Source organism: Camelus ferus, chromosome 6, assembly GCF_009834535.1.
Source record: "Camelus ferus isolate YT-003-E chromosome 6, BCGSAC_Cfer_1.0, whole genome shotgun sequence".
NCBI lineage: Eukaryota > Metazoa > Chordata > Mammalia > Artiodactyla > Camelidae > Camelus > Camelus ferus.
The window spans coordinates 21,729,054-22,290,076 of record NC_045701.1 but is presented as its reverse complement, the minus strand read 5'-3'; the positions used below and the strand labels follow the sequence as shown (position 1 = coordinate 22,290,076).

Sequence of the window (561,023 nt, the reverse complement as noted above, 5' to 3'; positions counted from 1 at the left end):
TTTTTCATTAAACAACATATATTGTCTGTTCTTCTTTTGAGGATATTTCTATCTGCAGTGCAGAGGCCACTTTAATAAATATCTGAAACAGACATATTTTTTTTCTGTGGTTCTTGTCTTAGTTGACTCCAGGTAGGTAAACCCAAATCCAACACCCACCAATATATGAGCAGTGACAATCCCTTCAGACTGAGGTGATTTTATCCTCCTTTACAATTATAATTGCAATCCATGTGGCTCTATTACAGCCCCTTCCTGACTTGGATCTGGGAAGGACCTGCCATGTCTGCCACACCATTACAAATCTCCTCAGCCTGAACTGCTTTTGGCTAAAGTTAGGGGAAAAGTTTATTTTTCACTTGCCAGGGTGCAAGACTTGGACAGACTTAATAGCTTCAGTTTCTGACTGGCATTTCCTAACTGGTCCTTGTTTTCAGGAGTTGAGCCCTGAGGGGGAAACTACTCATTGTTTCTTAATATGTGTTCTTCCTTTGATTCATTACAATAGAATAGTTAGCTGGGCACATAAATAAAATTTTTACATTCCCCAGCCTCCTTTGCAGCTACCAATAGAAATAGAAATGTTATGTGATAGCTGCTGGGAGCTTTCCTTAAAAAACAGTTGATACATTTCTTCTCCCTACTTCCCCTTTTCTTTCACATTACTGCTTAGAACTTGGAAATGACAATTAGAACTCCATCTTGGACCATGAGGATGAGGGCAACCCCCTGCAGAAGTAGCAGAAAGCCAGAAGGAGCTTGGGACCTTGAGGACTTTATGAATCAGAGCAGCCAAAATAGCCCTGGATTGCCTATATCCGGATGTTAATGTGAAAAATAAATTTTTAAATTGAAGTATAGTTGATATTTTTTAATTTATTTATTTTATTATTTGGGGGGATTAGGTTTATTTATTTATTTTTAGAGGAGATACTGGGGATTGAATAACCTAGGACCTTGTGCATGCTAAGCACTCTACCACTTGAGCTATACCCTCACCCCAAAAAATAAAATTGTTTTCCTATTTAACACTGCTAATTAGGGTTTATCACCTACAGGTGACTCTAATTCTAAATAATATATCCCACTTTGTACCACTCTCTGTAAGTGTACAGCTTGACCCACTTTGAGTAAGTTTCTCTTTTAGTAAAAATAGCACATCCAGATAGACCCAATGGGAAAGACAAACAGAGATCTCCTAAATCCACTGAGCTTTTGTGATTATGGAAATCAGCTCTATCAATGTGTCCAATACAGTAGTCATTAGCCACATGTGGCTATTAAGCATTTGAAATGAGGAATTGAATTTTTTGTTTTATTTATTTAAATTAATTTAAGTTTCAAAAACCATGTGTGACTAGTGGCTACCAAATTGGACAGTGTCATCCTAAATAATGGAGTGAGAATCTGAATTACTCCCAAATCAGTCAGCATGTGAAAGCCAGAGATTAATTAACATGATATGGGAAATACGGTAAGTATAAATTTTGCCACAGATTGAACTTTCAGAAGAGTCAAGTAATATTGGCTTGGGTAGTTTTAGACAGTAGGGCATTATTCTGTATTTTCTCTCCTTCATGCCCTAAATGTGGGTTTCCTTAAGATTTAGTACTTAAGCTCTTCTCCCCCTTTGAGGTTTTATCCACCTCTACTACTTCACTGTAACCTCATTAAGCATTCAGTCTGCTTTGTGTTCACACGCAGGATTACTACTTCATTTTGAAATAAAGCCACCTGTTTTAGCCACACCTGTCTCCTAATGTATGTAAGAGGTGACTTTTTTTTTTAATGTGGCTTCTCAAAACTTTATTTTCTTCATCAGTAAAATGGAGAGTATAACACCACCAAATGAGATAATGCATGTAAAACCCTTCATATAATGCTTAGCAAAGAGCAGGAATTCAATAAAGGTTAGATATTAATTACTATTACTGGATTTATACTTATCTTCATATTTCTTTGCTGTTGTTACTGCACAATTCAGCAATTAATAACAGTATATGTTAAAGCAATAATAGTAATTTTTATATATATCCTATACAGTTTGGAAATTTCATATACACATCATTACATGTAGCAATTACCCCATATTATAGAGGACACTCTTGGATGTTAAACAATCTGCTGAAGGTCACATTAGCAAAATGTGGAACCAAATTTTGAAAATCAAATCTCTTATCTCTACAACCAGTATCCTTTCTACTGTCCCATTATTTGGTTCAAAGAGATGTCTTAAGAGGTGACTTTCTGGGTGCAAGTGCCTGTGTAGAAGTGCCTGGAGGGGATCATTCCCAAGTAGCGCAAGTACACTGAGGATCACTTTATGACGAAGGTCACCCAGACCACAGGACTTGGAGTGAGAATGCAAATTTCCCTCATCAGAATAGGGGTACTATTAGAATATGAGAACGTATTCCACCCCACAGAGCAGAGCCCTGAGTGACAGAGGAGGGCTCTGGGGTAGAACTCTAGTTCCCCAGGCAAGAAAAAAAAAAAAAAAAAAAAGACAAAAAGACCCTGCACAGACAAAGGCCTCCAGGAGAATCTGGTATTTCCCACAGTGCCAATACCCAACTACATCCTTATTAGATATCCCCTCATGCACCTAATGAATGAATAAGGAAAAACAAGAGAAAATACAGCACAATGATTTCCAAGGATCATAACGTTAAAAAGGCTAAATGTGGTCATACATTGATGTTGGCCATAGTCTCTACATGAGAACAATTTAAGCAGCTTGCACAGAATCTTTTAGAGAAGTAGAAGCAAATAGGGGAATTAAAAGAAATGCAAATCTAGACAGAAAATTGAATTTTTATTCAGAGAGAGATGATAATATCAGTTAACATGTATTGAGCAGTACTACGTACCAGACACTTTTCTCAGTGTTGCACGTGTGTTAACACATTTAATGTCCAAAACAAGCCCATGAGGCAGTATAGATGAGGAAACTGAGGCCCAGAAAAGCTCCAGAAATAGAACTGACTGAAACTGGAAGGGGAGAAGTGAGAAGTCAGAAAATCATAAAATTATACTATTCAAAAGGAGATTAGTGATCAGGTTATACCAATGTTTGTTGGCTTGCTTTTTTATTGTGATAAAACATATATAACATAAAGCTGATCATTTTAACCCTTTTTAAGCATACAGTTGGTTCAGTGGCACTAAGTACATTCACCTTGTTCTGTACCCATCACCACCATCCATTTCCAGAAATTTTTCATCTGTCCAAAGTGAAACTCTGTACCCAATAAACACTAACTTCCCATTCCCTGCTCTACCTAGCCCCCTGGCAACCAGCATTCTGCTTTCTGTCTCTATGAATTTAACCACTCTAGGTACTTAAGTGGAACCATACAATATTTGTTCTTTTGTTTCTGACTTATTTTACTTAGCGTAGTATCTTCAAAGTTCATCCACATTGTAGCACATGTTAGAATTTCCTCCCTTTTTAAGGCTGAATAATAGTCTGTTGAATATATACACCAGATTTTGTTCATCCATTCATTATTTATGGATAGTTGGGTTGTTCTCACCTTTTGGGTAATGTGAATAGATGCTACTACGAACATGTGTGTACAAATCCCTGCTCAAGTCTCTGCTTTTACTTATTTTGGGTATACACCCAAAAGTGGACTGGCTAGGTCATATGGTAATTCTAATTTTAATACTTTGATGAATCACCATGCCATTTTCTATAGTGGCTACACCATTTTACATTCCCACTAGCAATGTACAAGGGTTTTAATTTCTCCATATTCCTATCAACATTTACTATTTTCTGCTTTTTTTTTTTTTAGAATATCCATCCTAATGTATGTCAAGTGGTATCTCATTGTGGTTTTGATTTGCATTTTCCTATTTATCAGTTGTTTGATTTTTTTAAGTATAGGAAACCTCATGTGTATTTATTAGCATTGGGAACGGGAAGCTGAAGGGAGGGAAATTGTTCAAACAAGAAGGAAAGACATGAAAACGGGAGGCAGAAGAGTGGGCAGAAGCATTATGAGGGGGAAATAAAGACGAAGCATTGGGGAAAATGATTTTTTAGGTAAAACAGCCAGTTCTATGTTATCTTTTCCCATGCCCCCCCCCCAGGAGATCCCAGGTAGTGGGCTTCACCAGAACTTAATTGTATCTATGTTCATAACAAAACTGAAACCTACCCAAATTAGAAATGGAGACAGTCTATCTACTTGTAGACATTGGGCAGTCAAACGTCCTGAAATTATAATATGATAAAAAGAACAAAAAGAGGCAGATCAAGAGCAGGCCACTGCAAAGAGAGGCCCCCTTGCTCAAAATGAAATGAATACTGAAAGCATCATTTGGAAGCCTGGGCCCAGAGGACACTGAAGACACTGCATCGTACATGCAAGAGAAGAGCCTTGCAGTCCCCTGTGATGCAGAGAGAAAAGAGGCAGAGGTGTTGTCCAGCCCTGGCCAACCTTAGTAGGTAGCATAACTTTGATGTAGTTTTCAATTAATATTAAATGGGATAATATATGTAAAGCATAAGCATAATTCTCAGAATTTTTTCCAAGTGTTCAAGAAAAGCTTGCTTTCACTGTTGAACTCAGGGAAAGTGCCCAATAAGCACACAGTCTACTGCAGAGCATGGCATCAAAATAACAATGGCAGCACAGTGTGAGAAGAGCTATAGTAGAGGGAGGTACTAGGTACTGGGTGGCCCAAGGAAGGGTGTGATGAGCACTTAGGGGCTCGGCATTGAACTTAACACATTTGACGCATTTCCTCTTTTAACCCTCACAACATCCTATGAAGTAGGTACTAATATTATGCTTATCTCACAGGTGAGGAACCTGAATCTTAGAGGTGTGAAGTAACTTGCTAGTCACAGGTTTGTCACAGCTGGTGAAGTGGTAGAGCTGGGATTTAAACTATGTCTATCAGCTATCTCCAGGACACATGCTCATTATCCACTGCCATTTCATATCTGCTCATCTGAGACAGGGAGTAGTTCCAAGAGGAAGGACACAAGCTGAGTACTGAAAGATAAAGCATTTAACAGACAGATGAGAAGGGAAAAGGCAAACCAGGCGAGGCAGCATGAATGCCCCAATGAATGGAGTTATAAAAGAGATCACATAAAAAACAGACTTAAGATACGATCCAGCAATTCCACTCCTGGGCATATATCCAGAGGGAACTCTAATGCAAAAAGACACATGAACCCCAATGTTCATAGCAGCACTATATACAATAGCCAAAACATGGAAGCAACCTAAATGTCCATAAATAGATGACTGGATAAAGAAGTTGTGGTACATATGCAATGGAATACTACTCAGAAATGAAAAAGAATAAAATAATGCCATTTGCAGCAATGTGAATGGAACTGGAAATATCATTCTAAGTGAAGTAAGCCAAAAAGAGAAAGAAAAATATCATATGATATCACTAATATGTGGAATCTAAAAAAAAAAAAGACACTGTGAACTCATCTACAAAACAGAAACAGACTCGCAGACTTAGTAAACAATCTCACAGTTACTGGGGAAAGGGGGTGGGAAGGATAAATTTGGGAGTTTGAGATTTACAAATATTAGCCACTATATATAAAAATAGATTTTTTTAAAGTTTCTTTTGTATAGCACAGGGAACTATGTTCAATATATTGTAATAAGAATAATTTTAATGGAAAAAATATGAAAACAAATATATGTATGTATATGCATGACTGGGACATTGTGCTGTACACCAGAGACTGATACATTGTAATTGACAGTACTTTGATAAAAAAAATTTTAATTAAAAAATTTTTTTGAAAAGAGATCATGTATCTGGAGACAAGAGTTCTGCTCGGCAGAAAGAGGACCATTTCCACTGACTAAATTCACACATAGAGTCAATCCTGGGGCATCAGATCATAAGCTAAGGAAGTCAAGAGAGAGGAGTAGTCAATAGTGTCCAATGCTCCAGAGAAGTCAAACAAGGTAAGAACTGAGAAGGAACAATGGATTTGGTAGTAATTACTGATGAAGGGATTGGGAGCAATTTTTGTCCCAGGATTAGGGCCAAAGAATAAATGGAAGATGAGGGAGTTCAACCACGACCATGGCTTTCAGAAGCATGGCTCTTACAGTGAGTCTCTGTTATTCACTGCTAAGCAGCCTTTCCTCTCCTTCCAGTGCTGGTCCCCCAGAATTGTTTGGAAAACCATTCCTCCCCCATTCTCAGCCACATGATTTGGGTAGGATCAACTCCAAATCCGGCTCCAAGGGTTGCTCTAACTGGCTTAATCCAATCAGCACAGCCCATTCCTTGGCCCAGGGATCAGTTCAGAGATTGACAACTAACCCAGTCAGTACCAAGGAGCACTGGGGCCTTCTAGAAAGAAACAACTTTCTCTCTCTTCTTTGGAAGTTCCTGAGTGAGATCCTCTATTTCTCCCTGGGTAATATGGCCATTTTGCAAGCATGAGGAGGGAACGTTAAGCTGCCAGGGAAGAGTTGGGTAGGACACCAAGGATTAAAGCAGAGCCAAGAACACAGAGGCTCCTTCTGACATCATTGGAGCTGCTGCACCAAGCCTTGTCTAAAGGTCATGCTTCTGGACTTTTCAGTCACATGAGCCAATAGATGCTTTTGTTTAAGCCAATGTGTACTGAGTTTTCTGTCACTTGCAGCCAAAAGCATCCTAACTGATAGGGTTGTGAGGAAGAAAAAAGAACACAATTATAGCAAGAGGAGACACAAGGTCAAAGAATTTTTACTTTTCAGACAAAGAGATGTCTTAAAAAGAAGGATCTAGCAGGAAAAGAGAGTGAAGACACAGAAAAAAGCAATAATCAACAGAATAATGCTTCTGAGAAATAGGAGTAGCAGAAAATAGGACACAGGAGGAGCTTTAGACAGAAGGGAGCACCCACCAGTACCTGAAACAAAGTAGGTACTCAATTACTATTTGTCAAGTGAGTAGGTTAATGATTTGGAATCTTCTGAAAACTTTTACATATTGACAAACAACTTCTTTACAGAAGTCTGAATTCTTCTGCATTTTGAACCTGGTCACTCTAACTTCAACATGTGATAATATGCATGTGCTACTTACTTCAGAAAACATCAAGGATCGGAAAGAGTCCCTGATCCTGAATCCCTAATGTGATTTTGGGGCTTCTCAGTGTCCAGACCAGTGTTTTTCAAAACGAGACCATCTCACACCCTAGAGGAAATCACCATGGGTATCTGTTGAAAATGCAAATCCCTTGGCCTCACCTACTGAATCAGACTCTGCATTTTAATGAGCAAGCTCCTAGGTGCTTCTCAGTAAGTTCAAGAACCACTGTACTAGACTGGAAACAGTGATTTTGTCTTTTTCACCTGTGTTTCCTCAGCACCTAGTTCAGTGCCTGCAACAGAGCAGGTGCTCAGTTAAATGTCTGACACATGAATGTGTAAATCAGGGAATCCTGTACTGCTAAGTAAGCTGCAAGTTTGGCTGCTGATAAATAATTTAAGTTATGGGATTTACTTATACTTAGTGGTTCCAAGTGTGTTACATCAGTTGTGATAATAGGTCTCAGGTAAAGAGTAATTAATCATACTAAAAAACAAAGTTGGCAAATCATCAATTTATAAAAACAATTTTAAAGATATAATAGTATCCCTATGGCAACATCCCTTTCACTCCCTAGCATTCTGACATGCTTTTTTTGAGTCTTTTTTTTTTCCTTCTATTTTTGAGTACAGAGGACATTTCAGGGTATGTGTATATCAGATATAGACAGCATCAGTTATCTGTGCTGAGGTAGGAACAAAAAGTTATAAACCATGGAGCTATAATGAGCGAGGCCAAAGAGAGGGCTGACCTTACAACATCTTCAGATCAGTTCTCACTCACCAGGAAGGAACACAAGGAAGCCCAGGTTTCCCACTGAGTAAGACTTCAACATGCACAGCATGTACAACTGAGCCGTGGAGCGCAGGTGTATGGTAGCAGACATTTCTTTGTAGTTATACGTAGTTTGCTCAGAGTCCCTCGTGCCCCCTTGGCCTGGCAGTCAAGCCAGTTTAACACCGCTGGCAGAGGTTACATTACAAGATAATACATGTTGCATGATCCTGTTTTGGGGTGTGTTTGCATGTTTTCCCCAAAAGGTCTGGAAAAAAAACACACCAAACTGGTCATAAGAGTTATTCTTAGGGAATGAGATAAGGAGAGAAGGGGAAGGAGGATAAGGGTTACCTTTTTACTATATATGCTTAGGTTGTTGGATTTCTTATTTATAACGGGCATATATTAACTTTGCATTCAAAAAATAAATGCAAAAGAACTGGGAAAGAGTGACGGAAACATGCCCCATATTTCCCTCCCCAACTCGCTAAATTACACTTTACTCAAAGGAAGAATCTAGAAACGTGTGGCACTTGTTGGTGTCACAAAAACATCTGTTGAATGAAGAGCCTAGAGGAGACACTGAAAGATACCTTGGTTTTAAGCTCTGCCCTCAACACAGCAGGAGTTGGCCTTTTTTTCTTTCCTTTTGATCTCATCTCTTCCTCCTTTTTTCCCCCTCTTCTTCTTCTTCTCCTTCTCCCTCTTCATAAAAAGAGAAATAGCAGAATGCAGCAAAGAAGTTTTACCACACCACCTTCTAGTAGTAATACTAGGAAACACAGAAGTACATGAGAGTAAGAAGGAACGTATGATTGCGTTTATATAGTGGGGCATTAGGTCATGACTTAGCTGAAAGAGAGAGTCATCCAGCCCAAGGTAAAGAAGTGGGAGAAAGAGGGAGAAAGAGGAAGGGCCACGCAGGAAAAGCATGGTGTTAGGCTGAGAGGTACATTGAGCTTAGAGTCCCAAGCTACCATCTCCCCTCTATCCTTGAAGTCTGGCTGCTCAGTTCATTACTGAAAAGTGCTCAGGCTCTGGTGAACCAGTCTCTATTAACCAAAGACGGAGAGAATGATTTATAAGATTGACCAACAATTTACAATGTAAAGTATGTTTGTCAGCCAGGCAACGTACCCTCTTCCCAGGAGAAAAAAGTCTTTTTTACATTAGGGAGCTGCTTAGAGAACAGGGGCTTCAGAGCAGACAGATTTGGAGGCTGTTGAGTGATATTTTCTCCAAACTGCAGAAGTCTGGAGTGTCACCCCTTTTGGGCTCCCAGGAGAGTACAACCAGGGTGACGGACACGGCATGCTAGCTGCTCAAGGTCCCTCTCTCCCGCAGTGCTGGAGACACATTAGAAAACTCCCCTCCCTAGCCCTGCTCTGGCTGCTGATCTTCTACCTTCCTGTCCTGTCTTGACCACGTTTACAATCTTCCCCTCCACTTGTTTCACACTAAAATTATTTCCAGTGTGCTGGTCCCTGATTGCTTTGGGTAAACAGGCTGTAGTTGCTTGTCTACAAGACCAGGGAGAGGAAGCAAATTGGTGACAGTGGTTAAGAGCACCTCTCTGGAGTCAGACTGACTCCATTACTTACCAACTATGTGACCCTGGGAACCTCTCTGTGCCTGTTTCTGGATGGACACAGAGACAGATCCTACAGGAAGGAGGGACTGGCTGGCCCAACTCATGGCCTTTAGCTCTCAGATATTTCAGCATCTGGCTAAGATGCAGAGAGACCCCCTTGCCCAAGGTCACAGCCTTCTGATCTAATGAATACATCTAATGAATAATTGAGGCTGGGCAATAAAGATCTGGCCATTCCAGCCCAACGTGGGACATTCTAACCATCTATTTTAGCTTCAGAGTGCTAGTCAGTTCACATTGTTGTCAGGTATGTACTGCAGTTCAATTTCTCCCCCTTTTCCTCCCTTCCACAGTTGTCAACCCCAAGGACACTCCCTAACAAACATCCTGTACACTAAATCTCGTGTCCAGGATCTCAGAGTCCACTTCTTGGAGAACCAAACCTACCATAGTTGGTGCTAATACAGGTCTCAAAAAGCAGGCAAAAAATGATGTTTGGAAGCTGGGTCACTCACCACACAGCTAGAAATGAAGATCCAGTAGTTCAATTGTTGAACATTTCATCACTGGTGAACAGGGATAGTATGCTGGTGGGAGGGACTATACTAGCTCATGGGACGTATCAGGCATTTAAAAAATATGGGGGTGGTGTATGAAGACATACAGATGGCCAACAGACACGTAAAAAGATGCTCAATATCGCTAATTATCAGAGAAATGCAAATCAAAATTATGAGGTATCACCTCACACCAGTCAAAATGGCCATCATTAAAAAGTCCACAAACAATAAATGCTGAAGAGGCTGTGGAGAAAAGGGAACCCTCCTACACTGTTGTTGAGAATGTAATTTGGTGCAGCCACTATGGAAAACAGTATGGAGATTCCTTAAAAAACTAAAAAGACTTACCATATAACCTACCAATCCCACTCCTGGGTATATATCCAGAGAAAACTCCAATCTGAAAAGATATATGCACCCAAATGTTCATAACAGCACTATTTACAATAGCCAAGACATGGAAGCAAACTAAATGTCCATGGACAGATGACTGGATAAAGAAGATGTGGCGTGCACACAAACACACACAATGGAATAATACTCACCCATAAAAAGAATAAAATAATGCCATTTGCAACAACATGAATGGACCTAGAGATTATCATATGAAGTGAAGTAAGTCAAAGACAAATATCATACGATATCATTTATATGTGGAATCTAAAAAAATGACACAGATGAACTTATTTACAAAATAGGAACAGACTCACAGACATAGAAAACAAACTTATGGTTACCAGGGGGAAAAGGGAGGGAGGAATAAATTGAGAGTCTGGCAGATACAAACTACTATGTACAGAACAGATAAACAACAAGGTCCTACTATACAGCACAGGGAACTATATACAATGACTTGTAGTAACCTGTAATGAAAAAGAGTACGAAAAATAATATATATATATATGTATAACTAAATCACTATGCTGTATACCAGAAATGAACACAACATTGTAAATCAACTATAATTCAATTTTTAAAAATATGGCAGGTATAATAACTTTAAGGATAGTGGAATTGTGTCCTGCTACTGAAAGCCAAGTGTAAAAGCCAGAGGGCCTCTTTAATAGCATATGAAGAGGGCTTCAACACCTGCAGAAGGAGGGCAGGGAAAGCTGAGGCCCAGGATAATTATCAGAGTAGTTTAAGCTCCAATAGGATTAAATTCCCAATGCAGGTCAGCTAAGGGCCCAAGTTGGGAAATAATGGGACCATGACACATGGAAGGAACAGAGATACCTGACTGATGCTCCTGAAGACCCTGAATTTCCAGATTCTCCTGAACCCTCTGAACCTGCAGAAATGACCCACCATCCCACACTCCTTTCTTGCCTGTGGACAGTGCAGAAGCCTGTACCTTGTAAGACTGCATATACCTTCCTCAAAATCTGCCCTTACCTCCCTCATGGACACTAGTCTGCTAACTAGGGTTAAAACACCATCTAACTCAGTAGGGTCATACTGGGCCTGATAAAGGAGGAAAGGGACTATATCCCACAGGAGCCACAAGAACTAGCCAAGCATGTAATTGCAAAAGCTGGGAGAGTAGGAAGGGACTGGATTCAGAGGTTGCTTGATCAGGGACCAGGTTGTAAAATTGGATTAGGGAGAGTTACCTGACTTGGGAGAACTCTCCTGAGATACAGAATTTATCATTCTGCCAAGGAGCCCAGGAAACAGTACGTATTTGTTACAAGAATGGCTCTTAGAAGCATGGAGAACTTTACATGGGGTTAAAAATGCCACAGCTGCCAAGACAGGTGTAGGAAAAGATGAAAAAACTCAGAGATGAGCAGGAGGTGGATGTGCTATATAAGGTCACAAATCCTGCAGAATGATTACGTTCCATGGGAAGACTAAGAGGATACTACATTTACCGAGGCTGTAAGGAAAGTGATGGTAAGAGGTACACCAGCATCACTGAAAGTTCAGTGGTGGTTCTCCTGCGTAGGCCAGGACTGATAGTAGGACAGGCTGTTAGGAAACTAGGCTCACTAACAGCAATGTAGTGCAGGGCCTTGAAACAAGAGACCAGATGGGAGCACTTAACTGCTAGAAGTCAGGTAGATGCAATTATTTTGAGTGGAAAAGTCAGAGTGACAGCCCAGGAAGCCTGACTCTCAGAGAATTATGGAGATACTTAACAGAATACAGCATTCCCCAAGGGCAAAACAGATAGGCAGTCAACAAGGGTATTTATTCCTCAGTTTTCAATCAGGAGAAATTAAGGTTGGGTGATTACACAGGTGAGGGTGGTTGCTCCAGTGAAAAGTGACCATCCTTTGCCCACTTGCAGATCTGGGCCAGTTTTCAGACCCTGACTCATTAAGAGACCGTCAGGTCACCAAAAGGAGGACCCTGCAACACCATGGCAAATGTACACAGTAACGATTCCCCAAGTCCTCTCAAAGTTCACATACATACTATAGCACTATTTTCAAATATATCTTCAAATATAGTTTAAGGAATAGAATACAAGTTCATTTTAAGTTGTTAATAAATCCACAGTAATTTATGGGGAGGCATATAAACAACAGACATTTCTCACAGTTTTGGTGGCTGGAAGTCTAAGATCAGGTGGCCAGGATGGTTGGATTCTGGTGAGGACCCTCTTCAGGTACAGACTGATATCTTTCTGCAGTGTCCTCATCTGGCAGAAGTGGTGAGAAAGCTCTCTGGGGTCTCTTTGATAAGGGCACTAATCTCATTAATGAGGGTTCCACCCTTATAACCTAATCACCTCCCAAAGGCCCCACCTCCTAATACCATCATGATAGGGATCAGGAATCCACAGTAATTTTTGCCATTTTGCATTTTCCTCAAAAACAACAAATGTTGAAATTATCTCTTTTGTCCTCTGGGGCGGTCTGTATGAAAAGGGATTCTCACAGCATTTTAAATGTGCATGCCTTTTGCAACGTGTATCTGTGAATAAATGTAAGTTCTTGAGAGCAGGATCTTGTCTTAGTGACTTATTCATCTTGCTCAACTTCTAGCTCAGTGCCTGAGCTCAGGCAGATAGTAGATGTTTGATAAACACATGTTGGATGAATATTTGCACATGCAAACAATTTTGTTTTGGTAAAGTGTGGATGAATATCTTGGGATGGTAGAATTTTACATAGTTTTTAAAATTCCTTCATGCTTTTTTGTCCTTTTATTTACAATAAATGGGAATTATCTTTATCATTAAAAATATTCTATTTCTCCCAGTATGTTTTTAAATTATGACAAAAAATTCATACTCAGTGTATAAGTTCAAACACCACCAAAGTGTACAAATTAAAAATAAAAATCTCCCACCTCCTACCCTCTTCCTCCAGCTCCTTCCCATTTCATTATAAACCCCCTCCCCAAACAATTGTTACTGACATTTATTGCTTCCTCTTTGCCAGGAAAAATTCTAAACACCTTTTTACATACGTTAACTAATATATACCTTATCACAACACAAAGAGGCAGATATTATCATTATCCTCATTTTACTAAGGGAAAACTTTCACAGATTGGGTTCCTTGGGAAGCCAACTCTAAAGGAAGTTTAGATTATAGGACATCTATTCATTCAATTCAAACACTGTTTAGTCTCAGTATGTACTAACTCTGGTCCATGATGCACTGGAAGACCCCTTGCAGAAAGACCAAAATCAATAGATTTCACTCAAAGAACGAATCTTTCTTAATTGTAGTCAAGAGTCACTGACTATATTCTGACATTCTTTTATTAACACATTTAAAGAGGGTCCTCAGAGAAGGGTACCAGGCTTCAGGGTAGCTAAAAATAGGGGAGGCTGGCCTGGTTATTTTGGGTCATCTTGGCCATGGTCTCAGTTCCAACGATATATTGGGGGAGAGAAGTGTAGGGGACTTTTAAAAAGAAATCTTTTGTGGGCAAGGGTATAGCTCAAGTGGTAGAGTGCATGCTTAGCACACACAAGGTCCCAGGTTCAATCCCCAGTCCTTCCTCCAAATAGAAATAAATGAATAAGCCTAGTTACCTTTCCCTCATGAAATAAATAGAGAAAAGTCTTTTGGAGTAAAAGAAGTAGTTAGGCTTCTAGGTTGTTTTCTCTACCTTAATCCTGAACCCTTTTCAAACTAACTGGCAGCAAACTAGACATGTAGGTATGTGTTTAGTTCCAGTTTCAGGGATTTCTCTATGTAAGGTAAGATATTTTCTTTTATTTTTATTTTAAGGTATGCGCATGTATGATATAAACTTTCTGGGGAAAATAAAATTTAGGCAGTAAAGGGAAAAAGAAAAAGGAAGCCAGAGAGCAAGAACTCATCTGCCTGACTGTGCCCAGTAACGTGCAGGGAAGATTGAGGTCTCTCAGGTTCACTGCCAGAATGAAGAACTAATAGACTCCAAAAACTTTAGAGAACAGCTTTAAATTATTACTGCTTATGCTCCCTACCCTTTATTCCAAATCCCACAAAGAAATCACTTCTGAAATTGTCCTTTTTATTAGCTGACCTCAACAGGCATAAAACTGAACTTATTTCCTACACACTCCAGTCTCCCAAACCTCTCCACTTGTGTTCCTTATTTCCACGAAGAACCCACTCACCACGTTTCCTAAGCCAGAACCTGAACAGCATTTGTGCTTGAGACCTCACCTTAATCCTCTCCCAACTAATCTTCAAGTCCTAGTAATTCTACCTTACAAATTATCCAGAATCCATCCACTTCTCTCCATTTCCTTCTTCCTTAGTTCAGGGCACCATCATCTCTTGTCAAAATGACACCAACGACCCAAGTGGTTTCCCTGCCTTAGTCTCCCTTTTAATCCATTCACCACACTGCAGCCAGAGTAATCTTTTTAAAACACAAAGCTAATAATGTCCTTCTTCAGTTTAGAATCTTTCAATACTAAATTTAAAACTTCCTAATATAGTTTATTAGGCTCTGAAATATCTGGCCGCTGCATCCCTCCGCAGCCTCATCCCCCTACACCATACCCTCTGTTCCGCCATAATGAAATTTGAGTTTCCTGAACCCAACTTTTTCTATTATCGCTGGGCCTTTGACCAAGCAGTCTCTGCTTGGAACACCCTTGCCTCTACTGTTCTTTTGGGTAAATGAGACGCTTCCTCCAGACCCCAGCTCAGTTGTCACTTGCATAGCCCAAGTAGGCAGGCTTCATCCCACAACAGGTGCCCTCAGCGTGGTCCAGCCGATTTGTGTCTTCCAGGCGCGCGGCCCTGACGTTGCCCTTGACACTTCATCAGTGTCGGACAGTTGAAAGGCTCCTTAGAGAGGACCCAGATGCTTGCGGCTCCAGTCCACTACAGGTAGGCAGCACTTGAAGCCTCGGCCCAGCCTCAGAGACACACCCTACACTTTCAGAGGCCCGCGCGGGGTATGGGACCGTGGTTCACAGCCCGGAACCCACCCTAGCCCAGTGCGAGGCCCCGCCTCCGACGCTGCGTCAGGGGCGGGGCAGGGCGGGGCCCTGGGCGCCTGCGAACGGCGTGCGCCGAGCGGGGGGCGGGGCCATGGGCGGAGCGGAGCGCGCATGCGCGGTCGCCTTTGTGTGGGTCGAGCGGCGGCGGCGGCGGCGGCAGTGGCGGTCCCACTGGCAGGCGGGCAAGAGGGGAGTCCGGGCGGCGTCCGGCGTGATAGCCGGGGGACCACCATGGTAAAGAAGCGGAAAGGCCGCGTTGTGATCGACTCAGACACGGAGGACAGCGGCAGCGACGAGAACCTGGATCAGGTAAGGACAGGCCGCGGAGGCGCGGGCCAGTGGAGCGGGAGGGCTGAGTCCCGGCCGCGGGAGTCGGGAGCCGGTCGGGCCCCGGGCCTCCTGGCCCTAGCGCCCAGCCCACCCCTTGCCCTCAACGCCGCTGCTGCCTCCTTCATGTCCTCCTCGCAGTGCCTGGGGCCCTCGGAGTCTGGCCGGGGCCTGGAGAGGGAGCCCGACGGACTTGGCGCCTTGGGCGGGGAGGCGGGGCAGGGACCAGGCTGGTGGGCCTCGAGCTCGGGGGACCGGAGGGGTCCTTGATTTGCCAGGGCCAGATCGGGGCGGCAGGCTGCAGCCAGGCGATCCGGGCAGGGAGAGATAGGAAGTATCGCCCTCCAACCGGGGAGGCTGGAAGATTTTGGAGGAGGTGCAAGGGTGAGCCTGAGGCTTTTGCGAGGAGGGAGGCCGATAAGGTGCAGGCTCTGGAGGATGAAGTTTTTCAGACAAGGGTGTGAGCTGAGAGGAGGGACACTCGTAAATGTTCCGGGGAACCTCTGCCGTGCCTGATGAGGAAGACTTAGAAGTGGGCACAGATCTATTTGTCAGCTAGGGTCGTTTGTGGTGAAGAAGGGTCCCTGTTCAGATGTCAGACCCAAGAAAGCTCTTGGGAGGAGGAAAGAGGGCAGAAGTGGAGAAATATCTAGGGCAGCATGGAGGGACTGTGGCGAGGCCTCTTGGCCCTTTTCATGCAGCATCCCAGAATTCTTTCTACTTGAAAGATGTGCAGGAACCTTTGAAAGTAACTTTTGGTCTCACTGTCTTGGGGTTGCTTGAACTGTTTATATACTGTGGAAAATACTGTAGGGAGGAAGGCTGGCTGTCCTTTGTAGCGGTGCTCTAATGATACTAGAAGATACAAAGAGGATTTTCCCCAATGTTTTGTGAACAAATGATGTAAATAAAGAGTATGCAAGAAGTAGTAGTTTTATAAGTTGAGTAGAGAGAGTACTGAACTTAAAATCTGAAATTTTGAGTTCTACACTGTTTTTAAGCTATGTATCTTTGACCATAACTGTAAAGTCTAGATCAGACATCAGCCTTACGTATCTGATTGGGTTATTGTAAGGATCAAGTTATAAGAATTAATGTTGATACAAGCTCTTGCAAACTTAAGCTTTTCTGTAAATGGCTTCTTGGGAGTCTTTGTATTAGGGCAGAGGTGTCAGGACTCAAATATTAGAGCATGGAAGGAGAGGACTTTAAGAAAGGGGCTAGAGATGTGTTGAAAAGAGCTGTTTTGAAAATGATGGTATGGAGGTGGGAGGTGGGGAAGTAGTGGGGCCTGTGGAGAACTATCAAAGGGCTAGAAACCTTGTTATGGGATAGGAATTGAAAGGTAAGTAGAAAACGTTCTCACTGAAAGGCTCCAAAAATTTAATGATAGTTAAAAAATATATTCTTGTGTGTAAAAGTTTGGTTAATAACTTTAGACTGGCACTTAAGAGGATTAGAATTTTTTAAAACTATTTTCTAATCTAGAAATGTAGATATTTCTGATAATAACATCAGCTACCATTTTCACTGGGCCTGGGGTGAACTAGTCACCTCAATTAAGTGCTTTATTTACATTGTCAGCTTTTTAAATTATGGTGCAGTTGGTATCATTTTCCCCATTTTAGATATTACGAAAATAGAGGTTGAAGATGTAACTTAACCTAGATTCACACTACTTGCTAGTGGAATTTGAACCCAAATCTGTACCACAAGGCCTATATTCTTTCCACTATACCAACTTAATCTGATTTTCATATTGCAAAATGAGTGATGTTTCATAGCCATTTTCTGTGTTGGTAGAATTCATGTTTATAAAGTACATTGAATAGTTTAGAGGAAATTGATACATCAGTTTAAAAGATTATTTGGGGAGCTTCCTTGGTGAAGCACTTTCAAGATATCTGTTCTGATGAATGAACTAAAGTATAAATTATTCTGTCCTTGGTGATTTTCCACAGAATTCTGACAAATGAAATGAATTGACAGCTTCCTTTTGTAGTAGAGTGACTTTACCTGTTCCACAAAAATCTTTTCCAAAGTGAAAACTGGAAGGGATTATAACTTTAAACCCAACTCTATCTATTTGTAGGAAGAAATTAGCATGAAATTTGTAAGTAATACCCAATGCATTTTTCACAGCAATTTCAGCTTTCTCCTCTTTAACCATTCGTTGTCATTCTTTTATCAGACAGAAACCAGATCAAAATTTTCTTTTTCTGCATTTCCTAACAGAGGCACCATTGCCTTCTGTCTATCTGTTCAGCACTGTGCCAGGCTCTCAGAGGAATCAAAAAGAAGGATCTCTGCTCTCCAGTTTTCCCAGAGATGTTTAGCAGAAACTCAAAATCACCCAGGTTTGCGGGTCTTTAGGAATTGTCAGAACAGAATTTAATGCATTCTGGGCCTTTCCTCACCAAGATGATACCTTGGGCTACTCCATCTAGTTCGGTGCCTTCATTGGGAATATACATTGTATTTGCTGTCTAGTGTATGGTTCTTGTGGAGAAGAACAAACCATGACAAATCACTGAGTGTCTACTGTGAGAGTGGAGCACAGTTTAGTAAGGAGATCCTTTATCTGTGAGTTTCCCAGATAGGACTTAATGAATCAGACTCTCAGGGTACCCCTGCCTCTGCATTTTTACCAGGTATAGCCCAGGTACTTATTTGTGTTAAAGATTGAGACCACTGCCTGTATGCAAGTTAATCTTTTTAGTAAGACACTGAGAGAGTAGTTTGGGAGAGAAATAGCTTCCTGTCTCAGCCATAATGTGTGCACATATAACTGAAGGAACTTAAAAGAGATGTTTAAGGTGGCAAAGCTGCTGGTTCTTTTAAATCTCTGAAGCTGTTTGAATTGTTGGGATGCCTTTTTTGAGGCCTGTTTCTTTCTTTACTTTCTTCTTGGTGGAAAGGGGTATGTAGAAACTGAATTAGAGTCATTTAAATTTTGTTTTAACTTTCAAAGATTTTTAAAACTCAGACCTTTGAGAACTGGAAGGATTTATTTTAACATGTGACTTGATAATGACCTTTTTTTTATGTTGGCCACACCCTTTCTTCAGCATTTTAGAATTGCAAATCATGAAGATACTTGCTTTTGGTGCTTCATGGGTGAGGGGGGGGGGACAGAATTTGAGGCAAACCTAAGTTTTTTTTTACCCTATCATGTACCTCCATGGAGATTATGTGTTACTTTTTATAGAGTAGTATCTATGCAGTAGGTCCTATAAAATGAAAAATGTCCAAGATAATAAAGGAATTAGTCATCTATTCAGATCAATACAGTTCAATATTTATAGAAACTTTACCCTGTTTTAAGAAAAAAAGAAATCTACATGCACCTGGGGTGCTTTATTTCAAAATTTCCATTCTTATTTAAAATGGTGATTATGTTGTCATGTCCTCTTTTTCTCTGCTCATTTTACTTGTAGTAGCCATAAATAAACATTTTTTGAAAGATCCCCAAGTATTTTCTAGGAATTATTTTTAGACATTATATATTTAAAAATATCATTATTATAAAGTATCCTTCCATAAACCTTTCCCATAAAAGTTGGGAAATTTAAAAATTGTGCTTCTCATTAATGTAGTCTTTTTGCATTAGTCAGAGCAGAGTTTGAAGTCTAGGATGAACTTGTGAGAAGTGTCAGTGTTAACTTGTGAAGTTTTAAATTTGTGTCATAATGTTGCACCTAGCCTGATGTAACTCATCTGCTAATTTCACTTTGTTTAGAAATAGTGCAGGGAACATTGAGTCCCATGGGAGCTTTAAGGGTGAGGCTTTTAGGAAAAATTCAAAGCCCATCTTTGGATACTGATTTTCTTGGTGTACTTATTTGCTCCCTTACTAGACGTAAGTATCCCAAGGGCAGAGGTGTTGTTGGTGGTTTTTTTTTTTTTTAATCTTTCAACAAATGTTAGGCAGTACTAGGTACTAGGGCTGTTGGGTGAACAAAATGGAAGCAGTTTCCACCTTCAAGGAGCTTAGAAGAGAGGAGAGAGAGGAAAGAGAAGAGGGAGAGGGTGAGAAGGGATAGGGAGGGGCAGGTGTAGGCATTGCTCCGAGAGTCATTTCCTTACACTTACATTACAGGCTGTGAAAGAAGAGCAAGGATGCTGTGAGAATTTGACCAGGGACCCTATGCTTGCCTGATGCGAGTGACATTTAAACTGAGACCTGGAAGATGGGTTAGGAAAAGGGAGATTAGGAAACTGAAGAGTACAGGGACGTTTGAGTGTTTATGGTTGAGGGACCAACATGTACAAAAAAAGTGCTGAGGCAGGAAGGACCTAGCATCCCCATGAAACTGAAAGAAGCAGAGTGACTGGAACATCATTGGTTGGGGAGAGAGTGGTACAAATGAAGTTACGCAAGTAGTCTGTGTGGACCCTTTGAGGATGGAAAAGCCAGTTTAGTGGAACACAACCAGCATTAAAAAAAAAAAAAGGATATTGAATCAAATAGAAAACATCATATGTCAGACCTAGTAAAGATAAGTATTGTTTCATGTAACTTGTGTTTCATATATATACATGTATGTATATACTGGATCATGAGGAATAATTTATCTTACTCTGGGCTGAGGTTAAAAAGAAATTTTAAACCATTGGCAGGTCCAGGTTGGCAATGTTAAGGACTGTGGGCTTTATTCTGAAGGTAATGAGAAACCATTGAAGGATTTTAAGCTTGACAAGGTATTCTGATTTGTCTTTTGGAAAGTTCCCAGGCTGCTATGTGGTCAGTAATCTGGAAAAAGGATACCAGTTAGGTGGCAAATAGAGGAGTCCAGGTGAAAGATTGTCGAGCGCCTAAGTTCCACCGGAATGGAAGCTTCACGAGGGCAAGGTTATTTGTTCAGTGTCGTATCCCTGCACTAGAACAGTGCCTGGCCTGTAGCAAGCACCTTGTCAATATTTGTTGAATGAATGCCTGACTTGAACTGGTGTAGTTATAGAGACAACAGAAAGTGGATTCATTTAGGCTATGAAACTGAGAGAACTTGATGACTGGGTGTTGGGGGTGAGGAAGAGGTTCTGGCATGAGATGTCGAACCCTGGAGGAAGATCAGGTTTAAAGGTGAAGAGCATGTATTCAGTCTTAGACACATAGAGATTAAAGTCATCTGTGAGATATCCAAGTGGAGACATTAAGTAGATAATTGAAAATAATGCCTGCCTGACACAGAGCAGATAATTAATAAATCTTTGTTGAACAAGCAAATGCTGCTTGGAAAGTGAGATTCTAACTTTTCTGGTTATAGTAGGATTACTTAGAGATAAAAAGACACTGTCAATTTGGGAGTTCTGGCTCTAGTCTCTATACTGTAAGACTAATACCTCTTCCATAAGGCATGGAAATGTGCATTAGAATGTGTATTAGAAGAGGAAACTAAGTAGAAACAAGTAACACTAGTAGAATTTTTTTTTTAATTTTATATGCTTTTTTTAATGGGTTGAAAACTGACTTTATTTCGTCAATTCTGTAACATTGTGGGCATTTGTATAACTCAGTATTTTATTTATAATGATTACTTTGCTGGAAATTGGAGTGGGAAGTTGCCACATTTAGTGTCACTCATGTGAAATGTAAGGGAATGTTATAGTGCCACTTTGGAATTACAACTTCAGAAGGGTTTTTGTGTGTATGTTTTCTTTTGTTTTGTTTTCTTTTGTTTTTTAATTATAAAAATAGTGCATGCTTGTTGAAACAGTTCCAGCAGAACAGAAATACCTCCCTGTCCCACAAACATACACACATACAATGACTCTGACTCTGTTCCTTACTCTGAAAAGTAACCAACGTCCCGTGTTGGAATTATGTTCCTCTGCCAACAAGTTTGATAGAAAGAAAGAATAGGAATTAATGTCTCAGGTTTATAACCTCTGTGAATTACTACTCTTTCCTCAGCATCTCTGAAGTCCTCCCAGTTCTCTCTGTCCCTGTGGCTGTTTACCTTGTCTAGGTCACCATCCATTCTGATGACACTACCGTGGATTCCTTCTGACTCCTTTCTGCACTTCCTCCCTGGCCCTCCTGCTGTTTCTCTGACAGTCAGAGTGCTCTTTTAAAAACCTTCAGGGGATGGTTCTTCCCCTGCTTGAAGCCATTTGTTGGTTCCCCACTGCCTTCAAGTAAAATCCATTCCCCTGATCTTGCTTTATAAACCTGGGAATGATGTAGTTTCTTCTTACCTCTAACCTACCTCACCCCACCTCTAACCCCTCCTCCCCGCCTCCTTGCCTGCAAGGCTCTGGTCACACTGATTTCCTTTCAGTTCTTTGACCAAGCCAGGCTGTTGCCAATTTCAGGGCCTTATCTGTCCTATCTGGAGACCTCTGTCCAGAAGACTGCACCCCTGTCTCCTCCCCCCAACTTTCTAGTCTCAGCCTAAATGCCACTGCCTCAGAGAAGCCTCCCCTGATCACTCTATCACAGATAGGTTCCCCATTCACTTGATCTGCTTCCTTCTTAGCACTTATCACTGGGTATAATTGTTTCTTTATGTGTTTATTGTCTGTCTCCCTTACTTGATTTTAAATTCCACGAGGTCAAGGACTGTGTCTCTTTTCTTCATGACTATCTACCCAAAGCTTGGTACATTTTAGGTGCTGGTAGCAAGGGGAACCTTCTGTTGTGGTTTGCCTGGAACCGAATTTCCAGGAATTCAGGGCTTTCAGTGCTAAAATTAAGACATCCTTGAGCAAACCAAAATGTTTGGTCACCTTAGCTGGTAGTACTCATTTACTTTAGTTGCGTTTGTGGAATGAATAAGTGAAAAAGAGCTCAGCATGCTAATTAGCTATAAAAACCTCTGAGGTTCATATGAGCTTTTATTCTCCTTTTCTGGGGTACAGAATATGTATCCCACTTTTGTGTGATCATGGGAGGTTTAATTTAAGAGATAATGTTCAATTTCCTTTATTTTTTTTTAAATTTGATTTATTTTTTATTTTCAAAACACTTTATTTCATCTGAATGTCCTATGGTACAAAAGTATTACATTGAACCTATCACTCAAACAGCAGGTTCTGTCACTTCTTCATGAAGCAAATAAATAAAAAACAAATCATATCATATAGAGCATATATAGAAAATGTTCTTTTACAGAAAAAAAATATTCGGACATTTTATATTTAGTATAGCTTAGCAATCCAGTCTCTGTTGACAAATTTAGTTAACTGTTCAGAGGGACAGTACATACACAAAAGAACTCAAGAGCCGGAGGATATTTTAACTCTTGTTTAATCAGACAACATGTCTGATTTAATCTTTCTCTTGTATATTTTTTAGAAGATGCTCCATACGTAGATTCAAGTTTGGTTGGCCCTGTTTAGTCTTTTTACACAGTATTTTGAACACTTCCGTTTTCTTCTTTTTGTAGAGCCTTTGAGCTTCTTCTCTCTTGTTTTCTCCTCTCAAATTCTTGTTTCTTAGCAGCACACTTAGCTTGTATCCACTCATATTCTTCCTGTGCTTTTTGATTTGATGTTTTCTTTTTATTCTTCTTTGGGATAGTAATGGAGTTCACTCTTATGCTACACTGTTCTTCTGGCTGAGACTGCTCGATGCTACAAGTGTTTTTCAGACAAAGCTTGGTCAATGGTACATTGCTCTTCCCACAAAGGCTGAGCAACTTGTTCTGACAGAGGCTAGTCAACTTGTTCTAACAAAGGCTGGTTGACTTTTCTAACTTGCTTCCTGAGTCTTTCCTCTTCAGCTAAATAGAGATGTTTCAGATGATCAGGGTATTGATCTATGAACTGGGATTCCTGTGAGGTTTGAGCCTTTTTTCTCTCCATAGCAATTTCTTGTAACTTTGCTAGATCTTTAGTTTTCTTCGAAATGCAAAGCCTTGTCCTTCACGAATGCTCCCCACAAAGGCCTGCGCATGGTTAGGTTGCCATGTCCTCTGTGTCACATCCTTATTTCTGAATCCAACCAGTGAAACTCCTTCACCATGCGTCCCAAAACTCTCTGTCTGCCACCTTGCAGCCGGCCTTACCGGCGCCATGGACAGAAAAACCACCGACGATGTTTAATTTCTTTTAAGTGAGTAAGGGGATGCTAAGTTACTTAATTACAGGTTGATCCTGGCATGACATCACAAAAAGTGAACTGTGAATGATGGAGTTGGGGAGTTAAATCCTAAGGTTTATGAATCTTCATGTATGGATAGCTTAGAATTCTAATTTTAACCAGAATAATACTCTAGTAAACATTGCATTAGTGCAATTAGACTTGCTTTATTTTAGGGTCTCAGTGTTGGCTGTCTAGTGTTAAATATGGCTTTCAAGCAGTGTTAATGAAACTGCTTTCGAAGCCAGATGTGTCATCCTACACAGTCATACCTATAGTATATTGGGCATTGGCATTACTCTCAGCAGATCTTTAGTTCAGCTTAAATTTGATGTACCATGCTGGCACCCCACACTGCCATTCCATCCTAAAGAAATGCCAAGATAAGTAGGGAAGGTTTTCACTAGATGAAATGAAATAAGGGACGATGATGAGAGAAAACCACTGGACACACAGAAACATCATCTCAACCAGTGTGGCACCATGAAGCGGGCTGGCAGGAGAGAGCTACAGATGGACCTACCCCCTGTGCATGAATCCATTTTAGATTGGCTTTTTTGAGTATTGGTGTTGGATAAATCAACCCCTACAGGTAGCACATCTGATGATCTCTTCATGTGTGCAGTGTTGGCAAGACTTTTCTGTTGCACGTCAGTCTGTTCAGCTGTATTTATGGGCCCTCAGTAGAATATAAAAGACTAAAATATGAAGCGTAGCCTTGCTGTGAGTTCCTCCAGTAACTTCCTGTACAATTCTCAGTTTGTGGAAAGTGTCTTTCACACTATTAAGAAGCTCTTTGCTATCTCCACACTACTGTTAATATGATATTTAATGTTGTAGAAGAAGAAGGGCTCTGCCTATCAGATGCAATTGTTCATTGATGGAAAACCATTTGTTAGGTTTTTAATACAGAGTAGAACTCTTTAACAGAAAGACAGTACAAACATCTTAAACACTTTAGTTACAGTAACTTTTAATGGATATCTTATTGCTTGTAATTGTCAGTGTTTCAGGGAAGGATTTGATTGCTAGCATATCCAAATCCCTGTTATAAAGAGTTGGTATTAAAACAATTCTAGTTTATTTGTGAACCTCAAAGAGTCAGGAAAGACGTTACTTACTAGAAGTCTTTCTAAATTTTACAAATTTGCATTAAGATGATGTGGGAAAAAAGATAATAGTTAAGGCCATATACAAATTACCGTAAAACCCAGCAATCCTACTCCTAGGTATTTACCCAAGTGAAATAAAAACCTACATTTACACAAAAACCTGTGCATGAACATATAATCATCCCCAAGTGGAAACAACCCAAATGTTTTTCAGCAGTAGATGGATAAACAAAAGTGTGGTGTATCCACACAATGGAATACTACTTAACAATAGAAAGAAACAAATTGCTGATACCTATCCCAGCAACATGGATGAATCTCAAATGCATTATGCTATGTAAAGAAACCAGACTCAAAAGACTGCCTACTGTATGATTCCATTTATATGGTATTTTATGATAGGCAGATCTGTAGGGACAGAAAATAGGTCTGTGGTCGCCAGGGGATAAAGGGAGGTATATGTAGAACTCTAACTTCCTGAAAATGCTGAAGATATAAAAATGCTCTGCTTTTCATACAAAACAGTAACTCCTACTGAGCAAATACAAATTACAGCAATAATTGGGGGGCTGATAGAACTGTCCTATATCTTGATTGTGAGAGTGATTCACCTATATGTATTTGCCAAACTCAGAACTGTCCATAGGAAAGGATGAAATACACTGTATGTGAATTACACCACAAGTTTTTAAAAGACTAACATACAAATACTGGTGTAATTTGCATTTGGTCAATGGGAGTTAATGTTTTGGTATGTAAAAGTAGAGTGTTCTTATGATCTGAAACCTTTTCAGGAAGTTAGTATGCTAGCTCTCTCTAATGAAATGAGAAGAGGAACGTTTCATGACTGCTTATGAAGAAGAGATCGTGTCAGATGTTAATCTGAGAAGGTCATTTTCTCATTCTGGCCAAGGAGGGTGTATTCCTAAAATAGAAAGACTGGAAGAAGAAAACATATTTTATAGCAGTCTGTGTTTAAAAAAAATCTGTCTTGGCACTTAACCTATAATTGTATAGCACCATCATCATCAAGGAATACTACTATTAGTTTTTATTAGTTATATTTTTCTGGGTTTTTTTTTTTTTTTTTTTTTTGCACAAGGGGAAAATGTGAAAATGACTGAAATAGGAGCTAGGATTCTGTTTGCCCTGATTTGAATCCTGGCTTTATCATGTACTAGCTGTGTTACTTTGGATAAGTTACTTAACCTCTCCTGCTCCTTTGGTCTTTATCTTTAAATGGGGATAATAACAATACTTACTTTAAGGTTGTTGTGAAGATTAAATCTTAGATACTTAGAAAAGTCCCTGGCATGTAGTAAGTATAATATAATTTTGGACTGGTATTGATATTAGCAGAGAGCAAGAACCAAAGCAAATACCCTTTTGTTGTGTTTTTGAGTGATTAGACTGACCTGAGGAGAAATAACAAGAGAGGGGAACCATGTGAGAGAGCAAATCCTGGTTGTAACCATGACTTACTAAATGGCAGTATCTCTTCCCCTCTAAACTCTTAAATCACCAGAGCAAGGCAGAGGTGGTGAATGGGAATATTTGGGTTTTCAAATTAGGATTCTGATGTAGTGGCCAGCATACTTGCTGCTTGACCCTGGATTAAACACCAAAAATACACTTTTTTTCCCCCAGCTTAGGCATTCAAAATAAAAAATGACCTCAGAAACCTGTAGTTTCCCAACTTATTCCGAACAGCCTCACAAATGCCAGTTTTACCATAAATTGTAATAAGCAGATGCTCAGAGTTTAGCTATATCCATAAGAGCAGCCAGCAGATTACCTTTGTAGACATGGTTCTTATCTTATCAATTCCTGAGAATCAGTATTTCTGCAGCTTATAGAGGAAATGGTGTCAATTTTGGGGTAGCCTCCAGTGCAGTTTTCTAGTCACTTTTCCATTTCAGACAGACATTTCCCATCAAGAGGGCGAGGACAGATTTTGAAAACATTTCTTTAGCACTTACAAGTACTGGCAGTCAGTCTGATCAGAGTTCCCATGATGATGTCCTTCGACTGAAAGCACAAGGAGGTAGAGGAGATCTAGGGAGGATGGGCATTTTTTTATTCTTGGATATGTTTTCTCATGAACAAAACTCATGTTGCTACTTTTGCCCTCTTAGGAGCTCTTGTCCCTGGCAAAGCGGAAAAGAAGTGACTCTGAAGAGAAGGAGCCGCCTGTGAGCCAGCCTGCAGCCTCCTCGGACTCCGAGACGTCCAACAGTGATGATGAGGTGGGTGTGGAGGGCTAGACCCCTGGGACTGGTGGGTATTGAGGGACCTGAGTTGGTCACTCCTTTCAGCCTCTTTTCCTTCAACTGAGACCTTCCCACCTAAGGTCTATGAGAACTTCTTAGGGAAAGAAAATTGTGTATGGAAAGCTCTTGAATTCTGACATTCATTGTCCTGCTAGTTACTTAGTGGGTGCCTCTGTAGGGCATTCATAGCCATTTTGTAGTCTTTTACTCTCAGCCTTATTGCAGAGGGGCACAACTTGTTAGTTATCATCATCTCCCTCTTTTTTTTTAACTTAAAAAAAATTCATTTTATTTTTTCTTATTTTTTTTAACGGGGGTACTGGGGACTGAACCCAGGACCTTGTGCGTGTTAAGCACACACTACACTGAGCTATACCCTCACCCCTAGTCATCATCTCTTTTACATTTTATCACCTTTTTAATCCAACTTTTATGTTAGAAAAGAAATTCTATGTTTTAGTGGGAAATACTTTAGCAAGACAAGAAGCTTTCTTTGGGTAGATTGAATCAGCATCCCTCAGAGTGGGGGCATTAACTTTTTAAGGAGAAAAATTCAGCTGTTCGTTTTTTAAACCAAGATGACTTTCCCAAACCTCTGCCCACCACCAAACAAGGCCCCGAAAGACCCATGGAAGAGAGAGGTTAGGGGAAAGGTCTTTGAATCACTTATACATGTTCCTCATTTGATTTGAAACACTTTTTTCCTTAGTAATTTCCTAGAGAGAGGCTGGATATCACCCTTCTGTTTAATCTCTTACTCTTCAGTCTAGGAAAATATTTTTAACAGTGTACTTAACAGTATTTTGTTTTAAAGTTCCACTAAAGTGAAAAAAAATTTTTTTATTATAATGAAGTTGAATTAATAGCTAGAACAGTGTTTACCAGCATATGTAGATTAGGAATGATTGCATTCTGTAGTGATGTTATCTTAATTTTAAATAATTTAATAGACCTAATATTGCTTTGACAGCAAGAGGTAGTGAATGTGTGAGTTTTATTCTTTTGTTTCATTTATTTTTTAATGGAGGAACTATAATTCCTCTAAAATTGATAAAGTAACCCAATCTGTTAGAGAAGCAGTAGGCTCTAAAATAATTTGTTTTTCCATTTTTAAAAAGTGCATGGACAATACAGGAAAATCCTGAAATAGTTCCCTTTCCCACTATTTCTACATCAACTACTTTCATTTTTCATGTTTAGAAGTCAGTGGCTATGGGTGTTTCCTCCTACCCCTCAACATTCTGTTAAGTTTGAATCTCTGTTGTGTTTGGAATACGCTGTCACATGTTTATGGTCTTTGCCGTTCCTTAAAATACAATCAATTACTATCTTTTAAAGCATTTTGTTCTCCATATTCCTATCGTTAGATCACTCCTAATTATGCAGCTACTGTAGGGATTCTTTTCATCTTGTTTAACTGTTTCTACTAGGAGGTCAGAGTATGTATCAATTCCACAGCATTAGAGGAGCCCAAAACTTGTGCGTGGTTAGATCCAGCGTCCATAAAAATACAACTGAAGATTCCCTTTGTCATTCACAGCTACTTAGCCAAGTCTAAAAGTCCTCACGTTAGAATGCTACCAGCTACTTAGGCACTTACTGAAAAAAGCTGACAGGCAAGCTGCACCTGCCTTGTAGGGAATGAGACTTTGAGTAACTTTCTCCCCACGGGTTCTTAGCTCTTCCTGCTGCCTCCGGCTCCCAGCCCCCAGGCCCACTGGCTTCCTGCAGCTCTACTCCAGTCTCCTCCCCACCCCTCATTGGGAATAGCAGCCTTTATATCATGGCCATTCTGAAAGGGGCCTGCTTTTTGTTCTGCATTATTGCTTTTTGGCCCAGACTACTTAAACACAGAGCACCCTAGAGTTAGAGTAATATTTCATTAATTTGGACAATTAAGAAAATCTTTTAAAATAAATGAATCAAAACATTAAAAAAAAAAAAAGAAAAGAAAGAAAATCTTTAAAAAGAAAAATCCTACCACCCACTGAAGAACTCAGTGGTATCACTGTGAACTCACATTTATGGCGCTGTAGAGGTATTTTAGTGTGGGTAGGGGACTTCTGAGCAGTCTTTAGAACATAACGTTTGAGACAGAGGCTCTTGCTTTTTATTCTCGTTCATAATGAATATTCATACATCTTTGTAGGTAAAACTCATATACTGAAGTATTTGCTATTTTTTCTAGTTTCTACTATGGCTTTAATACCCTTATTGCCTACAAAGTAGCCTTTTAGAAATTTGGTTGTTAAAGTAGCAGTTCTCAGTCAGATGGAGCCTGCTTGTACCATAAGCAACTCGAGTTTTCTCAAATACACCTTTCAACCCTTCTCCCCTCCCACCTCTTTCATTATTATTGTCATTAGTGACAATGAATACAGGTAGAAAGAAGTATGTTGTTCCTCTCAGATTTACTTAAATAGAAAACTAGTCAAGAAAAACTGAGTTAGAAGGTTAATGGGTGGTTTGTTATAAGGAGAGACATGTACTGACTTTAGGGCAAGAAGATACTATCCTACCTAACTGATGGCAGAGAGGTGGATACAGAGAAGTTAGAAAATTTCCTATCCAGAAAAAAGTGAGTGCATTGGACTTAAGTATAAGGTTCAGTTAGGGAAGGAATAGTAGATGTTTATAGTACCTTGGGGAGAAAACGTAAGTTTAATGAAAGAGAATATACTTGTGTATTATTTTTGGTGAGTGAATTATTCTTAATAATTGAGCACATGGAAGAATAAGAAGTAGAACTTTCTCTAAGGTTTACACTGACCAAGCCTGGAAAATTGGAAAGCACACCTCAATGGTAGGTCATAATGCTGAGGTGTGGCATTTTGGTGCTGTCACTTACTGTCCCTGAAAGCATTTGATAAGAGAAGCACCATCAAGGGTGCAGACAGGAATGGCAGGGAAGAAAAACAACAAGGTTAGGAGGAGGGGAGCTAGCAGTGCTCACTCATAAGAGGAAGTTTAGGAAAAAAAAAAAAAAGGCCAAAACAAAAAAGTTCATTTGTTAGGAGAAACAGTCCTAAATCAAGTAGTTCAGAGTCCTTTTTAGAAACGTGATGGATCTCATGGAAACACATAGCTACAGCTAGATAGGAAGAAAGCCTAGCTTGTCACTTGTTACCAGTAAAAATCATGTCAGATACCAAGAAAACCCTTTTTTTTGTTGTTGCTCCAAATTAAATATAACTACATTAGACAAAGTAAGGAAACAGTGAATTATGTTTGAATGATGTTCTAATACCCTCTGCCTAACCAACAATGATTATTTAAAAAGCTTCATGTACAGTCTTGTTTTTAACATATTTGAGAAATAAAAGCATTTGGCCCAGCCCTGTAGCTCAGCACTTGTCACGCCTGTTTTTTTCTTCCCCCGAACTTTTGTCAGCCTTCCTGGTTGCACTTTATGCCCCCACTTGCCTCTTCAAGACTCTGGTCTCTTCTGACTTTTCTCCTATTCCATTTTTTTCCACTTTCTCTCACCCTACCTGATCTTTCAGGCTCTCCCACTTTGATCTGTTTGTGCTCCTGTTCATTCCCACTCCGTTATTGCTTGCTGGCTCCAATATTTTTATTAATAGGACATTTTGAAAAAGATACAACTTTTACTTAAAATTCACTTAGTAATAACTTTTCCAGGACGTCGGCCTAGATACCCGAGAGCACTTTGTTACTGCTTTACCATACAGACTATACATAATTATAGCACATGCTTCCAATAAAGGCCTTCACTGCTAAGCTAATATTCTCCTGTGTGTACATTCATTTAGTAAGGTTTTCATACACACAATACCTCTGGAACAAGATGTTCCACATAGGTGAATTATCCCAATACTAAACCTAAACTCTTGAAAGTTTGAAATGTAAAACCACTATATTTGAAAAATATTTTTGATATTATTAAATATAGGGTTTTTTTTTCTGATTTAGTCATGATTATGAATGACAGTTCTTATACTGTGAAATAATGACTTCCAAAGTACTGAGCTGTCTGGTACTTATTTTTACACCTTTTCTTTCTCCCCCGTTACCAAACGTAAGCAGTGGCCCTTGTTCTCATCTCTTTGTAATCAGCTCTACTTCCAGCTTCCTGCATCTGATCTGTTCTGGGGTCAGGAAACCGGGGTCCCCATAGAGTTTAGGTTGGAGTACTCTCCTGTTCTACTTGAACTTAATAATAGCTATTTGGATTGGGTCTTTTTTTAAACAAATCTTGATTCTCAGCTATGTGATTACCATACAGTAGCACCTCATTTATCTAGATAAATGAAATCTCATAAAATCCCATCACAAGAATTTGGAAAAATAAAGTGATTTTCATGGACCAGTTGCTTAAACTTTTGTACAACAAACTCTGACACTTCCTACCAAACGGTGGAATGGAGTACTGATTATATTTTACACTTTTTGGTATTGTTTCTGTTTCACTTTTGTTTTCATCTCCATGACCAGACTATAAGTTTTTGTGATGGAGTGTAGGACTGCTTGCAGTTAAATATATATGATTACCTGATTATAAAATACAGTAGTGTCCTTTGTACTTTGTCTGATTAATTACACAGTAATTTCTTTTATGGGAAAAGAAAGCTCAGCTATTCTTCCATGTTCTTTAGGCTGACATTTATGTTTACTCTTCAGCTCTGCTGACCCTTTTCTACCTTGACAGTGAGGGGAACACCTAAATCAGGAGCCATGCCCTCTCCACACACCTCTTTGTTGGCCACTGTCAAGATGTAGAATGGTGACTGCAGAGCTCATTAGACAATTGCTTTGATTTAATATAACACTCTATTCCTATAGAATTCTACAGCTTTAAAACTCCAAGGGGTAATTGAGGTCATTTGGACTCCCTTATTTCAGATAAGAAAACAGGCTCACAGAAATTCTGGTTTCTTTTTCCCAACATAAAATAGTACCCTGCATTTATATAGAACTTCATGTGTTTTGATGTGCTCTAAATGTCTTTTATTCTGTCTCCTTTGAGTTTCACACTACCCTGATAGATGGTTAAGACAGTATTATTATTCCTACTTTACAGATAAGGAAGCAGTCTCAGGTTGAGGGTTTGGGCTTCATTCCAGTTCTTTTAACCCCTAATCCCGTAGTTTATCACTAACCCAGCTGTTCTTCTTGAACCCTACTTACCTCTACGTATTTAATTTCACTGTAAATTCATTTCAAGAGTAACTGAGCTGCAACAGTTTCTCCTCTGAGTCCTGAGACCTAGAATATGATCTCCCTTGCCCATTAGAGATAAACACTTTGAAATGTCGAAGTTTCTTTGCTTTTCTGCCTCCAGGCCAAAATACTCAGCATCTCAATGCCACCCAGTCCAAAGCAGCCACTCCCCACCCTATGTTCCTTCCTGTCTTTCAGCTGAGTGCCAGGAAGTTTAGCTGCTTCCCATCATAAAAGACCTGCTTGTAACACCCTTATACACACTCAGGCTGGCACAGGGTTGTATAGTACTTCCTAACCCTTCTTATATCATGAGATAATTGCTGTCCATTAGAGTACCTGTTATAGCAGTGAGAGTCAAACTGCTAATCTCTTTTAGTAGTTAAGGAAACATCTTCCTTCTAGTCACTGTTTTAGATTTTCTTCACTTAAATACATGTAATACTTCCCAGGTGTTGTATGTGTGCCTGTATGCATGTGAATGCTTGGGAAAGCAGGATGTCAGTGTGTATTAGAGTCCTGACTGACAAGTAGATCCTTTCCCTTTCCTGGATTGTTTTTGAGCAGGTCTCCTTGAGAGATGCTCTGGCCTCTGTACACAGATGCAGATCAGTCAGCACTCATTTTCTCATTCTTGCCTTCTGTGTGGTGGTGCATTTTAGGGCACTTTTAAGGTCACAACAGAGCTTGCCTTTCAGTAGAGTCATAGTTCCCAAAACAAATTAAGAAAAGCAAGGTCATTTCCTCTACTCTCTGCTGGATGGGGAAAGCTTAAGAGCATCCCTTTAACCCTGTCTTTACCCTTTAGACTCCATTTACTACCACACTCTGGATATGAAAGAATTTGTTTGCTTTCTGTCTTTTAGAGTCAACAGAATAAGGCTTTTGCAGGAATAGGTGAGCAATCACTGGACCAATGGCTAGATTAAGGTATTTCTATGTCGATTGTGCTTGCCACAAGCCTTGATCATCTCATTTATGGTTTATTAGGTTCTGTTATCTTGAGAAGAGGTATTTGGCAAATATTTTAAATATTTGCTTAGGCCAAAAAATACTCAGAAACCTCTGGTTTACAAGAGTAAATGTAAAATATTACAAATGTGATCTATTCTCCAGGGAAAAAATCTTTTGGAAGATTATTAGAACCCAGTTGAGTCTCTTTCTCTGTATTAAATAGAAATAATAATGAGACTGGTCCCCAGATTTTAAGTGATTGTTTATCTTTGGGTGGTAGGTATACAGGTATTTTTTAACTTTAAAAATACTTCTCTCTTTTTTCGAAGCTTCATATAATGTTCTTAAAATTTATTGTTCTGAAAATTAGATTAATTAATTAGTTAAATTAGATTTTTAAAGAAAGTAACTATACAAGTAGCTTAACCAGCTTCTTAGTACTGAAAGATATATATTCATAAGAAATTCTATTGTTTAATGTTATCTACCTTATTAAAATTCCCCTAAAACCCTGTCACATATAGTGATTTTAGTTGTTTGCCGCTGGCACGACAGGCCCTATTGAGTAGCCTCCTGGGAGGGGAGGCAGCTTTGTCATCTCATTTCTTTTGAAAATTGTTGGAAGGAAAAAGAAAAAGGTCCCTTCTCACAATCAGGTTCAGCCAGGGAAGTCCTTGTTAAATGGAAACATTTTATTTTTTCTATTTTTACTCTTATCTTTCCTAACTCTCCCCCAAGGGATAAACATCCTAGGCTATATATGACAGTTGCTAAGCTCAGGCGATGGCAAATTGAAGCAGAGGGAGGATGGAAGGATAAGGAAGCCAAATAGCTTTCTAGTGCCTCTCGAATTGGATCCACCTGTGTGGCTTCACATTTAGGCCTTTTTTTGCTCTCATAAACATTCCCCGACTACCCTCACCCCGGAGGGTTCAGAATTTGACTCTGTTGCACATGAGAAACCCAAATCTATAAGGAAAAACAGACCTAGAGACTCTAACACACATGTGACCCTGGTAGCTCAGCCTTTTTGTATTCCCATTGGGGAGAAGTACAAAAGGACTTCTTTGTACAGAGAAGGGACTTCTATATAAAGCAGTCCGAAAGGCACCCTGTTTAAAAGAGGTGGATCATGCCCATTTTCATAACCAACCAATAAATGTTGATTATTATTACTATGTGCATAGTTGTGCTAGTTCTTGTAACCAAAGCCAGTGCAAAAGATGTTTTGTACATTATTGCTGCTAGTAATATCTGTATTGTCAGCATAGGAAGTTGATGTATTTTAGCTCAGCTAACTATGAAACTGAACACTTTGGCCTCTTTGGATTCTTTCAAACTGATCTAAAAATTACCTTCCTTGAACGATGAGATTTGGAGCTTACTTGGGATCTCCTATTTATGATTCAGTTTAAACATTATATTCTAGTGTAATACATGCAGATTTTTAAAAGATGCATATTATATGTGTGTGTGTGTGTGTGTATGTGTATGTATGTGTGTATATAAATATATGTGATCTGCTTTACTTTCTGCTTCCTTGGAGTTGGTACCAGTGCTACCACCCATGCCAAAGAGTGGACTTCATCCTTTTATCTCTGTGTTTTCTGCAGTTTTCTCTTGCTAATAAGCTTTATTCCCTGCCTTCCTGGGACCCACTCCAGAACTAAACCATGCTCTGTCTACTGAAACCCACACATACTAACCTCTAGCAATGACTGCCCTCTCTGCCACAGGAAGCATTAGAAGCTGTTTTATATACCAACTGAGCTTTAGTGAACTCAGTTGACTTGCCATTAAGGTGGCATATTTGTTACCCTATTAATAAAAAGTATATTAACTAAATTTTATGTTTATTGTATCAGTTATCCACTATCTTTAAGAGATTACAAACCAGAAGTTATGAAATTTTAACCGAAGTTTCACAGTTCCATATCTTCCTTTATACAGTGTGTTTGTTTTGGACCCAAAGCAACAGAGACTCTTGTAACCATTTTGATGAATCAGAAACTCCTAACTCTTGAATCTTCCAGCTTTTCCCAGTGAAGTCCCTGTTTCAGTTTTCCTTTTTCTTTTCTCTTTGTAGTGGACTTTTGGGAGCAATAAAAATAAGAAGAAAGGAAAAGCCAGAAAAATAGAGAAGAAAGGAACTATGAAGAAACAGGCCAACAAGACTGCTTCCTCAGGCAGTTCGGACAAAGACAGTTCAGCCGAGAGCTCAGCCCCTGAGGAAGGTGAGTCAAGGGGTCCAGGCCTGGGAGTGAACTCTTTAATAGGTTGAAACTGCAGAGTCAGAAGTGAATGGAGAGAAAAGGTGCCCACACTACAGCATGGCCTCTGCCTTTTTTGCCGGGGTCTGTAATCTTTTCAGCAGTCATAGATCTGTTGAGAGTCTGAAGCAAAAAAAATACATGCATTTCCAAAGCATTGGTGAAGCCCAGGAAATACATGAGGAGTCTCCACTCACTTTACCGTGAGTGCCTTCTCTACTCTTTTTCTTGGTTTTTCGTAGGTGACTTGAGAAAAGAAATAATGTTTATTTACAAACTGGCTTGTACAGAATTGGCCTAACCTGGTTTTGAGCACATGCCTGTGAATGTTAGCTCAAATTGAGTCAAGCACAAAATTGCTAGTTTAACTTAATAGCCAGTCATAATATATACTGCCTTTTTCCATCACCCTTTGTCCTACCAAGATCCAGTTTCATTAGGAATTCACTAATCACTTTAATGACTCATTAAAACAGTGGGTTTTTTTAATGCCAATTAATAAATGTGGAAGAAATGATAGTTAGAAAATCACCATTTTTCAGCCATTAGAGTAATTGATTTACTCAAGAGTTACCAACAAGTATTAAAGTCACTGGGTTGAGGTTTATTGGAAAACAAGATGTTTACACAGTCACAGAGCATCTCCCTATACTTACTATGAAGAAGAAAAGGGTGCCTCTACAAAGGAGACATCTGGGGACACCTCCTTAACCAAGTCATCCAAATTAATACCACTAGTAAGAGAACAAATAGATGTCAGTTGCTTCCTGATGTGATACTTTGAAAAAATATTATCACTATGGAGTATTCTTGCCAAAAATTCATAACCTAAATAGTTTCTTGATGAAACTAACCTACCCAAATTGGGGGACATTTGGTAACTGTGGCTGTTTAAATTTGAGTTAATTAAAAGTTAAATAAAACTTGAAAGTTGAGTTTCTCAGTTTCATTAGCCACCTTTCAGTTATTCAGTAGCCACGTGTGGTGGCTACTGTTCAGATGGATGACATTTTCATCATTACTCACAAAATCACAAAATTCTGTTAGATAATCTTCAGGCTTATACCCTTCAAAAATTCAATGACATGAAAGACACAGCCTGTTACAGATTAAGGATACTAGACAGACACGGCAACCAGTTGTAGTGGGTGATTCTAGATTGGTGATTCTAACTGGTGGAAAAGTGGCTGTAAAGAACTGTCTTAGAACAGTTGGTGAAATTTGAATACAGACTGTATGTCAGATAATGGTATTTCTTAAATGTTAAATTTCCCGAGTTTGATCATTGTTTACTTGGTTATGTAAGAGACTGGCCTTTTTACAGGAAGAAGTTAGGGGTGAAAGGTCATGATCTCTGCAGCTTAATTCAGCAAAATAAATATTTATTTTTAAAAGTGTATGCATTATTTTGTATATGTAGACAGAAAGTAAATTGGTGATGTTAACAATGGGTGAACCCAAGTAAAAGATATGGGAGTCAAACTATTCTTGCAGCTTTTTTCTGTACGTCTGTAGTTTTTTTTAAATACAGAAGTCAAATTTTAAAGATTATGCTGGTTTCTTAATCTAGCTTAAGTTTCCCTAACCTGTGTTTGCATTTGCCAAAGGCAGGCCAAAGACTTTCCCAAGGGGGAGGTACGATGGCCATGTTCCATTTCACCTAGGAGAGCCAAGGGGTAATGATTATTCACTGTGGGGTCACCTGTGGCCCTGTCTTCTGCAGCATCGCCTAATTTTGTGTTTGGGCTTCTGTTGCAGGTGAAGTGTCAGATTCTGACAGCAACAGCTCCTCCTCCAGCTCAGACTCAGACTCTTCCTCAGAAGATGAGGAGTTCCATGATGGCTATGGAGAAGACCTCATGGGAGATGAGGAAGACAGGGCCCGTCTGGAACAGATGACAGAAAAGGAGAGGGAGCAAGAACTGTTCAACCGCATAGAGAAGAGGGAGGTGTTGAAAAAAAGGTAAACTGCTAGTTCATTAATGATAAAATAATAAAGCCATGTACCAAAATTTACATTTGGAGGCGTCAAGACTTGGAATTTCTCCTCAATCTTTATGAGTTAGGACTCTTGACTATCCTTCTAGCTTGCTTATTTGTATTTTTTTTAATTCAAATGTTAAATTGCTTTTTGATATACAAAGGTCCTTCAGTATTTTGAATTACTTTTGCCATATTTAAATGGCAAAAATTTTTCCTTATCTCCTAACAGAACTTCAAGGTGAAAATAAACTTGGCTTTTGTCTCAGGAAATAAGACAGTCCTCAAAAGTAGAATCATTCCCTACCTACCTAACATTGTGAAAGAAACATAGAAGCATTTTCTTCGTTTTCAGTTAGTTCCATTTCATCTGGGAGCCTGTTTGTCCCTTCTAGAGACCATAGTAAGTCTGGTGAGTCAGCCTAGACAAGAATGTTTGGCTTTCAGTCAGCAGCAAGTAATAGACATTTGTTTTGAGTGTGAATGCTTCCAAGGTTACCTGTATTGGAACAAACAAGATTTAAGGAACTGTGCTGGAGTTGCCAGATGGTTAAGAATGACTTGTAAAATTTGTATTTCTGAACTGTGGAGAGCATAACAAGAGGTTCTCATATAAAGCCACTAGGGCCCTATGGTAAAATCACAAAGTAGCTCAAGAATAGTAGTGGGTAGCTTATCTCAAGCTTGATTTTTCTATTTTTCATGTTATATGAATGAGGCAGTCAGCTGATTCAGTGACTTGGTGATTGGAGGAATGCTTACAGTGATGATAATTAAGACAAGTTCAGAGCCATTCACAGAAAATTGAGATTTTTGTACCTCATTTGTTTAGCTGCAAGGCAGTGCAGTGTGGTAACTCAGAAATTTCTTCCATCTTTTCCACTTAATAAAGATCTCATTTAATGGATCTCATTTAATCTTAATAGTGATCTTTTTATGTAAACACCATTTGGATTCCATTTTAGAGCCAGAAGCACCAGTAGTGAGATGTCATTTTTGATTGTTAGATTCTTTACCTATTCTAGAGCTTTTTCTTTTTCTTTCTTTCTTTTCTTTCTTTCTTTCTTTTTTTTTTTTTTTTTTTGAGTAAAGGTAGATTTATTTAGAGATTCTGCATAGAGTATAGGCTGTTTCAGAAGGCAAGAGAAAGGCCACAAGGTGTAGGAGTTGTGTGCTCAGGTTAAAGTAGAAGTAGGTACACACTCCATAGACCCAGTACAGACTGTCTACAAAGAAGAGGGAGCGAGAAAGGGCGGCCAGGCATGGTGTTGCCAGTTTTTATGGGCTCGGTAGTTTCACATGCCTATAGGTGGGACCATTTACCTTGGGGAAGGGGCTGGGATTCCCAGGAATTAGACCACCGCCCACTCTTTGGCCTTTTTCAGTTAGCCTTGGGACTGTCATGGCGCCTGCGGGCATGTTATTTATCACGCTGATGTTACAATGAGCATATAATGAAGCTCAAGGACTACTAGAAGTCAAACCTCCTGCCATCTTAATCCTCAAGGCTAACTGGGAGTTGAGTCTTCCACCATTTGGTGTTAATTTAGAGCTTTTTCTTTTTTAATTTTTTAAGGTAAGTGCATGCAGCATAAAAAGTAGCTTGGTTGTGGAAAGAGCACTGACGATTTCACTCGGAAGGTCTAGGCTCAAGTCAGACTCTCTGGCCAGGTGGTCTGAATTACTTACCCTCTTCCTGCCTCAGCTTCCTCCTTGGGGATTGTTGTAAACCTTGAGTGAGATGGTACATATAAGAACATAATGTAAATATAAACTACTAACTTTTTTTCAATTGAAATGTGGTTGATGTACAATATTAAATAAGTTACAGGTGTACAATACAGTGATTCACAATTTTTACAGGTTATATTCCATTTATGGCTATAAAATGTTGGCTGTATTTCCCCCATGTTGTACAGTATATCCTTGTGGCTTATTTTATATGTAATACTTTATACAGCTTAGTGCCCTACCCCTATATTGCCCCTCCCCACTTCTCTCTCCCCAATTGCTACCAGTAGTTCTCTATGTCTCTGAATCTGTTTTTCTTTTGTTATATTCACTAGTTTGTTGTGCTTTCTAGATTCCACATATAAGTGATATCATACAGTATTTGTCTTTCTCTGACTTATTTCACTTAGCATGATGCCCTCCTAATTCATCCATATTGTTGCAGATGGCAAGGTTTCATTCTTTTTCACAGCTGAGTAGTATTCCATTGTACATATGTGTGTGTATACCACATCTTCTTATCTATTCATAAGTTAATGGACACTTAGGTTGCTTCTATATCTTGGCAAGTAGAAATAATGCTGCTATGAACATTAGGGTGTATGTATCTTTTCTAATTAGTGTTTTTGTTTTTTCCAGATACATACCCAGGAGTGGAACTGCTGGGTCATATGGTAGTTCTCTTTTTAGGTTTTTGAGAAACTTCTATACTCTTTTCCACAGTGGCTATACCAGTTTACATTCCCACCCACAGTGTACAGGGGTTCCCTTTTTTCCACATCCTCTCCAACATTTGTTCTTTGTGTAGTTCTTGTTGATAGGCATTCTGACAGGTGTGAGGTGCTATTTCATTGTGGTTTTGATATGCATTTCCCCGATAATGAGTGATGTTGAGCATCTTTTCTTGTGCCTGTTGGCCATCTGCATTTCCTCTTTGGAAAAATGTCTATTCAGGTCTTCTGCTCATTTTTTGATTGGGTGGGTTGTTTGTTTGTTTTTTGATGTTGAGTTATGTGAACTGTTTATATATTTTGGCTACTAACCCCTTATCAGTCATATCATTTGCAAATATTTTCCATCATTCAGTAATATTTCCATCATTGCTGGTTTCCTTTTCTCTGCAAAAGCATTTAAGTTTAATTAGGTCCCATTTGTTTATTTTTGCTTTTATTTCCTTATTTTAAAAGACACATCCAAAAAAGTATTGCTGTGATTTATGTCAAAGAGTGTTCTGCCTATGTTTTCCTCCAGGAGTCTTATGGTTTATGGTCTTACATTTAAGTATTTAATCCATTTTGAGTTTATTTTTACACATGTTGTTAGAGAATGTTCTGTTTTCATTCTTTTACATGTAGCTGTCCAGTTTTTCCAACACCTAAGGTATAAACTTTTAAAAATAACTTTATTGAGATACATTTTACACACCATAGAATCCACCCATTCAGAGTGGTTGAAAGTGGTTCAGTATTTTTTTTAATATATTCACAAAGTTATGTAGCCATTGCCACAGTTAATTTCACAATATTTTCATCACCTCTGAAATAAACCCACATTTTGTTTATCCATTCATCTGTTTTGACATCTTTTTGCTGTTGCAAGTAGTGGTACTGTGAACATTCATGTACAAATAGAGTGTCTGTTTTCAATTCTTTTGAATATATACCTAGGAGTGGAATTATTGAATCACATGGTAATTTTATGTTTAACATTTTGAGAGACTGTCAGACTGTTTTCCATAACAGCCGCATCACTTTACATTTCGACCAGCAGTGTATAAGAGTTCCAGTTTCCTGAGTCTGCCCACTCTCCCCTTGAGGTGTACTATCCTTTGATAAATCCCACTTTGCTTTCTTGAAAAAAAAAAACAAGAGTTCCAGTTTCTTTGCCAACATTTGTTATTTTCTTTGCCAACACTTGTTATTTTCCCCTTTTCTGATAATAGCTATCCTGGTGAATGTAAAGTAGTGGTTTTGATTTGCATTTTCCTGTTGACTAATGATGTTTAGAATTTTTTCAAATCTTTATTGGTCATTTATATAGTTTTGAAGAAGTATCTGTTCAAGTGCTTTGCTCATTTTTAAACTTGGTTATTTGTCCTTTTGTTGTTGAGGTATAAGAATTCTTTATATATTCTGGTTACTAGACCCTTATCAGATACATGATTTGCAAATATTTTCTCTCATTCTGTAGGTTGTATTTTTCACTCTCAAGTGTTGTTTGATGCACAGCATGTTTAATTTTGATGAAGTACAATGTATTTTTTCTTTTCTTGCTCAAGGTTTTGGGTATCATGTCTAAGAATCTGTTGCTAAGTCCAAGGTCATGAGTATTTACCCCTATGTTTTCTTACAAGAGTTTTCTAGTTTTAGCTCTTATATTTAGATCATTGATCCATTTTGGGTTCATTTTTTGTATGTGGTGTGAGGTAGGGATCCATCTTCATCTTTGGCATGTAGCTATCCAGTTGTCACAGTACCACTTATTGAAGAGACTGTTCTTTCCCTAGTCTTGGCACCATTGTTGAAAATCAATTGTCCATGGATATATGGATTTATTTGTTGACTCTTGGTTCTGTTCCATTGATCATTATGTCTGTCGTTATGCCAGTACCATACTGTTTAAATTACTGTAGCTATGTAGTCAGTTTTTAACTTAGGAAGTGTTAAGTTCTGCAACTTTGTTCTTTTCCAAAATTGTTTTGGCTATATGGGGCCCTTGGCATTCCCATAGGAATTTTTGTATCAGCTTATCAGTTTCTGCAACATCAAAAAGAAGTAGCTGGGATTTTTTATAGGAATTGTGTTGAACCTGTTAATCAAATTTGAAAGTATTGCCATCTTAATATTAAGTCTTTCAATTCATGAACATGGTGTCTTTCTACTTAAAATTATTTTAATTTCTTTCAACAATCTTTTAGTTTTTGGTGTAAAAGACTAGCACTTGTTTTTATTCTTTTGGATGCTACTATAAATGGAATTGTTTTCTTTGTTTCCCTTTTGGATTATTGTAAGTATATAGAAATGTAATTAATTTTTATATATTGATCTAGTTTAAAACTAAGTAAAACTTTTTGTAATTGGTAATTTTTAGAGTATTATGAAAAGAGTTTCATGTTTATTATATTCCTTTATTCTTTCCATAAAGTTCCTTAAATTCACACCAAAAAATGGTTTTGTTTCATAAAAGCCTGATTTTTGTTGCAGGGAGAGCCCAGATTGCATTTATTTAAGGGAATAGCATATTTATTCACATATTTGCTGGGGTGGAGCTGAGGGGAGCATTTTTCCACTGAAGAAAGATGGAGAGTGGTGATTTTAAAATACAGCCTTTGTCCTGACCACCTTAAAAATATGACAGTGCTCTCTGTGGCTTCTTTATGTTTCTAATGGGACACCACTGGAGTTGACCCAGGAATCAACTATTTTCTTCCCATTATGTGAAGGTCAAGGAAGAGCTGTGTGTTACTAACAGGATACTATGGTATCCTGAATATCTTCTTTCATTTTAAGTCTATTCCAACTTAATGCTTTCAGGTACTTTTGGTGTACTTATAGTCAATATTTTTAATGTACCTACAAGGTACATTGGACTTTCTTGCAGGAAGCCAAAACGTTTATTAACTCCTTCCCCCTACTTACTTCCCTTCTCCTATCTAGTAGAAATCAGTCTTTATGTATGTTTCATTGCCACTTAAAACCATACAAATATCTTAACAGATTTGAAATCAGGAAAAAACTGAAAACTGCCAAAAAGAAAGAAAAGAAAGAAAAAAAGAAAAAGCAAGAAGAGGAGCAGGAGAAGAAAAAGCTGACACAGATTCAAGAATCTCAGGTAGGAGATTCAATCATTCTCATTACCAAAGAATAGAACATCTATTTTGAGTGTGTGTGTGTGTTTATGTGAAAGATAAGTTTATATTAATCAGCCCAGGTCAGTTAGTGCATGACTATTTACATGCTGTCTTCATCTTGTAGGTTTCATTAATCTCTGGATGTGTCATTTCACAGTTAGCTGTGCTGTTTAACTCCTTAGGAATTCTACTCAAGTCTGCACTTAAAAAGCAGCTCATTGGTATGTGAGCATTCTTTAAGGGAAAGTTGGTAAACATTTTGTCCCAGGTTGCCAAATTGGTTATGATGTTTTGTCAGGTTTATGTTATTCTGAATTTGGTAGCAAATATAGCTGGGAAAATTAGTCATCTCTGCATTTATCACAGAAAGCTTTGTTGACAATATTAACAAATACTAGCTATGACCTAGGGAGTCCTTCAGAAAGTGTTTATTCCTGTAATTCTTAGGTTGCCTGTTTATTAGGCAGGTAAGACGGACTGACTTTACTGCTCTATCCTCTTTGTCCACAAGAGGATGCTCTTTCCCCTTAAACAAGTTTCAGTTTCTGCAGCCAATATAGATTCACAATGGAGAACTGAATGATTGTTAGATGTAGAGAATGTCATCAGCTGTTGGTAAAAAGAGCCATCCTACAAATCTGTCCTTTCCCAGGTAACATCCCACAACAAGGAACGTCGTTCCAAACGGGATGAGAAACTAGATAAGAAGTCTCAAGCCATGGAGGAGCTAAAAGCAGAGCGAGAAAAACGGAAGAACAGAACAGGTAAGTAGGGAAAATGTAATAGCTACTTTGTGTCTTCGATCATATGATTCAACTTCCTGGGGCCAGTTTTTATCCCCTGCCTCCTCCAAACACATGCAGAGAGTGGTATAATGAACCTCCATGAACCCACATCGAACTTCAACAATCAACTCACAGCCAATCTTGTTAAATCTGTACTGCCCTTTTTCTTTGGGCTATTTGGAAGTAAATCCTAGCATCATCATATTTCAACCGTAAATATTTCAATTTGTGTCTAAAAGATTAGGACTCTTGTTTTAAACATAACTACAATACCATTATTACACCTAAAAGTATTAAAAAAAAAAAAAAAAACAAGTCCCTTAATATTACCAAATATTTAGTCAGTGTTTAAATTTCTCTAGTTGTTCTATAATTAACGTATTACTACTTTGATCATTTGACTCAAGATCTTCAATAAAATCCACACATTGTGATTAGTTAAAATGTCTCTGAAGTCTCTTAATCTATAGGTTTTCGTGTCCTTCTCTTTCTTCCCTCTGCAGCTTATTTGTTGAAGAAACCAGTTTTGTCCTATAGTTTCTCACTGACGCTGAGTGTATCCCATTGGTGTTACTGAATGCATTCCTCTAGTCCCTTGAATTTCCTGTAATTTTTAGTTCTAGCTACAGAATTGAACAAATTAGAATTTGTTCTGTTTCTGTTTTGTTGCTATTTTAGGGAAGGCCACATTTTAGGTGGTGATACATACTTCCATCAGGAGACATGTAATATCTAATTGTCTATTACTTTGTGATACTACCAGCTCTATCACTTAGCTTTCACCACAACAATGTCAAATAACAAACTGCTCCCAAACTCAGATAAACATTTGTTTATAAATTAATTTGTTCCTGCTCATGCATCTGCAGTTCAGCTGAGATTGTCTCTAGGCTGCAGATTGGGACCAGGTCTGTTCCACCTGTCTCCCTGCTCATACCAGTATATATGTAAGCAAGCATTTATTCTCTCTCATGGTGATGGCAAAAGTATAATAGAGGCAAGCAGAAACATGAGATTCCTCTTAAAGCCTAGACTTGGAATTGGCATGGTGTCTAGTCTGTGTACACTTCCATTGGCCAAAGCAAGTCACGTGACCAAGACCAACATTAATGGCTGGGAGGAACTACTGAATCATATGGCAAGGAACTTGGGTACAGAGAAGGGTCAAGAATTGAAAATAGTGATGAGTTCTGTTTCAGCAGCCATTGATAATTGTTACCTAGATCATTTAATCTATTATGAGTTGCAAAATGGTGATATTCTTATCTATCATTTTTTCTTCATTTATTAACTGGTCTGTTCCTGTAAAGAGAAACTTCTCATGAGCTATTTAATTACCACTAGGTACATTTTGTATAGGAAAGGCAGAATAAATGCTTACTTTTTTTTCCCTTCCTTTTATTTACTAGTTTTCAAAAGAATAAGATCCTTAGCAACCACCAAAGGTAACTAGTGAGGTTTGTTTATTTTTTTTTAAGTTCATTTATTTATTTTTTGGTGGGGGGAGGTAATTAGATTTATTTTTTATTTATTTTGGAGTAGGTAGTGGGGATTGAACCCAGGACCTCATGCGTGCTAAGTATACTCTCCCCATTTTGTTTGCTTCTTTTGAATATCGTTGTGAACGCATGGATTTCAACATACTTTATGTTTTTACTCCATTGCAATTATTTTTATTGAGACTTAAATTGTCTTATCTTCAACCAGTTGTAGCCTGAGTCCTTTTGACATGAAACCCCAGAAGTCTTTAATACTTTCTTACTTCCTAGATTTGGAATCAGCTGTTTCTCTGAGGAGCCCTGTTTGGTTTTTTTGGTTTGGGGTTGGTGTTTCTTTTTCTTTTCTTCTTTCTCACGAGAAATTGTAGTTAGACACTATAGTTTAGACACAGGGAGTGCTACTTGGTTGGTCTTTTCAGTATACAGAGCTAGGATTTTTTTTTTTTTTAAGGATAGATTTATTTTGAGCCTCATACTGATATGACCATTTCAAAACCAAGATGCCAAGGTTGTTTTGTTTTGTTGTTTTGACAACAATTTTCTTGAGGTATAATTAAGGTACCATACTGTTGACTCATTTAAAGCATACAGGTTTTTAATATACTCACAGCTGTATAATAAATCTCAGTGAGTTTTAGAATGTTTTGTTACCCCCACAAAGAAACCTCATATCCCTTAGCTATCACCCCCCCCAGACCTATTATCCCTCAGCCCTAGGCAACCACTAATCTTCTGTCACTGTAGACTTGCCTGTTCTGGACATTTCATATAAATGGAATCACAGTATATGGTCTTTTGTGTCTGGCTTCTTTCACTTGGCACATTTTTTTTTTTGGTTCTTCCATTTTATGTCTGAATAATTTCATTATATGGATATACACATTTTGTTTATCCATTCACCTCTTGAGGGACACTGGGTTGCTTCCACTTTTTGACTATTACAAATAATGCTGCTCTGAACATTTGTGTATAAGTTGTTGGGTAGACACGTTTTCGTTTCTCTTGCATATAAACTAAGGGGTGGAATTGTTGAAGCATATGGTAACTGTGTGTTTTGGGGTTTGTTTTTTTTTTACCCTCCCCACCATGGTAACTCTATGTTTGACCTTTTAAGAAACTGCCAGACTGTTTTCCAAAAGGCCTCACTATTCTGCACTCCCACAAGAATGTACAAGCGGTCCACTCTTTCCACATCCTCACCGCCACTTGTTATTGATTATAACCATCTTAGTGGGTATGAAGTGGTATCTTCTAGTTTTGATTTGCATTTTCCTAATAATTAGTGATACTGAGCATCTTTTCAGGTGCTTATTGGCCATTTGGATATCTTCTTGATGAAATGTCTATTCAAGTCTTTTGCCCATTTTTTAATCAAGGTCTTCAGGTGGTTGTTGGGTTGTAGGACTTCTTTAAATATTTTGAATATTAATCCTTTATCAGATATATATTTTGAAAATATTTTCTCCCATTCTGTTGGTTAGCTTTTCATTCTTGATAGTGTCTTTTGATGTATAAAAGTTAATTTTGTTGAAATGCTATTTATCTTCATTTTTCTTCTTTTGTTGCCTATGCTTTGGGTGTCATATTTAAGAAGTCATTGTCAACTCTAGTGTCATGAAGCTTTCCTCCTGTTTTCTTCCAACAGTTTGATGGTTTTAGCTCTTATATTTAGATCTTTGATCCATTTTGAGTTAAGTTTTGTATATGGTGTAAGGTGAGTACACTTTTTTAGGGGGTGGGGGGGATGTGGGTATCCAGTTTTCCCAGCACAAATTTTTTTGTTTGTTTGGGTTTTTTTTGGTTTTGGTTTTTGGTGGTGGTGGTGGTGGTGGTGTTTTGGGGGGGGTTGGGGGAGTTAATTAGGTTTACTTATTTATTTACTTTTAGAGGAGGTACTGGGAATTGAACCCAGGACCTCATGTATGCTAAGCATGTGCCCTACCAGTTGAACTATACCCTCCCCCACTCCCAGCACAAGTTTTTGAAATGACTGTCATTTCCCTATTGATTGGTCTTGACACCCTTGTCGGAAATCATCTGACCATATGTGCAAGGGTTTACTTCTGGGCTGTCTATTTCATTGGTCTGTATGTCTGTCTTTCAGATGACTATGTTTTAAAGTCATTTGTTATAGTTCCTTTTTGTGTGGTTGTGCCATCAAATGAATACTTTGTTTCATTTTGCTTATGATCTGTGGAGATGACTTTATTTTGTTTTATGATTGTGTAAGATACAAGATTCCAAAGTCAAATCTATGAAACAAGATATATTCCAAGAAATTTAGCATTTATACCCTTCTCTTTCACCCCTTGCCTCCCTCTCATAGTAGGCAACCACTTAAAAAATTCTTTTATATCCTTCCTTTTTATTTTTTAAACAAAAGGACATATTCACCTCCCGTCTTAGATTAATGTAGCACATTATACATACTATTTCTCTTCCTCGCTTTTTTCACTTAACCATATATCTTAGAGATCACCTCTTAGTTTTGATGTCAAGCTGGTAGACTACCTATTTTTGTAAATAAAATTTTATTGGAATACAGCAGTGCCTGTTGTTGCATAATTGTCTGTGGCTGCTTTCTGTCTGCAATAGCAAAGTCCAGTAGTTGATACAATGACCATATGAAGCACAAACCTAAAATATTTACTGTCTGTCCATTTAAAACATCTTCTGATTGAGGACATAGTATAATGGCTCATTCCTTTTTTACAGCTACAGGGTAGTCCATTGGGTGGTTGTGCTAATGGTGATTCAGCCACTCCCCTGTGCAGACATTTGGGTTGTCTTCAGTCTTCTGTTAATACAAATAGTACTGTAAGTTCAAAATAAAGTTTTCCTCCAAGACTGGAGACATCTTAAGCTTTTTTCCATTTTTTCTGCCCAGCTTCAGGTGTCTTGAGTGCAGTAAAAGACAACTGTCAGTAGAGTTTTTGACCCTTTTTGCCCACTTCATGACAATTTTCCAACCTTTTTTTGTCTATGGGGGCTTGACATTTGGTGCTTGAATGATTTTAACTTTCTGGTTTAATTCACTTGTGTGTATCACCCAAGTAATCACAACCCAGTCCAGAGAGAATGGAGCTGTCTATTGAGTCCATTTACATGTTCCAGTTCTTTTTCAGGGATGAAAGATGTTTCAGTTTCTTACTAAGAGAACCTAGGTAAACATTTCCTTTTTTTTTTTTTTTCTTTTAGCCGAGCTCCTCGCCAAAAAACAGCCATTAAAAACCAGTGAGGTGTACTCTGATGATGAGGAGGAAGAGGAAGATGACAAGTCCAGTGAAAAGTCAGACCGCTCATCCCGAACATCATCGTCGGATGAAGAAGAAGAGTGAGCTGTGTTCATTTTGGTCTAGTAGTCAGGATAGGTGTTAGTGTAGTTTCCAAAATTTCCCTGTTTGGGTGACGGACTTTGGTTGGGTTCAGTACTCTGAATTGCTGAGCTGAGTTCCCCAGCACACCAGCCCAAACATATGCTTCTGCCTTTGGCTCTTAGCCTGGACCCCTGAACATTTCATCAGGGCATGGCAGGTGGGAACTGACTTCATATCACCCTCAGGTTGGCCAGGAGCCTCCATTAGTTTTCTTACTCTGATACGTTATCCAGGATGGCAGCCTCATTCGAGGCAGTTCACTCCACTGGTTAGGAACAGGATTCTATTCCCACTCTTTCCTCTTGCTTTATTTATTTCTCCTACTGTGTTAAATCACATGTACTTTGGTTAAGTTTTAAGAATTTAGGGGGAGGGTATAGCTCAGTGGTAGAGCATCTGCTTAGCATGCACAAAGTCCTGGGTCCAATCCCCAGTAACTCCATTAAAAATAAATAAACCTAATTACCTCTCCCCTAAAAACAAACAAACAAAAAACCTGTAGTTTTTTTTAGGGTTGGGCGGAAAAAAGTTTAAGAAGTTGGTATCGTTTATCTACCTTGATCTGTTTTTATGATGAACGTTTTTCCCAGTGTCTTTTGTTCCTCGCAGGAAGGAAGAGATCCCTCCAAAATCACAACCAGTCTCCTTACCTGAGGAATTGAATCGGGTTCGATTATCACGGCATAAGCTGGAACGTTGGTGTCACATGCCCTTCTTCGCTAAAACTGTCACAGGATGTTTTGTACGGATCGGCATTGGAAACCACAACAGCAAACCTGTTTACAGGGTTGGTGTTTCTTTCCTTGGACGGCTGTCTGTGTTTTAAATTTGATGATTCTCGACTAGGAGTAAGAACTACTGAACACATCTGTCACTTTTTTGCTACCATTTGATGGGAAAATAGACTCCAGTTGAGATGCCCATAGAATCGTGACAGTCTGAGGTAAGCAGGGATCAAGCGTGACCTGCTGCCAGGAAGAGTACTTGAAGCCCAAGGGACTGATGGGTTTGGATTTAGAATAATTTTCTCTAGCCTCCTTCTGTACATGTAAAAGTGAGAAGGGAGACATTTGTGAAGTAATTGTCTGGAGTTACATAATCTGGGAGCTTTGTTCATTTGAAAAATAAATACATGAAAAATTTCCGTATTACATACTAAGTGACTTCTGGAACAGAGAATTATATTGAAGTTTAAAAACCAAACAAAACAAACCTCCAACCTAAAAAGAGGTTTTTTGTGAGTTCTAGCCCTACTTCTCTGATCTGGATGACTGGAACATAGCTGTTTGGGGTTTTGTTTTGTTTTGTTTTGTTTTTCTTTTTGTTTGTTTTGTTCTGGGTTGTATGGTTTTAATATGTGTTACCTCCTTCTGTGAGGCAGTGGCCATGCCGTGTCCCAGAAAGCTTGGCAACAGAAATGGACCTCATGGTTTCACATTTGATTGATAAAACTGACCTCTGAAATCCATATGCACCCCTAGTAAGGTAGAATTAAGTTGGATGGGAAGCTTCCAACAGGCCCCACCAGGCTGACTGCCTCCTCGCCTGGTGCTCGCTAACTCCGGGCACAGGGGGTTTGGCCATCTGAGTTCTAAATCTGAGAAAGGCACCCAGAACACCTGGCAGCTGCGGGCTCCTCTCAGCGCAGGGTCACTCGGGCAGATGGAGCTGGAGGGTGGGGTGGAGAGCTCTGAAAGCGTCTGTTGTGACTGGTGTCTCTGTCCCCACGTAGGTTGCTGAGATCACAGGTGTTGTGGAAACCGCCAAAGTTTACCAGCTTGGTGGCACCAGAACAAACAAAGGGCTACAGCTACGGTAAGAGAGGTTCCTTGGCAGCTTCTGCTCCCCATCCAAACAGGCTCTGTCTGTTGGGGCTGTTATTCCCTCCCAATATGATGTTTCTTGTTACTGTGAACTCTGTGTTGTCCTTACAGGGGACTCAGAGGAAAACTTGTATTCTGCCTTTGCCTGTAGGGAAAGTAGGCTATATCTCTCACAGGGGAAGTCAGGGATATGGACTAGTGGGACACATAGAAGGAAAAGGTCAGGTTGCGAGCCCCCCTCCTCCCAGAGCCCTACAAGTATTCCTCAGTGAGCACTATCAGGAGGCTTCCTTCTGGTCCTGGCTCCATCACTAACTAACCTGAACTTTGACAGGCCGGGTTTTTGGACTTAGTGTCCACTTCAGTAACATGATATTGATTGAATGTCGGCTTCTTGTCACCGTTCCAGGCATCAGGATAGAGGCGAGAACAAAACAAAACACACACAGATCCCTGCCCTCTTGGAGCCTGAAAATTCTAAAGACCCCATATAGGAAGGAATAGAAGTAGCTTGCCAGGTCACTGCAAATAGTGGGTGATAGACATGGCTCTACCATGACCTTATTTGGACTCCATACTCTTTCTGTTCCCTTCTCCTTTTCCACCATTCCTCCTGGTCTGTTTAAAAAGAGCCAGTTGGGATAGGCAGTGGCCATGACATGCAGAGAGTGACTGTCTCTGAGAGGATGGCGCTGACTCACTCTGCCAGCACAGAGGTCAATAGAAAGGTGGTGTTCTTTCTGTCTAGGGAATAGAGCTTCCTTGTCATTTCAGATATCTACATAATATTTTGTATTCTTGATGTCGGACAGACATCTTTGTGTTCTTGTGACGGACTTTATTGTAAGTGGACTTTTGAAGCCCTGGCCAAGTCCACTTGTTTCCAGTGCTTGCTTTGATTCTTTTTTTTTTTTTTTTTTTTTTTTTAAATATGGAACGCTTCACGAATTTGCGTGTCATCCTGGCGCAGGGGCCAATCTGTATCGTTCCAATTTTAGTATATGTGCTGCTGAAGCGAGCACTTGCTTTGATTCTTAATCCTGGCTGCCCGTTAGAACACCCTGGGAGGTTCTTTTGTTTGTGTGTAATTTCAGTGCCTGGTTGCTACTCCCAAAGATTCTCATTCAGTTGACCTAGAGTGGTGCTTTAGCATTGGAATTTTTATAAATCTTCCTAGATGATTCTAAAGCGTAGCCAGGATGGAGAACCACAGAGATAGGTAGCATACAGTCTGGTAGGGTTTCTTTGCTGGCACTGTGGTCAGCATATCCATTCCTGAAAATGCTGCCTTTCTTCATGTAGGCATGGCAATGACCAACGAGTGTTCCGTCTAGAGTTTGTCTCAAACCAAGAATTCACTGAAAGCGAATTCATGAAGTGGAAAGAAGCGGTGAGTGGAGAAACGGCACCTAGCTAGCACTTGTTCATGAAAACACTGAGAGCCTTTTTCCAAAATTCTTTATTATAAATAACCTTTTATCATGTTTTGGTCCAGATGTTCTCTGCTGGCATGCAGTTGCCCACTCTAGATGAAATCAATAAGAAGGAGTTATCTATTAAAGAAGCTCTTAATTATAAATTCAATGACCAGGACATTGAAGAGGTAAGAAACCTGGTACCCCAGCGCCTGGAGGTTCATCAAGAATCAGTGTTAGAGAAGATCATGCCTCTTTTCCTTCCTATATCTTGACATTTTAGCTATGCTGCTGTTGCATGAGGATGAGGGAATACTAATATTGTTACCTCATTATTTAATGATTTTCTGCATACATTCTCACTTGAAGTCATAGACTAAAGAAGTATATTCAGGGTTCAAGGATATGTATTCTGCTAGGCTTGGTCCTTCAAGAATTTCCTTTCTCCAAAACATTTTGGTAAAATTCTTTGATTTCTGTTCTCTTGGACAGTGGCTCGCCTTGCAGCACAAGGTCCTTGGGCTGCTGCTGTTTATTGGTGTGTGTTCCTTCAGACTATCTCAGAAGACTCTCTGGCACCCCAGAAGCAGCACAATGTCCCTTGGAATGAACTTGCAGTTGCCCTCCCCCTCCCCCTCTTGACAATGGCACTGCTATAGGAAGAGCAGCTCCCTTTTAACTAGATGCTTACCTCCAAAATGGGCTCCCCTATCCTGTATATACAGAGTGGTTTAGGAAATACCTCACTGCTGGTATCTCCTCCCTGGTACAGATTGTAAAAGAAAAAGAAAGATTCAGGAAAGCTCCTCCCAACTATGCTATGAAGAAAACGCAGCTGCTAAAGGAAAAGGTAAGGACTTGTGCTCGAATCTCTTGTCCTATCCTATAAGGAAGTGTGGAAATCAAACTTGTTCATCCTCTGCCAAGTTAGTGGTGGCAGGAATGGGAGAAAACCCTAGGCTCAGATGTAAGCAACACAGTGCTAGTCTTTCTTGGCACCTGGGCAGCATCCCTTGGCTGTTTTCCTTTCTGTAAATTGAAACTGATCTTGCTTGTTCCATTCTCCTTACTTTCTAGTCACTTTATAGTTTCATGTGTAATAAGATAGAACCCAGGGTAGTATCAGCACTGGGTCTCAGCAGACAAATGCTGTTGCCAAGTCCAGCTGTGGTGGGTGGTTTTTCCATTCTTCACATCAGGGTTGGGTGAGCCTTGTTGGGTGCGTTAGCCATATGGAGCCTGGGTTCTAAGGTTAATGTGACACATCACTGCTACCGGGGCCCAGAGCTGCATAGCTATATGGGAAAGTCTCACTCTACTTTAAATTATTAAAAATTATACCTTGCATTTGTAAAGTTTCTTTTCAATATTAAAACTTATATTAAAAATTATACCTTGCATTTGTAAAGTTTGTTTTCTATATTCCTTCACACCTCCTGTCATTTGTTCTTCGTGTGAGGTACCTTGCCTGTGCTGGAAGTAAGGGGACACTTGACAGAGAGCCAGTCATAGCTAAAATCTCACACATCTCTCTGTGTGCAGGCCATGGCTGAGGACCTGGGGGATCAGGACAAGGCCAAACAAATCCAAGACCAGCTGAACGAGCTGGAGGAGCGGGCAGAGGCCCTGGACCGCCAGCGGACCAAGAACATATCTGCTATCAGGTGTGTTACGGGGCCTGTTTTGGTTGGGGTCCTACCCTTGGCCTGCAGACCTTGCCACAATTATCAGGCAAGCCTGTGGCCTTGTCACGTACCTCCGGGGTCAGTGCTCCGTGGTTGCCTTCCTCCTTTCACAGCCCACTGACTCAGCCCTCTTACACACCCCACAGTTACATCAACCAGCGGAACCGGGAGTGGAACATTGTGGAGTCTGAGAAGGCCCTTGTGGTGAGTAAGACCACTTTATCTGGATCACTAAAAATAATTTTGATTAATAAAGTAATATGTAGTCTTTTCTGTATCTTGCTCAACTTTTTTTTTAATTATTGAAGTAAAGTGTCCACTTAACACACACATGGGTTCTCTGTATACACACATACACCCATGTAATTTATTAATTTGTAATGAAAAGCAGCAGTCTTCTGTCCTCGCTTACCTCTCCCCATCTTTAGATTCTGCTCCGTGTGTATTCACTTTTATCAGTGTCTGGTTTTGTTATTTTGGTTGTTGCCCCATAATCTGCTCTGGTGTTCTTGAAGGGAAAAGATGATGGACAGCCTTTGACTTTTTTCAGGACCTTGCAAAGACTGTTATTTTTGTGTCAGCTTATGATGCATGAGAGGCGGGGTGGAGGAGATACAGTTGTGGAATGCATGTTCTGTTTCAGGCTGAGAGTCACAACATGAAAAACCAACAGATGGATCCCTTTACCAGGCGACAGTGTAAACCTACCATCGTTTCGAATGTGAGTGCCTAAAGAGGACGTTTTTAGTCAGGACCTAGATTCTGGGACATAAAATGAATTCCATTAGGAGATTAATGAAGAAGTTAAAAATAATGTTGTCTTAGTGGGATTTGCTCGCCTCATACTCTTGGGTCTGGGTACTTCCTTTTTTATCTTGCTGTAAGACACACAGGTAGTGAAAACCTGGCATGGATTTGTGGAAACCTATGAACTAACTAACCCCCTGTGCCAGGGCGGGGTTACCAGTGCAGCAGACGTGAGGAATGTGTGGGCCGGGGAGCTGAGCTAGGGCCTGGCTGGGCTGGGCTTCAAAGCTTTTAATTGCCTCTTTTTGCAGCCTGGAGGAAAACCCCACTGAGCTGTGATGGGCCCACTGTGGTGCTTGTGATGTTAGTGGTGGTAGGTGGGACAGAATCTGGCAGTAGGACTGTGTGAGTGTTGAACAATCTCTAAAATAACTTATTTTCTCTCTCAGTCCAGAGACCCAGCTGTTCAAGCTGCCATATTGGCCCAGCTGAACGCAAAATACGGTTCTGGAGTGTTACCAGATGCTCCAAAGGAAATGAGCAAGGCAAGTGTAATACTGCCCTGTGGCCTGCGGGGCTCGGCCGTCACCCGGACACCAGAGCAGGCACTTCCTGGCTCAGGCTTGATTGTCCCCACCTGGAGGAACATGGCATCGCACTTGCAATCTTTTCTCCATCCTCATATTTACAAATGTAATAAACAGCTACTGAACTTTGGTCAGATGACCTAAATTCTAAACCCACCACCACTACTTAATGAAGGCCTGACTGTGGCTTTAGGTAGCTGACCTCTAGCCCTCTGATCCACATTTCCTCGTGTGTGAGGTGGGGGTGATTCTGTGTCTAACTGATAGGACAGTTAGGAGGAGTAGATGACATGTAGGATGAGACACATAAAAGTGAAGCTCTTTGAAAACTAAAATGTTAGATCAAGAGAAACTGCCCATTTAGAAGCCATTTTCTGCCTAAGTTAGATCTTTTCCTGAGGAGCCCAGACTATCCCAGGAATTCCTGAAATCTTGGGTCTGGTGGCTTATCGACTTAAGCCCACCCTTTCTACCATCATACCACAGACATGAGCCTTCCCGCTGCTCTTTTAGGCTCAGAAAAGAAACCTCTTTGTGGCCTCTCCTGTCCTCCCTCTGAGAGACGGGCTCTGGAAAGGGCCTTCGGAGGAAGACCTCATGAACTCGAGCAGGCCCTCTTACTAGTAGTGGCTGCTACTTCTTGAAGTCCACTTGCATTTGTGCTTTTTTAATTAGTTTTTCTCCTCACATTGCAGGGTCAGGGGAAGGATAAAGACTTAAATTCTAAGTCAGCCAGTGACCTCTCAGAAGACTTGTTCAAAGTCCATGATTTTGATGTGAAGATTGATTTACAAGTTCCCAGCTCAGGTAGGTGAGGGTGGGGAGTGGTGATGGCTCTTTAGCCCTTGGCCAGCAAGGAGGCCTGCTTTTAGGGAAGAAATGGGGTTGTCCGCTCACCAGTATTTATGGAGGCCAGAGTAAGACAGGCTGCAGGTCTGTTTTGAGGGAACCGGGGCAGTCAGGAAGGCTGCCTGAAGGAGTGAAGCACAAGCCTCAAGGCCCTCAGTTGCCGATTTCCTCTTCTCTCCATAGAGTCAAAGGCTTTGGCCATCACCTCCAAGGCTCCGCCAGCCAAGGATGGGGCTCCAAGGAGATCTCTGAACTTGGAAGACTACAAAAAACGACGGGGGCTTATTTGAGCGCACCCAGCCTGCTGCTTCTGACCCTGCATGCCCCATCGCAGTGTCCCACCTCTCCTCTTTTCCTTTGATTTGCCCTCATTGGGCTGGAGCAGCAGTAGAACTGGGAAGAGACTCTAAACTGCCAGCCATCTGTAATATAAACCATTTGCTGTATAGACTTCCCTTGTCTGCAACATCTCCCACCAACCCCCCAGGCCCCACCCAGTGTGAACCTGGGCTCTCTTGGGCTTTATCCATGTCTTTAGATTTGTGTTTGCCTTTTTTTCTTTTTTTTAAACCAACATAGTTCATTGGCCACTCTGCACGCACTCAGTATTACCGTGGAGCTGGGATCCTTGCTGGAGCCCCTGTGGCGAGAGCAGCAGCACTGGGCGGTCTCCTCTGCAGGCTGCCTTGGACCCAACCATTGAACATTTGGCACCTGACCCTGTGGAGGGAGTGGGGATGGGGCACCTGCAGTCCTCCTTCCTCTCTCATCTTTCTCTTCTTCCCATCTCTGTGGAAGAAGGGTTTTCAAAACCAATTTAGTTTCCAAAAAGTGTACATTTGTGGGGAGGGAGGGGGGGCCTATTTGAGAGAGAGTGTGTATGTGTGTATGTGTCTATAAGTGTGTGGATTTTTTATCATTTTTTAAAAATGCAGTACTCTTTGTATCAGTCTGTCATGGGTCTGTAGCTGTTTCAGATTTTTTTCAGCTGTACTTGAGCATCTGAAACTGCAAGAAAGAAACTCATTAAATGTGATTCTTCTTACTAAACAGGCCTGACTGCTGTAGCTGTGTAACTTCCCCTCCCTGACCTCCTCTTACCTACCACCTGTCCACCTCAGAGAAGTCTCCCCAGTTCAGCCCCTGCCCCTGTAGGCTGTGTCCTGGCAGGTGGAAGGGAAGACCCCAGCCAGGTACGAGGGAGGGCAGCACAGGTGTCTTGCTCATCCCATGTGTACAGCCCACAGCTTCTTGGCTGAACGTAGAGTCGTGTTTCTTCCCCACCCCATGTACTTGTCTCTTCCTAGTGATTTTGTTCTGCTGTTTCAGCAAGAATGATACTTTGTTTTGTTTTTTAAGAGAAAGTATTCAACATGAATGTGGAGAGAACGAACACAAAAAGGTTTAGGTTGCAAATGTTACAAGCATGTGCAGTTTTGTGTGTGTGTATCCATATATATATGGTAAGCATATATATTGTTGTGCAGCTAGGGTGAAGCCAGCAAAGAAGTATGTATGTCTTTATGAAATGTTTGAAAAGAGATAAGCTGACTGCTTGATAATCATTCTCAGGTGTAAAGCTCCAAGTGTAAATAAAAGTGGCATTTAACAAATCTTTTCAGAACAAAGTACAGCTGACTATATAAAACAAGAACTAAGCTAAAGGAACAGCTGAGAGCTGCTGATTCCCACAAGAGGGAGAGGAATCTAGATGTCCAGCTTTGTATTACTTCACTCTGCTTTCTGTAAGAAAGTGGGGAGATGGGGAATCATGGAGTTGAGTTGTATTTAAACATAAAAATGAACTTGGTAACTCTTCCGGGTTTCATAGCGCCTCAGTGTTGCTTTAACGTAGTTTATACTTTTTTTTTTTAATTTAAGAAGCAGCAATGGATGGTTTTTAAAAAGAATTGTGACTGTAAAATTGATAACTATGACTGTAACACAGCTGTGTGGGGCTGTGACACAGTTTGGTTGGGCAAAGGAGTGGTGATGGACTCATTAAAATCATATATACTTGAATAGTCCATTGACCGAAACTCTTTATAAACTGTTGTGTAAATGTAGAATCACAGACTGTTAAATTTTGCCTGGACTCCAGCAGAGTCCTGGAGGCTGCTGGGACCTCTCCTATAATGACAAACTTGGACTTTTTTTTCTTTCTGGTTTTAAAAGACATGAAATTATAGAATCCATATAATTTGCTGGAGTCATTCTGATCCACCATGTAGATCTGTATTTAGTATCATTTGGATTTGGAGACGTGTCAATTACATTATGGCTGTGTAATAAAATTTTTATTAAAACTGCATCACACTGTAGCCACTTTGCCACTACCTCCCCACACGCAGCTGCTGAAACTTTCGTTCTGAGTCGCCAAAACACAGCAGGGAGAAAAGCCAACCGAAGAAGACCAAAAGCTAACTTATCACCTGAGTAGCCTACTTGGTGATTGGAATCAAGATTGAGGACTTGTCTCCAGTCACAGCTGGAAGCAGGGCCTCTGAACCAAGATCTTGACAAGGCATAAGACATTGGCTTTGTCCCACCAGCTGGGCTTCTTGGTGGTTTACAGTATTTCTTGTGCTGGGAAATCACAGCAGTGGCCCCCACCCCGCCATGTGGTTTCAGTGTTGAAGGGTGTGGCACCTAAGGCTGTTTTATACATTTTTCACTTCCTTCCAAGAGGCAGAAAGGCCAATGTCCATGTGCTCTGCTCATGATATATAGGTCTGTTTGTCTGTCTTGCTTCTGACAGGTGCAGGGAAAGTCTACTGCCTGCAACTTCCTTTCAAAGAGAATGCTTTTTTTTTTTTCTGTGAAGTCCTGACCTGTCACTCAAACTGTACAGATATTTGTAAATAAACTTTATGCCCTGTTTTAACATGGGAATCAGATTTAGTCCAAGGACTGCATCCTGAGTGGCAACTCTCAAAGTCATGCTTTAAAAGTCAGAGAGCCTCTCTTTTGCCTGGTTTCTCTCCTTCCCCTACTCTTCGCCCTACACTCCCAAAGGTGAAAGTGGCTGTTGTCAGTTCTTCAGCAGCCTGGTTCCCCAGATACCTCTCTGGTAGGGTAGCTGTCTAGAGCCAGGGCAACCTCCAGCTGGCCTGGAAGATACCAACAAGATTTAACAGAGCTAGGTAGGCCCCTGATACACTGCCTAACTCTAGTGAGAGTCGTCCTTTCAGCTTTCAGTTGGCCAAGGCACAATTCCTTTGTTAATCTTGTTTTCTGCCTGTCATGAGTGTGAAGGGGGAACCCAGAGGCTATGGAGGAAATGCTGATATCCTTGCCTCCTGGCCCAAGCTGGGGAGATCTGTAAGGGCTCCCCACCCCCACTGCATGAGGCTGTGTTGCAAACCTTTTTGACCATGTTTTAGCTAGAAAGCAAGATCCTGGATCATCTACTCCCCTTTAGAGATGGGAAGGTGGGAGGTGACAATCACAATAGTACAAGCCCAGTCCAAGCCTGCCTCCCATGTTGGAAGAGGTTTGTCACTGGGGCTCACCCAGCAACTGCATCTAATGAGGTTTTCTTTAACTCCCTATTACTCCAGCCATTTGGTGGTTGGGAGAAATGGGTTCCCGGCACCCTAGAAAGCAAGGATCTGAGCAGAGGACAGCTTAGTCCAATTGTCTCCCAGTGGCTGTTGCCTGGCTTGGGGAGCAAGGGAGCTGACTGCCTTGGGTGGAGGATGTAAAGAGGAGAGGAGTGCAGGTTCTGTTGACTTTATCTTCTGGAGTTGGGGAAGCAAGAGGGACTTTCTGTGGGTGTCCTGGGTTGTGTCCAGCAGCTTTCAGAAGTGGGGAAGCCCTCATCTCAGATTTTTTTTATGCATGACTTCCCTGATCAAAGAGGGCCTCTGAGCTCCCTTGGGGAGAAGAGATGGGCTGGTGAGGGGCAGGGGGGCACTGAAAGGAACAGCAGCACTAAGGAGAGGCAGAGTGGCAGCCTGCCTTCTCTGTAAGGGTCCCCAAGCCAACCCCAGTACTGGAGTCTCGACCTTGCATAGGGGCTTTGCAAGTGCAACACAGCCACATGTAAGGCTTCCAGACTGCTCTGGACCCGAGGGAGAGCCAAAAGCCACAAGGCAAGTGGGCTCAGGACAGGGTTCATATCCCAGCTCTGCCACTTAACTACCTAGGACTGAGCTGGTTGACTCCTCTGAGCCTCAGTTCCTCATCTTTAATATAAGATCTGTCAGGATCCTTTTAAACATTTAGTGTTCCTTTCCCCAGTAAGGGTTCAATAAATGCTATTAGAGTAGAAGCTGCTAGGCCTCAGAGGAGAGACGGTTGGGGAAGAATGGTGAAATAGGGGTTGGGGAACTGCCCAAACATGGGCAGAGAGCATGACCAGAAGCTGGAGCACTTTGGCCAGAGACTCGTAGCGGCTCTCACCTCCAGGGTGAAGAAACAGTCTCCAGGCTGAGGTCCAGCGAATGCTGGGGTTGGCCCTGGAATACAGTCCAGAGAAGCAGAGCTGCCTTCTGGCCTGAACTTGCTACTGCTATTCTCTCTAGCCTCCAACACATGCCGTCTTTATAGATGGCCAGTCGAAAGCATTCTCTGGCTTCAAGCCCTCAGTGGCTCAGAAGTCCACCACCTTGCTGCTGCCCCATCAGGTTGAGGCCTGACCTCCCTACCACCATGGTGAGTAATGAAAACATAAAAACAATGCCAAACTGGAAAATAAGTGTAAAGAAGTTCAAAGGAGTTCTAATCCTTTTCATGATGACTACCTAGATACCTTCTTCAAAATATCACTTTTTTTCTCTCTCTTTTAGCTCTTGATAACCTTGCTTTGCTAAGCTCATGCAGAGATCACAGCTTCCTCGGCCATAAACACATGCACCTCTCCTGGAATGCACTAGTCCATCTATCTCCACCGATTTTCCCTGGAGAACTCTTCAACCTTCAGCGCTCAGCCAAAAGGTCACCTCTTCCCAGAAGCCTTCCCTGATCGACCCCACCCAGTCGGTTTGGGGAGCACCAAGGCTTCCCCTATGGCAACACTCACCACGCTATACTGTTATCTGCGGGTCTCCACCCCGAGCCTGGGAGCTATTAGCGTCCTCTTCATTTCTCTCCGTATCCCCAACACCCTGCGCCACCTGGCACTTAGTCAAGCCCAATAAACTTGGTACAGGGAAGGGGGCGGGGGCGGGGCAAGCAGACGTCCCAATAGATCCTCGGCGTTCTGGGACATCTGACCCCAACTCTCCCCTCCATCGTGTCCCCAGGCCCCAGCGCACGCGCGGACGAGACCCCACGGCGCGGACGCCGCCTGCAGTAGACACCCAAGCTGTCTGTCCTGTAGGTGCGACCCGAGCCGCGAGAAAAGTGACTGCGGCAGACGGGAGCTGTGTTCTAACCCTGGGCCAATGTGCCACGGCCCCGACGAGCCAACAGCCTCGGCTTCTGTTCGCCCACTCCCATCCCCGTGACCTTGGAGCCCGGTTCCGAGGGCCCCTCGGGGCAGCAGCCCCGCCGCCTGCACGGGAGCGCGCCCGCATCTCCAGGCGTGGAGCCCGGCTGGGCGCGCGTCCCGGCGGCTTCTGGGAGTCAGGAGCAGGGGCCTCAGCTCGCAGGCGCGCTCCTGGCGCGTGGCGTGAGGCGCCCCCGCGGCCGACGCCGAGGCGGAGCTGGTACCAGCTCCACAGACCCCGGGGCCTGCTCGCAGCTTCGAGGTGGCTCCTGGTTCCGCCCGGCCATCAGAGGCTCTGTGGACTCGATTGCAGCACACCGGGGTGGAGGTCACGCTGGCAGGCAGAGATCTTAAATGGAATTAGGGGATGCACCCACCCCCAGCGGTTACAAGATTCGGGAGATACCCTGCTGGGGACCTAGGAGACAGAGGCCGGCTGTATCCCAATTGCTCATAGAGCAGTCGCCTCCATACTGGCAGCAGCGTCCCTGACCTCAGATGCTCCCAGTCCTCTCTGCCTCCACTTGGCCACTGGGAGAGATTCTGCGGGTTCTGAGTTTTGGAGAGAGGGAGGAGGGAGAACCACAGGAACACAGGCTCCTGGGAGGGATGGGAAACCTTGTTTCTGAAGTGTGTCAGGAGAGAAAATGTTCTTATTGCGCATACTCAGGCATGGTGACACATTTTGTTCGTTTTAGAGGAGAGTGATTCAGATGGTGGAGGGTAAGTGAACGCTGCTAGATCCCAAGTCCTGCTTAACTCTCTGAAGATATTCCCAGGATATTCCCACAAAGTCTATCAATTGTGGGGTCAGAGATTGCATGGGGAAGAGGAAAAAGCCAGAGGCAAGGAAAAGAATCTGGGGTTGTCTAGTGAAGAGAGCTATTCACTCCTTTTCCCAGGAGGAAGGAGACCTCCAGTTCTTTCCCATCTGCAAGTTTCCACTGGGCCATGGCTCTGGCCAGCCCTCCGGTATCTTCTCTACTATGCTGTGGGCAGAGAAGGGAATCAGACCAACCAGGGTTGGGGAATGGTTTGCATGAAGCAGCTGAAAGACCAAGATCTCACTTAAAGTCCCTTGGAAACAGAGTAAATGCTCTGTTTAGCATCCTGGGGCCTGTTTTCTGTTGGGTCCTTTCTGGTTTCCTTCCTCCAGAAGACAATGTAAAATGATACACCACCACTTCCAGTGAGGAGCTACTCATTCCTGTACCCCTTTCACCTAGCACAATGCCTAGTTCACAGCAGCTGCTCAGTGGACGTTTATTTGCTCTGTGAATGGTGAGTAAATCACAGGTAGTATCACAGAATATTGGAATCCTGGAGTCAGAAAGTCCCTTGGAGGATGCTAAGCCCCACAGAGCATGTCTGGGAGTTGTTGACTTGAATGAGACACTGTACCACCTGGTCTAAACGAACATATGCTGCCCCTCTGTGTGCCCCACCCCCCACCACACACACCACAGAGGCTCTGCTCCCTCTGGAAAGGCCTTCAAGTCACCTCAAAACAACAGGTGGCCCATTCAGGAGCACAGGCCAAGGGCTATGTACTTCATCCTCTCTCCCCGAGGTGAGAGGCCCTGCCTGTGGGTCTTGGGAAGCAGAAACTGACATAGAGATGGTGAGTAGTGACCTTGCTCCTGCCGTAGGGGCCACTGGTGCCATCCTGTGGATTGGGTAGTGGAGGGGCAGAGCTAAATGAGGCAGGCTAGGGAATAAAATCAGAAGTCCAGCACTTCACATACCCTATTTTCCCAAATTTTGTGCCCCAAGGTTGTTACCCCCAGGAGGGATGTAGTGTTCATGCCTGATAAATCCTGAAGGCCCTGGAGAGAGGGGAAGATACAGACACTCCAGGATACAGGCCTCTATGGTACAGGAGCATCCCTGAACTGAGAAGCCACAAGACAAAAAAAGATCAGTTTTCTCCTCAGACAGGTAGCTGGCCTTGTGGATAAGGCAGAGGGGACTCCTATGGCCTATCTCAGATTAGCCACTTAATGACCATCAAAACCTTGAAACATTCCTTTTTGCCTCCCTTCCCCAATTTTTTGCAGCACATAAGAAGCCATTCCTCCACCTACATAGTAGTCGGTCTGATTTTTTTCCATGTCCCTCTACTCACATCCATCTACTAAGCTTCAAAGACTGGAGAATCTGAGGCACAATAACAGGATTCTAGGATTGGAAAGATCATTCCTGGCTCAACTAAGAGGATATGGGAGCGCTTTGATCTTGTCCCACAGCTATATTGGGACCCCCAGGCCCTGCCCCATTATGTGCCCTTATGCTTTCTGCCTGTGGTAGGTGGAGGCAGATTCTGCCTTGATTGGATAATAAACTAAAGATGTTAATTTAAGAAACTGAGCATATACAACCCTGTAAATCAACTATACTTCAATTTAAAAAAAGAAGTAATTGAGCATAATATAGCACAGTAATAGAAGTCACGAGACCTAGCCAGGACATACTCTGGCTTTTCCACCAACTAGCTGTATGGCTTTGCACAAGGCCCTTAATCTCCTTGGTTAAATCACTTACCTCTTTGTTACTTCTGCTGTACTGTGAGGATGATAGAGGCATCTAAAGGTACTTCCCACTCTAAAATCTAAGAAATGACCTCTCATATCAATGTTTCAATACCCATTTCCCGGTTTGCCCTTACTTTTCCCGTGAAGAACCCACCTGTGCAGTGATGGCAAAGAGCTCTTCTTTGGTTTCTGGCCTTGGGCAAGTGCCTGATACAAGAAGAAAAGGAATTGCCCTGAGTTTTCTCTTGGCAGCCAGGATGACACTGGCTCCCAACCTGCCCGTGCCTTCAGCATTCCCTCAGTTTCTCCTCCCTACCCCCACCCCCATTTTTCCCCCCAGTCTTTCACTTTCTTCAATTCCCCACAGAGATCTTCTTTCTTCTTTGCTTCAAGGCACCCATTCTCTCTCTGAACCCTCCTTTTCTCTCCTTCTGGGCCATCTTTGAATTCTAGCTCAAGGGAGATCAAGAAAGGAAAGCTCCTCTTTGTGGCCTTCATCAGCTCAGAGGCCATTCTTCTGAGGGCACTCTCTCCACAGGGCCCCCAGGAATCCCCAGGTACCAGGCACCTGATGAGGGATCTTCACTTGTGGCAATTTGGGGACAACAGGAAATGCTGTGAAATACCGTCTTCTACACAAAGCAGCCTTTGCAGTTCAGCTAACCACTAACATGTGAAGAGGCCAAAGACCCACCACGATGCCACTGATGAGCACATTACAGTGCATGAGACCCTTCACCAACATCAGTGCTCTCTTTCCAGTTTCATAGCCACAGCTCTGTGGGTCAGGTGAGGTTTTCCTAAATTTAGAAGTGAGAAAACCGGACTTAGAAGGGTGAAGAGGCTGCCTAACATCACATCTGGAGTATGGTGAACCTGAGGCTGGCTCTTTTCTTCTACCCACACTAAAATTATTCTAACGTTTTAGAGGCGTTACATCCTTTTCTTTTACTCTCACGGCAATCCTGTGAGGTGGACCACAACCCTGCCCAGGAGAGTCCACAGTTCAAGGAGGTGAAAGGACTTGCTTACAACCAGACTCCAAGCCCCAAATTCCAAAAGGAAAGGAGGTGGAAGGGGTCAGGCCCGCCAGCCAGCAGGCAGGGATGCAGCCCAGGACTCTGCCAGGGAAAAGTGGAGAGATTCAGGCCCCGCCCTCTGACCTTGTTCTCTGCCAGCCGAGAAGAGGGGGACCTTGGTTGGGGAGAAACCTCAGCTCGTTCTCGGGACAGAGTCTCCACTTAGGCGCACGCCCTGGGGTGAGGCTTCTTCTGGAAGCCGAAGGCCTTGAACTCTGCGCTGGAGGAGCCCGGGGCGGAGGAAAGCCCCGGAGAATTGGAAGCCTTTGCTCCCCAGGATGGATGGGCCGCGGAAAGGAACCCGAAGGATTGGATGGGAGAGCAAGAGAGGGACCCGCGCCTCCCCTGCCGGGTCAGGGCCCTTGGAATTGCCAAAAGGAATCCTTTCCAGCCCCGAAACCAGGAGAGGCAGCACGGTACAGGGCGGGGCAGCCCCTCCCGTCTCCTCGAGGGCGGGCCCAGAGAGGCCGCGAGGCCCAGGCCCTGTTTTTGTGTGTATCCTCGAGGTCTGGGCTTCCCGACCACTCGGAGGAGCAACAGGGAACCTTCCCAGCTCCGCAGGAGCCCTGGGAGGCCCGCGCTTTCTCTGAAAGTGAAAGGAGTGGGCGGGGGGCGCGGCCGAGGCGGGGCCCAGGCGGGCGGCCGTTCAGGCTCCGCCTCGGGGCAGTCTCAAGCCGGGGGCGCCTAGCGTCTCCAGTCCCCGGCGCGCCGCGGGCTGCTGGGCTCCGCGGCGGCTCCGTTGTCAGGAAATGACCCTGCCCGGGGGCCCGACGGGCATGGCGCGACCGGGAGGCGGGGGCCCCTGCAGCCCTGGGCTGGAGCGGGCCCCGCGGCGGAGTGTTGGGGAGCTGCGTCTCCTCTTTGAGGCGCGCTGCGCCGCGGTCGCTGCCGCCGCCGCCGCAGGGCAGCCCCGGGCCCGCGGGGCCAAGCGCCGAGGGGGACAGGTCCCTAATGGGCTCCCGCGGGCTCCCCCTGCCCCAGTGATCCCGCGGCTGACTGTGACGGCCGAGGAGCCGGACGTGCCCCCGGCCAGCCCAGGGCCGCCCGAGCCGGAGGGTGTCTGTCTCCCGGCCGTGGGCTCGTCGCACCTGCAGCAGCCGCGCCGCCTCTCCACGTCGTCGCTCTCCTCCACTGGGTCCTCGTCGCTGCCCGAAGACTCGGAGGACGATCTTTTGAGCGACAGCGAGAGCCGGAGCCGCGGCAACGTGCAGCTGGAAGCGGGCGAGGACGCGGGTCAGGTACGGGCCGCGGGGGCGGGGCCAGCGGGGGCCGCGGGGGCTGCGCGCGGGGACCTGCTTTGAGCGCTCTGCGGACTTTTCCTAAGCTCCCTCCCCGGAGGGTCCGATTCTCACTCTTTAGGAGGGGCTTTGGCGTCGGGGGGAGGCGTGGGGCTGACCTCTCACCTTGGCAGTTTTCACCCGAGCCCCACAGGCGGGTCGCAGTCCGGGCCCTGGGGCATCCAAAAAGGAAAGTGAAGAGGAGTCTGCGACCAGCCACGGGGTCCAGGTGGGGCGGGGGAAGCATGACTTGCTGGCTGCGAGGTAGTGCTAGAGGGATCGGAGTGCTAGAGGGATCGAGGTAGTGCTAGAGGGATCCGCGAACTCTCGCAGAGAGGGGCGAACCAGTCTCCCTCTCTGCCGCCCCCTCTCCCGCGCCGCAGCCCTACCCCCGCCGTTGCCACGGTTTCCCTCTCCTGAGTGGGAGTGGAGCGGCGCTCCAGGCTCTGCTCCTGAGCCGCCGCCGTCTGCTCCCTGCGCCCGCACCAGTCGTGGACGCAGGGAAGGGAGGCGCGCAGGGTTGGGGGCTCTGGCAGGGGGCGAAACGCGGCCCTCCTCCGCTTTACTGCTCCTAACTCTGACCTGGGAGAAGGTAAACTGAGGCTGAAAGGGTGGCATCAACCTGCTAATCTCCTCCTCTGGTAGCCTGGATGTTCTGGGGCCAGGTTTGACCCTCGGATAACCCAGACTGGGGTGCGATGAAGTCATTCCCGGTGCTTGCTCCTCAGTCCTGTGCCGCGCCCAGGATGGCCATCTTGTCCCCCTCGTTTTAACCAAGGCCAAATACTTTAAATAACTACCCGCAGTCAATGCGAAGGAGTTGTTCTAGGTCCACGTTATGCAAGTGTCCCTGGAGTGGAGGGAGAGGGAAAGCGCGCCCCGCAGGCTCTGGTGGCTCCGGGCCTGCCCAGAAGGGCGGTGAGAGCCGCGGACGAGTGCTGGGGTTGCCCAGGCCCGCTGAATCTGGGCTCTCCCTACGCGCTGATTGGACGAGACTCAGGAGTCACTGTAACGACTTGCAGTGGCTCTGTGACTCAGTTACCCCTGAGACTTCTATTACCCAGAAGACGGCGTGGTTTGTAAGTGACATTAGAGGAAAAAGGAAAAAGTCTCAGCGCAGGAATTCACCCTGCCGCCAGGTTAGGGTGTGGGGAGTCCCTCTCTCCCCTCTCCACCTCGGGTAAGGGTAGCCCTGACCCCTGATCCTTACTCCACCAATCCTGGCCCGTGAAGGAAGGCAGGTGCCGCCGAAGGGCTTCCAAGGCAGTGACGTGGGGCAGTGAGAACTCTCCCCACCTCCGAAAATCCGGAGCAGTAGCTTTGGGCCCACTGCTCCCCCGCTCGAATCTGACAGCTGAGAGGCGGGCGCTGGAGGAAGGGCGGCACGAGGGCACCCCCAGCTTCACTCTTGCTCCTGAAGGCGGAGGAGGTCCCGCGGCCCAAGACTGAGTGCAAAGTACGCAGGCCGGCTGGGGTCAAGACTCTGACACGAGTCGCAGCTGTGCCCCGGCGTCTTCGGCCTCTCCCACCCTGGGCCTCGCTGTCACCGGCGCGGCAGGAGCTGGAGCAGATGGCCACTAAGGGCCCTTCCAGTTCCAAGGCTGCGAATCCCAGGCCTTCCCAACCCCCAGCTCGCCGGGGCCTCCCCGAAGACAAACAGCCACGGCAGCGTCAGATAAGCCAGGGGCTGTTGACAGAGGCCGCCTGCGTCCGCGTGGAAGGGCTCGGCTCGGACTTTGCCTCGCGACCAGTCCAGAAGCAGCACAGTGAGCCCGCCCAGGCTGCCTTTAGGGATTCCCCAGGCAGAAAGCAGAGCCCATCGGCTGGCTGACCGTGAAGAATACACCTGGGAGAGAGGTACCGCGGCAGCACTCAGAGGCTCCCAGCTCCCCAGCCCCTTACACTCAGGCCTGGGTGGATAACACAAATAGCGGGGAGCCTCTGCCTGGCACATACATCCTTCACCTATTCCTCGGAGCCGTGCACAGCCTGTTCAGAGCCGGGCTGCCCCAAGGTAGTTGGGACTGGGCAGCATACGTCCCTCCTGAGTCCTTTCCTATGGTAGTGGGAAAATCATACAGGTCAGGAGAGGAGTTGAGGGCCTGTCCCCAAGGGCAGCTGGCATGACTGTATTCTTAGAAGGTGTTGCTTCACCAGAAGAGAGGGTGTTTGACTCTTATTCATTTGGTTCTCATCTCTCAGTGCTCCAGGATGGGTAAGGAGACCTGGATGTGATCCTGTCCTGGACCCAGAACTCCCACACTTCACTTTTCACTAATTATAGGGCAAAATTTAGGTTAACAGACTTCCTTTTTAAAAAGCAAATGCTCCTGGGAGGGTAAAGTCGTGGGTCACTTATACCTTAGCGCAAATCATTTTATAAATTTAAACTCATGGCTCTCACCACCACCAAGAGTGCTTATTTGGTAAAGTATTGGGATATGGAGAAGAAGTTGGGCTGTAGAGAACTTTAGCCAGAGACTGGATGGCTGGAGGTAGGAAGTCAGGAAGGATGGGGATAAATACCAAAGGATCCATTCTGGCAGAAGATACATTCAGTATCTGGTGTGATATATGAAACAGGAGTCCTCAGAGTTTCCAAATAGAGCTTAGACAAAGGAGGGTCTGAGGCTAGTGTCCAGCTAAGCCTTGCCCAGGGAGAGATGCTCCCTGTCCAGCCCCAGGGTGAGGAATTATCAGAGGGTCCTCCTGTGACTTCATCAAAGACTCTTTCACACAACCCTCCTGGGCTTTTTGCCCCAAGGTGTCCAGGTGGCCTCTGGCTGTGAGTTGCTTTCCCAGATGTCTGTAGGGGAGTAGGCTGGGCCAGAGGATGGGGTTCTAGCCCTCTTTTCAGCTAGATTTCAGTCTGTAACATAATCTGCTTTCTGATATCCATACAATAAAAGCCTTACCTGCTCAAAAATATCTTCCCTGCTGTTGTTCATATGCCAAAATCCCCACCCACCTACCAAAGAATGATTCTCCAGGAACTTTTTTGGACACATGCATCTGTATATGCATTATGTTCCCTGGGGGAGGTAGCTCCCTAAGATGAAAGATGGCAGTGAGTTCCATGACACTTGCACCAACTCCTTCCATGTTTGACCATATCCATTACTGACAGGAGAGCTAAATCCTGTCATTACCAACAAACCTCAAGAGGTGGCTGGGAGGGATCAGATGAAATAATGCGTATGAAAGCCTTTTGTAACCCACATGTCTGGAAACAGCCTTAGCCTCTGCTACTCTTGGCTGATATGATCCTCACAAAACTGGGGTAGGAAGAGAAGGTGATGACCCCATTTTACCTCAGCTTGGGAGCAAGTTGATGCTATGTTATCACACATCAATCAAGTGGCAGTAACCCAGAACTGCGGGTACTAAATCCTCTTCTACCAGGCCCATCTTCCACCTTCCAGCCTCACTCACTGCTCCCACATGATCCCAGAAGAAAGGATGGGGCCATTCTTCCATCTCACCTAACCCAAGGCTGGTTCCATCTTCTACTTCAGTGTCTTCTACAGAACAAGATGTACCTTCAGACCAAGTCAATTCTGGTCTCACTGGCCCCCAAATTCTGCCAGTAAGCACCTAAAGTTGCCTGAAGCCCCAACATTAAACCCTTCCCTTTGGATGAAACAAAGGTGTCCAGCCAAAAGAGAGGGGTCCCCAGAGATCAAAACACACTACCTTGTGGCTGCAAGTTGCTTCATCTTGTACAATACTCTTTCTCCTTCAGGGTCTCCTAAAGGTAGCATGGGTAGCATGGATTTTGGAACCTGCTGGGGCAATTGGAACAAGGGAAGAGGGTTGAGCTGGTAGAAGGCATAAGCTAGAGACTGGGAGACTGGAGGAAAGGATTGAGGGGATGTTAACTCTCTGAGCCTTGATTTCCTTCTGAAATGGCAATAATTCCCACCTCATGCACTTGCTGAGCCTCTGCAGCAGCATCGTGAATCTCAAACTCAGTGTGGGAGAGGAGGATATAGGATGGAGCTGCTGAATATGCACGGCACTTACATCTTCCTGGAAATTTTTTTTGAGAATTTGGAGGTGGGAGAGTTTTATAATAAAACTTGAATTTATTATGCAGCATAATGCAAACCTTGTATGTATTTAAAGAGTGAAAAAGGGAGTTTTGAAAGAGATGACATGCTTCTAGTGGGCTGCTTCTGGCTACACCCCCAGATCCCTGGGGATTGGACACGTGATCACACCCTAGTGTGCCATGCAGGGACTTCAGTAGGAAAGCAGGAGCAGTGCTGTCTGATGGAGAGAAGTGCCTGGCATGCCGTAGGCAGTCAGTAAACGGTGGCTCATGTTATGGCAACAGCTATGTCCAGAGGAAACAGGCTCATACAGATGAAATTCTCGCTTGAGTTCACTCAGCTGGAAAGTGACAGAGCCAGGACTGGAACCAACTCCTGACTCCCCATCCACTGCTCTGTCACCAACTCCCATGTCCTCCCCATGGAAAGGGGTTTTATGGTCAGTAGCTCCCCTGCTTAGGCCACCACTCCAGTTCTCCCTCCCCCTCTCAGAACTCCCTCTGATCAGGGAAGCTGGATTCTTGGTTCCAGCCTTGTGGAAATATACATGTGTAACTCCTCTAAAAGGCAGGCATGCTGGGAGGAGGTAGCAGACACACTGGATGAGCAAACCTGTGCACTTCAGTGGGTAGACATAGAACTGATGAGTTTGGGGTGGAAAGAGGAAAGGTCCAGAGTGTCAGATGCTCTCAGGACTGGGGGGAGGCTAGAAGCAATGGTCAAGAGACAAGAGGTACACCAAAATCTACATTTCTCTCCCAGTTTTGTCTAAGATGACAGATCCTCAGCTCCACATCCCATTTGCAAAGTTCAGGTTCCTGGGTCCAGATCAAGACTAAGGGTGCCCTGGGCCTTGTCAACTGGGGAGGAGTGACATGGCACCCAGGGATAGTAAGAGGGCCTTGTGGAGCCCTAAGCCACTCCTCCAGGCCCTACCTGGCTGGCCTCCCTGCCTGAGCCTTTGTAATGGCTTGATTCCATGTTTGTCTTTCTCTCTAAATGAGAGGAACCAATGGTCGCAAGTAAATGAAACAATAATCCAGATTTGTCCAGCTACTGCTTCATGCTAAGAAATGGGGTATGAGGGTTGGGGAGCTGTCACACTCAAGCCTCATTTACTACTCACAATGACCCAGTGAGAGTGGTTATTTCCCCATTTTACAGATGAAGAAACTGAGCTCAGAGGCTTCTCAGGCCGCAGAATATCCTGAGGCATTGGTAGAAATGCAAATTTTTGGGCCCACCCCAGACTTTTCAGAATTTCCCCGTGGTAGACCTGAAAATCTGCATTTTTAAAAACAAAGATGACCATCATGTGATTCTGAAGCTCACAAAAATTCTAAAACCTCTCAACAGAGCAGTTTAGTAACCTGTCCGTGCAGCTTTGGAGTAGCAGAAGTAGGGTGCTAACCTGAGCTTTCTGACGCTAAGCCTAGGGCTCTTTTCAGAACACTGAAGAGCCGGCTATCTGTCACCTCCATGTGCTTGTCTCAGGGTCCTCCACAGAGACTCACCATAAACTTTCCGTGAGTGAATGAGTGATTGAATCATGGGGCGCTAGCTGCTCGCGATGCGGGGGTGGGGGGTGCGGGGCGAGACCGTGTTCCAGAGGGAGGGCTTGTGCACTGCTGAGACGCTGACTCGCCGACCGGGACCGTGTCGCTTTCAGAAAAGCCACTGGCAGAAGATCCGGACCATGGTGAATCTGCCGGTCATGAGTCCTTTCAAGAAGCGCTATGCCTGGGTGCAGCTGGCGGGGCACACGGGTGAGTACCGGGCAGACGCGGGTGCGGTGCCTGGAGGCGGGGGAGGACGGGAGTAGGCAGCGCTAACTAGTGCCTGCCCGCAGGGAGTTTCAAGGCGGCCGGCACCAGCGGGCTAATCCTGAAGCGCAGCTCAGAGTCGGAGCGCTACTGCCTGGCGCGGCTCATGGCAGACGCGCTGCGCGGCTGCGTGCCCGCCTTCCACGGTGTGGTGGAGCGCGATGGCGAGAGCTACCTGCAGTTGCAGGACCTGCTCGACGGCTTCGATGGGCCCTGCGTGCTTGACTGCAAGATGGGCGTTAGGTACGGGTGCCCTGTCGGGCAGGTGGGAACCGGGCGAAGAGCCCACGGCGGGGGACAAGCTCTCTACGCATGCCCAAAGCCTTGCTCGACGGGTCCTGGTGTGCGTCCGTTCACGCCCAGACACTGCCTGCGCCTCTGTAGGACTTACCTGGAAGAGGAGCTGACCAAAGCCCGCGAGCGGCCCAAGCTACGGAAGGACATGTACAAGAAGATGCTGGCCGTAGACCCTACGGCACCTACCGAAGAGGAGCACGCGCAGCGCGCTGTCACCAAGCCGCGCTACATGCAGTGGCGAGAAGGCATCAGCTCCAGCACCACGCTCGGCTTCCGCATCGAGGGCATCAAGGTGGGCCAGGCCCGCTTCACTTTGCATCTACCGGACCCTTCCTCCGCCCCAGCCCCACCGCGCGGTGTCTGCCCTCCATGTTGACCTCCCACCCCGACCGCCCTCGGAAGAGGCACCCTCTGGCAGCCGACTTGCTGTCCCTGGCATTCAACGTCCCGGGAGGTACCGCTGCTCCAGCCTGATCCTCTCCCCTTGGGCAGGTACGGGGGCCCTGACAATTTATGTCTCACCATCTACAGAAAGCCGACGGCTCCTGCAGCACCGACTTCAAGACCACGCGAAGCCGGGAGCAGGTGATTCGTGTCTTCGAGGAGTTTGTGCAAGGGGATGCAGAAGTGCTGGTGAGCGCACTATTCCAGTACCCTCAGGTGTTGGGGAGCCTGAAACTGAGGGCTGCCCCCAGGTCATCTGGTGTAGCGGCCTCCCCTATGTGACCCCCCCCCCCCATAGTAGCATTTATCGCAGTATTGTAATTGCTTTACATTCCTTCTATCCGGGCTGTGCGCCACGTGAGGGCCTGTGCTTCCTCACCACGGTATTTGCCAAGCCAAGCATGCATCATGGCGCCGCTCATATTCGCAGTTTCAGTTGGTGTTGAATTTGCCTTCCTCTCCTACCCTACCCTCTCCAGAGGAGGTATTTGAACCGTCTGCAGCAGATCCGGGACACCCTGGAGGTCTCTGAGTTCTTTCGGAAGCACGAGGTAAGAGGGGGTAGGCTCAGGTACAGGTCTGTGGTCTGTGAGGGCCTCTCCTGCATCCAGCCGTGGTCTGACCTTGTGGGATTCGGCAGGTGATCGGCAGCTCGCTCCTCTTCGTGCATGATCACTGCCATCGCGCCGGCGTATGGCTCATCGACTTTGGCAAGACCACGCCCCTCCCTGACGGCCAGACTCTGGACCACCGGCGGCCCTGGGAGGAGGGCAACCGAGAGGACGGCTACTTGCTGGGGCTGGACAATCTCATTGGCATCCTGGCTACCCTGGCAGAGAGATGAGTTTAGACCTCTGTTCCCGCGGACCCAAGGGTCTAATAGATGGACCAGCGCCTGCTTCCCCGCCATGCATGCAGGCGAGAGACTGAAACCCTGCGGTGCGGGGCGGTTCATACGGCCCTGCAGGACCAGGGGCCAACCACTATGGGACACACTGCACGTGCAGGGCCTGGCCTCCATACAAGCCCCAATGTTCCCAGAGCTGATGACACTAATTTAGCTGGGGGAGGGAGAGGTAGAATGGGACACAGGGCTTCTTCCTCAGCCCAGCTCACTCCCATTCCTCTCCAGAGAGGCCAAATAATTATTTTATTTCACAGGCACTAGATCTGTTGGTCTAACCTCCCACACTACAATGGACTCCGCTTCCAAATAAAACTGAAAGACACCAGCTTTGACTCAGGCCTCATCCCCCCCCCTCCTCTGGCCCCCTCTTTCTCAGTTCCCTGGCATCTCTCACAGCCACTCAGATTACTGGAGGATATGAGAAGAGCTCTTTATTAGAGGCATCTGTATGGCTGGGGTCTGCCAAGATGCAGGATGCTCATGGGGTAATGGCAATCTAGAGACGGCTTCCTGCAGGAGGCAATTTCAACAATTTCAACTCCCCACCTACACCTGGAGGGGGTGGGAGGGTAGCCTCTGGCCCCAAATATCAAAGGCTGAGAGTGGCCAGGCTCTTCCCCAGAACACCTGAGGCCAGTTTCCAGTATGGAGAGTCCAGTGGTATCAGGCCAGCCCTGAGACAGGCCCAGAGACGCAGCATGGAGGTTACTTAGAACACAAGCCACCTAGAAGCCTGGGGAAGAGCTCAGGGAAGAACTGCTACTATAAATGCCAGAGTCTCACCCTCAGGGCCCTTTGGGGCCCATGAACCCCAAGTGGGATTCTAAAGGTTCTGAGGTTGGAGACCCCTGGATTTGGGGGGCTTGAGGCCAGGAGGCAGCCAGGAGCCAAGGAGGCTCCCTCTCCAACTCTTCAAGCTCTCCAGATTCAGTTCCTGGGCCTGTGGGGATCTTAGGCCCTGCAAAGACCAGATCCCCAACCCCTTCCTTCCCTAGGATGGGCCCTGGTTCACTGGAAGGGGTGAATTCAGCATATCAGGGTCCTGTAATGGGAGGGTAGTGTAGCAGGGGACCACAGTGTTGTTTTATGGCTTCCCTTCTGACCCCCAAGACCAGGATGGTCAGGGCAGATCAGGGGGCATACCTGAACACAGTACTGAAGATGCTCCAAGAAGCTGGCAAAACTGGAGTGGAGTTCATGCCCACCCCGGGCTGTAAAAGACTTCCCTCTCTGGGCAACACTCCATATTTACACAGGCCCTGGAGAGCCCCTGGAAGGGGCCGCCATCCACCTCCAGTGACGTAGTCCAGCACCTCCTGATTGGTAAGCCCAGGGTAGGGCATGTAGACCACTGAGATGATCTCTCAGAGCAGCTCCCCAAAAGACTTGCATCACAAATGCAGGGAACTGAGTGAAGCCCATCAGGCACAGCTTCCCCTTCCCTTACATGAGATGGCCCAAGGTAGAGGAGTGTGTGTTATCACCAAGAGTCTGTCATAGATAGGATGTGAGGATGCCTTCCAGGAGGGCCTCTGGGGGCATCCACTTGACAGGCAGCAGTACCTGGTAGCCCTTGTGGTAATAACCCGCTCTACAGGAGAGAGGAGGGGAGTTATGAGTTGTTCAAATGGCCCAAAGGTGCTGGTAAACTCCATTGGAGTCAGCCTTCCCCACATCCTCAGGTCCTACACCTATAGATATCTCTTGCCATCCTTAAGTCCCCAATCTTGACCACTCAACTGGGTCCAGTACAGCTCAGCAGGCAGTTCCTGGAAGCAATGTCCCTGCAGAGTTGGGCAAAAAAAATCACTGCCAGAACTCAGAAACTCCAGCCTTGATCTTTTCCTTAAAAAACTCTGTGGAAGGGCTATTCATTGGGGAGGTCCCCAGAGACAGAATCACTTCCAACCTGTGGATGAAATGACTTTCCTCCAGGAAGTGGCAACTCTGGGCTATGTCCTGAACCAGCTGGAGAAGGTCTTGGATGGCCAGCAGTGACAGCTGGCCCTGGGTCAGGCAGAAGGTACATCAGACCATGCAGGTTTGGGGACACATGAACAAGGTCTTTAGAGGGGCCTGGAGGGCTGGGAGTAGGGTCTTACCAGGTGTGGCTGGCTGTGCCTCAGGAAACTCTTCCTGTCCCCACCAGCCATCAACTTCAGCAGAATCAGGTGAGGGGTAGCCTGGAGGCTAAGCCCCATGCAGTGCACAGTGTTCTGATGGCTGAACCTGCTGAGTCGATGGTGCAAATACCCCAGCACAAGCAGGGAGACACCATGCTCTGGGCTCCACAGACTGGAGAGGACCTCTGTGTCCCTAGAATTGCTTCCTCTCAGCCCTAGGGGAAAGAGAGGCTATTCCTGCAGGCTGGTTGCCTTCCTCCCATGTTCCGCCCCTGCCTCTGGCCCCAGGTGCACCTGATGATGAGCGTCTGCATGAGGGAATCCAGTCTGTTCTGGTCCTGTTGAGAGCAGAGTCCTGGCAGATCTAGGGAGGAAGAGGGCAGAGCTCCTGAGTGGCCACACTTCAGGAGGGTGGGTTGCCCTAGCTCCAGCCACTGTTCCTCCCTACATGGACCCTTCTCTCCTGCCTTCAGCCAGAAGTCCCACCCCTCTCACCTTAATAGCCACCTGCAGGGGGATGGGGTCCCCAGAAAGGCTAATTACCAGTCCCTCATAGACCTCTCCAAAGGCACGGTGGCCCAGGGCTCTGCAGGAAGACAGGTTGGAAGGGGGTGGACGGCTGGGCCTGGGGAAGGGTCCTTGAGGGTCTAGTGCCTCCTTTGCCTCCTTTACCTCCTTTGTCCCCCTGCTTGTGCCCTGTATGCCCAGCTGGCCCTCTCTGAGATGTTCTCTGGCATCCATAATTCACAGCAGGGAGCAGGAATGGGGGGTGGGGGCATAAAGTGCAAAGATTCTCGGAAAGAGGGAGAGGACTCACCTGAGCAGAGTGAATATTGGCTGGGGAAACCTCCATAGGCCTTGGAGGCAGAGACCAGGACTGGGCTGGGCCAAGCGCCACCTAGAAATAGTAGGGTCTGGGGGCTGTCCTGATGGTGGAGGTTCAAACTTGCTCAGCCGGAGCTCAGGGCCTGGCAGGCTCATCCCCTCACAAGCCCTGCCACTTGTTATGGTTCACTGAGGGTGGGAAGAACAATGACACACTCTCTACCTGCCTATCAGGCCCACCCGCATTTGTCTCCCTCTGCCCAGGATACCTTTCCAGATGCCCATGAAGGTGAATGTTGTCCTCAGGCCGCCCCAGTTGCTTCTATTCTTAGAACCCCAGTGGGGTCCACCACTGCTCTGCTGGGAGAAGGGGTCTTTAATTCAGCCATGTCTGCCTCTAGGACCCCACAGAAGCCCATCAGCTCATTGGAGAAGTGAGCCATGCTAGCTGGATATTTTATACCCCAAATCAGGACCCCACACACCATAAAGAGGCTCAGTGTCAAGATCACCACCACAGCCACCATCAGAATCAGAGGACCTGGGCGGATGGGGTGGGCAGGTCTAGGGAGAGAGACCCCTCCAGTAGGAAATTCCTCTACCCAAGTTTTACCCATGCCTCAAGACTCAGGTCAAGTGTTAACTTTTCCATGATGCTTTCCTCACTTATCCTAAACACATGCAATCTCTCCATCCTGAGAACCCCTAAAACACTTTACACCTCCCATGGCAGTTGTCACAGTGAGATATATCTATATTTATATCTAGATATAAATGTAGATGTAGATAGAGATAGCGATAGCGACACATACCTCCCCTCCCACACTGGACCGCTAGACTACATGCTCCATGAAGGCAGAGATTGCACTGATGCAATCTCCAGTCCCCTGCCCAACACCCAACGCGGTGCCTGGCACACAGCAGACATCCTCCACAGTGCCCTACTCTTCCTCCCAGCCCCTGACCTCAGGAGTTCAGGCCTCAGACAAAGGCAGGACACACCCATGCATGTGATGTTATCCGAAACTAGTTCCATGCCCTCTGGGCACATGCACTTGGCCACCTGGAGCTCTGCAGATTTTCAAAAGGCAATGACTGCCATTGAGGTATAGTTGAATTTCCTCCTCTCTGTGGCTCTCGATTGACTATGAGTAAAAGAACTGATATTGCGGGGTGCGGGTGGGGGACATACAGACCGTTTCCAGCCTCACAGTTAACTTTAGCCCTGGACTTTGGAACAAGGAGCAGCGCCAGGCATTTAGGGTGGGTGGGAGACCTTGAGGGAGTTCTATCAAGCCTGCCTGCTTCCTCTTCTGGGATCCTTGAGCTCACAGGTATTTGAGGAGAATTCAAAGCAAGGAGATATTTGACAAGCAGACCAGCTGACAGCTGACAGTCCAGTTCCCAAGTATTCCTGTGCTGTGCAAGACCAGGAAGTTCAAAACTAGTGGTGGCAAGAGGGAAAGGGGCGCAACATAGGGGTATGGCATTGAGAGGTACAAACTATTATGTATAAAATAAGGATATATTGTACAACATGGGGAATGTAGCCAATATTTTACAATAACTACAAACTGAATATAACTTTTTTCTTTTTTTTTAAAAATTAATCTTTTTGGGGGGAGGTAATTAAGTTTATTCGTCTACTTATTTTATGAAGGTACTGGGGATTGAACCCAGGGCCTCGTGCATGCTATACCTTCCTCCCTGATCTGCTTTTCTAACAGCTATTACTCTGCCTGCTCTGGCCTGGAGCAGGGCTGAACGCCTTTCCGACCTATCCTTCCGAGGAACTCGCTCTGTTCTAAGGTTCTAACCTCACTTCACTGTCGGGGCTGCCCAGCTGCCCTATCAAGGGTTCACCTACCCTGGTAGCGGCCGCCGCCGCCCCCGAAGCCTCCGGCTGCGGCCAGTCAAGCGTAGCCCGAGCCTCCAGTAGTGAGCGGCCCGCCTGCGGAGATGCGGCCCCGCGACGTCCAGCTCCCCCCTCCACCTGCAGAGAGACAGCAGGATGGCTGGCAGCGGGGATGGGGAGGATGCCCGTCTCTCCTTGCAGCCCGCGCCCTCACCTGCCGCCCCGCCTCTCCCGCTGCTCCCGGGCGCCACCGGGCGGTTTTCCAGTTTCTCGGGGGCGGCCTGAGTCCGGCCTCCGTCCTGCCGCCTGACGTAGGCGGGACCGCCTCCTCTGGCCTCCGCCCCCAGCGGCTCCAGCTCGCCGGCCCACAGCTACCCGGCCGGCGGCGCGTTCAGGGGCGCGCCCTCCAGCCGTCGAGTGAGGACCCGGCTCTGGGCGAGGGCTCCCGCCCAGGGGGCTGGAGTAAGGGAAGGAGCTCCCAGCCAGGCCCAGAGCTTTGGGGATGCCAAGGCCCTACGTGGAGGTCGTGTGCGTGCGCGCCCGCCGGAACGTTTGGGACCGCACTGCAGGCGGGAGCGGCCCGCGCTGAGGCAGGTAAGTACCCGAAAGACGTAGGTGGCGCCCCCGCCACCAGCGGCGTGACCCTGGACTCCTTCGGTCCCATGCGTCGCCGCGTGCGCCTCCGAGGAGTCCCTCAGAGGCGGAATCAGTGAGGCGCGGGACCCTCCCCTTGCAGTGCTGAGGCCTGAACCGCGAGGAGCGCCTTCTCTCCACCCAGCCCTCGCCCTGGGGCGCTTGAGTTGTCCTCTTCCCACTGGCTCCGCGTACTTCGGGCAGGCTCCTCTCTCTGCTGCCCCACGAAGATGTACAGCGGCTCCCAGCGACCAAGGGGGAGGACGGCAGAGACGAAAACTCCATGCGCCCGCGACAGGTGGTTCTTGGCACCTTTGCCTCCCGCGGCTCCATAGGCTGAGACCCTGCAGAAAGCAGGCGCTGAGTTCCCCGCCCCTGAACTTTGGTCCTGGGGCCGCCTGCTTAGGGCAGAGGTTGATGACAGAGGCAGCTGCAGAAGTTCGTAACTGAGGGATTTAGAGGACGTAGTCGATTTTGAAGGAATGGGGAGACTAGGTATGCATACCATAAAATTAGAGCTTACATTTATTTTAGAAGGGTTAATGGATTTGGGGGAGGCTCAACCCACCTCTTGCAGCTGCTGCTGGTTAAGGACACAGCTTGGCAGGAACAGGCTCCTGGGTATGGCTAATTTGGTAGAGACTATTGCTACCGTTCCCCAGGTTCTGCTGGAAGAAGGGATAGTCAAAGCCACTAGAGCTATCCATCGCTGTAGAATACCCAAAGACACAATACGGTGTGTACGTGGCCTTCGTTCCGCTGACCGCAGAGCCTCACAGTCGCAGGTCACCACTCACCTCTATTCTTGTTCCACACTTATGAATACTGGCGGGGCCAGCACCGGCTGCAACTGCAGGCCCTTCAGAAGCCCTGAAGCCCTCACTGACCCCACTGTCCCCACCAAGCTACTGCAGGGTAGTCCCGGTGACACTGTGTTTGTGTGGACCTGCTCTGGCTGCTGGCCCTGAAGTTAGATTACAGCCAATGTTCCTCTGTGCCTGGGAGTAGGGAGGAAGGAAAGGGTCATGGGCACCTGCCCCAGCCTAAGGGTCTGCCATGGTGACAGGAGGAAGTGGGAGGAAGGAACGCCGAGTTCACCTGGGGGAATGAGAGAGGCTGGCTCAAAGCCACTAGGTGGAGTGGTGATGTTTGGGTCCCAGCAGCTTGGAGCTAGCAGCGGCAAGGGCGAGGAAGGCAGAAAAGGTGCCTGGGACCCCAAGCTGGAGCAGAGAATGGTGCTTGAAAGGTGACAGGGTGACAGTAGGGTTGGTAGGGGGCTCAGGTGTTAATAGGGGATGGCGAAGAGAGGACCTCTGGACAGCCTGCCCTAGCCTCTAGCAGCCATGTCCCTGCCCCCACCCCGCCAGGGTACATCAGCACCTGGCAGGTGGCCCCAAGCCCACTCTGGTTGCCAAAGCCCCTTGGAGTGCCTGCTTATGTCTCTACAGGTTTCTCCCCTGGAGAGCCCTTCCCAGTGAATGATTTGGGGGCAGCACTGAGCTAGGTCCTGGAGATCTCCCATCTTTTTCTTGACTTAGCTTAGTGGTCCTGCTTCCAGGCAGTGTTGAGACCCCAGGGCCCGTCCCTCCTTCCCCAGCTGCATGCTTCAGATCCTCGGATTCAGGCACCCACCACCCTTCTCTGCCTGCACTCCCCATGCGCTGACCAGGGGCTTTGGCTGCAATGGTTTGAGTCCTCTACAGGAGACAGTTGGGACCCTGTCTCTCATGACTGCCTTCCCCAAGCCTAGAAAGATACCTCTAACATAAGGGTCCCCTGACTGCCAGAAGACACTTACCGGAGTTCCGAGTCACAGCAGCAGTGGGCGGGAGCAGTGGGAGCAGGCCCGTTTGGCCTGCTTGCAGCCAGAGTTGCAGACTCAGACCTTGCTACATAGACCTTTCGGTTCTTAACTGTTGCTTATAGGAGTCCAGCTGCTGACTAGAGACTGTGGAGCCACTCCTACCTCAGATTCTGAAATGTTCAGGATCTTTCTGGATTCACCTCATATAATCCTGCTGCCTGCATCAACTCTGTGCACAACTTCTTAGTGTGATTTGGTGAAAGCCTAGACGTGATGTCAGAAGACCTAAGTGCCAGTACTAGCATCCCTAATCAATTGGTTTTGGTGAACAGATCACAATTGCTCTACCTGCAAAACCACAGGAAGGGAAAATGCTCTGTAAACCACAAGGCGCCTTACAACTGAGAGGGTGGTTTTGTGTCTTCCTCGTTTTTTTGCTCAAAATATCAGTTTTAAAGGCTGAGGCCTGTTTAATATAAAACACTTGAAAAAAGAAGTTATAGTAGCTATTTGGTAAAGTCTCTGAGTGTACAGTGCTGCGTGTACACACCACAGTGATTTTACAGAAACTGCGGTCCCATGCCCTATTTTTTATTTTTATTGAAGTATAGTTGATTTGCAATGTTGTGTTAGTTTCAGGTGTATAGCAAAGTTATTCGGTTATACATATACATATATATTCTTTTTCATTATAGGTTATTATAAGATATTGAATATAATTCCCTATGCTATAAGTTCTTATTGTTTATCTATTGTGTGTGTGTGTGTGTGTGTGTATATATATATATATATATATATATATATATATATATATATATATAAAAGTGTGTATATATTAATCCCAAACTCCTAATTTATCCCTCCCCCAACCCCTTTCCCCTCTGATAGCCATAGTTCTATGTCTGTGAGTCTGTTTCTGGTTTGTGAATAAGTTCATTTGTATCTTTTTTTTTTTAGATATAAATGATATCTTATGATATTTGTCTTTCTCTGTCTGACTTCACTTAATATGATGACCTCTAGGTCTATCCATGTTGCTGTAATTGGCATTATTTCATTCTTTTTTGTGGCTGAGTAGTATTCCATTGTATATATACACCACATCTTCTTTATCCAGTCATCTGTCAGTGGACATTTAGGTTGCTTCCGTGTCTTATCTAGTGTATATAGTGCTTCCGTGAACACTTGAGTGCTTGTATCTTTTTGAGTTAGAGTTTTCTCCAGATATACCCAGGATTGGATTGCTGGAACATATAATAACTCTATTTTTAGTTTTTTAAGGAACCTCCATACTGTTCTTCATAGTGACTGCACCAGTTTGCACACCAACAGTGTACAATGGTTCCACTTTTCTTCACACCCTCTCCAGCATGTATTATTTGTAGACTTTTTAATGATAAGGCCATTCTGACTGGTGTAAAATGATACCTCATTGTAGCTTTGATTTGCATTTCTCTGATTAGTTATATTGAGCATCTATTTATATGCTTGTTGGCCAGCTGTATGTCTTCTTTGGGGAAATGTCTACTTAGGTCTTCCACCCATTTTTTGATTGGGTTGTTTTTTTATATATTAAGCTGTATGAGCCGTTTGTATATTTTGGAAATTAATCCCTTGTTGGTCTCATTGTTTGCAAATATTTTCTCCCATTCTGTAGATTGTCTTTCCATTTTGTTTAGGATTTCCTTAGCTATTTAGAAGCTTGTAAGTTTAATTAGGTTCCATTTACTTATTTTTGCTTCTGTTTCCATTACTCTAGGAGATGGATTGAAAAAAAAATGTTGCTGTGATTTATGTCAAAGAGTGTTTTGCCTATTTTCCTCTAGGAATTTTAGAGTATCCAGTCTAACATTTAGGTCTTTAATCCATTTTGAGTCTAGTTTTATATATGGTGTTAGAGAATGTGCTAATTTCATTCTTTTACATGTAGCTGTCTGGTTTTCCCAGCATCACTTATTGAGGAGACTGTCTTTTCTCCATTGAATAATCTTATCTCTTTTGTCATAGATTAATTGACAATAAGTGCATGGGTTAATTTCTGGGCTTTTTGTCCTGTTCCATTGATCTATGTGTCTGTTTTTGTGCCATTGCCATACTGTTTTGATTACTGTAGTTTTGTAGTATAGCCTGAAGTGAGAGAGCGTGATTCTTCCAGTTCTATTCTTCTTTCTCAAGATTGTTTTGGTTATTTGGAGTCTTTTGAATTCCCATACAAATTAAAAAAATTTTTTGTTCCAGTTCTGTGAAAAATGCCACTGATAATATGATAGGGATTGCACTGAGTCTGTAACCATGCCCTATTTAACTCTCACTGAGTTTACAGGATTTACTTTGCAAGGTCCCTGTAACTCAGTGGTTCTTAAAGTGTGGTTGGTTCTGGACAGCTGCTGCCCCTGGGAACTTGTTAGAAATGCACATTATTGAATTTCATCCTAAACTTACTGAATCAGAATCACTGGTGGCAGGGCCCAATGATCTGTTTTAACACACTCTCCAGGTGAAAACTTTTTTTCACATAAGTTTGAGAACTATTGCTGTTTGCAGATAAGGTAGTTGCTTAGTAAAACCTATTGTACAATTCTGTGTTCAGCTGCTCTGTTTTGGGAGAGTAAGTTCTCTACCTACTGACAGGGCACACTGCACTCACACTTACCTGTGAACACAATGATGATAAGTAATTCCACACAGCAAATGACACTGTAGGAAAGCTTAGTGTTGGAATTCAGACAAAAGAACAACCTAGAACTACCAAGAGATAAACCGATGAACCAGTTTATGCTTTGATCCACTCCTCCCCAGCCTTTGCCTACCACCAGTAAAGTCCACAGTGGAAGGGGTGTTGCAGGACAGCACTAGACAATGTTGAATTGCCAAATTTTTTATGTTGAAACTGAATCCCCAAATTGAGGGTATTTGGAGGTGGAGACTCCAGGAAGTGATTAGGTCATGAGGGTTCTACCTTCATGGGTGGAATGGGATTAGGGTCCTTATAAAGAGACCCCAGAGAGCTCCCTTGTCCCTTCTGCCATGCAAGAGCTGTCTGTGAACCAAGAAGCAGGTCTTCACCAGACATCAAATCTGCTAGCACCTTGATCTTGGACTTCCGGTTTCCAGACTGTGAGAAAGAAATGTCTGTTGTTTAAAGCCACCAGCCTGTAGTATTCTATTACAGCAGCCCAAACAGATTTAAGACAGACAGCTACCATACCAGTCTGGTTTTTTGGCTTCTTCATGTCTCAAGATGGCAGTTGATGGAAATAGGGGACCATAAGGAGACAAGATGTTGACCTCATTAAGGACACCTATACTCCAAGTGGACTGCTGAGAGAGTCCTTCTAGGAGTGCCCCCATTCCCAAGAGTGTTGCCCCACCCACACTTTTCTTGTCCCAGATGTGAACTCAGTTCTCACCTCTCACTCATGGTTTTTCCCCATCTCTTTCATAGCAGTCCTGCTGCCCCCTAGGATAACCCATCCCCCAATACCAGTCCTGAAAGAATACATCTGGAATCAGTCCAAATCAGATTCCAAGATTAAAACAATTTCTTTATTTCAATACATAGATCCAATATTCACATATCCTGGCCTAGGGCAGGGAGAGGAAGAAAAGTGTACTTAGTTTGTCTTGTCCCCAAGAAAGGGTATATAGCTAAGTCACCCTTCACTGCCAGCACAGACCCTCAGAAGCCCTAGATTCTGAGCTCCAGATATCAAGATCAAGGGAGGCTCACCCTGCTTCAAAAGAGCTCAAAGAGCCTGCTCCCAAGAAGGCAAGCCTTCTGCTCTTTTCTCCTCCATCCTTAGGACACAAAGTCCTTCTCTCTGGCCAGGCATTTGTTGGTGAACTCAAGGAGATTGTATCCAACTCTTTATCTGCAGCAGCTATACTACGTCTCTGATACTCCATTTTGGAGCACCCCAGAGATCAGTTTCTGGACATACTGCTGACGCAGAGGGGGCAACTGGGGATACTGCTCAAAACCCTCTGGAAGGGTGGCATCAGGAAGCTTATAGTGGAGAAGGTGCTGCCGAAGACCCTGCGAAAAGGGAAGAAACTTTATGAAGTGGGTGGTGAGATCCTGTTGAGATTTCTGTTCCCCAAGACCCTCTATTCTCCCATCCTCCAGGATATGCCCCGCCCTACCTCATCTGGCAGCAGCCAAGTTTTCTGCAGCATGCTCTTGCGGGCAGCCTTTACCTCATCCTAGAGGCAGAACAGGGAGAGGTGGCACCAGGTCAAGAGTGGGTACCCATCACTGCCTTGCCTGGTCCTCACCTCCTCCCCAGCTGGCCTGGAAGCAGTTCAATTGCAAGCTCTCTTCCTCCCTCTGGAGATGGGGATGTAACTTACTGAGCTCTTTGGGTCCTGGGAGAAGATGAAGCTGTTGACATGAGCCACAGCCACAGCATAGAGCACGGGGCACCAGCGTGGACGGAGCGCACCAGTAACCAGAGCCCGGAAGTAGAGCTGAAGGAGGGCCAGGTTGTCTTCAGGAGGCCCCGTGTAGCAATCCAGGGACACAGGCAACTGTCACAGGGGAAATGAGACATGCTGAGGGTGAAGGTGAGAATGTGTATCACTAGACAACAGGGTGGATGGTTGATGGCCACATGAAGCAAATCATGAGGGCAGAGATTAGGTTCTGGACAGACATCCATCCCTCCATCACAAGGATCTAGGGTAAATTCTAAAGAGCTGGAAAGCAAGGGAAACTGGGAAACCGAAAAGCAGTTGTGAGTTTCTACTGCCACCGCTACTTGTTTAATTTACTTAATTAAAACTTTCAAAATGTCATGTTCAGCTGCTCAGTTACATAACCAAACCTTTCAAAAGTTCATGTTCTTTGGGCTAGTAATTCTTTTTCTAAAAAATTATTTTTAATTTCATGCAGAAGTGATTATGAGTTTATGTCCAATGGTGTTTATCACAATGTTATTTAAAATAGCAAAAAATCAGAAACAACTTTCATGCCCAATAAGGGGTTCTGACAAACTGGGGTGCACCTATACCATAGATTATTACATAATAATAAAAAATGTTGATTTTTTAGAATATTTAATGATGTGAGAAATGCTTATTAAATAATGGTAAGTGAAGAAAACATTATGCAGTGATCTCAGTTTTATAAAAATATATATGTACATTAAAAAAGACTAGAAAAATAGATAAATCAAAATAGTTACCACCTGGCAGTGGGATTGATAATGGGTAACTGTTAATATTCTTTTTAATTCTTAAAAGATTCTATATTTTCTTTTTAGGTTTTTATATAAAATATACATTTATATTTTACATACATATATTTAAATGTTTATATTTCAAGTTTACCAGAATAAGTTACACTGAAGATAAAAAACCAAATCTTAAGTAAAAAGTAACTTTTTACAGCTTATGAGTTTAACTCCTTAGCCTGATATTTGAGCCCTTTACGACTTTCTTAGCCTTGTTTCCAACAAGTTCCCAAACTGAAATCTATTCTAGACTCCTTTCTCCTCCCACCCTGTCGTCTTATTCCCTCCTGCCTCTGAGCCTCACTTATGCTCTACCACTAGGTGCATTCTGTCCTTCCTTCGTAACAATCCAAATTCTACCCAACATTCAGTGCCCAGGTCAATCCCCATTTCCTCCACAAAGTCTTCTCCTTCGGGGAAGCCCACTTTGATCTCTCCTTTCTCTTAATCCTGACTTGACACCTAGAATGTGAGTAACTGAGAACTACGTTGGCTTTAGTACATCTCTTATCTGGACTGTAGCACCTCAAGAGCAAGGAGCTGTGCCTTGTTATAATAACGAACACCCAGTGTATGCCAGATACCATGGTAAACCCTTTTCGTGGATTCTCTTAATCTCCTTAAAGCCCCCAAGGGGCAAGATTAGGAACCTGAAGCCCACCAAAGCTCCCCACTGCTCAGGACTGCATCTCCAAGGCCCAGTACAGGATGCCCATGGTGGGTGGGCTCCGCTGGGCTGAGAAAAGTACCTGAGTCAGAGGCAGGGCCAGAGCTCGCAAGGCTCCCACATGCTCCCCAAACAGGGCAAGGCGCAAGGTGACGCTGAACCGACGCTGCAGGGGAAGGAGGACCAGAGCCCCAAAGAGGTGGTCACCAAAAGAGACAGCCTCAAAATGCTCCAGGAAGTTGGCATAGAGGTCCGGGAAAGACGTCAGGCCTGGAAGTGGGCAATCCAGTTTGAGGTTTGGTAGGACTTCAGGCTGGCACAGCCGGGCCAAGAGGGCCGCCACCAGACGTTGTATTGGGGTCTCCCGGAACAATTCACTGTCCACCAGGAACACACACATGAGCCGTGCCAGGCGGGCAGCAGGAGGCACAGTCCAGAGGGCCTGCGGGCGCCAGCTCTCCAGGACTAGCACCCACTGCAGGGCTCGCATGGCTGTGCCCACGGTATCAGCAGGAGAGAGCCCCGATGGAGTATCTGAGGCCCGATGGTAGAGGTGAATCAATGGCAGGAAAGGCCAGTCAGTGGGCAGCAGCGGCTCCTTAGGCACAGGGAGCAGCAGGGCTGGGACTCGCCGTAGCTCCCCTCGGTGCAAGGCTTGAGAGGCCAGCAGGCTGGCTTGGGCCAGTGAGCAGTGGGTCAGGTAGCAGCTGCGGATACTGGGAAGGTCCTGGCAGGCTTGAGCTAGCAGAGCCCCTCGCCCACACCCCAAGTCCTTGCCACTCCCCAAGGAGAGCCGGTCAGAGAAATCAGCTGCCTCGAGGCCCCCTGATGCTCTTTCCCTGTAACAGAACCCAAAAGCCAAAAATGAGGGCTGGAACCCTGGCATAGCCCTGAAGTCCATGCCAGCTCTCCAGGGCTTCCCAGAGGCTCCTAGGTCCAAACCTGCTCCACTCTGTTCCCCTAATAACCTTCCATGTAGTGTGTGTAGCTGTTAAGAGAAGGAACACTAGAGCCAGATGTCTAGGTGCAAGTTTACAGAACTTCTCTGGCTTCAGCTTCCTCATAGTAAAATGGGGATAATAATAATATCCATCTCATGGTACAGGTAAGATAATTAAAATAGAGTAGCACACAAAGAGTAAGTACTGAGTAACTGTTACCTATTACAAGCATATAGCTAATTTATATATTATTTTTTTGCCACACAGTCACAGAAGTCTCATAGTAATTCTCTAGTGTGCTATCCTCATCCTCACTTTACTAATGAGGAAATGGAAGCTCAGACAGGTTAAATGTTAGTCCTTGGAAGAAAGAGAATTAAATTCAGGTCTCTTAGCCCCAAATTCAGGGCTGCTCTGTCAACAACCACAGCAGCCTCTCAAAGGGCCGTGTTGATACCACCAGCCCTAGACTTACGGGAGGAACTCCAGCCGGAATACACAGCTCAGCAGTAGCTCATGGGCAAGGTGCTCGCTTCCAGGCAGCAGCCGGCTCAGCAGGGCCAGGGCCATGCTGTGATGGAGGGCAGCATCGGTGGCTGACACTGGCTGGAGTGTTGCCTGTGGACAGAAAAGCAGGGGTGGGTGTAGGGGGTAGGCAGAGGGGGTGAGACAGGACAAAGCAAAGACAAGTGAGCAAGAGAATATATGCTGATGGGTATAGATCCTGGACATGTCTGCAGGGAAGTAGGAACTGCATGGCCTGCCAGAAGCAACACAAGTTCCAGAGAAGCAGGATGGAGTTAACGGAAGTGGGGGACAGAGGTACAGGGGGTTGGGGCACCCACCGCTTTCTGGGCCAGAGAGAGTGCCAGGTACTGCAGGTGGCACTCGTGGCGCAAGGCCCATGCAGAGAAGGGTGTGAGGTGTGGCGCGGCCACGGGAGCCACGCATTGGAGGAAGTAGCTCCGGAGTCCTGGGGCAGCCAGTATGGCAGCCAGCTGAGGAAAAGCAAGCTTGTTCAGACTTAGGTGACTTTGATCCCTTCTGGGCTCCCCAGCTGCCCCCTCCCCAGCCAAACTCAGAGAAATGGGTGCTGGCAGAAGAAGCCTCCCCTCCCCAGGGTCACCCCCACTGCCCCATTCTGACTCCTGCCATCTCAGCCCCCTGCCTGGCCCCTAACCAGGTGCCCAGTGCTCACCTGGCCACATAGCCCCTTGTGGAACCGGGACATGGTGTTGAAAAGAGAGAGGAGGGCCGTGAGGAACGGGAAGGGCGAGGCTGAGCCGGCCAGACTGAGAGGGGGGCGGCCCCCTGTGCAGCCCAGTGATACCAAGCTGGGGAGAGCTTCAGGGGCCGGAGCAGAGGATTGCGGGTTGCAGAGAGGGGAGCAGCCCCTAGAGGCAGAATGGAGAAGCTGAGGGGGGCTCTGGCCTGATGTGTGCCAGGCTGGAAAGAGCTGCTTGGTCTGCGACCAAGGCCAGCAGGAACTTGGCCATGTAGACCAGTGCCCACTTCCTGGGAGCCCCCAACTGTTGTCTGCCAGGGATGCAGGTTTCCCTCAGGCTGAGGGGTTTCACCTGGGGATGGACCAGGGAGCTAGACCCAGGAACCCTGCAAGGAGAGAAACAGCCCCTTCCCACCCCACAACCACACACAGTACATACCCCAGGGAATCCCACAGGCTGCCCAGAGCGGGCTGGCTCAGCGAGGACAGCAGGGGCAGCAGCAGCTCCTCTGACAGGCGCTCCATGTCTTGAAGCCAATCTCCTGGGCACAAGCCTGGCTGGAAGACCAAGAAACTCACTGAGCTGATGGCCCAGGACCCCCATTCTCCTAGACCCTGTGCACCCAGGCCAAGCCCACGATTCCCAGAGCCCAAGACGGTCAGTGTTTGGAGGCTTCTGACTTCTGATCCTTCTGGAGAGAGAGAAGACCCTGAGGTTGCTCTGGCACCCATTGTCCAGAAAGCATAAAGGCTGCAGGGAGGCTGGGCTGCTGTGTGGGGGTTCTCTGGTCCCCACCAGAGAACATGGCTTCTTGGAAGCTCCACTGGGTGTAGAGGTGGAAAGAGGGAGACAGGTAGGAAGGAAAAGGTGGAGGGCAGGAAAAGGTAGAAATTGGTGGGGTAGGAGTGGAGAGGTGGAGACAGGGAGAAAGAGGATGGAATGCTAAGATGCAGGCAGGGCACCGGGGCAGGGTGGAAGGCAGGCGGGCAACACTCACCTGTTGGCTCCAGGCCTGGTAGTAGGCATCCAAGAAGAGCAGGCAGGCAGTGGGCACTGGGCCCAGGGCACTCCACATCTCAGGTTTGGGCAGCAACTTCAAGGTCTGTCTTAGACATGGCTCCACGAGAGGCTGGAGCCCAGACACCTGTGTCCAAGTGATCAGGGAAGTGGTGGCCGACAGACTGGCCTCAGCAGAGTCACTACAGGAGTGCCAAAAGGGGCTACAGTAAGGATCTGCCAGCCCCGCCTCCCCTCCAAGCTCTGGCCACCCTCTCCCCATGAAGGAGCACTCCCACCTGTCCTGAGTACCTGAAAGGACTTCCCTGCCAGCAGCTCAGGGCTCTAACTTACCTGCTGGGTTCAAGGGCAGTGCTGCTGGCTGCCAGGGTCAGCTGGGTGAGGAGAGTGAGCAAAGACGCTATCCTCTGCAGGGCCAGGGGCTGAGGGGGGTGGGTGCTGAGCTCCTTGGGCACAGCCTGCAGGGCCTGCATCAGCACTGGGTATAGCTCCCTAGGGGAGAACAAGGACCTCCTTTCAGTGTGAGAAGGGAGATGGAGATACAAGAAACAAAGCACAGCCCTGCCCCAGGGATCTGATCTGCATCCGGCTGAGCAGGAGCAGGAAGGGGAGGCTGAGGGCTGAGTATTCTCAGAAGGCTTCAAGAGAGAAGGCTGGGGGCTAAAGGAAGGAAATAGCCCCTTAAGGCTTCCCTCCATAACAGGGAATTTCAGTCTGATTTCACCAAGATACCAATGCTGTTGTGCACAGAATGTGGTTAACCCAGTTCTGTTCCACTTTCCCTGGCTTGTCCTGACTCCCAAGCTGTCTTCACTCCTCCCAGAATCACCTCCTCAACATGCTCAGCCTCCTTCCGAGCTTGAACCTTGAGCAAGGCTGAATCATCAGGTGAGGCCAGAGTGCAGAGCCAGAGAGGTCTGTGAGGGAGCCTACCTTTGTCTCTCCTCACCTGTAAAGGTCACCGCCCTGGCCATAGGAGGCGGCCATGGCCCACAGACGGAAGGCCTCAGTGCTCAGCATCTCTGCTTCCTCTGGGGGCAAGGCCAGTTCCTGGGGAGCCTCAGCTATAAAGCGGCACAGGCGGCTCCGGAGATCAAAGCTGCTCAACTAGGGGTGGGCACAGAGTCTGGGGATCAGCATCAGCTGGGAGCCCCAGTTTCCAAGCCTCAGGTTCTCTTACTATAGAGATTGCCTCAACTCAGCCCCATTCCAGGCCCTGCTGGTGCCACAGGGTCATAGCCCCAGGCAAGGGTGAGACTACCTCATCCATCCCTCCCTTCTTCCCTCCTTTTATTCAGCAAGCACTTGTTGGGGACCTTTTCTAGGGCTACTTGGCTATGGGGGATGGGTGCCTATTTGTATGTGGCTCTTCGGGTCTGGGTCCAAGGTCCAGGGAGCCTTCCCTGCACAAAATGAGAGCAGAGCAAGCCTACAGGATACACTAGGCTCTAGGTGATGAGGTTCTTGTCTGAAGCATTCTGTTGCATTTCTAAGCAACTGGAATATATACGAAGAGTAAGATGATATAAGTGGGCCACCTGGAGTGCAGGGGCCATGCTTAGCCCCGAGCCCAGCCCTGTCTCAAACCTCCGTCCCTCGCCCTGGGTCCTGCTTACCAGCCGGGCAGCAATATTCCTACCAGCTGAGGCCAGGACACGAAGCAGTTTCATGGCAGGAGCACAGGGCACTTGGTGTAGACTGGGGGTAGGCCCCACCCCCAAGGGGGACCAGCTGGTGGGCAGGAACTCTCGAACCACAGTCTCTATCAGCCGAGGGCACTCTAGGACCTGTGCAGAATGGGAGGCTGAGGTCAAGCCCAGGCCAGCTAGGCTCTTTGCCCATTCCTTGTCTCCTCTTTCTCACCCTTGTGGCTGACTCCAGGGAATGCCGGGCCAGGCGGATGAGCACGGCCAGGATGTCAAGGACCACAGAAGGTCCTGGGCAGGTCACCTCCAGCACGTAGCGCAGCCGAGGAAGAAGGTTAGTGGCCAGAAGCCCCTGAGGATCCAAGAGACAAACCCACTGCCAAATTCAACAGGGTCCAGGCCTTGACGACTCCTCTTGCCCAACATGTGTTTGTCCCGGAGGTCACGGGACCGGTACAGCTCCCCCAGCACTTTTACCTTGATGACATCATGTCGGGCCAGGTCAGATGGAGGCCGGTTTCCTTCCTCAGGGCTCTTCCTTTTTGCCTTTTCTGCTGGGGGTTCCTCATCCTCAACTTCATCCTCCCTGTCCTCCTGGCTCGGCATCAGAGGGAACACCAAAGCTCCATGGTACCAAGAGAAGGTGCTGTCGAGGAGCTCCTGCCAGAGGAAAGAGAGTGAGGGTGGGAAGAGGAGGGGATCAGGCCAGGAAATGGGTCCAGGAGTGGAGAGCAAAAGCTAGCCACAAAAGACAGAGAGGCAAGGCTCCTGGGTTTTGGGGCCTTTAGAAGAAGAGGGTAATGGGGCCACCCCATTTTCTGCTCTGCCCGGCAAAGCCTCAGCAATGAAGGCAGGCCCAGCAGGAGGAGCAGGGACCCTGATGCCTTGAAGCCTCATTCCTATGCCTGTTATACCTCATCTCCAGGAGCCACGAGCAGAGCCCGAAGAGCCCGGATAGCAGCTGCGATGACCCCATCAACTCTGTCATCCAGGGAGAAGCGCAGCAGGAAGAGGAAACCAGCATCCAAAAGGAGGTGCAAGACACTGCCCACCAGCCGGTCCCCAAACTCACCAGCCTGGGCCTGGAGGGTAGGAGGATAAAACCTGGCTGAAAACACTGAAGTTATAGAGTCTCGTCCTAAATCCTTCACTTGCCCACCTAGGACCCTGGGTTTGTCCCATTCCCAGTGTGACCCACGGGCAGCTGGTGTATGGATGAGTGAGTCAGAGTGAAATGGGCAGGAAGTGGGAAGGTCAAAGGTCGGGGGGAGGAGTGGGGTGGGCAGGACCAGGCCAGCAGTCCACTCACCCTGCAGATGACCTGGGCCAACACATGCAGCGCTAGTGCTCTCTGCTGGGACACCTGGCTGCGTGTCAGGTGGAACAGCTCCTGAAGGGAGTACCCTGCTCTCTGGGGCAGGGACAAGAAGTCAGAGGGAGCCAAGACACAGGGCAGCACCCACCAACAAATGTGCAGCAACCCCCTATCTGATGCTGAGTTCAGTGTCAAGGCGAAGACAAAGAAAAGGAAATGATATCTCTTGTCTCTGCTCTCCATGGATCCTCAAACTGGTAAAGAAAATAAGAGGTGAACACAAGTCACCATGGCACAAGGCAGATTGGGAGGAATGCAGTAACTGGTGTTTAATTTGCAACCAGAGAACAGGAGAGAGAGAAAGAAGGAGGACCTGGAAAAGTGATCTGGTCTCAGTGGATGGATAGAGTTTTGATGGCCTGGCATGGAGCAGAGGGTAAAGGCATTCCTTGGAGCAAGCCTCAGGGACTGAGCCCTGGAGGTCCTCGAGCACCGGATGTAAGTGAGGAGAAGGCAGCAGGAAGTGCAGCAGGAGTGAGGGAGGCAGAGCTGCAGGGTCAGCAGGGACAGAAAGCAGAAGGGCTGTACTGACCTTATTCTGTGAGCAATCTGGGGACCGGGCAACTTTCTGAGGCAAGGCAGAGCCTGAGCTGGGCCCGAGGAAATCAGTATGGCAGTCCCGCGAGGGACAGTAGGGAATGATGGCAAGAGGAGAGGACATGGTGATTGAGCAGAAACGAGAAAGTGAGGCTCTTAACTAGGAAGCATCATGCAGAAATGACTAACAGAATTGACAAGTTCTGGCGACTGACTGGGATGTGAGGGAATGAGGAAAAAGATTTCAAGCCTAAGAACTGAAAGGTCAGCAAGGCCGTGAATTGGAACCAGGCACACAGGAGGGCCAAGGCAGCTGAGCAGCCGTTCTTCTCCACGTGGTTGTTAAAAGTACTTGCTGAGAGCTGCCCCGGACTCCCTGGACCCCATGCCTCACCTCAGCCTCCTCTCCATGGTGGTGCAGGCCCAGATGGGTGGGAAGATCCACATCGGGGGCCAGTAGCTCTCCCTGAAGACTGAATCTGGCCTGCATCCTCTAGTGGGTAGAGAAAGAGGACTGTGGGCTGGGAGCATCAGTAACTTCCCCACATCGATTCCTCACCTTCAATCCCTGGCCTCTCAGGACTTAGGTCCTGACTCTACCTCTGGCTAGAATGGGGGCCCCTCTGGCCTTGCAGGCCAGGCAGGAAGAGGAGGGTAAGCACAAAGGTGAGGTATTTCTCAAACTCAGGGGAAGAGAAGGGCCTAAATTCTAGATGCAAGAACAGTAGCCCCACTCCCACCCCATCCCACCCCTCATGAGCCAGCTGGCCCTCCTCACCTCCTGCGTCTGCTGCCGCCGGAGTGGAGGAAGGTCCTGGGTCCAGTGGAGCTTCTCCAGCTCAACAGTGTCCATGTGCAGCCATTCTTTGTGGGGAGTCACAGGCAGTGCCAGAGCTGGGGAGGTGGAAGCAGAGTAGTGTTCCCTAAGGGGCTCAGCTCACTCTGGAATCCTGGTCATCACCCAGCAGCCACGTCCACCTCTGCTGAAGGGTCTGGTAGCCTCTGCCCTCAGCTATGGCTAATGGAATGGCCTGGAGCTGGAATATTTCAGATATGGTAGAACACACCCAGTCCTGAGATCTAACCCCTTGCTGGATGACACCAAGGATTTGTTGGGAGGGGAAAGTGGAAGGGGAAGAAGAAGGAAGAGAAGAAGAGGGAGGAAGGGAGGACCACACACACTAGGGAAAACAGAGTTCACTCTCTAGTACCAACCTTCCAAAGGAGCACGGAAGTGGGGACAATGAGGAGGGGGCAGCTGCACTGCTTCAGCAGAGCCAGATGTAGAAACACACACCTACAACATCCTCCTCCTTCCTCACCACCCGCAACCCCAACCCAACCTGCTCAACCGGCCTGGAGCTCATCTAGCGGCAGGAGGTTCCGGGCTCTCAAAATTCAATTTCTTCTCTTGTTAATCACTAATAAAATAATCCAGTTCCTGGAAGACGAGTGCAACCTCTGGCCTCTCTGCTTCGGGTCTGGCATGTTCATAAGACCCACGTTAGACTCTTCTTCCTCTCCTATCACCCTGGCCCTGCCACCAACCCCCCAACACTGAGGGCAGAGGCAGAAAGAACTGTGGGATGGATGAAGCCAGAGCTGGGGCAGCTACTGCAAAGGCAGGGGGCAGATGGTCTGGCGGGGGAGGGGGGCCACTCAGCCATCACACCCTGCTGTCTCTTACCAGGGAAGGGGGAGAAGGAGCAGTACAGGACAAGAAAACAGGAAGCATGTGCAGGAAGAATATACGCATCAGCAAATGAAGACTGATTTCAAGCCAATAATGAGGATTAATGTTAGATGTTCAACGACAGAGAAGATTCTCTCTCTTCCCATCTGCCAGGCTGAGAAGGAATACTTTCTTCTACTTTCAATCCCCGAAAGTATCCCCCTTTCCAAACCTGGGGCTTCTGGCTCCAGCGCTTCCTCCTGCCTGGGCTCGCTGGCAGAAGGTGGCGTGATGGGCTCCTTCCCAGCGACCTCAGGGGGTCCTCCTGGCCTCTGCTCCTCTGTGGCCTTCTCTCCTGCTTGCTCCCGGGTGTGGTTGTGAGATCTCAAGAAAGCAACCAAGCTGGGATCTAGAAGAGTGTGGAGGGGAGAGTGGGTGGGAGCAGATCCTCCCCAGTCTCCTAAAGACCTGAAACCTGCTGAATACTGCCTTTCTATGGGTGCCAAAGCCAAGACAAGCCACCTCCCAGCCCTGGCCTGAGCCCACTGGGCTCTCTTGGGAGACTTGATGACCCATATCTGTCACTGGGACCTGCCTGTCCACCTAGCCCCCTACCTTCACAGACCCCTGTCCCAGGTCTCTCTGCCCATCCCTGTTGCTTGGCGCCAGGTCAGGGGCCCAAAGTAAGTGGCTGTGGAATCCATACTGACTAGTGCCAAAAAGAAGGCATTTAAGAGGAATAATTTTTCTTTCAGCTAATTTATATATGTACAAATATTCACTAAAAACCTAATATATGCTATGCTTTATATAAGTGCTAGTGCTAGATACAAAGTTTGGAACAAGATTGACTTGGCGCTCCTGTCCTGGTGAACAGAAACTAGGAGGGAGATGTAGTATATAGCACAGCATCATGTAAGAGTATACAGTAGCCACACCAGAGTACAGCTGTGATACGCTGTATGTTACATGAGGGTGGTATAATATACATAGCATCCTAATTAAGAGCACAGCCCATGAGACCAAGTAGAACTGGTTTACATCTCATCTGGGTTCCTTACCAGGATGTGGTACCAGGCTGTGTGACCTGGGGAAGGATTTCTTAAGGTTTTGGGTTTTTGTTTTTTGTTTTTTTCATAAATAAATGAGGTTAGTACCACCTACCTCACAAGAACAGTTTGAGGACAGAGTGAAATGTGCTAAACTCCTCTGCCTGGCACTCAGAGGAAGCCTTCCTCCGTAAGTGGCAGTCCCTTCCCAGCCTGGTGTTGGCAGAAAAGCCAGGTACCCATACCAAGCTGAGCCAGCAACCGCTGCTGTTCCTGCAGGATCTCCTTCGGAGCCATGGCTTGCAGTCTTGCTATGTTCTCTTCATGGATGGTCTGGGCTTCCTGCTCAGCTTCCTGGGTCCTGAGCCCCTTCCCTGTAACCAGATGGGGTCCCTGGAAGCTGGAGCTGCCCGGTGGAAGCTGGTTGCCCTGCTTCCTAGGTGTGATGGCCGCACAGGTCACAGCACCTGGAAGCAGTGTACAATCGGTTTTATTGCCTCGCCCGAACTGGGCCTTCTGGCCCTCTTCCCTAATCCCATTGGCTCTGAAGACAGTTGGAAGCCCCCAAGATTTTCCAGGCACAGAGTGGAGCCCCCCTGGGTCCAGCACAGGACTCCAGGCACCCTGGGGTTGGGTTGGGATGATGACCTCTCCACTCATTCCTTCCCTTGGACTTTTATGAAAAGGCTTCCCTCAGAAACATCTTACTTTCTGACTCTTCTCTTGGATGACTAGGCAGCCATCTGCCTCCATAGGCCCACCCCCAGCTCTTCTGCTAGTAATTTGCATCATTAAAGGAATCTTCGCCTACATCTTTATTTTACAGTCTCTACCAGACACTTCTATCCCCTTCCTTTCTCCTACAGTCAAGTAATGGCCTGTTTTCTCCCTGTACCTAAGACCCACATGTGAACCCAGGATGCCCATACTCAGTACTCTAAGTGGGGATATGGGACAGTTCCTCTTTAGATGGCTCATAGCACTTCATACATGAGGCAAGGAAAATGTAGTACATCCAAAGATGACTCTATGATTGTGTGTTACAAAAAGGCCTCTTCAACCCCAGCTCACCCTCTGGTGGGTCCAAGGTAGATGCAACTTCTCTAACTGGTGGGACCTTGGCTTCAGCCTCTCTCCTTGCTGCAATTTCCTGAGCAAAGATACTTCTCTTACCAGATATTGCTGGCTTCCCCTATAGAGTAAAAAGAAAACCCAGGTGACTGATGCTCATTACCCCACTCTCTTCTCAACCTCTTTATACCAAGGCCACTGGAACAAAGAGACACAAAGGACTTGCTTAATCTCCAAGGGTTACAACCCTAGTCCTCAAGAAACAGGGCCCTATAGGAGCACAGGTCTTGAAGTCTGACAGACTTGAGTTGAATTTCTGGCTCTTCTATCTATTAGATGTGTGGTGTTGAACAAGTTACCAGTTTCCTTATCTGAAAAATGGAAATAATGATACATGTAGTTGTTACGAGGATTAAATGAAGTAATGCACATAAAGTGCTTATTGTGGTGCTGTTTTAATGACAGAATTGCTTATCATTATTAAGATTATCTACCTGGGGAAGATGAACTGTGATGCTCACCTGACTGTCCCCTAAATACCATCTAAGGTTACCTCTGCCTACCTGTCTCCCCTGCGAGCAATGGAATACAGGAGGGAAAGCAACGCCACTGGGCACAGGCAGATTCACAGCCACTGAACTTGTATCTCGTTCCTGTCAGCAAAGCACAAAGCAGAAGATGCAGAGATTTCCATAGGCCGGATCCTATCCTACCAGCCCCAGTTCTGTATGACTAGAATTCACCTTGCTTCTGATGGCACAGAGATTCTAAACCAGCCCCCACCCTGACTGGAGGGAGATAAAGTCCTACCTTTCTGAGTCACCCTCTATTCATAAGGCTCACCCCCCCACCCAACACCCTTGCTGCCCTAGGTTGCCTCATCCCATTCAACCAGGGTGAGACGCACAATAATCTTAGTCAAGACAGCAGTGATGTGCTGATCGTGCCTGTTCAGCCTCTCTTCAGGGTCCTCATGTTCAGGCAGGAGATGGCCAGGGCTGGGCCTGGCTCTCTTTGGGGGAGCAGGAACCAAAGCTGGGGGCAAATCTGGGAGATCTGAGAAAGAAAAAAAACCCAGATGTGAGGTTACTCATACCATCCCAGGAAGAGACTGAGGGCTAGGGGAAAGCCAAAGAAAGAAAGGCAGCTGTTGTGGGGCCCTGGTTCAAGCTATGTCACTTTGGGCAAGGTATGTAACCCCTGAGCCTCAGTTTCTTCATATGAAAAATGGGGCTGCAGCAACAGAGGCTATGCCATTCTGAAATAATGATGGGGCAGAATCCAGTCACATCAGGAAGAGGGAGAAGACCCTGAGGCTGTATCTTTCTTCCTCTCAACCTCATACCCACAGCCACTCACTGTCCAGCATCACCACATCCCGATGCTTCTGTAGCAGAGGCTGGTCCAGGTTAGCATCGCCACCTCTTCTACTTCCTTTCTTCACCAACTGTACTGCTGGGGCTGCACCAGTAGCAAGAAACTGACTCTGGAAGCGCAGCAGGTCCACCTCAGACTCCCCTGGCTTTGGTCTTGACAGCATCTTGACACTGCAGTTGCCTCCTTAGTGCAACTCTTTTCAGCACTGCTTCAGTGTATGGAATTCACCCTCATTCACCCCTAAAAGCAATAAAAATGATGGGCCCTCTGTAACTAACCTTGATTCTCTTTATTGTGCATCAGAGAAGACTTTTTACCCCTGGGTTCATATCAACTCGTTCCACCTCATTCATACTTTATTGCCATTCCCTCCCTACTCAGCCCTCCCTGATGTCATCAGCCCCGCAGCAATATTCACTGCCAACTTAAGTTGTTTACAGTGTGGATGATAAAACTCTCAGGAACAACCATAAGTGACCTAAGGAAAATGCCACCAGGAACCAGGCAGATAAATGTGTCATACCAGGGAGTGGTGATTCGGTATCAAACTGGAGGGAACATGCCTGGCCTAAAGATGTTCAAATTATTAAAATCCCTGGATTGTGAAAGATCAATATATAAAAGTCATCTGTATTTCTATACACTAGCAAAGAATAATCAGAAAACGAAATTAAGAAAACAATTCTATTTACAATAACATCAAAATGAATAAAATACTTAGGAATAAACTTCACCAAATAAGTACAACACTTGTACTCAGCCGGGCCCCACAACTACCCCAGGAGCTCTACAGCCTCGGGCGCTGCTGGACCACCCGCCCCAGCACAGAGAAATCACCGAGTCTGAGTCTGTGCGGCCCGCGGATGGAGGGCCGTGCCCGGGATCTCCGCATCGAAGAGGCTGCGGCCGCTCCTGGGCAGAGCAGAGACACTCGGGCAGGCTCCGACAAAGGAAATAGATACCCTGCACCAGAGCCCTCCACCCGGGTTTCCTGAAGTCCGTCTCTCCAGCCCAGCCCAGCCACTTATTTGGTCTATAATCACCTGGGCGCCGCCATCTTGCGCCGCTGGGGCCGTGCTTCCGCCGCCACCGGTTTTGAGCTTCCGCCCCGAAGCCCAGCCCCGCCTCCTAGGGCCTGGCTCCGCCCACCCTCGGCGGGAAGTGGAAGTTGCTCTCTAGGTGTTCAGTACGCGGGAGTGCTAAGATATCCCAATTGCGGCGCTGTACTCCACCGCGTAAGTTCTAGGCAGGCATTCGTGACTCTCATCCTTCGGATGTACAGCCGGCACAGCCCCTTCTAACATACAATACTCGTCACGGAGGCGAAGTTTTCCTCAGACGCCCTTGTGCACTCTCCAGCCCGGATAACCACATCCCGCATCCCAGCACCCAAGCTCAGGGGCAGCACTTAGAAACCTGCGTACACACGAATGTGTGTGATTATGAGTGAGCAAGAGGGTAACTATGAAAAAGGAAAGGCAAGGTCCAAAGAGAGAAACGCTGCAGGAATGGTAATAGTGAGGAGAGGAGAGGAGAGGAGAGGGGAGGGGAGGGGAGGAGAAGAAACAACAAGCCTCATTGCCTGCAAGGTGATTCTCATCGTGAGCATCCTGTTTGTTCATGCCAGTGCCCATTCTTGAAAATCCTCCCTCTTTTTTCTTCCACCCCATCCCTAAAGTCTTTCTCTTCCTTTAAGGCCTAGCTGGATTCAACTGTAAACCTTTACCAACTGGGCCCAGTCACTGAACTGTCCTTGGAATCTTCCATCTTGGTGCCATATTGTGAACATACTGCAGACCATCACCTATCACTGGTTAGCTTTTCACAAGCATGTGCCCTGTTTCCTTGTATAGACTGAGTTCCTTGGGGACATCAGGCCTTCTTCTTCTTCTTTTTTTTTTTTTTTCTTTTCATCCGTACTGCTCAGCACCCAGCATATTGCCATGCATGTAGGATCTTAGTAAATCATTACTGGACTGAAGGCCATCTTAGGGTACTTGATGTTAGTACAGGGGTTCCTAGACTTCAGCAGGCATCAGAAGTTCTGGAGGGCTTGTTAAACCAGATTGCTGGGCCTCACCCTCAGAGTTTCTGATTTAGTAAGTATCCAATAGGACCCCAGAATTTGCATTTCTATAAAGTTTGCAGGTATTCTACAGAATCCTTTAGCTTTCTCGGTTTCAACTTCAGCAGTAAATTTCAGCTACTAATATTTAGCCAGTCTTGGGGTCCAAATAGTACTGACTGGTCAGAAGTTACAATGAATGAGGGAGGGAAACTGGAACCAAAAATGTAGGAAGAATGAAAGTGGAAAATCACTGTTTGCAACCACTAATGAAATAATCTCTCCAGGCAATGATCATCAATGGCCGGTTAAACTATTAGGTAAAAATTTAATAAGGACTTTGTATGGATGGATCAGGTAGCCAACTTATGAACCTACTGATGAAGCTTAATAGTATTAAAAGTGGGGCCACTGGTCACAGTGTGCCTCCTGTTGTGATGCCATTGGAAATGCAAAAACACTTCCTAGCAAGCCTTCAAGCCAAAAAATTGAAGCTGAATCTAGTCAAGCATCTAGATCTACCAATCTACAGGAAATAGGGGCAGTAGAGGGACATGATAGCACAATGATACAATTAACCAAATCCAGATTGTGGAAAGTTCTGCAAATGACCTAGTCTATTCTGTAAATTTCATGTCCAGAAATGAAAAGAGATCTCATAGATTTAGGAATACATTAAGAGACTATCAATTAAATATGTGGTCCTTGTTTCTATCCTAATTCAAACAAACCTACTATAAAATGACATTTTTTTGAGACTGTTCAGGAAAACTAAATACAAAGTTTTATATGATGTTAAGTATTTTTTGATATTAGGTATTTTTAAAAAAATTTATTGGGTATGGATGTAATTTTTTTTATAAAATAAATTTTATAAAATAAAAATAAACTTTATTTTAAAATGATTTTAGATTTACAGAAAAATTGCAAAGAGTTTCCATTTACCCCAAACATGGTTTCCCCATTATTAACATCTAACATTAGCTTGGAACATTTGTTAGAATTAATAAGCAAATATTGACACACTGTTACTTAAGTCCATATTTTATTCAGATTTCCTCAGCTTTTCCCTCATGTCCATTTCCTGTTCCATCCAGGAGATCACATTACATTTAGTTGTCATGTCTTCTTAGGCTCCTCTTAGCTATGACTTAGTTTCATAGACTTTTTTTATTTTTGATTAGTTGGACAGTTTACAGCTTTACTGGTAGGGTATTTTGTAGAATGTCCTTCTAGGGTGGGTGGGTATAGCTCAGTGGTAGAGTGAAGGCTTAAAAAATATATTAAAAAAATTAAAATTGAAAAAAAAAAAGAATGTCCCTCCCTTGGGATGTGTCTGATAACTTTCTCATGATTAGACTGGAGTTATGGGTTTTGGGAAGGCAGACCACATAGCTGAAATGTCATTTTTATCATATCATATCAAATGTACCTATTACCAACATGACTAAACACTGTTGGCATTAACCTTATTCACTTGGCTGATTTTTGGCAATGTTTTTCAGGTCTTTTTAATGTAAAGGTAATTTTTTCCCCCTGCTTTCCATCCTGTCCTCTTTGGAAGGAAGTCACTACACTCAGCTCACACTTGAGTGTGATGTGTTCCCCATCTTGAGGGTGCAGTATATACATAAATTATTTGTAATTCTTCTGCATGGGCTATTTGTGCTATCCATTAATTAATTTATTAACATATAATATATTTTATAGTTATTAAGAAATTATAACTTATTCATTCACTTGTATTTATATCTGGCCCTTTGTTATACCCTTTGTGTGCATATATGTGTTTAGGTTGGGTTTTTTTGCTTTTGTTTTTGAGCACTTCCTTTCTTTCTGCCACTACAAGCTGCTCCAAGCTCATCTGGTATATTTCCTACCCCAATCCTAGAATTAGCCGTTTCTCCAAGGACCGTTGGTTCCTTTTTCCAGAAAATGGTATTTGAAACCAAAGATTTGAGTGCTAGTAGGTATGTACATTGCTACTGGGGTGTCTTGCTTTTCAGCCCTTCCCAGCTGACAAAGGAAATATATATGTACTGTTATATATACACATATCTATAAATATTTCTATATGTAATGGGTACATTGAGGATTTATTATACTATTCTCTTCACTTCTGTGTATATTTAAAGTATTCCACAATAAAAAGTTTTTTTTTTTAAAGTAGAGCCAGAAAAGCTCACTTGCCATGTTGCTGTTAAAGAGGCTCAAAAACAGAAATACAGACAGCCAGATAAATGGCATTCACACATACACACTCACACTTGACACTATTCCTCTCAGGGCCATCCCTAGGTAAAATTTTGAAGAGGGCACTTGTTTTTCTTCCACAGGTTTGAACCCATCTGCTGTTTCAGAAACCCCAGACTTACTGCTTTCTTCCTACTTCCTAAATCTGCTTCTGGAGAAAAGCCTGATAATTTAAAAGACGCGGTGATGTAAGTCAAAGTGTGGTCTCTTCTAGGAACTTACTTTCTGTTTCATCTTCCATTGGGCAAGGAGTGGCATTGTTTCTGGCTTAGGAATTTCAGACAAGGGATGTTCAGCAGGTACAACAGTCCCCAGCACTCCCAGCATCACAATGTAAGGTCATTTTCCTCTAACCCCCAGAGTCATAGACTCCCTGCTTTCTCTCAGGTGATGAGGAACACAATCTATGGCCTGCCCCATTCCTTAAATGGAACTTCCCAACTCTTACCTCTCTAACCAGTAGTTAGGAAAGAATATAGCCTTGTTCACAGGACCAGCAAGACTGCTATGACTCCATGACTTACCTTAGTTCTCTCTTGTCCCCTAAGGTGGGGACAGGAGGAAGAGTCCTAACTCTGAGAAAGCTGAAGCAGCTACTTCTGGAGACTGCTGGAAGTTGCCAATGAGCTGTTCTCCTGCTATGGGCAGGTGTATTTTATTTCCAGTTTTGTCTTTGTCTTCTCTCGATCCTTGGCCTTCTTGGGCAGTCCTGGATTATAAAAGGCAGAGCGTGGGCAGATATTTATTTCACATGAGTAAGGTGATGCCAAGGCCCAACTGAGCTCCACCCATGATAAGGGGCTGCTGCTGGCTCTTCCTCTCCCCCAGGATAGATCATAGCTGGCTCTGGTTCTGTTCTGAGGACAGGAACTTCTGGGACAGCTGCTCATGCATTAAGTCAAATACATTTCCTGTTGATTTGATTAGTTTCCTTCCAAGCAGTGCATTTATGAAAGGAAGGGAGATTTTGCAGGCATGTCTTTGCACAGGCAGCCAGCCTCCTCCAGTCACACACACACATCTTCTCCCTATCCACCCACAAAGCGTCAGTCATATTTAGAGTTTGCACAAATGCACACCCTCCCTCACACATCACAATGCACACCCTCTCATCCACCTACACACCTCTTCCACAGAATCACACCTGCTCACATACCCTTAAACATAACCATGATATGTTCCTATATCATGCCCATAGAGAAAGAAAGATGGGGGAAGATAGGTAAGAGGAGTGGGCTGTGAGGGCTCAGGAAGGTGAGCACTCTATGTGCAAGCTGGAAAGTCAGAAGACCAGGACCCTGCAGTCCTTCCTACCCTGCAGGTAGAAATACTAAGAACTGAGGGGTTCAGAAGCAGGGCTAGAGGAAGCAGACACTCAGGACTCCAGGCCCCAAATGGATGCTGCCCCAGGGTGAGGGTGATGTGGCTCAGGCCTGCTGCTGAGATAGGAACTGTGTCAAGATTGTGAGTGGAGAATGCAGAGGCATCCATGACATGTCCCAGAAGCCCATTTTACTTGGTTTCAAAGAATGGTCCTTGGGCTGGGATTCTCATCAGGGTTCAGGAAATGATGGAGGAGGAAGTGGGATGAGGAGAGAAAAGGAAGTAAGAAGCTGGTTTCTGGGTTCAACATCCTCTAGGAGTGGTCTTTCCAGTGTCAGCCAGAGTTTCAACAGTTTCCTTTCATTGGAACTTAAAGTCCCTTCCAAAGAGGTGGGGGAGAGGACCTTGAGAAGTGACAAGGGCTCAAGTGCAGGGCTGCAGCAGCCACACTGCCGCAAGCAGCCTCCGCCCTAATAGTTCTGGCTTCAGCCCCAGACTGTTGTCTGCCTGCCCTGATCCGACTCAGCCCAAGCTCAAAAGCTGTGGATTCTGGAACGCAGCAAGTCTTTTCCTTTCGGAAAGTGTCCTAAAACTGACGCACAGCGCCCAAGAAAATTGCCTGAGCTCTTAGTTTAAAGAGGACTATCTGGCCCCTGCCATCCAACTGTGACAGTGCTTTTCCCTGTGTTGCCGCCTGGGGGCGCCCCCAGCTGGGTCTGAGGCTGCCGCCAGCTCCGCTGTTACTGTTATCATTAGTATAATTAATAAACAAGCACTGATGGGGTCAAGAGAAAGAAGAGGCAGGCCTCTGCTGCTCAGAAGGAGAATCCCTGGAAAGATCCAATAAGGCTGTGGGGCGCTGAGTGACTTGTCTCTCCTCCTCACCCAGGACTTCTGAGACCAGCCCTCTGGAATGGCTCCAGGGGACAGGTAGAGGCAAGGGCAAAGGGAGGGAACACTTGGTAGGCTGGATTTGGAACCAGCTCTGCATCTGCTTGACAGGATGGGCACAGCCGCCCCCTTGATTACTGATTGTGGGGCAGGCCAAGCTCTGAGGCAATTATTCATTCGTTTAACAGGCATCTATTTACTTATGGAGAACCTACTGTATGTGAGATGGTCAACTAATAATAGCTAATGCTTTATTGGCTATTGTGAGGACAGAGCACATTTTCACACCATGGCCTGGGGGACGGGGACTAGAAGCAGAGGAAGCAACTAGGAAGAATGACAGCCCCCAAAGATATGGGCCATTGGGGTTTCACCTATGTAGAGTGTGGCAGTGGGGATAGCAGATAAAACCTGAGAATTACCAAGATCGTGGAAAACTCAAGACCCAGGGCTCAAGGTCTTGGAGATAAAGGGGTGGGAAATGGAATATGAATATGGGGAATCTGGGCGAAAGGTTCATGAAAAGCACGAAGGTGTGCTAGTAGATCCTTTGTGGGGAACACTGACTCACGACAATTTCAGGGGGCCTGATGGTTGGGACTATCTAGTAGATTTAGGTACTTTCTGTCTTAAGAGGAAGGTGCTGGGTTCTGGGATCGGAGTCTGGACAAAAGTTGGGGTGTGGTAGAGGGTTCTAGCAAGGTTTTGAGGGAAGGATCTGGAGTGTTGGGTTTGAAAGGATCCTGGAGTGTATTCAGGGAAAGGAGGGGCGTGGCTGAGGTGCCCATCCAGGGGACGGAGCCAGATCTTCGGGCTCGGCATAAGGGTAGCTGGGGCAGGGCGTGCGGGCCGGGGCTGCGGAGGTCTGTGGGTGGAGGTCGGCCGGAGGCCGGGCTGGCAGCAGCCGGGTTGGCGCCCCGAGCGAGCCTCCCGGAGCTCCGCGGGGGGGCGGTACGAGCTCGGGCTGCGGGCGGGCGGGCGGGCCGGGGAGGAGGTGGCGGCTCCGAGAACATGAATCAGCGGCGGCGGCGACGGCGGCGACGGCTGTGGAAGAAGCGCGGTGGCCCAGGAGCGGCCCCCGGGACCCCGCGCGCCTGACGGCCGCCGCCGCCACTCACAGCGGGCGCGGGTCTCAGAGCGCCGGCCACAGCGCCGCCCCTTGGCCCGGCCCCCGCCCCTCGCCCCTCCCGCGGCCCTCCCCTCCCCTCTGCCTCCCTCCTCCCCTCCCCTCCTCCCTGGTCGCTCGCGGGCCGGGCCCGGCATGGTGCGGCGTCGCCGCCGATGGCGCTGAGGCGGAGCATGGGGCGGTCGGGGCTCCCGCCGCTGCCGCCGCCGCTGCCGCCGCCGCCGCTGCTGCTGGTGGCGGCTCTGGCGGCTCTGCTGCTCCCCGAGCCGGCGGCCGCAGGTAGGGGCTGGCCCGGGGGGCGGCGGAGAGCGGGGGGCTGCGGAGGGGCGCGGCCAGAGTCGGTGCCCGGGGACGGCAGCAGAGCGAGCCCCAGGCCTGGGCGGGCCGGGGATTTGGGCGGGGGGACCCGAGCTGGAAGGCCAAGGCTTGGGGGAGGGGGCACAGCCGTGTGTTCGCAGGGGGATCTTGGGTCGGGGGCCCCCACCCCCAACTTTCTCGTGTCCGGGGCTCTTCTGGAAGGGTAGAAGGGAAAGGAGTGGGGCTGAGGGCTGAGTGGTCAGCGGGGGGTATTTGGGACTGGATTTTCCCACCTCGATGTTCCTAGTTATTTGCTCTCTCGTACCGGTCCTGGGGACCCCATTCTGTCCACCCGACACACCGAGGTCCCACTCTGAAACCACAGAGGCTGGGTCTGAGCACCCAGAGGCACCCCTACACCACGTAGGTACAGGGGCTGCGAGAGTGCCCAATCACAGAAAACACCTGGGCATACTCTAGTCCCTGTGCCCACTCAGAGCTTCCTGAACCCGGGAGTGTTGGAGAGGATGGGCTGGGACAAGGTTGCTGGTCTTTGCTTAGCTTTGTGTTCCCGCATAGACACTGAGGCATTTGCCAGTAGCAGGAGTGCTTCTTTCAGCGCTCGGTTAAGTTCACACTACACACCCCTGGGACTGCGGGGCTGTATTGGGTGTGAGGCTACCCCTCCTACCCTGTGACAGGTCCTGAGAGGGTGAAGGGAGTAGGGAAGAGACAGGCTGGAGCAGCAGCCACCAAGCAGGCACCTTTTCAGACAGCACTCTGCCATATCAGCCTCTTAGGGAAGGAAAGGGAAGGGAGTGACAATTATAAGCAGAAAGGTATGTATCATAGGATCAGAGAGCTTAGGAATTTGTCACACAGCAAAGGGCAGGAAGAAGCAGCTTCTTCTGCTTGGATTTCAGCTATGTGGATAATTCACTAGCTCCTCTCTGCTTAGAAACATGCTAGGAAACCAGGAGGGGTGTGTGTGTGTGTGTGTGTGTATTTTCAGAGGGTAGTGTTCCAGAGGGTGGCCCCCTGTTGGTGTGACAGAAACTCAGGGGTCTTGGGCTCCCTGTTAAGGGCCCCTCCCCTCTTCTCTGCCTCCTACCTTCCTAGCGCCTGCCCCTGCACACATTCAGGTATTAATAGAGCCGACGGCTGCCAGGAAGGCTGCCATGTGTTTGATCTGACGTGGTTTTGCAACCATATGTTCTCCACTTCAGGAGAGCACTTCCTCCTTCCCTTCCTCAGCTTCCTTACATTTGCCAGGGTGGGGTGCAGGGGGATGTTAGCAGCAGTGCAGGGTCTGTGCTGACACCTTGGGTGGAGAGCTGGCTGCCTATTGCATTGACTGAGTGCAGTAGTGATTCCTAGGGAGTACCTGCCCCAGGTGCATAGGAACGCCCCACTATTGCAGCCTGGCTTGCTTTCTTGTTAGTGGTAGAGCCTGAACTTAAGATTGCCCAGCAGGGAGGTATGAGGAAAAGGTCACTTCCTTATGCCTGGGAGGAACTTGTCAGCGGTAGAAACGGTGTCTGGAGAGCTTGTCAAGCTCCTTCCCCCAACTCAGCCCAGGCCCCCTTCCCTCCCGCCTTTGCTTCCTTGGCCACTGGCTGAGAATGAGCCTTCTGACACAGAAGCTAAATTCTGGAAGAGGATGAGGGATATTTCCAGAGACAGGGTCTCTCTCAAGCAGAATGACACATTCTTGTTCCCACCTCCCAGGCCTGAAGCTCATGGGAGCCCCAGTGAAGCTGACTGTGTCTCAGGGGCAGCCGGTGAAGCTCAACTGCAGCGTGGAGGGGATGGAGGAGCCTGAGATACAGTGGGTGAAGGATGGGGCTGTGGTCCAGAGCGTGGATCAGGTGTACATCCCAGTCAGTGAGCAGCACTGGATTGGCTTCCTCAGGTGCAGGACTCTGGGGGAAGGTGTGGGATGCCAGCCGAGCTTGTGCTCTTTCCTTGGGGCTTGGGAGCTGGGGGCAATGTTGATGCCCAGAGGTCTGTGGTATATTTATTTGGCAACCTGTGGAAACTTTCAGAAGTCGGGGCAGGCTGAACCCCTTGAATCTGCCCAGCAGAGCTTACCCCCTTGACCCTGGGAGGCCCTGTGTCCTGTTTCCACAGCCTGAAGTCAGTGGAGCGCTCTGATGCGGGCCGATACTGGTGCCAGGTGGAGGATGGGGGCGAAACTGAGACTTCCCAGCCAGTGTGGCTCACAGTAGAAGGTGAGGAGGCAGAGCTGGTGGGCATGTTGGCCTGGAGCAGGTGCTGTCTGCTAGTGACCACACCTCTGCATAAGGAAGCTCGGGGAAGCTGGGCTGCTCCACTGCCCTCTGGGGACTCATTGTACCAGGCTCCAGGCCCATCGCAGACCAGAAGACTATACCCACTGGGTTTTTGAGAGCCAAGGAGGCACCCAGGACCCATAATTTTATGGGGTGTAGTCAAATTTCAGTTGCCTGAGCAACAAACCTCAAGCACCCGTCTGAGGCTGGACCCTGTTCTGCCAAGTGGCGGGGCCAGGAGGGGAAGGGATGGGGGAGGGGAGGAAGGCTTCGCAGCTGCAGGAGCTCAGAGCTGTTCAGTCCAGGAAAACAAAGTGACTAAGAAAGTAACAAAGGGCCCTGAAAGGGATCTGGGGCCTGCTAGCCCTCCGCTAAATCTCCCACCCACTCCCCCTCCTTTGTTGCCCCTCCCTCAGCTTCCCACCCTCTGCCTCTTCCTTTGCTCTGAGACAACTGTTAGAGCAGGTTTTGGAAGAGGGGATCTGTCATGCAGGTCTAGGAATAGAGGGAACAGCATAAAGGATATCCTTAAGGGGGTACCAAAGAAGAGAAGCTTGCCCCCTCCCAAGCTAGATGCCTGGTCTACAGTTGACCCAATCATAAGGGCCTATGCATGGGACCTTCTGCATAGAGGGTTCAAATGGTAAGCAAACTTGTGGTTTGGGCGGTTGGAAGCTGAGAAGTTGCAAGGCTCGCTCCCCACCAGCCTTTTTCTCCCTAGGTGTGCCATTTTTCACTGTGGAACCAAAAGATCTGGCAGTGCCACCCAATGCCCCCTTCCAACTGTCTTGTGAGGCTGTGGGTCCCCCAGAACCTGTTACCATTGTCTGGTGGAGAGGAGGCACGAAGGTTGGGGGACCTGCTCCCTCTCCTTCCGTTTTAAATGTAACAGGTGAGCAGCCTCTGGAGGGGCTCTGAGCAGGGGTGGTGAGGCTGGCAGAATTCAAACCTGCTTATGTCTCTGAGTTTGCTGTTGTGAGTGTCCAGAGTGCCTGGGTCCGTGAGCTACACCATTACTAAGCTTATCAGTCAGGTGTGCTAGGCTGGCCGGGTGGGCTGATTAGTGGTGATTTGCTGTGTGTGCCTAAGGAGGGTGCCGGAGCTGCTTTCTCTGGTTCACAGCAGTCTAGGCTGTGCACAGCTGGCCCTGGGTGATGAATTGCATGGGACCAGGGGCACCCATCCCCCCACCCCTCCCAAGGGAAGGAGCCAGGAACCAGCCCACGCAGAGCTAGGAGGAGTGTCTGGCAAGCTTGCCTAGAAGACAGGAGTCTCAGACTGCAGAGTGGGGAATGACAGGGGGAAGGAAAAGGGGGAGGGGGAGGCCAGCACAGAGTTACGGGGGCCTCCTCTCCTAATGGCACTTTTCCAGAAATCTGCAGACCTTTTCCCAAACAACTGTATCTGTCCATACCTCCACACAGTTAGACCAAAAGCAGCCATGCCTGCACATTCACCTGGAATCCAAGACCCTCAGCACAGACCTCACATGCTTGTGAGGCTTGCTTATCAGTGAAACAAAATTAATGTTTCTAGTTGAGGCTTGCAACTGGCTAAAAAAGATGGGAGGCTGAGCTTGTTCTCATGCACTTGAAGGTGGGAGGGACGGACTCTGATCTACCAAGTTCCCTAGCAATACGAATCTTGAGAGTGTGGACTGCAGGATCTGTTGGAAGCGAGGGCAGGTCCTCTTCAGGAGGTGCTGGGTTGGAGCAGATTAGAAGGGAGGTTGGGTTCAGTTCTCTCCAGATGTGCGTGGTTGGGACCCTCAGGCAGCCAGCTTGATAATAAGCACTCACTGAACTCCTACTCCACACACCACACTGTGCTAGGCACCATGGGGGATCGAGGGAATACAAAAGAAATAGAAGCCATTGGTCCAGCCCCCAAGGAATTAGTATAAGTGGGGAGACAACACACATGCATAAGGAACTGAGACCTATTGAAAGGCAAGGAATCTGCAAATAGAACAATGATATGGCATGGAGCAGACGGAGCAGGGCTCTGGAGTGTGCAAGAAAGGAGTGACCAGAAAAGGGAGGCAGCTTTGCACTGTCTGCGGGAGATGGGATGGAGGTGGGAGGGGTGGTATAACATTTCTCAAGTGCTTTACTGAATGCTGTGCACTTTATGTATTTTACATCAGTTGGTTCTCACAATTCTCCCATTTGAGGGATGAGAAAACAGACCCTCGGCCGTGGGATTTATATCCAGTTCCATGCTGTCTAGCCCCTCCCTTTAGCTGGAGGGACTTGTAGAATATTCAGATCCAGCGCTTAACTATCTGACCCCCAACCCCAGACTAAGTGGGAGTTGCTGCTTGGGGGGGCTGACTGAGGTTTTCTGGCTCCAGGGGTGACCCAGAGCACCGTGTTCTCCTGTGAAGCTCACAACTTAAAAGGCCTGGCCTCTTCTCGTCCAGCCACTGTTCGTCTTCAAGGTAGGAGGACCCCAGGGAGTGAGGGTTGATGAGGCAGGGATGTGCTCCGCAGGCTTTGGGTGAAGCTAAAATCGTTTGGTATTCCAGCTTGTCTCGGTCCTGCTGGGATCTGAGGGAATGAGGGGTTAATTGGTATAGCTCCATTCCTAGTGGTAGCACCTGAGACCCTGCCGTGGCTGAGATGAGAATAGAAACCTGACGTCACAGCAGATTTCCCATCATGAAGCAGAGTCCTTGGGAGGGAGGGAGCCAGCGGGAAGTGGTCAAGGCTCATGCCCAACCTTGCTTCTGCCAGTCCCTGTGGAGGAAAAGGGGGTGGGGAAAACAGCCTAGCAGGATGATAGAGGAGACCCAAAGGGCTGCTGTGCACAGTGGGAGGGATGGAGAAGGGGAGAGAACCAGTGTGTGTAGGAATGGGCTGTGGCTTCAGGGACAGCTGCCTCTCACTGGTATCTCCCAAGGCCAAGGTACCCTCCTCCCACACACCCACTATCTTACCCTATTCCTTGCTCAGACCGGGCCCCTGATTCAGGGAGAGGCAACCTCTCCACAGACTAGGCACTCTCCCAGGTATGAGGACCTGTGCCCTGCTGGTTGCTTGGCTTGTGTATTCCTGGAAGTGCTGAGTAGCCATCTTTAAGTTGCACAGGGGTGGGGGGCAGACCCTAGGGAGGGACTCAAGCCTCACCTGCTCCCCCTACCCCTGCCTTCTCCCTCCTCTCCTATCCTTCCTGGGCCCTGACGCTAAGCCCCCATCCACAGCACTGCCTGCAGCCCCCTTCAACATCACAGTGACGAAGCTCTCCAGCAGCAATGCTAGTGTGACCTGGACACCAGGTGCTGATGGCCTAGCTCTGCTCCAATCCTGTACAGTCCAGGTAGGCTGAGAGGGCCGGATGGGCTCACCTGGCCATACTCCTTCTGGCTGCCTCAGTGCTACTTTGTTGACAGTGGTATCTTGTTTACCTAGTCTTGCCTGTGGGGGTTGGACTTCAGCTCCACTCGGGTGTCAGTCCCTTAAGAAACAGCCCTGACCACGCCCCTTATTGGGTGCTCCGGCAACCATATGACAGCAGATCAGCTCAGCCTGTGCATTCTTTAAGCTAGAAAACAGATCACTAGAGCAGATTGGGGATGCCTGGAAGTTTTTCTTATGTGGGCGAAAACCCAAACCTTTGACTTATCTGATACCTGTACTCATGTGCCCCACCCCCTGACTCAGGACAAAGAGAACAAGGGGACCAGAAGGGTCCTAGGCCCCAGAGAATGGGAAAGCTGGGTAAGGTGATACTAAAAATAAGAGGATATGCAGGCTTGTTCATTTTTATGTGTTCACTCAAAAGGTATTTAATGAGCACCTTTGAAACTATTCTGGGTAGTTTTCCTGGGCAGCAGAGGCCCCTGCTCTGGGCTCCACCAGTTAGAGGACCCCACTCCTGCTCTCCTTTGGTTACACCCCTTGCCCCAGGGCAAGGAATCCACAGGGCTGAGGGCACATGCCCAGCCAGATCACCAGGCCCCCCTATTTCCCCTTAACTGGAGTCTGCTTCTGGGGCCTGTATGGGCCTCTTCCCTGGTCCATCCTCCAGAGGATGGATCGTGCTATGGTATGTGTGCCTCTAAGCCCAAAGGGCAGCCACTTGGGGTGGGTGGGTATGCAGGCAGCATTGTCCACACCCATGCATGTGACATCCTTCATGGTGCAGACCCGTGGCTGGAGGCTGGCTCTTCTTGTGTCACCACATTCCGGCTTGGGACTCCAAGGATTCGGAGAGTTATAAATGCAAACCTGACCTCCCAGGTTGTTTTGTAGCTTTGTGTGTCAATATATTAAGAGAGAAGATATTTTCTTCAATAGTTTGTTAGCTGATTTTTAACATTTAAATATTTAGCCGTATGGTACACTGGATCTTTATTTGCACTCTTACCCTGGGTCCCCAAAATGTAAGGTGTAGGCCTGGCTCCATTACTTTGCCTTTGAGAAGCTCTGAGACTTTGCGCCGGCATGTAAACAGTTATAAAGAGTGGTAACCACGCTAATATAATTGTGCATCAGGCACAAAGGGGCATGAATTTTCTCGAATATTTGAGAAAGGCTTTCATAGCGAAAGTGGTATTTGTGCTGAATTTTAGAGGGTGAGTTGGACTTTGCTAGGAAGAGCAAAGGGAACAGCATTTACAAAGACATGGAGGTGTGGAAACTGGAGTGGGGGTGGGTGGAAGGGGGTGGGTTGCTGATAGACTTGAGGAGGTGTTAACTGAAATCCCCCAACCATACCCAAACCTGTCCCATCTTCCATCTCGTCTCACATGCCTTAGAAATTTCCCTCCCCTACATCATTAGTTTTCTGCTTTTCTGTAGGTGACTCAGGCCCCAGGAGGCTGGGAGGTCCTGGCTGTCGTGGTCCCTGTGCCACCTTTTACCTGCCTGCTCCGGGACCTGACACCTGCCACCAACTATAGCCTCAGGGTTCGCTGTGCCAATGCCTTGGGGCCTTCTCCGTATGCTGACTGGGTGCCCTTTCGGACAAAAGGTCTAGGTAAGGGACTTAGCAGAGAGACTGGGCAGGGCCCAAGCAGGGAAGGGACAGTGTTGGTGCCAGTTCTGAATGAAGCTGATTGAGAGAGGGAGGATCATCATTCAACAAACACTGTGCTGAGTACCTGCTGCTTACCTATGAACTGGGTCAATCCAGTCCCCCTCCCATGCAGTTCCAGTTGTAGAAGGTGCAGGCTTGTTCATTTTTATGTGTTCACTCAAAAGGTATTTAATGAGCACCTTTGAAACTATTCTGGGTAGTTTTCCTAGGCAGCAGAGGCCCCTGCTCTGGGCTTCACCAGTTAGAGGACCCTACTCTTGCTCTCCTTTGGTTACACCCCAAAGTAACCAAAGTAGTAGAAGTTGGGGCAGACAAAATAGAAAAGATCAAATAATAACGGTGGTGAAGAGTGCCAGGGTGGTCCAGGAATACCCCCCATACAGAGATCTGAGTTCTGAATTATAAGGAAAGAGCCATATTTGGGGGAAAGCACTGCAGGAAGAGGGCACAGGGTGCAATGACCCTTGACACGAACTTGCTTGGAGTTCATGGCAATTGCAAGGAGGCTGGCAGGGCTGTGAGAGGAGAGTGGTGAGGATGCTGCTGAGGCAGTAACCATGGTGATAAAGCGCAATACTCTGCCTGGCTGGGGTAGTACAGATCCTACCATTGCCCACCCTCCTCCCCAGGACAATGAGTGAGAGCATTCAGAACTGGGAGGCGAATTTTTCCCCCACCTGTTGCTCTCTGGGCTACTGAGTTCTTTGGAAAAGGTTCCAGAGGCCTGCATGTGATCCAGGTGGTGGGAAGGGCACGGCTCTTAGTGACCTTCTCTCTTTGGGAACAGCCCCAGCCAGCGCTCCCCAGCACCTTCATGCCATCCGCACAGACTCGGGCCTCATCCTGGAGTGGGAAGAAGTAATCCCCAAGGGCCCTCTGGAAGGCCCCCTGGGCCCCTATAAACTGTCTTGGGCCCAAGACAACGGAACCCAGGTAAGGGATGATGGAAGCCTCCACTCTGCATGTGTCCTGGAGTCAGCCCTCAGGGCCCTGAGGCCATAGAACTTCAGAATGGCTGTCCTTGGTGAGCCTGGGGGCCTTGGTGGGCCTTCTACACCCTAGGGAGTCTACCCCTCCCCACCCTCCCCTGCAGGCTGCATTCATTATTGGATTTTGTGTCCTGTTAGGATTGCTTCCAGTGTCCACTTTGAATGTAAAACAGGAAGCACATTCCTGCACAAACTGGGGGAGGACACAGATAAAGCCTTCTTATCCTGCCCCCTCCCCCACCCCCCACATCCCCAGACTGAGCCTTGTTTGTGTTCAGGAGAGGCCTCTGCAGCTTGGAGCAGGAATGTGATGACTCCCAGCAGGTTGTGTCCCTAGCCTCCCATGTTCCCAGCTAGACCTTTCTCTGCCTTCAGGCCCACGCTCAAGGCCTTTTCCTCAGGCTCAGTGTGGGATGGGGGCTTTCCCTGGCTGCAGGGTGAGCTGACAGTGGAGGGGACCAGGGCCAACCTGACGGGCTGGGACCCCCAGAAGGACCTGACTGTGCGTGTGTGCGTCTCCAATGCAGTTGGCTGTGGGCCCTGGAGTCAGCCGCTGGTGGTCTCTTCTCACGACCACGCAGGTGAGGCCTGTAAAGGGAAGGGGGCTAGGGATCTCTGCTCTCAAGGGCAACCTAGACTGGTGGGAGGAGGCTGGCAGCGCCTCCCCTCCTAATAAGCCCAAAGATTCAGAGTCAAGCAGTTGGGGCTAGGATTGTATCTCATTCTCCTCTTTCTGCCCCATGACTAGCATAGAAGTTCTGATCACGTTGTAGGTCCCAACAGCCAGGGCCTGTCACGGACAGAGTACGAATGCGTGAATCTTCCTTTGGAGCCTCTTTCCACTCAGAACCCTTACTGATTGAGGGGAGCCTCTTGCCCAGGCGAGATGGCCATCATCAGAATGTTTTCAGGGGCCTCTGTGGTATCAGGCTAGCTCATGACGCTGCCCCTGTCACCCACAGGCCAGCAGGGTGCTCCCCACAGCCGCACATCCTGGGTGCCTGTGGTCCTGGGTGTGCTGACAGCCTTGGTGACAGCCGCTGCCCTGGCCCTCATCCTACTTCGAAAGAGGCGGAAGGAAACACGGTTTGGGTAAGGGGGTGGGAACATGAAGGGAGAGGTCAGTAGTGACTGAAGACCTTGGAGCTGACTCCAAGTCCTTGGTTTCCTTTTAGGCAAGCCTTTGACACTGTCATGGCCCGGGGGGAGCCAGCCGTTCACTTCCGGGCAGCACGGTCCTTCAATCGGGAAAGGCCCGAGCGCATTGAGGCCACACGTGAGTGGTGGGAAATCATGGGAGAGGAAAATGGGCTACCTTGGGCCCCTATCTGCATTCCTTTTACTAATTTGACCAGTAGGTCTGAACCTTGATGAGTCTTCAGCACACAGTAGGGGAAGAGACACACTGACCTACCCTTGTGGAGGTTGCAGACCTAGCTATAGGAAAGCTAAACTAAGCTCATCTCTGCTCCGAGGGTGGGTTTTGGATCCCCTTTCTCACCGTCTCCTCCCCACAGTGGATAGCTTGGGCATTAGCGATGAGCTGAAGGACAAACTGGAGGATGTGCTCATCCCAGAGCAGCAGTTCACCCTGGGCCGGATGTTGGGCAAAGGTATGTGGGGCTGTGTAGGGATTGGCATGAGTCGAGTTTGCCAGATCTGGGTGTGTTTGGTTGCCCCTATCACTTTGAGGCTGTGGATTTGGGTCAGCTCCTATGAGTGGGATATGCTTGTAAACTCCTGGGTTTGGGATGCTTGGGGGAATGATGGCTGGGGATGAGGAGGGCTGAGAGTCACTCCCAGCATACTTTGCTTTGGTTATGAATAGAGAGCCCCCAGAATCTAACGATTTTGTGTCCCTATGAAGGGTCACCTGGGAGGGATGTGGTTGGGGGGCAGGAGGCCAGGGGGACTCACTGTCATTTGGATGATTCCTAGGAGAGTTTGGTTCAGTGCGGGAGGCCCAGCTGAAGCAGGAGGATGGCTCCTTTGTGAAAGTGGCTGTAAAGATGCTGAAAGGTGAGTGGAGAATAGTGCTGTATTTGTGGAGTGCAGGCATCACTTGGGAGGATGAAAGGGGTGGCCGATCCTAAAGCAGGCTCTGCTGGGCCCCTAGACATTTCCAAAAAGAGTTCGTCAGCACTAACTGGGATCTGTCTATATCACATGAATAATTCACAGTCATAATCCCACACAAATTGGTGCCCCAGCCTTTCCTCTCTGCTGTCAGCAGTGGCTGTCCTTTGGTCTCACTCAGGGTGATTAAAGCTGAGTTTGGTTGAGCTGCTCAGCTGTCCAAACCAAAGGGAAGGCATGAGAGAGTGGAGAAATTTTTGGATAGCACCAGTCCACGGGGGTTTTTCCTGCTCATGACCAGACTGTTTCCTGGGTCCACATCTCCCTCATCCCTACTCCCATCCTTTTCTCCCAGCTGACATCATTGCCTCAAGTGACATTGAAGAGTTCCTCAGAGAAGCGGCTTGCATGAAGGAGTTTGACCATCCACACGTGGCCACGCTTGTTGGTGAGCCCCTTCTTGGGAGAGGCAAATGTAAAATAGAGCTGAAACTGTGCCCCACTAAGGTGCGAGGGCAGCCTATGGTAGAGAAGTTCAGACTTGCCTGGTGAGTAAGCAGACACCAAAATGGCAAGGAGGGGCCTGGCTGACATCTGATCAGGCTCTAGGTAAAGAGTTCAGTTTGCAGACCCTATATCGTGAAGACTGCTCTTGTGAACAGAGGAGGTGGAGAAGGTGATAGAGGAGAGATTTGGGGGCAGCCAGAGTCCCTCCTGTGTAGTCACGGCCAGTGTGGAACTTGTCAGGGAAGAGGTAGCAGAGCCAGGGCTAGTGGTAGGACCCAGCAGGTGTGGGCTCATGCAGACGCCTGAGCCATCCCTTGGCCTTTATGTGCCCCGCTGACTCTCCCTTGTCCTCAGGGGTGAGCCTCCGGAGCAGGGCCAAAGGCCGTCTCCCCATCCCCATGGTCATCTTGCCCTTCATGAAGCATGGGGACCTGCACGCCTTCCTGCTCGCCTCCCGGATTGGGGAGAACCCCTTTGTGAGTGCCTGGGGTGGGAGCAGCAGGAGTTGGAAAGGGACAAAGACCCTGGGAGGGAGGTTGGCCTGGTGGGTAGGGCCGATTGAGTTGATTGGGAGCAGGTGGGCTCCAGGTTTGACCCTTTGAATGTTAACAGGCTTCCTTCTCTTTCACAAAGCCCTGGGAATTTAGGCTGGGCAGGGCCCCTTCCTGGGAGAAGGGTCCTGTGGAGCCTCAGATGGGTGGAGTCTTGACTTTTGGGTGCCCTCCCTTAGATTTGCCAAAGCTTCCTGGCACTGGCAAGCCCCTTCGTCCCTTTCCTTTCAGTGATTCTGAAGACAGTTTTCAGACTTTCTGGCCAGGGCACCCCATTCCTCCTACCCTGGCTGGGTGGGCAGGTCCAGCTTGAGCTTGTCCTCTCTGCCCACCAGAACCTGCCCCTGCAGACCCTGGTCCGGTTCATGGTGGACATTGCCTGTGGCATGGAGTACCTGAGCTCCCGGAACTTTATCCACCGAGACCTGGCTGCTCGGAACTGCATGTATGTGAATTCTAGAGTTCAGGGGTGGGAGGGAGCAAGTGGTGCTGGGAGGAACTAGCTCATGGTCAGCTCCCGCCTGGAACAGTCTCTGCTACATGAGGGGACAGCTTGGTAGCAAAGATGCCCTGGATTTAGTAAGGCTGCCAGCCTAGGGGAAGGCTGACTCCCGCATCTTCCAACACTCCTCACAGGCTGGCAGAAGACATGACGGTGTGTGTGGCCGACTTTGGACTCTCCCGGAAGATCTATAGCGGGGACTACTATCGCCAGGGTTGTGCCTCCAAATTGCCTGTCAAGTGGCTGGCCCTGGAGAGCCTGGCTGACAACCTGTATACTGTGCACAGTGATGTGGTGAGTAGCATGGCACAATGAGATCTGGTGGCAACACAAGTGATGTGGACTATGGCGTGGGTGGACCTTTAGCATCTCCAAGGGCCTAGCCTCTGGAGTCTGCTCTCTGGACGTTGGCTGCCCCATTATGAGGCCTCTGGACCCCAGATGTGCTTGTATTGGGACTCTGCCTGGCTCAGGAAGCCTAATGATAACACCCCTCCAATCTCAATTCTGTCCCAGTGGGCCTTCGGGGTGACCATGTGGGAGATTGTGACTCGTGGGCAGACGCCATATGCTGGCATTGAGAACGCTGAGATTTACAACTACCTCATCGGCGGGAACCGCCTGAAACAGCCTCCGGAGTGTATGGAGGACGTGTGAGTGCCCTGGGAAGGGTATTCTGGGAGGAAACAGGAATTTGGGGTTTCAGCTGATGGCTGCCACCACAGTTGCTGGCTCAGTGGGAGCTTAGATCCTTGATTGCACTTCTGTGGGGTGTGTTTGTTTGTTTTTGTGGATATGTTCTTGTCATTTAGAGGGAAGGCTGACCTCTACCCCAAACTTCCTCTTCATCCATCACTTCCCTGTTTTTTTTTCTCCCTCTTTATCATCCCACATTTCTTACTCCAGCCTTTTCCTACCACTCTGTTTTCTCCAGTTTCCAGGGAGAACCAGGAACCCCACCCACGGGCAGAAGGTACAGGGTTGAGCCGTAGTGCAGGCTTCCCTGTCACCTCTTCCCCGCCACCGCTCTTCTGAGACTGAGCTCTCCCTCCCGCTCAGGGAGCGCTGCCCAGGGGCAGGGAAAGAACTGCTGCTCCATCGCATTCCTTGCTTGACAAGGAGGGGGCGCTGGGGGCGGGAGGTTGGCTTCGTTTCTTGTCTTGGCCTCCTCTTTGAGGGAGTGGAAAGACCTAAGATGACAAATTCAGATCCTGGGAGGAGGGTTCTGTCTTCTTTCCTTTCTGGAAGCCTGGAGTCCTTGGGAGTGGGGCTGGGTGGTGATACAGTCACTGCACAGGGAAGTGTCATGAACCCCTTGTGAGTAGAAGACAGTGTCATTGACATTAGCTGGGCACTTTACAGGCATTCTTTCAGGTAATGCTCCTTTAACCATATGAGCAAAAGACTGTTACTAGCCTCATTTTGTAAATAAGGAACGAGGATTAAAGAGGTTAAGTAACATGACCCAGGTCACTCAGCAACTAAGTGAACAAGTTGGGACTTTGACCCCAACTATGATTTGTCTATTCTAGTATTATTCTCTCACCCCATGCAAGCCAGGGTTTCCCTGAGCCCCTGGAGGAGCTTTTCACTAGTACCAGGGGGAGAGAGTCCATTCTGACCCAGGAAAGGAGTCTCCTCCCACTTTCCTGCTGTGCACAGGCAGAGGAAGGCTCAGCCCAAATGGTGGGGTCCTCTTTCTCTAGGGCAGTGGGTTTGAAGAGCCCTGAGGCTGGACTGTGAGAGAGGGAAATTTGAGTGCTCGAATCAGGCCCTACACCTCCTGCTCATTCAGCAGAGATCCGGGCATGGCGGGGGCAGGAAGCTCAGGTCTCCTGGTGGCTGCCGCCTACCTGGGCCTCTGGAGCTGCAGAGGCTCCGCTGGGTGGTGGGGATCAGGCCTCGACTTAGTGTCCTCCCAGGCTGGAGCTAGTGTTGTCAATAGAGGGTGGGCAGGCACTGGCCTCCCACCAGGCAGCCTTGTGGACGGGCGCCAGTTGGCTCCTGGCACAGCCTTGACAGTTTATCACCGCCTGGTCACAGACCCACGGCTCGGACCATTCCCACGGCCTACTCAGTGTCTGGCATGATTTCCCCCATCCTTGGAGGCCCCTGTCAGGAGGGCTGGTGTGTGGGGAGTGTTGGGGCTTTCATTGTGGGCACAGGCATTGGCTCTGACTGGATCTGGTCTCTGCCCCTTCCCGTTAGTTCTTTTTTTTCCTCAGCCTGAGGCAGTCCCTGAGAATAGGGATAAAACCTCAGGGAATCTGTGAAGTTCCTGAAATTGTATTAAAAAAGTATTCCTGTCAGGGGAAAAGGGCTGGAAGCTTTTCTCAGATTCTCAGAGGTGTCCACGAACAATGAGGATTTCAGCCTGCTTGAATGGGTGATGATTAAGGAAGAAAGGTTGGATGCTCAAACCGCCCCCATGAAATAACCCTGAGTCCAGGCTGTGTTCCACAAGACAAAAGCATTCCTACTGTTCCCTCCCAAACTTCTTCACTTCTACCTGTGTGGCCTTAGTCAAGATTCTTAACCTCTCTGTGCCCCAGTTTGGTAAAATAGGGATCACTTATTTTATAGTATTGTGAGAATAATAGGTGTAAAATACTTAGAAGAGTGCCAGATATATAGTAAGCCTTATACGTGAGTGTGTTCAATAAAATTTTTAAAATCCTGGTTTCACATGATTAAGGAAGGACTGTCCTTCCCCTTTCTCCAGCTTCTCACCTCACCCCTCCCTTCTCTCTGCCCCAGGTACGAGCTCATGTACCAATGCTGGAGCGCCGACCCCAAGCAGCGCCCAAGCTTCACGTGTCTGCGAATGGAGCTGGAGAACATCCTGGGCCACCTGTCCGTGCTGTCCACCAGCCAGGACCCCTTGTACATCAACCTGGAGGGAGCCCAGGAGCCTGCCGAGGGAGGCAGCCTGGAGCTGCCTGGCGGGGACCAGGCTGCTGATGGGGCTGGGGATGGCAGCGACTTGGGGGCAGTGGGGGGCACTCCCAGTGACTATCGGTACATCCTCAGCCCTGGGGGGCTGGCCGAGAGGCCCGGGCAGGAGGAACAGCAGCCAGAAAGCCCCCTAAATGAGGCCCAGAGGCTGCTGCTGCTGCAGCAAGGGCTACTTCCCCACAGTAGCTGTTAGCCCACAGGCGGAGGGCATCCAGGGCCATGTGGCCCCGCTGTGCTGGCTGACTAAGCCCCGTCTGACCCCAGCCCAGGCAGCAGGGTGTGGAGGCTCCTGTGGTAGTCCTCCCAAGCTGTGCTGGAAGCCTGGACTGACCAAATCACCCAATCCCAGTTCTTCCTGCAACCACTCTGTGGCCGGCCTGGCATCAGTTCAGGACTTGGCTGGGTGGAGGTGGGCCAGGCCTGGTTGTCTAAACCCAGGCAGCTGGCAGAGGGGGTGGTTATGTCTCCATGGTTACCATGGGTGTGGAGAGGAGTTGGGGGAAGGGTAGACCTAACCCTGTGGGCCCCTACTCTCCCGGCTGAGCTGCCCTGCTGCTTTAGTGCATGCATTGAGGCGTCTCTGGCCTGGGGGCCCAGCCGTGCCTGTGCTTGGGGTTTCAATGCCCAGGTTTGCCGCTCCTCACAAAGAGATGCCCTTGTATTATTTCCCTTCAGGTGAGAATTGGTAAGGGGTTGGTACAGTCAGGCCCCAAGTCCTGTAGTGGGAGGCAGTGGGACACTTGGGTTTGAATCATCGTCACTTTCCTGGTTACCCATCCTGTCTAGGCCAGGAGTATAGTACCGCTGACCGGGTCCTGGCAAGGCATGCTGGATTACACAGGCTACCGTGTGCCCAGCTTCTAAAGGTGATGCACTGAGCTCAGCAAGAGGAAGGGGTGCTCGAAGGCTTTCCTAGGAATGAAATAGGCCAGAGAGGAATCCAGGAGCCCCTCTTTGCTCCCTCCCACAGTCTGTCTGAGCATGCTACCAAATCCCAAAATATCCTGAGACTAACAAAGGCAGCTGTGTCTGAGCCCAGTCTTTCCATGCAGCGTCTCTTAGTCCCAACTTTCCCTCTAACTGGAGACTCTCTTCTTTCCCAAGTCTCTAGAGATGGAGTGAAAATAGGCCTGATGGCTGGTGTGGGTGAGGGGGAGTTATTGGCACCTGGACCTCAGGCCTGGCTTAGGCAGCCTCTGGGAGTGCATGGGGCAGGCCCTTGCTGTTAGGGACTTTCCCAAGCCGTTAGCTGCTGTTTAAAAACAGAAATAAATTGAAGACTAAAGACCCAAGGCTTTGTCTCTTAAATGTTTACTTTTTTCCCAGATTACAAAAATGAAGCATCTCTGCATAGAGAAGAGTCTGGAAAGACATATTCCAAAATGTTAACAGCTATTATCTTTACATGATGTGATTAAGGGAATTTTTCCCCCTTTGTGTTTTCCAAGTTTTCTGCATTGAGCACAAAATGCTTTTGTTTAATTATAGGAGGTCCCAAAGAATCTTGTAGTAAAAATAATACATAGTGGTAGTTAATCAGGAAAATGCAGAAAGTCACTTTAAAAATGCCAAATATCTCTAATCCTGCCACCACTGACCTTTTGAAAATGTAACAGTTTTGAAAAAGCTCTTTATCTTGGAACAAGGACAAAGAGACTCCTTTGACTGACCCCATCCCTCTCTGGACTCTCCGGCTATCATTGGGTGTGGGGACTTTCACCTTCACACCATTGCCTGGAGCCAGTGGACTGGGAAGAAGTGAGCAAAGAGAATGGTGAGCCTCTTGAGGATTAGAAATAAGAGCATGAAGTTTGCTTCCAAGTATTTCCACCTGAAAAGTTTAGTAGAAGTTTTTAGAGCAAGCTTATGGGAACGAGCCACAGGAGGCGTGAGAAACGAGGGGTGTGGGGAGACTGGGAGGGACTCAGGTATAGCATTGCTGGCTGAGGGCAATGGAATGGGGTGGGTGCTTCTGAAAGCAAATAGCCTGAAAAACCTGTTGCTGGCACTCCAGATTCTGGTTCCCACGTGGATCATGAGACCTTAATTAACTTCCAGGGAAATGGTTTTCAGAATCTTTCCTGCTTATGATTAGCTTCAACTGCAGGTAATGGTGATCTGTGAGGTAGTGTTTGGGAATTATTGTCTGGGAAGACCTTTACTCTCCAATAATTGCTACTAATGGATTCCTATTATATGCCAGGCACTATGCCTAGCACTTCATATATATTATCTTATTTAATACAGAGAACATTCCTATAAAGTGGGCATATAATTATCACCCTCTGATGAGACAGAAATGCAGAGAAAGAGACTTACTGAAGATTATGTAGCTAATGGATGGTTGGTCCAGGCTTGAAACCCACTAAGTCAGAGAGCAGAGCCTGTACAACTCTCCTACCACTCCAGAGAGCACCCTGTAGCTTTACTGCGATCGTGTCATCTTCGAGTGAATGCTTGTCAATAGTAGGTGCCTTATAAAATGCACAGGAGTTCCGATAATGTATGTGTGTGACAAAGTAATCTACTTAAGTAGGACTTACCTATCAGTAGTTAAATCGATATAAGTAATTTTTTTTTGCTCAGTTTCTTTTCCCCAAGCACCTTGGACCTTGCCCCCCACCACAGTCAAGGAATTTGAGGTAGGTGATAATAGTGGATTTTTAAAAAACCTTTTTATTTAAGTGTAAGACATACAAAACAGTACACTAATCAGAAGTGTACAGTCCTTAAGAATTTTCACAAACAGATCCAAATAACCAGCAAGGAGATCAAGAAACAGAACATTACCAGCATTCCAGAAGGAACTCTTGGGCCCTGCCCCATCTCTGCCTCCTCTCTCCTCCCCAGAGGTAACCTCTACTCTGACTTCTAACAACATGGATTAATGCAGCTTGTTTTGAAGTTCATATAAATAGAACCATATAGGTTGGATTATTTTGTGTTTGCCCTCTCACTCAGCAATGTTTTCCAGAATCATTGCGCTGTTATTAAACCCAAGTTCACATACCCAATGCACAGTGAGGCCAAATGAACAGAAATGCTGGGGTTCCGAGCAGATTTCAAGGACTGAGCAAGGAGAATAGGCAGCTTATGCTCAAAAAGCTCAAACTCCCCAATGGTTTTGGGGGAAGAGTTCTTATAGATTAAGATTTGGGGGCAGGGCTTCAGGGTGTGTGACCTTCCTCTGATTGGTTGGTGCTAAGGTAACAGCGTGGTGCTCTAGGAATTAGCCTTCCTGTTCCAACCAGTTGGGTTCACCTGCTTGTGCTCAGCCTCAAGTCCCCATCCTCCACCTGGGCGGGGACCTTCATTCCTGTAGAAAAGCTCAGAGATTAGTATCAGATTGCTACGTATATCCCTTGAGGAGGAATCAGGAACCCGCCCCATCACTGCACTATTGTTTCTTGACTGCCTTTCCTTTGTTTCTGCATTGGCTCATTCCTGTCATTAATAACTGTTTGAATCTGCCCTTTCTAACTCAGGGAGGGTCTAAGAGGCTGAAAACCTTTTTCCTACAAATAAGAACAGGGGACAAGGAAAGGTTTTTGTACCCAGGGGGAACCCACAGGATACTGCTTGGTTTCAGAGCCACAGCAATTTTGAGAGGTAGGGCTCAACGAGAAGAGACGAGAGTAGAACAGTGTTTTTGTTTTGTATTTCTTTTTCTTTTTCTTTTCTTTTTTAAGTGTCCTCTGGCTCAGTGCTTCTCATACCTCAAACAAGAGGCCCCAGACAAATCACTTGAGAATCTTGTTAAAATTCTGATTCAGTAGGTCTGTGGTGGGACCTTAGATTCTGCATTTCTAATAAGTTCCCAGGTGATGCTGATGTTGCTGACCTGAGGACCACACTTTGAGGCTGCAAGCACTCTGCCTTATCAGTAATTTGAAAGTGTGCAGCCAATGTTTGAAAAATCATTCAATGACTGCAATATATAATCATTTCAACATAATAACACTATTGAAAAAGATTAGAACATAATCTAATCTCTATATCTTATACAATTTGATTACTTTTTCTTTATGGGTTTCTGATTGATACTTTTCTACTTAAAAAATTAATCTTTTCAAATGGATGGAAATACCCATGGTAAAAACATTAAACAGTTATAGGGAAGTAGACAGCGAAAATAAGTTGCCTTGCTGCTGGCCCCTCAGGTCCTCTCTCCGGAGGTAACCACTGTTACTGATTAATTGTGAAATTTTCAAGGGATATTTTACCCATATACTTATTTTTCTTTCACACAAATGGTAGGTAATTGTACATGCTGTTCTGCCTCTTGTTCTTTTTATTAATATGTGTATAAGTAAATAGCTAATGGTATATATATATTCTGGATATTGTTCTGCATTCTTTTGGTATTTTAATTCATTTAAACTTAATAACAACCCTGTGCCATAGGTGCATCTATTGTTTCCTTTTTAAAGGTGTAATTTAAATCTAATATACCCTACAAAACCTCTACATTATAAAGATTTTCCCCTAGCTGTACATATGCATTTCCACTCCTATGTATAATGTATCATAATTTATTTAACAAGTACCTTATTGATATACATTAAGGTTGTATCCAATACTTTGCTAATACAAAGAGTGTTACAATGAATTTTTTAAAGGATTTTTTTTTTAATTTCATTTTTTTTTTAAATATGGGGAGATAATTAGGTTTATTTGTTTATTTAATGGAGGTACTGGGGATTGAATCCAGGACCTCATGCGTGCACTTGAGCTATACCCTCCCCACCTCCTACTTTTTTAAAGTGGGTCCTTGCTGCCGTCAGCATCCTCAGACCTCCCCTGTCCTGGAGACTACTGCAACAGCTCTGAAAGCTTCCGGACCTCTTCCAGCCCAGACCAAGTTATAAGGCCTCCTCTCCAGCAGTGGGTAATTTGTCTTCAGGACTTCCATTCCCCTTTTGTATTATAATAATTACTTGTGATTAGCTCCTCCTTTGTGTGACCACAGGGATCTTGAATGCTTTATTCTTTACAGTATTCCCCCACCCCACCCCCACACACCTTAGTACATAGTAGGCACTCAATAAATACTCATTAAATGATGTGGGAGTAAGGGGAAAGGAAGAATCTAGTAAAATGTATAACTGGAGGATTCAGTGGATCATAAAGTTGTTAACCAGTGCCTAGGGCAGGCGCAGAGTGGGAAATCCTAACCTCAATTTTCCAAGAATGTAAAGATAGAATGTGAATTCTAGAATAAATAAGCTAAAACATAGTATCCAAGTGCCTCGAAGAGTGCCTGGCCTATAGCCAAAATTCGGTAAATGTTAGGCCACATGATCCCTCTTTTCTCCCCCAAATCCCTCGGTGTTGCCTGGAGTAAAGCAAAGGAGAGGGGCTGTTTGGGCACTTCCTTCCTAACACACAGAGAGGTGGAGGAAGCCCCTGGGTCATTAAAAAAGGGAGGAAGGAATTTTACATTTCGACTCTTGAGAACCCAAAAGGCCCCAAGTCGGATGGCTGTGCCTGAACTTCGAGCAAAGTTCAAGCGGTTGCCTCCCAGGCCTTTCTACGGACGGGCTCCGACCAGGGGAGGGTCGGGAGGGACGGGCCTGGGGCCGGTGATGGCTCGGGCCTGGGGAGGCTCCGGGGGGAACGGCCTGACCCGCGGGCCCGGCCGCCCACCGGGGAGCCCGGCCACACGCCCGGTCACAGGCCGCCCGCTCCGCCCCAGCCTCGGCAGAGGCCTCCCGGCGGCCGGTAGGGAGAGGCTCCGGCCGGGCGGCCGGACACAAGCCCCTTTGTCCGCGGCCTGGAGGGGCCCCAGCTGCAGCCCCGGAGCCGAGGCTGGCGGCGGCGGCCCGAGGGAGCGCTCCCCCGCGGAGGTCACGCCGGGAGCGCCCCACTGCCTCCGAGGGCCCGGTCTCGGAGTAACAGCTTCTGCTGAAGCTGTCTTAAGTTTGTCTTCTCTGGAGGTAAATTTTTTCTCAACAAGGATTGACTTCAATATGAAAGAAATGCAAGCTCCAGATTTTTTCCCCAAGGAGCTCGGTTTTTCGGAAACACGGAGAGTGACCCAGAGTTTGTCCAGAGGGGAGAGCATAGGAGCCGTCTGCACAGTAGGTGCTGGGAGGGCAGAGGAGCAGCCAGGTGGGCAGGAGCCACGCGGGCAGAGTGGAGGCAAAAAGGTGTCCTAACCAGGTGGCTGCCACTGTGGGGATTCCACATGGAAACAAGGTGTACGAATGTTCACCGGGCAAAACTAAATGGAAGAGTCCCAGGAAATCGCTAAAGCCTGTGACGAAAAACTATTGTCTGCCATTTCAGTCAACAACACATGTTGCCCAGGATCAAGCCATCAGAGTGGGCTCTGAGGGGAATTCAGGATGGAGTAAAACCGGGTGCTGGCCCTAAATATTTAAGATGAATATCAAAGGAATAATTTCAATGAGCCCAGACTCTTGCATCTTCTCTTACATAGGAAAGCACTAAAATCATCAATTTGAGATGTCCGGTTTTTGTGATTAGTAGTAATCTTAGACATTTAACTACTTGTGTGTGTGTGTTTGTTTTTTTTCCAGCAAAAACTCCTGTATGTCCTGGTGCCTCCCTTACCCCTTTGGAACAGTTCCTCATGCTGAGAGGCTGTCTCCTGGCCTATAGTTCGCAGTAAGGTCCTTGAATAAAACATAACTCGCAACTTTTAGGTTTTTTTTTTCAGTCGACAAGCCCCAAACCATAACCCAACCCAGCAATTTTTCAATATTTAAAGTTGGTAGCAGTAGCCTTTTATTAAAATGAGATATATTATGTATAACTTTAATAGGTAAAATGGATGAAAATAATAAATATGGTCCTCTCCCTGCATGTTTTATATTTTCATTACATTTACATATCCATTAACAAAATATAAATACATACAATTTATTTTTAAGACTTACCTACTTTGATATATAGGTCTACTTCATTCATTTAAACTGCTGTACATTTCTCCATTGTATAAGTACAACACAATTTTTCCATTCTCTGTTAAAAAATGTTTTTATTAACATATAGTTGATTTATAGTGTTTTAGGTGTACAGCAAGTTGATTCAGATATATATATATACTTTTTCAGATTCTTTTCCATTATAGGTTATTACAAGATATTGAATATAGTTCCCCATGCTATACAGTTGGTCATTGTTTATCTATTTTATATATAGTAGTGTGTATCTGTTCATCTCAAATTCCAAATTTATCCCTCCCCCAAATACTATCCTTTCCCCTTTGGTAACCATAAGTTTGTTTTCTATGTCTGTGAGTCTATTTAAATTTTGTAAATAAGTTCATTTGTATGATTTTTTTTTTGATTCCACATATAAGTGATATAGTATTTGTCTTTCTTTGACTTGCTTCATTTAGTATAATCTCTGGGTCCATCCATGTTGCTGCAAATGGCATTATTTCTTGTTTATGCCTGAGTAGTATTCCATTGTATATCTATACCACAATTTTATCCAGTCATCTAACAATGGGACATTTGGTTGCTTCCATGTCTTAGCTATAGTAAATAGTGCTTCTGTGAACATTGGGGTGCATGTATCTTTTTGAATTAGAGTTTTTTCCAGATGTTTGCCCAGGAGTGGGATTGCTGGATCATATGATAATGCTACTTTTAGTTTTTAAGGAATCTCCATACCATTCTCCATACTGGCTGGACCAATTTACGTTCCCACCAACCGTGCAGAAGGGTTCCCTCCATTCTCTAATGAAGGACATTTAGTTTCTAATTTTTTGTCATTTGAACAATGCTACAATAAACATCACTTAGGTCTCTTTATATACACAGGAGAAACAGTTGTAAGCTGGGTCTTAGGAATCTCCAACTTTGCTAGATATTGCCAAGCTCTCAAAGTGTCTATAAAAGTAACATTCTCCCTAGCAGTTCCTGAGATTTCCTATTGCTCCACATTCTCAATAGTACTTAATATTGTCTGATTTTTAATTTTTAACAATCTAGTAGGTGTAAAATGACATCCCATTTTGGTTTTAATTTCTACTTCCTCAACTACTAGTGAGTCTGAGTACCGTTTCAGATATTTCTGGGACACTTTTTTCTTTGATGATCTATAGCAAACAGTCTTTTCCTGTTTGCAGCTTGTCTTTTGTACAGAAGTTTGTCTGTTTTTGTACAGATGTTTCAAATTTTAATCTACTCAAACGTAGTCATATTTTACTTTATAGCTTTTTGTGACTTGCTTAAGAAAATTATTTTGTACCCCCCAAATCATATAGATATTCTCCTATATATTCTTTGTAAATTTTTTTAAAGATTTTCTTTTCAATTCAAGGTCTTTATTTTATCTGGAATTATACCTGTATATAGTATAAGGTCATTTCCTTTTTTCCTCCTGTGCATGTCTAATCATCTAGGTATCATTTATTGACCAAAATAAGGACAGTTCAATTAAAAAAAATAGACACACCATAACTATAGCCTGCAAATGTGTGGGTGTAGGGAGCTGGAGAGAGCCCTCAAGGGGAGAAGTGGTTCTCAGGGATCACTCAGATCCAGTCTGGCTTAGGCGCTCTCCCTAGATGGTGCTACCAGCCCTGATCAATCCCAGGCATCACAGGGGGATTTAGAAAAACCTGAAGAAGGCATTTCTGGTCACTTAGACCCTGTGGGACCTGGTTCCAGACTGAGGTTTCCCACCTATGTGGCATTTCTGGTGCATGCTAGTCCCAGCCACTGGAGAAGGACACATCAAAACGTGGGATTTCTTGAGGCAGGTGCAGGGCCTGGGGCAGGGAGCTGCCTTGCCAGGCCTGAGAGCAGTACTGACTAACATCATGGCTTTTTCCAACTATTTTCCCTGGAGTTAATAGCTCCATGGGTCTGTCTTCCAAGTTTTCACAGGGAAGAGTTTTTCCAAAAATTCTGACATGTCACCAAATACGCAGCCTGCAAAATCTGTTTCTTTGTCACAAGCTGCCCTAACCAGTAAGTCAAAACCCTGTATTTTAGGTTGTTTTTACGGTAGCAACTCCACTTTCATGTAGCAGTTTCTATAGCTTTAGACTGTAGGGTAAATTGATATAACAAAGAAACTACAAAATATAATGGCTCAAACAAAACAGTTTATTTTGCCCCCCCCCCCCCAACAACTGTCCAGAAGTGAATAGTCTAAGGCCAGTAAGTAGTTCTTTTTCAGAAGCTCATTCAGGAATCCAGGTTCCTTCCATCTTGTTGCCCTACATTTTCCTAAGGTGTTGTCTTCTTGTGTGTAGTCAAAGCTGGGTTACTCATACACCACCTTCTAGCTGCCAGTCTTTATGTCTACATTTCTCTGTTTCTTTTTAAAAGTTATCTGAAACTCTTTCTTTGGTTGATGTCTCAGAAAGAACTCACAGAACTCTCAGGATAAACAGTAGTCTCTGAGTTTTTGCAATATTCGTAACAGCTTCTCTTCAGCCTCTATACTTGTAGATCAGTTTGGCTGAATACAAAATCTGTGGTTCACATTTTCTGTCTTTGACTATCTTAAATCTGTTACTCCATTGCTTTCTGGATAAAGCGTTAACTACCAAAAAAAAGGTAACAATGTAATTTTTTTCTCAGCCTTTTTTTGCCTGGATGCCAAGAACTGTTTCTTTTTCTTTCAATAGACCAGGGCTCTGTATTGGCCATTGTAGATCCATTGTCCCAGATACATGGCATGTTCCTTCAAAGTATTCTTTCAAGTTCTGGAGTAGAGCTCCCTCTTTAGTTGTATTCACATAGTGATTTAAAAAGATATATGGCCTCATATTTTCTGGGATTTGCCTCTTCTGTTTCCCTCCCTTACTTTTATTTGGACCTTCTTCCTATTTGTCCCTGTTCCTGAGATTTCATTCTCAGCAGTTTCTCCTCATTGAAGGTCTTTGTTTGGGAAGGAACTTTGTGGTTCCGAGAGCTGGTCGGCCCAGGCTGTCCCATCACCGTGAGACCTTATTGTATCTTCCTGGTGCTCATTGGTGAGCTAGACCCTGCCGGATCCCCTCCCAGTTTCCATCGAGTTGGTAACTGGGAGTGGAGTGGTTCTCTTGCTTGCAGCGTTCTTGAAAGCCAAGTTCCTTCCTTTTGCCTCCCTCTGCACAGATTCTAATCCCATACAAGTCTTGTAGCTGATAGGGTTTAATCTTGCTTGCTTGAATTTGTGGGTTCAGAGGCAGGCTTTGCCACCCAGGTTTGAGGAGATAATATCCATGGGTCTTTGGTTTGCTACCCCAGTGGCTCTTTGCTGCCATCATAGTCTTCCCACACTCCACTAATTTTGCTGTATACTGCTTTCATTATCTTTCAACCCTAAATCTTTTATTATTTATGTAAAATGTGCTTTATAATCCAAGGAAGCTATCTCTGGCAGCTGTCAGTGACTATGTTTGTCAGTCTCACTCCTGGAGAAACTGCCCTAAGCCCTGAGCCTGGTTCTAGCCCCTGACCCAGACTGGAGTACTTTTTGTCCCCTAAGTGCTTGGCTGTCTCCCTTGATCTCTACTAGGATCCTTGCGGCCTTGAGGCTTCAGTTGTGCTCATGCCTTTGTGTTTCTATTTCATTTGAGGTCACAGAGATGATAATCTTGTTTTTGAGCTCAGAACTATCATTTTGGTGTTTTCTTTTCATGTGTTATCTCTCCCTGCTGTGTATTTTGAGCCGAGGGAGTGCCTAAAGAGTGAACTCACAGAGCCATGTTGACTCAGAGTATCACAAAAAACAGTTTTGAATGCACAATGCACAATGAACTGACAAGGCACTATGAGGTTACAAAAATGGATAAGAAGGGCTTCCACTCTCAGGGAGACTAGACTCTAGTGGAAGAAGGTGGTCTGTAATGTACTACTGTAAGGTAGACTGACACTGCTCTATGGAAGTGATCAGAGCTTTGTACGCCCACAAGAAGAAGCGAGGACTTGTGAGGGAGGGGGACAAGGAGGGATTCTCAGAGGAAGAAGTTGTGAAATGGATCCTTTAGGGATGTTGTGGTGGGAGTGTGCATGTTGGTTTGGTGACCTCATCCTTGCAACTGGAGCACAGGCTGCCTTGGCAGAGTGTGGCGGAGGTGCTGAAAGAGGAGCCTGGAGGTTAATGCATAGGCAGTGGAGTTCACACAGACTCAGCTCCAATCCTGACTTTGCCACTGACTAGAGCTCTGAGCCTGGGCAATTCCTTTATCTCTCTGAGCCTTAGTTTTGTCTGTAGAAAGGCAATAGAGTGTCCCCCTGCCTCGCAGGGTTGTTGTGAGGATAACTGGTGGTAATATATATAAAGTCAAAGTAAACTCTCAATACGTGGTAGCCATAACTATTATTAGATTATGGAGGGCCTTGAATGTCAACCTATTAACTTTTTAAAAGCTTTATTGAGGTATAATTAATAATAACAAACTGAGTACTTCTGATGGTCACTCACTAGTCCTACGTCTGTTCTCCGGAGCAGTCTCTGGAATATTACCCAGACTGTGACAGCCTCTGTGGTAGGCAGAGTAAGGGCTTCTTGAAGATGTCCACTTCTGGAGAACAGTATGGAGATTCCTTAAAAAACTGAAAATAGACCATATGATCCAGCAATCCCAGTCCTGGGAGTATATCTGGAGAAAACTCTAATTCAAAAAGATATATGCACTTCAGTGTTCATAGCAGCACAATTCACAATAGCCAAGACATGGAAGCAAACTAATTGTTCACTGACAGATGAATGGATAAAGAATATATGATATATATGTATATATATAATGGAATATTACTCAGCCATAAACAAGAATGAAATAATGCCATTTGCAACCACATGGATGGACCTAGAGATTATCATACTAAGTGAAATAAGTCAGAAAGAGAAAGACAAATATCATATGATATCACTTATATATAGAATCTTAAAAAATGATGTAAATGAACTTATTTACAAACCAGAAATAGACTCACAGACATAAAAAAACAAATTATGGTTACCTAAGGGGAAGGGGGGAGGGGGGAGGGATAAAGTTGGAATTTGAGATGAACAGATATACACTGCTGTATATAAAATAGATAAATAACAAAGATCTACTGTATAGCACAGGGAACTATATTCAGTATCTTGTAGTAAACTACGAAAGAAAATAATCTGAAAAAGAATATATATATATATGTTTATGTATAACTGAATCGCTTTACTGTACACCTGAAGCTGACTGAAGAGTGCTATAGACTGAATGTTTATATTCCCCCCAAATTCACATGCTGAAACCTAATCCCCAGTGTGAGGTCTTGGAAGGTGGGTTTTGGGGAATTGGTTTGATCATGAGGGTGAAACCTTCATGGACAAGATTAGTGCCCTTACAAAAGAAACCCTAGAGCTCTCCTTTGATTCTTCCTCCATGTGAGGACAGAGCGAGAAGACAGCTGTCTGTGGACCAGGACGGGAACTCTCACCAGATACCAAACCTGCTGGTGCCCTGATATTGGTCTCCCAGCCTCCAGAACTGTGAGAAATTTCTGTTGTGTATAAGCCACTCAGTCCATGATATTCTGTTACAGCAGCCTGAATGGATTAAGACAAAGAGTTTGGGATCATTCCAGATTGGATGCACCATTGATAGGTAATGATTTAAACCATATTCCCTTTGCTACGATTCTACATGGGCTGGCAAAAGGCATGCTGACCCTATAAAAGCAGAATACCTTTCCTCTTTTCTCCTCCATGTGACTTTTTGAGCAGTGGTTCTTAGAGAGGCAGAGGAAGGAACATGTCAGGGTCCATTGGGAAACCGCAAACTATAAATGCCCACAATGCCCTTCTTTCTTGCCTGCCCAGGGGAATCTACTATGCCTTTTCCCCACCCTCCACCCCCTTGAGAATCACTGTCTTAAAGCCAATGTGATGTGAGCAGAAGGGAGAGGTATACACATGGGGATACATGAAGGGGATTCTTCTGAATTAAAAGAGACCTCAGTGCCACTTAGAGCTTATTTTAACTCTTATCCTGTGACTATGTGCAAGCTGTTGACCTTTTTCTATGGACAGAGCTTTCCCAGAGCGCAAAAAAGCCCCAGGAAGACTGAGTTTCTTCCCTTATGTTCCTTTCTGTGCCACCTCCAGTCCTGGGAAGACCAGGTTCAATGTCTGGGGTTGCCAGGGTCAGGACTTCCTTTCCTGGATCCTGTAACCTCCCTGGCTTGAAATAGCCTGTCTGCAGCCCCTCTACTCCAGTAGATCCCAATCCTGTTTAAAACAAAACAAAACAAACAAAACCCCCAAACCTCCAGATGATCTTTAGGTTTCTTCTTAGCTCTGTGATTTTGGGATTGTGCTGCCTCCACCATGTTCTCCAGCCAAATTTCTAGAGTCATTTTGTGGAGGAATAAGTCAGATTTCTCCACTGAATTGTTCTAACCCAGTCTGCAGCTTATTTTCTCCAGAAAGTCCTGCTGTCCAGATGGTTGCGGTTTTGCCCATGCCTTGACTATGTAGTTGCCTCTGGGGATCCCAGAAACTTCTACTCTCATTATCAATTTGGGTGAGAAAACTCTTCTCCCTGTTCATCACTTTTCCCCCTCTTTTGGAGGGGGAGGTAAGTAGGTTGATTGATTGATTGATTGATTGATTTACTTAGTGGAGGTACTGGGGACCCAGGGCCTCGCGCATGCTAGGCAGGCACTCTACCCCTGAGCTATACCCTCCCACTCCCTGTTCGCCTTTGAGATTCTCTTCCTCTCAGTCGCTCTGGTAGTTCTTCTCCAACCGTAAGGCTGGCAGCTCACACAACTCAGGGCTGGCTCACGGCTCCTGCTCCTGCCCATTCCCTCCTGCAATCCCTTTTCTTAGCTGCCAAGGTCCGCTCAGATTGGGGTGAGGAAGGGGAACATAGACTCTGTAAGGCCATACTGTTGCCTTTTATAATACTGTTTTAAAACAAATGTTAAAATGGAATGTAATCAGCTTCCAGCACTATGAGGGGCATCTTTCTCCTCAAGGAGGAGATGTGTGTGTGTGCTCACCTCCATTGTAGTGACTCAGGACAGCATTTTGACACCATCCAGGAGTGTGGATGATGCGCTTAGCCCAACACTGTCCCTTCCTGAGGTCCTGGAGCTTCTCCTGAACCATATTTCTTCTGAGCAGGAAGCTTCTGGGCTGACCCCTTCCCCACTCCAAGGAGTGGCTTATGTCTCTCCCAGTCTTCAGACCCACCCTGATGTTCCTTCCATCAGCACCATCCCAGGCAGTTCATGACTATGCCCAGGGTTTAAGGACTCCTGGGTGAGACCACCTTGGATCCCCTATAGGTTTAGGTCACATTCTGGCTATCAGGGGTCCCAGATTCAACCCAATTCCAGAGTCCGTAAACAGCAATTCAACATTTCTAGATGCTTAAAATCAATTCTGCCTGTATACTGTTGGCCAGAGATTTTTCTAGGACCATCTGGAGTCCGTGGAGTTGCTGCCAATAGGACTGCAGGGAAACTCCAGCGCAGCCCAGGCCCTAGGATATCAGTGTGGTTTCCTGTGATGTCTTCCGCTCACCAGGTCAGTCAACCACAGCCTGTTCCTTGTATTTCACAGAGTGCTGACAGAGGAGCTGCTTGGTTTCTCCAGGAGCACAGGAGGAAAACAGTGAGGAGGAGGAGTGGGAAGAGAAAGACTCATGCAAAAAAAGGGAGAGGAAGTGAGTGATGCTGAGGGAGGAGAAAAAGGCAAACAGTAACAGCAGCAGCAGCAGGAGCAGAAAAAATTGGGAGTATGAGGGTGGGAGGGAAAGGTAGAAAGGCAGGGTTCTGTTCATGATAATATTAATCTGAGTTCCTGGTTAACATTTTTCAGTGACCCATTAAATATGTGTAAGAAAGCAAGGGAGGAAGCTTGCAGTTTTAATTAATGATGAAGCCCAGTGTTTCTATAGTCCCCAGCCCTGGGAAGAGCTGTGGGCTAATGTCCCTTGTTTCCTCTGCAACGTGGTCTGGGAGGTCACAGTTAGGGAGACTAGCAGAGCTGAGTGGCTTTGCTGCACTCCCCGCCCCCATACCGGCAGAGGGTCCCCAGCATCACAGGGGTTGAGATGCCAGTTCTTTGAAGGCAGTTCACTTTATCTCTTTCTTTCTTGGGCTTTCCTTCCTTTTATTTTACTTTGTTTTCTCTTTTGTGCTGCTTGACCCTGGATACATCACTAAAACTTTCTGAGTCTTCTGCATCTATAAAATGAAGATAAGAACACTTTCTCCAGCCTTTTCACTAGAATACTGCAAAGATCAAATCAGCTCTCATTTATAAAAGTGCTTTGTATATTGCACTGGACAACACCAGTGTTGATTGTGATGGCTGTAACCTGGGATGAAATTGCTTCCCCCAACACACAAGCTTTCCATCCCTCAGTATGATTGTCAGAAAGGGTGCTATTAGTATAATTTTAGAATTTCCCTGTACCCTAAGCCAGCAGGAAATGTGAATGGGAACTTAGAAAACAATGGCTGTATCCTGGGGGTTGACATGAAGTCTCCTTTCAGTGGGTCTTGTTTTCTGCTCTGTGGTTGGTGATTCACCTCGAATATCCACAACTCACAGCTTTGCTCTCTCTTCAGTAAAGCAGGGATATGAACTTGGAAATGCTGTAGGAATAAATAATGGAGTAGCAAGGAGGGCCTCCTGTGTGATTATGGTGACATAACTCTAAACCAACAGGAGAGAGGAACTGGAAACGTGACTAAGAGAACAGCTGATCTCTGGTGGAAACATAAGGATCAGAATCTACGTAGATAAGCAGTGAGTAAGAGGGAATGAAATGTGATGTAAAACTCAAGAGGAGGCTTTCAGCCTGTCCGAGGAGCTAAAGGAATGAAGGGAAAACAGATTTTTAGAATCTGTAGGTGTCTTCTTGTTCTGCTAGGAGAGGCAGGATCTTGGGGCTTCAGGACTATATAAAATCTTCTCAGAAAGACCTGCGAGTAGCTTAAGGTCAGGTGGCATGATCACAAGGTATCCTCAATCTGTGATTTCCTTGTGGATGCATAACATCTAGCTTGGATTAAAAATGGTAATTAGTAGATGACTTTCTTCTGTTGTAAGAGACTACTTACTCATATATGAGGAGCCCCAAGAACTGTGGCTGGATAACAAAGTTCACTGTTAATGTAACGGCTTTGACCGTCTAAACTCGGGTCTGCTGTAGTGCAGGTGCATCTCATCTTCCCCAAGCTGTCACACGGTATAGTTAGAAATGTACACTTCTCTTCCAGGAAAGGACTAGGTGTCGCCATTCATCACTCCTCTTATGTTCACACACAAAGAATGAAGAAGACGGTCAAAGCTTACCCATCAGTCCTTCTGAGCTGACCTCCTCTGGAGGTCTCTCAATTGGCCACAATTTAGCTCTTTTACACCTCACTGTAAGGAATTGGTCTTCCCTCCACATCCACCAGGAGGAGTCAGAGAGCATGCCTGCTTGGGTGATGCGAGGGGAGCCTTGCTTCACAGTTCAACTCCCCCCACTTCGTTCCTGCCGCAGCAAATGCAGGGGTTAGTGAGCATCAAGTTTGTTTCCCAGAGTTGGGAGGAGGGAAATGAAGGAAGGGAGACAGCATATCAAAATGCACTTCCAAAACGAAAATGATTTTTGTGGCACATGTGCTACTGAGGGAGAGGTGATGACAGCCTCCTCCCATTTCAGGAACAGTTCCCAGAGTTGTCTGTAGGCGGATTCACATGACACATTCTTAAACCCAATTCCATTCTGTGTTGTGTTTGCTCCTTGTTCACATCTCAGCAACAATGGATCTCTACATCTTTGTATCTGAGTTTGACTCCCAGTTGGTTGTCTGACTGAGTATCCAGGCTGCCTTGCTTGTAAGGCATTTGTGCCAGTATTTATCCTTTCGAGCCATGAAACCTCATCAATCCAGCTCTATGTGTGCATGTGAACTGGAATAGTGAATTGTGTGAATGCTGATACTTCAAGAGAATTCTAATTAGGAAGCTGGGTATTCTTTACAATGTTTTGATGTGAAAAAATACCAATACATATTGCTGGAGGATGTCATACCAATGATGCAAATTTGCCTGGAAACTGTTCTAAATCCAACTGGCCTTTTTGTGAAATAAAATTTGGGTTGTGGCATTTTTCGATTGATGTCTCTCTATGAGGAGGTTTTCGGCTTTTTAGTGCTGCTGCTTTTCTGTTCTCACTCCTCTAAGAATCTTTGCCAGCATTCCACTGACATTTGAGGAAGAGAATAGAGACAGTTTGGCTTCTTGTAAATTCTTCTGTTTCCTTGGTGATGTAAATAATTATGGAACATATAAAAAGTTTTTAGCAAATTCAAATTTGGTTTTGAAAAACAGGTTTGTTACCTGTGGCAAGGGCCACAGGAATGAGAAATTCTGTTCCTCTTTAACTCACTGCAAGTTAAAAAATCTTCCCTGAAACATAAGGCCAACTGAGACCCCAATTTAATGCCAATATAAAACATGCACTTTCTCGAGTTCCATAAAGCTGCCCAGGTGTGTGGGTGGCTTCAAGTCCCATCTCTAACAGAATAATTCTCTGCCATCTTCAGCAGGGAAACTAGGAGAATCCTGTCCAATAGGCAGACCCAGAGCCTAGGAACTTGAAAGGAGGGGCTGAATCACCTAAAACTGAGTGAAGAATTAATCAAATCTCAACTGTGGAAACTTTAAGTGGAGAGGTTCTCTAACACAGGGGAAGGATCTGGAAAGGGTCTAACTTGAATCTCACCCTCCGTAGCACACTTTTCACTTGACTATTCTAAACTTTTCCTAGTGTTCTTTCAGCCCCCAATTTCCCTTTTTCCTTCCTTTACCATCACATCCTCTTCTAACCTTGGCAAATCACCTCCCTCCCTTCCTATGTCACAGGTAGAAATATGAGCTCTGTCCTTTGTTACCCATGGGACCTCACTGAAGTTATTTCACTTCTCAGTGACTCTGCTTCCTTCACTGTAAAATGGCGGTAACTACCTATCAGTGAGGTGGTCGTGAGGATTAAATGAGTTAATATATAAGAATTGTTTAGGCCACTACCATAGTGAATGCCTAGTAAATATTAGCTCTTAATATTACTGAGAAAACAGAGGCCAATGACAGGAACTCCATTATCCAAACTCCTCTCCACCTAAAAAGCATCTCTGTCACCATCCATCACTGCCTCCTTCTCCCAACCTCAGAGTAAAAGATGGTCTTACTTTCCAGGTCTGTGCTCTCCACTTGTGTCTTGATTCTGTCCTCTCCTGTCTCCTCAAGGGAACTTATTGCATGAAATCTTTTCTCCCTCACATTTTGAATTGATTCCTTTTTCCTGGTTCCCATTTCTCATTCTCGAATACACTCAGGTCTTCCCTATTTTGAAAAAGGCCTCCATATGAAACCCCCTCCCAACCCTCCCCATCTCTTTAAGCTACTGTCCTGTTTCCCTCCTCCTTTCCCTGCCAAATACTATGTACATCCGTGTCTTTATGACTCATTCTCTCATCATTCCTCTGCCATCTGGCTCTCTCACCCAACCCCTACTCTCACATGGCTGTGTCTGTGGTCATCCACCTCCAAATTCAAAGGATTTTTCTTGATTTCTGTCCTCTTTGGCCTGTTGGCAGTGGTCAGTATCGCCGACTGTCACCTGCTCCGCGGCATCCTCTCCCCTCCCGGCCTGGGTGCACATCCCTTGTGCTGCTGCTTCTCCTTCCCTGTGGCCTCTTCATCCAACGCCCTCACAGCTCCCTTTTCTTTCTTTCCACTTCTCGGTTGCGGGCGTGCAGGGAGGTTCACTGTGCAACCTCTTGATCTGTCTCTCTACTCTCACTCTTTGATCCCCTCTTGGTCTCCTGCCTTACCGTTATTCCTCCAGGTACGGCCCGTCCTCCTTCATTGCGTTCACCTGTTCAGCATCCTCAGTTGTGTGTCATGCTTGCTCTCATTTTGTTTTGGCCACGCTGGCCTTCTGGTAGTTTCCTGAAGGTGCTGTGGCCAGTCTGACACAGGCTTTTTGTTATTGGTTTTGTTTAACTTGCATTCATCTCCATTTTTTCTTTCTTTTTAAAAATCTTCATCTTTATTGTATTTTTTCTGTTTAAAAAAATGGGGATGTAATTCACATACCATGAAATTCATCTTTTTAAAGTATACAATTCAGTGGGTTTTTGTGTATTCATAGAGTTGTGCGACGATTACTACCATCTCATTCCAGAACATTTTCATCACCTCAAAAAAAAAACTCTGTACCCATCAGCAGGGAGTCCCTTTCCCCTTTGCTCTCTGTCAGCCCCTGGCAACCACTAATCTACTTTCTGTCTCGATGTTGTAGGCTTTTGCACATGTGAGTCCTTTTGCTTAGAACTTTGCCCCCACCATCCCCTAGTCAGTTTCTATTCTTCCTTCAACGATCATTGTTAATTTCCCTGAGCAGGTCAATACCACCTACTACATGCTTCCATAGGAATATGTATCTCTTTGCAGCATTTATTGTAAATTTGAATTTTGTATTTACTTATGGAATGCTTTGATTTATGCTTTGATTTATTATTTGATTTATTTACTCAATCAAGTCTCATGAGGGCAAAAATTATATATATATATATATTTATATATCCCTTTCTTTTGTGGGGAGGCATTTATAAATGTACCAAATTCTACACTTCCATTTATAGCAATTTCACTTGAATGTAATAACATAACACTTAACATGACTAAGACAAAATACATATTTTTCTCCCCAAACTAACTTCTCCATTTGATGATGCTTCCTTATTCTGTAGGGTACACAGGCTTAGTTTCTTGAAGATATTTGATTCCATTCTCTCTCTTGTCTTCCACATTCAGTATTCTTCATATCTTCAAGTCCAGTGGATTCTTTAATAAGTCTTCATTTTCCAGCCTTTAATGCAGTGTCCTTAATGCTCAGTAAACATTTGCTGATAAAGAATAACTTTTGGAGGGATCTGTAGTGAAAGAAATGGTTGCAGCCATGATGTTAGGTGACTCTTTAGAGACTGCCAAAGGGGAGAGAGAGAGAGGGAGACAAAGCAGATAGTGGAGGATGGCAGTGGATGGAGACTCAAGAGACAACTGTACCACAGAAGGCTGGAGAAAAGTAGTAAAATATTAAGCAAAAATAAAGAAGCAAAAGGAGACCCTGGCTAATGTACCATAATCCATTCACTACTTCTGAGTATCTATTACCTTCCTGGTACTTAGATTATGGTGTTACAAAGATGAATCAGAAGTTGTCTCTTTCTTGAAGGAAGTCAGAGTCTAGCAAAGAAGAGAACCATTTATGTAAACAAAAATTTACAATAGAATATGGTTTTATAATAAGAGCATTCACAAAGTGTTCTGCAAGCAAGAGGAGGTGGTGACTAAGACTGTCTCAGCACAGGGGTGGGTAAAGGTGGGCGTCGCAGGATGACTGGGACTTCAGCAGCCTGAAATTGGAAGAAGTGATGTGCCAGGAAGGCAGAACAACCTCAAGAGGCCTGGGCCCACGTGGAACCGCAAATCATTTCATTTAGCTTTAGTGTAAAGGGTGGGAAGGGGATATCCTGGGAATTCAGGCTGGGGCTACTTAGTGGGGAATTTCCCAGCAAGCCAAGAGTTTAGTCTTTTTTTTCTAGTTAATTGAGAGTCTTCGATTTTAAAAAAATCAATTTCATTAGGTATAATTACTTACATTCAAATATGTAGATTTGAAGTCTGTGGTTCAGAGTTTTGATAAATGTGAACATCCTTGTAGCTGCTGCCCCAATGAAGACATAAAGCATTTCTTTTTTTCTGACTGTCCAATAGTTCATTAATTTATTGAAGTATAGTTGATTTACAATATTATATTAGTTTCAGGTATACAGTACAATAGATTATACTCTATTAAAAGTTATTACAAGATAATGGCTATAGTTCCCTGTGCTATACAATATATCCCTGTTGCTTATCTATTTTATAAGTAGTAGTTTGTATCTCTTAATTCCACAACCCTAATTTGTCCCTCCCCCTTTCCCTCTCCCCACTGGTAACTATAGTTTGTTTTCTATTTTGCTGTATATATTTCTTTGATTTATTTTTTAGATTCCACATATAAATGATACATACAGTTTTTGTCTTTCTCTGACTTATTTCACTGAGCATAATATTCTCTAAGTCCATCCACGTTGCTACAGATGGCAGAATTTCATTCTTTTTATGGCTAGATAATATTCCATTATATATATATAATCCCACATCTTCTTTATCCATTCTTCTATTGATGGGGGCACTTAGGTCACTTCCATTTTGGCTATTGTAAATAGTGCTGCTATAAACATTGGGGTACGTGTATCTTTTCCAATTAGAGTTTTCTCTGGATACATACCCAGAAGTGAGATTGCTGGATCATATGGTAACTCTCTTTTTCATTTTTTAAGGAAACTCCATACTGTTTCCCACAGTGGCTGCACCATATTACATTCCCACCAACAGTGTAGGAGGGTTCCCTTTTCTCTACACCCTCTCCAATATTTGTTATTTGTAGACTTTTTGATGATAGCCATTCTGACAGGTGTGAGGTGATATCTCACTGTTGCTTTGATTTGCATTTCTCTAATAATTAGCAATGAGCATTTTTTCATGTGCCTGTTAACCACCTGTATGTCTTCTTTGGAGAAATGTATATTTAAGTTTTCTGCCCATTTTTTGGTTGGGTTTTTTTTTTTTTTGATATTTAGTTGTATGAGCTGTTTATGTATTTTGGATATTAATCACTTGTCAGTCATTTGCAAATATTTTCTCCCATTCTATAGGTTGTTTTTCATTTTGTTGATGGTTTCCTTTGCTATGCAGAACTTTTAAGTTTACTCAGGTCTCATTTGTTAAGATATAGGACATTTCCATCATCCCTGAAACTCCTCTTTGTGCCCTTTGCAATTGATCCCCCCTTTTCCCCAAGGCAACTACTAATATGATTTTTATTACCACATTTTGGTTATTTACCGATATGTAAAACCACCTCCAAACCTAGTGACTTAAAACAACGAAAATCATTTATTTGCTCATGCTATTGGAAATTGGTCAGGGTTTAGTAGAATCATTTTGTCCCTATTTTTGTTTCATCAGCTGAGATAGCTTGAGTGAAACTGGAAAATCCACTTCAGAGATGACTCACTCAGATGGCTGGCAAGTTGAGATTGGCTCTTGGCTGGGATCTCAGCTAGGACTGCCAGGTATGGATCTCATTTTTCTTCCACATGGCTGTTTGCGCTTCCTCACAGCATGGGTTCCAAGAAGAAGGAAGTGGAAGTTGCCTATCCTTTTAAAGACTAGACTCTATGCTGGTACAGCATCACTTTTGCTATGTTCTACAGGTCAAAGTAGTCACAAGGCCAGTGCAAATTCAAAGGAGAGGAGAAATAAAGCATACCTTTCAGTGTGGATAACGACAAAGAATTTGGGCCATCTTTAGTCCACCACATTGTAGATTAGTTTTGTCAGTTCTAGAATGTCATATACACGGAATCATGTAGTGTATAGTATTATGTATCTGGCTTCTTTTGCTCAACATGTGTTTTGAGATTCATCTATGTTTTTACATATAGCAGTAGTTCATTCCTTTTTATTGTTGAGTAATAGTTCAGTGAAAACACAGTTTGTCCATTTATCTGTTGATGGACATTTGGGTTGTTTCTAGTTTTTGGTTATTATAAATAAAGCTGTTATAAAAATTCTTATACAGCACATTTCATTTCTCTTGAGTAAATACCTAGGAGTTGAATTTCTGGTCATAGGATAGGTATGTTACAATTTATAAGAAATTGTTAAACTACTTCCAAAGGATTGTACCATTTTATACTTCCAGCAGCAATGTATGAGAGTTCTAGTTGCCCCAAATCTAGCCAACAGTTGTTATTTTCAGTATTTTTTATTTTAGACAATCTGGAGGGCATAAAGTGGTATCTCATTGTGGTTTTAGTTTGTATTTCCTTGATAATTAATGATATTGTGCATCCTTTCATATGCTTATTAGCTAATTGTAGATGTTTTTTGTTAAGTGTCAATTCAAGTCTTTTGTCCATTTAAATATTGTCTTGTTATTATTGAATTATAGGGGTTCTTTATATATTCTAGGTGTTTGTCCATTGTCAGATACACATATTATTACTACATGATAATATATAGGAAGACAATATCATTAAGATATTAATTATTTATAAAATAATCTATCAATTTAATGTAATTCCAATTAAAATACCAGCAGGTTTTCCATAGAAATTGACAAGCTGATTCTAAAATCTGTATGAAAATACAAAGGACTTAGAATAGGCAAAACAATTTTGAAAAAGATATAGTTGAAGGGCTTATACTACCTGACCTCAAGACTTACTATAGAGCTACAGAAATCAAGGCAAAATGGCATGAGTATATGGACAAATAAATAGGTCAATGGAACAGAATAGAGCCTAGAACTAGGCCCAATCATATATAGTAAATTGAGTTTTGAAAAAGGATGTTGTGGTAGGCAGCCTCTATTATGGCCCAGAATTAGTCCTATCTCTTGGTACTCACACCATTATGTACTCCCCTCCCCTTGAAGGTGGACTGACAGAGTGATAAGATGTTACTTCTGGGGTTAGGCTTAAAAAAGACTATGGCTTACATCTTGGGGGCACTCTTTGATTTTTGGGTGGTTTGCTATTGATAAAGAGCCAGCTGCCCTGTTGTAAGGCAGCCCTGTGGAGAGGCCCACGGGTCAAGAGACCAAGGCCTCCCAAGAACCACATGAGTGAGCTTGGAAGCAGACTCCTTTCCCCTCAAATCAAGCCTTTGGATGAGACTGCAGCTCTGGCCAAGAGCTTGACTACAACCTCATGAGAAACCTTATTCTAGGGCATCCATCTAAAATGTGCCCAGATTCCTTAACCACAGAAACTATGAAATAATAAATGTTGCTGTTTAATGCTGCTAACTATGGGAGTAATTTGTTACACAGTGGTAGATAACTAATACAGGTGCTAAGGTAATTCAAAAGGGGAAAAATGGTTTTTAACAAATAGTGTTGGGTAAATTTGATATCCTTATGGAAAAAAATGAACCTCAACCCCTACCGCCCACTGGTATTAATTTGAGGTAGATATTAGACCAAAATGTAAAAGCTAAAACTATAAAAATTCTTCAAAAAACACAGAAGACAACTTTACAACTTGGAGTGGACAGAGATCTCTTACACAAGATACAATAAGCACTAACATTAAAAGAAATTTTGATAAATAGGACTTTATCAGTGGTTTTTAAATGGAGGCATTAAATGAGTTCTGTGGTTCAGGAAAGTAAAATAAATGTGAGAGCAGTGTGGAGGACTGTTCTCCACATGTCTGTGTTTCTCTCTTTCACATGCAAATACTTGGTACTAGTAATCATTAGAGGTAGCCAAGTCCAGTGAAGTTGAAATGGTAAGCAAGTATCAGAAATGCAGCCTTAACTTATATGCCCATTCTTTTTTTTATTCATTGAGTTATAGTCAGTTTACAATGTTGTGTCCATTTCCAGTGTAGAGCACAATTTTTCAGTCATACATGAATACACATACATTCATTTTCACATTCTTTTTCACCATGAGCTACCACAAGGTCTTGTATATATTTTCCTATGCTATACAGTGTCAACTTGTACATCTATTCTATATATACCTGTCAGTATCTTATAAATCTTGAACTCCTAGTCTATCCCTACCCACCCCCTTCCCCCTGGCAACCACAAGTTTGTATTCTATGTCTGTGAGTCTGTTTCTGTTTTATATTTAAGTTCATTTGTCTTCTGTTTTTTTTGTTTTAGATTCCACTTATGAGTGATATCATATGGTATTTTTTTCTTTCTGGCTAACCCCATTGTTTCATTCAGTCAACAAATATCTGCTGTCTTTTTTTTTTCACTTTGCTATTTTATTTTTTAAAAATATTTTTGTTGAAGTATAGTCAGTTTACAATGTTGTGTCAATTTCTGGAGTACAGCACAATACTTCAGTCATATAGGAACATACATATATTTGTTTTCATATTCTTTTTAACCATAAGTTACTACAAGATATTGAATATAGTTCCTTGTGCTATACTGTATAAACTTGTCATTTATGTATTTAATATCTGCTGTCTCTAAAAAAAATTATTGAGGGGAGTGTATAGCTCAGTGGTAGAGTGCATGCTTAGCATGCACAAGGTCCTGGGTTCAGTACCTCCATTAAAACAAATAAACAAACCTAATTCCCCCCCCCCCCAAATTTAAAAAATAAAAATTGTGGCTGGCAAAATATATATAACATAAGACTTACCATCTTTTTTTTAAACTTACCATCTTAACCACATTTAAATGTACAGTTCAGTAGGGTTAAGTACATTCGCATTGCTGTGCAATCTCCAGAACTCTTTTCATCTTGCCAAACTTTTGCTATACTCTTTAAATGACAATTCCCCATCTCCCCTTCCCTCTAACCCCTGGCAACTGCCATTCTACTTTCTGTCTCTATGAATTTGACTACTCTGGATACTTCATATACGTGAAAACATAAAGTATTTGTATTTTTGTGACTGGCTTTTTTCATGTAGCATAATATCCTCAGCATTCATCCATGTTGCAGCATGTGTCAGATTTTTAATCCTTTTCTAAAGGCTGAATAATATTCCATTGTATGTATATACTGCATTTTGTTTATCCATTAATCTGTCCATGGGCATTTGGGTTGTTTCCACCTCTTGGCTATTCTAAATAGTGCTGCTAGGAGCATGGGAGTACAAGTATCTCTTCAAGATCCTACTTTCAATTCTTTTGAATTGCTGGATCATATGGGAATATATTTTTAGTTTTTTGAGTAACTGCCATACTGTTTTCCATAGTGGCTGCACCATTTAAAACTTTACCATCAACATACAAAGGTTCCAATTTTCCACGTCCTTGCCAACACTTGCTATTGTCTGTTTTTTAAAAAGTAGTAGCCATCCTAAGAGACGTGAAGTGGTCCCTCAATGTGTTTTTTTTTTTTTAATTAATGGACTTAACATTTTTAGAGCAGTTTCAGGTTCACAGCAGAATTGAGCAGAATACCTCGATGTGATTTTAATTTTCATTTCCCTAAAGATTAGTGGTGGTGAGCATCTTTTCATGTGCCTATTGGTCATTTGTACATCTTCTTTGGAGAAATGTCTATTCAAATCCTTCACCCATTTTTATTTTTATTCTTTATTTTTTATTATTGTTTTTTAAAATTTTATTTTATTGAGTTATAGTCAGTTTACAATGTTGTGTCAATTTCCAGTATAGAGCACAATTTTTCAGTTATATATAAACATACATACTCATTTTTAAATTGAGATCTTTTTGTTTTGTTTTGTTCTGCTTTTGTTTTGTTGTTGAGTTGTAGGAATTCTTTATATATACTGGCTATTAAATTCTTATCAGAATTGTGGTTTGCAAATACTTTCTCACTGACTGTCTTTTATGTGCCAGATACTCTTCCAGATGTTGAGAATACAGAGGAGGCCTCAATTCTTTTGGGTACAGGCAGGAGGGAAACAAAAAACAAGTAAACAAGGTATTTTGAGATAATGAGAAGTGCCATAAGGAAAATAAAACAGGGTGATAAAATACAAATGACTGGTAGATGGAGAGAGTCTACTTTGGATAGGGTGGTCAATTAAGACCTTTCTTTTAGAAAGTGATATTTGAGCCGATGAGAACCATTCAGAAGGATTCATTCACATGGATTTCATCCCATGCTGAAGGCACAATCAGTCTGAAGGCCATAAAGTGGGGATGATAATAGTAATCAAGGGTGCACAAACCAGAGAATGGTAAGTAGGCAAGGGCCAGATCAGTTAGTGTTCACAAGCCAAGGTAAAGAGTGTGGATTTTACCTTAAGTGCAACTTGAAATGTTGATCGGTTTCAAGGAGAGGAGTCATAAGATCTCAATGATATTTTTAAAATATCACTTTGGCTGATCTATGAAGAATGGATTATATAGTGGGGTGGAGCTGGGGATGAAAAGTGAGGTTCCAATGCATGTTCTTTCTTCAGGCTCTTTTTTTAAACCACCTTCAGGCAGTTGTCCCTTCACGTGGCTAGAGTCTTCTACTTTCCTCTTTCTAAATTTGTATCACATCATCGACATTGGCAATTGAGGTCTTCAACAAAATGGATTTTGCTCACCTCTAGCAATTTCCTCCCTTTTTCTATAATTCAGTGTGTGCTATGTTATGTGTGGTAACTGATAATCCCAAATCTCAGTGTCTTAAAACTACATAAGTTATTTCTTGCTCATGCTACATAGTCACTGCTATATGCTTGGTGGTATCTGCTCTGTGTCATCCATATTATGGGGCCAAGGCTGACACAGTAACCACCAGTTGGAGCATTGCTAGTAGCTGTAGCAGAAGGAAAGAGAAAATGGCTGAATTGCATGTTGGCATTTGAAGCTTCTTCCCAGAAGTCATACATGTCACTTCCACTCACATTTCATTGGCAAAGCAAGTCATGAAGTCATTCCTAACCTTATAGGAGCAAGAGCAAGGAAGAGCAATTATATCATGTTCCTGAAAGTTGGGAGAACCTGAAATATTTGAGAATAGCATAAATGTGAACAACCACTTCCAAGGTCATTACTAATATTCTTCAGCACTCAGGAAAATATCTGTTCAAAACTTCAAGCAACTAAAATTATTTCACTCATCCTTACTAAGAGCATTCACTGTGTAGGACATTATCAGCCTTTTACTAGTGTATTGTAAAACAGTATAGATGACAAGTTTTGTATTTCGAACTCAACTTTAACACGCTATTATCGTTATATTGAAATATTCATATACTTGTATTTATTTGCAGGGTCTTATAGAGATAAGGGTCGAACTAATGCAATGGTGGAAGAAATAGAAAGTAGGAGTTGGATAAAAAAAGAATGTTTAGTGATAGAAGCAACAGAACTTTGTGACCAATTGAAAGTGGAAAATAAATGAGAAGGACCAGTTAAGGATAGCGGAGGTTTCCCTAGTTGGGAGACTTATTGGAACGGTGGTGTCATTGCCCATTTAAGGGAATGCACTAGTAGGTGGTGTGAAGGTGATGAGAGCAATACTTAGTTTTACTTTGGAAATACTGAATTTCGACGTCTATGGGAAGCTCTGCTCTAGCTAAGTGTCCCTTTGCTAGGAATGGATAAAGGCAGGAGAACAAACTACCAGAAGGAGACTGGGAAGGAAGAGTCTAACACATTGTGTTATACAAATGAAGAGAAGAGTGAGTTTTGAGGATGTCTTTACTCTGAGGTATTTAAATGTAAACAATTTTTAACCTCCTTGGAGTGCAGGCACAGGTGCCTCCTCTACTCTCTAAGAATCTCTGTGTTATCATTATTTTACTTCAATAATGTCTCCAGTTCAGCATTTTAATGTAATATGTTAAGAGGAAAAAAAACTTGAAGGTGGGAGATAATGTAACAATATGTACCAACAGATGGGCAGCAGCCACCAAGGAATCTAAAAAAGATCTGCTGTGTAAGAATCTGTTAGTGTGCCTCTAGCACTGTCTAGGGGAGAAACAGAATAGTGGAGAAAAAAAGACTCAAGAATATACTGTATTGGACAGAATACAAGATGCTGGTTAAAATACAACCTTGACCACTAACTAGTACTCACATTTATATAGTGCTTCCTATTCACCATGGACTGTGACAGGTGTTCTAAATATTTCTGTCTTGGAATCATCATGATGATACAAAGACTAGATATGTTGGCCCCAATTTGCAGTTAAGGAACTGAGGAACAAATTGTTAAAAAAAAAAAAAAAACTTTTCAAGGTCAAAGTACAGTAAATGAGAGAATTGTAAGTTCACCCAGATGGGTCTGACTTCAAGGCCTGGGCTCTTCCACTATAGCCAATATACCCCAACCTAGGTGTGCATCACAATTACCTGGAGAACACGTCGAAACACATTTTCCAGTTTCTCACTCAAGACTGTCTCAGAAGATGGTACTATTAGTATAGTACTTTTCTCTTAGGGTTGTTGTTAGGATTAAATGTAATAAAGTATACTGGAGTGTTTGATAAACTGCAAGTGTAACATAGATATGCTTATAATTTACTCGTTTCATTATATCTGATTGCCTAATTCGCTTTCTTTTGATTTTCTGGTCAGAAAATAATTTTCTGATAAGTAATTAGGCTTATAAAGTGCCTTGAAATCAGGAAAGGGTGCCTAATATTATAAATTTTGGTTTAATAACTACATTATAAATTAATACATTTAATTTCTAGCTTATAAATCAGCATTCTTGTGAGTCTGACCAGTGCTAGTCAAATTCCCCCAGTTTAATCATCTTTTTGTTAACTGAAGAAACAAAATTGAAATCAGCAAAGCTGAGGAATAGTTAGAACAGAAGAGATTTGAAAATTGTTTTTATTGGGAATAGAATATCAGGTTTTTGCCCTGGAGGTCAGTTTGTTACAAAATTAACTCGTTCTAATATGCAAGACCACCTTTTCTCAGCATTAGTAGAAGGTGTTTTTCTCAGTTCTAATACGTCATAGCTAGATTAGGTTTGATAAAAGAATTTTTCACACATTGAGGTATGGGAAAGTCATTCGGGCTTATAAATGAGTTAACTTGAATTTTATGCTAACTAAAACAGCCTGTTTGTACCTATCAAACATATGTTGTACATCTGCTTTAATTATTAAAGAAAAGGGCACATTGACCAGGAGAATGTCCATGTTAAAAATAAAGATTAAATGACCCTCTTCCTGGGATGCCAATGCTGGTATGCCTTTGATGATAAGACTTCCTTCCCAGGTGCAGGGGCCATACTCTACGTGTTGTACGTGTATGCGCTAGTCTGGTTTTTTTTTTTTTTTTTTGAAATCTTGAAGAACTATACCCCTTACTTGTTTAATGTTGTTTGTTCTGACAAAATATAAAACTGTGCTGAAAACCCTCCTTCTCCAGAGCAGTTCATCAGAGTAATCTGGAAAGTGGGCTTCTGGGCTAGACTTCAGTTTGACTCAAAACAAAACCTCCTTTCTGTTCTTGATTAAAAATTTTTTAAAAAATTGAATTACAGTTACAATTTATCAATTTCTGGTGTGCAGCACAAAGTCTCAGTCTTTAAGACTACTACATACATATATTCGTTCTTGATTGTTGATTATTTTCCTCGACAGGATGAAGCAGAAAATGTTATAGGGCCACCAATACAATGTAATCTCCCGCCCCTTTAAAATGCCTCCTGCTTCTCTTACCTCCACTTTCCCCCACAATAGCAGCTTTCCAAGAAAGGTCTGGTCTATCCCAAGAGAAATTCTAAGCATTATTTCTACTTGCTTCTGACAGTTTACTTGTAGGCAAGTACCCTTGCTGTTTTTTTTTTTTTTCTTTCAATATTTAAAAAGGAACTCAGCAGGCACATAGTAAAGGCATGCTCCATGAAGAAAGTTAAGCTGTTTCCCTAAGACAATACATATCAAACGAGTGGGGGGGAGGAAGCCTGAAAGTGCCGGTTATATCCAGTCACACTCCCATAATTACCCAAACCGCCTCAATCTCAGCCCAAGGGCAGGGCTTTCAAAGGGACAAGAAAGGAACACCAGGGAGGTAAGAGCCAGGAAATCGGGAGAGGTGCTTTTCCCGGCATGCTCTGCAGCACACTGAGGGGCGCCAGACGTATCCCGGCGTGCATCGGGGAGCGCCCAAGGGCGATGGTTCCCGGCTCCTGGAGAGGCACGCGAAGTTAAAGCGGTAGGTGTGAGCTTACTTGCTTTTGAGACCATGCTTTCTCATTCTCCCTTTATGAACGTAACCCCATACGGGCAGAAAAGGAGGTCCTCTGACTACCCTCCCTTTCCGCGTGCGAAGGACTTTCGGTGGCGCCGCTTCGAGCTCGGTGCCAGGTGATTAGCGGTTAGGGGCGGGCCTGAGCCGAGCACGTGACCAAACCTGGCCGCCAATGACTAGCCGGGTGGTCCAGCAGCGCGAGGATTCCCGGACCCGTGAGCGGAGCGGCGCGTCGGCCCGCTCCGGTCGGCCCTGGCAGGTATGCGCAGGCGCCCTGGTTGTCGCGCGCCCCGACCGTCCCCACGCGCCCAGCGGCGTGTACTTGGCGCGAGGTGTTAAAAGTCTGGTTGTTTTTTGGGGTGGTGGGTAAGGAGAGGGTGGGGGGCGATGGCGTCACGTGGACGCCACAGCCAATCGCAGGCCCAGGCGCAACCACAGCTTTCCCTGGCGCCCCGGGGTGCGACGTGTTCAGTGAGGTTCGGCTCAGTCCTGCCAGCCCCAGCGCTCTTTCGAAGCGCGTGTGCGGCCTGTAAAATCTGGCCGCGGGTTTTCGTGGAGTCCCGCTCCGCCGTGAGCACGGACGGCAAGTTCTCGGCAAAATGGCTGCTGTAAAGAGTCGCCTAGCAGGGGGAGCGCTGGGGCCGCGTGAAGGTCACATGACGAGGTTGGCAGCGCGTGCTGCTGGCGCGGGGAAGGGGGAGGGTGGGAGGGCAGAGGCGTGGCCAGTCACGTGCTTTCGACTGCGCCGTCCCTCGGTTTTCTAGCGCCTTTGCTTTGGTCGGATCGTCTTTTACTCCTCCCACCTCGAACCTTGGCAAGTGTCGGCGAGAGGCTGTATGGTGTGGTGGAATGAGCAGGATTCTGGGAATCGGGAGACCTGGGGTCTAGGCCTTTGGTTACTTTCGCAATTAGCAAGTCACGTTGCCACTTCTGGCCTCCATTTTCTCTATTTTAGCTCTGTATAGGAGGTTTTTTTTTTTTAGGACCCTTTAAAGGTATGTGACTTCTGCCTAATCCCAGTGTCATGCTGATAACAAAATTAAAACGATTAGGTCATTAACAATCATTGTGAGACAAGCCAGTCTCACAAGAAAAAAACCCACCACAGCCCCCCTCCCCTCCTTATTGACAGTGATGTGGGAATCTTGGTGGAGTTAATTCGTTGTAATATTCTGGGCATGTCTGTCCATATTTATCGATAGCATTAATACTCTATACCTGTCTGGTATCTCATTTGAAAAGTATTCTTTTGGATGTCTAGTCCCTATGTGTTTTCCTGGAAAGAAATCGAGTTAAGTAGTATTGTCATAACTATAGAGATAGGGAAATAAGAGTGGTTAGAGGAACATGTTAGTGCCCCTTTCAAGCTGACTAGAAAGAAGCTGTCTTCTCCACTTGGTGGGCCAATCTTTTTTTTTTTTTAACTTATTTTTTTTATGGAGGTATGGGGAATTGAACCCATGACCTCATGTATGCTAAGCATGTGCTCTACCGCTAAGTTATGCCCCCTCATCCGCTAATCCTTATAAAAATTTTGAGGCTTCTTGCCAGCAGCCTTTGGTATTTTTATGCTTCTCTGCTCCCAGTTCCAGCTCTTCATTTTACGGAGGGTCAAGGCCTTAGTGAAATGAAGCAGGCATAAATTATATATTTTTCGTATCACTGCTATGTTTTATGCTACCCTTTGATGTAAATTAAAGAGCCTTTGAATTTGTGGGAGCACAATCTGGAAAACATTTATTGAGCAATCATTATAATAGTTATCACTTTGGAACAATTATAATAATGGTTTATATCTTTCTAGTGTAGTACTGTGTATGTCTTAACTTCATTTAGTTCTCACAACAGGTCTATGAGTTAAGTACTGTTATCTCCATTTTACCAGTGAGGGCAATAGTGACAGAGAGATTAAGTAACTTGCACAGGGTCATATGGCTGATGATTTACATAATTCCAACCAGGATTCCTTTTGAAAACTTGACGAAATTATTTTAAATTTCATTTGGAAGAGTGAACCAGTAAAGTATAAAAATGTTTGAAAGAGACAAGTGCAAGGGGGGATTTGCACTAGTGAATATGCAAATAAAGCTATGATTAATGAGACACTAAGTGGTAACTCTGGCCTGGAATAGACAGAGCAGTGGGACAGAATAATAAATCTAGAAATATATAAAACTCTTTAGTATTCTAAAGATGACATTTCATATTAGTTGAGAATTTCAAAATTGTGTTGTAACAATTGGCTAACCATTTGAAAAAAATAAAATGGAATCCTGCCTTAAAATGTAAGTAAAATCTAGGTGACTTAAATATTTGTAAAATATGAAGCCAGAAAATTACTGCTTTAAAAAAATGTGTAAATGATTTTCTAATCTTGACATAGGATGAGCTGTTCTAAACATGACTGCAAAGGCAGAACCTATAAAGGCAAAGACTGATAGAATTACTGCATAAAACAACCTCTAGTTGGCAACAACACCATAAAGTTAAAAGACAAACTTACTCATTTAGTATTTGCTTTACATTTATTGAGTGCTTACCATGTGCCAGGCAGTTTTTCAGGTGTAGGGGGCCTAGTGATGAGCAAAGCCAGGCAAAATGGGGGAAAAAAAATTTGCACCATGTGTTGGACACAGAAAGTTAATGACTTTAGTATCTAACAGATAGGCAAAAGATCTGAATAGGTAAATCACACACTTAGAGAAATAAAAATAACCAATAAAGTTACATTATATATGTACAAAAATACGTTATTTTCCACTTATAAACAACATAAAACAACCCCTCCACCCAGCAGATTGGCACATATGTAATAAAATGTTAATATCTAGTATTGGCATAGGAGTGGAGAAATTGACACATTTCTACACTGTTGTTGGTAGATATTTACATTTGAACATCCTTTCTGGAGAGAGTTTTGGTCATACCTAATTGAGAGCATTAAAAACTTGTATGTCAAAGCTTTGAATCAGCAGCTCCTTTTCTTTATTAAGGAATTAATTGGTAAGTTTGCGAAGATGTTCATATGAGTTGTCTTTGTAGTATTTTTTTATAATAGCAAAAAACTGGGAAAACTTAAGTGTTAAGTCATTGGGGATTGGTTACATAAATAATATGCCTTTATGGGGGGCATATTTTGTAGTTAGTAGACATGATAGAGATTTCTAGTAGTGACTTAGGAAGCATATTTTATATATTGTTAAGTATAAAAAGCAGATTATAAAATTATGTGTAGTATGATCACATTTTTGTAGTTATATATCTCTATCCATTTACAGAGAAATCTAAACAAGTATATATCAAACATAAGCTAACAGTGATTTTATTTGAGTGGTAGGATTTTCGGATGAATTTAATTTAAAAAAACGTATTATTTTTTAGAACAGTTTTAGATTTATAGAAAAATTGCAAAGACAGTATAGAGAGTTTCTAAATACCCAGCACCCAATTTTCCCTATTATTAACATCCTTTGTTAATATGGTCTATGTGTTATAATTAATAAACCAAGATACATGATTATTAACTAAAGTTCATAGTTTAATCAGATTTCTTTAGTTTTTATCTAATGTCCTTTTTTGGTTCCAGAATCCCATCCAGGATACCACAAATACTTTTTTTTTTAATGTCCTAATTCTTTATTGATGGGTCAGATTCTAGGGAGAAAGGTGTGAGGGACAAAAGAAAGTAAGGTAGGCAAAAAGTGAGAACAACCATAAGGGATGTGTTACCAAGATGGCCATAGCTTCATTGCAAACAAAGCTGGCTAGTTGATCTTCCAAGGCATCTCCGGAGAGATCATATAAAGCTCCTGCCTCTCAGAACCTTCCATTATGCAACCACAATACTTTCAGTAATCATGTTCATTTAGGATCCTTGTGGTTATGATTTCTCAGTTTCTCAGACTTTCCTTGTTTGTTTGTTTATTTGTTTTTAGACTTTTGTAACAAAATATTTTGTTTTATTTGTTTTGTTTTTGTTTGAGGAGGAGGTAATTCAGTTTATTTATTTACTTATATATTTTGATGGTGGTACTGGGGATTGGACCCAGGACCTCGTGCATACTAAGCACACACTCTACTACTGAGCTGTACCCCTGCCCCAGCTCTCCTTGTTTTTGATGACCTTGATGGTTTTGAGTGGTACTGGTCAGGTATTTTGGAGTATACCCCTCAGTTGGGATTTGACTTTATTTTCATGATTAGACTGAGGTTAGAGTGCATACTGTCGACATGTTTTGTCACTCTTCATGTTGACCTTGATCACCTGCTGTGAATGTGGTCTTTAAATGTTTGCTTTTCTGTAGTTTCTATTTTTTAAAATAATTTGTGTTACTTGCAATATAAGAAAATTTGTTATAATATTCTGGGCATGTCTGTCTATATTTATCCATAGCAGTTATAACAAGCAGTACATTGACAAGCTGATAATATAGAAAGAGGATAACTGAAGTTACAGTCAAAGAAAAATAACTGGCCAAGTTACTGGGAAGGGCTAAATATAGAAAGGAATTAAAGGCATTAGTATAGTATAGCTTGTTTTAACAGTCTTTAAACTGTTTTAGAACTCTGTTCTAGGAAGAACAGCCTGGTAACCATGAGTTAGATCTAAATTTAAAGGTGAGGACAGAATTATTCAATTATACATAACAGGATGAAAATGTAAATAAGATAGATTAGGAGAGTTAGGTAAATTCATTCATTTGACAAGAGATAATTAATGGGCCTTACTGTATGCCAGGTATTATACCAGATTTAGGGATTGAGCAGTGAATAAGGCAAAGTCTTTAGTGTCATGCAATTTATATTCTAGTGGATAGACAGTAAACTAATAAATAATATGATTTCAGATTTTGTCAGTGCTATGAAGAAAATAGTGCAAGAGTATAGAGTCCTACTCAGCCATAAAAAAATAATAAAATAATGTCATTTGCAGCAACATGGATGGACCTGGGTATCATCATTCTAAGTGAAGTAAGCCAGAAAGAGAAAGAAAAATATCATGTGATATCACTCATATGTGGAATTAAAAAAAAAGAAAGACACAAATGAACTTACTTAAAGAACAGAAACAGACTCACAGACACAGAAAACAAACCTATGGTTACCAGAGGGGAAAGCGGGTAGGAAGGGATAAATTGGGAGTTCGAGATTTGCAGATACTACTATATATAAAATAGATAAGCTACAAGTTTTTTCTGTATAGCACAGGGAACTATATTCAATATCTTGTCATAACCTATAATGAAAAAGGATATGAAAAAGAATGTATATGTGTATATGTATGACTGAAACATTATGCTGTACACCAGAAATTGACACAACATTGTAAACTGACTGTACTACCAAAAAAAAAAAAGAATATAGACAGTGGTGGTGGTAGGTTTGGTGGTTCTTTTAGATAGGTCACCAAGAAAGGATTCTCTGAGGTAACATTTGAGGATAAAGAGACCTGAATGAGAAGGAGCAAGTCATGCTACATGTGGAGCATTTCAAGTGGTGGGGATACTAATGTAAAGATTCTGGGACAAGAATCAGTTTGGGATTTTTAAGGAAGTGCAAAAAGGCTAGTGTGGTAGAGTTTGGAGATTGCTGGGGTATTAATTGGTGGTGGTGGGGTCTGGTCATAATGATTTAGGGACCTTGATGGGTCTCAGATGCTATAGAGCCTGTGGACTAGAAGGACTTTGAATTTTATTCTACAAGTGGTGAGATCCATTGGAGAGTTTTATGAAGAAGAATGATACAATCGAATTTGTGTTTGAAAAAGATCACTTTGATTACTGTAGAGGCAAGAGGTGCAGCTGGAGGCCATTTAGGAAGTCATTGGAACCCTACAATGCAGTACGGTGGCTTGGATCAGGGAGACAATGATGGAGGCAGTGAGAAGGGGTCGGATTCAGGGTATATTTTGAAGTTAGAACAATGGAATTTGCTGATAGATTTGTTGTGAGAGGTGAGAGAAAGAAAGGAATCAAAGATGACTCCAAGGTTTTTAGCTGGAGCAACTGGTGCTGTGTACAGGGAAAACTGGAAGGAGCTAGTTTGGGGTTTAAAATAAAGAGTTTAGTTGTATGTGTTGAATTTGTGATGCTCACTAGGTATCCAGGAATAGGCAGTTAACTGTTCAGGTCTGGTGTCCAGAGTCAAAGTCATGGTTCTGAATGTACATTTGGATTGTCATCAGTAAAAACATGGGTCTGGTGAGATCAGCCAAGGAGCAGAGAAGAGGGCCAATGACTGAGCCCTGAGACTCAGCTGAAAGCATGAACAGAGGAATAGGTCACACTTAGATTTCTATTGTATCTGCATCAGCACAGTATTTACTGATGTCTATATGATGTAATATTAAATAATGCCTTTGAGATGATTGTAATGTAGCTTAGGCTCTTCCTGTTACATGAACTGGTTCTTCTGGGTTTTGTCACTGTCCTGCCTGAAGATTTCTCTCCATTTCCTGGGGGCATAAACTCCATATTTCATAGCTTAGCATACCAGACCTATCATTATCTAACTTTATCCTACCTTTGTCTGCTCTTTATCCTCTCTGCTGTTTATCATTCCTGCCATGCCCAACATGTTCTGCTTGTGTATAGCCCTCTATTTGCCTGGAATACTTTCTACCCCTCTCCTGCTCTTTGCCTTAAACTCCTACTCAGTCTTCAATATCCAGATTAAATTTGCTATGTAGTTTCCCCAAATTTCCACAGACAGAAGTTGGCTCCTCACTGCATAGTACTTCCTCCGCTCTGTTGTTTGTACTTTAATTTATAGCAGAATACAAAGTCAGTTGATTTTGACTTTTTAAAATTCATTTGTTTCCCCAGTGCTTGACATGTTTTAGATGCTCAATCTAATGCTTTGAAAAATTTTAGAAGTTTTGTTTTGGCAAAAGAGAGTAAATAATTAAAACTAGATCTTATAATATGCAATCATATGTATCATTAGTAGAGATTTTTAGGATTTATCTTATGGTGAGTTTTTGGTTTTAATAACATTCATTGTGATGAAATTTAGCTAGTACAGAGTTTAATGAATTGATGTCAGTTAGGAGTCTTAGTTCAGAGACATTTTAGGAATGGTTTAATCTCTAGAGTTGAATAATGCTTATTCTTTTGAGGCAAGCTATTATAATAGATTCTTCCTTCCCTTGCCCACTTTCCCACCCACCTTCTCAGTAGTCAAGAATTCTATTTTAACATTACACTTGTACTTTGAGCTCTTTGCTAGAGAAGAAACCTAATGTAATAAATCCAGTAGAATCGGCAGTAGGCACCCCAGGAATGTCCTTTAAACTGTTGCATAGAGAGAGGCTTATTGGTGTTAATTGTAGGTGTGAGAGTTTCAGTCTGTGAGCTCAAAGTAGGGTTAATTATTTTGTCTTTCAGTTGTAAGCATGTACTGAGCACCTGCCATATATGGGCACTGTGTGTGGTGCTGTGGGGGACCCACAAAAGCAGTAAAAGTCATGGTTCCCTGCACATGAATGCCTGACAATTTAGTCAAGGAACTGAAACATAGCATTAGAAAGGAATTTAATCTTAGCAAGCAATATATCAATAAATGCAAAATCCCGTGGTGTAGATCAAAAACTTTGCATTTCTTGAGCCTAAGTAGATTCTCAGAGCTGTATGCCATTGTATCTTGCATCAGTTTTCAACATTTTGATTTGATTTGCAAGGTCTGCATTTTCTCCTATCCTTTAACATTTTTAGTTTCAAAAAGATATTATTGATTTGACTCTTTGATGTGATGAAAGCGCTATACAGGAAAAGAGTGCCCTGCCAGTACATCATTGCTTTCAAACATTTCATTCTTTCACGTCTATAAAGCAAATGCGTAATTGGTAAAGGTGGAATTCATTGATCCTTATATGTGTGACAGAGGCATTCTTTTATACTTTTGGTATGCGTAGGTTTTCTTAGACATATCTTTTTCTACCTATGACTCTCCAGAGGCTAGGGGGTGGAGAGGAGAGAAGAGTATAAAAAGCCTCGAGAAAAAATTGTGTGTGTGTATGAGTTTTAAAAGTACTTATTTTTGGATTTGAATTATACAGGGAGGTTTCTTCTCATTTAAGAAGATATAAAAAACATAGATAAGCACAAAAAAGGAAATAAAATTTTCTAGTATACTGCATTGTCAACCTTATTGGTGTGCTTCTAGGCTTTTTTTTTAAATTGGCATGTTTTGTTTTTTAGTAAATAAAATTAATAGTGCAGATACCTTTAGGAATAAGTAGATAATTGTCTTTACATAAGGTGGATCTGATCAGTTTATTCTCAATAAAATTCTTTGGTAGCTTCTCATAGTAAGTGGAATCAAGTTGAGACAAGTTCAGATGCTTTAGCCTAGTACATAAAGTCCACTATCTTATAGCTTATCTCATCTACCATATGTTTTATCTATACTACTTTCAAGCCTCTAGACCAGGGGTTGGCCAACTTTTTCTGTAAAGGGCCAGGTAATAAATATTTTAAGCTTTGCGAGCCTTACTGTTCCTGTCAGTAACTACGCAAATATGCTGTGGTAAAATGAAAGCAGCTGTAGACAATATGTAAATGAATGATCATGGCCATGTTCCAGGGAAACTTTGTTTATGGACACTAAAATTTGAATTTCATACAATTTTTGCAGGTTATAAAATTTTATTATTTTAATTTTTTTCAACCGTTAAAGAATGTAAAAACCATTCTTAGTTTATGGGCTGTACAACAGAAAATGGCAGGACACGGCCTGCGGGGTTGTAGCTTGCTAAACCTTGCTGAAGACTACCACACTTGCTGTACCTCTGCCTGTATTCAGTAATCCTCCCCCTGTTTCTTTCCCACGTTTGACTGTCTTGTTTAAAATTCGTCTTGGGAGGAGGGCATAGCTCAATGGTAGAGAGCATGCTTAGCATGCACGAGGTTCTGCGTTCAATTCCCAGTGCCTCCACTTAAAAAATAAATAACCCTAATTACCTCCCGCCACCAACCCCCCAAAAAAAGCCAGTCCATGTCATGTAAAATTCATCTTAGATGTCATAGTCTTGGAAATCAGGGTTTCTTAGATCCTTTTCTGGTAATGAAAGTGCTTTTCAAACCTTTATCATTGCACTTATATGATTGTATTTTTAAAAATTGTAGTAAAATCTGTATAAAATGTATTGGTTTAACCATTATTAAGTGTTCAGTTCTTTGACACTGAGTATGTTCACATTGTTGTACAGTCATCACCACCATCCATCTCTAGAATTTTCATCTCTCCAGGCTGAACTCTGTACCTGTAAAATACTAACTTACTATTCTCCCCTCCCTCTAGTCCCAGGCATACCATTCTACTTTTTGTCTATAAATTTGACTGTGCAGGTACCCCATGTAGTTAAATCATACAAAATACTTGTCCTTTTGGAACTGGCTTATTTCTCTTAGCCTAATGTCTTCAAGGTTCATCCATGTTGTAGCATGTGTTAGAATTTCCTTTCTTTTTAAGGCTGAATAATATCCCATTACATGTTTATACCACTTTTTTTTGTATATCCATTCATCTGTTGATGGACATTTGGGTTGTTTCTACCTTTTGGCTATTGTGAATAATGCTACTATGAACATGGTGTAGAAACATCTCTTTGAGTCTCTACTTTATTCTTTTGAGTATATTTCTAGAATTAGAATTGCTGGATCATATGGTAATTTTATATTTAATTTTTTGAGGAACGGCAGTGGCTGCATCATTATGACTGAGTTTTTTTAAATAAACTTTTTTGGGGAATAATTTTAGATTTATAGAAAAGTTGCGAAGATTGTACAGAGTTTCTGTATACCTCTCACCCAGTTTCCCCTAATTTAACATCTTACATTACCATGATATGTTTGTCAAAACTAAGAAACCAACATTGGTCCATTACTGTTAAGTAAGCTCCAGACTTTATTTGGGTTTTATTAGTTTTTCCACTAATATCCTAAATCTGTTCCTGGATGCACTTGACGATACTACATTGCATTTAGTCTATATGTTTTTTGTTTTTTCCAGAGTACTTAGCACAGAGTGTGGTACATAATAAGCATAGTAAGTGTTTCTTGAATGAATTAATCATTTCCTTTTAATTTTTCTCCCCATTTTGGGGTATGTTCATTAACTTTCCTTTAGATTTACTCAACTGATTTATTTACCCTCATATCCTTTCATCCCTCTTCCCCCACCATCTGTTTCTAAGGTCCATTACAATTTTTTTCACTAATTTTTTTGAGTAAAAGTATTCATGGTATATGTGGCAAAGACCACTAAATGTCACATCTGCTCTCCGCTTCTTTGGGCACACTGCTAGTCAGAATCCCTCAGTCTCCTTTGTAGTTTGATGAGACCACGTGACTGAAGTTTTCTCTAGTGGAATGTGATTGGAAGTGGACTTGACCTCCTTCATGTGTTTCTCTTTGTCTGCCTCTCCTAGCTATCTAGGATGCAACAATCTGGGACAACCTTGGAAGCCTTGTACTCAAGATGGCAGAGTCCTGGAATGGCTCTGGAAGAGAACTGGCTTAATTAATAACCTGAATTTTCAAAATATTCATTCCCCCCAGGCTGACATTTTGGATCTGTTTGTGTAGTGTGCCCTACCCTTTCTAGTAAGTGTGCTATATGCTCAGCTCTGAATAGGATCATTATGAACCTTGCGTAATTAGAATCATATAATTATATTGGGAAGACATGGGAAGTGTGCACATGTCTGGAAATATGAATGGAAGGACAGCTAAATTCTCATCTTCTATAGTGGGAAGTTAATAGTGCCACAAAAATTGATTGCTTTTTGCTAAATATATCTGGTGAGAGGGAGCTTACCACTTTGTGAGCAAACCTGTTTCATTGTTGGATAGTTTTAGAAGTCATAAGGTTATTCCTTTTGCTGACATGAAAACTTCCTTTCAGAAACTTCCATTCCAGGACCCACTAGAGTATATGTTATAGTCTAATCCTGCTTTCATGGCAACTTTCAAATGATCCTTTAAATTATCTTCATGATTTACCCCCACATCTTAAATTTTCTAATCAATGATGATGAAAATCATCTTTGATTTTGAGACTGATTATCACCAAATCCTTCCATATCCTGGTCCCCTGGCTCGTGACTGTTCTTTAGATATTGATTTGGTGGTTGTGTTGCAGTTGACTGTGTTGCACAAACCTCTACTGCCTGGTGGCCTTAATCTGCAACTGGTGTTCTTTTGTGATCTTCTCAAGAGCTGACCTCAGTGGTGCCTTTGGGATTATCAAGTGTTGACTTTATAACCGCCTTTATTGGCCTTTTAGCTTCTCCTGGTAGCACTACACTTCCCATTAAGTTTCCTAAAGGTTAGCCTCATGCTTTTAATTTCTTATAGCTTAGACTTCCAAGGAATTTAAGAAAAGCTCTTCTTGGGGCTAGTGCACGATCACATCATGCCAGAGGTGTCCTTCCTTGCCAGTAGCCAACCAGGGTTCCTGAATAGAGCCCATATACCTCTACTCTCTTTCACCTCAACAAGAATTCTCTTTTCTACCTGAGGTTTTGCCTAGAGTGATGGGATATGGCCTGTTTCCTTATTATTTAAGTGTGTTAGTTCTAATGCTCTGGACTCCTACTATCAGTTTTAAAGTCCTCCTGCAAACCTAACAGCTCACTGCCTACTCTACCCAAGTTCCTCTGGAGAGTGAAATCCCTCCCACCCTAGTCCTCTGTTGCACTTATAGCAAAAGCTGGACATAAAATGTATTGACAAATAGAGGAATATTAAGTAAATTGTGGCATTAAAAGTGAAAAATACAAATCAAAGGCCGTGTAGCAACTTGGAGAGTATGTTTTAAAAATAATGTTAAATGAAGAGTAGAACCCAGATTGCAAAGATCTTGCTTTAAATTATGGGGAAAAAATCCTATAAAAATATATACAAATGCATGTAGAAATTCAGAAGAATGAAAAGTCATGGTCAGCGGTAAGATTGTAGGTGAGGTTGTAAGTATCTGGAATTATTTATTGATCTTCTGTGTTCCCCATTAGAATATAAGCTCTAAGAGTTCAGGAATTTTGGTCTGTCCTAGAATAATGCCTGGCCTGGAGTAGTTTTCAGTACATCTTTGTTGATTTTTTTAATGAACTGAATGTGGAAATTTCTTCTTGATAGTCTTAGTGTTTAATGCTATTGTAATGCTAGTTAAAATTAAAAGAAGAAAATTAAAAAGAAAATTCTCAATGATTTCAACCTTTTAAAAATATATTTTAATTTCTACATATTTTCACCACCCTTGTTGCCCTTCTCTGGTCTTCATAAAAAGTGGTGCCCAAAACAGGATATATTGTCCAGTTTTTGACAAGCCAACCTAGCATATAGAAGAATAATTTCCTCTCAGGTTCTAGATACCACACTTCCATTTTAGAGTTTTTTGCAAATATGTCCCACTGTTGACTTACACTGAACTTGCTTTGTTGCTATTTAAAACTTTAGTTTTGCTAACATAACAATTTTCAGCTCTTTCCCAGTAAGTGTTTGCCTGCTGATACAACAGTACTAGCCAGCTTGACTTTTGAGTATTTTTGTTTTCCCTGTCCACCTTCATTGGAAATGCTAGTAAGTAGCAGAACATTCAAAAGATGGGCAGCCAGAGAATAAAAGAAGCAAAACCTCTGGAAAGTCTACATATTTTATAATTATCTTCCAAGTAATTTCATGATGATTATACATTTTCTAGGTGCTTTCTTAAGAATTTCTGAACCGGCAGGAAGTAAGTACTTAGATAAAAATCAGAAACTGATCTCTTGGCTCTGTCTTCAAATAGTATTGAAAACCTGTTTCTTTCGGAAGATGTGCCATTCCAGTCTTACCCTTATTCTCCAAATGCTTATCAACTGCCATCAGCTTTCCATTTTTCATGGCCATTATCGGCTCTTACATTCATTGACTAGGAGTTGGCAAATTTTTTCTGTAAAGGACCGGAAAGTGAATATTTTAGGCTTTGTCTTAAGAACAACTCTTAAGTCTTTGCCTTAAGAACAACTCATCTGTGCTGCTGTATCACAAAACCAGCCATAGACAATACATAGATGAAGGACATGACTGTGTTCCAGTAAAACTGTTTATAAAAACAGATATCAGGCCTAGTGGTCTGATGACCCTTGTCATACACCCACCACCTTCACCATCTAAGAAGATAGAATGATGGAACTCCATGGTAGAAATCATTTTCTTTCAGAATTTTTGAAGGCTTTGCTTCTAGCTTCCAGTATTCTTTGGAGAAGTCCCTTGCTATTCTGATTTCTTGATCCTTTGTTAAACCAGTCTCTCCCTCACCCGGAGTCTTCTCCTGGCTCCCATCACTTTCTGTGTGCCTCCTAAAAGTTACTTAAATTCTCATCACTTTTCCTCCTCAGTATGATGGGGATAATAATGTCTACTTAGGCTTGCCGTGAGGATTGATTAGATAAGACTGTAAAGTGCTGCAAACAATGCTTGGCCTACAGTAAACACTTAGTAAATAATTGTTGCTGTTATCATCAACATCATCATCATTTTACAAACCAAAATACCTTTTTCAGCGTTCTTGACTGTCCATAACTATCTCCTGGAACTGTGGGGTTCCTTTGGTGTGGAGTCTTGATTTCATAGACCAAGTCTGGAATAGCTTGAAGTAATACTATAGGGCTTTAGGGTTGAGGAGTGGGAATGGGATAGTCCTGTAACCCTGAGCCTAACATGGAGGTTGGAGGCCCATAAGAATTTGGTCCCAAGTTACATTCACCAAGTTTGGAAGGAGAGGTCAGGATACACTTGTACCTTTCTCCGCTCAGGTGACTGCTTACCAGGACTTTGCATGTTAGTGTCAATCATACTGTTTTTCAAGCCTTTAACCTTATTTATATTTAAAAAATGAAAGCTTTTCAGCACTGCAGGTTACTTTTCAGTTCTTTTTACAGAGTTACAAGTCCCTTTTTATTTTGAATAGTGCTCGTTCTTGCTACCAGCATTTTATATGGCCAGTAAGAATTTAAGATAATTAGATCAATAGAGATAACCAATCTTGGTGCTATTTTGAAACAGTAGATTTGAAAAGAGCAGATTTTCCAGATTGAAATATTTTTATGTAGAAGCACAGTTTATGTCCTCAAATTCTCCTTAATTTTGTTTTTTGGGACACTCTGACTTCTGAGTGGCGTTCTAGTAGAGATGTGGATAGGAAGAAACCTTCCTGTGTCATTTTTATGGGGAGTAAGGAATCATTATAAAAATCATCAATTATTATTTGTTTAAGCATTTTTATTTTTGATGAGCCTAAGATTATATGAGATACACTTGCCTTGCCCCAAACTTCAGCCTTAAATTTAGCTGGTTATTTTACTAGCGTTTGGTCCAACAGGATAGGAATTCATTCTTACTCTGGGAAAAAATAGCCATCTTTTAAGAGACACTTATATGCCAGACATTGTGTTAAGCATCATAATCTAATTTAATTTCCTAAACGGTTTCTTCCTCCTGACTTTGTTTTCTAATAGAATATTCTTAATGTAGTGGCCAGGGGAATGCTGTTAAGTCAGGGATGCTGTTAAAGTCAGGTCATGTCATGCTCAAAACCTGCCAATGGCTTCCTATTTTTGGCAGAATAAAAGCTAAAATCTTCACAGTGGCTTATAAGGTTCTGATCCTCTCTTAGATCTCTGACTTCATCTTTTACCACTTACCCCCACTCTGCTCCAGCTACTTAGCTTCCTTGGTTTTCCTTAATTATGCCTTTTCATTTCTGATTTCCTCTGTTTGGAACACTGCATGGCTGTTTTCTCAATTCTTTCATTTCTTGATGCAGATTTTGGTATTTCCCCTACCCTCCTTCTCCGCTTTATTTATTTATTTTTTCCGTAGCATCTATCATTAGATAATAATAACGTAGCCTATATTTATTTATTTTGCTTGTTTGGTATTTCCCTTACTAAAATTTAAATACCAGAGAGCAGAGATTTTTTTACTGTCTTGTTCACTGCTGTCTCTGCATCACTTAGAACAATGCTGGTGCACAGAGTAAGTGCTCAGGAAAAGTTTGCTGAGTCAGTGACTAAATTGCCTCAATACTGTGGCATGGGCATTGTTAACCTTCATTCTTCAGATGCAGAAACTAAAGCCCAGAGAGGTTAAATAATTTGTGTAGGGTCATATAGCTCTTAACCATCCTCCTGAATGGTTTTGTTTCCTCTTATATATCACCATGAATTCTGTGCTCAGTCATAGGAGACTATTTTTGTGTGTGTGTGAATCTCATATACATATTCAAGCTCCTATGCCTATGCTCATATTGTTTCCTCAGTGGGAGTATTCTTTCCTGTCTCCTACTGAGGCAGAACTTTATTTACAGAAGAAATGTTGATTTAGGGAAGAGTCAAGTGTATGACTTGTTTGAGGAGATGGAGGGATGAATATTGTGAGCTAAGGTCACATGGTGGGAAATGGATGTATGTTCAGGGGGCAGTTTGGCTAGAATGAGGTTCTGTTTAGGGATATGATAGTAAAGATAGAAAGGGAGAAAGTTATGGCCCTATTACTGGGAGCTTTGAACTTCAGGTTAAGGAGCTGATGTTTTTTATCTTGTTGCTCTTTGAAGGTTTTTGAGCAGGAGAGTGATCATGTATAACACTGCTTTAAAAAATACTTGATTTTGCTATGGTGATGAGAATGCCTTGGTGTGGGAAGAGGCTAGATGGACTGGGGGAATGTTTAGGAGATTATTATAATGATACAGTCTTTAAGTGAGATGATAAAGGCTGAAGTTGAGAAGTGAGAGTGGAAATTAAAGCACAGAGATGAGGTACTTAAAGTATGACTTGTAAAATCCATACTCTTTACTGCGGCCTGCGATGTGCTGGATGATCTGACCTTTGCCTGTCTCTGCAGCCTTATCTCCTGCAACCTTTCCTCTCATTTTCTATGCTCTAGCCACACTGGCTGTTTTTTTCTTTGAATGGACTGTCTTGACTTTAACGTCTTTGCATGTACCTTCTCTTTGCCTGGAATGTTCTTCTCCAAGTCTGGTTCATTCAGTTTTCAGTTTAAATCACCTCTCAGGTCTTTCCTGATCACCAGTTTTAAACCACCGTCTCTTATTTCTTCATTCTTTTTTGCTATCGTCATAGTATGTACTCATCTGGTTTTAAAAAATGTATTTGCCTGTCACTTACCCTTAGAATGCTGATTTCATGACAGAAGGGACTTTATCATTTTCACTGCTGTATTCTCATACCTGGCCAGTACTTGGCATTTAACTAGATTTGAAATAGGACTTAAATCATCTGAGTTGGAGGAGTCCTCTAAGTCCAAGGTTTTCAGTTTGAGTATCTGTACTATTGATCAAAATAGGAAAACCTAGAGGGATTTTGGTTTTTGAAGGAAAGATGGAGTCTGAGGTCGGGGCAAGACATCTAGATGGTGTTGTCCAGTAGACAGTAGAGATGTATACCTGCAACTTATGAAAATGGTTAGGACTGCAGCTATGATTTTTTTTTAAACTGTGGTGTAACGTATATATAGAAAAGTACAGATGTCATAAGTGTACAACTAGATGAATTTTTACAAAATGATCTAGCACCTGGATCAAGAAAGAATGATTACCAGCACTCGTAAGGCCCCCTAGTGATGAGCTATAATCTTTTAATTGGTATTTGTTCTGTATCCCCTTGATTATAAGCACTTTGAGGCAAGGACCATACTTGTTTAACTTATCAGAGTGGTCCAATAAGATGATTTTTGTTAATGATTGCTCAGGGGAGTCTTATTTTCAGGACTTTCTGTTAATTGCATCCAGTCATTGTTTTCCTTGTCTCTGAACTTCTGTAGCATCAGTCCACTCCACTTGATTTAACACTTCATTTCTGTTATCTGTTGTTCTTTACTTTTTTCATGTGTTCAGTTAATGTCCCTAATAGTAAATTCCTTGAGATTAGGAACCTTGTCTTATACTTCGTTCTGAATTCTCTTAGCTGCTGTTAACAGCGCTGAGTAAGTGCTAAGTAAGTACTTCATGGTGAATTATTTTGAACCAATGCTAGATTTGTATAGCATGTTGTAAGGAGTTCTTCAGATGTTAATAACAATAGTAAATAAAAAGAACACGTTAAAGTGAAAATTTATACTCAGCATATAACGAAAAGTTTTAAAACAATGTAAATAGTGTTTTGACAAAATTTTTTTGAAAATAAACTTTTATTTTTGTTTTACCTGCTCTTAATTACTTTTTGTGCAATACGTATTTTAAAGACTAAATTCCAACTAAGAATAATGGAAAACCTTAGATTATCCTTAAGTAATGTTTTAATTATAGTGAGCACTATAAAGTAGCAGAGAGCTATTAGGTTTTCTTTTTTTTTTTTTTAATGTATTCTTGTGGGTAAACTGTCAAGGAATGCAGGCATATGTTAATATTATAACATTCCCATATTTATCATATCTTCATAGATAGTTTTTAAATATAAAAATGTTTTCAGATTTTCATGATTCTATTTTAAAGTTTTTTCAGTCTTCATATATATGTGTATGTATATGAATCTCAGGTGTAGTTGATTTTCTCTGGGAATCTTTTAGATTCAGTATCAGGTAGGCAAATATGAAGAAATATATGACATGGATTTTTGTTTTTCTGCATGACTTGAAAATAGCACAGCATGAGGCCATGCAGGTGGGTTGGAAGAATGCTCAGTTCAACTGAAGATTAAATACCTATGTATGTAGTTGAAACTGAAATTCTGTTTTCTATAATACTTTTCACTGGGTCATGGAGAACCTCCTATGAGGTCAACACATCTAAGTATCATAACCAGGGAGAAGCAAATGCCCTAGGTGTCTTATTTCAGTGAATATTCCTTTCAGGAAAAGTGATTTGTCAAATGTATAATTAAATGCAATTTAACTTTTATACTTAAATGAGATTTTTCAAATTCACTTTTTTTGAAAAGTCTTCATCAGTGTTAATTTAGAAAATATGAGCATTATATTACTTAATTCTGAATACTTCATAATGCTATCCTTGTTCAGTTTTCTCATGGCACTTGATTATATCATCTCATTTCTGAGAATATTTGTAATTGAAGGAGAACCATATCTAAATTATTTTTTGTTAATTTTATTGTAAGTAATGCATTATTTGTATGGTAAAAACTCAATACAGAAGTTTATAGATTAAAAAAGGAAATTTCCTTTCATGTTATCTTCTCTGCACCCTGCTTTCCCTCCTCTCCTCCAGTCTTCCTTCCCTCCCATCAGTGCTGCTGTTAATAATTTGGTATGCATCTTTTTTTTAACTTTTTCATTTGTATTTACATATATGTATACATCTAGTTGTTTTTTAAACTTAAGTGGAACATCAAGATTTTTTTTTTTTCACTTAGTATGTTTTAGAGCTATGTCATTATTTGTATATAATCACACTGTTGTATATTATGGTTGTTCTGTAATTTATTTAACCATTACTTAAATGTCCTTCAATAGGGTATTTCCCAGATTATTTTAATCATCAGTATAGTTAAATCCATGTTACTGTTCCTGGTTTATATTTCTTTGTGTAAATGTTCATATTTCTAGACATGATAGGTACCAAGAAGTGGTATCTCTAGTTTGAAAAAGAATTGATATCTTGTTTTGATTTGTATCTCTCTGATTGGTGGTGAAGTTGAGTATCTTTCCATATGCTTACTGGCCTTTGTACTTCTTTTTCTGTGAATTGCATACTCATATTTTTTGTCAGTATGTATACTGGATACTGGAGTTTTTATGTTCTGGATATTAGGCCAGATATTATTCCTCTGCATGTCAAGTACACTGTTAATATTTTCTCTTCACCTGTTACTTGCTTTTACCTTTTTTAAAATAGTGTGCTCTATTACATAGAAGTTTTAATTTTGATGTAGCGATAGCTGCTAGTCTTTTCCTGTATGACTTCCAGATTTTGTTTTCTTACCCTCTGATTGTATAAAATTATCTTGTCTTCATATATATATTTTATTTAAAATATTTAGCTTTTTTAATCCCTCTCAGTTTATATTTGTATATGGCATAAGATAGGGATTTTTTTTCCATGTGGTTAGCCAGTTGTGCCCAATACAATTAATTAAATCCTTTTTCAGTGATTTGAAATGCCTCTCTCTCTCTCTCTCTTTTTTTATTGTGGTAAAATACACATAACATAAAATTTACCATCTTAACCATTTTTAAGGGTATAATTTAGCAGTGTTAAATACATTCATAATGTTGTGCAACCGTCATCACCATTCATCCCCATAACTTTTGTCATCTTGTGAAACAAACTCTATGCCTATTAAATAGTAACTCCCCATTCTTCCATCCCCATCCCCTTGCAACCACCGTTATACTTTCTGTCTTTATGATGAAATGCCTCTTTTATCATATATTTGATTCTCAGTCAGTTAATGGAGTCTCTGTTCCCTTCATTTATCTGTGCATCAATATTATATACACTTTCAGTTTCCTATTTTATAGGAGTTTGAGAGCAGATAGAGAAAGCTCCTCTACTCTTCTAAAACTTTATTGGATATTTGCATTTTAATTTCTAGTTTTAGAAAATATTCTGTTGGGTTTTGATTAGAATTAGATTGAATTTATAAAATAATTTGAGGAGAATTTGACATCTTCACAATATTGAGTCTATTATCCTAGAATATTATATTTTCTTTTCTGTTTTTATCATTTTTATAGTTTTATCATTTTGTAATTTTCTTCATATTGGTCTTGCATGTTTCTTATTAGACAGTTAATTAAAACTAATCTCCTTTGGTTAACTTTACCTTTGTAAAGCTTTTTTTTTTTTTTTTTACCATTTTAAAATTTATGTATTTATTTTACAATATATTTTTAAAATTGAAGTAGAGTTGATGTACAATACTGTATGTTACAGGTATAAAATACAGTGATTCACAAAATTTTAAAGGTTATACTCCATTTATAGTTATTATAAAATATTGGCTATATTCCCTGTGTTGTACAATACATCCTTGTAGCTTATTTTATACCTAATAGTTTGTACCTCTTAATCCTCCACCTCCATCTTGTCCCTCCCCCTTCTATCTCCCCAGTGGTAACCACTAGTTCCTTCTTTACATCTGCGAGTCTGTTTCTTTTCTGTTATATTCACTAGTTGTATTTTTTTAGAGTCCACATGTAAGTGATATTTTACAGTATTTGTCTTTCTTTGTCTGACTTACATGACTTAGCATAATGCCCTCCAAGTCCACCCATACTGTACACCAAAAACTAATAACGACATTTTAAATCAACTGTACTTCAATTAAAAAGCAAACAACCAACTAACCAACTCATTTAAAATATGGGCAGAAGAGCAAAACAGACATTTTTCCAAAAGAAGAGGTGCAGATGGCCAACAGGAACATGAAAAGTTGCTCAACATCACTAATGTCAGGGAAATGCAGATCAAAATCACAATGAGATATCATCTCATACCTGTCAGAATGGCCATCATCAAAGAACACCAATAACAAATGTTGGCAAGGATATGGAGAAAAGAAAACCCTGTACACTGTTGGTGGGAATGTAAATTGGTGCAGCCACTATGGAAAACAACATGGAGGTTTCTCAAAAACCTATAAATAGAACCACCATATGGCCCAGCAATTCCACTCCTGAGCATATATCCAAGAAAAACAAAAACATTAATTTAAAAAGATACATACACCCTGCTATTAACAACATTATTTATAATTGCCAAGATATGGAAGCATCCTAAGTGCACATCAATAGATGAATGGATAAAGATTATGTAGCATACATGTGTAATGGAATACAACTCACCCACAAAAAAGGATATTTGCCATTTGCAGCCCTTCATTCATTTTTTTTCTTCACTTCAAAAACCAGATTTTTATAATTGGCATAAACATTTTCACTGCATCAAAAACAACAAAATACCTAGAAATAAACTTAACCAAGGAAGTTACCTATACTCTGTAAAACATTGATGAAGGAAGTTGAAGATGTTACAAAGAAATGGAAAGATACCTTGTGCTCTTGGATTGGAAAAATCAACATTATCAAAATGGCCGTGCTACCCAAAGCAATCTCCAGATCCAGTGCAACCCCTGTCAAAATACTCGCTACATTTTTCATAGAGTTAGAATCAAAATTTATATGGAACCATAAAAGACCCTGAATTGCCAAAGCAATCTTTTGTAGGTCTTTTTCTTTCTTTCTCTTTCTTCTTTTTGTTCTCTTTTTTTTAATGGTTTGATGACTAGAGAAGTTCCTTTAACATTGTTGTAAAGCTGGTTTGGTGGTGCTGAATTCTTCTAGCTTTTGTTTATCGTTGAAGCATTTGATTTCTCCATCAAATCTGAATGAGAGCCTTGCTGGATAGAGTATTCTTGGTTGTAAGTTTTCCTCTTTCATCACTTTAAATACATCGTGGCACTCCCTTCTGGCCCCTGTAGAGTTTCTGCTGAAAAATCTGCTGATAACCTTATGGGAGTCCCCTTATATGTTATTTATTGCTTTTCTCTTGCTAATTTTAATATTTTTTCTTTATCCTTAATTTTTGTCTGTTTGATTACTATGGGCCTTGGTGTGTTCCTCTTTGGGTTGATACTTTGTGGAACTCCCTGTGCTTCCTGGACTTGGGTGACTGTTTCCTTTCTCATGTGGGGAAGTTTATGGTTATTCTCTCTTTACAAATTTTCTCAGGTCCTTTTTCTCTCTCTTCTCTTTTTGGGACCACTATAATGCGAATATTAGTGTGCTTTGTATTGTCCCAGAGTTCTCTTAAACTATCTTCATTTCTTTTTATTCTTGTTTCTTTTCTGTTCTGCAGTAGTGATTTCCACTAATCTGTCTTCTAGCTCACTGATCCGTTCTTCTGCCTCATTTAGTCTATTCTTGGTTCCTTCTAGTGTGTTACTCATTTCAGTGATTTTATTTTTCAACTCTGGGTATTCTTTATATTTTCCAACTCTGCTAAAAACTTTGCTCTGTGCATCCATACTCCTCTTGAGTTCTCTGAACATCTGCGCCATTAATACTTTAAACTCTTTCTCAGGTAAATTGCCTATCTCCTCATTACTTATTTCTTCTTCTGGGATTTTATCATGTGCCTTGACCTGGGAGATCCTGCTCTGCCACCTCATATTGTCTGTCTTTCTATCTGTATTTTTACGTAGATTAGTTACGTTTCTCAACCTTGGAGAAGTGGCACACTGTGGGAGACGTCCAAGTGTCACAGCAGTATACGCCTCTCTTGTCACCTAAAGGCCAGGGTCCAGCTAGTCCCAGTGTAGAGTTTGGCCTGTGTTTGTGGATTCCTTCCACAGGCTTTGGCATTGTTGTTTTCTTATTTCTGATATCTACTCCCTGGTGGATGAGACTGGACTAGAGGTTTATGCAGGTTTCCTGTCAGGAGGTGCCTGTCCATTGTTGGGTGAAGCTTGGTCCTGGACCTCTGGTGAGTACGGCCGCATCTGGAGGCATTTGTGGCTCAGAAAGTCTGATAATGGGTGGGGCTGTGTTCCCTGAGGCTTTGCAGCCCTTTTGTCTACAGGCTGTTGGGTGGAGCTAGGGCTTGGTGCTAATGATCCAATCAAGATGTCAACCTCCAGGAGAGCTGATGTAGATGAACACTTCCGGAATGTCCACCACCAGCTTTTATGTCCCTTGGGTGAGCCACAGCTGTCCTCTACCTCCCCAGAAGACCCTCCAAAACCAGCAGGCAGGTCTGGCCCAGATTCCTATGAAATCACTGCCTCTGCCCTTGGCCCTGGCACACTTAAGATTCTGTGTACTGTTACCAAGAGCATGAAGTCTGTGTTTACCCCAGTGCTGTGGGCCTCCTGGAGTTAAGCTCCACTAGCCTTCAAAACCAGATGTCCTGGGATCTCCTCCTCCCAGTGCTGGAAACCCAGGCTGGGGAGCCTTATGTGGGGCTCAGAACTCTCCCTTCTGTGGGAGGGCCTCTGTGACCTAATTATTCTTCAGCTTGTGGGTCGCCCATCTGAGGGATATATGGTCCGATTATATCACAAGCACGCCTCTCCTGCTGTCCTGCTGTTGTTCCCTCTTTATGTTTCCAGTTGAAGATCTTTTTTGCTAGCTTCCAGTCTTTTTTTTTTTTCCCCCAATGGTTGTTTAGCAGTCAGTTGTGGTTTTGTTATAGTCGCAAGGAGAGGTGAGCTGGTGGTCCTGCTACTCTGACATTTTGACTGGAAATCTACTTTTATAAGGCTTTAAGAGAAAAGAAATACCCAAAATTGTTTTGGTGACTAGATATAATAGACTTTAAATAATTCATTTTGTTTTTCTTTTTTGTGTTGACAGTACTACAGAGGCTTTTTCTTCAAACTTGTCAGTGTCATGATAGAGCAGCTATTGTTTCTTACATTTGGTAGGTGGCACCAGTTGAGGTCAATAAACTCCCAGCCTTACTCTGGAGTCTGGGATCAATACTGTTCCTGATCAAGGAGAATTTAAGAAGTTCTAGGCTGGTAGTACAGATGTAAGTAAAAAAATAATTTTTTTTTTTGCAATTGTAAAAAATTCTGCAATTCATGCTTCTGTAGAATAAATTTCTAGAAGCGTAATAATCCCTAAGTAAAGGGTGCAAAAAAGAAACATTGATAATTTATACTCCCACCAAAAATATATGCGTTCTTGTTTCCCTGTAGCCTCACCAACAGTAGATACTGTCTTTTTTATTTTTATCAATCTGATAGATAAAAAATGGTATTTTGCTGTTGTGTTTAATTTGCATTTCCTAATTTCTAGTGATATGAGGCATATTTTAATAGAGTTATTGACGTGTATTTCTTTGTATGTGAATTGCCTGTTCATATCCTTTGCATATTTTTTAAAAAATTCATGTTTTATACTGGTTTTCTTTTTTTCTTGTTTTTAAGATTATGTATCATAGTTGATAATTTGTCTCTGTATGTTTAGAGACTATCTCCCAATCTGTCACTTATATTATTTTTTAAATGGGTTGCCTACTGTAGTTTTAAGAAATTATTATTTTTATATAGTTATATCTGTGTATCTGTTAGTTTTTTTCCTTTTCGGCTTTCTCCAGTGCATTTAAATTGAAATAATTTAGATATGACTTTTAAAGAATATATTCATTATATAAACCTAGTTGTGTTTATATAATAGTATTTTTACATATATTTTATTAATAAAGATAAAAGTTTTTCTGCCTCCTAAGCACTTGACTTCTCCACGAAGAAGTTGCTGTGATTTGAGCTAGACCTTGAAAGAAGAATGGGATTTCCTTTGTGGTGAGCATATGCACATAATACTTCATGTAAATTTTTTTCATTTGATCTTTCCAGCAACCCTATGAGACAGGTATAGTTTCCATTCCTCTTATAGAAATGAAGAAGCTGCAGAGTAGAGTGTATGTTTTCAGTGGGTCCATGTATGTATGAAAATCATTAAAAAAAAGTCTGGAAGGATACACACCCAATTTAAATATTGGTTACCTCTGGGGAATGGCACTGGGATTTTGGAGGTAGAGGTCAAAAAGAGGCTTTGGAATTTTGGGTTTCATTTAAAGGAGATGTATTACAAGAGAAATGAATATTAAAAAGAAAAGTAAACATTTTGGAACTAAGATAACAGGAAAGGAAATCTCAAGTACGAAAGTTTTTAGAAAAGAGTAGAGACCTACTTTGCAAAATAGTCGGAGTCAGATTTAGACTGGCTTGCTGAATCAAAAAATAAGGGTATTTATTGGGACAAAACATGGGATCACTAAAGTTATTGAGTGTATATTTGTCATGGTGGAAAACAACAGTTCTTTAACATGATTATTATATCCACAAAACTCATGACATTTTTTGGATATTAGTGTTGTAGAAGTTAGAGAAAAAGATGTTTAATTAGGGAGTCCAAGCTTACTCCCTAGAAAATACTCAAGATTTCATTTATCTTGGGGATCACAATTAGAGCAACTCTTATTTTTTATTTATCTCGAGACAAAGTTTTCTTTTTCCTATTTATGGGATGTGACGTTTATTCATAATAATGGCAAGGCAGTGTCAGCTTTGCTTTCCCAGTGCTTTGTTCAAGGTCACATAGCTAACAAGTGGTGCAGGCAGAATCTGAACTCAGATAGTCTGGGTTCAAAGTTCTAGATCTCAGCTACTCTGCTACTAAAAATGAGGAAACAGGAATTCCAAAGGGAGAAGCAGAGTTTACAGAGGAAGGTCAGTACAAGTTATGTTGAGGGTGTAGTAGTAAACCAGTGTGATTGAAGGGCAGTATTTATGGCAGGCAGTGATGGGAGATAAAAGATTAAGGGGCTATTTGGGACCACAATGTAGATTATTTTGTAAATCAGGATAATTAAATGGCCCAAGGATGGATGAAAAGGATTCATTCATTTTACAAACATTGTGTCAAAATAAAATTGCAGATACAGAAAGGATCATCCTTTGAGGTAAGAATGAGTGAACTTGTAGCATTGTGATTTATCCTTTCTTTACAAAGGTTATTTATTTAGCATCAGCTGATCTTTATACCAGATTCTTTTCAAAGGAGAGAATAAAGTCCTATCTTAGCAATTCTACTCAAATTTTACCTGGGATGCCTCTTTGAAATTGTTACCACCACTTTTCATTGTGGTAAATATACATAACATAAAAGTTGCCAATTTAAGCATTTTTAATTGTATAGTTCAGTGGCATTAAGTACATTTACATTCTTGTGCATCACTACCATCTGTCTCCAGAACTTTTTCATGTGCCCAAATTGAAACTTTTTTTTGAGAGTTTAGAAGAACTTTATTGGTGTGGGATATAAGAGCAGGACGTAACATCTAAGATGATGAGTAACATTTAAATTCACCTGTCAAGTAATATTTCATAAACCAAGACTTTCTAGATCCCAACACTAAACAATACAAGGTTAAAACACATTTGGTGTTCTCTGGGCAAGGCATCAATCATGCTGGTTCTTTCCAAAGTTTCCCTATCCTTGCTTGAGTAAGCCATCTCCATAAATTGATAGTTTGTATGAAGAAATTTAATGATATAAATCCCAACTTGTGCCTTGAGGAAAAATAGCTTAACAACAAATTTGTTTTATTTTACAGAGGTCTCTGTGGATACTGCATTTTGAACTATTTGTCTTCTGTAGTCATAAGGAATAAATCAGATTTTGATAGATCTTTCTTTTTTGTCTTAGGTTGCTTTATTTTTAATATATATTTTTTAATTGAAGTACAGTCTGTTACAATGTGTCAGTTTTTGTTGTACAGCCCAGTGTCCCCGTCATGCATGTACATATGTATGTTTATTTTCATATTCTTTTTCACTGAAGGTTATTACAAGATATGGAACGTAGTTTCCTGTAATATACAGAAGAGATTTTTTTGATGGATCTTTCTAGCTTCAAGTTCAGTCAATGCTAGTCCAATGTTCATTTTCCTGACTTTTTCCTAAATTGAAACTTGTACTCATTAAACTCTAATTCCCCATTCCTTCCTCTAATCCATGGCAGTCACCATTCTACTTTCTGTGTTTATGAATTTGACTTCATTAGATACCTCATATAAGTGGAATCATACAAAATATTTGTCCTTTTGTGTCTGGCTTATTTCACGTAGCATAATTAAGTTTCATCCATATTATAGCATGTTAGAATTTCTTTCCTTTTAAAGGCTGAATAGTATTCCATTGTTTATATATACACCACAGTTTGTTTATTTATGGACATTTGGGTTGTTTCCACTTTTTCCCTTTTGTGACTAATGCTGTTATGAACATTGGAGCAGAAGTATCTATTTGAGTTCCTGCTTTCAGTTCTTCCAGGTATATACCTGGATCATTTGATAATTCTATGGAATTGCTGGATCATTTGATAATTCTATGTTTAACTTTTTGAGAACTAACCAAATTGTTTTCCACAGTGACTGAACCATTTTACATTCCTACTAGCAATCCACAAGGGTTCTAATTTCTCCACTTTCTTCCCAACATTTGTTATTGTCTGTTTTTTTTTTCTCTTGATTATACCCATCCTAACGGGCATGAAGTGGTGTCTCATTGTGGTTTTGGTTTGCATTACCCTAATGGCTAATGATGAATGGTGTGGAGAATGTTTTCATGTGCTTGCTGGCAATCTGTGTATGTTCTTTGGAGAAATACCTGTTCAAGTCCTTTGTCTTTTTTTGAATTGGATTGTACCACCACTTTTAAAATCTAGTAAGTCTCTCAGTTGTCATTTGTGTTGAACCAAAGGCTCTTGATAATTCATTGCTACCACTTAATTTGTAACAGTGTTGTGAATTGTGATAGAAAGGGACTTATTAGGAGATTGATATTAGCTATTAAATTAATCTGAGAAACCACTTAGCTGGGGATGACTGGCTTAGATTGTTTACCTAGATATATTTTTCCTATGCTATGATCACCATTATAAATTATCCATGTGTTGCATAATCTCTGCCAGGAAGATGAAAGCCATCATTGTATTTATATTCTTTGGTTTTTCTGCTGCTAGAAACTATTTCTGTTTTGATTTCTAGTTTTGACTAAGGGTGTGCTTAATGGTCACCTTGCTTTTAACCTTTGGCCTCTGTCCACTTTCTCTAACTCATTGATTCAGATGAATTTTAATGTTATGAGGGAAAGCCCTTCACTTGCTCTCTTTAGCAGTCTTATAACCTCATGGTCATTCCAAATGGAAATATTTTCCAGTATGGTTCACCTGATAAAAAGATGAGTAGAATAAGTAGTACTTTTGCATAAGGTAGAATAATAAAGCTTTAATTTTTCTCTAAAAGAAAGCTACCGCAAATATCTTTAGATATATGAAAGCTCAAAGCAGTGAACACTACAAGGAAAGCACTAAAAAATGTGTTAAGAGGTAATTTTTAAATCTAAGGACGAGTTTTCTTAAGGGTTGCCAAAGAGGTCTGTTACTCTGAGTAATTACACGCCTCCTGAGAAAAAGTATGTATTGACATTTGGTATCACTCTTTGGGACTAGCTAGAAAGAGTTGATATGTTCAGAGTACGATTCCTGCTGGCTTCCTGACAGTATTGGTTTAAGTGACAGGTAGAATATGTTAGCCTAGCTTACAGACTTCAAAGTGGAAATCTAGATGTAAAGGATGTGAGCTCCTTAAAGGACTTAGTCTTTTTCAGTTTTATATGCTCCAGTGGGTACTTAGGCACTTGTGGAGTGAAAGTATGTGAGTGGACAATTGCTTTCAAACATTTATTCAGTAAAGTGAAATGTACCTCCTTTGCTAGGCATTTAATTTGTCACTTCTATTTTGCTAAATGACTTAAACATTTTTCTGAATTCCAAAAATTTGTTGACATCTTTTGTTGTGTTCTTTCCTAATCTATTTGTCCTTTTTTTTTCTTCCTTCAGTCTTGTCATCTTTTTTCTTTCAAAAAATGATTTTACTGTTTTTGGAGGAGGTTAGGGAGGGAAAGAGCTTAATTTTATATAAGCATTTCTCCAGTTAACCAGCCTCCTTCTAAGTGACTGCTTAGTATTTCATTGTGAGAACATACCTTAAGCTTTGACTAGGCCCTATTGTTGGAAACTTGAGTGTTGCTATTACTGTTTAAACAAACCATGATAAAAATTTTGGTGCATAAAACTTTTTCTAAATTTCAGGTTATCTCCTTAGAAGCAGTACTTAGATATGTCCTCTGGGATAGAGGATAAGAACATTAAAAAAACACTATTAATTATAAAAGTAATACATGTTCATTATAGAACATTTGAAGACTATGGAAATATTATATAGAAGATAATTAAAATTAGCCATAATCTTATAATGCTGTGATAACAACTGCTTTAATAGTTTGGTGAATTCCTCTCTAGAAATTTAGTATCTGTCTACCCATATATATTATGAATTTTAAAAACCATTTGTGATATGTGTTGGGGCTCTTTCCAAAGAGGTTATACTGTTTTACATTTCCATGAGCAAAGTATTCTAATTCACTGTTCACTTGACAGAATTAGGAATGCACTCATTCATCATTCATTCAATAAATAAATGTTTAGAGTAGAACGCTTGTCTCCATGCCTACAATCAATCTCCTCCCATTTTTTTCTTGAATTCAGTTAGGCTTTTGACCCCAGTAGTCCTCTAGAATTATACCTTGTGACCGTCTATCTCCACATTGTTAAATCCAGTGGTCCTTCCTCATTTTACATGATCTGTCAGTAGCTTTGCCATAGTTGATTACTTCCTTGTTCTTGAAACTGTTTTTCCATTTGCTTCTAGGACATCACAATCTCCTAGTTCTCCTTATATATCAGGATCTCTCCTGCTTAGTGGGTACTAATTCCTCCTAATCTCCCTACCCCTCAACGTTAGAATGCTCTAGGACTCACACCTTTGTCTCATCTTTTCATTTTCTTTCATATTTTTATTGAAGGATAGTCATTGTATAGTGTTGTGTCAATTTCTGGTGTACAGCATAATGTTTCAGTCATACATATACATATATATATTCGTTTTCATATTCTTTTATTTTTTAAAATTTTATTTATTTTTAAATTCTTTTGGTGGGTGGAGATAATTAGTTTTATTTATTTATTGAGGAGATGCTGGGGATTGAACCCAGGACCTTGTGTATGCTAAGCATGCACTTTGCCGCTGAGCTATACCCTCCCCCCGTTTTCATATTCTTTTTCATTATAGGTTACTGCAAGATATTGAATATAGTTCCCTGTGTGATACAAATTTGTTGTTTATCTATTTTATATATAGAAGTTAGTATCTGCAAATCTTGAACTCCCAGTTTATCCCTTCCCATCCCCTTTTCCACCGTAAGTTTGTTTTCTATGTCTGTGAATCTGTTTTTATTTTGTAGATAAGATCATCTGTCTTTTTTTTTTTTTTTTAGATTCCACATATACGTGATATCATACGGCATTTTTCTTTCTCTTTCTGGCTTACTTCACTTAGAATGACAATCTCCAGGTCCATCCATGTTGCTGCAAATGGCATTATTTTATTCTTTTTTATGGCTGAGTGGTATTCCATTGTATAAACATACAACAATTTCTTTATCCAGTCATCTGTTGATGGACAGTTAGGTTGTTTCCATGTCTTGGCTATTGTAAACAGTGCTGCTGTGAATATTGGGGTGCATTTGTCTTTTTGAATTACGATTTTCTTCTGATGTGTCATAATCTTTTAAAAAATCTTTATTTCCTTGGCTTAGTCTCCTACACTGATGACTTCCAAATTTATGCCTCTTGCTTTGACCTTTTCTCTGAAATCTAGACTCATATTCAGTTATCTACTCAAGGTCTCTGGTTGAATATCTGGTAGGACTTTAAATTTGACCAGTCCAAAACTGAGCCCTGCCCCAAATCTCCAACTTGGGAGTGAGCAGTCATAGAATAGTCATGCTGTGGTTGCCTTGCTTTGGTTTACTTAATTGTCTATGTGAGTAGCTACAGAACTGGCTCAGAATCAGAAGACAATTAGGTCTTGTATTTTGGCATACTTAGCAGAGATGTGCGGAGATACTCAAGGCCCATGGTGGACATTAAGTGATCTGCTTCTTCCTCTCTGCATTACCTCTCTGATTTCATTTTCTATTATTGTTCTTCTGCATCATTTCTCTTTAGTCCTAATATCTCCTTGCTATCCCTGTATTCCTCAGACACTCTTGGAAAGCTCTCACCTGAGGGCCTTTGCCTGGAATACTCCTCTTCCACATAGGGCTTATTCCCTCAACTCTTCTAAGTCTTACTTAAATGCCACCTTTTCAGTGAGCCCTTAACCACACTATTAAAACATGTAATCCTTCCCAGTACTACTAGTTTTCTTTCCCTGCATATTTTCCTAGCACTTAATCATCATCTTAACATATGTTTTACTTCTTTACTTTTGTCTCTTCCTCCTCCCCCCAGATTAGAATCCTGTATAAGCTTCAGGGAGACAGTGATTTTTATCTATTTTGTTCACTGCTGTATCCTCCAGCACCTAGAAGACTGCCTGACATGTAGTAGGGGAGGCTTTGAGTGTTAAGAACATTTCATAATGTTATTTAAAAAGCAAATGCAGCAATACCTTGAGCTCTTCCTTTCTGACCTGGACCAGGCAGAATGGCTCCTGTAAAGAAGAGAGGCAAGAAGAAGATGGGCCATTCTGCCATCAGCAGGGAAGTGTCCAGAGAATAAATACATCATTACCATTCACAAGTGCATCCATGGAGTGAGTTTCAAGAAGTGTGCCCTTCAGGCACTCAGAGAAATCCAGAAATTTGCCATAAAGGAGATGGGAACTCTAGATGTGTGCATTGACATCACGCTCAACAAAGCTATATGGGCCAAAGGAATAAGAAATGTCCCATACTGAGTTCAAGATTTATAGATACTGACAAGTATATATAGAATAGATAAACAAGTTTATACTGTATAGCACAGGGAAATATATTCAAGATCTTGCAGTAGCTCACGGTGAAAAAGAATATGAAAACAAATATATGTATATTCATGTATGACTGGAAAACTGTGCTGTACACCAGAAATTGACACAACATTATAAACTGAGTATAACTAAAAAAAAAAGTCCAATACCATATCTGAGTGCATTTGTCCAGAAAACGTAATGAAGATGAAGTAACCAAACAAGCTCTATACGTTGGTTACCTATGTACCTGTCATCACTGTAAAGAATCTGCAGTCAGTGTGGATAAGAACTGCTAATTGTCAAGTAAAGTTATAAAACTGCAAAAAAACAAACAAACAAAAAAACCCAAAAAAACTAATGGCAGTTTTGGAACATAAATAGTAATATGCCTAGAATGATAATTCTTAGTTTGGGAGTGCTCAAGGACAGCTTTAACAGTTTTATGAAAGCTATATGAATTGCTTCATTATTAAAAAAAATTAATAGGTCTGAATTGAACTTTCTGAATTGCTAGTAATGTTGAATGTTTTCAATGGTTTTAAAAAATAGTCACTTTCTTCTTTTGTAAATTTTCTGATTTTTCCATTTATTTATCAAGTTATATATTTATAGGTATGTGTGTAATCAGTATATGTATGTGTGTATTTTATTTACATTCCACATTGTTTATCTGAGTTTACAGAACTTTAAAAATTTTATGCAGTCAAACCTGTGTTTTCATTGTGATCTGTTTCTAAACTTAGAAAATTATCCCATCTTCCTCTTTTCTTCCTTCCTGCTCAGAGATTTGATAAGTATCAATTTTGTTTTGTTCTAGCTTCTTCCTAAAAGAATGAAAGGGTATGTGGAGACCATAGAGTTTAGGAAATCATAGGCATATGGTTGGTAACTTAGGTCATGGGAGTGGAAGAGATCATTCAGGAATAGTGTTTAGCTGAAGAGAAGAAAAGAGAGGGGGAACCCTACAGAGGATCAACATGTAGGTAATTTGCAAAAGATGAGAGTTAAGTAAAGGAGACTAAGAAGGAAGTCAGTGGTAGGAGAATAAGGAGAGAGAAACAGAGCCCAGGGTGAAGCAAATTTTAGGAAAAGTAGAGTGCTCAGTGGTATCAAATACCTTAGGATAAAGGCCGAAAACTTAAGGATAAGAACTGAAGAGTGGTTATTGAGTCTGGGCGGTAGGAATTCTTGGTGATCTTTAAAAAGGAGCGTTTTAGAGGAGAGGTGAAAGTTGTACAAGTGCTTACAGTTGTAGACTTTGAGTTTATTAGGGAAAGGATGGAGAGAGAGTGGGTCACAGCTTATGGAATAGGTAGACTTGAGGAAATTTTTTTTTTTAAGAAGGAAAACTTAAACATATTTATAGAATGAGAAGATACAGTTATAGGAAAGGCAGATACTGTGGGAAAAGGAGTTAATTGAAGTTTCTGCAGGAGGTTGGGGGTTCTAGGGTTAAGAGTCTGGGTAGGGATTAGTTTTAGAAAGATGGCATTCTTTTCCTTTAAGATGGATAAGAAGAAGGTAAGAATGAAAATGAAGGAATAGGAGGGATAAGAGAAAATTCAGAGCCTGGACCTGATCACCACTTTTTAGCTATGGAAACTTATAATCAGTAAACAACCTAGGCTTTAGTTTTCTCACTGTAAAAGAATATTAATGCTGCCTGTTTCATAGACTTGGTGTGAGTTAAAAATGAAACAAGTACATGTTAAAATGCTTTAGAAACTTAAAATGCTGTACAAATCTCTAGCCTATTGTTAGTAGTCAAGTGTTACCTATGTACTTTGCTTTGTATAGAGAATATACTTAACTAAATAAAAATGCTCCACATAGGAAGAAGGTACAGAGGATTTTGGTGTTTGGGGGCCATAATGTTTGGTCTCTGAGTCTTTATCTTGTATGTGGAAAGGTTTCTTTACAAGTCAAGAATGTGTTTTAATAAGTACTGCTGCTGACTTTAGCACCTGAAATCATTTAAAACGTTGACGGTAGGAGTAATTAAGGGAGAAATGTGTGGGAAGAAATCTGCTTAGAAACAAAGTGAATTTTCTGTGGTTTAAATTTGGCTTGAGATGGCAGTAATTCTTACATTCTCATGTGTGTCTTCTGCTAGTTCACTTCTTACAACTTTTGAAAAACTAAACTTCAAAGTTTATTTATGAACTCTTAATTATTTGGTGCTTTAGACTGATTTATGCTTAGCTCTTTTCCTTTATATGTGTCCTCATGACAAATAGGTATAGTTTTTGTCAAATATAGGGAGTTTATTTTATGATATTTAGGAAAAAATGCAAAAGGTTTGTATTGTGCTTTTCTTAGCACCCTAGATTCCTTTAGCAGTTTCATTACTTTTTCCTTGCTATCATCAGTCCTGTTTTCTGTTTATGATTTCTGGTGCTGAGGGTGACTGGTGAAAATCATGTAACTGAGCAAATTGTTTCATTACTGATATGTGCTGCTTAGTCTAATTTGGTCTTTGATGTTGTAGTTAATTACCATGAATATTTCATGGAATATTGACTGATTCTCATTCTCCAGATAGAGAAATCCTTGATGTTTCACTTTGTACCTTTATTCATTTATTCATATATATTTGAGAGTCTACTGTGTGATGCCCAGTGTACCATTGTGTAGAATAGTTTAAGAGGGAGACAGCAACAGTGTCAAATACAGTACATTGGTATAAAACAATAAAGACAGGAAAGATGTTCATTTGATTTGGCCATTAGGAAATCATGTTAACCTTAAAAGCAGTTTCAGTAGTGAGTTAAGTGTGGAATCCTCCTTACAGTTGGTGGAAGAGTACATGGCAGGTGATAAAGGAAGAGGGGAAGAAGAGGCTAGAGAGAGGGGAGGAGGAAGGAGTGAGGGAGTGAGAGGGGGAAAGAGAGGGAAGGAAGAGAGGGAGAGTTGCGGGAAAAGAAGAAGGGGAGAGAGGGAAGGAAGGAAGGAGAGGAAGAAAAAAGAGTAACTTCTCTTTGAGAAGGTTTGCTGAGAAGTGGAAGAGACTGGATGGGAGTTGGGAAGGATTTTCTTTTTAGGATAAGACCTGACCTTGTACATGTGATGAGGGGAAAGATGCTGCTAGGGAAGGAGAGGTTGAAGATTCAAGCTGTGGTATGACTGATAGAGCAAGGTGTTGAAGGAAGTAGGAAGAGGGTGGGAGTCACAGTGTGAGTCAAGGATCCAAGTAAACGGCTTTGAATAGGGTGGACATTTCATTTTCTAGAACTGAAATAAAAATAGTTAAGGAGTGGTATAGATATAGGTAAGGTTACAGGTAGGGGTATGGAGGTGGAGGGAGAGCACTTTTGAGAACTTCTGTATCTCTATAAGATGAGAAGCAAGACTGTTGGTTGAAATGGAAAGGTCTGGGCAGGTGGAGGTGGGGCTTGAGTTGAGAAAATGAAAGAGTTGTTGAGGGGCATGAAAGAGAGAGTTTATCACATTTATTTTAAAGGACTATTGTTGGAGACTCTGTAGTGGTATCAGTATTTCTTTGGAGTAGCTCAGTTTCCAGAAACAGTATTGACCTGGAGCTGTGGTTATGTGGTCAGGTTCAGAGATAGGGGTGAAAAACCTGAAGTTGCTAAGAAATTTAGATGTCCAAATGTAGGATCTGGATTGGGAGGAATCAGGATTTGAGGGACAAGAGATTTCTGTAAAGTTATAGAGTAAGGTCAGAGTAAGATTTTTGTGAGCTATCAGAGTAATCAAGGGACAGCAGTTTCAGATGATGGCAACATCCAGAGTAAAGAGCTGAAGAATAGGTGCCCAAAATTGAGTTGAGCTAAAAATCTTTGGAGCTAAAGAGGTCTGTGAATTCTAGTGTACTGTAGTTAGATGGGTAATCTTCATGGACATTGAAATCTACCAGGAGAGAATTTAGTAGAGAAGAACTTGAATGAGGTTCCCAGGTCTTCAGTGAAGGAGGAAGGTATGACTAAGGGATCAGAAGATGATAGTAATGAGAAGAAGATAAATCTTGAAGGTGGGGCCATAAAGGCCGTTAAGGAGGATGATCATGATCTGGACGTTGCAGTAGAAAGGCAAGTGAATGCTCTTTAGGGGTATGGATTACAGTAAAAACAGAGAATTGTGAGAAAATCTTCAGGGGAAAGCCAGGTTTAAGTCAGGGTAAACAAGTAGAAGGAACATTGTTAAAAAAAGATTGAAGAAGCCTGGAATTTAGTAACAAGAGAATGATTATTATCTTGGGCATAACGGAAAAAATTTGGGCAGTGACAGTATGGAAGAAACCAGGGCTGAAGGCATTTGGATGAGGAAGGTAGATCATGGTGGGGATCTTGTTGCCTTTGCATGTTGGAAGTTATTGATTGGGCTCAACTGTGAACTTTGACACAAGTTATTTTGGTAGTGAAACTGGTTTAAAGTCCCAAATAGTATGTGGCTTGATCTCAGAGGTGGTGAAGGCTTTTTATAAAGTTAATGGCAATGGCAACAAAGGGCATATTCTGGGTGAGAGATTGATGTCCTCAGCAGAGGTGAAGTCCCTTGTTAGGTAAAGGCTCCCAGGAGGAAGTGTATGGTCAAGGGCTGGTTGTGCCCAAGGACTCCCCATGATACTTACAGAAGGACTGTATGTCCATGTTGGGGGAGGGGGAATGTGGTGACAAGGATTATTTTAGAATAGAGTGATCATCTGTTTAAAATTAAATGGCTTATGTAAATAAACTAGAAACAAATGAGTAACTATTGTGTTAGGATGTTGAGATGTGGGTTAACTTTTCTGTTATAAAATATGCTAAGATTTTTGTAAAAAACTAAGAGAGAAATGTGAACTATAGATTTTTGGGGAGCTTCTATATGAATTAAACTTGGTTGCAAGTGACAGAAAACCCAACCCAAACTGGCTTAAAAAGAGAATAATTTGTCTTATATTATTGGAAGGTCCAGGGAAACCATGGCTTTTGTAGTTTATATCGTGTCATCAAAACTTAGTCTCTTTTCTGAACTCAGATGTGCTTTCCACTGTTTGTTAATTTGATCTTTATGTTTCATCTGGCAGCAGGATGGCTGAAATAGCTCCAGTTGCTGCCCTTCCTCTTCAAGTGCAGCAGGAAGAACTTCTCATCTAACAACTCTAACAAAAGTCCTGAGCTTGACTGTCATTGACCAGAAGAGCCATGTGTCCATCTTTGATCCAGTTATAGCCAGAGGAATGTCATGTCCTGATTGACTTATGTGTGGGTCACTAGTAGTTATTGATTAGGATCAGAATCTTTCTCACTGCTTTGGACCTCTTTGTGTACAGTGGAATAGTCTTATATGTCTGAATTTTCCTTTGTATCTAGATTGCTTCTGGTATCTGGTATCTGGGTATCTGAGACTTCATCCATTTAGTATTTCCACAGTAAATGCCTTGAGTATTGAGTTTTGTAAAAGGCACAGTTCCAGGTATTTTTGAATTCTAAGTTGAATAAACCTAGTCTTTGCTGTCAGGGAGGTGACTGCTTATATAAGGGTTATTAGGGTATGTTAGGCTTTTTTCTGTCACAAGTAATGAAGAGAGACTTGGGTTTCTTCAAGGAGTGGATGTTCATTGCACAGGTCCTCATGGTAAAAGGGAACCTGGAGTCCCATGGTAATCCAGGATGAGCAGTGTGGACCCAGGCCTCAGGGAGACTGGGATGTAGTTAGGGAACTGGAAAGATCCACTGAAGCTGTGGAGTATATTTTCTTACAGCTTTTTCAGCTGTAAGACAATGGGAATTTGTCATTATTTACTCTGCATTGGGGTTCTTTTTTTTTTAATCTTAATTTTTTTATTACAGTATAGTTGATGTACAATATTATATAAGTTTCAGGTGTATAACATAGTGATTCATAATTTTTAAAGGTTATATTCCACTTATAGTTATTATAAAATATTGGCTGTATTCCCTGTGCTGTACAGTATATCCTTATAGCTTATTTATTTTATAAATTGTAATTTGTACCTCTTAATCTCTACCCTACTTTACCCCTCCCCCCTCACTTTCCCAACTGGTAACCACTAGTTTTTTTTCTATATCTGTGAGTCTGTTTCTTTTTTGTTATATTCACTAGTTTATTTTTTAGATTCCACATGTAAGTGATTATCATACAGTATTCATCTTCCTCTCTCTGACTTGTTTCACTTAGCATAATCCCCTCTAAATCCATTCACATTGTTGCAGATGGCAGAATTTCATTCTATTTTATGGCTGAGTAGTATTCTGGCATGTGTGTGTGTGTGTGTGTGTGTGTGTGTGTGTGTGTGTGTGTACACACACCACATCATCTTTATCCACTCATTCTATATCTTGGCAATTGTATATAATGCAGCTGTGAATGTGGAGGGTGCATGTATTTTTTCAAATTAGATTTTCCAATTTTTTCAGATATATACCCAGGAGTGGAATTGCTGGGTCATATGGTAGTTCTATTTTTAGTTTTTTGAGAAACTTCCATACTGTTTCCCTCTATGGGTCGTAACATTTGCAAATATTTCCTCCCATTCAGTAGGTCATCTTTTCATTCTGTTGATGGTTTCCTTTACTATGCAAAACTTTTAAGTTTAATTAGTTTCATTTATTTTTACTTTTGTTTCCTTGGCTTTAGGAGACAGACCCCCAAAAATTATTGCTATGATTTATGTCAGAGAGTGTGCTGCCTATGTTTTCTTCAAGGAGTTTTATGGTTTCTGGCCTTACATTTAGGTCTTTAATCCATTTTGAGTTTATTTTTGTATATGATGTTAGAAAGTGTTCTAATTTCATTCTTTGACACGTAGCTGTCCAGTTTTCTCCCTCTGCATTGGGGTCTCTTAATGTCTTTTTTTAGTCTTTGGTCATTCCTGTCTCATCCAACTCCTGGTTTTGCTCTCTTCTTTGTATATGGTTTTTCTTACCTTATGGTTTCATCCTCATGTATGGTCCATGCTATCTTACGGCCTCTTCTCCAACAATGTTTTAGTTTCTCTTCTTGCTTCCCAACTACATGAATCTCTCCTACCACTTTCCATTCGGTTGAGAGAGAGTGAGAGAGTGCATTTGTACATCTGAGAAAGAGAATCTGTCTTGTTATTCCTGTTGGGCTAAGCTCCTTAGCAAGCTCTTTCCCTATAGGCTGACAGCTAGACTGTAGGTCTGGTGACTTTTGGGTCAGGTGCATCCCCCTATCTAATAGGCTAGGCCCAAGCACCAGAGTCATATGGTACTTAAATAGAGATTAGGGGAACACTGAATTAGAGGCTACCACACAGTTCTTTATAAGCACAAGGGTCTGTTGGTAAAGCTTGTACCTTGAGAGGGAATTGTGTTGATTCTGTCCAGCATAGTGAGAACTAGATTGGATGCACCAAAAGAGAATTACAAACAAAATTCTTGTGATTTATAAGAAGAAGGCTAATGTTTACCCAGCAAGGGCATCAAGACAGGCTCCATGAGAGCACTAGACTTTTAAGAATGGGGAAGATTTCAGAAGGGGATTAGGGAGAACAATGTTGATGAATTTATGGACTGCAGTGGCAGAGAGAAGATACAGTATGGACAGTGGCAATTGTAAATGCAAAAGGTTCAGGTTAAAAAAAAAAAAAAAGAAAGCGTGAGGCCTATTTAGTCCAGTATATAGCAATAGTGAAAAAGCCAAGTCCAGAGTAATGAAGTCTTTTTCTGCAAAGTTAAAGAGTTTAGATACAACTCAGTGCTCATTGTTTAATTGTCTTGAAGTTCTCACTGACCTTAAAATCACTATAAGAATTTACAAATGAGCAAAGTTTAGTCCAGGGAAGTGAAATAACTTTTTTCTTGGAGTTAGGATGAGATCACTCATCATTTGCATCTTAATTTTGTGACATCACTACTATTTTTTTCTGTATATGTATTTTTTAATTGAAAAAATATGGAATGCTTCATGAATTTACGTGTCATCCTTGCACAGGGGTCATGCTAATCCTCTCTGTATTGTTCCAATTTAGTATGTGTGCTGCCGAAGTGAGCATGACATTACTACTCTTGTTCAACATTTATTTGTAAGACTTTCCTCTGTGATTAAAAAAATTGGGGGGGGATATAATTCACATACCATAAAATTCACCCATTAAAGTATACAATTCACTGGTTTTTAGTATATTCACAGTGTGCACTCATCACCACAGTCAATCTTAGAACATTGTCATCATCCCAGCCAGAAACCTTATATCCATTATCAGTCACTCCCCCATTTCCTCTCATCTCCTCAGCCCTAGGAAACCATCAGTCTACTTTATATCTCTGGATTATACAATATGAGGTCCTTTATGACTGACTTCTTTCACTTACTTTTTCAGGATTCATCCACATTGTAGCCTGTATTGGTTCTTCATTCCTTTTTGTGGCTGAATAATATTCCACTGCATGGATATACCATATTTTGATTACCCATTGTGTATTTGATGGAAATTTGTGGTGTTTTCCATTTTTGGTTGCTATGAATAATGCTGGTATGAACATTCATGTACTTTTTTTTTGTGAAGATATTTTTTCATTTTTCTTAGGTATATACCTAGTAGTAGAATTACAGGATCATAGGGTAATTTCATTTAACCTTTTGAGGAACTGCCAAATGCACCTGTACCATTTTACATTCCCACCAGGAGTATGAAATTTCAATTTCTCCACATCCTTGCCAACATTTATTATCTGTCTTTTTGATTAAAGTCAACTTAGTGTGAATGAAGTACCATCTCATTGTGGTTTTGATTTGCGTTTCCCTAGTCACTAATGACTGTGACCACTTTCCATGTGTTTATATTGGCCATTTGTGTATCTTTGTTGGTGAAATGTCTAGTCAAGTCCTTCGCCCATTTTTGAATTGGCTTATTTGTCTTTTTGTTGTTGAGCTGTAAGAGTTATTTATATATTCTAGTTCTTTTTTTCTGTTTGTCTAATCTGTCTTATCTGTCTATCTCCTGTATCAGATATATGACTTGAAATACCTTCTTCTATTCTGTGGGTTATCGTTTCACTATTAATAGATTCTTTTGATGTACAAAGGTTTTACATTTTAATGGAGTCCAGTTAATTTATTTTTCTTTTGTTGCCTGTGCTTTTGGTGTCACTGCCAAAATCCAAGGTTGTGAAGATTCTTCCAAATGTTTTCTTCTGAAAGTTTTATAATTGTAGCACTTACATTTAGCTCACTGATCTGTTTTGAGTTACTTTTGCATATGGTGTAAGGTAGGAGTCCAATTTAATTCTTTTACATGTGTATATCTTGTTGTCCCAGCACCATTTGTTGATGTTCTGTAATAGTAATGAAGTGTTTCTGCATGCTTTGTGTAATAGGATATTTCTTCATAATTTATAAGTTGGTCTAAGCTCTCATTCAAAATATTATTATACAAAGTGAATATAAAAATTATCATTATTGAAATATTGGAGTTGGAAAGTACCATAGAGATTTTCTTCAACCCCCTTCATTTTATAATTGTAGAAACAAAGACCTGGGAAGTTAATTGATGTCCAGGGTTGTAGTAGCTAATCAGTTAGAGCTAATGCTTTAACTTAGGAGTTGGCAAACTTTTTCTGTAGAGGGCCAGACAGTAATTTCAGGCTTTGTGGGCCAAGGAGCTGATAGGGTATTATGTAGGTACTTCTATAATGTTTGACAAGAGAAAAGAATAATAATTGAGTGTTTTTTGTAATACCTGTCTGCTGATAAGAATGGATTTCTGTTTTTGAAGGATAATATTTTATTTAATTGAAGTTCAAAGTTAGTGTTCCTAAGCGTCAAAATTGATGGCAAATGTTATCTGTTATTGCTGATCTGTTTGAGGTTTTGTGTGTTTCATCTTTGAAAATGTCTTTTACATAGACAGTTATTGCCAAATACTGATACCAGTTCACAAGCCTATGTTTCTAATTGTGCATATTCATTGCTTAGAAGGCACGTATAGAATTCTGTTAGATTTTTTTCTCCTGATACTTGCCATTTAATATTAACTGCAGATTAATTGCTTTCAATCTGAAGCTATATGGAAGCTCCTCAGTTGCACAGGTAAATGGATTTTGAAATAGGGGAGTACCCTTTCATTTGTATCAAGGTCTGAAAAACACTGCTGGAACAGTAGGTGTATTGGAAAATATATCTACTACAAATTTGTATAGGAATGGACATTTCCCCCAACTTTTTAATTTCAGTTTTATTGGGATATATGACATATAGCACTGTATAACTTTTAAGGTGAAAGTATAATAACTTGACTTACATATATGTGAAGTGATTGCTGCAGTAAGTTAACATCCATCATCTCATATAGATACCTAAACAAACAAACAAACAAACAAATAAATAGTTTTTTCTCCTTGTGGTAAGAACTTTTAGGATTTACTCTCTTAGCAGCGCTATACCATACAACGCTGTTAACTATAGTCATCATGTTGTACATTACATCCCCAGTACTTACTTATAACTGGAAATTTGTACCTTTTGACCATCTTCATCCAATCCCCATCCTGGCTTCCCCTCCACCCCACCCCCGATCCCCTGCCTCTGGAAACCACAAATCTGATCCTTTTCTATGAGCTTTTTTTTTTTTTTTCCAAGATTTCATGTATGTGAGATCATACAGTATTTGTCTTTCTGTATGACTTATTTTATGTAGAATCATGCCCTCAAAGTCCATACCTGTTGTTGCAAATGGCAGGATTTCCTTTTTTTTTTTTTTAAGGTTGAGTAATATTCCATTATATATATATATATCTCACACTTTATCCATTCATCTGTTGGTGGACACTTAGGTTGTTTCCATGATGTCTTAGCTATTATCAATTCTGCTACAATGAACACAGGATGGTGGTGGTCGTGGTGGTGGTGCAGATGTCTCTTTGACATAGTGATTTCATTTACTTCAGATGTATACCCAGAAGTGGAATTGCTGGATCATATGGTAGTTCTGTTTTTAATTATTTGAGGAACCTGCATACTATTTCCATAGTGGCTGTGCCAATTTATAGTCCCATCAATAGTGCACAAGTTTTCCTTTTTCTCTGTGTCTTTGCCAGCATTTGTTATCTCTTGTCTTTTTGATGAAAACATGCATGAGGTGATTATCTCTGGGAATGGACACCTTGAGTATTTGTTTAACTCTTGATGGCATGGGACGTGTATGCAGCTTGACATTACTTGTGACTCAAACTGTGTTAGTTTTCATTGAAATAACATTGCTGCAGTATATATTTTGAATATAATCACTGTTTTGCCTGTTGATTTTAGGTTAAATTCATTGAGAAACATTATTGAGTCTGTAGGAAAAGCTAATTTACAAAGCTATTCACTGTTCAGTAATAGCTGTTTAGGGTAGTTCTTCAGAAAAATTTCAGCTCAAAAAAATTGCAGTAAAAGGAAACCATAAACAAAACGGAAAGACAGCCTATGGAATGGGAGAAAACATTTGGAAATGATGAGACCAAGAAAAGGATTAATTTCCAAAACATACAAACAGCTCCTATACCTCAATAACCAAAAAACAAACAACCCAATCAAAAAATGGGCAGAAGGCCCAAACAGACATTTCTCCAAAGAAGACATACAGATGGTCAACAGGCACATGAAAAGGTGCTCAACGTTGCTAATTATTAGAAACTACAATGAGGTATCACCTCACACCAGTCAGATGGCCATCATCAAAAAATCTACAAATAATAAATGCTGGAGAGTGGAGAAAAAAGAACCCTTGTACACTGTTTATGGGAATGTAAATTGGTGCAGCCACTATGGGGAACAGTATGGAGGTTCCTTAAAAAACTAAACATAGGGTTACCATATGATCCAGCAATCCCACTCCTGGGCATATATCTGGAAAAGATGAAAACTCTCATTTGAAAAGATACATGTACCCTAAGGTTCACAGCAGCTCTATTTACCGTAGCCAAGACATGGAAGCAACCTAAATGTATATCGACAGATGAATAGATAAAGAAGATGTGGTATATATATATGAATATTACTCAGCCATAAACAAGAACAAAATAATGCCATTTGCAACAACATGGATGGACCTAGAGATTATACTAAGTGAAGTAAGTCATACAGAGAAAGAAAAAATATCATATGATGTCACTTATATGTGAAATCTAAAAAAAATGATACAAGTGAACTTATTTACAAAACAGAAATAGGCTCCCAGACATAAACAAACTTATTGTTACCAAAGGGGAAAGAGAGGGGAGGGATAAACTAGGTGTTCAGGATTAACAGATCCACACTACTATATATAAAATAGATAAACAACAAGGACCTATTGTATGACACAGGAAACTATATTCAGTGTCTCATAATAACCTATAATGGAAAAGAATCTGAAAAAGAATCTGTCTATCTATCTATATATCTGTCTGTCTGTCTATCCATCTGAATCACTTTCCTATATATACACCTGAAACTAACACAACATTGTAAATCAACTGTACTTCAAAAAAATTTTTAAAAATTGCAGTAAAACTTTACCACTGCTAAGCCTGCTAACTGCTTAGTGCTAGGGCAAATCAGGATATTCATCTTCTATTTCTGAAAAAAATTCATTAAGTCAAGGATGGTTAAGTCCACAAGAAGGAAGTTAACCATTGACACTACTGGTTGAATAACACTTGATAGATTCAGTTGTTTTCTGCAAGGTATCTTCCCATGAATAATGGAATGAATAACTAGGCTTTAAACATCTTAAATTTTCATCCTAAATTAAACTTTGTAAATTTGTCCAGTTAAATCCTTTTCTGCTCACATATATTTTTACCACCCTCAGTTGTAATGTGTCTTAGCATATTCCACTTCAGGTTGCACTGAATTAGTGTTTTCCCAGATTTTTTGAAAATATTCTTGCTTGTTTTTGTTTCATGTTGATTACTCATACAGGCTAATTATTTAGTCACTTCAAACTTGTAGTACCTTCACAAATAAATTACAATAATGAAGAAATATTGGTAACTCCTACTAACTCATCACAACCAAAGCAAGACCCTCAGAATCATTTGCCTTGATATTATGTGATTGTTTTTTAATTGATGAATAAAATATCTTTATTGATACTGCTACCAGTGTCTTCAACTCCTTGACCTACTGTTCTTGCCCAAAGGCTTATAATCCCAAATAAATTTGTTTTTTCTAGACATATTTCTTTGGCTGCTATAGTTAAACATGATTCAATCAACTCATCATTGATAAGAGGCTTTCCTAGGCTGGCTAACAAATGAGCCACTCAGAAGTTTACTTTGGTTGCACCCTCATTTTTATTTTTGTGAAGAAATTTTCACCTTAAATTTTCTATTTTTTCTGTTTTCCTATGAGTTGGAAATAATATGACGAGTGCTTAATCTGGTAATGCATATTGTGTTCTTTCAGCACAGCTGTAGTGTCATTGCATAATAAACATGCTTTGCCAATCTAATTTGACAAGATTATATACACTCCATTGTATCTTAAAAGTATGACTTTGGAGCCCACTTTTATCTTCTTGTTTTGACTTGAAGGGTAGGCATTGAAAGTAAAAAATAAAACATGGGGATAACTGTAGTACTTGAAAAGCTGTTGTTATAATTGCATTGCTGTAATTCGTAGGGCTCTGAGCAGCAATGCAAAACCATTAGAGTGCCATATATGGTCTCTTATAAATACTGAAGTCTGTCATTGTAAAAGCAGCCATATACAATGTGTAAATAAATAAGTATGGCACTGTTTTAATAAAGCTTTATTTATGGACACTTAAAATTAAATTGTATATAACCTTCATATCATGAAACATTCCTTTTTTGATGTTTTTCCAAACATCTAGAAATATAAGAAACATTCTTAGCCCGTGGGCTGTACAAAAATAGGCAGAGGTCTACACATAGTTTGCCAACTTCTCCCTTAACCTGAAAGAGTAAGTCTACTGGGAGGAAAATCATGCTTGACGAAGGTAGATTTGTGAGGGAAATCATTCTGGATGATGTTTTGACAACCCTTAAGTCATACTTCTGGTTTATGTCAGGATTAATATCATCCTAGAAAAAAAGTTAAAAAAAAAAAGAGAGAGATCAAGAGTTTACGTAGTTTGTTTTTTACTTATTTAAGGGAAGACTTGTACAGTTTTGTGTCTTCTGTGTACTACCTGAAGAACTCTTAGACTTTGGAGTTTCTAATCCTAAGTGTTTTGTTTATGTAAAAAAATATATATGAATATGAACTTTCTTTTCCCTTAAGAAAAATGTGTTTATTAATAAGGCTTATGACCTAGAAAGGAGTAAATCTAGAATAATTTAATAAAAATGCCATGTACTGCTCTTACTTTGATTTGAAATTTTAATCTTGGATGATTTTGTGTAGGATAGGAAATAATAACAAAGTTTTTATTTTTGTAACTTTTGTTTCCACGTCTCAACATGTTGGAGGAAGCTTTGACAGAGATCTATAAAATTGTAAGTATGGGGAATTTATCCTCAGAGACCATTCAGGAAAGCTAGGTATACTCTTACCATAAATATGGTATAAAAATCCTTTATTAGAATTGAGTGGCGGGGAGGGTATAGCTCAGTGGTAGAGTGCTTGCCTAGGAAGCACAAGGTCCTGGGTTCAATCCCCAGTGCCTCCATTTAAAAAATAAATAAGTAAATAAAATCTAACCACCCCCCCGCCAAAGAAAGTATACAGTGCTGTATGTCAATTATATTTCAATTAAACTGGAAGGAGAAAAATGTAAAAAAAAATTAAATTGCTTAAAAAAGAATTGAGTGAAAACCATATAATCCTTCATTCCTTCTTTCATTGTGTATATATGTGGTTGTGATTGTTTCTTTATTGTTAATTTTAAAAAATGGATTTTAAAAATAATTTATTGATGTATAGTTGATATACAGTATTATATAAGTTACAGGTGTACAGTATAGGGGTTTACAATTTTTAAAGGTTATACTCCATTTATAGTTATTTAAAAATATTGGCTATATTCCCTGGGTTGTACAATATATCATTGTAGCTTATTTTATATATAATAGTTTGTACCTCTTAAGCTCCTACCCCTACTTTACCCTCCCCTCTTCCCTCTCCCCACTGGTAATCACTGGTTTGTTCTCTATATCTGTGAGTCTACTTTTTTGTTATATTCACTAGCTTGTTGAATTTTTTTAGATTCCACATACAAGTGATACCATACAGTATTTGACTTTGCCTTACTTGTTTCACTTGGCATCATCCCCTCCAAGTCCATCCATATTGTTGTAAATGGCAAAACTTCATTTTTTATGGCTGAGTTATATTCCATTGTGTGTGTGTCTCTGTGTCTGTGTGTTTGTGTGTCTGTGTCTGTGTGTGTGTGAATTTTTGACAGGCTATTGTAGCTTAACTGTTACAGGTGAATTAAATTAAACAAACCAAGAACATATTCTTAAAAAGATAAGAGCCAATACAAATGTGAGATTATCTTTTGATGAATTTAGCTGTGTAAATGAAAGTGATTTTTGATTATTTTATTGCTTTTTTGGTAATAAACTTAGCATTTATATGCAATTTTCTATTTTTAGAGTAGTTTATGGTGATTTAGAGAAATTCTTGGTTTTTCTTAAAAGACATTTTAAATTAAGTGGGAGAATATAGGAGAATAGGGGAAAACAGCCTTAATATTCAGAATGAACAAAAATACTTAAATTTAGGGCTCAGAGACAATGGTTATAAAGTACTATTTGTCCTGGTTATTGTAGAAAAATAGTTAATTAAATACATGTACATCATTGATACAAAAGACACAATTCCTGCTCTGTAGGTTAACTTAGAGTGGTGATATTTGAAGAATCTTAACGTTTAAATCCATTGTTCTCTGTTATCTAAGAAAGTACAAAGTCTACTTTGAGACTGATTTTTTTCAAAGTTTTGTTTATTTTAAGTAGTTGCTGTAAACATAATGTAATAAATGACTAATATTTTATTTTATTTTAAAATCATTATTATTATTTTTAATGGAGGTACTGGAGATTGAACCCAGGACCTCAAGCATGCTAAGCATGTGCTGTACCACTTGAGCTATACCCTCCCCGTTACAGTGTTTATTTTTAAGTCATCTTTACAATCCCATTAGGTTTGCTTCTCAGGTAAAATAAGTAGTCCTCCCTCCCACCGACCTGTTTTTCCATCTGTCTGATATGCCTGAATCCCAGTTAGATCTGCCTCTCCTTTGACACTATGAGCCACCATATGTCCCACAGTTTTTCTTAAGTATGCTGTGATTGAGTGGGTGGTTCACCCAGTCTGACCTTGACTCTCGATTTCACCGCAGTGTTCTCATATAGCTCTACCAAGGTTCTAGGATCTTTCCACAGTGCAAAAGCTATCATCCTGTTTTCAGTGACTCCCTACCCCCCTCCACCAGCACACACTCAAAGTAGTTTGCTAATCATGTAGCTGTCCTTTAGTCTGGATTGGGGTGTCTCCTGGCTAACATCCCCTTCTTTTCTGCTGTTGCTGGTGAAGAGAGGCTGACTCTTGACTTCTTGGCAGGGTGACTTATACCCCATCACTTATATGTTATTTTTCCTCAGGAGACCAAATCTTAGTTTTCCAGGGAGCCTGCTATATGGCTAGCAGTCATTTTTAAATACCTGCTGCAAATTTTCAGTGGTATACCATGAAATAAGGCCAGTGTAGTACATTTTTCATCTATCTAAATATATTCAAAATAAATGACTATTATTCATTATGAGATATGTTCTTCTTGATTTTTGGCCTTAAACTATCCATTATTTTAAGAAAGAATGGTAATAGTAGGTGGTATACTTGGTAAGATAAAAATTTCATCATTTTATGATGGTCATCTGAATCTTTTTTAGAGAAATTTTACTGGTTTATGATGGCCCAGTATTCTCAGAACTGCTGGGTTGACCATCATAACTCATTCCCATGAGGCAGTGGTGTCCTTCATGTAAAGTAAGCATGGCTTTCGTATGCATTTGCAGACAATTTTTCAGGGTGTTTTTCTGTCATAGGCTTCTTGATTTTGGCCTGATTCCAGCCTTGCAGTTTACTTACTATCTTGCAGTCTCTTCTTTGGCCAGTAGTACTAGTTTTAGTTTTTATATGTTCTCGTGTGTTTTAAAGCCCTGTGCTGCTCTAGGCTTAGTTAGATAAAACTTCTTCCTATTCTTCCTTTTATGTTTTCCTAGATAAGAAGTTTCTTCTACAGAGTCAATACTCCATTGAAAACTTACTGTTTCTGTTTCTTATAAACCTATTCTTTTTTGTTTTGTAATCCTTCTGAAACTAGCTTTCTGAACTAAGAAGTACAGGGTACCATGAGAGCATATAACAGCAAGAACTTACCTGATATTGGGGGGTTAAGGAAAGTTTCTTGAAGAAGTGACATTTAAGCTTAGGTATAAAAAGTGAGTAAGTCAAGTTTGAGGCATGTGGGAAGTTCTTAGGCAACAGGTAAGGAATATGATTGTGCAGCTTTGAGATATGGGGCAGCAAGAGGGAATGGTGTTTCTTCATGAACATTGGTAACATTCCATCACATTTCTATTCTTTTCTATCCTTACTTTTCTTAACAGATATTTTCTAAAACATGCTTTTAATCACATTACTATACTAATTAAGAGACTTCAAAAGAATTTTTGTTATAATTCTTACTTTTTATTAACGTGTAGTTGATTTACAATGTTAGTTTCAGGTGTACAGCAAACTGATTAAGAAACTTTTAAAGCTCTTCATTGGATAGATTATTAGGTCCTTGAGGGTAGTACCCTTGCCACTTTTAATTCCTTAGTCCAAGTTTCAGATACTAGAGTCAATCATACCTTGCCCCTCTACATGAACTGGTTTCAGTTGCAGTACTAAATGGTAGGCAAGGATGGAGTTGTATATAAGTTAGTATTATTCCCTTTTTCCCTCCTGCCTAGCACGCAAGTTTTTGTGAAATTTGGCTAATATATATATATATTTTTTTTGGTAAAAAACAAGCCTCTTTTGTAACCTAGTCTGTATGTAGCTCTTATTCTAAGAATGGTCTTTTTGTATTGAATTAAGATATTGTAAACAAGACTACAACCCTGGAGTTTATGAAGAGTGGTGATGTCGTCTGAAGAATGTGATCATTTTCTCTTTTAGTCATTTGAAGGATGTATGTCTTCAGTAGAAGTTGGAACTGGGAAGGTGGAGTCTGGATAGATTGGGTAAGGAATATGGTTTGTCTTGCTGGTGGATTCTGTTAAGTTCTGCTAACTCTTTGGGGTTCTAGTATAGATATTTGAATAGCACTTGAGGTGCCCGTCTTTCTCCTATCTTCAGCATATTCAAGGCACTTAAATATTTGTTGAATAGGAAAAATGTGCATGTAAATGGGATAGGGTTTGTGTGTTCATAGGGCAATCTTGGATCAAAACTGTGTACTTTCTAGGCCAGATTGTTTATATTCCATGCATTCTCTGTCCACACCTCCCTAATATTTAGTAGAATCTCTTTGAAATTGTAACCAAAGAAAACCAAGGAAAAGATTTTTGTATCAGGCTGGATGAACAAGGTGAGTTTTGATAATTGGAATGAAAATTTTAGTAGAAAAGTGAAACTCCCAAGCATCAATTCAAGCAGTTAGCTTGGCATTTTAAAAACTTGGGTTATATAAGGCTGCTTTTTAAAGGAAGATCTTATATATCCAAAGAATATAACCAATGATTCTATTTTGAGAAACATTGCATTAAACGTTTAATGTAACTACAGAGGTTCCTTGAAAATGTGGTTACTTGGTTCCTGTGTGATGGTAAATCAAAAGTAGATCATTGAAAAAGTGTGTCAGTATTATTAGTTTTAGATTATCTCTATAAAAACATAAGTTCCCAGATTCTTGATGGTACATCTCTAAATCTTTATAGGTTAGGCAGACCCCACTTTGAAACATGTTTGGTGGTATGTTTTCATTTAAGTATCTGGCATTTCATAATATGTTTGCGTGGTAGAGGGAGAGAGTAGCACAGGAAAAACTCTGTCCTCCCTCACCCCCAAGGTGTCCTCACAGATTCCCTAATTAAGATTATATCATTTGTGATAACTTGTCCTTTTTGCGATGCAACTACCACGAGGCATGGTTCTTAACCAGGTCACCATTCATTTACACCTTAGGATGAGATGCTTTAATGCTAAGTCAACACAAATTTTATTTCTGCTTCAGAAAATGGAAATTTTGTATGAGGAAACCTTAGACCTTTCAGAGAAAGGCATTTTTGGATGAAGTGGGAGATTCTGACAAGTCAGCTTGCAGGAAAGAGGTTCTTGGGGTCAGGGAAGAGGAGGAATGTGTAAAGGAAATAGTTACTTTTCAATTTTGCCTAAGATTTGGGATATTATTCATTTGTTGCACTGCTAATGCTCTGGTTGACAGTGTCTGAATGGGGGTTTCAGAGCAACTTCAAAAGTCCCTAAACTTTAGCCTACACATTTTCCATTCCATACTAATTCCAGAACAGTTTCTCCCCATGGGGTGGCATATCCTTTCAGGAAGAGCAGAAGAAAGAGAAAGAAGACCCTTAATATGCCTGGAGTCCAGCTCAGATCAGTCTTATTGAATAAGCCTCTTCCTCTTGGCTCCTTTCTTATAACCTCCTCAGTTCTCCTTCACAGTGTTTTGTATTGTCACCTACATGTAGAAGGTTCTCAGTACTTGCCAGTTCTTCCAAGAGAGTGAAAGAAAAGTTTGGAAACATGGACCACAATTTCTGCTCTGTATTGCGTCTTTTCTCTCACTTTAAACAATTCTCCCCCCCCCCCCCTTTTTTTCAACTCTCCCTTTTTAATGGAGTGTTAGCACAGAAGAAAGAGCGGCTGGTAGAGGGTTGGGAAGAAGAAAGACAATTTTTGATGTTTGGGAGAAATACTGTTAACTCAGTTCGGCAACTGCCTGATACATAAATATTTGCTTGCACCTCATAGCTTAAATATCTTGAACAAACAAAAATTGAAAATGCAGGATCAGGGCACTAAAGCTCAGATAATACTATCGTGCAAAATTCTCATTTCCACGTTTTACTGTTTTATCAGGACATTTTTCATCCTTACATCAGGCACACTAGTGGCAACTCTTCTTCCCTTTCCACTCTGCATTGAGGTTTTCGGTCTCCTCCCTACTTTCCTAGTGTTCTTCAGTCGTGGATGTGGCAAAGTCGATCACCGTCTCTTAAGGTCTTTTCTTCAAGGTTTCCCGACGTCCTGGCCCTCTCCAAGCCCACAGCACATTGGAGAGGAAGATCTCGGATTCATTTGACGGGCTCGTGAAGCCTTGGGGGCTGAGGAACCCTATGTGGGTGGGGCTGGGCGCGGCAGGGGCGGGACCGGCGAGGAGCCCAAGGGAAAAGGTGGAAGGCACAGTTGAGAAAGCCAGCGGGCAAAGGTTTCACAGTTTTCGTGAAGGCTTCGAGTGCGAGACTGAGGGAATTGGGGTGCCTCCCTCCTGCCTCGCCCCTCTTGATTCTGGAAGCTTCAGTAGGCTTTTCTCGGTTGCTGGGACCCGGAAAAGCAGCGGCTTGAGCTCCAGGGGCGGGTCCCAAGGGTCTCGTCGCTGCTCCGGGGCCGTTTGGCCTCCTGGTGTTGGGGGAGGGGCGAGGGAGGTGCTGCCCGCGCCTCCTTTTGCGCTTGCGCGGCGGGCTCCGAGCGGGTAGGAGCGCGTGCGCGGTGACGTGGACGTCCGGTGCGCGCGCAGGCTCTTCAGCTGGAGCGGACACACGGTGTGCGAACCGAACAGAATAACCCGCCCCCAGCGGAATGTGAAGGACTCCGGGTGAAGCCGGCCACGCCCCGCACGGTAACTCTCGGGCCCGGGTGGAGGGCGTCTCTTTAGTACTAGCCTGATTGGAGTTTTTCGAGAGTTTGAAGCTCTTGTGTATTTTAACGGCGTGAGAAGCGTTCCGCTGAGCGATCTTCGCACGCCCCAGCCAGGCCGGGCCTTGCGCGGGGCTGCCTTTGGCGCGCGCCTATGGCCCTCTGGGCGAGGCTGCGCATGTCACCTCGCGCGCGTCCCCGACCTCACTTCCGCGTCGCGCAGCAAACTAACTAGGAACATCGACGCCAGCGAGAGCGGCCACGAGGCGGGCGGGGTGAGAAGCGCCCATGGCGCGGCCCTGCCCTCGCGTGCGTGGGGTGCCGCACCGCATGGTACGATCCGCGTGACGCCTTCCAGACGGGCGCGGGGCTTTAGGTCGAGAGCGGTGCTTGTGCGCTTTGCCTTTTGGAGCCCAGGTCTAGGGGTTCCAAAACTCCGAGGGAAACGGTGGTGACCTCGCTTTTCTAAGGAGCTGTGTGAGGCGTTTTGACACCTGTACAGACCTCTCTTCTAGCATGTAATTTCCGGGCAAGTCGGTTGAGGCAAGACCGCGAGTTTAATAAAGAAGGAGGGCGAGGAAGTGAGCTGTATAGGAGTGGGAACTTGGTAAACAAAGGACTGGTGGTACGTAAGTGCAGAAATGAGGGCGGGGAAAACAGGTGGGAAGAGCAGGTGTTATTTTCCTTTTCCCTCTGTGGGGCGGCCTTTGGCTAGTTCTCCGTTTATGAGGCTTCCGGTTTCTGTTAAATTGTCAGGTAGGTCTCTGCCCTCATTGGTAGGTGGGTTTGGGACATGAATAAACCGCTCCGAGTACCAGTAACCATAGTTGAGGAATCTTTGTGCGAAGAGTATAGAGAAGTTAGGGATCATTTCAAACTGGGTTGAGTTATAGTATCTCGCTGTGAGCATTTTTGCTTTACCTTCGGAACTCTGGAGATGTCTCCTGGCGAGGGTGGAAGCAGGGAGGGTGAAGGAGGTCTGAAAGGAGGGGTTGCTGATGGCAGAACAACGTAACCGAAGTACTCTTCCCTCTGAGGGAAGCTGCTCTCCCAGGGTTCACGTCGCGGGAGCAGACACGTGGATCAAGAGAATTCTGGAGCCCACCCGCGCGCAGCCTGTGTGTGTTGTAAAGTTCTCGGGCTTCTGCGGCAGAGTCCCTGGCAAACACTGCCTGATCTGCCTCTTTTTGGGCACGACGCCGCGGTTAGGCTGCAGGGGAAAGTGCCTGGAGGTGGCGTAACGGCTGCTGGGAAAGGGGCTGGCCTGGGAGGGCCGGTGGCTGGTTCTGTAGTCTCCACGGTAACAGAATGTGACTGGGTCCCGCCGAGCGATCGGCGGGTTCCGGCTGGCTGCACGTGATCTGTCGGGACTGTTCTTCCCCGGAAGAGCTTTCCTTGCGGCATTTTTTCACGTGGTTCTTGGCTAGCTGGTCCCTGCAGTTGAAAAGCTGTGATTGTGGGCCCTCATAGTCGACGGTGACTATCATTTTCCAGGACTGGCAGGCTTTTTAATTTCCAAGGGTATGGAGTCAGCGCTAGTGCTTTATGCTGCTGTAGGGTTATGTTTCCCGTTGTTGTGTGAGTTCAGTGGGTTGGGTGCACTTTACAGAAAACACATGCTTAGAATTTGAGGAAATCCATTGTCCCCTATACCTTGCTATACTTACTCCAAGGCAGGGTGGCTGTTAGATGGCTGTCCATTTCTGCCATAAAAGTTGGTTCTTCAAATTCTATTTATGCAATTGTTAGGGACCCGAGAATTTGCTAACCCCCGAGATGTAGTTAAGGAATTATTCCTCAGAATAGAAAATACTCATGAAGCCAGCATTAAAGAATGCTATTTGGGTAGAGGAGAAGAGGGGGCATACTGTCTTCGGCAATTGCAACCGTATGTCTTAAAAACTAAAGCATTTTAGATAGTATTTTGAAGTTTACCTTTCAGATTTAAGGTTGTGGTGATGATAAAATGCCCAGAATATATAGTCTGGTGCAAAGTAAGTGTGTGGTAGTAGATAGCAAAAGCCATTTATTTAAATATTAATCTAATGACAATTAAGAATGAGTAGTTGCCTCTTCACACCATTTGTTCTCATATTTTCTAATTATATTTATGTCCAAATTATGCTTTTTGAAAGGTTTTTCAAATTGCTGGGCCCGTTTATTGCTAAATACTGAAATTCGAGTGAACCTATTTTCTTACAAATTTGAGTTTCATAAACGTAATTTAACTTAATTCACTCTTGTAGTGAATGATTATATTAAGGAGAAAACTAACATCTTTGTGCCTACCATACAGAAATGCAGTTGTATGAAGTGTTATGATTATTTTTAGCAACTTTGGAAACATAGGCTAGTTGACCAGCATTTGAATATTTTGTGTTTTAAATACAAAATATTCAAATTGAAATGAGAATTTTATTGATTTGGAATTTTAACTTGGTGTTTGTTTGTTTGTTTGTTTTGGGTTAGTACCTGAATCATTGAATTAGGTGGCTACGCAGTGAACTAACTAGTGTATTTTGTCGGTTGCTTGAGGGTCATGGCTTTAGTAGTTAAACATTTCCCAAAGAGGTCATTGGTGAAAAGACATTCAGAATAGGGACTCTGAAGTTGTAGCAACTAAATTATGGAATTTGCCACATTACCTGAAAAAAAATTCTGTGAAGTTGCATTTGTGTGTTTGTGCCTGCCCGTGCCTTCTGATGTTGACATTTTCAGAATGTTACTTAAGAGTATTTCCCATTTACAACTAAACTTATTTCCTTGGGTCATTATTATAGTTATTTTATGTAGATAAACGTTTTATCTTGAAAAGCTGAATTGAGTTTTTTTTTTTTTGAATGTTAAGTTTTATCTGTGTACCAAAACTGTGATCTTCCTTAAGTCTTTTAGAGAGCCAAACTCAGAGTATTTTTAAATCTTGCTGGATAAAGATTTATTGCTTCATGAATAGCCTAGCTCTTCCTAAAGTACATTTGATTTTTCAATTGGTTAAAGTTATCTTAGGCTTTAGAATGGTATTTGTGTGTCTGAAACAGCTGAATTTGCTGAGCTGACTATCCTTTCATTAGAAAATCCAATATAGTATCCCAGAGCATAGGCATATGCTTATAGTGAGGTGAAATTTGTGCTTAAAGATTGTTACGGAATAAAATTTTATTCCTTGTTTGTAAATCGGTAGCAGTGTATGTCTCAAGATAGAGATTGTTTTGGTCATAAATTAGGTTTTTGGTTTTATGCATTTTGATCAACTCACGGGATTTACTGAAGGATTTAACAAAAAGACCTTATACAAATCATAAGTCTAAAAGTTCTAACTTTTTTTCTTTTTCATACATGTTTTTACATTTATTAGATACCTGTGTACAGCAGAGTTGAAATAGGACAGTCTGACTTTTCGGCACTTAATTTTTTTGTTTAGGAAAAAGGAAAATTTTGAAGTGTGTGTTTATAGCATAAGCATAAAATTTACTTCAGTACAGTCTGTAATGTCTGAACTGGATTTCTTTCTGTAGAATTTTTGATCCTTCATAGATTAATTTTTAAAAGATAGTGATTTTCACAGCATTCGTTAACACTTCTTTGCCCCATCCAGTTTTACCTGTAAAAATGATCTGAGAAATCAAGGTTTTAATATTATAGAAGGTTTAATATTATAGCTGAATTTTTTATTCAGAGAGTTCTTTGCTGCCTGTCGCATTTAAATGCACTTAGTAAGTGTTTTTACATAATTGCTTACAAAAATACCTGATTGGTAACAAAACTTTGAACTTTATGGACTAAATACAGGGTAGGAGTTTGTATTGTTTGACTTATACATCATTTTAGAGGTATTGGTTTCTGTGAGTTTTCTGAATGTTATTATTTTTATGAAGTCACCTAATTTGTGTGTTCTAAGTGTTTAAATTTGTTTTATCAATCTCTGATAGGTGTTACTTAGACTTCTTAGTTTTAGGAAACCAGTAAACTTAATTGCCTTAAGCCTGAGGCAGGTTTTGAAAAGAATCACCCTAAATTTTATCTATCTCTTGAAAATGAACTCTAAATCAGAGGAGAGACTCTTTCTTCACCTTTCTGGGTATTAGTGCTTTAGTAAAAGGACCTGAGTATCTAAAATAATATCTAGCTATAATAGGGAACAATAGCCAGCCTTTTTTGAAGTCTTGATTTTTGAAATATTATCCTTAGGCTAATGAATAATTTAAGTTTTGGAACCTTTTTTGGGGGGAGAGTGGGGCATCATGTGGCCAGTTCTATAAGAAGAGGTAAAATTCAGGTCATATGCTTTTGTTACTTGTCAATAGCTCTGATGAAAAGTAAAATTAGACTTTTAATTAAAATGAGGAGCACCAGTAAGTGGCTGAATTTGATTAATCAAAATTACTGACCCATTTAAACAGGAGTAGTGAAGTAGTAGCATTTTCCTTTTTTGTATAAAAGCTAATTGGAGACAATAGCTTTATATCTTGTAGATATTTTAACACACAACTTCACTTAGATGTTACAACCTAGGATTTCTTTATACTTTATTGAGATACAATTGACATAAAATTCACTGTTTTAAAGGGTATGTTTAAGTGGTTTTTAGTTTCTGAATATTTCCCTCACCCCCAAAAGAAACTCTATACCCATTAGCAATTGTCCCAGTTATCCCTCTCCCTGTTCGCAGGCAATTGTTGCGCTACTTTCTGTATAGGTTTGCCTATTCTGGACATTTCATAAATGGAATCATACAGTACATGTATGTTTTTCATTGTAACTTTTATGGATTAACTATTTTAGTTTTAACTTTATTTTCTGAATAGGTCATATGTTCACAAGATACAAAATTTAAAAAGTGTCAGAGTATGTATTTTTCCAGCCACCCTCTTTTCCCTTGGTAAAGCCAGTACTACCAGTTTCTTTTCTTTCTTTACAGATGGTTTGTCTATATCAAGCAAATACATATTCTTTTCTTTTTTTAGCCTTTTGAAATAACTTTCTAAAGAAGTGTGTGGCATAGTCTACAACTTTTTTGAACATTATGCCCTTAATATACCTTGTAGATAATTTTGTATGAGTCTATAAAGTTTATAGTTCTCTTTTCTAGCTGCAGAATATTCCATTCTGTGGTTGTACCACTATTTATTTAACCAGCCTCTATTGGTGGACTTCTTTTCCTCCATTTTTTTACTGTTATGAATGGAAATGCTGGGAATAATCTTGTACATACCATTTATCATGGGTGTGTATGTGTGTATTTGCATGCACATATATAAGATAAACTCCTAGAAGAACTGCTGTCACATGGGATGTGTGCATTTGTACTTCTGATTTTAATGTTACCCTCTGAGATTCTGTCATCTTGTAACTCTGAACAACTTGTTAGATGAGAATGCTGATTGATGTATCCTCTTTCCAACACCTCTGCCAAACTTTGATTTTTGCATTGTGATAGGGTAAAAAATAGTATCTTAGGTTGGCTTTAATTTCTGTTCTGAGACTAAGTACATTTTCATAACCATTTGCTCTTCCTATCCTTTGCCTACTTTTCTATTAGAAAAACTGAATTTTTTTTGTCTTGTTGATTTCTATAAAAAGATCCCTTTTTATATTAGGGAAATGCATTCTTTATGATATTAAGTTGCAAATACCTTTTTCCAGTTAGTCATTTGTTTTTTAATTTTGCTTAGTTGGTTTTTGCCAGGTTAAAAAAATTTACATGATGTTGAAGCCATCAAAAATGTCTTACTGACTTTAGGATTTGTATCCTACTTATGTCACAACACTTTTCTCGGGATTGCTTTAAGAATTAAAAAACATTACACTGAGACTTGGATGGTGATGAGGTGGGAGGATTTAAATGTTTGGCCCATCTGGAATTTTTTTCAGTGTAACATCTGAGGTAAGGAGCCAACTGTTTCTTTCCCAGTAAGTTCCAGTGATTTGTCATGGTTTCTTTAAGTGTATGTACCAAAATATTAAGATAGCATTTTACTTAAGTATGAACTCATGCCACTACCATAATAAAAGAGCTAACTGTACAATGGTAACATGGAAATTTGTTAACTTTTGCTCATCCTAGGAGAAGTTGCTATGTAATGGAATCCTCTAGCAAATTAATTCATAAAGTATTGGGATCCATTTTAAATGCATACAACCTTCCAATTTAATCTTCTTAAGTCTGTGTACTTTTATACTTTCATACAGTTTTTCTAAAATGAATATACACTTTTGCTTATTTTCATGTGGGATTATAGTATGTATGGTGAATTATTGGAGGACTGGGCTATGAGTAATTTAATTAGATTAAAATGAACTTTAAAAAGATATTCAAATATTCTAGAGGAAGGTAGAAGCAAAGTTTTAGAAGAATTTAGAGGTATGTTTTGGGAATAACATAATCATTCTTGTATTTTTGTTAACAGAATAAATGTTCACTTGATTAAAGGGTTTTGGGTTTTTTGTTTGTTTTTTAGGCTGGGAATGCCATTGTGACTATGTGGTAACTACAGTTATCGTACTACTGAGCTTCCCACTGGAATCATGGAGGAGAAACAGCAGATTATATTGGCTAATCAAGATGGAGGGACAGTGGCAGGAGCAGCACCTACCTTCTTTGTCATCCTAAAACAGCCAGGAAATGGCAAAACTGATCAGGGAATTTTGGTTACTAATCGGGATGCCTGTGCTTTGGCTAGCAGTGTGTCATCACCAGGAAAATCTAAAGGAAAGATTTGCCTTCCAGCTGATTGTACTGTAGGAGGAATTACTGTCACCTTGGATAACAATAGTATGTGGAATGAATTCTATCATCGAAGCACAGAGATGATTCTGACCAAGCAGGGAAGACGCATGTTTCCTTACTGTCGTTACTGGATAACAGGTTTAGATTCAAATATGAAGTACATCCTTGTCATGGATATATCTCCTGTGGATAACCATCGTTATAAATGGAATGGTCGCTGGTGGGAGCCCAGTGGGAAGGCTGAGCCCCATGTTTTGGGAAGGGTTTTTATTCATCCAGAGTCTCCTTCCACAGGTCATTATTGGATGCATCAACCAGTATCTTTCTATAAACTCAAACTTACCAACAATACACTGGACCAAGAAGGGCATATCATCTTGCACTCTATGCATCGCTACCTGCCGAGGCTTCATTTGGTACCTGCAGAAAAGGCTACTGATGTAATACAATTAAATGGCCCTGGTGTCCATACTTTTACCTTCCCACAGACTGAATTCTTTGCAGTAACAGCTTATCAGAACATTCAGATTACCCAGCTGAAAATAGATTACAATCCATTTGCTAAAGGCTTCCGGGATGATGGGCTGAATAGTAAGCCCCAGAGAGATGGAAAGCAAAAAAACAACTCTGACCAAGAAGGGAATAGTGTTCCTAGTTCTCCTGGTCAACGGATCCGTCTTACAGAAGGTGAGGGGTCAGAGATACAGCTAACCGATGCAGATCCTTTATCAAGGGGTCATGAAACATCAAGCAAGGGTTTGGAGAAGCCTTCCCTTAATATAAAACAAGACTTTCTTGGTTTCATGGATATTGATACAGCACTTGGTGATGTTCCCCAGTTGAAGCAAGAGGTTTCTGAAAGGTAGGTAACAGTTTTTCTGTTCTTAGAGATAAAAGAAGGATTTTGAATTTTAACATATTGGTGGTGTGGACTGCTGCCTTTAGATACTGATAAATGTAAGCCAGTATAGAATATATCACAGTTGTTTTTATACTCTGTGAAGTGACAGTTCATTTTTCTGTAATGAATTGGGTCAATCCAGAATTGTGGGCAAATTTTAGATGATTTATCAGAATGGGGATCTTTCATTCCTTTACGTTTAGACTTTTGTTAATCATGCATGATTGTTCCTTGTTAACATATAGAGACAACTTTTAAAAAACTGAAGTACAGTATACATACACAACTGTTGATTGAGAAAGGGAAAAAAATGACCCCCAAACCATAACTGAAACAAAACTTATATCTTATTTATATGTAGTATTTAAGAATTTGCTGCCCTATGGACATCCTAATCCATAAATTGCCTGATTAAAAAACAAGCCTAAGTTAAAATAGCATGATACACTGTTGTGCTTTTTGTATTTGAACTTGTGTTTTTTATTTTTATTTTTATCAAAGACTTTTTAAAAGAGCATTTTAAGGTTTGCAGCAAAATTGAGAGGAAAGTATAGAGATTTCCCATATAGCCCCTGCCTCCACACATGCATAGCCACTCCCATTATCAACGTCTCCGACCAGAGTGGTGCATTTGTTAAAATTGATGAACCTACATTGACACGTCATAATCACCCAAAGCCTGTAATTTACATAAGGGTTCATTCTTGGTGAAGTATATTCTCTGGTTTTTGACAAATATATAATTCTTTGCCCTAAGAATCCTCTTTGCTCTGCCTGTTACCTGCTCTGCCCCTGATCTTTTTATTGTCTCCATAGATTTACCTTCTCCAGAAAGTCTTACAGTTGGTTTTTTTTGGTTGTTTGTGGGTTTGTTTTTTGTTTTTACAGGGGAGAGATAATTGGGTTTATTTAATTTCTTTTTTTCTTTAATGGAGGTACTGGGGATTGAACCCAGGACCTCATACATGCTAAGTATGCGCTCTACCACTTGAGCTATTATACTCTCCCCCCACTGAATGTCATATAGTTGGAATCATACAATATGTAGCCTTTTCAGATTGGCTTCTTTTACTTACTAGTATGTATATAAGGTTTCTTTGTGTCTTTTCATGGCTTATTAGCACATTTTTTTTTTTAGTGCTAAATAGTGTATTTCCTTGTATGGTTGTACCAGTTCATTTATTCATTCACCTACTGAAGGGCATCTTGGTTGCTTCCCAGTTTGGGCAGTTATGAAGAAAGCTGCCATAAACATCTGTGTGCTAGTCTTCAGTTCATACAGGTAGATACCAGGAAACATGATAACTAGATCATATGGTAACAATATGTTTAGAGTTGTAAGATACTGCCAAATTCTTCCAAAGTGGCTGTACCATTTTGCATTCCCAGCAGCAGTGAATAAAAGATCTTGTTGCTCTACATCCTCTTCAGCGTTTCATACTGTCAGTTTTCTGGATTTTGGTGTGACTAATAGGTGTATAATAGTATCTCATTGTTTAAATTTGCATTTCCCTGATGACGTGATTTGGTGTATCTTTTTATATGCTTATTTGCCATCTGTGTATCTTCTTTGGTGTCTATTAAGGTCTTTGAGCTTTTTTCTAATCAGATTGTTACAGTGTTGTCTTAAAAGTTCCTTGTATATTTTGGATAATAGTCCTCTATCAAATGTATCTTTTGCAGATATTTTCTCCCAATCTGTGGCTTGTCTTCTCATTCTTTAGATGTTGTCTTTCACAAGGTAGAAGTTTGTTAATTTAATGAGGTTCAGCCCATTAGTGATTTCTTTCATGCATCATGCCTTTGGTGTTGGTCTGAAAAATCATTGCCATATATATTTGAGGTCATACAGTTTTTGTCTTATGTTATCTTTTAGCTTTCTTATAGTTCTGTGTTTTACATTTTGGTTTATCATCCATTTTTAATTAATTTATATGATGGTTGGAAGATCTGTATCTAGATTAGTTTTTTTGCATGTGGATTTCTTGCTGTTTCAGCACTATTTGTTGAGAAGACTCTCTTTGTCTTTGCTCCATTGTCAAAGATCAGTTGACTTTATGTGAGTTTATTTTGGCTCTCTAGTCTGTTCTATTGAAGTATTTGTCTATTCTTTCACCAGTACCACACTGTTTTCCTTACTGTAACTTTATAAGTAAGTCATGAACTTGGGTAGTGTTAGCCCTTTGACTTTCTTTGTCTCCTTCAATATTGTGCTGGTTATTGTGGATTTTTTTTCTCCACATAGACTTGAGAATCAATTCATCAATATCCACAAAATAACTTGCTGGGGTTTTGATTGTGGTTGCATTGAATCTATGGATCAAGTTGGAAAGAACTGATGTCTTGATTGTATTGAGCCTTCCTATTCATGAATATGGACTGTCTCTGCATATATTTATTTCTTTACTTTTCTTCATCAGAGTATTGTCATTTTCCCTGTATAGGTCTTGTACCTATTAGATTTATACCAAAGCATTTCACTTTTTTGGGTGATAATATAAATGATAGTATTTATAACTTCAAATTTCAGTTGTTCATTGTTGGTATATTGGAAAGTGATTGAAAATGTACTGTAACCTTGTATTCTGCAACCTTACTATAATCACTTAATTAGTTCCAGAAGTTTTTGTGGATTCTTTTGGATTTTCTACCTAGATGATAATGTCATTTGTGAACAAAGATAGTTTTAGTTTTTTCTCCCAAATCTATGTTCCCTTTCTTTGTTTTTCCTGTCTTATTGCATTAGCTAGAACTTCCAGTATGATGTTGAAAAGGAGTGATGAGAGGAGATATCCTTACCTTGTTTCTGATCTTAGTGGGAAGGCTTCTAGTTTCTCACCATGAAGTATGATGATGTTTGCTTTAGGTTTTTTGTAGATATTCTTAATCTAATTGAGGAAGTTCCCTTATATTCCTAGTTTACTGAGAGTTTTTATCATGAATGGATGTTGAATTTTGTCAAATGATTTTTGTGAATCTATTGATATGAGCATGTGATTTTTTTTTTCTTTTTGGTTTGTTGATGTGACAGATTACATTAATTGATTTTCGGAATGTTAAACTAGCTTTGCACACTTGTGATAAATCCCATGTGGTCATAGTGTACAATTCTTTTTATATTTTTTATTTGATTTGTTTTATTTTGTTGAGGATTTTTGCATTTATATTCTTGAGAAATGATGGTCTCTTGTCTGGTTTTGGTATTAGGGTAATGCTGGCCTCATAGAATGAGTCAGAGTATTCCCTCTGCTTTTATCTTCTGAAAGAGATTGTAGAGAATTGGTATAATTTCTTTCTTACATGTTTGGAAAAATTCACCAATGAATCCATCTGGGCCTATTTTCAGTTTTGGAATTCAATTCAATTTTTTTGTTTCAGTTTTTTTAAGTATAAGCCTGTTGTGATTATCTGTTTCTTCTGTGAATTTTAGAAGATGGTGTTTTTCAAGGAATGGCCCGTTTCATCTAGGTTATCAGATTCGCAGGCATAAAATTGTTTGTAGTATTCCTTCGTTACTTTTTGACGTCCATGGGCTCTGTAATGATGTCCCCTCTTTTATTTTATTTTATTCTTTTTGAGGGGGGAGGGAGGTAATTGAGTTTTTTTATTTTTGGAGAAGGTGCCAGGGATTGAACCAAGGACCTCATGCATACTGAGCATGTGCTCTACCATTGAGCTATACCCTGCTCCCCCCTTTTATTTCTGATAGTAATTTGTGTCTTCTCTCTCTTTTCTTTTTTCTTAGTGTGGGCTAGAGGCTTATTGATTGATTTTATCGTTCTTTTCAGAGATCAATTTAAAAATCAAGTTAAAAATAAGCTTTTGGTTTCATTAATTTTTCTCTTGATTTTGTTTTCAATTTCACTGATTTCTTCCCTAATTCTTATTTCTTTTCTGCTGTTCTTTGGATTTAACTTGCTGTCCTCTCTCCAGTTTTGTAAGGTGGAAAACTAGATTATTGATTTTAAATCTTACTTATTTTGTGATACATGCATTCAGTGCTCTGTTTCCTTCTAAGTACTGCTTTCTCGGCATCCCACAAATTTTGATAACTTGTATTTATATTTTCCCTTAGTTCAGAATATTTTAAAGTTTCTCTTGGAATTTCTTCTTTGGCCTATGTGTTATTTAGAAGTATGTTCTTTAATAACTTACTTTGGGATTTTCAGTACTTTTCTGTCAATGATTTCTAGTTTAATTGTAGTTTTTAAAATTTGTTAAGATGTGTTTTGGGGTCCAGAATGTAGTTTATCTTGGTGAAAGTTTAATGTGAGCTTGAGAAGAATGTGTATTCTGCTGTTGTTGGATGAAGTAGTCTATACATGTCAGTTATATTCAGTCAATTGATGGTGTTATTGAATTCAGCTATCTCTTTACTGATTTTCTGCTTGCTGGATCTGTCCATTTCTGATAGAGGGTGTTTCAGTCTCTATGATAGTAGATTCATCTGTTTCTCCTTGTGTTTCTTTTAATTTTTCTCCCATAGTTTGATAGTGTTTGGGGCCACATACATGTTAAGGATTGTTATGTTTACTTGAAGGATTGACCCTTTATCATTATGTAATGCCCTTTTTTATTCCTGATAAACTTCCTTACTTTGAAGTCTGCTCTGTCTGAAATTAAAAAGGCTACTCCTCCAGAAAGAGAAAGAAAAATACCATATGATATCACTCATATGTGGAATCTAAAAAAAAAAAAAGACAAATGAACTTAAATATAAAACAGAAACAGACTCACATAGAATACAGACTTGTGGTTGCCAGTGCAGAGTGGGGTGGAAAGGGACAGACTGGGAGTTCGAGGTCTGTAGATGCTGACAGGAGTGTATAGAGTAGATAAACAAGTTTATACTGTATAGCACAGGGAAATATATTCAAGATCTTGTAGTTCATGGTGAAGAAAATATGCAAATGAGTATATGTATATTCATGTATGACTGAAAAATTGTGCTGTACACCAGAAATTGACAAGCATTGTAAACTGACTATAACTCAAAAAAAAAATTAGAAAAGTTAAAAAAAAAGGCTACTCCTGTTTCTTTTGATTAGTGTTAGCATGTTTTTTTCTCCATTTACTTCTAATCTTCATGTGTCTTTATTTTTAACGTGGACTTTGTAGACAATATATACAGTATATACTTGGGTCTTTTTTCTTTTTTTGGTGGGGGAGGGGGAAGGTTTATTTATTTATTTATTTTAATGGAGATACTGGGGATTGAACCCAGGACCTTGTGCATGCTAAGTGTGTGCTCTACCACGGAGGTGTACTCTCTCTACTGGGTCTTGTTTTATTTGATCCATTCTGATAATCTTTGTCTCTTATTTGGTGCATTTAAACTATTGACATTCAAAGTGATCAAAGTGATTACAGAAATAATTGGGTTGATATCTACCATATTTATTATCGTTTTTCTTTTGCCCTTGTTCTTTGTTCCTATTTTTGTTTTCCACTCTTTCTGCTTGTTAAGGTCTTAGTTGAGCATTCTATAGGATTTGGTTTTCTCTTAGCTTGTCAGTTATCCTTTTTTTTTTTTTTTTTACTCTTTTTAGTGGTTGCTCTTCAGTTTGAATATGTATTTATAACTTACTTAAGTCCACTTTCAAATAATACTGCACTGCTTCATAGGTAGTGTGTAATTCCTCCTGTTCCTTGTATCGTTGCTCTCATTCATTTCACTTATATATAAGCATGTATATGTTTTTTTTATATATATATATATATACACACACACACACACTCTCTCTCTCTCTCTCTCATACATATACGTACTCATATATGTTGTTGCTATTATTATTTTGAACAAACTGTTACCTGTTAGGTCAATTAAGAACCAAAAAAAAAAAAACCCCGGAAGTTTTTATTTTACCTTCATTTATGTTTTTCTCCCTTTTTTCTTTATGGAAATCCAGTTATCTCTCCTGTGTTACTTTCCTTGTGTCTAAAGAACTCCTTTTTATTTCTTGCATGTTAGATCTACTGGCAGCCAATTCTCTTAATGTTTGTTTGAGAAAGTCTTTATTTCTGTTTTACTTTTGAAGGCTAATATTGCAAGGTACAGAATTCTAGGTTGGTGTTTTACTCTCTGAGTGCTTACAGTATTTCACTCTCTTCCTGATTCTTTGGTTTCTGAGGAGAAGATGGTTATTATTCTTACCTTTATTCCTCTGTAGGTAAGATGTTTTTTTCCTCTGGCTGCTTTCAGTATATTTCCTTTATCTTTGATTTTCTGTAGTTTAAAAATGATATAATTACATGTAGCTTTTTTTTTTTTTTTAAACATTTATCCTGCTTAGTGTTCTGTGAGTTTCTGGTTTTGTGGTATTTGGGGAAATTCTGTCATCATTGTTTCAAATATTTCTTCTTTTTCTTTCTTCTTCTGGTACTTCTACTATGTGTATGTTACACCTTTTATAGTTGTCCCACAGTATTTGGGGTTTCTGTTCTTCTCAGTCTTTGTTTTCTTTCCTTTTCAGTTTTGGAGGTTTCTGTTAATATTTCCTCAGCTACTAATTAGTGTCCAGTCTGTCATTTCCCATCAAAGCCATTCTTCATTTCTTTTACCATGTTTTTGATCTTTAGCATCTCTTTTTGGTTCTTTCTTAGGATTTTCATTTCTCTGCTTACATTGCATATCTGTCCTTTATCCATTAAAACCCTTAGCATGTTAATCATGGTTTTAAATTCCCAATCAGTAATTGCAACATCCCAATATGGTAATTTTGATTCTTATTTTGAGTCTTCAGATTGTGGCTTTTTTTTTTTTTTTTTTGGCCTTTTAGTATGCTTGTTAATTTTTTCTTGGTAGCTGTACATGATGTACTAGGTAAAAGTAAGTGCTGTAAATAGGCCTTTAATAATACAGTGATAAGGTATGGATATGAGGAAAGAGCAAGTGTTCTTTAGTCCTGTGGTTAGGTCTCAGTGTTTTAGTGAGCCTGTGCCTCTGGACTGTGAACTTCACAAGTGCTGCTTATATCCCTCCTCCCCTCTTAAGTTGAATAGGATTGACTAGAATAGGTTGGAGCTGATTATTTCCCTTTCTCCAGGTCAGTTAGGCTCTGATAAAACCCCAGCAGGTTAGGCTCTGGTTAACTAGTTTCTCCAGAGGTCAGTATTTGCTGTTAAAAAGCATCAGACTTCCCCCGCCCTTCAGATTTTTCTCCTTTGGGGATATTTACTGTGAGAACCTGGTCTAGTTCCTGGAGGAAAACTCAGAGAAATGTGGGAGCCCCCCAAAGACTGGTACCCTTGGAGTTTTTAACTCAGACTTGTCTACACTGATCCTCCAGCAATTTGTCAGTTACAGTTCAGATTTTTCTACCCTGATACTGGTTTGAAAGGTGGTTTCCATTGTCAGTCACTGTTCCAGTGAAGCCTTGATTACCTGTACTCACCTGTCTGTTTCAGCAGTTTGCACTGTGTCTTCACTGTCTCATGAATCCAAAAGAGTTGATTTCTTAGTCGAATTCTTACTTGTTAAGACATAGTGTTTTAACAAGCTGTTTGTATATGCAACTGGAAACTTGCCTTAGTTTGAACGTTAAAACTCAAGTTGGGCAGAAGTACATCCCTGCCCAGGACTTTTCTTTTACCCTCCTTTTATCACTTAATTCATAGCCCATTAACAACTACTAACTGTTCTTTGAGTTCGGAGTCCCCACATTCATGAGTTCCCCTTGACTTGGTCTATTGCCAAGTTAGTACTTTGCTATTTTCTAAGAGTTGTTGACAGGTGGAGTGAATGTTGCTTAAGCAATATAGGGTTTTCTATTTTTCTGTCAAGAAGGAAAGATGTTTTCAGTTTATGCTTTTCACTGTTTTTTTTTTTTTTTTTTTTGTAGTTGCAGCTAGCGGATGCCATCTATAATACTTGGTTGTCCAACCATAGTCTAATCATCTTGATTACCCAACACAATTTAAAAAATGTAAACACTTTATCACCAATATTTTTACCTTCAATATCCAGAAGCAGTTTAATATATCCTTGGATGATGGAGAATTTACTTTTAAAAGTAATTTGGAGGCCAGGGTGAGAAGGAGTTTGTTAGTGAGAAGGTCATTTATTTCTTTGTTACAGACAGTAGTTTTTGGTGTTATATGTGGTGTTATAAGCTTATGATCTTAATTTGACCAGAAAATGGTTTAGAGTTATGAATGAGTGTCTCTGTCACTGGAGGGAAAAAAATAACTTGAAGTGCATGCTCCAAGAAATAGCATTATCTTCATGTCTGAAAGTGGTATTTAGCTATATGCAAACCTTGCCTCCAAGTGCTTGATTTGAGAGCTGAGATTATTTTGAGGCAGGCGTTGGCCAAATCTGGCCTGCAGCCTCTTTGTATATATGAATATGTGACAGAGACTGTAAGAGACTTGTAAAGCCTAAAATATTTACTGTCTGCCTCTTTATAGAAAATGTTTGCCACCCTGTGATTTACTGATTTAAGTCTTTAAAAAAATTACATACATTTTTTGAATTTCTTGTTTCCTATTTTCTTAGTCTACTGAAATAATTGCTCTGTCATTCTATTTTAATTAAGAATAAATTCTTTACTTGTAAATTTGCTGATCATTATTCAGCCTTAATTTGTTACGTTTGCTATTGTTTGACCATCTCCTGCTTTAAGCTCTTTTTTTCTTTCTTGATCTATACCAGACCATTCACCGGGTTTTCCCAACTCTTGATTTTTCCCTTTTTTTCAGCCATCTTTATGGGTTCTTAATATATTCAGTCAATTATTAAATTATGGTATTTCCCAGCATTATGTTCTTACAGTCTATCCATGATTTTGTCCTTTGCTCCCATGTAATATTGATTGTTTTGAGAGCTAGTAGTACTTCAGCTTAGATTTGACTGATTTCTTAGCTCCAGACCTCTAGATCATCCTGGCTCCAGGAATTCTACCTATAGTGTTCATTGTTACTGCCAACTCCAATTGAATTTTTCACCTTAAAACCTGCTCTTTTGTATCAAGTGTCATGGTTATTCACATTGGAAATGTCTATATTATTTTTGCTTCCCTCTGCAAATCCATTATGTCATTCTCCTATTGATTGACATTTGGATTGTTTCAAGTTTTTAACCATTAGTAATAAAGCTGCTAAGAATATTCTTATACATGACTTTTGGTGGACATGTACTAATTTATTTTTTGTTATAGATCTAGGAGTGGAATTACTGGATCATAGAGTCATTGTACTTTTAGTTTTAGTAGATATTGCCAGAATTTTTCAAAATGATCGTAGCAGTTTACACTTGTACCAACAATGTATGGGAATTTCTTTGATTTCCACAGTTTTGTCAACATACGCTGTTTTCTGTTTTTAGCTATTCTGGTCTTACTAATCTTTTGAGGCAGCTGATTCCATTATTGGATGACTGACTGCTTATTTCCTGTAAGTTGAAATTTGTATATTTGCCCTCCTTTTTTGTAAGTTTGCCCCCATTTCTTGATAAAAAGATAATCGTGGTTGTAGAGGGCAGAATTAACCCATATCTTTTATATGACTCTTTTTAATGTTTAGAAAAATTACTTTTACCCCTTTAAGAGTTCTGTTGTTCTTTAACAGGTATTAACCAAATAAGGCTGAATACCTTCTGGTTTCAGGCATTTTTCTAGGTCCCAGCCAAAATAAATTCCTGCCTGATGGATCTTATATTCTACATAATTACAACCAGAGCATTCATAGATCCTTCAGCTTTTCCATCTGTGGGAGAGTTTTGAGATGTTTTCCCATTCGATTGGTTAACTGAGCACTACCATGGGTGTGCCTGGAGTTATTGACACATGTGTTTTTCTTCCAAGAAAGCACATCATAAGGCAGGTGAGCAAGAATGACATTATTATAAAAGAACCACTCTGGTTTAACAGGGAAAAAAAATACTGAATCACAAATACCAAAATTTGCCATACATGAGAATAGTTTTGCAAAAGTAGTGCTCTAAAGTCTAGAACCCTGCTTTTCTTTCCTCCCCTCAACAGTGTACAGTCATTTTTGTAGGGCTTTTTGTTAGAATCCATAAAAATGGAGGTGATCAGTCTTCTAGATGGACCTTGAGATTTTTTTACTTGTTGAGCCACTACAAATAATGCTTTCAGTAAAATTCCTATGTACATATTCTTATACACTTTTGCAAATATAAGGTTCAGTTCTTACGAATGAAATTGCTTGGATCAAAGGGTATACAGATTTTAAATTTTGGTTAATTGTTAAATTATATTTCAGAAGTTTATAACCATTTATATCTTCACCTATAGTATATGAGCGCACTGATTTTTGTACTGTCTTTACTACCACCATTTTAGTCCAAAACACCATCCTACTACAGAGCATGTAACTGGTTCCCTCAGCTGCTGCTTTTCCCCCCTGCAATCCATGCTCTACTAAGTTTTTTGTTTGAAAAATGTGAATCATATTATGTCACTCCACTCTTAAAACCCTTCCAAGGCTTTCTATTGTACTTAAAGACTTCTTGCCTCTTTCTCTCATCTTGTCTTGTACATACTTTTCCTAGTGTGCTACGATTCAGCTATGTGAGTGTATTCCCACCTAAGTTAGACCTTTTTCTCTCCATATTCCCTCTGTCTTTAATGCCTTTAGTGCTTTTCTCTGTTATAATATTGTTGGTACACACTCAGCGTTGAAATCTAGTCTCATATCTATCTTATTTAACCTATTATACCATTTGTAGTTTGTCTGTTTTGGTCCTTTGGGGTCTTCATAGCATTTATCACCATCATCTTATTTGTTGGCTAGTGTGTACTCATTTTTGCGTGAGCTTATAAGCTTCCTAAGAGTAAAGATCTTGTTTTACTTGGTACTGATTCCTCAGTCCTAGAATGATAGCGGGCAAGTACCTTATAAATATTTGAACCTGCTTACTTTCTCAAAAACCTGAATAGTGTTGATGAAGTGAAACTTTTGGAGTATTAGAAATACCATTTATAAACACTCATTTGGTTTTTCATTACCTTGAGTAGTTGATAGTAAGTTTTTTTTTTTTTAATTGAAGTATAGTTGATTTACAGTGTTGTATTAGTGTCTGGTATATAGCATAGTGATTCAGTTATACATAAATATTCTTTTTCATTATAGATTATTACAAGGTACTGAATATAGTTTCCTGTGCTATTCAGTAGGACCTTGTTGTTTATCTATTTTATATATAGTAGTTAGTATCTGCAAATCCCAAACTCCTAATTTATCCCTTCCCCACTCTCCTGTTTGTTAAACATAAGTTTGTTTTTTATGTCTGTGAGACTGTTTCTGTTTTGTAAATAAACTCATTTGCATCTTTTTTTTTGGATTCCACATATAAGTGATAAAAATATTTTTCTTTCACTTACTTCACTTAGTATGATAATTTCTGAGTCCATCCATGTTGATGCATATGGCATTATTTCATTCTTTTTTAATGATAGTAAATTTTTAACCTGTTATTAATTTGATATATTTTTGTCTAAGGCTGTTAAATGTTTCAGCATAGGTTGAGAGGATAGAGTATTTTACCCTTTGGAAATTAAACTTTCTTATTAGTGAAGGATGGTGTTTTTACATTGTACTCTTTCCAGGATCTTTAGTTTCTTTCTACTTCATACCCTTTTTTTTTCTTTTTAAAAACGTGAGAAACAGAAGTTTTTAATTGTCTATTTCTATTATCATTTACTTTTGTTCTTTTGTTACCAGCTTTCTTGAACAATTGTCTCCACCACTGCTTACATTTTCTCACTTTTTTTCTTTCTTCATATCCCCTGTTGTCTACTTTTCCTAGACATACTAATGTACTTATTTTCTCAAAGGTCACGTGGGATCCACTTAACAGATTGATCAGATTGATCCACTTGACAGATTTTATTTTGACAAATAAGATACTTCATTTCTCTTTAGATATTACTATCCTGATTTTTTGTTCTTGTTCCTTAGAACATTATCTTTTCAGTCCTCATGTTGGGTTTTTAAAAAAGTTATTCTAAATTTTATTCTGTCTACACTGTCATTTGCACTGCACCCTTATGACTAGGTATCATTGTACAGTGATGACTTCCAAAAGGGCTCCATTTTTAGATGTTTTATTCAGCTCCATTATTTAGTTACAGTAGACTATTACAGTTTCTTTTGAGGCTCAAATTGTGGGAGTCATCTTTGATGATTCTGGGGTTTTTTTGCCTTTTTTTTGTATATATATATTTATTGAAGTATAGTCAATTTACAATGTGTCAATTTCTGGTGTACAGCATAATGCTTTAGTCATACATGAACATACATATATTCATTTTCATTTTCATATTCTTTTTCACCATAAGTTACTACAAGATACTGAATGTAATTCCGTGAACTATAAACTTGTTTATTGGATTTGGTGAATCCTCCTGTATTTTGAAGCAAGAGACACTGTCAGAGTTCAGTAGGTGTTCTGTGTGATTCAGTGGGCTTGTAGATGTAATTCTTGGTGTTTATTAGTCAAAGAGGGTGAGCTGTGAGTCTCTACTCTGCTACCTTGGCACCTTCTTGTTTTTTTGCTTTTATTCTTATTCTACTCTGCTATCTAATCTTACTGGTTCCACTTCTGTGGCATATGAGATTTACACCCTTCTTATTACTTCTTACAATCATTACTCCTAAATTATCTGCTGGTATTTTCCTTACATTCTCTCCTGCATAATACCAACAAATTTATCTTTTTAATACTTTTTTCTATTTATTTCTTTTTCATTTTTTCAGTTTATTAGGTAGAATTGTTACAGTTTGACTGCACATATACAATATATTGCATGTAAATACATATACACAATATACTACTCTTTTTTAAAATTTACATATATGTACTGTTTATTGTTTCTAAGAATGTTTAGAGCTTTAGCTTTTTAAACTTACGTAGTTATCAAAGGAATAAAGCCATCCAAAAATAAGAGTTAATTCAAAAAGATACATATACCCTGCTATTAATAGCAATATTATTTATAATTGCCGAAATATAGAAGCATCCTAAATGCACATCAATAGATGAATGGATAAAGAAGATGTAGCATATGTATGTAACAGAATACAACTCACCTGTAAGAAAGAAGGGTATTTTGCCATTTGCGGCCCCTCATTCACTTTTCTTTTTTCTTTTCTTTTTTTTTTTAACTTCAAAAATGAGAATTTTACAACTGGCATAAACATTTTATTACATCAAAAACAACAAAATACCTAGAAATAAATTTAACCAAAGAGGTTACCTGTACTCTGAAAACTGTAAAACATTTATGAAGGAAATTGAAGATGATACAAAGAAATGGAAAGATACCTTGTGCTCTTGGATTGGAAGAATTAACATTATCAAAGTGGCTGTGCTACCCAAAGCAATCTCCAGATCCAGCGTAACCCCTGTCAAAATACTCAAGGCATTTTTCATAGAATTAGAACAAAGAATTCCAAAATTTATATGGAACCATAAAAGACCCTGAATTGCCAAAGCAGTCTTTTGTAGGTCTTTTTTTTCTCTTTCTTCTTTTTGTTCTCTTATTATTTGATGACTAGAGAAGTTCCTTTAACATTTGTTGTAAAGTTGGTTTGGTGGTGCTAAATTCTTTTAGCTTTTGTTTATCTGTGAAGCTTTTGATTTCTCCAACAGATCTGAATGAGGGCCTTGCTGGATAGAGTATTCTTGGTTATAAGTTTTCCCCTTTCATTACTTTGAATATATAGTGCCACTCCCTTCTGGCCCCTGTAGAGTTTCTGCTGAAAAATCAGCTGATAACCTTCTGGGAGTTCCCTTGTATGTTATTTATTGCTTTTTCTCTTGCTGATTTTTAATATTTTCTCCTTATCCTTAATTTTTGTCTATTTGATTACTATGTGCCTTGGTGTGTTCCTCTTTGGGTTGGTCCTGTTTGGAACTCTGTGCTTCCTGGACTTGAGTGACTGTTTCCTTTCCCAAATTAGGAAGTTTTCAGTTATTACTTAGGTTTTCAAAGTGGTTTTACATCCATGTTGTAGTATGTATCAGTGTTTCATTTCTTTTTGTGACTGAATAATATTCCATTGTGTGTATATACCACACTTTGTTTATCCATTTATCTGTTGATGGACACTGGGTTGCTTCCACCTATACTGGCTATGGTGGATTATGGTGCTATATGAACCTGGGTGTACAAATACCTCTTTTGAGACTCTCCTTTCATCGTTTTAGGTGTATTTCTAGAAGTGGAATTTCTGGATCGTGTAGAAATTCCATTTAATTCTTTGAGGAGCCACCATATTGGTTTCCATAGTGGCCACTGTTTTACTTTCCCACCAGCAGTGCACACGGGTTCCAGTTTCTCCACATCTTTACCCAACACTTAATTGTATCATTATGGTTTGGGTTTGTATTTCCCTAATGATTAGTGATGTTGTGCATCTTTTCATATGCTTATTGGCCATTTGTATATCTTCTCAAAAAAATGTCTATTCCAGTCCTTTGCCCATTTAATAATTGTGGGTTTTTTGTTGTTGTTGTTGAGTTGTGGGAGTTCTTCATGTATTCTGGGTGTGAAACCAATTATTAAATAAATGATTTGCAAATATTCCCCTATCCTGTGCATGGAGTCTGATGATAGTGTTTTTATTGCACAAAAAAGATTTTAGTTTTGATGAAGTACAGTTTTTCAATTTTTTTCTTCCACTGGCTTGTGCTTTTGTGTCTTACTTCAGAAACTGTTACCAGTTACAAAGTTAAAAAGATTTTCTCCTAGGTTTTTAAGAGTTATATATGTTTCAGTTCTTAAATTTAGGCCTTGTATCCATTTTGAGTGTTTCTGAGTTTAAGGTAAAAGTCTAGCTTTATTCTTTTGCATGGGTATATCCAGTTTTTTCCAGCAACATTTGTGAAAAAGGTTGTCCTTTTCCTATTCATTGGTCTTGGCACTCTGGCCAAAAATCAGTTGATTATATATGTGTGTGTTTGTTTCTGGGATCACTATTCCATTGGTCTGTATGTCTGTTTTTAAGCTGATAGTACAGTGTTTTGATTACTGTAGGTTTGTAGTAAATTTTGAAATCGAGAAGTCTGTGTCTGCCAACTTTGTTCTTATTTTTCAAGATTGTTTTGGCTATCTGAGTCTCTTAAAATTTTGTGCGAATTTTAGTATTTGTTTTTTCTACTTCTGCAGAAAGTGCCATTGGGATATTGATAAGGATTACACAGAATTTGTATATTGCTTTGGTTAGTGTTGTTACCAAGTCCAAACTTGTTTTGCTTATTGCATGACAAGTCAGTACGTTGGGAGATGAGGTGCTGGGGCAAGGAATAACACTTCATTTGGAAAGCCAGCAGACTGAGAAGATGGCAGGCTAACGTCCTGGAGAACCATCTTCCCCAAGTCAAAATTCAGGCTCCTTGTATACTAAAAAGTTGGGGAGAGGGGGTGTGCTTGTTGCAAACTTCTTGGTTTTGGAATTCTTTGTTCTTACAGCCATCCATGTGGGTCAGGTTATGGTATCCCTGTAAACCTCCAACAAAACAAATGTTATTTTCTATTCTGCAACTTTTAATCTTTATGTGAATGCGGAAGTGTTAATACCCTGTAAGGCCAGAGCCTTGAGAATAGGCTATCCTATTCTTATATTTCAGACTACAGGCAACATTCTTTTGCAAAAGGTGCAGAACCAGTCTAGGAGACAGAGCACAGGGGTAAAAGCCAAAGGAACAGATCTAATACGGAGTCAAATTTGTTCTTTTCTGTTACAGTGTTGTTACCTTAACAATATTGTATCTTAAAAACAATCCATAAACATAGTGTATCTTTCCATTTATTTAGATCTTTAGTTCCTTTTATGAGTACTGTAGAGTTTGCAGTATAAGTCTCTTACCTCCTTGGCTGAATCTAGTCCCATGTAATTTATTCTTGTTGATGCTATTGCAAATTGGATAATTTTCTTAATTTCCTTTATTTTTTCCCAAATGACAATTACTCATGTTTATTTAAGGCATCTAAACAAATCCATTACTTTAATTTGAATTCATGTTACGTTAACATAATTTTGCTCATTCCAAGCTACATCAAATAACTGTTATAGCATGGTTATATCACAATAATAGCAATTTTTAACGTCTGTTGAAAGCAGGTCTGTGCCAGGAATTCCCTCCCTCCCTCCCTCCCTCTCTCTGTCTCTCTTCCTCCCTCCCTCCCTCTCTTTCTTTCTGTGTATGTGTTTACTTCCAATGTTACTGAGATATAATTGACATGTAGCACTGTATATAAGTTAAAGGTGTACATCATAATGATTTGACTTACATACATCATGGAATGGTTATCACAAGTTTAATGAATATCCATCATCTTATGTAGATGCAAAATAAAAGAAAAAAATTTTTCCTTGTGATGAGAACACTTAGGATTTAACTCCCTTAGTAACTTTAATATGTAACATACAACAGTGTTAATTGTGTTGTACGTTACAAACTTAGTATTTATTTATCTTATAACTGGAAGTTTGTACCTTTTCACCACCTTCATTCAATTTCTCTCTTCCCTGCCTCTGGTAACCACAAATCTGATCTCTTTTTCTGAGTTTGTTTTGGAGAATAATTGACCTACAACTCTATGTTAGTTCTGGTGTGCAACAGAGTGAGTTGATATTTCTATACATTACCAAATGGTCACCATGATAAGTCTAGTTACCATCTGTCACCATGCAAAGATATAAACTTCTTATTGGTTATGTTTTCTATGCTGTTTCATCCTTGTGACTTACTTATTTTGTAACTTGAAGTTTGTACCTCTTGATTTCCCTCACCTATTTCATTCATTCCCCCACCCTCTCCTCTGGTAACCATCTGTTTTCTATATCTATGATTGTGTTTTGTTACACATGTTCATTTGTTTTTTTAGATTTCACATAAAAGTGAAATCATACAATATTTGTCTTTTTGTGTCTGACTTATTTCACTTAGCATAATATCTTCTAGGTCCATCCATGTTGTTGCAAATGGCAAGAAATTTATTCTTTTTTGTGACTAATATTCCATTATCTGTCTGTCTATTTCACATCTTTATCCATTCCTCCATTCCTCTATCAGTAGACACTTAGGTTGCTTCCACATCTTGGCTTTTGTGAATAATGCTGCTATGAATGTAGGGGTACTATGTCTTTTTGATTTAGTGTTTTTGTTTTCTTTGGGAAAATACCCACAAGTGGAATTGTTTGGCAATTGCTATGGAATTTCTATCTTTAATTTTGTGAGACTCCTCCATATGGTTTTCCATAGTGGCTGCACCAACTTACTCCCACCAACAGTGCGTGAGGGTTTCCTTTTCTTCACATTCTCACCAATACTTGTTATCTATTGTTTTTTCAGTAGTAGTTATTCTGTTAGGTGTGAGGTGATAGCTTGTGTTTTGATTTGCATTTCCCTGATGATGAGTGATGTTGAGCACCTTTTCATATGCCTGTTGCCCATTTGTGTCTTCTTTGGAAAAATATGTATTTAGGTCCTCTGCCCATTTCTTAATTGGGTTGCTTGGTTTTTTGTTTGTTTTTGATGTTGAGCTATATGAATTCTGTGTATATTTTGGACATCAACACTTTATCAGATAATTGTTTGCAAATATCTTCTGTCATTCAGTAGGTGGCCTTTTCATTTTGTTGATGTTTCCTTTACTGTGCAGAAGCTTTTTAGTTTGATGTGATCCCATTTGTCTATTTTTGATTTTTTTTTCCCCTTGCCTGAGGAGACATATCCAAAAAAATATTGCTAAAAGTGATGTTAGAGAGCATACTGCTTATGTTTTCTTTTAGGAGTTTTATGATTTCAGGTCTTACCTTTAAGTCTTTAATCCATTCTGAGTTTATTTTTGTATATTGTGTAAGAGAGTAGTCCTGTTTGATTCTTATGAGTGTAGTTGTCCTATTTTCCCAACACCATTTGTTGAAGAAGCTGTCTTTTCCCCATTGTTTATTCTTGCTTCCTCTATTGTAGATTAATTGCCAGTATAAATGTGGGTTCATTTCTAGGCGCTCTGTTCTGGTCCATTGATATGTGTCTGCTTTTGTGCAAGTACCATACTGTTTTGATGACTTTAGTTTTATAGTATAGTTTGAAATCAGTGATCATGATACCTCCAGTTTTGTTCTTCTTTCTCAAGATTGTTTTGACTATTCAGGGTCTTCTGGGTTTCCATACAGATTTATAGTTATTTGTTCTAGTTCTGTGAAAAATGCCATTGGTATTTTCAGAGGGATTGCATTGAATCTGTAGATTGCCTTGAGTAGTATAGTCATTTTAATAATAATATTTCTTCTAATCAATGAGCACAGTGTATCTTTTCATATGTTGTTGTCTTCTTGAGTTCTTTTCATCACTGTCTTATAGTTTTCCCAGTACAGATCTTTTACCTTCTTAGTTAGATTTATTCCTAGGTACCTTAATTATTTTGGATGCAATTGTAAATGGGATTGATTTTGTTAGTTTCCCTTTCTGATAGTTTGTTGTTACTGTATAGAAACACAACAGATTTCTGTATTTTAATTTTGTATCCTGTACCTTTACTGAATCATTTATTTTTTCTATTAATTTTTTAGTGGCATCTTTAGGATTTTCTATATATAGTATTATGTCACCTGCAAACAGTAGGTTTTACTTCTTCCTTACAATTTAGATTCCTTTTATTTCCTTTTCTTGTCTGATTGCTGTGGCTAGGACTTCCAATATTATGTTGTATAAAAGTGGGTAGAGTAGGCATCTTGTCTTGTTCCTGATCTTAGAGGGATTACTTTCAGCTGTTCACCAGTGAGTGTGGCACTATGTTTGTCATATGGCCTTTATTATGTTGAAGTATGTTCTTTCTATACACACTTTGTTGATAGTTTTTATCATAAGTAAATGTTGGATTTTATCAAAAGCTTTTTCTGCATCTATTGAAATGATATTATTATTATTCGATTTGTTAATGTGTATATCACATTGACTGATTTGCATTAAATTAACTCATCTTTGAATCCCTGGGATAAATCCCAGTTGATCATGGTTTGTGATCCGTACAACTATTGTTGAATTTGGTTTGCTGATATTTTGTTGAGGATTTTTGCAGCATTTCTGTTATAGATACTCGTCTATACATTTTTTTCTTTTTTCTTTCTTTTATGGTGATGTCTTTGTCTGATTTTGTTATCAGGGTGATGCTGGCCTTGTAGAACTTCAGAAACATTCTTTTTTCTGACACTTTGGAGTATTTTGAGAAGTACAGGTGTGAATTCTTTAGAAGCTTGGTAGAGTTCACCCATGAAGCTGTCTCTTCCTGCGCTTTTGTTTCTTGGGAGTCTTTTAAATTACTGATTGAATTTTATTATTGTTAATTGGTCTGTTTATATTTTGTATTTCTTCCTGATTCAGTCTTGGGCAATTACACTAGGTGATTATTTCTAGGAATTTATTCAGTTCTTCTAGGTTGTCCATTTTATTGGCATACAATCGTTCATAGTAATTTCTTTATGATCCTTTGTATTTCTGTGGTATTGGTTGCTACTTCTTTTTTATTTCTGATTTTATTTGGGTCCTCTGTTTTTTTCTTGATGAATCTGGCTAAAGACTTGTCAGTGTTGTGTATCTTTTCAAAGAAGCAGCTCTTAGTTTCATCCTAATTGTGTTTTTGAAAAGGAAACTGCTATGTCATACTGCGTATTTCTCAGTGTATGGAAATATAGCTGATTTTTGATTTTGATTTTGTATCCTGCAGCCTTGCTTAATTTACTAACTGGCTCTGAGTGTGTGTGTGTGTGTGTGTGTGTGTGTACTTAGAGCTTTCTACATATAAGATGTCATTTACTAATAATGATAGTTTTACTTCTTCCTTTCCAGTTTTAATTGATACCATTTTTTCTTACCTAATTGCTTTAGTTACAGCTTTCAGGACTATGTTAAATAGAAGTGATGAAAGTGAGAGCATTTTGGTTTTAATTTACATTTTTCAAGTGTATTTTCAGTAGTTTCCTCAGAAAGGATGTATGAGGCATCGAATTTTAAAATGTTTAAGTAAAACTACTTCTGAGAAAGATGGTAGTCCTCTTCTTCACCCCTCTCAACCCATGATTTTCTTCTTGCATATTGAAAAAATAGCTTTATTATGTATCCTCTTACTTGATAAGATTTTTGTGGAGTATAGAATTCTGTGCTGAAAATGTGTTGTTGTATTCCAGTTTGCTGTTCAGAAGTTTGATTCCTGGTAGTTTGAAGGCTCTAAAGATCTTTTGTTGGTCTCTCATGAAATTTTGGTGCTGAGCTTTGGCATGGTTCTTCTCAGCATTGTGAGAAAACAGTTTTTCAAAACAAGAAATTGAAGTTGCTTGGTCCTAGAAGCATTTAAGTATTATTTCTTTGATAATTTTTTCACTTTCATTTTTCTGTTTTTAAAAATACAAGTCTTGATAGTTGGATGTTCCATCTACTGAATTGATTATCTTATATAATCATCTTTTATTTTCTTTCATTGTCTTTTTTTGCTCTACGTTATGTGAGATTTCCTTGATCGTGCTTCTAACTTACTAATGTTTTTATTACAGCTATCAGATTTCAGTTTCCAAGAGCTCTTTTCTTTTCTTTTCTACTCTACATTCCCTTTTCCAGTGGATTTCTTTTTTCTTTTACTCTAATCACCAACTTCATGGAAGACATTATGTTATGGCCTTTTCTAATATGCACCCTTAGTACCTGTACATATCTTTACCTTAGTACCTATTAAATTAAATAACATTATATTGTCTACTTGTCTTTCTCCTGCATTGGTCTCTAACTTCCTTGAATGCAGGGACTGGCTTTATTTATATTGGTAATCCCTGTGCCCAACAAAATGTGTCTGGCACATTGTAGGAGCTAAGTAAATGTTGACTGAATGAGTTTGGCTTATCCACAGCACTTAAAGCTTTTTAGTGTGTTTCAGAAGTGGCTGCTATATGTCATTTATTTATTGCATTGATTGTGTATGCCAACAAAAAAGTAATCCTTTAAGTTAATTCATGTTTACAAGTCAGAGGTTTTACTCATATTCTTGATTAGATAATATTTCAACTAGTTTTTTTGTGTAGATACTTCCCAAAAGTATGAAACTTCAGGGTGCTTACAAAATCTTCCTGCCAAGAAAAAAAAAATCATGCTTTATGCATAAAGTTTTTATTGGAAGAGAAAGAGAAATCCTTTCTGAGAATGTTTCTAAGTTAGCAAGTTTAATTTCTCAGGAAATGTGAAAGCAGTTAATTGCAGTAGCAGCCAAGATTTAGCTTCATGAGGTTCTCAGCTACTGCAAACATAATTCAAGTCATATGGTTAAGTGAAAAGAAGATAGAGATTATTTTGGAAGTTCATGTCTTGAAATATGAAGATTATGAAAGAACTATCATTAAGTGTGAATTATAAATTACTTGATAGGGAATTACACATAAATAGACATAAAAGCTTAGATAATAAGAAAAGGGAAAAGAGGGGGCTTGTTTTGTTTAACCTTTAAAAACAGGTTAAGTAAGAGTGGATTGTGGTGTTGACAAAACTATAAATTTAATAAAAATCATTGAGTTGTCACCTAAAATGGGTGGGTTTTAGGATATGTGACATATATAATAAAGCTGTTAAAAAAAACCCAACAGATAAAGAAAAAGGTATTTTCACCAGTTAAGTGAAATTTTTCAAACGGGGAAGATGTTTTAGCTTTCACATTCAAATCGAATCCATCTTGGCTTAGTTTTTGGGTATGGCATGAAGTTGGAGGTCAAGGCTCATATTTTCCATGCAGGTATCTACATGCTCTAGCATCATATTGAAAAGACTTTACTTTTCCCATTAAAATGCACTGGTGCCTTGGAAAGTCAAGTGACTATATGTACATGGATGGGTCTATTTTTAGACTAGTTTTTTGTTCTATATATTTGTTCTTTTGCCAATAACATATAGGCTTGATGACATAAGGTGTAATAAATCTTTGAATTAGGTAGTGTAAGTTTCCAGCCTCTGATAGTATGTAGAAATACAGTTGGTTTTTCTGTCTTGATCTTGCATCTGAAGACCTTGCTGAATTCACTTAATTTGTAGTGTTTAGGATTTTCTACATACACAATTAATGTTGTCTGTGAAGAAAGTTTAACCTCTTCTTTTCCAACCTTTATTACCATTTTCTCTTTTTTGCCTTATTGCACTGTTTGGATTATGTTGAAAATGAATTTTGAGAATGGTCATTCGTGTCTCTTAATTTTTAGAAAAAATCCTTCAATATTTCTTATTGGATATTATGATGTTGCCTGTAGGTTTTTGTAATGCCCTGTATCACATTGAGAACTTTCCTTCAAGTTCTAATTTCCTAAGCATTGTTAAGAATGATTATTAAATTTTATTGAATGATGTTCTTGTATGCATTGAGATTTCCTATGTTTTTCTTCCCTTTTTTTTTGTTAATATGGTTAGTTACATTGATTGATTTTATAAGTAAGCGGGGATGGGGTGAGAGGTCTGGAAATGCTATAACAGCTTTGCATTCCTGTGATAAATACTACTTGGTCATAACAACATTCATTTTAATATTGCTGGATTTAATTTACTGATATTTTATTCCTCACATTTGCACCTAAATTCATGAAGGATATTTGTGTAGTATTATTTCTCATATTTTGGTTTCAGGGTTTTGCTTTCTTCATAAGACAAATTGTAAAGTGTTGCATTCTCCTGTATTTTCTGAGTTTGTGCAAGATGGTAGTTTTTCATGTTTTTGTTAAACTTTAGGGCAGCCATGGAGTTTTCTTTATTGTCAGATTTCAAGCCATAAATTCAGTTTCTCTGTTGTTTTCTATTTCATTGATTCCCCCCCCCCCCTTTGTCTTATTTCCTTTTTGCTTGCTTTTGATTTAATTTGCCTATTTCAGTTCAGGGCTTGGTAGACTAAGACCTGTGGACCATACTAGCCTGCGTGCCTTTTTTTTTTTTTTTTTTTTTTTTTTGGTATGGCCTGCAAACTAAGGTTTTCTTTTGTTTTTTGTGGGGAGGGAGGTAGTTAGGTTCACTTATTTGTTTTTGGAGAAGGTACTGGGGATTAAACCCAAGACCTTGGGCATGCTAAGCATGTGCTCTACCGCTTGAGCCATATCCTTCCCCGCTCTAGCCTGCAAACAAAATGGTTTTTATGTTTTTAAATGATTGGTGGAAAAAGACAAAAGAAGAGTAATATTTTTTGTAACATGCAAAAATTTTGTAAAACTCAGATTTCAGTGTCCATATGTTAAAACACAGCTATGCTCACTTGTTTATGTATTGTCTTGTGGCTTCTTCTTTGCTACAGTGTCAACTCGTTAAGTAGAGACTATGGATCTCAAAGCCTGATATTTTTATTTACCTAACCCTTTACAGAAAAGTTTATCAATCCCCAAGATAATTGATTTTAGATTTCCTCTGAGCACTGGTTTAGGTACATTCTACGATTTCTGATATGTTGTGTTGAAATTGTTATTGATTTGTAGTTTGATTCTATTGTCAGAGAACCTGTGACTTAAGCTTTGAAACAGAAATTTGTCATGACTTTGCTTTTGCTTTACTGTCTAGCATATGGTTTGTTTGATTAATACTTCAAGTACAGTGGAAAATCATGTATGTATTGTACAGTTGTTGGATGGTGTTCTATAGAGTCTTATCAGGTAAATTTGATTTGTGGCATTGTTCAATTCTTCTGTTGTCCTTACTGATTTTTTTGGTGGGGAGGGGCATCTGGTTTGTTCCATCAGTTACTGAGAAAGGTGTTTTAAAATCTCCCACTATGGTTGTAGATTTGTCATTTTTTTCTATTTAATACTGTGAATTTTTGCTTAAGATATTTTGAAGCTGTTTGATAAGGTACATACACATTTAGGATTATTTTTATGTCTTTTTGGTGAATTGAGCTTATAAAATTTTTAAAAAGACACTTTTAATTTCTTATGGTACTCCTGTTTTAAAATCTGCTTTGACTGATGTTATTAAGCTGCACTGGCTTTCATCTGATTTTCTGTTTGCATAATTTTATCTTTTCCTCTCCTTTTACTTTTAGCCTATGTGTCTTTAGATTGAAATTGTGGGTCTTTTAAATGGCTTACAGTTGGGACTTTTTTCTTTGTCCATTGTTGACTTTTGATTGGACTGTTTTGTTCATGCACACGTAATATTACTGATATGGCTGTGCTTTAAGCATTTCATCTTGTTATTTTCTGTTTAAATCACTTATTCTTTGGTTATCTGTCTCTGTTTTCATTTGGATTGCATTTTAAAATTTCTGTTTGTGTTGCCTGTGGTTTTTCAGCTGTGCCTCTATAATTGTTTTTATGTGGTTGTATTAGTCTTCTGTGGTTGACATAACAAAATACTGTGGACTGGGCAGATTTTGGTGTTTGTGGGGAGATCTGGAACCAATCTCCCTCAAATACTGGGGGAATGACTGTATACAAGATCATGTCATCTGTGAGTAGAAAATTTTACTTCTTCCATTTCAGTCTGGATCTCTTATTTCTTTTTCTTGCCTGATCACGCTGGTGGAACCTTTAGTACGAGAGCTCACATCCTTGTCTTGTTTCTGATCTTAGGAAGTAGTATTTTTTGTGAAGTCTGAATTCCTTCAGATGTTTGGAAGTGTCTTTAGCGTTGAAGGCTTCTTTTGGTAGGTCTAGAACATTTGGTTGGCTATTTAAATACTTTATGAATGGTGTTATTCCATTGTCTTCTGGTTTACATTGTTTCCAATGTGTAGTTTGCCTGTTACTGTTTTTCCTCTAGTGTTGTGTCTTCTTTCCTCCCCTGCTTATAAGGCTTTTCTCCTGATCTTTTTTCAGGTGCCTGATCTTCATGTGGGTAGATGTGACTTTATGCTTGGTGTTTGCTGAGCTTCTTAGATCTGTGGATTAAAATCTTTCACTTTTTTGGAATATTTTTGTTCATTTTCTCTTCAAATGTTTTTCCTTTTTTTTCCTGCCTTTTTAGAAGTGCAGCTACTAATATGTTACATATTTGATGTTGTCCCACAGGTTCTGACACTTTTTTTGCTTTCCCCTTTTCTCTTTCAGTCTAGATGATTTACTTCAGTAAATTTGAGCTCACCTTGGCTTTGTTTGGACTCCTCTTTATGACAGGGCCTTGGGATCTAAGTGCTGTGAGACTATAAGTACTCTGTTTTCAGGCCAAGTTTCCTGCATCATTGGAAATTCTGCAAAAGTCCCCTAGATGATAGTTGGTAGGAGCAATGACTTGTTTTCTGTTTGGGTCCTCCGGATTCTAGTCTACACATACTCAGGCATTAGAAGTTTGGTTTCTCTGTGTCCCAGCAAAGATTCTTTGCTTATAGCAGCTTTTTTTCCTCTCTCCACTTGTGCTTCAGGCAGTGTAAATGCTACTCAGGGTGGTTGAAAGCAGTAGCGATCTGTGGTCACTTAGAGAAATAGAGAAGGCAAATCCTGGAATTAAGTTTAAGTTCATTTAGACTTATTTGTACCCAGAGGTCGTCAGTGGCTTTAAAGAAAATAGGGTTTTTAATTTTCTAGTATTTTGTCACTTTTGTGGCAGAAGTGATGGTTTTTGTGATCTTCTACATTCTAATTGAAAGTGGAAGTCCTCCACTGAATTTTTGAATAAGGTCAAGATCTTAAGTTTTGTAAGGAATAAGTATCTACACATTGATGTAATGGTTGCTTGTGCATATTTGAGATAAATGAAAGTTTTACAGAGAATATCAGTTTAATTGGGTTAGTGAGTAGTTCTAATGTGTCCTCAGAATACATTGGTATAGTTAATGTACTTTCAGTGGTCAGCTGGGAGAAAAGGGAAACTAAAAAGATCATTTGTTTTTTTTGATGAATTATAAACATTAAATCTAGACATGTAGTCGCCTTCAACTACCCTACCCTTTTACTTTGGAAGAATTATGGTGGAATCTTTACATTGAAAGTGAGTTTTTAAATTTTAAAGTCAAAATAATCACCTGAAAAGAGTATTGTGAATACACTGAAAAAAACTGCTGGATTGTACATTTTAAAATGGTTAAAGTGTTATGTTTTATGTTATGTGAATTTTATCTCAAAAAAAAATCCCTGAGCAGTTGAAAGGCTCTTCCTGATGTTTATTGCAGTTTTTAATTGTAATGGACATTAGTTTGCTTTTGTTGGCAGGTGTCAATTTGTGTAGATTTCTAGAGTTTGATTTCAGGTCAGTGCCAGTTTACTTTCAAAATTGAGTTGGCTCATTTGAAGAATACCATTAGGAGAATAAGTGTTATGATAGATCTTGCTTTTTTATTTAGTGATGGGAGCTACTTGTTAAAACTTCACTCTTTATTTTATATATTTTTCATGAGAATTTGAGAGAATATGTTAAAGTGTGATGTTGATAGACAGTTGTTGAGAACCTTGTTATGCTATAGTGTTTTTGTTTTGATGAATGGTTCTTGAAATGTGATGTTTTTACTTGGTTTCCAACAATCTTTTTTTCCCCCTCCTGAATCTTGTTTGTGGATAGTTCTTTCCTTTTTAACAACCCCTCCCCTGTCTCTCTAGTCTTGTTGCCAACAGTTTTGAAGATGGCTCCCATGTAACATCACCATTAAACCCGAATGGAAACTTCAATGTTGTCATTAAAGAAGAGCCTCTGGATGATTATGAATATGAACTTGGTGAATGCCCAGAAGGGGTCACTGTGAAACAGGAAGAGACAGATGAGGAAACAGATGTATATTCAAACAGTGATGATGATCCTATACTAGAGAAACAGCTCAAGAGGCACAATAAATTTGATAACCTAGAAGCTGACCATCTGTCTTCTAAATGGCTACCAAGTAGCCCATCAGGTGTTGCTAAAGCTAAAATGTTCAAATTAGATGCTGGAAAGATGCCAGTAGTCTATCTGGAGCCCTGTGCTGTCACCAAAAGCACAGTGAAGATTTCTGAGCTCCCTGATAACATGCTTTCCACAGCTCGGAAGGATAAATCTTCTGTGTTGACAGAATTAGACTACTTGCCTACGTACATTGAAAATTCTAATGAGACTGGCTTTTGCTTAGGCAAGGAATCAGGAAATGGTCTTAGAAGACATTCACCAGATTTCAGAGTGGTACAAAACTATCCCTCACTTAATGAGCCTCAATGGAAATATCCTGATATATCTGACAGCATTAATACAGAAAAAATACTTGATGATTCAAAGAGTTCAGCTGGGGATTCATTTTTAGGAAAAGAGGACTTGGGCAGAAAGAGAACAACTATGCTTAAGATTTCAACGGCCTCTAAGGCTGTAAATGCTAGTCAGAATGCCCCCCCAAACGTCCCTGGAAAAAGAGGAAGGCCACGGAAATTGAGACTCTCTAAGGCAGGGCGACCACCTAAAAACACAGGAAAGTCTTTAACTTCTACAAAGAACACTCCTTTGGGCCCTGGGAGTACCTTTCCGGATGTGAAACCTGATCTGGAAGATGTAGATGGTGTTCTCTTTGTTTCCTTTGAGTCTAAGGTAAGATTGTCATTTTCAGTATTCTTTTTGAGGCCAAATAGTTATCCTTGAATTGTATACTGGCTGATAACTAACTTAAAATGTAGTTGTTATGAATGCGTCCATAATGTGAGGTTGTGTGCGTAGGGAGGGGACTATCTCCAAAATGTTGGGTTAACAGGCATCGTTAAGGTGTTTTGTTTGAATGGACTTTAAAAATTATGTCTGCTTTGATCTCAGACTATGATTTTTGCACTGTGTTTAGCTGGATTTTTAAATATCTTTGGCTTTTACTGGAATTTTCATTATTATATTATGGACTTTGAAATTGTGTAAATAAATGAAAAGTTTACTAACTCTTTTGGGATACTCTATCCCCTGATTTTCATCAGCAGTAGCAGAATACCAGTGCAGAACCAAATATCAATAGTTTTATTAATTCTGCTGTCACAGTGATAGTTGCTTTATTTTACTCCAACTCTTCAACTAGATTATTTTTCTTTTAGATTTTTATAGAAGCCTAGTCTTTGTAAATTGGCTGCATAGAGGTTGAATTCTCTCTCCCTGGTCTTTTCTTTCCTCCTTGTTAATTGCTGAGTAAGCTATCTTTACAAAGGCTCTAAGAAATCAGTATACAAATTGGGATAAATAGGCATACATATAGTTTTAAGTCAGTTAGCTGAATATATTAAAGTTTTTTGCGCCCTCCCCGTTATTAAAGTGATGCTAATGTATAACATTTAGAAAATAGTGAAAATTATCAGAATGAAAAAGATGCTCCTGGTTTACTTTTAAACCTTTAGAAGTGATGTGAACTACTTTTTGTTTCTTTTTTTTCAATATAGGAAGCTCTAGACATTCATGCAGTTGATGGAACAACAGAAGAACCCTCTAGTCTTCAGGCATCAACCACAAATGACCCAGGTATTATATAATAGTATAAAAAGATATATTGGAGTGTTTGGCTCTAGAAGGGAAAGATGCAATGTGTATTCTTCTGTAGTATATAGTAGCTTATTTTATCATTGTTTTTTGAGCAGGTTGCAGAGCAAGAATTTCCCAGTTAGAAAAGGAATTGATAGAGGATTTGAAGGCCTTGCGGCACAAGCAGGTGATACATCCTGGTCTTCAAGAAGGTAATACTCTCTTAAAAAATACACAAGCCAAGTTTTAATTGTGTTCTCTTCTTTCCTCCCCCACCCCCCACTCCTTTTGCTCCTTCCCTCCTTTTTTCTATTTTTCCTCCTTTCCCCCATCCTTGATTTCATTTCCTTCAGCTTGCATTTTTCTCTTCTCTGTATGGTTGTTTCCTTTAACTTAAAAACATATCTAGGTCTTTTACCCTAAGAGAAACTGTTCCAACTCTGAAGATACTGTTTTATCTTTGTGAAGCATAATATATTATGCATTAAAAATGTATCATCATAAGAAAGTGGTGTTTTCTCTTTTCTTTCTTATAACCCAGTTTTATTTCTTCTAAATTCTGGTTGATTTGTTTCTGTGGGTTTTTTGTTTTGTTTTGTTTTGGGAGGGGAAGGTCCTTATTCTTCTATACTTAGTAATGTATTTAGCTATGTAAATAGAACACTTTTTTCTCATTGTGTGGCTGTAAACATATTCCATATATTGCTTGAGACTTAATTTAAAATTTTCGTTATTATCTATTTTGTTACAATAGTTTATCTTGGCCTTGATTATGTGGCTTTAATCCTTTTTAAAAAAATAACAAAATTTACTCTACTTATTGTCATCATAATTAACTACTGATTTCCCTGTTTGTACTGTAAATGAAAGACTGTAAGCCATGCCCTAGTAGTTAATTTCCTTATATTTTTTATTTTAGGCGTACTTCTTGGAGTAGTTTGTTGAGTTTTTGACTTAGTCAGTTTTCTTTTCACAAGACTGTCTAGCTGATTTATATTATCTAGTAGATCATTTATATGAGAGTGGAAGCATTATTTGCCAACAAACAAAAGGTTGACTTATAAAATGATCGTTCAGTGTCTAAATTAATGGTAATAACTAGAACTTTTGCTTTAATGTGAGACTGTGTGGCAGTGTGATCTTAAAGTATGCAAATCTCAATCCAGTGATGAGGACTGGATAGTATGGATTGCAATGTAAAATCACAGTCACATCCTAGTAATCTTGCTGGTAATATCGTCTGCTATCATTTATTAGCTTTCACTTCTGCTATTTTATTTAAATAATATTCTCTTTCCCCTATCAGTTAACTTTCTCCCCTACCTCCTCTTTTTTTTTTTTTTTTTTGGGTTAGTTACTCTGATAATGTATAAATATTATTTTTATATTGTGTTCTTTCAACCTAATCCCACATTTGTTTTAGTCTTAGTTTTAGAGTTAAACATATATTCAGTACTCCCTGCTGGTCTTTTTGCTCTGGTTTGTTTGCCTATTTTTTCTTGTTTGGCTAAGGTGTGAGTTTTTTCCTTCTCTTAAGACGTTTTAGTCAAATCTGTAATTTTTTCCCTTTGTGTAATGGGTGTTCAAAGTCAAATGCTTATGGAAACTAAGCAAGTAACATAAGTAAAGAGAAATTAGCCTGAATTTGTGGGTGGGGTTGGACTCTCGTGAGCTGGAGTGAGGGGCAGCCACATCAGTGAATTGTTGTCATATGGAAATGTAGGCTACTGTTTTCAGAAATTCCCATTGCTCTTTTTCTGAAGTCAGTATTTTTATGTAGTGTCTTTCAATTTTAAGTGGTGGTAGCTGATAGTTTTTTGGGCAAAAAAGTGTGTGAATCGTCAGTTTTCACTTGTGATACAGGTTATGCATTTGGTGTTGTCATGTTTAAGTTTTTACGTAGTCCTCACATTGTTAAAATTAATTCAACTGTTTTCCTGTGTAGTTTTATTTTTTAAAATGGTTAAATCTGTAAGCGGTATAGCACTTACCTAATGAGGTAAAGTTTTATTTTGGATTTTTCCTCTATTTTATTTTGGCACACGTCTCCCCAGCCAACCAGCCTTTGCTTCTTAAGACTTACAATATTAAAAGATTTAAGTTAGTTTGGCTAAATATTTGTAGTAACTGAGTGGTGCCAACCCCAAGTGTCTGAAGATAATGAAAGCATTCTTCTAGTTCCCTTTTGAAAATTGATGCTTGAAGTAGATTGTCATATTTCAGTTCAATAATGTCATATTTCTTTGCTTTTCTATCAATTATAGATTTTCATTATTCTTTAAAAAATAAGCACTTAAAAATCCAAGAAGTTTTTGAGCTGAAAAGAACTTGAAAAACTTGAAAAGCTTTTTGAGCTTGCTTTGAAATAGTGGAAATGTTGGTTAAACTGAGAAAATATTTTTATTGTTGTTTGTAGTTTTGTTGCTAAAGTAGAATGATTCTTAATTTTGTTTTCCACAGTATTATGTTTTTCTGTCTCCTGTACTATCTTTGCTACATGCAAATTGTTTATTTACTAAGTCCATCAACCTGAAATTATCATGTTTTTGATCTTTAAAGGTATTTTTCTAAAAGCATTTCTACATCACTGCTACCAATTTAATTCTATGTCAGTTTTTAAATGAACTTTTAATTTTTGATAAATTTCAGATTTGCAGAAAAATTGGGACTATAGTACAGAGTTCTCCTATACTCCATCTCCAGTTTGTCCTATTGTTAACATCTAGCATTTAGTGCAGTACATTTGTTACAATTAGTGAACCAATATTGATATATTATTACTAACTAAAGTCCATAATTCATTCACATTTCCATAGTTACATTTTTGTTGTTGTTTTAAGGGTCCCCTTGGAGAATTACATAACATTTAGTAGTTGGGGGTTGTAATTGGCTGTAAGGAGGCTCCTATTGGCTGAGACAGTTTCTCAGACTTTTGAAAAAGTTTTTACTTACCTTGACTATTTTGAGGAGTATTCATCAGGTATTTTGTAGAATGTCCCTCTGTTGGGATTTGTGTGATGTTTTTCTCATGGTTAGACTGGATTATATGTTTGTGGGAGGAAGACCACAGAGATAAAGTGCCATTCTTTTCTCACCATATCATGGGTACATATTATCAACATGATTTGTCACTGACCTTTTCATGCTGCATTCTTTGAAAGGAAGTCACTGTGTAGTCTACACTTAATGAGTGGGAGGGAAGTTGTTATGATCTGCTTTCTTGAGGATGAAGTTCTGTGTAAATTATTTGGTATTCTTCTGCAATTAGAGATTTCTTGTTTCTTCCTCATTTTTATTCAGTCATTTATTTATATCAGCATGGACTTCTGTCACTTTTAATGTTAAATTCCTTTATGATAATATTCTCAGAACACTGCTATTTCCTTTTTAGTTATTTTAAAAAAATACTCTGTAGTGTTAAATCAGTGGTTGGCTGGAGTTTTTCTTGTATCTACTTTTCTGTTCTATGTTGACTAGTTATGTAGGTGTTTTATTCTTCTTGAGTGTATTTTTGTGGCTCCTTCATATTTAGTGGGTTTAGCCAGAGGCAGGCATTTTCTTTTGCTAGTTGATTGTAGGTGATTCTGCCTTGGAACGTAGAGGTTATTTTTTTCGTTTCTGTCTTTTGGGTCTTTTTTTGTAATGATGTGATAATATGTCTTTAAGAAGTAGCTTCTAGTATGATAAAAAGGTAAAAAGTATTTAGGAGTATGATTTAGTTTACATTAACATATGTGGAAAGGGTTTTATGCCTTTTTGGAGGAAATGTTTTCTATGAATTATTTAACTATCTTATTTTGGCAAGCTAAAATTCTCATTCATATGAAACCAACTAAGTCTAGGTCTTATATTCTGTTATTTGGGGAAGGATTTTTTTGTAGGGCAAACACTTCAGGATGTGCACATAAGGTAAATTGGGCATTACATTGAGCAATGTCCAGGTGACATTGACCTTGTTACTTTTTGGGCTTTAAAAAAATTAATACATTATACTTAAAATAAATTTGTCTTTTTTTGTTGATGTTTTTAGGATCACTTGGTATCACTTTTGGGGAAAAGTGGCTGTTCGAAATATAAGTAAATGCAGACAAGAAGATACATAGGAAAAAGTCTGAATTTGATTGTATAGATGTCTAGATTTTACACGTCTACCTACTTGGCTGTATGGATACTTTTTAACAACTTAATTCCTTTCTCCTTTCTCTGCAGGCAGCTGTCTGGCTTTTTTTTGTCAGTTATAATAATAGAGTATTTTTCTCTTTTCAAAGCACTACAGTATCTCATGTTATCCTTTGTTTAGGACTCAGTTTCACTTGAATCTCTGCAGTATCTTGCTTTCTGTTTCTACTCTCTCTGTCTACCTTTCCTAATTAATTCCTACTTAATTCTTATTTAATAATTACACCCTCTGTGAAGTTTTACCAGATTGCCTTAGGCTTTTCAAGAGTCATTTCTTTTTATTTACCTCTTATAGGATTTATTTACCCTATTGTTAACTACTGCTAATGAGTCAGTTGGGAAAACAACGCAAAAGCTCCTTGAGGTCTGGGAAATCTTTTATCTCTATCATCAACTGTATTCCAGGGTATTTCAAAGAGAAGGTGCAGTTATTCTTTCTTAAAACATAAAACCCAGTGTGGTGGATTGGTATTTATTTCACTGATGAGGAAGCAGAAGCTAAGAGAAGTTTAGCCCAAAGACAAGATTAGAAACCAGCTGTTTTGACTCATAATCTTATTTTCTCCCCAGTTGATTGGAAACATGAGGGAAGAATGTTTTAGTTTATTGATACTAGCTTTAATTACATTGTGTGATTGAATCAAATAAAAATGATACTTAACGAACTAGACTTACAAATTAAAACAGAATAGCTGTCTTTTGTTTAGTTAAGTTCTATGTAGAGGATACATAAATTAACCTTAAGAACTTGTAAATTATAACCTGCTTATTATCTTTACCTTTTAGGAAGCCAGCACTACATAAGCTTTTTATTAGAAACCTGTACCTATGACTTTTAGTGGTTATTACTATGATACTTAATGCTTTGACTTACTTTTGGTTTCAGTTTTGTTAAAATTTAAGTTAACTACTTCCCTGCTCAATAATATGAAGCCATTCACAAATGAGGAAATCCAAATTAAAAGATCGTCACTAGTAACAGAAAAATGAAAATTTAAGAACAATAGAATATAGGCTTCTACCAATAAGATTTTTAAAGTTCAATGATACCAGATGTTGGAGAGGATGTAGATCAGCAAGAACTCTTACACTGTCTAGCACAGGGAACTCTATTCAGTATCTTGTAGTAACCTATAATGAAAAAGTATGAAAAGGAATATATATATATATATATATATATATTCACACACACACACATATACATATATATATGTATATATATATGACTAAAACATGCTGTACACCAGAAATTGACACAACATTGTAAACTGACTATAATTTAAAAAGAAGAAAAAGAACTCTTACACTGTTGGAGGGTGTACAAATTGAGAGTAATTTGGCAATATCTAGTGCACAGCTTCACAACTTGTGTGTTGTTACATATGGTTATCTATGATTGTGTGACTGGTATGCTCTTGAGACACTGATCTCCTCAGAGTGGCCAGGCAAGACCAAGAAAAATTAATATCAGTAGAACTGGCTGCCTCCAGCCATAAGTAGCCTCATGTTATCCTAGTTTATTATGTAATTATCATTTTCTTATACATCATTACATAAGGATTCAGAGTAACTGAATGTATCAAAATTCTTAATTGCAAGCATCAGAATCCACTATACAAGTGAAATGGAATATGAATTTATTAAAGAATATCAAGTGACTTACAGAGAGAGTCTCCTGAAAGGCCAGAGAAACAGACCCTAGGACTGTGCAGTCAGGAGAAATGCCCATATTACCAGACAAGCAATCTTGCAACATTGGATGATTATACCATTTTTAATAAGAACACTGAACACAGTGTAATACAGCTAGGACATTGGTAACTTTTTACCTCTAAAAGTTCTTAACTTGGCCAAACACAGTCAACCTCATTTACACAATTCTGCACAGCATCCCTTTCATCACAGTGTTCTCTTCTAAATTGAAGCCTTTTGTGGCTGCATCTGTTTTTTAACACCTCAACCTTGAAGAGGTAATGTGGAAAAGAAATAGCTATAGGAAAGGTGTTTGGAACATTTTGGGCAGCCACATGTATGTCAAACACAACATCTAATAAAATTGATAGATGAACATATCCATTACATAGCAGTTCCACTCCTGGGTAAATGCCATAAGGAAAAGCTAAATGCACTAGAGAATTTCACACATATCGTGTGTGATGTACATTGTTGTGCAAGATGTGTAGTTAATCTGCAGTGTTGTTTATAATAGTTTAGAATAGAAAACAACTTAATTCTCATCAAGAGGAGAATGGTGAATAAATTGAAGGAATTAATCTGGAATAGTGTGCAACAGTGAAAATAAATTATCTAGAGGTTATCTGTCAACATAGACAAATTTCAGATGTAAAATATTAAACAAACAAACTAGATAGCATGGAAATCAGTGAAGTTAGAGCATTTCCTCACACCATACACAAAAATAAACTCAAAATGGCTTAAAGGCTTAAGATACTAAGCCTCGTAGATGAAAACATAGACATAGGCAAAACATTTTCTGACATGAATCTTAGCAATGTTCTCCTAGGGCAGTCTACCCAGGCAATAGAAATGAAAGCAAAAATAAACAGATGGGACCTAATTAAACTTACAAGCTTTTGCACAGCAAAGGAAACCATAAGCAAAAAAAACCCCAAAAAACTACAATGTATGGAATGGGAGAAGATACTTTCAAATGAAGTGACTGACAAGGGCTTAATTTCCAGAATATATAAACAGCTCATACAGCTTAATAACAAAACAAACAAAAAACAACTCAATCCAGAAATGGGTGGAACACCTGAAGAAGCAGTTCTCCAGTGAAGACATACAAATGGCCAATAGGCACATGAAAAAATGCTCAATATTGCTAATTATCAGGAAAATGCAAATCAAAACTATAATGAGGTATCACCTCACACCAGTCAGAATGGCCACATTAAAAAATCCACAAATGATAAATGCTGGAGAGGATGTGGAGAAAAGGGAACCCTCCTACACTGTTGGTAGGAATGTAGTTTGGTGCAGCTATTACGGAAAGCAGTATAGAGATTCCTCAAAAAACTAAAAATAGACTTACCATATGATCCAGCAATCCCACTCCTGGGCATATAACTGGAGGGAACTTGAATTTGAAAAGATACATGCACCCCAGTGTTCATAGTAGCACTATATCCAATAGCCAAGACATGGAAACAACCTAAATATCCACTGACAGATGACTGGATAAAGAAGTTGTGGTATATTTATACAATGGAATACTACTCTGTGATAAAAAAGAATAAAATAGTCCCTTTGTAGCAACATGGATGGACCTAGAGATCATAATTCTAAGTGAAGTAAGCCAGAAAGAGAAAGAAAAATACCATATGATATCATTCATACGTGGAATCTTAAAAAAAAAAAAAAAAGACACAAATGAACTTACCCACAAAACAGAAACAGACTCACAGGCATATTAAATAAACTGTGGTTACCAGTGGGGGAGGGAGGAGGGTATGAAGGATTAAATTGGGAGTTCAAGATTTGCAAATACTAGCTACTATATATAAAATAGATAAACAACAAGTTTATACTTTATAGCATGGAACTATATTCAATATCTTACAGTAACCTATAATGAAAATGAATACAAAACAAATATGTGTATGACTGAAACATGCTCTACCCCAGAAATTGACACATTGTAAACTGACTATATTTCAATAAAAAAAAGTAAAAGGATATGTAAAATAAATCCTTTCCCTAAAAGATTGCTTCTTAACCTAGAAATAAATCATAATATGTATAGGCTGAATTAATCATAAATGCCGTTAATAATAACTAGAGAATTAGTAGCCATAATAAGGACAGAAGCTTAGACTGTCTGCCACTTTCAATTTTTATTTCATTATTTCTGCTCTCTACTTTTTCTTTATCTCAGTTATCCCCCTACCTCACCACATCCTCCAACCTAAAATGAAGAAAGCCAAATACAATTTATGGTCCTTTTTTCTCTTGTAGTGGGCTTAAAATTGAACTCGGTGGATCCAACAATGAGCATTGATCTTAAATACTTGGGAGTACAGCTACCTTTGGCTCCAGCCACTAGCTTTCCTTTCTGGAATCTTACAGGAACCAACCCTGCCTCTCCTGGTAAGTGCATAGCGTTTGTAAAGTCAAACAAATTTGTGCTATAAATAAAATGCTACCATTGTTAGAAATATTTAGGATATTCTAAAGTAGATCTTTTATCTAGTGGTGAGTCTGATTTGTACATTTTAGATGAAGTCTTACTAATTAATTGGATATTAAATGTTGGATTGCTAGAATTTTGATCAGCTCTTTTACCTTTTCTTTTATAGATGCTGGATTTCCCTTTGTTTCTAGGACAGGGAAGACCAATGACTTCACCAAGATCAAGGGATGGAGGGGAAAGTTTCATAGTGCGTCTGCATCTAGGAATGAAGGTAATCTTCTTTTTAAAAATTTATAAATATGTTCTGAAACATGTGGCCAGAGCCTTTTGTTAAAAGTAAGCCTTGGTGACTTTTCTTTATGTCTTTTTTCCATGCTTTGAAATAAACTGAAAATAATTGTCTTGCCTATTTTTGTTCATTTTCTGTGTCCTGAAGTCCTGATCCTGGGGTTCAGTCCCTAACCATGTCAGGCTTAAATAATCCTTGCAGTTTTTTCAAACTGTACTTTCTATTTCTACAGTTATAAAAAGCATCATTCTCAAGCATTATTTCAGAGCTCTGTACTTCAGAGCTGTATGATTGATTCCCATTAGTGTTATAGTACTTCAAAGTAAACTTCTAAATCCAATCTAAAATCTAAATTTTGACTGTATGCCTGTTGGTCTCCTTTCTTAGTGCTTCTCCTTTCCTACTGTACTTGTTTGCAGTTTATTCTCTAACCAGATACATTTAACATTTGTCCATAGAAGTTTTTTTAATCTTTGAATCTTTGTACAGTGGTCTTTCTACTAAATTTGCTTTTTCTTCCTTAAAAACTAAATTTTATACTCCTCTTTTTGTGCCTTTAACCTTGTGTTTTGTGTTACAGTTCATATACTGCAATCTCTTAAGTAATCTCTTGGTATTCTTTTAAGGTCAGATTTAAATATATTTTTTGCTTTTGTGCTTTTACTTATGTATGATCTCTGTATTAAGGTCATAAGTTGTCAGAGGTTGTTGAGTCTTAGTGTTAATTACTACTATTGTTAGCACTTTGCAAAAGTTAACACGAAATATACATAATAAGATAATTTTAGATAATAGATTTTAATGTAATTAGTACGACTTTCAAGTGTCTTCACTTGACTTTATATTTTACATTTTTCCTTCTTTCTGAGGAGGTACAGTTTAGAAGATTCAGTAGCTTATAACTTAATGCTCCTGGCCTTTTTAAGTGTATCTTTCTAGAGATCTAAAAATCTGTCCTAGATTGCTTTAAGTATCTGTGTCTCTTTACTTCCAGGTGGTAATTCAGAAGGCTCACTGAAAAACCGTTCTGCTTTCTGCAGTGATAAGCTAGATGAGTACTTGGAAAATGAAGGCAAGCTGATGGAAACAAGCATGGGTTTCTCTTCTAATGCTCCCACATCTCCTGTGGTATACCAGCTTCCCACCAAGAGTACCAGCTATGTTCGAACACTTGATAGTGTACTAAAGAAGCAATCTACCATTTCCCCTTCTACCTCTTACTCTTTGAAGCCTCATTCTGTACCCACTGCCTCTCGAAAGGCAAAGTCTCAAAGCAAACAGGCAACTTTCAGTGGCCGAACTAAATCATCTTATAAATCCATTTTACCGTATCCTGTTTCACCAAAGCAGAAACACACTCATATAATTCTAGGAGATAAGGTTACCAAGAATTCTTCAAGTACCATCTCAGAAATTCGGGTGAATAACTTGGTTGTGCCAACTTTAGATGAAAATACATTTCCAAAGCAGATTAGTTTGCGGCAGGCACACCAGCAGCAGCAGCAACAGCAACAGGGAACTCGCCCTCCAGGCTTGTCTAAATCTCAAGTGAAGCTAATGGATCTTGAAGACTGTGCACTTTGGGAAGGAAAACCAAGGACCTATATCACTGAAGAGCGAGCAGATGTATCCTTAACAACTCTGCTTACGGCTCAAGTAAGTTATCTGTTGTTTTCTAGGAGCATATTAGTTCTTGGCTAGAAAGAATCAGGTACTGAGGAGAAGTGGTAATGGGGCTTCTTGACAGAAGGATGGGGCATTTAGTTACCTTAGTGACAACTAAGGAGATGTCTTCCACATTTGTTGTTCTTTATCAACTAGATATCAAGTGTAGATTCCTCTTGTCAGCAAAGGGAGACAGTACAGTTGTGCTTTTGAATTGTCCCTCTCCTGTATAAAGGCAGCTGGCCATTCTGAAAGTTCCTGGTTTCATTCTCTAGTATATGGGCAAGTACATTTATTGATCTTGTTAAATAAAACAGCTTTGAAAACTACTTAGAAGGTACTTAAATCCCAGAAAATCCCCCAAATTGTAAACCTATAGGGAAAAAGCTTTTGTCTTTTGTAAAATTTTATATTGATAATTTTTCATTAATTGTAGATTTACCTATGTTAGTAACCTCTGGTGCGTGTTAAATGGTACAGCAGGATCTGGAGAATTCTTTTGTCGTGAAATTTCTATACTTTATTTTCTGTTTTTAAAATTTTGTGACTAAATTCTGGAGCTGAAGATCATCAGATATTGGGACTAAATACTGATTGTGTCCTTCATTTCTAAAGACTTTTATGCATGTTTTATCTTACTCCCTTTTTAATTACCGTAGAGCAGAGATTGGTAAACTATTTCTGTAAAGGGGCAGATAGTAAATATTTTAGGCTTTGCAGGCCATACACTCTGTTGCAGTTACTCAGCTCTGCTATTGTGTGCCATAGATACTATGCAAATGAATGAACCTGGCTGTGTTCCAGTGAAACTTTACTTATGTAACAGGCTTGGCCCATGGACCTTAAGGTTGTCAACCCCTGCCCTAGGACATTATTATGTGTGATTTCTATTGAGAATAAATTTATCCTTGTTGATATTTTGGCTCATAATTAATTAAAATATTTATTCTCTTGCTTGTCTGTGCTGTGCATTAGAATGGGGGATTGCTCAGCATTCTGGTTATATTCCTGTTTTGTCCTTTGAGTCTGCTCTTACCTTATATTGTTAGTACTGAGTGCTCAGAGTTGGAGAAGGCAGACCACTATATGATTGTAAATTGTTAGGGGATGATTTAGTAGATTTATAATTTTCTACTTTAACTTTAGGCATCTCTCAAAACTAAACCTATCCACACGATCATAAGGAAGCGAGCCCCTCCATGCAACAATGACTTTTGTCGATTGGGTTGTATATGTTCAAGTCTAGCTTTGGAGAAGCGCCAGCCTGCTCACTGCCGCCGACCAGACTGCATGTTTGGCTGCACTTGTTTAAAAAGAAAAGTTGTGCTTGTTAAAGGGGGATCCAAAACGAAGCATTTCCAAAGGAAGGCTGCTCATCGTGATCCAGTATTTTATGATAATTTGGGAGAGGAACAAAGAGAAGAAGGAGAAGAGGGAGTCAAGGAGGAGGAAGAACAATTGAAAGAGAAAAAGAAGAGAAAGAAGCTGGAATACAGTGAGTGTTAACTGAGAGTTAAAACAGTATAGTTTTTTTTAGAAAAGTATAGTTATTTGAAAATCTATTTCAAATATTACTATTATTTACTTTATTCCTGATCAGTGATCTAATCAGAATTTAATTCTTAAATGCTTTCTATATGGCATTTGTGACATTGACACATGTGCTTATTTCTTAAATTGAATTTTTCTCTTGAAGATAGCTATTTTGTGCTAAATATGAATTATTCTCTCATTTGGATTTTCAGAATACCTTTGAGGCTTCATCTCTTTTCTTGTGTCTAGTTCCCCACTCCCTACCCCCTATATTCTTTGAGTATACAGATGATCATGATAATCCATCATTTTCTCTGCCCCCCCAGCTGTATTTAGGTGTAACTGACAAATAAAATTGCACATATTTAAAGTATACAACATGATGATTTGGCTTAGGTATACTTTGCGAAATGATTAGCTCAAGTTAACCAGCACATTTCATTTTATTTTTTAAAAGGAGAAATTCGTAGAAAGACCCTCTGGTTGTTGTTTGAGCCATTCACCAGGTGGTTGGAGATTGGGGAACAGAATAAGGGCATAACTGAGTTGAGCATTATGTACTCTTGAAAAGTTTATTTTTCCTTATTGGTACAATACTATGTAGACCCAGGTTATGTATTATTTCATTCTTGACTTTTTTTTTCTTTTTTTGTTTAAATATATTGACTATAATTTTACCATATAATTGAAGAGTATCTTGCTTCTTAGTTTGTTAGAGGATTGATTTTCATTTTTTGGCAGTTTATGTTTATATTTGCTATTGCTTGCTGTATTCTTACTTCAGTCAGATTGAAAGAATATTATTTTAGTGTATGTTCGTCTAGGATTTCCTTTAATCCACTTGTGTGTATGTGTACATACATATACGTATTTTTGGCCTTTGCTAAACTATATTTATTTATTTATTTTTAATTGACGTATAGTTAGTTCACAATGTTGTATCAATTTCTGGTATATAGCACAATGTTTCAGTCATACATGAATATACATACATTTATTTTCATATTCTTTTTCACTATAAGCTACTACAAGGTATCGAATATAGTTCCCTGTGCTATACAGTATAAACTTGTTTAGCTATTTTATATATACCAGTCAGTATCTGCAAATCTCGAACTCTTAATTTATCCGTTCCCACCCCTTTCCCCTCTGGTAACCGTAAGTTTGTCTTCTATGAGTCTGTTTCTGTTTTATGTATAAGCTCATTTGTCTTTTTTTCACATACATATATTTTTATAGAAATGGAACCACTATATATGTGGTAACCTTCAGAAATTTCATATCATAAGGTCATGTTCTGCTTTCCGTGTTAGTAAGTGTAGATCTATATTGTAACTTTAGTTGTAATGGTTTCATATTATAATCCTTTTGGTTGGACATTTGGCCTTTTGGGGTTTTCTTTATTATAAACTGTACAGTTATGAACATCCATGTTCAGTACAGGCCATTAAAAGTGGAATTGCTGTGACAGTGAATGCTCTTTAAACATTTATAAATGTTTCAAGAGTTGTACCAACTACACATTTATCAATACTTGAATAGCAGCAGTTCTTCTGTATTCTTAACACTGGATGTTCAAACTGATAGGCAGAAATTGATATCTTGTTGTAAATTTATACTTCTTTAGTGATAGGTTTATTGACCATTTGTCATAAGCTTTCTACTGTAAATTGCTTTTTCAAATTCTTTGCTAACTTTTATTAGAGTGGCTTTGTTTTTTTCCCACCTGTTTCCAAGAGTTTTATTTTTTCCAGGTTGTAATTTTGTAACTTATATTTTAATTGTTAAAAATTCTTCACACCTCTCCCTGAAAAAGAAAAAAGCAGGGATGGTTAAGTGTGGAGGTCTCTTCCTATTATAGTTTAGGTTCTTTGGAATTGTACTTAGAAGGTCTTTCTCTGTCCTAAAGGTTTAAAAATATTTAGATTCACAAATAAGCTTGAAAAATTGTTAATATATCTGGAATTTATTTGATGTGAGATTTATGCCAGGAAATTGTTTCTCTCCCAGATCGCTAGCCAGTTGTACCATTACTTGTTGAGAATAAATACTTTCCCTACTGGTCTAAAATGTCACCTATGATGTAGAAAATTAGAATATATTAATGTCTGGGTCTGTTTCTGGTCCCTGCTGTTTTGACACCAGTGCCAGGCTGTTCTAATTGCTATTTCAGTGCTTAAGTATTACCTTCATATACCTAAATGATCTTTTTGTAAATAAGATTTAAAAGGTTTAAAATGAAATACAATACAAAATTACTAATTTAGTTTTATCCATATCTCCTTACTGAGTTTTTCTCGCATCTTGCACTTAGAGCAACACTGTTCCATTTCAAAGCAACAGGAATAAGTTATAAAAGTCACACCAGTAGGAACACTGTATCTGTGAGGTTTATTACTTTGCTTTCTTAGTTAGCATCTTTACCCTGTGTCTTAATCAAAGTTAAACTCCAGAAGCAAGCCACTTATAATTTTTTTTAATGCTGTTAGGGAAAGATGAGGAAAGAAGGGAAGATACTATTAAGATATGATTGCTGTGTAAAAGGAGTATAAATAGGAAAGAATTTTGGAGGCAGAAATGTTGCAGAGATTAAAAGCAAACAAAAATAAATACAAAAACTGGAAGAAATTGAAATCTGTCAGTATGTTTTGCAAGAATGTTACATGGAAATGAGAAAAAAAATGCTGATGATTTAAAGGAGTTGGGGAAAGTGAGGAGAAAATGAAAAAGAGAAATTACTCAAAGAAATGATGTTAAAAAATGTCTTAGAGCTGAAGGACATGGAATTTCAGGTTAAAAGGAGCCCCTGACAGGGGGTCTTTAAGGAGAGTCTATCTGGACACATCCTTCTGACATTTCAGAACATTGAGAATAAAAAAGATATCCTGAACAGTTTTAAAGAGAAGCCACTTCTCCCAGAAAGAATGTACAATCAGTTTGATGTCAGAGAGATTATCAGTAACACTGGATGTTTGAATAATTGTTTCTAAAATCAGAGTTAGCTGAGGATTGGATGAATATTTGACCTAGAACTCTTAGCCAACCAAATTATAAATAATAATTTTTGCCTGAAATAAAGATATATTAAAACATACAATCAGGATGCGAGATGTTGATCTCTTACAAACTCCTGATGAATTTCTTGAGATTGTGCTCCAGAAAATGAAAAAAAAAAGAAAAATTCAAGCAGCATGAGATAACATCTAGAGAAGAGTGGACCCAAACCAAAAGGGAAAAACAATCTTAAGATAACAACTACAAAGCAAGAGTAGAAAGCAAGCAGTCTGATTTAAAGTAGGAAATCTGAAGATGCTGAGAAGACTATATTTAAGAAGATATTAGATCAGTTTTAAGAAATAACATGGTTAAGAATCTGGATAATTCATCATGTTTAGGGGTACATACCACGTTCATCAATTAAAAAAAAAAGAGAAAAACAGAACAGTGGAAAAAAGATTTGTATAGGAAAATTGTGGTCTAGCTGTGAATCAATAAAATTTTTGGTAAAACTTTGAGCAATTACAGTATGAGAAAAAAGAATCTGTTTCATCTGAACTATTTGAACAAATTAAGTGGTATACAGTTATATTTCCTGAGGGGTCAGTCACATTAATTGATTCTGCAAGGATTAATCACAGAAGCATAATTTTGTAAGCAAATGGATTGATACTTTGGCTTTTAGCGGGGAGGGTATAGGTCAGTAGTAGCTTGTGTGCCTAGCATGCACAAGGTCCTGGGTTCAATCCCCAGTACCTCCATTAAAAATAAGTAAACAAACCAAATCGCCACCCAAAAAAAAATTTAAAAAAGAACATAGTTGGTAAACTTACACTACCTGATTGTAAGACTTACTATAAAGCTGATGTAGTTGGGATAAAGAAAGACATATACAGGCATACCTCATTTAGTTGTACTTCACATTATTGCCCTTCACAGATAATGCACTTTTTACAAACTGAAGGTTTGTGGCAACATAAGGTCCAGGAAATGTATTGGTGCCATTTTTCCAACAACATTTGCTCCCTTTGTGTCTCTGTGTTGTATTTTGGTAATTCTCAGAGTATTTCAAACTTTTTCATTATTATTACACTTGTTGTGGTGATCTTTGATCAGTGATCTTTTATGATACTTTCATAATTGTTTTGGTACCCTATGAACTGTGCTGATATAAGATGGCAAACTTAATAAGTGTTGTGTGTGTTCTAACTGCTCTGCCTGCTGGCTGTTTCCCATCTCTCTCCCTCTCCTCAGCTTGAGACACAATATTGAAATTAGGCTAATTAATAATCCTATGATGTCCTCTAAGTGTTTAAGTGAAAGGAAGAGTCATACATCTCTCATTTTAAATCAAAAGCTAAGTTTGGTGAGGAAGGCATGTCAAAAGCTGAGATGGACTGAAAGTGAGGCCTCTTGCACCAAACAGCATATTCAAGTTGTGAATGCAAAGGAATAGTTTCTGAAGGAAAATAAAAGTGCCATTTCAGTGAACACATGAATGGCAAGAAAGCAAAATAGCCTTATTGCTGATACTGAGAAAGTTTAAATGATTTGGTTAGATCAAACCAGTCACACCATTCCTTTAAGCCAAAGCCTAATGCAGAGCAAGGCCCTAACTCTCTTTAATTCTGTGAAGGCTAAGAGAGGCGAAGAGAGGCTAAAGAAAAAAAGTTTGAAGCTAGTTGAGGCTTTTTCTTGAGGTTTAAGGGAAGAAGCTGTCTGTAGCATAGACGTGCAAGGTAAAACAGCAGGTGCTTATGTAGTAGCTGTGGCAAGTTATCCAGAAGATCTAGCTCCAAGACTGCTACACTAAACAGATTTTCAGTATAGGTGAAACAGCCTTATGATGGAAAAAGATGCCATCTAAGACAATTCTCAGTTTTTGCTTCATGTATTTTGATGGTCTGTCATTAGGTGTGTAAATGTGATAGTTATTTCTTCTGTGTATATTGAACCTTTTATTAATATGTAATATCTTTGTCTTTCATAGCGTTTTTTGATTTAATGTTTATTTTGTCTGATAATAGTATAGCTACCCCTGCTCTCTTTTGGTTATTATCTGCATGGAATATCGTTTTCTATCTTCCATCTTCCCATTTTTTTCCTTTCACTTTAAACCTCTTTATGTTTTGGGGTCTCAAGTGACTCTCTTGTAGACAGGATGTAGTTGGACCATGTATTTTTTAATCAATTCTGCCAGTCTTTTGATGGGAGAATTTTTTTAAACCCTTGATATTAAATACAGACATTGATGGGAGAATTTAATCTATTTATATTTAAAATAATTATCGATAAGGAGGGACTTCGTCATTGTGCTATTTGTTTTGTATATGCTTAAAACTCTTGTCCCTCATTTCCTGCATTACTGTATTGTTTTGTGTTTAGTTGGTATTTTGTTGTGAAATGTTTAAATTTTTTCTCATTTCCTTTTATGTATATAATATAGCTGTTTTTTTGTGGTTACCATTGGAGTTACATTTGCCATCCTAAAATTATACTCTAATTTGAATTTATACTAACTTAACTTGAATAACCAAAAAAAGAACCCCCAAACAAAAAACCTCTGTTCCTTTATAACTATATTCCTACACCTTTAGGTTGTTGATGTTAGTGTTAACATATTTACACATAATGTGTCCAAAAGCATAAAACAATAATTTTTTAAAAGGTGTTAATCTCTTAAATTATGTAGAAAACAAAATTTGGAGTTACAAACTAACTGTACCGTAACAGTAACTTTCATACTAATTTTTTTCCCTTTAAATATACCAGTCTTTTAATTCCTGTAGAAAACAAAAAGTGCAGTTACAAACCACTGATACAGTAATACTAGCTTTTATAATTGCCCATGTATTTACCTTTAGTGAGACATTTCTTCTCCCGTATAGCTTTGAATTATTGTCTAGTATTCTTTTATTTCACCTTGCAGAGCTCCCTTGAGCATGTCCTGTAGGCAGGTTTAATGGTTGTGGACTCCCTTAGCTTTTGTTTATCTGAGAATTTCTTCATTTCTCCCTTACTCTTGAAGGGCAGTTTTGCCACATACTGTATGCTTGATTGATAGTTTTTTTCTTTTGGCACTTTGAATATATCAGCTGTCTGCTGGCTTCCAAAGTTTGATGAGTAGTCTGCTCATATTTCTATTGAGGATCCTTTGGATGTGATAATTTGTTTCTCTCTTACTGCTTTCAAGATTTTCTCTGTCTTTCTCTTTTGAAAGTTTGATATGATGTGTTTCATTGTGGTCTCTGTGAGTTCATCTTACTTGGAATTTGTTGAGCTTTTTGAATATTTATATTCATGTCTTTCCTCGAAATTGGGAAGTTTTCAGCCATTATTTCTTCAGATATTCTCTCTGCCCCCTTCTCATTCTTTTTTCTCTCAGAAATGCCTGTGATATCTATATTGGTCCACTTGATGGGGTCCCACAGGTCCCTTAGGCTCTGTTCACTTTTCTTTAATTACTTTTATTCTTATTTCTCAGACTCCATGATTTCCAGTGTTCTCTCTTCCAAGTTCACTGATTCTTTTGCCTTTTCAAATCTGCGTTTGAATTTCTGTAGTGAATTTTTCGTTTCAGTTACTAGACTTTTCAGCTCCAAGATTGCTTTTTGACCAGAAGCAGCAATCAGGACAGAGATCCCTGATATTTGGAGGACAGGGTTCTTTCTGCCCACCCTGGCTCCCACTGTGTGTAAGCTGCTCCGGGAACACATGCACTGCTGCCTGTCAGGTGGCTGAGGCGATGAGGAATGGATAGCTGCTATTGTGCTGAGAGCTGATGTTGAACACAATTAATGAAAGTTTACTATCCAAGTCTTCCCCAGGAAGTTGTAAGCCTTCAACAGACTCTCTTCAGAGTTTCAAAAGAAATCAGACAGACTTTGCCAGTGCAGTTGTTATTCAGATCTGGGGACATATATCCTGGTGCTACCTGCTCCACCATCTTCCTAGAATCCTCTCAATATCCATTCTTAATTAAAACAAACTTAAAAAACCTGTTAGCAGGCAAAACTGAATATTGTAATAGTATCTCTTCTCTTTTTCATCTGTAATTTCATTGTAATCGTAATCAAAATATTGACAGGTTTTTATATGAAACTTGAAAAGCAGATTCCAAAATTTATATGAAAAAGCAAAGAACCTAGAAATAGCCAGGGCAATCTTGAACAGTGACAAGGTGGGAGGACTTGCTCTACTAGATGTCAAAACTTATAAAACTCTTACATTTAAGACAGGGTGACACCGGCTTGAGTATAAACTGATTAGGCCAGTAGACAGAATAGTGAGGCTACAATAGATTCAAACATATGATACTTGGATTGACAAAAATGGCAGAAGATAAGGAAAAGGATGATCTTTTTAAATAAATGTTGGTAGGATCATTGAATATCCATATGGGAAAAAGTGAAATTTTATTTATTCCTCACACTATACATAGAACTAATTTCTAGGTAGATTATAGACCTGATTGACAAAAACAAGCAATACAACTTTTAGAAGATAATATAAAATATATATATGATCTCATTAATAAAAGAGTTCTTAATCATGACCCAAGAAAACACCAATCCTTAGTGTAAGTTGAAGTAAGGGGTTCTTTGGGCTGGACTGTAAACATTAATACATTTGATTAGTTAAAAATGGAGAAATTCAGGTCTTAAAGACATTAAGCAAATGAAAATGTAAGCTATGGTGAGAAAACAAATGTTTGCAATGTTTAAGGACCTGTATCCAGAATATATAGAGATGTCTACAAATTAATTAGAATTAAACAGTTCCATTAAAAAAGGACAAATCTGTTAGAGGCACTTCATGAGGAGGGATGTTGAATATCTCATTTACAGTTGAAAATCCAAACCACATCCACAGCAGAATTCCACTACATGCCTGCCAAAATGGTTAGTTCCTCTGATAATATCAGTTGTTAATAAATGAGAACTCTCATTCACTGATAATGGAAATGTAATTTGATATAACCACTTTGGAAAGTAGTTTGGCAGTATCTGCTGAGATTGGTTATTCACATGCCCTTGATCTAATAATTTGACTCCAAAGTAACCAGCAGAACTGTGTTGTACAAGAATGTTTATGGCATCACGAATCACAGTTAACTAAAACCTGAAAACAATGCCAGGTATCTAATAGCAGTAAAATGAATAAACAGTAGTATGAAGAATCAGTGGTGTAGTATACCACAGTAAAAATAAATGAATATGTACAACAACATAGATGTTTTTTACAAATACAATGTTGATTGAAAAGGAAAAAAGCTAGGCAGAAGACTGTATCTCTAATTATGTTTATGTAAGTTTCAAAAGCAGGCAAAAATTAAACTCTGATATTTAGGGGTATGTACTTTGGCATTGAAAAAGGAAAGCTGAGAGGTGACTATCATTAAAGTGATTCCCTTTTGATAAAGGATTGTGATTGAGAAAGGCATGCAGAGCCTTCTGGGGTATTTGCAGTATTTCATTTCTTGATCTGTATAGTGTTTACATAGTTATATACTTGTTAATATGTATTAAGCTGTATATACATTGTTTCTGAACTTTATGGGTTTTATATTTCACAGTAAAAAGGTTTAAAATGCTTTCAAAAATGGGAGGGAGGTGAATACAATATGCTGATTACTAGTGTAGCAGTTTTCTGGGGCTTACATGTCTGAAACTTCATTTATGGAGCAACTACTCTGGGCACTGCTAGGAGTTTAGAGGAGGTAAGATTTAGACAATTAAAACTAAGGCCATTTCTAGGAGGTTACTGTCAGTTTGATGAAACATATAGATACATGTTTATGATAATATTAAGTGCCACAATAGTGAAAATGTCATGTTTTATGGTTCGTAAACAAAAAGACTTATTTAGAACTCAGAGGACAGAGTAATAATGCTAGGGAACCTTGGGAAGGTAATATATATTAGAAGGCGTTTGAATAGAAATAAATCTTTCTTGAAATAGGTTTCTGTTCTTGGCATCTGTGAATATTTGGTACTCTAGTTTTCTTCTTACTCCTGCCTTTGCTAGCTCCTTTTTTCTGGGCTTCAGATGGAAGGTAGGAGGATCTCTAATGTATTATGAAGGGAAGCAGATAAGTGCTCTATCTTGGATTCTAGGCTGTGTAAAAGAATCAGGTGGATATAGTGGGCTAATGGAGTGAGGAATTGGTTTGTTGTTCTGGCTCTTGTGTGGAGTCTGTTTTCATGGCTTCAGATGTAGTCTTTACCCAGTGACAGTCCTGATTTTTATTGCTTTCTCTATTTGATAATGTGGCTTCCACTTCAGTCTTAACATTTTCTAAACAGAGCTCCATTCTCAGTTAGCCTCTTTTATATACTCCCCTGTTTACTGGAACCACCATTTTTCCTTTTATCCACAATTGAAACTTTAAAGTTGTCTTTGAGTCCCTATGAGGAATTAAGACGTTTTAAGACATTTTAAGAGATTTTCTTTTGATGTACTCTACTGTGTATTTAGGAGTACTGTACTATGTATTAATTTTTTCAAAAGATGAAAAGAGATCTTAGTATAATCCTTGGTTTACGGAAGCTTAGAAAATCTTTGAAAGATGATTGAGAGAGGTAAGACAATAAACTGATAAACTGACCTGAAGATTTTTAAATGTAGAAAATGTAGAATTATTATGTGTATAAAATGATTAGTAAAACTAGACAAAGTTTTTACTATATACACCACCTTCATTGTGAAGGTGTCCCTTGTTACCCTTTTAAAAATTGCAGCACTCGCCCTCAAAATACATACTCATACATACTTACTAAACAGACTTTTTACTTCTCTTCTTTTTTTGTCATAAACACCGCAATCCAACATATTTTCCTTATTTGTCTTATGTATTGCCTGTCTTGCCCCCCCCCCAACTTTAATGTAAACTCCATGAAGGCAGGGTTTTCATCAGTTTTGTTCATTACTATGTCTAACAAAGTCTGATACATAGTAAGCATTCAGATACTTGGATACATGGATGAATACTGCCGTTTTAAACAGCCTTTGTGAGTTATATGATGAATGACCTGTTAAAAAGGTTGGTTAACAGAGACTGCTAACTAAGTAATTGGCTCTCACTTTCTAGCTGTAAATGTTTTTAACTCCCTATTTTAATCTTTAAGCCTTTATTCAGTATTTTATGGTTATACTCAGTATTTTATGTTTATGTATGTGTGTGTATGTATATATATTTTATATATATATGTAAAATATATATGTATGTATGTATGTATGTATGTATGTATGTATGTTAGCCTTAGGAGCCTTTTAGGCAAAGTTGTTCTTTACTAGTTGGGTCTTTTTTTTTTTTTTTTTAATGTATTTTTATTGAAGTGCAGTCAGTTTACAATGTTGTATCAGTTTCTGGTGTACAGCACAATACTTCAATCACATAGGAACATACATTCGTTCTCATTAGTTGGGTCTTAATGTTCAGAACAAATATACTTATGAAATCAGCTAGTAGTTTGGATACTGCTTTGTTAATTAAAGATTAATCAATGCTGCATAGTCACATTTTATGTGACTTTAGGCAGAAATTTGGGATCTTTGGTTTAGAATCAGCTATAGTGTCTGATCACTGACCACTGAAATGCAGAATACAGTGTTTGCTTCTCTGTAGCTGTCTTCTTGATAAGAATAGGCAGTGTGCTTTAAGAATAAAGCCAGCAGCTTCTTAACCTAGATCCTCCATTTAATTTGGTTACTAATCAGTGCATAATTTCCTTTGTGGAGAACTTCTTGATAGTAAGATTTCATCTCAGTTGGGTTTCTTGCTTGTCTGTTGATTATATTTTTGCTCCTGTGCTGAGTTCTGGCTAGCTTTTGAATAGAATTTGTCATCAGAAGGTAACGGTAACAGCTTGGTCTCTGGAGCTGGATTGACCAGGTTTGATCCTGGTTCTGCATCTTACTGTTGGACTTCCCTGAACCTCTGCTTCTCAAGTACTATTGTTACAGTTATGTGAGTTAAAACATACTTAGTGCCTAGAATCTGTATATATAGTAAGGTTCAATAAATATTTGTTATTTGTAAAATTAAAAACTGTAGTATAGAATGATTACCTTTCCAGGATAACAGAGAAGGCCTCTTCTGACCATGCTAAATATAAATAGCATCTCCTGTTAAGTCTTTTTTTTTTTTTTTTAACAGACTTTATTTTTTTTAGAGCAGTTTCAGGTTCACAGCAGAATTGAGCAGAAAATACAGAGAGTTCACACATATCCCTCCCTACCCACAAATACATACTCCCCTACCCTCAACATCACTCATCAGTGTAGCATATTTGGTACAATCGATGAACCAACATGGACACATTATTATCAGCCGAAGTCCATAGTTTACATTAGCATCTCTGGTTAACTCTTCATCCGTTACCCTGCTTTATTTTTCTACCTGGCATTTATCATTATTTGATACTGTATGTCTATTAGTTGATTTTCTTCTACTGGATTACGAACTCTGAAGGCAAGAACTTTTCTTTTATTCATAGCTGGTGTTCACTCATGTCTAAAACAGTATTTGATTTATAATAGGTATTCAACAAATATTTGGTTAATAGATGAATAAGTTAAAGTGCATGAGGGTAACTAAAGTTTTTTTAGGGGGCATCTGTTTGATTATTTTAATGGGTTAATGCTTTTTATGAGGGAGAATATTTTGTTTTGGCAGTGCCTCAGTGAACTTTTGTTGCCAAAGGCATCTAAAAATCTTCCCCTTTTTTTTTGTTAAGCTATATGTGAAACCGAGCCTGAACAGCCTGTTCGACATTATCCATTATGGGTGAAAGTAGAAGGTGAAGTAGATCCAGAGCCAGTTTATATCCCAACGCCTTCTGTCATTGAGCCTATGAAACCATTGTTGTTGCCTCAGCCAGAAGTTTTATCTCCTACTGTGAAGGGCAAATTGCTCCCTGGAGCTAAACCTGCACGGTCATATACTCCCAAACCCAATCCTGTGGTAAGCTTGGAGTTACATCTTTTATTGCAAGTTACAAAAATCATTTGTAAAGATGATAGATGTCCACCAGATTTTTGGTTTGTATTTGTGAATCATGGTGCTTCCAGCTAATATGTCTGCAAGCCATCTACCTTTCTGACTTAATCAGTTTAGTTGATGGCACTTAAGAATGTAATAAAAGTAAAAGTAAATAGTAGTACAGTTGACCCTTGAACAACGTGGGGATTAAGAGCATGGACCCTCTGTACAGTTAAAAATCTGCATATAATTTTACAATCAGTCCTTTGAATCTGTGGTTCTCCATGTGTGAGTTCAGCCAACTGAGGATCGTGTAGTACTGTAATATTTACTGTTGAAAAAACCTCCATGTAAGTGGACCTGTGCAATTCAAATTACAATTCAACTGTAATTCTTAAAGATAGCCAAATCTCTCTTCGGGAGGATCAAATAAAGATGGGCTTTTTTTTAAAACATGACATGCAAAAACCTTCTTAAAGATATTCTTATTCCTGTAGTGTAAGAGATTGATTGAGATATAGTACACGTTATTAGAAAAACATCAAGAAAAAGCTTTAAAAAGTAAATGTCTTTTTAGAGCAAATTTCTTTATATACAATAACAATAAAGTTCAAGATTTAACATAACAGTTGACGTGACTTTGTGAATTCTGACAGGTAAAAGCTGATGCTTCTCTTGTGTTAAAGCTTAAGCAGTTCTGATTATTAAATCCATTTCAGTCTTTCCAGTCCATTAAATTGAAGAAAGATTCATTAGTACAGTGCTATTCAGTGTGGTCTCTGTACCAGTGCTGATCCATAACTGTTTGCTACTAGTCTGTGATGAAATAAGTATAGAAAATGAGAATAGATGTTTAGAAATTTTCACTACGAGTTGGTAGGGTAATTTTATACCAAATCTAATACTGAAAAACTTGGGCTTGTACTTTCCATGTGTTTTTCCAGTATTTTATATAAGTATCAGCCTATGTGTGACTGGTAATTAAGAAATTTATCCTTCACTGCAGATAATTTAAGAAACACTGCTCTGGTGTGCTGAATTTTCTTGAAAGAGAGGCAGGTCCTTTCTGACTGTCCCAAGATCCAGCATATACGACTGTAACTGTACTATTTAAAGTTTACATTTGAAAATGTCAGGTGTTGTAATAGAACACTTAGATATAAGATTAAACATCTTTTTCCTTTTGATGTGCCAAGATGTTTTTCCCCAATGTTTGGAATGTTTTGTTGTATGAAACTTAACAGATTCGGGAAGAAGACAAGGATCCAGTCTACTTGTACTTTGAAAGTATGATGACTTGTGCCCGAGTTAGAGTATATGAACGAAAAAAGGAACAGAGGCAACCATCACCATCCTCATCATTCCAGCAGCAGGGCTCATGTCATTCGAGTCCTGAGAACTGTAGCGTAAAGGTGAATTACTTATTGCATAAATTTCTCTTTTTAACTTCCAGTTCTTTGTTGCTGGTATTAGAATTTACATTACTATCAGAATAATTGGAGTAATTCTTGAGGTGCTGAGGTTTACATGATGTGTATATCAATTTGTCTGTTTCTCTGCATACTTCTTCTAGAGAATAGTCCCTTAGGGGCGTTGAAAGTTATTCTTTCTGATGTTGGAGTAATTTTTAAGTTTAAACATTTCTGGTTTTAATTAAATCATTTATCCACAATTAGGATTTGCATGTATCCACATAGGTGAATTTTCTGAATAAGTGAAACTTGTTCCATTAAACATCAAATTTTTTTCTTCTTTATAGAATTACACTATAAAATGCAATGTTAATTCTTTTCTTGGTAATTCAGTCATTATCAAGGACTTGAGAGAGCAAGACTACTTGTTTTTGTGGTTATATAGTATGATAGTTACGCATGTAGGTATGAAGATACTCTTTGAGCTCAATCTTTCTGCTCTTTCAGGCTGCTTTGAGAGATTATGTCCCACTTTCTGTTGATATTAAATATGTATCAAATTGAAGTATTTCTGTGTTATTCTCATCTTTAGGAGCTGGATTCTGAACAGCAGCCCTTGAAACCAATGACTTGTGACCTGGAGGATGATTCTGATAAATCACAAGGTCAGAATGAAAACTAGATTTAGATAGTAATTGTATAGGTGTGGTTTCAAATAATAATGGGAAGAAACCAAAGCTACTAATCCAGAATATGTCTAACTACCCTGTTTCTAGTTTTTGCTAAAAATAGAGATGATAAGTTTTTTCCAGTTATTTGCTGTGTCTGTCACTCCTTTTCTAAGAAATACAATTCAGTGGTGTTGACGTGATATGTTGTTGTAAGAGATATTTAGGATGAAGTCCGTGATTTTTTTTTCTAACCCTCTTTACAAACCTCCGCAACATTGGCATCATTAGCTATTGAAATTTTCCCACAGGTTCTTAATAGCTCTGCCATTGGAGAAATGCAGAGGGACAAAGGAAGGAGTATCACTGATTTATCTAATAAAGGTTACTGCCAGAATCACTAGGTTGAGGGATAGTGTCTAGGGAGTTAACTATTCTTGGTTTTGCTTCTTTTTTTTTAAACATTTTTTTTATTGAGTTATAGTCATTTTACAATGTTGTGTCAAATTCCAGTGTAGAGTACAATTTTTCAGTTACATGTGAACATATGTATATTCATTGTCACATTTTTTTTTGCTGTGAGCTACCACAAGATCTTGTATATATTTCCTTGTGCTATACTGCATAATCTTGTTTATCTATTCTACATTTGCATGTCAGTATCTACAAATTTTGAACTCGCAGTCTATCCCTTCCCACTCCCCTCCCCCTTGGCAACCACAAGTTTGTATTCTATGTCTGTGAGTCTATTTCTGTTTTGTATTTATGTTCTTTTTTTTTTAGATTCCACATAAGAGCAATCTCATATGGTGTTTTTCTTTCTCTTTCTGGCTTACTTCACTTAGAATGACATTCTCTAGGAACATCTATGTTGCTGCAAATGGTGTTATGTTGTCGTTTTTTTATGGCTGAATAGTATTCTATTGTGTAAATATACCGCATCTTCTTTATCCAGTCATCTGTTGATGGACATTTAGGCTGTTTCCATGTCTTGGCTATTGTAAATAGTGCTGCTATGAACATTGGGGTGCAGGTGTCTTTTTGAAATAGGATTCCTTCTGGATAAATGCCCAGGAGTGGGATTACTGGGTCATACGGTAAGTCTATTCCTCCTCTTTTGAGGAATCTCCATACTGTTTTCCACAGTGGCTGCACCAAACTGCATTCCCACCAGCAGTGAAGGAGGGTTCCCTTTTCTGCACAGCCTCTCCAGCATTTGTCATTTGTGGACTTTTGAATGATGGCCATTCTGACTGGTGTGAGGTGATACCTCATTGTAGTTTCGATTTGCATTTCTCTGATAATTAGTGATATTGAGCATTTTTTCATGTGCCTGTTAATCATTTCTATTTCTTCTGTGGATAATTGCTTGTTTAGGTCTTCTGCCCATTTTTGGGTTGGGTTGCTTGTTTTTTTGTTATAAAGTCGTATAAGCTGCTTATATATTCTGGAGATCAAGCCTTTGTCGGTTTCATTTGCAAAAATTTTCTCCCATTCCATAGGTTGTCGTTTTGTTTTACTTATGGTTTCCTTTGCTGTGCAGAAGCTTATAAGTTTAATTAGGTTCCATTTGTTTATTCTTGCTTTTATTTCTATTGCTTGGGTAGACTGCCCTAGGAGAACATTTTTGAGATGTATGTGAGATGATGTTTTGCCTGTATTTTCTTATAGGAGGTTTATTATATCTTGTCTTATGTTTAAGTCTTTGATCCATTTTGAGTTTATTTTTGTGTATGGTGTAAGGGAGTGTTCTAGCTTCATTGATTTACATGCTGCTGTCCAGTTTTCCCAACACCATTTGCTGAAGAGACTGTCTTTATTCCATTGTATATTCTTGCCTCCTTTGTTGAAGATTAGTGGACCAATCTAGATTTGTAGATTCATTTCTGGGCTCTCTGTCCTGTTCCATTGGTCCGGTTTTGCTTCTTAAGACTTCATTTGCCTCCCAGCTTTTTCTTTATGGTATGATACACAGAAAAAATGACAATATTTCTAGCACATTGAGGTAAGTGGAGGAGGCTGCCTAAGAGCATGACCACCCCAAAGGCTGAGGAGATCTGTATCCTGACATACCTGTAACTATAGCACTTTGGGAGATTCTGCTATAGAGATCCAGGTGTCTAGTGAAATACACATTTAGTTAAGATGTTGCCATGAATATAAATACTTGAGACCACTTGAGTAGTCTTGCATAAAATGTGAAAGTGAAGCAGTCATATCTAAAGGCACAGAAGTAATTCAGAAGTATTTTTAGTAGAAACTAAAGGTAGAGTACACCTTAAAGAAAAAAAAAATATCTCTTGCTGTTCTTTAGGATTGACTCTACACATCATGTATTACAAAGCATCTTGGAAAGTATCTTTGGTTTGCCTATATTAATGTCAAGAATACCAAACAGTACCAAATAAGCCTAACCTTGGTTATAGGTCATGCTTTGTAAGCTAACACGTTCTTATGTAATAGTTATGACTTTTTAGAGCCGTCTTTTAGGACTCCATTTTATTAAGAGATCCCAGTGAGCAGGATAGTGAAGACTGTTATTGTCTGATTCTCTAGAGTCTTTTTCTTGGAAAACTCTCAAATTGTGAGTGTTTAATTACCACTAAAAGTACATGGCAATGGGACACTGGGCAACTGTTGAATTGTTATGCCCCTGACACTTTCCTGAGAACTCAGGAAAAATAAAAATCTTTCAAAGTTTGGTGCAAAATGCTTTGATGCAGAAATATCTTTCAATTCCTTATCAGAAAAGAGCTGGAAGTCTTCCTGCAATGAAGGGGAATCCTCTTCTACCTCCTATGTGCATCAGAGGTCACCTGGTGGTCCCACCAAACTGATAGAAATCATCTCAGACTGCAACTGGGAGGAGGATCGGAATAAGATTTTGAGCATCTTATCCCAGCACATCAATAGCAACATGCCACAGTCACTTAAGGTGGGCAGCTTCATCATTGAGTTGGCTTCTCAGCGAAAGAGCCGGGGTGAAAAGAATCCTCCTGTTTATTCTTCTCGTGTGAAAATCTCTATGCCATCATGTCAAGACCAAGATGATATGGCTGAGAAATCTGGATCAGAGACTCCTGACGGTCCATTATCCCCTGGGAAAATGGATGATAACTCTCCTGTGCAGACAGATGCCCTGGATTCAGTAAGGGAGAGATTACATGGAGGCAAAGGTCTGCCCTTTTATGCAGGGCTTTCTCCTGCAGGGAAGCTTGTGGCCTATAAACGTAAACCCAGTTCAAGCACATCTGGGCTTATCCAGGTGAGAATTATCTTTAATCTGGATGTAGCACCTTTTTATACTTAGGTAACATCTTGATTTTTCAGAGCCCTTTGTGGGCCTTATATCATTTATTTTTGCATTTCCTGGGAACTGGGTGACAAAAATCATTATTTCTTTTTGTAATAGGCCTAGGTTAGATGCATACCTAGAATGAATTTTGGGCACTTTTACAAACAGAATGGTAGAGCCCTGTGTCAGCTTACTACTTTTCCCAGACTTGAACTGCATTTTCCTACTTAAAACTGTATTACCTGGGCTGTGGTGATATTTTGACAGCCAAGCAAGGATAATAAGGGGATTCAGTCTAGTTCTCGGGCTATTAGCAGATAGCTTTCAATATAAAATGAGGTGAAATTTTGAGATAGGCAGTAGATGTTTGGAAACTTGGGAGAAAATTTTAATTTAGTAACGTTGTTACTCAAATACATAAATTGAAAAATGTTGAGCCACAGTTTACTTAATTACTTTTTTCATTGATTCATAGGATTTTTGCCAGTATAATCATTGTTATAGGACAAATATTTATATCCTTGCTAATTTACTAATTCAGGCAGGTATATTAGTAAAATTATACAGACATCTAGAAAATCCTTTGGAAAGAAAAGTTCTGAAGTAAAATGTAATCACAGTCAAAGATTTTCTCCCTTCTGCTCAGTGACATTAAATGCATTTTTATATCAGAGTAGCAAATGTGGGGTGGTATCTGACATTGTTGCTAAGGTTACTTGACTTTACTAGCTTGACTGCTTCTCTGGGCTAAGGATTGTTCCATTAATATGACTGATCTACTTTAAAAAATTTTTTATTGCAGTTGCTGTGTAACTGCTTCTTAAACTCTTAGTGAAGAGGAGAGTATTTTCTTCTCATTTAGTTTGTGATTTCATACTTTGAGAGCAGAGACTTACCTGAGATCATTTCTAGTGAGACTAGGACCCCTCCCCCCCAATACAGTCAGAGAAATTTTGTGTTCCTTCTCCTATCGAGGACTCAGAAAGCCACCATAAAACATGAACTTGCATAAGCAGTCAGGGCATTGTAATGTACTTTTTGGGGAAGCCGCTGAATAGTCTTCAGAGTGAGTCCCAAAGGAGCAGACAGGGATATTTGACCCAAACTCCACAGAGCCTGGAAAACTATATAGTAATGTTTACTTTAGGATGGGTAAATCATATTCTTTGTACCAAAGTTGAGGCATGTATTTCTGACCTGTCTGGAAATAACAGTTTTACTTAAGTAGCAAAGAGTAATTTTGTTTTGTATCTTAGAGGAGAGAATAGCTTGCTGTAGCTGTTCTCACCAGTTCCCTATTAATTTAGAGTAGGATTTTCTCTCACTCCACTCTCTTACCCCCTTAAACAATGGAAAGGAGATACAGGAAAGGATATCTTCTCTAGTCACTCAGCAGTATGACAAAGAACTTGGTTAAGAAACTTGGGAGGTTTTTTTTCTTTCTTTTTAAAACTATTCTGCTGCCCAGCTCTGTCAGTCTATCAACTTAGGCAGCAGAGGAAAATCTTTACCTTGTTCATTCATTGACTTTCATCTGACAGTTTAGTGACTATTTTAAAAATTACGAGTTTTGACTAGTATTTATCATAAGCCCAAGTTTTGTCCAAAAGATGATGACAGTTACCTTCAAAGTTGAGTTTTTTTTTAAAACTGAAAACCGAGATGACTTTGTGGCTTAGGTATTTGTAACAGTGGCTTTCTCATAACTTAAAGTAGATTCACCATATATTTTCCAAATATGAAGGATGCCCTAAAGGACCCTTGTGAGAAGGCTTCATTATGCCTCTGGTCTTGTCAGAGAGATTCTGTGGAACACAGTTACTCATTTTTTGTTGATGATTGTTAATCGCTTAACTAGAATTGCTATTGATAAGTAAAACAATTGGAGGAGTCCTTAGATTTGACTGTATCTTCCACATATCTAGGATATAGGTATGATGAGTTTTTAAATTCTGTTTCCAAACTACTAAAATGAAGATGAGTTATAGTTCAGTATATCAAATGACACAGCATTTTTTTTCACCTCCTAAATACTCAGATTATACCATATGGAAAAAGTCCATCTCTTTTTCCCTTTAAATATGAAAAATAGACTTTTAAAACCTTGTAAAAATGAAACCCTTGTCAAGGGAGATGAGTTAGCAAGAGAATTTTATCTTTACAGAATTTCTCTTTGCCACTTGTTTCAGGTTAATGGTAAGAGTTACCCGCAGGCTAAGTTGCTATTGGGACAGATGGGGGCATTGCATCCAGCCAATAGGCTAGCTGCTTATATCACAGGCAGGTTGCGACCCTCAGTCCTGGACCTCTCAACCCTCAGTACTGTCATCTCCAAGGTAGCATCCAATGCCAAGGTGGCTGCATCCAGGAAACCACGTACCCTGTTGCCTTCAACATCCAATTCCAAAACGACATCCTCCTCCGGCACTACAACAAATCGCCCTGGGAAGAATCTGAAGGCATTTGTCCCGGCAAAAAGACCAATTGGTAAGTTGGACTGTGTGTATGTTTTGGAAAGGGTTGTGACTTGGTGCTCGGCCAGTGGATACAGATACGGGGGTTGTAAAAATTAGAGAAATACAGAATTTGGCATTACTCTTATTCTTGATGTCTATCTTCCGTGAATTTTTAAAAAATTGTTTAGTAACTCTTCTGATAACCTGCAGCACTAGATGAATTGAATTCTAGTTAGTTTTACAGTTATTTCCCAGACTTTTAGACTGTTTTATTAATGTAGAAAAGACTTAGGTTTTTAGTCTTGTTTTTAAAAAGGGAAGGCATATTCTTAAATACTTATCCTAATATAATATTTCTCCTATAAGGACTGGTGTTTTTGGTACGAGTCATCTGTATGTTCCTTAAACTTGTGAAACCAAGGAGCTTGCAATATCAAAGTACGTTGAGTTAGTATGGGCTTAGAGTAGAAGGCTCTTGTAAAACACAAGTTTGGATACATTGCTTTATTCTGTTCATTCCTTTTCTGTGAATAAAAACCTCTTTTGTTCAGCATCGCAATGCTAGAGTCTGTAATAAATTACCTTCTTGAAATTCTGTTTTAGCATTGAGAATATATACAGTTGGCTTATTGGATTCCTCTTTTTGTTGTTTCAAATCTGTTTAGGAGTGTTTAGTAAAAATATCATTTGCTCTATTCTTATTCCTCTAATAGGAAATTGAAATCTCTGGCTGAATGCTGGAGTTGTGTGAAGATGGAGGATGGGCATTGTATGCCTTAAAAAGAACCCATTTTACCACTTTCTTTAAAAGTAGCTTTAATTGGTGAGGTTAAAAAAATAATAATCTTATCCTGCCCTTTTTTGAAAAATGTCTATACATTTTAGAACTATGCAGAACTTAATTGTCTTGTAAAAGGACAGCAATAAAGAGGTGGAGGTGCTGGGACAGGAGGAAGTAGTGGAAACAAGTTTTAAAATTAGAATTAGGAATACAATTTCCTTCTTACTTTCTTCATCTGTTTTAGATGATGAAGTTGTGTGCTACTGTATTGTCTTTCTAGTTTCCTGGCAGTTTGACTGTATGGCTATATTACATAACCAGCAGAATTTCAGAAGGAACACCCAATTTTAATCCCTTATTGTTAGAATTTTAAAGGTTTGGTTGGGTTGAAGGATGTGTTGGATTTCTGTGGGTAGAAATTGGCATGTGTAATGCAGGTAGGTAGTACCTGTAAGAAATTGACCCAGTGGTACACAATAAATGTTGATAAACACAGTCACTATGAGAATAAAATATGAGAACTGAAGAATTTTGACCTGCAAATTTTTATTTGCAGCGGCTCGACCCTCTCCTGGTGGTGTGTTCACACAGTTTGTGATGAGTAAAGTTGGAGCCCTGCAGCAGAAGATACCTGGAGTTAGCACACCCCAACCCCTAACAGGGCCACAGAAGTTCAGTATCAGACCTTCTCCAGTAATGGTCGTCACACCTGTGGTTTCTTCTGAGCCAGTTCAGGTGTGCAGCCCTGTGACTGCTGCTGTCACTACTACCACCCCTCAAGTGTTTTTAGAGAATGTTACTGCTGTGACACCTATGACTGCTATTTCTGACGTGGGAACTAAAGAAACTACTTATTCTTCTGGTACCACCACTGCAGGGGTTGTTGAGGTCTCTGAAACTAATACCAGCACCCTTGTAACACCTACCCAGTCTACAGCCACTGTGAACCTTATCAAAACGACTGGGGTAACTACCCCTGTGGCTTCAGTTGCTTTTCCTAAGTCTTTGGTAGCATCTCCTCCAACCATAACTCTTCCTGTTGCTTCCACTGCTTCCACCTCCATAGTCATGGTGACCACAGCTGCATCTTCCTCCATGGTGACCACACCAACTTCATCTCTGAGCTCTGTTCCCATTATACTCTCTGGAATTGATGGGAGTCCACCAGTGAGCCAGAGACCAGGTAAGGCCTAGATGTTACTAGCTGGTTTACTGTATAGCTATTTGTATAACTTTGTGGTTGTGATAGGATTATAGGAATATCAGGTGTTTCTGCTAAATATGATCCATATCTTCCTAAAAACCTTTGCATTCTGCAAAACTGAACATGAAAAATAACAGAGCTCATGGTTAATACAGGGTTAGGACAGTCACTGAGAATTCATGCAACTTTGTAAACAGAGCACTAATAAAAACTATGACTGGTGCCTTGGAGATAATTTGAACAGCCTTGACAGCTGGTTTAGTGGGGCTAGAGATCCTCAGGAGATTAAAAATACGCAAAAACATTAGAGTGGAAATGCTATTTGCAGGATCCTGAAATATTGTGTATGGGAGTGGAACTCTGAGCCAGTAGAGCAGCTGTTAACTAAGGTGGACACCACAGCAAGTGCACACTGTTGTGTGCTGTGTGCTAAGTAGGGGCACACACCTCTGAGGAGGGAAACAAGTGTAAGTGCTCCCTCTTGTGTGTGTGTGTGTGGAGGATGCTGCTTCTTTATAATTAATAAAGAGAGAGAGGGCTTCTGCTTCTGCTGCATCCAAGTTGAGGGCTTTTTCTTTCTCCTCCTTGTTGAAGATAAAATTCTAGTTTCTCTGGCCTAGTGAAAATCATTTGTGAATCAGCCCAACTCCTGTATGCTGACTGACAGTATTCTCCTTTTTAATTATTATACATAAACTTATTGAAATAGAAATAAAGAGGACTGTTTCTTTGTTTAGGATTCTTATATTTTATATGTTTCTCAACTTTTTTGTTAAAGTTAAAAATTTTCTCTTATTGGCTAAGGTTAAGTGAATTTGAAATAAGAATATCTTACACTTTGGTAATTTTTATATCCTAATTCAGCCAGCTAAAGTAAGTTGTTCTCTTAGTATACTCAAAGAGGCATTATTGTGGAAAAGAGTGTGAAAGACTTTGCAGGATTTAAGGGGAAATAAATAGCCAACAGCAGTTCTGTCTTGGTTATTGATATTTTTCCTATTAGATATTTTTGTTTTTGGTGGCATAGTCCAAATCCTTGTTGATAATTTTAGGAAAGAAGTGATTTATAAATTGAAGTGCTGTTGAATGGAAAAGTGGATCACAGTATTAAATTTGTTTTTTGCTTCTTCCCATAAATATACATACCAAAAAAATGGTTAAAATACAATTTCAGAAGTAAAGTTGTTGATGATGAAACTGTTTTGATTTCCTAATTGAATCTCAAGGTTCATACCTTGTCATATTTTAACTGGTCTGGTTTTCTAAGTCATGGATTCCAACCTTTCGTTATATTTTTAATTCTATCATGAAACTGTAAAGTAGTTTAGCTTTTTATAGTTCATTTTTTCTCAGATTTCAGTCACTTGGAATATACATCTAGGTATTTTGCTCTGATTCCCATTTGTACTGGCATTGACTTAATATTCTTATTTAATCAAATCATTTGTTCACTTAAATGCGTTTTTTAAAGGAGCAGTATTACTATAATTGGAAGCCAATATTACTTGCCAAAATAGAGGTTAACCTCATAAATAAATACACTGGAAACAACAATAATAAAAAAAATACTAAATTCTGACTAGCTACTGTATGTTCTTAGCATGTAGCTTGCTTTTTCTGTTAATGAAGAAAGCTGGAAAATACACATATCAAAGACTGGTATATAATCTGTATATAATCCAAAGTTTAATATTTTGACACTGTGAAACAGTGTTATTCTATATCCATATTATCACCTTAAAGTATCTTCTGTAATACCACTTGAAGAAATAATATTATTAACAAATTTTCTTATCTGCTTTTTTATAAATGGAGCTGGCTCAAATAACTGCAGCTTTTAAGGAAGTGTGTGTGATTTTGTTCTAGTTTCTTAAAGAGGATCCCAACTTGGGTGTTCAGACATCTATGACTTTTTCATTTGACTTACCTTCTTTTGTCTTTCCCTTTTTTACTGTCTCACACATTTGAGTAAATAATCATAATTGTCTTTCCCTTTTTTTCCCTCTCACACATGTGAGTAAATAATCACATAATGTATTAAAGGCTACTTTTATTCTCTGAATTGGAGTAATTTGGTTTTAGATCACTCTCTAAAACTAAATTTGAGTGGGAATGTTCAGGAAATTAAGAATGCTTTAATATGTTTCTAAATTCATATAAGATAGATGAATGTTTTTGTTTAAGTTGCACACTTTTTTTATGAACAGTTTGGTCTCTTTGTTTTATTTCATTTTCAAAAGTAGTCCTGGAGCTTCTATATATAATTTGTTATGTAAATGTTAAGATATGTTTTGTGGGCAGAATGCCTGTCTGATAGAATATCACATATTAAGCTAAAATCTTTGTTTTGCTTGGCTTGTTGATTTTTCTGTTTGGTGATAAACTAATGAAAATTTTTGATTAGTAATAATGTTAAAGAAGTTCCCTAATTTGAATGCTAATGTTAGACTACTTATGCTTTACTATTATCATTATTTCTGTCTCTTTATCCCCATGGCCAATGTTTTTTTCCCCCACATTTTAGTATTTCTAAATATCTCTTCCAAACATTGAAGTGCATCTTTAGGTACTATTAATGTTTTGAAATCTCTTTTAATTCACATTTTCTGCATTAAATTTCTCCTTTTTCTGTTCGTTTTGAAACGGTCTTTTGCCTCTTCCTAATCAGGCTTTATTTCCCTGCTTTTTTGATGTCTCTTAATTTCATTCCATTGGGGGGGTATGTTTTTTTTCCCTTCTGAAAAATAATTTCCACAAATCTTTATACTTTGCTTATTTGTCAGTGAATTTAAAAGCCAAGTTTTTGTACCTTGTAATTTTTAGCCCTTGACTTTATCTTTCTTGAGTATGACCTGTGGAACTAAGTCATAAGTCTAGTAAGTGTTAACAGCCTGAATTTTTAAGTTGAAAAAAGAAGACTTTATCATCAACTTTAATGCAAATCCAGGTTTAGAGGCCTGCCCATGTTTTTCATTAGGCACAAGTATTATCTCTTCAAATGCACCTCTTGACAAGTGATACGTTCTTTTTTTTACCAGTATAAGTGTAAGGCCCTGCAATGTATGGTTAACTTCTAGGTTTTTTAAGATAAATTGTTTTCATTCAGTAGACTAGTAAGTAGTATTTCATAGAGGTACAGGATTTTACCAACTCTGTGATTTAGATTAGGAATTATTTGTAACATGGTTAGATCCTATGTCATAATTTTTTCCTGTGCATTACAGGGAAATTCTGATACTATGTTTCCATTTCCTGTTTTTCAGAAAATGCCCCTCAGATTCCAGTGGCTACTCCACAGGTCTCTCCTAACACAGTGAAACGTGCTGGACCTCGACTGTTGTTGATTCCAGTGCAGCAAGGTTCTCCTACTCTTAGACCTGTCCCAAACACACAACTTCAGGGACATCGAATGGTCTTACAGCCTGTTAGGAGCCCAAGTGGAATGAACCTGTTCAGGCACCCTAATGGGCAGATTGTCCAGCTCCTCCCTTTGCATCAGCTTCGAGGCTCTAATACCCAGCCCAGCTTACAGCCTGTCATGTTTAGGAACCCAGGTATAAAATTAGAGATCTTTCTGATAAATTTTTCTTTTCTTGAATCATTTGATTATGTGGTATGTTAATACACCAGAATTGGCTGTCTTAGTGTCTTAGAGTCACCTGTTAAAAAAGAAAAGCATACTTTGGAAGTCTTGATACGGGCAATGGTGATTTAAAGTGTTCTTTTTCTTAACAGGATCTGTGATGGGAATCCGGTTACCCACTCCTTCCAAACCTTCAGAGACTCCACCGTCTTCCACTTCATCCTCTGCTTTCTCTGTTATGAATCCTGTAATTCAGGCTGTTGGGTCTTCTCCAGCGATGAATGTTATTACTCAGGCACCATCATTGCTTTCTTCTGGACCTAGTTTTGTGTCTCAGTCTGGCACATTGACTCTGAGGATCTCCCCTCCTGAACCGCAAAGCTTTACAAGTAAAACAGGCTCTGAAACAAAAATAACCTATAGCTCAGGAGGGCAGCCTGTTGGTACAGCCAGTCTTATTCCTCTCCAGTCTGGTAGTTTTGCCTTGTTGCAGATTCCAGGACAAAAGCCGGTTCCCAGCTCCATTCTTCAGCATGTTGCTTCACTTCAGATGAAAAGAGAATCTCAGAATGCAGACCACAAAGATGAAACGACCTCTTTAAAAAGAGAGCAAGAAACTAGGAAGGCCCTACAGTCAGGAGGAGAAGCTATAGACCCTGAAACTAATATAAGAAACCAAAATTCAGCAGCTGCTGTCTCAGAAGAAACCCTGAATGATTCCTTGGAAGATAGAGGTGATCATTTAGATGAAGAATCCCTTACAGAAGAAGGTCCTGCAACTGTTAAGTCTTCTGAGCATGCCAGTATCACTGGGTCTCATTCAGGTGAAGACTATTATAAAGATGTTGATGAAGAGTATGGGACTAAAAATCGTAACAGTTCCAAAGAAGAACTGACTATTCTAGAAGTTAAGACCATTTCTGAAAGAGCCAGTCAGACAGTCCAAAGTGTAAGTAATATGCAGCTTAAAAAACTTGGTGATGTGACAATAGAACAGCAGAAGGGCTTAGACAATCCAGAGGGAAAATCGAATGAATTTCCAGTCATCTCTAAAGAAGAAAGTAAACTTGAATTTTCGGGGAGCAGAGTTGTGGAGCAGCAGTCTAATCTGCAACCAGAGGTCAAGGAGAAGGGATGTGGAGATTCTCTGGAGAAGGACAGCATTAGGGAGAGATGGAGAAAACACCTGAAGAGCCCTTTGACCCAGAAATGTGTTAGAACTTCAGAAGAATGCAAGAAAGAGGCAGATGAACAGTTAATTAAAGAAACAAAGACTTGTCAGGAAAATTCAGATGTGTTTGAACAGGAACAAGGCATCTCTGATTTACTTGGAAAAAATGGAAGTACTGAGAATGCCAGAGTTTTAAAAACTGAATGTGATTCTTGGCGTAGGATTTCTAGTCCTGCAGCCTTCTCCATTGTTCCTAGGAGAGCTACAAAAGGGAGCAGAGGGGAAGGACATTTTCAAGGTCACTTACTGCTATCAGGAGAACAGATAAAACCAAAGCAAGAGAAGAAGGGTGGGAGAAGCAGTGCTGACTTCACTGTTTTGGATTTGGAAGAGGATGACGAGGAAGATGAGAATGAGAAAACCGATGATTCTATTGATGAGATTGTGGATGTTGTTTCTGACTACCAGAGTGAGGAGGTTGATGATGTAGAAAAGGTGGTGAGCCCATTTTTGTTGTGACTGAAACCTCAAGGATTTAAATGATTTATTAGAGACAAGTAGTTTTTTCAGAAGATCACTAAGTCCTGATACATTCACTTGGATACCTAGGTTTAGATCATGATTAAACGACTTTGTAGTTTTTAGGCTGTGTCAGTCAGGTAACATTTATTGAGCTTATTTTGTTCTTGTCTGATACTATGGGAAGGCTGGCTTGAGCCTTTAGGGGGAATAGATGCTTGAGAGTCCCTATCAAATTAGTTAAAAAAAAAAAAAAAGTCCTGAAAACACTACTCTCATTTGATCTCAGTTTCTTTGACATTTTCTATGTGAAATGTTATAGCTTATCTGGTAGATATATAAGAACAGGGAATGGGTGGCCTTAGAACTGGAAGATAATTTATAGATCTGCATTTATAGAGATGTTTTTCATTTTAGAGAAAAATGAAAAATACCGTTTAATATTTTACTATAACCCTGATTAAGATGTTTTCTAATTATCTCCTGAAATTAAATAATTAGTTTCTAGAATTAATATTCTGAACTTTGGTCATCTTCCTTTGTAATATGACCTTTATAATTTATTATTTTATTATTCTGAGGCCATTTTGGTAGACTTTTATTTAGGGTTGTATTTGCAGAACTAAGTAACTGAGAGTCAGGTCTGATACAGAGCAGGGAGTTGGACAGACTTTTTTTGTGAAGGACCAGATTATAAATATTTTAGACTTTGCAGGCTAGCTGACTTGCTGTTGCAGCTACTCAAATTGCAGATTGTAGAGTGAAAGCAACCATAAACAATACTAAGTAAATGAGTGTGGCTGTGTTCCAGTAAAACTTTATTTACAAAAACAGGTGAGGGGCTGTGGTTTGCTGATCCCTGACATGGGGTCTGATGTAAAAACATAAGGAGGTCAGCTGCCTCTGGGGTGGCCTGAAATCTAAATTGTGTCCTTCTGTCCAGGAGCAGATAATATGGCCCTCTGCAATGATTGTCATGCATAGCTGTTTTAGAATCTCCCTTCCTTGAGATTCATTTCAGCCTCTGTGTTACCTGGTCCTTCTCTGTTAATGCGTAACTTCCTTATGCAGATAAACTAAAACAAAAAAGAGTTTAAAACCCTAAAATGTTTAAATATTCTAATGTTCCTGTGTTGGTTATTTCTGTACCTCAGCTGTCTCATTTGTAAAATGAGGATCTAGCTCTACAATTGGCTGCTTTTATATGCATTTGCCTCACATTCTGTCTATAGGTTATTCCTTTTTGAGGACTTGTATCTATAGGTAGTTTTAGGAGTTAGATTGTAGATCTTCTGGCACTTTTTGCAGAGTCTCTCATTGTAGTTAAGCCTATGTAAGTATCAGACCAAAAATAGTCCAAATTTAAAACCAGTGAAAAACTATTGAAATCAGTAGGACTGATTTAGTAGTACAACTTTCAGAGTGTCTTAATCATATGGGGTGGCAATGCTTGAGTTTCCTAATAGAGAATATGACAGAGGTACACCGGCCTTTTTTAAGTAAGGGCATTATATTAAATGATCTCTCAGTCTTTATTCTATATTGTATCTATGTACATGTCTGACACCTATGATAACTTTATGCCTTTGATTAGCATTATATTGGAATAGTATAAGGAAAGTTGTGCCTCTTTAATTTAAATCTTCCCCAATGAAGTTTATTGGATATTATTTACAAAGCCTGCAATTAAAGCCGTGCAGTATGCATTCTTTAGTTTAAATATTGTAAAGCATCTACCTAACATTACTATTTAAACTCTTTAGATTCTGTTGGGGCTCTGTTGATTTAGCTTCCTGAAGTTAATTTTAATATACATTGTTTACATTTAACAGACATTGTTTAGATTATGCTTAAATTGGGCAGCATAAATGATGGCTTGCATCATTTATGTCTATCAGCCATATGGAGCGTGTAATTTGGGGGTAAGTAATATTTCCAACAGGTTTAAACATAGAATTAATAAACTGATTGGGATGCTTCATTTTGAGTTGTGCCTTTCTGGTACAGTACAGTTAAGTAGATAACATATTCTCTGTTTAATTTCCGACATAATGAACACCACTTTTAAAGGTGGACTTAAAAATATTTGTGTATCTCATAATCTGTGTAGTCTACTGATAATATAATAAATTTACCATGAGTTTCTGTGATGGGTGCTCAATAAATGCTTACTGATTGACTCATTTTTGGCATAATTAGCAAGTACAGCAAGCCTGGGCTTCTTTTGATACATGAAATTCTTTAAAAGTTCTCTTTCTTTGGGGTTGAGAGAATTAGAAGATTGGGCTATATATTCTGTTTCCATATCTGCCTTGAATATATTTTTGTGGATATTTAACATGGAGTTAGCCATGAAGCACTCTTAAACTAGAACCTGAATTTTTCTTATACCTTCTGTCTCACCAAATTTTGTTTTACTCCTATTTAATCTTAAGATCTATGCAACTTTAATATATCTGAACCTGAATTTGTCTGCTAGAAAGAACTCTGAAGCATCAACACAGCCCCTTGTGGACTTTATCTGTTCAGTCTAATGATACCTGTTTAACATATATCTGCAATTTATAATGTAGTTCTTAGTTGTTAGCTCTAGCCATATATTATCTTTATGACTTCATTCCTTCTTACCATTCATGAGTTTAGGATTGTCAGTACACATGGTTTAAGATCAATATTTGGCACTGGTTGGTTTTATAAGGGGAGTACTCAGTTGAAAAGTTTAGGTGTGCTTGTTTCCCAATACTTTATTTACTGTTGGAATGCTGTATTTCAGAATAACTGTGTAGAATACATTGAGGATGATGAAGAACAGGTGGACATCGAGACTGTGGAAGAGCTCTCTGAGGAGATTAATGTTGCCCACATGAAGACCACAGCTGCCCACACACAGACTTTCCAACAGCCGTAAGTCTTTTTTCTCTTTGGCTTGTTGTAGGGGTTTTGGTGGTGGTTTTGTGACCATAAGCAAAACCAAATGTTCTGTTCAGAAGTTTTGGGTAACTGACATGGTTCCTTTATTTCTCTAGCTTTTTTCTTATTATGTAGGTGAGGAGAGGAGCTGAAATTCAGAGGTAATTAACTTGCCTTGTTATTGCTAGGAGACACTGTATTAATGTGAATAACATGCTTTTGGAGCCTGACTAGTTTTGCTAGTTCGTAGCTATTTAACCTTGCAGAAGTCTGTAATCTCTCTGAATCTTAGATTCTTTACCTGTTAAATGAGGAAAATGCCCTCATTTAAAGTGTTGAGTGAGATAATACATGAAATAAATAGCATAACTGGCACAAGGGGACTACTCAACAGTGGTTCTTCATCTTTTAAGAATATGGCATTAAATTCTAAATTTGGTTTCTTTACTAGTCAGACAGGTGAGATACATTTAGGGGAATTTTCTTAACTTTTCAGCTGGTGAGATGAAAATGTAGAGCAGATGTCTTAGAAAAATTTGTTCTGTTTTCTGTTTTGATATACCTTGTATTGATTAGGAATTGGGGTATAAAAGAAAGAAGGGAGGAAAGAAGAAAAGAGTTCTTATTTTGTAGCAGATATTGTGCTTTTCCTGCTATCTCATTAACTACCATTTAAGTAGCAATGACAAATTTTAAGGAGTGAGAGGAGTATTCTTCACTCCAGGGTTATTTGGAGGCTACATCAATTGTCCACTGGTTAAGGTTGAAAGAATTTAAATCTCTTAAAAACTTAATTAGATTTAAGTTCAGCAGTATTGTGGGGTATAAATTCAGTACACTAAAATCGAGTTCCTAACCAATAGAAACAAACAAACAAAAAACACAATTAAAAATACTGTTTACAAGAATAACAGAAAAAAAGCTGTTTGCGACTTCCATAAAAGCTGCACAAGACTTTTATAAAATGTTATCAAAAGACACTGTTAGGTAAACAACAAGTTTATACTGTATAGCACGGGGAACCATATTCAATATCTTGCAGTAACCTATGGTGCAGAAGAATATGAGAACAAATGTATATATGTTCCTATGTGACTGAAGTATTGTACTGTACACCAGAAATTGACGCAACATTGTAAACTGACTATACTTCAATAAAAATACATTGAAAAAAAGGACACTGAAGTACGGAGAGATACCATGTTAATGGACTGGAATAATAACGGGCCGAGAATAACCAACACACAAGTAGCACAGATCCTAAAGGAACAGATTGTTAAAATGAAAATAATTTTTGCCAGTGAAAAGGCAGTCTCAGACTATAAGGAAAATATTTGCAATATGTGTTTGACAAAGGGTTAGTATCAAGGATATAAAATAATTATTACAACTGAGTAAGAAAAAGATGATCCAGTAAAAAAGTAACTAATGGATATCACAGGCAGTTCACCAAAGAGGAAACCTGGGCTGCCAGTAAACATATACAAAATTTGTTCAACCTCACAATTAATTAGGGAAATGCAAGTTAAACCATTTGACTTTACCAGTTTATACCTATAAAATTGGCAAAAAAAATTGAGATTTCTGCTAGTATTGTCTAGTTGTGGAGTAATAGGAGTATCCTACAGGTGGGAGTGTAAGTTGTTAATAATCACTTTGAGGAGCAGTGTGCCATGACTAAGTTACTGGATGGGCATGCATTTCTTCCACTCAGCAGTTCTCTCCTAGGTATGAACCCTAGAAAGGCTCACACACAAGTACAGAGCAGCATTTGTCCATTGCAACACTTGTCCATTGCAGCATTTGCTGTTGTGAAGTTTGGACACAACCTAAATAACTATTAACATTCTAAAAAAATAAATTTTGGAACATTCACACTTTGGAATATTATATAGCAGTTAAAATGATTGAACTGAGATGTATCAACATATCTCAGATATAATATTGAATAAATCAGTTGAAGAAGGGTATACTACATATAATGTAGGTTTAAAATGCTACATAATATTTTCTGTTTAGGGATCTATCGATACATTCCTGCTGAAACTGAAGATGTGCATGGTAAACCCAGTTTGAGAGTGTTTACTTATGAGAAGGAAGGCAGTGCGCCCATATTTTGGAGATATTTTTTTCTCAAGCTAGGTGACAGATACCTGGATGTTGATTATGTATTTGTACAGTTTTATATATCTGAAATAGTTCATGATTGTAAAAAGGAATGTGCAGTTATAGGATCTAGGGACACTTTTATTTGAAAAAAAAAGTATATTGTTGAATAAATCATATTGCTACATATTGGACTTTGAGGAAAAGAAGCTGGTTACAGTTTAGACAGTTTGTGATGGTTTGGTTTAATATAGCTGTAAAATAGGTCTTAAATGATTGAATTTCAATAAGATATTGGAAAATACTGTCTTTATCTAGGTGCCGTACACATATCTCTGCAGATGAAAAAGTTGCTGAAAGGAGTCGAAAGGTATTTACAATGTATTTAATGAGAATTACTCATTTAATGAAATTGATAACATTTGTCTTTAGGGATAAAACAACATGAGCTATATTAGCTATGACTTTTTTAGGGCCATTTTTACCAGTGAGTTAATATAATCAGCCCCCTTAATGAAATTATACTATTAATGCTTTTTTCCCCACTTATTCTCTCCTATCCACATTTGATAGAATAATTTGGAGAAATTAAAATGGGCGTGGAGTTTATGAAAATTGATGTGCGTATTTGAAAACTAGTCCTATAATATAATGATACGATGTAAAACAGGCTAGCATTCTTATGTAGGCTCATGATTTTTCTAGTGACCTAAAAATTTAATTATTCTCTGAAACAATGGCTCGCAGTTCAGTGAGTCATGAAATCATAAATCTTCCTTGACTTAATGTATTCAGGTATTGTGGTACCATAATTAAGCAAGATTTCCTCTTTATCCTTACTAATAACTAAAAGTGGAGAAGAGTTTGGTTGTTTAACCACTTTCCACTTGTTTTTCTGTCTTCTAAATTTATGAGATAAAGACAGCGATGAGATTGGGTTGATGTGGAGGGTGGTATTCAGGTCCTTTGAAAAAGTACTAGGAGATTAGTTTGAGTTTGGTCTGATTTGGGAGATCATATGATGCATATTTGTATGGTTGTAATTATTTGGCATATGTCACTATTTTCACTGTATTTATTTTTTCATTCATCCTAAAACATTTTTTAGATGTAAGAATTTTTACAATAGTTCATTATGTAGTCCTTTGTTTTATATTATAATTATTATATGCAAATTATTTGTAGTGTCTTGGTGTATTTAAACTTGGTATTAATTTTCTTTCTATCTGGTTGTATCTTTGATTCTCTCACACTATTGTAATGTACAATCAGTTTTGAGCTTTAGAAAGACAGTAATTTTGTAGAAGAGTTTTGGGTGCTATCCTATCCCATGATATAGCACCACTATTACTATGATAAAGGTGAACAGTATTAGAAACAAACACAGTTAGAAACATGGGGGGATTTAAAACTTCTATAAAGTATGGAAGACAGTTTCAATCTTGAAGACTGTGTAAGTACAGATGACAAACTGGGAGGTGAAAGAGGAAGGAAGAAATAAAGAGAAGAATACAAGTACCAATACCCTTATTTTACAAAGAGATTCTGTCTATTGTTGATAAAATGAGAAATGGAGATAGAATTATATTCTGGTTGCAAAGGGATCAATAGAACTAAAATTAATTTTATATATTTATGGAAGGTGGGATAGTGAGATGTAAGAGAATGGTGAGCTTAGTTCTTTTCTGCATAAACAGAAGTAAATAGATTGCACTGAAAATTGTAAAGAGTAAGCTTGTTTTACTGTTTTAAACTCAGGATGTAGACTTAACCGGAAAAAGCCACTAAAAGAATTAAAAGATGGTTGTTTCTGAGGATCCAGGTACAGGCACAGTTGCTTTTCATTATAATCTTTTCACATACTTAGATTTAAAACAGGATATGCATTTATTACTTCTTACAGTAAATAACTTTAAAAATTGAAATAGAATAAATAAGAAAAGAAGCCTAAGGCATTCTGAGGGTCAAGAAAGACTTTCCTGAAAAATGCAGTTTGAGTTTTAAATGTTAAGTTATGGAGGGGAGTGGGAGGGAATAGGTACGGGCAACAGCTTGTGTAATGGCGGGAAGTATGGGATTATGGTGTGTTTAGTAAACTTCTAGCACTTTGGAATGATTGCAGAGAATGGTAATTTAGAAAGAATGGCAGTTGATCCTTTCTCAAGTTGTAAAAAGTTTTAAAATTTTTTTCCAGCAATCAAGATTTTGTTAATTTTTTTTCCAGCAATCAAGATTTTGTTAATTTTTTTTCATGTAATTTGTGTCATGAAAACAAATTTAAATGATAAATTATATAGATAAGCATTTTTAGGTCCCCTCTCAAATTCTTCCTCATTTGACAACTTACTGAAATTTGAGCTGGGAAGTGATGATCACATTAACATGTATTAGGATTTACACAGTTGAAGTTAGATTTGGAGGACGGATAGACTGGTAGGTAGTAAGATGACCAGTTCAGATAGTCCAGGCAGAAGATGGTATGTGTCTGATACAGAGCAGTGCCATTTGGGGTGGAGGAAGGGGGCAGGCACATGTGAGGGATACTTAGGTGGCCATCTTTTGTTTGAACAGGCTCCACCAGTTCCTCTAAAACTAAAGCCTGATTACTGGAGTGAAAAACTACAGAAAGAAGCAGAAGCTTTTGCTTATTATCGCCGGACACACACTGCTAATGAGCGGCGCCGGCGTGGTGAAATGAGGGATCTCTTTGAGAAACTGAAGATCACATTGGGGTTACTTCATTCTTCCAAGGTTTCCAAAAGTCTCATTCTTACTAGGGTAAGTGTTTTGTGTAAATGACAGACAAATAAGAGCTTGACTAAAATAATCTTCTAGAGATCTAACTTATGAGAAAGAGGATGGACTAAATTAGAGCTTGTATTTAACATTTGAATGTGGACTAGTGAATGCCCAATAAATCCCTTAGGAAGAAAAGTCCTAATGTTGAATCAGAGTAGCATTTCATTGAGGGTCAGAGTCTTAAGTGGCAGAGTTATTATTGTCCTTCCTACAAGTAAAATGGTAAACTCTGTTTACCACAGCTCTTTACACTGGTGTTCTCCATAACACACAGGAAAGTTTATCACAGTGAAAGGCACAACGTAACTAATATTTTGATATACTTTTTAACAGTTGACAGTCATTTTAAAGGAAAATCTGCAGTATTCAAGCTAGCAGAAGTGTTAATTTTGCATGTAGAATATCTAAGGTAAGTAGGAGTTGGAAGAGTCTAAGGCAAGCATTCATAACAGTTTAGAACAAAGTTACTTCAACCAGACTTTACTTAGTAGTTCATCTTAAAGTTGATCATTGAGGTCTAAACCGAGTAAAATGTATCTCTTTGCGGTAGTGGAAACACCTATTAACTACTCAGTGATGCTGTTTGTAAACAATTACTTTCCCTAAAAGTGTAAGCCAGAAAAACCTCCTGCAGTTTAACAAAATGTAAATTCCAAAACATCAAAAATTGTTTTAAATGACATTATACATTTCTGTAAAATAATAGATTAATTTTTTTTCATTAAAGAAATTGTGTAGGCCTCACCTGTTTTTCAGAAAAAAGGGAATTGATGAACATGATATTACTATTTCTGTTTTAGGCATTCAGCGAAATTCAGGGACTAACAGATCAGGCAGACAAGTTGATAGGACAGAAGAATCTCCTGACTCGAAAACGGAATATTTTGATACGGAAAGTATCATCTCTTTCAGGTGAGATATGTGAATGATCTCTGATAAAGAGTATGAATACAGCTTTAGTGTGGAGAAATCCTTAGTAGACCTCTCAGATACTACTTAGTTTAAGGCTTGGTTCTTGGAGTTAAGAGCAGAATTATCTTTTGGTTGGGTGGGACATTTCTTCTGGATTATAATCACTCTTGCCTTCCATAGTTTTGGGGAATATAGTTAAATCAACTGGATTTCAGTTGACTCTATTTCTCATTATTATGTGGGGTCATATAGAGTGACAGTTTATTTCCTATCAATCTATAGGTAAGACAGAAGAAGTGGTCCTGAAGAAGCTAGAGTATATTTATGCAAAACAACAAGCACTAGAGGCACAAAAAAGAAAAAAGAAGATGGGATCAGATGAGTTTGAAGTGTCTCCCAGAACTAGCAAACAGCAGGAAGGATCTTCTGCATCATCTGTAGATCTTGGACAGATGTTTTTAAATAACAGAAAGGGGAAACCTTTGATTCTTTCCAGAAAAAGAGACCAGGCCACAGGTAGGAGGGACATTCTTTGCTTTCCTTAATGTAGATGAACATTAGTTTAGTTTGGAGGACTGAATGTCTTCACTTGGCCATAATTTTAGTTTAATGAATTAAAGATGGGTTGTATAAAAGCTAGAATATTAACTACATTAGATTTCAGTTTCTAGCTTTATACACTCTAGCAAATCTTAATAGGCTATCAGTCATGGTAACATATAAGATCTACTTTTGACAGCATTCTCTAGACATTTATTTTCTTCTAGTGTTGTCAGTATTTTTTTTAAGCTGTCATCTTTTCAGACTTTATAAATGAATTCTTTTTTTTTTTTTGGTAGTGGGTAGGTAATTAGGTTTATTTATTTATTTATTTTTAGAGGAGGTACTGGGGATTGAATCCAGGACCTCATGCATGCTAAGCATGCGCTCTACCACTTGAGCTATACCCCCCCGCCAAAAATGAATTCTTGATTTCCTTGCAGTTCCTGCTCGTGAGTTGAGGACGTTTGAATGTAGCTGAGACAAATAAATTGGAAATTCAAAAAAAAATTTTTTTTTGGTTGTTAATTCAGGCTCTGTTTTCCAGCACATTGTAATCTGTCGATGAATTGGTATTAAGGAACAAAGTAAATTGGTTTTGAATTCTAACTCTCCTATCTTGATTTTGGAAGTGAGGTTATACTGATTCTACGTGACTTGTTCATATCCTTTGAGAATGGTACATGCTTTTTTACTCTTTGGGTAGCCCAGTGGATAAACCAAGGAAATCCGCTTTATTACATCAACTAAGAAGTGGTGAACACTAAAATGTGAGTTAGTTTTAACATGCACATTCAAATGATGTTACTTCTAAGAAAAGATTTTAATCATCATTTAGTGCAGTCACCTTATTTTACAGATGGAAAAAGTGAGGTCGAAAAACTTGAAGTAATTTGTTAGAGGTACATAGGAAAGCAAACCCTAGGGATAGAATTGTGTGTGCCTTCATCCTGATTCTCCATCAAGACTATCAGAAGCATTCCATTGAAAAAGTGGTTCCATAGCTCTATTCCTCAAGAATAAGAAATTCTGTCTCTTAAGAGAGTCATTGGACAGGTAATCATTACTCAGTGAAAAGTGATTCAAAAATTATATTCCTAGTTGAGGTTCCCTAACTAAATTTGAAATTTACTTCTTGCATGTTAAGTCAGAGTATGTTTTTAGGGATGTCTCCTAGGTCCTAGGCTATATGTACACTAGCATTAGGTGAAGATCTTTTATCCTTAACTAATTTCTGATCTTCCTTACAGAAAATACCTCACCCTCTAACACTCCACACACCTCTGCTAACATCGTGATGACTCCGCAAGGGCAATTGCTCACCTTAAAAGGTCCCCTATTCTCAGGACCAGTGGTAACTGTTTCTCCTGCTCTCTTAGAAGCAGATCTAAAACCTCAAGTTGCCAGCAGTGTTGTGGCTCAATCAGGTATGTCATAATTGTTGTCCTCTATGGATGGTAAAAAAGAGTTATCTCTGGTATCTCACAGTGACACAGAAAGCCATTGAATGTGTTCTGAAATGTTAAAGAGCTATTGTATTCGAGTGTGCCTCTATCAGAGAAGATTCTCTTTTTAGAACATGTTTGGCTCGATCTGTGGTATTGATTAGTCTTTTTTATCTGGGTTTGGGAGCTATTTTGTGATGTCTCATTATTTCTAAGTAGGAAAAGAATTGGAAAGATATGAAAGTAAAAGGAGGATGAGGAATCATTGTTTTAGTTTTTGGTGTTGATAAATATTTATCAGTTTTGTATTGTACTCAGTGATGGTGCACTCCTACATTACCAGCTTGATTTAATTTGAGTACCCTCCCTTTTGGGGATAAGGAGTAGAGTTGAAAAGGAAGTCTCACTTTGATGATTTAGGTTATAGGCACCTAAATTTCTATTAAGGAAAAAGAGTATCCTTACTAATAACTGCTAAACCCTATCTGGAAGAGTCATACTTTCTTACACTGCTGCCTTTGGGGCTTCATTTTTCCCTCAGTAGCAGTCAATGGGGTAAACAGAATTGATATTCATGTCTGCCTCAGGATAAAAAATAAATTTGGTGAGCATTTCTATAAAATAATTAAATAGAACTTTTATTGATGATGGAATATCAGAGTCTTTTGGTTAGATTTTACCTATTTTCTTGTTAGGCTAGGTCTATAATTTGAAACAATGGATATTTCCTTTCATCTTCTTGATAAAAGTACACTCGTGAAATTTTAACTACAACTCCCTGAGATAGTCATTAGGTATGAATGAAAGAGATGCTTACCATTTAGATATAAATGAATTTTTTTTTCCCCCCCCAGAAAACGACGACTTATTTATGATGCCAAGAATTGTTAATGTGACATCATTGGCCACAGAGGGAGGTTTGGTAGATATGGGTGGCAGCAAATATCCTCATGAAGTTCCTGATGGCAAGCCACCTGACCACCTGAAAAACACTGTCAGGAATGAAGATAACTCCTGTGAAGATTCGGGTAGAGTCTCTTCCAGAGGCAACCATAGAGATGGCCGAGTGACATTGGGCCCAACACAGGTTTATCTGTCAAATAAAGATTCTGATTTTCCACAAATAGTTGATGTTTCCAGTATGCAAGAAGCACGAGAGTTCTTACCCAAAAAGATTTCTGGTGATGTGAGAGGGATTCAGTATAAGTGGAAAGGGAGTGAATCAAGACGGGAGAGACTGAAGCCGAAGGAATCTTCATTTCATAAATTAAAGGTGAAAGATCTCAAAGACTCAAGCATAGAGATGGAACTGAGAAAGGTAGCATCAGCTATAGAGGAAGCAGCACTGGATCCCAGCGAACTGCTAACTAACATGGAAGATGAGGATGATACTGATGAGACACTGACTTCTCTGCTCAATGAGATTGCCTTTCTTAATCAGCAGTTAAATGATGACTCTGTTAGCCTGGCTGAATTGCCCAGTTCTATGGATACAGAGTTCCCAGGGGATGCTCGGCAGGCTTTTATCAGTAAGCTTCCTCCTGGGAACAGAGCAGCTTTCCAAGTTGGCCACTTGGGAACTGGTTTGAAAGAGTTGCCTGATGTACAAGGGGAGAGTGACTCTGCCAGTCCCCTCCTCTTGCACTTGGAAGATGATGACTTTTCTGAGAATGAGAAACAGCTTGCAGAACCAGCCTCTGAGCCAGATGTCCTTAAGATTGTTATTGACACTGAGATAAAGGATTCCCTTCTTTCCCACAGGAAAGTTGGTGATGGAGGGAAGAATACTTCTGGCATCCCTGCAGAGCCTGAAAGTGTGTCCTCACCCCCCATCCTACACATGAAGGCTGGCCTAGAAAACAGCAGCACAGATACCTTGTGGAGGCCTATGCCAAAGTTGGCACCTCTGGGTTTAAAAGTAGCTAATCCTTCCAGTGATGCAGATGGTCAGAGTCTCAAGGTGATGCCTTGTTTGGCACCTGTAGCCACCAAAGTTGGATCAGCTGGACACAAAATGAACTTAACAGGGAATGACCAGGAATGCCGGGAGAGCAAGGTGATGCCTACATTGGCACCTGTTGTGGCCAAACTGGGCAATTCTGGGGTCTCACCAAGTTCTGCAGGGAAATGAACTTATTTGTCCTCAGGCAGAAGACAGGCTGTGAGGGGAAACCTCCTTTCTCTGCAGGCATCTGTTTATTTGTGTCATGGAACTGTGATCCTTGACTTTGATGCAGTGGATAATGGTAGAGAAAGGGGGTAGGGTGCTGACCTCGGTATAAGAAATTACTACTATGAAATTCTGATCATGTTAAAATGTGTTACCTCACTTGTGGTGCTGGGTCTCCTCATCCTCTTAGAAGATGTGATCCATTACTGAACACGAGGTGCCCCTCTTACCCAAGGAGTTCATAGCAAGACTAGGGTCCATAATGGTTCCTAGTTCTTCCCTCCCAGAGAAAAAGCTGCTTGAGACTTTGGAGTTGCTATGGACTGATCCTTAGTTGATAGTGGTGTTCTAGTTGTTTTAAGTCTGAAATCCAAGGAATGTGATGCACTTGTGCAAAGGGATCCAGAAGAGATAGTTTTTAGATGGTGTTTCAAGAGTAGGGAGAGAGAGGATGGGTACCATGGAATACCAAAGTGAAGGACTTTGTGTCGTTCAACAGAATTTTCTCTTCTTTCATACCCCAAGTAGCTTCCATTCCCTCACCTTTTCAATCAGAATTATAAATCCAAGCCTTCTGGTAAAGTAGGAATGCTTTAAAATTTTTTTAAATTACTAAGGTAATCATTTTTGAGATGTTAAAAAAAAATACTAGTTCTCCCTTACTGTCTTTGGATGTTGAAAAGACCATTTCACAGTAGTAGGGTTTTCTACCTGGAATATATATTTTGGAGGTGTAGGCATAGAGGGAGCCCCTTTCACAAATCACATCACTCAAGAGAGAGCTAAAGTGAAAAGCATTCCCATACCAGAGACAGTGGCCAAAATAAAAAACTGTGGGGCTGGATATTTCCCAAATCAAACCAGCCTCCTGGTGCTTGAAGGTTTCATTCACTATTACCTGCACAGGATGTAAAGAAATGAAAAGTCACAGTAGGCACTCTTTACCAGGGAAATAAGGCAGTATTTGAATCACAAGATATATTTTTTATTACCTGCTACCATGGATTCAGTGATCTGTAGAGCTTTTTCACTCATTAGCTGTCAGGATGTGAAGGACTGACAGCCTGTAAAGATAAAGATATTTATATTTTTGTATAGTTGTTTTCATAGATTTCTCAAAGGCTGAAGTTTTCAACCTAGAAGATGAGATTTGTATTGAGTATAGAAATGATGTTTCCTATCTAGTTTGTAAATAATCATGGTGCACTTGAGGGGTCTCTTGGAAACTCCTGGGGGCAAGAATCACTATTCTGAAAATGTATAAACTGGGATTTAGCTGCTGCATTTTGCCTTTCTTAAGTAATTATATTTGGAATGTAACCCCTGTTCTGTCTTCATTGACAGGATTTGCTTGTGTTGTGAAACACTAACACAAGAGCTTCCAGTGCCTGGGCTGTGCCTAGGTAATGCTGTTTCTTCTACATCCCCTGCCTTCTTTATCCCAAATCCCACTCAACGTATCTTCAGAACTAGGTTGTGAGACCAACTTTGGAATGGTCCTAGCTGGTGAATTACTTCCATGGTTGGTTCCCTTTCTAGTAACTCTGGTAATAAACAGATTGAAAAGGGTGGGAAATTTTCCTCTGCAAATTGCAGTGGGAGCAAATTCTTTGTTGGTTTTCTGCTACTTGCCTTTCTAGACCTGCTCATCAGCATTCAACCTTCCCACCTCTAAAGGTTACTGAAGAAGCTTGAAGTAGGTAATGAGTACCCCTCAGCTTCTCATTATCCCTCCCACTTCTCTTTACCCAGGAGATTTCATTCAATGCCTTAGCCAAGGAGTCCAGCACCTGTCTTCCCTGCTAGTAATTGTCCTTGGAGATGCTAGTACTTTAATCCAGGTATAGCAGTTTCCCATTATTTCTTTGCTTGTCTTGTCTTCACATTTCCTCCTGACTTCCCAAGGCTCTTGTTACAGCTTTTGAGGGTCAGCCAAGGAGCAGGCAAGTGAGCGAGTAATCCTCAGGAAAAGAAGGACCATTCTGCTTCTGAACACTGTTCTCTTTTTTAAGAAAATAGACAAATAGAAAATACTCAGTTCTTGATGGGAAGATATTTGACTCTGTTTATGAGATGTGTACAAAGATGGAAATGAGAGATGAGACCAGGTGTTCAAGGAAGGCTGCAGATGTCATTACAAACCTCCAAGATAATGGTGTTTTCAAGATCTCTTAGAATTAGAAAGTTGTCAGGGCTAATTTGAGGAGGGATCAGTCTTCAGAACAATCCTGCAGTCTTGATAGAAATCTAAGATCTCCAAAAACTCCTACCCTTTAACCTTACCCCAGGAGAAACTGATCTATGAAAATTACATGTGTGATTATGAAAGATGTAGTTGAGTGAGAGGAGTTAAGGAATTGGGAGGTTAGTGAGCTCTCACCCTAACTCTGTAAGAAGCATGATCTCAGTAGACCAATAATTCGCCTTTTTATACATCTGTAAATAAATGGAATGTTTTTAAGAATATAATTATGTCAGATTTAGCTTTTTCTTTTATATATTAAATATATATCTTTCTTTTTCTGCTTTTGAAAAATGACTATTTTTTTAGAACCCTAAGAAGAAATTTGGCAAGTGGAAGTGAGAATGTATAAACTTGAAATAAATCAGTTAATAATAATTAAAGCAGGACTTGGTTGTTGGGAGGTTTTTGCTGAGTTGGAGTAGAGAATGCTAATTCCCTGAAACATTTGGGAGAGGTGTCACTGAAGGAGTTTAATCATAGGAATTCCTTACTGTTTTCAAAGTTTCTGACATGCCATTTGGGAGAGGTTTGTGGTATTCTAATCCTTGCAATGTGTTTTACATGGAGACTTTGAAATTTTGTACAACTTAATGGCAAGTATTTGTCTCAGAGTCATTCTACAGTGAAGAAAGATTAGCCTCATACTACCAGAGTTCAAGGTAATATACCTGTTACCTTGAGGAATAACAGGACATAAACAGGTCTTTGTGGCTAAGGACAACAGATGTTCTTAAAGCAAGCTATATGTTAACTAGTATCACAGTTTACAAAAACTTGACATTGAACTACTCTAAGGTCACCAACAGATCAAGCCCAATTAATAAACTTCATACAGTTTACTTTGTGTAACTTTATAGTAAATGCAGGGTGTCCCCCCCCCCCCCCAGTTATGATGAAATATTTGACAATATGCCTTTCTGTAACAAATTTAAAAATGTTTTGAACAGAGAAGACAGACAATCCATATACTATTTGGAGCAGGGTTTAATTAGTATAGTCCCCCCCTACCCAATTATACTAGTTGAGATTTTGAAATGGAATGGTATCAGGTGAATTGAGAGGTAAATGCACTTTGAAAATGGGTCTGAAAAGTGGGGATTAACCTTCATTCCTCACTCCTAGAAGATTAAAAAAAAAAAAGCACAGAGGCACTGAGTAGGCACGTTTTCAGGGTGCTTTTATAGAGAGTGAGTGATAAACAAGAGTCAATATATTTCTTGCACAGAATTGTTGATTTTTAAGAAAATGCTTATAAGGAGATCAGTACTTCATTTTATTGTATTATCGCTAATGAAATTTTACATGAATATGAATTTGCTGGATGCAGAGAAAAATTAAAGGTTGCGGTTAATAGACACTGCCATTTGGAGAAAAAAATATCAGTCAAAAATGCATTTTTGAAACTAAATTAGAAAAATAATTTGACATGCAGCATTTGAACTGAGGCATAATAGTATATTAAATATGACTCAACTACTCTACAAAGATAGGTTGAGTGCTGAATAATAGTGATGGAGGTTTGTGTGGTGGGTGAGAAGGCTAAACCATGGGATGAGTTGGAAAATTCTGAGACATCTAAACTCAACTAAGTTCTTATTGTAAGTTCTGCTGTTAGATTCTGTTAAGTAGGAAAGTAGGCTTGGAAGCATTTTGAGATCTATCCTGTTTCCAACTGCAAATACTGGTCTCAGCAGTCCCACAGTGCCTTGCATGTAAAGGTGCTCAATAAATATTTGAATCAGTGAGCAAATGTTTACTCTAGACTGTTAGTTTTCCAGGATCTTATAATTGCATCTATTTGCATGTTAAGCCTAGGGTGAATTTAAAATCTGATCTAATGAGCATAGTGCAAAACAGACATGTACAATTTTAGTATCTGACAACCATGTATACATATTTAGGATGTAGACAAGCAGAATAAAAAGTGAAATAGCACATGGATAGTGAAATACATAAGGGACAGCTGCATTTTGGAGGGTGGGATAGCAATTACTTAATTCGGAGAAAAGGGAATAATGCTTCTATTCACACTGGACCTGGGACTACTATTTTCTGAGCAGAAGTCTCTTCATTACACTGTTCTCAGTTGGTTTTCGCCTAGATCATCTTAAGACAACGAAAGCAGGAGCTTGGATTTTCTTCTGCAACTTTATAGCTTCAGATGGGAGTAATTTGGGGAACATTTTCTCTAAGGGGATAAACCAGGGTAGCTCCTGACAGGAAATGACCAATGACATTTTTTTGTAAACTCGTTTCCTGGCCATAAGTGGTTAGGTAAGTGAGAAAACCACTAGTGGACACAAAAGGATCTGGAGAGAATTAGGGACAATTCTAGTGGGTGGAGATGGCAATTGCTGGGGAATGCAGCACATAAACAAGGACACCAGGTGGCACCATTAGCAGTGTTCCATTACCTCTTGGAGATAATCACAGAATAGCAAGGAGGTGAAGGAATCAACCCCGTTTCATACTGTTGTGGCTAATGACCCTTGCCTTCTCAAGATTTGAGAAATAAATGTGAAAATCCCATTTTATATGTCATTTCATCTGCGGTGCATGCTTAAAGGGAAGGAAGCCTCATGCCTCTGGTAGCTGTTGCCAGTTGGTCTTCTAGGAGATGACTTCCCAGATCTTTATGTCAATCTGTGAGCTTTACAGTTTTCATTTTTAATACGTGCTACCATATACACAAGTACATAACCTGTTTTGCCTCTTGGCTGTACAAGACGCAGTCGCAGCAGTGGGTTGGGGTTCCTTCCCTTTTGCTAACATTGCCAACTTCCCCAGGGGTTCCAAGGACCTGGATTGGATGAGTGATACATTAGTGTACTATTTCTCTTTTGGCGTAAGCTAACCTTTTTTTAAGGTAATTTGTTGAAGTAGCAACGAGGCAGAAAGGCTACTAGAAAATAAACCTAGGTCGAGACACGTGTGAAATAATACGTAAAGGTATTCTTCTGTGTGTCCCCCCCAGCCCCGCTCAAGAGCTAGAAAAACGATACCAGTAAATCTAGTGCCAGGAGGCTTGGCGGTGACCTTTACTGGAAAAATGTTTCACCAGTAAAATTTGACAGGAACATGGAAGAGATCTGGAGCAACAAAACTCTAGTTAACTCTAGATGAGCGCGCGATGGGACACTGGAGGCTTAAGAAATCACGAAACAAGTTAAGTCCCATAGGCACATTCACTTTTGCCCCCCTCCCCGCCTAAAGCGCTGTTCTAGACTATCAGCTCCCACCCCTTTTATCATGGTCAATCAGGTAACCTAGTTCAATACACTTCTTAGCTGTCGAAAAAATTACGCAGGAGAGTCATTTCTACGTAGGCCAGGACTCCAGGCAGGCGGCAAGCAGGAACTATTCCAACAGCTTTAAATCCCAGCCCCTGGCTGGGGTCGATGGGAGCAGAGCCTTACGGCTGTACCTCAGTCGTGTAATTCTGAGCTAGGAGTTAGTTTCGCCTCTGGTCCCTAGGGCCTATCGAATGCCAACCGTAACACCCTGGGGGCGTGGTTACCGTCTTGTTGGGGCTCTGAGAAGTGCACTTGTCTGGGGGACCAGGCCTGATAATACCATAAAAGGCTCGGTTTCTCAGTTGTGAAACCATGTTCTGTTGACCCTCCTCTAGGAGCGATACCCGCGACTGCATGTGAGGAATCCGTGGTTCTTGAGTCCCGCAGTCCTTAACTTCCTAGGCCCTTTCACTGGCTCCGCCCCTCACAAGCCTTACTCGTCCACCCTGGGAACGCCCTCTTGCGTACACACCGCACCCCCCGCTTCGGCTCCTCCCATCCAGCCTGTAGCTGAGCCCGGGCGGTAGTTCGCGTTTTGAGCCGCTCGTGCCACCATAGCTGCTGCTGCCGCTGTCGCTACGAAGCTGAAATCGCTGAGCGCGATGCCTGAGGGCGCTGTGAGCCCTGCGGCCCCCGCGCCCCGGGGCTGGTGAGGCTGGGGCCAAGCGGGGGCGCTGGCGAGTAGTAGGGGGCTTCTGAGGGAGCTGAAAGAGATAAGTCTAGGGCTCCTGTGGAGGGCCGAGCGACTCAGGAGGGTCGTGGGTGGGGGAGGGAGGCTCCCGTGGCAGAACGGGTTGCAGGGCCACAGCGAGCCCCGCCGCCCTCAAGGTCCCTGCGGCTGCCAGCGCAGGTGCCCGGGCCCCCTGCGGGATTCCTCGGTGACCTCGGCGGCCTCCTTCTTTTGGGCACTGCAGTGGCCATGAGAACAGTTGGGAATTAACGGGAACCAGACTGGCCACTAACCCTACTAGGGCCCATCCCATCCTTACAGTCGAACATCTCTGGCAGGTGTTGGCCTGGCGTTTCTTCACAACTCAGGCTTTTTAAACGCCCCCTAACCTCCTTTTCAGGAGTCTGTCCTTCGGGCATTGTAAGAAACCGTTCAGGGCTTGAAGGCGGGGATGGAGAAGCGAGAGGGCAATACCTAGAGATAGGAGCTGCAGATGGCTAGGCAGAAGGTAAGGTGGACTCTGCCGTCTCAGGTCAGTGAGAGGGCATACTGAAAGGCCCTGTGGAGTGGGAAAGCAGAGCCGCTGTTGAGACAAGTCCCAAGATTGGGCCAGACACTGACCCGGGGGCTCCTCATCATGATGGCTGTAGAAGGGTCAACCATTACCAGCCGGATCAAGAACCTTCTGCGATCCCCCTCCATCAAATTACGCAGAAGTAAGGCAGGAAACCGGCGAGAGGACCTCAGCTCCAAGGTGAGTCCTAGTATTGGAAGCCACCTCTTTCCTCCCCTTCCCTCCTCTGCTCCATGTACCTCTTTTACCTTACACTTTCTTGGGAAGGAGAACTAAAAGCTCATGTTGGCTCTAAAGGATCAAGTGTGCCCAGCTCGGCCCCTCAGAAAAGCAATGATTTAGTTTTAGATTAAAGGAAAAAGAGAAGCACCGGTGAGCATACTAAGACTCATGGATGAAAAGAAAGGAACGTGAGGAAGGCAACCTGGGTTCAGTTGTGGCTTCACTACGAAGAGTTGCTTGAGGAAGCCTGCTGTTATGCTATGACTCAGTTGCCCTTCTTAGAAGAGGGTAGTGGGACCACATACCTTGTGAAGGGCTAAGCTACCAGTAAGGTAGCCGCAAGTGTTAGTGTCACAGCTGGGGTTATGTAAGACATAGCAGCAGGAAGAAGTATGCTATAACACCTAGTCTGAAGAATTGGCTTGGTAAATGCTCTTGCCTGGGCTCAAAACAAATTTATTTGTTTATTCAAGGGACCTGAAATAATTTAACTGGAGCTTCTTGGCTTCTTAGGAATGATAACATGCAAGGGGCCAAATACTTGCCAACCAAGCAATTCTGGTTTGCCCTTGAGCATTGCTTTTCTCATTCACTGTATGCCAAGAGCCATATCCCACCCTGCTGCAGAAGTTCCTCAGAGACCAAGTCCCTTTCCATCCCTTCACTTGTCTGGGTGTTGGTGTATATGCTCTCTTCAGCTTTGTAGAGCCCCACAAGTTTGGGAATACAAAAGTAGACTTAATTTATTTAATCCCTGAGGGAATTTAGGGCCTTGTTTCCTCAGGATCAGATTAGACTTTTGTGTCTTACTAACAGCCAGTGAACACAGTAGCCTTGTGTGGTGCAGGAGTGCTACAGTGCATTTGAGACAGCCTCATTTTATTGCCTTGCTGTATCTCTTCAGAGATGAGTAGAACCAGTGAGGAGTGATTTAGAGTGCTAATGTACAGCATGGCAGAGTTCTGGGCAGACTTAGATCCCTGTCCCTTAGCAGAACCATACTTGGATTTGGTCAGAAGGTGAACACCTTTCCTGTATTTTTCAGCAGAGATTGTGTTGAATCAAAATTGGCCACAAGTTTACATGGCCGTGGAGATAGTGACTTTTCCAAGGACCCTTATTAATAATTGTTCATAGTCTCCTGAAGCAGGAGAATGAGCCTGAAACATAGACATTGTGTTAGATTTGGCTCTGTTCACTCATTTGTTGTGTTGGGTCAGTCTTAGGACTGTAATCTCTCATACTCTTGGTTGGTAACTTGGCAACAACTAGCACTGTTAGAACCATCTTCTCATATCTTTGGCCTCTTTTTCTGACCAAGAATGGTAGAGGTAATAGACATGTATGATGGGAGTTTAGTCTTCAGTATTAATACTGTAATTTTGGTCTGAAACTCAGAAGGTACGGTCACCATTCTTTAAAATTTACCATGTCATTTATCATTGATGCATTCAACAAACGTTTATTGTGTGCCTATCATGTGTAGAATCAGTGATAAATAAAGCATTATCCTTGCCATCAAAGAGCTTGTGGCCAGTCAGACATATAAACAAATAATTACAACATAATGTGGCAAGTGCTGTCCTAGAAGTATGTATAAAGGAATGCTAATGGCAGCACAGGGGAGGGAACCTAAATCAGCTTAGGGGAATTAGAAAAAAAACTTCACAGAGGAAGGGATGCTTGAACCATGAATCCTGAGGCAAGAGGAGAGGAGAAGTGCTGCAGGAAAACATTAAAAAAAGGGCATCCTTGGTGTCACCATTAAACATCCCTGTTTCAAACAGGAATTCAGTGCTTCAGACTGCTTTAAGTGGCTTTGTTTGTCCCAGAGCTGTGAATGAAGGAAATACTTAGCTGAAGTTGAATGACCCTTGAGTAGTCTGACAGAACAAGAGTGCTGGTGTATATCTTTAGCACCCAAAAGTAGTAGCTATCTTTGTGTTCCTGGGACCCTGCAGATGCCTGACTCCCCATATTCCTTATTGAAGACTCTCTATCAAAGATGATTCTAAAAGCCTGCCTCATGGTAACCAACGTTAAGACCTGGAATATAAGACTTTGTAAGCTGCTCTAATATGTGGTAGCTGTGGGTAATCATGGCAGTAGTCAGAGATCTTGTGATTCATGGATAACTAACCCTGAAACAAAATTTGAAGACCAAAAGACATATGCCTTTCACGAGGTGGGGGTAGGGGCAAAGAAGGAAGTGACAGGGGGCCTTTATGCAGCTCTTACCTCATATGGCCTGCTGCTTTGAATCATAACTGTTTCTTCTGTATACAGTAGCCTTTTCACCAAATTCTCCACTTATTTTTAGATCCAACTTTATATTTACTGGAGCCACACAGCCTTCTCTGACTAGCCCCACTACCTGGGAACCAATCTCTAATTGTTCTTTTATGTATGTCTTCATTTCCTAAGGTCATGTTCTTTTTCCTTTGCTTCACACTGTTTAGTATGGTGTAAGATATGCAGTAAATATTAAATGAATAAATGACTGAGAGTAATTTAAAGATGTCAAATATAGTAGAGATATACTTGAAATTCCAGGAGAATAGCAAGTGATTAGGAGGAGTTTGTCACCTCCTTAGAAGAGAAATCAAAGTTAGGAATTAAAAAAGAGGAATAATAAAATGTTGAAAAAGAAGTAGACATGCAGCCTATTTAGGTATGAAGGGCATTAAAGAGAAGGGGAACTACATACATGCGGAAAGTCGTGCTCATTAAAGGCTTTTTAATTCAGGAGAGACCTAGTTAGAAATATGGTCAAAATATGGCTAAAAGCTGAAGTGAGAGCCAGAAGAGATGAGGATTTAAGTTATTAGAGAGAGAGCAGATGAGAGCTGGAATTTTTACTAAACTTTTTCCAAGGGAGGGAAGTCTCTGCAGCATAATAGAATTGGAAAGGAGTAATTTGAGGTTTTATGCCAGATCTGCTGAGTCTTGATGAAGTGTAACTCAAAGTTATCAGATGTAAACACCCTTCAACTTCAAATCCTGTGCAACTGTCGGTTCTTTCTGTCGTCTCAGTTGAGGCTGTGCTTTCCTTAAGAAGCCAATGCGTGTGCTCTTGGTTGCTAACCCTCCCCCTCTTTTCTTAAAGTTCCTGAAGGATTTTTATGTGGAGGGAGCTGGGTTGTTTTTCATTTTAACAAAGGACAGAAATGGACTGAAGCCGAGCAGGCAAGATTTAAGTTAGAGATACAAAAGGATTGCCTGTGCTAGAGGGTTGTTAGGGTTTTAAAAAGTGAGTGAAGAAGGTTTTGAAATTTTCTTCCTCCTTCATAGCCATTAATCCAATCTGAGTTACATATTATACCTTTGAAAACAATGGGCAAGGTGGCTGCAACTTTCTTCTCGTTCTTAGTTTTCATGAATATAAGTCCAATCTTCCCCACCCCACCCCCAGTTTTTCTCCTGCCTGCTTGTATGGTGGTGTTTTGAGCCTTTTAAGCCTTTTAATATGTGGCTCCAGGAAGAGTTTGTGTAGGTGAATTTCATAGAGGAGAAAAATACTGGCAGTAATCTAATTTCAGCTTTTGCTTAATATTTGAGCCCTATATCAGTATTGAGATTATTTATTCTGCCTGTTTGGTAGTAGGGGATCATACTCACTTTCAAACATTCATGGATCACTGGCTCTAGCTTGATAGCGCTCAACATCGGGGTGGGGTCTGGAGGGCAGTGAGACATAATTTAAAAGATATACATTCCTGGGCCCTATCCTAGCTATATGGAATCAGAACCTCTGGGGGTAGAGTTTGGTAGTTGTGTATATATTAAATTCCATCAGAAGCCCAGTTGGATTATGAACTCCTGGCTTAAGTGCTAGGACCCTGAAATCTGTCGACTTCGTACCCAAGTCCCCATTGAGGCTTCTTGAGAATATATAAATATAAATATATATAAAATATAAAGCTAGCCCAGTAAGTATACTCTTCTCCTTGAATAGTTTTTTTGGTGGTGGTTGTTTTTAAATCTCCTTTGTGTCTTCTAGACTGACCGCTCTGTAAACTGCTATATGAGGGATAGATCTGAGAGAAACTGCCCTTTGCAGGGTCAGATATGAGGAGCTGATCATTGCCTTACTAAGACAGATCAGCAGGAATTTCCTCAGGAGGCAGGAATAGGAAACTTTATGATAATATCCCTGAGTCCTGGCCAGTTTTTTTATGTCACTGTTCCACCACCCACTTACCTTGGGATTCATAGGAACCAAGAGTTTTTAGTGTTTAATACACACTCCCTGGGCTCCCCAGCTAGAATAGATGACCAAGAGGAGAGGCCTCTGTGGCCAGCAGCCCTGCCCCTCACCTGTCTTTGTTGGTGAACTTGGGTAAGTTCTTGTTGGATTTTCTGTCTCTGATGTATTCTTTAAGGCTTGCAAAGTGTCTTGAGATCCTCAGAACAGGTGGTGTACAATGAAAAGTGTGAGGTGTTCTGTTTTTTTCCCTTTGATCTCCATTTCCTTCTCCTTCCGGTGTCTGCAGCTGCCCTCAGCCTTCAAAGTGATTCTCACCGGAGAGAGAATTCTTCTCTCCCCAGCCCAACACCTCTTGCTATGCTGTCTAAAATAGTCCAACCTCTTCAGGCTCTAAGTTGTCTTATAAAATCTTCCCTCATCTACTTGGCCTCACTCGTTTTGGAGTCTACCAGCACTGCTACTGTCCAAGTTTCTTTTCCCTTTCTCAGCTTGCAATTTAGGGCAAGTTTCCCCTGTTGGATCATTTTGAGTCACTGTCTTATTTCTTGCCAGTATTTTGAATGTCTTTGGGGCCATTGGTGTTTCTCTGACTTCACTTCTTTCTTCCATTTGTTACCTGTGTGTTTTCATTTCTTGATTAATTAAAAAAAAAAATCATAGAAATGAGGCTTCAGCTTGACCTCTGTAACCTCTGTCAACCACCCGAGTCTAAAGTTGGACTTGTGGCTGTCATCCCTGCCCCTTTGGAAAACAGTCTATGGCTTAAAATTTGGGACTATGTTTATTGAAACTAAGCTTCTCTGGGAATGTGGTGTGTCCCACTGTTGTTCTCAGAGTGTCTGTTGGTTTTTACTTCATGTCCAGACTGCTGTGTTGGTAGGGAAAGAAAGCTACAGTGTTTTCAGCAGGGTTTGTTGTATTATGCATCACATTCCCACTGCTATAAGCTATGCCTCTCCTCTGAGCTCCATTGTTTTCGGTCAGCTTCCTTTTACAGCAATTCTCAGTAGAGATGTGGGATGAGAATTTCCCACCTGTTTGGAAGTTTACTGAATCAAATCCACACTGTGGATTTTTCCTTAACTTCTGTTACCTCTTAAAAAAAGGGAGAAGGGTAGGGAGAGCAAGAAATAAAGTGAATATGACAAACAAATTGGGCAGTGTAGATCTTGAGGGTTGGTATTTTTGGTTGTTCAGATTTTCCAGATCTTGGTTTCCTTCCTCCCAACAGTTATATCAGCAAGTCCACAGTACTTCTTAATTGGCCACAGCATTTTCCTCTGGTTTTAAAGAGCGGTTACAGAAGAACGAGTTCACAGTATGGATATCTCCTCTTCGACTTTTAGGCAGTAAATTCCACCCTCTCTTATTTTATTGCAGAGAATGTTTGTAATGCTTTGTGTGTTGCTTCCCTAGTGTATAAAACTATCTTTTTTAGATTATATATATATTTTAAGTTTATATACTTTATCTCTCCCACTAAAACTGGAATGGAGCTAAAGACATTTTCCCTTCCCTGCCTCTTCACTCATAATTGAGATTTAAATATATTGGAAGATTTTGGAACAACACTTTGAAACCACATGGCTGTCCCTCCACCCACCACCACCACACACACACTTTGTCAGATTCTCTTTTGGAGGAATCCTGAGAAGGAATTCCTTAGGTTCTTCTGGATTTGAACATTGCTTCTCATTTGTGCTGAGCCCACTACAGTTTCTGGCTTTCCATCGTACCTTTCATCTGGCTTTGCTAACTCTGTTCCTTTAATGGTGCTTCTGGTCATTTACCTGTAAGTTCAGCTGACCCTTTAAAGATGCTGGCACTTAAAAAACAAAACTTAAAAAAAGATGAAATATAACATGGAAAAGTTTATGGAATATAATAATACAGTGTTATATTGTGAGTGATTATAAAATGATTGCTCCTGTTACCACCACCCAAGTCAAGAGATAAACACTGCCAGTGTGTTGGTAGTTTCTGAAGGATGTGATACTAGCGGTGTCATTAAGGTGAAATGAGGTTTTTGTCTTGCATAACTGAGATGATTTTATTGTTAGAAATTAAAATACCCAAGGACTTGATCTTGTCTATTTGTCCTTTGACTTTTCAAGTTGCGTCTTTTCCCATCCATTATAGATTGTGCCATTCAGCACTTCTAGGCAATATCCTTATTGAAACCACCCCTTTCCAACCTTTGTTGTCAGTGCTTCTTGTCCATATCTTACTCTCCCAATCCTGGAAGCAATAATATTTGTAGTGGTGATAATGGCTAACAGTTATTGAGCTTTTTGCTATGTACTGTGCTAAGCATGTACTTATATTACCCCATTTAAGTTTCACACCATCCCACTACAAGTACTATTACTCTCCCCATTTTGTAGATGAGGAAACTGATGCCAAGAGAGGTCAGGTGAGTAGGGGGTGGTTATATAGCCAGTAAGTGACTGAGCTGGTGTTCAAACCTTGGCTATCTTAACTCCTTCTCTTAATCTTTATCCTATACTCCTCCCAGGGAATCTTCATGTGCAAAACGTGACACTGAGCACAGAAGTTTGCCTAATATTGCTAGAGCCAAGAGTCACATCCAGCAATCAGCTTGGAAAAGCATAGTACCTTAAAAAAATACACTTTTCCCCCAACATTCCCCATAAAAGTTAATGTAATGAACTTCTCAGACTGATATTTTAGAACCATCATTCGGTATCCCTTTTCACTCTACATCCTTGCTCCTCTTCCCACTCCCAACTCCACAGATTTCCTGAACTGTGTCCCCACTTTTTGTTCTGGGGTACGGTTAGGAACTGTACAACTTGTGGTTCTGGGTTACATGCCTATCAAGTTGACAGGATGCAGCTGTGTGGTTCCAGATGCTTATAAGCTACAAGCAGTTGCTGCTTCTCTCTTGAGGTTGGAGCAAGGTAGAGGGGGTGAAGTGGAGACCAACAGATGCCTTGGTTGTTTCTGTGTGTGGGTATCGTGGGGCTTTAAACTGTTCTCCTCTTAGGTGGCAGTTGATCATGTAGCCCACACTCCTCACTGCTTGCTCGTGCTACCTACCCCAAATCTCTCCCTCTTTCCCTCTGTTCTCCATCTCTTTGTTACCTCTTTGGCTGTCCCTACCCACACCTGACTTGGTCTTTGAAACTGGACAATCACTGAGTTAAAATGCCTATTTTCTGTGAAAGAAACTGGATCTAAAATGCCCTGTGCCAGGGCTGACCTGGATGATGACAGTCACAGTTCAATGAACATGAAAATGAGCAAAAATGAGGTCATTTGCCCACCTGACTCTGTTTGGCTAGGGTGGCTCCAGGGTTGCTGAGTGCCTTGCCTCACCTGATCTCAAATGTGTATTATTTTGATTTCTTTCCTCAGATAGGAAGCAGTGATAACATTATGGGTGTAAAATCATAGGATCTTAATGCATGCTTTTCTGCAGCTGCCCCAGTTAGTCCTGATGAGAAACCCCAAGCTAGTTTGTGATAAGGGGGGGAGGAGCTGAGAGCATGCTCGGAAACCTTGACTCTTGCCATCACTCAGCTCCTGCCTGGTGAAAAGCAAGCAGCTGCTTGTCAGGACGAAACATGCAACAGGCTGGCTGCAGGCTTGCCTCCAGTACCCTGACACTGTCAGTCAGCTTCTATTTGGGAAAGCATAGTATCTTTGCACATCATGATGGTTTTCATACGACATAATAACCTGCTGCTGACTTTTCTAAACATGGCCTTTCTCCTTATGATGTCCTTCCTTCCCCAGGCTGCTTTAGTCTCCCTTGTGAGGCCTCCACAGCAGCTGTGGGAGAGACTTTCCCTCATAGCAAATCCAGAACTGGCTAATGAACAGGGCTTTTAAGAGTTAAGGTGCAGACAGATTAGTGGCGGGGGTGGGGTTGGGGCAAGAGGCCAGTGGTCTTGTTAAAATGCAGATTGAGTTTCAGACCCGCCCTGAGACTCTGCGTTACTACCAGGCTCCCAAGTGATGCCCCTAATGCTCTAGCTTGGGCAATATTTTAAGTAGCCGTGTGTGTGTGTGTGTGTGTGTGTGTGTGTGTGTGTGTGTGTGTGTGTGTGTGTGTGTGTGTGTGTGTGTGTGTGTGTGTGTGTGTGTGTGTGTGTGTGTGTGTGTGTGTGTGTGTGTGTGTGTGTGTGTGTGTGTGTGTGTGTGTGTGTGTGTGTGTGTGTGTGTGTGTGTGTGTGTGTGTTGTAATGGGGGCTGGCGAGACAGCTTCCTTCCTCACTTCCTCACTTCTGAGCTGGTTTCTTTGTGAGTATTAAATGATATTTAATGAACGTGAAAGCACATTGTAAGATCTAAATAAGTTTACAGCTATTACGGTGTTGCTAATATTATCAGGGTCCATAGATTTCTAGAATACCCAGGAGTTTTCTTCTAATTTGTTGGCAAGATTTTATTCCTTCAAGTTTCCATTTGTGAGAAGTCCTTTTTTGCAGGTTCAGCTCCTTCTGTTCTAACATTTAATCATCCTCCCTGTGTAGCTTTTTATCATGACCTATCTTCAGTACCTTTTTCTTGCCAATATTCTAACTTGTATCAATAATACTTTAACTACCCTGACCAAAAGAAAGGCTTAGCAAATATTCCTTTCGATACTAACTACTGTGTAATTTATTGCAGGGCTATGAATATGATTTTGGGGAATTAAAAAAGTCAAACTAGTGAACCAGGAATAAGGAGAGTCCTAATTGACTGTGTCTGATTGGAAATCACCGAATAATGAGCATGCTTTTTAACAGCAGTATCTTCTCTAGAAATAGATAAAACTTTTTTCTTCTTTTAGGGCTAATTCATTTATATTGAGAAATTATTTGGGAAGTGAATTGGTCTTAGAGCTTCCTTTTAGACTAAGAATTTGAAGGCAGAGTAAAAACTGTTCATTTTAAAACCCATTGTTTTAAGTTTCTAATATTGTGATGAGTGAAATATTCTATTTAAATAATTTTTGCTTAAAGAAAATTATGTGAAGATGGGGGAAACAAGTGCATTCGTACCCTTACACTATTGGTAAGAGCAGATGTTGATCTCATGTTCTTAGAGAACAACTTGGAAATGTCCTTTAGCAAAAAATTTACGTATTTTTAGCTTTTGATCTAGCAGTTATAGTTTTGGAATCTTATTCTATGCAAACATTCACACTACAAAAAAGTGTATATAACTGAAAATTTTTTGGGGGGGGTGTTATTCGCAATAGTGAAATCTTTGAGGTAATCCAAGTAATCATCAATAGGAGATTGGTGTACATCCATAAAATGAAATACCTTATACTTGCTGAAAAAGAACGAGGTTAATCTATATGTACTGACATGAGAGGGTATACAAGATCTATTAAGTGACAAAAAGCAAACTGTTTAACAGTTTTTATGTTAATGATTATTTATATTTTGTTAAAACATGTTTATTAGTATATGTGTAGAAAAAATTGTGAAGCTATAAATACCAAACCATTGTTAAAACTGGTTACCTCAGGGAGGGATAGTAGATTATGGTGGACATTCACTATCTACATTTCTATATTTCTGTAATGTTGGAATTTTGTACAACGAATCTGTATTATTTTTGTAAGTAGAAAAAAACAATAAAGGTAAAAGTCTCTCCAATTTAAACGTGTATTTCATACTTAAATCTAAAATGTTTAAATTTTAAAATCTGTATACTCATTAAAGCATTTATGTACAAATGTTGGAAAATATATCTGGTATAATAAACTTGGTTTGTTTTTTAAGTAATAATAGGACATAAAAATATTTTCTTACCCATTTGTCATTAACCTGTTAAATTTGAGATCATTCATTTCTGATATCTTCAAAGATATTTCCTTGGTAAATAATTTTTTTTTTGTATTTTCTGAAGTACGTGTCCTTTCTGAAAAGATTTTTTTTATACTATATGAAGAACCATAAAGAAGAAAACAGGCCATTCATAATTCTAACATCCAGAATAACTACTGATAGCTACAGTCATTTCTGATTAAAAAGGACAGTAAAGCTCTTTTTTTTTTTTAAAGTTTTTTTTTTGAGGGGGAGGGAGGTAATTAGGTTTATTTATTGATTTATTTTTAGAGGAGGTACTGAGGATTGAACCCAGGACCTCGTGCATGCTAAACATGTGCTCTACCACTTGAGCTATAACCTCCCTCCTCAGTAAAGCTCTTTTTAAACAATAGTATTGTTACTTTTACGAAACAAAAATTATCTCTGATCCTTTTAGGCTTGTTAACTATAATTTTGTCAGATTTATGAAGAGCCATGCCATGCATGTATTTGCTAAAGTCGGGGATAAAACTGTTTTGTTTGTAATCATTGAAGGCACATGGCTTATTCCCTTTAGGCTTTCCCCAGTCTTTTCTGGAAAGGTGTCAAAATACTGCTTCCTACTCCAGTTTCTACAGCTGGCTGTGATAAATGGAGAATTCTCTAGGAGCTTAAAGAATTTACCAAGTAAGATAAATCAAAGAATATTCACAAATATTTTTAAAGTATTAAAAGTGGATTCAACAAATATACTATATTAAACACTGTGCCCTGTGCTGTAAGTATAGAGTTGTGTGAGACACAGCCTCTGCCTCCCAGGAGATTATAGGCTAGTAGGAGAGATAATACAAAATCCATGAAGAATTCCTGTACAAAGTACTGAGTAGTACCTACCATGTGAATGATGCAAATTAAGTGCTGCTGTAAAGAATACCAATGAGGGAGGAGTAATTTATGGCCAGGGTGATCACAGAAAGAATCATAGGGGATGTGATATTTGAGCTGGTTCTTAAAGGAGGGGTAGGGTTTCAGTATGGGGTGGTGGAAGGGAAGAGCATTCCAGGTAGAAGAATATAAAATAAAGCCGCGAGGCTCCTTTCCAGAATAATGAATAATCCAGATTGACAAATACACATGATTCATGGAAGTGACTACTAGGAAATAGAAGAAAAAGAGGGCCCACTGACGGATGCTAAGCCAAGACATTTGTAATTTATTTAGTTGGCAGTAAGGAGCCATTGAAAGTTTTTGAGCAGGGGAGAGGTGTAATCATAGTTATGCTATGGAAAGGTTATTTTGATAAATTGGCAGGGGTAGGATAGGGACTGCAGTAAGGAGATTGATTGGAAAGCCATTGCCATATCCAGGAATGTGGTACTGAAAGTCTTAGCCAGGGCATTGGCCTTAGGAATGGAAAGGAAGTGAGCATTTTATAGAGAATAACACGTTGAAGAAACCTTCCTTCTTCTAGGAGAGTCTCATGGCACAAGTTTGCATGATTGTGTGGGCACCAGGAGTCCTCCCCACTCCCCTTGATGTCCCAGAACACACATTCACTTTGCACACTTAGTCCAGATAAGAAACAGTTAGGATTCTCCCTGGTTACAACGTTTGGAAACCAAAAGATTAAGAAAACCCAGGCATGTAGAGTTGGTGAATGAGGAAGAATTCGACCTTTCTTGATGATTAGACTTTTAGCTCATAAAGCTTTGTTTGTGATTCTGGTCTTGCTGTAGCGAAGAGTGACCTTAGAGAGGAAAAAAATATTTTTCTTATTCTGGTTGCTTAAATTGAGCTGTCCTCTATGCTTATCTTTCTGATAACTGGAGGAGAAAGGTGGGGTAGGAATCCCTGCTTTATCCCAGGCACTGTGTTGCCAAGGCTTCTCTTTGGACTTGGGCGCGTGCTGTTGGTTATATTATAATTGAGTCCTTTAGCTAGAGGCCCCTCATTCCCTCCTTTCTGGTCTGAGGTCTGATACCATCCTTACCTCTTCCTCCATCTGCACACGGAATCAGATTCCTCTTCTTCTGACTCTGTAATGTCAGTTGCCTTGGAAATGAGTGTCAGCTGTCTGTTGACTGTAAGTTCTGGTGCCAGCTGGACGTGGGCAAGCTCTGACCACGTGGGATACTCTGACATTGGAAGACCCTCTGTGCTCTTTCTCTGCAACCATCTCAGTGTGGAGAGGTCAGAACCCATTTTTAGACCATTAAGCTACTGATAAGACCAGCTAATTTTTTAAAAAACAGTAAAGCTAGCAGGAGAGGACTCTGTCACCTCTCTACTACATCCTGTGCCCTTTACCTTCTCCGTTGGTTCTCAGACCTGTCCCTAAGCCTCTGTGATGGCATGGTGACTTCCCCGTGTACTCTTTCAGAAACTGCCAACATTCTGGTGATTTTGGACAACCTGAACTCTCTCCTTGAACCCTATGGTTTCTGGAACCAAGCAGACCTAGGTCTGAATCCTGGTTCTCCCACTCGCTACTTACCTAACTCCTTCATCTGTAAAATGGAGATAATACTAGTCCTTCATAAAGTTGTCAGAAGCATTAAATGAGGTGATCTTGTAAAGCGTTTAGCACAGTTTTGCCCACAGAGTTCACATTCAGTAGATGGTAGCTGTTATCGCTGCAGATCCTCTCTCTGCCCAAGACCCTTCACAGCCCATGTGTCTTTTTGAAAGAATACTCGGAACATTGTTTTTCTTCTTAGTCTCAGGAGGGGTTAAAAAGGCCAAATGCTTTATAATTTAATGGTTCCCCACCTGATTAATCACTAGAACCACGTGGAGAACTTTATTATGCAGATTCTTGACCCGCTCCATGGCTGTGGATCTAGAATCTTGCGGAGACAGGGGATGGGGAAAAGCTGGGGACTGCTATCTGAAAAAAACTCGTTAAGCCCTCTGAGTAATTCTCTCAACGGGCCAGGATTGGGAACCTCTGTTCTCTAGTCTCCAGGGGCTTATGGCTAAAGGATCTCTAAGGTCACCTCCTCCCAAGCAGTGACAGACTCACCTTCCTTAGAAGCTGAGGCTATTTTAATCCCAGCACTGTGGAATTGGCTCAACTCCAACTAATCTTGAGCTCTAAGTGAGGGAGCCTGGTTTTTCTGTCATATTAAAAGTTGTTTGTTTCTGGGAGACTTCATGGTAATAGACAGTAAGACTATAAATCAGCTAGATGGGGGAGAGATTAAGAGCTGAGCAGAGAGGCAAAGTCTGTTCTACAGTCTTGTGGTGGCCATTGTGTCCCTTCCTGCCTCTGACCAGATGGCACTTTGGACTCTGAAGGAGCAGGAATGAGTGAGCTTGGGCATGATACCCACCTCCCCCTTCCTCCTACCAGGGCTGGTCCCTGGGTCTCTGCCTAGCTGGCTAAGTCTCTGCACAAAGCCTGCTGGCCTTGGGCTTCCTCTGTGGCTTTTGCATAAGTGGCAATTCTCAGAGTCTGGGAGAGAATCTGCTTTGTGAGATGAGAGTGTAGTGTGTGGACAAGAGACAAGCATAGTTATTCTTAACCTGCAGGAAGGGAGGGAAAGGCAGAGAGGGCTCTGCCTCGGACAGGTCTGTGACATGTTTGTTTATAGAAATAGCAAGCCCATAATTTGGCTGGAATGACTTATAACTCAGGTATTTATAACTTGTATTGAGTGGGATTCAGAAGTGGAGAAAAGGAGAAGGGGGAAGAAAGAAACTGGTGGCAACAAAACATGGCAACCAAAACAGAGATCCACTTCCTCCCAGTTGCTGGGGCTTCTTTACCAGTTTGAGGTCAGCTAAATCCTAGATGACCCTGTCCTTTTGTGGCTCTGGGCTCTTAGTTTTTGTCTCTCCAGGAAGCAGCTGCTCCCTCGCTTCTGCAGACTCCCTGTAGAAGTCCCTCATACTAAGAAAGGAAGAACAGATTCAAACCCCCTATGCCATGGGCTCAGGCAAGAAGCCTTTCTCTGGCAGTGCCGTTGTCTTGGCTCCACACACTGGATCTTTCATTGGCTAGTGCCTCTCCTCTAGCTTGTGAGCTGATCAAATCTCGGGACTGGGTGGGTGGGAGGGGAAGAGGGAGGGAGAGAGAGAGAGAGAGGAAGAGAGTGAGGGAGAGAGACCAGAAAAGCTTAGAAGGCTTTGCCCAGAGTTCCTGAGATCCTGTGTTAGAGGTTTGGGGCTGCTTGGGACCCTGTGCTGTGCCACCTATGTTGCAGATGGTTCTGGACTCTGGAGAGTTCGTTTCTTGCCTCCTTCACTTCTTTATAGCACTTACATCAACTACCCCTTCCTTCTGGGAACTCTCCCCTTCGCTGACATCTTGGTTCTCCTCTTCCCTTTCTGACTGCCTAGGACCTCATCTTCTCCATACTCTAAAAATAGGTATTGCCCACATCTCTCTCCTCAGCCTCAGCCTTCCCTCTATCTTCTGTCTCACTGTATTTTCACTGGTGGTTTTCACCTCCATGTGAATAATTCTCAGATATCTATTTCTAGTCCTGACCTCTCTCCCAACTTCTTGTATATGTTGCTAAATTAAATGTTCCATGGTTCCTACTAAATATCCCTGAAGCATCTTAGGTTCAGCGTGTCCAAAACAGATGTCATTGGTTCCCGTCCTTCCTCCTTTGTCCAGGGCCTCTTTCTGATCATCGTGCCATTTCTTTTCATAGCACCACCTAGTTCCCTATCTCTGAGGTTCAAAATTTGAGTCTTTTGTCTTTTTCCTCCAGAATTGTACAGTTCCCAGTCTTGCTAATTCTGTTTGCTTTGCCATCTTTTCTTTGTCATTATTTCTTTTCTACGCCCACTGTCTTCTTACTGGGCTAGATCCTCATTCCTTCTCACTTGTACTACTATAATACATCCTAATGGGGCTCCCTGCCTGTGTTATATGTCTTGTATACATCATCACCAAGCATAGCTTTGATCGTGTCCCTCACTTGAAACGCTTCAGTGACTTCCCAGGGCCCACAGTTGACCACTTAGTTTGGCAAACAAGGCCCTTCCTGGTCTGGATGCAGTCTACCTCACCTCACCTAATTCTCCTACAAAAACCTTTGCTTTTCCTGCTGCTCACCTGCTCTGTTGTTTCCTTCTGCCAAACTCACTCATGCAGCTTCTTCTACTGAGAATTCCTTCTCTCTGTATTTCTGTTTGTCAAATCCTGTCCTCACCGCAAGGCCCAGGACAAATTCCATTTGGTCTTCCAAGAAACCTTCATTGTTTCCCTTTCCTGATCTTGTTCAGAAATCATCTCTCTTCTTTCTCTTTGAGCGCTTTGTATCTTTCTTATGACCCTCATCGCATACTGGATTGCTTTGCGGTGTATCTACTCATCTTCCCTAATGGATTTTGAGAGTAGAGGGTTGAGTCTTATATTCTTCATCCTAGGATCCCCACAGCATCCCAGTGGCTTTTAAACGTTTTTGAGAACAACTCACATTAAGAAATACATTTTGCATTGTGACCCAGTACACATGCACACACTCACAAAGCACAGACCCCTCACAAAGTAAAGTTTCATGATCAATACTTACTGTTACTACATGCCATGAAATCTGCTTTTTGTTCTATTCTAGTTATTTGTTACCCACTAAATCAATTTCAGATCCCATTAATAGGCTGTAATCTGCACGTTGGAAAATACTGTTCCATCTAGTATGAATGAGTAGTCCTGTCTGTCGCCTCTGAGCCACCTGTTTTCTCCATCTTCTTTAATGAGAGCCAAAAGCGCTCTTAAACAGTTGGCTTTATTCTTTCCTTCTCTCCTGGGGATAGGCGATTCTGAAGTTATCCCTTTATCTCATTACAGTGAGGGATGATTTTGCTTTCCTTCTTTCTCTCGAGAGGATACAATCCTGCCTGGCCTGGTGCATGTTGGGAGGGTGGGCATTCAAGCCTTCCTCTGCAGTGTGTCTGTGGTAATTCTGCCCTCCTGCAGACTTGCTTCCGGGGGAAGATGACATTATCTTTCAGGTTGATATGGGCTTTCCTCCATCTTAATACTCTCCACCTTCAGGGGAAGGCTGGGCCATAGCTTGAGTGTTCTCCCTGCTTCTAGGCTGTGTTTCGGATGTGGAGGCAATCACTGCAGAGTACAGAAGCGGTGCCCCCTTCTCAGTTCTGAGTTTTCACCTGTGCATGATGTTCCTAAATCTGTGGATGTGTCAGGGTGCTAGCTGCCCGTAGCAGTGGTGTCTCATGTTACTGGCCGTAATCAGTTACTTGGACTGGTGTGTCTTTTGGGCTATGTTCCACAGCATTGGGCCACGAGGATTTGGAGCTGAAGTTCCTGTCAGGACTTGGGGCCCTGTCCCTGACTAGAGGACAGCTGTTTTCTCATAGGGCCTCTTCCCTGCCTCAGTTTCCTCAAACGATGCCTGAGGCAAGAACTCTCATACTAGTGAGAATGCTTCCTTATTGTGAGAGATGCTGTAGTAGTGTTCAGGAGGAGCTAGGTCATTGGTTCCCAAAGTGTGATCAGAGAATCCCTGTGGTCCCCGAAACCCTCTTAGGGGATCTCTGTGATCCCCCTTTTACAATTACATTTCCAAATGAGGTCAGATTTTCTTTTATCTTCACCTTGAATAACATACCACAACAGATAGAATGCAGATGCAGATAGAAGAATCCAGCCATTTGCTATTAACCCAGACATTAAAGAGATCTGCAAAAACATTAAACAGTGCCACTCTTCTCACTAAATTTTTTTGCTTTTGTTTTGGAAAATAGAGTTTCTTTTAATAAAAGGGCTAACGTGATGGATTTATTGTTATTTTTAAATGATTAAATGTATTTAAATATTTCCATTGTAATTTCTAATATAGTAAATATTGATAGATATAACTGGTATAAACAAAAGCTCCTTGGGATCCTTGGTAATTTCTAAGAATGTAAAGAAACCAAAGAGTGGAAGAGATCAAAAAGTGTGAAAATTCCCCAGCAGGTCATGCTGTGGTAACAAATCACCTCCAAGTCTCCCTGACTTAGTGGATAGTTTATTTCTTGCTCATACTTATGTTCAGTGTGGATCGGTGTGGGTGTTCTGTTCATCAGAGTTACTCGGGGGCCCAGGCTGAGGGGGCCGATCTCATCACCTGCTGCCACATTTAGCAGTCAGGGAAAGGGATGTGCACAGTGAACCTTGAAAACTTCTACTGGAAGTGGAAGTGACGTGTCAGAGCATCAAAAACATGTGCAGACTTATGAGCACTTAAGTGAGAAACCTAAATCAAATAAAACCATACGTTCTGGAGTTCTTTCTACCCTTTCTCATCACATTGCTTGGTCACTGGGTGTCAACGAAGTGGCCTGAGGATAAAGAGAAGTCAGGTATGTGAACTGCAGAAGGATGTTGCTCATGAGGTGCTAAGCCCCACGCCACATCCCAGACCCTATCTTTTCTCTCTTTTTAACATTTGCTCTGCAAGATTTAAGACATACAGCAAAGACATAATCAGTGAAGGGTAGCAACTTAGGCCTTGCCCTCAAGGAGCTCATATTTTGGTAGAGGAGACAGACAGTAAATATGTACACAAAGATATAATTGATGTTGGGTCACCATGTGACTCTAAGTGCAACAACAAAAAAATAAAGCAGGGTAAGTTGGGTATCAAGTGATAGCAGTAAAGCCAGTCTGAAAAGTCCTCTCAGAGGAGGAGACCTTTGAGCAAAGACCTGGGTGAATTAGCTGTGGGAATAGTTGAGGGAAGAGCATTTTATGGAAGGAATAAATAGCACATGCAAAGGACCTGAGGTTGGAATCTGCTTGAGGTGCTTGAGGCAGCCAGGGTGGTTGTGTAGGAGGAGGGTGTAGGAAACGAGGTCAGAGAGGTAGCCAGAGGCCAGATGACTTAGGGCTTATAAACCAGGATAAAGTTTGGATTTGACCTTAAGGATTAGAGGCTTTGAGCAGAGTAATGACATGATCTCATCTATATTTTAAAAGAATCACAGTGGCCTGCCATATTGCGAAAAAGACTATAGGAAGTAAGGCCTGAAGTAGAGTGAACACATGGGCATTACAGCCATAGTCCTAGTGAAAGAGAGAAGTTGCTTGAGCCCAGTGGTGCCCTGGGAAATGTTTACATGCTCTCTGAAGAGGAGGAAAAGGGCCCTGATTTGTAGCATTGTCTGATTTCATGGTGTAAGTACTCCTGCCATGGTGATTTCAAGCTACCAGTGTGCTGTCACTGAACATGGAGCTGGGAAAAGAGGTGCACAGTCGGTCCCCTGAGCCCATGCAAGCCAGCTGCAGCACACCGCTGCTGACCCCGGGGGCTTTCAGCCTGGGCGTGTCTGCAAGGGGGTGTCCAGGTTTGTCTCCATTCCCTAGGGTGGATGAAAGCTATACCACCTTTTTGGAAAGAAGGGATATAGAGAGGATTATGAGAGGGAGAGAATCAATTTATAAAGTCCACCGTGCTGGAGCCTTGTAGAATAAGCCTAGATGTTGGAGGCCTTGCAGGAGCCCTGGACTCTCAGATCCTTTGAAAGTGGAGCTCAGCTCCAAACCTCCCTGCAAACAGGAAGCTGGTTTGAGTTAGAACATAAAATAAAAACCAGCTGATGCCCCTGAATGTTTTTCCCCTGCTCCTCCTCCTCCACAGAGCCAAAGGAAACTGCCTTTTTTCCCCTTGGATAGCTGCTCAGAAAGCCAGAAAAAGCCAAAAACAAAACCCATAAATCCTTTGAAAATCATCCAAGTTTTGAGCCCAGGCAAACTCCTGTCTGTGGGGTTTCCTAGCCCGGATGTCTCCGCTGCCGAGAGTCCTAGGAGGAAAGTGACAGCAGGACACAGAGGTGCCAGGGACCAGGCTGAACCCAGGCCCAGCGGGGAGAGATGGTCCTTATCAGGGTCTCTCAAACTGCAGCTTCCAGCCCACTTGTAGGTCATGAAGTCAGTAAAGTAAAGACCAGAACTGTTTTTAAATGAAATAGAATATAATAGAAATTGGAGTATATAACATGCAGTAAGAGTAAATATTGTTCTGTGAAACTTTCGTTTCACTTTTATGAACATGCTCACACATACATGTATATTTATACTGGGTCATGATATAAAATGTGTCTCTTACTGTGGCCTGTGGTGAAACTTTGGGATCTGAGTAACTCAGATCTCTTTCCTGCTTTTTTTTTCCCAGTGTTTTTTTTTTTTTAATTGACATATAGTTGATCATTTTTTTTAATGGAGGTACTGGGATTGAACCACTGAGCTATTATCCTCCCTTATAATAAATCTTTAATTTAAAAAAAAATTTTTTTTTTTTGGTGAGTGGGAGGTAATTAGATTTATTTATCTATTTATTAATGGAGGTACTGGGGATTGAACCCAACCTCGTGCATGGTAAGCATGGACTCTACCACTGAGCTATACCCTCCCCACTCCTTCCTGCTTTAGATTGCTGTTGAAAACTCCAAGCTAGTTCCAGAATTAATCTCTGTGGGGCTGGATCATCTACCCACGAAACACCTACCTAAATTCCTGTCAGAGGAAAGGGAAGCTGAGAACCAACAGACTGGTCTGATTCTTTAGGACCAAAGCTGAAGCATAAGGGAGGGACTGATGTGAATTTGAAGCCAAAGGATTTGCCTGAAATCAGATTAGCTGGAAGAGAATAGGCGTTGAGTGGCCTTTTAGCTCACTGCACTTGCTTTTGTGACCTTTCCCATCTATGCAGGTCATGCTGGCCTCAGGCTTCTCTTTCTCTTTTCTCTGCAGTAGGCAGCTGGTGCAGCAGGAATGTTCCTGAGTACCCCTCCCCCTGGGAGAGCCAGGGGCACACTGCCAGGATGGGGAGTGGCACCCTGAACTGAGTATCCCCAGACTTCCCCAGGGTTATTTTGTACTCTGGTCAGTGTGCACGCCTTTCAGAAAGGTGATTGGGTGCCAGGGGGTCATTAAGTATGGAAGGAGGCATAAATTAGGGCAAACTATCAAGAATGCATAGAGTAGGCTAAAGTTTGTCCCCCACTAGGTTTAGTGCCTCACAAAGGTCCAAGTGTAACTGGCAAGTTTGGTGCTTGCCACGTGCCTGGGGTAGGTACATTGCCCTGGAATTAAACTGCCTCTGTCAGTGACACATGTTGGACACACATTGTAATTCCTGGTCCATATCATCAAGAAGCACAGAAGACTCTTGGGGACCTTCCTGGGGAATAAGTTTTAACTATAGCGTCCTTATTTTGGTCTTTGGCCACCTCAGGGAATTTCTTTCCAACCTAATTCAAACTAAAATGGTCCTTGGAGATAAGAATTTAAGCAGGCCCTCTAGGAGCACTGAGAATCCTCCAGCTGGGAGAGTAAGAGGGAAGGAGCAGTCCTAGAGTACCCTAATTGACTCTGGGCTTCCCCTCTCTGGATACTGGCCCGAACTAGGAGTAGATGGCCCTGTACAAGTGTGAACACCCCTGAAGTGTTTCTGGTTCACATGGCTCTCTTAAGGCCCCTGAGACTCTCTTAGCAGAGTACACTCTACCCTGTTTACATTGCCATTTTATGTTCAGAAGCCCCTCTCTGAGCCAGTGAAGACCCAGGACATACCTGGGGAGGGCTGTTGCAGGGAGTCCAGACAGGGCTAGACCTGGACATGCGAGATGTCGTGTAGCAGACGGTGAGGTGGAGTGATAAGCAAGAGGTGACAGGGCTGTTTGAAGCCTACATGGCATCATCTAGCAGAAGTAATTTGAGGCTAGTCCATTGTGCATCCCGGGCCTGCAGACAGTGCAGGGTAACAATAGTGATGATGAGAGCGATGGTGAATGGCTCATGTGGCCATGTCCTCTCTGAGCACTTTTCATGTGTTTCCCTTTCATCTCTGTGGGAGTTGTGGCTTAATAATAATAATTAGAGTACTCTGAGCATCTGTGCTTTGCAAAACACAGCATTAAGCCATGTTTCTGCCTCCTAAGCTTGTAGTCCATATGAACTGGCACACATGGGTGGGTGGAGTCCTCTGATGGAGGGCAAGAACATGATGGAATGCAAAGATCAGGGATAGTCTGAGTCACCTAATTGATGCCTAACATCCTAACATTCTTCTGGCTCTTGGAGATCAGAGTGGCCAAGGCACGAAGATTAGTGACCTCCCCTGATTCTCAGAGTGACCCAAGAGGCCAGCCTGGGGACCCACAACTCTTATCGTGTAAAGGGAGCCTTCCTGGATTGGGGGAGTACTTGTTCCTCTGTGGCCATGAGCTGAGTTTTAACCACTTTATTTTCAGTAGTTTGATTGCTGTTTAAAAGCTAGTGATGCACACTGGCTTTTTTCCATGTGGTCAGGGGGCCTATGGCCAGGTCAGAACCTGGACAAGTCAGTAGCCCCATTCCCCAGAAGCCAGGGCCATCAGGAAAGCAGTCAGCATTGCAGAAGGTGCTGGGTACCTTCAGCACTTTTTTCCCAACCCCACTCTGTCCATGACATAACACTTTTCTGTCTTTCTCTAACAGGTGACCTTGGAGAAGGTGCTTGGAATAACAGTGTCTGGAGGCAGAGGACTTGCCTGTGACCCCCGATCGGGTTTAGTTGCCTACCCAGCTGGGTAAGTGGCTTGGAAGAGGTCTTACTGCATCGGAGCATAGCCATGCTAAACCAGTTGGGGTGGGCATGGGTTTTCTGGTATCTTCTGGGAGATGTGTCCGGGTTAATGTTTTGGTGGCATTTTTATAAAGGAGATTCAGGGCCAGGTGAAGACTCTTTGTTGATTGTTGTCCTTGTAGCCATCCTGTCCTGCTTTTTGGCCACTCACACCCACCCACAGACTCACACTTTCTGTTACACATAGCTTCCAACACCATCTTCAGTATCTTTGACATCTGCCTTCTAGTCATTTTTAAAAACAGCTTTATTGAGATGTAATTTACTTTTTACAACTTCCCCATTTAATATGTACAATTCAGTGGTTTTTAGTCTATCCACACAGTTGTGCTGCCATTACACAATTTTAGAACATTTTCATCACCCCAGAAAGAAACTCCATGCCCCTTAACAGTCACTCTGTACTTCCCTCCAAGATCCCCAGCCCTAGGCAATCTCTCCTCTACTTTCTGTCTCTGTAGATTTGCCTGTTCTGGACATTTTATATAAATAGAATCATATTTTTTGTGACTGGCTTTTTTTTACTTAGCATGATGTTTTCAAGGTTCGTACATGTCATGTTGGGTGTCAGTATTTCATTCCTTTTTATGTCTGAGTAACATTCCACTGTATGGATACACCATATTTTAACTATTCATCAGTTGATGGACATTTGGGTTCTTTCTGCTTTTCGGCTGTTACGAGTAACGCTCTGAACATTTGTCTACTCTGGTCCCTTTAAGAGATTATCAGTGCCATGGAAGAGAAGTAGGGTCCTGGGGCTGGAGTTCCTCTTTCCCTTGCTGCCTTTTCACTCCTCTGCTTCTTCAGATGAGAAACCCACAACCGTAATTGCCTTAAGCTTCTGCAGAAGTGTTTCTTTTGGAGGCTTGGGGCCTCTCCTGCTTTTGGTTCTGTCAACCTCTGTTCCTTGCTGTTGGTCACAGGAATGTGAAAATGGGAGGGCCACTGCTCTGCCTCTTTCCCCACTGTCATGTTGGGAATGCTGAGTTCCCCAGTGTGATTTCCGTAGCAACTCCTGTAGTTTTATATCTGTTACATGATTTTTTTTTTTTTAGTTTTAGCATCCCATCAAAAAAGCTGCCTTTATCAAGAATTTTTTCTGTGCCAGACACTTTGTTAAGCAATTTGCAGGAATTATTTTGTATAAGCTTAGAGCAACCCTGTGAGGTTGGTACTATTATCATCCCATATTTTAGAGGAGGAAACTAAAATTCAAAGAGATTAAGCAGTTTGCTCCAGGTCACACAGCGGGTATATGTCTGTATTGGGATTCCAACCCAAGTAGTTTGATGGCAGAGCTCATTCTTAAAATGGTGTGGGGTGGGAGAAGACCAGATTTTCTGCTAGGTTTTAAAGCTGCTTTTCCCCTAAGCCATCTACCTGCCCTTCAAATAAGAAGAGGCCAGTTGATGGGGAGCTCAGTCTATGCCAGGGAGACTTCTGCTCCTGGGCTCTGGAATGTGTTTCTCCTGGGTGGCTCTTTGGCATGTGATGACTGTGAGAGTTGCACTGGCTTCACCCTGCAGAGGCTGAGTTGGCCACCTTCTCCCCCTCCAGAAGCAAGCTGATGAATGATCTCTGTTGCTGGATCCCCTCTGCAGTCTCCGGGGAATTCCACTCGTGCTGTCTTGGCCTGGGAAAGCCAGGTTCCTTCTTGTTGGAGGTGGAACTGGTGGCTGGATGTGGGGCAGGCAGGAAAGGCCTGGGCTGCTCCTCCGTACATGCTGAGCCCTGTGTCCCTGCCCTGGGGAGTGTGGAGCCCTGCTCCACCTCCCTCCCCACACACCCAGACCTCAGGCCCAGAGCCTTTAAGGGTGTGTGCTTCTGTTTGTGGGCAGGTCCCAGCCTGGCTCGTGCCTGGGAGTCATTTTCCTTCCTGGTGGTGTATGGAAGCTTTCCTGCTGTCACCTCTAGTAGGTTTCCTGAGTGTGTTTGGCTTGGGCCAGCCCTGGGCAGTGTCCTGATCCACTCCCTGACCTTTTGGTTTCCTAAAACTTTGAGTCCTCTCTTTACAAATAGCCTTTTTCTGGGTGTTTTAGTTTTGCTCTGTGCTCGAGCTCCCTGACGTGCCTCTGGGGTATCTGGGGACCACCAAAGCCTATGTGAGCCAAGCAGACTCTTCCCCCTCAACCCCGTCTTCCTATCTGGTGATCCTACCCCACCCCCATCCGCCACTCTCTAGTTTCTACTGTGCTTGTTGCTGTAGAAGCAGCTCAGGTATCCTAGAAACAAGAAGAGAAACAAAGCTCAGAAAATTCTCCCAGAGGCCTAGAGGCAAAGATCAAACCAAAACAAAGTTTTCTGAAATGAAACAGCTCAGGGAGGGTGGAGTGGAGGGCGCTGTGTGTCAGGCAGAGGTGGGTTGAAGTCTCTGGGTAGAGACCCCTCGGTTTTAGTGGCTCCTGCACCTCTTCTCCAGAGCTCCCCCTTTGCTGCTGTTTCCCCACAGGAAGCCCACCCCTCACCTGTCACATTTTAAAGCTCCCCCTGCCCTGGAAGGCCACGCTGGGCCCCAGATAGCTTCTTTGAGGCACTCAGTTTGGTTGAACCCTTGTAATTGACTTAGGCCCCTTCCCTAGCGGCTCGGTAGAGGGGCCAGGGCCTTTAGAGCCCAGCACAGCCCTTGTCGCTGTGGAGCCGGTCAGTTTGGAGAATGGGTTTCTCTTGACCCCTAATGCCTGAGTGCAGGGCCTCTGTGCAGAACAGCTACTGGAGTGGGAGCTGGCCCTATCCGGCAGCCAAGCACCAAAAGGCTGGTTTAAGTAGGGAGGAGGAGGGGAAACCCAGCTCTCCTGAGAAGGCCCTCCACTTACTCAGCCCATATTGGAATGTATGCTAAGATCTCCAGCGCCAAAGCTTTGAACTGTGTGTGGAGCCACGGAATCTCCTCCTGAACTGTGTTCTAGTAACATCTGAGCTGAAGGAGCACGCAGCTGCCTTCTTCCTGTCTGTGGTAAACACTGTGTGGAGGGTTGCCAGGGAGTGTGTGGAGTCGTGGGGAGACTGGGTGGACTGGGAGAAGAGGATGCTGGGACTCGCTGTCCTGATGGCTATGAATCATACACCAGGGCACTCACAAGCATCAGTCCTCTCAGCGCCTTTTCTCCTGGTTTCCCAACAGAGCTCACACCTGAAACCAGGGCCCCTTAGTTCTTCCCAAAACAGCTTGTTCATCGATACAGTCTGTTCATTCATCTGTTCAGCAGATACTGCTCTGGTCCAGGTAGTGTTCCAGCCACAGGGTGTACAGCAGTAAGACAGACAGTGTCACTCACTGCTTTTGTGAGGTTTAGGGTCAAAGAGGACAAGCAGACAGTACACATGTAAACAAATAAATGAGCATATCAAAGAGTTGTAAGTGTTCTGAGGAGAATAAACCCGAATGATGGAAAGGAGAGTACGTGAGTAACTAAGAGCAGGGTAGGGTGGGGCTACTTTAAGATTGGATGGTCAGGGCTCAGTGGGTGCTAACATTTAAGCTGATGTCTGAATGATATCAAGGAGGAATCTGCAGTGAAGAGCTGCACTTCCAGAGGGAGGAGACCTCAACAGCAAAGGTCCCAAAGAAAGGAGGAATCAGTTCATTGCTTGAGTAGCTGAACAGCGGCCATGGTGGCTAGACCATAGTGAGTGAATGGAAGGGGGCTCAGACACTGTCTTTTGGACCTGGCTTGTCATTCTTACAGCTCACAGAGATTCACCTCTTGTCCTGGAAGGGAATATGTTTAGAGTGCTCTGGGCAGAGAGAAGTGTAATTCTCTCTGTTAGTGTAGTGTAATTCGCTGTGTTATTCACTGGCTTATTACCACCAAGTCTTTTCTCGTGCCTTTGGGGGACAGCGCCTCATAGAGCATACTAGAAACTGAGATCACAGTGGGTCTCATGGCCTGGCCTAAGAAAGTTATTTATTTGGAAAGCATTGGATTCCAGATATCTAAAGAGGACCACAACCAAGGATGTCCTAGGAACCATCCTAGACTCAGTATCTCTTAGAATAATTAAAGCTATAAGATTTCCCCTTTGGGCGCGAATCTGGGGGGACAGTTTATAATTCCACACCTGAATGAGGACCCTAGCAAGTCCTGCCTGGGATACCGTAGTTTGGCTTCCTGTTCTAACTGCTGACCCTCTGGCTAGCCCTTTCTTTGTTGTTGGTGCACCAGAGTACTCGTCAAGAAGATGACTAGGAGCACCATGCTGGTTACTTTGCACATTATTCAGTTCTCAAAACAATTCTGTGACATAGATATTATTATTCCTGTTTTACAGATGAGAAAACTGAGGTTCAGAGAAATTAAGGAATATGCCCAAGATCACACAGTATGTTAGCAGACAGGTCTGCCTGACCCCAGTTTTCTTGTTCTTTCCACCATCACCCCACCCTCAAGTGTCAGTGAGTCCTAATAGTCTAAGGGAGAACTGTGGACCTACCCTGGGGCCTGCTACTCAGGAGGTCCCTTGGCAGTCAGGGCTTTGAGATCTGGTAGCTGGTGACTTACAGATTTATTCGCTAATGTTTACTGAGTGCCTATTTATTTTCTAGGCCCTTGGGATGTACCAGTAAACAAAATAAACAAATACCACCATCATAGAGCAGTCTAGTGATGAAAACAGATCCTCTCACCCTCCCCCCTCCAAAAAGTAAATTATACGGAATATTACAAGTTGATTTATGCTTTGGAAAAAGTATAAGCAATAAGCAGTGAAAGGGAGTAGGGAATGTAGAGCTGCGGGGTTGTAATGTTAAACAGGGCTACGTGGTGACATTTGAGCAAGGCTTGAAGGACCTTTGGTGTACCTCTGTGAGTCACCTTCTGATTTTACTTGGTCTGAAAGAAATTCTGCGGTGCAGGGTTGCTGCTCAGGCCTTCTGTGTCCTGCTCCCTGTATGTGCTTCTGCATTCATTGTCCACTCAAGTCTCATTTGTTTCTGCCTTCTGGAGGATGGAGTCATAGGAGGTGGACCCTGTGGGCATGCTGGGCTCTTTGTGATGGCACTGGACCTGTCCAGGGAAGTGGCTGTCGAGGACTTGGCCCTTCCTGGTTCAGAGAAGTTCCTGGGCAGTGGGCCCAGCACCCGGCAGTGGTGCTCTACCATGTGACTGCCGGGTTGAGGCCCTGAGGGCCGGAGGCCTCACTGTCTCCCTGTGAGAGTGAGCAGCCTCCCTGCACCCTGGGGTTCTGAATTCTGAGCCAGCCTAGCCCTTGTCACATTGGGCGCTGCAGCCAGTACTGCTGCACAGACATGTGCAGATGACTGCCTGCTGGGCTGGCCAGGGTCAAGGGATGTGGAGGCCAAGGGCCAAAGTTTGATGCAAACCACACCCCACCGTCCCTTCCCCAGCAAACTGAGGAACTTGCTCAAAGGTCAAAGAAGACTGAGGAGACTCCCACATCAGTGTTTCTGAGGTCTTTTTTCTTGGGAAGACCTCAGCAAGCTGGGCACAGGAGGACCTTAGATGTCTTTGCCAGGATCTGCCTTCACTTCACCATCTGCATTTTTGTCCTTGCAAGTGGAGCTGTGACCATGGGTTGGTCTTTTTCTTCCTCTTCCTCTGTTTAGAAGATTTCCAAATTTGAATAATTGGAAGTAAAAATTTCAGCTTAAGGGCCTACCTCTGTGTGTTTCCCTCCTTTGCTTAACTCTCCCATGCCACAGGTGAGAATTCTCCAGGCTATATATACCTGAGGGGAGGGTTGGGAGGTGTTAGAGAAGGGAAGGGTTGCCTCATCGCCAGTCTCTATTTTTCTGTCTCCATTGACTTCCTACACACACAAGCCACTCTCTTTCCTCCTTCTACTGTGGAGTCAAATTGAGGGGAAGCAGGAAACAGAAGACGTGTGGCCCAGCAAGACTCAGAATTTATGTGTAGTGACTTGGAAAGTTGTTTTAAGCCGTCTAATGCACTGCCCTTGAAAGGTCACCATGCAGCTTTGGGTTTAAAGGAAAACTCAAAAGCCTACCATAGAGCCCTCATCACCTGCCTTTTCTGGATTTGAAATGTGACTGTCCTGAATATGCATTGAGTCAGTTCAAGTCAGGTCAGCTCTCAGCCGGAGCCCTTTGCCATGGTTTATCTCGAGCTGACCTGAAAGCTAGGTAACCTGGAACCACTCAGACTGGAAGCCATTGCCAGAGAGGTGAGCCTGCAGAGGGCCTTCTTAGCAGGTCAGCACAGAGAGCGAGAGAACGTCTGTTCTCCCAAAAACTTGCTGGGCTTTTCATGATGGTGGCCTGGGGGTTATCAGTTTTCATACACTGAATAAAGTATTAAAATCTAAATGTCTAGAGCTATGAACTTTGCACTATAACTGCTATAATTTTCATGTACCCTGTTATGATTTCCAAAATTTCTGTAGCCTGAATCCTTTTTCCCTCCAAGTGTCCCTGTCGTTTCTTCCTCTTCTCAGAGGCGCCCCAACCCCTCCGACTCCCTGAGCATTAGGTCTGTGTGCTTCCTGCGTTTAAGTCTCTCCTCTTCCACTTCGGTTTTCTCTACTTTCTCCCATTCACTCCACTATGCTTTTCTTAGAGCTCGGCTGCTGGAATCCTGGCTCTGTTTTGCGTTAGCTGAGAGGCCTTGAACAACGCCTCTGAACTTGTTTCTCCATCTTAAAGTGGGGATGATTGTACCAGCATCACAAGCTTGTCATAAGGATTAGCTAATAAGACCAGACGTCTAAGGTGCTTAGCAGAGTACCTGCTACACAGAAAATGCTTGATAAATGGTAACTCTTGTTATTGAATGGGAAGAGCAGTAGACCGGTTACTAAAAGCAGTGGAAGCCTTCGTGTTTAGAGTCCGTTGAAGCTCTCGTGTAGTGCTTGCTTTTTAGCTTAGCCAGGAGATGTCACTTCCTCCATCTTTATGTTTCTGTGCTGCTGTCCTAGACACTCGAGGTGGTTTCTCCCTCTCCATTTCCTCCATCCCTTTCTTGCTACCTTCCAAGCTCATCATCTCCTAAGTGGGTGAAGATGGAGATATTTTCTTTCCCCAAGCTTAACCCAGCTCTCCTTCCTTGGTTGCCTTCCCAGAACAAAAAATAAAGCCTCTTTTAAAGTTTTTACCATTACTCAGATCTTAACAGGACTCACCTCCATTTTTCAAAGGAAAAACCCAACACAGTCCTGAGCACCTTGTTCCCCACTGCCAGGAGTCTCTTTTAGCGTCCTGTCTGTGCTCCAGGAGGAGTAATAGTAATTTGCTATTTGTTTGGCTCCCGCTATGTGTCAAAAATTTTTACTTAATCTCCACAGAAGTTCCAAGAGCTCAATCCTAGTGGCTTCTTTTTTACAGATAAGGTAATAGGCTGTGACTTGCCCAGCCAGGGTCACAAAGCTGTAGATGGCAGAATGAGGACTCAAATCCTGTTCTCTGACTCCAAAGCTCACAGTGTCCTCACTGCCTCACACTGTCTCAGAGGACCCAGCGGTCCTCAGTGCTTCCTTCCACAGAAGACAGATGGGGTAGGCAGGAGGGAGGAGAGCTGGACCTACAGATACCTGAGCGGGACCAAGCTAGTGGACCAAGGCGGGGCGTTCATACATTCAATAAATGGTTCTTAAACAACTGCAATGGGCCAGACTCCACTAGGCACAGGAGACAAAGCAGTTAGCGAAGCTAGACACACTTCTCACCCTCATGGGAGGCACAGTCTAGTGGGAGCGGCAATCAACAATGAATGTAAAATTGCAGTTGTGATAAATGTCATGAAAGGTTGATACAACTGTGTTATGAGATCATATACTGAGGCCATCTGACTTGAGATCGAAAGAGGACTAAGGGTTAACTAGTTGGAAAAGGGAGAGAAGAATGTTCTAAACAGGGGAAAGGGCTCTTGCAAAGGCCTAGCGTAGGAGGAACATAGCAAGTTAAAGGGAGTGAAAGAATGTGGTTGGAGCATGGTTCGCGGTGAGGATGGAGACTGGTCAGGGGCCACACCACCCAGGGCCTTCATGTGTACTTAAGGGCTCGGGTCTTAGAAGCTCCCCAGGGACGCTCAGCAAGAGTGACACCGTCAGATCAGAGGTGCGCACCTATTTGGTGTAAACAGCAGTGGACACTGGCAGACCTGTGAGTTCTGGCTCTGTTCTTTATAGGAGCCTATGTTTCTGAGCCTGAGTTTCCTCATCTCAGAATTTTGGAGGGTTGGACCAGGTGACCTTTATAGTCACCTAGCACAGTGTGCTTAATTCCTTCCATCCTTCTTTCCAGCTCTAAGGTTCTATGAATCTTATCTATTTTGGAGGAATTAGGCCCCGTGTATCTGGGCCTGCCCCTAAAGGAAGCTGGACAAGTGTGCATGGTGTGTGTGTGTGTGTGTGTGTGTGTGTGTGTGTGTGTGTGTGTGTGTGTGTGTTGGGAAAGGGGAGAGAGACTGATGGGACACAGGGTTTCCAAAGCCATTTAATTTTGGTCATATTTTTAAAAACCCTCCTGACATGGCATTCTAGAAGGGAAGGGGTGGGAGAGTGGAAGTTGGTATAAAGAGAGAAATGACAAAGTACTGAGGAAAGGGAAGCAGAAAAGTTAGCAGGTAGGAGAGAAGAAAGAAAACAGTGAAGAAGGATTTGGGGGGGGGGTTAGAGGAGAATATGATGTGACTCCGGAATTCCAAGGCTGTTGGTCAGCCTGGCAGCTCTGAGCATAGCTGGTATACCTCTGAGATCCCAGCATCCCCAGCAACTACCAGTGGAATTTGCATATTGAAGTGGTTTATTGAGCCTGAGATGCTGAGCACTCACCCGCAGCCTGTGCCTGCCTTCCTTTCGAATTTCTAGCAAGCAGTGGGTTTCAGGTGTGGGGGTTGCAGTGGTTTCCAGCTAAACAAGGCTGTGTCTGGGGGATGTAGCCCTCTGACAGTTCTCTCCCCATCCTCTTATCTGGTGTAGCAGGCTCCACGCTTGCTCCTGTCAGGTAGTTACAGTGCTGATGAAGTGATGAGGCAGAAGGGCAGCCGGGGAGCCTGAGGGAGAATGCTGCTGGCCGTGGCTTCCCGCTTCCTGCCCCTGACTCCTGCTACCCGGCCTCCCCTCTGGAGCTGCCTCTGGAAATCAGTCTGATCCTGATCCCATCCAGCCTCACCTTCTGGCTGGAGAGGGTGCTCCCAGCCTTTTCTGATTGTCTTCTGGCAGTCTGGAGGGTTCTTCTTAGGCTCCTTGGGGCCAGGGATTCTCAGAGCTGGGCCCAGGAGTTCTGAGGCACTGAACAGGCTTCCCTAGGCCCTCTGAGGCTCTCCTGCCTCTCCCTCTAGGCTTGCTGAGCCTCCTTGCAGTTCTGGCCCCCTGCCTCCCACCCACTCCCTCACCTCCATGTAGAAGGTGAGAGGGGTTGGCCCCTGCCAAGTACACACATGGGCACACACTCACATGAGGTCTTACTCTTCCTTGGAGCACAAATACTTGATTCATGTGTGGCTCCAGCCTGGGAACTGGCTATCCATCTGTGGCCTGCTTTGCCCAAATCACGTGAGTTCTTCCTCCTGGGCCCAGTCCTGGGCTATGCATGAGGACCGTGGGAAGGTCTGTGTCCCTGCTGCCCTTTGTGGCAGAGATAGTGCTGGTGCTTAGGGACCCGGTGGAAACAGACTTCCAGGGAGCCCTTTAACCCTCATGCAGCTGCAGAGATAGGCCCCTGTGGGTGGTGAAAGGGAGCAAGAGGAACAGGTTTCCAGGAGAGAGCAGTCAGTTGCCCTCGGTGGCAAGCAGAGCCCCTCTGAGCTTGCTCACCTGGTCTCCTTCTGCTGGGTGACTGGAGTTCCTAGGGGAGCTGTGGTTTGGTGCTGAAGTTGGTTGTCTCATTCATCTCCCCAGGTGTGTGGTCGTGCTGTTCAATCCCAGGAAGCACAAACAGCACCACATCCTCAACAGTTCCAGGTAAATGGGCCTGGGCCCTTGGGGAACATCTCCTGGGGGCTGTGAGATGGGCACTGTTTGGGGTCTCTGTGGCCCTGGGTACTGGGACCTCGTTGGAACCCAGGTCCAGATAGGGAAATACCACATATGCTGTTGATGTCCCTGGTCTTGCCTTTTGGGGGGACTGTGAGGGAGTCAGGCTGCCAGTGCCTTTTTGAGCCGGCCTCATTTCTTGCAGGAAAACCATCACTGCCCTTGCCTTCTCCCCTGACGGCAAGTACTTGGTCACTGGAGAGGTGAGTGGGGAAAGGGGGGCTGGAGTACTCTGAAGCACACGGGTGGCCTGGTCTCAGCAGAGGGCTACAGTCCTATAGGCCTGGTTAGGGCCTCTGCCCTTCTGGCCTCCTGAACTGATGCCAGATCCCAAGTTTTTGCTGTGTCTTGAAGCAGTGGTTCTGCAGCCTTAGTGGTTTAGTGGGTACCAGAATCATCTGGAGGGCTTGTTAAAGTGCACGTTGCTGGGCCTACCCGCAGAGTTTCTGGTTCTATAGGTCTGGAAGGGGACCCCAAAATTTGCATTTCTAACAGGTTCCCAGATCATGCTGATTCTGCTGGTTTGGGAAGCACGCTTTGAAAACCACTGCCTTAGAATATTCCTTATCCCCGGAGGCCCCCTGCTGGGCACAGGAGGGACACCTCTGCCATCTCAGCCTTGTACAGGGAGGCAGTGGGGGCAGAAATAGGCGTGGGTGGTAGTGGTTCTCAACCCTGGCTGCTCACCAGAATCACTCAAGGAGCTTTGAACAAAAACAGAGGTGCAAACCCTCACCGAGAGATACTGAACCAAATCTGGGGCTGTTTTCTCTATTAATTGTTGTTGTCCTGAGATATTTATCATGTTTTCTCTATACCTTTGCTCTGTGTAGCACTCTGCTCTCATCCAGGGGGGGTCATTAGACTCTACCCAGGAGCTAGAGGGGTGGGGGCCCCTACCCTGAAAGGCTGGAGGCTGCTATGTGCCTCTGGCCCTCACTTCCGGTTCTTTCCTCTCTGCAGAGTGGGCACATGCCAGCCGTGCGGGTTTGGGATGTAGCTGAGCACAGCCAGGTGGCAGAGCTGCAGGAGCACAAGTATGGTGTGGCTTGTGTGGCCTTCTCCCCTAGCGCCAAGTACATCGTCTCTGTGGGCTACCAACACGACATGATCGTCAATGTCTGGGCCTGGAAGGTGAGTAGGCTTGGTGGGCTAGCCTGGCAGCCTCATAGGGGTCCAGGGGCCTTCTGGGAAGCTGGGAAACTGCTGACCTTAGCCCTTCCATTCCACTCTGCTGGTCTCAGTCTCATTCTAGAAAACGAACTGAAGCAGAAAAAAGCAACTGCGCAGCCAAGCATGTTGGTAGAAAGAGGCTAGCTTTATGCCTTCGAGGATTGAATCTCTTCAACTCCTCTAGAAAGTGATTCTCCTCCCTCCCCTCTTTTTCTGACCAGTGAATCCTGGAAAGAAACTTTTTTTTTTTAAGTACAAATCCTATCTAACCTTCCTCCATCCTCTGAGCCTCTTTCTTCTTGGCTCCAAGAGGCAGAACTTTGATTCTTCCTTTGGCTTTCCCTCCAGAAAAACATTGTGGTGGCCTCCAATAAAGTGTCCAGTCGGGTCACAGCAGTGTCCTTCTCTGAAGATTGCAGCTACTTTGTCACTGCAGGCAACCGGCACATCAAATTCTGGTACCTTGATGACAGCAAGACCTCAAAGGTAAGGTCCTGAGGATGGAAGTAACCCTGGAGGCCAGGGTCTGCTCAGCCCACCCCAGGAGACCCTGCTCCCTTTGGGACCCTCTCTGCTTGCTTGGTCGCCATCCATAAGTTTTGGATGAGCCAATGCTATCTGGGCCGAGGGATAGTCTCAAAGGGTAAGGGAGGCTTACTGTGTCTCCTCCCTCACTCTCCCCAGCCCATGGTGTCCGGGGCTGGCCCCCGGGAGGATGGGTGGGCAGCAGAGATGTGTCTCCACAGGTGAATGCCACTGTGCCCCTGCTGGGCCGCTCAGGGCTGCTGGGGGAGCTGCGGAACAACCTGTTCACCGATGTGGCCTGTGGCCGAGGGAAGAAAGCGGACAGCACCTTCTGCATCACGTCCTCAGGGCTGCTGTGCGAGTTCAGTGATCGGAGGCTTTTGGATAAGTGGGTGGAGCTGAGAGTAAGTACCTCTGTACCAGTGCGGGGGTGGGGAGGCTGCCTGCGTCTCAGCTCAGGGGAAACTGATGCTGCGGCTCCATGCCGGGGGCAGAGCCCTTGTGTATGCAGCAGGGGACCCCAGGAGAAAGGAGCTCGAGGGAGCCAGAGCTTGGCCCGGCTCTAGCCCATGCAGATCTGTATAACTGCCTCGTCTCTGCTCTCTCTTTCTGTCTTTCTTTCCCCTGCTTTCCTCTTCTGCTCAGAACACAGACAGCTTCACAGTAAGTGGTGCTAGACTCTCCTCTCTTTCTCTTGCTGCTCCTTTCTCTTTGTTGGGCTTTTCCTATTTTGTCCTCTTTGCCAAAACCTCTAGTGCCCTAGAAGGGTCCCCGACACCCATCACCCATCTGCACGTGGCTGTGGGCCCTCTGGCCACCTGCTGCTGGAGGGTGGGGCATCTCTACATGACAGCTGAGGGGCTCAGGCCAGAGCAGCTGGGCTGCTTTCCCCTCTCCCCTGCCTTGGCTGGTGTCTCCTCTTGGCAGGTAACTGTTGAGGAGGGGTTGAGCAGGTGGCCCACGCTGACCTGAGCCCCTCTGCCTGCAGACCACCGTGGCCCACTGCATCTCCGTGAGCCAAGACTACATCTTCTGTGGCTGCGCTGATGGCACCGTGCGCCTCTTCAACCCCTGTAACCTGCACTTCCTCAGTACCCTGCCCCGGCCCCACGCGCTGGGGACAGACATTGCCAGTGTCACAGAGGCCAGGTGAGCTGTGTGGACCCCCTGCCCTCCATCAAAGCCTTACTCTGTGCCCAGTCTTCCTTGCCTGTGCTTCAGGGAACAAGGTGAAGAGTGTATTGATACCCCAAAGATTCTCAGAGGAACACCTTTGTACACACACAAATTTGCTTTATTGGTACCCCGCTCACCTGGGGGACTTTGGAGTGTCTTAGCTGTAGGTGTTAGGAGGGGCTTACTGTAAGATTTGGGCTTGTGTTAGATGATTTTAGGAATGGTTCCAGGGACTGCAGTTTTGTTCTGGTTGGATACTGTGAGGAGATGGGGGCAATTCTACTATTGGACATTTAATAATTAAAGGGAGAAGGAAAGGTACGAAACTCAGGCTGTAATTGGTAAAGAAGGAGCCATCAGTCCTGAAAGATGGGAAAGGGTGATGTTCGGTCATTTTTGTGGTTTTACAATGATATTTTTATCTGTCTCAGACACGGTTACAGAGTGGTCTTGTTTTTGTTTTGCCCCTTCATGGCCACAGAGTTACCTTGTCTGACTTTGGCGTTCTGTGACCTTGTTTGTGTTCATCAGGAGAGACCGTGGCCCAGCAGCTTGTGCTGGGGCGGCTCCCAACTGAGAGCTGTCAGAGGCAGCTTTTTCCTCTCAAGCAACTGCTTCCAAACCTACGAGTCTGGAGCGGCTCCCATGCTCTGCTCCTTCCTTTGTGGATTGGCTTCTGTTTCCATTCCCCTCGTCCTTCATTTCATCAACTCCTCACTCACCAGTTTGCTCTGTCCTCTTCCCCACAGTCGCCTCTTCTCTGGAGTGGCCAATGCCAGGTATCCAGACACCATTGCCTTGACCTTTGATCCTACTAATCAGTGGCTGTCTTGTGTGTACAACGACCACAGCATTTATGTTTGGGATGTGAGGGACCCCAAGAAAGTGGGCAAGGTGTACTCGGCTCTGTATCATTCCTCCTGCGTTTGGAGTGTGGAGGTAGGTGCGCTGGCTTGACCCCAGCCTGGTTTTGGGGGAGTACCACTGCGAGGTTGGAAAGTGGGGATCCCCAAGTAGAATGTTATGTTCCTGCTGCCTCCTCATTTCTCCAGCAGCATCCCTGTGTATCTGCATATCCTCAGATGGGTCCTGAGGACGGCACTAGAATTTTAGTGCTTATACATCTCAGGCTTCTTCCAGTGTGCCCCTGTCCATCCATAGCTTTGCCTCATCCTGGGCTGGATGATCTTGGACAAGTTATTGAACCTGACCGAGCCTCATTTCTTCAGTGGTAAAATGATGTACCTGATTTATCTAATTGTTCTAAGAATTAAATGAAAGAATGTAAATGGGAGGCATGGAAGAATGCCTGTCCACAGTAGGTGCTTGGTTAATGTGCTTTTCCATACTGATTTGAAGAGTATCTACTAGTTACAGCTTACTTCCTATGTAACTGACACAGGGCTAAGCCTTGGCCAGCATCAAGCCCTTGCTCTCATTCCCTTCTATCTCCGTGGGCAGACAAGGAACTGCTCCTAACTGGAGATCTGACTTTGTTCCCTCTGCCCCTTCAGGTCTACCCCGAAGTGAAGGACAGTAACCAGGCCTGCCTGCCCCCCAGTTCCTTTATCACCTGTTCCTCTGACAACACTATCCGCCTGTGGAACACAGAGAGCTCTGGGGTGCATGGCTCCACCCTGCACCGGAACATCCTCAGCAACGTGAGCCACGGGGCCCCCGTCCACACCTAGTACCGCATCCCCTTGCCTTCACACTTCCTTCTTAGGAACTGGGTCCCCAGCTCTTGTTTGGCTGGCCTCTGTGAGCCAAGGGTTTATCTTGTCCAGCATTCCTCTCCCCTTGCCTCTTTTCTGGGTCAGGCCTGCCTTATCCACTTCTCCTCCTGACCTGCTCCGCTAGGACCTCATTAAGATCATCTATGTGGATGGGAACACTCAGGCCCTGCTGGACACTGAGCTGCCTGGGGGAGACAAAGCTGATGGGTCCCTGATGGATCCCCGCGTGGGCATTCGTTCTGTGTGTATCAGCCCCAACGGACAGCATCTAGCTTCAGGGGACCGTGTGGGCACACTCAGGTAAGGCCAGGTCTGGAATGGGTACTGCCTGAGTCACGTGGTGCAGGCTGGGAGAGTTAGGTCCCCGAGGACACAGCTTTTGAAAAGTTTGGCTCAAAGAGACTGGAAAAAAGATATTCCTATACAAGGGAAAGACAATTACTTTATAATGAAGAAACCCAGCAGAAAGCATCTTAATCAAGTAACCAAGCTTAGCATCCTCACATCAACATCATGAAGCCCATAATATGATGCACTAAGAAGGACATAGCACTTCTTTTGTGATATTCTTGCCAAAAATGTGTAAACTCAGTCTAGTCATAAGAAAAGTCAGACAATTCAAATTAAGGTGCGCGTATGACAGGATGCCTGTACTGATCAGTACTCTTGGTTATGAAAGGTAAGCAAAGACTGAAGAACTGTTACAGATAGAGGACTAAAGAGAAATAACTCAATGCAGCTTGGACTCTGGATAGGATCCTGAGTCTAGAAAAAGGACATTGTGGAAAAACTGGTAAAATTCAAGTAAAGCCTATGTAAATTTCCTGGTTCTGACAATTAAACTGTTATGTCAGATGTTAACATTAGGGAAAGCTGGGTAAGGGAAATAGGGAAATCCTCGGTACTCATTGCAACTTTTCTCTAACCTGAAAGTTAAAAAATAAAGATAAATTTTTAAAAAGGTCATAGGAGGAGATGTAGTAGAGAAAGCAAGGTGACTCTCTCCTCCTGCAGCCTGGCAGTGACCTCCTCCCTCCTCTCCTCATCTTTGCAGGGTGCACGAACTGCAGTCCCTAAATGAGATGCTGAGGGTGGAGGCCCATGACTCGGAAATTCTATGCCTGGAGTACTCTAAGCCGGACACAGGTAAAGAATGGATGCCCAGTACCTAGACCAGAAAAGCACAGGGCTTCCCCAGTCCTGCTAGTGCCAGTTACGTCTACCCTGGCTGTTGTATGTGGGACTGAAAATCCTTGGAATAATTTGGTGTCTTTGCAGGTTTGGAGGAGGACAACTCCATCCCTGCTCCATGGTCCACTTGGCTTAGGGATATGGGACTCAGTTCCTCTTTGCTGGGCCCATATAGAGGCCTGCTCTGGGCACTCATGGGCTGATGGAGTTCTTCCAATCTCAGGTCTGAAGCTGCTAGCGTCAGCCAGCCGGGACCGGCTGATCCATGTGTTAGATGCTGGACGGGAGTACAGCCTGCAGCAGACGCTGGACGAGCACTCATCCTCCATCACTGCTGTCAAGTTTGCAGGTAGGGGCAGGGCAGTTGAGATACATTCTGCCACCTACCACTGACATCTCCCCCGCCACCCACTGCCACCTGCCTCCCACCTCCATGAGAAGGGTGTGCCTGTCAGGGGAGTGATGGACAGGGCTGGCAGGCCTGGGGATGGAACATGGACTCTTAGTCCAGGGGACCTTGAGCAACCAGCCTGGCTGAGGATAGGGGGAAAGAAAAGAAAGCTTGGGTTTGGAGGGATGCATCCTGGTTTAGTTGGTAGTCCCAGCCATGCAGAGTAGCTCCACAGGGGGAAAATATGGAGGGAAGCAGAGGAAAGGCTGGCTCCCTTGTGGTGAGAGCAGTGGGAACAGCTCGGCCCCCTTTCTCCACAGCCAGCGATGGGCAAGTCCGCATGATCAGCTGTGGAGCAGACAAGAGCATCTACTTCCGCACTGCACAGAAGGTGAGGTTGCTGGGCTTCCCTGAATGGGGCAGTGGGATTGGGGCTGGGGGGCAGAGGTCGCTACTGTTCCCCTACCTAGGGTTACAAGGAGGGAAGGGAGGCAAAAACTGGGCTTTCAGGGCCTGGTGAGGCATTTGGGCATGGGGGTCTGCCCATATGCTCCACCCCTGCAGTCTGGAGATGGAGTACAGTTTACACGGACACACCACGTGGTACGGAAGACGACCCTCTATGACATGGACGTGGAGCCCAGCTGGAAGTACACAGCCATCGGCTGCCAGGATCGAAATATTCGGTGGGCATCCCCTTCTCAGACCATCCGACCCTGAGAGGGTCAGCTCTAAGCAGCTCAGTCCCCGGGTCTGTCTTTTTGTCCGGGACTCTGTGCCCCGCTGAGCCTGCAGAATAGGTACTTGGCTTCACCCAAGAGGTGGTAGCCCCTTTGGTGTTGGGGAGAAGCTTCCAGAGAGCACAGGGCTGGGAGTGAAGCTGGCGTTGCTGCCACCCGAGGGTGCTTGATTGTGACCGCCTCCTCATGTGAGTGTCATTCTTTACAGGATCTTCAACATCAGCAGCGGGAAGCAGAAAAAGCTGTTTAAAGGGTCGCAGGGTGAGGATGGCACCCTGATTAAGGTAAGGGCCCAGCAGACTGGGCAGTGGGCCAGAGAATGGGAGAACAGAGGGGTGCTAGGTGGAGAGGGACTGGTGCTCCCTGTCCTCTTCCAGCTGTGTGCCCCACTCCTCAGGTGCAGACAGACCCCTCAGGGATCTACATTGCTACCAGCTGTTCCGACAAGAACCTCTCCATTTTTGACTTCTCCTCAGGCGAGTGTGTGGCTACCATGTTTGGCCACTCAGGTGAGTGTAGCCCCAGCACTGGACCCCGGGAACTTTACTCTTCCTTCCTTTAGTTGCTTGGGTCCCAGCAGAGCTGTCTGTCCCTCCCCTTTAACCAGCCTTCCATCTCCACCTGGCTGGGACTTCAGGGTGGCTCATCAGCCATATTCTTTGTTCTTCACAGAGATTGTCACTGGCATGAAATTTAGTAATGACTGCAAACATCTCATCTCTGTGTCAGGGGACAGGTGAGCAGAGGCCAGCTTCCCTGAGACACAGATTCTCCCTCTGTGCCACAAACACACCCTGTCCCTCCCCTCTCTTCACCTCAGTGATGTCTTGGGAAGTGGGGCTGAACAGGGATATTTCTTGGCTGGGTCTGACCTGACACTGGAGGGTGGCTCTGGTCTCCTTGTCAGCCCGTGGAGAAGGGGTACTAGTGGTGTTGCCTCCCCTAGAGTCCTGCCTTCCTCCTCCCTCACCCACCTCTGTGTCTCTACCCCAGCTGCATATTTGTGTGGCGCCTGAGCTCTGAGATGACCATCAGCATGAGGCAGCGTCTGGCTGAGCTGCGCCAGCGTCAGCGAGGGGGCAGTCAGCAAGGACCATCCTCTCCCCAAAGGACTACTGGGCCGAACCGGTGAGAACAGAGTGTGGGATGTGGAAAAGCAGTGGGTGGACATCCATATTGCTCGCTGTGATCTCACTGCTCACCCCACTCGCTCTGGACCTGCCACTCAGCAGCTTTGTTTCCCAGCACCTGTTTCTCACACAAAGACCCATGATGCTGGCCTCTTCCCCTCGCTGTTCTCCTCTCCCCGTGACCTTCCTTGTCTTGGACTTAGGCACGAGGCCCCATCGATGCTTTCTCCTGGACCTGCTCTCTCATCAGACAGTGACAAGGAGGGAGAAGACGAGGGCACTGAAGAAGAAGAGCTTCCAGCTCTGCCCATCCTTGGTACCAAGAAAGAGCCAGGTCCGTGGAAGTGCAGTGTAGGGCCAGACACCAACTGGTACAGTGGCTAGGTGTGCCCTTGCTGGGACCGTGGGGTGAGAACAGCATGAGCTGAGGGAACTGGAGCATCGCTGTGGCCTCTGGGCTTGCGTGTGGCGGGAACTCCAGGTTGGTTGGGCAGGATACACTCTCTGACTGCCTGTCTCTGTCTAGCCTTGGTGCCCAGCCCAGCACTGCCCCGAAGCCTGTCCCACTGGGAGATGAGCCGGGTGAGTCACCATCATTAAAATGTTCTTCCAAGGTTACAAGAGGTAAAGGAGGGTGAAAGCAGGGCTCTCTGCACCTGGCAAGACATTTGGGCACAGGGTCTGCCCACATGCTCCACCCCTTGTGTCCAAGGGAGTTGGAGCCACTGGGCTGGTCCCAGGTGGCGGGTGACAGAGCTCAGGTGTTTCCTCCCTGTGACCAGGTAAAGTGGCCTGCAGGGTCAGTCACCACTAGGGGAAGTACTCCACTTGTTTCGCTACCTGGGAGCCTGGGGGTAAATGTGAACAAAGGACGGGTTGAAGTGGGGAGTAGAAAAGGGGTCTGAGCAGAATGGTTAGAAGTAAATTTCAAGAAAGTCAAAGGGCTAAAGAGGAGAAATCTGGAGAAACCGTGGTTCTAAAGACCCAGGATAGGAGGTAAGCCCAGAACTTCTAGAAGAGTTAGAGAGATGCCATAAGAGGACCAGTAACTGAGTGGTGACTTCAGGGTAGCGAGTGGTGGGGGGCAGGATAAAGGCTTTCAGAGCAAGCCCTGCGGCAGCCTGGACTCTCCCTTAGTCGGGATTGCAAGAGCCAGCACCTCTCGTTGTCAGCAGTAGTGTCATAGGATATAGTGGTGTGGTGTCCAGTGCCTTCTGACCAGGTCAGGGGGGCTCAAGCCTGGGCTATTGGTTTGTCCTTGGTGCTGTGAATGGATTGAGGCTGTCCTCAGAGTGGGGGACTTTTAGAGACTCCCAGCTCTGAGGTGTTCATGATACTAGGTGAAGACTGAGACCAGAAGGTCCTCTGGGACAGGACACAGAGGGAAGCTAAGAGTGTGAACTCTGGAGCCAGACTGCTTGAGTTGTAACCTGCAGGCAGACTGTCTGTGGGACTTGGAGAAGTTACTTAAGCCCCCTGTGCTTCAGTTTTCCCATCTGTAAATTTGAAGCTAATAGTAGTACCCACTTCATAAGGTGGTTGTGAGGATTAAATGAGCTCATGTGTGTGAAGTGCCTGGAGCACAGTAAATGGCACGTGTTTGCTAATACTCTTGTGTGATTGTTACCGTTACTCTACTCCCACCCCCCACCCCACACCAGGCACAGGAGACAGAGGAGTTCCTGGACCCAGCTCCTTCAGCCAACCAAAGACCCAGAAGAAGGGGGCGCTGGGCTCAGCCAGGTGTGGAGCTGAGTGTTTGCTCCATGCTGGACCTGCGGCAGCTGGAGACACTGGCCCCAAGCCCTCGGGGCCCTAGTCAGGACCCTCTGGCCATGACCCCTTCTGGTCCTGGGAAGCATGGTCAGCAGGCCTCTGAGACCTCACATGCTAGCCAGGTGAGCCCACTTTCTCCCAGCAATCTAGAGATCTCCAAGGAGCCTCAGCCAGCCTTGTGCCAACAACTGGGGCCTGAGCCTTCATCCAGCTATGCTTGCTCTGCCCCTGTGGGACATGGGTAACCTGAATGGCAAAGACAGGTGGAGCCGGCTAAGCTGTGGTACAGTGATGGGGTGGAGAAGCAAAGGATTGCCTTTGTCCTTGGCTGGGTTCCTTGGAGGGCTCATGATGTGAAATGGTGGCTGGAGGTTGGCAGCCCAGAGTGCTGATGTAGATCTTCCAGAAGCTCAAGAACACTTGGAGCCCAGCCTGGCTTCATGGGGTCTGACCTCAGAGTTGGAGCTTCCCTTAGAATTGGTGCCCACTGAATCCTTGCCCACCTCCACCTCTTCTCCCAGACCCTTGCTTATGTTAGCAAACACCCTGCTGCCCTTTTGTGTGTTCCCAGAATGAAAAGCCCCCTCGGCCTCAGGCTTCCCAACCCTGTTCCTGCCCCCACCTTATCCGATTGTTGTCCCAAGAGGAAGAGGTCTTTGCCCAAGACCTGGGGCCTGCACCCATCGAAGATGGTATTGTCTACCCTGAGCCGAGTGACAGCCCCACCCTGGATACCAGGCAAGGGTCCTGCAGACCTCTAGGGCCATGCACCCCTCAGTCTTCCTTCCCTCCACATGTTCTGTACTTGGGTGGGGGACTGGCCCCGGGCACTCAGGGCTTGCCCACCACTGCACCTCTGCCTCATCCCCAGTCCTGCTCATGGGTGGGGCAGAAGGAAGGCAGGACTTACCACTGCTCCTCCAGCTCACCACTGCCTACTGCCTCCTCTTTCCCCTGCTGGCCTTCCTGGCAGTGAGTTCCAGGTGCAGGCACCAGCCCGAGGGACCCTGGGAAGACTGTACACTGGCAGCAGGGGCTCAGAGAAGCACAGCCCTGACAGCGCCTGCTCTGTGGACTTCAGCAGCAGTCGTCTTTCCAGCCCTGAGCACCCTAATGAAGGTGAGGCTGCAGCCCTGAGGTGGGGCCAGGACCGCGAAGGTCGGTGTGCTGAGGTGGGAGTGGAGGCTCGCGACAAGTGGGTGCAGCGTGATGCTTCTCTCCCCTCCCCTACGTCCAGACTCTGAGAGCACGGAGCCCCTGAGTGTGGATGGCATTTCCTCAGACCTTGAAGAGCCAGCCGAGGGTGATGAGGAAGAGGAGGAAGAGGAGGGAGGCACTGGCCCCTATGGGCTGCAGGAAGGCAGCCCCCATACCCCGGACCAGGAGCAGTTTCTAAAACAGCACTTTGAGACTCTGGCCAATGGGGCTGCTCCAGGTGTGGTCAGAGGGCCAGCATTTGGTTACTGCAATCTAGCCTTCTTCCCTCCTCGCCCAGCTGAGAGGGAGGGTCTGAGGGCAGGCCGTGCCCTGGGGTTGCCTTCTGGGAGAGGCAGAATCTGGGCCAAGGGCTCACTCCCATACATGATTTCTGTCACCCTGGCAGGGGGCCCAGTCCGGGTACCAGAGCGGACAGAGTCTCGGAGCATCTCTTCACGATTCCTGTTGCAAGTGCAGACCCCCCAACTCAGGTACTCTCCCCACAGCAGCGCTTGCTTTCCTACAAGGAGCTCTGGCTCTCTTGACCTCGCAGTGCTCCCAACAGGGCCAGTACTGCCCCTGGGGCAGCAGGCAGCCTTCCTCTCTCCAAGGCTCTGTTTCTATGCCCAGCAGTATTTTGCACTCTAAGTTTTGGGACAGCCGGCTTGGCTGGCTTTGTGCCTGTCCTTCTCTCCTAGCACCTCTCTAGTGTTGTGAGAGCCTCTCCCCGTCTTGGCAGGCAGGAGCCCTGAGCCTTCTCTGGGCCTCCTTCCACATTTCCTCCCTGTAGGGAACCGTCCCCATCTTCCTCAAGCTTGGCACTGACGTCGAGACTGGTCCAGGTGCCGCAGGCTTCTGGCGAGCAGCTGAGAGGCAGTGGTGCCAATCCTCCAGGAGCACCCCCAGAGGTGGAGCCTTCCCCAGGGAAGCCTGGCCCCCAGCAGGCAGCCCCTGTGCTGTTGCCACGACGCCGTCTCAACCCAGATAGTAGCTGCGCCCCCAAGAGAGTATCCACAGCCAGCCCCTCAGGCAGACTCCAGAAAGCCCAGTCTGTGCAGAGTCTGGTGCCACAGGGTGAGGAGCCTGGCGGGCTCAGCTCCGGGTGTGGGGAGTGTGGAACACGGGGGTGTGCTAGAGGAAGGTGGGCTCATGTAGCCCTAGGTGTCACTGTGCTTGCCAGTGGGTGTCCCTTGGTGGGTATGTATAAGGCACAGCAGCTCCTAGGGAGATGACCCTTAGAACCTGAGACGCTGCCTCACCCCCTGACCTGTGTGTGTGTCTCTGTCTCTGCAGATGAGGCCCCTCCACCAGGCCCATTGCTCTTACAGGAGATGGAGGTACAGAGGCGCCTACGTTCCCTACCCCAGGCTGATAGTCGTCTGTCTCGGCCCCATTCCTACCAGAACCCCACCACAAGTTCCATGGCCAAGATATCCCGCAGCATCTCTGTTGGGGAGAACCTGGGCCTGGTGGCTGAACCTCAAGCTCCTGCCCACATCCGAGTCTCACCACTCAGCAAGCTGGCCCTGCCCAGCCGGGCTCACCTGGTCCTGGATATCCCAAAGCCACTGCCTGATCGTCCTACCCTGGCCACATTCTCACCTGGTACCAAGGGCCGGGCCCCTGGTGAAGCAGAACAGCCTGGCTCCCCAGTGGGCCTAGGAAAGGCTCACAATACATCTGAGAGGCCGGCCTGTTTTGGGGAGGTTGCCACTCCCAAGCCTAGGACAGAGTGCCAGGCTCAGCCTGGGCCCAACAGCCCCCATGCTCAGCAACTGCCAGTCAGCAGCCTCCTCCGAGGCCCTGAGAACTTGCAGCCCTTACCCCTTGAGAAGACTCCCAGCCCCATGGAATACACCAAGCCAGGGGCAGCCCTGAGCCAGGACTCAGGTGTGCACAGCTACCCAGCTCTCACCTCCTGCCCCATCCTCTCTCTCCTGTCTCTGTTGGCCACTCTCTGGCTCCATCCCATTTTTGTGTGTCCAGCCTCTGGCGTTTTTCGTCCTGTCTGCTCCTGTCTGAGTCCATAAGTCACACCCCTGATGGTGAGACACTCCTGTCAACCTTCATGAGCTCCCTGTGGCCCACTTGCCCCTTCAGTGCCTTTTAGCCCCTGGGACTGGGACTGGCCCTTTCCTCTTGACCTTGTTTTCTGTGTGGTGTTGGGAGGGTGTTCGGAAGGAAGGAGGCAAGAGGAAGGGACTGAGTGCAGGTGATGCTGGGGGTGGGGGTAGGCCTTTTTCACTCTGAGTGGCCCCTGGGTGGGGAGGACTGAAAGGGCAGCTTTGCCAGGCCTTACTGAGCTGTATCTGTCCTTCCCAGAACCAGCCATGAGCCTGGAGCAATGCGAACAACTTGTGGCAGAGCTCCAGGGCAGCGTGCGCCAGGCAGTGCGGCTCTACCACTTGGTATGTGTCGGGTACCCGCGGGCAGAAGGAAAAAGCATGTCGGTAGTGCGAGCTGAGTGTCCAGAACATAATGATAAGGCTCTTGCACTGACGGGTGGGTGGCGCAATTAAGAACATTCTGAGGAGGCGAGTGGGTTAGAGTTCAGGGCTCTTAAACTGAGCACATTGGTCATTTCTGGCTAAGAGCTGGAGATATCCTCAGACAGGGGGGTGGGGTGTAGAGAGCCCACGTGTCCTAGTTTGCTCAGAACCATCCCAGCTTATGTCTGTTGTCTCAGTGTAATTATTATTCAAAAATGATTTGGCTATAGACGTAGGGGACAGTCCAGCAGAGGCCAAGAGTTGAAGAGGAATTGATGACAAGATGTAGATGGTGCCATAATCTGATGGTCACCCCCAGGGTCTGCCGCCATCCCCTGGCCTCTGGTCATACCTGCTGATCTTGGGAGCATGGAGCTCCCAGCCATGCCCACCAGGGCATGTGGCCACTTCTTCCAGGGCAGGCTAGACCCAGGTGGGGCCTATCCCTTTTATGCAGTCCCCTCCGCTGTTCCTCCAGCTCATTTCTGGGCTCCTGTTGCAGGTGTCCAGCTGCAAGACACCCTCAGTGGAGCAAAGTCGCATCACTCAGCTCCTCAGAAACACCTTCTCTTCAGTGCGGCAGGAGCTTGACATCCTGGCCGGGGCTGCAGTGTCCAGCCCTGGCGGGAGCCCTGGGGCAGTGGGGGCTGAGCAGACGCAGGCCCTGCTAGAGCAATACTCAGAGCTGCTGCTTCGAGCCGTGGAGCGGCGCATGGAACGCAGACTCTGAGTTCCAGAAGCCTGTCCCAAGTGAATGCTCCCCCTCTTCCAAACTGTAGCCCTTCCTCCATTCACCAAAACCTGTGGGGATGCTTGGAGTGGACAGCAGGGATCAGTGCTCAGAGGGGAAGCAGCTTTCCCAGCTGCTCCTCATGGGACCCCTGTATTTATTAATTTATTTCCCTGACTGTTGCCTCACTTTCTTGGAACTCCTGCCTCCACAGCCCTTCAAGTGGCTTATGCAGGGGTAGGTCTTGGTTGTCTTCGTCATCTTGGTGCTGTGAGGAGTAGGAGGGCAGCATGCCCCATCTAGGGGAGAAGCTAGCCCTCTCTTCTTAGAAGCCATTTGAAATTACTGCAGGGATCAGCTCCCTGGAGTGGAGCACACACAGGGTATTCAGTGGGGTAGAGGTGAGAGGTGATCTGGTATCCATGCCTTTTAGCCAACAGCGGAGCTTTACCTCTACCTCCACTTCCCCTCCCACACCAGCTGCACTCCCCTGGCTGCCAGAGCAGCGGTTATCTATTTCCCCCACTTCTTGGCAGTTCAGAAAGGCAGAGCCCTCTGGCCCTCCAGGGCACTCCCAGCCATCAGGAGGCTTGAGTTGGTATCAAGGCCTGAGCCCCCACATTCCACTCCCATTCCCCCTCCAAGAGGGCCCTAGCATTGTCTCTTCCTGTGCCCCTCTCTCTCTCCTGGCCGGAACTTGTGGAGCCAGCTGTGGGACATTGCTGCAGGACAGTAAAGCCCTCTGCTGGGCATACATGAAGCCCTGGCCTCCTTTCCTCAGCTCCTTGACCTTCCCTGTCCTCCAGCCCTGGTCCCCAGCAGGTTGCTGGAGGCCACCTTCTCCCTGCATCCTGAGTGATGCTTAGTCAGAAGCCTGTGTTGGAAATTCCCTCATGGTTTACAGGGCGCTGGCTCACCTTCTAAGGACCTTGGTCACAGATGAAATCTATATAAATGCACGCGCGCACACACACGTACGTACGTACGTACGTTGATGCTGGCTGATGTGTGCCTGGTTTCCTCTCATGGCCTGCCCTAGCTTTACCACCTTGCTACTATCAAAGAACGTGAAAGGGAATGGAACACACTAAACCTGAATTCTGGATTCTTGGTGTCCGCAGCCTAGTGGAGATGGCCCACAGTTTATCTGGTTTGAGTAGAAGGAGCCTCCTCAGAGGGGTGCTCTAGATACTGGAGGTTGAAGAGAGGGAGGTGCATGGGACTGCAGCAGGGGTCAAGAGACACTGGAGAGGTGGTAGGTGGGACAGGTAAGTCGTAGAGGTGAGGGGATAGATGAGAATTAGAAGGGCAGTTTTAGAGGTGAGGAGATAGGGCACAGTGGGTAAGTACAGTAGGACCAAGTAGTGAAGCGAAGAGTTGGGGTAAAGAATATGTGTCTCTGGGCCCCACTGCTTCCCTCTGTCTCAGGTAAGTCAGGGCAGCTCTGCCACAGCTCTAGGCCACTAAAGCCCATTTTCCCATGGACAGGCCTTTGGGCCCTGCTGGCTTTATTGGTGGAGGCTTAGAAAGAAATTGGATTCTGAAGGGTGCCAGCTCTGTTGCATCAGTCTGAATGCACCTGAACAGATGAAACTTATTTCACCCTCACTTTTCTCTATTACCACCACCTGCGTCGCCAAGCTGCAAAGAATCCTGGCCCAGGAACTCTCACAGCTAAGGGTGGACACTGGGCATGACTGCGGCTGCCCGGGTCAGGTTAGAAATCCACTCACGGTGTACCCCTAACCAGCACACCAGCCACAGTCCACCCTAAATGAGCTCAGGCCTGGTCCTCTGGTTCTTCACCATCCTCAGCCAGTCTGTCCCTCACAGAAGGAGCTACACTCCTGCCAAGGTTTGTGAGAAGGTGGCCGCCCTTTCCCTACCCCAAGCCCAGCGTGGGGGAGGTCTTGCGCCCGTCCTCTTCTGCATGTCTGAGGCCACCGGCAACTGCCGCCCCCGTTGAGATTTGCCCTGACCCAGTTTTGAAAGACCCTTATTTATAACTTTTATACTTTGTCCAGGCCTTGGCCCTTCCCTACTCCCCAGGTCTCATGGGGCAGAGGCTGTTTTTTTTTAACATGTTCGTTTGTATTGATGTATGAACTCGTCAATAAACACAATCATTTGCTAATTCTGGGATGCCCTGGAGTGGAGCAGGCGAGAGAAGGCACGGTTTCTAGCTCGCCGCTTGGATTCAGAATCTGTCGTCATGTCGGGGCGGGGGAGGAGGCTGCAAACGTCAGCGGTAGGAGGAGCACAAGGTGTCGGGGAGGGCTGGCAGCCTGGCGGGCTGCAGGAGACAGCCCTGGAGCGAGGCCGCGGGGAAGGGCGGGGCTTCGGGGCCGGGGCGGGGTCTCGGGGCGGCGGCATCATGGCGGAGGCGGCTTTGGACGCCGTGCGGAGAGAGTTACGAGAGTTCCCTGCAGCGGCAAGGGGTGAGTGGGCTGTCTCGAGCGCGGAGCAGCCTCATGACGCGCGAGGCGCCTTGGGCTTGCTGGGAACCGGGTCCTGGATTCGGGCGCGCCCTGCTCCTTCCTGGGCCGCTGACACCAAGGTGCACCCTGTTTCTTGTGCACAAGGCCCTCGTAACCGCGTGCACGTGACTGGTGGGTGGCCCCCTCTGACTACTCTTCTTTCACAGCCCCCTGGGTGGGTCTTCAGCCCTCCTGTCGTGTTCCCACAGCTTCGTGGCTACTTGGGGGTGACTCTTCACCTTATTCTCACGGCCCGGTCCAGTCTTGACCCTGGTGCTGTCCTGTATTTCCCGCGGTCAGCCCGCACCGAATACCAGAACATTCTCTCGTTGCCCTTCCTATCCTTTCCCGTCTTGAAGTCTAAGGCGGTGGCTTCGCCCTCTCTCAACCCCAGCTGGATCTCTTCACACAGGAAGAGACTCCTCCAAGCTGGGAGAGCTGCAGAGCTTTGGGAAGATTGGAGGCAGCTGTGCTAGTCATCCCTGACTCTTCCCCTGCTTGGTTTTTATTTTTCTCTTTTCCTTCCTCCCTCCTTTACTCCCTTTTCTCTTTCTATTTTTAAGCAATTTCTTATCATTGAATAGTAACAGAGGTACATATTTTAACAAACAGAGGGCTTATAATGTAAAGTAAGCTTCCCTCCCATTCCAGGCTCCAGTGTGCGTCCTTCCAGAAATGCCGTTGGTATCTGCACACACGCATATATCTCACTTTTTATACAAATGGTAGCCTGCTAAGTACACTCTCCTGTACTCTGTATCTTGAAATCATTCTATATTTCTCTACTTCGATCTTTTTCAGTTCCACAATTGTGTACTAGTGCTGTAATTTACTTAATCAGCCCAGTATTGATAGGCATTTTGGTCTTTTCCAATCTATTGTTTTCATTCCTGCAACGAATACTTCAAGTATTCATTTAATGAAAACTTTGCACTTCAGTGTGCCAGGCTCTATTCAGTACGTTTAGGATACATCACTGAACAAAACAAATCTCTGCCTTTGTAGAGCTGACATTCTAAGTGAGGAGACAGGCCATAGGCACGCTCAATGAGTAAATTATATGGTAGAAAAAATGGGTTAGAAGGTAAGTGCTATGGGATAAAAAAGTAAAGCAGAATCAGGAGGCTCAGGATGTGGGGGTGGGGCACAGGGCACAGGTTTAAATAAGAAGGTCAGAGTTGGCCTACTTGATAAGGCGACATTTGAGCACTAGCTTGAAGAAGGAGGGCATCAGGTGAGCCAAGAGAAGCACAATCCAGATGGAGGGCACACGGGGCAGATACCCTAAGGTGGGAGTGTCCCCGGTGTGTTCAAGGAACGGTGAGGAGGTCGATGTGCCTGGAGCAGAGGCTTTGTGCACATGTGTATTTTTGTCAGTTGAATTCCTAGCAGAAAGATTGTTCGACCAAAGAAGTTGTTTGGATCCTTTCTGAAGTTCTCACTTTGAAGCCCCAGGAGGGAACAGTGGCTGTTCTCTAAAGGAAACCTATTAAATAGTGAGAAAGTAAAACTGAAATAATTGCAGAAAATACAAAGCGTTAAAAAAAAAAAAAAAAGGCAGTTTCCACGTATTTTAGGAATGCCAGTGAGAATAAATGGGATTTTTTGAACCCCAAATCACCCCCCGTCCCAGATGACTGTTTGGATGGGCTGACATGACTGGGAAGGTCCTTTGCCAAATTCTTCCCCCTTGCGCTCTCATCTACCTGGTGGTTTCCATCTTGCCTCTCTAGCCAGTGAAGCAGGCACACTTTTCCAGGGTTCACCAGTCTTCCTGCTCAGTTTCAATTTTTGATCTAAAGACATTTCACCTTCCAGCTGATTGCAAGGCCAGGATGATGAGCATAGAGATGTTGCTATGAGAGACAGCATGACCTCAGAGGTGAAAATGAGGGCAGTGGCTTTTAGGATAGGATGTAATAACCACCCACTGTGGGCCAAGATATTCAGGCGAGACTTCAAGGGTGAAAATAACACAGCAAAGCCTTTAAAGCCTTTATAAAAGCCAGGAGGAAGGCATTCCAGTCTGAGCTGTAGGAACAATGTTTGGCACCAGCTGAGTAGAATGTGTGCTAAGGGACAGGCACCAGACAGGAGGAAACCCAACTGGAAAAGTAGGTTGGGCCAGATCACAGAGCACCATGAGTGTGCCCCAAGGCAGACTGTATTTTTGTAAGGAGTAGTGGTAAGCCATCAAAGGACTTTTTACTAGGGGTGTGACGAGATGAGATTGTATTTTAGGAAGATGACTGGGGCCAGCATGAGGGATGCTTCGAGGGGGAGTAGAATTAAGCCAAGGAAACCAGTTAGTTCACTGCAGCAATCATCCAGCCAGGAGATGCTGGAAACTTTCATCCAATCATTAAGCAAATATTTACCGAGTACCTGTGTGTGCCAGGTACTATTCTAGGTCATAGGGATACGTCAGTGGACAAGACAAGCATCCCTGCCCTCAGAGCTTACAGTCTAGCAAGAGAGAGACACCAGTGAATAACTGGGATAAGTAAAATACATAGCGTGTTAGATGGTACTACATGATGGAAATAAAAAGGAAAGGGACATAAGGATTGTTGGGGGCAGGTTTCGATTTTAAAAAAGGTGGCCAGGGAAGGAAGTCTTGTTGAAGTGGTGTTTGAGGACCCACATGAGCTAACTATGAATGTGGATACCAGCAGAGGAAAGGGGGGTGTGCGGCTTGAGAGGTCTGGGAGGTAGAATTAACAGGACTTAGAGATAACCAACAGGATGACAGGAGTGAGGGAGAAGGAAGTGTCAAAAGGGAGAGATTTTTGTTAAGGGGGACACAGAACCACTCTAGACGACTGCGTAGGTGGCACACTGCACAGGCTACTCAAATGCACGTGGTAGCCCTGGGTGTCTGAGGGTGGTGACGCTGTTCGGTTAAGACCAGAAAGACACTTCAGCCCTTACTTTTCCTCCAGTGGTTTTGCGTAGCAACCTGTCTCCTCAGTTAGGTTGTAAGCTTCTCGAGATGACACAGATCATTCCTGAATACCTCCACACTGGTCAGTACTGAGCTCATTTTAGGTGCCCAGTATATACTGCTGTTGGAGGGCGCTTTCCAGAACCTTGGCCCACCTATACCAGCGTTGGCTTTGGGGCATCAGCTCTACCCATTCTGGACTCACAGCACTGCCTCAGTGGCTGCCTTTCCTAATGGTGCCAGGAGGTTGGCCAATCCAGAGTAGGAAAGCCAAGGGGCCACTGTGACCCCATGAAGGGTTCGGGTTGTGGGCTGAGCCCCTGGCCACGTGGATTCTTATAGGCCATCCTGGCATGTTTATGGTGGTTTCACGCTTTCTCCCTCAAATTCCCCTCCTCATTCTTCTATTCCCGGTTGTGCAGGGTCCCTTGGTCACCTATAGGGATTGCCCCGGGGCACAGTGGGTCCTGCCCTTCTCCATCTCTTATGCAGGCAGTGAGGCAGCAACTAGGTGCTTTTGACTTCAGCCCCCGACCCCATCCTCTTTCTCTCAGAGCTCAGTGTGCCTCTTGCTGTGCCCTACCTGGATGAGCCCCCCAGTCCACTCCACTTCTACCGTGACTGGGTCTGCCCCAACAGGCCCTGCATCATCCGAAATGCCCTGCATCATTGGCCGGCCCTCCACAAGTGGTCCCTTTCCTATCTCAGGTGAGGGCTGTCCTGGGTGGGATGTGGGCAGTGCTTTGAGGCCTGTGGGCACGGGCCGAACATCCATTCCTCCAGAGCCACAGTGGGCTCCACGGAGGTAAGCGTGGCAGTGACCCCAGATGGTTACGCGGATGCCGTGCAAGGGGACCGCTTTGTGATGCCTGCCGAGCGCTGCCTGCCCCTCAGCTGCGTGCTGGATGTGCTGGAGGGCCGAGCCCAGCACCCCGGAGTCCTCTACGTACAGAAGCAGTGCTCCAACCTGCCCACTGAGCTTCCTCAGCTGCTGCCTGATCTGGAGCCCCACGTGCCCTGGGCCTCTGAGGCACTGGGTGAGTGGGGGCCAGGCAGGGGAGAAATGGGAAGGAGGGAGCCAGCCCTGCCTGCCGTTTCTCTCCCTTTGGTGATGAGGCCCACACAGTTGGCCCCAGAGGGTCAGGTCCCCTGGTCTTGACTTCAGATTGATGAACTACTGAAGGTTGCTGCCCTTCCTTCTGCTCCAGGGGACAGAGGCACTTGCCCATGCTTGCCCACCGCTGCCCCTTCTCCCTGCTCTCTCCCTGGGGCCCCTCTGCGCCCCATCCCGGTTCTGCCCCAGTATTACTGTATGGTGCTAATTCCCAGCCTGGCCTCCCAGGATGCCCTCTCCTAACCGACCCTCCTCCCTCTGACCCACAGGAAAGATGCCTGATGCTGTGAACTTCTGGCTGGGGGAGGCATCTGCTGTAACATCGTGTAGGTGTCATGGGAAGGCAATGGTGGGGAGAAGGTGAGAGGGAGGGAAGGCAGGACCGAGAGTGGAAGGCTCGGCCTGGAAGGAAGTTGGGCTGACTGTTCTCTGAGATTTCTTCGGGGATTTTGGGGCTCAGGCACAGCAGAGAGCCTCCCCCGACAGCTCAGGTGGGTGAAGGTGCCCATGGCACTGGCGGTGGGGGACACTGTTTCTTCTAGGTGCCTAGAAAGCACTCTGAAGGCCAGCTAGGTCAGGGGGTAAACACAGAAGAACCCTGTCTGTGCGAATTCCCCTCTTGGTGAAGGTGAGCCCTGGGCTTGGCGAGCATCAAATCCCTGGTGGGCAGAGATCTGAGATGCCTGAATGCCCGCTGGACTCCTCGGCATTGCCCTGAGCCTGCTGTGAATTTGCGTACTCTTCTGCCACACCACAAGCTGTCTTGGGGTGCAGGGCCCCAAGTGTGATCATCTGCCTCGTCCTGTGCCCTGCCCCTCATAACCCTGCCCACTGGGCCCTCTGTGTCACAGTGCACAAGGACCACTATGAGAACCTCTACTGTGTCATCTCAGGAGAGAAGCACTTCCTGCTGCATCCTCCCAGCGACCGGCCTTTCATCCCCTATGGTAGGGGGCGTGGCCTGCAGGGGCGAGGGAGCAGGTGGCCCAAGATAGAGGGAGGGCAGTGGGGAACCCCAGGCAGACTGGGCCCCAGGCCTGAGGTCTGGGCACAGCATCTCCACTGCACTGGGACCCTCTTGCCCCTGCACCCACAGAACAAGTGGCAAGCTCCAGGCCCTTTGAGGGTCCCCACACCTTTCTTCCTCTGGCTTCAGAGCTGTACACACCGGCAACCTACCAGCTAACTGAAGAGGGCTCCTTCAAGGTGGTGGATGAAGAGGCTATGGAGAAGGTGTCTGCCTTGTTCCTAGGCCCCAGGGAGGGGGAAGCCTTGGAGTCTGGGCTGTAGAGAAGTAGCACCTTGCTCTGAAGAATCCCTTTGTGTGGGGCCTCCCAGTGCTGAACAGGGCTGGGCCTGTGATGTTTACTTTTGGCAGGGACAGAGTTGGAGGGCGTGGGGGCTTTGGGCCTGCTTATTGGCATCTGCTATGTCCCCAGGTGCCGTGGATCCCACTGGACCCCTTGGCTCCAGATCTGGCCCGGTACCCCAGTTACAGTCAGGCCCAGGCCCTTCACTGCACAGTGCAAGCTGGGGAGATGCTCTACTTGCCTGCCTTGTGGTTCCACCATGTCCAGCAGTCCCATGGCTGCATTGCCGGTGAGGGGCTGCCCAGGTCACCTGGGGGTGGGTGGGGAAGCTTAGGTTAGAAGGGGGACCCTCATGCTCTGGTCTCCATTCTCCCCCCCAGTGAATTTTTGGTATGACATGGAGTATGACCTCAAGTACAGTTACTTCCAGCTGCTGGACTCCCTCACTAAAGCCTCAGGCCTCAACTGACAAAGCCCTGGTGAACGTCGCCAAGACAACTTGTGAAAAAGGTCGTGCTTGTCCCAGGCCGGGTCAACTCTAGAGGCAACTTGGAGTCAGAGGTGCTGGCTGCTGGCCCTGCTGGGCTTAGGGTCAGCTTTGGAGGCTGGTGAGGCGGTCTGCAGGACCAGGAGGTGCCAGGCAGGTCTGGGCTCCCTGGGAGTTGGCGCACAGGTCAGCAGCCTGTGCTGGAGGGGGAATGGGGCTTCAGGTGCAGCCTCGCCTCGCGCCAGCACCATGACCTTGGGCGAGTTACTGCCTCAGAGCACTGGTGTCCTGTCTGTAAAATGGAGATAATGACGGTTCCTACCTCACGGGTGTTGAAGATGGTATCTGTAAGGATGACACAGGTCTGGCACAGGGGAGGTGTTCAATAAAAGGCAGCTGTGATTCACGTGTGCTCAGACTCCCTCGCAGTTGCCTGCTGTGGTCTGGTGAGGGCTGGAAGGTTTAGGTGACCTTGGTTGGGGGTGAGGGCTGGGTCTAGGCTGGGGCCTGAGGACCTCTCTGCTGCCAAGACCCCTCTATCCAGGATGGCCATCGCAGCCCCCCTGGGGCAAGCAGGCTGGCCTCAGGCCTGTAACTCTGGCGTGGAACTCATTGACGCAGGGCCGGTAAAGCTCTTCCTAGCTTTGCTCTGGCCTTGCTTGCTCTCCTCCGGCTGGGGCCCGGTGCCCCGAGAGTCAGCCTTTTCTCTCTCACAACAAGCACTGGTAGGAGGGGACAGAAACCCTCCTGAGGCTGCTCCCCAGATGAAGGAGTGGGTCTCTACACTCAGACTCCGGCCCTGCCCCACCCTGGCCCTGGAGACGGAGGAGCCCCCTTGCCCAGGTGCCAACCCAGAGGCCTCCTCCCCAGCCACCCAGCACCCAGCTCCAAGGTGGAGGCAGCCTGGCATGTGGCTTTCAAGGGCTGTTTCCTGGAATAAGCCGCAGCCCTTCCAGTTTGTGCTGGGGCTTGGGGTGCTCCTCAGATTGGCCAAGCACTTCAGTCGGGACTGGGTGGTTCAGTCACTCTGGCACCAGGCGGTTGCGAAAGGCCCTACGCTGGGGGACACAGCTCTTAGATTTGCTGCTGCTGCTCCGGGGCCCACTCCCTGCTTCCTAGACCTCAGCAGCCCCTCCAGGCCCCCCCCTCCAGTCTTGCACGCAGCCTCTGACATTGAGGTCTCCTGGGGGCCCCTCTAGGTCCAGGCAGGGAGAGCAGGGCCGGGTGGGTAGGTTAGACCCAGATGGTGATGGCTGGAGAGAATGTCTTCCTGTGTGTTGAGCCCCCATCATGAGGGTGTCAGTGACTCCATGTATGTTTAAGGTGTCTCATTTCCCGGACAGGTGGTTGGTCTGGGTCTGGGTATGGGTGTGGGGCTTGGCTGGAGCGGAGGCGGCTGGGAGGAACCAGGGAGGAGCTTGGGACTAGCTGGGACATCCCTGGCTCTGGGTTAAAAAGCTGACAGTCCTCAGTCCTGCAGGCACAGCCCGTCATTCTTGCCTCCCGAGGACTCCACCCTATGGCTCTGGTAAGATACGGTTGGGCACTGGTCCCTCTGGGGCCGACTTAATGCTGTTTTTTAAGGGAGTTGTGAGTTTCTCCAGGCATTTGCTGGCCTTGGACCAGGGATGGGAGCAGAAGCCCGGGAACGGGCAGGGTCTTGGGATGAAGGGTCATCCTGAGTTCTTTCTGCCCTAGAGATGGGCTCCAGGCAGAACTCCCTGGCACCACGGACTTGGACCCTGAGAACTCAGGCTCCCAGCTGCTGTCCTGGGGCCCCAGAGGAAGTGGCTGCTCCAGTGTTCCTTGTGACTCAGTTGCTTCGGGTGTTGGGGCCCCAGGGCTGACACTGATGGATGAGCTTCCCCAGCTCTGCCCCTGGACTCCATCTGTCAGAGCCTTTCTGAGGCAGGGCCGAAGGCCAAAAGGAAGAATTGGTTGGCGCAGGGTCTACATCCCCATACCCAGAGTCATGGGTTTGGATGGGGCCACCTGGGGTCTATCTTTAGCCTGAACTTGTAGGACCTGGAAGATGGGACAACCTGTGGGTGATCTGAACTGGTAACTGCCATCCTAGCCTAGCGGAGAGCCCTTTCCAGAACTGTCCCCTGGCCAGGGGTGGAGAGTACAGGAAGCAGCTCAACCAGGGGCCCTGACATACCTCTCCGTCTCCCTCTGTAGCCTTATGTCCACACCCCTCCACCACACTGGGACCCCCCTCCACCCAAGACCAGCCTCAAGGCTGCTTAGAAAAAGGGAGCCGGGGACGTGGAATGGCAAGAGTAAGGATACCATACCAGGAACTGGAAGCAGGGAGGTGTCGGGTGAGAGCTCCAGTCAAGCTAGCCCGGTCCAGTCCTGGCCCTGGACCTCAGGGAAGCAACGACTTCGCCTTTCTGTGCCTCTCTTTCCTTGTGGGGTTGGTCATGATAAGTAGTCCCCACGCACAGGGTGGTTGTGTGATTAAACTGAATTACTTTACATAAAGCCCTGGACCAGAGGCTGCCCGGAGTGTTGTGTAAGTGTCGACAGGCGTCATTAGGAGATACTGTGGCCTCATTTTGGCTCACAGCTGGTGGGTGGAGGACAGGTCTTTGGCTGGGCAGGGCAGGTCCTTTGATTTGGGATTAGGCCTCGGGGTGTCACCCCAGCCTCCCCTTTGGCCCTTGTTGCTTTGGGGCCCATCAGCCTGCAGTAAGCCTGTTTCTCCCTCCCTCCTCAGCAGCCAAAGGTACCCGGGACATGCTTGCTCACCATTCGTGTCCTGCAGGCCCGTGGCCTGCCCTCCAAAGACTTAGGTGAGTGCTGGGTCCAGGGAGGGCAGTGGTTCTGCAGTGGGAAATGGAGTGGGGCAGGGCAGTGGGAAGAGGCGTCAGCAGGGCTGGGTGTGCAGGGGGTTCTTGGGGAGGGTGCTGAGAGGAGGTACCAGGTGGATCGTTGAGGTGGGGCCTGCACCTCCTGCCCCTAACCCAGCACCATTCTGTGGGTCTCTAGGTCCCCTGCTGGAAGAACATGGGCTCCGGGCAGCTGGACTGGGAAGGACTCTTGGCCCTCACTGGACACTCGTTCTTCTATCCCACAGTGACCCCCTCTGACTGCTATGTAACTCTGTGGCTGCCCACAGCCTCCAGCCACCAGCTTCAGACACGCACGGTCAAGAACAGCAGAAATCCCATCTGGAATCAGAGCTTTCACTTCCGAATCCACAGCCAGCTCAAGGTGGGCGGGTGTCAGCCCTGCCCTTGCTCGCTGTCCCTGTCCACCCACTGCCACTGTCCCCTCCCAGCCCCTTGTCCCCTGCCCCACCCCTCCTTCCTGCAGCCCCCTCACTCTGTTCCCCTTTCAGAACATCGTGCAACTCAAAGTCTTCGACCAGGACCTCCTGACCAAGGATGACACCCTGTTGTCGGTGCTGTTTGACGTGGGGACTTTGCGGACGGGAGAGTCCCGGCGCGAGACTTTCTCACTGAACCCTCAGGTAAGGCTGTGCGCAGGGCGGCAGGGGCCTCGGCCCTGGGAAGGGGGTGCTTTGGCGGGTAGCCAGGAACATGGCTGCTTTCTCCAATGAGTGGCCCAGGCTTCCTTGGCATCCCAGAGGCCTCTGTCAGCCAAGAGCTACTGTCCACCAGAGAGCAGTCCTGTCCTCATTCTTTTTCTTGGTTCCTCTTTGTAACTTGCTGCTTTCTCTCTCCAGGGCAAGGAGCAGCTGGAAGTTGAATTTCGGCTTCAGAGTCTGTGAGTTGGGCCAAGGGGCGGTTCCCGTGTGGGAGGGATTCCAGCGCACGCAGAGCTGACACCCTTCCTGGGAGGCACCAGGGTGGAGGAAAGCCCAGGCCTCCTTGGAGGGTGAGAACCTGAGAACCTGGACTCTTCCTAAGGGTCAGTGGGGGCTCTTTCCAGGACAGACTGTGAGCAGCTGGTCAGCAATGGCATCCTGGTGGTGAGTCTAGAACCCTCCCTCTTGCCATCTTCTCGCCGTCCTCCCCGGGCCTGAACCTTGTGCCCCACCATGGGGCTCAGGGGTAGAGCTGAGTGGGGGGCCCTGGGATTTCAGTTTAAAGGGATACAACCCCAGCCACATGATTGGTGACTCAGAGCCAAGGTAATAATATGCTGAGGAGCAAGACCCAGGGTCCTGGGAGGGTGGGGTCTCCAATAGGAGAGGGGCTCGAGTCTGAGGGGCTCTCTTCATGCCCCAGGCCCGGGAGCTCTCCTGCTTGCATGTTCGACTGGAGAAGGCAGGGGATCAGAAGGGTGAGTCCCCCACCCTCTTCTTCTCCTTTCTAAGGGGACCCTGGAGGGAGGGGGTCTTGTACTAGCTGCCCTCAGCTCTCAGGCAGGAGCAGGGGTTGGAGGGAAAATCCACACCAGGGCTTTTCCCCTTAGACCTCAGAGGGGCTGTGGTGAGGGCTCCATCTTCCAGCCTAGGTCTGGGCCAGACCTCCATCGCAGTAGAGATGGCCCCTTAGGTAAGACAGGGGCCTCTTTGGGGGCCTCCTATTCCCAGCCTCTCTGCTCTGGTTCCTGTTTCCAGGGTCAGAGGGCAGAGTTCAGCTGGTGCTTCCTGGGTCCCGTGAAGGTCCGCAGGAGGCCTCGGTGGAAGCCGGCTCCTTCTGCTTCCATTGCCCGGCCTGCTGGGAGCAGGAGCTGAGTGTTTACCTGCAGGTAGTGCACGGCTTCCTCCTGGGTGCCGGAGCTGCAGGGCCCCTCCCCCTCCTTCCCAGCGCCTCCTGCCAGCCTGTCCCTCTGCTCACCCTGAGCCCCACTCCCCATCAGAGTCAGGCACCTGAGAAGTGTGGAGTCGACCTGTCTCCTGTCCCCCTTCCTATTGCTTTTCTGTCACTCCCAGGGGCCGTTGGTGAGGTCCCTGCTGGAACAGAGGGGTGGAGATTCTTAGGTCTTCTTTCATCCTCCCTGCAGGACGCCCCCCAAGAGCGACTGAAGGTGCCCCTGAGGGCCCTGCCCTCTGGCCAAGTGGTGAGACTCGTCTTCCCTACGTCCCAGGTACTGGTCACCCAGAGAAAGAAAGCCAGATGCACGGGCAAGGCTGGGCCCAGGCCCCGGGCCTTGAAGGGCTGGCCTGCTTCTCTAGCAGCTTCTGTCCTCAGGCCCTGACCTGGACAAGTGCTGGGCCAGACTCTAGGGAGGGGGTCCTCTGAGCATCCCTGCCCTCAGGCCTCAGACCTGGCCCCTGTGGAGATGGCTGGGGCCCAAGGGAACATCGAGCAGTCCTGGGACATGGCTTGGGTTGGGATGAGGGAACAGAGTGGCCAATCTTTGTGACTGGAGTGTTCATGGTTTTCAGGAGCCCCTGATGAGGGTGGAGCTGAAAAAAGAAGAAGGGTGAGAGGCTGGCTGGGCCCTGGGGAAGGTCACGGGGGACAGCAGCCAGGGCATTCAGCCTGGAGGAGCGAGAGGGATGGGCTGACTCCTAGCAGAGATGCTCAGGGGTTGCTCCCAGGGTGAGGCATGAGGTGTGGGAGCCTCGGCAGATGAAAGCTCTTTTTGTCAACTTTTCACATGCGTTTTTGAAGCAGTCCGAGGGCTGTGTGCCTAGTCCTGTGCCTGGCACTTAGGAGGCACTTGCTAAATGTTCGGCTGGAAGAACAGGAGAAGGTGGGAGAGTGGTGAGAGGCAGATGGCAGGAAACTGAGAGGCGCGCAGTCAAGGCCCTTCGGGAGGCAATTGTGGACGGGCCTCAGCTAACCTTCAGGAGACAAGAGGAGCCGCCCACAAGGGCCCCCCGCATGCCCGAGACTAGCTTCCCCCCATGAAGTGGTGGGAGCCCTGTTCCCCACCCACTCTGAAGTCATTTTTGGGTGGGTGACACACAACAGCTGAGAGGTGGAAGTGGATCAATGGTGTTGGGTCCCACCCAGGGGCCTCTGGTCACTGCTCCTGGTCCTGTGCACTTGTTGTGCTGCATTGCCCAAGGGTGTCCCCACAAGGGTCTGGGTTCACCTCCCATCATCCACACACGTCACACGTCAGTCAGGGCACAGGAGCAGGGCTGAGAGTTGGGGAGAGGAGGGAGAGAAGGATGGTGGTGGGCCTTTCCGGGGAGGCAGGCCCAGCTTCCCTTTCTCTGACGAGGCCGGGAGCTGCCTCACGGTCCCTTCCTTCCCACCCAGACCGAGGGAGCTGGCCGTGCGGCTGGGCTGCGAGCCCTGCGCCGAGGAGCGGGCCTTCCTGAGCAGGAGGAGGCAGGTGGTGGCCAGGGCCCTGAAGCAGGCCCTGCAGCTGGATGGAGACCTGCAGGAGGACGAGGTCTGGGGACTGGGCTGGATTGGGTGGGCGTCCCCCAGTTCAGTGCCTGATGCTGGGACCGGTTGTTCCCTAACCGGACCAGAGCCGGTGCCCAGCCAGGCTTGAGCCCTGCTCTGCTTCCTGCTCACTTGCTGTTGTCAGGAGCTCGATGGCATCAAATGCAGAGCATTACATGAGGCACCTGCAGCTTTCAAGCTGCCTCGCTGGGCTAGCTTTCCTTCTCATTGTTTCTTGATTCCTGGCCTGGTCCAGATTTTGAGACTAGGCCCAGTCTGATGGATCAGTGAGACATACAGCCTGAGGGCCACCGGCTGGCCCAGGGCAGTCCCTGGAGGTTTGGATCGACCTGGTGCATCTCCTAAGGAAATGACCTCTCCTTGCGAGAGGGAGAGGGGTGGCCATGTGGGGGACTTGGGGGCCCAGGGGCTTCAAGAAAGCAACCACCAAACTCCTCAGGGGCTGGAGGTGAGGAGATGAGGACTGGAACTTGTCCGTTCTTCCTGGAGTTCTTAAAACCAGACAGGCCTGACCCTCGCAAGGTTACTTTTGACTAGACCCTTCTTAGGAGGCTTGACTAGAACTGGTCCCAAAAGCCCTGATCAGATCTTGACCAGCCTTAGCTATGGGTGAGCTGAGTCGCCTCTTGGCTTGCTACCTCCTCTCCTGTGGCGTGGCCTTCCGTCTTCCTAAGGCCTCTCTGAGCCTGGCTGTTCTCTCTTCCAGATCCCAGTGGTAGCTGTTATGGCCACTGGTGGTGGGATCCGGGCCATGACCTCCCTGTATGGGCAGCTGGCCGGCCTGAAGGAGCTGGGCCTCTTGGATTGCATCTCCTACATCACAGGGGCCTCTGGCTCCACCTGGTGAGCTGGCAGCAGGTCAAGTGCTGGAACCTGGGGGTGGCTAGTTGGGTCTTGGCAGGATGGTGTGGTGGTACGGCTCTCCTAGACTCCACAGGCCTCTCTGACCAACTTGGAAGGGCTGGGAGAATGCACGTGCCAGAGAGAAACGTGTTCAAGTGGACCCGGGCCCCTGGATGGTGCTTGTCAGACTCTTGTCCTAGGGTACAGAGCCCAAGGCCTACGACGGGGTCCTTGAGTGATGATCCCTCTGGCTTTGGCTTTTCCCAGGGCTTTGGCTAGCCTCTATGAGGACCCAGAGTGGTCTCAGAAGGACCTGGCAGGGCCCATTGAGTCACTGAAGGCCCAGGTGACCAGGAGCAAGCTGGGCGTGCTGGCCCCCAGGCAGCTGCAGCGGTATCGGGAGGAGCTGGCTGAGCGTGCCCGCCTGGGCTACCCGAACTGCTTCACCAACCTGTGGGCCCTCATCAACGAGGCACTGTTGCACGGCGAGGTGCGGGGAGGGGTGTGGCTTGGGAGGGGAGTAGGGCGGGGAGTTGTTGGGGGGCGGGTGATGGGGGGTGGCCGGCCACCAAAGGGCCAGGTCCAGGGCTGGAGAGCAGCCTTGGGCATCAGGGGGTGGAAAAAGCCCTGGGAAGCCATGGCTTTAGGTTCAAATGATCTTCCCCTAGCCCCATGACCACAAACTCTCAGACCAGCGGGAGGCCCTAAGTCGTGGCCAGAACCCTCTGCCCATCTACTGTGCTCTCAACACCAAGGAACGGAACCTGACTACCTTTGAATTTGGGGGTGAGTAGCCCCAGAGCTGAGGCCCGTGCCCTTATAGTTGGCAGGATGAGAGGTAGCTGGGCCTGCGTATGAAAGTGGGTGTCACACCTAGCACTTCTGGGCCTGGCCCCATGCTTTCCAGAGCCTGTCATCCTACTGGAGTCACTCAGCTTTGGGATGGGGCCAAGGGCCGTAGGTCCAACACTCAGGGTGCCAGCAACAAGGCTGAGCCTCCTGGTCACCAGGCTGCCTGTCACGAGGCCTGTGGTGGGTGCATTGGTGCCCAGGGTCCTCAGGTTCTGGGCCCCACGGTGAGTCCGTGTGGCCTCTTCACAGAGTGGTGCGAGTTCTCCCCCTACGAGGTCGGCTTTCCCAAGTATGGTGCCTTCATCCCCGCTGAGCTCTTTGGCTCTGAGTTCTTCATGGGGCGCCTGACAAAGCAGCTTCCTGAGTCCCGCATCTGCTTCCTGGAAGGTGAGGGGTCTGGGAGGCTGGGGAAGCGGGGATAGTGGGGAGAATGGGCCTGAGTGGAATGGTGGGCTCTGCCTTCCCAGCTCAGTCCCTGGGTGGGTTGGGGGAGGGTCAGGTTGCAACAAAGTGGGAGACTCTCCCACTCGTGTCTCCTTCTCAGGTATCTGGAGCAACCTGTATGCAGCCAACCTCCAGGACAGCTTATATTGGTCCTCAGAGCCCAGCCAGTTCTGGGACCGCTGGGCACAGGATCAGGCCAGCCTGGGTAGGTGTCCAGGCTCCTTCACCTGGATGGGAGAGGCAGCCAGTGGAGCTGTATTTGGGGAGGGTGGGGGTGCCTCTCAGGCCTTTGGGAGTCCATAGAGGCCAGACTAAAGGTCCAGGGATCCCTGTTCCCCCTTCTTGACTGCAGACAAGGAGCAGGTTCCCCTTCTGAAGATAGAAGAACCTCCCACAGTGGCTGGCAGGATAGCTGAGTTTTTCACTGACCTTCTGACGCGGCGTCCACTTGCCCAGGCCACCCACAATTTCCTGCATGGCCTCTTTTTCCACAAGGACTATTTCCAGCATCCTCACTTCTCTTCCTGGAAAGGTATCTGCTTTTCTCTTCCTGGTCCCAGCTCTTCAAAGTCTTCCCATGGCCGCCTGAGCCTTGGGTCCCTGGTCCAGACATGTCAGCCCCAAGCCCTTTGAGCTCAGTTCCCTGGGTTGCTTGGAGCTGGAACCCTTTTTATTCTCCTTATGTTGGGGTCGGGGCCCATCCGTGAGACCTCAGGAATTGAGGTGCTGCTTTGGCAGGATTGAGCAGGAGCTGGAGGGCAGGGCCTTCTTCCCTCAGCAGCAAGGAGCTGGTGTTAGGCTGGAGGGGGCTGGTGCTCAGCACCAGTGACAGCTGCTCTCCACCTGACACCCTACCTTTCCAGCCACCAAGCTGGATGGCTTCCCCAACGAGCTGACACCTGCAGAGCCCTACCTTTGCCTGCTGGATGTTGGCTACCTTGTCAACACCAGCTGCCCACCCCTCTTGCGGCCCACACGGGACGTGGACCTCATCCTGTCACTGGACTACAACCTCCATGGAGCCTTTCAGGTGGGCTGGGGGCAGGCTTGGGAGGTGGGGGGCAATCCAGAAGCATCCTGACTCCTGCCTCTGGATAGATTTGCTTAGGAGTCTGGTTTCTGGGCCAGCTTCCCTTGGGGGCTGTGACATGACTCTGTGAATGGAAGGCTGTGGAATCTATGAACTCACCACCAGGGGAGTAGTGATGGGGAAGCTGGCAGTGTTTTAAAATGTATCCTATCTGGGTCTCCTTTGCTATCTCTGCACCCTGTTTGGTCCTGGACCTCTAGAACTCCTTGCTTTGAGTTTCTGTGTTGGTCCAGTGAAAATTTTTGTCTCCCAACTGCAGAACCTGGGGTTTGTTAGCAGCCCAGCTTGGTTGAGCCCAGAGGAGCTGCTGTAGACAGGCTACAAGGTTTAGAGCGTTTTTTTAAGTCAAGTCTGGCCTTTTGGGTCCACAAGAGTCTGACTTGGCATCTGGGCACTCAGTTCCATGTCTTAGTGGCTCTCCACGTTCCATCAGCCTAGTGTGGAGGACACAGGAGCCCATGCAGGCCCATCCCACTGACACTGCCTCTGTTCGCCCTGCAGCAGCTGCAGCTCCTGGGCAGGTTCTGCCAGGAGCAGGGCATCCCGTTCCCACCCGTCTTGCCCAGCCCAGAGGAGCAGCGCCAGCCCCGGGAGTGCCACCTCTTCTCTGACCCCGCCTGCCCCGATGCCCCCGCCGTGCTGCACTTCCCGCTGGTCAATGCCTCATTCCGGGAGCACTCGGCCCCAGGTGAGTCACTGTCCCCCACCCCCCGCCCCCAGCGGTTGCGCCCATGCCTAGGCTGCATTCTCTCCACAGGGGTCCGACGGACAGCCGAGGAGCAGGAGGCTGGGGAGGTGAACCTGTCTTCATCCGACTCCCCCTACCACTACTCGAAGGTGACCTACAGCCAGGAGGATGCGGACAAGCTGCTCCGCTTGACGCATTACAACATCTGCAACAACCAGGAGCGGCTGCTGGAGGCCCTGCGTGAGGCCGTGCAGCGGCGGAGGCAGCGCCAGCGGTGCCGGCCCGAGTGATGGGCGGGGAGGCTGCTGTGCCCTGGCCTGCGGCTCTAGCCTGGCCCCCATGGCCCCTGACTCCTTTTTTAGGCTCACTCTCTGGCCGCCTTGCTTCTCCAGTTGAGTAGGGGTGGAGACCATCATTGACAAGTTCCAGAGCTGCTGGGAGTTTGGACGGCGCATTTGTGGTACCCAGCACCGCAGCCACGGCCCTGAAGCCGACACCCTTGGGTAGGGCGAGGATCTTAAACAGGGGCTGGGCCCTCTCTCCTCCGGTTTTGGTCTCCATGCTGTGGCCAGAGAAAATGCAGACGTTCTGTGGCAGCGGGGGAGAGTGGAGCAGGATTGGCCGTATTTGTAAGAGCACAGAGGCCGGGGCCTGTGTGTGCTTTCCCTTCCTGGCTACCTTGAGTAGCTGTGCAGAGTGAAATAGAGCACTTCTTGTATTACAGAGGCTCACACAACCACGAGGCGTTATGGAGATTACTGTCACTGCTGCCAAGAGGGACATGTATCATTCCAGGCTCTCAGTTACACATGCTGAGAACTGGTTTAGAAAACAAAACATCTCTGGCAACTTACAGAGCTGGCAAGTCAGCTTGGTTGGGCTTCCCCAGGACTGCAGTGTCTGCTCCACTCAGGCCAGAGAGGAAGCCAGTTCAGGCTGGTGGCCTTGCGTCTGCAGGCCTAGCCCTGCTCCGGGGAGCAGACTCACAGGCCATGATGGCCATCACTCCTGTCCTCCTCACCCAGGGACTCAAAGGGCTGCTGCCTGTCTCGTGGTAGGGGTGTCCAGACCTGGGTCCAGAGGAGCCAAGGAAAGAGGCCAGTGCTAACTTTGTGACTTCAGCAAGCTGTGACATTGGTGGGGCCTGTCTTCTAACAAGGAACTGTCTATTCCAGAAGTTGGTCCTGAGGGGCCTGGTAGCTGAGTCTCCTGGTCCCCTCATGGGTGTCCTCACTTGTAGCCCTCAGGTTTGGTGCCACAGGGTTTTTGCTTCAGGGCCCAGACCTGTTGGGAAAATAGGGAAGTGGAGTGAATTTAGGGCATAGCTGCCCCCAGAATCTTCTAGTACTGGTGCCCTAAGCCTCCCTTGGAAAACCGCACCTGCTCCTAATATTGATGTGGGATGAGGACGCTGGGAGCTGAGAGGCACAAGTGACCGTTACATGTGGGATGGATGGGAGATGATTGGGTCTCATGACCCCACTCACTGCATCTGTCTGCCCTGGGCATGTGGCTAGACTCAGAGCAGAATGAATGGCAGACCTGATAACCTTAGAAGCCACTGTATCCAGGACAAGGCCTGTTCACGGAACAGCACATCATCTGAATCATAAATTGGAACCTGTGGCCCTTCAGGAGCAGGTGGACAGTTACACCAGAGACCACAGCTGTGGCTGCAACCCGTTTTGATGTGACTGCTCCCTCAGGTACGGGCCTGTGTGTGTCTCTGTGTGCTGCATCGGTGTCTGTATGTCTGCTGTGCGTGTGTGCCTCGGTGAAATCCACTCCCAGCCTGTCTGGGACAGTAAGGCTCCCTTCCCCCTTGGAGCAGGGACCTGGTCCTTGGACTGGGGAAAGCACAGGAGGATGGAGGCAAGGGTGCAAGAGGGGTCTAGCTGTCCTGTCAGCAGTGCCCCATCTTGAAGAGGAAGGAGTGGAGGAGGCCGAGAAGGGAGGTGTGTGGGGCCCCGGGCAGGCTTCCTGGCATGTGCCCTTACCGTGGGTCTGGCCTGGTGGGACAGCCGCTAGGAGCCTGGTGCACTTTCCTTTACGGGGCCAGCCACCTGCGGAAGCTCCTCGGGCTGCAGGTGGCTGTCAGTGCACACGGGCATCTCCCTCAGTGAGGAGGGCAGGGGACAGCCATGGAATCTGTGGGGAAAGGGAGCCTCAGGGTCCGGACTCCGTTGCCTCTTATGAGAGTCGGGGTGGAGGTTGGCCCCACACCCTCCAGCGTAGGTCTGAGTCCTGGGACCTTGGGCTTAGGAGGGCAGCGTCTGTGCCTGTCGTGGGGGCTCAGGACTCCCACCCACACACCCGGGTGCCCTACCTGAGCGGAGCGGCCGTGCTGGGCCCCCTCGCAGCAGCCTGCTCAGCCGGGAAGCCCAGGGGTCCAGCTCGAAGTTTTGGGCTCAGACTAGGTGCTGCAGAGCAAAGAAGAACACAGTCATCCTGGGCTGGATGCTCGGCTGCAGCCTCCCTGCCACGGCCTCAGTGTTCATGTCCTCCTCGACCTCATGTGTTGAAATCCTAACCCCAAGGTGATGGTATTAGGAGGAGAGGCCTTCAGGAGGTGAATCTGGTCCTGAGGGTGGAGCCCTTATAAAAGAGACCTCAGAGAGCAACCTCCCCCCTTCTACCCTGCGAGGACACAGCAAGAAGGCGACATCTGCAGCCTGCAGGAGGGCACTTACCAGACACCCAGCCTGCCGGCGCCTTGTCCTTGGACTTCTCAACGTCCAGAACTGTGAGAAATAAACATCTGTGGTCCATAACCTACCCAGCCTGTGGTCTACTTGTTGCCGCAGCCCAAACAGACTAAGAGGCACCCAGAGGCACACACCAAGCCTCGCCCCCGAAGAGGGGTGCAGCCCAGGCGGGGCGCACAGGGGCAGGCTCCCCCAGTGCACCCGGCCTCCAAGGAGACGGAATGCTGGTGGTCCTGGAAAGGCTTAGCCTGGAGGAGATTCTAAAGAAACTCGGTTCCCTTTGGGATTCTGGAAGGACAGCCTCAGGGCGCTCCCAGGGGAACAGGCTGACGAATAGAGCCAGCAACCCAGAGGGACTCCTGGGTGGGGCCCCTAAACACTCTCCACTTGGAGCCTGTCAGACCACAATGACGAGGGGCTTCTGGTCTAGGGGGTGCTGGGGTGCGTTCTGTGTTTCCCTCCTGGTAGAACTGGGCTTGGCTACTGGCTACAAGATACCCCAAGGGAGGTGCATTCAGAGCTGGTTTAAGACTAGAAGGTTAGAAAAGGCCTCAGCCAGACAGAGCAGAGCCTGGGGAAGCCCACAAGGGTCCTTGAAGGAAGGGCTCAGGGGAGTCAGACTCCAAAATGGGTGAAACAGAACTAGGAGGCAGCCAGGGGGTCGAGCCTGGGCCCACCTCTGCTACTAATCAGCTTTGTGATCTTTAGTTAGTTGCTTACCCTCTCTGAGCCTTAAATTGAGAAAAGACAAGTCCTGTTTACCTCTCAGACTATAGAAGTACCAGATACGAAACTTCTGAGGATGCGTTAAACACCAGCAGCTTGGGGCCCAGGGAATCAAAGCCCCCTGCGCCCCCCAGGCTTCCCCTGGAGCCTACCTGCCGTGCTGCTCAGGGTGCAGTGCCGGCTTTCAGCCTGCCCTTCAGATGGTGCTGCGAATAGGGTCTCCATCCCAGACAGCCTGCCACCCAGACAGCCATAGGTCAAAGCCTGCCTCCCAGGCAGAGGACCCTGCCTCCAGCCCCTTCAGCTGCACTGGGGAGGCCATGCCAGCTGAGTTAGCATGTCTGGGGGCCAGCGTCTCTCGCCTGACTCGGCCCTCACCTTAAGGAGGTGTCTTTTCCGTCATAGTGGTCCCTTGGCCTCTCACACTGGGCTTCTATGAGGTCGAAGGAGGCTGTGGAAGCCACGTTCTGAGGGGAGATGAGAGGCAGGGGTTACCACGGCCACCCCTGCTTTCCCCTGTGGGGCCTCTGTCCTGTGCCCGTCCGCCCACTGCCCGGTACCTCTGCCACCGCCCTCTCATCCCAGGACAGGCTCCGGCAGCTGTCCCCCAAGGCCCCATGGCAGCTGTGCCGGCGGCTCAGGCTAGGCTGTGGAGAGAAGGCGGTGAGGCCACACCAGCCTTGTCAAAGCCTGTGTGTCTGCAGAGGCTCCCAGGGCAGGTGCTAGGCTGGACCAAGGAGCCCACAGGAAAGCGGGAGCCAAGGAGCGACTTCCAGGGAACCCAGGAGGAGGAAGGGGGCCCACCCCATCCTGGATGAGGGCAGAAGCTGTGCAGTGGCCCCAGGGAGCCAGATTGTTGTGGCGGGGAGTGTGTCCACCACAACTCCAGGGCGCCTGGCCCTGTGCCTTCCGAGGCCTCCAGCAGTCCTGTGGAGGGAGCTGCAGCAGAAGGAATCCCTGGGCACTTACCTTCCTCCCCCACGGCAGGAGCTGCTACTTAAGCTCCCCTGAAGATCCCTCCGTGGTGGGGGTACCCTTTGCATCCTTACCCCTACGGCCCCGGCTGCATGCTCCAGGGAGACAGTGGTGGTGAAGGTTATGTGCGTCCCAACAGGGACGTCTGGCTGCAGGTCCCTTGTCTCAGCCAGCTGTGCTCCAGGCCACCAGCTTCCTGAGAAACTCTGCTGGAGGGAGGTTAGCCCACTGCCAAGCCTCTCGGGTTGCAGCCCCTTCACCTGTTGCAGCAGCTTCTGGTCCATCTTGGGGAGAAGAGAAGGGGGGCCGGGTCAGGGTTCCTGTGGGCTCTGTGCCCCAGCCCCTCCTCCCCACACCGCTCCCACCCAGAGGGAGCCCCTGTCTCCTCGTTTTTCAGCTCTTCCTGCTTCAGCTCAAGAGACTTCCCTCTCATCCCAGGCCACAGGGTGCCCTAGCTCACCAGGAGGTGGGGGTGACAGGACACTCTAGCTGGCAAGGGAAGAGCAGCGCTCTCCTGAAGGGTCAGGTGTGGGCTCAGTGCCTGCGGATAACCCAACTCTCAGGCTAAGACCAGGATCGCTCCCGCCATCGGTCCCCAGGCCCCTCCCTCCTAGGACACCCAGCTTCTGCTCACCCTCACCTTCCTCTGAAGCTGGGCAAACCTCTCTTCCTGGGCAGCCAGCAGCTTTTCAAAGTCCTGGTGTCTGCAGAGCAGCAACTCCACGTCTGACACTGAGTGCTGGGGAGAAGGCAGCCAGGGTGAGGCCCAGCTCGTGGGGGCACAGAGAGCCTTCCCCTCACCCTCCACAGCCTGGCCCAGGGGACAGTGAGCAGAGGAGCCATGGGATCTGCCCTTGGTTGTGGCTGTCAGTGCAGCTGGCTAAGGGGCAGGGCCCCAGCTCACCCCGAAGTTGGGGTCCAGCAGGAGGCCCTCCCGGGAGGCCAGCCAGGCCTCGGCCTGATCCATCCCCTGCCACAGCTTCTGCAGATGCCAGCTCTCCTCACAGCGTCCCTGGCGCAGGACCCAGGCCTCCTCGAGCGCCTGCAGCCGCCCTTCCAGCTCCTGCAGACACTGGGTCACCTGGTGGGAGGGCGCCGTGGGTGGGATGCTCAGCCAGAGCACCCGTTAGGGCAGGGCTGGAGTGCCCAGGAGAGGTGTGGGGGAAGACCCTGAGGCCTGGACCGTCCTCTTCTCTGCCCTCTCTCCCCACCTCTTTCCTGGCCTTCCCCTTCTGCTGGGGGTTCCGAAGCCCTGGGTAACTGGGCTCTGTGCCCAGCTCAGCCCCAGACTCATCTCAGTGCTCATACCTCCAGGGACATGAAGTGGCTATTGTCCACCAGCTGCTGCCCTTCCTGCCGTACATTCTGGGCTTGAAGGCAGTGCTCCTTGATGTCTCGCCCCAGCTCCTCATGCTGCTCCAGGAGCTGCTCAGCTCCAGTCACATCCCCAGCCAGCTCCTCTGAAGACACCATCACCTGCTTCTCCTGAGCCCATGCTCTGCGGGCAGGCAGTGGAAGCTGCTGTCAGGGCCAGGAGCCCTGTGGGGTGGGGAGGGGGGTGGAGCAGGGCAGGAGCTGCACCAGGGGCTGAGGACGGTAGCTCCCCAGAGAGCTGGGGTGACCCTGCAGGGTAGAGCTAAGCCAACAGCCGGGGAGGACCCACTTACAGCAGTTCCCGACAGCGTCCGAGGAAGGCGTGGCCCTGGGCAGCCTGCTCCAGCTGCTGACCCCGCTCCTGGGCCTTCACGTTCAGGCTGGCCCAGGCCTTCTGCACCTCAGCCAGCTGCTTGGCCAGGCCCTCCTGAGCCTCGGGGTGTAGCTGGCCCAGCCGGCAGGCCTCGGTCGGCACCTGTGCCACCTTCTTCTCCAAGGCTGTCAGTTCCCTCTGCCGCCAGAACACATGATCAGGCCTCACCCCCCGGCACCTGATGCCTGCTCCTCTTCAGGGAGCACCCAGTTCCTCTGGGGAGTCGGTTCTGCTTCCAGACTGCTCCACAACCTGAGGCAGGCCCTCCCTTCCCACCGCCTTCAGGGAGGGGCTGAGACGGGCAGGCCGTGGCATGTGGATCCTCACCTCCAGACATCTGTGCTGTTGCTGCAGGGTCTGCACCGACGACAGGCTGTGGCCACAGGCATCTCCTGCCATCAGGCTGGCCTTCTCCTGCATCCAGCCCCGGAGCTCGGCTGCCATCTGCTCAAAGCCGCGGACCTCCCGGGCTGCAGCCAGGTTCTGGGAGAGGAGGGAGGGCCTGCTCTGGCCATGGTCCTCTCTTCCTGGAGACATGGCCTCCTGGGCTACCTCCTTTTATTTTTTCCTTATTTTTCAAAATTGTTTATTTTTAAATTAAAGTATAGTTGGTGTACAATATTATATAGGTTATAGGTGTACAATGTAGTGGTTTACAATTTATAAAGGTTATACTCCATTTATACTTATTATAAAATATTGGCTATATTCCCAGGGTTGTGCAGTATATAGTTTTAGCTTATTTTGTACCTAATAGTTTGTACCTCTCAGTCCCTCACCCGTGTCTTGCCCCTCTCCACTTCCCTCTCCCCCTGGTAACCAACAAGTCCACGGGGATTGGTGACTCTTCCATGAGCACCAGGTGCAGAAAATGTCCTAGATGTGGCAGCCACTCAGTGAATGTGTGATGTTGCTGATGACACGTGGTGGGGCCCCAGGGGACATTCTGTGAGGAGAGGGTCTTCAGTGCATACTTATGAGGAAGGCAGAGGTGGAGACTCGGAAGCAGGCGGGAATGGGTCTATGTGAGGGGGGAAGTTGGTTTGGGGGATCTGGTTGAGGAGAAGAGGGTCTGCTCAGGAGGCTGCCCAGCCAGGACTCTCAGAGACAGCCTCCCTGGGCTGCAGGCTCTGGCAGGGGCACAGGGATCTGGGCTGCTTTTCTAGAAACTGCCAGCTCTGGCTGAGAGCTAAGGTGATAGGGGAACACTGAGGATTTCCTTGGCGTACAGATCCACTCAGAGCATGAGGATGAGATCTCACCCAGTGAGCTTGTGTGGTGAAGGAGACACCAAAGAGGCATGTGTCTTAATGAAACTGAAGCCTGCGTTTAGCTGGGGGTTTAGAGGGGGTCAGATGCTGGCCAGACATGCTCTTTCTCCCTGGAGGTGTCAACTGCACAAGGAGGAAACCAAGTTGGTGCAAAGACTCAGAGGGGGCTGGAGGTGGAAGACTTTGAGCCTCTTGATCTGCTTGGCACTGGGAGTTAGAGGCAGACACCTCCCTCCACTCACCCACCCACACCCAAACCCAACTGAACTGGTGGGTCTGCTGTCCCTGGCCCAGACAGAAGGCACAGATGTCCCCACCCCTCGGCTGCCCCTGGTCTGGTCTGGAGGCACCCACCTGTGTGCGGGCTTTCAGTGCCCTGTCCAGCCTCTCCCAAGCGGCCTCGACGCGGCTCCGGTGCACTTGAATCTGGGGAGAGCACCTGGGTGCTGCTCGTTCCAAGGAGCCTGCCCGCTCCCGCAAGGCCTGCACCCTGGCCTGCCCCAGGCTCTGGACTTCCTTTCTGAAAGCATCAAACTTCTGTTCCAGCACCTGCAGGGTGTAGGGCCGGGGAGGGTCACTCTGGAGGTGGTATCCTGCAGCTCCCAACGCTGATGAAGGGCTTGGCAGAATCGGCCACTTTTGACATCCTGAGGCCCTGCCTCAAGAACTGCAGGGATCTGCCCAGAGGCCCCCACTTCCCATCTGCTCCCCTGTCACCCTCCCTCTTTGCCTTTGTAATCCACTGTCCTCCAGGTTCACTCAGGAGTGACTCACCTTGACGGCCTCCAGGTCCTGCCCATAGTCCTGGGACTCAGCAGAGGCCACTTTGCTGGCCAGCCAGGTGTCCAGGAGCAGGGCTTCCCGCTCCAGTTGGTGGAGCTGCAGCTGCTCCCGCAGGCCTTGCCCCCTGCCCTCCACTCTCTGCAGCAGCCCCGAGTGGGCCTCCCTCACTGCGCGCATCTGGGCGAGCACCTTAGGGCTGCGGCAGGAAGGACAACCCATTAGAGCACTTCCTCACCAGGCTAGATCAGCCTTCTGCCTCTGTAGGGACAGGAGGGGCCCTGCTTCTCCTCCCTATTTGGTCCTGGCTCCGACCCACCTTTCTGGGTTCGGCCTGCTCTCAAGGAGGGCAGCTCTCTGCTGCAGCCTCTCGATGAGAGGACTGAATGCCTCCAACTCTCTCCTGGTGGCGTCCAGCCTCCGCAGAAAGGCCTGAGTGGCCTCGGCACTCTGGCCCATCTCCTCCGTGTCCAGGACACAGCCCCGCTCTTCCAGCCAGGATTCTGCCTCCAGGAGCTTGGGTGACAAAGGGGACAGTTTTCCCTGGGTGGTACCCTCCAGGGCTCTCAACTTTGAGTTCATGACCTTGAGATTTAGAGCAGTGAGTGGTTCTCGGCCTGGCTGACTGGGATCACCTGAGAGCCTCAACAACTCCCTATGCCTGGCTCTCCCCCCATAAGATTCTGATCTGGTCTGGAAGGGAGCCTGGGTAGCAATCAGCATTTCTCCAAGGTTCCAGGTAATTCTCATGTAAAGCATTGATTAAGAATCACTGGTTTAGAAGAAACAGCAAAGCAAAACCAACCCAAACCCGGGGGGCCGTTTTCTGGGAAACAAGCTGAAGGAAACGACTCAGTGGAGGTGACAGAAAACACACAGAGAGCCTGGAGCCCCAGCCGGGGGTTACCCTCCAGGCCTGCCTACGCCTTGGGTGTCCTCCTGCCCGGCCCCACCTCACCCCTCACCTCTGTCAGGAACTGCTGGGCCTCCTGAGCCTCCTGCAGCCTCCGCCGCCTCTGTGCAGCCTCTGCCCGCAGGCAGCCCACGGCATCCTCCAGCTGCTGCACCCGGGCAGCCACGTCGCGGGCGGCAAAGTGCCCAGCCTGCACCAGCTTGCGCCCTGTGCCCAGCACTGCCCGGGTCAGAGCCTCGCGGCTACTCATCTCACTCTCCAGGTTCTGCAGAGACAGGACCCGGGGATGCTCCTGGGTGCTCCTCTGGGGACCCAGAGCTGTGTTTGAAACCTTGTGGGATCCCACAGATGCCCCCAAAGAGAACCCTGTCCTTGTGACCAGCAAAGAATCTAAGGCCCCAAAAGCCTTTTGGAGGCAGGAAGCTCCCAGCACCAGTGGCGGATGGAGGATGGCCCTGCCCTTCCTAACGGGCCCACACCTGGTGCTTCTCCTGCAGGTGCCGCACGGTGCTCAGGCTCTGGCCACAGTCTCGTGAGGCAGCCAGGGGCAGCTTCTCCCGCACCCAGGCCAGCTCCTCATCAGCGTCCCTGAAGAACTGCAGGAGGAGGCTCCGGGCCTCCAGGGCTGTCCTGCGCTCCCGCAGGGGCTCCCTCAGGCCCTCGAACCTGCAGCAGTGGAGGGCGGGACCAGGGTGGGGGACCCTGGTTGTCACTATGATGGCCAGACTGTGACCCACCCTGTGCCCCTCATCATGGGCTGGCTGGGGGAGGCCCTGGGGAGATGCGTGAGGGGCAGGGAGGAGGGATGGATCTACCTCTGAAGCAGCCGCTGGAACTGCTCTTCCAAGTCTTGGGCGAGGCTGGGGCTTTCCCGCACAAAGGCCTGGGCCTGGCCCAGCAGGGCCTGTGCCCACCCGGCCTGCCTGTCCACTGCTGCCTCCAGCTCTCCCTGTGCCCCTAGGAGCTCGTCCAGCCCAGGCTGGTCCGGGCCCCCGATGGGGGCCCTTAGCTTGACCTCCACGGGCTCCAGCCAGCTCTCCAGTTCCTCCACACTCCGCCGCAGATGCTGGGCCTGAGGCAGAATGTGAGGTGGGCATGCAGGGGAGAGGCCTAGAGCTGCATCTAGCCTGCTCTGTAGCCCACAACCTCACCTCACGGGCCTCCTGTAGCTTGACTGCCTTCCTCTGGCAGTTGGCCTGCAGCTCCTCCCAGAGCTTTCTCAGCTCCTGCAGGCGCTCCTGGATAGTCTCCGAGGCCGGGTGGCCTTCCTGCAGCAGCCTCTGCCCCTCCTATAGTCACAACATGGCACACACCTCATGGAGTCAGGACTGCTGGTATCAGGGCCCTTGTGTTGGCTCCAACTACCACCCCCGTGGCTGCAGTCTGTGTGCTAGCTGTGTGATCTCAGGCAAGTTCCTTAACCTCTCTGAGCTCATTTTTCTTAGCCACATAATGGAGACAGTAATGGTTATTTTGTTTAAACGAGAGAAAACATTTCAAATACTTATATTAGACTGAGGCAGCCTGGGGTCAGGGCCTACCCTTTGTAGGTGGAAGAGGGTAAATAAAAAAGGTGCTGTACTTTGACTCCTGCACCCACAGGACTTCCAGCTGGGCCCTGACTCTCCTCTGATGTCTTTCCAAGAGAGTTTTCAAAACCATCACAACAAAACACTATCTTTGAAATTCTTGAAAAGGCACCATTTTTGGAGAGGGTGCCCCAGGGAAGCCTCTGTGACTCACTACCCTTTGGTGCTTAGTACAGCATCTGTAAACAGAAAGCATTCACTGAAACTTGGCCATCCACTGCTGTGGTTCAGAGCCAGTTGCCAGGGCTCTGTGGGGTTGCCCTGCTCTGGCCAGTAAGCCCGGCCCAGGCCCCCAGGGCCTCACCGTCTGCAGCCTTTGTTGGTGGTGCACACCCGCATCCAGCTTGGCCTGGAGATTCTGCTGCTTCCGCCACTGTGCCTGCAGCCCGGCTGGGTCCTGCCAGCCCTCTTCCAGGGCCACCAGGTTCTTCTCCCTCAGCCATGTGGCCACCTGGGCACACAGGGAGGACCAGGCTCTGCTGCCTAGGGTGCTTGTCCACCTCACCTCTGGGCTGCCCCGGGGAAGGGTGGCTTTTTCCTGGGGCAACTCCTTCCCCCCCCAGCACAACCACTCCCCACCCCAACCAAGGAGAACCTCGTAGAAAGCCTGCAGGAAAGCCTGCAGCTGCCTGAGCTCCTCCAGCTGGCGGTGACGGGTCCTGGCTCGCTCCAGGAGTGCCTCTTTCCTGCCGGAAGGAGGGTGTCAGGGGCCTCAGGTCTGCTCACTGGGACCTGGAGCTGCTACGGGGATGTGTGTGCACACATGCACACACGCGTGCACATGCGTGCCCTTCCAGCCCTTCTTGTGGATCAATATACCCTGAGTCTGGGCTTTTCTTTGTTTCTTTAATTTTTTTTTTTTTAGGGTGGGGGGAGGTAATTGGGTTTACTTATTTCGAGGAGTTACTGGGGGTTGAACCCAGGACCTCACGCAAGACGATACATGCTAAGCATACGCTCTACCGCTTGAGCTATACCCCACCCCTGGGCTTTCCTTTGAAATAGAGACACACCCTACTTCCTCTCTTCATTAGTGCCTGTTACGGGCTGAATTGTGTCTCCGCAGATTCTTAGGTTGAAGTCCGAATCCTCAGTATGTCAGAATGTGACTGTTTTTGAAGATAACGTCTTTAAAGTAGTAATTAAGTTAAAATGAGGTCATTAGGGTGGGCCCTAATCTGATACAACAGGTGTCCTTATAAGAAGAGATTAGGACAGGAAAACACACACAGGGACGGACTGTGTGAAGGCAAGGAGTGAGGCCTCAGGAGAAACCAGCGCTGCTGACATCTTGATCTTGGGATTTCTAGCCTCCAGAATTATGAGAAATAAACTTCTCTTGTTTAAGCCACCCAGTCTGCGATATTTTGTTATGGCAGCCCTAGCAAACTAACTCAGTGTCTACATCACTGTTTTGATCAGACACTGCTATTAGTGCGACTTTGTTGGGATGTATTTGTAAGTGTGCGTGTGTATATTTGTACTGATTTATATATGTGTGTACTTCTGTACAAATATAGTAAGTCCATTACCATATGCGCAAAAATAGACATCAGAAGTGAGATCTATTAAAGAGGAAAAGAAGTTCTAACACCCCTCACCCTCACCCCACCTGGGTGCACACACACCTCCCACCAGTGTAGCCCCGACGCTGGCGTGAGTGGGAACGCTTGTGTCCTCCTGCTGGGGCTGCCAAAGGGGGCTGGGGGCAGGGGAGATGCAGAGTCTTGATGGAATGAAAATGGCTTCAGAGGATGCAAGGAGCCTGAGAGGGAGGGGGTAGGGTGGCACTGTCCTGGGGGGCAGCCAAGTCTGCCAGGAACTACCTAAGGGGACTAGGGGGAGGGAGTGTTGACAGAGACCAGCAAACCAACGTTTGCCATCTGTCAGTCAAAGACCTCAGGCAGCCAGGTGGGGCCCACCTGCAGGGAAGAGGAGGGGGTGGCTGCCAGGGCTCCAGCACAGGAGCCACAAGCATTGTGGGCCCTGGTGGGCTCTCTGGGAAGGAGGGAGACCCCTGCCAATCTGGGATCTGGCTTTTGGCCAAATATGCCTTGGCCTGAGGGGCTGGACGGGGCAGCTGAACCAGATGGGATTTTATGAGGGAAAAAGGCAGAGCTCATAGCTATGCCAGCTTCAGTTACATGAGCATAAGAAATCTGCCAACTGTCAGGCACTGCGTCAGGACATCAAGGGTCCCTTTCCCATCCTCACCACAACCCTAAGAGGCAGGTACTGTTACCCCCTCATGGTGAAACGAGACTCCATGAAAAATTTGCCCCAAGTCCCACCGTGGGTGGGCAGCACAGAAACTCAGCTGTCTAACCACTGTGCTCTGGTATCGCCATCCCATGAGGTCATCTCTCTCTTAGTTTCTCACTATATGCTGCTCTGTAAAAGTCCCTTTTATCTTAGCTGGGTGACCATGTGCTGTGTGACTCAGCAGGCTGACACACTGCAGGGCCAGGAGTGGTGGGGTCCTGGCATCCGACCTCAGCACCCGGAAAATGCTGGGAGCCCAGGCTAAGAGGCAGAAGAGCCGGGGAAGAGCCAGACACTCGTGCCAGCCCACCCACCACCCCTTAGCCCCAGAGCCGCTGTACCTCAGGAGCATGGCCTGGCACCGGCCCAGGGCGCCCTGGGCCTCGGGCTGTCCACCCTGGAGCAGGCTGCGGGTGGTGGCCTCCAGCGCGCTGATCTTGTAGGCCCGTGCCTCCAGCTCCCGTTCGTGCACCTTGTGCTTCCACAGCAGGGTCTCCACGTTGGCCGGGGAGTCCTGGGGATTGATGCTGTCCACGGGGCTGCCCCTCCTCCTCCCGAGCTATCTGCTTTCCCACCTAGAACCATCTGATCAAACACATCCCCCGAATCCCTCCAGGCTGTATCTGGCTTTAGGGCAGTGATTCTCAACCAAGCATGGGTCAAGAGTCAGAATTTCCAGAGCAGGTGGAGCTTCTCCACATAACAGGGACACCCCCTCCTCTGCACTCCCAGTAAGGCTACGTCAGCACAGGGCGAGTCAGCCCTGATTATTCTCTGAGCGCCCTCATGGGTCAGGCCCTCCTGCCACAGAGCTTGGGACAGTGGTGGGAAAAGCAAACATCTGGGTGTAAGGAAGTAAGAAGGGCAGAGGTGAGAAGCATGTTGGGAAGGAGGCAAGAATGTGTCCAGGGCCACACACTCACCCTCCAAGCTCCCACGGCACCTCCTGGTGCACAACCAATACCAGTGATGGATGGGTAAGCAACTGCATGTGGTTGAGGGCTGGGAGATGCCCTAGGGCTGGGAGATGCCCTTGGCCTGGGAGCTCAGGCAGCACTGTCTGCCTTGATCTCTAATGCTGCTCTTGCAAACCCTCCCTCACTCTTGCTGGGCACCTACCCCTAGACCCTCACTGGCTGGGCAGTCTTCCTGGCTGCAGAGCCAACTTTCCATCTGCTCCACAGAGCTCAGAACTAGCTGTTGAAAAAGAAAAGGAAAAAGGCAAGAGGAAGTGAGCAGAGGGTTCAGGGAGAGTGAGCCTGTTGGGGTTCCCAGTGGGGAAACCAGGATGCTGGGGCCTGGCTTAACAGAACGAGCCCACAGCAGGAAGACTTGCAGCGCACGAGCTGAATGGTGCGTGGTAGGTGGTGGGAAAAGCCCCTGGTACAGCAGTCTTTCTGGCTTTGGCTTTGACCAGGGGCAGTGGGTTTAGCATAGGCCTCAGGGGCAGAGTTGGGATGAAGGCTGCCTACCTGCAGCTCCAAAGCCTGCTGCAGCTGGAGCTGGTGCTCCTGCCAGGCCCGTTCCAGGCTGTTCAGCTCCTGGTCTAAACCAGCCAGGGCCTGGCGGATGTCGGAGGTGGCTGGGTGCCCGGTGGCAAGCAGTTGCTGCCCGGTGCTTCGGGCCAGGCTGATGCTGTCTGTTCGGGAGTCCAGCTCGGCCTGTAAGAGGACTGGGCTCAGATCCCAGAGGCTGAGGCTCCCTGAATGGGAGGGAAGAAGCCCAGTGGGAAGGAGGAGAGGTGGGGAAGACAGCTGAGGGGATTAGGGTGGAAGAGGTGAAAGGCAGAGGCAGCTGATGCAGAAAGAACCCAAGAGAAAATTGGGATCACAGTAAGGGGGAGGCCAGGGAGGACATGAGATCCCAAGAAAGGCCCCGGGGCCTGGGCCGTTCACCTTGCACTCCTGCTGTTCCTGCAGCATGTGCTGGACCTCCGCAAGGCTGCGTGGGGTGCTCCGGGCATCCATGTCAGCTCGCAGCCTCTGGGCCCAGACCAGAAATTCCTGCAGCATCACCTGCAGCTTCTGAGCTTGGTGCAAGGCATCCAGCGACTCCTTCCTGTCCACCAGGGTCATTAGCTAGTCCCAGGGCCTCCAAGCCCCTCCTTCCCCCTGTGCCCACAGGTGCCTTCTCTCCCTGAATCCCCTCAGCCAAAGAAAGGGCCCATGGGCTGGGAATTAATACGGTGACAATACAGATGGTTATTGCAAGGACAGAGGAAGACTCTTAGGGGCAGTCTGGGGACTGGGATGCTACAGGGGATGGGTCCACGAGGGCAGTGAGGGAAAGAGGCCCCAGGCTTGTACCGCTTCTGGGCCCTGCTCCGGAGCTGCCACCAGCTGTCCATCATCTCCTGCTGCTTGAGGCTGAGGCTGTGGGCTGCCCCAGGGCTTCTCTGGCAGAGACGGCCCACCTCACGCTCTAGGGGCTGTGTGAGAAGCTAGGGTCAGGGGCTGGGGCAGGGAGGCAGGTTGTGCTCAGGGGAGCCCCAGCTGCAAGAGGCCCCAGCCTGTGGGTGTGCAGCTGAGTGGATCTGGCTGGCTCTTGAGGTCCTGACCCCCACCCTGCCACCACATGCCTGCCCAGGGTCCCACAGTGGAGGTCCCCTGGGCCCGGGCCCACCTCCGCGCCCAGCTGCACACCTCCACTTGTTCCTGGATGAGGCCCATTTCCTGCTCCACCTGCTCGTGTTTCCGCATCAGCCTCTGCACACCCTCCAGATCTTTCCCGTAGTCCAGGGTCTGGACCAGGGTGGCCTGGAGAGGAATGGGGTGTTACCAGTGGCCTTTGCTTCAGCTCCTCCCTCGTGGCAGATGGGTCACCGGCAACAGGGTTTCTGTGTGCGAAGCAAGCGCCCAGCCTGATTCCCTTCTCAGTGTCCTCCGTGGGCTGGAGCAGGACGCTGACCCTGACCAGAGGGCCCTTCCTTTTGTGGAGGGGGAAGATTCCCAGGAGGGACTTGAGCTGGAGTTAATACCCTCCACCGGTGGTGCCTCCACATGCATCGTCTCACTTGCTCTCATTCCTTCACGAGGACAGTGCACGGACCGGCCTGGCTGAGGCAGGAACCAGAGGGGCGGTAGGAACAGCTGGCAAGAGCCCTTTGCGTGCCCAGAACAGGGCACCACCTGCTTCCTGGGGGGCTTCTCAGGCTGCAGACCACTCTTCCGCTCCGGCCTCTGCCAGCACCTAGGCCACGTTTCTCTGTGGCTGCTGACACAATCCGCGGGCAAACCTCCTGCGGGTTCTGGCCTTGCTCAGGGACAACAGAGGAAACAGTGTGTGTGGGGGGTCCTCTGGCCTCTGGACACAGTGCTTCTGAGGGAGAAAGGAGCCAGGTGGGCCAGCCTCCGAGCATGCAATGGGGGCTTCTAGGTCCAGAGTTAACCCCGAGAGCTCCTGGCAGACCCCCTGATGGCCCCCTGGCGGGACGTGCCTCCCAGTACCCAGCTGAAGAGGAGAGGCGGATGAGGGGAGAGATGCAGAGACTCAGGCGGCACTGGCTCCTGGGCTGAACCGGCTTTTCCACTGCTTACCTTCTCCCTAATCAGCTCAGTGATGTCACCCAGCTTTTGGGACAATGCATGTATCTCCAGAGCCCCTTCAAGCTGCTGCTGGTACCGGAGCAGGTTGCCATGGAAACTGTTCCACCTGGCAGAGAGAGTGTAAGGCTGAGTCTGAGGTGACCCTCCAGCCCGTCTCCAGCCCCGTCTCCAGCCCTGTCTCCAGCCCCACTGCTTCCGGCTCAGAGACTGGCCTGCTGTTGAGCTGGTGTCGCCGCTGGCAGATGGTCTTGACTTGCTTGGGGTCCCGGTTCTTGAGCTGTAGTGACAAGTCGTTGATAATCCTGATGCGGGCGTCATCCACCGTGTCCTGTGGGGGGTGCAGGGTGAGGGCATTGGCAGCACCTGCTCTGAGACCCTTCTTTGCACTGTAGTCAGCACTTGGAGGGTTTGCTTGGTCCCAGAACAGCACGAGGAATAACATGTCTGGGGAGTGGAGGCAGCTGCTGCTTCAGCTGTGGACATCCCACCCCATGCCGGGTGCAGTGAGGAAGATCCACTTGGGGATTGTAGCCCCAGGGCTGTCTCTAAGGCTGGAAAATATGCTCCCCAGGTCAGGACCAGGCAGGAGGGAGAGGGCAGGCATGCACAGAGGAACAGAAGCTTTTAAAGTTGCAATGAAGCTTCTCAGGATAAGAAAAGCAAAGAAAGTGTAGAAGGAAATGGTGAGTGCCAGCCCCCTGGGGTTTGGGTGTCCCCACCCCTGGGAGTCACTGGGCCTCGGCTGCCACTGCTTAGACACTGGGTGTGGCTCATGGGTACATGGGGAGGGGGTCTGTGGCACTGGGTGGGATGGCAGGCATCCTGACCCTGTAAAAGCACCTTGCATTGGTCTACGTTTTCAAAGCACTTCCCAATAGGTGTCTCATACGAGGTGGGCAGGGAAGGGGGTTGCTCTCTCTTACAGAAGCCAGAGCAGAGCTCAGAGGCTAACATGGTGAACTTATGGCACAGGCAGGACTCAAGCCCAGCTCCTCAAGTGTATCTAATGCTCTTTTTACTACGGCATCTGGCACAGTGGCTGTGAAATTCCACCATTAGCAAAGGCTATCTTAGATCAGAGCATTGCAGCTTTTAAAAAGTCATACATACTTACCTCAGGGGGTGAAGTTGGTGTGTTTAGGCTCTAACACTTGATTCTGAAACATTTACCCAATTTCTTTCCTCTATACCTTATAAGAAAAATAGATTTTCGGATTGTGTGTCTGGGGTAGGGGGGTGAGCAGGTGCTGAAGTGCTGAACGAGCAGCTGCAGTTTTTTGATTGTCCACTACGCCCAGACATGTGTGTTCTTTATTTTAAAATTTTGAAATAATTGCAGATGCACATGAAATTGCAAAAGTAGTACAGAGAAGTCCCATGTCACCTTCACCCAGCTACCCACGATGGTAACATCCTATGTAACTGCAGTACAATATGAAAACCAGGACACTGACTTCAGTACAAATGTTAACTAAACTACAGACTTCATTCAGACTTCATCAGTTTCTACATGCACACACCTGTGTGTGTGGGTGGCATAGTTCTAGGCAGTTTTATTATATATACAGATTAGTGTAACCACCACCATCACACATACAGGCTCCCTTACCTATGAGGTAAGCAGTAGCCCCATTTTAAAGATGAAGAAACTGAGGCTCGGAGAGGTGAGGGCACCTGCCTAAGCATGTGCAGGTTGTAAGTGCAAAGCCGACACGAGAGTTCACATCTGGCCCCAGAGCCCGTGCTCGGTCACTGCTCTGAGCTGCATTTCCCAATGCAGGGATGCACTGGCCTACCTCTCCCCCGTGGGGCCCCCTTACCCCGGCCCAGACTCCTTGCAACTTGTGGAGCCGCCTGCGGAGCTGCAGGCAGTGCTCAAGGTCCTGGCCCAGGTCGCCGACGTCCACCATCACCTCCTGTGGAGGCCAAGTGTCCGGAAGGCTGCACTCTGAGCATCCGGGCCCAGGTGCACCCATCCCTCAGGCACCCAGCTGCTGGGGCTGTGGAGGGGCAGGTGGAGGCTTTGGGAACTTCCTGCTGGGGCTCCCTCCTATCAGGCAGGGAGCTGCAGGCCTGGGGCTCCCTCCCCAACCTGTCAGCCCCACAACCCCACCCTGGCTCTGTCCTTGCTCAGCTGGGTCTCACCATCTCCTGGATCCAGGCCTCTGTACCATCTACTCTCTGCAGGAATTCCAAGAAGTTCCGCCTGTCCTCTAGGTCCCGGCCCCGGAGAGCCACCGTCTGTCTAAGCTTCTCCCAGTGCTCCTGCAACTCCCGCAGTTTCTGGGAGACCTCTCCCGCCCGAGGGTGGCTTTGTGCCAGGAGAGCCTCGCCCTCCTGGGAAGAGAGGGGACACCAAGAGATCTTGACTGTCACCCTTTCTCTTGCTTGCTTTTTCTCCATCACAGGCCCCCCCCCGCCCCCCCCCCGCCTCAGACCTTTCCCTTTGGCCATCCTAGAGTCTTCCCTCTGGGGCAGGGTGGGGCTAAGGGCCTGGCTGTTACCTTGGCAACAGAGGTTATGACCTCTTCATGGGCCTGGACCTCAGCCTCAAAGGCCTGGTGTTTCTGCAGGTGCCTCAAGTTATCTTTCAAGTCCCCAGGAGGGACTGGCTCTTTCAGCCACTGGATTCGCTCCTGGATCCAGTCCTCAGCCTGGCGGGGGTGGGGACATGAATCTCATGATGCTGATGCTGCCTCAGTTCAGAGACATCCCCTACGCCTGCCCTCAGCCATGCCCAGGTAGCTGACTGCTGGGCTGGGCAGTGTCCGGTAAATGAGATTCAATGGTCTGAGCCCAGGAAGACACCCCCAGGCCCAGCTGGTCCCCCAGCCACAGGAAAGGGCTGAGCAGGGACCTTGGGTGGGATCTCATTTTAGAGATTCAGCTTGCCTGTCCTAGGTTCCTAGACTGCTCTGCTCCCCCTCAGCACCTCTCTATGTTCTGGCTCTTCAAGAGCTTAGGAAGCAGACGGGTCTCCACACACAGGGTCTTCAAATCAAATGTTCTGGGCTCCAGTATGGCCTCTGGGAAAGCCATTTAACTCTCCAAACTTCAGTGTCCTTATCACAGGGCTGTGGTGAGGCCTGAATGAGCCCTTGAAGGCGAACATCATTTGCAAACTGTAAAATGTGCCCAGGTGGCAGGCACTGGGCTGGGGTGGCCCTCTGACCTGGGTGGTGGCCCTGGTGAAGGCACCCATCATCAGGGAGGTGTGCAGGGTGTGTCCCCGGCTCTCCACCAGCTTCTTCACCCGAGCCCGGTGCTCCAGCACTGTGTGGAGCATGTCCTGCGTCCTGGGGCCCCCGAGCATCTTCGCCTGCTCACGCAGAGCTGCCTCCTGTGGGCAGGGTGGTAGGACGGGGGACACAGCCCACTGTTTACCATACAGGGGAGGCTGGAGCAGGGGCTGGCCCTAAGGAAAGCCCTACCCTCAGCCCTGCGTGACCTAGGGCTGCCCAGTCCTCCCAGCACTACCCCCCAGCTCCCCAGTGACCATGTGATATGGAACCAAGTGGCCTCTGTGTCCCTGCAGTGTGATTCACCCCATCCCAGGCCCTCCTCTTGTACCACACGTCCAACTCTGCACAGTCAGCCCCAACCAGGCTCCCCTAGCCCCACAGGCCACCCCCAGACATAAGCATTACCTGTGGGTTCACACCAAGCACCCTGAATTCCCCATTCAGAACTCTCCAAATTTCCCAGACTCCCACCACCCACCTCTGACCACATGCAGGACTCCCCGGACCCATTACCTTCTCATCCTGGGCCATCAGCACCTTCTGGAAGGTCTCATGCTTGCTGATCAACTGCTCCACCTCTTCCACTGAGCTCCCCAGGGCACTGGTTTTCAGGATGACCTGGATCAGCCCACAGAAAAGTCAAAGGGGCCATCAGGGACTATCCAGACAACCAGCCCCCCTCCCCATTTGCAGCCATCTGGGCTAAGGCAGTGAACAGCCCCTGGGCTCTGTATCAGGGAAAAAACCAGAAGCCCCAGGAAGCAAGAGAGCGAGTGAGGGAGGAGAGGGCCCTCTAGGAGGCAGGTATGCCTATTCCAGGATGAGGACACCTGCCTCCCAGGCGGTGAGGATCTGGTCCAGGTGGCCGCACTTTCTGAGGAAGAGCTGCTCCTGGTGCACGGCCTGCAGCCTCTCTTGCTTTTGCTCCCAGGCCTGGAACACCTGCTCTCGCTTGTCCCGCAGGGCTCGCAGCCCTTCCTGGACCTGGGGATGGGCAAGTAGAGGGAGCCTGCGCTCAGGAGAGCCACGTGGACCAGACAGAAGTGGATGCTGAGGGAAGCCTCCGAGGAGAGGCTGGTGTGGCACAGCGGGGCAGGGTGTGAGCACAGTTGTCAGGTGTAGGCTTGGCCAGGATAGGCTGAGGGGGCACTAGACAAGGGGGCCCACCTCCTTGCCGGATGTCCCGGCAGCCAGAAGCGCCTGCTGGCCCAGCTGGGCGGCGCGCTGGTACAGCTCCTCCTGGGCCTCCAGCTCTGCCCGAAGCTGGTGGTGGGTGCTGAGCTTTAGCAGGCTGCTGCTGGGCTCCTGGGAGCTCTCCTCCACCTGCAGCTCCTGCCACATGCTGGCCGCCCAAGAGGTGTAGTCCTGCACCTGGATCCCAGGGAGACAGAGGGAGAGAGTAGGGTGCAGGCTGGGATGGGCTGGGTGGCAGAGAACAAGGCTCTGAGGCACGACAACAGCCCACGTGGATCCACGCACGTACTGGAGTGGCCCCAAGGCGTCCCAGGTCAGAGCCTCAGGTGAGGGCCCTGGGTCACCTGGTTCCCTTGCTGCCATCCAACCCAGTGCTCCCAGGGCCACTGAACTTCCACAGGTGCCAGACCAGCCTCCTCCTCACCCACACCGAGACTTCTCTCCATCCTTTGCTTTCACTGCCTTTCTTGCTTAGAAGTTCTTCTCCTGCCTTCCATCCCTTCCAAGCTCACACATTCATCAAGGACTGAGGCCTTCTTTGCCTCATGAAGCCTTCCCTGGCCCCGACTTGCCTTGTCCTCTGAATCTCCAGTTCAACACTCACAAGTGGCCTTCTACAGATTTGTGTGCAAACACATGTTAGAGCTGGAAGAGCCTCGGAGCCTTGTCCAAAATCATTGCACAGATGAAGAAGGGTAAATGGCACACGTGTGCGAGAGTTTTGAAATCTCCAAGCGCTCACACACAGTGGGTAACAAGCTAGGGGTAAGTGCCTTGCTCAAGCCCACGCTGCTAGAAAGTGGCAGAGTTAGGTCTCTAAATGCAAGCCTTTCTGCAGTGTCACACTTTGGGCCTTGCAGCCTACCAGGCACTGGGACATGGGGACTCCTGGGAGAGCCCAGGGCCAGGCCCGCTGTCCCCATCTGACTCTCTGGGGTGTTAGGCTTATCCCCCAGCGAGACAGGCTCCCTGACGGCAGTGGTCCCATCTTTCATAGGCTCCATGTCATCCTCCTCTCCCCACCCACAGCTCCTAGCAGAGAGCCTAACACAGAGGTTAAAAAGATGGCTGATCCAGAGGTCACTGTCTAGGACATTTGAGTCTCCAGTTACGGGCTTTCCTGGGCTGTTTTTCCTCCCAAACTCTGGCTGGGACCCCTGTCTCCTGACTGTGCTGTCACTTACCTGGCCAGGCGGTGACCTAAACCTAAGGAGTCACTGCTGAGCCCCATGCTCAGCCCTCTGACCAGCCAGATGGACATCGCACGTGTCTACACTCGTCTTCCACCTGGAGCTGGAGGGCCTCATTAGTGCTTGCACACTCATGGTGCAACACAGACACGCGTGCACACACACACACATGCTGCCCTGGGGAATGATGGCTCACCGCTGTGTGGAAGCGGGCCAGGAGCCCTGCCCGCTCTAGCCGGGCCCGGCGCTGCTCCACATGCAGCTTCAGGGCCTCCCAGGCCTGCACCAGAGCCCGCTGCCTCTGCTGCACCGCGTGGGCTTGAGGCCTGGGGCCCAGCTTCTGCACGGTGCCTCCAGCCTCCAGCAGCTCCTGCAGCTGGGGACAGGGTAGAGGGTAGGGAGGGAAGGAGGGAGTCCTCCTAGAGGCTGAAGGGCCTGCCTGTCCCACAGCTCCCTCCTGGGGTCATGCCCTGCCATGCACAATGGGCCCAAATGGCGGCCCTGAGGGAGTGGGGACAAGTTAGAGAGCAGATGGGCAGGCCTGAGGGGGTCTGTGGGGCCTGCAGTAGGAGAGGCGGCCAGACCTGGGCTCACCTGCTGCTCAGTGCCCACAAGTTCAAGCTCCAGCACCTTGTGCCTCCTCAGCTGGGCCTCCAGCCCACACAGGTTCTGGGCCACGTCACAGGGGAGGCTGGTGGCTTTCTCCTGAGGAAAGGAGATGGCCAAGGGGATGAGGAACGGAAAGTGGGGTGCTGAGCCTGGGTCCACTTCTAGAAAGGACCCCCTTCCTCCCCCCAGGCTCACACCTGGACCTGGGTGAGGGCTTCCAACAGATCTCTGTGAACTTTGAGGGTGATCTCAGCATCTCGGAGCCGGCGGCCACGGGCCTGGGTCAGCTCCCACAGCTCCGACCAGGCAGCCCTGCCCATAGGTGCGTGGGAGACCCGCAGCACATCAGCTGTTGACCTAGCACCTCGTTCCACCCCCTTGCTAGGCTGGTCAGCCCACCTGCTCTCTGGGCTGCATCTAGGACTGGCCCGAGTCTTCCCTTCTTAACCCCCTCTCCTGTCTGGCCCTGTTCCTGGAGACTGTCTTTCTAGCTTTGCTTTGTATTCAGTCCTTTGCTGCTGTCACATTCAGCACTTAACTGATTTCTGTGCTTTGTGATGCTCTGTTCATCTTGCGCCTTTGAGTCTCAATAGGTCAACGAGATTATAATCACTCGAGCGCAGAGGCCACATCTCCTCTCCAATCCTTATTCACTCAGCAAACTCTCCCTGAACTCCTAAGGCTTCCACTGGACCAGGCTCTGTGCTGCGGGTTATGAACAGGGACGACCTTGCCTCAAAGCTCACAGGTTGGGGGAGGCCCCCCACCAGCCAGTAGGCAGCTAGGAAGACTTCCCACAGCAACTCCTCCAAGTCCTAGGAGCCAGTGGTTTGGAAAAGTGCTGCTGGGGGTCTGGGCAGGGCTCTCTAACCTGCACACCCAGCCTCCCGGCCCCACCAGCCCAGGCCACCTGCGGCAGGCTGGGCTTCCCCGGGGGCAGGCCTCTCTACAGAAAGACACCTCAGGGGCAGGCAGAGCCCAGGTGACCCTGGGAGCACGTGCCCTCTCTTAATGCTCCGGGCCCGCCGGGCACTCACTGCAGATCCTGCTGCGTCTGCCGAGCCTGGGGGGCAGCACTGTGCCCCTGCTCCAGCAGGCTCTCCGCCAGCTGCTGACAGGTTGCTACCTGTCGGCCGCCCAGCTCCACTTGGTGCTGAAACTTCGCAAACTTGGTGCAGAGACGCTGAAGAGAGAGGGGAGTAGGTGACAGGGTGGCCCCTAGCTGGTGAGGCAGCAAGTGGCCCGGGAAGAGAGGCACCTCAGTGACGTCTGGGCCATGTGGGTTGGATGGCCGCAGTGCCTGCCCACTCTAGTCAGAAGGCCTGTCCTCAGCTCCTGACCCATGGCCCCTTCTCCACACAGTGCAGCCGGCCCCCTGGCCCGCAGTGTCTGGCCTCTGGGCTTCCTCCTTGCCCCAGGCCCCTTCTCACCAGGACGTCCTCGTGGTCCTCCCCAAGGCTCTCTCCTCCTCTGGCTGCCTGCTTCTGGCTGACCAGCCAGCCCTGTAGCTCCTTGGCTTCCCTCATGAACTCTTGCAGCTTTAGGGTTCCTTTCAGCTCCTGGTCCCTGTGGGGATAGCCCGTGGTTCCCCAGGAGTTAGCCCCCCCACCCCGGGACATCTGGCCCAGCCAAGATGGATGACCTGAAGGAGGACCTAGTTAACTCAAAAGACAATATTCAAATTTGTGGTCTCTGGCCAAGCTTGAGACTCTGGATTCAGGAAGAAGTAAACATAGGAAATCCAGAGTAGGGCAGGTAAGGGTGTGGATGTGGGGAAGGGATGGGTAGTTGGGAGCTAGAGGGTAGGAGTTCCTGCCCAGTGAAATTATGGAAAGAGGGGATCAACACAGCAAGGAATCATCTGACAGCTCTATGGGCCTGGGTCATGGGCCCCTTCGAACTCAGGGTTACCATATGGAAACAGTCAACCGTGGCTAGGCCCCTAAAGCTTGGGGCACAGCAACCCTCACCGTATGGCCGCCAACTCCTGCAGTGCCCGCAGCCGCTCCTGCAGCCTCTCCCACACCACGCCTAGCTGCGCAGGGGCCTCAGGGCCGGTGAGGGTTTGGGCCCTCTGTTCAAGCTCCTCCAGGGAGCTCCAATAATGAGCCAGTTCCTGTTGCAGGGCCTGCCAGCACACAGGGACCTGTGCCAGGCTCAGGTCCACCCACCTGTCCATTCAACTGTTGATAACACACCCATACATCTTCTCCTTCCACTCATCCACCCACCCGCTCACTCACCCATCCTCTCACCCCACCCCATCCGCTCACTCATGCACCCATCATCCACCTACACAATAGGGATGGAGTTCTGACTATACCATGAGGTGAAGACACAGAGCCCCCGCAGAGGGCTCACTGTTTAGCAGGGAAGAGTGAATGCTGGGTAACGTGGGCCAAGGAAGACAGGCCAAGGGAGGCACTGTACTGGGCCCCAGCATCACAATATGAAAATGGACAGAGTTAAGCAAGCTGCCCAGGATGCCCGGGAAGTCAAAGTTCCACGAGGCCAGGGCTATGATGTGCCCCTGAGGAATGGCTCACTGAAAGTCCTCAGGAACAGGACCCTGAAACACTGACCGCTAGGGCTATGTAGATGAAATGCCCAGACAGGAGGACACTTCCATGACCAGAGGAACCAGGACTCCTGTGGGGTCCAGGGCTCGTGTGCGGTTCTGAGAGTCAGATTCCAGGAAGGAGGAGGGGTGCTACAGGTCTCCCTCGCTTTAATCAGGGATGCTTGTGAGGGGAGGTAGGTTTCCGGAATGGCATTTGGTTAATTCAAAAGATGATATTCAAACTATAGGAGGAAGAAACCTGTAGAAGATGTGGGGATGGTGGGAACAGGTGATCCTGAGAGAGAGAGAAATGCCTGGGGAGGAGAAGCAGGAAGAGAAGGCAAAGACATCCTGGGGCCACAGGAGTGTGGCTGCTACAGAGATGGAGGAGGAGTGGACTCCTCAAAGGGGTGGCCTCTGAAGAAGGGAGCTCTGTGAGGAGCAAGGGGCCCTGGAGGATCTGGGTGGGAGTGGGGAAGAGGCTGGACATTCTCCAGGAAAAGAGCAGGGCGCTGTGCTTCTGAGAAGCAGGATGTGCCCTTTGTGCATGTGACAGATGCGTTCCTCACAGCCCGGGATCATTGTGGTCCAGACCACGCCAGGGATGCTCAGGACACAGTACCTGGTGCTTCCTGATGAGCCTAATGGTGACTGTCTCGTCCCCGCCGTAGTCCTGCCCACTCACCAGCGGCCACTGTTCCTCCACCCAGTCCTCCAACTCTGACACATCCAGGAAATACTGCCAAGAATGGTGCCAACTCACCCTGACGATCTCAGATGGGCCCCTCCAGCACCCCTTGAGGGCATCATGCCCTGCTCTCCAGCAGGCAGCACAAAGAGGCTTCTGTGCCCTCGGGCACCAGGCAGCTCCGGGCCCAGACTTCTCCCCACTGACCCAGCTCCCTGAGAGTCCCAGGTCCCGCACACCTCGCTTACAGAGGCTGCCCAACTTTGGCTACTCCCCCAACCCTGTGCTCTCTGCATCCTACCTGCTGGAGAGCAACAACATGCTGCAGGCGCTGGGCCTGCACCTCACATGCCTGCTCCAGCTCTGCCCAGCGGCCTTCCAGCTTCTGGCACTGCTTCATGATATGCTGGGCCTGGGGATGCCCCGAGGCTGCGAGGCTTTGCCCAGAACCCAGCACCCATTGCAGGTGTCCCTGGTGGCCTTTTACCTCTGCCCAGAGTACCTGCCAAAGAAGAGCATGAGGGGCTGCCGCCTCTAGGGCTCCCTTAGCCACACTGTGCCCAGAACAGAGCTGTGGATGCAGCTCTGGGGCCCAATCATGGCAAAACTTACAGGCAGAGAAGGGCTGGAGGCAGGGACTTGGAAATCAGGGCTCCCTGAGGAGTGGCGGTGCAGAGCATCTAGGGTCTGGGAATGGAATGTCAGGGATCCTGGAAGAAAACTGGGACCATTACCTTGTGCTTGCGGAGAAGCCTGTTGGCACCATTCAAGTCTTTGGCAGAGCTGGCGCTGGGTGCTGGCATGTGCTCTGCCACCCATGTGAGCTCCGTGTCACTCAGGTGGTAAAACTGACACAGCTCAACCGAGGCCTGCAGCTGTATTCGCCGGGCGGCCAGATGTCCCTGCAGGGACTCGAACCTGGGTGGAGGGAGGAGATGGGAGAGGCTGGGAACAGGCGAGGTCCAAGGCTCAGTCCTTTCCTCTGAGCAGCCAGGGACCCACGAGGAATGAGGCAGGGGATGCGGAAGCCTCATCTGATGAAGGGGAGGCAGCTGGAGAGGGCCCCAGGTGCAACCTCTCGCCCAGGTGAGCTGGCTGGCTTCAGGCTGTGGGGTGCTTAGGATGTCCGGCTGGGGTCTCTGATCCTCCTATCCCAGGAATGGCTCTACTCATAAGAGAAGGAGGTTTGGACCACCTCAGGGTTTCCCTGCTGGGCTCACTGGGCGAAACCATCTCATGTTCACATGGTGGCAGTTACACACGATAGGATGGAGACAGAAGAAGCAGGCGAGTACCTCTGGAGGTACTTTTGGGTTTCCTCCACGATGGTCTGGGACTTAACCTCCTGGTGGGCCTGGGAGACGAGGGCAGCCATCTTGCTGGCCAGCGCCTGGCTCTCGCCCTCCAGCTGGCGGTGCTGTTTCTGCAGCCTCCGGCTCGAGCCCAGGTCCTGCCCCAATTCTGCACTCTGCAGGGCCCCCTCTAGCTGCTCCATCTTCTCTTTGGCTTCCTGGGGAGGGAGGTGGGCTGCTGCATTAGGCTTTCCATGTCCAGGCTAGCAGGCAGCCCTTCTTGGGCTCTAAGGCTGCAGGGCTTGTAGCACACAGGATTCACCAAGGACTTCTGTCCCTGCCACTGTCCACCCTCCACCCTTGGTGCCCAAACCTCGTCCCAGAGTCTCATGAATACCCCCGACCCCTTACACTTCTTCCTCTCTGGGGGACTCAAGTTGTGCTGACCACACACGGGCACACAGGAGACAACCTGGATTGGCCAATGATGGTTAAAGCCAGGCTTAACGTGCCGGAGGCCAGAGGCCGCCACAGCTGCAGGACTTCCCAGGGCCGCCTGAGTCAGCAGACCACCCAGACTCCTCCTCTCCCCTTCCTGTCCTGTCTGTTCCCAGCCCACCCCAGCCTCAGGCTCCCTCCCTTGCCGTGCCCTGCCCTTCTCTTCGGCTGACCTGCAGCAGCCCCAGGAGCTGGTCCTGTCGCCGAGCCCGCCAGAGCTGCTTCCCAAGCTCCGCCACTTTGCGGTGCAACTCTTCCCACTTGCCACTCAGGCCCTGGAGCGCCGCCTGCACGTCCTCCTGGGCATGGGGCCAGCTGCTCAACAGCCCTCTCCCGACCTGCCGCGGACACAGAGGCCCCGGGTATCCTGTTGAGCTGCGGGTACTGGGAGTGGCAGTGGCGGGCTGGGCCTGGGCGGGGTCGGGGAGTGGGGGTGGCTGTAATATGCACTTCACAGGCAGCAAGGGCTTGGGCTGTTTGTGTGGCCCCAGATCTGTGGGCAGAGGCAGGAGGGCTTTTCTCTGCTGCCCACAAATAGTGTGGGGGGGAGCAGGCACCAGATTGCTGGTGGGAAGGGCTGTGTTCAGGTGGAGGCGGCAGGTTCTGGGGCTGCCTTGGAGAGTTGAGGGGAAGGGAAGATGGCAACTTTCTGGGCCAGTTTGGGTACCAAGACCAAGGGCGCCTGCTGAGTGAAGGGCAAAGCTAGGGGATCATAATTTCATCGTAAGTGAGGTTGATTCTTCCTTCAGGGAGTGTGTTCCATGAAAACATGCTGTGAAGCTGGAGATGTGAAGCCAAGTAGGCCCTGCACCCTGTGCCCAGTGTCCCACACCTGCTGCAGGCCCTCCACGTGCCCACGGGTGGCCCGCAGCTCGCGCTCAACTGCTTCGTGCCACTTGAGTTTCCACAGGATGTTGCCAGGCTCTTGGGAGCACTTGTCCGCCACCATCAACCCCTTCTCCTCCAACCATCGCATCAGCTCCGCCATGTCCTGCTTCCATTCCTGCCCCGGAATAGGGAGAGAGTGGGTGTCACAGAGCGGGGATGAAGACAGGTATGAGGTCCTCTGGGGGAGGGGTTTCAGGGCCCCCAGGGGAAGAGCAGGATGAGGAGCCCATCCAAGGGTGTAAGAGAGTCGAGGCCTGGGGACAGGGAAACCAAGATGGGGAGAAAAATATCTCAAGGAAAACAGCTCAAGAGGCCTGGAGAATCACAGTCCGGCCCCACGGCACCCTGTGCCCAGAGAGAAGGAGCGCTTGGCCAGGTCCCCACCACTCAAGCTGCATCAGATCACATACGGCCCTCTGCATCCAGACAGGCTTAGGCTCCAGAAGGCCTGTGGACTGGCTCAGCTTTGAGCCCCCATGTGGGCAGAATAAATATCTGACAAAGCTAAAGTCTACAGCTGGAGCCCATGGCCCATGCAAGAGCCTGGAGTATGGCTAGAATGGGGACACATGGGGGCGGGGAGCACTGGATGAAGGAGGGTGAGGGGTTATTCAAGAAGCCTAGGCTTTGTGCCCAGTCCTGCCTCTGAGCGGTGTGGTCTCAGCCTCAGTTTTCTTCATCTGGAAACATTAGAGCCATAATGCCTGTCTCAGAAGAGGTGATGGGAGGGTCAGTGACATTAATGTGTGGGGAAGTGCTCTGTCAACTGTAAATTGCTCCACATAGCACAGCTGTTAGTGTGGCAGAGGACTCAGCCTTTGCCCCTAGGGAGGCCTCGGGCACCAGGGCTGGCCCCTCACCTGGAGCTGGAGGGAAGCCAGCAGCTGCCTCCTCCTCTGCTCGCTCCGCTCCTGGACCCTGATCCACTGCACCTGGACCCTCCGCAGCTGCTCTCTGACCCTGGAGGGCAGCGGAGTAGGGGAGGGTATGGGGAGGCTCCACTCCACCTGATGCCCACCCTAAAGGTGGGGCCCACTGAAGTTCAGGGTGCCCCACTGTGCCCCCACTCCCTGCACACTCTCCCAGCCTCAGAGCGACAGGCTGGGTGTGCTAAGAAACCTGGGGCATGCAGGTGCGACCCAGACAGGCCCAGGCTCACTTGTGAGCAGCAGGCTGTTGTCTCTGAGCCAGCTTCTTGCCCCGTCCCTGTAGATCCTCTGCCCGAAGGCCAAGGGCACCCAGGAGCTGTCCAAACTCCTGGTGCCGCTGCAACAGGCTCTGGGCCTCCCCCATGTCCTCCTGGGGATGCAGAGACTGAGGTCATGGCTCGGCGAATGGGGTCAGCACCATCTCACCCACTGAAAATCCAGAGGCCTCCCTCCCAGCCTGGCTTCTAAGCTCCTACTTCCTGGGGAAGTAGCACCCCAGCTGCACACTCCCAACTCCGTACCCCAAGGCTGTCCAGCTGTAGGAGGTTGGCCTCATGGTTGGCACAGGTGGCAATGAAACCATCTACTTCTCGACCAAACCTCTGCAACTCCAGCCCCTCGCGCAGCTGCTGCTGTCTCTGCTCCCAGGCGGCCTTCAACCCCCAGCTTTGCTGGCCCAGGAGCCTTAGAGCACTGGCCACCTCTCGGGAGTCTGCGGAGTCTGAGGCTGCCATGCATTGGCCCTGAGCCTCCAGCTGCTGCAGCCTGTCCAGGACAACAGGCAGAGATGGTCAAACTCTATCTGCTCCTCTGGCCAACCTTCCTCCCCGCTTGCCTCCACATTCTTTCATCTTCAAGTTCTGATGTGAGGGTAACTGGTTAGCCCAGGAGGTTCACATGCCCCGTAAGACAGCGGTGCCCTGGCCCTCTAGTGAGACATCAAATGTAACAAGCCCAGCACAGCACCGGGACTCACTAGTTCCCATGCTCCCTGCCGTGTCACACCTTTGCTTCAGTTGGCGATGCTCACGGTGATGTCCAGGCAAGTGGATACATTGGGACAGCACAAACCAGAAAAAAATCACTCAAACCACTTCCCTGCCCGACTGCAGGGCCCAATGGAGCCTGGAGCGATTAGGAAAGGTGCCCCTCTCTGCTGGGTGCAGCCCATAGACTCACAGCTTGGGAACAGGTAACACCTTTGTGTGAATTAGGAAAAGGCTCCCCTTCCCTGAGCTGATGCAGCCCTGAAGTGGGTAACAGAGTCTAGCGAGCAGGGGCCGGGCTATATTTCAGTGCCTGCTTGGCTACCTGTCAGGCTCCTTCATGTGAGGCACAGCCTGCAGACTGTTTGCAGTGGCCCTGCCTGCCTGACAGGCCTGAACCATCATCCCTGCAGGAAATGAGGTGGCATCGCCATACCAAGGAGCTAGGTGTCCCAGGGGGGCCCTGAGCCATTTGACTCCAGGGGCCAGTGGGGTCCTCATTACTCATAATAGGTGTGGAGGCTAGGCCTCCCTGGCAAAGCAATCCACCAGGCCCACCTGGATGGGGTATGGTCAGGCCTGGACTGGACAGAACCTTCTAGGAAGCTCAGATTCTGCTCTGGGTCCCTCCCCAAAGTATGTAGGATGCCTGACAAGTCCTTGGTTAGACCCTACTCTTTGTAAACCTGCCTCAAGCACCATGCCAGACACCAGCCCGGGCCACTCCCTCGGGTGCAAGCTGCTTCATGCCTCTCCCTTTCTGGTGCCCCATCCCCACCAGCCGTGGCCAGCCTGAAGTGTGCCCTGTCTGCCCTCCTGTCCTGACCTCTCCTGAAGCAGGCGGATCTCCTCCAGCAGGTCTCGGTGCTCCCCCAGCAGCCGCTGGGCTGAGGCCACGTCCGCTGCATCCTCCTCGCTGAGCAGCCGAGCCCGGACGCTGTCCGCCCACAGCAGTAGTCGCCGGCTGTCCTGCAGGAAGGTCTGGCGGGTCTGCGCCTCGGCCTGGGCCCGGGCCCGTTGGGCCCCTTGCTGCTGCACTTGCTCCAGCAGCCCCTGCAGCGCCTCCACCTGTCCCTCTAGGGACTGGCTCTCTGCGGGGCCCAACTCCTTGACTCTGGGAGACAAGGCCCACCGCCCAGTCAGTGTGCCGCCCTGGACCCAGAGCCCAGGGCTGTGCTCCCCAGGGAAAGTGGTGGCAACTCTAAACCCCTCCTCGCCCTCGACCCAGGGGCAGCAAGCATGTGTGGCTCTCCCCTGCACCATGAGCATTTCCTCATGTGGTTCCCCAACCTGTGTCCCTGCCCTTTGGACAGCACATCTTGCCCATCCTCCCCACTCCAGTTTCTGCCCTCTTCCTCATTTCACAACCCTGCTCAGGCCTTCACTGTGCCAAACCCAGGCCGTACTTAATCGCTGCCCTTTGCAGATAGTGAATGCCTCTCTCCAGCGCTAGCATCTTCTGCCGGTCCACTTGCAGGATGTGGTGGCTGTCCTCTAAGTGCCCCAGCTCCAGGGTTTTTAGCTGGAGCATCATGTCTTGCAGCTGGACCCGTGTGGATCCACACTCCTGCAGAAAACTGCACATATGCATGGAGCATGCCAGCTGTGTTTCCTTTTCTTTCTTCAGGGCCTCCAGCTGCTCCCACCTGGGCAGAGGGAACAGGGATGTCTCCATCACAGGGGCACCTCCCCATCCATCCTGGGGCCTTGGCCAAAGGCTCACATGACAGAGGCTGCCAGGCTGGCTGTCCCCACGCCCTCTGTCTCTGACACGTCCGGGAGTCAGGCGAGCAGACATTCAGGCCCAGGCACTGCATCCAGCCTTCCCCTATTATCCTGCACTCCTTCCTCATTCTCACCTTTGGCTCAGTTCCTCCTGCTTTTGCTGGATTTGGGGGGAGTCTCCAGGACATCTCTGCTTCAGCTGCTCAGCGGAGTTGCTAACCTCAGCCCAGAGGCCTCTTCCCACAGCCAGGGTAGTGAGGAAGTTCTGGGGAAAGGAGGTTCCAGGCCTTGAGGGGGCTTTTTCTCTTTCCACACTCCCCTTAAGACTAGGAATGACCTCAGATATGCTCTGCTACAGAGATGTTTGAGCTGCATTCCTTTGAAAGGACAGTGATCTGCACCCTTAAAGGCCTAGGAGGATCCTTTAAAAATTCAAGGTCAGGGACAATGTGGATAGAACTTGACGGCATTATGTTAAGTGAAACAGGTCAGATGGAGAAAGACAAATACCATATGATCTTCCTTACATGTGAAATCTTAAAAAAAAAAAAAAAAAAAAACCAAACCCCCAAACCAAACCAAAACAACAATAACAAAAAACAAGCTTATAGATTCAGAGAACAGACTGGTGGTTGCCAGAGGAGAGGAGTGGAGAGAGGGTGAAATGGGTGGAGAGAGGGTGAAATGGGTGGAGAGAGTTTGAAAGGTACAAATTTACAGTCATAAAATAAATAAGTCATGGGGATGTAATGTACAGCATGGCAACTATAGTTAAGAATACTGTATTGCATATTTGAACATTGGTAAAAGAGTAAATCTTAAAAGTTCTCATCACTAGGGAAGAATTCCATAACTGTATATATGGTGATGGATATTAACTAGATTTATTGTTGCGATCATTTTCCAATATATACAAACACTTAATTATTATGTTGGACATCTGAAATAATATAATATTGTGTGCGAAAGATACCTCAATTAAGAAAAATTCAAGGCCAGCTCCATCCCTGCCAGGACCACATCTAACCCGGAGCCCTGAGGCAAGGAGTGAATAGCAGGGAGGCAGAGGCAAGGTGGGGAGGGGGGAGGACAGGAATATGGAGGGGCAGTGGGGCCAGGCAGCTAAGGCTCCCCATACTGTACCTCATACTTGAGCTGCATGACCTCCAAGTTGTCGGCCTGGGGCCGCAGAGTTCGGAATTGGGCTGTCTGGGTTTCCAGCCAGGACTGCAGCTCCCCACATGAGCCATAGAAGCCAAACAGGGCCACCACTTCCTCCAACCGGGCCCTGCGGTGCTAAGAGGCCGGCCCAGAGGTCAGTGCCCATCACTGGGTGCTCAGAGGAGGTCACTATCACCCCTCCATGCCAGCAGAGCCCAGAGCTGGGACAGAAATGGTCCCTGTCCCCCTGCTGGGTCTGTGCCCTCTGTCAGAGGTAAGGGCAAGGAGCTGGCGTAGGGCAGAGGGCCCCGGCAGTGTATACTCTTCAGATCTTGTCCTGCTCATGCCCTTTGGCTCTCAGGAACAAGCCATGCTTCTCCCACAGGGCCTGCTCACCGGCCCTGCTCCTCTCGGGCTCTCCTCTAGCCACTTACTTGCTACTCCCTGGCCTTACTGCTATGCCCCAAGCACCCTGGCCCTCACTCCTCCACTGGGCCTCTTTCCTGCCTTGCACAGGTGCTGCCTAGAACACTCCTCCCCGCTCTCTCCCCCTGCCCTCCCCCTAGCTCCACCTGCTCCCAGCTTCTCACTGTTCAAGTCTCAGCCTAAATGTCCTTCTCTCAGAGACGCCTACCCCCACACCCCAGCCTGACCTGGGCTGCCCTCTCACGCTCCCATCACACCCCCATCCATCTAACGAGTTGTTTCACATCTTCTCCGCCATGATATAAACTCCCCGAAGGCAGGGCGCACGGCCAGTCACTGCTCCGTCCCTGGGCTCACAGCTCAGAGTCGCGTACAGAGGAGTGGCAACGTGAATATTTCTTGAACAAGGAGCATTACCTCTGCCAGAGCCCGTAGGCCCTCATAGTCCTGGCTCAAGTGGTCCTGTGTCTGGAGGATGGTGTTAGGGTCAAAGTCTGGGTCAGGCTCATCTGTGAGGACCATCTCCTGGTTGCCCCGGGGGCCAGAGTAGCAGGAAACCTCATGCCAGGCCACTGGGTTTCTTGGGCCTTCCCTTGGAGAGCTCGGGGCAGACACCACCTGTGCCGACAGGGTAGATAGAGGGCAGTGTGTCTGGAGGGGACTCCCGGCAAGCAGCAGAAGGCTTGGTGGGGGTGAGGAGGCAGTGGCGGTACCTGGGACTTCTGTTCCATGATGGGGCCGATGGGCACTGTGGCCTGGCAGCCCTTCCAATCCTTCAGTTCCCAGGTGTCGGGCTCCATGTGGTACAGGGGCTGCAGGGCCTCTCCTGGGAGCTGGGTGAAGCGCGCCCCTGCGGGAGCACAGGTTCTAAGGGCCATGCTGGTCCTGCTCCTCTGCTTGATTTGGGAGCTGGCCAGTGGGGACGGGCCGGGGGATTATTTATTACTTAGCCCTGTGGGGGCTAGAAGAGGATGAGGGGCGGGACTTCCTGTCCAGGGGCTTACAATCTTCTCAGGCTTGCAAGCCCACAGACTTGGAGCCAGAGGGATACTTCCCAGGACCGTGCAGAGATAAGCTGAATGTGCACTGTGTGAAATAAATACTATGGGGGTGTCTAGGGGCGGGCGGAGGGGATGACTGGAACAGTCTGGGGCTGCTGGGAAAGATTTCAAGGACAAGGTAGGCCTCAGTGAGCCCTGCTGGGGGAGTAGCATTTGCAGAGTGGGAGGCAAAGTGGTTCTGGTGGCAGGAGCTGGGGCAGAGATGGGTAGGGGAAGCAACAGGCTGGCTCTTCTGAGGGGGGAGGATGAGCATCTTGCCTCCATCCCTCTGTGCCTCTGGCAGCTTGAGGGGACTGAAGAAAAGGAATAGGCACAGAGAAAGACTGAAAATGGGGGAAAAAAGAGTTGTTCAGATCCATTCCTCCCTCTTTGGTGGGAGGCTATAGCTCAGTGGTAGATCACATGCTTAGCATGCACAAGGTCCGGGGTTCAATCCCGAGTCCCTCCTCCAAAAATAAATAAATAAACCTAATTACCTCCCCCGATTCCCCCCAAAAGAGACTGGAAAGGGGGGAAAAAAAGGAAGACTCAGAATTTCAGACAGCTCCACATCTTTCTGCTGAGCCCCAAGTGGCCTTTCCTTAACTTCCTCCCTTCAGTCCTTAGAGATGCCACAGAGAACCACATGGAATAAATTTATGAAGCTCTGTTAAGGTTCCCACATGGGGTCTTGGCCTTGTACCTCTGCAGATGAAGCTCATCTGGTCCTGAGGGCACTCTGCCTGGTGCTGGCTGCCCGGCACTGCCAAAATGCGGGTTCCAACCCGGGGTCTCCCGGTCGCATGCCCATCAACTCTGCTCCAGCCTTCTGGGGGCTCCCTCTGTATGGAGGAGGGAAAGCTCTGCTTAGCTGCCAAAGTGGCGCCTACTCCCAGCAGAGAGGGCATCTCTGCACCAACCCACCAGCATTATTAGGCAAAGCAAGGGTCTGAAAATACCAGGGACAAGGAGTAACCCCTCTATCAATGCCAAGGGGGCTGGGCAGGTGAGGACACAAAAGAAGGATAAGGTTCCTTGCATTCATTCATTTAAAAAATTAACTCAAGCAGGCCACACAGAACAGGAGGAAGGCAATACCAAAAGCAATATGCGTTAGTATAATGCAAGGGCTAGGCTAGGAGCTAAACATCATAGCTACACAGTGAGGGATAAGGTGGAAACAGCCCTGGACCAGGAGTTGGGAGGCCTCTCCAGCAGGTCTTAGGGCAGGAATTTGGTCTCTGTGGAACTTGGTTACCTCATCTGTAAAGTGAGGGGGCTGGACCAGACTACTTCTAACACACTGTGAATCTATTTTCAAAAATTGTTAATTGTGTGCTCCAGGGAATAAATAAACGCAAAGGAAAAGGGTTAGCTCAACTTCAGCTAACTTAGAATCATAGACCTTTCGGACCTGGTAGTCTGGTCCTGGTAGTCAGGACCAGGACCAGGACCAGGACCAGAATCCCAGTCAGCTGCCGACTAGCCACCAGGCCCCGTCCTAAGATATGAGGACTTGAGCTGCAGCTCTGCGGGTGCATGGGACATGGCTGGGCAGAGGGAGGGTGTGCGGGACATGGTGCTTCCTTAGGATGAGTAAAGGGGCCAAATGAGAGCACAGGGTCTGAGGGCCATGATTTACACATCTTGAGCTACATATATGCTTCTTGAAAGATAAGCATAAACCCTCATAGGGCTGGATCAACCTGCCCACCAGGTAGGTATGTTTTTTTAAAGACTGTAGGCTTAATGAACTGCAGAGGTGGGGTTCAGAAAGCAGTCTGCTGTAGTGATTAAGCCACCCAAAGCCTACAAGGGCCAAGTCAGGAGAGAGAGCTCAACAGGGCTGCAGGTGAAGGGTCAGTCTTAGGCCTGGTGGAGACAGTAAAGGGACACTCCTGGAGGAACCTGAACAGTGCCTGGAAACTGGTGGACGAAGTGAGCAACACCAAACTACACTTGGATGGCCTCCAATCATGGGCAGACAGGACTCCACTAACTCAAGGCGGGGTTGGGGGAGGTGGGTGGCAGGGGAGATGCTGCTGAGGAGGGATGTGCACCCTGGAGCCCAGAGAAAGCCCGCAATTTCCGGTTCAGGGGCCACAAAAGCCCTCCCATTTCCACCCTCTGTGTGACCGAGGGACGAAGGGCACAGCACGTGCATTTGGTATCCGAAGCCTGTGGGTCTGGGTCCCTGCCCAGTTGGTCCCCACGCACCAGGAGTGACGCCCGGGCCGCTGCCGCCCGCGCCTGCTCGTCCAGTCGCCGCAGCTCGGCCCCGAAGGCCCACAAGGAGCGCTCCTGCCGCAGATGGCGCCGCAGCAAGGCTTCGGCGGCCGCCTGGTCCTGCCCAAAAGACGAGCTCTCCAGCGTCAACCGCCGCTCCCGGAGCCACGTGGCCACCTCTGACACGTCAGCGAAGTACTGCGGGGAGGAGGGCAGGCTGGGCACTGGCCCACCTCGCACGCCACGCCCGGCCGCCCGCTGCCCGCCCGCTCCGCTACCTGCTGGACAAGCAGCGCTGCCTGCAGCCGCGCTCCCCGCCCCGCCGCCAGGGCCTGGAGCCGCTGCCACGCGCCGTGCACCGCCTCGGCCCTCTCTCGGGGATCCGGCCGCGTTGGGGGCCCGTGCGCACTCAGGTCGCGTCCCCTCTGCACGAGATCAGCGCACAAGGCCTGGCGGCGGCAGAGCTCAGCTTCCAGGACCTGGAGGAGCGCAGAATAAGGAGCTAGTTGAGAAGGGTGGCAGGGCAGGGAGGGGGGAACTGACAGGGTGCAGGGTAGCAGGTACCTTGTGTTTCTGCAGAGCCGCTGAGATCTGGCTGAGATCCTTGCCCAGGGCTGCATCCTCCATCAGCTGTCTGCACTCCCTCAACCAGGCTTCCTCCTCCTCACAGTCGTGCAGGAGCTCTGCCCTCTGCAGGGTCTGCTCCAGCAAGGCCCTCCTGAGGGACAGTAAGGGCCATCGAGGGGCTGGGGGAGTCATGGGGCTTGGGGAGGGGGTTCCCCACCAGGCTTAGATACTCCTCCTTAGACAGGAGTTTTCTTTTCCTTGGATGACTCAACAGAGGAGACAGAGGCCTTGAGGGGTGAGGGTCAGCATAGAGGAAGTCGCAGGTAGCAGTATTTTATCCTGGGCAAGAGGTAATTTGGGTTACAGAAAGTTCTGGAGAAGTTAGGGGAGTTCAGGGGAGCTCTTACCGGGACCTGGCAAGAGACACGAGGCTCTGGTGGAGCTGGGCCAGTGCCCTGGCCTTGGCCTGCAGCACCTCCACACTAGTGCCCAGGGAAGAGTCCAGCTCTGTTGTCTGGTGGGCAAGATAGCTCACATGGGCTCCATGGGCTGAGAGCTGGGCCTCCAGCAGGTCATGCCTCTGCAGAAGCTCCACTACCTCTGCCAGCTGCTGCCCACTGGCCGTGGAGCTGGCCAGCACCTGGCCAGGGATGGACGAGGGGTTATTAAAGTCCCAGAGTGCTGAGTCCCCGTGAGTGCTAGGGCTGGCACAGCCTGCTGTGTTTCCCAGGTGTTGGCTGGTCCGGAGCCCACCTGCAGCTCATTGAGCTGGTTGGAGGCAGTTTCTACCTCCTGCAGCAGGCTCAGCACAGCCTGCATGCCTGCCATCTGCTTCCTCTGTCCTTGGAGACGCTGAAGCAGCCTCTCCCAGCGCTGAGTGATCTCCAGTTGCCTGGGGGACACGAGAATTAGGGTGATGTCCACAGGACTGGGGCATGGAAGATACCTCGGGGTGCATAGTTGGTGGTGGTGGGTCTTGGCTATGCTGGAGGGGCCTGAGTTCCGTGGCTGGGGCTGTGAGCATCCTACCCTGGGGCAGTTGGGGTAGTGTCCCCAGGATTTAGACAAAGGCAGAGAATCTGGAAGGAGGGCCTGGGAGGTCCCGACATCCAGAGTGATCATTGTAAGACAAAAGTTAGATTGTGTCACTCCTCTGCTCCAGCCCTGCTGTGATTTCCTATCCTTGCTATGCCCTGCAGGGCCCAGCACTATCTCTGCTCGCACCCCTCACCCCCACATCTCCCTGATATCAACTCCAACTTGTTCACGTGGCCAACACTGGCGTCTGTGCTGTTTTTCAAACATGCCAGGTATGTGCCCACCTTGGGACACTGAGCTAGCCGTTCCCTCTTCCTAGTAGAGTCCGTCCCCCTGTCTGTATGGCTTCTTCTCACTTCTTTCTGGTCTTTGCTCAAAAGTGAACCTTCTCTGACCACCCAATCTAACCTCCTCCCCCCACCTTGGCACCCCATATCCCCTCTTCTGCTTTATTATTTTTTAAAACCACTATCTCACATGTTATGTATTTTTCTGTTCTCCTTAGTAGTATGTAAGCTCTTTTAGGGGAGGGATTTTTGTTTGTCCTCTTCACTGCTAAATTTCCATCACCTAGAACAGTACTTGGGACATAGTAGGCACTCCATAAATGCTTGTTTAGTAAATGAATTAATAAGAGGCTCTCTAGAAAGGACAGTGCTTTACCAAAAGGGATCCATTATGGATGGTAGAATTTCAGGCATCAGTGGGAGCTAGATTTTTTTTTTTAAAGGGAGCCTTGAACCCATAAGTCACTCCCTCCTCTGTGGCCAGGAATGGGCAAATGTAAAGACAGGGGTATGGTAGTAAGGCCCTAGTCTGTTTTGAAGACGGTTCATGTGTTCGGGGCTCACCTGCAGGCCACATCTGCCCAGCCGTGGTAGTGCTCCTGCTGGAGGATGTGCGCAACTTCGGCTAGGGCCTGGAAGCGCCCCTCCTGGGGCAGGATGCTGGCCTCCAGCATGCCCAGCCTCTGGGCGGCCACTTCCATTGTGGCCGGGCTGGCTGGCAGGGCTGTGACCTGGTCCAGCACCTGCTCTGTGTCTGCCAGAAAGCTCTCCCGGAGGGCCGCCTTACGCTGGAAGCGCCGGGCTAGGGTTTCCAACCGCTCTAGTTGCAGGAGCCTCTGCTGCAGGGCCTGGCTCCTTGAGGCCTCTGCCCGCTCCAGGCCTGCCCAGCGCTGGGACAGCTCCACAGGGCCCAGGCCCTCGTGAGGCAGGAAGGGCCTGCGGTTCTGGGCTCGGAGTGCCGTCTGCAGCCGGAAGAGCAGGGCCTCTGTGGCCCCTCGCTGCTGCAGCCGCGGTGGCTTCTCCTGGGTGCGGAAGGCGGCAAAGGCCACCAGTAGCTGGCGCATGGCCAGCAGGGTGTCTGGGAAATCCCGCGCCTCCAGCTGTACCTGCTTCTCCGCAATCCAGCAAAGCAGGTCGGCCACCAGCTGCTCGTACTGGGTCTGCAGAGCTTCTGTCTCCTGGAGCTGAAGCAGGATCTGGAGGGGATGAGAAGGGGTCAGGGCGGCACCTCAGGACAGGCCCTGGAATCCAGGCCCTGGAAGCCCTCCCCTTTGGAGTGCTGAGTGCCAGCCGCTTGCCCAGGTGGGCAGCAGCTTCCCTCAGCTGAGGATGCACTAAAGGGAGGGTCCTCCCCGCCCCCAGAGAAGCAGGTCTGCCTCCATTCCACACTCAGAACTTGGAGTGTGGGGCTTCTGTCCTGTCTGCCTCTGTATTATCTTACCTCATTTGGCCTCAACTCTAGGGGTGCTATCCTTCTGAGCCTTTTCCCCCCTCCCTGAGGCCCCCACACCCCTAAAGCAGCTCAGAGCCCTTTGCCTGGATCCCCTCTCCCAGGCCCAGCTGAGACACCCACCCTGAGAACAGCCCTCCCAGGCCTCAGCCTCTGCCATCGTGCCCAGAGGGTAAGAAAGCCCCCCAAAAACATGGACTCAGCCAGCGGAGCCGCTCTGTGCTTGTCCTTGCAGATGCCAGCTCTCTAAGCCTTTTAATCCCATTAGGAGCTCAACAGCCTAGGAGCAGAGGGGGCGGGGCCGGGGGCAGGAAGAGGTGCCGCTCCCCCGGCAGTCCTGTGTGCCAGGCACTGTGCTCATGCTCCCGTGAACACTCAGAGCAGCCTTCTGTTACCCAAGATTAATTATCTATTACCCAGGCGGTGGCGTCTTCTTTTCACAGATGGGATGCAGTAAAGTTAGGTGACATGGCGAAGGCTACTAGGCAGCTAGAAAGGGGCAGAGGCAGCCTTCAAACCCAGGTGTGTCTGACTCCGTAGCCCACTTTCGCCCCACCTCTCCTCGGTGCCACCTTCCCTTTGTCACCAACCTTCGAGAGTCTCCTCTGGACAGTCTGCTCCTGATGCAGGCGGGAGAAGTGGTGGTAGTAGAGGGAGACGTAAGTCATGATGGACCGCTCATCAGGCTGCAGGGCCGCCACGTCCTCGGGGTCTAGCAGCTGAGCGATACCCAGGTCCTGCTCAGCCACGCAGAAAGCACAGTGGAGGTTGTGCAGTGGGCGGTCGGGTCGCAGGGAGCTGTAGTCAAGCAGGTCAGGCCTGGGCGGAGAGCAGGCAGGGCTCTTCACCGGAGTAATTGATTGCTTGGGTTTAAGTGGACTTGTTAAAAAGGCAAACCAGCTCTTACTGATCACAACTGATCATTACCATCACAACTGATGTGCATCAGTTTCCCCTGATGATTATTTGAGACCACAGCTGAAGGAATAGGGCTTGGATAGAGCTCAGGAGCCAGGCTCCTGGGTAGGGGGAGAAACTCCAAAAGGTCAAGTACTTGATAGGGAGAGGAATGAAAACGGAATCAGGGTCACAGAGGGTGGAGGAAGGCAGATTAAAGGCAAACCTGGCCAATTCCATGGAGTGGGGAGAGGTAGCAAAGACCAGGGCCTCAGCTGTCAGCCATCTCTACCTCTGTGCCTAGCACAGGGGCCAGAGGGACGTGGAAGGATGGGCAGGTTGAGGACTCGAGTCCTGGAGCAGTTGGCTCAGTGGAGGGAGGCCTCTGGGAAGGAGGCTGAGGAGGGTGCTGGGTCCCCTCCCTCATGCACCTGTGGGCATGGATGAGGGCACTGAAGCCAAGCCCATCACTCCAGCTTCGGGAGAAGTCGGTGATGTTGACGCAGGCATAGCCGGCCGTCTTCCGCTGGCACCAGACCAGCAGGGCTTCCTTGGAGGACAGGAGGGCTGCGCTGGCCCCAAACTCCTCCTGGAAGGACAGGGCAGCAGGTCGTCATGCAGGTACGGGAAGGGGACAGCAGAGCCTGCAGGAGAGGCAGTCTGGGCATGGTTGGGATCCTGCTCCCCCCACCTGGAGGCGGTACGGACTGCCCTCTCTTCGTAGCATCTAATTGTACTTGCTTTCACTTATGGTGGGCAGGGATAAGAGGTGTGAGAGAAAGACTCCTTTCAAAGAAGCAAGGTGCTTGAAAGCTGTCGCCTCTGAGCAGCTGGCTTTGAGTCACAACTGGTGACAACAGCAGCAGTAGCTCTTGTTTCTCTGGCCCTTCTGATGCCCTGGGCACTGTGCTCACTGACCCTTGGCTGCATGGAATTGAGGCTGGGCTCGTCATGGCGGGCTTCCTGCCAGCCAGGCACCAGGCCCACACAAGTGGCTTTTCGCCCTCACAGCCCTCTGAGGGAGGCACTGTTAGTATTTACTTGCTATGGACGGCGCCGTGAGGTGCAGTGAGACTGGGACACTGCCCTGGGTTCCCCAGCTCATAGGGGAGGGTTTCTCTTGATCCAGAAATGTCTGACAGAGAGCCCGCCTGTCTGTCCCTTCAACGTCTCAGGCTGGGCTGCTTCTTAGGACTGGAAAATGACCATCTATATTTGGTTTCAATCCCCGCATATTCCTCTGGTTGATAATTTCCTTTATTCTGCGTCTGCCCACCTGCCCCCTCCCCATCCCTCTTTCACTCAGGGCTTCTTCCCCTCCCCCTTCCCGGCTTCTACTTCTTTCCCTGCCTCCCTGCCTTCCATTCCTCATCCCTGTAGTCCTCAGTGGTTCTCTCCTTCTGTCCACTCCTTTCTCGCCAATCACACGGCCCAGAGTTCTCATCTCCTTTCTCCCCTCTGCTAATTCCTGTTTATAAACTCAGAGTGTCAAAGCACAGCGGGCTGCATTTCCTTCCCTGCCCTTGGGGCCCCCGGAGCTTGGGGAGGAAGGACAGGTGGGTGGCAGCGCAGGGGAGGGGGAGGGGGAAAGGGCCCCGGGCCTGGAGCCTGGCTCTGCCACAGCCAGGCCGGCCCAGACACCCTGAGCACTGCACTAGGCTGGCGGACAAGAACCAGGAGAGATTCTGGGGACAAGCATGTGAAGGAGCAGGGTCAGCCTGGCCCCAGACACACCTGAGTTTGGCAGGGAGCAGGGCCTGAGCAGGCTGCGGGCAAGCAGAGCCAGCTGGGTGGTTGGTGGCTAATCAGGGGATGATGTGGACCTGCTACTCCCAAGGGAGAGGGCAGCAGCGGCACCTGGAACTGTCTGAGGGTACTGGGTAGGGGAGCAGAGCTTCCTGGAAGGGCTTGAGGTCAGTGAGAAATTCACCCACCCATTCATTTGCCACATAGGTGCTAGGCTCTGGGCATGCAGACAGGCAGGGCCCTTGCTTGCCTGGGGCTCACAGTCCCATCATGAGGGTCAAGGGTCCTCCTGGATTTGAGCCAAATCTGTGGCTTCTTTTCATTAGGATTCTCCAGGTTGGCTTTCTTAACCTACTGGAATCGAGTTTTTGGTGGGGTTTTGGAAACCGTGAAACAATAAAAATTAATAAATGTAAAGACTTCATGCGTTTACTCTTTCTGACCCAGTTGTGGGAAAATAAGAGGTAGAATGGAGGAAGATGGGGGACCATCTCTTTGGTCTTTAGAATACTAGGGATTTGGAAACGTCCAGGGCTGGGCGTCCCTCTATGTTTAATTTCCTCCAATGGTACATTAAGGGGTAATGAAAGTTACAGGGCTTCAATGCCAAGTAGGGAACAAATTTGGGGGTGAAAGGAAGGTGCTAGGCTGGTATCTTGACCCCCTCACTAGTGAATGACTTGTCTCAGATCAGGTTTGAAGCCCCTGAATCTAGTTCTCACTTCAGTATATTACGGTCTCTCTGATATTCTGAATTCTTTGCCTGTGGTTGAAGAGTGAATGGTCCTTGTGTGGATGGCAAGGGTCTGCTGTGGGATCCTAACAGTTGGTGGAACTGCTCTGCCCTCAGGGCTCTGAGGTGAGGCCAGGGCTGGGCTGGGCTGGGTAACTGGGCACTAGGGTCTGAGACATACCCTGTCCAGGGAGATGTGGGAAATCTGGAAACGCAGGATGATGACCCAGATGAGTCCCAGGATGAGTGTCTGGTCTCCATCCACGATGTTCTCTGGCCCAATGAGAGGTATTGGCACCTGTGGGCACAGTTGGCTGGGCTCAGCTGTGAGGGGCACGCACCAGAGAAGACTCAGAGAAACCAGAGGTCCAGGGTGCCGGCTTCTGGATGGGAGGCTCCTAGAATCTGTCTGGCTCCAGGAGGTCCCCAAGGGAGAAGCAGGCAGGCACAAGGTCAGCAAGCGAAGGCTTTCTAAGTGGCTGGGGCTTCGGCCCCAAGCCCCTCTGAGTGAAGCCCCAACCTGGTGAACTGGACTGGACCACTAGAGTGGGAGGCCTCCCCGTGTGTGTGTAAAGCCAGGCCAAGATCAATGAGGAGTTACAACAGTCCATGTATGAGCTCAAGAGACAGCACCAACAGTCTGCCTCCACCTCCCGGGGCATCTGGGGGAGGGCTTGGATCTCAGGCTCACACTTGAACCTCAGCCTTCTTCATCCATGTTCCACTTCCTATGAAATACTCAGATTCCCAAGCTCTACCCAATCAGACTCTCTTGGGCCAGGGCCCAGGAATTTGCATTTGCACCCAGGTCAAACACCTTGGTGGTTCTTATGTGCACTAAGGTTGAGAACCTGCTGCTCCAGACCTTGCCACTTGGACAGGGAGGGTTGAATCAGGGGAGAAAGGAACAGAATAAACATCAAAGCCACACTTGGCCTGGGCCCCCTCACCCTCTGGCTCCATCCTCCTCTTCTGGACCCCACGGCGCCAAGGCTCATGAGATTCTTGCGGTTCCTCGAGATTAAGCTCAGGCCTTGGGGCCTTTGTACTGGCTGCCCCTGCTGTCTGAAAATATTAGCTCCCAGATAGCCCCATGGCTACTACCTTCTCTTCTTTAAGTCTCGACTGAAATACTACTCTCTCAGTGAGGCCTACCCTGGCCCCTTTTAAAAAATCAAAACCTGAGGACTATTCATCTTCCCTAAATTAACAAGCTTGATCCCCTTGCCCTGCTCGGTGGGGATCTTGGTTTTGTTCCCTGATGTCTCCCAAGTATCTACACCGTGTCTGGCATATAGCAGGTAACGGACACACACGCACTGAGGAGAGACCCTCCGTAAGGCCTGGTGGGGAGCTGGCTTCAGCCAACCACCAGCCTGGTGGGAGGGCCTGCATTCTGGATGCTCCCCCTGGGGACACATTGTTGTATCTTCTTGTCTCTAAAGGATCTGCCCCACGCTCTGCCCTGTTCCCCTAACAACCCTGAGCCTTTCTGCCTTCTCCTCAGCTTGGAGTTGGAGTCTGCTCACATCAGCTCATGAGGGCTGATATTCCTGACTTAAGTGTTTAGTAAGTCGGGTACCAAGGCTTGGTCGGGTACCAAGGCTGCAGAAATCAGCAAATGCTGCAAACCAGGGCTTTTATTCACCCCCTTCCCCTAACCCCTCTGGGCCAGATAACTGGTTGTTAAACATTTACCAGCACACTGCTGATCTGGGTTCAAATAAACCGTATTCCCTGAAACTGCAGGCCCCTTGCACTCAGGTCTGGGCTTTGTGCTTGTGGTCCCCAAATCGGGCATCAGCCCCGGAGCACAAGGCAAGGGCTCCAGAAATGAGTGCATCCCGCATTCTGCTGCTTATTAACTATGTACTGGGAGCCACAGTTTGACCACAGCTGCCTTACGTGTAGAGCAGAGACAAGGCTGACGCTGTCACAGGCTGTCACTGTCACAGGCTGTGTGTCAGTGACATGCTGTCTCTCTGAGCTTGAGGGGGTGCTGCAGAGCCTCTGACAAAGGCCACAGGGCTTCACCCTTCCCAGGTTCCGGAGAGGAGGTAGCTGGCTCACAGGCCACTGCCCCTCTGTGTGGCTGGCAGCCTTCTACTCTCCCATGTGCCTGGGGACTGCAGTGCTCCTGTCCCTTGCTTTGGTTTCTCACCTTCCTGGCCTCCTTCCAGCACGCCAGCCTCCCAGGGGGCTGACTGTGACCTCCATTCCAGGACATAAGTGATGGGCACACACACCCAGGCTCAGCCCAGCCGGTTTCAGCTGGGACTTCGCAGTCTCCAGGGACAGCCACTTCATGCTTCAGCACCTGAGGCCAGGGGCCCCTGGGCTTCCCAATTCCCATTTATATTCTCAATATAAATGACCCCTGAACTGCCCCCCGACTCTGGCCATGAGGTTCCCTCCGTGTCCCTGGAGATCTTGTCGCCTTTAAATGACTATTTCTTTCGCCTGGCCCTTTCTCTCAGGGTCCCTCCTGTTTGCTGAGGCCCCTCCCTGCTACCTGGTCCAGCTTCTCTGAGGCAGACCCTGCATCCCTTCCCTCCACGGCCTGGCTCAGTCCCCTGTGTCCAACCCTCAGCCTCCTTCCATGGCCCCACATCCACGATCTGCTGGCCAGCATGGGTGTTGCCCAGTAAATAATGTCCTCATTTATGAAAAGAAAAGTTTAAGAGTACACTGACTCTCTCAGCGTGGGCTCCAGGGATTCCTTCATCACAGTTAATTCATGCCTACCCACTGGGGAAGATGGCCGTTCCTGCTCCCACAGGGTTGGGAGCTCCCTAGGCTGGGAGAACTGTGCAAGGAAGGGCTTTGCTTCCTGGACCTGTGTAATCCAGCTGCTCTTCCTGGGTTCTGGTCCCAGATCCTCTGCTCTGCTCTGTGGCCAGCCCAGGAAAGATGATCTAGTCGTCCAGCCTGGCCGTGTTGCCTACCTCAGAGCACATCCAGAAACCCTCTCCCCAGACCCACCTTGGCCCTGAGGAAGGCCAGAGCTCGGCTGCTGTTCTCCAGAAAGTGCACACGCATGCGGCCCCGGCTGGGGGGTGGCAAGGCCTCCCCTGAGATGAGCTCCAGCAGCCGCAGCAGGTGGGTGCCATCGGCCAGCTCTGTGAACAGGTTCTGGATCTTGATGCCCACCTGGAAGGGGATGGGGCAGGCCTGTGGTCAGCCCAGCCTCACCTGTCTGCCCTGTCCCAGGACCTGTGTGGTGCAGCCCAGAGCATCTGCTCTGAGGAAGGACCACTGGCCTCATCTGTGCCTTGGGGTCAAAAGAAGTGGCCTCAGTCAGATGACCTTATAGTCAGCCCCCCAGTGTCCACTGTCCAAGGAGCTGGGGGGATGGTAGAGGTGGGCTGGGAGGCACACCCGGCTACACTCACCCGGCCACGCTGGAAGATATTGTTGATCCACTTGGTGAAAGTCTTCTCCTGCATCCGCACGTGCCGTGCCTGCAGCTTGCGAATGTGGCCCATCTCATATGCAGAGTCCATGGTGGGACTGGACTGGGAGAGCCGCCCCAGGGCTCTGCCACTGGCTGCCTGCTTCAGGTACCCTGTAGCCCCAAGGAACTGCTGGGGCCTGTGGGGCTGACCAGCCATCAGACCTGGAGCCCTTTGGTGTTGAGGGACCACTAGACATTTCCCAAGCTGATGTTGGGGGCGTGGAGGTTGGGGGAGGAGTGGGGATACTGATGACTCCCTGGGAGAGGCATGTCTCTGCCAGGGGTGATGGGCCCTTCCCTGTCAGACTGTCCCCACATTTGGTGGGGGGTTGCAGCCTGGAACCTAGCCAGGTAAGTTCTGGTGCTCCTGGCTGGTGTCCTGTGCTCGAATGGCCCAGGGCCCCTTTTGTCCCACCCCACTTTCCGGATTCTTCTTTGAGAGTTCCTGCTGCCAGAGGTTTCCCCAGGACCCCAGCATTTGGCTGCTGCTCTTTGGGATGAATAGGGCAGGTGGAAGGAAAAGAGGAAACTGCTTACCTTGGTGATGTCCAGGCCCTGGGAGGAGAGCCGGCTGGACGGTTGGAGATGGCAGATAGCAGGGGCTGGGTGGGGAGGGAGAGAAATCAGGAGAGGCTGAGGCTGGAGCTGGGGCCACGCCATGGCCCTCCTCCTGAGCCAGCAGGGCAGGGGTGACACACAGCCGGCATTGTCCTCCCACCTGCCATGAGGCGTGGCCCAGACTGGGAGAGGGTGGCTCAAGAATGCTCCAGATCAATGTTCCAGGGTCTCCTCCTTCATCATCCTCCACTGCAAGTGCCCCTAGCATTAGGTGGGGGTCCTGGTTCCCAGACAAAGAGGCCCATGGGATGGTCTCCCCTGGCTCTGGGTGGGAGCACCATGGGGGCGCTGCAGTCTGGGTACAAGGCACTGCAGGGTAGAGCCTCTGGTCTGAGCTTCTGCACCCACTTCTTGGGTTGGGGCTGCCCTTCTGCACCCCTGCAAGGCCTCTTCGTAATCCCCACAGGGGTGGGAATGGGGGTGACCCCACTGGGCTGTAGCCTTTGCATCCTCTCCAGGGAGATGCACCACAGACCCAGGGAACCATTGGACCAGGGCTGGGCTTTCCAGGCCCTGATGGAGATGCACCCAACCTAGCCTTCATGTCTGGTGCTCCTTCACGCCTGGGGGCCACTTTCTGAAGGAGACTCTTCCTGGAAAGGGGTCACCTGGAGTTACAGAGTCCATGGAAATGACAGAGTCTCCTCCAGAATCAGAGACACAATGTTCACTCTTCAGGGCCACAGCGAGGCCCCATCACCTGTGCTCCCTCAGGGCTGGCTGGGCCCAGGGCTTGGAGGCAGAGGCTGTGGGGGGCACCTAGCAGGCCCCTCTCTCTCCCTCCCTGCAACCTTGGAGCACATGCCAGAGGGAGAGTGAGTTTTAATTCAGGTGGCTTCACAGAACAACCTGACTAAGCTCAGGGTTACTGTCACTGGGATGGGGTGTGTGTCTGTGGGTTCATCCACTCAGCAGCCCCAGCAACACTTCTCAGGGAGGCGTCCCTGACAGCCCAGGCTGGCAAGAGGGGCAGCGACCAGAGCCTGCCCTCGAGAGCTGGGCAAGACCCATCATCCCTGAATCCCGGCCATGGCTGGAAGTGAGGAGAGCAGTGCTCTTGGCCCAGGGCATCACGTGTGATGTGACCACCAGAGAGGATGGAGCTGCATGACGCTTTGCACACAGATCTCAACAGAAGTGGTTGTATTTGAGGTTGTTGAGTGGTGCTGGGGAACTGCTCTTCTTCCTCCCTAGATCAACTGCAGTAAAGCCACCGCACATGCTGCCAGGACTGGCTCATCTTTTGTCGTGACTAATTGCAGCCCCTGCTGAAATGAGAACCCCTATTGGTCAGTACAGTTTTGGAATATGTGTTGCAAGTAATTGAAATCTCAAGTCAAACGGGTTTAAACAATATAAAGGGAACATTTTGGCACACAATGGAAAAGTCTGGCAGGAGGAGGACTTTAGGTGAGGTTTGATCCAGCAGCTGAAATGATGCCATCACAGGCTTGGATTCCCTTTGCCTTTCTCAATGCCTCCTTCGTCTTTATCCTCCACGGCTCCACAAGGTGGTTGCTGCCAGCCTAACCTCACTCCTCTTCCCCCACCACCTCTGGGCACTTCTCTTAATGTTATTTATATTGTTGCCTCAATAGGCTCACTTCTTTGCACTGCATGGTTCAGAAAAAAGAGAACATCTCTCCCAGGAGTTGGAACAGAAGTCTGAGGGGCCTGGCTCTCATAGCCACAAGTCCATTCCTGAATAATTTCTGTGACGGGGGGGATGAACTACTCTAACTGGCTCAAGCCAATCAGAAGCCATCCTGGAAAGAGTGGGTGGCGTCTATCTCCCCAAACCGCATGGCTCAGACTGAGGGTGGGAAAGTGGGGAGTGTTCTGCAAAAGACATTCCTGGTCTAGATCACCAGAAGGGTGGATGGTGCCGGGGGGAACCCCAGATGTCTACTATGGGTGGTCCACACCTGTGAGGTGCGGCAAGAGGCAGGAGCAGGGCCGGCCAGCCAGGGGCTTCCCCCAAGCACTACTGTACCCTCAGGTGCTCAGGCCTGCTTCAGCACTGGACAGAGGCCACCTCCTGTGATGTCCTGTCCCCAGCCTCAGAAGGGTCTCTTCATGGTCCCCTCCAGTCTTGGCTTCTAGTCACTCTCAGTTGGGGCATGAGACTCCCTTGGGGCCTGCTCCCAGACCTGGCCTCTGCCCCCAGAAGATGGAGCTGCTTTCCTGCTGAGGAAGCCCCAGTTTGAGAATCTCCCAACCAGAGAGGATGCAGGAAGGGTCAGGGGTCACAGGGATGGCATGCAAAAGGGCCCAACTCCTCTGCCTTGTTTCAGAATGGATCCAAGGGATCCCTGCTTCATTCCCGAGATAGCTGACACACAGTCACTGGGAAAGCAGAGCCAGTGGGGAAAAGGTAGTGATTTTTTTCAGAAGTTTATTATCAGTAGATTTTTTTGTCTGACACTCCTAAACAAGATTACAAAAAAATAGAAGCATTGTATGTTAATTGCATTGGCTAATCGACAGGTCACTTGGTACACTCTTAAATTCGGCTATGTTTTCCCAAAAAAACCCAGTGGTTATCTGTCCTAAAAGTGTTATTCTTCTGCCACATTCCATGGAGGAAGTAAACAGTGCCTCAGTTAAATGCTTTCCTTATCTCCAAGGCAATCTGTCCAGGGTATTGCTCTGGACATCAGGAAGGAGTGTAGCTGCTAAGTGGAAAGGTTCCGGCGGTGGCTGTCAGGTCATGACTCCGGTGGTTAAACCCCACACTGGGCGGCAGACTCCAGCACAAGACATTCCTGGTGTGGTGAAGGGACACAGCGAAGGACCACGGCCTGGGCTTGGCCAAGGCCTCTCCTGCAGGCTGGTAATGGGGGTGGTTGGTGGGGGAGAGCAGGGGCGTTTGGCTTCTCATGTGCTCTCTAAACCCCCTGGACACCAGTCCCATGACAACAGTGTAAGAATCCAACTCTTAAGGCCCACTTTCCTGTGGGAGGAGCCACAGCCCCCAATCCAGGCGTTACTGCTGCATGACGACAAGCGTTCCAGAGAACGCAGTCCAGCCCTGGAGAAGCCAAAGCCAACCAAATGCATGACCCTCCCGTGTCACCCAAGCCCGCGGCGAGGAAAGAATCCATGTATGATGCCAAGCAGGTTGAATGTCAGCGTGTGGCTGTACAGCTGGGTTGGGGGGTGTCTCGGCAGGTGTCAGTGCAACCCTTCTGTACACGAAGGTTCAGGTGGGCATTATGAGCAGGCTCACAACTTGGAAGTCAACTTTCGGAGGAGTAGCAGAAGTTTTCATTTTTCCCCCCTAAACTTAAGAATGCAGAGGTTTGTGTTATGTGCTATCATGTGCTGATACAGCAAATGGACTCAAGATTCTTAGGTTTTCTTTGGTGGAATCACAGAGAGCACGAAGGTAGTTTCCGAGTTCTAGAGTTTACCTACCTCCACCCTCCCACCCATCTGCGAGCACGCTGTCAGGGGCACTGGGACAATGGGGTGGTGCAGGAGGGCAATGCGGCCGGTCAGAGTGCAGATCCTGAGGGCTTCGTGTTTGTCACCCTGCCATGTGAGGTCAGGGGACAAGGGTGTTTTGCACACAGATTCAAGGAACTCTGTGCAGGTCCTGGGGAGATATGGGTCCTTGCTTGGCCGCCGTCCCAAATGTTTTCCAGTGGTCTTCTTTCCAATCAACTTTTCATAATGGATAACTTCATGTTTTAAGAGATGATAACATGTGATTTCCTTTTTCTTCCTTATTTCTCAGCAGGGAAAGCATTCACAAAGATGTTTTCCCACCTGAGGGCATGGTGGGCGGGGATCACAACCTTACGAGGCGTTTCCATCCACGTAGAACCAGCAACCTTGTCTGCTGCTCCTCTAAAACACTATACCTCTATGTCCCTATGTCAATAAAACTTGGCCGTATCTACATTTGTACACACACAGTGTCAAAAATACATACTCATGTGACATATATGTGTATATATTTATCTTTATATATGACAATTGAGCAGAGTTAAATAAGCAAGATCATTCTGGATGGAAATCAGCTAACTAACCTTGGCATCTCTAAACTTTTGGACAAATGGACTCTCTCCTCTCTCAACCTTGCCCTTTGGTGGATCCACCGTGCTTACACGCTTGGGCAGTCCTCATGCGTTCACAGAACTATCTGCTCATATTACAGTACTGGAATTATTACAAATGTCTCTTTTCTATGTGTCTAATTTAAAAGTGCTCATTAAGATTAAAAACCAGGTTATGCATTTACTTCTCCGAAAACTAAATTATTTAGAGAGTAAGCTAGGGAGTGTGAGGGCTGGCATCTGGATAAAACCTTCTTTAAAATAAACATTTTCCCTTAAATCTGCAGTTCTGACCCTGATGTCACAGGTGACACCAGAAAAAAAAATGTGCTTTTTGGAAGACTTAGGTGGGACTGTTCAGATTTCATTCATTTTTGGTGCCGGCAGGGCCCCATGCCACATGGCTATCACTATTTCGAGTCTCTCTTATTGCATAAATAATGGAGAAAGGCACCTGCATCCTCCAGCTGGAGCCCACGTAGTTGGGAGCGTGACCTCCACTGGACATACGCATTTGAGCAAGTGGTCCAGGGAGGTTTACACGGGGCACCCGGGGTGAGAACACTCAGGTGCCGATGTACAGGTAGGTGCCCAAATCCTGCCTTGTGAGGCATTCATGGTACGAACCACACAACCTGTTGAAGATAAGGCTTTATACCAAAGATTCCATCTTGTTTCTGTATAAAGGCCTTTATCTTTTGTACAGAGACTGTATTTTAAAAAAAAGTGGACATAATAAAAATGCCTATTTTTTATAAAAATAGTGTTTAATGCTAGTAGAATGACCTCTTCTACCTGAGAGCCAGCGCGGGCTGGTCCCTCATCCCGTTGGTGTCCACAGGGCCAGGAAACTGCACACACCAAGCCATGTTTTTGCTGAATTTAAATCCTGCCATTGACCAAGGAGCCTTGGGGACGTGTAACCCACTAACTGACGACTGGGGAGAACGACCTCTTTTCTTACTCTAGTTTAAGTATGATAGACTTTGCTACAAATTATTGGATAGATCAGGGAAGCTAATCTTCTGATTTCAACGTGACTTGAAATGAATACTAGAAGTCTTGCAAGGGGTTAATAAAGGTTGTGAGTCCCAAATTCCTAACCAAACAGAACTTTGCTGGGAAGGCCCCAGGGGTAGGGGAGCCCTGGCGGGGGTCAGCCAGTGGGTGCTGGGACGGATGCCCTGGGCGACCTGGCTGCCTGCGTTGCAGGCCTGCAGAATGGACAGGGACACACAGACATGGGGCCGCCTCCTCTCAGAGCGGGAGCAGCAGGCTTCTCTTTGGTAGACAGTTTGGAGAGAACAGAAAGCCTCTCTGCTGCTTTTTTTCAAGCAGGAAATAAAATAAATCGGCTCCCCTTTGCTGCCTCCTGGCGCTCTCTGGGGGACAGACAGCCAGGTTCGTGATGATGAACAGTCCAGGGAAGCCCAGCAGAGCCCCGGCTCACTTCCCGTGGCTCCTGGGGTTCCACGTCTGCTTCTCCCAGCTTCTGAGCACTCTTGGGATGATTTCCCTTTCTTCTCAACCCTTCAATCTCCTAAACCACCCCCTCCCCCAATATTTTACTAGAAACTCGGAATTTTAGAGGTGAAGGACTTCATCTGGTGTCCAGCGCCTGCCCTCCGCATTCTACAGATGGGAAGATGAGGCACAGAGAGGGCAGCGCCTTGCCCAGGGCCGCTCAGTGGGTCGGCAGCAGCGTGGGCCTCAGGCCCTGGCCTCCGGATTCCCACCCCACGCCGCCTGCCCCGCACACGGCCTGCCCCTCAGTCGGCCTTTGACAAGGACTTCCGGTGGGAGGGGGGCACGAGGTGGGGGGGCAGGCTGTTGGGCAGCTCGTAGCCATCGAGCTTGATCTTGATGAGGTGCTTGGCCAGTGCGAACTCCTCCTCGTCCAGCATGCCGTCGCAGTCGCAGTCGGCCAGCTTCCAGATCTTGCCCAGCACGCTGTTGGGCAGCTTGGAGGTCACCATCTCCTTCTTGGCGTTGACGCCTGATATCTTGCCGTTGACGGGAGACAGGGTGTAGAAGAGCTCGTCATAGACGGGCTTGTCCTTGGCCACAACCCACTCCTCCTCGTCGGCGCCCTCCTTGGCGCCCTCCCCGTAGCCCTGGTTGAAGGGGCCCTCGGCCGTGCCGTCGAAGGCACCGCCCTGCACCAGCTGCGTGGGCATGCTCGTCTCCTCCTGGCTGATGAGGCTCATCAGGGACGAGATCTTGCTGCTCAGCATGTTGTCCACGGCCTCGATCAGCTTGGGCTTCAGCGAGTGGAATTTGGTGAAGTCATAGTTCTCAAGCTGTTCCTGGAAAAGGAGAAACCACAGGCTTAGTTAACGCCCTCCCTGTGGGAAGCAAATGGGGAGATGGATGGCCAAAGGAGATGAATGCTCCCTGAAAGCAGGCAGCGCATACCTGGAACTTTCTCTTTGGTGAGGTTCTCACATCTGAACTTGCCAGACACGGGAGTGGAACTTTAAAGCTGGGCCCTTCATCTTTACCCGGCAGGGCAGACAGACGATGCTGTTATTCAGAAGTGGAGCCCTGAGCCTTTGGATGGTGCAGGGGACAGAGCTGAAAGCTAAACAGCCTGACATATCTCTGAAGAGGTGCCTCCAACAATCTTCTCAGTAGCAAACTCTATGGCCGTCAAAGCAGGCTGGGCTGGGCTGACACCCGTTGGGCAGCCTGTGCTCGGTACGGAGCAGTGGGGTAGTTAGTGCAGGCTTGGCTGCTAAAGCGCATTCCAGTTTGTGTGTCCTTCATCCTCACTGATGGACGCAGTCACCTGCATGTCACCCCAACATCAGCACCAAACAGTGCTGCCAACACTTTGGGCGCCTGCTGCCGGCATCTCAGTTAGCCAAGGGAACTGAGAAGAGAAAGCCTGGGAGGAGGAGAGCAGGCAGCCTACACAAAAATCCAAGTGCTGCTGGGGTAAACAAGTCTAGATTCCCCTGGGTGCACGAACACCTACCCTATTTCCTCATGAATGAGCCTGAGCTCTGGGTACACACAGAGCCCCTGTGTCTGGTCAAGTGGACGAATGAAGGCGGTACCCACCCAAACTTTCTACCCGCCTGTAGGGGACATGGATTCAGACTGCAAACTTCTGGAAAACCGGCCAGGGGAAATGGCCACATATTTGCAGGAGTGGACAGGAAGCAGCAGCAGGAGCCATTCCCACCCTGAAGGGCACAGAGGAAATAAACTCTGCACTCATATCCCTGCGGTATCCGCCTCCTCAGCCCTGACCAGGGATGCGTGTGTAGGGGAGTGGGGTCCAAGTTACACCATGCCATCCCTGCCCTCCACCAGGGTGGCTCAGGGACTTTTTACTGGGATGAATGCACTGCAGAACTGAAAGATTTACCCATCAACAATTGTATCCATTGAAGCCACCAAGCCCAGGATCCTGGAGCTGCTCCCTCCCAAGAGACAAAAGTCAGTCCCAGCCCAGCCTCTGCTGGGGTCTCCCTTGCCCGCTCACTTCCAATGCGTACCAGAAAAGCAGTTTATGAATCCATTGGGAGGGTCCAAGCAGATGGGGATGGCTCTGCTGCCCTCTGTTGTTGAAACACTGCCAACTCATTGGCTGTAGGGGCCCAATTCTCCAAGGATAACTGAGTCAGCAATAAGGCTTTGCTAGTGCTCCCCTCATTCTGCAGTATGGATACGTCAGTGCAGCAAACCAGATTCCCTCCCCAAAGGCTGTAGGGTAGACACAGGCAGATGCACCAGCAGGTCATGGGCCTCCCCCAGCACTGGGCAAAAGCCTGCAAAATACAGTCAGCTCTTTGCTACAGCAAAGAGTCACCCTGTCCAGCTTGGTCCGTGAGAGCACAGGGAGAACAGAGAATTAAAGCTGGCTGCTGCATGATCCTGAGATGTGCAAAGATCATAATTAAGTCAGTTCCTAGCTTCTGCCCCTGCTGCTGTCCCAGACGCAGTCCATGAGAGGTTGAATGCCTGTGTTGGGGAGGATGTCAGATGCTCAGCAGACTCAGGGATGACAGAGGTCTCGACCCACACTGGGAAGCCCCAAAGCTTCCTGGGTGACTAGCCTGAAGTATCAGGCGACAGTAAGCATGTCTTTGGGATTCCAGGCCTGACTTGTTCCCTGGAGATTCCCTGAAAGGACTGGTGTGGTGGGATCAAGACCCGGCCACCTTCCTGAGGAATAATCCTTATCCAGCTTCCAGGAGTTTGCTCTGGAAACCGCTTATCTGTAAGCCCGGTGGGAGTCTGAGCCGGGTCAGGGTCTAAGAAACTCACTACCCTAGAGCCTGCTAGGATATAAACCGACGCTAACTTATTAACTCATTCAACATGTATTCATCGAGCGCCTGCTACACTCCAGGAGCTGGGGATATGGCTGGGAACGGGACATGGTCACTGGCTTCTTGGAATTACAGCCTGATATGGGAGAGACACACCGAATAAATTCATTACACTGAAGCACAACAGCACTTACGTCATAACAAGGAGCACATGTCCCAACAAGGGACTTTGCTGCCAAATCTTCACTGCTGGTCACAGTCATAGCAGCCAAGACTGTAACTCAGAATGGACCTCTGTAGGGGCAAGGAGTTTTATTTTTGCTGTTTGTTCATGGGTTTATTCCAGGGGCTGAAAATAGTGCCTGCCAATAGCAGACTTAATTAGTATTCTTAGGTGAATGAATACATGAACACAGGTGAATGGAGCGTCTGTCAGGTGGGACTCCTGCTCCTGGAAGTCCCAGGGAACACAGGTGTCCACTGAAGGTTCAAAGGCACTTGGTGTGGCCCTGACCACAGGGCCCTCAGTGAAGGTTCGGGCTCTTCCGTATCGTCCAGCTATATGGGCCGTGGCCGCTCCCAAGACCCAAGGTGAGGGACTGCCCCACTGGACAGCTCTGAGGGGCCTGAATGCCCTCTGACTGCCCAGGCCCAGGCTAGCGTGGTCAGGAGCAGTTCTGCCTAGAGATTTTCCCCCTCACATAGGAGCTCCCTGAGGACGGGCAGGGGAGGCCTCTCAGGGAGGCTCCAGGTCTGGGGAGCAGCATCTTGTGGGTGGGGCATCACGGGAGCCTCAGAAGGCCAGCAAGCCACAGACGCCCCACTAGGCATCGTGTGCACTGTGTACTTACTCATAGCTTTCATTTCAGTCAAGAAAACAATTTCCCTGCGAAAACATCTGAAGGCTACAAGGAAACAGTTGTCTTTCTGGTTGATCATGGGGTGCAGGGCATAACCCAAGGGTGTGAAAGCAGAACCTGCCTGGGAAGAGGCCCCAGAAGCTGTCAAATTAGCCATCCTGTGACCAGAAGAAAGCCCAATTCATCCTCTGAGTATAGGAGTACCAACCTCACTTCTTAAAAAAAGATGTTTCTATAAATATATTTTAAGTTGACTAAATCATATTTGACCAGAACACAGACACCAGAAGCATTCACCCGGAACCCAGGCATCACAACATAAGTGTAACCCACTCCTATTTTAGTGTGTACTGTACATGAAGTTTACATTAAGAAACCCCTCAGGATTGACGCGTCCCCTCCTGTGGCCTGCTGGTCTTGCCTCCACTGTTTACCTTTCCTCCTCCAGGTGGTCACGCTGGTCAGGTCAGGGTGGCAGCACCCACTAGGGCTCAGCTGGGGCTGCCCAGACACAACTCAGGGAGACTCTGAAATTAGGTCAAAGGCTGCCCAGTGTTGACCTTTAAGCAGGTCTTCAGTGGGCACAGCTTGCTGTGTCTAGGGAACTCCAGCCACGTCCACAGACCACCATGGCCCCTGACTGGGCCCCTGAGCCTGTGACAGCAACCCTGCCTGAGCACATAATCCCACAGCGCCGGGGAGGGCCAGCTTGAGGAGGCCACCTGAGGTGACCTCCAAGGTCACTCTCAGCTCTAATTCCCTTAAGGTTCTGGGATTCCAAAAACAGGTCTCACTTCAAGGTCAAAACGACCTTGAACACAGCCTAGGGGGCTGTGCGTGTGATTTTTTTTTTTTTCAGGTGAGCCTCATTTACATCTTGAAATGTCTCCCTATTGTTTACATGTATAGAGAGGCGGGCAATTTCTGCTTTGTCATTAGGAGCCTGTTATCATGGATTACTAGAGAGAGAAATTCACCGTGTTATCCTCCATTCTAAACCATGAAACCCTCACTGGTCCCCAGTAACCAGCTGGACAAAGTTGCAGTGCCCCTCTATCCCTGTACCTGCATTGCCTTGACCTCGGGGAAGTCCCCTGCAGATATCTGGTATTCTCGCTGCAGCTGAATGTAGATTTCTGGCAACCTGCTGATAAGCTCTCTCTTCTTGTTCTCCTTTCCAAATACACTTGGCATCTCCTTCTTCAGATGGCTGATGATGTAGGCGTGCACCTGGAGGGGTGTGTATCAGTGAGGACGAGCTATTCAGAACTGCACCAGAGAAGGACAAACACGACGGCACCTTCCACGCATCACAACACCCAACAGGTACCCCCACAGAGTCATGGTCCTTGGGACAGGAGGAGGGGCAAGGATCTGGGGAAAAGGAAATGAGGGGGTCTGAGTCGGAAAGATCTTGGCTCTGGTGATTAACCTAAGAAGACCTAAGAGGAAGTTTCACCAGGACCAGTGCACGGAAGTATCAGGAAATGAAGCTGGAAGTCAATCTGCATGGAAATCTGTGCCCAGTGACCAATGAGATGAGAATTCCCATAACTAAACTCCCCGCGGACAGTGTAGACCCGAGATCACTGAAATCATTTCCGCACAAGACCAGCTGCCTAGGACCAGGCTGGATGGCAGAAGCTCCCTGTGGGAGAGGGAACCACAGTACACGAGGAGGAAGCCCCAGAAACCCTGGTCACCTAGGGGTAGCAGGCCTGGCACTGTTACCCAAAGAGGGTGAATCCTGCTGTTAGGGCTCTGCTTGGACTGCGTCACCCCTTCCTTAACATTTCTACCCTTCTCTGATCTCCAACTTTAGGATGTTAAGAAATGTTCATTACAAAACTTCTCTTTGTATATCTAGAATTCTACAGAGTAATTTCCAAGTCAAGAAAATAAGTAAAATAAGAAAAGATGAAAAACAGGGCAGTGATTACAAAAAGAAAATGAGTATGTAGCTATGGAAAATCCTATTAGAGAAAACAGATGTCTACTGTACTCTTGTGGAAGAATGGCAATTGAATAAAGGGGGTGAGCAGATACATCCCACGGCTCAGCTGAGGGCCTCTGTGTAGGGATATACACTGGGCACAGCCAAAAACATTTTGCTAAGATTTGAACACTAAAATAAGCACATAATGCAAATGCTGACATGCTCGGACCAGACAATGCTAACTTCTCCATCTATATAAAGGTCATCTTAACATAAGCACACATTGTGCTGCCTGGCTGCTGTGACAAGTGTAGACTGGGAGAGATGCTTCTAAACCTTTCTGTCACTAGTAAACTTGTTTATTTACTTGTTTTTCAAGTTAAAACAATCAAAAATATTTACACGATTTAAAAAGATAACTAGAGAAATCCAAGGTTTGGGAGTCCTCTGTTTAGAATGATGGGCTTTAACTGCATTCCTGAGGATATGATGAAAAAGTGGTAAAATTAGTGAGACTAGTAACTTCCTTGCCTTGAATAGTGAATGCCTGGCTTCGTCTGGATGGGGCTGGGGAGGGTTCTGTGCAGCACCAAAGGACTTGGAGGGGCCGCCATACTCAGTTGGGGTGACCCAGCTGCTCACCAGCTGTCCTTGTGTCATTTCCTTGGCCTCGGCCCTCCTGGAACCTCAGGACTGGGCCTGTGGACACCTCTCTGTTCTATGCTCAGGCCCTGCCCTGCTCTGGAGCCAGCCCCACTCGAAGCAGGAAGTCCCACCACCTGCTCAGTCTCCCAACCATAAGGGCTTCTTTCCAAGACCCCTTCCCAGAGCTCAGGCCTGGGGCAGCTGCCAGTTCCCTGCAGCCCTCCCTGAGCCCCCTCACCACCTATTAGTGTGGCTCTCGGAGCTGCCAGGCCCCTGCTCCAGGAAGGCTGACTCCCTACCCAGCCCCTGGCTCCCCTGGGACTGGCACCCTGTTCTTGAACACTGCCTGGTATCCAGAGGCCTGTAGGTCACGTGCACCTGCCACAGTTCTCCTCCCACCACCTGGCACCTGCTCCCTTATCCCGCCCTCAGGGGTTCACTGCTGATGACCCAGGCTGCTGGCTAATAGGCCACCCTTGGATGCCAGGCCTCCGGTGCCCTGACATAACTGGGGCGGTTTCTGTGCCAGGCCTCAGCTCCCTCCTCCTCCTCCTTCTTGCCTGGCAAGCTACCTGAGTCATGACCCTCAGGTGACCCAACCAACCGGCTCATGCTGCAAGCTGCTCTCAGCCTCCACCACCACTTCCAGGAAGCTCTACCAGCCTGTTTTGTGGAGTCTCCTGCTGTGCTGTCACTGCATGGCCACCCCTTCCTGTCCTTCCCTGGGCATCCTAAGATGATAACTCAGGGTCAGATTCTATGCATGGGCCCTGCTTTTAAGAAGTTTATTGAGCTACGAGATAAATTATAATCCTCAGAATCATAGAGTATTAAATCTGGAAGGGCCCCCTATATCTGATTGAACTCCTGGTTCCAGGAAATTCGTATGACTTACCCAAGGTCATGCAACTAGTTAGGTGATGCCGAGCTGGCACCAGCATTCAACTGCCTCATTCCCTACCTTATAGAATTAAACTGCTTGTTGTGGATACAAATTAAAAATCTTACTGAAGCTGCTGAAGTCTGAAATTCAAAATGAACAACTTTGAGGTTTGGCTTCTGATCACTCCTAACCCACAGGGTCGCTTTGGGAAGGTTGTTGCCTCTCCCTGCCCCTCCCCATACACAAAAAATGGATACATTATGGCATGTAACCCTGTGAACACCACACAGAATGTGGGTAAAGACTACACTCTTCTAGCAAGTTGGCACCTGTGATCTTTTAAGGACTCTTGGTAAACAGGGCCTGAAATCCCCAAACCTCAGAAGTGACCTCAAAAGCTCACTTCTGCCCTATGGGTCAAAGGTATGTCTCCAAATAAACACAGGACCCAGGACCAGACCCGGCAATGGTCCCGTGGAAGGAGGTAGGAACAGCCTGAATGTCTGTTCTTTATAATGAGAGAGGAAGAGGAATGGGAGGGAGAGGACAGGTAGAAAGAGGAGGTGGGCAGGGCCTTCCTAGTTGGAAGGCGGGGTCGGGACCTGCCACTGCTGCCCACTCGCTGGCTGAGCAACTCTGGGCCAGCCATCTCCTCCCAACCTCGCTCATCCGCAAACTGGAGATTGCAAACCTTACCTTATAGGGTTGTTTTGAGAACTGAGAGAAAGCATGTACTTGAATGCATTTTGTCGACAAGAAAGAGGAGTAAAAATGTTGTCAGTGACCAATGGTCAGAGCCCTGCTGCTGGACAGGTATTCAAAACAGAGCAGTCCCCTGGCTATTTAGTCCTCACTGAATAATGAATAAACTCTCTATATTTAAATAGCTACATGATGAATTTGGGTTCTAAGCTTTTCATCCACAAGTGAATGACATTGGACCCTGGGAAACTTTGAACATTCTTACCGTGTCCAATTCACTCTTTCCCTTGTATAAAACTGGAAAAGTCCCAGCTCATCAGATGGTGATGACTGGGGGCAAATCAAATGGATCAAAATGTCAATTTTTCTCTGGGCTAATAATTCAATCAGCAGAAAGAGATGTTTCCCTTTTAAATGAACGTGAATTTATAGTTCACACCTACACTCAGCCACAATCTCATTAATTGTGTCCAGGGACAAGTGACTGAGAAGCATGTGTGCAGAGTGACACTGGATACATCCACCCTGGGCTTGGAGGGCATTCCCTGGCAGCGAGTGCTGGAAGCTTCTAGGGATCATGGGCAGTAGGAGTGGAGATGCTCATGGAATGTGGATGAGCTGGGTGGAGGGTGTCAGGCTGGGAAACACAGTTCAGCACTGGGTAACCTCAGGGTTGCCCAGACTTTACATGCCCTGCTTGGGAAACCTGCATCTTTGTAGACCCAGTTGGAAACCTGCTTAGAGCATTTAACCTCTGGGGATCAGCACATTTTAAAAGTGGGTTTATGATGGTATAAAAATTTAATTCACAAACTAAAGACCCAGAAGATGAACCCACAGGGTAGTGAGAGTGTGAACCTGCTAGAGGCAGTTGATTGGCTTCCACTTGGGGGTTTGTTATTCTTTTGAAATTGAAGGCGGCACCAACAGCACGTGATTCTGAAGAGCACTGAAGGGGGATGTGCGGGAGCCCACCCAGCCCTCTGAGGCCAGCCTTCAAAGAAACAGGCTCCCCTTTGTGGACTCTGGCAGTGACACACCCACAGTAGCTTGGGGCTACAAACGGAGCCACTTTTAAAAGTGCCCCTGGTGGACTAAGTGTTAAAAGGATGGTCATCGGCCACTGTGGGATGATTCTTACATCACTTAGCTTGGGTCCACTTGGTGAATTTCAAAACGTCTGACTCCTCCACAGAAGGGATGGGCAGGGCAGACAGACCGGAAAGCTGGGCCCTGCCCGCGGCACGTGACTAAGAGGAGAACACGCTTTGAAGATGAAACTAAGTTCCCCAGAACTATAGTAAACCCCTAAATCACCGACCTGTCCTTTTCTTTCTCATTTTTAGTTGTTCCTTCCTCAGATGTTGATTAATCTTTTATTGAACAAAGCCCTCCAAGTGAGTGGGAAGCTTTTCTATTCTTGGGCAGCGTGTTTGCAAAGGGTGGGGTCCTGTAGTCAATTTGTCTTGCTTTTTACCTTTGGGCATTGATCCCATGAACTACTGTGACTTGGAGTTTGAGCCTTACTTCTTTCACTTGGCTATTTTAATTATAGCCAAATAAGACTAGATTTATATTTTCTAAACCCCTTTTTGTTTAGCTTTCCCAAAAAAGATTACTCTAAAAAATCATGAAATGAAACTTGACTGGCATCTTAGATTGTGAATAGTCTTCAAAGAAGGTATCTGTCTACTGATATCATAAGACATAATCTTTGAGGCTAACCAAAAAACCCACTCTAAAGGTTTCCTGTTCCTTGAAATAGAGTTGTGAAATATATATACATATACATATAAATAGAAAAAGCAGGGAAATCATTAACTTTCAAGAGATTGTTGATAAGAGTGTCATTTTTCATATTATTAAAATGTCATCTTTACGAGAGCTTGTCTTGATTACGGCAGAAGCTGGCAGGACGCTAATGCTGCATGTCTGGCTTTCTCTCTGTATGGGCCACGAATTCGACCTAATTGTGGTCTTCTATCAATAGACATACTCCACACCCCAACTCAGATCCGACACCTCACAGGTGACACCTGAAAACTTATCCTTTGCATGCTTTCAAAATGAGCTTGATAAACCTCTAAACTTTGTAGGGTTTCTGTGGATGGAGGATTTTATAGAATAAACAAAATGACAGATTAATGCAGAAAGCAAGGACATAGTAAGGAGCAACAGATGCTGTCCACTCTGGATTTCAGGTGAATGCTTTCTGGACCAGGGAGTCAGGCCCACTGGAGTGTGAATCTATATTTTGTAACTTCAGGCTGTGAAGCCTTGGGCAAGTTACTTCACCTTTCTGAACTTCAGCTCTCCATGTGAGAAACGAAGAGAATGCTCAACTTTGTGCACTTATTGGCAGGATCAGACAAAATTACACAAGAAATGAAAATTGTAGAGCTTCTGGAACCCTGCAGACCATCATAAGGATTGGCTTGCAAAAGTAAAACTGGATCAAGAGAAATAAAATTAATATACCAAAACCAAAGAGTGTTTGTATGAAACAGAAATGTTGCAAAAAGAAAAACTCAGGTGACTCCTTGCCCATTTCAGCAACAAGTTCACAAATGGAACGTAAAACAGCAGATGGCGTATAGAGTGGATGGCATCGGTCAGTGGCCAAGGCCATTGTGCTGAGTTCTGCTTCTTATCCGCCTGAGTCTATTTCCTGTCCCCCTTCTCAGCATGGTACCGCCCCAGGAACACACTGGCACTGAGAAGCTCAGGCTGGAAACATCCGTACTTCAAACATTTTCCTTTATGAAAAGGAACAAGCCAGATACTATTCTTAGCAAGAAAAAAAAAGAAGCTTTTTTCCTAGAAGTAAGATCAGCAAGTTGACTGCCCTCTGCCCCCCACCCTCAACACAAGGGCTTTCATTATTCCTGGTGTCAGGACAGAGCAGCATTCTGTGCCTCTTGAAACCCAGGCCATGCCAGCCCATTCACAGCGTCCAATGCTCCAGGACAGCAGCAAAGTAAGTCCCATGTGCTCGGCACCCCCAGTGAGCTCTCTGCCCTCTACTTTTTTATGTGACCGAATAGAGCTGCATCTTGAGTCACTAGGCCCTCAGCAATGACTGGTAAATGAAAAACGTCCACAGGCATTTAAAAATAATTCACAACATCTTGAAATCTGCAGACGCTATGACATCATTTCCCAGCCTTGGTTCTAAAAGCACTTTGGGTATTATGTACCCTGAAGGTTAAGTCCAGCTGTAGCAGCTGGAGAAGAGAAAGGCCACGTGCCAGGGGGTCACCAGATGGGCAAAAACAGACTTCCGGCCACCAAGCATTAGGCCCAGGACAAGCAGGGAGGGAAATCACTTCAGGACAGCTGCAATAAGTGGATTTACATGCCTTGTAGAACTGGAACAAAAGTGGCTGTAGTTCTGGGAGGAAAGCAGCTGGTACCAGGAAGGAAAGATAAAGAGCAGTGACTCACAGGAGCACAGGTGACCGCAGACCAGCTGGGCCACGCAGGAGGAGTGCGTGAGTATGCACAGGGTGGGGAGGTGAGTGGAGAGGAAAGGAGCAGATCGAGGGACTGCGAGTGGGGCCACGCAGACAGGGAGGTGTCTCTTTCCACCTAGAAGGGATGCTGCCCTGGCAGAGCACTGGCAGGAAGGCAGTGATGATGAGGGATGAGGAAGGAGGTGTTGGATGGCTGGTCACGGCCCAGCCATCACACTCAGCGGAGCCCTCCCCACGCCCCTGCTCCCCTATCAGGGCCCCTCCTCAGAGCAAGTGTCCACATCCATCAGCACACAGCTCACCATTCTGTAACTGGGGGGTTCGCCACCCCCTTCTCCACCAGACTAGGCTGCCCATCCCTGGCCCAGGGGTGCTGAGCAGCTGCTGACTGAAGGAGGCAAAGTGATGGACTCCAGAAGGCTGGCCTGTGGGCCCTGAGGCCAGATCAGAAGGCACTCACGGTGCAGCAAGAGGAAGTGGGAGGGGACATGGGTTCTTTGCCACCAGAAGATAAAGGAGAAGTGAGCTGACCTCACTTGCTGACCAGGGTATCTGTGGATCTGGAGAGGCAGGCCCGGGGACTGGTTTGAACCGAAGGGGGAAGTCCGAAGTAGAAGGCTAGACTGAGAGCCAGGAGGGCTGCCTTTTCATCCTAACTTTGCCACTAATGGATTAGGTGACCTTGGAGGAGTCATTTATCCTACCTTGTGCTTGTAAAGTTAGGGAGTCAGGACAGACATTTGGTCCCCAAACTCACACACACACACACACACACACACACCTCTGAACCAGAGGCTCTGGGGCAGGGCCTGGGAGTTTGCATTGCTTAGAGTCCTTGGGTGCTTCTGATGCTCGCCGGGACTAGATAAATCTGGGGGCACTTCTAACACTAGAGGAATATGATTTTATGAAATGTACGCATAGATTTTTAAAAATCACTTTTTCTATACTGTTTCTTAGAGGAGTCACATGCTCTTCTCTTTTTAGAGACACGACAGAATTGACTCTACTACTTGAGTTCGGTCAGATGACCATCCACTCCTGTGGGGCAGAGACTCCTGAGGCTGCTGAAAGGCTCAGCGACAAGGTGGGGGAAAGGGAGCCACAGCCCAGAATGGGGACGGGGTGTGACCCCCAAAACCAGCATACTTGGTGGGCTGGGCTGAGCCAACCTTCCTCCCAGGGCCACTCTTCATCCAGGTGGTGACACAGGGCTCTATGCTTTAGGCCACCCCACTGGTCCTGCCAACGCCACCTCTCTCCGGTTCAGCCAGTTACTTCCCTCTGTCCTAACATAACAGCAGCTTCAGGCGGTGAGCACCTGGATTGGATTCCTGTGTGCCTGGCGCTACACCAAGCACTTTGCAAGCCAGGTCACATGAATCCTCCCCGGCACCCTGTGATGTGCTCTTATTAGCTCCATTTTATAGAGCAGAAAACAGATTTGGAAACAGGTTTGATCATTTGCCCAAGATCACAGAGCAAGGAGCCAGAATCTAAAGAGGGATGCTGATCATGAGGCTCTCTTCTTAACCCATTCCACATCCTGTTCCCTGAGGCTCCTGGAACGGAGCCTCCCCTCGACTTTCCCTTAGAGAGCAGAGCGTGGGAAGGGTCCCCAGCGGGGGCATCTCCTGGCTTACCTTGGCCAGCCTTGCTCGCTTGATGAGGTCATTGAGTTTGCGCACTGCTGCCTTCTGGGGAAGGCTCTGGATGTCTCTGAACAGGTCCTGGGCCTCAGCCTCAAAGAGCCGGCGGTTGTCAGTGTTTTGCAGAGGCTGTGCCCAGAAGGAGCCGATGTAGACACGTAGCACCTCGGGCGTGTTGATGACCTTGCCCAGGGACCACATGAGGGCCCCATAGACGCGCATGAGCTGCTGCGTGTCCACTTGGTCGGCCTTGTTCAGCACCACGCGGATCTTGTCATCCTGGCCCCGGAAGGCCTTGATGGCCTCCGAGAACTCGTCCGAGATATCCAGTTTGTGTGCATCGAAGAGCAGAATGATCCTGTCTACCCGCTCAGCGAACCACTGCAGGACCTGGCAGAAGTCATACCCTACAGGGAGGGAAGGGCACATCAGTGCAGCCAACTGCTGCGGGGAACACGCTTTCCAGGAGGGCTTGGAATCGCAAGGGTCTCCAGCAGCTGCCAAGGAGAGAGCCCTGTCTCCAAGCTGGAGGGCCTCATGACCTGCAAATCATTTCAAATGGGCCCCGTGGGCTGGATGCACTGAGTTAATGCTGGGGATCCTGGGAGCCCTTCCTTGGGAAGAAACAGAGAATAGAAAGGGGCTCTTGCTCATTTTGATCGGGCATTGCTTACTTCCACATCTGTAATTTCATTTAGTCCCTATGAGTCTCTTGTTTTACCTTGGACAGTCCTTTAGATCAATGGCAAAAAAGATCAATAGCTCTGTAAAAATGCAGGCCATGGGTCCAAAGCTCTTAACTCCTGCCAAAGACTCATTTTGACGAAAGAACCAGAGATGGAGAAGGAAGAAAACTTGCTTGGAGTCCCATGGGGTGCCCAGGAAGGACCACCAAAGAGAAATCACCTTTTTATTTTTTTAAGAATGTTAAGGAAGAGGGGCAGGTATAGCTCAGTGGTAGAGCACGTGCTTACCATGCATGAGGTCCTGGGTTCAATCGCCAGGACCCCAGTACCTCCATCAAAAGATAAACACACAAATAAATAAATAAATAAACCTAATTACCCTCCCACCCCCCCCAAATTAAAAAATTTAAAAAAGAGTGTTAAGGAGGTCAAAGGTTGGCCTGATCCAAACTGTGACCTATATTGTTTGGACCATTTATATCTTAAGTATCTTGTAAATATTTAAAAAATTGTGTCTCACAGCCATTCTGTGAAATGGTCTCTTGCCAATTTCTTTCTAAAAATGGCTAGGCCCATGACAATTCTGTTTAGTTTGCTTTGGCCACGTGCCAATACGCTTCAAATCATGCAGCTAACTCAACACTCCCCTCAGCCTTTGGTCAAGACTTTCAGGCATTTCCCCAGGGAGGCGAGTCCCACGAGAAGCAAACAAGAAGGGCCAGACCCACAAGGTTTATTTTTCACTCTCAGTCTGATTAGCTGTGGGGTCAGAGCCTCAATGCAGCCCAATCAGAGCCCAGATGGCACCTTTCCTGACCCCTTCTTTAGTGCTCTTGTCTCTTTTTAAGATTTTGAAAACTTCCAAACACATATAAAAATCTAGAGACGAATGTGATGAATGCTGATATACCAATTTCACACCTTAAGAAATTTTGACACTTGTCTTTGTTTGCTTCAGATACTTAAAAAAAAAAATTGAAGCCTAGTTTATTTATGTAAAAAAATACCATACAGCAGTGAGCATAAACTAGATTTTCACTTGTCAACACAGGCAAATCTCCCACAAATTGGTGAATAAAGAATCAGTTTCAAAAGGACACTTACAGTATGATCACATTCAAGTACAATGTTAAAAAACAAAGCACCACTCAGGAGCCTGTGGAGACACGCTACAGCACGGACACAAACATGGTACACTGGTTTTGGGATGCTGGTTGACTCTGGGACGGAGGGAGTGAGGGATCTAAGGTAGATGAGAAAGAGTCTAGAGGAGAGTGAGCTTTGGGGCAAAAATAAAGGGGGTCCATGGACTGAAGAACAGGTATAAGGGGAGTACTTGGTCAAGCAAACTGGATTCAAACACATTTTTTTAATAAGGATTTATTTTTTTGGCGAGAGGAGGTAATTAGGTTTTACTTATTTATTTTTTAGAGGATGCACTGGGGATTGAACCTAGGATCTCCTGTATGCTAGGCATGCACTGCACCACTGAGCTACACCCTCCCCTTCAGACACATTTAAATAAAGAAAATGTTCAGAAACGCTGAAGCCCCCTGAGGACCCCTCCCCAAGTCCTTTCCTCAACCTCCTCCACAGAGGAAACCACGGCCGGATGTGGGGTTTGATGTCACCGAGCACGTGTGAAGGCTGCCTGTCCACGCTTTTCACTTCTCTTTTCCGGCTGTCTCCCTGCGGCACTCCCTGACTCCCCGGGGGTGAGGAGGACAAAGGTAGTTCCCGGAATGTGGGCCAGAGTTTATTTTGATCAGCAGCCAGGTTAGAACAGAGGGAAATCAAGGACCTACTGGACTGGCGACACAGTAGTATGTGAAGATACAGAGTCAAGATTTCACTCCGAGTTCTGCCCCTGCGAGACCAGACCCTCCTCCTGAGATAACAGTAGGTTCTGTCATTTGACACAGTAACCTGTGCGCCAGACAGCTTGATCCACCTGGTAGATCCTCAGCAGATGAAAGACAGTGCTGCTCACTGGGGCCGGGAACAAGCCCTGCGTGTGGGCTTGCTTTTCCAATGGGATGGTTGACACTCTGACACTCTCACTCGGTCTCTTTCATGACCAAAACTGGGTAACTGAAGGTTCAGAAACAGATTAAAGAAAATGCTGTGTCTGGAGTGCACACTGGAGAGGACACGAATTGCATTTTTCTGAACACTCTTCTTGTTGGGCAGGGAGTGGGGAAGGTCCCTTGGGGGCCACAGACACTGACGGTGGGGCAGACAGTCTCCTGCCCCACTTGTTAGCAGGTTGGGGTACAGACAGGTGATCTAGAATCAGACATCTCCTTCCACCAGAGGCTGCTGAATCTTGAGGGAATGATGCAAAGACCCAGGGAAATGAGAATTTATTTATGGCAGAGGTGGCTGAGTTTAGTCAGTGGTGGTGGCTTCCTAACCTAGTTTCTGAGCCCAGCTCTCCAACCTTCTCATCAATTCTGTGAACCTGATTTTCTGAAAAATTCCTCTTCTGCTTAAGTTAGCCAGAATCACCTTTTTTGGTTTGCTACCAAGGACCATGATTGGTAAATAATTTTTCCCCACATCTAAATATTTCTGATCTCTGGATGCCTCTTACAATTAGTACCAAAATAAACTTGCCACCCCAATTGTTATCACCACCACTGTGCACGTGCGCCGTGCAAAATCCAGCCATGCATGCACGCCTCTCTTCCTCCAAGGGCCACCTGGCCTCAGTGGTTACCTTTGATAGACACACATGCGTTTAAACTTTAACTTAAATTTGGGTTCTTAATTGTTATTTTATAAAAGACTTTATGCCAATGCTTCAGGGAAATAAAAAGTTACTGGGAATAGAGCTGCGAGATGTAAGTTTATTATAAGTGAAGCCAGTACTCATCTCTGGAGGAAGGGCTGCAAGTCCCTATTTTCTTGCTTTGAAGTAACAACGAAAGCTTCATTAGGTTTAAGAAGTATAAGCAGGTAGTGAACTGTTTTGTTCACCACTGAGCAAGTGTGAAAAGATTGCTTGTTACACATTAGGCAACACAATCAAAGGCCAAAAAAAAAAAAAAATCACCAAGTGTCTCAAAAGAAAGTAAAGAAATGCAGTTTGGTGCAGCCACTGTGGAAAACAGTATGGAGATTCCTCAAAAGACTAGGAATAGACTTACCATATGACCCAGGAATCCTGCTTCCAGGCATATATCCAGAAGGGACCCTACTTCAGGATGACACCTGCACCCCAATGTTCATAGCAGCATTATTAACAATAGGTAAGACATGGAAACAGCCTAAATGTCCATCAACAGATGACTGGATAAAGAAGATGTGGTATATTTATATAATGGAATACTACTCAGCCATAAAAACCGACAACATAACGCCATTTGCAGCAACATGGATGCTCCTGGAGAATGTCATTCTAAGTGAAGTAAGCCAGAAAGAGAAAGAAAAATATCATATGAGATCGCTCATATGTGGAATCTAAAACAACAACAACAACAACAAAAAACCAAAACACAAACTAAGCATAAATACAAAACAGAGATAGACTCACAGACATAGAATATAAACTTGTGGTTGCCAAGGGGGCGGGGGGTGGGAAGAGATAGACTGGGATTTCAAAATTGTAGAATAGATAAACAAGATTATACTATATAGCACAGGGAAATATATATAAGATCTTATGGTAGCTCACAGAGAAAAAAATGTGACAACGAATATATATATGTTCATGTATAAATGAAAAACTGTGCTCTACACTGGAATTTGACACAACATTGTAAAAAGGATTATAAATCAATAATAAATAAATAAATAAATACAGAAAAAATTTTAAAAAATAAATAAAAGAAAAAAAAAAAAAAAGAAAGAAAGCAAAGAATCATCAAAGCTGGGAGAAGCTGGTCTGCTCAATCCCCACCCCCAACACAGTTATTACTATTTTACCATTTTCAAGCATACAGTTTAGTGGCATGAAGTGCATTCACACTGATGTGCAACCATCACCACCATCCACCTCCAGAATTCTTTCCATTTCCCAAACTGAACCTCTGTACCCATTAAACAGTAACTCCCCTCTCCTCCTCCCCCAGTCCCAGGCAACCACCAATGCTACTTTTTGCCTTTACAAATTTGACTTCTCTATAAGTACTTCATATAAATGGAATCATACAGTACTTGTCTTTTTGTGACTAGTTTATTTCACTTAGCATAATGTCTTTAAGGTCCACCCATGTTGTAGCATGTGGCAGAACTTCCTTCCTTTCTGAGGCTGTATTGGTCTGCTCAATTCTTACATCTTCACGAAGTAAGATAGGCACCAAATATCTAACTACCAAAAAATTCCAGCTGATTTTGAAGAAAGGATTGGATTTAATATGTTATTTAGTCTGCCTCCTGAAGGAAATGATTCAGAAGGACCTAGAGACCACTTATTCTCAAAGTATGGCTGTGTAGCTGAATCAATATGGCGCTTGTTAAAATTTAGACTCCCAGCCCCTCCCAAGAACCATAGACTCAATCCTTGGGGCTGGGCTTGGTGACTTGCATTTTCTAAGCTCCCCAGAAGATTACTATGCCTGGTAAATTTTGAACATCCCTGAAGACCAAGATATACGATGGCAGAGATGTGCCTAAAAACAAACCAAAACAAAATATATTAAGTAGTTTTTTTTTTCCAACCATAAGATGGTTAGATGATGTATCACAGAATTGAGGAAACAGAATTTAAAATTGCTTATTTAAAGATGCATCTTAAAATTTATGAATGCCCTGCCACCTTTGCTCATGCTGGGCCTAGACCCTAGCAAGTCCTTCCACTCTGGCTTAGGACCTAGAAATCTAGCCCCAGTCCCTCCATCCTTTAAAAGACGGGGCTGAACCTTGATTAAGTGGCATGTTACTTAACTTCTATAAGGTTCAATTTTCTCATCTGTAAAATCGGGTTGCTGAATGACTACACGAGAAAATGCTTTTAATAGTCTCAACCACAGTGTTGAGACTTAGTAATCTTTCAACAAATACAAACTTTCATTATTATTTCTGCCCCTCATCCCCCACCATAGGTAGATTCAGGTGCTCCCTATTCTGAGCTCCAGAGCCCTTTGCCTGTTCTCCTATTATACCCCTTGACACAGAGTATTATAATCAGATGAATGTACAGAGCTCTCTCATTAGATCAAAAGTTCTTCAACCATAGGGACCACATCTCCCTCATGGTTGCACAGGACAGTGGCTATCAGTGTGGGCTCTGGACTCAGGCTGCCTGGATCTACTCCTGGCTCCATCACTTACTAGTTCTGTGACCTTTGGCAAGTTACTTCATCTCTCTACACCTCATTTCCTCATCTGCCAAATGGGGCAAATAATAGTGTCCACATACTTCAGGGGGATGTGGAGTTAATATACATGAAGCATTTAGAATCACCTTGGCACCTAGAAAGCTCTCCCAAAATGTTATCTACTGGTTATTTAAAAAATCCTTATATCCAGTCCCAGTGCACGGTGGGGACACAATAAATGTTCGTTGAAGGATGCTTGGTTGAGGCAAAGGATAACCATGGAGAAAACTGACCTAATTAGGGTAAAGGTAACAATGCGATGATGTTTGAGCCAAGAGAGAGAATCAGTGCTTAGGAAATAGCTAACAGAATGTACTGGCTGAGCAGAGAGCCCTCATATTTTATGAATAGAGCTAGTGGGCTCACAAAGGCCCAGTGGCCTTTCCTTCCTTGGTTGTGAAACAAAGGGAGTTCTATCAGTTGGTTTTAAAGACTCTGGTTTGCTCCTAAAATAAAGTGATGATTCCAATCACTGGATCCTCCCTGGCTGAGGAAAGCCCTGTGCACACCCCCAAGGGCCAGGACAGCTCCAGGCAGACATTCGCACTCAGCAGGTGGAATACAATTAACTGTCCCAGAGGTTCTGTTACAGACAGAGGGTGCTCGGGTCCCTGTCACCACCAGAGTCAGTCACACTATGCTAAGGGGAAGCTGCCACTTAAAACAAGGTTGAAAACCAGTGGCCCTCGGACTGAAGTGCCCTCGGCTGCTGTTTTGTTTGGTCTACACATCTATTACATTTTGAGTTGACTGTTTGGTCAGGACATGCACTGGCCACTTCTGAGTACAAACACCATGGCTCTGACTCAGCCTTAGAGACAGAACTGCGCCCTCTGGGGAGCCGCCCAGCTCTCCCGGGCTCCCTCGGGGCCTTTCCTACCCTGCTTTCTCCAGCACCGGAAGCGTGCTCGCCAGGAGAGGCCTCAGCAAGGCTTCCTGAAGGATTCCGTGTTTTCTGTGGGGAAATGTGCTCAAAATTTCCAGAACTGGCTTTAAACAATCTTTTGGAACATGTCCCTGTGGAAGTGGAAAGTACACTAGACATCTTGGAATTTAACAAGATATTTCAAATACAAAAAAAATGTTTTAATGGATTAATGAATAGCTATCGAGCATCTAGGATGTGCTTGAAACTGTCGCTGAGGGACATACGTCTATAAAACTAAGGCTGCCAGCTGTACTTACAATAACCCCAAACTAGAAATAATCCAGATGTCCTTCAGCAGGTGAACAGATAGACTGCGCGGCACCTGTACAGTGGAAAGCTATCAGCGATAAAAGCAGTGAGCTAGCGGCACGTGTACCCACACGGGTACAGCTCAGAAACACAGAGTGAGAAGCCAGACACTACAGAGCACATACTGTATGATTCCATTTACAGTAAATCCCAGAACAGGCAAAGCTTCGGTGACAGAGAGTAGATCGGGGGCTGCCCGTGGCCGAGGGTGGGGCTGGGACTGACTGCAAAGTGGCACAAACAGAGAAGGAACTCCTCAGGGTGACAGAAAGTTTCTATTTCTTGATGTGGGTGGTGGTTTCATAAGAAACACAAGTACATGAGCAAATCTGCAAATTTATCAAAAAGCACTAAGTTGAACAATTCAAATGAGCACATTATCGTGTACTATAGATGTCAATAAAACGGACTTAAAAAGCCAAAAATTGAAAGAAAGAAAAGAAAAGAAGGAAGAAAGGATAAACAGAAAGATGGAAAGAAGAAAGAAAGGGAGAAGGAAAGAAAGAAAAAAATCCATGGCTGCTAAACTTGTTTGAAGATATACATCTTCACACATGGCTGAATGGACCAGGAAGTTGAAATCTGTTTGTCAAGGGAACTATGTCACCAAACTGGCTGTAGCTGGAGTTGGATTTAGCTAAAGCAGGAGCCCTACACAGAGGTTAATGTAAAACTTGGCTTGTCCACTGGAACTTCGAGAGCTGTGTAATTCCACAGTGTCTCGCCATGTGGCCAAGGTGATTAAAGAGCCTTCCACAGTGATGGATCAGGGTCAAGAATGTAGAGTTTATGAGAATCAGTTCTGGCTGGGCAAAATGCAACATGACCTGGGGCACACTCAGACCTGGGTGTGTGCACACGGGTGCAGTGTATGTATGTGTGTGCACGAGTGCACATGGAGGGCACAGGAATCACAGTAATAGAACTGTTCCTAGGGTGCTTAATATATTTTAAAAAATTTATTCATTCAATCACATTTCCATTCTATATGACCTCCCAATGGAACTTCTAATAGTCTGGAAAAAACCAGAGGTGTAATCAGTCCTATTGTTTAGAAATATAGTTTCCATCTTTGCAAAAGGACCCAAAAGCTATATAGCTTTGGGAGCTGGGAAAGGGAATTTGTCCGGCGGAAGATCCCAGCTTGGCATTTGGCTTCATGTTCTGGGAACAAAGAGGGGTGGCAGGAAGGAAGGGGCCCCTTCCACCCAATCAGGGCTTCCGTCACAGCCCTATGGGGACCGTGGCCTCCATCCCTGCTGAAAAGACCCACCAGGAAATGGCATCCGAGGTTAGAACAGTGGCCCTCGGCTCAGGTAAACACAGGGTGGGGGCCCTGAGGGAGCAAATTGGGCAGACTATTTTTAATAGAAGAATAGAAAAAATAAAAATGCTTTAGTTTCTTCCCAGAGCCAAGTTTCCAATTACATGAGCTTTAAACAAGATGTGTGTCAACAAAAGGATGCAAGATAAGGGAGGAGACTGAGACTGAGGCCATGTTCTCCCTGCTCACGCCCCAAGTGCTGTTCTTGGGGTGGGCAAGGCCACCTGGCCTCTTCTCGGACCTCTCCTCTTTGGTGGGGCACCGGCCTGCCCCTCCCAGAGCTAGTAGCATGGTTCCACACCAAGGCATTCACACCCCTACCCCACCACTTACTGTGTGGGTTTGTTTGTGTAACATGGGCCTCTCTCCCCAGTTCCCCCAGGTATCAGGTCCATCTTTGTGTCCCTCCAGCACCTGGTTGATTGTCCAGCACAGACTGTCCAGACAGGCACTGAGAGGCTGCCAGTGCCCCTTAACTGCCCATCCTGTCCCCAGGCTCCATCCTCTGTGATCTAGCCCTGAAATGAACCCCACCCCTTCTTAGAACTCAGATAATTGCCCAAACTGAGTCCCTAATTACTTCTAGAGTAAAGGTTTACAGAGTCTTCATGACTAGCTCCAGCATACCTCTTCAGCCTTTTCTGAGTTTTACTAAACTACCCTCCACACCCCAGGAACCACACTGTGCTCTTTGCAGTTTCCCCAAAGCCCCCTGCGGCTTCCTGCCTCTGCACCTTTTGCCTGGAATGCCTTCCCTCTTTTCCCTCTCCAACTACCCACCCCTTTGGTTCAGTGCCCCCCAGGAAGTCTTCCCCAGCCCAGTGGAGCTAAACCTCCCTGCCTCCTGAGACAGTCTGTTCTCCGCCACGGCCAGTCTCCTAGACGAGACTCTAAGCAGCCTGAGAGCAGGGACAAGTTGTTATCACGTTTGGAACCCAAAAGCCCATTGTAGAATGCTTTACACTATCTAATCAGGTTCCCTTGTGATATATTCTTCCAGCACCAGTGATTCTTCTTTTGTGCACTTATACTCTATAAGGATACATTTATTTGGTGATAATAGGACAGAAATTCTGAGGGCAAACTCCACCCTTTATTCCATTCACCACTGTACATCTAGGATCTACCACTGAACATAGGAGGTGGTCAATAAATTTGGTTTACTCTTCAAAAAACTAAAAATAAAACTATCGTATGATCCAGAAACACCACTCCTGGGTATTTATCCAAAAGAATTTAGATCAGGATCTAGAAGAGAAAACCAGCACTCCTGCGTTCACTGCAACATGATCCACAGTAGCCCAGATGTGGGAACAACCTAGATGTCCATTGGCAGATGAATGAATAAGGAAAACATGGTTTATGCACACACTGGAATATTACTCAGGCTTAAAGAAGGAAATTCTGTACCATGTGACAACCCGGGTGAACCTTGAGGACATTAGGCTAAGTGAAATAAGCCAGTTGCAGAAGGGCGAATACTACATGAGTCCGCTTACATGAGCAATCTAAAATAGTTAAACTCAATCACAGCATGGAAAGGTGGTGGCCAGGGGCCGAGGAGAGGGGGAAATGGGGAGCTGCTAATCAATGGGCATAGAGCCCCAGTAACACAAGGTGAATAAGTTCTAGAAATCCACGTACAACACTGTGCCTACAGTGAACAGTACTGTATTGTACACTCAGTTATTTAAAAGGGTAGATCATATGTGCATGTTAAGTGTCCTTACCACAATGAAAGAAAAGAAAAGAAAAGGTGGCTTAATGAAGCAAATTGACTTGAACAAGAGGTATATTTTTTTTTCTTGATTTTTAGCAAGTTAGAGGGTTTAGTTGCTTAAATAGTGTCGTGAGTTTCTTTGAAAAAATGGCTGTTGCTAATTACAGGAAGCACAAATCATCTCAAAATAAACATCAAATACCTGGGTTCACTCAGGTGTTAAATACATATTTTCAAAAATAGTCACTTCAGTTAACAATAACAGCTGCTTCAATTAAACATGGGCAAGGAGTCCTTGTATTGTTTCCAGGTTGAGTTTACTTTGTAACTGGAAAAGGCTGTTCCTGAAAATGTAGTGGGGTTGGAAGCAGAATGACAGCTAAAAATAAAGAATTGTAACAAATATTTACTGAGCCCTCTCAACATCCCTGCACTGCCCAGAGAGCTTTCCATCAATACAGCCTCCTGGAATCCTCATAATAACCCCATGAAGCAGGTACTGTTATTGGCCCCCTTTTATAGGTGAGGCTACAGACTCAGAGAGGTTAAATAACTTACCCAAGGTCACAGGGCTATTTCCCTGGGGAGCCAGGATTCAAGCCCAGGGACACTGATCCCAGAGCCTGCAATTTCACCCACTGTACTGCCCCATACGTACGCTGGGATGGTGGGATTAGAGGTGAGTGTTATTTTCTTCTTTATTTTTGTAGTAAGAAAAAAATAAGCACGTGAAAGATGATGGAACCATGTGTGACTGGGCTAGCAGCATTACTAAGGAGGCTGCTTCCCCCCTGTCATGTTTACAGCTAGGGTCTGAATTTCTAGCGCTTTCTGGTCTACCACCACCTCAAGAAACCTCTGAGGGTGAAGTGTCGTCTTTGCAACTACATGATGCTCTGGGGGAAGAGGGTCCCCTTCAGCTGTGCTGGCAAAGCCAGCAGTGAGCTGGAGTGAAAGGGGCACGGACACTGCTCCTGCCACCTCTGAACCTGTCCTCCTCCCCCTCCCAGCGGACCACATGCATGGGTGGGGTGGGTAGGCTGAGAGTGGGGAGGGGCTGATACTACACCTCTCCTTGGATCCAACAAGACTGCCAGAGAGGACAAACACCTTGGTCTCCACATCTGCACAGAAGTCACCTCTTTTTGCAGAAGTTCCAGGTGTGTTTGCCTCAAAGTTTTCAGATGGTAGTGCTGCCTCATGAAGAACATAATTGGCTACAAGAAAATCCCTGTGGTTACAGAGTTCCCTGCCTCACTGTGCCTGGCTGGAGGTGTGGCCAGTGGGCAGGCGACAATTTGAATTAAACCAAGGACCGAACCGGTCCTGGGATGGGCTAGCTGTTGTTTATCTTCTGTCTCCTCTCCCCACTCCTTCTTCCTGTGGAATTTAGTCCAAGACCTTGTGAATTAATTTTTCTGTGCCTGTTTCCTCCTAAAATAAACAAGCTAGCCTCATAACCTGTCTCTCCTTCCTCCAGGGGATGTTGTAAAGATAAGGCTGGGGCAGACGGGGCCACGTGACCCAGAGGCCCACGACACCATGCACAGACAAGGACCAGAGAAAGGCTCTCCTCGAGTATTCAGCCCAGTGAACCAGTTGCTTCAGGTCACGTGACCAAGTCAAAGGGAAAAGTGGGCTTCATATTTAATTTTCCATTTCAGATTAAAAATTAGGTTAAGAAGCAGGTCTGAGCCTTAGAAAAAGACAGCAACAGTACATAGCATTTCAGGCTCTTTGCTGGAGAGAGAAGTTGGTGAAAGTCTACCATGAAAAACCTACATGTCCTGGAGCCTGGCTCAGACACCTGTCTTTGCCTGGTCTCAGTTTCCACTTTTATCAGAGGGGTCAGGTGATCAGCATGGATTCCTTCAAATCTTAAGGTTATATTTGGGGGTTCTGAATATTAAGCTTTTCTGAAATAAAAAAATCAAATTCCCAGGAAAATCTATTTAATGCCTGTAGAGAAGATATCATCTAGTTCCAGTACCAGCATAAGAATATAAAACCATTTGGATGGTTACAGGAATACTCAGTGATTAACTCTAAGTGACAAGACTAACAGGTAACACGTTTCATTTTATATACTTGTTCCACTGGACTCCTGTGCTACGGCACTGTGGGCCGATGTGAAGGTCCCTGCATGTTGCCAGAGGGGCACTTAGTTGCCCTGCAAGATTAATTTCCTTGTCATCCAATTCTAAACACCTCTCTGTTGAAAGAAATTACCAGAGGAAAAGACAGAATTTGAGACTTTCCAGGATGCTGAAGTGGTCATTACATTCAACCGTCTAACACTACAGTTAATAGAATCCAGGAATTAAGTGTCACGCACATAGAAATAGCCCCTTCCTCATTTTCAAGTGGGCTTTGTGTACCTCGAGCAAGAAGGTTTCATACAATATGGCTCTAAATCAGGCAGAGGCAGTTTGTACTTGTATGGAATTTTCTTGAGGCAAAATACCAGTGGTATATAGATTCCACTCAGGCGTGGAGACCAAATATTTACAAACAAGGCCTCAGCTCTGGCAATGCATCTTGTCATTTTGTGGTTCAGAAGGGCAAAAAGACAATGTCTCTTCAAGCCATGCTTTTCTAAAGAGAAATGTTAAACCCAGAGGGTGACAACTTTGGATCAACAAATGGCGTGCAAGTGTCCTCTGACCTTGATCCCCCTCCTCCGGCCCTGCTCTGTTCCTCCATTTAAATATTCTCAGAGTTGAGTGAGTGTCTAAGCATTTGGATAACAGTCATGAAGACCAGCTCCAGCAACGAAGTTTCAGTTAACTGACTCCGAAAGCCAAACCATTACTCAGAGAGGGTTATCTCTGTGTTTATGTCCCAGATAGAAAGACAGATCAAGTCAGTAGGGAACATATGAGTCCACACTGGGTTCTTTATTTAAAAAAAATAATTCACTTATTTTATTAAATAAAAGTCCATGTAGTTACCAATAGTATTTCAAAATGGTAAAATACCAAGGGACAGCTTTGAAAAGATCTGTAAATTTGAAAAGATGCTCAACCACACAAATAATGAGAAATGAAATTAGTATTATAATGAGATGCCATTCACCGATCAGATAATGCAAAGATAAAGCGAAGATTAAAAAAAAATTAGTAATGCCCCAAACTGGGGAGGATGTGTGGAAACAGGCACTTCTGCATTGCCGGTGGGAATGTCAACAGGTACATCTTCTAGAGAGGGCATTTTGGCATCAGCTAACACGGTAAAAAGATCACAGTTCCTTTTGATTCACCAATGCCACTAGCAGGAGTATATCTTATATTACTATGCAAACTGCATATACTTGCATTGCACCTGCAAAATCTGCACTGTATATTCTCCATGGCACCAACAGTGAAAGATTAGAAACAGCCTGAATGTCATCCATCAGAAGGACACCAGCTATTAATTCCAGGGCACATCCATATGATGAAATAGGAAGGAGACAGCTCTGAAGTCCCGACAGATGCCCTCCAAGACTTACTAAGTGGAAAAAGTCTTGGTGTGGAGCAGGGAGCCGAGGACCCTCCAACTCAGAGGAAGCCCATGAGACTGCTGATGGGGTTTGTTCTGGGAGAGGAACTGGGGGATGTGGGTGGGACAGATATTCCTCATTATCTCATTTTTCATCCCAAGAATGTACACACATCCACACAAAACAGCAGTACTTCCCAAGAGTACTTCAGAAGGGCGAAATGCTGAATAAATGGTCTGACTTATGCTTTGCATTGTGATTTGGATTCAAACAAGAGGTGGTTTTGAGAAAGAGACTGAAAGAATCCAGGCAAATGGGAGGTTTCTAGAGGAAACTGCATCACGGAACATGTGAGAAATACCCCTAGGTACCAGAAAGAGGATTATGGAAAAAGAAGTGGAAGATTGACAAGAGACGAGGCCCTCGCCACAAGAGAACACCCGCTCTGGGTCGTTCTCTGTGTCAAGTTCCCTGAAAGCCATTCTGTGGCTGTGTTCTCCGGGTATTCTTCCCACAGCTCTATGTCAGGTCCAAAGACTTCCCTTCCCCGTCCCCCTCCTGTTTTGGAGTCCTGGAAGAGCAAGGTCCCTGTCTGAGTCCCAGGGCTCGAGCACCATCCACTCTCTGGGGGACTCTGGAGCACTTGGCCGGGCTGACCCTGCGATCCTGGTCAGTCTTATCTGGCACCACCTTCGTTCCGTGAAACAAACAAGACCACCGTCACCAATTCTGCAACACAATTCAGTGCCAGATGGCTTATACATGTTACGTTATTTTACCTTCAAACAAGCTGGTGGAGGGGGTGTGTGGGAGATTCCCACACTTTATAAAAGTATAAACTGAAGCTCAGAGGGTCTGACAGTGAAGTGGGGGCACTGGGATTTGAGCTCAGGTCAGCCTCCTTCAGGGCCCACAGCACTGGAAAATAAAGGTGTCCTGGAAGCAGCACTATTTTCAGCATGTGTCTACGTCCACCGGCTGGAGACACCTAGCTGCCGGCACCCGTGCCTGAACCTGATCCCCACCAGCTCTGGGTCCTCTCATTGTGCTTCAGAGCTAATGCCAATGGAGCACTTGGTATGTACATAGTTATCCAGATCTAACTCTTTGAGAGAAAGTACTTTTCTTCTCATTTTATAAAGAAGCAAACTAAGGCTCCCAGAGGAGGAATAACTTGCCCAGGGCACCCAGCTGGTCAGTGCATGAGCCAGGAAAATGGAAAAAGTCCCAGGCCAGCGTTTCTCAGCACAATACTGCTCCTCGCCTGCCGAGAACCCTGCATGTACAATCTCTCACTCTCACCCTCCAGTCTGGGGGTCCCCCGTGAGTGCACAGGGGTTGCGGGGAGAGGGCTCTTGCCACACATAACAGCAGGGATGGCGGTTGTATAACAAGGATGTCCCCACTATAGCAGTGAAGTTATTAAACGCCTGAGAATGTAAATGAGAAGTCTTCAAAAAAAAATTTCTATTTTTTAAAGAGGCTCCTAAAAACTTAACTTTCAGAGAAGTCTCAAATGGTTTGGGAGTGCACCTAGATGCGGTGAAGGCACAGATGGGGGACGGCAGCACCAGGCAAGGAGTTCCTGGCAGATGCTTGTAAGGCTAAGGCAGTCGGGTCACCCGGTTACCTGGTGACGATGGTGGGGTGAAGTTTCCCTGCTCCCCGTCAAAGCCCCCGCCTGGGAGGATGCTGGGTAGTCACAGAGCCCAGCCCAGTACTGGGCTGCCCCTCGCCCCACCCAAAGACCACCCCCACCACTTACATCCTCCAACCTGTTCTCTGAGAGGGCAGCATTCACACTGGTGAAACGGAACATGGGACACAGCTCAAGTCCATTTTGGTAGGTTTTCCAAGTTTGTGATCATCTTTTCTTTCATTTGGTGTGGGGGTGGGAGAGCACATAGGAGGGGACAGGCTTGGTGCTACCCCAGATTCCTCAAAGTGGGGACACCCTGCACCAGAACCCCTGGACAGGCAGCTTCTGGGTCCCACTCCACATCCCCCAAATTGTGCTCGAGGCCAGGGAACAGCATATTAACAGCTCCCTGGAGCCTAAGACTTGTGGCTCTAGGCTTCAGTGCCTCATTCACAGGGCAGAAGGGAGTGGAGGGGAGAGGGGACCTGAGAACAGGTAGGACAGAAGAAAAAATGACAGCGACAACCTGGCATCAAGGGAAGAGAAAACCAACCAAGCAGATGAATGCACGGAAACAGTGGCAGAGCCAGGGCTGGATCTGTGACTGCCCAGGATGGGAACACCTGGATGTTCACAGAGATCATTCTGGGTAAGGAGATGGTTAACAAAGATAATCCCTGTTCTTCTCACAATAAACCTGGTGTGCTTCCCTAAAGCCAACAGCTCCTACCAGCAGGCCCTCCGGACCCCACTGCCTACCACTTCCCAGCCTCCAGCCTTCCCTGAACCTGCCAGCTCTTACCTTCCCTCAGGTCTTTGCCTGCAATGCCCTTCCCTCAACTCCCTGCCAGGCTGTCCCTTCATTCTGTGGGTCTGAGCCTAAAGTCACCTCCTCACAGAGACCTCCCCTCACTACCCACCTAAAGTAGGGCCACCCCTGCTGGGGCACTCCGCTTGTTTCCTTCAAGTCTTCGTTTCAACCTCATTTGTTTTGTATTTTAGCTCATCCGTCTACCCGCCCCCCGCCCCATCTCACCCCAGTGCTCCAAGAAGGCAGCAACAGGCTCTATCCGGGTGCTGTTAACACCAGAGTGCCTGGTACCTGACACGTGGTAAGTGCTTAAGCAAGGGACCAGGAGGACTAGCAGAGCGTGGCGTAGGGCAGGCTTTCAATGTAAGGAAACCTCTTCCCCTTTCTACTATCCTTTGAATGAGAATGCAGGCTGGTGTGTACTACCTTTCCCAAAGATTGCTATCAAAAATCGCTAAAGGAAAAAACCCAGGAGGTTTGGTGTCTGTAGGAGAAAAGTGTCAATTATATGGAAACTTACCCCATGTGGTATCCTTCCCCAGTGCTGTCTTCTCAGTGAGAGAGAGTGTGTGTGCGTGTGAGTGTGTGAGAGAGACAGACAGACAGGGTCGGGGTGTTTCCCTGGTTTGTCTCCTTGTGTCTTGGGGTTAACAGCATCTGCTCTGGAATCAGGCTGTCTGGTTTGAATCCCACTCAGCCTCTTACTAGCTGCTTTGGTTATCAGTTACCTTAAAACTTAGTGGCTTAAACAACAACTTATTATTTTCTCTGGTCTGAGGGTTGACTTGGCTCAACTGGGTGGGTCTTGACTGGGGTCTGTCATGAGGTGCGAGTCAAATGGCAGTTGAGGCTGGAACCACTGAAGGCTCAACTGATCTGACTGCCCACAATGGCTTCACTCATGTCTCAGCTGGGGTAGCTGGACCAGCCGGAGCCTCCTGGCCGCTCCATTGACGAGCTTGGGCTTCCCTCACAATACGGTGGGCTTGGGGTAGTTAGACTTTTTAGCTGGCAGTTGGCTTTCCCAGAGAAAACATGCCAAGAGATCCAGGTAGAACCTTTAGGGTTTCTTATGACTTGGACTTGGAAAGTCATAAAGCATCACTTCTGCTGAATTCTACTGATCAAAAAATGAGCTGGAATGTCATCACAGATTCAAGGGGAGGAGACAGCACCAGGGCTTAAGTACTGGGAGGCACAGTTCATGGTGTTGGCAGTGGCAGGACGAAAAAGTGTCTTTTGAGACTAGCTAACATACCTGCTATAGGACTCTGGACATAATCTCTTTGTGCCTCAGTCTTTTCTCCTATAGAATGGGGTAAGAGTTCCTATGTCGCAGAGCTTTTGCGAGGAGCAAATGAGTCAATAATACATGGAAGATACTTAATGCACTGTGTAAATATCAGTTGTTGTTGTTGTTGTTATCATCATCCAAAAAAGTAAAGAGCAAGCCTTTTCTGTGATTAATCTCTGTATCCCAATGTTTGTGAAATGTTTTATGATTATGAGCTGCTCTCTATGGAAAGTAAGAGAACTACCTTTGTCTCTACTAAAAAATTTTGTATTCATTTAAAAATCTAGTTAGGTTTAAAGTTTGGGTAGAAGCAGTCATTTCTCATGATCAAGTATGGATTTTAAGTATTAACAAAAACTAAGAATAGCTTTCAGGGCTCAGCAAATGCCATTCTGAGTCATGATGATGACGCGCTCACATTAGAGGCAGAAGCAGCCACTCTCGTGGTGTGGAATTTCCCGTGGCACCGGCGGAAAAGGAGCCATGAATGTGTTTGTCAGCAAACTTCCTCGAAACAAAAAGAAACCCGGATTTCCTGCTGGAGGCCCAAGAAGCAAGTGATGTCCAGGACCTTGCAACCCAACCTCAGCCTGGCTTAGCTCTGGCCAGAAAACAGAATCTGCCAACAAGTTATCAGAGGCTGGCCTCAGGCCCTGGGGGTGCACACATTTTTGTTGTTGCCAAACTCAAATAAAGCTCAGAGACAAGTCATTGAGCTCAAGCTCTAAATATAAAAATGGCTTCATGATCCTAGACTCTGTAGAACAAAACCTATGGTGTGGACAAATGTTCCACAGAATTCTTACAGAATTCTCTACCATGTCATCTTCTACCTTATACCCCTCAGTTTTCCATGCAGCCTTCAGGACAAAACCCAGACTCCTGACATGTGTGCCCACCTGTCGCATACTCATGTCCCAGCCACGTGCACAACTTGCATTCCTCCCGAGGGCCCTGAGATCACACATCTTCCCATCCTCGCACACCTCTTTCTGCCGCCTGGGAGGGAACAACGATAGTAAGGGAAGCCAGGCTGTCTCTCCCTCGACTGTGCAGCAGACAGGTGCTGTGGTAAGAGCATCGTATCATCACCTCACTTTATCCTCACCCCAGCCTATAAGGCCCTGACCTTGCTGGCTGATGAACTCATCCATTCACCTGGAGTCTCTGATCAAGAAGAGCTGCTTCATAACGTCAGACATACAGATCAATGAAACAGAATTGACAGACAGAAAGAAACCTCCATGTTTATAGCCAACTGATTGTCAATAAGGGTGCCAAGACAATTCCACAGGGAAAGTATTGTCTTTTCATCAAATGGTCCTGGGACAACTAGATATACACATGCAAAAAAAAAAAAAAAAAAAAAAATCAAGTTGGACCCTGATCTCACACCATATACAACAATTAACTTAAAATGGATCAACGACCTAAACATGAGTGCTAAAATTATAATCTTCTTAGTAGACTATAGGAGTGAATTTTCATGAGCTTGGGTTAGGGCAAAAGCACAAGTAGCAAAAATTAAAATAGCTAAATTAGATTTCATTAAAATAAAAAACTCTAATGCTTCAGATGATACCATAAAGAAAGTGAAAAGAAAATGAGACAAATATTTGCAAGTTATATGTTTGACTAGTACATAGGGCATATTAAGAATGTTAAAACTCAACAATTAGAAGACAAATAATCCAATTAAAAATGGACAAGGGCTCTGTATATACCTTTCTCCAAAGAAGATACAGAAGTAGCCAACAAAGCACATGAAAAGATGCTTAATATCATTAACCATCAGAGAAATGCAAATTAAAACCACAGTGAAATACCACTTCATACCTATTAGGATGGCTCTAATCAAAATGGCAGTGTTGATGAGGATGTGGAGAAATTAGAACCATCACACACTGCTGATAGAAATATAAAATGATGCAGTCACTTTGGGAAACAGTCTGGCAGTTTCTCAACACATTAAATATTGAGTTACCATATGATCCAGCAATTCTGCTCCTAGGTTTATACCCAACAGAATAGAGAACGCTCGTTTTCACTAAAACTCACACATGAATGATCATAGCAGCATTACTTAAATTAGCAAAAACAAAACAAAACAAAACCCAACAACAACAACAAAAAACAAACCCAAAGCCCAAATGTCCATCAACTCATGAATGAATAAAATATAGTAAAACCATACAATGGAATGCTATTTAACCATAAAAGTGAATGAAGCCCTGACACCTGCTTTGACACAGACAAAACTTGAACATGAGATGCTAAGCGAAAGAAGCCAGACACACAGGTCGCACATTGTATGATTCTATTTATATGAAATGTCTAGAGTAGGCAAATCCAGAGACAGAAAGTAGATTAGTGGTTGCCAGGGTCTGGGCAGAGGCGGAGAATGGGTAGTGATTGCTAATCAGGACAAGGTTTCTTTTGGGGGTGATGAAAATGTTCTAAAATTGACTGTAGTGATGGTTGCACAACTCTGTAAACATATCAAAAACCCAATGAGTAGTTTCAAAAGAGAGAGAAAATATAAATTTTTATAAAAGGGAAGAAGAGCCCCTTCTTGAAGCAGCTTCACTGACAGCCCACCTCCCATCCCCAGCTTCTTGACCTGAATTCCATATTAATGCACGAGATCCGAGTGGATTGTTTACAAGTCCATCTATCCTGGCATCCAGGACAGTGCTTGATGCCGGGTAGGTAATCAGTATAAATGTGTGTTGAACGAGTAGTCTCTAGTGTGCCCCTAACATTACCTATTGCATCTTTACCCTATCACTTCTCCAATAAAGGAATGCCAAAAAGATCACACACACACAAAATAGCTCTCCATTATTTAAAATTCTTTTTCCATCAAATATTTTTAAATGAGATGATCAGTTAGTGTTGTCCCTTTTCTGCTTCCAGAGAGATAAATGATTTCAAATTTTAAAGTTAATCATCCACATAATGGTCCAGATATGTGGGGAAAAGATAGAAACACTTAGCCAAAAATAGCATATTCAGCCCCCGAACAACAAATTTCATGTTGCAAATAACCTGACAAAAATTTTCCCTGCTCTGAGACACAAGACATTAAGAGGCAAGAAACCAACATCAACCAATATAAAGACCGATTAAATCAGCCTTTGAAAACTCTTTGGCCTTCAACAGTAACAACATGATGAATAAAATCATGATGAGATGATAAAAGAAATAAAAACAGCTAACGTTTAGTGAGCACTTACTATGTACTAGGATGGGTATTATTTTCTGATTTCTAGGTATTAACTCAGTTACAACAACATGATGTGGTAGTTACTATTATTACCCTGTTTCACAGAGATTAACCACATCTCAAGGCTGCACGGCTGGTAAATGGCGAAGCTGAATTGGAACCCAGGAGGTCCAATTCCACTGTCCACACACTTCCCCCCACACGACACAGGACAGCCTACAGGGACTTCAATCCCTTGACTGGACCTAGGACAGCAATTTGTTTGATTCTTGGTTTACAGACTGAATAGTGTAGGTTATAGAAAAGACCTCAGGAAAAAAACATGAATATGCCGGAACTGAAATCCACGTGTGAATACCTGGTATTTGAATGTCTATTGTTTTATTTTTCTTTTATATATCAGGAGGAAAATTTCTGAATAGACAATGTAGTCAGCCCAAATTTGCAAAACCTTGACCTGCCCCACTCTGCGAGGCTGGCTCCTTCTGAACTTTCAGCCGCAGGCTCCCCACCTTCCAAGACTGTAACCCTCCCACCTCACCCTCTTCTCACTGAGCTCAGTGCCTCATCTGGTACTCACCACTCCTTACAATGATTTTATTCATTTGTTCACCTGTTTTTCTTGTCTAACATTCCCATTAGAATGTAAATCCCCCATAAAGGCACTGATCGTGTCTGTCTTTTTGCCTAGCGTTTGCTGAACAAGTAATAACTCTCTACGTAGGGGACACCTTTCTTTTAGAACAACTTGGTGCACCAGTCACTGGCAGGATGGGCACACCAGGCTGCAGCAACTCCAGGGCAGGGCGGCACCTTGAACCTCTTTACTGTCCCAGGTCCCAGCTCGGTGCCTGGCACACGGGAGCTCAGTGCATCTGGACAGAGCTTGCTCACTGATAAACTGCTGTCAACCCAGAGGGCGGTCTCTATTGGGATACCTCAAGGTTCCACCTTGGGTCCTGTCTGCCCAACTTCTGGATCCAAGGGCAAGGGTCTAAGGACACGATGATGAAGCCGGGGGATGCCTTAATGCTGGGAGGAGCCACAGATGACAGGGAGAGGAGCTGAGAGAGCTCGAACAGTTTTAAGGTCAAACCCAAGAAACAAAACAAAAAAAATCAAGAAACCCCAGTATGGGGGAGGGGAAATTAGATGAAGGCAGTCAAAAGGTACCAACTTCCAGTTAAAAGATAAATAAGCACTGGGGGTGTAATGTATCACACTACATATAATTCACATTGCTGTATGTTATAAACGAAAGCTAAGAAAGTAAATCCTAAGAGTCCTCACCACAAGGAAAAATTTTTTCCTATTTCTTTGATGTTGTATCTGTAGGAGATGATGGATGTTCACTACACCTATGGTGGTCATCTCTTTATAATGTAAGTCAATTCATTATGCTACACACCTTAAGCTCATACAGTGCCGTATGTCAATTATATCTCAATAAAACTGGAAAAAAATAAAAGAAACTGTATCAACCATAGGCTGGGAAGGTGAGGACAGAAGCAGCAACTGTATTAAGGGCCCCATGTCCAGTGAGCTCAGGTGACTGCAGCCTGAGGTGCGACAGAGAAGGAGGAACAGTCCTGAGCTGTGTCTGTACTGTGTGGTGAGCAGAATGAAGGAGGGGACAGCGCTGCCTCGCACCCCACTTTATTTATTATTCCTACTCTTATTTGTATACCACCCAAGCAAGGCCCGGACTTCTTACTCCAGGGATACTCAGCAGGCACTAGCAGGCCCCAGGAGTCACTCTCCATGAAGCTCAGCCTTGGGCCATGCAGTCTACCCGAGGGACAGGCTGCACCTGCCGGCATTGCCCTGCCCTGGGAGTTGCTGGCCTCTCAAGCCTCCCACTCTAGCTCTCCAGGTGCTTCTTAGAAGGGTCTTTGCTGCCATTGAACCTGGCTAACATCCTGTTCCAAGCCTTCTCGTTCTTTTAGGGAAAAAGACTGATTTCTCCTGTGCACATGTGTGTTTTCCGCTCTAGTCCTCCTGGATCCCAAAGCCCAGGAGGGGAAGTCAATCTTATCGGGACATCTCTGAATGTTCTCTCTCCTTTCTTGGGCAGCCTTCAAAATCTGGTCTTTTGTCTTTCAAGTTCAACAAATGTGTCAAGGAGGTGTGTTTATACTTCCCTGGTTACAGTTTGTTTTCGCCGTCACTATTTTTCTGGCACCTTTTATAATTACCGGTTGGATTTCCATGCCCGGTTTCCCCTTCTGTCAGTTCTTTTGTGATTGTGTTTGGGCACCTCCTCTGTGTTGGCAGATCCTTAAAAACTACCTGCTCACATGTATCTGTCAGTATTTAGATGCCTATTTTTTTTTTTAATTCCTGAGGGCTTTCCTTAATTGGTGCCAAAATCAGGAGGACATAAGAATGTCTGTATGTAAATGTTAAGACACTAATCAATGATCTTGAAGCTAATGTTAGTGCCTGTTATGTTATCTGAAGCACAGTTAGATCCCTTCTGTTTCATGCATTCTCATTATTGATTGTTTTTTGTAGCAGGACATTTCTGCCCTTCTATTTCCCCCTGTCTTTTCTGCTCTATTCAGTGATTTATAATGTGCAGGGCTTACACATCAGAAGATGCCCTCATACTTTCATTTGAAAGCTGCTGGCCCTAGGTCCTAAGTCCTATCTGCCAGTAGATCTGTTGGAAAACTCAGATCAAGAGGTTTTTTTTCTTCTAGAGTTATTAACATTTTTTAAAAGAGAAAAATTATACTATTTTTGTTATCAAAGTCAAGTCTGTTGAAGACTACACAAAATCTCATGTTTTCAGGAAACCACAGGAATAATTACTTGCCTGCTAAAATAGCACCTTCCAAACGCTTATGTGCTAAATAGATGGACAAGGTCACCAGCTGCCACATTAGACTTTTCCACAGTCTTCTCATCACACAGGGATGTGGTGATTGGAGCCAGGACCCAAAGCTTTGTACCAGAAGCTGTGTTCATGCTGAGCCCAGGAATAAATCCTAGAGGATGTTTCAGCTCAGCATGGCATAAACAGTATTTTAGGAAGCAAACAGTTCAGGTGCTGGAATAATAAGAGACTGGGAATGAAAATAAGGATGTGTGGATAAATGTGCTCTTTTCCTGTCACAAAGGGTCAAAGATCTGGATGCCATCATCAGGGCAAAGGATGTTCTCAGGAGTGAACCTAGTCAGATTTCACCCACCCACTTCAAACATAATTTAGAAAATCTTAAGACCTCAGTCATTCTTTTACCGGCTACAGAATCAAGAAGTTTGTAGGAATTTTACATAGATCTTGCTTCAGAAGAATAAAATTATGATTAGAAATGTATCGGAACACTTTTATCCCTGCTTGGTGGGAATTCTCTATGTCAGCCAAGAAAGCTACAGTTTAGTATCTAAGTTCACCCTTTTGTTCCTAAAGATTTTCTGTTAACTATAATTAAACTAAGGAACATCTGAAGGATAACAGGTTTCCATATGTAGTATGCTAAAATTTGCTCCAAAATCCACTACTCTAGTGAGTTTTATTTATAGCGCTTCCAAAGAGGAGATTTAGATAACATTTACTCCCCACAAATGCTGACTATGCATTAATTTAAGTATAGTTGACTTACAATGTTGTGTTAGTTTATGGTGTATAGCATAGTGATTCAGTTGAATATATACATATAAATATATATATATTCAGTTATATATATATTCCTTTTCCTATTCTTTTTCATTATAGTTTATTATAAGATATTAAATATAGTTCCCTGTGCTATATAGTGGGAACTTGTTGTTTATTTATTTTATATATAGTAGTTTGCATCTGCTAATCCCAAACTCCTAATTTATCCCTCCCCCACCTTTCCCCTTTGGTAACCATAAATTTGTTTTCTATGTCTGTGAGACTATTTCTGCTTTATAGATAAGTTCATTTGTGTCATTTTTTTAGATTATACATATAAGTGATATCATATGATATTTATCTTTCTCTGTCTGACTTACTTCACTTACGGTAATCTCTAGATCCATCCATGTTGCTGCAAATGGCATTATTTCATCTTTTAATGACTGAGTAGTATTCCCTTGTGTATGTATGTATACACACATACACACACACACACATCTTTATCCAGTCATCTGTCAATGGACATTTAGGTTGCTTCCATGTCTTGGCTATTGTAAATAGTGTTGTTATGAACATCGGGGTGCATGTATCCTTTTGAATCAGAGTTTTCTCCAAATACATGCCTAGGAGTGAGATTGCTGGATCATATGGTAACTCTAATTTTAGGTTTTTAAGGAATCTCCATGCTGTTTTCCATAATGGCTGCACCAACTTACATTCCCACCAACAGTGTACGACTATGTGTTCTTGTTTTACTCTGGAGCGCAGAGCAGGGATCTGACCTGCAGGGTCCATGTTAAGGTCCTGATGACACAAAGGCCATGCACATTCTAACTGGTAGAGGTCACTTCTAACGTAACAGCGGGTTTGCCATGTTTTACCTAAAACCTAACTCCTGAAAATACGAATCATCGTGTAGAAATGTCAAGTGTTTTTTCTTGTCACCTATGACTTTGGCAAAGAGAAGAGCAATGACTGTGAAACACCATGTCCTCCTTGTCATCACACTTGCCCCCTCTACTCAGCACAGAGTGAAAAGGAACCAGGCTTATGATGTCATGAGAAAGCACAATGAACAAGGGAGAGGCAGCCACAGGTGAGGGGAGGCATGGGACTGAAGCCCAAGTTCAGGACTCCTACCTGGAAACACATCTTCACTAGGCCACCTGGTTCCCAGAGCTCCAGGAGACCTGGGAAAATCATGGGGGCACCTGAGGGTGGCCAGTGATGATGAGGCCAGCTCCCCAGTTCAGGCTCCTCCTTTCCCGTTTAGCCACCAGCAAAGTAGCACAATGCTCCACTGTCATCTGCCTTGTCCCACACAGATGGGCAGAACTCTGAGTGTGGTGCAGTCACAGGTCTCCATGGGGTGCTCAGCATCACCCCATGCTCATCACCTCCTCCTGCAGCTGCACCATCTGTCCAGCGTGCACTCAGCCAGGGTTGCACAGCCCCGCAGGCTGGAGGGTGGGCTGGGTCTACACAGCAGCGTCAGCCTACAGCGACCGCCTAAAGCACTCCACCTCTCAGCCTGCTCTTCAAAGGTGGCACCATGTTAAAGCTTTCACTCTGTCCACTCCCCAGATGTCAAGCCTGGTCGCCTATCCGCCTAGCAGTTGGGGAAAGAATTCATATGATTGCTGTTAGGCTCTGCTTTCCCAGAGCAGCGAGGGTGAGGAGGTTCTTTGGTCAAGGCTGAGCTTCTGTCTGTGCGTGACTGCCTGCTGGTTTAAGTTAGCAAATCCTAAATGAAGAGCACAGCGCAGACACACAGCAAGGGCTCAAGACCCGGTGGCTGTTCTCATATTGTTGATATGGGGACACACTTCAAGGAGGCGCCATATGTATAAGAGGGGCCTGCCTGATGAGTCTCTGCTTACTGAGAGTTAATCCATCAACTGCACAAAGGGACAGGGAGGAGGTGCAGCAGCTGCCACCTTCCCTCTTTCACAGACCAGACACTGTCAGGGAGGCAAAGCCCTATTAATAAAGGCAATGGTAGATGTTTTCCTATGTTTTGTGGGGTCACAGTTGGTACGTGTGTCACGTGCAATGTTGACACAGATAAAGGCAAAGGTGGTGCTGTGATTTATAAGCCGGAGGTGGAGGGATGGAAGCAGGTGTGAGTGTGTGTGAGAACGCAGCACTCTTTGCAAGACTTCAAGCTGAAGCAGCTTTAAAATAGTATATATTCTTTGGGTTGATGTGTTGAAACTATCAACACTGAGTGAATCCAACCACCAACTGTGTCCGAACACGGTATGGTACCCAAGCCTGGGGACCTGGTGGCAATGCCTGAAGCTGTCATTGTTTGCAGGCCTGGGTCCTTCCCCACCAGCCGCTGTCTGTCAGTGCGGCAGGGACTGGCAGACTGGTTGGAACCATATGTGCTATTTCTGGGCATAGGAACTGAGTAAGGGGACCTGTCATGGTAAGTCAGACCAGGATATGAGTCAGTTATTACAGTGTTAAAAAGAACTGTCTTCAAAGCATCCTGAGAGCATTGTGCCATGCTAGCTACCCCAGTTTGAAGGACACTTGGAATTACTAAGCCAAGGAGAAACCCTGAGGAATATGGATGATCAGCACTGGCCAAAGGCCTAAATATGAAAAGGAGTGAATAAGGCAGAAGCTAAAATCTAGAGGTCCTAAAATTTAGAGGCAAAAAGAATGATTTATTAACAGAACCACATATATCTCTAGCATACTTTCATCAGATTTGCAAAAGCTATGGAAAAGCGGTTTGCTTTATTTTTCTTTTAAAACAAAACATTTTATTTGCAGAGCAACTTTTATAGGGCCAAATAAATGATCCTAAATTGGCTCTCAGAAACTAAATCTATTGGCACTGAGGTTGTAAAGATACAAAAAAGATGTCAATCTGTAGCACTATATGTAAGAGAGAAAAATTATTAACCATCACAATATCCACAAGTTAGTTAAATAAACAATGTTACATCCTTTTGACAGAACCTAAGCAGCTGTTAAAAGGAATAAAGTAATTTGAGTTTATGGGCATAGAATGATGTCCGTGATAGCTGTTACGGCAAAAAATCATGTTGTAGAAAATGTGCGTGGTAATCGCATTTCTGTTAAAAATGGTATTTTGTATATGCATAGGAAAGAGCCTCTAAGGAGCTAGAGACAGCCATTAATAATTGGTATTTATGGCTTTTTCTACGAGCACAATGTTCTTGGAGGCCTCGGGGAGGCCTAATGGCCCACCAGGTCCCTGAACGAAAGGGTGAAGGTACAGTAATGCTGCAAAACCAGCATTTCTGAAATGCCTTGAGAAGGGAGGGCTTATAACCTCAGAAGCCCTTCCCTGACCCGTGTCATGGGACTTGTGCTTTCCAGCTCCCGGGTGTCCCAGGGCCTGTGTAACTGTACTTCTGGGGAGGTCACTGTCTGACCATAACCCCGGCTGCTGCTATTCAAGGGGGTGTCAAGAGTTATCAGTGAGAAGCGACAGCAGCAATCAATCCGCTCCACCACCTTCTCCTTCCCAGCAAAGCCTCCAGGAACTGTCCTTTGTTTCAAGGGCCAGGGCACAGGGAACTTGACCTGCCTCCAGGACCACAGGAACCCATCCTAGGGCCCTCCCTGTCAGGAATTTCCTCTCTGTAAGTAAACTGTGTCCTCTGGGCTGCCCCTGACGGCCCCTTTCTCCAGAAGGGTGGGGAGACGGCTGGCCCATCTGTTTAACCACGATGCATGGGTCTGGAAACAGTGACTGCCTCAGCCTTGCATTCTGAGGGCTGAAGAAGCCCAGACATCCCCGTTCTTCATAAGCATTTTCTATTCTCTGTAGATCTCCTCTGAATGCCATGTGGTCTCTCCTTCCCCACCCCAGAGCTCCCCTTAGGTCATTCTTGTTCATCCTCCAGACTGGCTCCAATGTCACCTTCTCTGGAGAGCCCTTCCCAACACCCCAAGGCCTGATACACCCCTTACAGCCTGATACACGGCCCCATTGCAGAGTGATTATCCCAGCTCTCATTTTCTATTTATTTCTGTGATTACTTAACTAATTATCAGTCTTCTTCATGAGAACACAAGCTCCCCCAGGGCAGAAACTGCACCTGTCTTTTCCACAGTGTGCAGCACAGTGCGCCGTGCCAAGCAGGTACCAATAAAGGCTCGCTCAACGGAAGGCTGCTGCAGAGGCGACTGGGGTAAGTATGTGCCAGTGGGGTTGGGAGGAAGAGCAGCTGGGAGGGCTCTGTGACTGGCTAGTCTCCTTGGTTTTTGGTCATGTGTCCGCGTGAATGTGATAGGTCCCCTCTTAAAGGCTGAAATTTGTGAGGTGGGTACTGGTTGTAGATGACAGTGTTTAAAGGAATTAAATGCCAACATCAGAGAGAGCCTCTGCCCGGGTGGAGGGGGGCTAGGGGTGGGCACTGACCTCGGCTGATGCGCTGCTTCTCCCCAGACAGGATGCCGGGGCTGTCGATGATGCTGATACTCTTCAGGACCTGGTTGGGCAGCTGGGAGCACATGAATCTGGAAGAAAGGGATCAAAGGTGGGATCAGAACCTGCATGTCGCGGAGCACTCTAACCTCGGAGCTCCTTGGCCTCTCCCAGCTCCTGACATCTTCTGAAAAGCAGGGGCTTGGAGATTGATGGCACCCCAACTGGTGCTGAGGAGACCAGATGCTGGTCCACAAGGCAGGTATGGGAGGGTGGCCTGGCACCGGCTGCTCCCTGCCACCAGATCCCTTACTGTTAATTTTATTTTAGCTAGCATTTATTGAACACAGGTATTTTACAAACCTCATTTCATTTGCTCTTCATATTAGTATCATGAAGAAGAAATTACCATTTACCTGAGAGGTTAAGTAACTTGCTCAGGGCCACTCAGAGCTGAGCTTTACACCCAGGTCAGTGTGACTCCAAAGCCCATCAGCCTCACCTGCCCCTCCTCTGCGCTGCTCCTCAGACAGGCATCCTGGGCTTCTCCTTCCAGGGAATCAACCCCATGCTTCCTTCAGGGTCACTGCCCCTGGGCTGGAGTATACCGAGCTCCATTCAGCCCCGCCCACACCCTAATGTGACAGTGGAGGTACTAGGGCCTGTTTTCACTGTCTGATCTCCCAAGGACTTAGCATCCTGCCTGGTGCTTGCAATGGCTCCAGGCTCAGGGTGGGGCAAGCGCCCACAGGCAACACCCCGAACCCTCCAGGTGCTTCAGTGCCCTAAGAGTGGACAAAGGGCAGGGCTGGGGAGAGCCCTGGCCAAGCTTCTCCAAGCCTCCCCCCTGGTCCATCACTTCCACGATACCACCTCCTCCTCCTCATCCCCATCCCTCTGCCACGGCTCCAGTCGGCTGCCCTGGCATCAGCCTTGGAGGCAGAGTGAAGTGGCAGGAAAACCGTGGACTGGGCATCAGCAGACCTGGGTTCAGATTCAGCTCAGCCTTTGCCAATAACTTGCTTGGGACCCTGGACAACGGCTTCCCCACTCTGGGCCTCCGTTTCTTTATGTGTAAATGGAGATGCTTGGACCAGGGGCTGGCGAGGTTCTTTCAGCTTTAACACTATGTCACTCTAGGGTGGCAGAGGTAAATGCTTTGTTACTTCCACCCCAGGCAAGAGAGTCCAGGTTGGGGTGGGGTGGGGTGGGGTGGGGTGGGGGGTGGAATCTCTGTTAGGCACTGCGTCTGTTTTGCACAGGAGCTGGAGAGTGCCTCTCCTTTTCCTGTACTGCAACTGGCTAACTTTGGTATCTGTGGGGGCAGAAAGTTTGAAAATCCTTGGTGAAAGCTCAATTCTTCCATTCAGTGGAGCTGGTGGGATTACTCAGAAAGTAAATATGCCGGGAATGCAGGAGAGGGAGGCCTGCCCAGCCTTCACAGCGCTCCAACTCCTGTGGGCTCCTGTCAACAGCGCAGCCCGGCGGGATGGGCTGCCCTGAGCAAGGGGAGCAATTACAGACTTTTCAAAAGAACTTCCACTGAAGGTGCTCAGGACAAGTTTCTCTTACATTCTTTCCCACATTTTCTAGCCAGCCCAGGAAGATGAAGGAGTGATATTATAATTTTGCAGTTGGAAAAGTTGAAGCACAGAGGAGTTATGACATTTCGAGGTCGTGCGGCTAATGCGTGGCTGGCTGGGGGCCACACCCTGAGATTTCTGATGCCAGGGTTGAATAGAACTCAACTCATAAAGGAAAAACCTCGTAACACTAAAAGTAAAGGATCAAGTTAATCTATAAGAAGCCCCTCATTTCTGATTTTCTCCTGCCCCTCCCACACTCTCCACCTTTATAAACCCCGTTGCCCAACACACAGATAGCAGATCTGTGAGAATAAATTCACCAGGATCACTACGCAGCCTTTGGAAGCTCACAGAGAAAAAAATGCCACAGTCAGGTCCCTAGACTTGGTGGTAGGAATGGAGTTCTGAGCACATCTGTGGTGGACCGCATTTCTTGTTGGTGATGATTCGGTCTCTAATCATAGTCCCACCCTTTTTATCAGATGGCTCGAGACATCTGGCAATGCTGAAAAAACTGCACATGTGTGAAACTATTTCACATACAGGATTCCTGTGAGAGGCTGACCTTTTTCTGAAACCACAAACTCACACTCAGTATCAATTTTTTCCAAACCACAAAACCCCTGGATCTTAGTAAGAAGTTAAGAGAGGGATTCAAAATTTATAAACTATGCACTCGCAGAGACAAGGTTTCAGCAACTCCCATGCCTCCCAACACGACGGCAGGGGCTAAATGTGTGAACTACAAAGCAAGATGGTCAGATGTGGTGATGTCACCACACAACATACAAGGGAGCAGCCCCAGGGGCCAGGAGGGATGACTGCAGGCAAAAGGGGGTGGGGAGGAGGGAGAGGGGGAGAAGGAAGGGAAGAAAAAAGGGAAACAGAAGGGAGCCCTCCAGGGGCACCCCAAGACAGGGTGACTGGGGCTGTGTGTGCAAAGCTGGACTTTGCACAGCCTTGCACAGCATGTGGGAGGGGGGTGCTGGGGAGGTGGGCAAAGGAGCACAGAGCACAGGTCAGCTTTCAGACTCCTATGTGGGGCCGTGGCTCACACTCTAGGGGTTAGAACCACACACACACATTTTCTTCGATAGTTATACTCCAGTCAGAAAAAAACCCAGTGCAATGCTGTGAGAACAATACTGTCTCACTTTTACGTTCTACAAAAGGAAGGTGAAAAGCAGGGTTATTTACTCGAAATAACACAGTCAGCCTTGGGTGAGGCCTTCCCTGCTGATGTGTGTCTGCTGAAATGTTTCCAAGCACAGATTTGCTGTCCCCAGATGGATTTCCTACTTCCTCCGGAGTGACTGTAACAAACACAAAATGTATCTGTGCTTGCCTTCAACTTTATACGTGAGATATGCAGACATGAGCTGGTTCAGCCCAGGAGCCTCACATAAGATTTATGAAAGACCTCCCTCACCCAGGGCTGACTAGATATATTTTATTTTCTGATAAAAGGAGAGGAGGAGGGGATCAACCCTACACTGGACCCCCACTCCGTCACTCCCACAACCAAGGAAGGCTGAAGTGGGTAGCAGAGAGCGGGTGGGTGAAGGAATGGTCTGGGCTGTAAGGTCTTGGGCCAGTTGCTACCAGTCCTGGGCACAGTAAGACAAGGAGGTAAGGGGATTCCAGTTCTTAAAATCGCCTCTAAACACTAACATTCCAATTCAATGATCAGCATTTTAAAGGAGCCAGGCAGTAGCTTAATAGTGATTTGATTTCCAGAGGAGTGATATCCAGTAGCTGCAGCAATAATAAAATGGCACAAACATCTACTGACCACTCACTGTGTGCCAGGCACTGTCCCAAGCACTTTCCATTAACTCACTCAACCCTGGCCACAACCTCAGCAGTGGGGCTGGGCACCTCCACTCTACAGAGGAGGAGACTGGGGTGGATGGGAGCAAATTTTGCCACCCTGAAAACGTGCCTCACTGGCATGAGGATTTATTTAGGCTGATTATTTTTAAGGCCCAAGAGACTCAGGAAGAATCTCTGACCTCCCTGATAACTGCCTAAAGAATGTAGATGGAGGACCTTTCCAGGAAGGGAGCTGTCACCAGAGATAAATATAGTATGAACTAGGTGTGGAGACAGGGAGGAACCTTGCAAAATCTGTTTGTTAAAACTCCTCTCTGTGTCCCATTGTCTCTGCGTGACCCAGCAAATGTTTGTTTACCAAATATTTGTTTTTCCATTTCATGTCAATTGCCTTCCTCCTCTTTAAGGTTCCAAACTACCCCCCTCCCTCAACATCCTCTTCTGTCTTTAACTGAATATGGTACTTAAGGTGAGGGCTTCAGCTATTTTGGCGAGTTCTTTAGTTTTCCTGGGTCTTCCTCATGTATACATGTGATTCAGTTTTTGTTTGATTGTCTCCTGTTAATCTGTCTCATGTCAACTTAATTCTGAGACCAGCCAGAAGAACCTAAGAGGGTAGAGGAAAATTTCTTCCTTTCCAACAGGGGCACAGAGGGGTCACATATCATAACTTGCCAAGTCACATAGCTGCTAGGTGACAGAGCTGGGATACGAAATGGGCATTGCTGACTCCAGGCCAGGCTGCTACAGCTATTTCATGCATTTGAGCCTCTGCTGTGTATCTTTATCACACAGAGGGCAACATCCTAAAACAAAGGAGCAACATGCCATAGTGCTAGACTCCCCACTGAAGAGGCCCCTGTGTGCAGCTTGCTGTCAGTCCTCTGGTGTGGGGTGGAGCAGTGACCGCAGCAGAAGATCCGGTTCTGGCTGTCTTCCTTCTCACTCACTGCTCAGGTCTCTGAGCAGTTCCACAAGTCTGAGGACTCACAGGTTGTCATCAGGTTCAAATAAACCTAAGCTTACAGTGGAATTGCTGTTTCGACCCTGGTTTCTTTACCAATAGGGGTAAGACCAGAGAGATCACACGACTTCCTATGTCGGCACAGTGAATAGCACACACTATGTAGAAAGACTTTGACAACTAAGCTGTGGTAATTATTATTACGAGGTCCTACCACAAAGGTCTGATCTAATCATTCACTGCCCAGGAGGAATTTAATTTCATATCCAGACTACAAAAAGCCCATGGCTACCACTCAGATCAAGTCTTATGGAATTACCACCCTTAACAAGTAAAAGATGGCTGAACATTGGCAGTTTCACATGGTTCCACCTAAACATGGACTTTTCTAAATCAAGCCTCCTTCTCCCAACCACCGCAGGGGAAAAAGGTGGTTTTCTGGGAAGTCGGGACCAGGGCTGTATAGGCAGCTGCCAAAAGAGAGCGATGGTTTGATGACCTGGGAGCCACCACAAATCCTGAGGTTTAAGATTAATGGGAAGAGCTTCAGGGAGTTTATGATGGATAAGCATGACACACAAAACAAAACAACCCCCACAACCCAACCAACCCCAGTTAATCTCTCAGGTTGGGGAAAAAACCAGTTTTCCTGATGAATCAACAGTAATTCTTGGCAAGAGCCTGCTTTCCTTTATCTCTGCAGCTAAATTATCTGGTGGAGCCAGCATGTGTCTGGACTGATGCTGGAAACTTGTATTAAGTCAGTAATTTAAAAATTCCCAATGGTACTAAATGACTAGGTAATATTCATAGTCTAATAATATTTAATGAAGCCTCATTCAATTATAAACATAGAGGTAACAAACAGAGTATAAGTCCAAAAATACACATATGTATTCTATTATTGCTAAATCATTATGAAAATTTAAGACAGTGTTTTTTGTTTTGTTTTGTTTTTTGGGTTTTTTAGGGTTTTTTGGTTTTTTTTAAAATCATCACCATCACCATCATCACGTCTGGCTAAAATGACAGGAGCACTAGAAGTACTGGTCAGATTCTCTTAGCTCAAAAGGAAGTTTCCAAATTTCAATCCCTAGGGCCAGTGAGTAGTTATTTTTCAAAGAGAAACAGAGGAAGTAAATGAGATTAAGAACTTCTTCTGTGGAAGACTACAATTTAAAATTATACTAGATCTTAAACTAAAAACGATGTCTGTAGCTATCTGGATTTTAAAAAAGACAAGTATTTTCAGAAAAGGAGATTGAGGGGGAAATATAATATCCAGTTCAAATGCAGGCTGCAGAGGGAAATGTCACAGGCCAATTCCTGACACTTCTTGACTGGACCAAAATGCTGGCATCTCCCAGGACTCGTGCCCTCAGGGTGCCGTGGGTGTTCCTCTCCTCTGGGAGGTGGAATTGCCTCCTGATAACAGAATTTGGAACCTCAATAACCACAAATTCCATGGAGCAACTCCTAGACAGGCCTGCCTGTGGAATTCTCTCGAAAGTAAGGCAGCATGGTGGAGTTCCAAATGTCGCATTAAAGTCTTTTCCATAGACACCTTTGTTGTAGACTCAACTCCTTCTTCTATTGTTCAGGTATGGCATTTCTCTAATTTGAACCTGCCTTTTGGAAATTTGCCTTTGTTGTTCAGAAGTGCACTGAAGACCTCCTGTTACTTTCTTAGAATCCAGTCTTGAAGATTGTGACTCAGGCTCCGCTGGTTTGCTTAATGCTTCGAGGCTGGTACCACCTTGCTAAGTACTAAACTCTTTTAAAGACACCCCTGGGGGCAGATGCCCAAGCTCATGCCCTGTACTGAGAGGTCAGGTAATGAGACCTATCCCGGGGTGGGGGACCAGTGGATGCTCAGTGGGGTAGGGGTAAAAGTTCTCCATAGCAGACACCCAATTCTTTTTCCTACTAAGTACTCTATTTTGACCCAGTTCCCAGAAAGTATGCTACGTAAAAAGTCTGCCTGCCTTTAGAACTAAGCTTGCTGCTCTTCCCACGGGGATGCTATAATTACATACACACATTTGAGCATCCCATACTAACCGACTCTCCTCTATACATCACTGCTGCGTGAAATGGCAGCGCTGTTGTGTGGATACAACTTAATCAGGCTGCTTACTCTTAAGTGTGCTATTAACTTCCAGGAGGTACATCCCTGACATGTAAGCCTCAGATATACACAGCTGCCAGGTGGCTAGAAGGAGAGAGACTCTACTTTGTCAGGTACAGGGAGGTAGACAAAAGGGAAGAGGGAACCTGAATCCTAGTCCTGTCTCTGCCTCTTCTTGGGCAACTCATTTTAATTCTTTCCTCCCAGTTTTCTCATCTGTAAAATGGCCCTGGTATCATGTCTCATTAGCCTTGAAAAGAGAGTGTACATGAAATCATCAGTCTATAATTTGGGACATAAGCATGATCATCTTCGTCACCATTGTTGGTGAGCTAAGATTAAGGACAGCCTTAAAACTTAAATAGAGGGCAGTCGGCAGTGATTCTCAGTCCAAACATCCTACCTCTGGGCAGCTCAGTACAGTGGCCACTAGCAGGACTCTGGGCCAGACGCCCCGGTTTCCAATCCCAGCACTGCCACTTATCAGCCGAGATGCCCTGTGGAAGTGAAGTGGACCTCTCTAGGCGTCAATTCCTCCCCTCCACCTTGGGGATAATAGTAGCACCTGTGTCACAGGGCTTTTGTAAGAATTTAGAGCTAATTGACAAGTAAAGTTTAGACACAGAGTAAATGCCATGTAGTTATTTGCTATTATTTTTCTATATATTCTGAATTCAATTAACACTTGATTACATAATGCATGGATTATTTTCAGCAAGTTTAAAATTCTGAGATAAGTAACCTTGCTATTCAAAATCTTTCCTGAGTGCTTCTTTTCCATACTCATCTACTGAATGCTTGGGATTTGAGAAAAATAAACTTGTTGGGGAAATAAATCATCTGCCAAAATAAAACGAGCCAGTAGCCACTCTTCCTAGTTTTCTTCTTGTGAATACAGACTTTACAGAATGGGAGTTTGACAAAGGCAGTGGCTTCTTTCTTTTTTAAGCCTTTGTCAGGCAAAAAGAGAGTAAGACTAAGGACAGTGGTAATGAAATCACAGGACTCCAGGCAGCCTTCAGTGGAGAAGGAGCCTGTGCCTTGCACTTTCCAGGGCCTCCAGAACCTTCCAGGGCCATCTGGGGACAGGAAGCCCACGACCACGGCTCCCAGGAGGCCCTGCTGGGGGAGCATCTTGTCCCACTTCTCCTCAGCTGTGGTCCACTGGTCCTGAGAGACCCTCTGGTGTTCTCCCTCCCGGCTCAACCCCCACTTCTCCCACAAGCTGATGCTCTGGTGCCAACCACAGCCACTCTGGAGCTGAGTTGTACACTGCTTCTAGAGGAGAGACTCTGCAGGTGAGAATGTCTCTGGGTGGTATTCTGCCCATCACTATCAGCAGCAAGATGAAATTTCTCTGTGACTCCATCCACATCATCTGCACATTTCTATTCACCCTGCTGCCAAGTTCCCTTGCTGCCAGTTGGATGCCTTCTTTGGAGCACAAACAAGTGCTTAGGGTTGAGGACAGATCCCTAGAGAGTTTAGTTCTTCACAGAAGGCACCTGTGGACATTGCCTGGGCCCCCCTTGGCAGAGCCACTGCACAGCATCTGGGCACATTATTCATCCCATGGTCCTTGTGAATGGTGCCCCTTGGGGTTGTGCAATAAGGCACCTCAGCCTCTGGGAGGATAGCAATCAGCTGGGAGGATCTGTTCCTATTTTTAAAAAAATCTAAAAAGGAGAAGTGCAGTTCAAGTCTCTCGTCTGGTAGCTCTAGTGCAATGTCTCCCTAAAGGGGTATGGAAGACCCTTCCCCGTGCCTCCCACAGTCCACTCCCCACAACCACAAAGACCAGTCTAAAGCAGAAGACTCATCAAAGAGGGGAATGGCGGGGTGTGGGGAGCCACAAGAAAGAAGGAAATAAAAAGGCTTTCAAAAAAATAGGCTGGGAGTGGCAAAGAGGAGGGAGGGGGAGGTAAGAGCAGATGGTGTCAAGAGTGCAGAGCTGCATCCAAGAGAACCTGCTGGCTTGTTCTGTCCCGTCCCCTCTGTGTCACTGGGAACTCTGGTGGAAGGCAGAACAAAACACAACTCCAATCAAGACAGAACCTCAGCTCTCTTACAACGGCAAAGCTGTGAAATAATGACCATGCAACAAAATCAACGTTTGGTGTTGCTCTGACACTATAGCCCTGCCCTGCTCGAATGAGTAAGGAAGCAGCTCAGAGCATGGCAGTGAGAAGCAAGAGGGACAGCCAGGGAGGGGGGTGACCTGTCTTGGAATAACCAAGACTAAATCTGGGTGTCAGGTGGACCTCTGCGCCCTCTTGGCTTAGCCCTCTGTTCAGGAGGCCCCAGCACACCATGCCTGAGAGGTGGCCATCCAGCTACCATGCAACATGGCCAAAGATGGGGAGCTCACTACCTCACAAGGTGACTTGGTCCACTTCTGTGCAGGCGAAATTATTAAAAATTTATTCCTCATACTGTGTGGCCTTATCATGTCCAATCCTAGGCCTTAGCTCTGCTCTCTGAAGCAACTCTGAATAGACATAAATGATCATTTCCTAAGAGAATCTTTCTGATTTTCTTATAATTTTTCTCTTTTAGAACACACCTGCTCTCTTCTTCTGTTTTTGAACCTTTACATGTAATTGGCAAGAATTCAAAGAACAGGTTTAAACGACCTGACCAAAAATGGCAGCTTGCTGGTCCTTACCGATTGAGGAAAGCATTTCCAAAGCGACTAAGCTTTCGAAATGGCTTTTTGGGGTCCACGACCAAAGCGTTCCCTGGGGTGCTGCCCTCTGTGTCCCCATACATCACAGCGATGAAGGAGTCGGTGGTGGGCTCTGGACCAATCCTCATGCCTGGGAAATCTTGCTCCAGTAAGTATCTGGGAGAGGGGAAAAGAAAAGAAACTTAGCATGTTGTCACAAAGCAAGAGGCTGGAAAGCTTCCTGGGGCTACCAATTTTTAACAGAATCATTTAAAACCCTGAAATGTAATCCCCAAGGAAAAGAGAATGATTGGCATTTTACTCTTTGGCTAATAACAAATTTTCAAAGCTTAAAATCTACAGAGCTATTTGCTCCCGGTGTAGGGAGCGTAGTGAAAGAGGCAGACGTCTTGCAGGCTTGCTGGGCCTCTTGAAAGTGGACCTTAGCTCAGCACAGCAATTTCCGTCACAACAGACGCCACCCCAGAGAAGGGTACCCCGCCAGCTCCTATGTATCCTGGAAGACCCTGCTCAGACCCACCACCTTTAGGGAAGTGTCCCTGTCCCTCCAGCATGTTGGGGACACCTGCTCTGTGGGCCTGCAGCTATCATGGTGCTTACTATAGTGCTGCACGTCTCCGTTTGTGGGCCTTGAAGGCAGGCCCACGTCTATGGCCACATGCATATCCCTGGTACCCAGCACAGTGTCTGCCACAGAGGGCACCCAATGTAGTGAATGAAATAATGAATCACTTCCTTCCTCGTCACTGGCAATCAGTGCGGCCAGCACATCCTCCCTCATGCATTTTATGGCTCCCGTGGGCTCCTGGAGGTCGTGGCCATGGAAGGCGATCTCCAAAGAATTCAGCAGCAACAGAGGCTGCTATGGGGGGTGGGAGTGAGGAAGGAGGGCGGAGATTAGATACCACCAGGGCCATCGCTAGCCCTTTGAGCAAATCGGAAAAAGACTCCCCTTCCTCTAGGTGCACCCAGCCTGCACCAGGGCTCGCAGCTTAGTGATCAGAACTCCAGTTGGATTTTACCTCCACGTGCCCCCTGGGCAAGGTGCCCTCATGTAGTTTAACCTGTACAACTACATCCAGTGGCTGTGGCTGCCGTTATTGAGGGTTCTCGTTCAGGGGGCTGGGGAGCCCTGCTGATGTGTTACAAGGCATAGGACTGGCCCAGGGACATGGTTGGGGTGGGGCAAGGGAGCCAGAGGGAGAGCGGTGGGGGAAATCTGCTTTCTGTGGGAAATGGCTGAGTCCTAAATAGCTCCTCCCCACCCCCACCAGCACTCCATTCTGCTGAAGCCACTCAGAGCCCCTCCCTTCCTCCCCACCAAGATTTCCTTTTCCATGAAGTGTGTTCCCAAAAAACACACAAATGTGTTCATGCATATATAGAATGGTGGGGGGCAAAGACCACTCCCTCCTTCCTTTGCAATCAAGGGGAGCATGAAGAGGAGAGTATTTTGGAATTCACTTCGCTCATGATCAAGCAACAGGTGGAAACGCAAACCTTCAGAGAACACTTGGTAGTGACAGTGAACGGACACTGCGGGTGGGGAGTGGGGGAAGGGAATCCCTGTCTGAGGTGACTGGGGCAGAGCTGTGTCCCCCCTGCCCTGGTGCAGAGGCTCAAGGGCAGAAAACTGCACAACTTTCTCCAGCTCCCCATCAGCAGCAAATAATCTGTTTGGTCCTAAACCATTTCTTTGTTCCTAAAATGTCCTGACTGATCAAATTTAAGCCCAGAACCTGTGATTTTATTTCCAGGGATAGAGGGAAAGAATGGAACTATCGAACATCCAACACAATTTTGCCATTTTTCTAAGAATAAGAAATTAAGTAGACTTCTGTTTTCTGTGTAAGTAAAATTGAAATTGTTTAGCACTCTTAGCAGGCTGTATTCTAAACATTTAATTGGTTTTTTAACATCAGCCAAGCTTTCTACATTTCTGTGAACTTGTGGAGCACCAGAATAGACACATCATTTAAATAGATCCCCTAAATTTGGAGTAAATGTGAAAAAAGATTAGATAATAGCACCCGGCATTTATCAAGTACAGTTGACCCTTGAACAATATGGGTTTGAATTGCACTCACACATGGATGTTTTTTGGTAATAAATACTGTGGTACTACATGGCCCACGGTTGGTTGAATCTGCGGATGTGGAGGAGCTGAGGTTAGGGAGGAACCATGGGTATGGAGGGCTAAATACATGTTATGTGTGACTTTTTGACTGCTCACAGGGTCAGCACCCCTAACCCCTGTGTTGTTTAAGGGTTGACTGTACTCACGATTTACCTGATATCACACAAAGCTCTCCACATGCACGGTGGTTTCATTTAATCTCCACAACACTCTGAGGTGGGTACTAACATTATCCCCACTTTACAGGTAAGAAAACTGAGGCAACAGAAAGGCTAAGCAACATGCCCAAGGTCACACAGCAAGGAGATGGAATGCAGGCAGTTGGGCTCCAGGTCTTGTGCTGTCTCCAGATACATTCAGACCTGGGCTTGAGCTGGTGTTTGTTCAGAGATGAGGAACACAGGGGGAGTTCAGGGCCCTCACGCAGAGCATGCCACTGAGCATAGGGCACCAATGACCCTATATTTCCTAAAAGTGAGGGGAACGAGCTCTCCCACCAGTCCCCCTGCATGGTCCTTGGGCGCCCAGATATAAAAAGGGGTCAGCTCTCCTCACTCTGCCTGGGGAAAAGCTGGGGAGAGGAGGTACTGTTTTTCAAAACATGTTCAAATTTAATTTTTTTTTTAATTTCAAAACTTTTCCAGGCACCTAGTAGACTAGAACATATCCTTAGGAGCAGAAATATTCCTGTTTATAAATTCCTGTGAAATTCTACATTCATCTTAGAAATACTGGTAAAAGCTACAGTGAGAGCATCTCCCGCTTTGTGCAGCCCCAGCACTTCCGGTGTGTACACAGAGCGTGCAGACCACACACGCACATGTGAACGTGGAATTTATGTTTTACAGCAACTCTGGGATCTCAAGTCTGAAGTCATTCAGCAGCAAGGCTAGAATTCAAGTCCACAAAGATCACACCCCTCCCACGTCCAGTTAGATATCCACGCCCCGCCGCCTGAACGAGGCAGTGTCAGGAGGCCCGTGGGAGAGACGGAGGAAGGGGAGACAACTGGGGAGAGGGACTAGGGCTTGAGGAACCTCAGCCAATGTCACCAGGCTTCCTGCAGCACACAATTCCCAGCTCACAAAAGGGTTAGCTCCGAGGGCTGGTATGAAACTTGTCAGGCCCTTTCTCATAGAGTCAATGTTAACAGCAGTGGCTGGCTTGCCAAGACAGCCAAAAGTTTACACACACCAGTAAGACAAACCAGACAAGAAACTGGAGCACTGCCTACTCAGCTCAGTGCTGAGTTCCCCCTTGGGTGGCTCCCTGCACGCTCCCAGGCCTAGGCGGGAGGAGGGCCCTTCAGCTCCAGGCCGTGGGGAGGTGAGGATGGGGTCCAGGCTGGGGTGGAGGGGCATGTGGATGCTCTAGTTGAGCAGTGAATCCCTGGTAGGGCAGTAACGCACATGTAAAGGTGTGTAAGCCAGACCATCATTGCCAAGGAGAGCCCGAACTGTTCCTGATGTTTCATTTACATAAAAGCACAGCAAATCCCACTGATTCTATGTTGGAGGTTTCAGTGAAAAACTTGAAGTATGAAATTGTTTAAAGAAGAGCAGGGGTTTCTTACTTTCAAGTTCACACTGTCAGAGACACTAGAATTTCCAAAGTAGCAACCCTGCCAGACAGAACTTTAATAATCATTTTAAAGTATGCTGCTAATGTCAATCAGTTTGAAGCAAAAGGTGCCCCCTGAACTGTGACCCTGGCCAATCCCTCCATCTCTGGGTCCCAGACACACAGGCTGTACTATACAGCGTGTTTACATTACTTATTTGCTGAGTGATACCTTCTCTCACATACAATAAAAAGCCAGAATTTAGCATTCAATTTCATTATTGAAGTAATACCAATTAATATAGCATAGCATATTAGCATTGTAAAGACTCATAATACTCAGTGCTAGGGAGGGTGTAGTGAAATATCTTTATGTATGTTGGTGGGAGAATAAGTTGGTATAACCTCACTGAAAAGCAATTTGATACTTTGTGTTAAAAGCCTTTAAAATGGAGCAATTCTAGTTTTAGAAATCTATCTTAAGGAAAAATCCTAGACACGTGAAAAATATTTATGCATGAAGATTCCATTACAGCATTATCTTCAACAGTAAACAAAAATTAGAAAAAAAGAAGAGTGTGTTTCCTTTCCCATAGCCCTTATCCGTCCCCTAGAATGTAAAATTTACTTATTATTTTTATGATTTATTCCCTGTCCCCCCGGTAGAGTGTAAGCCACTGGAAAGCAGGGCTTTTGTCTCTTCTGTTCACTAACACTTCCATGTGCTTGGAACAATCTCTGGCAAGTGGGTGAGGTGCTCAATAAATCCTTGTTGAAATAATGAATGTATAGGTGTCCAGGAACGCTGGTCCGTGTTCCACCTTTCCAATATGCCAAGGCTTCTCACAGCTCAGGGTTGATTGGAAGGCCCTCCCCCAGATCTCGGCCTGTCAAATGGCACTTTCTGAGCCCCTCCAGCCTGTGTGACCCCCCACACCCCTCTCTCTCATTACCCTACTCATAGTACTTATCAGTATCTGAAATTATCTCATGTTACTGTCCCAGGATGTCAGGAGCACTTGAGAGAGGGGCCCTTGTCTGTCTGACTCATCACCGCATCCCCACAGCTAACACAGCATCTGGCACACAGCAGGTACCGAACCAGAGTCCGTCTGCATGTTGTAGGTGCAGAACCAGTATCTGTGAACTGACCAATGTTCTCCTCGCCTCCCAGCCTCCCTCTTCCCCATTTGCTCTCAAGGCTCAGATTCTTCTTCTAAAGTACCACTCTAATTAGACAGCCTTCATCCACAACCCAGTCCTTCAGGATGACTTCCGTTTGGGGCCCCCAACAACCTCCACCTTCCACCTGGCAGTGGGGGCTCTTGCTCTTCCTCTTTTGGGGACCTTCTTCCCTCCTTGACTGGTTTCTTCCAGGCCTGAAATTCCTGCCCCTCCCTGTCTTCCCTCACTTCATCTCCTCGTGTCTCACCATCTCCACTATCTACTCTACTCACTCCTTAAGTCACTTTACAAAATGGCACCTCCTTTGGGGCAGTCCTCCCTGATCACTCCAGGATCGTTTTTTTGGCCACTCCCCGCCTTCCCTTCCCTTGTGGAGCCCCTCACAGGACACCTAGTATGGCCGTTACTTGTGGGCTTAGCTCCTCTCTTCTGATAGGCTGCCATTTCCCACAGGGCACGGTGCACACACTGAGAACGTTAGAGCCCCAGAGTCTCTTAGGAGACATTTGGTTCAACCCCACATCTACAGGTGACGAGAATGAGGATTAGAGCAGGAAAAGGGCTTGTTGCTGGTTAAAGGTGTGAATGGCCGTGTAGCACTGAGCCTGGAGCTCCTCCCTCCCGGCCCGAGGTTTTTGCTTTTAGACCAGGCTCAGCCCCATAGCCTTGGGGTCCCACACAGCCTCCAGGTTCTGGTACCTAAGGAGGACCTGTCAGGTACATGAGTTACTATTTGACTGCCCAGAGGAGTCTTTACACTGGGGGACTGTGAAACTCAGATCCCCTTCTGTCACACTGCTGGACAGGAGGGGACTGAGAACAGTCCGGACACAGAGTATCCACACAAACAAAGTGAGAATGAGGAGATGAGGCTCAAAGCCAGCAACCTTGGAAGGAAGTGTCTGAGCGGATCTGAGGTGTGATGTCCCAAAACAGTCACCTACACGGCCACGCACACGAGGCTGATCAACTGTAAAACTTTTAAAGTTTTTGGACTTCCCCGAAGCTACAAGTTCCAGGGACTCTGTGCTGTTATCTGCAATAACAAGAATTCAAAGGAACAGGGGACCACAGGAAGACTATGGAAAAGACTCCACTGCGGTTCAGAGCCAGTGAGCCCACTACACAGGCATCCTGTGCCCTGGGTTACATTTTGTCCCTGGCTCCACCTTGCTCTCCTTTTCCTGTGTTCTCAGAGAGGGCTGCCAATTCCAGCGGTGACTGCTCCAGGAGTCTCGAGCCAAGTCATCAATGAAAAAAGGGACAGACGTTTGGATTCCAAGCAGCTGGGTGGAGGGGTTGGTGCGGAGGACGGGAGACCCAGCATCACCTTGTCCCTGTCTGCTGAGGGCCATGGTTCAGCCTCATCCAAGTGGCTCCCAGCACACCAGCTGCCGCGCTCAGCCAAGGTCAAGGAGCTGCTTTCATGAAAGGCTATATGTGGACAATGCCTTTCTTTTTCCATTGCTTAGGTGAGAAATTTTCTTTTTAACTTCATAGAGAAAAACTGTCATTTGTGACAAGGGGAAGCAAAAATTTAAGACAATGAGAAGTCCGTCAACAACCCAAGCACCATCTTCTCAAAGATGAGCTTAAGAATATCTAAAAAACAATCAAATAAACGATAAGGGGCACTCTATTCCATGATAGACATCCAAAATTCCAAGCTGCAAACTTAGTCTCTCCTGGGTATTCATCCATGAATTCTGTCTGGGTTTTGTCTGTCACACTTTTGCTTGGAATAGTGGAAAGGGCATGACTTATTTGAGTAATACACTTAATGTTTGAGGACTTGTTATGTGCTAAAATCTTTATATGAATAAACTTATTTCATCCTCAGTACCTTATGGGGTAGGTACTACTTTTAACCCCCATTTTACAGATGAGAAAATGAAGGCTCAAATACATTAAGGGGTATATTAGAACCTAGGATTTCTCACTAGTTCTGTGAGAACATTACTCGCCCTAAATCTGAGCTTGAGAGGCTGAGTCAGCCTCCAACAACGTGTATACAGTAACTCATTCTGCGAATCATGACAAATATACAAATCTAAGACTTTAGTTGGTATTCAGTAATTAAGTAAGCATTCTAAAAAGTAATATGGCATACAGAACTGAACCAGGAAGAAACAGACAATATGAATAGACCAATTACCAGTACTGAAGTTGAATCGGTAATTAAAAACCTCCCAACAAACAAAAGTCCAGGACCAGATGGCTTCACAGGTGAATTCTACCAAACATTTAGAGAAGAGTTAACACCTATCCTTCTAAAATTATTCGAAAAAATTGCAGAGGAAGGAACACTTCCAAACTCATTCTATGTCACCCTGATACGAAAACCAAAGATATTAGAAAGAAAGAAAATTACAGGCCAGTATCACTTATCAATATAGATGAAAAAATCCTCAATAAAATACAAGCAAATTGACTCCAACAATGCATCAAAGGATCATACACCATTATTATCAAGTGGGATTTATCCCAAGGATGCAGGAATTTTTCAGTATCCACAGATCAATCAATGTGATACACCATGTTAACAAACAAAAGAATAAGAACTATATGATCATCTCAATAGATGCAGAAAAAGCTTCTGATAAAATTCAACATCCATTTATGTAAAAACTCTCCAGAAAGTGGGCACAGACAGAACACACCTCAACATAATAAAGGCCATCTATGACAAACCACAGCTAACATCATACCTAATGGTGAATAGCTGAAAGCATTTCCTCTAAGATCAGGAGTAAGCAAGGATACCCACTCTTGCCACTTTTATTCAACATAGTTTTGGAAGTCTTAGCCATAGCAATCAGAGAAGAAAAAGAAATAAAAAGGATCCAAATTGGAAATGAAGTAGTAAAACTCACTGTTTGCAGATGACATGACACTATACATAGAAAATCCTAAAGAAATGACTAGAAAACTACTAGAACTCATCAATGAATTTGGGAAAGTTGCAGGATACAAAACTAATATACAGAAATCAGTTGCATTTCTATACACTAACAATGAAATAGCAGAAAGGGAAATTAATGAAATGATACCATTTACCATTGCACCAAAAAGAATAAAATACCTAGGAATAAACCTACCCAAAAAAGCCAAAGACCTGTACTCTGAAAACTATAAGACACTGATGAAGGAAACTGAAGATGACATAAACAAATGGAAAGATATACCGTGCTCTTGGATTGGAAGAGTCAATATTGTTAAAATGGCCATACTGCCTAAGGCAATATACAGATTCAACGCAGTCCCCTTCAAATTACCAATGACATTCTTCACAGAGCTGGAACAAAAAACTGCTAAAATTTGTACAGAAACAGAAAAGACCCTGAATAGCCAAAACAATCTTGAAAAAGAAGAAAAGAGCTGGAGGAATCATGCTCCCTGACTTCAGCCTATTTTACAAAGCTACAGTAATCAAAACAGTATGGTACTGGCACAAAAATAGACACCTAGATCAATGGAACAGGATAGAAAGTCCAGAAATAAACCCACACACTTACAGTCAATTAATCTACAACAAAGGAGGCAAGCATATACAATGGAGAAAAGACAGTCTCCTCAGTAAGTGGTGCTGGGAAAACTGGAGAGCTACATGTAAAATACTGAAATTAGAACAATCTTTAACACCATATAAAAAAATAAACTCAAAATGGATTAAAGACTTAAATGTAAGACAAGATACTATAAAACTCCTAGAGGAAAACAGGCAGAACACGCTCGGACATAAATCACAGCAATGTATTTTATGAACCAGGTCCTGGAGTAATGGAAATAAAAGCAAAAAATAAACAAATGGGATCTAATTAAACTTAAAAGTTTTGCACAGCTAAGGATACCATTAACAAAACCAAAAGACAACCTACAGAATGGGAGAAAATATTTGCAAATGATCTGACTGTCAAGGGACTAATTTCCAAAATACACAAACAGCTCATACACCTTAGTGTCAAAAAAACAAGCAACCCAATCCAAAAATGGGCAGAAGACCTAAAGAAGCAATTCTCCAATGAAGACATACAAGTGGCCAGTAGGCACATGAAAAAATGCTAGGCATCGCTAATTGTCACAGAAATGCAGATCAAAACTACCATGAGATATCACCTCATACCAGCCAGAATGGCCATCATTAAAAAGTCAACAAATGATAAATGCTGGAGAGGATGTGGAGAAAAGGGAACCCTCCTACGCTGTTGGTGGGACTGTAGATTGGTGCAGCCACTGTGGAGGTTCCTTAAAAAACTAAAAATAGACTTACCATGTGATCCAGCAATCCCATTCTTGGGCATATACCTGGGGAAAAATATAATTCAAAAAGACACATGCACCCCAATGTTCATAGCAGCACTATTTACAATAGCCATGACATGGAAACAACCCAAATGTCCATCAACAGATGACTGGATAAAGAAGATGTGGTGTGTGTGTGTCTGTACACACACACACAGACACACACACTGGAATACTACTCAGCCATAAAAAGAATAAAATAATGCCATTTGCAGCAACATGGATGGACCTGGAGATTGTCATTCTAAGTGAAGTAAGCCAGAAAGAGAAAGAAAAATGCCATATGATATCACTTATATGTGGGATCTTGAAAAAAAAAGGACCAAATGAACTACTTATTATTTATAATTTAGATGACTGATTTCTTGAATATGTGTAAGCACATTTGATTGTCTTTTATGATTGGATTACTGCATTCTGTTGATTCTTATTTTGTGGGAGGCTTTATTCCTTTGATAACTATGTAAGTTTAAAAAGCTAAAGCTCTAAACTGTTCTTAAAAACAATGAATAGTACATATATGTAAACTAAAACAATTATGTGCAGTAAATTGTATATATATTTACATGTAACATATTGTTTACGTGCAGTCAAATTATAACAATTCTACTTAATAAAACTGAAAAATGAAAAAAAAACTAATATGGCCTATATATTTGGGGTGCTTTATGAGCACTATTTTTAAAAAATTCTCAAGCCAAATTCTAGAGAAATGGCTGGTGTAATGCTAAATGAAATTTTAAAATATTTGTGAAAATATTGGCATCTGTGCAGAGTTCAGAGGTTCAATTCATTGTTGTGGCCTTGAGCATTTTTTAAAAGAGCATTACACTTAACCTCAACAGTCATTTTATTCCTTTTAGTATTACTAAGGTTTTAAACCACATAGATGTAAAAGAAATATATGAAGTATAACTTCTGAGTTGAGTGGAGAAACAGTTTTATTTTCTTATTTTTAAATCCAGGGCTATGAGTTTGAATACATTTCAGTTTATAATCTTTTGGTAGGTTTTACATAATGATTTTTAATTAATAATGCTTGATCTACCATTTCATGAGGAGAGGGGCTGAAAAGAAAGGGTTAATCTTTTGATTCTGATTTGTCCTGAATTTGGAAATGATGTTTTTAAAGCAGTCTCCTTTGTTTATCCTCATGTATGATACCAAGAAATGGAAGTGGGAGAAGAATTGAACATTCACTATCACAAAAGTCTTAATAAAATGGTCCAGAATACCTAATTATTTCCTAGCAAGTTAGTATTACCACCACCACCGCCACCATTTGTAGACAACCAAACAACAGGTTATTATGAGACCATGCTGTTCAGTTTATAAGGCATGTCACACATAGGCTTTAACACTTCAGCCTCTCGGTCGCTGGAGCAGGTATCTTTATCCCTAGCTTACAGAAGAGAGAACTTATAACAAGTTGAGCAACTTGCACGAGACCACATTAATACAGGTAATGACTACTTTTAACACTTTGTGTATTTCCATTCAGTCATTTTCTTTATGAAGTTGAGATCAAAGCATTTAAACAATTTTGCATCCAGATTTCTCACCATTAGTTTTTCCTCAAGCTATTAAAATTTATTTGAAAACACAATTTTTAATGGCGGCATACTATCCTAAGGCGAACGTGAATCATTTAGTCTGCCATTTCCTTACTGTGGGGCATTGAAACAGCTTCCCATCTCTATTATAAATAATGCTGAGATAAATATCCCTGAACAAAGATCTCTTCTACTTAAAAAAATGTTTTCAACTTAACTCATCTATTTATTAATTATTGAAGTATAGTTGATTTACAACAGTATATTAGTTTCAGTTGTACGGCATAGTGACTCCATATTTTTTTTTTACAGATTATATTCTATTAAAATTTATTACAAGACTACTTTACATTTTTAATCTTCTTGGAGTGATTGAAAAACTATGGCCAAGCTTCACTTCCATTTTAAAACTCCATGTCTTCTTTAAGTGTGAAATATTTTATTTTTATTTTTGTTTTCCCCTTACTTAAATCATTGACATATCACCAGGACTGCTTGTTCAGATGACATCATCCTTGTAACTACTGTATCTACTGAGGGGGCATGAAACTGTGATGACCTGTTGGAACAAGAAATTGGACTTTGCTGGATAAAGCCTTTCACATTTCCATTTTCCTGGCTATGAGTGAGGATTTAAGCTACATGGGGCTGGGATGTGCTGCAGGCTCCCTGCTGTCTGACCTATGCCTTTACCTGCAGCTGCTCCACTGTCCCTCCTGTGCTGTTCTGGAAGGAGGGTGGAAGACAGGGAAAGGAAGGAGAGAAGGAGAAGAAAGGGGGAGGAAGCTTACCGGATCAACAGCAACACGCTTCCCCCATTCCTCACAATCCTGTTTATTTTTCCAGTCATTCATTTGCTCATGCAATGGAGATCTATTAAGTGTTTCCTACAGTGTAACTTATAATATATGAATCTGACAACTGACTTTAGGTTGATCTGGGAGCAGTGGAAAGCTTCACACGGAGGCTCTCAGACAGAGCACTTCCCAAAGTTACTTGACTAGAGAACAAGTCTTTTCTTTGAACACCTGTTAACAGTCTCCCAGGTTGCATTCTACAGAACAGACCAAAGGAAGAGGTAAAAAGGCATTTAATAAATTTAACATCCACTCTAATACTAATTTTTTCAAATAAAATTCTTTTAAAATTAGTAATAGGAGATAATTTCTTATTTATAAAATAGTAAACCAAGAGCTAACATCGTATCTTAAGGTAAAATAAGGCATTACCATTAAAATTAGAAGTTTGATATGGAAGCTCACTTTCCAGTACAATAAAATATGAAAGAGGAGAGGAAGCAAAGTAATCATGAATGCAACTGATACAGCGGTCTGTCTAGAAAACCCGAGAGAATCTACTGAAAAGCTGTCAGAATAACTTGAAGCAAATGACCACATACAAAACAAAACTGCAAGAAACCAGCTTTCTTACACACTAGCTATATGTAGCTAGAATATATAAAGGAGAAAAAATCAGATTCGTGAAATATAAAATACCTAAGAACAACAACTCTAGTAAGAGTGTATAGACCCTGTAGGAGTAAATCAACCACCTTTCTGAGATACATAAAAGAGGTCCGAGTGCAAGTGATGCTGAGGTTCTGCACGGGAAGAGCAAGTACCAAGATACACCACCACTCCAGTGTGAATGGATCCCAGGGGGACTTTCTGGGAAGAAGTTAATGAAGTGATTTTAAAGTTCCTCTGAAAGAATAACAGGAAACGATGACTGCCAGCATTTGGAAAACAAAGAGAAAATGAGATCAGAAGGGTCTGTGCTACCATTTATTACAGAAAGTCTTAAAGTGACAATACTTAGGACAGTATGGTGTGGGTATCTGAATTTACTATCAGAACAACAGATGAGAGGGAAAAGTCCTAAAAGATCCCAATATTTAATAAATTAGCCTTTGAGGAAGCCTCATGTGACAGCAGGAAAAGGTAGGATTATTCTATAAGTAGGGTTAAAAAACTTAAAAACAAAATGGATATTTTCAAAACAGATTTTACTTCTAAATGGATTAAAGAGATAATATTTTTAAAAGCCTATTTAAAAAAGAAAATAGAGGTGAGTATTTACTGAATCTTAGGATAAACAAGGATTTTCTAGGCATAAGGGTGATAAAAGACATCTTTTATGGAGGGAAAAAAATGTCAGATTTGGCCACAAATGTATCTGCATGTCAAAAATTATAAAAAATTAAAGAGGCAAATCTCAAACTGGAAAAATATTCACAATAACTATGACAAGAGACTGATAGCCAGTATTGAGTAAAATATTTAAACATCTACAAGATAAAGACTAATACTCCAAACAAAAATTGGGTCAAGTTCACAGACAATTCATGAATATAGATGACTATATATTTTATAAGTTCAACGTCATTAGTTTAAAAACAAGCAAATTAAAGGAAACTTTTTCCTACCATATTTGTTTTTAATGGTAATACTTAGTTTTACCAATGGTTTTGTGACATAATGATCCTCATATTAGACTCCCTGGTGAGTCTAATTCGGAAGAACTTTTCTGAAAAGGAATATGTGTATATATATATATACACAAAATCAGGAATATATATAAACTTGAAAAATATAACTTTTGATGCAGTAATTCATGCTCAGCTATTCTAAGAAAAAACTAGATATATTAAGATTTAGAGGCAAGAATATTCATTGTAATATTATGAATAACAGCATAAAACTAAAAACAATGGTCCAAGCCATATGACAGAGTAAGATGCAGCCATTAGTTATTTTTTGAAGATTACTTAATGACACAAGAAAAAGATCATCGTATTAAATGAAAAAGGCTGTTTATTAAACTGCCTTTACTGCATAACCCCCAGGTTTGTAATCATGACTTTTATGTCTTCATCTAGGTCATCTGCTAAAAATGTGTACAGACAGGCTTGGACCACATGCCATGGAAGGTCCACCAGAGTGAGCCTCCCGCTTCAGGCTTGATGGTTCAGTTGTCATGATTCCATCAGCTGAACCTTCATCTAGCAATTGTTCCCAGACGTTTCCTGGAGGAGGCTGCCTAACAATCACCCTGAGAGGTAGTTTATGAAAACAGAAACAGATTGGAATCTCCATAGAGATTCCAATTCACAAGGGCTGGGAGGAGGCCCTGGAATCTGTTTCAGAAGGTCTCCTGATGATTCTGACCCACAGACAGATTCAGGAATCACAGCTTTCTAGATCACAATTTTCCAAGCTTTGAAAAGTATACTGAATGTCTCTAGACGTAAGCTTCCAGATGTAATTTCTCCGAATCCTCAGGCACCACTGCCGTTTGTTGGGTAGATGATGTAATGAGCGGACAAGAGGCCAAGTCTCGCCAAGCTGACTGCTGCCACCGATGTCACACTCAACCTGCCCTGTACCGCCCCCACCTCTCAGAATCCTTGCTGCAAGTCCTGCCTCCTCCCAGGCTTCAGAATGCCAGCTGCTCCCCCTCCACAGGCCCCTTCCAACTTCTGAAGTCATGCTCATCAACCAAACCTCCGGAATGCCTGTGACCAGGGCACAGTTCCTCCCCTTCAGTGCCCAGTTGCTGAGAGTTTTCTATATTTGATGCCTCACCTCCCACTCATTCCTCAACCCACTGCCACCTGGCTTCCATCACCACCACTTACTGACACAGCTCTTGCCAAGGTGACCCAGCTCCTGATGGCTAATCCACTGGTTCCATTTCACTCCTCTTCCCAGAAGCAGCTGACACTGCTGACCACCCCCTCTCTTTCCCTGGCTTTGGTGGGGGCCGCCTGCTGTTTCACCTGTCTAGCATTCACTTCCCCTTTTTTGATAGCTGTACCCTGAGGAGCTACCTTTCCTCCCTCTTAGTGCATGGGGTCTGGGGGCTGACCATTGCACTCCAGGCATGGATACTTCATTCCACTGGCTCGAGAGATTGGTTCGGGGATGGGCATATGGCCAAAGTTAAACCAATGAGACTCAAACCTGAGACTTTCCCTGAAACTATTGGGGGACGAGGGTTCTCTTTTTTTCCCACTGGCAGAATGTGAGTCTGGAATTGGAGACGGCCATCTGCCCAATCCATCAGCAACTGCCTGAGAAGGAAGCCAACATGAGGAAGGCACCAGAGCTGAGAGACAAGAGTCCTGACAGCACCACGTGGGGTCCTAGACCAGGCCTGAAGCCAGCACACCCTGGTCTGAACAGTTTCATGAGAAAATGTGTATCTTTTTACTTAAAAGTTTCTTAGTTGAATTTCCATCATTTGCAACCTAAAGAGACAACCACCATCCTCCCCTGGCATTACTTCACCTCCTGGTGCCATTTTCCCCAGCATCTCTACAAGGTCCTCTTCCTCTGGCTCCAGACCCATATGTCTGATCCCTCATGGACCCTACACTCGGGTGGTGTCCACTTACACATAGGTTTAAATCTAAACTTATAATCATGCCCCCACTCTTCCTCTTCTTGTGTCCCCATCTCAGTGGACGGCTCAACCACCCACCTGGTTATCCAAGAAACCTGGGCCTCATCATCGACACTTTGTCGCTTTCACCTCCATCTCCTCTGGGCAGCTAACTCTGGGTCATTCTGCAGGGCTCAGCTTTTACATCATAGCCTCGGGGAGGCCTTTACCAACCTCCAAACCTGAATGAAAGGTCGCTCCTATGCTGTGATCCCACCCTGTGCTTTAGCATCACAGCTCTTATCCCCCAGGGCCCTAATGTCTTGATTCCTTTCCATATTCTGTGACAGCTGGGCCCACCCCTGAAATCAAGGTTATTTGAGTAAAGGAACGCCAGGGTGTGTAGGTATGATCTTACACTGTATATTGTAAATATAGTGTATTCTTCGGTGAACATTAAATATTTCAGTATTTCAGAGAGATTTGCAAAGGGCATGGTATTTGGCATGGAAGACTATGATTTCAGGGGTCCAGCACCTGAATGAGTGAGAACCACCAAACTGGGCCCACAGCGTTTCCCTAATGGGATTGTTGTTGTTAAATGGGTAAACCAGGCTGCCTCCTAGTGAGTGCCTTCACTTCTCTTTAATAACATGGAGTCTAGAGCTGATCAAAGGGATGGAGTAGAGCTTTGTTCTTAAAATTTATCTTCCCCCCCTTTTAAAAACTAGGACATTTGCCTGCTTCCAATTTTCTGATATTTTTCATTTTCTTTATAATTTCTTACAAACCACCAAATCCAGTCCTATGAGCACAACTGCAAGTTCTTCCTGTACGGACCACCCGCCCCTCCTTCCATCCCTCCCCCAGGTATTTACTCAGTTCCACCTGTGCCAGGCCCTGGGAGTGTGTCACTGTCTGAGTTTAAGTCCCTCTCAAACCTGGCTGGTCTTCCTTCTACCATCTCTGGAGCATTTTCTTTGAGAGAAAAGGAGGAAGCAAAATAATAGTTGGATAGTTCTGCTTTCTGTTAATGTTATAGCAAGAGTCCCATGCAGTGGGCCTTTCACTTCCTGATTCTTTTTTTTTTTTTGTTCTAATCATACCAAAAAAGGCTTTTTTTACTGTCCAAGGCACTGGTACCCTCTCAGCCCACTCACTCCAGTTTCTTAATGTTTCACACTGTCCATAAATCTTGTTTTCACCCTTGTCTGTGTAACCCTTGCCTTCTTTTTCCCCTATTAACACTATATTTAAGTAATAAAGTTTTAAAACATAATTACTTTAATCAAGCATTTTATAGGAAAACAACATACCTCGATTTTACTAACTGGAGTGCTATGAAGAATGAACATGTTTGTACAGTGACTAGAACATACAGGGAGAAACCAATAGAGATTGTGTCAGGGCTGTTTGTACTTCCTTTTGTCTCATGCCTACTCATTAGTTCCTTTTGTCCTTGTGTTCTTTTAGCCTATTTCCACTTTTCTTCATTTGTTTTCTTTCTGGTATCCATTTTTATTTTGAATTATTGCACACAGGTGCAGAAATTACTTGACTGGCACTAACTGCAGAATTATGGAAATTAAATCATAGGATGCTTAATATTGAAAGGCTGAATTGTGTTACATTTTTTATTGAGATACAATTCATATGCCACAAAATTCGCCCTTTTATAAGGGCACAATTCTGTGGTTTTTAATATAGTCACAAAGTTGTGCAACTAACACCACTAATTTCAGAACATTTTCATCACCCAAAAAGAAACCCTGTACCCAAAGTCACTATTTCTTCTGCAATATGGCTATCCAGTTGTCCTTCCATCATTTGTTAAAAAGAATATTTTTCTCCCATTGAATTGTCTTGGAACCCTTGTAAAAACAAATTTATCATAGACGTACAGGCTTATTTCTGGACTCTCAATTCTATTCAATTGATCTACTTGTCTGTCTTTAAGCTGGTATCATGCTATCTTGTTTACTGTAGCTTTGTAATAAGTTTTGAAATCAGACGTATGAGAACTCCAATTTGGGGCTTGTTTTTTCTTTTTCAAGATCGTTTTGGCTATTTTGGATTCCTCACACTTCCATGTGAATTTTAGGATCAGCCTGTCAGTTTCTGTAAAGAAGGCAACCAGGATTTTGCTAGAGATTGCAGTGAATCTGCAGATCATTTTGAGTAGTATTGCCATTCTAAAAATATTAAGTCTTCCAGCCCATGAACACAGAATGTCTTTTTTTTGCTTTTAAGGTTTTCTTTAATTAATTTCTTTCAACAAAGTTTTATAGTTTTCAGTGCATAAGTTTTACATTACTTTTATTGCATTTATTCTCTTAAATGGAATTGTTTTAATTTCATTTTCAGATTGCTCATTGCTGGTGTATAGAAATATTAACAATTCTGCATATTAATCTTATACCCTGACACTTCGCTGAACTTGTTAGTTTTATGAATTTTTTTTCAAGATTTTCCTAAATCCTTAGGATTTTCTATATACAAGATCATGTCTTCTGTGACTAGAGGTGGTTTTACTTCTCCCTTTCAGATCTACATGCCTTCTATTTCTTTTTCTTGCCTAAGTGCCTTTGTCTTTGCTCTTTTAAAGCCTATACAGTTTCTTGAATGAATTCCTTCTTTTTTTCTCATTAGAATAATTTTTTTTTTGAGAGAACAGGCCAGGGTGTAGGAGGAAGAGAGAAAGTGGAGCTCTTAAATATCAGAAGTTGCATTTGTGCGGTTTGAATTGATTTTTGGCGAACCTCACATCCTCTCAGTGGAAATGTCTTCCTTCACTATACCTGGGCCCAGGGGTTTTCTGAGGGAATCTCTGAAATCTGTTTTCCTCCGGTTTTGGATATAAGCCTGGCGGAGTCCAATATCCTGCCTTCCTTGATTGCTGAAGAGTCTACGATGACGTGGCCCCTTTCCCTGGGCCATCCCTTCTCCTTCTCTGGCCAGTTCTTCCTTGCAGGTCAGAGGCAGAGCACCAACAGTTCCTCCCGTTGCACCCTCTGCCTTCTGAGAAACAAAACTGCCAATGAGATAGTAGAAGCTGTTCTGCTTCTAACCCAAAGAGACTTGGACAAGCATCTCCTGAAGTTCTGGGCCAGCTTTGTGAGCCACCTGAGCGGAGTCCACCAAGACTCTCCTATCTGTCCTCCTCCTCACACTTGGGCCCCTTGAGGTGACCTTCCAGGCAGAAGTGAGCAGAGGCTCTTGACACTCAGGCTCTTCATCCACCCCTTTTAGGAGACCTTCTTATTAGAACACTGCACGCACTTCATTTCCTCACTCTTGATGAACGTCCTGGCTCCCCATGTGTTGGTGGGGCTCTTAATTCTTCCCAGTTATGGGACAAAAGGAAGAGTAAGGTTTCATTAAAGGTGTGGAATGTACACCAAAGGCCTTGCTGAATGGCTTTACAATGAGGGAGGTTTCCCTCAATGTCAGTGCTGGTTCTATGTTACCAGTAACCTCTTGGAATGTGCAGGAAGCCAGGTGGGTAAGAATCTGACTACACAGACATGTGCACCCCAGAGCCAAGTATGAACTTCCAGTGCTCATTGGTTAGAAGCAAACCACCCAGGCACTGACCAGCCTCAGAGAAAAGATAACCATGGATGCGGGCAGATTCCAGGATGGTCAGCACCCTGGGCCAGCACTTGTGCTTCCCAGCTCCAGTGCAGTATAGAGGGCAGCTGCCCTTTGGTTTGGGGCTTTCCTCCCAGAAGCTCCATCTCTTCCTCTTAGTGCCACTCTGAAACCAAACTCAGATCTCTGGTGTCTCACCAAGCTTCCTGTCCACCCTGATTTTCACCAAACCTCACAGGTCCACTTTTGTGCCTGCTGCCTAAAGGCAAAGTCATTTAGGTCAGGGAAGGTCTCAAGACAAGCGACTTCCTGATTAGGTGACTCCTTCCTCACCTAGTGTTGCACCAGTGCCTCCTGAGAAGAGGTTCATTTGGATGCAGTCACCAGGAGGCAACTCTCAAAATCCATCTTAAAACTATCCTTAGCTATTCCACAAAGCTCCCCTCAAATGGTGAAACAGAAAGAAGAGTGAGAAGTAATATAATGAAGCAGTAAACTGGAAAAAAAAATTGACTCATGTTCCTGGGGGTCTGTTCTCTTGCCTCAGGCTTGCACATTATCCAGGCTGTGAGAACAGAGAGAGAGGGCCACAGTACATTCAGGTTGGCACAGCATCATCAGGGGCTCCCTCATCACACGTGGCACAATAAAGCTCTCATGGCAAAGACAGACAGAAGGAACTACCCGGGATGCTATGAACATGACACTGCTAATGCCTGAGACTATTACAATTATAACAATGCTACCTTCTTATCCTTTATCTGCAGATTTCAAAAGGTCCACCTCCCTCTCTTGTACCAGGTGGTTGTAATACTTCATTGTCTCATATACTGAACTGGTTAGTATTACTGAGACCTTAAATGTATTGTCTATCATGTTTCAAGGTACCAATTACTGTAATATTTCTATGGTTCATTTTGAGTGTCTGAGGTAACATATTTAGTACTATTTTCAGCTTATTAATAAACACAAAATAAAGCAATTTAAAATTATTTTCCTCAGTCATCCTTCACATTCAATTGACTATCTAGAAATATATTTCAACAGAGAACATTTGCTTTGTTGAATTCATTCATAGTGTATCTGCAGGCCTGGATTGAGCATATTTTCTGTAGCGACAACTACTCTATTTGTGGGAACTATTTAGGTCACTAGAGTGGAGAAAAAGAGGCTGCTACTTAATAGAAGTGGCATGTATCCAGATATAGATGCAGTTTTCTGAACACCTGTTGAACATCAATGATGAAGAGACCGTTACAATTTCCAAAACCCTAGACCGAAACCTTAAATGATCAGTCACTTTGTTTAAACTGACAGAGTTTAACCCAGGAAAACCAGTCTCCTAAGCAAAGAAAGAGTCTTGAAATGCCAGCTGCTTTAGAAGTAAAACAGCCTCTTCAAAAAGCAATCTGTTTCAATGTAAATTATTTCCCATCAAAAATCACTTCAGAGGGAGCAATACGATGTGAACGTCAAGGCATGCTTTTGCTTGCTTTTGGAGACACAGGGAGCATGACAAACATTTTCAGTCGTTAAGGGTGAGCGAGGAGGGAATGAGCCATCTAAGAAATGGAAACTAACGAATAGTAATATGACACTCCCCCTTAGTTCCACTGGGCGCTGGCTAGTGTGGCTGCTACACACAGCTAACTTCCTGCGGCAGGATAAAGGGAGGCTGTGAACCGTTGAATGAAGGCGGCTTCTCTACTCTGCCCCTACCCCACCCCCGCACACTGCGGTGGGGGGCAGCAAGGAAGGACCTCAAGGGAAGGGGGCGTGGGCAATACCCTCTACTGTTAACATTCATTCATTCATTCATTCAATAAATAGTTATACGCTGGACAATGTGCCAGGGCTTAACTTTTCAACTTTGACTCAGCCCATTCCAGTATCTCACACCTCCGTCCCCATTTCCAGCCCTAGGCCTCATTCGCTCATCAAGGAGGTGCTTATTATAGCTTCCCCTCCCCTCCCCGGGTCCCCTGGCTAGGATGACAAAATAAAGCCAGTCAGAGGAGTGCCTTTCCAATAGAAAGGAAGGAGGGCTCGGAATACACGGAGAAGGGGTTCCGAGGACCCGTCTGGCCTCATAGGGACAGCCAGCCCCACTCTGGCGGCCGCGCCCCAGGCGGGGCTTCTGACACCGTGCTCGGACGGGGAACCTGAGGTTACGCCGATGCTGGAGGAGGAAGCAGCGGCGAAAGGGTTTCTCAAAGAGGAGCGGGAGCTGCAGGAAGCCCGAGGGCGGCCGTAGGCTGTGGACAACACGCACACACGGGCAGGACCGCCTCCACCTAGGTGGTGGGGGACAGGGGTCGAGGCAGGGGTGAGGGTTACCTGATGAAGGTGGTCTTGCCCGTGCTGTACTGGCCCACCAGCAGGATCATGGGCTTGTTCTCGAAGTCGGCGTCCTCCAGCGCGGGCGAGTGGAACTCGTGGAAGCGGTACGCCTCCTCCAGTGGCAGCACCTTGCGCAGGTAGAGCGAGCGCAGGCCTCCAGTCACCGTCTGCACGGCGTCCGCGCCGCCCGGGCGCTCGCGCCCGCCCGCCTGCCGCCCCAGCCAGCTGAACATCCTGCTGCCGGTCAGCACGTCCGCGCCCCGAGCTCGCCCTGTTAGTGCGAGTCCTGAGCTCCCACCCTACTCGGCGTTCGACCCTCACCGGCACGCACTGAGCTGCCCGAGACACGCTCGCCGCCGCCCGAGCTGGCCCCGCCTCTCGCCGTCTCAGCCAATCCTCAGTCTACACGTCACGAGAGCTCGTTCACTATTCAGGAGGGCTCTCTCAAGTCCTTCCTCATTGGGCCGCTGCCAGCATGGGTGGAGGCGCCAACCAATGGAGAGGAAGTTCTTAATAAATTATTGATGACGGAATCCTTCTGGAGGACTCGGGCGGGGAACAGGGCGTTCCTCCAACTTGCCCGTGCAATCCCGCCCTCGGAGGGGCCCACCTGGGTTGCCGGGCCCCACCTCTAGCCAGGTGGCGTCGGCTTCCAGGCAAATCTGAGCTGGTAAAAATCGAGCCTCCTGAGGTGCTTAGTCTCCAGGAACGTTTACTCATCGCAGCCCTAAAGACAGCGATACGGGGGGAAAAACTTCATAAAGTTGACAGGCAGGTTCTTTCTACCCACTGGAAGGTTATTATTATTCTAATTTTATTGACGAAGAGATTTTGAATCACGGACATAACTGACAAAATTTGAAGTACGGGAAGTAGACTCTAATTTACTCGGGTAGATGTTTCTCCTACTTCTTGACGCTACCTCCACCAAATTCTGAATCGATTAAAGGCCTTTTGCCCTTAGTTTTCTTTGTTGTTGTTGTTGTTGGGTTTTTTTTGTAAAATTGAAGACTTAGTCATCATCCTTATTACTACAACCTCATTTCCACATATTGGCATTAAAAAGAGTTATTGTTACCGCCTAGCTGTCTTTTTTTCAGGTGAAAAGGATACATCTAAATTGAGATTGGGAGAAATAATCGGCCATCATTTTTTGGTGTCACCAGGTTACAGTTTTAGAATATTTCTCAGTTTTAGAGTATTTCTCAAGTATGGTCCAAGGAGTCAGTTACATAAGAATAACCTGGGATGCTTGTTAAAATGCAGATTTCTGGTCAACAACACAGACCTATTGAGTTAAAATACTGAGGAGGGAATAAGGTCAACAAGAACCTTCAGGTGATTCTAATGCACCCTAAATCTGGGGGAATAGATGCACAACAGTACTTCTCAAACTTGAAAGAAATGCAGATTCTGATTCAGTGGGTATGGGATGGGACTCAAGACTGCATTTCTAACAAGCTCCCAGGTGTTTCAAATGCTGCTTGTCCATGGATCATACTTTGAATACCAAGGCTGTGGTGAAGAGAACAGGACTTGGCACCCAAAGATCTCGGTTTGAATCCTGACTATATAAATTAATGACTATGTGACCTTAAATGCAATGAGTTACCTCTCTGCCTCAGTTTCCTTGTTTGTAAAATGGGAGTTGTGTGTAAATAGGAAAGTGAAAAGAATGCCATGGGAAAATGAAGTTAGATATCTGCCTCATATCAAAATAAAACAAAGATTGAAATATAAAAATAAAATGAAACCACAGACCTATTGAAAGAACTATTTTAGATGCTACTGAAGATTTGTAGAATTTGGATAGGAAAAACCTTTCTAATCAAAATGAAAGATAAAAATTATGAAAGAAAGGTTGATAGATTTGTCAACAAAAAAAGTCAAGGCTTCAATGAGTTTTAAAATTCATAAAAAAAAGAACCCATATAAACATACTTTTACCATATGATCTAGAAATTGCTCTCCTTGGTATTTACCCAAATGAGTTGAAAATTTCTGTTTTCACAAAAACTGCACACAAATGTTTGTAACAGCTTTATGCATAATTGCCAAAAATTGGAAGCAGCTAAGATGTCCTTAGCTAGGTGACTGGATAAATAAACCGTGGTATGTTTAGACAGTGAAATATTATTCAGCTAAAAAGAAATGAGCTATCAAACCAGGAAAAGACATGGAGGAAACTTAAATCTATATTACTAAGTGAAAGAAGCCAATCTAAAAGGGCCAGATTCCATACGATTGCCAACTATACAACCTCCCAGAAAAGGCAAAACTATGGAGACGGTAAAAAGATCAGTGGTTGTCAAGGGTCAAGGAGGAGAGAAGGACAAATAGGAAGAGCACAGATTTGTAGGGCAGTGAAACTGTTCTGTATGATAATGTATTTGTGGATACATGTCATTATACATTAGTCCAAATCCATAGAATGTATAACACCAGGAGTGAACCCTAATGTAAACTATGTATTTGGGGTAATAATAATGTGTCAGTTAAGGCTAGGTTCATTGACTGTAACATATGTACTACTCTGGTGTGGGATGTTGATAGTGTGGGATGTTGATAGTGGGAACCCTGTGTTGGAGGGATAAGGGATACAGGGGAACTCTCTGTACTTTATACTCAATTTTGCTGTGAATCTAAATTTCATTAAAAATAGTGAACATAAAAAACAAATCCATAAACAAAAGTAAAAGGCAAAAGACAAATTGGATAAAATACTACAGACATATACGCTAGATATATTTAAGGACATTCGAAATTTAAAAAGTTACTATGAAATTTCTAAGAAAGAAATGAATAAAATGAACACTCCATTAGACAAAATGAGCAGAGGACAAAGACAACTAATAATATAAATACAATTGGCCAGTAAACATTAAATGATGCTGATCTCCCTTAACAGTCAAAGAAACAAACTTCAAATAGCTAGATAACATTAAGAATGGCAGGCTTTAATTTTTCTAAGATGATGCCTAACATTGACAAGGGTGTAGGAAAAGATACCCTCTCACACGTTGCTGGAGGTTGTGTGAATTGGCACTTTACTGGAGTCTGTACTTATCAAAAATCTCGAAAATGCACATTCAAGACTTCTGCTTCTGCAACAACGTACTTAAGGTGAAATGACTGAATGTTTCCCCTCTAAGATCAGGAAGAAGATAAAGATGTCTTCTCTTACCACTTCTATTTAACATCATACTAGGGGTTCTAGTCAGTACAATAAGGCAAGAAAAAGAAAAGGTATCCAGATTGGATAGGAAGAAGTAAAACTATCTTCACTTGCAGAAAATATGATCATCTATGTAGAAAATAATATGGAATCTAAAAAAAAGCTACTAGGAATAATAGTGAGTTTAGCAAGATTGCTGGGTATAAGACAGAAACCAGCTATATTTTTATATACTAGAAATGAACAATTGGACAATGAAGTAAAAAATCACTATCACTTGCAATAACATCAATAACATCAAAAACATTAACCACACAGGGACAAATCTAACAAAAAATGTACAAGGTCTATATGCTGAGAACTACAAAGCATTTTATTCTGGGAGAAATAAAGAAAGCCTAAATAAATGTAGATACATACCATGCTTGTGGATCAGAAGACAATATTAAGATGACAATTTTCTTTAAACTGATACATAGATTTAGTGCAATCCCAGCAGGCTTTTACTTTTGTAGAAGTTGACAAGCTGATTCTAAAATTCATATGTAAATGCAAAGGACATAAAATAGCTGAAATAACTGAAAAGTAACAAAGTTGGAGAACTTACACTACCTAATTTTAAGAATTATTATAAAGCTATAGAAATCAAGACAGAGTGGTATTGGTATAAAGTTAGACTCATGTATCAGTGGAATACATAGCCTATAATAGAGCCACACATATATGGTCAATTGATATTTGACAAAGTGGAAAGGCAATTCAATGGATAAAGAAAAGTCTTTTCAACCAATAATGCTAGAGCAGTTGGATGTCCATATGTGAAAATATGAACTCTGATCCATACTAAAGTATATGTAAGAATTAATTCAAAATGACTATAAACATAAATGTAAAACTAAAAATTATAAAACATCTAGAAAAAAACATAGCAGTAAATCTGTGTGAACTTGGGTAGGGGAAGGAAGATTTCTTAGATGATACTAAAAGCATGATCCATAAAAAAATTGATAAACTGGACTTTATCAAAATTAAGAACTTCTGACCTTTGAAAGATACTGTAAAGAGAATGAAAAGAGAAATCGCAGACCAGGAGAATATACTTGCAAATTGCATATCTGATAAAGGACTTGTATCTAGAACATATAAAGACCTCTTAAAACTCAATAATAAGAAAACAAACAACTCAATTTTAAAAATGGAAAAAATATTTGAATAGATATTTCACTAAAGAAGAGGTATGAGTCATAAATAAGCACATGAAAAGATGTTCACCAGCACCAGTTGTTAGGAAAATGCAAATTAGAACCGTACCAAGATACTGCTGTATACCTAATTAGAATGTCTAAAATTAAGTCTGATCATACCAATTGTTGGTGACGATGTGGAGCAACTAGAACTCTCAGTCATTGCTAGTGGGATGTAAAATGGTACAGCCACTTTGGAAAACAGTTTGGCAGTTTCTTAAAAAGTGAAGCATATCCCTACCACATAACCCAGCAAGGGAGGAGGAGAGGGAAGGACTACAAACGGCATGAGAAAACTTTTGGGGGTGAAGGATTTGCTCATTACCTTGATTGTGCTGATTGTTGACAGTTACATGCATCTGTCAAAACTCATCAAACTGTGTGCTTTAAATATGTGCAGTTTATTGTATGTCATTATACCTTTATTTGTTAGAAATGCTCACACTTCTTGACTCAGGAATTGTATCTTGAGGGAGTAGTGACTGTAAAGCTTTATCTAAGGAATGGCTTTATCTAAGGAATTTCTATCAGTATATCATTTATAAGAGTGAAAAGCTGTGACTAGTTATTCCCTCATGGAGGATTAGTTAAGCAAACGATGGATTCCTATGCAGTCACTGAAAATTGTATCATATAAGAAGAATATTAATGACCTGGGAAAATTCTCAGACTATATTTTTAAGTGGAAAAAAGGGCAGATTACAAAAGTGAATCCATGCAATTGCTGTGGAAAACAGTATGGCAGTTCCTCAAATAATTAAAGATAGAACTACCATATTATCCAGAAATCCCACTTCTGGATATACATCCAAAAGAATTGAAAGTAGGGTCTCTAAGAGATATTTGCACATCCATGCTCATAGCCACTCTGTTCACAATAGTCAAGAGATGGAAGCAACCCAAGTGTCAACTGGCAGATGAATGGATAAACAAAATGTATGTATATACATGCAATGAAATATTATTCAGCCTTAAAAAGGAAGGCAATTCTTTCACATGCCACAATCTGGATAAGCCTTGCTACATTATGCTACATGAAATATGCTTAGACCACTTTATCCTCCCTGCTGCTTGGAATGTGCACATGATGGGTGGAGCTCCAGCAGCCATAATGGACCAGCAGGAAAATCTGAGGATGACAGAAGCAAGAGCTGAAAGTGGCCTGGGTCTCTGATAAGAAATAGAAAAAATAAGCTTCTTCTAGCTTGTTTAAGCCATTTTAGATCTTTTTGGTTATGTAGCAAAAGCAATGCTAACTGGTATAGAATTTAAATACATGAATCAAGAACTTAGGACGTTAGCTTGGCTGGAGCTAAAGGTTTGAGAGTTTCAAAATAGAAGCAGTAGTTGAAGTCCTGAGTGTAGATGTGATTGCTTAAAGGAGAGTATTGAGTGAGAAGAGAGAAGAGCTAAGGAGATATCAGCAGTTAAAGGAGAGAGGTGTGGTGAGGTCAGGGAAGGGGCTTGAAAGTGGGAAGAAATCCAGGACAGAAGGTATCCAGCATATTTGGCCCCACCCATCTAGGGCTGGGTTGGCAGCCCCTAATATGTGCCCCTTGTGTACGCAGCTGATGAGGCACTTCCTCTTCGTACTGTAAGCCTCTGTTCCCATGTAGGCCTCCTGCGTGGGACCAGAAGGAAGCTCCTTGAAGTGTGGGGTGGCTTGTTAATCCTTTTTATTGTCCCAGTGCCTCCAACAGTGACTGGCACGTAGTGGGAAGGCAATAAATATTTTCAGGTGGAACTAAACTGAACTGCTGTTGGCAAGGAAGTCATGGGAAGGGAGGGTTTCAGGAAGGAGGGAGTGGTCTTCGGTGCCAAATGCGCAGAACAATCAAGTAAGATAAGGCCTGTAAAGGGCCAGTGTCGTTTGGCTCAGTGTATTCTGGCAATTAGGAGGATGCTGGTGACCTTGGGGAGAAGTGTTTTCACGGGGATGTAGGGGCAGAAAACATCTGCTGTGGGGCAGGGTGCCTGGACTGCGTGGCACTGGTGTGCTGGCTGCTCTTGGGAAGGAAGGGGGAGACAGGGAGACAGGGACACTGGGGGAGAGAGGAGTTTAATTTTTCCACTTAATCATGTTGCAGGCAGAGAGCAGGGAACCTGAGGAGGGAGCCCCCTGACCTCTCCAGGACACTGCACCCTTGCTCCTCCTGGAGCTGATGACACTTGGCTCTGATCCTTTGTGTGGCCCTTACTTATCTCCTGCTCTGTGACATCGCCAGCGTCATTTTAGAAGCTGGGTCACCATGTAACTTCTCAAGTCTGTATAAAAATCTCTTCACAGTTTTCCTCCAACCCATATATAAGTTTCCAGAAAGCTGAGGCTGTTCACGGACAGCTGTGCACCAGGTAGGTGTTCGGCCAATGCTGGCGGCCCTTCCTTCCTCTCCATCACTGCTTCCTAAACACCATCTAAGCCTCAAGCAGCATGTGTCAGCAAGGGTCACTGACATGGCTTCGTAAGAACAGAGGAGCACTCCCACCACAAGAAGTGGGGACCCTGCAGAAGGAGAGGAGGGCTGGAGGGACATGGCCTTCTCACATCTCTGGCAATGCTTGTGGGAAGCCCAGGCAGGGAAAAGGTCAGGAGTTAGGCATGTTTTGCAGTATAAGATAATGAAAGCCGATGTGTCCACAGCATTTATCCACATGGCCATTTTATTCCAGGCTCAAGTGACACAATGATTTAATAAACCTCATTTTACATACTTTGATGAATCTGAGGCAGGGCTGCCTTCACCTTACAACACACAGATCTTGCCCATGGTTCACTCTGGTAGTTTAAGGAGAACCTGCTGGTTGCAGATGGAAAGAAAAGATGGCAAAGTGGAGGCAGCTGGCGGCTCTGGTGGGGGGAGGGGTGGCGTCCCAGGTCAGCCTTCTCTGGGAGGGGACCAGCCTTGCAGGTCCAGAGGCCCAGTTTATCAGTGGCTCAGGGGAGTTGATGGATTCATGCCTTCTAGCTTATGGGAGCGCATGACATACATTTGCTCCTCTTGGACTTTGATATGAATAGGCATCACCTGGGGGCAGTGGAGACGAGGTGGGAATCTCCTTAAAAATGCAGATTCTGATTCAGTATGGCTGGGGTGGGGCCTGAGATTCTGCATTTCTAACCAGTTCCCCACCACACTTGGAGTAGCAAAGATGTAAATTGGAGGACAATTTTGGTAAACTTTTGGCACCTGTCAACTAACATCCAAAGGACTGATGGCCCAGAAAGAGAGCTATGCCTTCCAGGTTTGCTGGGCTTCATGTGGACCACATGCCTTTCTGGTCACACCTTCCATCGGCCCAGGCATCTCAACGGCTTGGGTTACATGCTTCCTTAGTTAAGTTGCCAGCCAGATGGGAGACCTGGATACTTTGACTGGGCTGCTCTGTGTCCCAGGGGTTTCCTAGCGATTCATATGGAAACCATCTCCAAGGATGAGCTTCTTCCTCAGGGTTAACCTAGTCCTTCTTGGGTCAGTCCTTTCCGGTTTTGTTTTCTCAGGGTGACTTCAAGAGTTGAGATGTGCTGGCCATGGTGTTTACATAATAAATAAGAGGAATCCCTTTTAGAAATAAATAACCCCATCTGAAAACCAGAGAGGAGGTGGTAAGAGGACTGAGATGTGCTCCTCCTGGAGCAAGCTGGCCAGTGAGCGGGGGCCCCTTGGAGTGGGCAGCACCTGGCAGCATCACCCAGGCATCCCTAAGCCCCATCCCTGATCCTTGTTCGGCGAATCTGAGCTGTAGACTTGGGTTTTGCCTGGTGTTTCACTGCAGCTGGATGCTCAGTCAGGGCTGCCTGATTGGGGTCACGGAGATCGCCATTCCGGGGGCTCCGAATGGCTGGCAAGGGGCCACTGAAATCCCATCCCCTGTCTGTGCTGTTGTTGAGACCAGGTGTCTCTAGCGCTCCATCTGGATCTTCAAGCATCGCGCTTCCTATTAATACGCTGACTCATAAAAATAAAAACCACAAAATACAACTGTCTATAAACATCACAAGAATATAACTGCCTTAAATTTAAAAAAAGGCATTTTTCCAGAGAACCCAGAGTGATTCTCAGGTCCTCTTGTGCATTCACCAGAGAAGATTATTGGCAGTTGGGGAGGGTAGGCTGTGTGGGTGGGTGGAGTTCCAGCTCTGAGTCCAAGGTTTCTGGGGAACCAGCCTCTTCCAGAAATAAAACCTGGCCATGCTTTTATTCTCCACACTTTAGGCATGTGTGGGAGCCTGCGGCTATTGGACCCCTTTCTCTGCAGGGAAGGTTTAAAAAAATTCCAATGAGTATAAAACCCCAGTATGTCCCCTTGTTATTTTCCTTTGTCTCTTTCTCTGTCTTCCTCAACTTTTTTTCATTTTAATTTTTTTGATGGAAAGCCCAGACCAGCCTGCCTGCATCCCTTGCCGGAGAGTAGAACCAGCTGTGCGGGCCAGTCAGCCCTGATGCGTTCTGCGCCTCTGACTGCGACAAGATCAGTGAGGCCCCCTGGGACTTAAGAAGGACCCTGGCCCTTCAGGCGTTTCTTCTTCTCCATCGCCAGTCTCAAGGCCTCAAGGAGCTTGTCCTTGTTATTCAGGATGTTGTACTCGGAGAGCTTCACCAGCTTGTCAAAGGCGGCCTCCGTGTATGTCAGTTCCTTGGTGGCGTAGGGAGTTTTGGGACCATAGATGTCAACCTGGCCCTGCTCCAGCTCCTCGGGGCTTCGCTCCACACCTGGAGGAGCAGAAGGATTCGCTGTAGCCCCTTATTACGTGAGGTTGTAATGGCTTGTTTCTGTGCCTCTCTCCAAAGCCCACCCCTGTACACACACACACGAAAACATGCACGTGTGTGCACACTCACATATGTGTGCGTGCACACACTGCCAAGCCCCTCAGGGCAAAGATGCACCTCACCCATCTCAGGACCACTCTAGCACCAGCACAGTGCCAGGTGTGGAGTTGGATGTCACTAAGTGGTGAATGACTGAAAGAACAGAGTTTGACATCACCAGCACATGGGGCCGTGGGGGGCTGTTCTTTCTCACCAAAGCCAAGGTTGGCTCAGACTGGAGCTAAGTCAGGCTTCCCCGTTAGTGCTCTCAGAAGACTGCACAAATCTAAGAATAGGAGCTCTCCATCCAAGGCCAGCAAGTGGTGGGACCCGAGCTTGGGGCGGCTTACCTGGGGCCTTGTACTTTTGGAAGGTGTCATTGATGAGTGGGAAGAAAACCACAGTGGGGGCATCAGGTTCCTGGGAGTTCTCCATCAGGTAGCACTCCTTCAGCTTATCATCCTCCTCCTGCAGCTCATATTTGGGAAAGGGGATGTTCTGCACAGTGGAGTACTCGCACGTTTGTTTCATGGGCTAGAATACCGCAGGAGGACACATTTGAGTATCAGGATGGGTGGGCGAGGATAAGAAACACAGAGTTCTTAGCTCCAGCTTCTTGATTTCCCCAGCTAACAACCCATCTCTCCAACTGCTTTGCCTATTTGTGCTATTTTTAGGACAAAGCTGGGTCAGGATGAAGAGCCTGAGGCAGTAGGTTGGTATGTGTCCAGCTGCAAGCTCCTTCCCCAAGTAAAGTGGACAGAAGCCCTTTCAATGATGCTTCACCCAAACACAGACCTGGAGATATGGGTGAATCCCTGGGAGGGTGAGAGCCACTACTGGCCGGCTCCTGTGGGACATGCGTGGGCTTTGGAACAGACAAAGTGCCACAGGGCTGAAAGGACCCTAAAAGGGCATCTTTATAAACATGACAACAGAAAGAACAATGGACTTAGAGTATCAGAATCTTCTTAGTAAGTTCTACCCTTGTTCTATGCTTGCTAGCTGTATGCTCTTAAGCAAGCCACCTACACTCACTGTGCCTTACTTTCCTCACCTGTAATGTGAATAATAGCAGTTGTGCCACCCACCTCAAAGAGTCGGCATAAGGATCAAGTGAGATCATGTAGGAAAGTATGTTGTCTCACATTTACAAACTTAGGTCATTATCACTGGTGTCACCCTTGTCATCAGTCTACACGCCCCATTCCCTGGCTTCAGGATGGGGCTGGATTAAAGCAACCCAAAAAACAGTTTCTTTCCCTTGATAATCCAGAACTTTATAAATAATACAGAAGTAAATAAATAAAAGTGGTCCTAATTCTTTAGTGTGATTACATGGAGGTTCTTACTTCCTCAGGGAGGTGAAAATAAGACATTATTATCTCTTGAAGTGGTATAGTACTTTAGAATTGACTGGGCTCTATCAAGGTTATTTTTTAAAACTCCTTTTTTTTTCAGCTTAAGAATTGCCAAATATAGGAAATGATCAAATGTAAGAATAAAACTGGAAGTAGCTCAGTGAGTCTTGTAAACCCTGGGCCCCACTGTGTGAGGGCCGGTGGGCTGCCCTGCTGAGGTTCGGACGTCTAACCTCCATGAAGCAGAGCAGCTGGAAGCTTCTCTGATGCTAAGTCTAGGAGCCTGCGGGAGTGGGGCGGCAGGCCTTTCTTTGCCGCACTTGCCTTTGTCTGGGACCCCGCACAGTAATTGAGGTGGATGATGAGGTCAACTTTTCTCTCAGGCCTGAGGAGGGGTGGGTAGCTGGAGTTGACAAAGAACGCAGTGTCCAGCAGGCACAAATGGTTCACGGACGGTGTCAGCTGGTTTGGGAAGCTGTCCAGCACCGTGTCTGAAAGTCAAGGCTTCTGGTTATCTTCATTCCTCGGAGACCTGAGCTTAGCGGATGCTCAGAGGCACCAGGAAGAAGGGATGGAGTGCCCTGCCCAGAGCTCCTCCACCTCAGCCTGGCCTCCTTCTGGCCTCGCGAGTCCCAGTGCCCCTCTGGGTGGGCTGAGGAAGAAAAGCATTAACTTGGGGGTTTTGCCAGTCTTTTATGGAATATGCATAGAAAACCCACCAAGGCTCAGCCACAGAGCTTGTGGGGTTGGACGAGCTTATGACTGTCTATAAATCAGTGCAAACCCTGGGTCCGAGCCAGCTGCCCTTTCTGCCCTAGACAGTGAGGACAAAGATTATTAGGCCAGGTGCAAGTAGCCGTTTGCAGGTGTGGCCAACTGAAATATCAAAGATGGTGGAGAGTCAGCCTTAGCAGGGAAGGTACGAGGCACTGAGTCGAAGCTAGCTGTAATACCACAGTTTAAGACCCGGCTCTGCCACTTGCCATTTGGAGGCTCGTGCTGGGCCATCCCATATTAAAAGGTGCCCCCAGAGCACAACTGTAGAAAGTCAAGGCCCACATTTCTCCAACAGTAAAACAGGGCCAACTTTTACCTGCTAGGATTGTTGCACAGATGCTGTATAGAGTTATTGTACAGATTCAATTAATTAAATGTGCCACTGCACCATCCACTGTTCGAGGCTTCACCAAATATGGAATAGGCTGCAGGGAGACTCTGCCACTCGACCCAATGAGCGTGGAGAGGAGTTTTCTCACCCTTTCTCCATGGCAGCCTCCACAGCCACTTCTTCCTCTGAACAGAGGCAGGCCCCAAGTGGGCAGCAGATGGGGTTACCTTTCCACTTGGAGAACTCGCTGCTCTGGAGGTAGTCAGTGTGCAGCTGCAGTCCCAGCAGGAAGTTGTGGAACTCAGACACGAAGGATCGATAGGTGAGGATGGTGCGGAAAGTATTGGACAGCCAGGATGCCGGTGTCACCACTGTGGTTTCCAGGACATTGGCATCACATTTAGGGATTTCAGGCAGGAGCGGCTCATCTTCTGCAGGGGAGAGGAGGGGATGAGGGCAGGTCGCAGAGCTGGAATCCCCAGATTGCCCCAGTGAAGCCCCACACCCAAGGGTCAGCCTTTAACGGCCATGCACACATCCTTGCCTAGTTCTCAAGGCGCTGGCCTTGGCGCCAGGAGGACCTGGGTGAGATACAGAGAACAGGAGCAGGGGAGTGGAGAGGAAGTGGGGGTGACAGGCAAGGAAGGGTTCCAAGAGGACAGAGCATCCGGAAGAGTGACCTTTAACTGCACTCATAGGCTCCCCCCTGCCACCCTCCTCAGGTGTCCTGGGCACCGTGCAGCTCTGCCAAGCCTACTGCACAGTACTTCCACTCTCCTGGACCAGGCCAGAGCAGGCACAGGTGTCTCCACCTACTATCACCCTTGCCTCCAGGAGGGAGGTCCCTCTAGCCCTAGCTGCCTTCCTACCTCTATGGGCCACAGGGATGATGCTGAAACACGTGGCAGGTGGACTGGTCCTCAGTTTGTGATCCACACGCCCCACTCCCTTATCTCCCAACCAAGATGGGAAGCCAGTGGGTCACCCACCAATATCGTGCACTCTCTCCCTTGTCCACTTGTAGAAAAACTCCTCCGAGGTATGGGACAGATTCCAGGCATCAAGCAGGTTCAGGGAGAAGATGCTGCTCCACAAACCTAGGGAGCATGACCAGCCATGAGCAGCTCTGCGCAAGAGCCCCCAGGCCCACTCAAATAGTGATTGGCTCCACCTTGGCCTTGAAGCCCCCTCCAAGTCAGGCTGCTCAGGGGGTGGGACAGGCACTGATTTCCCGCCCCTCATGGTGCAGTTCGGCACTGGTGACTCAGCTCTTCTCCACCCTCCTCTTGGAGCTGGGACAGGGTATGGAGGCATATAAGGCACAGTCCCAGCAGGGACTTAATGCTGACCAGTGCAGGTTTCAAGTTCAAGTGCAGACATCACCCCTTGCATCAGTTAATACACTAGTTTAGGACAGTGCCTGGCACATGGTCAGCACTTGAGAAATGTAATGCCATCTCTTATTTTTACAATTAAAAAATGCAACATAGAAATAATGATGCTCATATAGTCTTTCACATACATCGACCCATGTGGATCCTCCATAATGCTGGTTTTACTCTTAAGCCCAGTTCACAGGTGAGAAAACTGAAGGTTAGGAAGGTTAGGTAATTTAGCCAACTATGCACAGCTAATAAATGAGGAACCGGAGTTCAACCTCTAGTGTCTTAACTTCAGATCTCTCAGCCATATGCCCAACAGCACAGTTGTTCAGAGGAAGGAGGGGCTTCTGAGGGCTGTGGGCTTTAGGGCAGGTTTCACAGAAGAAATGAGGCTTAAGTGGGACTTTCTGGGATGGGTGGGATTAGGATAGATGGAAGGGAGGGGGTGCAGACAACTAGCTTAAATAAGGGCATAACTGTTATTGGGGTTGTAAAGGTGGGTCTGCTTTTTTGTGGTCACCCTTTGATGGATGTTGTTCAGGCTCTGAAGGGGAGAACTGAAGGAGTGGGTATCACAGCCAGGCCCCTGCACTCCGTGAACCCAGCTTCTGGAGGACTAGGGAGTGTAGTGTTGGGAGCTGGGCCAGGCTTCCCCAGAGACTGTCTTCACTCTGAGGTCCCCTCTGGCCCTTTGGATCCTAGGGGCTGCATTGGCCCCTGGAAACAGGTGTATTGCTGCCTAGAGCCAGAGGAGGAGGGGGTAGGAGTTCCAGAAGCTTCCCTCTCAGCCTGCCACTCCCAGTTTGGTTCTGAATAGACCCCAGAGAAACCACTGGAGAACAGGACATTGGGAGAGTCCCCTGGGGTCCCCAGGTCCTTTTGGGCCCAAAGGGTCATAGGGAGATCAGAGCAGTCTGGGAGGCTGGTCTTAGGGTAGATCAGGAGCATCTCCCGGGATGACGGGTGCTGACAAATGACAGGAGGGTCACAGCCCAAGGGATAACCCAAACCAGGACCTGGGACAAGATCCTTGGGGAACAGAGCCTGCCTCCTTGTCATTCCTCTAATTCAAAGGCGGAGCCTGTTCAGCATGGGGCGGGGTTCCCGGGGGGCCACCCCCAGCCAGGAGTCACCTAGCATGTAGCACATTCGGGACTCTGGGATCCTCCTCATCAGCCGCCCCATGAAGAACTCGGAGCCAAAGAGCTCGGTGGGGATGAAGGCGCCGTACTTCTGCAGGCCCACCTCGTAGGGAGAGAACTCGCACCACTCTGCACACGAAGCATCAGGGTGGGGTGTCAGTCTCAGGCCTGGACAGCCCCGTCCACCCGCCTCGCCGGCCCTCGCTCTGGCTCGCTGGCCTTGAGGAGCCTGGAACGGGGAGGCCGCACTTCCCCCGCAGGGCACATGGGGGCGCCCGCGACCGGTTTCTGCTGGCCCGGCAAGACAGTTTCGCAACTTGCACGGGCTCATTTGCTCCTCAAAACGGGATAGACCGGGACCAAAACGGACCTTGAAGCAGGGCAGTCTCTAGAGTCCCTCCTTTTAGGCAGCTTAAGAAACATCTAGGACCCTTCCCCTCCACGACCTTTATTTCCTCTGTCCTATCAAACCTCTGCTCAGGGAAGCCACGGGACCCCTGCCGCCCTCCCGGTAGGTCGTGCATCCGAGCAGGAGCTAGCGAAGTGGATTTCTTTAGCTGTCAGCACAATCTTTTGGTGTGGGGATTGGCAAAGATGTGTGGTGGGGTGTGTGTACTAGGGTACTGAGAGCCTTTCCCTGCTGAGAAGGGACCCCCTCATAAATTGCTAGCCATCAGTGTTACCTCTGAAATCCTGGTTGCTTACATCATCCTTGACATTGATGGTGAGGTAGATGGGGAGGGGGTTCTGGCCCTGGCACAAAGCAGCACGCTGCTCTGAAAGTTTGCATTCATTTCTCTGTGGGAAAATGAAATGGTTAAGGAGAAGCAGCAGATAGCAGCCAGGGAGCAGCACAGAAGGGAACAGTTTGGACCTGCAGCAGCCCATTTCCTGACTCCTGAGCCCATCAGGCTGCTGTGGAGGTCTCAGCTGACATCAGTCAAACCTGCTCATAGAATACACCTGTCCGTGGGCTGTTCATCCCAGACACATGGACAGGGGTGGGACTGGATCTGAAGTGGAGGGCTGTCCCTCAGGGTCCCAGGGTTCTCTTTGCATCTCAGGGACCAGAGAATGAAAAGGCAGCGATGGAAGAGGCCACTACCCATCTTCATCCTCATCATCTTCCACCCACTCAAACTGGAGCAGCTCCACATAAAAAAAAAAAAAATCTGCTTTGCACGTTGGGATCCCTCATAAATTCATTTGGGAAGGAAAGAAAGATTCTTCATCGTTGTCATCATCTTCTTCTTCTTCTTTTTTTTTAACAAAAGCCTTGGAAACTTGGCACCAGATGGCAGTCAAGTTCCCTCTAAGTTCCCAGAGCTCTGTGCTGTGTGTGATCAAAGCGCAAGTCCTGCATGGGAATCCCACCAAACCTCCCCATACCAAACCCTGGGCAATGCCCAGACTTCTAAGGAAAGCCTTAGAGCTTATATCCTTATCACATAAGGCACTCACTATTGTTAGAGATATTAACTACCACTTATTGACGACCACTTATTTAAGAAATAGCACAGAGTAGAGTCAAAATTCATATGAAATCTCAGAAATGAAGTTTAAATGCAGACATCCCTTAGTACTGTTAACTGCTTTCAATGATTAACTTTTGCTCTTGCTCTCTCTTCCAATCTGAGATGAATTATATACTGGATATGTTCAGTTTGGGTCTTGAAATTTCCTTACATATGACTATGTTAACAAGTGTGAACCTGCTATCACATATAATTAATCAAAGCATCTGATGACTAATAGAGAACCAGTATTCTGTTCTTGTTTTACTATACAGTACTATACAGATTTGATAAAGTTTCATGCACAATAAAAGACCCTGGCATTTTAATCAGTCCGAAAAAAAAAAATTCAGACTGTCCTGCCTGAATCCAAAAGCCAACACCCTCAGCCTCTGCCTGCCCTGCTTCACCACAAGGGCAGATTGAATGGTGGGACCCATCAAAGGCTGTGAGTGCCTGAGTCTTTCTGGAAGAGGGGAATCTACTAGAAAATAATTTGCTGTTCCACTTCCTTCTGGTGCATTCTGATTTGAATTCAAAACTCCTCAGACACCTTTGGGAGTGACGCAGACAGCTGTAGGTCTGGATAGAAGTTTGATGGAAGCCTTGCTTTGGGGCCAAGCAACAGCCAAAGTTAGTTCCTCCCCAGGGCCTTGCAGTCAGAAGTGTCCAGGTGTTTGTTAGCTGAGCTCACCCTGATGCCCGGGGCCACAGCATCCCATGGGGATCCCACTGCCCCACCACGTCCCACATGGCTCTCACAGCAGCTGGGTCCCAACACAAGCTGATTCTCTTCTTGGGCACAGACTGCTCTGAACATTGGATACCAGAGCTGGAAAGAATCTCACTGGGCCCATCCTCTGAGTGGTGGCCATGAAAAGGGGCCCAGCAGACCTCTAACTACAGGGAGTGTAGTTGGCTGAGTCCTAGCTGCTATGCTCTGAAATCCATGGCTGAGTTTGTGCTGAGGCCACACTTCCCACTGGGCTGCTCCCAGACCATGACTGAGTGTGGCAGGGATCCTGAGCAAGGTGGGCAGGTAGACTCCTCTGGTGGCCAACTTGGCTGGAGGGCTCCCCAAGGGCCTTGCTGACCTTTCAGACCAGACAGTGGGCTAGGATGCTTCCACCAAGCCTTCCCTCCCTCTCTCCTCCACTAGGGGTCAGACTTGCATCACAGTCCGATGGCTCCTTCTCCATTTTTTCTCACAGTTGGCTTGGCTCTTGGAGAAAGAGCTGCCTCTCAGCAGGGCTGCACCTAAGCCACCCCCAGCACAAGGGACTCAGTCACTCTAAAGGGACATGAGAAGACAATCCCACCACCTGCCTCCATCATGCATTCTGATGCCTCATGCTTCTTACAGCCCAATCCCTGCAGGTCTAACTTAACTCCCTTCTGCTGTATGTCCCGACCCCCTGATGAAGGAAGGGATCTGGGCATCAGCCAGGGCAGGCTGGGCCCCAGGAGAAGCTGAGCACCCACCTCGTCCCCCAGACAGGCCTCAATCAGCAGGCCCCAGAAGTCTGTAAAGGTGACCTTGTAGCCTTCCTGCCTGCGCTGCTGAAGCTCCTCCCGGAATTTCAAGAGCTGGTCTGGATACAGGGCAGGCAGCTTGTCCTTGACTACGTGCCTCCGCGCCTCAAAGATGGCAGGCTCCAGGTTTTTGGAGGACCAGTCAGGGTCACGGTACAAGGTAGCCATGGTCCTGGAGAGAGATGGGCGGGGTTGGTGGAGCTGAGCCAGCCCTGGTCTGATTGACTTTGGACTCTGTCAGGGAAGAAGGTCACAGGAAACCCTCACCTGCCAGGAGAGAGGCATGGAGGAAAGGGGGTGAGGTGGAGGCCTGGCAGGGAAGGGGGAACATTATTACGCATAGTCACAAGAGATGCCATTTCTTGAATTTCTTGATTGCCTGCCATGTGCCAGGTATATACTATGTTGCTTAAGAATGAGGATTCTGGACCCAGATCTTCCTGGGTTCAAAACCAGACTCTGCTGCTCACCAGCTGTGTGATCTTGGGCAAGCTACCTAACTGCCCTTCATCTCAATTTCCCCATCTGTGGACTGGGGAGAGTGCTGACAACTGGACCTACCTCACAGCGTCATTGTGAAGGCAATGGGAGTTAATGCAGAGTAAGATGGTTAGGACAGCCCCTGGTATGAAGTGATGTGCTGGGCCATGGAGTGCTGGGGCCAACATTTGTACCCAGGCTTGGCTGATCCCAAATCCTGGATTCTTCCCACTCTGCCACATTAATTCCCACAATGACAACGCCAGCTAGAGATTTATTTCCCCTTCTTCTTAACTTATAATGTGAGCAGTGGGGAGGAGCAACACAAAGATGGAGATCCCCTAGCCATGGGTCTCTGTCTCTGTCTGCCTCCGCTTGGCTCGGATCCGGCTTTTCTCAGCCTGGATCAGGACAGCACCCAGGAATTGCCCTCCCCACAGTGGACCTTGCCTGCAGCCGCACAGCTGTATGAGCGCCAGCCTTTTCCTTCAGATTTCTTCAACAGAAAGTACCCTGATCTCCATAAGGCTCTTGCTGTTATTTTTGTTACTTTTGACTTTTAAAAAACTTTCAAAAACATTACAAATGATTGATTTTGATTTTAAAAGACTCCCTCCCAGTGCTTTTCCAGGCCAGGAGACACCCCCACCCCCTCCCTGCTGGGTCTGAGTTCCTTCCAGTTTCCTGCCAGGCCCAGTAGTCAGCCAGCAGGATGAAGGTGCCCCTCTACCCTGATCCAAGTAGGTTTATCTCCTTAACCTACTTCCTGCAGGCAGTGGTTTTATGAGGAGATTAAGAACTGGGGCCCTGGACTCAGGCAGCCTAGGTTCAAATCCCAGCTCTACCACTCATTAGCTGCGTGACCCTAGGCAAATTCCTTTGTTTCTCCAGTTGTAAAGTGAGCCGAATGACAACATCTTCCTCACAGCCTTCTTGTAAAGAAGAAATAAGATGGTCCATTGGAAGCAGCTAACCCAGTGCTCGGTGCAGAGGCAATGCTGATAACTGTCAACTATCCTTCTGTTTCATCTGGGCTGACACCTCAGGGCTCCTGGTGCACCAGGAACCCTTGGTTTTCCTATGACAAGTTCACCTCCACCTGCTCAAATGAACTTACCCAGAGCTCCTCCAGGATGAGGGCCACAGCTAGTGACCTTAAGGGCTACAAAGCCCATGAGTTCCGAACAGAATATGACACGGCCCTGGCTGAGAGGCTGTGGGTGGTCCCAAGGCCCTGGTACCCCTAGACCAGGACTGAAGGGGCTTTGGTGGGCCCCTTCAACCATAAAAAAATTAAAAGTTTTGCTTTATGATTGCTGTATAGACAAATAGAGTAATGTTTTTCATTAAAACACTTTCTTCAACCAGAAGTTCATTTCTTTCTTCTAATCTTAAAAGACATTAAAACATTTTTATGGGCCCCCACAGGCATCGTGAGTCCCAGGCACCGTGGTGGCGTCTGTGGAGAAGCCAATCTCATACTGGCCTCATGGGCAGGGCAGGGAGCTGAGGGCTCACTCTCCCTGCTCACCAGCAAGAGTGAGAAGGGGGAGACTGGGAAACCCTGCAGGGCAGAGGCAGTGTGCAGGGAGGGGGTGGGCTGGAGTGTGGGCAGCCAGAGCAGCAGGTCAGCTCCACCTGCCCCAGGAGACTTGGCATAGTCCGAGGGACTATGTCGGTTGTACAAAGTTGGCCACCACACTTCTGGGTCTGTGCCTCAGCCCCTTGGAAACAGTAATGTACAATGACCAACGTGTACGACGTACACAGTGTCCTTCGTGTACTGGGGGAGCATCTCACAACTACCCCATGAGGTCAGTGCTATCTCTATCCCCACTTTACAGATACGGAAGCTGAGATTCAGAGAAGTAGAGTTACGTGCCCAAGGTCACACAACTGTAAAGGTCAGAGCTGCCCCCGGCATCATGAGTCACTCTCACTTGGAGTGGAGGGAGTGTCACCAGAGACCCCTGGCCAGCCTGCTTGCTGCCTGCTCTGGGCTTCCCCAGACAGCGGCCCTTGGCTCCTTACCAGGTGGCCCCTGACAGGCCAGTGATGTAGCTGGCACAGTTGAGGATGTTCAGCTTCTGCAGCCCGAGCAGGTGGCCGTACATGGCGGTCATGGATCTCGTTCCACCCCCAGTGGCCATGATGGCTATCAGTGGTACCTGGGGGCACACAGAGGCAGACTGCTGGGGCAGTGCTGGGTGGGAGAAGACCTGGAGAGACAGGAACTTAGGGAGAACAGTGGAGGAGGCAGAGCTGGCTACAGAGAGCAGAGAACAGGGGCTGACTTGAAAGCTGCCTTTCCCAGTGTGTCAGGCCACCTGGTGGGTCTAGAATTAGACCTGAGCTCCAAACCCAATGGTCAGTGTCAGGCTCGGTCAATTAGAAAGTTGTGGCTGGAAGAGTTCTTGGCACTGCCCATCTAGCCCTCAGTTAGCAGATGATGAAACTGGGGTGCAGAGGGCTGGGTGGCTTGCTCAAAAGATCAGCTAGTGTGCGATTCCCTAGTGGCTGCAAATCAACATCTTCTGTAGAGGGATTTGATGTCAGGGCACCAGGCCCAAGCCTGGCATGTGATATGTGCTCAATATGTACCATATGTGTAAGACCAGGAGTAAATGAATTTTTGATGCGGGAAGAAGCAGGTTTGTCTCCTATGGGTTTACATAGGTAAAAGATGTCCTTGGTGTGTTTCCCTAAAGGTGGGAGAGGTGGGCATGGGGTCTTTGCCAAGACTCACTCTGCTTCCATTTGAGGGGGTACTGTAAGATCCTCTGTCGGCCAAAGCCCCGTCACACCCCTCCTCAGGCATGAGATCTCTGCCCACACCTGTGGTTGGCCTCTGACGGCAGGTCCATGGAGGGCTGATCTGCTGCCCAGGGGAGCGTGGGCCTCAGCCCACACCAGGGAGTTGGCAGAGGGCTCTGCGCGCAGAAGCTGGCCTTGTAAGTAGGAGCTGCTTCTCTCCAGCCTCCAACTGCTGTTCACTCTGGGGGCATGTGTCTGTGTGTGTGCATGCACGTGCATGTTTGGGGAAAGGGAGAATTGAAGAACGAAAGGTCGAGGGCCTTTTGGGTGAAGGTGTGTGGAGTGTGGGAGGTGGTGGAGCTTCCAATGTTTTCCTGGCTGGGGAGAGGAGGCCTTACTGTCCCTGGGTAAGACAGACATCATTGTCACCTGAGGATCTGTTAGCGCACAGGGAGGAGCGGCTGGGGAACCTTCCTTTCTCTCTGTTCTGCCCTCCCCTTGTGAACACACAGCTGACTCACATCCAGCACAGCCCTCACCTGGGCACTTGGAACCTCAGCAGTAAGAGTCACCAGGAAAGGCAGTGCTGCGGCTGCCCCAGGGCAAGAGCAGGTTGGGGGCGGCTGGCAGGCCCTGAGTTGGAGGGATGAGCTTGTTTCGGAGAGGACCTCCGCTTACCCACCTCGTCCACCTGCAGGTCCTCCTCCAGCTGCAACACCTGCTTCAGTGCCTCGGCCACCACCACCCTCCGCTTCTGCAGGAACTCCTGCTCTGCCTGGCACAGGCTGAAGCCCAGCCGCACGTCCAGAGTCTGGGAGCTGTGGAGACAGAGGACCTTGGCTGAGAGGGCCTGTAGACTCCACCTCCATGGAGAAGACATGGCTTTAGGGTCAGTCGGACCTAGGCTTGAAGCCTGGTTCTGTCACGGCTTGCCTCTGTGACCCTGGGTCTCTGCTTTCTTACCTGTAAAATGGGGCTAATCATGCTTAACTCCCAGCACTGTCTTCAGCACTTAATGAGATAACAAATGTCAAGCCCGCAAAGCCTTAGCTGGTGCATTGTCAGCAGTTACTGAACAAAATTAGGGACTCATTGAACCCTCTGCCCTCAATGGCAAAATTTGGAAAAGTCCAGAAAGGCCTCCCCACCGAGGCCAGACATGAGTGACAAGGGGCCCTAAGATCCTTTTGGCTAATCTCTCAGGGTAAGGCTGTACAGGGAGGGCTCTTCAGAGCTGGGTAAACAAGGCCCTGTTCCTGTGAAGCTCACGTTCCTCAGTGAGCTTTTCCTGCTCCCAGAGTAAGACTCATCCTGTGTGTTTATGCAATTGACAAAACCCCTTTACAGCCCTGATCTCACCCTGTCGCCCCCTCAGGTCTGCAAGGCAGGTAGGGTGGGAGCAGAAGGCCCAACACTTGCCTTCTTTTTATCACCCTGACCTGAGTAAGTTCCAGTTCCTGGCCTGGCATCCAAGCTCCTACCTGACCTGTCCCACCTCACCTCCTGCTACTTCCAAGAAGGGGCTGTCAGCTCTCAGAGCCCAGGAGCAGTCCAGGTTCTGAGACTTTGCTCAGGCCCTTGCCTTCACCCAAAGCTTCCTCTCTCTGTCCGCCTACATCCTTTGCATCCTTTGAGGCCCTGCCCCCCAGTGACTCCAGGTAAATGGACTTGACGATTTCTGACCTAAGTCTTAACGACCTGAGTCACTAACAAAGTCACATCTCATTGAAGGCAGAGCCCGGGAGCTCTCCCATCACATTTCCTCCATGTCTAGTGCAGGCCTGCAGACACATCTGTGAGGAAACCTTTCCTTGGCCTCAAAAAGGAATGAATAATAAAGCGAAGAAAATAACATTAGTTGATATCTGCTGAGCACCCCACTTGTCAGATCACTGATTTCTTCACATATGTTATGTTACTGGATCCTCAAAGCAACCCAGTGATGGACAGTACTCCTGGTGCTGCTCCACTTTACAGACGAGAAAAACTGAGACTTAGAGAGGCTTAGTAACTTGACCAAGGACACAACTATCAAATTGTAAATGGAAACTATGTCACTTGATCTTTGACAAGGCTGCCAAGACAATTCAAAGAAGAAAGAATAGTCTTTTCACCAAATGATGCTGGGATAACTGGATATCCACATGCAAGAGAAAAGTTGAACCCCTATTTACTGTACATGCAAATTAACTCAGAATCAATCATAGACCTAAATGTGAGAGCTAAAACTATAAAACTCTTAGAAGAAAACATGGGAGTAAACCTTCATGACCTTGGATTAGGCAATGGTTTCTTAAATATGACACCAAAAGCAGAAATGACAAAAGAAAAAAATATGCCTATATTGCACTTCACCAAAATGGAAAACCTCTGTGCCTCAAAGGATACCATCAAGAATGTGAAAGAAGGCCCCCAGAATAGGAGAAAATATTTGCAAATCATATATTTGACAAGGGACTTGTATCCCTTGTAAAATATACAAAGAATGCTTGCAACTTAACAACAAAAGGCAAATCACCCACTTTAAAAATGGGCAAAGGATTTCAATAGACTTTTCTCCAAAGATGACATATAAATGGCCCATAAACCTGTGAAAAGATGCTTAACATTGTTGGACATCAGGGAAATGCAAAACAAAACCACAAGATACCACTTCACACCCCCAAAGATAAATACATCAGAGGGACAGACAGAAAGAGGGCATTTTACCAGGGTGTAGACTTCATGTGCAATTCACAGTTCTCGCTCTGGGAAGTGAAAGATGAAAGCATGTCAGGGATGACAATTCAGAGCCAAGTGGTCCCAACCATAGAAGTGAAGGCTCACCACACTGTCCACTCCCTGACTTGACTCAGCATGCTCACGAGTCTTACCCACACACACGCTCTCCCTCTTCTGGACATGACCCTCCTGACCATCCTCAACTCAGCCTCCACACACTCTCTTTGGCTCCACACTGCAGTTCAGCAATCTCCACCCATGACCCCTCCACCCTGCCTGAGAGACCCCTACAAGTCATCTTCCCCTATGCGACACCTCAGGCTCTCCCCATCTCCCTCCCTCCCATCTCCAGGCTAAGTTGCCCAGGGGCCCCTTCCCAGACCCAGATCCTCACCACAGGCAGGTTCACTGTCTGGCCATCGGGGAGGCAATCAAGGGGCTGGCAGACAGGGCTGTTCTTGTGCGCACAGCAGCAGCAAAGCTGGAAGGGTGGATGGTTCTGTGATGGGGGGGGGCTCTTCTGGCCCCAGTCCCCACCATGGTCCCCACTGCCGCAGACTGTACCTTGCAGCTCCACTGGCTCTTGGGCACCTCCACGTGTACCTGGGGCTGGAAGTACTTGGGGTAGTGGAAGCAGGCAGGATTTGGGCAGCAGGGCTCCTGGCTGCATGAGATGCGCTGGGTGTGCTCGAAGGACTGCGTCACTGTCACCAGGAAGTCCGTCCCTGGAAGAGGGGATGAGAGTGCTGAGACCCCAAGGAAGCCTCTCACTCCCCACCCCAACTGGGCCCAGTACAATTCTTTTTTTCCTGCTTGACGGAGGTAGTGGGGATTGAACCCAGGACCCCATGCATGCCAAGCACGTGTTCTACCACTGAGCTGTATCCTCAATCCCAAATCCATAGTTTTTTTTTCTCCCAGTGGAGGTACTGGGGGTTGAACCGAGAACTTTGTGCACACCAAGCATGAGCTCTACCACTGAGCTATACCTGCCCTCATCCGGGCCCAGTAAAAAGCCTAGCTGGAGGCACTCAGGACAGAGATTTAGAATCACCAGGGGCACTGGTTAAAATGTCTCAAAGAGTCTCATTCTGAAGGGCAGGGCAGGGTGGGGCCCAGGAACTTGCATTTTAACAGGGCTTGTGTGTGGGATCTGAGATGCTGAGTCCTCTGGACTAGTCCTGGGTTCACTTCTCTACAAGGTGCCCCAGAGTCACAGCCCCACTGCACTGAAAGCAGGCCCTTGCCTTACCGTGAGTTTGGGGGTAGAGCCTTCTCCCCCCGCCCCACCACCACACCAGTGGGGCTGTGCCTCTCCTCTCTTGGGACAGGGCTGGAAGCCTTGTATGCAAGGATGCTGTGACGTCAGGTGGTGAGCTGGAGAGTCGTGTTTGTGGATCTGGAGTCCCTGCCAGCTATGCCAGCTCTGAAATGCTAGGACTCTATGAACGGTAATCTGACTAGAGGAAAGCGAGTAGCTACAGGGGCCCTGGGTGCTGTCGGTGCCCCCCTGCCTCCAGTGCTGACCACCGCACTAGCCCCAGGGGACCCTGGTCTGGCAGGGGTGCAGCACAGACCGGTGAGGACAGATGGGCAGTGCTGTGCTGTGCTTTGCCAGGACTGGGAAGCACTGAGGGTCATGCTGGTGCCTGGAAGATCAAGCCCGTTTTAGGGCAGAGGGATGACGGGTTCATGACCCCTGAGGGCGAGGTGATCTGGAAGAGTCTCCCCACTCTGGGGAGTCCACGGAACACCCCCAGCAGGCAGAGGCGGTCAAAGGGCTCACTTTTCCTATTCTTCTTCTGCCTCCTGGATTCTGCATGAACCTCCAGGCAGGACATTTGTCGAGACTGAAACGAAGGAAGGGGAGGTCATTTTGAGCACGAGCTGCCCCCATGCTCTACCAGGCCACTAACTCCCAAAGACTGATTAGGGGGTGGGGAGAAGATCTCCTCGAGTCCTGAGGCTTCAGATGCATCTAACTGAAGTGGCTGTACCAAATGGTGAAAATCTTTTTAATACTGAACTTGTGCTTGTAGAGAGATTGGAGCTGGGGAAACGCGACAAGATTGATTCTGGGAGGAGGCTGCCACCTAGTGGGTGCTTTTATTGGGGAGGTGTCCAAGGGGAGATGCTGGACCAGGGCGGTTGATGTCCCAGGTACTTCCTCCCCTGGAGCAGAAACCCAGCTGCTGCCCCCACCACTGCCCGCGCCCCCACTGTCTGGCTTCAGTTAGTCTGACTTCCAGCGGGCTCTGGGACAAGGGCCCAAGCTGAGCCTGGTTTTCCTCCCACAGTTCTGTTCCCTGAGAGCAGCAGTCACAGGCTGCCCCTGCAGCTACGGGAACCTGGAAGGACAATTACCACCAGCACGCCGTTGGTGATGAGGCTCTCAGGTGGAGAGGGACTGAAAAACAAAATGGGAACTCCTGGTCAGTCATATAATCCTCTACTGATTTCTCACAAAGGTGTCAAACAGCCTACAGAGCATCAATAAGGAGACAGCAGAGCCTTCTTTGTCCTTGTGAAAAATACTGGCTTAAGAAATCTTAAATTGTCAAGGAGAAAACTGGCACACATTTTAAATAGAATTTCCAGAAAAAATAATTATAGGTTCGAGGGAGTAGAAGAGTACCTCCCCCTTTTTTTCCTTAAATGATAACTGTTCTTAATGTCCAACCAGAGGCAAATGTGTGGAGTTATGAGGATAAACAGGCTGCAAGGAAAGGTGGAGGCCACCAGCTAGAGCAGATGTAAACAGCTGTGGGCAAAATTGACCCATCCTCCCTTCTGTGCTTTAATATGTGAGTTTAACAAACAGCTCTGACCCAGCCAGAGAGGGGCCTGGTGAATATGGAATATCTTTGTGTTACAAAGCTGAGAATAGAAGCCTCCAAGGTTACATTCAGGGTAGGGAAGCCCACAGCTCCCTCACCAAAATGAAGCCCAAGACGACTGTCTCCAGATCAACTCTTATTACCAATTTTGACATATTTCATTTTGTAAGAAACTTTCTAATTCAGCCGAGAAATGTTTCCCCCCCTAAAAGTCCTGTCAAACTCAGAATTGGAGGAGAGAGCCCAGATTTTCTTGAATGTGAAACAAATGAAGTTGACTTTAATTTGTCAAACTGAATTAAAATTATATTTTAAGTTGATTTTAATGAGGCATCCCAAATAGTTAAATAGTTCCAAGAGCCCTAGGTGGAAGATTCTCCTGGTGGAATTTGACAAGCCCTCTTGTTCTAGTTCCTTCCTCTCATTGTCCCCCTGTCCGAGGCTAATCATAAGTCGGGGGGGCTCAGTCCTGTCAGGGCTAAGGAGGGGAAGGAGCCGGCCGCCCCATCACAAGGGGCACTGCTGCCCCGGGGGCAGGCTTGTCCCCTCCCTCACTGCTCCTTCCCTTCCTTCCTCTCTGTTTGTCCTCTTCTTCTCATACTCCAGCTCCCTGACCCAATTCCACTGGAGTCCACAACACAGTCAGACCTCCAGGACCCTAATTGGAAATGATGGGAAATGACCCCATACGTCAGCCCTGAGCCTCCCTATGACTTGGTTCTGGAGTTGGCTGCAGAGGGGGCCGGCATCTGCTTCGGGCCAGGGTTTGAGGGAGTTTGTTCTATCAGTTCTGGGTCCAGGAGGAGACTCCTTGGTCCTGACCTCTTTGTCAGCCCGGCCTCAACAAGACCCCATCATTGTGGTGGCGGGAATTATTCCCAGAGGCCACGCTCGGAAATGCCAGGGAGCTGAGGCAGATGATTTGGCCAGAGTACTAGATCCTTAAAGCAAGACTGACATCAGTAGAACTGGATGAGCAGAGGTGGGGCCCAGGCACCTACAGTATTCAGAAACTCCGAAGTGATTCTGACGCCCAGTGAAGAGGGCCAGGGGTGAGAGTGGAAAAGGGGGGGACAGCCAAAGGGAGGACCTGGCTCTGCAATGCCTGTGCCCAGAAGCTGCCCTGGGGTCAGGACCTTGGTGGAACTCTGTGGGCTGGAGCCTACTCACCTCTCTTCTAGCAGGAACTCCACCTCCAGCTCCTCCATGCCCTGCAGGGGGAGGAAGAGATGGCAGTTGTGAGCTGTGTCTATACCTCTCTGCAGACCAGGACCCTCTGCCACCCCAGGAGTCCCTGTGGACCTGCCCCCGTCCTTCCCATGTGGCTGTCCTGCTGTCCTGGAGTAGGGGCAGCTGCTCCTGGCTCCTGTTGTCCCCTCTGCCTCCCTCTGACCCCAAGTCTTTGATATCAGGAACATCACTGACCACTCAGGGGAGGGGAGGGTGTGGAGCCCCAGCAGGTAAGTCCCTCTGCCCCAGAATATTTTCCCTTCATCTTCTCCCTCCAGCTTCCATTGCTCTCCTGCCTCCCCAAGGGGCTCAGTGCCAGGGGCAAGGGAGAGCCGAGATACTGCCCTAGGCAAGCTCCACTCTGAAGGCAGGGCCCTTTCCTTCATCCACTGCTTTGCATCTCTTGCTGTATAACTTTAGGGAGTCATGACCTCAGTGGATCTTTATTTCCTTGCTAGAGTGTAAGCCATGCGAGGCCGGGGATGCTCATTCCCTGATGTGTCCCCAGTGCCTGGAACAGTGCCTGGCCCACAGTAGGCATTCAAGTACTTAATGAATAATTGAATCCATAACATCCTTTCCAGCTCTGACTTTCTCTGATTTGCAGATGTTCCCTCCTTTACCCTTATCCTCTGGAGCCATGCCAGCAGCAGGACCCTCGAGGGAAGAAAGGGAACCAACACTTAGCTATGTCTCCATTGTGTACTGTGAACAGTGCCGGATGCTTTACTACGCATTCCCGCTTAAACCTCACAGCGACCCTGTGTGGTAGGTATTACTATTGCCATTGTGAAGACAGGAAACAGAACTCAGAGTAATTAAGTCATTTCTACCAGGTCACACAGTAAGCCGAAATGCTGGGATTTGAACAGTAGCACTGTCTTCTCCCATCTTGGCTACAGAGAGAGAAACCTGTGAATTGGCATCATAAGAATAACCAGCTACCCCCCGTGAGGCAGGAGGCTGAGGATTGGGGCACCCGCACCAACCTCTGGGTTGAGTGGGAACTTCAGGTGGGTTTTCTTTCGGAAGCAGAGCTTGGTGAGGTCATAGAGAACTGTCAAGAGATGGTCATCTGGTGTCATTGTGTCTTCATCACAGACGCTCAGCTCTAGCACGTTCTAGGCGAGAAGGGGTGGGTGCCAATCTGGTTACCAAGGTTGCCCCCAACTAATTCCTAGGATGAGGGGCCTAACCTTAGTCCTAGTGAGGACGTGGGTCTTTGGCATGGGGACCAGCAGAGCTCAGCTGTGAGGGACATTTGTAGGGACATGAATTAAGGGAGGAAAGTGTCTATTCCTTCCTTTCCAACTCTCTGAAACCTTCCTACCCCTCTTCTCTGACTCGCCTACTGGGGAATTTTGCTCTTTTGCAAGCTTGGCAGGGGCCTGGGGAGTGTGAGGGATTTCATTTCACCTAGGGGAAGGATGAAGGGCAGAGCAAGCAAGACCACTGCCAAGACATAGACTATGTCTAGCACTGGGACCCAGGAGCTGAAGACAGTTCCTTTGGTTCTAGAAACCCCAGTTCAGGGAAGCTAACATCTTAACACTCCAGAGGAGTAATGTGGCCAAGATTATAGGGGCTTTGATGGGACTGGGGTGACATATTGGAACTCTATCCTTTGGCTCATCAGCCCCTAATGAGGTCTCATGGATGGTCCCAAAGCGGCATGCTAAGGGTGGAGCAGCTACCCTGTCATCTAGCTGAACTTTGAGGTCAATGATCTTAAGTGTCATGGATTAGCCTCTGATGAGCCTCTGGGTCTTGTTCCAGGGATCCTGGGAGATGTAGGTTGGGGCTGGGTTTGCCTCTTTGTTCCCTACCTAGTGGAAGTGAGGTGGTTCTGGGGGTTCCCAATCAATGAGATCTGTTGACTTTGCAATGACTAGAAACCAGGTGTGTTCCAGAATCAACCCAGCAGCCCCACAGATCTTCAGACAAAAGAAACACAAATTCCTGTTTCAAGATGGCAGGCTGAGCCCATTACTGAAATCCTCCTTTCTCACCAAAACCATATATGTGATAGAAAAGATACTTTTAAAACGATAAATATAAAGCCCTTCTTGAAAACAAAAAGGATACATCATGAGCTAGAAATAGAGAAGCATCACTAAAATATGAAAGCAGTAAGCTGGATGGAGCTGTCAAGCCTCAAGTGCCTCAAGACTGGGATTGATGCCACCATGATGAAGCCAAGTTTGTCTTAAAGGCACTCTGCTGAGTCACAACTCAGGATGTTCACAGGAGAATTCTCCCTCAGGAAATGCGCACTCAACTTATAGTCACCATGTGTCTGAAGAAGACTAATCCCATGAAACAGCAGCTCAGCAAATGAAAGAGCACACATTCAAGGAATTAGAAATAATAAAGCCACCTAAAAGGGATTTAAAAGATACAGAAAGCCCTCTGGCTGGAATGAGACTGGCCTTGGATTTAGCAAGTAGAATGGCTCCTCTCTGTATTCTCCTGCTTGAAGTATGGTCTGGAAGTTACCAGAAACACACCTATTTTGGGTCAGGAGACACCCAGTTTCAGCAACAACTGGGTAGAAGGACGAGAGAGACAGGCAAGAAGGTAGAAGGGTAAGTAGACTCAGAAGGACAAGCATGAGCTGGGCAGAAGGAAGAAGTGCGTCAGGGAGGGGAAGACAGGGCAATGGAGGACAAGAAGTCAGCAGGAAGAAAGACAAATGGGCCTGAGTAGGACCCACGAGCGAAGAGAAGGACAAGCAGCAAGGTGGGGACTAGAACTGCAAGCAGGGCAGGCAGGTGCAGGCCTCCACATCTCACCTTCACTCGGCTCTGGATCTGGAAGTTGAAGGTCTCATTCCACTCTGGATTTGGGCAGTTGGAGATGGTCCGAGTCCTCAGCCTCTTACAAGAGGCGGTGGGCAGCCAGAGGCTCACAAAACAGTCTGTTTGGCTCACTGTCCAAGGAAGACAAGGATGGGAGGGGAGGGTGAGGAGCCAACCCAGGTCCAAAGGGCATGGAGGCAGAAGCCAGGGCAAGGCCTTGTCTCAGCTCCAGGTCCCCTCCTGACTCCTCGGTCTGACTCTTCAGAGACCTTTGTCCCAGAACACTGGGAAGGTCACAGACTGCCGGCTAGAGGTCTCACAGAGGGGACCCAGGCCCCACGGACTGTTCTCATGGACCCAGGTGGCCTCTGGCTCTCTGAGCAGACACCTGTTGGCTTGGGAAAATATAAGGCTACAGAGTTTTCCCTCTGCCAGGGGAAAATTTGGAGGACTAGCCCCCAGGGGTCAAGTTTATCTCTTGCCTTAGCTCAAGGCACCAGGGAAACCAAAGTAGGGCACAGCTCTTCCTATTGGCTAAGGAGAAGCAAGGATTAGAAGGGACACAGTCTGCCATGAATCAGCCCAGATGGCCCCCATGGGAATGGGCTTGAGAGGAACAAGATATTCAGCAGGATTCAGGAGCAGGGACTACCATCTACATGTGACTCAGATGCACCCAGCTGGCTCTTCATGTCTACACTGGTGTAGTACGTACAGATGGGGTACATGACCCAAGCATGGGGTGTGGGACTCAGGAAGCCCTCACGTCTAAGGCCACATACTTTATTTTTCATTTGAAAGAACAACCCCATTGCAATGATGCTGTGCATGCTCTGGAGAAGGGCAAAGTCTGTGATCCCAACAGGCCCTCCTAAAGTGAAAGAAGGCCTCCAGGGTCTTCTGTTCGGAGCAACAAAAGGCATAGGGTGAAAAATGGCAGCCCAGCCCAGCTCCTTCCCTTCATTCTACCGGGGAGGAGTGAGGGACAGGTACCACGATTGCCCTGTCACTCTTCCAGCAGTCTGATGGGGCAATTCCCAGGGTACCCACCAGAGACAGAGAGCATGGGAAAAGTCGTTACAGTTTCCAGTGTCAGAGTCCATTAGATGGTAAAGCTGGGTGGGGATGAGAGTTCTGTACTGACCAGACTGTTCCAAAGTAGTTCATAATTATAATTAATAATGTCCTGTGAGAGTGGAACCAGAGGTGTCCCCCCAGACTGACCTAGTCCTACACTGTCACTATGGGGAGGACTTTATCAGACTTGATGACCACGGTGTGCCTCCCAAGCATCCCTAGCTTCTGATTTCATCCCCAACGTCTGGTTAATCTTTGAGGGCTCACCATTCAATGAACTGGAATTCACGACTTCCTCCCATTGAATAGAGGTGAGACGGCACTGTCCTTTAGATGTCAAAATCATCATTAATCCAGACATGAAGAATGACCAAAACCCAACAGAATAAAAAAAAAAAAATAGAGACATCATCCTCACCTTTCCTTCCACACTCAACCTGTTCCTCCTCACCATTCACTCAAGTGTCCTAACCAGACACCAAGTGTCACCCTTGACTCTCACATTGAGTTGACTTAACTCCTTGGACCTCTCTAGCCTGTCCACTTCTCCTTATTAGCACAGCCACTGCCTTGGTGTAGGCTACCGTCATCTCTGCTGCCATGTCCCTACTGGGCACCCTGTCTTCTGTCCTGCCCTACCCTATCTTATCTCTCAAAACAAACCAAAGGGCTCTTTTTCTATCTGATCATGTCACTCCCCAGTTTGAGATCCTTCAATGGCTCCCATCTGCCCTCAGGAAGGAGTCTCACTCAGCATGGCTGCCCCTCCCTCTTCCACAGCCTCAGCCTCATCTTTCCACCCTCCCTATCATCACCCCAGCCCCTGCCCTGCCCACCCCCACCGCAGGCGCATGCCCACACACATGCACACATACATATTCACGCACATGTGCTCACATTCTCACTCTGGACTCCGGCCAAACCCAGTCAGTTGTAGGTCTCAGAAAGCCATACTGTCTTGCCATGAACACCCTTCTCTTCCTCTTTCACACCACCTTTCCTTGGTTGGCCTGTTCAGGTTGCAGAAAGGACCTCCTCTGGAAGCCTTGCCTGAGCCCCCAGGTCTGGGCCAGGTGCCCTCCGAGCCCAGAGACCTCTGCTCTGCTCCCAGTAGAGCACTGACTACCCTACATGACAACAGCAGTTTGACACATCTGTCTCCACTGCCCCCTGTCCCCTGTGAAGTCGGGGAGACCGAGTGTTGGCACTCATTAGATATTTGTTAAATGAGTACAAAAGCCCAACTTCCTGTGAACGGGCTGTATCAGTACCCCAGAAATCCTGGGCTGAGTCACTGCAGATATAGGTAGGCAGGTTGGCATGTCTAATTGTTCTGCCCAGTCCTCCTGGACCCCTCCCTTGACTTTTCCTGGACACCGAGGCCCCTCCTCCTGGTCTGCCTCCCTGTGCACAAGGAATCTTCAGCCAGGGACTCCACCAACCCTACACTCACGTGCTTGGCATGATTTGAAGGAACCTGTAAAGGCCCCTTTCCTTCTAAAATCCCTTTCCTATCATCAGTCCATGCCTAAAATTCTCCCATTAAATCCATTAAATAAAGTCTCAATATTTTTGGCCTAAGGCTAAAATCCCTAAGATAAAAAGACTCCTGAAAGAGCCAGGATTGATCAGACACCCACACTTCAAGTGTTAATTTATTTTTCAGTCCTTTCGCAGACAGCTGTTCCGCCTCCCTTCCCACAGGGTTGGGAAGGAGAGTGTGGCTCAAGAGTGGGTAGTCCTGGGGAGGGAGGGGCGACGGAGGGAGGCCGCCGGGCCCAGATGACAACCTGGGGCATCATTAGCTGACTGTAAGGATAGTGACTGTCATGTTGCCAATGAAGAGTGGTTAAGAAAGGGTGACCCAATTCTGAGAATTTCAGGGACTGCAGGGGATTTCCTAGGCATAGATAGTTCCTAGTCTTTGTTCCTCATGAAGTGTCAGAGGGCTTGGTCATCTGAATGTCATGTCTCCTCTCCTGGAATGTGGGTGGCCAAGATGACTCAATGATCTGTACAGAGATCAAGAACATTATCTTCCTCACACCTTTGAGACACCTGCCTCACACCCCCTTGGGGTGCTGGTTTGAGTTTTAATTCATTTTCCCAAGAGGAATGAAAATTCGTGACTGCTGGGAAATTCCCAAGCTGATTCTCTCCCAGTCCTGGCCCAGGGAGTCACCCCTGAATCTTATCCCTGAATCGCTTCTCTTTTGGGCTCCTGGAAATCTTGGAAACTCAGGCACCCATTACAGGACTGAACCAGAGAGGAGCTTGTTTCTTATCCAAGCTAGAAGGAAAATTTGGGGCAAGGGTCACCCAGGACCTGCAAGATATCAGGATAGTCTCAACCCAGGTGAGGCAGCTACAGAGCCCAGCCTGTGACAACTGTGGATCCAGACACAACGTGACCTGGGCTGACACCCCCAGCCACCATGGATTCCCCCACCCTGTTCCTCAGGGGAAATGAGGAAAACATAAACAAGGGGTTCCCAAAGGGGACCGGGTACCCTCAAAAGACAGCCTGTGTACCAGACGCACGTGTGGGGGAGGGAAAGAGGAGGGTGGTGGAGTGGACCTCAGTCCATTTCTCTGGCTGCCTGTTCCCCCATCCCAGCTGCACCTCTGGGACCTGCAGGTGATGGGTGTAGCAGGGAGAAGACAGAAGGAAGGGCCCTGGATGATGGAAAGGTCTGAGCACACAGGTGCAGGCATGCTGGGGGAGTGGGAGGCCAGCGTGGACCTGCAGGGCTGGGACAGACACACCTCCAGAGGGGTGGAAGCAGGTGAGTGCAGCTGTGGGCATGTGGGAAGCTCAACCATTCCCAAGGGGAGCGGGGTGAAGTGTCTGATGACTCATGTGGCGTGGCAGGAAAGGCAAAAGAGGCAGCCAGTCCCCAGGTCTGGGGGATACTTCCAGGCTCCTCAGATCATTCACAGTGGCCTGGGAGGCCCTGAGAATCCCGAGAAGTCCCTGGCCCTCTGGCCAGCCTCACGGCAGGGCCAAGCCCAAAACTCCACTGGATGGAATTGCTCCCCCTGGCATGGGCTCTGGACACTTGCCTATCCGGGGACCCGGTCTGAATCCTGCCTGATCCCTTTGCTTTCTCTGGGGCTCCAGGGCCCTCCCTCCTCCACCCTCCACACTCATCCCCGCATTGCAGTGTTGCAGGGGCAGCTTCCCAGCAGGTTTATCAGCCTCTCCCACCTGTGCTCCTGAACCATCTGCATATTATCAGGAAGTCCTGTAATCAGGTGCCCATCACTTAGATTCCTGTCCCTCCTCTGAACACCCAGCCTGCTTCTCCTGGCTGGTCTCCTCCACCCTCAGTAGTCCAGACCTGGGATCAAACACTGATTCTGCTTTAGGCAGTTAATCCTCATGTGCAAAACAGGCCCCACAACATTGCCTTCATGTTGTTGGGAGGGTGAATGGTGTTTGGACATCTGGCCCCGGGCCAGTCCCTAGCAGGTGCTCAGGGACTATGGGTCCTCTCCCTCCCTCAGGAGAGATCCTCCCCCAGATTGGGCTCTCCAGACCTCTGGATGCTCACACTCTGCCCCCTCAGGACCCAGGCCCTCAAAGCAGCCTTCCTTAGCTACTCCCAGCTTTCAGTGTCCTCCTCCGGGTCTAAATTCTGTGGTGACGAGATTAGAATGCCATCCCCCATTACTACTCTATAGGTGCTTTGGGCATAGAGTCCTCGCCTTGTATCACGGCTCTCCCAGCCTAGGGGGAGGGCAGTGTAACAGAGGTTTGGAGAACATGGAGTCCTTGGGCCATTCCTATAAGGTCATTAGTAAGTGGGGAACCCCTCAGCTGTGGGGCCTTGGCAGAAAGCTTTCTCCTCCTCGGAGGCCAACCTTCCTCCCTGGGTGGCAGAAGATGAGGACAGCATAGGGAGAAGCTTTTGTTCTCCTGCCAATCCAGATGCCTTCATTTCTTCCTGAAGCCAGAGACTTCCCTGGGCCCCTGTGGCCTGACAATGCAGCAGGGGCTGGGATGCAGGGGAAGTTAAGGCTGCAAGAAGATACTGCACCAAGAGCCCTGAGTCAAACACACATGGGCTGAGCTGCAGAACCAGGAGCTTTGGGGCATCTGGCAGGCGCTGCAGAACCCATTTTCCTGAGAAGGGCACTGGGGCTAGGCCAGTATGTGGTGTCCATCCCTAACCGCCCTTAAACTCATGCAGAAGCAAGGAGCAGTCAATGCCCAGTGTGGGAGAAGCAGGTGCTCCTGGAATGGATCCCAGGGAGGGGAGGGCGAGGAGGAGAGGGCGAGGAAGAGAGGGCGAGGAAGAGAGGGCGAGGAGGAGAGAGCGAGGTGAACAGTGCTCTGGGACGAGCACTGCAGGGGCTGGTAAGTGCCAATTTTATAGCAGAGGGAGGGGCCTGGAAAAATGGCTCAAACCCCAAGGTCTGAAATACAACCTGAATATAGAACGCACACACACGCATGCACACACACTCATGCACACACACAGAGTCACATCTGACCATTTCCTTACCCAGGGTCCTGTCTCCATCTAGGCCCCATAAGCAGAGAAGGGGGGATGTGGGAGGGGGCTACTCACCCAAATCAGCCTGTCGGACGTTTTTCATCCGGACGACCCTCACTGTCAGCAGGTGGCATGGAGACAGCTCCTCCTGTGGATTGAGAGGACAGAGGACTCACTCTTCAGGCAATGGTTGTAGGTGACCTTGACGTATATGGAGCTGCTCAACCCAGCATAGACTCCCACTGCTCAGACTCAAGCAGCATCCCCATGGTCGAGCTAGCTGCCTTTCTGGGCTCTGGAGGGCTCTTCTGGTCCCCAGGGGGCCTGAGGCTGCAGAGGTGAGGGGCTTAGTCCTCACCCCACTCTGGGCCAACTCTCCCTGGAAGAGGGCCAGCTTCACACCTGTTCTGTTCCTGGCTTTCCTGTCTGGATCTCAGAATTGGAAGCCCTTCCCTTGAGAGTTTTCCCCAGGCTTTGATGAGTCTTTTTACTGTTCACTCCTGGCCCATGCCCATGGCAGACACCATCAGACTCCTCCAGCCCACTCAACGGCTACATTTTTAGAGGCCTCTGAACTGGAACCCTTCACATGACACATGGTCCACTCCATGCTGCTAGAATCACTTTATACCTTTTTAAGAGAATGTACTTCTCCATTTAAAATAATATTAGGGTTTAGGGAAAAACAGAAGAGTGTGAAGAAAAAGAGTTTCCATAATGCCATCACTCAGTGAAGGCCACTATTATCATTTCTGGTTGTTTTTTTAATGCTATAATTCTTTTTATTTTCAACTCAGACTGTCCATGGATAGTTCATCTGCCTTGGCTATTATCAGAGATAGTAATATTTGTAATGATATCTAATGAACTATTTGCCAGACAATTTTCTTATAGTTTCTAATCCTCCTAAGACCTTTATAACAAAGGAATAGCTATGTTTTTAAAAACTAAGCTATAATTGACATATAACATTGTGTAAGTTTGAGGTGTACAACATAATGACTTGATATACGTATTTAGTATTGCAATATGATTACCACAAGAAGTTTAGTTATGCATTACCACACATAGTTACATCTTATTTTCCTTGTCATGAGAACTGTTACCATTTTGATGTTTGTCCTTCCAGCCTCTTCTGAGGCTTAATCCTAACCAGCAACAACAGGATGACAGCAGGGAATGCTGTCACAGAGTCCCTGAGATAGACATGTAAGTCATTTCAGGGCTCTCCCTCCTCTGCCCCCAACAGCTGCCTCAAAATCAGAACAAAAGCCAAGTTAACAGTCACATATAGGTCTGAGGATTCCTCTTGTGAGATTAACTCTGAAATATTGAATATCTTCATGGTTAATAACATGCTTTAACAGGATTGTGTTTTGAACTTTGTAACTTGGGCCAAAGGCTGCACACACCACTTCTCTTCTGATTCTGGAAATATGTCTGTGTCTTTGGCCCGACCCACTCTGGGCACAGAGGGCTCCTCATTTCTCACTCCCTGCCTGGGCAGAGCCTGTGTGCTGATCTGATCTGGCGAGGAGGCAGGAGTCAGCTTTCCCCCAGGAGAGCAGTTCTGGAAAAGGCTGTTCCCTCTGGCCCACTTTCTCAGAGGGCAGCTAGAAGGCTCCAAGCGGGGAGCCGCCCGGGTCCCAGCCCAGTCAGGGGTCACTCCTCAAGTCACAGTCCTCCCGGCCATCAGAGCCCTTCTCCTGCCTCCAGGAGAGACTGCCCTTGGCCCTGCCCAGCTCCCTTGTGTCTTCTCTGGGAGGGAACAAGCATTCACAACTTCCTGCAGGACCTCGCTTGAGGTCCCCCTGATCTCCAGGAAGGGCTCTCTGCTGTCATCTAACCTGATAACTTCCCATGAGGCGGACCATTTCTTTCTCCTCTAACTTAGCAGCAACATCTTCAGCTACGGTCTGCTACGTGTCTGCTGCATGCTGTGTTGTCTATACAATCTCTGTTTTATCTTGCTCAATTCTTGTAACACTGCACAGAGCAGTTATTATTAACCTCACTTTAAGATGGAGAATCTGAGCCTAAGTCCTGGGACTTCGGGCACTCAACTAGAGTCAAAGGAAACCAAGTCTGAATCCAGTTCTAATTCTTGGGCCCATGTTCACAACCACGACTATACTGTCACCTTTCTTGAAAGCGACCCTTAGCAAACACGAAGACAGGTGCTGCTCGCCCTCATCTCCTCTTGCTTGGTCTCCTCTGAGAATCTATTTTCCTGGCAGATTCTTCTTTTCACCCTGTATTCCCCCCAAGCCCCAGAATAACCTCCAAACTCTGGCAGCTCTTCTACTTAAAGTGCTCTACTGACACATTCCATCATCTGTCTCTTTTTCAAACAGCCAGAGCACATCAGAGCTCTAAGGGTTCTGGGAGAATTTCCCACTTTCTAGTAGCCACAGAAGGCTCTTTTGTGGTCAACCTGGAGCCTCAGATCACACCTCTAGCTCAGGAGTTTGCAGGAGACACTCAATTTCATAGCACTCTGCAAAGGACTCATATCTGCCAGCAAAAAGACAGAGCCTAGAGGGTTTGAGAGAATGCCCAGAGGGGCCATGCCAGGAGGAGGGCAGCGGGAACATGGGACTCAGGTCTTGGGCCCAGATGATTACAGGTACCAGGTCTGTGAAAAATGACCTTTGGGGATTAAAATGAGTGTACATATTTTGCTCCTGGTATAATTATCTCAGTTGGAGTGGTGTTAGATATAAGCAAAACTTCATGGCCCCAGAGGTAATTGGTAACACAGTAGAAAGATGTCATAGAAAAAAAGCACAGTGTCTGTGACTATGGGAACCAGAAACCAGTGAGCTTATGGAACCCAAGTTTATGGGGTGGCTTATGGAATCAGGGTAAGAACTTCAGGGACTTGGACAAGCCCATCCCTAGGACAGGATGCCCTGGCTGGATATCAGGATGAAAGCTTAACAATAGGCTGGACCAGGCACTGTCCAGCTAGGCTGCAGTCCTGGAGTTAATCCTCCAGTTCATGGGGGCATTGGAGGGTCCTGAGGTCAGGACCATGGAGCATTCAGGGGATTGGAGCTCAAGGCAGGGACTATTTGGCAAAGAATACAGAAGTGTATTTAGACACTTTAAGAACCAGAACAACAGAGGGTATGGCTCAAGTAGTAGAGCACGTGCTTAGTATGCACGGGGTCCTGGGTTCAATGCCCAGAACCTCCTCTAAAAATAAATAAATAAATAAACCTAATTATCTCCCCCGACCCCACACAAAAAGTAAAATAAATAAAAAGAACCAGAACAGCTGTGCGGCAAGGACAGCCAGATGGCAGTATTCTGGAAGCCTCTGCTCAGGCTGCAGACACAAATGACCCCAGCCTCCTCCCGGGCCTCGGCCCCTGGGGCTGGTCTTGACAGGACTCCATTTCCCTCGAGACCTCCTCAGGACACAGCTCATATGGAAAAGAGCTTGACTCTCAGGATTGGCTATTTTGTGATCCAATAATATCCCTTTCTAAAACCCCTAACTTTATAGATAGGACTTTGGCGAGGAGGTAGGGAACACAATTCAATACCCTCCTCTAGTGCTCCAGGTGCTGACTCCGCCTGGGGGCACTGCCTCTGTTGTAGTCTAGCCACCCAAACCATTTTGCTTTGCAGAGGAGAAGACAGAGTTTGGAGAGCTGGCATCTCACACAGGGTCACACAGACCAGAAGGGGCAGTGCCAGGACTCAGGTGCAGATCCACCTGACCGCAGGGCAGCGCCTTTTCCATCCACGTAGAGGCTGGCTCTCACCGTGAATTAACCAAATCAGTTAAAAGCTTGCTCCAGGTCATGCACCAGACTAGTTAATAGCAGAGGTAGGAGTAAAACCCTCAGCTCCCAATTCAGGGCTCTCCTTACATCCCAAGAATCTAGCTTTCACCACAAATTAGTCAGAAGAATGTTTAGTTGCAGATGGGCTCTCAGGGTCAGGCTCCCAGGTTGGGGTGGGAGTTGGGAGGAGGGTCTGACAACTACATTTCAGTAGTGGTGGGGCTGAGGCCCATGCCTGGGTCAGGCATACCCCAACCAAACCAGCCCACAAGGTCTGCATGCTGGGGAAAAAAGACAGCTCCCTGGGAGCCTGTGGGAACTCTCCTCCCAGGGCTTCTCAGGGCAGGTCCCGCTCGTGATGCCATCTCCTCCTCCCCAGCGTGCTGGGTGTATCCATCAGCTCCTTGCAACACTCGAGTCAGAGCTCAGACCAGCCTAGTGATAGCTTCCAGGAAGCAATGGCCCTGCCTAAAAGAACACTGGGACGGGGAATTTAGGGGAACCCAGAACATTTCCTAGCCAGACATCCTAGACCAAGGGTCACCTGAGAGGAGCCTTTATGGCTGTTTTCCTTTTTGTCACCCAGGCTATGTAAGGGTCAGGGCAAGAATCTCAGCTCTGACTCACCGACCCTCCAGGACCATAGAGGGATGAGGGAAGCTCCCAATTGCTTCATGGCCCCCTTCAAGGTAAACTCCCTACTATGAAGGTCTCCCCAGGTCCAGGCTCCTGGAGGCTCAATGAGACAGGAGAGACAGGGATGCTGTTGATAGGAGCCCCTCCAGCCCCTGAGAGCTGTGGGGGAACATAGGCCAGAAGGTGATGTCTATCCTGGCCCAGCAGCAGGACACCGGGTACCACGTAGCATGGAGCGCCCCTCCTGGGTTCCTTGGGGGCTGAGCAGGGTCTTCACTTCACACCCCAAAGGGACAGGACAATTTGAGGGCATCACTCATCTTATTCTGTGATTTAGTGTGGGCCAGGTGAAGGTCAGGAGGAAGAAGTTGCTGCTGACAGCCCTTGCCATGACATGCTTACAGCAGGAAGACCGAGGTAGACGAGAAAGCTGAGGCAGAGCCAGTCTAGAACCCTGGCAACCTGACCCACGAACCTGGGGTCTCCCCAAGAGGCTGGGCAGGGCCATATAGAGCAAGGAGTCTCAACCACAGACCCAGTTGGGGGCCCCTTGGCTGATGGTGACAGGCCCCCATCCTCACCAGACACCACACCACGTGCTCTCACGGCAGTCTGTGGAGGATGTCCACAGGGTACATGCCTACTCACCACTGGGCTGGGCTAAGCGTGACCACCACAGGCAGTGCTGAGACTGTCCTCCTGGCCCCAGGCTGGCCCTGAGCCACTCCACAGTGTCTTGTCAAGCCCGTGAATACCCACAGCTGGGCCATCCATCCAGGAGCCAGGCCCCAACTGGGCCAGATTGCATCCTCAGGTGCTAGGGAGGGACTGCCTGTGCCGAAGTGCCCCATATCTCTGGAGTCTGCAGTGCCCCCAGCCCTCCATGAGTCTGTCTCCGGCCCTCAGCCCCTGGCCTTCCCACCCAGCACTGCTCCCTCACCTCCATGGCACAGGTGGTCGGGGGCCTGCCATCTTCTGCTTGGCATGAGTCTGGCAGGGTGTGGGAGACCCAGACGGGCATCTGCCTCTGGAGCATTGTGAGGCTCTGCAGCTGGGTGGTGAGCTGGGGAACTTATACTCTGACTCAGAGCTCCACCCTCTGGATGCCTCTTGGCAGTGGCTGGGATTGCCCGGGGAGGGGTTTAGGTGGGTAGATGTATAGGGGGCCTGGACCTAGGCCTCTGAGTATCAAGGGATCCTCAGGTATTCAGATCTTGGAAATGCAGGGTCAGCAGTCTACTGCCCCCAGAAGCTCAGAACAACCAGTCTGTCCACTGGAACAGGGAGTGGCAGGAAGAGGCTGCTGGACCCTCACAACTTTAGGATGAGCCCAGCAGTGATTTGGGAAAGCCCTTTCTCTGCATCTTCTCGAGGTCATGATCAGAGGTGCCCCTCTGGGGAATGGTGCCCTCCCTCCTAACTCCACTGAGTCCCACAGCTTCGCACCCCAGGAGCTGTGGGCAGGGACCTCAGGAGAGTCAGGGGCCATGGCCAGGACTCCTGAAGTTAGAGGATGAAGAAAGAAAGTAAACGCCTGAATACTTGGTGAGGAGACGATCAGGGGAAAATGCTCCCCACGCTCCCTCCTGGGAGGCTGGGTCGGGAGAGGGTGTGTCCAGCCCCTGCCTGGTCTCAGGCAGCTTTGAGGATGCTCCCACCCCACCCAGCTGATGTCTATCTCTGGCCCGGTGGTTGGCTGACTCGGGGGGCTGGTGAGGCCACTTCACTTGCTCGACAGCCCAGCTGGGTGCACTGGGAGTTTCCTGCCTGAGCAATCGCCTGGGGCCCCACAACCGGCTTTTCTGGCCTGTGGATTAAAGTGATTTTATGAAACTAAGGGTGAGATCTGAATGCAGGGCTGGCTGGGCCTGAGTGCAGCGATGGAACCTAGTCAGTGGTATCTGTGGGGCCTCGTCCTCTGCCAGGTGGCGGACATTCCCATCCTGCCCCACTCTGCTTTCCACAACCTCCAGAGAAGGGAATGGGGCCTTCGCTTGGACCCCTCCCAGCTCCCATCCTTCCCTGCCCCTGCCATACCCCACTGCTAAGTACACAAACTCAGCAACCACACCCTTTGGTGAACTATACTAAATTCAATTTAGTTCCAACCCCAAGTGGGCACCTACTGCATACATGCTCCTGAGAGAGGAAATCCCAGACTTGAAGATGGGGAGCCAAATGCTTCCAGCCCTAGAGGTCTGAGTCTCTAGAGGTGACAGAGGGCATCCTAGAAGGATCAAGGTACACCCTTCACATTTGTAAATACCTGTGGTTCACAGAGCTAATAATTGGCTAGAAAGTACAGAAGCAGGAAAATGGGTGTCAGCTGGGAAGATAAAGAGTGGGTTTGAGAAGGCCTCATGGAGGAGGTGGCATCTGAATTGGGTCTTGGAGGACAGATGGGACTGCAATAGCTAATGATAGATGGGAAAGGCTTGCATGAGCAAGTATAGGGAGGCCAGAAAGCAGGGTATGCTCAGGCATGTAAGTGGTCTGGTATCAGAGTAGTAAGTTGTGTGGAAGGAGATGTGGGGGGTGGATAGTGGGACACAGAGGGTAGTGGAAGTTGGGCAGAGAGAGGGAAGATCTGTGAAGGAACAAATCTAGGAAGATACACTAGGGCCCAATAGGTGTTACTCTTAAAAGACATGCTTTAAGTTTAAACTTATTCTCTAGGTAATAGGGAGCCATTGATGGTTTTTGAGCAAGAGAGTGACATGATCAGAGCTGAACTTTAGGAAGGCAATGCTGATGGACGTTGTGGACAACCAGCCCACAGCACTACAGTGTCCTGAAAGTGATGAGGTGAGGGCTATGGTGAGGTCCAAGGGACCTCCTCCCTGAGGATTCTACCTGTCTCCCCTTTTCCTCCACTCCCTGATCCTTCACCACCAAACAGGCCCAGGGCAAGTCCCAAACTCCAAAGTATTCCTCAAAGCCTGGAACTTGAGCCTCTTCTCACCAAAGGAGCCTAGCCACAACCCCTAACCCCACCACCAACCTGCTATCTATCCTAGGCAGTGCATGGAAATTCTAGGTCTCCAATCGTTTTATTTCCTCATTGTCCATAAACTCCTCAAGACCAGGGCCTCACTTTAGTTGAATGAAACCAAATTGAAGAGGAGGCTAATAGGAGGTGGGGTGGAAGTTTCTTCCTGGACACCCTCTGCACAGCCTTGGACCCAGGTGGGAGCTGGTGCATCAGCAAACTGAGTGGACCACCTGCTAGCATGTACTGACTGCTTACTATGTGTCCAGCTCTGTGCTGACAGGGTGGTGTCTGGAAGGAAACACAACAAAGAATTTGTGATCTAGTAAGGGGGGAAGAGGGCTGAATTAAGTGGTAAACTGTCCAATGTGGACTCTAAGTAGAGCAGGAAGGGACAGGGGACTCCATGGGGATGGTGGGGAGTGGGCTGGGAAGGCAAGGGGTACCAGGCAAAGAAGTCCACACGATGGGGTGAGGGGTGCACAACAGCCTCCTCTAATCCAATGTGTCTCCAAATGAACATACAATTTAACCTACAGTTTCTGGTTCCTGTGTCCCTGGTACACAACTGATGTTCCAAATGAATGCCCCTGCCCCCAGAGTTCCTTCATGTGGAAACTACGAAGCCATCTCTGCACAAAGTGGAGGCAACTGGATTTCTACCTACCATCCTCTCCTCCCTAATGAGCAGAGAGCCTGAGATCTCCCCAGAGACCCCCAACCTGCTCCTCTGAGGCCACCCCTCTGACTATGTCTGGGGGTCTTGTTAATGGGCTCCCATTGATTGCAGTGACCTGGATCTGCCTCTCGCCAGCAGCCTCTTGGCCTCAGGTAACCCAGCACTGAAGAGTACATTCCTCCCAGTGGCTCGGCTGACATCACTCACTCCCAGGTGAACCCGAAGGATGAATCCTTCACCTTTCCTCTTTCAAGATGCCTCAGATGCCTGTCCCTTTCTTCCCACTCCCTCAGCAGCATCTGATTGTCCTGCCTCTCACGGGTTCCTCCCACACACACTTGGCTGGCTGATGAGCTTCGTAACCACCCCCTTCAACCTGTCATTCTCCTGCACAAACATAGCCAGTGCTTTTCCATCCTTGCCAACAAAGTCTCGATCCCAATACCTTCCATAAAACAAGTAGAGCCCAGAAACAGCTCTATGTATATATGAAATTTCAGTATACAATGAAGGAAGAATTTCAAATCAGTGATGAAATGATGGATTCTTCATTATCAGAAAAACTAGCTTACCATTTGGAATAAAATAAAGTTAGATCCCAACTTCATAACTACACAAAAATAAATTGCAGACTAAATATCTAACCATTAAAATAAGACTACAGAAGAGTTAAAATAAAATATTAGAGAATGGTGAGGATGAGGAGGATCTTCCTAAATGAGGTGCAAAACCCACAAACCAGTTTCCCAGTAGGGAAACACTGCCAGATTTAAATTACAGAAGTGTAAAACTGGGGTAAAGCAACAGATCTCATAGCACAGTCTTACCTCCAGACATATCCCACATTTCTTCCTCTTAATAAATATCTGTGGATAACAAACTCACCCTTAAAAAATAACAGTAAAGAGGAGAGTCTTACCGGGCCTGATATTAAAATAGACTACAAAGTCACATGAACACAAGCAGTAGGTGGTTGGTGTAAGAATAGGACCAAGGGAACAAAATAGAGGGATCAGAGACAGACCCTGACACTTAAGGGAACTTAAAATATGATAAAACTGGCACCACAAATCAATAGAAAAAGAACAGATTAAGAGGTGACATGGACATGAGTAAATTAAAACAGCATCCCTACTTAACCCCGTATGAAAAGATTGGTTATAAATGAGATCAACATAAGAAATGGAAAATTATAAAGTTAACAGAAGACCACATAGGAGAATCTATTTGTGGTCTGGGGGCAAGGATTTCTTAAACATCATTCTGAATCCACGAACCATAAGGGAAACTATTTCTAAATTTGATTACATAAGAATTAATGATTTCTGTCAATGAAGAACAAGCAGAAACGGTTAATAGCTGACAGAATGACAGAAGATAACCACAATGCAGCTGCAAATCACCAAAGGATTAATGTCTAACACATACAAAGAATTCTCACATACTCCATAAGAAAAAGATGGCCCGCCAATGTAAAAATGGACCAAAGGTTGGAACCTGCAATTTATAGGTGGGGAAACCCAAAAAGCTAACAGGCGTTTGAGGAGATGCTCAAAAATCATTGGTAATCAGGGAAATTAAAACAACAATGAAATTTCTCTACAGCTATTAAACTGGAAAACACTGAGAAGGCTGAATAATGACTGCCTTTCTTCAGGGGGAGAGAATGGCAAAGGATTTGTGGGTTCAGGGAAATAACCAGCAAGAAGACGGGCTTGGGGCTCACAGGCACCAAGGATGTAACAGGCCATGTCCGCAGCTCTCTGCACTCAGGTGAAACTGTTTTCCCTCCAGCTTCTCCACAGAGTTGCTGCCCCTGCACCAGCCCAAGCCATTATCTCCCTCATCTCAACTACTGCCTTAGCCTAACTGGTCTTCCTGCTTCCACTTTTGCGTTCCTATAAGCCATTCTCTACAGAAGAGTACAAGTGATCTCCTAAAAACATAAACCGGATTATGCGACAGCCTTGATTAGATCCCTCCCATAGCTTCTGGTGGCTTTCACTTCTTGTCTTGGCTCTGAGAGTTGCTCATGGTCTATTCCTTCCCGGGAACACAGTTCAGCTTAAGTGGAGTTGCTGTTTTATTTTACTCTCTATAGGAGCCACCTGTGCTCACATCATCTTTTGGACAGTTTGCTCTTTTCCTATTGATCTGTGGTTTTATCATACCCTTAAATATCAGGGTCTCAGCCCCCCATGTCCTGAACATGCCAAATTCTTTCTCACATCAGGAGTTTTGCACTTGCCGTTCGCTTCCCACTCCGTGCACAGCTGGAACTTTCTCCGCTGTCATGGCTCTCCTTAAATGCCATTCTCTCCAGCAGCCCTGCCCTGACCACCCTCCATAACACATGTGCCTTTCACCCACCTACTTGCTTCTGTGTTGCTCTGATTATCAATTAATTATTTAGTTTAGTTTAATTGTATCTTGATTTATTTTGTTCATTTATTCTTTTTGCCTTTTCAGGGCAGGAACATTGCTTGTCTCATTCACCAACTGGAAACAGCTAACGCCCATCAGTAAGGGGATGGTCAATTATGGTACATTCACACAGTGGACCACCACACAGATGTCAACAGGAACAGACTAGCTACCATTTATTGAATGTTTACAAAGTGACAGGGACTAGTCTTCATATCTTATCTTTCTGTGAAGTAGACACTATTGTTATCTCATTTTAAAGAAGTGAGATGTAGAGAGGATAAGCCACCTAGCCACTTGCTTAGGGTCACCACAGTAAGCGACAGGGCTGTGATACAAGTCAGTCTATTCCAGAACTTCTGGCTTAACCATCATACTCTCAGCCTTTCAGGAGATGCTACTGGCCTGGAAAATTGAGATTCTGCATTATGTTTTTCAAAGGCTTGTTTATGCTCCTATGCTCCTTGATAAAGTTCAATTTCCTAAAACAAACATACGAAGAGTAAATACATTTTTGACAACCTAAAGTAAAGCAAACATTATACCTTCCAAATAAGGGGAGGTAAAAAAAAATCAGCCATTGAAGTTAACATGTCAAGATGTCTCAGAACTTCTGGCCAACAAACTAGACATGACTATTACATCATGACAAGATACAAAATAAGGATAAATATGACAAGAACCTTCATTCCAAAGTAGGTAATGTTTATGTTCTTAGTGTTGTCAAGATGCTGTCCTTTATCTTTATAAGATGTCAAAGTTCAACTCAGTGCTTTGCATTCTCAAAGCACTTGTGTCCAGAGCTCAACATTTCTCAATCTTGTGAAGTTCCTGCTACTAAAATGTGTGCCTCTGGTTTCAACTGGATGATGGATTTTACCTTCCTCTCCTGGCTCTCTTTCTCTCTCTCTCATAGCAAGACTGCCTGGAGCCTTTTGTAAACTGAGTTTGCTCTTTGTCACCTCTGTGAGGGTGACACTGTCATTGTCTCAACCTGATTGAACATAGTCCAGTTAGTTCAAGGTCTAGACTTTGAAGTTTCATAGAGCTGGATTTTAACACTGGTTCTGCCACATGAACTTGGGTAAGTTTATTCCTCTGAGCCCGAGTTTTCTATCTATTAAATGGGAAGCATAATAATTCCTACCTCATCGGGTGGTTGTGAAGACTAAATGAGATAAACGTCTTTGCACGTGGCCAGCCGTTAGTTAATGATGGACTCACTACAAGATGTCATCTCCGCCCAAGGAACTCACAACTTAAGTTGGGTGAGCCAGGAAGGTCACACAAATGGTCTCAGGATGATCATGTCACATATGAGGAAAGGTGTAAAAATATGCTGCCCTGGGAACATGGCCACCCAGGGCTGGGAAGGTCAGAAGAGGCTGCCTGGAGGAGGAAGAACTTGAACTTGCCCTTGAAGGAAGGGTAAGGATCCAATGAATAAAGAGGCAGGAAAGGGCCTTTTTTCCAAGTAATACAGCATGAGCAAAGGTACGGAGATGAGAAAAGACATTAAAGAAGATCCCAGATGTCAAGGGTAAGAATCATGGTCATTCTTTTGTTGGCAGTGGTGACCCATGAGCAGAGATTGTTTAAGAAAGACAGCAAATCCCACTCCTACAGGAAGAACAGGTGACCATCAGCACCGTGTGGTGTGGATGAGCTGGAAGGCAGGTGTGCCTCCTTCATCAGCCCAGAGTGGCTCCTTGGGGCAAGCTGTGGCCTGCAAAAAGGCACCCGATAAATAAAGGCCTCTCCCTCTTCACCTGTGAGGAATGGCCACTGGTCTTGTCCTATCCAAATGCCCTGCAGTCAGCCCCTCAGCCAGGGCTCGAGGAGGGACTCCAGACACCACAAGGAGAGGGCTGGGTGGGTCTTATAGCAAGTTCAGCTCTGGGCTAACTCGACAAGGCCAGGTTTGTCCTGGTGCTGTTGTTTTAAGAACTGTATTTGATGGTTCTAGTCTACCCCATTCACTGGCATTCTGTCTTTAGACTGAATTTGGTTCCCAACCAGGTTCTATCAGAGGAACATAAATCCCCTCTGGTTCCATCCGGTTCCAGGCCCTGAGTCAAGGTTCTGCAGTCACTTCCCAAGAGCCCCTCTCCACCATCTCAGAGCAGGGGAGACAGGGACCCGGCGATGTTGGCAGGAGAGGCCGTCATACCAAGTCCTGGGTTGGATGGGGACCTGCAGGGATGAGGAAGGCCTTGGCTCCCTATTAGTTTCAAGGTCGGTGTCCATTCGTGTTCGAGAAGGCAGTGTGCTGTGGTAGGCAGAGCACTGCACCAGAAGCCAGGAGTCGTGGGCTCCAGTTCCAGCTCTGCTGTGCCATCAAGACAAATGGCTCCCTCTCTCTGGGCCTCAATTTCCTCTTCTGTAAAACGGGAGGTTGGACTAAATCAGTCCAGAATCCCAGGAGTGGAGCCTGGCATCTGTATCTTTTCATCAATTCAGGTGAGTCTGAGACACAGCCATGTTGAGATCATAGAAACGGCAGCCTCAGGGCCCTTTCCTGCTAACTTCTGGGGTCTGACCGAAGCCGCACCTTGCTTGGGCATCAGCTCAGAATGAGAATAAATGGGGGATTCACAGGGTCTTTCTGAATACAATATGATCGACAGCAAGCTGTCAAGGCAGTGTGTTTAGTGCTAGAAAGGAGGGGCAGCCAAGTGTATGGTCAGGAAAGAGCTAAATATGATGAAAATAGGCTGAGAGTTGGTGAAAGGGACAGGAGACCCTATGAAGAGGGCTTGGGGGTGGGCGTATGAAAACAGAGCTTGTGGCCTGGGATCCAGGGCCGGCAACTCCCCTCCCTCACCCCTGCCCCCACATCATGTGTGAGCATGTGTGTGTGTGTTTACTTGGGAGAAGGAGGCACCTGTGCTCTTGTTGGGGGAAGAACCCTGAACCCTCAGGAGGACAAAGTCCTGTCACCAAAGACTGGTTTAGCATCATTCGCCCCTGGGTGGCCTAGAACAGGACCCTAAAGACCCGTTTCCAGCTGTCCCCACGAGCCTCAGCCCTGCTTTTCCTGCTAGATTTTTTTTTAGCGATGTTTGGTTGATTTTAAGGTAGTGATCAGGAATTTGCACCAAGGAAGTGGAGAGTGGCTGAGCTGTCTCTGACACAGTGGTGACTTCTGGGAGGCCCAGTCCCACCTGCTGCCCTCCTCGGCCCTGCCCAGCCTCCTACAGGCTCTGTCTGGTTGGCGGCAGATGGGCTCCAGGGCCCAGGCCTGGACTGAGGCCTGAGAGGAGGCACTGGGACAAAGGGTGTCCTGGGTGACAGGGTGGGTGGGGCCACCCTTGGGGCTGACTCTGCAGTCTTATTGCTGTAATCGAGGCAGCACCTGGGTGAGGCTGAAGACATGGGTAACCCAAGCACAGGCAGAAGAAAGGGGCCTCCAGGCCGTGGGGCACAGAGACGGGCAGGAGCCTCCAGCAGTGCAGGAAAGCTGCCTCCTGCTGCCGATTGGGTCCTGCAGATCTGTCCTGAGAGGACGATGGGAGGCTGGACTCAGGCCTCATGTCCAATGCATGGGAGCATTGCAGACATCTTCCATCACGTGGAAGCCACACCTCCCTGCTCCCTCTGCTCTTGCCTTGTATGGGTGTGGTGGTGGGGAGGGAGTGGGGGCGTTTTGTCCTCTTTCTGGTGATACAGAGTTTTATCACCAGAGTGCAGGGAAGGACTCTGCGCCTGGCCTGGAGCCCTCAGTTTCTGTATGCCGCAAACAATAACTGAAGACTCTTCATGGTGACCAACCACCTGGGTTGGCCCAGGACTGAGGGTTCCCTGGGACAAAGGACTTTCAGTGCTAAGACCAGAGTCCAGGGCAAACTAGGATGACTGGCTACCTTATTTCTAACTTTCTTGGGAAATATTTTCTGAAGCAGAGAGACCTGGTATGCCAGACCTGGAATTTATAATTATTTGTATTTATCATTACTCTTAGGTTTTATAATTATTTGGGGGCAAAATAACTTGTTTTCCGATTTTATTTTGGAGTATACTGACAAAATCTATATGGGACAATTCTGAGGTTAAGGGGTGACTGAGTCTACATGTGGGATTCTGGTGCAGTGGACATAATGACCACCAGCATCCCTTTCCCCTCCCCCCAATAAGAGAGAGCCCCTTTCCTTTGGGATCTTACGGAACTGTCAGTTGTGGGGAATCTTCCTCCCACTCAAAGGTGGGCCCCTGACCAGTGTGGCCTGTCAGCATTCCCGTCCCTTAGACTCAGTGATTTGTTCAGGAACCATGAGATCTCCTCCTCCTCCTCCTTTTTATTTTTAGGATGATATGTGGGAGGGGAGAAGAGGGGGAGAGAAAGGGGATTATTCTTTTCTCTGGATTATGAACTCAAAGGAAGAGTAAATCTTTGAGGTATTTTTGGTCATCTTTGTCACCATATGGAAGTGATGCAGGAAAACAGATGTGGGGCGTGAGGAGGGCCGTGTCCCAGGTCTTGGTTGAGCCCCTGGGACGTGCCCCACCAGGTGTGGGTCCTTGGCTTCGCAAAAGAAAGAATTCAAGTGCGAGCCACCGTTGAGTAAAAGTAGATTTATCTAGAGAGATACATACTGCATAGAGTGTAAGGCAGAAGAAAGGCAAGGAAAGAGGTGTGGGAATTGGGTGCTCAGGTTAAAGTAAAAGTAGGTACATGCTCCATAGACAGAGTGCAGGGCCGTCTCCGAAGGGGAGGGAGCAAAAAAGGGCTGCTAGGTGTGGTGGTGTCAGTTTTTATGAGCTCAGCAGCTTCACTTGCCTACAGGTGGGACCATTCCAACTGCCCTGGGGAAGGGGCTGAGATTCCCAGGAACTGAGCCATGGCTCATTCTTGGCCCTTTGCAGTTAGCCTTAGGAGTGTCATGGCGCCTGTGGACATGTCATTTATCACGCTGTTACAATGAGTATGTAATGAAGCTCGAGGTCTACTACAAGTCAAACCTCTTAATCTTCAAGGCCAACTAGGAGTTGAATCTTCCACCATTTTGGTGAATCTTCCACCATTTTGGTGTTAAATTGCTGTCATTCCTTTAGTGGCTGTGCCCTGCCCCCTTCCCTCCTGTCTCATTCCCCCCTCAGAGATTTTACTCCCATAATCTTATGGGGTTGCAGAGGGGCGAAGGTCCATCTTCTGAAACTACTTCCAGGCTGAGTAGGGGCGTTGACCCTGCCTATTAGGGAGTAAATATCTCCGAATGCCTAATCTAGGGGCCCCAGGGGCAGGACAGCCTTTTGTTTTTGCTTCAGGGGGACAGGAGGGAAGGGGGCAGGGCACAACCATTCAAGGAATGACACAGCAATTAGCACCAGTTGGTGGGAAAAGTCAACTCCCAATAGACCTTGAGGCCCAAGATGGCGGGAGACTCGACCTCCAGTGGACCTTGAGCTTCGTTATACACACTGCAATGTATTAGCATGAATGACACACCCACAGGTGCCATGACAGTTCCGAAGCTAACTATAAAAGGCCAAAAGAGGGCGGTGGCCCAGTTCCTTCCCCAAAGTGGTTGGAATAATCCTTCTACTCATTAGCATATGAAATTTCCAAGCCCATAAAAACTAACAACCCCACAGCTCGTGGTTGCTCTCTCTTGCCTTCTAAGACAGTCTGCATTCTGTCTATGGAGTGGATCTACTTTTTTATTTTAACTTTTTTTGTTTTTCCTTTTTTTTTCTTTTTCTTTTTTTTTTCCCCTGAATAAATCTACTTTTACTCAACTGTGGCTTGCTCTTGAATTCTTTCCTGTGTGAAGCCAAGGACCCTCACTTGGCAGGGTGCATCCCAGGGACCTGACCGAGACCTGGGACATGGCTATCCTCTCATGCTCCATTTTTTCCTGTATTAAACCCACTACCCAGCTTAAAAACACAGGTAAAGAGTTGGAGTCTACTTGTGTGCCCCTCACCTAGACACTGCCCCCCTCCCTTCCTGGGGATAACTGCCAACCTGAATTCGTAGTTATCACTCCCACGCTTGTCTTGACTCTTTTTCTAAATATGTATGTATTTCTAAGCTGTGTTTGCAATTGTTTCGCATGTTTTAAACTTCATATGTAATATCATATAAAGGAAAAGTATTCTGCAGTAAACTTATTTTTCACTTGATATTACGTTTATAAGATTTGCCTATATTCATGTGCGTATATCTGGCTCATTCATTTTCACAGCTGTGAACCATACCACGATTTATCCATTTTTGTGCCATGGACATTTAAGCTGTTAAATTTTTGCTATTATCATGTTTCATCAATTGAAAGGCATGTGTTTTTTTTTCCCATTTTAAAATATCTGAATTATGGAATACTTATTAAAAATGATGATATGTAATCCTTTAAGTGGTGGTATTTTCCCTTAGTGAATGATACGCCTTAGATTCAATGAGTCCTACTGTAAGTTTTCCTGTACATGTTGCATTTCTTTAGTATGTATGTCCCTGGGAGTAAAAATCACTGGCTTAAAAGATATACTATCCCCAATTTTGCTAGATATTGTCAAACTGTTCCCCAAAGGAATTTTTACTGATTTACACTGCCACTTTCACGTAAGAGAGTTCCCACTGGGGAATACCAAGGGGTGTCTGACTTTCTGAGTTTTGCCAAGCCAATGAGCATGAAATGGTCCCTTGCTGTGGTTTCAACGTGCATTTCCTAACTATTAGTAATCTTGGGCATCTTTTCAAGATCTGTTACTTTCTCTAACCCATATTCTTGGGACTCTTCATCAACTCCCCTGCTTCCAACCGCTTACCATCCTTTACCATAGTCAAATCCAACCTCCCTCAGTACTTATCAATGTGCAGCAGTAGTTATCCAAAAAAAACTACAAAATTACTTATGCCTAAGTAATTCCACTCTTAGAAACTCACACTGAAGGAAAAAATGTTACATGCTTAACAATGTTAATTGTATCTAAATTTTTGATGCTGAAGAAGTGAAAAATCACCCAAATGCTCAATATTGGTAGCTATAGTAATAATGTTCCTATGATTAAATTCTATGCAGTCATTACAAGGAGAACTATAAAGAGAATGTATCAATATAAAATTATATAAGTATGTATATTTGAATTTAGGTTATAATAAGAGTGGCTGATTATGAAAATAAACACACAAAAATCACACATTTTACTATAAAAATCGTAGCCACAAGGGAAAGCAAGATCACATACACAATGGCAATAAAAAATAAAACAGATAAACCTCAGGGAAAATAAATAAGAAATTTACTTGTGAAAATGATGGCATTACAAATTAATAGGGGAAAGATGAATTATTTAATATTATGTTGGAAAAATAACCATTTTTTGAAAAAATAATCATTCTCCTCCTTGGAGAAAATATAAGCTGGTTCCATACCTCACTCTTTATATTAAAATAAATTCCAGATGTAAATATAATCTAACCGGTTATTGTTTTACTATCATTAGTGAGGAAGTAAGACACAAAACTGAGATGCAACGAAAGAAAACATAAACTCTCGCACAAATCCTCAAAGATGTTCAATTTATTATTATTCCTGTAACTGCTTTTTATTGTTGCTGTGTTTGTTTGGCTTAACAAATGCGATGACTTAGGAGCCACTGCTGGATCCAAGCAGCAGTCATCCCCTCTCCCTCATATAGCCATGGCACTCGGGCCTCAGACATCGCTGACTGGAGCTAGGTAGCATTCTCCCTTAGAAATCTAGTTGCATCCACAAATTTACGTAGAAGCAGAGAAGCCTCTTGTGGGGGGGTGGGGTGAAGATGGGGAATGAGGTTGGGACCCTGATCACTTCCAGTTGAGGATTCAAGTTATTGAAATGTATATGATGAACCAAAGAGACCCTCGAGACCCACTGAGGTCAAGTGGCAAGGAAAGACAATGGGAGAGAGCAAAGGCCCCCTAAGGATGAGCGAAGTTTGGACCAGTGTCTTGGGCTCAGTATTAGGAATTAGCTTATTGGAAGTTACGGCACAGGGATAATGCTGAAACTCCTTTGTATTTATTCACCTTGCTACCATAAATCTATTTTGGGGGAACTAGCTCCCTGTGTGTGTAGACTGAGCTGTATCATTACCAAGTGACACTTGGTAACCAAGTAACTTTGCTGGAAGATTTGCCTCTTTGATTCTGATGGGGTAGGTGCATCCCTTAGCCTGGGCAAATCAGCAGAGAGGCTTTTATAGAGAAGTCAAGAGTCAGCAGACAAGTGATGGGGGAACAGTCTCACAGACAAGGACAACAATCCAGGGATTGTCTGGGATGCTTGGAGGGAAATCTTGGGGAAATACTGAATTCTCTGCCAACGTGGCAAGGAGGAGAGAGGAGTCATTGTAATTTGGATATTAATAATATGTTTTCTGGGTTTTTGGGTAATATTCATAGCATTAAAAATTGGAAAAAACATAGATGATATGATGGTATATTATACAGCCATTTTTAAAATCTTTTTTTTAGTGGCAGGTGGAATGATCACTATTGCTATTAGGTGGAAAAGACATGTTTTATAATATGAGCTCAGTTTTATATGTATAAATATATGTACATATAAACAAATTCAATTTCTGTGTATATACATGCCTAGAAAAAAGGCTGAAAGGAAATATATTGAGGTTTCAAGAGGTTATCTCTGGATAGCGATATTGTCAATGTTTATTTTCTTTAGTAAACTTTTAAAATTTCCTAATGTCTATACTAAACATACATTACATGTTCTTTATAGTCAGAAAACCAATTTTTTTAAAAAAGACACACACACACAAAAACCAATTTTTAAAAGAGAGGACAATTATTACATATAAAATAGATTCAGTTATTATATGTTAAGTTAAAAATTATTGTATAATAAAGGAACAGAAAGAAAACACATTTATTTTGTGCCTCCACATGCCAGGCCACTATGCCAAATATTTACAGACGTCAACTCTGTAAAAAGTACGCAGACGTATTTTCTCCTGCCTGTACTCTGAGAGTCGCAGGAAAGCAGTGAGCGAAGACAGGGGCAGGTGGGTCCACCCAGGGGAGGAATTTTCCCTCAGGTGCTGGGAGGCCCTCTCCTCCTCCCACCAAGCAGCTGGCCCACTGCTCACTGCCTGGATCCTCCTTTTTTTTTTTTTTTTTTAAGTAAGCTTGCTTGCTTGCTTGCTTGCTTGCTTGCTTGCTTTCTTTCTTTCTTTCTTTCTTTCTTTCTTTCTTCCTTCCTTCCTTCCTTCCTTCCTTTCTCTTCTTTTTAAGGTTTGTTTGTTTGCTTGTTTCTTTTGGGGAGGTAATTAGGTTTGTTTGTTTGTTTGTTTGTTTAATGGAGGTACTGGGATTGAACCCAGGACCTTGTGCATGCTAAGCATGCACTATACCCTCCCCCCACCCCAATCCTCCTCTTGTTCCATTGAAACATCCACACGGGGACCAGGAAGGGGGCAAAACCATGGTTCACTGAGCACTTGACTGAAGTGGATGCAGGAGCCCAAGATGGTAGCACCTTGAAACTGCTGAATATGGAAGCTAGCTTTGGGAATGAAAAGTGCTGTCGAGCACAGTAAAGAATTAGACTGATGTTGTGTTACATCTGATGGTGGAAATGGGGCCTGTGTGGGTGGGTGGATTTGGCTTCAGTGTAAGAAAGAACTTGATCATTTGGGAGGTAATAGGTTTCTATTGCTGGAATTATGCAAGGGGTTACTGCCTGCGAGAGTCCTCCACTGGGCAGGAGATTCCTCTAGTATGATGATCTAGTATAAAGGCTGCTCTCCAGATGATCTGTTTCAGCTTTGAGATTCTGTTACTGTTCATCCCGCCATGCCCCTGATTCAGTGAACAGTTTGCTAATCCTGTCAGCTGCCTGAAGCACCTGTGAGAGGACCTCTGGAGGCCAGGCCAACCTATGTTGCCAAATGTAAGTGACCCTAATGGTGGGACTTCCACTAGGCAGGAAAAGAGGGCAGGGCAGGGCCAGGTTGGCCTGGTGAGGGAGATACTTGGGAAAGACGGGCCTTTGGGCCCCCGTAATTTGGGTTCCATGGATGGCCATCAACACTACCTTTCTTAGACCCAGTCCTAGAGCTCACCTGTCAGGGCAACTTTGACAGAAACATGGAATGTTCTGTCCTGCATGGCTCTCACCTGCCCACTGACACACTTCACAAAGGGCAGGTGGTTAAGGAACACCTGCTGTCCACAGGTGGAGGATGCAAAACACAGACAAACAAAACCACCAGGACCAAAGAGGCCACCAACAGATGCTTACAAACAAAATTTCACAGACAAGTTGGAGACAACACCCACACAGACAAAGGCAGAGGAGAGAGTAAGAACTTTGAGTGAGAGGCCTGCATTCCTATCTTGGCTGTGGCACTAACTAGCTGAGGAGCATTAAGCAACTACTTTGTCTCTCTGAGACTCATTTTCCTAATCGGCAAAATTGGGTTAATTGTACCTATTTCACAGGATTAAGGTAAAGACTAGAGAATTTCTGTAGGTGTATATGTAAACGGCATGGAGACCCCAGCATACAATAAACCTTAACAAATTGTGGTAACTATTGCTGGTTTTATTATTTTTGCTACAGGACTAATAAATTGGGAAGAACTAACTAAGTGGACTTGGAAGGCAAGAACCTAAAGGCCAGTATGGGCCGGAGAAGTGAGGGAAAACTTCATTCAGTGATGACAATGATCTCCGAGCACCTACTAAGTGCCAGGCACTGTGCTAGAGTTCTGGGTGTCAAAAAAGGTGTGGTACCTGCACTTGTGTCCAGTGGAGGTGCTAGACCACGAACAAATAAATACAAAGCAATTTCTAATCATAAACGGCGGTAAGTCTTATCAAGGAAAAGAACAGGTGCTCTAAAAAACAGTAACAGAGAGTGCCTGATTTCAGTTGGGGAAGGAGTCAGGGAGGCCTTCTCGGAGAAAGCAGACTTTAAGCTAAACCTAGCAGACAATTGGAATTAGCTCTGCTGGGCTAATCCTTCCAGGCTGCGGTCACAGCACGTGCAAGGTGCTGAGAGGTGGTAAAAGCTGGTGTGTTTAGAAACTAAATGTGTGTGTCTGGGGCACCGTGTGTAAGGAGCGATGAGGTGAGAAGTGTCTGGGAAGGTGCGCAGTTGGCTGGATCACATGCGGCTTTGAAAGACCCGGTAAGGATTTGGTATTTTCTCTTAGGAGACTGGATGCCATTGATGGGTCTTAAGCAGAGAAGGTATATGAGTCAGATCATTCCGGCTACTGTGTGGGGGCTGGACAGGGCAAGACTGGAGGTGGGAAGATGAGTTGTAGTGGTTCAGATGGGAAACAAATGGTGACTTAGGCAAGGGTGAGAGGCAGAGATGGGGGCAAATGATGGGATTCAAGACATAATTTGGGGTAGAACCATCACAGTAAGATGGATTAGAGATGCAGGGTGGGGCAGAGGATGGCCAGTGAGCTTCAGTAACCTGGAGAGAGAAGGTATAATCCACAGTGGTGGTCCCAAGGGAAATCCTTCAAGTACCAACATGGAGAGTGAAAGGGGAGAGATTAAGACCTGAGCTGAGCCTGAAATCTGGGCCAGGCTGGGAAAGGCAGCAGGATTCTTGAAGGGAGGGCCCTCCAGGAGGGGATGCAGCAGAATCCAGGTGAAGAGGTGGGAATGAGCTTGCTCACTCCCTGTAGGTGGCACAGAGTAGGGTGAGTCTGCCAGGAGGGGAGGGTGGGGGCCAGGTCACAGGGTGTGAGGCAGGAGCAGGAAAGGAGCTGGGGTGGAGCCTGATTTCACCAGGCCTCTGGAGCCAGGCAGAGATATCAGCCTTGATGGCACAGATAATGGGAAGCCGTATGCGCTCTGAGGCCAGCAGCCAGTCAGCCAGCCAGCCAACCGTCACTCAACGTCCCAGGTCTGCACCAGTGGCTGCAAAGGTGCTAATAAGTAGGCAGGAAGCTTGCGCTTCCTGAAAATATTTACTGACAACCTACTCTGATAAAAGCATGGGATGTTTACAAAGTCTCTTGGCTTCCTTGGTTTCTTCTAACCTCATTGGCTATTCCTCCTCAATCTCCTTTGATGGTTTTTCTGCTTCTGCCAGATGGAAGAAGGTGGAGAGCAGGAGGGCGGACTTCCTCCTCTTCCCTTCTGTCTCATCCCCCATCCTTTGGAGATCTCATCCAGCTTCGTGGCTTTAGAAACCATCTATATTCTGCTTCCTGTATTCAAACCGATTATCCCCCCAACCTATGTCCTGAGTCCCAGACTTGTATTTGCAACTGCCCACCTGACATCTCCACTCAGATGTCTGTATATCTTAAGTTAAAAATGTCCAATGCAGAAACCTCCAGACCCCCCCCACCCCGATCTCTACCTTGGTGTTCCCCAGCTGAATAAGGGGTACCGCCCAGTTTTTTAAGGCAAAAACGTAGGCAGCATCTTTGAGTTCTCGTTCCACATCTAAACTATCAGCAAGTCCTAGTAGGTCTACCTCCAGAAAAATCCAGAATCTGTCCACTTCTATTCAAGCCACAATTTTTTCCTAAACCACAGCAAACACCTCCTCACTTGTCTCCTTGTTTCCCCTCCTGTCCCACAGGCAATCCATTCTCCACAGACCAGACAACATGATCGGTGTAAAACATAAATCAGATCAAGTCGACCCTCAAATGAAAAACCTCCAATGGCTCCCTCTGCTACTTAGGGACAACCCCAAAGCTGCTTTCTGCAGCACCTGGGCCAGAGGAAGGCTCTGACTATGTCCTCTTTCCCCTGCTCTCTGCTCTCCAGGAACTCTTCTCTCTGTTTCTAGAACAGACCAACCTTGCACCCACCTCAGGGCCTTTGCACTTAGAACTTGCTCTCTCTGGAACATTTTTCCATCAGTCTTCTCATCATTCAGATCTTGGTTCAATGTTACCATCCTACCTACCTCTCTGCTGCCAGTCACCCTCTATCACATATTTTGTTCTGATATCTTTGACACAGAAACAGTCATGTATTTATTCACTGTCTGTCTCCCCCACTAGAATGTAAGTTTCAAGAGATCTGCATCCTGTCTGACCTGTTCAGGGCTCTGTCTCCCACTTCTAGAACAATACCAGGTGTACAGTGGAAGCTCAGTAAATATTTGTTCAATGAATGAATAAATGCTTCAGATGTGGTTCCTGGTCTTGTGAGACGGAAGACATGTAACAAGCCACAGGAAGAGATAGCTACAAATACAGTGCAGGAAATGGTAACTCTGGAAACGAATCTGATAAACTAATTTTTGCTGAAGTATTGCTGGATGACAGTGTACTAACCAGTAATGCCAGCCTCTAAGGGGCCCTAGAAAGGCAAAGGTATAATCTACGGGTGATTCTGGAGGGAAACCCTCGAAGGACCAACATGGAGGGCAGACGAGGAACTCTTTGAAGATTGGTGGGTCCTTGTGTTTCCCTCAAAATTTGCCATGTAAGTGATGGAGGATTCCTCTGTCCCTGAATGCATGCACACTCCCCCCATACATGACCCCGCCCCCCCACACCCCTAACATTACACCTTCTGCAGAGCTTACTGTGATTCTTCTTATCTTGTTCAGATATTTTATAAAGGTCTTAGGGAAAGACCAACTGACAAATTTCTGAGAAATTCCATGGAAGTTTGCAAAAATAAAGCACCTATAAACCCTGACATTTCACCATAAATCTTAATAAATTACAGTTATTAATTGGAATATTATTCAGCCATTAGCATGACAATCATGAAATTTAAGTATCAACCTAGAAAACATTCATGGCTATGATTTTAGGTTAAGGGGAAAAAAAAACCCAGGCATACATCTAAGAATTATAAGCACAATCATATTCACATTATTTAAGGAGAAAAAAAGACTGAAATGGAATAGTTATTGTACTGAGTTAACGGCATTATGGTGGGTTTTTCCCTTCTGTTTCCAGATGCTTTTTGAAATTACTTTTACAAAATAAAAATGAAAATATTAAGCACAGTGTCTTTGTGCGGTTGCCTCTGTCCTAGCCACGTGGCCTTCCTGATCTATCCTTAGGCTGCTGAAACAGGACAACAGGCACAGCCTCATCCCTGAACCATGTCAGGCATGGGGATGATGGCGCAGAAGGGGAGAAATGATCCTAAAGTCACAACAACAATAGTCATCCTGGTTCTGGCTTCGTGTGCTCCAGACACTCTGCTAAGCATGTTATTTGCTCCTCATGTGATCCCTACCCCCCACCATGGAGAGGTGAAGAAACTGAAGTCTGAAGAGGTTAAGGAATGGTCTGAGGTCACAGGGCTGGCAAAGGACAGGGAAAGTTATGGAAGCTCTGGTCTGATTGCACAGCCCATGTTTTCAACCACCCTCATGAGGACAGCACTCCTACAGATACTGAATCACTGTGTTTTAAAGGCTTTCGTGGCCTTCTGGTGGCCTCCTCCATGTTTGTCAGGAGGCTTCTAGTGCCAGGGCCGCGGAGACCAGAGGGGTACAAGAACACTGTCCCCCCACCCATGGCATTGCTGGGAGCTGACAGGAAGATCACACACCCGCCCAGCGGAGAAGACGGCAGGCAGATCTGGATCCACTGATAAAGACACTGTTCAATTTTTTGTAGCCGCCTACAATTGACCAGGTGAGATTTATTCCAGATTTTCTCTTCACTGGCCAATAGGGGGCATCCATGAGGGAGACCAAATTGGGATATCCTCTCCAACTCCGTCTAAGCCTCATGTGGTGACATTTCTGGCCCTGCCCTGCCACTCTGCTGAATGGCACAGACTGAGCATCTGCTATGTGCCAGGCGGTCTGCTAGGTCCTTCACCTGCAGGACCTTGACCCATCTTCTCAGGATCACCTTAACAGAAACATCTCCCATCTCAGCTCTCCCATCGGCGAGCTGTGTGAACTTAACCCAACTCTGAGCCCGTTTCTTCATCAAATAGAGGTGCCAGTGCCTCCCTAGCACATAGAATGCACATAGTCACAGGTCATCGCTGTTTTAGTTAAGAGCCCTCTGGGGCACAGAGATAGGTAAGGACAGGTAGGTGATGAGGTGGGGCCAAAGGGACTCACCTACGAGAGAAAGAAATGAACAAAAACACAACCTCTTAACTCTGCAGCAATGCTGGTGATACTATTATTCAGAGTCAGGAAAGGGGGGGGTAAGTTCCAAGGGGCCAGCAACCCTCTCCCCAGGAACACAGACATACCTGAGAGCCCCCAGGGGCCACGGGAAGTAGAGGTGGGAGATCGGGAGTCTCCAGGACCTGTGTGTGCTCCAGCTCACTGACGGTTCTCCCTGACATGCTGTCTTCCTCATCCCCTTGCAGGCTCTGCGGGACAAACACATCAGTTTCCAGGCCTGGCTGGCCTTCCGAGGCCTGGAGAGCCATTCCAGCCACATCTATCGCTCTGGGGCTCAGAACAAGCCATGTGGAACTAGGGCTGGTCCTTAAGAGCAAAGCAAAGAGTGAACATCCTTGGGAAATTTCAAGGGAGTTTTGCAGAAAAGCTAAAGCAATGTCATTGGATTCCTCCTGAGGATAAATAAGCCTGATGAACCATGAAGGCAGTGGAGGAAGACAGGGCTTAGCTAAAGGAGTCCCATATATTTCAAACAATCTGGGCCGATGATGGAGACAACATTCTCGTGCTGTGTGAGAAGCAAGCAGGGAGCTAGAATGACGCCCACGTGAGGCAGCTCTCCGTCAGGGAAGACCTGCATTTCCGAGCTGGATCCAGGCTCAGAGACAGCTCCTCACTGCTCAGGGCTATTTTTAGAAGTGTGACACTCAATATGTCAGTGGGGAGGTGAGCTGGCTGAGGCCATGCAAGCCCCTGGTGGGGACTCACTATCCTGGGAGGGTGAGGCCACTCCCCGGCTCTTGGCTGACACCCCCAGATCTCTCTTTTGAGCCCTGAAAATAATCCCCTAGCCTGGTGTTCAGGGCTGGTGGCGGGGCCATGAGCCAGAAGGGAATTTAATAATTTACTCTGCCTCTCATTTTCAGCCTTCCTTTAGTTTGATAGATACTGTGTCTGGCAGCTTAAAGAGAATATGTCAAAGCTCCATGGTAAAAACAAATACAAAAGTAAAAACAAAAACCAAATCCTCTTTTTGTTCACAAGTGTTTTAAAATATACCTTCAAAACGTCCATCTTTCTGTCTCTCTGGGTGGTAACTCTGAGTGATCTAGCATCCTCTCTATTCAGGGACACCCCCCTAACCCCCCCATTTAAAGACTCTTTTCTGCGGCTGTGGTTTTCCAGTGGGGACAGTCTCTGGCCCACCGAGCCCTATCAGAAATCAAGCAGCAGCCAGGCCCGAAGTCTGACTGACCAGAGTCATGTATTTGGGGAGATGTGTGTAAAGTGTCATTTTTCTGTTTGTTCTAAAAGGTAGCAGAATTCATACCCTCCACTCCCAAGTATGTTACTTGGCATAAGGATTCTTCCGAGCTGAAGACAATTAAGAAGCAGCAGATACAAGAAAAGCTCGCTGCTCTCCTCTTACTTGCCTAAAAGCAGGACATACATTTCCTTCCCTCTCTGCCAGGAAGAACAGAAGTTAATTGGCAGAGACAACTCCTCACCCTCATCAGCCCAGAAAAGCAGCAGCACTAGGGCAGTACACTGTGGAAAAGCACATAATGAGGAAGATAAGGGTGCGTTTAACCAGGTCTGCTTGTGCCTCGACTCCCCGTCTTGGGCGGTAAGAATGTTCTGTTTCTCCTGGTAGAGGGAAGGCATCTTACACAGGGGAGATTCATCTCCAGCTTTTAGGAATTAAAAAAAAAAAAAAAAGGTCAAGAGTATCCTTCTGTATCTGCTGCTTTTTTAAGTGCCTTTAACTCAAAATAATCAACACGCAGAGCAGCGTATTTGAGAGCAAATCTGGTTTCCTTCAGTAACTTCACCTTTGTGAATTTTCTTTTGTGACAAGTTTACTTTTCGCCAGGTCATTTTTTTATCCCCAAGATATGATTCTTTAGAAGTATACCATGTGAAATTTCAGCTGTTCCTGGTTTCACTTTGCATTGATTAGTCCTAAAAATAATGCTCCCCAGAAAGTGGATAAAAGACTGATTTTTAAAAATCTAATTAAATTTTTTCCTTCCAATTTTATTGAGATATAATCAACAAACAGCAGTGTATAAGTTTAAGCTGTATTGCTTTTCTTTTTTATTGCAAAAAGCATTGATAAAGAGAAGGCATTTTTCATTGTATGGTTAAAATGGCAGGGTGCTTTCTTAAATTAAAATAATCGTTTAGAATGCGGGAACTCCTACAGATTTAAAAGAAAATAGGCATCCTCAGTTTCCAGGGGCAGGTTCTTTAAGGAAGTTAGTTTTCCAACAAGAAAGCCCCCTCACTGAGAAATAGAGGGAGAAAACCATGCAGAGAAAGGGATTGTCAAATAGACCAGCGATACCAAGGCATTCCATAATAATTGTCCCGTTGGTATTTACATAAAATTACGTCACATTCTGAAACTGGCTCCTGGCACAGTGAACTAATTAATTGTGTAGGGCAATATTGTGACTCAAGGTTTTGGAAGCTAATGACTTTTGTTTTTAATGGAGGTACTGTGGATTGAACCCAGGACCTCCCGCATGCTAAGCACACGCTCTACCACTGGGCTATACCCACCCACTAAGGACTCAATAAGCATTCTGTGCACCTGCAGGACTTCAGTTTTAGGAAACAAAAAAGAAAAAAATTCACAAAAAATAAAACACATACAAATATTGTGTGTTATTTAAATGAACATTGGCTATGGTCTCATTTGTTAGAAGGACTGTCTTTTCTCAAATATCTGCATCTAGCAGGAAAGGAGGATTTGGCAGAGTATAGTTGGGGACAGATATTGGGGAAAATAACATTATTCCATATTTACCTCAGGAACTGGTTCCGGGTGTCCGACGTTCAGGATCCAGTGGTGCCTGGCAAGCCCCCAGGGCACATGGCTGTCACCGTGTCAGCTGTGGGCAGGCTCTCCTGAAGGCGTTTTGGTTTCAGGCAACAAAACCCCACTTCATTTTGCTCAAAAGAGGGGATGGGGCTTTATCAAAAGCAGTTGATTTATCTCCAGTCATGGCAACAGGCAAGTAATAATCCATTAGGGTATCTCCTTACAGGCCCAGAAGGAAAGTATCGGGTGACATCAGGAGAGACACAGAAGTCTAGGTCCCTCTCGGGTAGTCCTGGGTCCCACGCCGGATGGAGTGAGCCCCCTGAGGAGCCGACGTGGGTTTGCGGGGCAGGAAGGGGTTCCCACAGCTCCAGAGCAAACTACTGGCAAGTACCCCACCTTTCTGAGCCTTAGCTTCTTCATTTGTAGAACAAGGTGAATGATGATGATGCTGACTTTGTGGAAGTGTGAGAATGAACACCCAGCAAACAGTGGGCTGCAGTCAACGTTAGTCCCTTTCCCGCCCAATCCCCGTGACTGAAAGTGTGGCTTCAGTAACCCAGCTGAATACCCGAACTGATTCACATAAATGTCTTATCCATCGACGGGCAGGGTGGACATCTTCCTAACTTTCCTTCAAGCACCAGCTTTAAGGGGGGTGCGCTTAGCCCCGGACCCCCATCCCTGCCCCTCCTCCCCCCACAGGACGTCTACATCACAGAGCTGGAAATGGGACAGGGCTTGTCTCGAGTTAAAATTTCCCTCATTCCTGGGGCCGGAGTGCAGAAATGGCGAAAGTAAGAGAGCTCACGGCCAGTGTAGGGCTGAAGCTGCTGCGAAGAAAGCCTTCTGGACCCTGCCACCCCGGCCTGTCAGACCTCGGGGAAATTGGCTGTGGGTTGGTGCGAGCGTCGGCAGCTGAGGAATCCAGGGTGGGTCTGAGCCAGGAAAATGGCGGGCAGCAAGCGCAAAAGCTGCCCCAGGGGAGTGGAGCCTGTGGGCATGCGCTCTGCGAAGCCCTCGCAGCCCCATCCCCCGGGAGAGACAGACCAGGCAGTAGAGAGGCTGGTGGGGTCTACGGTCAGCCTACCCAGCTCGTGCAGCAATGGGGCAAAGAGGACAAGCCCAGAGTAGCTGGAGCACCTGGATATCGTCATCAATGCTTCAGGACAAGAGCCGGGGGCAGGACTCAGGTGCTGCTAGGATTGCCTGTGCGTCAACAGTGACACCATGTGGCACCAAGAGCAAAAATACCCGAAGAGTCTGCAGAAAACCTTGGCTGAAGGGAGGCTGTCCAGTTTCCTCTCCCAGGGATTTAAATGGCCAGGACCCACCTCTTTGGACTAGCAAGCCTCCCTGGGTGTTTTGCGGTTATCACTGAGGGGAGGAATCCAGGATGGAAAGACATCTTTCTAAGCTCGATTAGTTGGAGGCTCCAAGTCAAATAGATTAACAATGAAAAAGATTAAGTCTCAGGTTGAACCCTCGCTAGGGGAGTGATTACACATTGTTACCTTGGGGGCTAATCACCATCCCTGGTGTAGATAAAGATCTTGGAGAAACATCAACGTCAGCTTGTGAAACTTCCTGCCATACGGGAAAGCACTCATCTCCTTCCTGGATGAGATGGATTCGCGATCGTCACGCTTTCTCCAGAAGAGAATTTTCTTCTTCTTCTTCTTGCCCACATCAGTAAGTGCTGTCATCCGCCCAGTTGCTCAGTGGATGAGTCAGGACTCTTTACATTGTAGGTATCAGGAGCAAGCTTAAGCATAAACCACAATGTATTGCCTCATCTAGCTGGGAAAATGCCGGATTAACTCACAAAATTGAGAAACAAAGATCCTGGGAAGTTGAGAAAGGATAGAACCTGGGAGTCAACGCAGCAGGACTCTTTCTCTGTCCTGTTCCGTCTTCTCTTCCTCTGCTTCTCTTTGCCCTGGACCTCATTCTCTTCTAATGTAGACAGTCCCCCTCTACCTGCAGGGGCTATAGTCATTAGCAGCCCAAGCTTGCAAGCCCCACATCAAGGGAGGAGGATTTTTTTTTTTTTAACCAGGTACCTTTATCCTAGGGAAGGGCTCTGATGGGCTTGTTTGAGGTCAGCGTCCAACCCTGGGCCAACTCCCAGTGCCAAGGAGATGACATATTGTGATAAGCCAGTCCTGGTCACACCCTCCTGCCTGAGGCCACTGGGCAGGGATTGTGGACGAAGAAGAGTGATGGAAATTCTCAGTGCTGGGCACAAATTGAAGACTAGTACAGCCCACCCTACAGATGCTGGCATCCCCAGCATTTGAAAATAAACTCTTAACTGGAGTTCAACATACATACAGAAAAGTGCATGAATCAGAAGTGTGCAGCTCAGACAATACTACAGAGCTACAGTGATCAAAACAGCATGGTATTGGCACAAAAACAGACATATGGACCAATGGAACAGAACAGAGAGCCCAGAAATAAACCCACACACCTATGGCCAATTAATCTTCTACAAAGGAGGCAAGAATATACAAAGGAGAAAAGACAGCCTCTTCGCAAGTGACATTGGGAGAATTGGACAGCTGCATGTATATCAATGAAGTCAAAACATTCCCTCATACTATACACAAAAATAAACTCAAAATGGCTTAAAGCCTTAAACATAAGACAAGACACTATAAACCTCCCAGAAGAAAATATAGGCAAAACATTCTCTGACATAAATCTTAGCAATGTTCTCCTAGGGCAGTCTACTCAGGTAGTAGAAATAAAAGCAAAAAATAAACAAATGGGACCTAATAAAACTTACACATTTTGCACAGCAAAGGAAACTATAAACAAAATGAAGAGATAACCTATGGAATGGGAGAAAATATTTGCAAATGTTGCGACTGATGAAGGCTTAATTCCCAAAATATACAAACAGCTCATATGACTGAATAACAAAGAAACAAACAACTTGGTCCAAAAATGGGCAGAAGACCTAAACAAATATTTCTCCAATGAAGATGTATAAATGGCCAATAGGCACATGAAAAAATGCTCAATGTCGCAAATTATCAGAGAAATGCAAATCAAAACTACAATGAGGTATCACCTGAAACCAGTCAGAATGGTCATCATTAAAAAGTCCACAAAGAATAAATGCTGGAGAGGGTGTGGAGAGAAGGGAACCCTCCTACAGTGTTGATGGGAATGTAGTTTGGTGCAGCCACTATGGAAAACAATATGGAGATTCCTTAAAAAACTAAAAATAGAATTACCCTATGATCCAGCAGTCCTATTCCTGGGCATATATCAGGAGGAAACCTAATTTGAAAAGATACATGCATCCCAATGTTTATAGCAGCACTATTTACAATAGCCAAGACATGGAAGCAACATTAATGTCCATTGACAGAGGATTGGATAAAGAAGTAGTGGTGTTTATACACACACACAAAATGTAATACTACTCAGCCATAAAAAAGAATAAAACAATGCCATTTGCAGCAACATGGATGGACCTGGAGATCATCATACTAAGTGAAGTAAGCTAGAAAGAGAAAGAAAAATACCATATGATATCACTTATATATGGAATTTTAAAAAATGACACAAATGAATTTACTTACAAAACAGAAACAGGCTCACAGACATAGAAAACAAACTTATGGTTACCAGTGAGGAAAGGGGTAGGTGGAGGAATAAATTGGGAGTTTGAGATTTGCAGATAGTAACTACTATATATAAAATAGACGAACAAGTTCCTACTATGTAGCACAGTGAACTATTCAATATCTTGTAATAGCCTACATTGAAAGATAATATGAAAAGGAATATATTGTGTATAACTGAATCACTATGCTATACACCAGAAAGTAACACATTGTAAACCAATGACTTCAATTTTAAAAAGTGTGCAGTTCAATGAATTTTCACTATTGAACACACCCACAGAACCAACACCTTGATCAAGAGACAGACCAGTCTCCTAAAAATCCACCTTATGCTTCCTTCCAATCACCAGTCTCCTGATCCCCAAAGGTAAACACTATCCTGCTTTCTAATACCAGAGTTCATTTTACTGATTTTGGAATTTCATACAAATGCAGTCATTCAGTATCATTCTTTTATGCCTGCTTTCTTACACTCAAGATTATGTTTATGAAGCCCACCCACATTGTATGTAGACAGAGTGTTCGTTTTCATAGCTGCCTAATATTCCATTGCCTGAATACAGCAAACCTTATCCATCTTAGGGGCTTTACTTAGGCATTCATGTCTTTGAGTTTTGCTCTGAATCATGTCCTTTTTTGAATATACATGTAAATGCTGGTTACTAATTAATATTTAACGTTGCAACATTAGCTTAAAAGGTGGAAAGGTTTACAGAATAACGAGCGTGCTATGCACACTTGGCGCCCACCATTCCTCGCCTTTTTGTCTTGGCAAGAATCTTTGGCAACATTTCCCTCTGGTGGCGGCTTTCTGAACTGCAGCCACGGCTCAGAAGAAGTGAATTGCCGGCTTTTCAAAGCATTATATAAAGTAACCAATGATCACTCATGTAAATAAAAGTGCTCCATCTCACAATTAGGATACAGGTCGGTCTCTAGAATGATGATAAAAATTTTTTTAAATAACAACTACCGTTTATCAAGTACCTGCTATGTATCAGATACTATGTCAATTTCTACACATGCAATATTCTGTGTAATCCTTCCAGCAGGGCTGTGAAGTGGTTGTTGTTGTCTCCTTTTCGAGATGAATGAGAATACAGACTTAAAGAAGCTCAATAATCATCTCAAGGCACACAGACCAGAATTTGAACTCCAGCTCTCTCCCGCAAGCCCGATCCCTCTGCACACCCAAGGAGAAGCACTCGCAAGAGGCAAATAATTCTGGCTCGTCCTTTCAAATCTTCCTCTCTGCCGAATAGAGAGGGACATGCACTCCTGCTTTCCCCTGTCCATTCCCACAAGGGGACACGTTGCTTTTCCGATTGGTAGCAGACGGAGACACCGACTGCGTCATGTTGTACTAGTGGATGGGTTAGTACTGCTAAACGTCAAGCGTTGGGTGGGTTTTTTCTCTACCTCCCCGCAGCTGTGCAGCATCAGTTCAGCCTGCTTTCTGCTTCTCTGCCCTTGCTAACAGCCCCAGGCCAGTTATTAGGAAGGGTGACAAACCTTTCTTGGTTTCCTGGAGACTTTCCTAATTGTTGCCTTAGAAGTCCTGAGTCCCAGGAACTTCCTCAGTTATAAGCAAGTTTATTTCCCTTCTCAGCTGTGGGCAGGTGGGGCCCAAGTTGCACCACAGATTCAGCTGTTCTAGATTCTGTAAGAAGAGGAGACATTCTTTAGGCCTTTTGATTTGTGGCACATGAGCCAATCAGCAGCTACCAGAGCTTTACATCAGGACTGAGGATCATTAGGGCCCTGTCCTGCCTCCAAAGGTGGGTTTTGGCAGCATGAGGGGTGGTGCAGCATGTGGTTCTCCAGGTGGCCTGGGCTGGGGCTTTGCTGTACACGGAGCTGCCCACTCAGGTATGGAGATGCCATCCTGTTAACCACATGCTGTGACAGCCTCTGGGGGGTTGATCCTAAGTCTTTCATTTATTTTTATTATGAAATGTTTCATAATACAAAAGGATGTATCTCATATATGATGTAAAAAGTAATAAAACATATACCCATGTACTCACCACCACTATCACCCCCACCTGAGAAACAGAATATCGTCAATACTTCTGAAGCAACTGTGTGCCTCTCTGTACTCATCATCTCCCTGCAAGGGTAACAACTCTTCTGAATTTTGTGTTTATCACTTTCTCAACTTTTATGTTTACTACATATGAATGTAAAACTAAATTTTATATAAATATATATACATTAAATATAAATATATATATTTAACTTTTGGATACTCGGGTACTAATCCAAATGCAACCATATTTACTTTTCTTTTTTCACCTAACATTGTGTTTTTGAAATTCATCCACATCAATGTGCAAAAACCATAGTTCATTATTTTTCCTTGCTGTATAGTATTCTGCAATTTATTTCTCCACTCTCCTGTTGATGGGCATTTGGATTTAGCTTTTTGGTAACAAAAACAGTGCCGCCACTCATATGTGTTTCCTGGTGCACATGCGAACAAGTTACTCTAAGGTATATACCTGATCCTGAACAAGTCTTTATTGGTTGCCCAATGGCAAAAGCCTGTTCTCTGGCTTGATTTTCCTTCCACCTCAGGGTTCTGAGTCCAACACTTTCCTTCCCATTAAACCTTCTTTCCCGGTGTATTAGAATTCATGATTGTGAGTGACAGAAACCACAGCTCAAGTAAGATTAAGCCCTAAAATGGGTGGGGTGCAGGAAGAACATATTGGAACAAATGATTGAGTGGTCCGGGGGGGACCAACTTAAATTGGCACTCAGTACTGTTGACATACCCAATGTCTCTCCCCATCCTTGGGCCTGGCTACCTCTGTCTTGCCTCCATCCTCAGACAGGCTCTTCCCACCTTAGGGCGGATGGGAACACTCACTTCAGCCCTTCAGCCTCACATCTGCCAGGTTCAATTCCAGTGGGAGAAATTAGCCACCTCTGTAGCCTTAAAAAAGTCTCTTGGTGTCCCTCTGGCTGGTCAACTTCTCATCCCTGAGCCAGTCTCCGTGCAGTGTGCTGCTCTGATTGGCCAGGTCGAGCAACAACCCCAGCCCTGTGCTGGGGTGGTTGATCAGAGACCTAAGCTTGCAGGTTAAGAGTGGAGGAGAGTTCCTTACCCACACATGGGTACTGTTCCTAAAAGAAGGGTAGTGACCACAAGACAGCCTAAAACAGTGAGTGTCCGACTCACCATGGGCTTGCCGTGTGAACTTGGACAAGGTCCGGCGCGTCCTCAGTGTCCTTTTCTTTACGTGCGGCGGAGAGGGAGGTGCTAAAAGTCTCTGGGATCTCATCTGCGGGCTCTGGCGGCCTCGTCATTTTCTCCCTGCTCCTCTCATGTCTTTCCAAATCACAGCTGGGCCCGACCTCCAAAGAGCTGCGCACCTTAGCACCGGTTTCTCCAGTCTTCCAGAGCATTCCCCCATTTTAGTTCTCAGAAATGCCAGACTGCGGTTCCAAGTGCACATTCCTGTGGCCACACAGCACGGCTTCTCAGAGGCAGCTCACCCGGAGGACAGTTTCTCCAACCAAACCCACTACAAAGGCCAGACTTCTTTCCAAAGCACCTCATGGTTTTCACCTCCACCTTTCTTTCAGGCTGCAACCCTCACAGTCTTCTGTGGACATTCATCTCCCTTACACCTCTGAATCTGATTTGTCACAGAATTGGGTCATTTTCTTTCGCTAGAATGTCCCTCAGACTTCCTCTCTGCTGCTTCTTGCTTGCTCACTTTGACGAAGCCAGCTGCCATGTTGTGACCTACCCTGGGGACAGGCCTGGCAACAGGGAACTGGGGGCAGCCTTGGGCTGACCGCCATGGGGACCTGAGTCCTGCCAGCAGCCACATATGTCAGCTTGGAGGTGATCCTTCCACAGTGGAGCCTTGAGCTGATCGCAGTCCCAGCCAACACCTTGACTGTGGAGGACCAGCTACATCTTGCCTGGATTCCGGGACCACAGAAACAGAATGAGCCCCGGGCAATTTTTTTCTTTTAATGGACACTGTATTAGTCAGGGTTCATCAGAGAAACAAAAGAGAGAGGTGAGGGTAGGGTGTGGGGATTTACTTTTAGGAATTTCGCTTACCCAGTTGTGGAGGCTTTGTGAGTTGAGTCCAAAATCTGCAGGGAAGGCTGGCAGGCTGGGGACTCAGGGAGGAGCTGCAGCCTGAGTCCACAGGCCATCTGCTGGCAGAATTCCT

General features: G+C 45.0%; 13 protein-coding genes, 1 long non-coding RNA gene, 2 other non-coding genes and 2 pseudogenes across 49 annotated transcripts; 8 read left to right on the top strand and 10 right to left on the bottom strand.

The window, feature by feature from the left end:
- Positions 1-15,511: 15,511 nt before the first annotated feature.
- On the top strand, positions 15,512-58,248 carry RTF1 (RTF1 homolog, Paf1/RNA polymerase II complex component). Of its 2 annotated transcripts, none has more exons than XM_032481474.1 (18): positions 15,512-15,721; positions 27,070-27,180; positions 35,426-35,573; positions 37,368-37,572; positions 43,037-43,151; positions 43,823-43,934; positions 48,653-48,785; positions 49,441-49,618; positions 50,564-50,646; positions 51,957-52,044; positions 52,150-52,257; positions 52,842-52,919; positions 53,612-53,733; positions 53,901-53,958; positions 54,398-54,475; positions 54,951-55,046; positions 55,784-55,895; positions 56,121-58,248. In XM_032481474.1, exons 1-18 carry the CDS (start codon positions 15,524-15,526, stop codon positions 56,225-56,227), a joined length of 2,130 nt encoding a protein of 709 aa, XP_032337365.1. In that variant the 5' UTR covers positions 15,512-15,523; the 3' UTR covers positions 56,228-58,248. The 2 variants fall into 2 exon arrangements, with proteins under 2 accessions (XP_032337365.1, XP_006176696.2); XM_006176634.3 differs by having other exon boundaries at positions 48,653-48,788.
- LOC102508324 lies at positions 23,041-23,770 on the bottom strand (annotated as a pseudogene).
- On the bottom strand, positions 51,580-51,676 carry LOC116664638 (annotated as a pseudogene).
- Positions 58,249-65,530: 7,282 nt separating the features above from the next.
- On the top strand, positions 65,531-74,105 carry ITPKA (inositol-trisphosphate 3-kinase A). Of its 2 annotated transcripts, XM_032481472.1 has the most exons (8): positions 65,531-66,216; positions 71,756-71,833; positions 71,977-72,073; positions 72,157-72,373; positions 72,515-72,719; positions 72,959-73,060; positions 73,351-73,422; positions 73,512-74,097. In XM_032481472.1, exons 1-8 carry the CDS (start codon positions 65,728-65,730, stop codon positions 73,713-73,715), a joined length of 1,464 nt encoding a protein of 487 aa, XP_032337363.1. In that variant the 5' UTR covers positions 65,531-65,727; the 3' UTR covers positions 73,716-74,097. The 2 variants fall into 2 exon arrangements, with proteins under 2 accessions (XP_032337363.1, XP_032337364.1); XM_032481473.1 differs by lacking the exon at positions 71,756-71,833 and having other exon boundaries at positions 65,535-66,216; positions 73,512-74,105.
- Positions 74,106-74,523: 418 nt separating this feature from the next.
- On the bottom strand, positions 74,524-84,439 carry LTK (leukocyte receptor tyrosine kinase). Its single transcript, XM_032480868.1, is given in 20 exon segments — positions 74,524-74,820; positions 74,922-75,064; positions 75,067-75,164; positions 75,274-75,369; positions 75,470-75,562; positions 75,688-75,785; positions 75,881-76,010; positions 76,196-76,265; positions 76,719-76,799; positions 77,190-77,267; positions 77,729-77,799; positions 77,801-77,871; positions 78,594-78,692; positions 78,694-78,719; positions 78,796-78,952; positions 79,184-79,274; positions 79,316-79,558; positions 80,045-80,122; positions 80,258-80,452; positions 84,429-84,439. Coding segments are annotated over 20 exon segments (2,226 nt in total).
- A 98-nt stretch (positions 84,440-84,537) lies between these two features.
- RPAP1 (RNA polymerase II associated protein 1) lies at positions 84,538-99,964 on the bottom strand. 3 transcript variants are annotated; one of them, XM_006176636.3, is made up of 25 exons: positions 99,871-99,964; positions 98,810-99,067; positions 98,358-98,506; positions 98,014-98,103; positions 97,451-97,571; positions 96,625-96,846; positions 95,563-95,739; positions 94,437-94,552; positions 94,053-94,151; positions 93,056-93,157; positions 92,661-92,828; positions 92,224-92,406; positions 91,964-92,098; positions 91,717-91,887; positions 91,050-91,207; positions 90,434-90,592; positions 90,081-90,282; positions 89,522-89,640; positions 89,056-89,251; positions 88,703-88,855; positions 88,333-88,475; positions 86,999-87,755; positions 85,369-85,545; positions 85,162-85,221; positions 84,538-85,054 (listed from the first exon to the last, which is right to left on the bottom strand). In XM_006176636.3, exons 2-25 carry the CDS (start codon positions 98,988-98,990, stop codon positions 84,905-84,907), a joined length of 4,188 nt encoding a protein of 1,395 aa, XP_006176698.1. In that variant the 5' UTR covers positions 98,991-99,067; positions 99,871-99,964; the 3' UTR covers positions 84,538-84,904. The 3 variants fall into 3 exon arrangements, with proteins under 3 accessions (XP_006176698.1, XP_014407773.1, XP_014407774.1); XM_014552287.2 differs by lacking the exon at positions 99,871-99,964 and adding an exon at positions 99,665-99,849; XM_014552288.2 differs by lacking the exon at positions 98,014-98,103.
- Positions 99,965-106,290: 6,326 nt separating this feature from the next.
- Positions 106,291-122,985, top strand: TYRO3 (TYRO3 protein tyrosine kinase). 2 transcript variants are annotated; one of them, XM_032481469.1, is made up of 19 exons: positions 106,291-106,764; positions 108,511-108,694; positions 108,913-109,013; positions 109,795-109,965; positions 111,427-111,513; positions 112,276-112,391; positions 113,876-114,053; positions 114,901-115,046; positions 115,539-115,683; positions 116,065-116,194; positions 116,278-116,378; positions 116,620-116,715; positions 117,041-117,121; positions 117,534-117,626; positions 118,040-118,161; positions 118,572-118,681; positions 118,873-119,032; positions 119,255-119,391; positions 121,496-122,985. In XM_032481469.1, the coding sequence occupies exons 1-19, from the start codon at positions 106,641-106,643 to the stop codon at positions 121,884-121,886; spliced, it is 2,673 nt and encodes an 890-aa protein (XP_032337360.1). In that variant the 5' UTR covers positions 106,291-106,640; the 3' UTR covers positions 121,887-122,985. The 2 variants fall into 2 exon arrangements, with proteins under 2 accessions (XP_032337360.1, XP_032337361.1); XM_032481470.1 differs by lacking the exons at positions 108,511-108,694; positions 108,913-109,013; positions 109,795-109,965 and having other exon boundaries at positions 106,300-106,764.
- Positions 122,986-143,773: 20,788 nt separating this feature from the next.
- On the top strand, positions 143,774-295,759 carry MGA (MAX dimerization protein MGA). 19 transcript variants are annotated; one of them, XM_032481446.1, is made up of 24 exons: positions 143,774-143,850; positions 211,075-212,205; positions 238,753-239,701; positions 240,526-240,604; positions 240,721-240,816; positions 248,762-248,893; positions 249,103-249,207; positions 250,220-250,881; positions 252,037-252,385; positions 264,159-264,385; positions 265,648-265,815; positions 266,408-266,480; positions 269,231-269,748; positions 271,968-272,265; positions 273,572-274,198; positions 277,483-277,773; positions 277,955-279,471; positions 282,266-282,396; positions 284,827-284,878; positions 287,080-287,286; positions 288,108-288,219; positions 288,502-288,735; positions 290,010-290,186; positions 291,059-295,759. In XM_032481446.1, exons 2-24 carry the CDS (start codon positions 211,142-211,144, stop codon positions 292,333-292,335), a joined length of 9,345 nt encoding a protein of 3,114 aa, XP_032337337.1. In that variant the 5' UTR covers positions 143,774-143,850; positions 211,075-211,141; the 3' UTR covers positions 292,336-295,759. The 19 variants fall into 19 exon arrangements, with proteins under 19 accessions (XP_032337337.1, XP_032337333.1, XP_032337335.1 ...); XM_032481442.1 differs by lacking the exon at positions 143,774-143,850 and adding an exon at positions 152,128-152,398; XM_032481444.1 differs by lacking the exon at positions 143,774-143,850 and adding an exon at positions 152,469-152,693.
- Positions 191,702-191,806, bottom strand: LOC116664627. Its single transcript, XR_004321145.1, has one exon. It is a non-coding gene; the product is annotated as a U6 spliceosomal RNA (small nuclear RNA).
- On the top strand, positions 198,342-198,413 carry TRNAP-AGG. The gene has a single exon. It is a non-coding gene; the product is annotated as a tRNA-Pro (tRNA).
- Positions 210,122-223,171, bottom strand: LOC116664143. Its single transcript, XR_004320501.1, has 3 exons — positions 222,705-223,171; positions 218,192-218,193; positions 210,122-210,134 (listed from the first exon to the last, which is right to left on the bottom strand). It is a non-coding gene; the product is annotated as an uncharacterized LOC116664143 (long non-coding RNA).
- Positions 295,760-297,965: 2,206 nt separating the features above from the next.
- On the top strand, positions 297,966-347,283 carry MAPKBP1 (mitogen-activated protein kinase binding protein 1). The gene is made up of 31 exons (XM_014554322.2): positions 297,966-298,561; positions 299,115-299,336; positions 320,797-320,888; positions 330,761-330,823; positions 331,041-331,098; positions 331,859-332,029; positions 332,417-332,554; positions 332,815-332,997; positions 333,582-333,742; positions 334,519-334,708; positions 335,284-335,430; positions 335,630-335,805; positions 336,560-336,651; positions 336,920-337,045; positions 337,408-337,478; positions 337,652-337,773; positions 338,036-338,111; positions 338,225-338,336; positions 338,500-338,563; positions 338,821-338,955; positions 339,161-339,291; positions 339,484-339,539; positions 340,619-340,855; positions 341,305-341,471; positions 341,707-341,852; positions 341,971-342,168; positions 342,337-342,421; positions 342,721-343,004; positions 343,224-343,820; positions 344,253-344,338; positions 344,922-347,283. The coding sequence occupies exons 2-31, from the start codon at positions 299,220-299,222 to the stop codon at positions 345,147-345,149; spliced, it is 4,509 nt and encodes a 1,502-aa protein (XP_014409808.1). The 5' UTR covers positions 297,966-298,561; positions 299,115-299,219; the 3' UTR covers positions 345,150-347,283.
- On the top strand, positions 345,179-353,887 carry JMJD7 (jumonji domain containing 7). Of its 2 annotated transcripts, none has more exons than XM_032481467.1 (8): positions 345,179-347,587; positions 351,125-351,278; positions 351,354-351,607; positions 351,954-352,010; positions 352,536-352,631; positions 352,781-352,917; positions 353,124-353,283; positions 353,375-353,887. In XM_032481467.1, exons 1-8 carry the CDS (start codon positions 347,362-347,364, stop codon positions 353,461-353,463), a joined length of 1,173 nt encoding a protein of 390 aa, XP_032337358.1. In that variant the 5' UTR covers positions 345,179-347,361; the 3' UTR covers positions 353,464-353,887. The 2 variants fall into 2 exon arrangements, with proteins under 2 accessions (XP_032337358.1, XP_032337359.1); XM_032481468.1 differs by having other exon boundaries at positions 345,181-347,587; positions 352,841-352,917.
- A 155-nt stretch (positions 353,888-354,042) lies between these two features.
- Positions 354,043-366,457, top strand: LOC102516599 (cytosolic phospholipase A2 beta). 7 transcript variants are annotated; one of them, XR_004320499.1, is made up of 21 exons: positions 354,043-355,805; positions 356,204-356,279; positions 356,564-356,700; positions 356,828-356,959; positions 357,176-357,216; positions 357,382-357,421; positions 357,681-357,735; positions 358,016-358,146; positions 358,402-358,485; positions 358,787-358,824; positions 359,613-359,748; positions 360,472-360,608; positions 360,876-361,098; positions 361,277-361,394; positions 361,710-361,847; positions 362,005-362,109; positions 362,257-362,436; positions 362,768-362,934; positions 363,496-363,682; positions 363,752-365,388; positions 366,233-366,457. XR_004320499.1 is itself a non-coding variant. In XM_032481462.1 (21 exons), the coding sequence occupies exons 2-21, from the start codon at positions 355,755-355,757 to the stop codon at positions 363,970-363,972; spliced, it is 2,355 nt and encodes a 784-aa protein (XP_032337353.1). In that variant the 5' UTR covers positions 354,043-355,009; positions 355,663-355,754; the 3' UTR covers positions 363,973-366,457. The 7 variants fall into 7 exon arrangements, 5 of the variants coding, with proteins under 5 accessions (XP_032337353.1, XP_014409809.2, XP_032337354.1 ...); XR_004320500.1 differs by having other exon boundaries at positions 366,220-366,457; XM_032481462.1 differs by having other exon boundaries at positions 354,043-355,009; positions 355,663-355,763; positions 363,752-366,457.
- On the bottom strand, positions 364,913-401,730 carry SPTBN5 (spectrin beta, non-erythrocytic 5). Its single transcript, XM_032480867.1, has 63 exons — positions 401,414-401,730; positions 401,128-401,328; positions 400,841-401,047; positions 399,327-399,465; positions 398,297-398,433; positions 398,001-398,201; positions 397,140-397,292; positions 396,131-396,261; positions 395,678-395,917; positions 395,098-395,385; positions 393,807-394,050; positions 393,516-393,655; positions 393,217-393,316; positions 392,301-392,471; positions 391,642-391,806; positions 390,974-391,188; positions 390,413-390,596; positions 389,980-390,180; positions 389,613-389,729; positions 388,401-388,558; positions 387,861-387,996; positions 387,468-387,613; positions 386,628-386,742; positions 386,416-386,526; positions 386,018-386,197; positions 384,605-384,808; positions 384,272-384,421; positions 383,951-384,055; positions 383,368-383,535; positions 382,700-382,849; positions 382,341-382,532; positions 381,992-382,111; positions 380,408-380,523; positions 380,187-380,301; positions 379,293-379,406; positions 378,957-379,078; positions 378,546-378,708; positions 378,123-378,311; positions 377,770-377,847; positions 376,992-377,164; positions 374,984-375,074; positions 374,693-374,839; positions 373,951-374,088; positions 373,615-373,871; positions 373,279-373,465; positions 372,852-373,064; positions 372,206-372,402; positions 371,881-372,085; positions 371,461-371,655; positions 370,163-370,318; positions 369,756-369,973; positions 369,397-369,586; positions 368,993-369,169; positions 368,729-368,827; positions 368,549-368,629; positions 368,163-368,372; positions 367,674-367,760; positions 367,492-367,580; positions 367,266-367,348; positions 366,373-366,423; positions 366,009-366,102; positions 365,734-365,830; positions 364,913-364,966 (listed from the first exon to the last, which is right to left on the bottom strand). Exons 1-63 carry the CDS (start codon positions 401,606-401,608, stop codon positions 364,913-364,915), a joined length of 9,750 nt encoding a protein of 3,249 aa, XP_032336758.1. The 5' UTR covers positions 401,609-401,730.
- Positions 401,731-401,806: 76 nt separating this feature from the next.
- On the bottom strand, positions 401,807-411,693 carry LOC116664142 (spectrin beta chain, non-erythrocytic 5-like). The gene is made up of 9 exons (XM_032481466.1): positions 411,559-411,693; positions 410,960-411,132; positions 410,550-410,717; positions 407,749-407,865; positions 405,520-405,677; positions 404,782-405,010; positions 403,306-403,937; positions 402,170-402,308; positions 401,807-402,056 (listed from the first exon to the last, which is right to left on the bottom strand). The coding sequence occupies exons 2-9, from the start codon at positions 411,068-411,070 to the stop codon at positions 401,820-401,822; spliced, it is 1,791 nt and encodes a 596-aa protein (XP_032337357.1). The 5' UTR covers positions 411,071-411,132; positions 411,559-411,693; the 3' UTR covers positions 401,807-401,819.
- Positions 411,694-414,017: 2,324 nt separating this feature from the next.
- On the bottom strand, positions 414,018-489,511 carry EHD4 (EH domain containing 4). Its single transcript, XM_006178853.3, has 6 exons — positions 489,131-489,511; positions 468,062-468,238; positions 458,880-458,977; positions 430,123-430,535; positions 421,906-422,070; positions 414,018-418,006 (listed from the first exon to the last, which is right to left on the bottom strand). Exons 1-6 carry the CDS (start codon positions 489,364-489,366, stop codon positions 417,470-417,472), a joined length of 1,626 nt encoding a protein of 541 aa, XP_006178915.2. The 5' UTR covers positions 489,367-489,511; the 3' UTR covers positions 414,018-417,469.
- A 6,675-nt stretch (positions 489,512-496,186) lies between these two features.
- PLA2G4E (phospholipase A2 group IVE) lies at positions 496,187-554,113 on the bottom strand. 4 transcript variants are annotated; one of them, XM_032481438.1, is made up of 21 exons: positions 553,172-554,113; positions 550,485-550,607; positions 524,875-524,947; positions 519,218-519,354; positions 517,415-517,546; positions 516,366-516,406; positions 514,723-514,765; positions 514,145-514,208; positions 512,923-513,083; positions 512,753-512,839; positions 512,347-512,384; positions 510,320-510,455; positions 508,915-509,051; positions 506,353-506,575; positions 504,040-504,154; positions 503,348-503,485; positions 501,822-501,929; positions 501,060-501,263; positions 500,049-500,215; positions 498,714-498,897; positions 496,187-498,264 (listed from the first exon to the last, which is right to left on the bottom strand). In XM_032481438.1, the coding sequence occupies exons 2-21, from the start codon at positions 550,578-550,580 to the stop codon at positions 498,044-498,046; spliced, it is 2,505 nt and encodes an 834-aa protein (XP_032337329.1). In that variant the 5' UTR covers positions 550,581-550,607; positions 553,172-554,113; the 3' UTR covers positions 496,187-498,043. The 4 variants fall into 4 exon arrangements, with proteins under 4 accessions (XP_032337329.1, XP_006178916.1, XP_032337328.1 ...); XM_006178854.3 differs by lacking the exon at positions 553,172-554,113 and having other exon boundaries at positions 550,485-550,682; XM_032481437.1 differs by lacking the exons at positions 550,485-550,607; positions 553,172-554,113 and adding an exon at positions 530,170-530,265.
- Between the last annotated feature and the right edge of the window lie 6,910 nt (positions 554,114-561,023).

Bases quoted from the DNA above. Each gene is read 5' to 3' on its own strand.
- LOC102516599 (XM_014554323.2), top strand. From the start codon at position 355,755: ATGGCAAGAGTAAGGATACCATACCAGGAACTGGAAGCAGGGAGGTGT. The intron at 357,736-358,015 runs GTGAGTCCCCCA...TCCTGTTTCCAG, and splicing joins GAAGGCAGGGGATCAGAAGG to GGTCAGAGGGCAGAGTTCAG. The intron at 359,749-360,471 runs GTCTGGGGACTG...TCTCTCTTCCAG, and splicing joins GAGACCTGCAGGAGGACGAG to ATCCCAGTGGTAGCTGTTAT.
- MAPKBP1 (XM_014554322.2), top strand. From the start codon at position 299,220: ATGATGGCTGTAGAAGGGTCAACCATTACCAGCCGGATCAAGAACCTT. The intron at 337,046-337,407 runs GTAGGGGCAGGG...CTTTCTCCACAG, and splicing joins CACTGCTGTCAAGTTTGCAG to CCAGCGATGGGCAAGTCCGC. The intron at 343,821-344,252 runs GTGTGCACAGCT...TGTCCTTCCCAG, and splicing joins AGCCCTGAGCCAGGACTCAG to AACCAGCCATGAGCCTGGAG.
- MGA (XM_032481446.1), top strand. From the start codon at position 211,142: ATGGAGGAGAAACAGCAGATTATATTGGCTAATCAAGATGGAGGGACA. The intron at 279,472-282,265 runs GTGAGCCCATTT...GCTGTATTTCAG, and splicing joins TTGATGATGTAGAAAAGGTG to AATAACTGTGTAGAATACAT. The intron at 282,397-284,826 runs GTAAGTCTTTTT...GTCTTTATCTAG, and splicing joins ACACAGACTTTCCAACAGCC to GTGCCGTACACATATCTCTG.
- PLA2G4E (XM_006178854.3), bottom strand. From the start codon at position 550,667: ATGGCTCTCCAGGCCTCGGAAGGCCAGCCAGGCCTGGAAACTGATGTG. The intron at 514,766-516,365 runs GTGAGTAGGCTC...TTTGTTTTTCAG, and splicing joins GAGTTCCTGCTAGAAGAGAG to TCCCTCTCCACCTGAGAGCC. The intron at 501,930-503,347 runs GTGACTCCTGGC...CATGCTCCCTAG, and splicing joins CCGAATGTGCTACATGCTAG to GTTTGTGGAGCAGCATCTTC.
- RPAP1 (XM_006176636.3), bottom strand. From the start codon at position 98,990: ATGCTGTCAAGACCAAAGCCAGGGGAGTCTGAGGTGGACCTGCTGCGC. The intron at 98,507-98,809 runs GTGAGTGGCTGT...TTTCTTTCTCAG, and splicing joins GGATGTGGTGATGCTGGACA to ATCTCCCAGATTTGCCCCCA. The intron at 85,055-85,161 runs GTAGGGCGGGGC...CCCTTTTCGCAG, and splicing joins CTTGGCTGCTGCCAGATGAG to GGTCTTCGGCAGCACCTTCT.
- ITPKA (XM_032481472.1), top strand. From the start codon at position 65,728: ATGACCCTGCCCGGGGGCCCGACGGGCATGGCGCGACCGGGAGGCGGG. The intron at 72,074-72,156 runs GTGAGTACCGGG...GCCTGCCCGCAG, and splicing joins GCAGCTGGCGGGGCACACGG to GGAGTTTCAAGGCGGCCGGC. The intron at 72,720-72,958 runs GTGGGCCAGGCC...CACCATCTACAG, and splicing joins TCCGCATCGAGGGCATCAAG to AAAGCCGACGGCTCCTGCAG.
- JMJD7 (XM_032481467.1), top strand. From the start codon at position 347,362: ATGTCGGGGCGGGGGAGGAGGCTGCAAACGTCAGCGGTAGGAGGAGCA. The intron at 351,279-351,353 runs GTGAGGGCTGTC...CCATTCCTCCAG, and splicing joins TGGTCCCTTTCCTATCTCAG to AGCCACAGTGGGCTCCACGG. The intron at 352,918-353,123 runs GTGTCTGCCTTG...CTATGTCCCCAG, and splicing joins ATGAAGAGGCTATGGAGAAG to GTGCCGTGGATCCCACTGGA.
- SPTBN5 (XM_032480867.1), bottom strand. From the start codon at position 401,608: ATGACTCCCCCAGCCCCTCGATGGCCCTTACTGTCCCTCAGGAGGGCC. The intron at 395,386-395,677 runs GTACGGCCTGGG...CTTGTCTCCCAG, and splicing joins CTGCAAAGGGCAGCGATTAA to AGTCAAGGAGTTGGGCCCCG. The intron at 384,809-386,017 runs GTGAGCCATCAT...CCTGGGATCCAG, and splicing joins TGGCCCGCTTCCACACAGCG to GTGCAGGACTACACCTCTTG.
- RTF1 (XM_006176634.3), top strand. From the start codon at position 15,524: ATGCGCGGTCGCCTTTGTGTGGGTCGAGCGGCGGCGGCGGCGGCGGCA. The intron at 53,959-54,397 runs GTGAGTAAGACC...GTTCTGTTTCAG, and splicing joins AGTCTGAGAAGGCCCTTGTG to GCTGAGAGTCACAACATGAA. The intron at 55,047-55,783 runs GCAAGTGTAATA...CTCACATTGCAG, and splicing joins CTCCAAAGGAAATGAGCAAG to GGTCAGGGGAAGGATAAAGA.
- EHD4 (XM_006178853.3), bottom strand. From the start codon at position 489,366: ATGTTCAGCTGGCTGGGGCGGCAGGCGGGCGGGCGCGAGCGCCCGGGC. The intron at 430,536-458,879 runs GTCAGTGCCCAC...CCCTCCCTGTAG, and splicing joins GAAGCAGCGCATCAGCCGAG to GGTATGACTTCTGCCAGGTC. The intron at 422,071-430,122 runs GTAAGCCAGGAG...ACACCCCTCCAG, and splicing joins AGCGAGCAAGGCTGGCCAAG to GTGCACGCCTACATCATCAG.
- TYRO3 (XM_032481469.1), top strand. From the start codon at position 106,641: ATGGCGCTGAGGCGGAGCATGGGGCGGTCGGGGCTCCCGCCGCTGCCG. The intron at 108,695-108,912 runs GTGCAGGACTCT...CTGTTTCCACAG, and splicing joins CACTGGATTGGCTTCCTCAG to CCTGAAGTCAGTGGAGCGCT. The intron at 117,122-117,533 runs GTGAGTGGAGAA...CTTTTCTCCCAG, and splicing joins GGCTGTAAAGATGCTGAAAG to CTGACATCATTGCCTCAAGT.
- LOC116664142 (XM_032481466.1), bottom strand. From the start codon at position 411,070: ATGGACTCTGCATATGAGATGGGCCACATTCGCAAGCTGCAGGCACGG. The intron at 407,866-410,549 runs GTGGGTCTGGGG...CTGTGCCCACAG, and splicing joins TGGCCTTCCTCAGGGCCAAG to GTGCCAATACCTCTCATTGG. The intron at 402,057-402,169 runs GTGGGCTCCGGA...ATCCCTGGCCAG, and splicing joins ACCAGCTCAATGAGCTGCAG to GTGCTGGCCAGCTCCACGGC.